Here is a 576716-nt window from a genome sequence, read left to right as displayed (position 1 = left end):
GGAGGGAGGAGGGCTCGGGATGGGGAACACATGTATACCTGAGGCAGATTCATTTTGATATATGGCAAGACTAATACAATTATGTAAAGTTTAAAAATAAAATAAAATTAGAAAAAAAAAAAATAAATAAATAAATAAATACACTTTCTCGGTTTTCAAACCTGAATCCAGCCAAAGCTGGGTGTAAAATAGGGGAGATGAGATAGAAAAGCTTTAATTTGGTGAAATTAGAATTTTAACACCTTTAAACTATGACTGAGTTAATACATGAGTTTTAAACATAATCTATAGCATTTGTGAGCACATTTATTTAGACTAGGTGCAGGAAAGAGTGGTCCAACACAGGCAATTTGAAAAACATATCAATAAAAATAAATAATAAAGTAGCTTATTTTATTTTATTTTTATTTCTTATGTATTTATTTATAATTTATTATTATTTTTTTACTTTACAATATTGTATTGGTTTTGCCATACATCAACATGCATCTGCCACAGGTGTGCACGTGTTCCCCAAAAGTTGCTTTTGTGTTCACTTTAAACAGAATCCAACTTATTCTACAAACTCGTATCACCAGTGAGCAGTTATATTAAAATCTTCAGGATCCAGCTCCTACCACAGTAAAGACATACCACATATAACTTAATATGAAGCTCATTTTATCTCCCCATTTCCTAAGTAAGAAAGTAAGTGTTAGTCGCTCAGTCGTGCCTGACTCTTTGCAACCCCTTGGACTGTGGCCCACCAGGCTCCTCTGTCCATGAGATTTTCCAAGCAAGGATACTGGATTGGGTTGCTATTTCCCTCTCCAGGGGATCATCCCAACCCAGGGATCAAACCTGGGTCTCCTACACTGCAGGCAGATTCTTTACCAACTGAGCTGCAAGCGAAGCCCTTGCCTATTCAAGAAGAGTACTATTTCTTTACCAATGCATCCCTGTTAAAGTATTTTTTCTAAAATGAAGGAATCTTTAAAAATTAATTCAAATGTCTATCTCTAATGAATAGAGTTATTTTTGATTGACACTTGAAGTCTAAAAATGGCTGTTATTCTTACCCTGAGCTCAATTCTATATTCTTCAACAATTCAGAAAATGCAACCACTCTACAGTTATATTCCCAGTAACTAGGGCTACAACCTGCAATCTAATCATAGGTAACCAGTAATATCTGACATGTGTATGTCACACACACACACACGCACACACACACACACACACACACACTCGCATACAAGAGAAGACAGCAATCTCTTTTAGTTTTTTTCGGATCTGATTATGCTGTTGTGTCCTATGTCATCCTACCCTAATGCAACCAGTATGGATACAGAGAACTCCCGAGTGAGCTATCTTGATTTTACTACCCATTCTTCTCAGAGAAGTATGACAGAGATATTCCTCCTACTTATTCTGTTTGTTATATTGATATGTATGAAAAATGAAAAAAAAAAAAAAACAGATTCTGCAGAGGTATTGAAGCATGCTTTTGAATAATAGAGATAGAACTTTAAAGCATCATTTATCCCCTTTAGGAACCTAACACTTCTTTATAAATGAGAACATGAGATTATCAGGGCAATTTAGCAGCTGGATAGGAAAGACTCGTGTTTTTGTTTTTAATAACTTTTCAAGAATTCTAGTTCTAGTAATAAAAATCCAATGTGCTACAATGTATTTCTAATTTTGCTGTTTTGAACTGATTCTTTAGACTTTACATGATATTTGACAGTCATATGGTCCTGAGAAGACCCTTGCTCCTTGGAAGAAAAGCTATGACAAATCTAGGCAGTGTGTTACAAAGCAGACACATCACTTTGCCGACAAAGGTACTTATAGTCAAAGCTATGATTTTTCCAGTAGTCGTGAATGGACGTGAGAGTGGGACCATAAAGAAGGCTGAGCACTGAAGAATTGATGCTTTTAATTGTCGTGTTGGAGAAGACTCTTGAGAGTCCCATGGACTGCAAGGAGATCAAACCAGTCAATGCTAAAGGAAATCAACTCTGAATATTCATTGGAAGGACTGACGCTGAAGCTGAAGCTCCAATATTTCGGCCACCTGATGCGAAGAGTCAACTCATTGGAAAAGACCTTGATCATCGGAAAGATTAAGGGCAAGTGACAGAGGATGAGATGGTTGGATGGCATGACCAATTCAATGGACATAAGTTTGAACAAACTCCGGGAGATAGTGAAGGACAGGGAAACCTGGCATGCTGCAGTCCATGGGGCCACAGAGAGTCAGACACGACTGAGTAACTAACAACAACAGTGGTCCTAAGAGCAAGGATAACATCTTCAGCATTTTAGCACAATCAAGTTTTTATATTATAGTGTTTCTAGAGAATGAAAAATAGAGACACCCTTAATTTTCTATACCCCTGTTGCCAGGCTTTATCTATGTTTTTTATGAAGCCAATGAAATTCTTATGGTAGCAGTAATCTGTAAAGGAATGCCTGGCATCAGATAAGAACACTAACATAGACCCAAACTCTGAGGTACATGATTCCACAGAAAGGATTTGAGAATGTTGAGCAACACAATCCTAGTTCCATCACCACCACCTTTATCTAGAGAAAATGAATTGTACCTGAATTTACAGGGAAACACTGTTTAGCATCTCTTGCTACCTACTCTCAGAAGCTCTGTCTCCACCATTCAGCTCAGAATGGAGCATAAGTGATGCTAACATGGAAAAAAAAATACCTGAAATGCCTCTCAGTTGCCTTGCGCTTCGAAGAGAAACAGAACTCTAAATGGAAGCAAGCCGGAGATCTGAGGTGGTCAAAGATGTAAAACAAAAGTTTTCTCAAAAAAAAACTTGGCTTCCTTTTGATGACCAAAAAACAACAAAATTCTGTAAAGCAATTATCCTTCAATTAAAAAAAAAAAAAAAAAAAGACACAAAACAGAACACGCCTACCAGGAATTTGTCTGCAATGCAACAAACACAAGAGATGTGGGTTTGATCCCTGGGTCAGGAAGATCCCCTGGATGGGGATATGGCAACCCACTCCAGTATTCTTGCCTGCAAAGTCCAATGGACAGAGAAGCCTGGCAGGCTACAGTTCATGGGGTTGCAGAGAGTTGGACACAACTGAGTGATTAAGCACCCACCAAGGGTAAGGGCTTCCCTGGTGACTCAGCAGGGTCACCTGCTGTATGACAGGTCGAAAAATCGACCTGTCATACAGGAGATGTGGTTTTGATCCCTGGGTTAGGAAAATCCCCTGGAGAAGTAAATGGCATCCCACCCAGTACTCTTGCCTGGGAAATCCCATGGACAGAAGGGCCTGGCGAACTACCATCCATCGGGTCACAAGGGTCAGACATGACTTAGCGACTAAACCACCAACACCAAGAGTGAAATTCCAAATGAATACTAAAAATATAAAAAGTCAAAATATGGAATAGCATTCAGAAGATCTTCTTTACCCCCCAAAAAGTAATGAAAGTCTATAAGAAATAGTTGTCAATGTCCAATAGACAGACAAGGTTTTTGCAGAAAAGGAATATTATTACACAAAACATATCTTTGGAATAAATCTTTTATGAAGTGTTCTATACCCTCCAAACTGGCCTATGTGGTAAACTATATTTTATGTCAATGCTAACATTCCCAACTTTATCATAGTCTAAAATGAAGTATAGAGGTATAAAAGGACAAATTATTTCCTATCTATTGCCTCAACTATATTAAAAAGAAAAGAACACAGAGCACTGTCCTTTTCTGGGAATATAAAACAAGTTTTTAAAGATTAGTTAAAATAAAGGTAGAACTAATATGACATTTAAAGCAATGACATTCTAATGTTATGAATCCTGGTGATGCCCTAATCCCTCTCTCTCCCTCTCTCTATCTTCCCCCTACACAAACTTTATTAACAGGCTAAATTAAGAGAGTATTAACAATGTTCTCCTAATACAGTGAGAGATGAGCTTAAACTTGCTTGGTTTTTTTAGAGTTGATTTTTTTTGCTTGAGTAATTTAAGCAATTTTAAGGATATGCAATTCAACTTCTCAAATCTCTTCATCAGACCTATGGATTTAGGGATGTGGATGTATGAATAGAGTCCAAGTTCACTGAATGCTAATCTCATCCCTTTTGGAGATTTATGGTGTGGAACTGGGCAAACTGCCCAATATCTCAGTTTTCTCATTTGCTAAAAGGAAACAGTAAAACCATTTCTATTAAAGGATTGGGCATGATTCAACTGATCAAATATGTTAAATATTAGGCAAACACATTTCCATAAATCGCATTCAAGCAAGGAAGCCTTTTGTTGTTCAGATTCAGAAATATTCAAGTGAAATTTTTAAAAAAACTTGCTCTTAAAAAATCAATGATTTTGTTCATTCAGGATTTATCAAAGATGTGTGCTTCATACGGCCTTAAATGCAAACTGCTAAACCCACATATTTTTAATGAACTGATCTTTGACTGGTTGTGTGGGGAATACACAAATAGTAAAGAATAGTCACTTTGATACATGGTGTTCAGAAAACTGGACATCCACATGCAAATTACCACATGCAAACCTAAGCTTTATCTTACACCATGCACAAAAATAAACTCAAAGCAGATTAAAGAATTAAATGCATGATCTGAAACTCTAAAAAGCCTAGAAGATACAATATCAAGAAGCTTCTTGACATTGGTCTTGGCAATGATTTCTTGGATATGATATCAAAGCGCACAGGCAATAAAATTTAAAATAGAAAAACGAAACTATATCAAGACAAAAAACTTCTACCCAGCCAAGGAAACAATCAACAGAATGCAAAGGTAACCCACAGAATGTGAGAAAACACTTGCAAATCACATATTGGATACAGTCTTAATATTTAAAATGTGTAAGGAACTCTTAAAACTTAATAGGAGTTTGGAATGGACATGTACACTGCTATATTTAAAATGGATAATGTGGTGTATTACATTGATTGATTTGCGGATATTGAAGAATCCTTGCATCCCTGGGATAAAGCCCACTTGGTCATGGTGTATGATGTTTTTAATGTGTTGTTGGATTCTGATTGCTAGAATTTTGTTAAGGATTTTTGCATCTATGTTCATCAGTGATATTGGCCTGTAGTTTTCTTTTTTTGTGGGATCTTTGTCAGGTTTTGGTATTAGGGTGATGGTGGCCTCATAGAATGAGTTTGGAAGTTTACCTTCCTCTGCAATTTTCTGGAAGAGTTTGAGCAGGATAGGTGTTAGCTCGTCTCTAAATTTTTGGTAGAATTCAGCTGTGAAGCCGTCTGGACCTGCGCTTTTGTTTGCTGGAAGTTTTTTGATTACAGTTTCAATTTCCGTGCTTGTGATGGGTCTGTTAAGATTTTCTATTTCTTCCTGGTCCAGTTTTGGAAAGTTGTACTTTTCTAAGAATTTGTCCATTTCTTCCACGTTGTCCATTTTATTGGCATATAATTGTTGATAGTAGTCTCTTATGATCCTTTGTATTTCTGTGTTGTCTGTTGTGATCTCTCCATTTTCATTTCTAATTTTATTGATTTGATTTTTCTCCCTTTGTTTCTTGATGAGTCTGGGTAATGGTTTGTCAATTTTATTTATCCTTTCAAAGAACCAGCTTTTGGTTTTGTTGATTTTTGCTATGGTCTCTTTTGTTTCTTTTGCATTTATTTCTGCTCTAATTTTTAAGATTTCTTTCCTTCTACTAACCCTGGGGTTCTTCATTTCTTCCTTTTCTAGTTGCTTTAGGTGTAGAGTTAGGTTATTTATTTGACTTTTTTCTTGTTTCTTGAGGTACGCCTGTATTGCTATGAACTTTCCCCTTAGGACTGCTTTTGCGGTGTCCCACAGGTTTTGGGTTGTTGTGTTTTCATTTTCATTTGTTTCTATGCAAATTTTTATTTCTTTTTTGATTTCTTCTGTGATTTGTTGGTTATTCAGCAGCGTGTTGTTCAGCCACCATATGTTGGAATTTTTAATAGTTTTTCTCCTGTAATTGAGATCTAATCTTACTGCATTGTGGTCAGAAAAGATGCTTGGAATGATTTCTATATTTTTGAATTTACCAAGGCTAGCTTTATGGCCCAGGATGTGATCTATCCTGGAGAAGGTTCCATGTGCGCTTGAGAAAAAGGTGAAATTCATTTTTTTGGGATGAAATGTCCTATAGATATCAATTAGGTCTAACTGGTCTATTGTATCATTTAAAGTTTGTGTTTCCTTGTTAATTGACCCAATCAAAAAATGGGCCAAAGAACTAAATAGACATTTCTCCAAAGAAGACATACAGATGGCTAACAAACACATGAAAAGATGCTCAACATCACTCATTATCAGAGAAATGCAAATCAAAACCACTATGAGGTACCATTTCACACCAGTCAGAATGGCTGCGATCCAAGTCTACAAATAATAAATGCTGGAGAGGGTGTGGAGAAAAGGGAACCCTCTTACACTGTTGGTGGGAATGCAAACTAGTACAGCCACTATGGAGAACAGTGTGGAGATTCCTTCAAAAACTGGAAATAGAACTGCCTTATGATCCAGCAACCCCACTGCTGGGCATACACACTGAGGAAACCAGAAGGGAAAGAGACACGTGTACCCCAATGTTCATTGCAGCACTGTTTATAATAGCCAGGACATGGAAGCGACCTAGATGTCCATCAGCAGATGAATGGATAAGAAAGCTGTTGTACATATACACAATGGAGTATTACTCAGCCATTAAAAGAATACATTTGAATCAGTTCTAATGAGGTGGATGAAACTGGAGCCTATTATACCGAGTGAAGTAAGCCAGAAAGAAAAACACCCATACAGTATACTAACACATATATATGGAATTTAGAAAGATGGTAACAATAACCCTGTGTACGAGACAGCAAAAGAGACACTGATGTATAGAACAGTCTTATGGACTCTGTGGGAGAGGGAGAGGGTGGGAAGATTTTGGAGAATGGCATTGAAACATGTAAAATATCATGTATGAAATGAGATGCCAGTCCAGGTTCGATGCACGATACTGGATGCTTGGGGCTAGTGCACTGGGACGACCCAGAGGGATGGTATGGGGAGGGAGGAAGGAGGAAGGTTCAGGATGGGGAACACATGTATACCTGTGGTGGATTCATTTTGATATTTGGCAAAACTAATACAATTATGTAAAATTTAAAAATAAAATAAAATTTTAAAAATAAATAAATAAATAAACAAACAAAAAAAATGGATAACCAACAAGGATCTACGGTATAGTTACAGAGAGTTCTGCTCAATGTTATGTAGCAACCTGGATGAGAGAGGCATTTGGGGGAGAATGAGTGCCTGTATGTCTGTGGCTGAGTCCCTTCACTGTTCACTTGAAACTATCACAACTTTGTTAATTGGCTATACCCCAACACAAAATTAAAAGTTTAAAAAAAAAAAAAAGCTTGAAATTTTCAGAATCCACTCCAACACTTCTCAAAAATGGGGAGAAGGACTGGAAATGGAGCAAATATTTGATCGTATCTATGTGAGGAAGCACCCGTAAATCCCAATAGTACAGGGTTTAGAGAGCATCCAGGTTGATGAACACACATACTACAAGGGTTCAGTTCAGTCACTCAGTCATGTTTGATTCTTTGCGACCCCGTGGACTGCAGCATGCCAGGCTTCCCTGTCCATCACCAGCTCCCAGAGCTTGCTCAAAGTCATGTCCATCAAGTCGGTGATGCCATTCAACCTCGATGAGGGTGACTCATCCCAGTTCCAGTACTGGAGTTTAAGTCCCCAAGGTCCTCTCCTGAGAACCCCCTGAGAGCTTGCTCTAGGTATCTCTTCATCTGGCTATTCATCTGTATCCTTTATCATATCCTTTAATAAACTAGTAATCATTGAAAATAAAACTCAATTTAAAAAAAGCAAATAACCCAATTAAAATATTCATAGATATTTCTCTGAAGAAGACATAAAAATGGCTAAGAAGTACATGAAAAAGTGTTCAGTATCACTAAGCATCAGGGAAATGGAAATTAAAATCACAATGATGCATTACTTTTTCCTCTATTTGGATAGTATTAGTCGCAAAGAGTCAGACACGACTGAGCGAGTGATCTGATCTGATCTAAAACACAGGAGGTAACAAGCACTCTCAAGGATGTGGAGAAAAAGGAATTTTGCATATTATTGGTGTGAGTGTAAATTGGTACAGGAAAAGTAGCAAAGAGTAGAGGCTTTAGGTTCTTCATAATGTTAAAAATAGAACTACTATTTGATTTAAAATTCACACTTCTGGATATTTACCCAAAAGAATTGAAATCAAGATCTCAATGAGATATTAACAGTCCAATGTTTATTATAATAGGCAAGATGTGGGGGAAAAATGATTACATATACAAAATATTATATATATTATATAATATATATAGTTGGTTTATTTATTTGTCTTTGTTTATATAGACAGTTGGTTTGTTTATTTGTCTTTGCTTCATATTTAAATGAGAAATGTGTGTATACTTAAATGTGTTAGTCATTCAGTCATGTCCAACTCTTTGCAACCTCATGGACTGTAGCCCAGTAGGCTCCTCTGTCCATGGAATTCTCCAGGCAAAAATGCTAGAGTGAGTTGCCATTCCCTTCTCCAGAGGATATATATATATATATTATATATTATATATATAGTATATTATATGTGCTATGCTAAGTCGCTTCAGTCATGTCCAACTCTGTGCGACCCTATGGACAGCAGCCCTCCTGGCTCCACTGTCCACAGGATTCTCCAGGCAAGAATATTGGAGTAGGTTACCATTTCCTTCTCCCATATTATATATATATATATATATACACACATATAAAATTATATATATGTAATTATAATATAATTATAATTATATATACACATATGTGTGTATATACATATACACACAAACAACAGAATATTAGCTTTAAAGAGGGAGGGATTTTTTACCATTTTCTATAACACAGGTGAATTTGGAAGACATTATGCTAAGTATAATGCCTAAATTTAAGAGAGTAGAACTCATGTCAAATGTTTTTATCATAAATAAAAGATGGAGAAAGGAAAGTTTTAGAGGGGATTGTTAAGTTTACATATTGTTTATGGTGGGAGTTTGATGGGTGTGTACTTATTTTAAAATTCATCAAGATGTATATATTAAATATGTACATTTTTTTTATGTCAGTAATGCTTCAGTAAAGCAGCTCTTTACTCTCGTTCCCTGAAGATATATCCATATACATGCCGATGCTTGTTTGTTGAATGCCAAGCTGAGAGCTGATATTGATCCAGGAGGATTAAACTTTAGTGCAGGATTTGAAGTAATTAGATAAGTGACATTAGATCATCATTTATAGTCCTGTGCAGTCATGAATGACAATGTCAGCTCAAACAAGGATAAAAGAATGAAATCTAGTAGTTTATAGAAGCCCTGGAAAAGCATAGAACCTGCAAAAGTTAACTAGACAAGCACAGCACAGGATTTCAGCAGAATTTTGAAACAAATATTGTTGGCTTTTGCCAGTAGCCATCAGTATAAATAAGACAATTCCTGAGCCAAGTCAGTAAACTCACAGTAAATGGTATTTTCCCATATGTGTCCTGCCATGGGAGACATTTCCAGTAACACCTATCTTTATCAGAACAGAGTAAACATTTCCTTATTATAGAGAATCTGCTATCATTTAGCAATGGCTTAAAACTGTTCATGATTATTCTGTTCAAGTACCAAGAATGAGTTTCAAATTCATTGTTTAGTTTCTCTCATTTTTCCCTATTTCTATTTTCAATAATTGTTTTAAATAACTAAATGCTTATACATCTGTGGTTTTTTTTAAGAAATTTTGAACCACTTAAATCTGGACAGTTGGTTTCTTTGTCTTTGCTTCATATTTAAATGAGAAATGTGTGTATACTTAAGTGTGTTAGTCATTCAGTCATGTCCAACTCTTTGCAACCTCATGGACTGTAGCCCAGTAGGCTCTTCTGTCCACGGAATTCTCCAGGTAAAAATACTAGAGTGAGTTGCCATTCCCTTCTCCAGAGGATATTCTAGATCCAGGGATGGAACCTGGGTCTCCTGCATTGCAGGCGGATTCTTTACCATCAGAGCCACAAGGGAATCTCATCTATAAACTTATTTCCATTCAAATTAGGGCTACCCTGATAGCTCAGTTGGTAAAGAATCTGCCTACAATGCAGGAGACCCCAGTTTAATTCCTGGGTCAGGAAGATACTCTGGAGAAAGGATAGGCTACCCATTCCAGTATTCTTGGGCTTCCCTTGTGGCTCAGCTGGTAAACAATCTGCATGCAATGCAGGAGACCTGAGTTTGACCCCTGGGTTGGGAAGATTCCCTGGAGAAGGGAATCTCTAACCATTCCAGTATTCCTGGAGAATTCCATAGTCCACGGGGTTGTAAAGAGTTGGACGTGACTGAGTGACTTTCACTTTCACAATTCAATTTAGATTTTTTAAAGTTTTCAAAACTTAGAACACTCAAATTAGTTTTTTAAAAGAACATTTTAATGGATTTTTCTAATTTAAAATAATTTTATAACAACAATGCCTTCTCAAATTCAAAATACAATTTGGGAATCAACGTTTTCAAGCTCAAGCAGGAAAAAATGTTAATGTTTCCATAAATTTTGCTAATTTCAAATCATCAGTAAAATTAAAACTCAGATAAACTAAAAATATATCATATGTATAAAATAATTTATAGAATTTGTTTATTTAGAAAATGCATACAGTTAATTTTTTTTAAGTTTAATATTTTCTATCTGTGCTCCATTTTGAGTTAATTTTTGTATATGGTATGAAGTTCATTTTTTAAATGAATATTCAATTGTTCTAGCACCATTTGTTGGAAAGACTACTTTTTTTTCCTTTACATTGTGTCTATATATATTTATTTCTGTTTTCTCTGTTCTGTTGACCTTGTCTGTCTTTTATTTATTTTTACATATATACAACAATGTCTTTATTTTTTTAATATTTCTATTATTTTTTTTTTTTTTACTTTACAATATTGTATTGGTTTTGCCATACATCAACATGCATCTGCCACGGGTGTACATGTGTTCCCCATCCTGAACCCCCCTCCCACCTCCCTCGCCATACCATCCCTCTGGGTCATCCCAGTGCACCAGCCCCAGGCTTCCTGTATCCTGCATTGAACCTGGACTGGCGATTCATTTCTTATATGATATTGTACATGTTTTAATGCCATTCTCCCAAATCATCCTCCCTCTCCCTCTCCCACAGAGTCCAAAAGATGGTTCTATACATCTGTGTCTCTTTTGCTGTCTCACATACAGGGTTGTCATTACCATCTTTCTAAATTCCATATATATGCATTAGTATACTATATTGGTGTTTTTCTTTCTGGCTTACTTCACTCGGTATAATAGGCTCCAGTTTCATCCACCTCATTAGAACTGATTCAAATGTATTCTTTTTAATGGCTGAGTAATACTCCATTGTGTATATGTACCACAGCTTTCTTATCCATTCATCTGCTGATGGACATCTAGGTTGCTTCCATGTCCTGGCTATCATAAACAGTGCTGCGATGAACATTGGGGTACATGTGTCTCTTTCAATTCTGGTTTCCTTGGTATGTATGCCCAGCAGTGGGATTGCTGGGTCATAAGGCAGTTCTATTTCCAGTTTTTTAAGGAATCTCCACACTGTTCTCTATAGTGGCTGTACTAGTTTGCATTCCCACCAACAGTGTAAGAAGGTTCCCTTTTCTCCACATCCTCTCTAGCATTTATTGCTTGTAGACTTTTGGATTGCAACCATTCTGACTGACGTGAAATGGTACCTCATAGTGGTTTTGACTTGCATTTCTCTTATAATGAGTAATGTTGAGCATCTTTTCATGTGTTTGTTAGCCATCTGTATGTCTTCTTTGGAGAAACGTCTATTTAGTTCTTTGGCCCATTTTTTGATTGGGTTATTTATTTTTCTGGAATTGAGCTGTAGGAGTTGCTTGTATATTTTTGAGATTAGTTGTTTGTCAGTTGCCTCATTTGCTATTATTTTCTCCCATTCTAAAGGCTGTCTTTTCACCTTGCTTATAGTTTCTTTTGTTGTGTAGAAGCTTTTAATCTTAATTAGATCCAATTTGTTTATTTTAGCTTTAATTTCCAATATTCTGGGAGGTGGGTCGTAGAGGATCCTGCTGTGATGTATGTCAGAGAGTGTTTTGCCTAGGTTCTCCTCTAGGAGTTTTATAGTTTCTGGTCTTACGTTGAGATCTTTAATCCATTTTGAGTTTATTTTTGTGTATGGTGTTAGAAAGTGTTCTGGTTTCATTATTTTACAAGTGGTTGACCAGTTTTCCCAGCACCACTTGTTAAAGAGATTGTCTTTTCTCCATTGCATATTCTTGCCTCCTTTGTCAAAGATAAGGTGTCCATAGGTGCATGGGTTTATCTCTGGGCTTTCTATTTTGTTCCATTGATCTATATTTCTGTCTTTGTGCCAGTACCATACTGTCTTGATGACTGTGGATTTGTAGTAGAGCCTGAAGTCAGGCAGGTTCATTCCTCCAGTTCCATTCTTCTTTCTCAAGATTGCTTTGGCTATTCGAGGTTTTTTGTATTTCCATACAAATTGTGAAATTATTTGTTCTAGCTCTGTGAAGAATACTGTTGGTAGCTTGATAGGGATTGCTTTGAATCTATAAATTGCTTTGGGTAGTATGCTCATTTTCACTATATTGATTCTTCCTATCCATGAACATGGTATATTTCTCCATCTATTAATGTCCTCTTTGATTTCTTTCACCAGTGTTTTATAGTTTTCTATATATAGGTCTTTAGTTTCTTTTTTTTTAATTTAAATTTTATTTTTAAACTTTACAATATTGTATTAGTTTTGCCAAATATCGAAATGAATCCACCACAGGTATACCCGCATTCCCCATCCTGAACCCTCCTCCCTCCTCCCTCCCCTACCCTCCCTCTGGGTCGTCCCAGTGCACCAGCTCCAAGCATCCAGTACCGTGCATCGAACCTGGACTGGCGACTCGTTTCATACATGATATTATACATGTTTCAATGCTATTCTCCCAAATCTCCCCACCCTCTCCCTCTCCCACAGAGTCCATAAGACTGATCTATACATCAGTGTCTCTTTAGTTTCTTTAGGTAGATAGATTCCTAAGTATTTTATTCTTTTCATTGCAATGGTGAATGGAATTGTTTCCTTAATTTCTCTTTCTATTTTCTCATTATTAGTGTATAGGAATGCAATGGATTTCTGTGTGTTGATTTTTTGGCATTATTATATAAAGTTATATTAGCTATTATGTAAACTATTATTGGGCAAACATATATGTGTGTTTCTTTAATACAAGTAATGCCATTTAATCTTCACATATGAGGCATAAAAATTTTGTAAATGATTTTATATTATACAGTTTCTTACAGCTGTGTAACAAACCACTCCCAAATATAGTGGCTTAAAAATAGAAGATTCATTATTTCCCATGAGATGGCATGTCAGCTGGATGGTTTTGCTTATCTGCTCTAGGTGAGGTTGATCTCAGCTGGGTTTGCTTTTAGTTTGCAATCAGTCAGCTAGTTGGATGGGTGCTGGCTAGTCTAGCTTGGCCTCACATTGGGTGATTCAGAGGCTCTACTTCGTGTGTTCTCCCTTCCTCCAGTGGGCTTGGTCAGGCTAGTTTTCATGTAGAGGGAGGAGTCCAGGACAACAAGAAAAAGCACTGTTTCAAGGCCTAGTAGCAGAGTGGCTGCATTATGTCCTCTACCATGTTCTAATGGCCAAAAAGTTACAAGACAGGTCAGAGTGTGAGTAGGAAAATAAACTGAACTTCTTGATAGACAGAGCTACAAAGTCACATTGTAAGAACATAGGGTTCAGTTCAGTTCAGTCGCCCAGTCGTGTCCAACTCTTTGCAATCCCATGAATCACAGCACTCCAGGCCTCCCTGTCCATCACCAACTCCCGGAGTTCACTCAAACTCATGTCCATCAAGTCGGTGATGCCATCCAGCCATCTCATCCTCTGTCGTCCCCTTCTCCTCCTGCCCCCAATCCCTACCAGCATCAGAGTCTTTTCAGTGAGTCAACTCTTCGCATGAGGCGGCCAAAGTATTGGAGTTTCAGTTTTAGCATCAGTTCAGAGTGTGAGTCGGAAAATAAATTGAACTTCTTGATAGACGGAGCTGTAAAGTCACATTGTAAGGACGTAGGGTAAGGGGGGAAATTGGGGCCGCTTTTGCAATTAGCTGATCATAATGTCTAAATTTCAAGTAAGGAAGCTGCAATAAATTTGAAAGATGTCAGTAGAAAAAGTTTTAAACACATATAATTCAAATCTAGAAATATTTTTGTATCTCCGTATCAATACGGTTGCTCAATATGTCCTCAAAATACTTTAAACAAAACCTAGCACCAATTGCCAAATTAGGATAAGATAAGATCTCATATTAAATTATTGTTAGGACTACAACATAAGATGAGAATATTTTTTAAAGGCTTTATCAGAATATTTATCATACAGGTTGCTAAAAGGAAATGGAAAGTTTATACAACACAAAGATTTCAGTACAAACAATCTTAGCATCAGCAGTGTCCTACTGCTAGAATACAATTATAACACTGTTTACTTCATTAATCTGCAAACCTAATTATTTTCACAAAATATCCCAGCAGTTTCAACCTATTTCTCACAAATATTTATATCTTAAAATAATAGGTTGTTTTCCCTTGCAACTCCATTACTTCCATAAAACACAAATTAATTGAAAAAAAGTGTGAAATAAATTGAATAAGCCTAATTGGCTCTAATCAAGTAAAAACAAATTATATCTTAGAGTAAAAATCTAGCTACTTATGTGGTCAAAATAAACACACCTCAAGATGTGATGGTTTCTACTGCTTGATGGGAAATTAAACATCCTGTAGACAGCTGGGACATTTGATTAACTGTACTCTGATCTATGTTGTACTTCTCCTTCTGATCTTCTAGTTTGGTTTATTCAGAAGGGAGGCATGAGTACAAAAAAAAAAGCAAGTGGGAGAATGAGTGACCTCACAAGACCTGGGCTTGGAACTGGGACCCATTACTACGAGCTCATTGTACTACCCAAAATAGGCCACAAAGCTAGGCCAGATTAAAGGGGTAGAAAAATAGAGCCCACCTGAAAAGAAGTACAAAGTCAAATTACAGATACATTGATACATACAGAGAAATGTTTTGGGCAGTTTTGCAACCAATCTTCTAACAAAATTATAGCTCACGTGGTTGTCATAGTGGAGGATCAGGGGTCAGGGAGAAATGCAATGATTTCTAGTTGTATAGAGGACAGACTTGCTTCTAAACACCAACAATACACAGTGTTGTCCTCCATAACAGAGAACTATGGAGCCCAAACTATCAATAGTTCGGATGTTGAGAAACCCTGAAATAGGGAGCATGGCTAAATTATTTTCTTTTGAATGGATGACAAATTCTGTAATATAGCCTAAAAGTTAATTACTTTATTTTTGGTAATCATAGGCTTGAATAGCATATATTTACACTATATGTTTAGTGTCCATTGATTTACTTATACTGCTACTACATTAGAGTTGCTGCTACTTCTCACATACTCTTTTCCAGATAGTTTGTCACAGGCAGGCATATTTTGATAAAGTGACAATCAGTTTACTCTACATGTTTCTGCTTGGAATTATACCAAGAAAATATTTCTAGGCTGTTACATAATCTTCAGAATTAAAATAGTCCCTAATAATATTCATAATATGTCCTCAATTGGTCATTTTCTAATTTATTTAAATTGCTTCTGAATATTTAATTAAACTTTCCTGCCATTCTAAATAATAATAAGGTTACACATAAATAAATGTTTATATAGAAAAAATTATTTTTTTTTTTACTTTACACTATTGTATTGGTTTTGTCATACATTTTTTTTGTTTAAGATAATTATATGTAGGACTATAGGCTAAAGCATAAATATATTTTTATGATGCTTGAGAACATTGTCAGTTGATTTCCATTGAGTTAAAGACCTCATCTCCATCAATGTGTATGTGTATATATTTTATTCCAAGATTTACAACATTGTATATTATTATATTTTTAATTTTCCCTAATCTGTAATGCAAATCTATCATGCAGTTGCTTAATTTGCAACTGGTTAACCACGAGTGAATTTAAATATATTCTCTTACATCCCTTTATAGCTGAGGGATCTTGGCAAATTACTTAACCTTGATGAGCCCATTAAATATAGGTAAAAATAATACATACTTCAGAATAAGTCAAGAAAGTGCATGAACAGCATTTAACCTAGTGCCTGAAAAATATGTGTTCAATACTCTTCACTATAACTTTATAAAGTTATAAAGTTTTTGCCTTGGACTGTGTGGATCACAATAAACTGTGGAAAATTCTGACAGAGATGGGAATACCAGACCACCTGATCTGCCTCTTGAGAAATTTGTATGCAGGTCAAGAAGCAACAGTTAGAACTGGATATGGACCAACAGACTGGTTCCAAATAGGAAAAGGAGTTCGTCAAGGCTGTATATTGTCACCCTGTTTATTTAACTTATATGCAGAGTACATCATGAGAAACGCTGGACTGGAAGAAACACAAGCTGGAATCAAGATTGCCAGGAGAAATATCAATAACCTCAGATATGCAGATGACACCACCCTTATGGCAGAAAGTGAAGAGGAACTAAAAAGCCTCTTGATGAAAGTGAAAGAGGAGAGTGAAAAAGTTGGCTTAAAGCTCAACATTCAGAAAACGAAGATCATGGCATCCAGTCGCATCACTTCATGGGAAATAGATGGGGAAACAGTGGAAACAGTGTCAGACTTTATTTTTCTGGGCTCCAAAATCACTGCAGATGGTGACTGCAGCCATGAAATTAAAAGACGCTTCCTCCTTGGAAGGAAAGTTATGACCAACCTAGATAGCATATTCAAAAGCAGAGACATTACTTTGCCAACAAAGGTCTGACTAGTCAAGGCGATGGTTTTTCCTGTGGTCATGTATGGATGTGAGAGTTGGACTGTAAAGAAGGCTGAGCACAGAAGAATTGATGCTTTTGAACTGTGGTGTTGGAGAAGACTCTTGAGAGTCCCTTGGACTGCAAGGAGATCCAACCAGTCCATTCTGAAGGAGATCAGCTCTGGGATTTCTTTGGAAAAATGATGCTAAAGCTGAAACTCCAGTACTTTGGCCACCTCACACGAAGGGTTGACTCATTGGAAAAGACTCTGAAGCTGGGAGGGATTAGGGGCAAGAGGAGAAGGGGACGACAGAGGATGAGATGGCTGGATGTCATCACTGACTCGAAGGACGTGAGTCTGAGTGAACTCCGGGAGTTGGTGATGGACAGGGAGGCCTGGCATGCTGCAATTCATGGGGTCTCAAAGAGTCCAACATGACTGAGTGACTGATCTGATCTGATAACTTTATAAATGCCTCATATTTTAAAATAATTTTCTTTTGTGTAATTTTTTTCTTGATCTTTGTCCATTTGTCTATAGAAGACACAATACACTTATAGGAACATGTATGAATAATTCAATACATTTAAACAATAATCCATTTTTACAATTACTCTAAAATATTACTTTTCATATTTCTTTCTATATGTGAACACTTCTTGAAAATATAATCACATTCTTTCATCAATGAATGGCAAACTTACACAAAGCATTTGTCACAGGATCAAGTGTACCACTGTGATGAAATGATAGTACAAAAATATTTATATTTCAAAATGGAATCTCCAGGATTTCACCTTAGTGTATGGTCTTCTCCTGTCCACTATTTCTATCAATAACATAGATGCTATACTGTACAACTTTGTGCCTGACATGAAAATAAGAAGTTAGATATAATTTAGATATCAAGTCCTGAGCACAAAACGATGTTGACAAGCTGGAGTGATGTGCCAAATAAAATTGAATTCAACAAAGATTTATTGAATGCCAATAATGTGCAAGATATTGTGTTCAGTGTGGAAAGCTATTTGTACTAGACTCTAAATAAACCAGTTACACATTATGAAATGGCTAACATTTATGTCTATATAAGTATCCAAAATAAATTAACTAAAGTAACATACTGTCATGCTGTATTATAGAAACTTTATTTACCCAGGACATAATAACTTAGAGTCTCACTCTCCATATCAAGGTTTCTCAGTCACTGTACTACTGGCATGTTAACTGGATAATTTCTGGTTTTGAATACCTTCATCATACATTGTAGAATTTTAGCTGCATCCATTCCTCTAAATGCCAGTACCCCACACCCTAACCATGTGACAAGCAAAAATCTCTCCAGACATTGCCAGATGGCCCTTGAAAAGCTCAATCAGCCTGGCTGACAATCAACGGTCTGACAGGTAAGCACATCAACCTATTTCCAAACCACTCTTAAAAGCTGCTGCTGCTAAGTCACTTCAGTCATGTTCGACTCTGTGCGACCCCACAGATGGCAGCCCACCAGGCTCCGCCGTCCCTGGGATTCTCCAGGCAAGAACCCTGGAGTGGGTTGCCCTTTCCTTCTCCAATGCATGAAAGTGAAAAGTGAAAGTGAAGTCGCTCAGTAAGTGTCCGACTCTTCACGACCTCATGGACTGCAGCCTACCAGGCTCCTCTATCCATGGGATTTTCCAGGCAAGAGTACTGGAGTGTGTTGCCATTGCCTTCTCCACTCTTAAAAGCAGACAGTAACAAATAAGTGAGAAAAAGACTTTTCTGGTGGTCCACTGGTTAGGAATCTGTCTGCCAGTGCAGGGGACACAAATTCGACCCCTGCTCTGGGAAGATTTCACATGATATGGAGCAACTAAGCCCATGCACCACAACTATTGAAGCCCGAGTGCCTAGAGACTGTGCTTCACAACAAGAGAAGTCATCCCAATGAGAAGCCAGTGGCCCGCAGTTAGAGAGTAGCCCCTTCTCACCACAACTAGAGAAAAACCACATACGGCAATGAAAACCCAGAATAGTCAAAATAATGAAATAAATAAATATATATATACACACATATATGTGTGTGTGTGTGTATATATATATATATATGTAAGTAAGTAAGTAAAGTCGCTCAGTCGTGTCCAACTCTTTGCATATATATATATATATATATATGTAACAGATGTGGAGGGAACCAAAACAGTACAGAAGAACAATTCTCATACACATGAGAACACTTGTCTTGTTTCCTTAATGAACTTGTTTAGACAAAAAAAACTCTTCCAGGCCACAACATCTTTTATAGGAAAGTACTATCACAAGGTAGTTAATCTACAACCATCGTCTCTGTTCCTACTAAATGTCAGGCACTAGGCATACAAGAACGCACGCAGCAGCCTCTGTGCCTCAAGGGGTGTAGATGTCGATGGGTAAAATAGTCATTAAAAAATTACCTTAAAATAAACATCTCATCCACTTCAACTGTGCCAAGTGAAGACATATCTTGTACAATGAGATTCTTTCATAGAAGACTTTAGCCTAAACTGTGAATTTAGGAGAGCATTTCTATAGAGAAAAAAAATGTTCAATTTGAGGTTTGAAAGAGTAGTTAAGTTAGGAACTTCCCTGGCAGTCCAGTGGTTAAAACTCCTCGCTTCCTTGCATGGGGTTTGTGCTGATCTCTGGTTGGGGAATTAAGGTCCAACATGTGAAGTGTCATGACCAAAAAAAAGAAGGAAAAATAGTAGTTAAGTTTGAAGTAGTTGTGAAGTACAACAATCCCAACCTAGAGTGTGTGGGACTTCAGGACTCTAGAAAGACCCAAGTGGCTCAAATAAAATGAAAGGGGTAAAGAGGAGGGCAAGATGAAATGGAGATCTTTCTGGAAATTTTGAGGGCATGTTGGGTTTGAGATTATAAAGCACTTAGAAGTCATTAAAGGTTTTTAAAAAGAGAAGAGGCATGATCACCTTTTTTGCTCTAAACCGACTTTATTTTGTGAAGTCCTAAAGGGGTAACTAAGAACTACAGATGGAAAATAAGGGGAAAAAGAAAAAAAAAAAAAACAATTTCCAGCTCACTTCAAAATCTCACTGCTGCTGTAAACCCTGTATTTGCCTGACTGATCAATATACTGGAACCAAAATTCCCACATACAGCACTTATTATGTAAGTGGTTTTGAAAATGGTCTATGTTTTAAGAAGTCTGTCCTCAAGAAAAATCCTTGTTCTGATTCTAAAGTGTTCAGTCATTTTACCCTGTATAATAATTAAATACAGCATAAGATGTTATAAACTCAGCATTGACACTTTTAGTAGTGTTGAAATCCATCATTAATACTAAAAAAAATCTGACATCATTGTTTAAAAATTTCTTTCTCTTCTTGTTCTTATACACATTGAAGGGAACTTTGGTTTTGAGTGTAAGGAATTTTATTTGTAAATAATTGGGATCTGTTTATGTTTTGATCAAAAAAATTTCAGAGCAAATAAACACAAAAGCATTAGTGAATAATTTCCTTGTAATTTTCTTCTTGCTAATAAGATTTTAATTAAATAACAAACTTTTACATATAAATGTATATAATTATTATACACCTATATGTGCATGTGTATATGTGTATATATATATATATATATATATATGTATATATGTGATAAATGTCTTATCATTGTTGTTGTTCAGCCACTAAGTCATGTCCGACTCTGCAATCCAATTAACTGAAGCATCCCAGGCTTCCTTGTCCTTCACTATCTCCAGGAGTTTGCTCAAACTCATGTCCAGTGAGTCAGATATGCCATCCAAACATGTTATTTTCTGTCACCCCCTTCTCCTGTACTCAATCTTTCCCATCATCAGGATATTTTCCAATGAGTTGGCTCTTGGCATCAGGTGCCAAAGTATTGGAGCTTAAGCTTCAGCATAAATCCTTCCAATGAATAATCAGGACTGATTTCCTTTAGGATTGACTGGTTTGATCTCCTTGCTGTATAAAGGACTCTCAGGAGTCTTCTCCAACACCACAGCTCAAATCTTTGTTGCTCAGCCTTCTTTATACTCCAGCTATCACATCCATACATGACTACCGGAAAAACTATAGCTTTGACAAGATACAGCTATGCATTTTTGCATTTCTTTTTCTTGGGGATGGTCTTGATCCCTGTCTCTGACAAAATGTGGTCCACTGGAGAAGGGAATGGCATACCACTTCAGTATTCTTGCCTTGAGAACCCCATGGACAGCATGAAAAGGCAAAAAGATGGGACACTGAAAGATGAACTCCCTAGGTCAGTAGGTGCCCAATCTGCTACTGGAGATCAGTTGAGAAATAACTCCAGAAAGAATGAAGTGACAGAGCCAAAGCAAAAACAGCACCCAGTTGTGGATGGAACTTCATAGAACTGTTCAACTTCAGCTTCTTCAGCATTACTGATTGGGGCATAGACTTGGATAACTGTGATATTGAATGGATTGCCTTGGAAATGAACAGAGATCATTCTGTCCTTTTTGATATCACATTCATTTTGTCAACCATGATGGCTACTCCATTTCTTCTAAGGGATTCTTGCCCACAGTAGTAGATATAATGGTCTACTTAAATTAAATTTGAATTAAATTTGAATTAAATTCACCCATTCCAGTCCATTTTAGTTTACTGATTCCTAAAATGTCAATGTTCACTCTTGCCATCGCCTTTTGACTACTTCTCATTTACCTTGATGCATGGACCTAACATTCCAGGTTCCTATGCAATATTGAAAAGCTATGACCAACCTAGACAGCATACTAAAAAGCAGAGACATTACTTTGCCAACAAAGGTCTGTCTCATCAAATCTATGGCTTTATCAATAGTCATGTATGGATGTGAGAGTTGGACCATAAAGAAAGCTGAGAGCCAAAGAATTGATGCTTTCAAACTGTGGTGTTGGGGAAGATTCTTGCAAGTCCCTTGACTGCAAGGAGATCCAACCAGCCAATCCTAAAGGAAATCAGCCCAGAATATTGATTGGAAGGACTGATGTTGAAGCTGAAACTCCATACTTTGGCCACCTGATGTGAAGAACTGACTCACTGGAAAAGACCCTGATGCTGGGAAAAATTGAAAGCAGGAGGAGAAGGATATGACAAACGATGAGATGGTTAGATGGCATTACCAACTCGATGGACATGAGTTTGAGCAAGCTCCAGGAGTTGGTGAGGGACAGGGAAGCCTGACATCTTACAGTCCATGGGGTAGCAAAGAGTCAGACAAGACTGAGTGACTGAACTGATACAATATTGTTCTTTACAGCATCAAATTTTACTTCCATCACCAGTCACATCCACAACTGGGTGGTGTTTTTCCTTTGGCTCCATCTCTTTATTCTTTCTAGAGTTATTTCTCTGCTCTTCTCCAGTAGCATGCCATTAAAGTGATGTACTCAATATGCCAGGAAATTTGGAAAACTCAGCAGTGGCCACAGGACTGGAAAAGGTTAGTTTTCATTCTAATCTCAAAGAAAGGCAATTTCAAAGAATTTTCAAACTGCCGCATAATTGCACTCATGTCACACGCTAGCAAATTAATGTTCAAAATTCTCCAAGCCAGGCTTCAACAGGACATTAACCACATCTTCCAGATGTTCAAGTTGGATTTAGAAAATACAGAAGAACCAGATATCAAATTGCCAACATCCTTTGGATCAGAAAAGCAAGAGAATTTCAGAAAAAAATCATCTACTTCTGCTTTAATGACTATGCCAAAGCCTTTGATTGTGTGGACCACCACAAACTGCGGAAAATTCTGAAAGAGATGGGAATGCCAGACCACTTGACCTGCCTTCTGAGAAATCTGTATGGAGGTCAAGAAGCAATAGTTATAACTGGACATGGAGCAACAGACTCGTTCCAAATAGGGAAAGGAGTATGTCAAGACTGTATTTTCATCCTACTTGAAGGTGGGAGGAGAAGGTGATGACAGAGAATGAGATGGTTGGATGGAATCACCAACTCAATGGACATGAGTTTGAGTAAGTTCCAGGGGTTGGTGATGGACAGGGAGGCCTGGTGTGCTGCAGTCCATGGGGTCATAAAGAGTCAGATACAACTAAGCAAATGAACTGAACTGACTGAAGACCTTTTTGTATAGTTCTTCTGTGTATTTTTGCCACCTCTCCTTATTATCTTCTTCTTCTCTTAGGTCCTTGATCTTTCTGTCATTTTTTGTGTCCATCTTTGCATGAAATATTCCCTTTATATCTACAATTTTCTTAAAGAGATATCTGGTCTTTCCAGTTCTATTGCTTTATTCTATTTCTTTCATTGATCACTTAGGAAGGCTTTCTTATCTCTCTTTGCTATTCTCTGGAACTCTACATTCAGCTCAGTATATCTTTCCTTTTCTCCTTTGCCTTTAGCTTTTCTTTTCTCAGATACTTGTAAGGCCTCCTCAGACAACCACTTTTCCATCTTTCATTTCAGCTCCCCTCCCTTGGGTATGGTTTTGGTCACCACCTCCTGTACAATGATATGAACCTCTCTCCATAGTTCATCAGGCATTCTGTCTATCAGATCTAACCCTCTGAATCTATTCATCACCCCCACTGTATAGTCTAATAGGAATTTGATTTAAGCCATACCTAAATAGGCTGTGGTTTCCCTACTTTCTCCTATTAAAGCCACATTTTGCCATAAGGATGTGATGATATGAGCCATAGTCAGCTCCAGGTCTTGCTTCTGCTGACTGTATACAGCTTCTCCATCTTTGGCTGCAAATAATATAATCAATCTGATTTTGATATTGACCACCTGGCAATGCCCATGTGTAGAGTTATATGAAAAAAATATTTCTTGTATTTCTACATAAAACAACTTCATTAAATATTTTTCTGAAACAAGGTAATAATCCACCTCTTTTTGAACAAAAGTATATAACATTTTAAAAATTTAGAATATAAAAGCAAATGCAGCCAGTGTAAAAAAAAAAATTAAATACTATCACAAATGCCTCTGGTAGAGGTCACTCAATTTTAAATCTAATCATAAATCACCTTTGCACAATGGTAGTATCAGTGTTTCCTAGCTTCAACTCAAACACAACTATTCCTGATTAAAATGATCATCATTTGCCTACAATGAAAGGTTTCATTGGTTCATTATAATCTATTATCCAACCAAAAATACAGATGTCTCATCTATTTAGAATCATATATACAAAAACCAGACTATTAATTTACTTTTGAACGTTTCTCCTCCCTTTGTGGAGAAATCTAGGACTTTGGCAAGAAGGACAAGAGTTTAAATTCCCCAGCCTCAAAGTTTATGACTCAAGGATCAATGAAAAAAAAAAAAAATCCTTGGTTTCTCCTTTTCAAAATGGTATTGTCTTACTCTCTAGCATTCTCATCATGGAAAGAGCACTTATTACACAATCAGAATTAGTATTGTTCCTCTAACAGAGGAAAATTTTATTTCTAGTAGCTACTAACAGCTGGCTAGCAAAATGTACTGTGTCATTTATAGAATAAAATGAAAATGGAAAAGTTTCATTTTGATGACTAATCAATGCTGCTGCTAAGTCACTTCAGTCAGTCGTGTCCGACTCTGTGCAACCCCATAGACGGCAGCCCACCAGGCTCCCCCATCCATGGGATTCTCCAGACAAGAACACTGGAGTGGGTTGCCGTTTCCTTCTCCAATGCATGAAAGTGAAAAGTGAAAGTGAAGTCCCTCAGTCGTGTCCGACCTTCAGCGACCCCATGGACTGCAGCCTTCCAGGCTCCTCCATCCATGGGATTTTCCAGACAAGAGTACTGGGGTGGGGTGCCATTGCCTTCTCCTGACTAATCAATAGGTAGCAACAATTATATTATGATCCAGCTTACTTTAATCTTTCATTTCCATTAATCCAGGAACAGAATCCTACAGTAACACATGAGATAAGTAGAGGCAGAATGAAGAAATATCTTACTGAGAAATAGAGTATTTCTGAGTTCATATCCTATTTGAGATTAGTGCCCCATCCAACCAGGAATCTAAACACCTGCATTGTCACACAAGTAACCATCTCTTACTCAACTTTCCAACTCCAGTCAATGATCAAATCCCACTGGTTTTCTCATACATTTTCTCCTGAATCTGTTTTCTGTTTTTCTTTGCATCTAACATGACTGAATGTCCAAATTCCTAAGGTTGCTTTCAGTTCCATTTCTGCTCCCTCCAATTGACATTCTGCACTGCAACCAGAAGGATCTTTTTCTGAAAGCAAGCCTAATGATGTCATTTGCCTTGTTCAAAATTATTCAGAAGCCCCTTCACCAGGCACCCAAGTCCTTTTATGAGCTGAACCCCATCTCTTTCTTTGTCTTCGCGTTCTATCTCATCACTGTTGAAATGTGTGCTCTTGCAATTCTTAACTATGATAAGGCATTCACCACATGATTTCTCAGCACTTCCCCTATTGTTCTCTGAATCCAGAATGTCCTCTCTTGTTTGTCTGATTGATTCTAAGTATACTATTTATGTGCCAGCATCTCTCTGAAAGTTTCTTTGATCTACATGCTCATAGATTAATTCCTTACTACTCTAAATTTTCCCCATTTTTATAACATAATACATTTTTGTATTAGCTTGTTTATGTCTAAAATTTGGTCTCTTGAGGGAAGGAATATCATCTTATTCAGAGAAGGACATTTAGATACAGTTGTATTTAATGTGTGAGTTGTTATGTGGAGGGAGAGAGCTATTTCAATACAGTCAGGTGTCAAAATGTCTCTGTAAAAGTACAATATATTTGACTTTCATGACTGCTCTTCCCTTATATATAGGATTGTTACATTTTATTTAATAAAATATTACATTGCCATAATATTTTAAATTAAAATGAAACCTCTAAGGAAATAAACATATAAAGATAAAATTTTAAGTTTGATAGAACTGAGATTGTATTCCTCCCCAAGATATGATCTAATATCCTGCCAGGCTCTGTTCAAATGGCTAAATGTTCTTAATACTGGTAGACATTAAGACAGATGATTTAATAAGTTATCACTTAAAGAAATGAGTCAAAACTCCAGGCCAACAAGATAATTTCCACAGAAAGTACAGGAAGAAGTTAATGAAGCAAAACAGGTAATTGTTATAATGAAGACAGGAAAAAGAGGGTATCTAAACCTCCTGATATGCCTGAACACATGATGAAATGCAACACTATTTAATTAATAACTGCTTCTGATGGGACAAAAATGGATCATTCGACAATATAATAAAATTATAATATTTAAATCTTCTTAAATTCCCAATAAATTATAAGTTGACTAAGAAATTTGGTGATGTTAACCTTTAACTATAAAGATATATTGATTAAGCTATTATTAAACCAACAGTGAATACCAGGAATATATTTACTGAATTTAAGAAATGAATTACTTTTAAGCACTTTGAAAGTATTAACTAGAAAGTCTACAAGGCAACCCTTTTTACATCTAGTTTATCCACAGTCAAAACTGCTTAAGCTTTCTTTTAAACATATAGACTGATAACATATTCTTGGGTGTTTTTATAGCAATGACAACCTAGGATGGAAATTTTACTGTGTCACTGTGAGTACCTAATTTTATTAATCTGGATTTCTTGTAAAATAGTTCATAATTCAACATCATATTTACAAGTAATGACCAGTTTACAAATCAATTACGAACACACCAGTGCACAGAATTTACAAACGATATGTTCATACTCACTTATTTCCAACCACATACTAAGCTACGTGGTATTCCAGGTCGTGCTAGTGCCTGCCCAATGCAGGAGACAAAAGAAGTACAAGTTTGATCCCTGGGCCAGGAAGATCCCCTGGAGAAGGAAATGGTAACAAACTCCAGTTTCTTGCCTGGAGAATCCCATGGACAGGGGAGCCTGGCAGGTTACAGTCCATGGGGTCACAAAAATCAGACACGACTTAGTGACTAAACCCCACCACCACCACACATTATCTTTTTCCTTTTTTGTTTAGAGAACGCAGTCTCATCACTAATATTAATTTACTGAATCTTACTTCAAACATGATAAATAAATGTGTATATTTAAGAACCAATATTATATATGAATATATAAGTTTAGAATGGTTGGTATTAAACTATTTTAATTGACTGACATATTATAAATAATGTGAAAGAAAAATGGGTCACACTAAACTACAGATAATAAAAAAATTGTCCATTTTACACTGATTCAGAGATTTTATGAAGTACCTAAGAAAAAGCAACAAGCACAAAGTATTTTCTTTGAAAGTGTAAGTGAAAGTCACTCAGTCGTGTGTGACTGTTTGCGACTGCATGAACTGTACAGCTCATGGAATTCTCCAGGGCAGAATACTGGAGTGGGTAGCCTTTCCCTTATCCAGGGGATCTTCCCAACCCAGGGATTGAACCCAGGTCTCCTGCGTTGTAGGTGGATTCTTTGAAGAAGCTCATAAAATTAATAGGCACTTCACAAGCCTGATCAAGAACAAGTATATCTTTCATAAATTAAAAACAAAATAAGTGAGTAATATGAATAACTTGTCATTAAATGTGGCTAATTCCATGCTGGGGTGAGGAGAATAGGATGAGCCCGGAAATATTTTTCCAAGAAAAAGTAAGTGCCAAAATTAATTAAGGTATGTCAACCTACAGCAGGGGCTCACATGCTAAATCTAGAACAATTTAATCACCAAAATAAATAATGAGAGTAACATAGTACAACTCATTGATTAAAACAAGAATCCACAAATCTATATTGATAAAAATACCTTCATGAGATGGGAAAGCATCTGCTAATAGTAATTTTTGGGCTTCAAAATCACTGCAGATGGTGACTGCAGCCATGAAATTAAAAGACACTTGCTCCTTGGAAGAAAAGCTATGACCAACATAGACAGCATTTTAAAAAGCAGAGACATTACTTTACCAACAAATGTCCATCCAGTCAAAGCTATGGTTTTTCCAGTAGTCATGTATGGATGTGAGAGTTGGACAACAAAGAAAGCTGAGCACCAAATAATTGATGCTTTTGAACTGTGGTGTTGGAGAAGACTCTTGAGAGTCCCTTGGACTGCAAGGAGATCCAACCAGTCCATTCTGAAGGAAATAAGTCCTGAATATTCATTGGAAGAACTGATGCTAAAGCTGAAACTCCAATACTTTGACCACCTGATGTGAAGAACAGACTCTTTGGAAAAGACCCTGATGCTGGGAAAGATTGAAGGTGGGAGGAGAAGGGGATGACAGAGGATGAGATGGTTGCATGGCATCACCAACACAATGGACATGAGTTTGAGTAGGCCCAGGAGTTGGTGATGGACAGGGAAGCCTGACGTGCTACAGCCCATGGGGTCACAAACAACTGGACATGACTGAGCAACTGAACTGAACTGAATTGTAAAAAGATAACTAACAGTTGCAGAAGACATGATAGAAATAAAAATTCAGCATGATAAGAATAGGTGTGGTTGATTCACATAGGAATCATCAATAGATGCTGAGGCTGGTGAGAAAAGTTTGAGAAGAAGCAGAATATTGGCATAGATTCAGAGTATCTTCCAATGAAATACTTATCAATTACAAATTGGAAAATGTGTTTCTGAAGGGAAAACCTGGAAGACATGAAGTTGACAAAGTAATCAAGATTATCATCACCATCAGCAGGATAAGTGCTCAGTGTGTGTCTCCTGATGTGAGGCATCTTAGACTAGCACAATATCTGTTCTATGGAATTTCTGCTAATAATGAATGGCTTAATTTTGACTGGAGGAAAACATCAAATTCAGTTCTTTCATAAGAAAGCAAAGGTGAAGGTCATACAAGAAAAGAGCAACTGGAGACAGTTCCACTTTAATAAGGCTGGAATGACATGCTAAATAAAAGACACACATTCTTGGACTGAACCTAGAAAGATAAAGGAAGAAGAAATACTGTCTACAAGAATATAACTAAGAATAGCTTGATGAATGTAAATGAAGTCTGTGAATTCAATGGTAGTGTTGTATCAAGATTGTTTTCCTGATTTAGAAGTAGGGTGACCATCTGTCCTACTATGCCCAGGACTATCCAGATGTTATCACAGAGGGTTCAGTATTATAGAAAAACTTTCCCTAGTCACAAAAAGTTACAAAAGTACACTTGCTTTTGAGGATACATGGAGAAGTTTAGGGGGGAATTACAAAGTCCGTACTGTAGACAGAACTAAAACACTACTGCTTTTGTTTAAAATGTATACAGCATAATTATCTCCCTTCCATATTCAAGGTTGTTGTTTTTGCCCCTAGCCACTGATATTAAAAATTATGATTTGTGAATCTCAAGTATGAATTACTCATTGCTGAAAGACTCTGAATGATGTGACTTAAGAGTGCTAAGTACATGGGTTGTGATCATTATGTTAACCATTCATCATTAGCAATATCAAGATGGCAGACTTGGAAGACCCTGAACTGAGCTCTTCCCATCAATACAACAATACTATAACTGTATATAGCTCAATTCTCTCTGAGAATAAATTGATGTCTAGTAGAACACCTCTTCAACAAATAAGGATATAAGGGGGTGGGGGGGGAACAGTGTAATGGATGGGAAGGGAAGAGAGTGGTCTAATCAGGACACACATCTCTGATAAGCAAATCAAAAGAAGGGAGATCTTTTGAGTTAAAATCTTGGAGATCTTTGCTCAGGAGGAGGTGTTCAAGTTCCATACTAGGTACCTTAGCTCTGGGATTGTAACTGATTTTGAAAGCCAACAATTCTTACTATCAGGAGAGCCAGAAGCTTGTAGAAAAAATTGAGACTCCATTCTTAAAGAGTACATTCCCAAGTTTACAAGCCCAGAGCCCCAGAATAGAGGCAGTGAATTTTAAAGCACCTGACACTCTAGTTGGCCTGCCAAAACTGTTCAAGCAGAACCTCAACCAGCACTCACTTTCAACTCCAACAACTTTTCAAGGTAGAAGCTACCAGAGGACCCCAGAAAAAGACCCAGCTCACATCAGGCTCTGGTTCTAGAACACAGGCTCCATCCTAACCCCATCAACTTGCCCCAAGAGAAGTCCCAGCCCACTCCACACTCTGGTCCCACATCATCACACAGGTATTGGCCTCAACCACACTCTGCTAGAAGCACTGGGCCATATTGGAATCCAGCTCTAGCTCCTCTGGGTTTAACCCACTTCACCTCCATCAAGATGGGGGCCCCCAGTGCACCTGTGAGAAGCCCTGGCCCTTTCTTGTTTCAGCTCCAACCCTCCCACCAAAGCCACTGGGCACATGTAGTCTGTAAGGGACGCTCCTATACAAGGACATGCTTTCAAGACTGGGATAGTCTTGAGATAGCTTTTCCTAATTTCATAAAGACAAAATGAGAAAGTCAAATGAAATGAGAAGAAAAAGAAATATGTCCCAAGCTGAAGAACAAAATGAAACTCAGAAAAATAAAATGAAATGGGGGTAAGTAATTTATCTAAAAGAGTATTCATAAAACACTCACCAAACTCACAGCAGGAATTGAGGAACAAAAGGAGAACTTCCTCAAAGAATTTTAAAATATATGCCAAAATGTAGGAAAAATCAGAGCTAAAAAGCTACAATGAATGAAATTAAAGAAACACTAGAGGGAATCAACAGATGACTAGGTGGTACAGAAAAATGCGTGAGTGAGGTAGAAGACAGAACAGTGAAAATCACCCAATCAAAACAACAAAGAGAAAAAAGAAGTTTTAAATGCACAGTTAATCTAAAGGACTTCTGAGACATCAAGTGTACTAACATTTACACTATGGTGATCCCAGAATAAGAAGAAAGAAAGAGAAGAAAACATATTTGACCAATTAATGGTTGAAAACTTTCCTAACCTGGGGAAGAAAACATACCTAGGTCCAGGAAACAAACCCAGGTCCAAACATCATGAACCCAAAAGAGATTCTCCCCAAGACATAATAAAATGGCAAATGTTAGATATAAAGAGACAGTTTTAAATACAGCAAAAGAAATACAAAGAATCACATGAATGGAATCTCCTCTAATGCTAGAGGCTGATTTTTCAGAAGAAACTTCACAGTCTAGAAGGAAGTGTCTTGATATATATTTAAAGTGCTGAAAGCAAAATCCTACAGTCAAGGATACTCTACCCAGCAAGGTTATCATTCAGAACTAAAGAAGAGATAGAGTTTCCCAGACAAGTAAAAACTATGAGAGTCCATCACTAAGCTTCTCTGGTATCTCAGTGGCAAAGAATCTACCTGCCAATGCATAAACATGGATTTGATCCCTGACCTGTGAAGATCCCACTTGACTCAGAATGACTCAGTCTGTGTGCCATAAATATTGAGACTGTGCTCTAGATCCCTTGATTCACAGCTATTGAGTCCACTTGCTGCAATTACTGTAGCCCACACACCCTAGGGCTCTTGTTCCATAACAAGAGAAGCCTCCACATTGAGAAGTCCACACCACAGATAGAAAGCAGCCTCCACTAGCCACACTAGAGAAAAGCCTGCACAGCAGCAAAGACTCACCACAGTCAAAAATATATGAGTAAATAAATAAAATTATTTTCTAAAAAATCAAAAAGTGTCCATTACCATTAAACTGACCTTACAAAAAATGTTAAAGGGTCTTCTTTAAATGAAAAAGTAAAGGCTATACCAAAGTAATAAAATATATAAAGAAAAAAATCTCACTGGTAAAGGAAAATATATAGTAAATGCAGTGAATCAACCACTAAAAAGATAGCATGATGGTCAAAACACATAAGTCATAAAACAAAAAATAACTACAATATGTAGTTAAGGGAAGAACTAAATTAAGATAATGGGATTACTTCAGGGATGCAAGAATGGCTCCATATCCACAAATCAATCGATGTAATAAACCACATTAACAAAAGGATGAATAAAGATTTCAGGTCATCTCAATAGACATAAGAAAAGCATTTGACAAAGTTCATCATCCATTCATGATAAAACTCTCACTAATGTTTATAAAGGGAACATACCTTAACATAGTGAAGGCTATTTATGACAAACCCACAGCTAACATCATACTCAGTGGTGAAAAGGTAAAAGCTTTTCTTCTAGGATCAGAAAGAAGACAAGCATGCTCACTCTTGCCACTGCTACTTCACAGAGACTTTATGGGGGGACTTGGCCACAGCAAGTAGACAAGAGAAAGAAATGAAAGGAAATAAAATTCAAAGAGAAGGATTAAATAAAGCAGTCACTGCTTGTAGATAATATGATACTACTACATATAGAAAACTCTAAAGACTCTACCCCCCCCAAAAAAAAAGAACACCTATTTGAACTAATAAATTAATAAAGCTGTAAGACACAAAATGTTCTGACAAAATGAGGTCGGCTGGAGAAGGCAACAACAAACCACTTCAGTATTCTTGCCTTGAGAACTCCAGGAACAGCATGAAAGGCAAAAAGATAGAACACTGAAAGATCAACCCCCTAGGTCAGTAGGTTGCCAATATGCTACTGGAGATCAATGGAGAAATAAATCCAGAAAGAATGAAGAGACAGAGAAAAATCAAAAACAACACCCCATTGTGAATGTGACTGGTGATGGAAGCAAGGTCCAATGCTGTAAAGACCAATATTGCATAGGAACCTAGAAAGTTAGATCCACGAATCAAGGCAAATTAGGAGTGGTCAAATGAGATGGCAAGAGTGAATGTCAACATTTTAGTAATCAGCAAACTAAAATGGACTGGAATGGGTGAATTTAACTCAGATGACCATTATATCTACTACTATGTGCAAGAATCCCTTAGAAGAAATGGAGTAGCCATCACAGTCAAAAAAAGAGTTCAAAATGCAGTACTTGGATGCAGTCTCAAAAATGAGAGACTGATCTCTGTTCGTTTCTAAGGCAATCCAATCTATATCACAGTAATCCAAGTCTATGCCCCAACCAGTAATGCTGAAGAAGCTGAAGATGAAAGGTTCTATGAAGACCTACAAGACCGTCTAGAACTAACAACTCAAAAGATGTCCTTTTCATTATAGGCTATTGGAATGCAAAAGCAGAAAGTCAAGAAACACATGGAGTAACAGGCAAATTTGGCCTTGGAGTACAGAATGAAGCAGGGCAAAGACTAATAGAGTTTTGCCAAGAGAACGCACTGGTCATAGCAAACACCCTCTTCCAACAACACAAGAGAAGACTCTACACATGGACATCACCAGATGGTCGACATTGAAATCAGATTGATTATATTATTTGCAGCAAAAGATGGATAAGTTCTATACAGTCAGCAAGAACAAGACCAGGAGCTGACTGTGGCTCAGATCATGAACTCCTTATTGCCAAATTCAGACTTAAATTGAAGAAAGTAGGGAAAACCACTAGACCATTCAGGTATGACCTAAATCAAATCCCCATGATTATATAGTGGAAGTGAGAAATACATTTAAGGGACTAGATCTGATAGACAGAGTGCCTGAAAAACTATGGATGGAGGTTTGTGACATTGTATGTGAGCCAGGGATCAATACCATCCCCAAGAAAAACAAATGCTAAAAGGCAAAATGGCTGTCTGAGGAGGCCTTACAAATAGCTGTGAAAAGAAGAGAAGTGAGAAGCAAAGGAGAAAAGGAAAAATATACCCATCTGAATGCAGAGTTCCAAAGAATAGAAAGGAGAGATAAGAAAGCCTTCCTCAGCAATTATTGCAAAGAATTAGCAGAAAACAATAGAATGGGAATGACTAAATATCTCTTCAAGAAAATTAGAGATACCAAGGGAACATTTCATGCAAAGATGGGCTCAAAAAAGGACAAAAATTGTATGGACCTAAGAGAAGCAGAAGATATTAAGAGGTGGAAAGAATACACAGAAGAACTGTACAAAAAAGATCTTCACAACCCAGATAATCACAAGGTGATGTGATCACTGACCTAGAGCCAGACATCCTGTAATGTGAAGTCAAGTGGGCCTTAGGAATTATCACTATGAACAAAAAGAGTGGAGGTGATGGAATTCAGTTGAGCTATTTCAAATCCTGAAAGATGATGCTGTGAAAGTGCCGCACTCAATATGCCAGGAAATGTTGAAAACTCAGCAGTGGCCACGGGACTGGAAAAGGTCAGTTTTCATTCCAATCCCAAAGAAAGGCAATGCCAAACAATGCTCAGACTACCACACAAGTGCACTCATCTCACATACTAGTAAAGTAATACTCAAAATTCTCCAAGCCAGGCTTCAACAATAGATGAACTCTGAAATTCCAGATGTTCAAGCTGGTTTTAGAAAAGGCAGAGGAACCAGAGATCAAATTGCCAACATCCGGTGGATCATCGAAAAAGCAAGAGAGTTCCAGAAAAAAAATATGCCAAAGCCTTTTACTGTGTGGATCACAACAAACTGTGGAAAATTCTGAAAGAGATTGGAATACCAGACCACCTGACCTGCCTCTTGAGAAGCCTGTATGCAGGTCAGGAGTCAACAGTTAGAACTGGACATGGAACAACAGACTGGTTCCAAATAGGAAAAGGAGTACATCAAGGCTGTATATTGTCACCCTGCTTATTTAACTTATATGGCGGAGGGGTACATATTGAGAAACACTGGGCTAGATGAAGCACAAGCTGGGATCAAGATTGCCAGGAGAAATATCAATAACCTCAGATATGCAGATGACACCATCCTTATGGCAGAAAGTGAAGAGGAACTAAAAGGCCTCTTGGTGAAAGGGAAAGAGGAGAGTGAAAATGTTGGCTTAAAGCTCAACATTCAGAAAACTAAGATCATGGCATCCGGTCCCATCACTTCATGGCAAAGTGATGGGGAAACAGTGGAAACAGTGGCAGACTTTATTTGGCGGGCTCCAAAATCACTGCAGATAGTTATTTCAGCCATGAAATTAAGAGAAGCTTGCTCTTTGGAAGAAAAGCTATGACCAACCTAGACAGCATGTAAAAAAGCAGAGACGTTACTTTGTTGACAAAGGTCCACGTAGTCAAAGCTGTGGTTTTCCAGGATGGTCATGTATGGATGTGAGAGTTGGACTATAAAGGAAGCTGAGTGCCTAACAATTGATGCTTTTGAACTGTGGTGTTGAAGAAGATTCTTGAGAGTCCCTTGGACTGCAAGATCAAACCAGTCAGTCCTAAAGGAAATCAGTCCTGAATATTCCATTGGAAGGACTGATGCTGAAGCTGAAACTCCAATCCTTTGGCCACCTGATGAGAAGAACTGACTCATTAGAAAAGACCCTGATGCTGGAAAAGATTGAAGGTGGGAGGAGAAGGGGACAACAGAGGAAGACATGGTTTGATGGCATCACTAACTCGATGGATATGAGTTTGAGCAAGCATCAGGAGTTGGTGATAGACAGGGAATCCTGGCATGCTGCAGTGCATGGGGTCCCAAAGAGTCAGACATGACTGAGTGACTGAACTGGACTGAACTGAAGGAACTTGTAGATACACAAAGATTGAACATTTTTGAAGAGCTGAAAGCTAATTCCTACCAGTCTATAGATCTGCTGTTACAAATAAGCAAAAGTCTAAGTACTAACCCTACCTAATATCACATGCAAGCACTAACACAAGGTCTGTAAAAGACCTAAATAGAAGAGCTAAAACTATAATACTCTATAAAACTAAACACTCTATAAAACTATAAGAAGGAAATACAGTGATACATAATTATGAACTTGAATTTGGTAATAGATTTAGATATAACACCCAAATCATAAGAAACAGACAAAACATGGATAAATTTTACTTGATAAACTTCAAATTTTGTACATCATAGGATCTTATCAAGAAAGTAAAGGATGACTCATGAGAATGGAAGAAAAATTTGCAAATCATCTATCTAACAAGGTCTGGTATAAATAAATAAATAAAATATATACCTTTTAACTCAGTTTAGAAAATCTAATTTAGAAATGAAAAAAATTGATTTGACATCTTTTTCCAAAGAAAATTACAAACATTGCCTGTAAACACAGGAAAATTTGTGTAGTATCATTAGTCATTAGGAAAATACAAATCGAAACCACAATGAGATACCACTTCACACCCACTATATGACAACAATAATAACAATCACATTGAAAGTAGAAACTGCCAACAAGAATGTGGAGACACTGGAATCATTAGACATTGCTGGTAGAAATGAACAGTTTTCAACTACTGTGGAAAATAGTTTGGTGGTTCCTCAAAAAGCTAAATACAAAATTACCATAGGAAAAGGAGTACATCAAGGCTGTATATTGTCACCCTGTTTATTTAACTTATATGCAGAGTACATCATGAGAAACGCTGGGCTGGAAGAAGCACAAGCTGGAATCAAGATTGCCGGGAGAAATATCAATAACCTCAGATATGCAGATGACACCACCCTTATGGCAGAAAGTGAAGAGGAACTAAAAGGCCTCTTGGTGAAAGGGAAAGAGGAGAGTGAAAAAGTTGGCTTAAAGCTCAACATTCAGAAAAGGAAGATCATAGCATGTGGTCCCATCACTTCATGGGAAATAGATGGGGAAACAGTGGAAACAGTGTCAGACTTTATTTTGGGGGCTCCAAAATCACTGCAGATGGTGAATGCAGCCACGAAATTAAAAAATGCTTACTCCTTGGAAGGAAAGTTATGACCAACCTAGATAGCATATTGAAAAGCAGAGACATTATTTTGCCAACAAAGGTCTGTCTAGTCAAGGCTATGGTTTTTCCAGTGGTCATGTATGGATGTGAGAGTTGGACTTTGAAGAAAACTGAGCACTGAAGAATTGATGCTTTTGAACTGTGGTGTTGGAGAAGACTCTTGAGAGTTCCTTGGACTGCAAGGAGATCCAACCAGTCCATTCTAAAGGAGATCAATCCTGGGTGTTCTTTGGAAGGACTGATGCTAAAGCTGAAACTCCAGTACTTGGGCCACCTCATGTGAAGAGTTGACTCACTGGAAAAGACTCTGATGCTGGGAGGGATTGCGGGCAGGAGAAGAAGGGGACACGAGAGGATGAGATGGCTGGATGGCATCACTGACTCCATGGACGTGCGTTCGAGTGAACTCCGGGAATTGGTGATGGAGGCTTGGCATGCTGGATTCATGGGGTCCCAAAGAGTCGGACACGACTGAGCGACTGAACTGAACTGAACTGAACTATCAATTCTAATCCTAGGTTCACCAGCAAAAAATTAAAAATAGATATTCAAGCAAAAATATATATACGTATCTGTATAATAGCACTATCATAAGGGACAAAAAGTAGAAACAAGCCATATGTCCATGACAGATGAATAAATAAACAAAATACAGTGCATCTAAATGATGGAATAGTATTCAGTCATAAAAATGAACATAGTGCTGAAATCTACTACAACATAAATGAACACTGAAACATTAAGTGAAAGAAGTCAGACACAAAGTTCACATATTATATAAATTCATTCATGTGATTTATCCTGGAAAAGGTAAATCAAAAGGCAGGTTAGTAATTGGTAACCTTGGGGAGGAGTGATGAGAGACTGCTTAAAGGGTACTCTGCATTGGGGTGCTAAAAATATTTTAGAACCAGAGATTATGTTATACAACACAATGAATGTACAGTTTAAAATTGTATTCTGTGTTACATGAATTATACTTTAATAAAATTGTTTTTAAAGTTCAGTTCAGTTAAGTCACTGAGTCGTGTCCGACTCTGTGTGACCCCATGAATTGCAGCATGCCAGGCCTCCCTGTCCATCACCAACTCCTGGAGTTCACTCAAACTCACATCCATCGAGTCCGTGATGCCATCCAGCCATCTCATCCTCTGTCATCCCCTTCTCCTCCTGCCCCCAATCCCTCCCAGCATCAGAGTCTTTTCCAATGAGTCAACTCTTTGAATGAGGTGGCCAAAGTACTGGAGTTTCAGCTTTGGCATCATTCCTTCCAAAGAATTCCCAGGGCTGATCTCCTTTAGAATGGACTGGTTGGATCTCCTTGCAGTCCAAGGGACTCTCAAGAGTCTTCTCCAACACCACAGTTCAAAAGCATCAATTTTTCGGCGCTCAGCCTTCTTCACAGTCCAATTTCACATCCATACATGATGACTGGAAAAACCATAGCCTTGACTAGACAGACCTTTGTTTTCAAAGTAATGTCTCTGCTTTTGAATATGCTATCTAGGTTGGTCATAACTTTCCTTCCAAGGAGTAAGTGTCTTTTAATTTCGTGGCTGCATTCACCATCTGCAGTGATTTTGGAGCCCCAAAAATAAAGTCTGACACTGTTTCCCGTTTCCCCATCTATTTCCCATGAATTGATGGGACCACATGCTATGATCTTCCTTTTCTGAATGTTGAGCTTTAAGCCAACTTTTTCACTCTCCTCTTTCCCTTTCACCAAGAGGCTTTTTAGTTCCTCTTCACTTTCTGCCATTACAGTGGTGTCATCTGCATATCTGAGGTTATTGATATTTCTCCCGGCAATCTTGATTCCAGCTTGTGCTTCTTCCAGCCCAGCGTTTCTCATGATGTACTCTGCATAGAAGTCAAATAAGCAGGGTGACAGTATACAGCCTTGATGTACTCTTTTTCCTATTTGGAACCAGTCTGTTGTTCCATGTCCAGTTCTACCTGTTGTTTCCTGACCTGCATATGGGTTTCTCAAGAGGCAGGTCAGGTAGTCTGTATTCCCATCTCTTTCAGAATTTTCCACAGTTTATTGTAATTCACATAGTCAAAGGCTTTGGCATAGTCAATAAAGCAGAAATACATGTTTTTCTGGAACTCTCTTGCTTTTTCCATGATCCAGCGTATGTTGGCAATTTGGTCTCTGGTTCCTCTGCCTTTTCTAAAACCAGCTTCAACATCTGGAAGTTCACATATTGCTGAAGTCTGGCTTGGAGAATTTTGAGCATTACTTTACTAGTGTGTGAGATGAGTGCAATTGTGCGGTAGTTTGAGCATTCTTTGGCATTGCCTTTCTTTGGGATTGGAATGAAAACTGACATTTTCCAGTCCTGTGGCCACTGCTGAGTTTTCCAAATTTGCTGGCATATTGAGTTCAACACTTTCACAGCATTATATTTCAGGATTTAAAATGCTCCACTGGAATTCCATCACCCCCGCTAGCTTTGTCCATAGTGATACTTTCTAAGGCCCACTTGACTTCACATTCTAGGATGTCTGCCTCTAGGTGAGTGATCACACCATCGTGATTATTTTGATTGTGAAGATCTTTTTTGTGCAGTTCTTCTGTGTATTCTTGCTACCTCTTCTTAATATTTTCTGCTTCTATTAGGTCCATACCATTTCTGTCCTTTACTGAGCCCATCTTTGCATGAAATGTTCCCTTGGTATCTCTAATTTAACATCCTTTAAAAAAAAGTATAAGTATTCCATGATAGAATGCTTCTGTTGAGAGTAATTCTAGCTTGATGTCATTGATTGAACTGACATCAGAAGTGAGTGTAATATGGGCTTGACCAAAGTGGAGCTACAAGATAAAATGAATGTTATACTTCATGGCATTCAGAAATACCACCATATAAAACAGTGAAAATATCTTACTGTACCATGTGAAGGAAAAAATGTCATTTTTATTTTTAGCAAGTATAGATGATGCCTCTTTAATTAGCCTTATTGTTTTTACATTTTCTTTTTTAAAAAATTTACATTTATGTACTTTAGTAATATTCAATAATGTAGCCTATGAGATATAAATATCAAATAAATGATTTTAAAGATAGGTTAATTGTTGTATCAGAAGACAGAGAGAAACATTATAAAATTTCATATTTTCTTATATGGTATAATTTATTTAATTAATAACACTAATTACTACTAATTGCCACTGTTAATGAGTCCTATTTAAATAATAGCACATACGTAGCAGAAAAGTGAATAAAGAATAAAATATAATTTCAAATGAACACTTATTTTCATTTGTTAAATAACAATATGCATGTATATACTTCTTGATTATAGATCATATATGTAATTTTGATCTTATATGGCTATGTCCTGTGTTTAATGTTGGCTACCCTATTCAGAGAGTTTTATGGAGTAATGATAAAGAAGTTTATTCCTGTAGGGGAAATTCATATTTGAGGATTTAGGAATAAAGAAGAATTGCACAGGAGAAAAATCTTAAAAAGAGTGGAGATTATATATATATATATATATATATATAACAGGTTCACTTTGTTGTACACCTGAAACTAACACAATATTGTAAATCAACTATACTCTAACGAATCTTTTTTTTTTTTTTTAAGAAGCATTATCTTTACGGCTAGCTTTCAGATGGTTGACAGACTAACAATAATGGGTTTGGATACAGATGTAGATAATATATTAATACACAAAGATACAAGTGGAGAGAGAAATGGCAACCCACTCTGGTATACTTGCCTGGAAAATTCCATGGACAGAGGAGCCTGGTGGGCTATAGTCCATGGGGTTGCAATGAGTCTGACATGACTAAGCACTAACACAAACAAATACAAGTCCATCCAATTAAATATTTTATTGTATGGAAATGATACATCAGCAAGAAGTTAATTAGAAAAAAAGTCACTCAGGTTATCTTGATTCTTTAGACATTATATACTAGCAAGATTATTTTAACTCTATATCATTTGTGTTCTTTGCATAAGCAAACATATATATGAAACTTGAATTTTAACCATTATAAATAAATGATCTCACTATGCCCCTCAAAAACACTTGGTGAAAAAACATATCCTTAGCTATTCTCATACACAATAGGATCACATCATATTTGAATTCTGCATCCCTTGGCACAGAGCCTGGCATAGTGCTGCTGTGAAGGCAGATGCCCAATAAGCAGCAGATGATGGGAGAGAAGAGTTCAAGGAGCAGAGGGGCATGTGAGAGAGCTCCAGAGCTGATCTGCTTACTCACTGTGTGGCATTAGGCAAGTTACTTGATGTTTCTGGGCCACCATTTATTCCCTGTGAAGCAGCAAAACCAGATTCTGTGATCCATCAAGCTTTAACTATCTCTTTAATTCCATGAACAAGTAACATAAATATGATTATTTGATTCTGTGAGGGATGTACTGAAGTTAAAACATAAGTTAAAGGGCAATGTTTTCTTTATGATTTACAGTGCCATGTTCTGACATACCAACAAAAGGACTGAGTATGTGAAGAGAGAAACCACAGATGTTTGGATGTTCACATTGGCTTATTATCAAGATGCTGAGCCTGACTGCTTTGAAGTGAAAAGCAAACGGAAAATCTCTGGAGGATGAAGCTTCCCCTGAGATTTCTCAAATGTGTTCAGTTCTGGCAGGGCCACTCAGCAGCTCCAGAGAATCCTCTTACAACCAAAACAATTGTCAACATTTTTAACTGAAATTCTGAATATTTTTATACTAATTAATCAAATAGCCCTATATATTAATATTTTAAATGCTTTTTGATAAAACTGGTATCATGTTCTTAAATTTTTCTGAAAATTGTATAAATAGATATTTAGGTAGAGATATGTATATGTATATAGTTTTCTCAGGGAAAATATAGTATATTTCAAAACATTCTTATTCTTACTTTTTAATATATGTGTGAGAAATATATGTTTTTCTAAAAAATACAAGTGGACAATGAAAGCATATTTCAACTTAGTTCCCATTTTCATTAAACATAATTCAATGGACAGTTAAATCTATTCTTAGAGCCTTGTCAATTTTATAAAGTCAATTTGATTGATTTATAGTGTATTCCACTTGAATTCATTCATAGGAATGGTGAAAGATAGATTTTTATATTCATACTAGATATTGTATTAACACATTGATACGTCATTTTGCATTGCTATCACCTAAATATGGCTTATATTTCACTGGGATCCCCAAGGAGATGCAAAATCTCGTGCAGTTTTAGGAATATCAGGAGGCCAAGAAGATGTAGAAGAGATTTCTGTTAAATGTACTTGAGTTTGAACAAACTCAGAGAGATAGCAAAGGACAGGAAAGTTCGTGGGGTTACAAAGAGTCGAACACAACTTAGTGACTGAACAACAAAGTGGCTTTGAACTTTGTAGGCGCATATTTTAACAGTTCTGTCCCAACAAAAGAATAACTAATGCTATACGACAGACCACGTTACTTGTCTCCTACAAAACCTGTATGCCGATTAAGAAGCAACAGTTAGAACAGTTAGAACCAGATATGGAACAACAGACATGTTCATATTGTCACTCTGCTTATTTAATATATATGCAGAGAACATCATATGAAATTCCAGGTTGGGAGAAATATCAACAACCTCAGATATGCGATGATACCACTCCAATGGCAGAAAGAGCAGAGGATCTAAACAGCCTCTTGATATGACAAACCTAGACAGTGTATTGAAAAGCAGAGACATCATTTTGCTGACAAAGACCTGTATAGTCAAAGCCATGATTTTTTTTTTTTTTTTTTTTTAGTAGTCAAGTATGGATGTGAGAGTTGGACCATAAAGAAGGCTTAACATCGAAGAATTGATGCTTTTGAATTATGATGCTGGAGAAGATTCAAGAGTCCCTTGGACTGCAAGTAGATCAAACCAGTCATTCCTAAAGAAAATCAACCATGAATATTCATCTGAACGACCGATGCTGAAGTTGGAGCTCTAATACTTTGGCTACATAACGCAAAGAGGCGACTCACTGGAAAAGACCCTGATGCTGGGAAAATTGAAAAGCAAAAGGAGAAGGGGCTGGCAGAAGGTGAGATGGTTGGATAACATCTCTGAGTTAATGCACATGAATTTGAGCAAATTCTGGGCAATAGTAGGCTTCCCTGATAGCTCAGTTGGTAAAGAATCCACCTTCATTGCAGGAGACCCCATTCGATTCCTGGGTTGGGAAGATCCGCTGGAGAAGAGATAGGCTACCCACTCCAGTATTCTTCTTGTGGCTCAGCTGGTAAGGAATCTGCCTGCAATGTGGGAAACCTGGGTTTGACACCTGGGTTGGAAAGATCCCCTGGAGAAGGGAAAGAATACCCACTCCAATATTCTAGACTGGTGAATTCCATAGACTGTATAGTCCATGGGGTCGCAAAGAGTCAGATACAACTGAGCGACTTTCTGGGACATAGTGGAGGAAGAGAAGCCTGGTGTGCTGCAGTTCATGGGGTCTCAAAGAGTTGGACACAACTTACCAACTGAGCAACAATAAGACCTAATAGGCATTAAGAACATAAAATCATTTCACTATCAAATTTAGGTAGTATAGAATATGGCATCCCCTTCTTGAAAATTCACAACACTCATCTGTATTTTAAAGCTCTGTGAAGTCCCCAGGTCAAATAAATGAGTAAGAAAAAGGAGCCTGAGTAAGCACTATAAGGTTATCAGACTTCCTCCAGCCTGTCAGCTCTAGTCCTCCCTTACTTCTTGGGAATCCACTGTACGCTAAACCCAGCTCTGGCCCAGGCTATCTCGAGCAGCTTTGGGTGACTGTGGGTCACCCAGAACTTTCTGTAGACCCTCATACTTTGTAGACTCTCACCTTTGTGGTGCTTCCCTAAAGGAATCATAATAACCATTTAATTATTAGAACAAAGTATTACTGATATCTTTGAGGCTTTAAAATGATTTTAGTCTATTTCCTACACAATCTTCCTCTGTTAAAAAACTTGTAAGTCTTAAAATGCCCCTTAATCCTAACAACAAATAATTGCTTATCGAGGGGAAGGGAAATCCTTAAAATCTGAAAACTCATCTGGGTGCAGCTATATTCTAGCATTAAAGTCAGGTACAATTTGATTGATGCTTTTTTAGCAATGCCTTAAATTCACTTTTCCTTTTCCACTTTTTTAAAAAATATAAAATTTAACTACATTCATGAAAGTGTTGCAAGCTGGGAAGGTCACAGACTCAAAAGAAAGTTCAGCTAACAACTCATTTGTTTAGTCCTTTTGTGTAAATTCTGATCCTTCCTTTTGCCCTTCTGATATTACATTTACATTAGATTTCAAATCTGAAATAGTAATTGGTTATATCATTTAAATCATAATTTCCGTAGCATTTACTTACTCCTTATTCAGGACTAGTTTTTGGTAATAACCTCCCAGATTGTCTGAGAAGAAAGCCTGATAATTTCCTCTAACTGTTCTATTCATCTAAATAGAGTACTGCCTATCACTTAAAAAGGAAGTAAAATAACCCCAGACATCCATGCTACACAATGATAAATGGTCTAGTTTAAGCAGAGCCAGGTACAAGTTATTTTCAGAGTGTTCATGGCCAGTCACAACTGACTTGACTGATACCATTCAGTATGATACATTAAAATTCCAACTTGAAACCCACAATAAATAAGTGGTTGTTGAAATCAAAGCTGGCCAAATTCTTGTCAACAAGTTAATTGTATTTAAGTTCTCAACACTTAAACACTCACACAGATTTACACGTTTACAGAGGCAAATGCAAGCTTTCTAGTTCTAAATTCATTGATCAAGCCAGGTGCTGTGAAAGTAAATTACCAGTAACCTCATCAATAAAGTCAAAATCCAAACACCCTACACTATGTCAGCGTGATATCAAAACTAACAGTAATGACAGCAATTTAACAAATGGTTTGATCTGGTCTTTCAGGGATTGTTTCAATACAGCTCCTACTTCTTTTTAATGGATTAGAATTGGTGCCTTTCCTTGCTAAAATTTCCGTAATCTACTCTTCTATTTATCAAAGGAAGTAATTTAAAAGTAATTGTAGAGTGCAATTTGAACAGAAGAAGTAAACAAAAATTTTCCAATTGTCTGTAAGTTTTTTATTTGAAAAAGAACAGTGAATGGAATGCCTTGATTCCCCATATAGAATACAGATATTATATATCTCTTTTCTGAAAAATGAAGAATGCAAATGAATGAAAACTGGCATTACAAGGGAAGTGAATAGCTATTCCAACACCTTATTAATTTCTTATTTCTTCAACATACATAACCAGATTTTCTGCCAGATCTGAAACATTTAGAATTATGTAAACAGTGTCAGACTTTATTTTTTGGGGCTCCAAAATCACTGCAGATGGTGACTGCAGCCATGAAATTAAAAGACTCTTACTCCTTGGAAGAAAAGTTATGACCAACCTAGATAGCATATTGAAAAGCAAAGACATTACTTTGCCAACAAAGGTCCATCTAGTCAAGGATATAGTTTTTCCAGGGGTCATGTATGGATGTGAGAGTTGGACTGTAAAGAAAGCTGAGCACCGAAGAATTGATGCTTTTGAACTGTGGTGTTGGAGAAGACTCTTGAGAGTCCCTTGGACTGCAAGGAGATCCAACCAGTCCATTCTGAAGGAGATCAGCCCTGGGATTTCTTTGGAAGGAATGATGCTGAAGCTGAAACTCCAGTACTTTGGCCACCTCACGCGAAGAGTTGACTCATTGGATAAGACTCTGATGCTGGGAGGGATTGGGGGCAGGAGGAGAAGGGGACGACAGAGGATGAGATGGCTGGATGTCATCACGGACTCAATGGACGTGAGTCTGAGTGAACTCTGGGAGTTGGTGATGGACAGGGAGGCCTGGAGGGCTGCAATTCATGGGGTCGCAAAGAGCTGGACACGACTGAGCAACTGAACTGAACTGAACTAAACTGAATGCATCAATAAAAGCTACTAATTACTGAGAGGTAATTATATAACAGATATTAAGGTAAATGCTTTACATACATTGAAAAAAACTTTAAAGAGTATAAAATTATGCCTATAAGGAAGGTCTTGGTAACTCCATTTTGCAGATTAAGGAAATTAGATTTTAAAGATTTAATAAATGGTCCACAATAAAACACTGTTGAAGAATGACTAATTCAGGGAAAAGTCAATATAACCACTGAGTGGAACCACTGCACTCCACAGCCTTTCTGATTCTCCTTATTAGGAAGCAAAAATTCTCTGTGTAACCGGTTGGCAGCATTTCTTTGCCTGCTCCTGTGTAGTGTGGACTCAGTCTTCTAAAGAAACTGTGAGTACAGCCATACGAGAGGCAGGCTGCTTTAGAAATACTCAGCCACCTGGAAAACCATAACAAATATGACTTGGTAATCAGCTCTTTCCCAGAGCTGTGATGTCTCACATGTCAAAAGTGGTAAGCACTTCCCAGAGCTCTGACAAAATTACACCCAAATGAAATTTCTTCCTCGCCAGGGAAACTGGAGAACAATAAATGACACGGTACAGCATTTACAAACCACAATCCTGAATGCACAGGAACTTTTTTTCTCTCTCTCTCTAAACAACCATTAATAAATAAATCTTTAGACCTGCTTATGGGAAGCTATGTGAAAGAAATTCTTGCAGCAAATGCTATGGTCAAAACAGTAATTACAGGAAAAACAAAGCAAAAAACCAATACTTTGATCCAAGAAATCAGATGCTAGACCAACCTCAATTTTAGGATGGAAACCCAGGTGCAGATTTACACGTATGCACAGAAATGATTTTCTTTCAGCTCCCTTTTGAGTCCTCTGCCACTATGTTGAGTTCAGACTTCTCCAGGGAGTAGAGAAATCATGTCTAAGTTCCTGGTATGTCACTTCGCTGTGAGGCTCTTGGACACGCACCAAAGTATGGCAGACGCCAGCTGTGCCCAAGGCTGCAGGATGCCCATCAGCAATTCTTTCCTTTCACTAAAGAATAACCCTGAATTGAGCTCAGAGAGGGAAAAGGGAAAATGCCCTCACCCTTTTGGCTTTCAGATGTGGTCCCTGGCTTCGACAGCACAAAACATGGAAAAATCAAGCTAAATTATCATAGAATCTATATAGTTTTTCACTGTCAAGTTTAATTTAATGAAGTCAGTTGGCTCAGTAAATGATACATACCTTTCAACATAGTTGGCACTACGTGGCACATGCTGCTGCTGCTGCTGCTGCTGCTGCTAAGTCGCTTCAGTCATGTCCGACTCTGTGCAACCCCATAGATAGCAGCCCACCAGGCTCCTCCGTCCTTGGGATTCTCCAGGCAAGAACCCTGGAGTGGGTTGCCATTTCCTTGTCCAATGCATGAAAGTGAAAAGTGAAAGTTAAGTCGATCAGTCGTGTCCGACTCTTCTGTGACCCCATGGACTGCAGCATACCAGGCTCTTATACCCATGGGATTTTCCAGGCAACAGTACTGGAGTGCGGTGCCATTGCCTTCTCCGACGTGGCACATAAACCATGATTAAATTAACTGTATTTGGTCATGTAATTCAGTTTCTTAAAATATGGTCCTATACATTGAAGTCCAGCTACCTCAGAATGTAATTTTAAATCCCATTTTACTCCCAAATATTTGCATCACACTATCAGTTCCCCACCCACCCCACCATTTCTCTGCCCCAAATGTCCTTCTTCCATACTATCCTCTCTGCCTCTCAGATCTCATAGATCTGTTCATGTTTCCTTTATAAAACTTGTCTTATACCTCACAGCTTATTCCACTCTCTTTCCATTTTGAAATTAATGTCTCCCTTAGCCCTCTTTCTGTTCCCACAGAACTGTGCTCCTATCTTTAACACAGCATCTTGCTTATTTTGATATTCTTGGTTACATTTGTTCTAAAAGGACTGTACTAGGACACTGTTCACCCCTGTGTGACTGAGGAAAACAGGGAGTCCACATTCCTTTTAAGACTATGTATACAGTATACTACATAAAACAAGAAAGAAGGCAGAAAGCCAATAAATATTTTTTGGGACAACTAAATATAGAAGACTCTTGAGAGTCCCTTGGACTACAAGGAGATCCAACCAGTCCATACTAAAGGAGATCAGTCCTGGGTGTTCATTGGAAGGACTGATATTGAAGCTGAAACTCCAATACTTTGGCCACCTGATGCGAAGAGCTGACTCATTGGAAAAGACCATGATGCTGGGAAAGATTGAGGACAGGAGGAGAAGGGGACAACAGAGGATGAGATGGTTGGATGGCATCACCGACTCGATGGACATGGGTTTGGGTGGACTCCGGGAGTTGGTGATGGACAGGGAGGCCTGGCGTGCTGTGGTTCATGGGGTCATAAAGAGTTGGACACGACTGAGCCACTGAACTGAACTGATACAGATTTCAGGATTTTTAGAGAAGATATGAGTATGACATCACCATAGTAAAAATATGTTTCTTCAGGTTCCCATAAGTTATGGGTATATAAAATCTCATATCTATTTGCCTTTACTGTACAAAAGACTGCATCTTGATTCTCAGAGTTTGTGACAAAAAATTAACTTGTGGAAAGCTCCATATATTCAAGATGGCATTACCTAATATGCAAACAACTAAAACTTCTGTTTTATTCTAATGATGTTTGGATTCACCTAAAGGTTAGATTTCTTTATTGTTATTTCTTAATTATTAAGGGAATAAGGGGGAAACATTTGGCATCATTTACAAAAACTGTGTAAATTTGGCAGAAAGTCATAGAATAATTCAAGGCATTTATTAAAATTTATTCATAACTCTAAGTTGGTTACATTACAAAATGGATAATTTAACTCTTGTATAAATTATGCAATTGAGAATAAATTGAAATGATTCTAATGTAGAAACATAACTAAGAAATAAAACTGATCACTTTCATTGTTCTCAATGAATTTTTAAAAAGACACTTAAACTAAGGTTTCAAATAATTCATTTTACTTACACGATTTCAGAATAATGTCTTTAATTGAGATGTACATGGAGGAATAAGAACAAGATAAATATAATTAAAATTACCATTCAGGAATAAAAAAACAGGAAAGGCTTTAAGGATACTCCATGATAGCTAGTCATTCATGAAGAAAATTTCTGGTGGCCTAGAATTGCAAAACTCCTTTCCTAGCAATTAAATGGGTTCCTCATATAAATTCTGCCTCTGCATTCTGGAATAAGACCTTTGAAATGGATGTTAGAGAATAGATTCTCCCTAGGTTCTATTTATCCTTGCTCATCATTGGAAATTTGAAGGTTACTTTTGAAATTGAAAAAAGAAAAAAAAAGGCAAAGGCTTTTTAAAAATGGTTTCTTTGGTAACATGACTATCTCAAGATATATTAAGCAGTTGATTTATTTGCTTGCAGTTGGTTCCATATGCCAATGAAAATGTTAGTCACTCAGTCATGTCCAACTCTGTGAATCCATGACTGTAGACTACAAGGCTCTTCTGTTCATGGGATTCTCTGGGCAAGAACACTGGAGTGGGTTCCCATTTCCTTCTCCAGGGGATCTCTCCCTTCCAGGGATCAAATCTGGGTCTCCTGCATTGCAAGAAGACTCTTTACTGTCAGAGCCACCCTGAGTGCTCCTCCATATGCCAATAACCATATCTAACTTCTTTTCTGGACTTAAAAATTCCATTAGTTTTGTCTTATTTTATTGGCTTACTTGATTGACTTTAATACCTTTTTACTTTGGGAACAGAATTAGCCATAGGTTTTTAAGGCAGTGAGACCCCAAATTTGTAGACCTTTCCATATCTTTCTCTCTCTGCCAACACACCTAAAAATCCTTGCCTCTAACAGACGATTAACTTTTATACAATGCTTTGTTAAAAACAGCTAGAAATGTATAGTATGATACCAATATTATGGCTCTGTATAACCATTTCCCTCAAAGCTACAGGCACTTATGAACATTTTCCTTTCCGGTCACTATAGGTGACAATTTTACAAATGTTTGGCCCAAGCCTCACAAGGTCCTAACCTGCAGCATCAGATTGTCTACATCTATTTCTTGGCCACTAAACCAAAACCACATATTTTAAGGATCTATTATGTTGCACTTATTCCTGGGATCAAATACTCTGTCATGCAGGGTTCAGTGCAGGAGCTATAAACTATTGCTGTGTTTTTAGGCATAAAGAAGAACACAGAAAAATAGACTCTTATAAAACCTTACAGGAAATAAAAAAGCATGTTCACGTCTGAGCCTTTAAGATGACTCCAAGAATAGAGAACTGGCTCATCAGGGGAGCTACTTCCTTTCAAACCACCATTGGGGACTGTTCATTATGGTCTCATAGCTGCACCACTGCTGTAGCATCCTAAACTGTCAGAAGCTAAAGACTAGACAAATGAAGCCATAAATCAAGGAATATGGAGTCAAATCAAATAGCCAATGCAACTCTCATTGTTTCTTGAGACCTCAGAAGCTAGACATAAATTCTGAAATCTGCTTTAGAATAACAACGACTTTACTAGGTGATGCACAAGGGGCTATAGCATCTGTATATACAGAATCTTCTTCTAAACTGCACTTTTCAAATCTACATGAAGGATTTCCTTTGCACAATTTAATTCACACCAAGAACACTAATTCCAAAGGAGTGTGTAAAGCCAATTCAAAAAGATACTACCATGGCCAAAGCAAAGTAATAAAGGATAGAAGCCAATGGTGTGGTAATGGCTGTGACAGGAAGAATTATCTGTCCTCTGATTATTCAATCAAATGTTAATCTTGTCATTGCTGAGAAGGGATTTGGCAGATGCTTTCAAGATTATGATCCATTTAAAAATGTCTTTATTGAATATATTTGCTTTATAATATCGTGTGAATATAAGGTGTACAACATGTTAGTTTGATACATTTAAACATTATAGTATGATTACCATTGCAGCAATAATTGACACCTATATCATATTATATTATTATCCTTTCTTTTTAGTGGTTGGAGTAATTAAGTTCTAGTCTCTCAGCAAGCTTGGTGATCATAGTATACTATCATTGTTTATATTCACTATACAGTATTATTCATTAGATCTGTTGAGATTATTGACTATTTGTTACAAGCTTATGCCTTAAACAGAATCTGTCTTATGTTTCCAGCCCCCACCTCTTGGTAGCAACCGTTTTATGCTCTGGTTTTAAGTCTGACTTCTTTAGAATCCACATAGAATCTACAGTACATTTGTTTCTCTGTCTGACTTATTGAGTATAAGGCATATGCTCAAGGTCCATGCATGTTATAACAAACGACAAGATGTCCTTTTTCATGACTATATAATACCCACTGTGTGTGTGCGTGTGTGTGTAATTTCTTCACCCATTCATCTGTTGGTGGATCCAACCTTTATAGACAATAACAGGAAACAAGATTAACATTCAAAAGTTGGTTGTATTTCTTTAATACTAACAATGAAATGTCAAAAAGGGAATTAAAAAAAAAAAAGGTATCTTTTAAAATAGCACCAAAAAAAAAAAAAAAAACCTAGGTATAAAGCTGATTGAGGAAGTAAAAGATTTATACTCTAAGAACTATAACCCATTAATAAAGGAAATTAAAGAAACATAAATAAAAAATTGGAATTAAAATTTAATTAAACAATTGAAGAAATTCAAAAAATGGTAAGATACTTCATGCTCTTAAATTGGATGAATTATTATTAAAATGACAATACCCGCAACATTATTTGTTAATCACCTATACCCCAATACAAAATAAAAAATTTTAAAAATAAAATAAAAATTTTAAATGTAGCTATACTACCCAAAGCAATCTACAGATTTAATTTAATCCCTATCAAAATATCAATGATAATTTTCACAGCACTAGAACAAATAATCCATAATTTATATGGAACCATAAAAGACACAGAATTGCTGAAATAATCCTGAGGGGAAAAAAATGCAGGAGACATAATGTCTTCCAAAAGTCAGACCATACCACAAAGTTACAGTATTCAAAACAGTGTGGTATTGATACAAAAATATGCATTTGGATCAATGGAACAGAAAAAAGAGCTCAGAAATAAACCCATACACCTACAGCCAATTAATCTTCAACAAAGGAGGATAGGATACTAAATAGAAAAAGAAACTCTCTTCAGCAGGTGTTGTTGGAAAAGCTGGAAGTTGCATGTAAGTCAATGAAGTTAGAACACACTCATATCAGGCACAAAATAAATTCAAAAAGACTTAAACACTTAAACATAAAACATGACACCATAAAATTCCTAGAAGAGAGCATATGCAAAACATTCTTTGACATAGATAGTACCAGTGTTTTCTTAGGTCAGTTTCTTAAGGCAATAGATATAAAAGAAATAAACAAAATGGACCTAATAAATTACTTATGAGCTTTTGCACAGCAAAGAAAACAATAAAAAAAAGAAAAGACAACCTAAGAATGCGAAGATATATTTACAAATGCTGTGATAGACAAGGGCTTAATCTCCAATATGTAAACAACAAAAATTACAACTCAACAACAAAAAATCAAACAACCCAATGAAAAAAATTAGCAGATACATTAATAGACATTTATCCAAAGAAGACATACAGATGGCCAGTAGGCACATGAAAATATACTCAAAATCTCTAATTACTAGAGAAATACGAATCAAACCTACAAGGAGGTAACACCTCACACTCATCAGAATGCCCATTATTAAAAAGTCTACAAATAACAAATGCTGCAGAAGGCATAGAGAAAACGAAGGCTCCTACACTGTTGATGTGAATGGAAGTTGGTGCAGCCACTAAAAAATGGTGTGGAGGTTCCTTAGAAAACTAAACAAAGAATTACCATATGATCCAGCAATCCCACTCCAGGGCATAAACCTATACAAAACTGTAATTCAAAAGATACATGTTCCCCTATGTTCACAGCAGCACTCTTCACAATAGCCAAAACATGGAATATCCATCAATAGATAGATGCATAAAGAAGATACACACACACACACACACACTGGAATACTTAAAAAAAAAAAAAAGAATGAAATAATGCCATTGCAGCAACATGGATACAACCAAAGATTAGTATAAGTGAAGTACATCAGAAAGACCAACACCATATGATATCACTTATATGTGGAATCTAAAATGTGGCGCAAATGAACTTATCTACAAAACAGAAACAGACTCACAGACGTGGAGAACAGACTTGTGCTCACCAAGGGGGAGGTGGGTGCAGGAAGGAAGTACTGGGGTTTTGGAATTAGCAGATGTAAACTGTCAAATATAGAATGGACAAATAATAAGGTCCTACTGTATAGCACAGGTAATTATATTCAAAATCCTATGATAAACCATACTGGAAAAGAGTATAAAAAAAGAATGTCTATATGTGTGTAACTGAGTCATTTTGCTGTACAACAGAGATCGGCACAACATTGTAAATCAATTATACTTCAATAAAAAAGAAAACGTACAGAGATTCCTCAAAAAATTAAAAATAAATCTGCCATATGATCCAGCAATTCCACTTCTGGATATATACCCAAAGGAAATGAAAACAGAATTAGCAGAGATATTACACACTCTCATGTTTATTACATCATTATTCCCAATAGCACAGATATGGAAACAAGATTATGATTCTTAAAATAGATACTTTATCCTGAATTATCAAGGTAAGCCCAATCTAATCATACGACCCCTTAATGCAGAGAGAATTCTTTGACTGGAGGCAAAAGAGGAAGTCAGAGAGAGACAAAGCTTGGGAAGGACTAGATTGTTGAAGATGGAGGAATGAGACCAAATGCCAAGAAATATAGGAGTTCTAGAAGCTGAGAAGGACTTTGGACCAATACCCAGCAAGGAAATGGCAACCTCCATCCTATGACTACTGTGTGGATCTGAATGTTGTGAACAATTTGTATGAACTTGTAAGCAAATTCATGCCCAGAGCCTTCAGAAAGAAATACAGCCCTACTGATCCCATGATATTGGCTATGGAAGATTCTAGAAAACCAATTGAGTCACTCTGTGCCTGAACTTCTATTTTTTAAACTACTTTACTGAGGTATGGTTGACATAATAAGATGTACATATTTTATGCATACAACTCAATGATTCGGGGGTCAATTCAGTTCAGTCACTCAGTCATGTCCGACTCTTTGCGACCCCATGAATTGCAGGACAGCAGGCCTGCCTGTCCATCACCAACTCCCAGAGTTCACTCAAACTCACATCCATTGAGTCGGTGATGCCATCCAGCCATCTCATCCTCTGTCATCCCCTTCTCTTCCTGCCCCCAATCCCTTCCAGCATCAGAGTCTTTTCCAGTGAGTCAACTTTTCGCACGAGGTGGCCAAAGTACTGGAGTTTCAGCTTCAGCATCATTCCTTCCAAAGAAATCCCAGGGCTGATCTCCTTCAGAATGGACTGGTTGGATCTCCTTGCAGTCCAAGGGACTCTCAAGAGTCTTCTCCAACACCACAGTTCAAAAGCATCAATTCTTCGGTGCTCAGCCTTCTTCACAGTCCAACTCTCACATCCATATATGACCACTGGAAAAACCATCACCTTGACTAAACAGACCTTTGTTGGCAAAGTAATGTCTCTGCTTTTCAATATGCCATCTAGGTGGATTCGGAGGTAGGTGTACACATATGAGGGCTTCCCTGGTGGCTCATTCAGTAAAGAAATCTGCTTGCAATGCTGAATACGTGGGTTTGATCTCCGGGTCAGGAAGATCCCCTGGAGAAGGAAATGGCAACCTACTCCAGTATTCTTGTCTGGAGAATCATTTCCATTGATAGAGGAGCCTGGCAGGCTACAGTTCATGGGGTCACAAGATTCAGACATAACTTAGAGACTAAACCACCCATACACATATGAAATTTACCACTAAGTGCCTTAAATTCTGACTTACTAAATTATGAAATATTAAATTAGTGTTGCTTTTGCTAAGTACATGGTAACATTATCAGCAATAGAAAGCTAACATATTAACATGCCATTAACACACTACACACACACATATGTGCATGCATGCACACACACACACATACACACACAATCTTCTCAGAGAGGGTTTCCACAAAGGAGATGGGATATGGTCTATATAAAGCTTAAATAAGTATAAAAGGGTAGAGAAGGGAGGATATTTTATGAATGGCAGAAGTGGTCTAAGTTAGATCATTCAAGAAACTACAAATCAGATCTGTGTTTATAGTGAATGAGATGGCAGAGCTGACATTGAAGGGCAAAACTGGGAGGAAAACCTGAGACCAGAATGTGGAAGGGCAAAAACAGGAGCCTAATAAATTTCAGAAAAAAATAAAGATTCATATCACAGGATGAAAATGAGAAATGTGAGACGCAGCAGTAAAACAAAGTACTATTCAAGTTTTCCCCCAGGTGTTTCTGCCTCTGCAGCTGGTGCACCCAGGTTAGCCCTGTTGTTTCTGCAGTTTCCCTCCAACCTGTGGAAATCTTCACCCCAGGAAATCAGCCTCAATATTTCAGTACGCAAATTTGCTGCTGACGTATGTCTATCTGTCTCATATAGTCACTTAGTCTTAGTTATGATTATGCCTATAGAATAACATAAATGAACCAAAACAATAAGGACTTCATGTGAGAAAGCTCACTATGTCTATATATGCCTGCCAGAGATCAGAAGCGGAGAAGTATGTTTTCCTTAGTTTGCATATTCACATTTTTAACATGGGCACTGCTCTCATAACAAATCACTTGCATATTACACAATAATTATCTATCACTCAGTTGTTATCCATTCAGCAGAGGTTAGAATTTTATTCAAGTATATCTGATTAGTATTTATTCTTTAAAAATCACCAGATTCCCTGACCCCACTTTCATCAACAAATAGTTTTTAATTTCCCAATAAAGTGTGTCAATATGACCAGAACACACACATTTGAAGTATATTCATTTTGCTCACCAGTGTAGAAAGCTGGTTCTGGATTAGCATCTGTAAGCTGAGAAATACAATCACAAAAATAAACAAACACAGACAAAGCCTTTTAGCAGGTTTTCAGATTCCTGTGGAGCTGCCTTCCTCAGATGATGAGTCCAGCTCATTTCATGCTTTCAATTGGAACAGCATTAAACAAAAACTCAAGGAAATTAGGTCCCAATATTGGGACCTGCTAGCAACAAATTCTGTATATTTCCTTCTTTCCTCCAGTGAATGGCAACATTTCATGCTAATGGAAGACATTAAATTTCTCATTTAAAGTTAGATCTTCAGACACTGTATCTCAAACAACCAACTTGCTATAACCTCAAATACATTCAAATTGGTAAAATCAGCTACATGTATGTGAATATGAACCCCTGGATTTTAAAGTAAAAATCTAGTAATTTCATTGGTTATTTTAATTTGGCCTCATATTTGGACTATTTTAATGTAAATGAAAACTTTTTTAGGAAAGAAATCTTATGTCAAAATTAGTTTAATACGTCAAATATCCAGCTAATAGATCTAACAGAAAAGACAACAATATTCATCCAAATTTACAGAAGTTGTATCTATTTTTAAATTTGGTAAACTTCTAGAGATATCATCAGACACTTCTTTTCTCCTCTGGAAAACAGATCTAGTATTTGCAACAGGGTGGAAGAAACCCTAAAGGGTTTCATTATACAGTATCAATTACCTTGACTCTTTTAGGTCTGGGATAAAATAGTTTACACTAACTTTTCTGATCAGTTTCTCTTGCTACCACTTGGAAACTTCTCCTCTTACCCAAAACTTCTAGCAATGTTTTAAATACAGAAGACAAAAACATAAAATAAAAAAAAAAAAAACAGTTTTATTTTGATTTGGTTTATGGCACAAAGAATTGACACCATAGTTACATAACATAGTTATATAAAAAGTTTAACGTTCCTCATTCAGGCAAGAAGGATGTGCTGATGTTATTGTGGATCCCTGGGCAGTTGACTTAAATCACAATATAAACACATGGCCAGTCATCATCTAGCATCTGTCCCAGTTACCTTCTTTATCATTATTTTGTGAGCATTTCTAAATACTGACTTGTGTTTAAAACTTGCTTGAAGATGAAACTTTGTTTCTTTCTTTTAATATCTGTGATGCTGTGTATGTGCTGGGCTCAGTCATGTCTGACTCTTGGCGACCCCATGGACTGTAGCCCGCCAGTCTCCTCTGCCCACGGAATTTTCCTGGCAATAATACTGGAGTGGGTCTCCATTTCCTACTCCAGGAGATCTTGCCAACCCAGGGATTGAATCCACATCTTCTGCATTGGCAGGTGGATTCTTTACCACTGAGCCACATGGGAAGCCCTAATATCTGGGATATTCCAATCGAAGTTAATATGTCCATGGAGGGCCTTACCAATAGAAAATCAAAATATTAAGAACCGAACTTCTGAAGTAGAAATTGACAAAAAATTGTCATGTAATCAAAAGCTGAGGAAATTCTCAAAAATTAGTGGATTTTTTTTTTTTTCTGATAGACCCAACATCATCAAATCCTGTACAACTTCAGATCATTAGCACAGTTGACATTATAGATGCTCTTTGGTAGAAAAGTATTCACTTATAATCTATGAAATTAAAATTTGATGATTAAGTTTAACTCTGGATTTTTTATTATAATTTATTGAAAATATTTTTTTTCATCCAAGCAATAAAAAATGAAAAATTTTCAAGACCTTGCCTAAACCCTGATTTGTTTACTCACAATAGATACTAATCAAGGTTTGAAAATGGCAACATGTGATCTAATTTAGACAATACTGTGGTCCATGTGATCAGATTGGCTAGTTTTCTGTGATTATGGTTTCAGTGTGTCTGCCCTCTGATGCCCTCTCACAACATCTACCGTCTTACTTGGGTTTCTCTTACCTTGGACGTGGGGTATCCCTTCACGGCTGCTCCAGCAAAGCGCAGCAGCTGCTCCTTACCTTGGACGAGGGGTCTCTCCTCACCGCCGCCCCTCCTGACCTTGAACGTGGAGTAGCTCCTCTCGGCCCTCCTGCGCCAGTGCGCAGCCGCCGCTCTTGGACCTGGGGTTGCTCCTCTCGGCTGCCACCCCTGAGTGTGGTGTTGGAGAAGACTCTTGAGAGTCCCTTGGATTGCAAGGAGATCCAATCAATCCATCCTAAAGGAGATCAGTCCTGGGTGTTCTTTGGAAGGAATGATGCTGAAGCTGAAACTCCAGTACTTTGGCCACCTCATGCGAAGAGTTAACTTATTGGAAAAGACGCTGATGCTGGGAGGGATTGGGGGCAGGAGGAGAAGGGGACGACAGAGGATGAGATGGCTGGATGGCATCACCGATTCAATGGACGTGAGTTTGAGTGAACTCCGGGAGTTGGTGATGGACAGGGAGGCCTGGCATGCTGCAATTCATGGGGTCGCAAAGAGTCGGACACGACTGAGCAACTGAACTGAACTGAACCGAACTGATCTAATTTAGAAACTTAAGAATATGGAGGGTTTTCTGGAGAGCTTTTGTGCTCTTTTTTCCTTATAATAACTTTTTGCTAAATAGGTTATCACAGTTAATTACCTTGACATGGCTTCTATTTGTGAATTGGAAAGAGGATAAAATAGATAAGCTCTGGAGAACTTCAAATACTTTGAGGTATAGTTTAAAAGAAATGGGGTCGATATGAATTAAGAAAGTAGATATGTTTAGAAACCAGAAATACTCAGGTGTATTGACTTACAGAAGAATCTAGGTATGAAATCTACTTAATCACACAAGTACCACACCATTAATTACTGTTATGTGTAATTATTACAAAGAAGAGTTTCTCACTTTTCCTTATACTTTGGAAATCTGCCAGTAACTATATGTTTCTCCTGTAATGAGAAGCCTCAGTGTATATTTGTTATCAAATCTAGAAGGAAACTAAAACTAAAAATGGTTCTAATCTAAGCAAAGTTACAAATGCTATTTCTTTATTTGAATATGGTTTTCTTAAATTTATAATCAGAACCCATTAGAAGTCTTTCAGATATAGGTGAGAGGATTCCTAGAAAACATGAGAAGTAGAGGGCTCATTCTGTTACCTCAGCCTTCATCATTCACAGAAATTTCTAAATGGGAAGATCAGATGCACAGGTTCACAAAGACATTACAGAAGAGATTTTGAACATGAGATTCTCAGATGGTTATAAGAACCCTGCTGCTCTGAGCCCCAGGTCTGAGAAGTGGGTCACATATTCTTGCTTAAGTTCACCAGCTCAGTAGTACTTGAGGAGAAAAGACCACCTGTCAGGTGGGAAACGTATCCTGGTGGGAGGCCTGCACTGGCACCAAAAGGTTATCATGCCGCTCATCCCTCACTTGCTCTCTTTCTGTATTTTATCAGAAGTGGAAACGTTGGAAGATGGTAGAAATGAAACATGTAAGTATTTTTTCTTCTTGAGCGAGCATTTCAGAGCTCGAGAGCCCTAGATTCTTCTCACAGAAGTCACTGTGAGCTGTCAAGAACTAGCTTTCAGGCACAGCAGGAACCTTGGTAAACAGAAGGAATAATATTTCCATATGCAACGATGAATACTGAGAATAAAGGGAAGATAATAGCAAATGAAGGATATTATTGAAAACACAGTTTAAAGTAAGAACCGTTGAATGTTTTCCTCTTTGAGAAGGTTGTAGCAATTTGCTCCAATACACACACAAGCAAACATTGTTTTTATTCTGTTCTTATGAATTTGTGATAAGGTGCCATGATCTGAACATATGAAAAAGTGAAGATGATAAATAGATGAACATCCTGAGGAAAATGAAATAGTAGATATTTAGGTACAAAAGAAAGCATCTCAATAAATTTCTTGTATCAAGCTTGTGATTTTTTTATTTGATAAATAAAAACCAAGACACTGAATAATTTGAATAGACTTTGTAATATATTCACTTTATTAGCAATAATCTATCTAAATTCAAAGGCGACTAGAAGTTGAGACAGGAGTTGATATTTCTGGGATGGGAGTAGCTAAGATTTCACCATTTCTGGTGAGGTCTGAAAGAAGGGGACAGAGACTCTGCAACGTTTTCGATCTAAAATGCACTTTTTGGGCCATCTAAAATGAAACTTCTTATGTTCTTATCCTCCCCCAACTTGACACAGTTCAGGGATCAAGGCTCTATTCAGTGACCTCTCTGCACCTCAATTGCTTCTGCATCCTTCTTTGAAATGCCTTTCTCTTAGAGAATAAAACATTTTACTCCACCACATACCTCAGGTTTGATTTCAGGAAGCAAACTGAGAACTGGAGGTGTGTGTAAGTGATTTATTAAGGGCAGGCTTCCAAAAAATTTTAGAAGGAAGGGAGGGTGAAAGAGAAGGGCCCAATCTAGGGCACGATTTCAGAAAAACGCCCAACTTCATCACTATCAGATTTCCCAACAGTAATACTTAGTGGCGAAAGACGATAGGATAATGATTTCTGAGAGAAAATAGTGTTCAGACAAAAGTGAAAGTGAAAGTGTTACTCACTCGGGTCCAACTCTTTGTGATGCCATGGACTGCAGCACGCCATGCTCCTCTGTCCATGGAATTCTTCAGGCAAGAACACTGGAGTGGGTATCAAATCCCTTCTCCAAGGATTCTTTCTGACTCAGGAATCAAACCTGGGTCTCCTCCATTGAGACCAATCTTCAATCTCCATGAGGCAGATTCTTTGCCATCTAGGCCAATGGTAAAGACCAAAAGGTCTTTCAGTTACCAAGTTTACTTCTATGTCCACCAATAGATAGCCTGAAAATAAACTCAGGTAAAAAAAAAAAAATCTGTGGTGAGCACATTAGCTAACATCAGAACTGCTTTAGTAGAGCTCTCTGCTTGTAAAGGTTTCTGGTATAGAGGTCTCCAGTGTAGATGAAAAAACATGTGTAACCATTAACTTGCTAACATATAAATACTTTCTGAGAAACTACATGCTGAAGAGTAGCATCGCCTTGTCTTTGCCAGTGGAGTACTTGTAAGCTACAGATGCAAAATTTCCCAGGAAGGACGCATCTTCACACTAAGCCCCAAAAGGTTTCTATGGATCAAACTTACAATCCACAAATATCCAATGACAGCTTAGTAGTTTATGTTATGCTTATATTTCAGCAGGGCACATTTCACATTATATTTCAGCAAAGCACAGAACAAATGGTTCCCCTTAAATATACAATGACTAAAGCCTCAGATAGAAAAACTGAAAAGTTAGGGGTGACATGATGGCTGGGGACTGGAATCATGGAGCCGTGTCTCCTCTCCTACATCTGGGGATTTATCCCAGATGTTGACTGAGATCTTACCTAGAGCAGTCAACCAGGGACCATCATATAGTCCCTAGTTTTCTGGGCTTCCTCCCAGCATAAGAGTGTGAGGGTGGTCAAACTCCCTATGTGGTAGGTCAGACTTTCAACAGAGAGGAGCCCTGTGCACAAGGAGAAAGCTATACTGCCCTTTTCTGAACTAGTGTGTTAGTCTGGAGACTTTGAGGAAAAGCATCAAGAAGGAGATTAGCTGTGCAAGAGACTTATTGGGTGATACACTAGTAAAGGAAAAAGTGGAGAAAGCCGGAGGAGACAATGAACATTTTCAGATGGCAATGCAGTCCTGACTCCTATAAGGAGGCAGAGGAGGAAGAAGTCTGCCTAGGCAGTCTCTGACTGCATGACAATCCAGGAAGGTATTAGACAAGTTGACGGAATGTTTCTAAGCCAAAGCTGCATGTCAAAGGCGTCCCACATCTGGTAGGAACTGACCTGCCTTAGTGTCTCTACTACATTCAGGCACTGACAGGGAACAGCCCACTAGAAGCATCCTCTCAGCATGAAGGCTAAGGGGATTCAGAGTGCAGAGACTGAGTTTGTCCTTCGGTTAGGCTCCCTACAGCAAGAAATCTGAAAAACAGATTTTCATGTGGCCACAACTAACCTCAGAAGTCATGCATATTCTACTAAAATGCACTGGTTACAAGCAAGCCATGAGTTTGTCCAGATTTTAGAGGAAGAAGCATAAACCTTATCTCTCAATAGGAGGAGTATCAAAGATTTTGCACCTATTTGAAACCAATTATCAGATCTAAGTAAAGAATACTAATAATGTTTAAAATGTAACAATCTAAAAGTATTACTGACAAATATTTAAGAAATATGGAAGAAATATGATTTAACTTACAAAATGAATTATAAAAATTATTTCCCACTGGGAAATAAGACCTGTATTTGGGAAAGAGTCTAGTTGGTAAAGAATCCACCTGCAATGCAGAAGACCCCAGTTCGATTCCTGGGCCAGGATCCACTGGAGAAGGGACAGGCTACCGGCTCCAGTATTCTTGGGCTTCCCTTGTGGCTCAGCTAGTAAAGAATCTGCCTGCAATGTGGGAGACTTGGGTTCAATCCCTGGGTTGGGAGATCCCCTGGAGAAGGGAAAGGCTACCCACTCCAGTATTCTGGCCTGGAGAATTCCATGGACAGTCCATGAGATCGCAAAGAGTCGGACATGACTAAGTGGCTTTCAGTTTCACTTTCACTAATTGGGGCACCACTCTTTTTCATTATAAAATGTTTAGTACTATTTAATTTTTAAATAATTTGCCCTTCTTACTTCAATATATCTAAACAAATGAACAAGTAAACTAAAGAAAAGTTACGTAAAGCTTACGTTCCACTCCTTAAAACTTTTCTGTGCTTTTACTCTTGCAGCTAAACATTTAGTGTACAAGACACTCCATGATCTGACCTGTCCTTCCAGACTCTTCATAATATCCAGCATCAGTTGCCTTTTCTTAAGTTCAGGTGTGGTAACAAAGTTCTAAGTCTCAGCTGCTTCCAAAATTCAGTTGCTGTGGATTGGCTGTGGTTCTATGTCTTCTCATTTCAGGATCTAGGTTGAGAAACAGCCCTACTCAGGGCATGCTATTCTCTTGCCAAAGGAAAATGAACAAGAAAACTGGCAAAACCAACCGGGTATTAAAGATTCTGCTACAAAACTGCATGCTGTCCCTTCTGCTCATATTTCTGGCTGAACCAAGTCAATGACCAATTTTGATATTAAGAGGGGACAAAGAGGTGGGATATATGCCTCCCATAACAAGTCTTAGCAACAAGAGGGATGAACAATGCAATCTTCCACACATGATTTCTGTCACAGTAGTGGCTACAGAGTTTAGATTTATTTCAGTTTCTAGAACACACCCAACATATTTCTTCCCTGGCACTGAAATCCTATTATTTGAGAACTTTATCAGGTCATGTAAGTTCAGCCCAGCAGTAACCACTGTGGTGAAATTTCTATTTCCAACTGAGTTCACATCTTGATTATGATGTTTGCTTTTAATTAATTTTCCAGAATTATGGGATCTCTGATTTTGGAAATAGCCACAGTCAGTATTAAGGATGGAGTGTGAAATGAATAATTGTGAAACAGGTGTCTTAGTTTGCTTGAACTGCTATACCAAAATACCACAGAGTGTATGTTTTTAAACAACAGAAATGTATTTTCTCACAGTTCTAGAGACTGGAACCTCCAAGATCAAGGGACTGTCAGGGCTAAGATTCTGGTAAGAACCTTCTGGTAAGAACTCTCTAGTTATATAGATGGCCTCTATATAACCTCACATGGCTTTTCCTCTGAGCATGCTCAAGTCCTATCAGATTAGAATCCCACCCTTAGACAACTTCATTTAACCTTATGAATCTCCTAAAGACCCTGTCTCCACCTACAATCACAATGCAGGTTAGGACTGCAAGAAAAAGCAGGGGTGGGAAACAAGAAGAGAATTCATGAAAGACTCAGATTAGTGCTCCAGCATATACATAAAAAGTTGGGTGAAAATGAGGAACTATGTCATGAAATTATATCTGGGAATGTAAAGAAATTTGTAAATAGAAAATGCCTCTCAGTAATACAATGGAAAGAAACGTGCATAATGGAAAGGTACCCGAGGCTAACCTCTGGAATTTGACATATCAGTGTCACTTGCCAGCTAACTTATTGCTTCCATTACCTCATTATAAATGAAATAGAAATAAAATATAAAGCTATACCAGTACAATCATTTTTCACTTAGTACGTGTGAACTCATGTCAAGTTGTCATGTCAAAGAGAAGAAAAAGGAAACAGTAATATGTAAAAATAAATGTTAAAATGGAAAAATGCTATGAAAAGATTAATAATAAAAAACCGCCTTTGGGATCATGGTCTACATGAAAAGATTTCTTCATAACCTTACCCTTTTCCTTTGCTCTTTTATATGTATTTTCTTCAGCTCCAAAACATAATGTAAATCTACCTAGTCTCTCCCCTGAGTAATTAGCCTTTAAAATACATGCAGCTAGTTGGAAATATGTGTGGTCCATTTGAAGTGGTTAGTTCGTCACATTTCTATCCTTAATCCTACATAGGATTATCACTATTTGGGTAATAATTCACACTGTAAAGTTTAACCCCATTTTCAAATTCAGCTCTGAGATTTTTAACAAAAGATTAAAATAGAAAAAAGTGCTAAAAAAAAAAAAAAGAAAGAAAAAAGTGCTCATGCAAGGAACTTTCCTCTAGGTCACCTCACCCTATGACTGTACTGTCATCTCGACAAGGGCTGTTTCACCATAAGAAGTAAGATCCCCACTCTCACTTTATAAGTGTCCCCAGTGACCAGTTGCTCCTGTGGTGTCCTTCACACGTAAGCCTTAGTACTGACAATCTGGTCACTTCTTGGGAGTCCATAATGCCCCGAGGACGGAATAGAGGCCTGGCACCATTCCAATTCACATAATTGCACTCTTCCTACTTAACATTCTCTTACATTTTCAATTAAATATAACACTTGAGTCTATCAAACCCCTGTGTGCCAAAGCATAGTTGCTATGTTTTAGTTTGTTCTTCACCTTCATGACAGGTAAAGTTTGCAAGGCTCATAAATTTATAGCTTTTAAGATTCTATGTAAATGCAAAACTATTACCGATTCTATCGCATATCTGACTTTGCCTGTGATGAAGGATCTTCACATCCTCAGTGCTTTTCCCATAATGTTGGTAGTTTTCCTGGAATGGTATTTGGGTATTGTCCAAAAGTTTGTTGTCAAGTGACCTTTGCTGTTTAATGGGGAAGATAAAAAATTTTACACCAAAGAAACAGAATCTAGATGGATTGGTGGTAACAGGAAGTGAATAATGAAAGCACATCACATAATACTGGAAGAGGCCATAAAGCCCCATAAAAGCCACCTGCTTTCCAGGCGATTATTTCAGATAATAAAATCACACTAGCTCATTGGCGAATTGACTCATATGTTTTCAATTCAAAGGAAATAACTGTGGATCTAACATAAAAATCTCAGCAATGGATTTCTGGTTTCAAAGAATAACAGCATTTAATGATATGATGACCTTTACAAAGATCTTATGTTTTATTTTGAACATCTATACTTTGTAATGGGCTCAGTGATAAAGAATCCAGCTGCAAGGAGACATGAGTTCAATCTCTAGATTGGGAAGAGTGCCTGAAGAAGGAAATGGCAACCTGCTCCAGTATTATTGCCTGGTAAATCCTATGAACAGGGGAGTCTGGTGGGCTACAGTCTATGGGGTCATAGTCAGACACGACTGAGTGACTGAGCACTCATGCACTTTATAATGCAAATTCTTTACCTTCTGAGCCACCAGGGAAGCCCTTATAGTGCATATTAACCCTTTTTTCAATTTCTTTCAGCAATGTTTTGTAGTGGTACATGGATCATCACTGACTACAGCAGCTAGCAATAATTTTGCTGCCTTTATAGTGTTTTAATAATGCTTATTCTATAGCCAAATAATATAATATTTTCCTTTGTTCTTCATGACTTTGTCTGAAGATCTTTCAGTGAAACCATAAAGTTCTTAAGCTTTATATCTATACTCTATAGTGTCTAGAATTTGGGCACAAGATACACAATACATGAATGCTTACAGGTGAGAAATATCTGTCCCTGAGTTAACTGATTTGAGTCATCATTGCCAGGTAACGGAAATACCAAACCTAACTAAGTTTTCTGAGTCAGTGTAGAGTTGACTTTTCTACTCATTGAAGAATGACTCCCTGGGGAGGAGATTTGCCAAAGCATCCTCTGCCTCCCTTGGCCCACCTTTCTGGTTGGTATATATCACAGACTAGGACATGCCATATCTACCCATAATTGTCTTATTCATCTATAAATGAATCTGGGGAGCTTTTTAAGAGTTAGAAGTACATAAATCCACAGCATTACATTAAATACATTAAATGTACATTAAGTACATTAAATACACACCAATAAGGATTTCTCTAGCTGGTTAGGAAATCTATTCAAATGCAGTCATGGAAAGAAAGCATATTTAGATTTTAAGCAGAATATAATCAGTAACATTGCAACCACAAGCTGCATCTGAGTGCTGACCATTTACAGCACTTTAGTCCCTGGTCCACTTACTAGATTGCAAGTCACATCTCCTCTTTGCATAGAAGACTAAGTGGTCAGTACATGTTTAGTAATCACAATGGCATTATTTTTTAGAATCATAAACTTTCTAATATGCTTATATCTTCATTCAAGGAGCTGTAATACAAAAATAATACAGAAGATGTGGGAGCTTGAGAATCTCATTTTAGGAAGACCACCAGCTTATATCAATTTCAGAGAAAATTTTGATTTGGGTGGCAGTTGGGACCATGAAGGGCTTACTTGAGAGGAAGTTCAGAATGGTGGAAGTTAGTTTCCAAAGGGCCTGTATTCTTAAGCGTATACAAGGGTGTAGCAGATTAGACAAGGAAGTAGCTTTAAGGTATCAAACCCTATACTAAGCATTCCACACACATTATTTTGCATGGCCTTGAAGCAAGCCCAAGGAGTAGGCACTGCTATCTCTTATATAGAGTTTGAATGTACATTTCTGAAAAAACAAAAATAAAATTCACAAATGGGTCTTTCTTCCCTCAAAACATATGATTTGACAGTTTATCATGTTACTGATGAAATACATGATGAGAGTGTAGTGGAATGTTGATGAATGGAGAAGTTTGAGATACAATTTATATTGGAGAAAATTGAGACGGAATGTCATACAGAGTTAAGTATCTTCCAAGGTTCAAATGGCTCAGCTGAAGGCTCCAGATCTCCTGAGGCCAAAACTCTGGAACATTTGTGCAGGAATTCCTATGAATGCTGGTAAGTTGCCTGACTTTTCTTAATGAGAATGGGGAACAACTAACTTGAGGAAGTCCAAATTGGGTCGTGGGTCCTAGGAAGTTTCAAGCTTCCTCTATTGCACTGAGAGAAGCTTGAAAAGACCTAAACTCTAAGATTCCTCATCACAGATACAGAAAGGGATGTAGAGCTTTGGCTGTAATTTCCAATGCATCGGTTTCAACCCTGGCTGTGTTTTAACCCTTGAATCACCTGGAGACTCAAAAATAAGTGCTGTTATCTGGACTTCAGTCTCAAAGATTACAATTTTATCTTGTGTAAAGTCTACTACTATGTATCTAGAGGTCAGTTGTTGTTGCTATTTTTTACTGGTGTTGTTACTGCTGTTTTAAATTCCCCTTGGTGATTAACATCTGAAGAAAGTTTGAGACCCACTGATAGTCTGTTCCTTTATCATTAACAGAGGAGGCAAGCTCATATCTTAAAGACAGAAAAAGAGTGTTGAATATAGTCACTGAAGTATAAAATTCAAGACTGATTATTCTAAATAGACTCAAAACTACACTTAAAACCTAGAAAGTTGAACAAATAATTTTGCATTCCGAAGAACTATATCAGGCTAAACATCACAATTTTAAAAGGAAATAGAACTAAATGGCATGTTTGAGATGAAAATTCTAATTTGGGTCCAAATGGCAAGCAGTTTTCTTCAACTGTAAAGTCTAGAAGACTTAGACAAAAGTGAAATCAAAGGCACATAACCAAAGGAGGAAAATCTACTCTTCTAAAATGTCAACATTTTCCTTAGTTTGCTTGTATTCTTTGATTCGAAAAATTTTCATATTTTACTGAGTATTATGGAAAAAATAGTTAAGAGAGCACTTTTCACTAAAAGAGGGACTTAGCAACTGGTTCAGTATAAGCAAATTAGTTTTCAAAGCGTACACTTGTTTTTTACTGTACAACAAACCATCCTAGAAGCCTAAAATTTCTTATTGTTAGTAAGACATAAAAGGCACAAACTCTAACCGTGTTTTGGAAAAGTCTGCATGCTTTGGTGTTGCTGTTGTTTGGTTTCTTTTGTTTTGTTTGGTGGGTGGTTTATTTGTTTGAATTGTAAGTCAGAAATAATTGATTTTGTATTCTGCAAAGATTATCAAAGTTTGCCTACTTGGGTTTTAGAGGTTCAATTTTGGAAAATCACCAGAGTTCAAGAAATATGGAAGACCTTAGTAACGAAGTACTTATATTTGCAACTATATTAAATTCAGCAGAGCCCTGGAAATTAATATGCTTTGCCTGATGAGAAAAAGCTCAACCAAGATACATGCAGACACTTGGCTTTGCTCACTGCGAGCAGCTCTACTAACCAAGCATTTGCCAGCTTTATTAATTCTTCCTCACTGTTGGATCTTCCTGATTGTTTATTTGTTTGTTGCCATTAGCAGATTTCTTTTATAAACTCTCTCAATATTGCCATATGTTGCTTCCTACCATCAGTCAGGGGTGGACTGGAGCAGCCAGCAGACAAAATTGAATTATGGCAGAATCAAGGCAGAGTGGAGCTATTTCTTTCTTACTGAAATATAATTTGTTTCTTTCAGGGAGCAATATGGAACTAGGCAGAATTGCTCAATGAAATAACTGTGGCACCATCCAAATGGTCAGAGCTTCATTGCTAACTTTTTATAGAAGATAAAGAATAAAACATTTTATAGTTCACATGACAAAATTAGGGTAGTCATTCTGAATGTGTTTATTTTTAATCCATATGGTAAGTAATACATATATATTTTCTTTTTGGGTATTTTTATGAGTAAAACTTTAGATAGATTGCTTTGTTGTTGCTGATTGTTTGAATATGAGACTAGCACAATTTAAATTTCTTTCTACAATCAGGAGAAATCTTTTGCAAGATCTTCAATGACATTCATGATTACATAAGACATATTATTCAGTACTAAAATTATACAGATAGTGTTTGAAAATAAGTTGCAAGATAAAATTAGTTAGAAAGTAAAAAAAAAAAAAACAAAGCCCACATCTGTCTGAACACAGAACATGTTTCTACTGTGAAGGTGCTTTCATTGTTTGAATTTTAGATTCTAGAAAATTAGAGGAAAAAAATAAAAAACACTGTGGAAAAAGAGATAATGTTTTAATCCTTATTCTACCTTAAAATTGATGTATTTTATTAGTGAAATTACATAATCCAATTATCTCAATTTCTTCCTTTAACTAGATATTGTTCACTTTGTACTTAATAAGGCCAGCATAGAGACTATCAGGTGTTCTGAGGAAAGAATATGTTTGAAAATATCAAGGAGGTAAGTGTAGGTAGAGAGGAGCAATCAAAGGGAAGCAATGACAGAGAAGAACAAAAGGCAACCAGTATACCAAATAGGGATTTTACTGTGAATTAGGAGGGAAGGTATTGAACCAATAAAATAAAATAATGATTCCATTTTCAAGGTGTATCTCTGTTTACAGTGTGGAAAATAGTGGTCAAGGAAATATAAAAGAGACGTGGAAACAAGTTAGGCCCTGTTTCATTTAAAGAAGAGAAATTACAGGAGTGTGATCCAGAATAGCAGCAACAGAAGCAAGGAGATAGGTTTGAGGTATATTTTGAAAGTAGAACCATATGGATTTTCTGATATATTAAGTAGATTGTGAAGAAAAGAGAAACATCAAGGATATTTCCCTGGTGTTTTGTCTCAGGAGTTAGCAATGTAGAATTACTATTGCTGAGATGATAAAATGAGAGGAGCAACATTAGTACTTTGGTTTCAAACTCTTCATTATACACCCAAATGAATCCTTTGGATAGTCAGGTTAAAATAAGTCTGGAACTTACAGAATAGTTAGTCTTTGAGATATTAATTTGGAATTCAACCCCATGTAGACAGAATTTACAGTCATAAATGAGGATGATACAATTTTAGACAGTGAGTTTAGAGAAGAAGTTCAAGAGTTAAAGTTTGGGGAGGACATATGAGACCAAAAAGGAGATCAATAGAAACAGACGTTGTGGTGAGGTAGGAGCCTATAGAACAATGACTCAGGACCAAGTGAAGGAAAAAGAGGCTGATCAGTTGCACCAAATTCTGACAAATGGATACGAACCATGAGGGCAGAGATGAAACTAGACAATCCTGGATTAGATTAGACATGGCAATTTTGAGGTTATATAACTTAGCTAAAGTTGTTTCAGTAGCATGGTAAAGATAAAAGTCTGATTGGACTAAATCCAAAGGAAAATGAGTGAAGAGGAAATAGACAAAGAGAGTGTAAATTACCTTTGGAGGAATCTTTCTCGATAGAGAAACAGAAGTGGAAGTAACTGATGAACAGGATTTTGGACTCATGAGAATGTAACTGAGTTTCTTTTTTTAAGTGTATAAGTTATTATAGTTTGGTTGTATCTGGGGGGAAAAGGAATTGATGAATCAAGATAAGATAGCAGAAAAAACCAACTCTGCAAACACCTGATTTCAGACTTCTAGCATTCCTGAATGGTGAGAAAATACATTTATTTGCTTTAAGCCATCCAGTTTGTGGTAATTTATTAAAACAACAAGTCCAAAATGCAATACTTGGATGCAATCTCAAAAATGACACAATGATCTCTGTTCGTTTCCAAGGCAAACCATTCAATATCATGGTAATCCAACTCGATGTCCCAACCAATAATGCTGAAGAAGCAGAAGTTGAACAGTTCTATGAAGACCTACAAGACCTTTTAGAACTAACACCCAAAAAAGATGTCCTTTTCATTATAGGGGACTGGAATGCAAAAGTAGGAAGTCAAGAAACACCTGGGGTAACAGGCAAATTTGGCCTTGGAGTACAGAATGAAGTAGGACAAAGACTAATAGAGTTTTGCCAAGAGAACGCACTGGTCATAGCAAACAGCCTCTTCCAACAACACAAAAGAAGACTCTACACATGGACATCACTAGATGGCCAACACCGAAATGAGATTGATTATATTCTTTGCAGCCAAAGATGGAGAAGCTCTATACAGTCAGCAAAAACAAGACTGGGAGCAGATTGTGGCTCAGATCATAAACTCCTTATGGCCAACTTCAGGCTTAAATTGAAGAAAGGGGGGAAAACCACTAGACCATTCAGGTATGACCTATTTCAAATCCTTTATGATTATACAGTGGAAATGAGAAATAGATTTAAGGGACTAGATCTGATAGACAGAGTGCCTGATGAACTATGGACGGAGGTTCATGACATTGTACAGGAGACAGGAATCAAGACCATCCCCAAGAAAAAGAAATGCAAAAAAGCAAAATGGCTGTTTGAGGAGGCCTTACAAATAGCTGTGAAAAGAAGAGAAGCAAAAAAAAAAAAAAGAAGAAAAGGAAAGATATACCCATTTAAATGCAGAGTTCCAAAGAATAGTAAAGATAGATAAGAAAGCCTTCCTCATTGATCAATGCAAAGAAATAGAGGAAAACAATAGAATGGGAAAGACTAGACATCTCTTCAAGAAAATTAGAGATACCAAGGGAACATTTCATGCAAAGATGGGCTCAATAAAGGACATAAATTGTATGGACCTGACAGAAGCAGAGGATATTGATAGGTGGTAAGAATACACAGAAAAACTGTGCAAAAAAAAGATCACGTCCCAGATAACCACAACGGGTGTGATCACTCACCTAGAGCCAGACATCCTGGAATATGAAGTCAAGTGACCCTCAGGAAGCATCACTACAAACAAAGCTAGTGGAGGTGATGGAATTCCAGATGAGCTATTCAAATCCTAAAAGATGATGCTGTGAAACTGCCACACTCAATATGCCAGCAAATTTGGAAAACTCAGCAGTGGCCACAGCACTGGAAAAGGTCAGTTTTCATTCCAATCCCAAAGAAATGCAATGCCAAAGAATGCTCAAACTACCGCACAATTGCACTCACCTCACACATTAGTAAAGTGATGTTCAAAATTCTCCAAGCCAGGTTTCAGCAATACATGAACTGTGAACTTCCTGATGTTCAAGCTGGTTTTGGAAAAGGCAGAGGAACCAGAGATCAAATTGCCAACATCTGCTGGATCATGGAAAAAGCAAGAGAGTTCCAGAAAAACATCTATTTCTGCTTTATTGACTACGCCAAAGCCTTTGACTGTGTGGATAACAAGAAACTGTGGAAAATTCTGAAAGAGATGGGAATACCAGACCACTTAACCTGCCTCTTGAGAAACCTGTATGCAGATCAGGAAGCAACAGTTAGAACTGAATATGGAACAACAGATTGGTTCCAAATAGGAAAAGGAGTACATCAAGGTTGTATAACGTCACCATGCTTATTTAACTTATATGCTGTGTACATCGTGAGAAACGCTGGGCTGAAGAAGCACAAGCTGGAATCAAGATTGCCGGGAGAAATATCAATAACCTCAGATATTCAGATGACACCACCCTTATGGCAGAAAGTGAAGAGGAACTAAAAAGCCTCTTGATGAAGGTGAAAGAGGAGAGTGAAAAAGTTGGCTTAAAACTCAACATTCAGAAAACTAAGATCATGGCATCAGGTCCCATCACTTCATGGCAAATAGATGGGGAATCAGTGGAAACAGTGGTTGACTTTATTTTGGGGGGCTCCAAGATCACTGCAGACGGTGATTGCAGCCATGAAATTAAAAGACGCTTACGCCTTGGAAGGAAAGTAATGACCAACCTAGACAGCGTATTCAAAAGCAGAGACATTATTTTGTCAACAAAGGTCCGTCTAGTCGAGGCTATGGTTTTTCCAGTGGTCATGTATGGATGTGAGAGTTGGACTGTGAAGAAGGCTGAGCGCCGAAGAATTGATGCTTTTGAACTGTGGTGTTAGAGAAGACCCTTGAGAGTCCCTTGGACTGCAAGGAGATCCAACCAGTCCATCCTAAAGGAGATCAGTCCTGGGCGTTCATTGAAAGGACTGATGTTGAAGCTGAAACTCCAATACTTTGGCCACCTGATGCGAAGAGCTGACTCATTTGAAAACACCCTGATTCTGGGAAAGATTGGGGGCAGGAGAAGAAGGGGCCGACAGAGAATGAGATGGTTGGATGGCATCACTGACTCAATGGACATGAGTCTGGGTGGACTGCAGGAGTTGCTGATGAACAGGAAGGCTGGTGTGCTGTGGTTCACGGGGTCGCGAAAAGTCAGACATGACTGAACGACTGACATGAACTGATTACAACAACCCAACTACAGTGTAATATACATTTTTTTACAGGTACAAATGTACCTTTCAACAGAATTGAAAAATCTTGATAATTCCCAAAATATTGAGATAATATAGAAAAAATACGCCGATAATACAGACTACAAAAAATTGAGTTACAAATTGGCTACAGAGAGATATTTTTTAAATTTGAAAATATTTTTACTCAAACATTACATCTGAACAGAAATCATAGGTCAAGAAATATATCACAAGATAATTAAGAAAATATCTTGAATTGAGTGAAAATAAAAACACAGCATATCAATATCTATGGGAAGCTGTTGCAACAGCAACTAGAATAATATGTCTAGTTTTATTTTATTATTTATTTGGCTATTCCAAGTGTTAGTTGTAGCATGTGGGATCTAGTTAGACATCTAGTTAAGATGCCTGCATTGAATCACAGAATCTTAACCACCTGACCACCAGGGAAGTCCCAGTATGTTTTGTTTCAAATTCTTCTTCCAGAAATTAAGATCTAAAATCAATTATTTTAAAATCTATTACAAGGAACTAGAATAATAGGAGCAAATTAAATCCAAATAAGTAGAAAGAAGAAAATATAGAATTCAATAAAATAGAAAGCAAAAATACAAACAGAAAAAAATAGTGAAAAAAATCAATAAAACCAAAATGTAAATACTCTAAAAATATTAGATATTTATATACTTCAGTTAGGATCATTAGTGAAAAAATAAAGACCTGTATTATTAATATCAAGAATACAAGAAGAGATTCACAAATCCTAAGACACTACCAGAATGAGGGAAAATTACAAAAAACTAATGTCAATAAATTTAACAATTTACATGAAATTGGCAAACTAACTACAAGAAAAAAATTACTAGAATTGACTTGAAATAGAAAATCCAAATGGCTGTATTATTTATTGACAATTGATTTCATAGTGGAAAATACATGCAAAGAAACCACTAGACTTTCATGAATTCTATAAAATATTCAGGAAGAAATAATTCCATAAAAACGCATATCAGTTCAGTCTCTCAGTCATATCTGATTCTTTGTGACCCCATTGACTACAGCACTCCAGGCTTCCCTGTCCATCACAAACTCCCAGAGCTTGCTCAAACTCATGTCCATCGAGTTGGTGATGCCATCCAACCGTCTCATCCTCTGTTGTCCCCTTCTCCTCCTGCCTTCAGTCTTTCCCAGCATCAGGGTCTTTTCCAGTGAGTCAGTTCTTCACATCAGGTGGCCAAAGTATTGGAGTTTCAGCTTCAGCAATAGTCTTTCTAATGAATATTCAGGACTGATTTCCTTTAGGATGGACTGGTTGAATCTCCTTGCAATTCAAAGGACTCTCAAGAATCTTCTCCAACACCACAGTTCAAAAGCATCAATTCTTTGGTGCTCAACTCTCATATCCGTACATGACTAATGGAAAAACCATAGCTTTGACTAGACAGACCTTTGTCAGCAAAGTAATGTCTCTGCTTTTTAATATTCTGTCTGGGTTGGTCATAGCTTTTCTTCCAAGGAGCAAGCGTCATTTAATTTCATGGCTGCAGTCACCATCTCCAGTGATTTTAGAGCCCAAGAGAAGAAATTCTGTCACTGTTTCCATTGTTTCCCCATCTATTTGACATGAAGTGATGGAACCAGAGGCCATGATCTTAGTTTTCTGAATGTTGAGCTTTAAGCCAACTTTTTCACTTTCCTCTTTCACTTTCAAGAGGCTCTTTAGTCCCTCTTCTATTTCTGCCGTGAGGGTGGTGTTATCTGCATATCTGAGGTTCTTGATATTTCTCCTGACAATCTTGATTTCAGCTTGTGCTTCATCCAGCCCAGCATTTCACATGATGTATGCTGCATGTAAGTTAAATAAACAGGGTGACAATATACAGCCTTGATGTACTCCTTTCCTTATTTGGAACCAGTCTGTTGTTCCATGTCCAGTTCTAACTGTTGCTGCCTGACCTGCATACAGATTTCTCAGAGGTAGGTCAGGTGGTCTGGTTTCCCATCTCCTGAAGAATTTTCAGTTTGCTGTGATCTACACAGTCAAGGGCTTTTGTATAATCAATAAAGCACAAGTATATATTTTTCTGGAATTCTCTTGTTTTTTCAATGATCCAACAGATGCTGGCAATTTGATCTCTTATATTAACTTGTAAATGGACATGGTATAGACCAATCATAAAATAAAATACTACTCAATAATAAAAATGGGCATTATTAATCCTGCAAAAAGACATATGATGTATCTAAAAGAGTTATACTGAGTTTAACCAAACTCAAAGAGATCATATAATTGTAGATATGAAACTCTAGAAAGAGAGCGAAGAAATTGAACTTGATAATTAGCAATTCACCCTGGTGGCTCAGATGGTAAAGAATCTGCCTGCAATGTGGGAGACCCAGATTTAACCCCTGCGTCAGAAAGATCCCCTGGAGAAAAAAAATGGCTATCCACTCCACTGTTCTTTCCCGGAGTATCCCATGGACAGAGGAGCCTTGTGGGCTACAGCCCATAGGGTTGCAAAGAGTAGGACATGACTGAACCACTACCACTTACACTTTCGCCTTAAATTTTAAATTCTGTGAATTGCTGAAAATTGTATTTATTTTCCATCTATTTAATATTTTTTTCATTTCTTGCTAGGTACTATTTATTTACATTAAAATAATCTTATTTTTGTTATATAGTTCCACTCCTAATTAGTGACTGTCCTTTTCATTTCTCTTCCTATGTATAGTCTTATTATAGAAATTGACCCATTTGTGTTAAAGCATTATAACACTCATGGATAAAAATATATCAAAAAATGAGAAATTGTGTATCAATAAATTCGGATTAGGCTGTTCCATGCATATTATTTTCTGCTCATTTGCAATTATTCTCATACGTCATGTTTGCTTACATGACACCTACACTTGATAATATTTCTATATTACAATAAAATTTTATTGTAATACATTTTATTCCTTTGTTTTTTCTAATAGATGTTTTTTTCTAATAGCTGTTAAGTAAGAGTAGATGTGAATATTTGAATTTTATTTTAGTCTGTTTAGTGAAAAAGATTTAAAGGTATGTAATCAATCTTCACATCTCTTCAACATGTTTGATGTTGAAAGGAAAAGATGGGATTATGTTCTGAGCTATGTAGGTCTCTTATGAAACACACAGTAAATTAGATGAATCTCATTTAGTGTAAACATGAATTCAGAATCTGTTCAGGTATTCAACGCTACATCTAAAGAGACTAAAATTTTCTTTTGGAACAGATTTTTTACTCATTTTTCACACTGATTGCTTCCAGACCCAGGTAGAATTAAAAGTTATGGGGTTTCCCTTGTACACACTCTTTCAAAACAATGTATCCAAATTTTGCTGAGGTTTGGAAAGCATGCTGAAGGTTTATTTTATGTTCAGGGCAAAGGTTGACTTCTTTCTTATTACAATCTATTTTGCTACCTCAATCTTTCCATGAAACAAGACACAGAAATTCCTTTCAGAAAGTCAGTGTCTTGCAGGTAAACAGAATTACAAGTTAAACAAGCAAGCCTCAGGAAAAACAGAAGTTAATAGCACATTATTTATTTGCAGGTACATCTTATCAAATAATTCTAGGTTTGTTGGTTTAGTGAGAAAGTAATTTTTCCTTTAAATCCTGACAGTATTTTCTTTTTACTATCTTTCCTAATCTCACCATGTTAAAATATGTCCTGTTGGTGGGATCTTGAACAGATATAATGTACACATTAGAAGAGAGAAGTATGTATGATTCATCTCAGGTATGCAAATCTGCCTATTATTATAATAAAGGATAGCTTAAAATTTGGCAAGCATCTAATATTAGATAATATAAAGACAATAAATCCAAGAAGACTATGAAGACATTTCTCTTTAGGATTCATAATTCATAGACATAGAGAATAGACTTATGGACACAGGGAGAGGGGAGGAGAGGATGAGATGTATGGAAAGAGTAACATGGAAACTTATATCACCATGTGTAAAATAGATAACCAACAGGGGGTTTCTGTATGGCTCAGGAAATTCAAACAGGGGCTCTGTATCAATCTAGAGAAGTGTGATGGGGAGGGAGATGGGAGGGAGGTTCAAAAGGAAGGGGATATATGTGTATACCTAACATCTATTTCTGCTTTCTTGACTATGCCAAAGCCTTTGACTGTGTGGATCACAATAAACTGTGGAAAATTCTGAAAGAGATGGGAATACCAGACCACCTGATCTGCCTCTTGAGAAATTTGTATGCAAGTCAGGAAGCAACAGTGAGAACTAGACATGGAACAACAGACTGGTTCCAAATAGGAAAAGGAGTACGTCAAGGCTGTATATTGTCACCCTGCTTATTTAACTTATATGCAGAGTACATCATGAGAAATGGCGGACTAGAAGAAGCACAAGCTGGAATCAAGATTGCTGGGAGAAATATCAATAACCTCAGATATGCAGATGACACCACCCTTATGGCAGAAAGTGAAGAGGAACTAAAAAGCTTCTTGATGAAAGTGAAAGTGGAGAGTGAAAAAGTTGGCTTAAAGCTCAACATTCCGAAAACGAAGATCATGGCATCCGGTCCCATCACTTCATGGGAAATAGATGGGGAAACAGTGGAAACAGTGTCAGACTTTATTTTTCTGGGCTCCAAAATCACTGCAGATGGTGACTGCAGCCATGAAATTAAAAGACGCTTCCTCCTTGGAAGGAAAGTTATGACCAACCTAGATAGCATATTCAAAAGCAGAGACATTACTTTGCCAACAAAGGTTCATCTAGTCAAGGCTATGGTTTTTCCTGTGGTCATGTATGGATGTGAGAGTTGGACTGTGAAGAAGGCTGAGCACCGAAGAATTGATGCTTTTGAACTGTGGTGTTGGAGAAGACTCTTGAGAGTCCCTTGGACTGCAAGGAGATCCAACCAGTCCATTCTGAAGGAGATCAGCCCTGGGATTTCTTTGGAAGGAATGATGCTAAAGCTGAAACTCCAGTACTTTGGCCACCTCATGCGAAGAGTTGACTCATTGGAAAAGATTCTGATGCTGGGAGGGATTGGGGGCAAGAGGAGAAGGGGACGACAGAGGATGAGATGGCTGGATGGCATCACTGATTCGACGGACGTGAGTCTGAGTGAACTCCAGGAGTTGGTGATGGACAGGGAAGCCTGGCGTGCTGTGATTCATGGGGTCTCAAAGAGTTGGACACAACTGAGTGACTGATCTGATCTGATCTGATGGCTGATTCATACTGAGGTTTGACATAAAACAACAAAATTCTATAAAACAATTATCTTTCTATAAAAAAATTAATTAAAAAGAAAAATTTTTTTTTGTTTGGAATCATTATTGTTACTGTCATTTGCCTCTATTTAGAATAAGAGATCAGTGCTAATAATTAATTTTGATAAAATTCAGACAATATATTTATACTGTATGAATAAGGGCTGATAAAATTCCAAATACTTCCTATAAGAGTTCAGTTATCTTCTTTCAAACTAAAAAAAAAAAATTGACTGACTTAATGTATGAAAAAATAACATAGGATTTTTAAATCCATACCCATATAGAATAGATATTTGAATATGAACAAATATATGTATTATGTATATGCCTGTTTGCAAGCAAAGAACTTCATAGAAAAGAACATTGTACATACTTCAGTAATCTATAATTTACAAAATTTTATTGTGAATTTTGTAAATATATCTTGATGAATATTAATGTGATTTCATTTATATTTTCTTGATGCATTACCAATATTTCAGTGTTTTGGAAAGAAATTTACCAACATTTGAATATCTGCTCTATAGGAAATACGAACTAGAGGCTGGAGATACAAAGATACTTAGAGAATATTCCTGCTCTCAAAATTCATAACATAATGAGCCTCACTAAATTTGAAATATTAGAAAGGTAGAATTAAACAATTTCCGTCTCTAAAAGGAAAACATATTAGGCTTCTTACATCTCTCTCCAAAGTTTATTAAGAAACAGCCCCTATTTTATTTGCTAAATGCTATTTTCAGATTGATTTATTATTCTTACTAGAGTAATACCTAACTGCGTGCATGCACACAAAGTCGCTTCAGTCGTGTCCAACTCTTTGAGACCCTATGGACCATAGTACATCAGGTTCCTTGTCCATGGAATTCTCCAGGCAAGAATACTGGAGTGAGTTGCCATGCCCTCTGCTAGGGGATCTTCCCAATCCCGGTATTGAACCCACATCTCCTGTGGTTCTTGCATTGCTGGTGGATTCTTTACCGCTGAGCCACAGGAGAAGCCCAGTGTAATACATACATGCACATAATTTTAAATTTTATGGGCTTAAACGCCAGTTGTTTCCTTCTTGACTACTCACTTTCTGTTACTCTCATTTAAAGAACCACTATTAGGGATGGTGTGGGGAGGGAGGAGGGAGGAGGGTTCAGGATGGGGAACACATGTATGCCTGTGGCGGATTCATTTTGATATTTGGCAAAACTAATACAATTATGTAAAGTTTAAAAATAAAATAAAATTTATAAAAAAAACAAAACAAAACAAATAATAGATTATTCTATTAAAAAAAAAAGAACCACTATTAACTACTATTTTCAATCTCTAAAGTAATATGCTGATATAACTCTGTCTTAATGTTCCATTGTTAGAGAGATTTTAAAAAGACATTACAGAAAGTTAGGTATCAGCAATGAGAGATGGAAAAGAATCGACACCTAATCTTTCAGCTGAAAAGATCCAAGCTGATTTCTAAACCTCACCCCAGATGAGGCCCAGGAGAACTCACAGATAGGTTGCAAAATAACCACAGAGACTGCTGTGTCCTCAAATGACCTTAGGCATCTGGAAGCCTACTAAGGGTTCATAAATAGTCTATATATACACACATCTTATTATAACAGAATGAATTATGGGAAGACATATGCAATGGAGCTTATAATTATGTAACTTCCAATTGTCAATCAAAACTGTCAGTCCATGCCCACCAAGTTGAATATGCAAAAGCCCTGTCTTGAAAACCCCTGTACCTCATCATTCTGGTATCTGTGCCTCTCTTGGCTTGGCCCACTTCTCTTTCTTCAATAAACTTGTTTTTGCCACAGGTAGGACCTCAGATTCTTCTTTGTGTCTTTATGAAGAACTGAGGCCCACAAGAAAGGGTCCTCTTCAATCTCCGTATCTGGTAAAAAAAAAAAAAAAATGTATTTTCTGTCACAATATTACACTAGAGATAAAATTTACATTCTGCTGCATGATATAATCAAATCTCTTTGTTCATTAGTTGGTTTTATATGTTGAAAACTCAATAAACCAAACTATGATTTACAAATATACATTGTTCAATGTAGTATCAAGCAGCATGCTATGATTACATATTTTTTTAATTTATTTAGCATTTTGTATTTATGCTCTTACCATATTTATATAGTGAGTTAAGTAGCTTAGCTATATAATATTTATATGGATAATTTAATATTTGCTTTTTCCCTCCAAAAATAGCATTTCAAATTTTGCTTAGATCATGATTTGTTTGTTTCCTTACTTTTATACATCTGTCTGCACTAGGGCTGGTTTTCTGATTGTTTACCTTGATCTTTTATTATTTATTTTTGCTTCAAATGTTTCATAGTTGTTGTTGTTATTGTTATTTTAATCCACCCATATTTAAGAATGAGGCAATAGAAAGGAGGCTGCTAGTACCTGTCATTTAGAGAAGGCAATGGCACCCCACTCCAGTACTCTTGCCTGGAAAATCCCATGGAAGGAGGAGCCTGGTAGGCCGCAGTCCATGGGGTCGCTAAGAGACACGACTGAGCGATTTCAATTTCACTTTTCACTTTCATGCATTGGAGAAGGAAATGGCAACCCACTCCAGTGTTCTTGCCTGGAGAATCCCAGGGACGGGGGAGCCTGGTGGGCTGCTGTCTATGGGGTCGCACAGAGTTGGACACGACTGAAGCGACTTAGCAGCAGCAGTTATCTCTCATTATCTGAGTGGCTGTTGTTGACTGGCAGGAAGTGTTTAGATTAGATGTTAGGCAGCTAATCCCAAAGAGAATACGGAAGGCTTTGCTCTGCAATGAGAAAGCCCACTAGTTGAAATGTCATGTCATAGTTCGCTTATATTTTTTGTAAGAAATATCTTTTTTAATATGTGTGTGTTTGAATTATTGCTTTTGAATATGTAAATATCTGGCTTCTCTTCCCTGCATATGTAGTATTTGAAACTATTTTGTAATGTCACCTCAGTTAGTCTTCTCTTCCCTGCCTAACAGGACTTCTCTGGTGGTTCAGACGGTAAAGCTTCTGCCTACAATCCGGGAGACCTGAGTTCAAACCCTGGGTCGGGAAGATCTCCTGGAGAAGGAAATGGCAACCCACTCAAGTACTCTTGCCTGGAAAATCCCATGGACGGAGCAGCCTGGTAGGCTACAGTCCATCGGGTTGCAGAGTCGGAAATGACTGAGCGACTTCACTTTCACTTTCTTTCCTGCCTAACTTCCTTCTGCTGCCTCCTCCCCCACCATTATCCATCTGAATCACAAATCTGTGTTGATTTTGTTAAGCCGGCTTCATATTCTGCTTTTTCTCTCTTCCATTTCTTCCATCAGTCACTCCTCTTTTATATGTTTTCTGTTCTCCTGTTACACTTTAAACTTCCTTTATTTTCATTTTAATTCAATTTCAGAAAGGAGAGGCTATAAGTGTTCTGTGAGTGACCACTTAGAAGATCTGGACAGCAGCAGCATGTCCGTCACTATGTTCCTCAGAATACATGTTCTATTAAGTATTAATAGATATTTTATGATTAAATATTAGATGCTGCACAACATATCCACCCCTAGCAATTTACATACACTTCGGTGTGATAAAATCTAGGAAAATCCAGCGAAGGAACCTGTTTAACATTTTGTTACCCAGCATTACTCATCATGGAAATCTATAAGTAATGAAGAACCTATAATATCTCAAAGAATTAGTGGTTTTACTAATTTTATATATGATGATTTGAATATTTCTTATGAAATGTCTATGTGACAAAAGTCTTGGAATGGAAAATGGAAAATCTTCACAGCCCTGATTGATTGTTTAGAAATTGCTGTAAAAACACCTGCAAAAAGAATCGATTGACAGATGTACTAAAAAAAAAAAAAAATCACAAATTGAATCGATTTTCTGTTGACATTTGTAAAACAGTCACACTCTTTCTTACAAATTTAGTCAAAAGTTTAGGCCCTGCTAACCTGAGTTTGAGTGAACTCCGGGAGTTGGTGATGGACAGGGAGGCCTGGCGTGCTGCAATTCATGGGGTCGCAAAGAGTCGGACACGACTGAGCAACTGAACTGAACTGAAAGAGTCTTGGTCATTTTGCAAATAAAATAAGAAAATAATTTAACAGAGATGATCTGATAATTCTGATTTTTATAGGAGATTAAAGCAATCAAAATTATGTAAAAAGAAAAAAAGTATTGCACGGTTTAATTAATAATAGAATACTGATTTTCCTGGTGGTTTCAGCTTGTAGTATATTATGACTGTGACTTCTAAAAATACTATATATTCAGAAAGTCAACCCTGTGCTATTTTAAACATGGAATCAGAATCTTTGGGGGGAAAATAAAAGGATAGCTTTCTATGGTTGAGAAACACAGAGTTAATTCTAGCTTCTTTCCTTATTTCAGTCAGTTCCTATATAGATATTGTATGAATTTGCACTTGAAATCCACCTTGTCTTCTCTCTTCTGTAAAGCCCTCCTCAGATTACACACATTAACAGAGATATCACTTCTCTGAATTCTCATTATCTGTAACTTTCACTATACAATGTATCAGTTGATTTGATTGAACGCAACTTGATTGTAGTGATTTTAGATTGCTTTATTATTTATTGATTCAGTGTGCATTTCCTTTTCTAAACTGTAGGTTCTTAAAAACATGTATCCTTGATTTTCCCCAGCACCCTACCTATCCAGTGATAAATGCATTATAGTTACCCAAGATGTTTATTAATTATTTGAGTGTAAAAGTGGGAATCAAGATAGTTGTTTTTAAGTCAAAGTATTATGCATATGAAATAAAAATTTGAATTTTTACTATGGAACTTAACAGAATATAGAAGTTGATCAGTAATCTTGACTTGCTTTTGTTAATAATCCAATGTGATAAAAGCCTACAGTTTTCTACACAGTTAGCTACACAAACACATTTATACCCTAATTGAGCATATACTTTATCAACATTCACAGAACCTTGAAACATAACCATGAAATTTCCATTTTAAGACTGATGATTACTCTAATGAATAAAAACTAAAATATAAATTCTCTACAATCTTTCATACATCAAATAAAGCCAAAAATTACCTAATGACACCATTAAATAGAAATGTAATATTGTCATAAATAGAATATATTTTCATGCTTTTGGAATTTGTTTCCATTTATTTATTGTCATATTTCACACAACCACATATTGGTATTTTTGACCTCTTGGCATATGTAACTGACATTATTCTATGCAGTATCTTTCAATGTAAACTATGTTTAGTCCATACTTATGAAACTGAAAATCTCTCGATTAAAAGGGAAAACTAATAAAGACAGTTCAAATGCAATAGGAGTGCTACAAAATTTTACCAAATAGAGCAACAGTTATTATGTAATAAATACATAATCTATTCAGAATCCTCCTCCTAGAGAAGGGCATAGCAACCCACTCCAGTATTCTGGCCTGGAGAATCCCCATGGACAGAGGAGCCTGGCGGGCTGCAGTCCACAGGGTCGCAAAGAGTTGGACATGACTGAGTGACCAAGCACAGCACAGCACAGATACATAATATCTTATCCTTAATGATAGCTCTTTTCTTCAAAGAAAATGAGAGTAAAATAAGTAAAATCTATAAATAATTACACTCAGTTGCTCTCTCATGTCCGACCCTTTGCTACCCCATGTATCGTAGCCTGCCAGGCTCCTCTGTTTATGAAATTTTCCTGGTAAGAATTCTGGAGTGGGTTGTAATTCCCTCCTCTATAAATAATTGTATTATATTAACTTCAACATATAGGTAGTCTTTAACATAAAAATAATAGAAGAATGTCAACGAGTGCATGTGAATTCAAATGAGTTTTGATTATAGCTTGTAAAAAAAAATTTTTTTCAGATCAAAATAAAAGTTTTATTCCAGAAGACAGTAATTCAAAAAGGAGAAGACCACAAATTTTTTTTGAAGAAAGAACAGATTATTTTAAAGGACAACTTAGATTGGAAAAAAAATTCTTAGATGAAAAATAATTATTTTTCATAAATTATATCTACTTTAAAGATCCACAGACTAAAAATAATATGAACTGAGGTCTAAGGTAAACCAAAATCAAGATAGAAATGTCACAGAACATTTAGACAGGCCTTATTTCTTTTTCCCATTGATTAAGATAATTATCAATATTCTATATCTCATACATCTAGTATGAACCTTAAGTAGATCAGATATATTAAGTAATTTGTTTGAAGATAAACTTGCTCAGCTCAGTGAGTATGAAATATATGTACTGCCAGGAATTAATTAGCTTGATTACTGCTTTCTAAAGTATATTCCAAGGAATCCTAATCCAAAAATGTGCTCCTATAATCAAAATAAATTTCAAGTCACAGACTCAAATGTGCAAGGAATGCAATTTTCTATACTTTCTTTCACTAAGCATAATTTCTGAGTTGGGTTTCCATCTCAGCCTGTTATAGAAAAACAACTTAAATCACTCAAGGCCCCTGGGGACAGGAGGAATCTTGTCTGGGTTGTCATTGTCTACCAAAGTGGCATCTTCTGAGGTGTCCTCATTTTTTTGATGCTTGGTGATTAGGCCATACACACCACCCAGGCTCCCCTGTCTTTCACTATCTCCTGGAGTCTGCTCAAATTCATGTCCACAGAGTCAGTTATGCTATCTAACTGTCTCATCCTCTGCTGCCCCCTTCTCCTTTTGCCTTCAACCTTTCCCAACATTAAGTTCATTTTCAGTGAGTCAGCTCAATATCAGGTGGCCAAAGTATTGGAACTTCAGCCTCAGCAACAGTCCTTCCAATGAATAATTAGGGATGGTTTTCTTTAGAATTGACTGACTTGATCTCCTTGCTGCCCAAGAGATTCTCAAGGGTCTTCTCCAGCACCACAATTCAAAAGCATCAGTTGTTCAATGCTCAGCCTTCTTTATGGTCTAACTCTCACATCCAACCAAGACTACTGAAAAATCATAGCTTTGACTATATGCACCTTTGTCAGCATAATCATCAGAGAAGGCAATGGCACCCCACTCCAGTACTCTTGCCTGGAAAATCCCATGGACGGAGGAGCCTGGTAGGCTACAGTCCATGGGGTCGCTAAGAGTCGGACACGACTGAGCGACTTCACTTTCACTTTTCCTTTTCATGCATTGGAGGAGGAAATGGCAACCCACTCCAGTGTTCTTGCCTGGAGAATCCCAGGGATGGCAGAGCCTGGTGGTCTGCCGTCTATGGGGTCACACAGAGTTGGACATGACTGAAGTGACTTAGCAGCAGCAGCAGCATAATCATAGTGGCAGTCTAAATCTGAATTCAAATCCTTTCCAATTTAGCATTCTTCAAATTTATTACAGGACACTTAAAAAAACATACATATTAGCAGTCACAAGAACAAATGTTCCCTGGAACACAGTTTGAGAAACACCTGTATCAATCCTTGAAATAATTTAGTAGCAGTAAAAATGTTATTTTTTTTCTACTGTTTAGAAATAAAAATGGAAACTGTATAATGGTAAAAACAAAGTTACCCAATTGTTTCAATATTCAGTAATATCTTTAAAAATTCTATTTAGTTGTTTTATAATGTTTTGTTTTGAAATAAATATTTAAGATAGGTACTAAGTGAATAGAACGTTTTATTCTAAATCCAAATTATGTAACTTAGAAATAATTTCCTTGTTTTGGGGAAAGATACAGTCTTCACTAGGGATTTGACACTATTAATAGATAATGAATGTCCTTTGTAACATTCTCTAGAGAAAGAGCAGTTTGTCGGCCATGTAATGTCATGCTTAGGAGTTTATTAGCTTTAGATAAATCCTTACTAGTTAAATCTCCAAAACATAAGATCTTTCAAAATTTTCCTTTTTTATGTCTAATTCACAAACAATTACTTTAATGCATGTGTTTTAGTTTTTAATAATGTGTTTATAAATTTTCTTTCAAAAATTAAAAGGTAGATAAGTATATATTTATCACTGAAAATGATTCCTGTATGTTCTAAAATCAGCATCTTTCAATTTCAATGTCCAAATCAATGTTCCCTGGGAATGGTGTATACATTTATGATTGATGATATTATGATTATCATGCATTTAACTCTGCATCCACAAGCAAAATAAATTATGTATGTTGAAATTCCATCTATATATTCAAAAACCCCCTGATTTATTGAAGTCGGTAAGTGTGGACTTCCCTGGTGGCTCAGGTCGTAAAAGATCTGCCTACAAAGAGGGAGACCCGGTTCAGTCCCTGGGTCAAGAAGATCCCCTGGAGGAGAGAATGGTTACCCACTTCAATACTCTTGCCTGGGGAGTCTCAAGGACAGAGGAACTCAGACTACAGTCCATGGGGTCACAAAGAGTAGAACAGGACTGACAGGCTCACACTTTCATTTTTACATATTTGTAAGTGTGGTAGAGGTAAATCAGGATAAAGAGGTGAAAATGCTTTTGTCTTCAGATACTTAATGATATTAATATGTTAATATTTAATTAATCAGGACTGAGAATCTCTGCCACAACAAAATAAAGATCAGGGCAAGTAAGGTAAACATTGGAATTATGTAAATCAAGGCAAATTCTTAGATGAAATCACAGAATTAGTATTTTTCATGTCATGAAAATTATAGACTTTTAAAATTTAATCTTAACACAATTGATGTATACTGTAATCATCTGATTCTAGTATTTAACTCTGCTTTTAAAGATAGTATTTCAACATGCAAAAATCATTAAATAATTTTTATTACATAAATTGGTTTAAAATATAGGAAAACTGGAGTCTGTAATACCAGAATTTGTATTCTCACACATAATACTAATAAAATGTGAAACTGTGGTACTCACAAGTTTGAAAGTCACTCTCATGGGTGACTAAAAAGAAAAGAAGGTTAGAAAGCATGCTCTGCCTCTGATTGGCTATTTGCCACTTGGCAAGGAATTTAATTATGTGCTTCAAATTAATCCATTTATAATAAATGCCTGTCTTCTAAAGAAATTTTATGACTCTCAATATAAAACTGTTGCAATATGTTGCATTCAAGGTCCTCCAAAAGTGTTAATGTCTGTATATTAATCTGAACTTATTTCTAATGTTTTATCATTAAACTATCAGCCTGCTGTGTGCTAAAGTCTGTTGGAGGTCCTAAAAATTGAGATATGTCTATATTTGACTAACCTCAGCCCTATAATATCAGGGTGTTTGGGATAATGGTCTTGGTTAGTATTTGGTTTGCCACTACTGTAAACCACTGGATACTTTTAGAAATAGCATAGGAAGACAGAAAAAACATAATCTCTACTTTTCTAAAATGACAAGATCAACACCAATTTAAATGATCATGCATAAATCTTCCTTGGACAGCTGTCCATTTCTACACTGATGATCAAGCAGTAACTCAGGAATAATGAGTAATTCTCATAACATAAGAACTCTCAGAATGCAAGTTGAGTGCCTTAAAGTTCCTCAATACTTATACAAAACTGAGTATGCAGATGCAAAGAGAAACAGTCCCCAATATGCCAATTAATTTTAAGCCTCTAATGTCACCCAGCTAATTTTATAAGAAGTCTCATTGGTGCGGTGTGGATTTCCCTCCACTTTTAGTGGCAAAGTTCTATCAGCATGCCCTGATTATGAAAAGGTCAAAAGTAACAAATGGTCTTTTTATCACTAACAGAAAAAAACCTGGAGGCTTAAAAGTGATAAAATTTATTATACAAAAGAGTTATTAATTCGTTGATTTATTCATAGTTGCTTAATAAAATACATTTTATTAAATATGACAGTAATATTTTCAGGTCCTTAGTTTATTATTTTTGGATGCTTTCAATTAGAGTCACATCAAATGGGATTTTGCACAGATTAATTTGCTCTGTATAATGAGGAACATCCTCTGTGGAGAAAGACTGATTCACAAACATTGTACTCCAATACTCAACTGATAATCATAGTGAACCAGGGATCATTTAGATGGTTTTTAATTTATATCACAGTTCAGTTCAGTTGCTCAGTCGTGTCCAACTCTTTGCGACCCCATGAATTGCAGCACGCCAGGCCTCCCTATCCATCACCACTCCCAGAGTTCACTCAGACTCACGTCCATCGAGTCAGTGATGCCATCCAGCCATCTCATCCTCTGTTGTCCCCTTCTCCTCCTGCCCCGAATCCCTCCCAGCATCAGAGTCTTTTCTAATGAGTCAACTCTTAGCATGAGGTGGCCAAAGTACTGGAGTTTCAGCTTCAGCATCATTCCTTCCAAAGAAATCCCAGGGCTGATCTTCTTCAGAATGGACTGGTTGGATCTCCTTGCAGTCCAAGGGACTCTCAAGAGTCTTCTCCAACACCACACTTCAAAAGCATCAATTCTTTGGCGCTCAGCTTTCTTCACAGTCCAACTCTCACATCCATACATGACCACAGGAAAAACCATAGCCTTGACTAGAAGGACCTTTGTTGGCAAAGTAATGTCTCTGCTTTTGAATATGCTATCTAGGTTGGTCATAACTTTTCTTCCAAGGAGTAAGCATCTTTTAATTTCATGGCTGCAGTCACCATCTGCACAGATGTAAATACAAAGAGAGCCTCACCTCTACAATCTGTTTGGGCAAAGATACCCACATTATAATAAGAACAACTTACAAAATAAAACTTGAGTTCATGTTATCTTGATGCACATACATACCCAAAGAATTAGAAAACTTAAATAATATAAATGAAAAACAAAAGCTCTCCCTTTTGCCTGGACATGATGTATTGCATTCCTTTTAATAAATGTATTGTGGTTTTTATAATCATAAAATCAATGGGAGAATATAAAAACATTACAAATAAATTCACCCATAATTATGCCGTCCAGAGATGAGTGCTGTGAACTCTTGAGGTGGCTCTTTACTAGACCCATTAGAGCTCTGAGACTGAGAAGATAAAAATGTTAGCTATTTGGGCAGTCCCAGAAAAAGTGAGATGTTTGACACATGGATCAACTGTCTTCCTCAGAAGCTGAGAGCTGGCTTTTCATCCTCTCACTCTCTGAACACAGGGGAAAATCTATTGATCCCAGCTGCCATCTCCTTTCTCCTCCAGGTGCTAGACTGTGCTAGTACCTTGAAAGCTTCAAGACTGGCAAGACAGAATCCAGTCCTCTGGGAAGACCCTTCAGAAAAGTTGGGCTAGATGCATAAATCAATGCCTTTCCACACCTGGGAAAAGCTGGGAGCCAGTGGGTCTCTTCTTGACTATATGGTTTCCTGCCAAGGGTAAGGATTCCAGAGGGTGCCCCAAATCTCACCATTGGCTTTAGTGAGTGATTTCATATTCTTCTGGGAGCAGGAAACTTTTAATTAATTTCTGGATTTCTCAAGAGAATTTGTCCATGAATTGTTGCTGAATCTTTCTGTTTGTTGGGGGTGGGGGGGAAGTCCAGGGTTTCCTACTCTGTATCTAGCTAATTTCAATTCCATAAGTTTTTTTATTATCATACATTTGAGATTTTAGTAATATGTTTGTATTGAAGAAAGGTAATTTGCATTTAAACTTTCAATTTACTAAAATATCTTTATGGAGCTTCTCTGGTGGCTCAGGTGGTAAAGTATCCATCTTCAATGCAGGAGATCAGGGTTTGATCCCTAGGTTGGGAAGATCTCCTGGGGAAGGGAATGGCAACCCACTCTAGTATTCTTGCCTGGAGAATCGCCATGGACAGAGGAGCCTGGCGGGCAACAGTCCATGGGGTTGCAAAGAGTTGGATATGACCGAGCAACTAAGCACAGCACAGCACAGCACATTATGATAGTAATCAATGTTGTCACCTTTCCCATCTGTTTGAAACACACCTTTGGAATGCACTGAATTATTATAAAAGAAACTGTTGAAGCAAGAAGTTTTAAAAATGCTATCTATAACTCATGAAGCTGGAATTTTTTCTATTTCAAAATTATATATAATTATATATTCATATAATTATAGTCATAATATACATATCATTTTTCTACATTTCCTTACATTTTCTAGCATTGTAATTATTAAATGATGACCAGCCAGAGTAAAAGGAACACTGCTCATAAGATGAATTTTTCTAGTTCCACAAAATAATACCTGGACATACACACCTTTATTTTGGAAGGCCTTGAGTTATACAGTAATAATGATATCATAATTGCTCATACAAAGGTATTCCCACCATTTTCCCATTGGATCATCAAAAAATTAAAACTAGCATTTATCTATGAATAATCAATCCTGGAACTGGTTGAAATGAATACTTATTTTCCTGAAAAGAGGCCATTTTTTTATCAGAATAGTTTCAATCTGACTCTTTACTAAGAATTTCTACAATCCTAACACATCATTGTGGTCTTTATCACCAATCTGGTTCAAATGTCTTCCTCACTCAACAGTCTTGTCTGTAATAGTTCTAATATGCGAACTTTCTTCCAGGTTTTAAAACTTTGTTAATTATTCTTTAAGAAAAAGAGACGCATGACATGGTTTCAAAAAGGACCACACAGGAATAATGCCCTCAAAATTCTTTGCATAATAATGTATTAATATTTATTCCTTTGCTTTTTGCTCTATGCTCAGCCAGGGATACAGGCAACTGAGTTTTGAATTCTGATTCTCACTTAGAAAAAACAACTTACTTACTGGCCCCTGATTAATTAGTTACCAGGACTATCTTTCATCTCAATTATCCCTCACAGATCCCTCCCTCTATGTTCTGCATGTCTGGTCAATGATCTCTTGCTGGCTGTGTGTACATTTTAGAACCTGCTGCTGCTAAGTCACTTCAGTCCAACTCTGTGCAACCCCAAAGACGGCAGCCCACCAGGCTCCCCTGTCCCTGGGATTCTCCAGGCAAGAATACTTGAGTGGGTTGCCATTTCCTTCTCCAATGCATGAAAGTGAAAAGTGAAAGTGAAGTCGCTCAGTCGTGTCCGACTCTTCGTGACCCCATGGACTGCAGCCTACCAGGCTCCTCCATCCATGGGATTTTCCAGGCAAGAGTACTGGAGTGGGGTGCCATTGCCTTATCCGTTTAGAACCTGAGTCAAATGCATTTTGCAAGATTTCATAAGCACATGCCTAATCAGTACTTAGAATGAACATAACTAAAACAAAATTTCAAAATGGGCTAGCTTTTACCCCATTTTTTCAAACTTTCAATTTTCCATAATGTCATAATCCAGCCCAAAGAATTCAAAACCTCCTGTGCTGCTTCTCTCTCCTTCAGTCCCATGCTAGTAGTTTTCAGTTTACCTCTATTTTTCTGCAAAACTTCTTTTGAGCCATTCTCTCTGAAAGGAGCTCACACACTCCTACCTTTAACCCTGGGCCATTTGAATAGCAGCAAGGAAACCTCTAACAGCTAGACCTTTTTTAGTCCAACTCTTCTATATCATCTGCCAAAACTATCACAGAATCACAGAAAAATGCAGTTTCAAAGGGTCTAAAGAGATTTAATCCAGGGCTCTTCCTGTATTTTCCTATATCTGAGCTCTGATTTCCTCCCTTCACACTTGGCTCAAAATTCTCAATGACGTTCTTTAAGGTAGCAAATTAAGTTCAAACATTTGACCTTACCATGCAAACTTGCAACCATCTGCAGTCAGTTCATCTTTCCAGGTTTATCTCTTCCCATTACACTCCATGATTAAGACACTCCAGTCTATCTATTTCACCCTTTTTAGTCATGTACTGATATATTTTCACTCCAATCCAAAAGAAGGGCAATGCCAAAAAGTGTTCAAACCACCCCACAATTGTGCTCATTTCATATGTTAGTGAGGTAATGCCCAAAATTCTTCAAGCTAGGCTTCAACAATATGTGAACCAAGAAATTTCACATGTACAAGGTGGACTTAGAAAAGGCAGAGGAACCAGAGATAAAACTGTAAACATCTGCTGGATCATAGAAAAAGGAAAAACAAGGGAATTCCAGAAAAAAGAAAAACATCTATTTCTGCTTCATTGACTATGCCTTTGACGATGTGGATCACAACAAACTGTGGAAAATTCTTCAAGAGATGGGAATACCAGACCACCTTACCTACCTCCTGAGAAACCTGTATGCAGGTCAAGAAGCCAACAGTTAGAACTAGACGTGGGAAAACAGACTGGTTCCAAATTTGGAAAGGAGTACATCAAGGCTACATATTGTCACCCTGCTTATTTAACTTATATGCATAGTACATCATGTGAAAAGGTGGCCTGGATGGAGCACAAGCTGGGACAAAGACTGCTGTAAAAATATCAATAACATCAGATATGCAGATGACACCACCCTTATGGTAGAAAGTGAAGAGGAACTAAAGATACTTTTGATGAAGTTGAAAGAGTGAAAAATCTGGCTTAAAACTCAACATTCAAAAAATGAAGATAATGCCATTCAGTCTCACTTCATAGCAAATAGATGGGGAAACAATTGAAACAATGACAGACTTTATTTTCTTGGGCTCCAAAATCACCACAAATGGTGACTGCAGCCATGAAATTTTTAAAAAATGCATGCTCCTTGGAAGAAAAGCTATGATTAATCTAGACAGCACATTAAAAAGCAGAGACATCACTTTGCAGACAAAGATCCATCTAGTCAAAGCTATAGTTTTTCCAGTAATTATGTATGGATGTGAGAGCTGGACCATAAAGAAGGCTGAGCACTGAAGAATTGATGCCTTTGAACTGTGGTGCTGGAGAAGGCTCTTGAGAGTCCTTTGGGCATCAGGCAGATCAAACCTGTCAATCCTAAAGGAAATCAACCTTGAATATTCATTCAAAGGACTGATACTGAAGCTGAAACTCCAATATTTGGCCACCTGATGCAAAGAGTCGACTCATTGAAAAAGACCCGGGTATTGGGAAAGATTGAAGGCAGGATGAGAAGGGGCCAATGGACAACGAGATGCTGGGATGGCATCACCAATTCCATGGACATGAGTTGGAGCAAACTCCGGGAGATAGTGAAGGACAGGGCAGCCTGGTGTGCTACAGTCCATGGTGTCGCAGAGTCGGACACGACTGTGACCGAACTGAACTGAACTGAACTAGTACTTTATTCTCTTCCATCCATTAAGATTTGATCCTTAGGTACCAGTTCATGCTTATTTCATTTCTGTATCTAAAGAGAATTTCGATCTTTGAGTTAGTTATTTCTATGAACATATAACATGGCACATCAGCATCTTGGGTACCATTTACTGGTACAGGTAACACAGTCTTTCTTCCCTGTCACGACAATAATCTCCTTGAGGAGCTGTATTATTTACATTAGGCTTACTTTTTTCCCTTTTATAGAACACCTCCAATTGAGCTTTATGTAGAGGAGGTTTCAATAAATTTTTGATGAGTGAGTGAGTCAAAGTAAGAGATAGCATTTACTACCCACCCCCCTAATTCATTCTTTGGAATCTTGAGACACATGAGATGAGTTCATGAATTTCCCAGCCTCAGGGAAAAAAATATGGCTGACATTTTTTTTCATAGATCTCTGTGTTTTAATAACCATGATACAAATATGTTTATTTTATTTCTCTGTGCTATTCTGTGCAATTCTTGTCACATTTTTCTTCTCTAATTAGAGGGTCTATGTCTACAAATCATGAAATCTTCATGAGTTCAGTGACTTACTGTAGTAAATAAATAAGATGATGTGGCTTCAGTGAATATGGTAACTACATTGTTATAAAGCCATCGTATAGAATGTACACTCAAGAACCAACGGATGGAGTGCTGCTCCTGTCTTTTAATCTTCTTGTCTTTTTCCACAGAAAAATCCCACCTCATGTTTTTTTTTTCTCTTAAGCATAAAAAGTATGAACTTTTGTGAGAATTAAAACAAATCTTCAACATTTATATCATTGGCTTTTTGTCTCAGTTTTTATATTTTTGTTAAAGAACATGTTATTCACAACTTTATTGAGCTAATTATTTTAGAAAACCATATACATCTTATCAGTTTTATTGGTAACCTCATCTAGGATTTTGTTTTTAACTATTTAGTTTAGTTACAAATTAAGATAAAATAAAGCCATATGTACTAAAAATTGATATATGATTTCCACTTTCAGCTACAATATGATATGAAAATTTTACTTAGAAAGCAAGTTTCAAATTCATGGCTCATCAACAAGCCACTTCATCTTTTTCCTTTCTATAAGGAATGACAAATTGTGTTAAAGAGTTCAAAAGTAAAAATTAAAAAATCTGGAGTGTATGCAGTAAACATGGCTATGCGATATAATATACAATAGACGCTCAAACAACTTGAGGGCTAGGGACACTGACCCCACACAGTAGAAAATAGATACGGATACAGAGATGGATATCCAACCCTCCCTCAATATCCATGTTTTCAAATATGTGGATTCAACCAGTAAAAAAAAAAAAAAGCATGAACTACTATAATACATATTTACTGAAAACAAAAAAACCAACTTCCTAGAAGCACAGTTATTGAAAACTCACGTTATTCAATGGTCAAATGTATGTAGCATATATAAATTTAGATTTGAAAGTAAAAGTGAAAGTTGCTCAGTCCTGTGCTCAGTCGTGTCCGACTCTGCGACCCCATGGACTATAAAGTCCATGGAATTCTCCAGGCCAGAATACTGGAGTGGGTAGCCTTTCCATTCTCCAGGGGATCTTCCCAACCCAGGCATTGAATCCAGGTATCCTGCACTGTGATCGGTTTATCAGCTGAGCCACAAGAGAAGCCCAAGAATATTGGAGTGGGTAGCCTATCCCTTCTCCAGACGATCTTCCCCACTCAGGAATCAAACCGGGGTCTCCTGCATTGCACATGGATTCTTTACCAATTGAGCTATCAGGGAAGCCTTTTTTCAGTCTTAATACCTACATAACTTCAAAGCTTCCTTGAGTACATAGTTCAAATCTACACCTAAATTCCATCTATTTTAGCAAAAGCATAGCTCTAAATTTCTGAGTCTTTTAACATGAAAACATATATGATTTTGAAATAATTTTTATTGAATGCTGGATTTTTGCATATGTAATGTTATCTACTTTGATAATTTAGGTTGTAATGCAAAACTATTTTTTCTTCCTTCTTTCATCCAACAAGCATTTATTAAGTTCCAAGTTTGTACCAGATTCAGTGCATGGCACTGAAGGTAAAAAATTAAATAAGGCACATTTCAGCCACCAGATTTCTTACAGCTTATCAGAGAAATGTATGTGTAAACAATTACTGTCTTCTTTTATATCCTCCCTACGATGGCACCCCACTCCAGTACTCTTGCCTGGAAAATCCCACGGATGGAGGAGCCTGGTAGGCTGCAGTCCATGGGGTCTCGAAGAGTCAGACATGACTGAGCGACTTCACTTTCACTTTTCACTTTCATGCATTGGAGAAGGAAATGGCAACCCACTCCAGTGTTCTTGCCTGGAGAATCCCAGGGTCGGGGGAGCCTGGTGGGCTGCCGTCTATTCGGTCACACAGAGTCAGACACAACTGAAGCGACTTAGCAGCAGCAGCAGCATGATCCGTTATTACCGTGTGTATCATGTATAATAGGGGAAGATGTTACACTCAACCATATGAAAATGTGTTTTTGTAATCAAGAGTGATTGAATATCAGCAATTTCACATGGTTCCATTTACAAAAAGAAATGGAAAATCTAAATGAAGAGAATGATGGGAAAAAAAAAGAGAATGATGATCAAATATAAAACAAGTCCTGGATAATGCATCCAGATTCTCTATACTAGGAGAAATGCAGACTGCATATTCCTGGGCTTCTTTGCCCTCAGATTCATTTCACCCTTCCTCTGCTCTGTGCTACTATGGGGGACTGATCCATTTAAGTTGTAGATTGTCCAATTACAACTCTGTCTGGAAACTGTAAGGTAGCACTTTTCTGTCTATGGAAGTGTCTTTGGTTGTGTCTTTGTTTTTCAATGGCTGCAGCTCCTACTGGGAAAACCCACCACCACTATTTCCACTTCTTCTGAGTGACCCCAAGCCCTTAGGCTCTGTAATATCATCTCCTCCTTTGTTCTTCTAATTTAGGATTCACAGTGTCTTTCTATTATTGTTAACATCATATTTGTCCTATTCTCCTGCCAAGTTTCTTAGTTATTTTTTAAAATCATTTGTCTTATAATATCTGAGATTTACATATACAGAATATTTTCTGTTTTGTGAATATGAATAAACCCGACTGATACAAAATTAAGGGGTAAATGCACTCATATCTCTCTTATTTCTGACTACAGAGAAATGTCCTTCCTTCAGGAGCAGCAAGTGATCCACCCTCATCATAAGAAAGATAAAGGCTATCCCTGAACAGCCTCCTCAGTTCCTTCAGAGACAAAGTGATTAAGCTTATTGATCAGCTAATGATTTTTCCCCCTTAAATGAGCTTCCTTTATCCCAACACCTCCATCTTTCTAGCAACTGGAAAATCTTAACCTTATCCAAGTTACCTCATGCCAAGTAAACCTCTAATCTAACCTCTTCATAATGCTGTTCAGCTAGGATTAAGAATTGATCAACATTTTATATCTAGAAGACTGTAAAATTATCAGTATTGCTTGCTAGAAAATATAGATACTAGCTTCTCTACTCGGAGATTCTGACTCAGGGTCTGAATGTGGCAAGGGAATCTAGATTTCAGCAACATACGTAAGAACATTCAGATAAAGGTTTTCTGTGGGCCATGATGCTCAGCTGCACCAAAGAAAATAAATCACTAGAGTCATCTGGACATCTGGGTTGGAAAGTTTGGGCTCATTCAGAGCCCCTATAACATGTTCCCTGAGCTATTCTTTCTCCTAAAAAACTGTAGGCCTAGAAACTTTGGAATTATCACCTTACTAAAGAACTCCTTAGGGCAGAACCAGACTCCTATACTGCCTATGTCCTTTTGACAAAGTCCAATGATTACTTCCAGAACACAGTTAAAGATGGTAGATAGACAGACAGATAAATAGATAGATACTTGTGTAATATCATTTTACATATACTATGTATCTTTATGGGTTTCCAAGGTGGTGCTAGTGGTAAAGAACTTTCCTGCCAATGCAGGTTAGATGTAAGAAACACTGGTTAGATCCCTGGGCCAGGAAGATCCCCTGGAGGAGGGCCCAGCAACCCACTCCAGTACTCTGGTCTGGAGAATTCCATGGACAGTGGAGTCCATGGGGTTGCAAAGAGTTGGACATGACTGAAGCAACTTAGCATGCACTCACACATGCATTTATCTATATAACAGCATACATATCCACTTATCTGATATCTACTTATCTGGTAAAAGGGAGATTCAGGTGGATCAATTCATACATGGCAATATAAAAGACAGAGTAGAAAACATGAATCTATAAAAATGTTTATTTTCATTTCTTTAAAGAAAAAGAATAAGCGCCCTGCATGCCCTGTCCAAGGGTTTTAACCGGGTATAAATCTAACCTTATTTCATTGGATCAGAGACCTGAAGTTCACTAATCATTAATATTCTTTATTCTTTTTATTAAACTATAATGAATCACTCTGAATGATGCAAATTTGGTGGTAAAATAATTCAAAATTTATATCTTCCAGTGTTTGTCCTTTCCTTCAGTAATTGATCCACTAATTGGAAATAAATATCACATTAAACATAATTTCTTTATCATCATTAGATACCATAAATTAACTTGTATCACCAGATTTACCAATAGTATTTGTGAGAAGATAGTTTGGCTGAAATCTCAAGTTCTCTACTGCACATAGAAAAGTCAGTGAAGTCTGTTCTGCAAAAGACATCTTGAGGAAAAGAAAGACAGTTATGGATTGAGAAAAAACATTAGACAAGAACTGTTAGAATAAAGAACTATAAAATAATAATAAACATAAGCAACTGATTTTTAATGGGAAAGAGATTTGAAGTAACATTTTATCAAAAATGATGTACAAATGTCCAATAACTGTATGCAGAAATGCACATCATCAGGGAAAAGCAAATTAAAATGACAGTGAGATAACACATACCTCAGAGTGACTAAAAATAAAGAGACCAATGACTTCAGTGTCGGCAAGGATATGGAGAAGCTCTCAGGCATTGCTGGAAATGTAAACTGGTGCAACGATACTGGAAATTTTATCTGTAACTATTTTGAAACGTGCTATATTTTTTTAAAAATTTAGAATAAACATTTTAGAAAATGAACATAGGTTTTAAACAGATTTTACAAAAGAAAATATTCAAAAGCATATGTAAAGATATCCACAATCAATAGCATCAGAAAAGTGTTAATTAAAACACAATAAGATACTACTACACAGCTATAAGGATGACTAAAATTAAAAAGTCTGATGATAGGAAGTGCTGATGAAGTTGTGGAGTAACAGCAACATTTATACTTTGATGGTGGGAAGGTAAAATTGTACAATCACTTTGGATAACATTTTGGCAACAGTTTCTTACATCATGCTGCTGCTGCTGCTGCTAAGTCACTTCAGTCGTGTCCGACTCTGTGCGACCCCATAGACGGCAACCCACCAGGCTCCCCTGTCCCTGGGATTCTCCAGGCAAGAACACTGGAGTGGGTTGCCATTTCCTTCTCCAATACATGAAAGTGAAAAGTGAAAGTGAAGTCGCTCAGTCGTGTCCAATTCTTAGCGACCCCATGGACTGCAGCCTACCAGGCTCCTCCGTCCATGGGATTTTCCAGGCAAGAGTACTGGAGTGGGATGCCATTGCCTTCTCCATTCTTACATCATACAACCCCCAATTTCTATTTCAAACTATTAAATGAAGATAAATTAAAATACATATCCACATGAAGAATTGCATATGAGTCTTAATAATATATAGATTTATTCATAATAATAACCCAAAACTAGAAGCTACCAGTCCATTCTGAAGGAGATCAGCCCTGGGATTTCTTTGGAAGGAATGATGCTAAAGCTGAAACTCCAGTACTTTGGCCACCTCATGCGAAGAGTTGACTCATTGGAAGACTCTGATGCTGGGAGGGATTGGGGGCAGGAGGAGAAGGGGACAACAGAGGATGAGATGGCTGGATGGCATCACTTACTCGATGGACGTGAGTCTGAGTGAACTCCGGGAGTTGGTGATAGACAGGGAGGCTTGGCATGCTGCGATTCATGGGGTGGCAAAGAATCGGACACGACTGAGCAACTGAACTGAACTGAGAAGCATACTAAATGGCTCAAATCTAGTGAATGGATAAACATATTGTAGTATAGCCATACAACTGAATGATACTGAGCAATAATATGGACTGAATTAGTAATACAGGCAACATCATGGATATATCCAAAATCACGCTGAACAAAAGAAGCCAATTCAAAGGAGTACATTTATATGAAAATCTAATAAAATAAGCTAATGTGAACTTTTAGAAAACAGAAGAGTACAAAGAAGATGAGTGAAGCTTTTGAGATGGTGGAAATTTCTATATCTTCTTTGCTGCTGCTCCTGCTGCTGCTGGTGCTAAGTCACTCGTGTCCGACTCTGTGCGACCCCATAGACGGCAGCCCACCAGGCTTCCCTATCCCTGGGATTCTCCAGGCAAGAATACTGGAGTGGGTTGCCATTTCCTTCTCCAATCTTCTTTGCAGTGACATGTATATACACGGATGTATGTACTTGTCAAAACTAACAGAACTGTGAACTTAAAATGACAGCGTTCAATTGTAAGTAAAATTGTGCTTCAATTTAGTTAAATACAAAAATATGAACTGCTATTACTGGCTTTGTTGTGGAAAATGTTGAGAATTCTGTGCTTGAGGACAAGCGTGGTAAAGCAGAGGCCCGTGTCTCCACAAGTGTGAAAGAGAAGACCAGCCAGCTGCTAGCCTCCTAGCTAGCTCATTGTTTTCTCCCTCCCCAGGGTGTGAGAGGTGTGCTTCACTTAAAAATGGTCTCTATTATCACTGAGGGAGACAGAAAGGAGAGCAAGAAAAAGACATAGAAAAGCCAATGTCAAATGTCTTGACATTGGGCCTGGTCCTAGAATCGCACTTATTTAGAGTGAGCTTCTGTCCCAGTTTCCCCAGGGTCATTTCCAGTTTATTACTCTTGTCCTGCTGCAATTACTAATAGTGTTCCCTTTAACCCTGGGTGAGTGTTCTAGTTTAGTTTATAAATATTACAGTCACCCAAGCTTTGCAAACACTCAAAACTGATGGCTTAGAATCAGGATTAATATGAGAAATTATCTAGCTAGTCTTTCCCAAGTTTTCACTATTTCTTTATATTTTTAACTGCTGTGCTTCATCCTCTGCTCCAAAACTGGAAACAATTTTGTGGACCATTTTTAGAATTTTCCAACCTGCTTCTATTTTTGGTCAAATCTAGCTGTCACGTTTGAACCTCAGAACCATGCCTGAAAGATCAGAACCTGTGTCCTTTGTCTGAACCTAGAGCTTAGAACACATAGCACATTTCACACCTAATTCCTTCTGTGCTAAATGATTGCCACATGGCACAGCAGAATGGAAACTTGGTTGTTGGGTTTTTTTTTTTCATTAATTAATGTATTTATTTTAATTGAAGGCTAATTACTTTACAATATTGTGGTGGTTTTTGCCATACATCGACATAAATCAGCCATGGATGTACATGTGTCCCACCATTCTGAACTCTTCTCCTGCCTCTCTCCCCACCCCATCCCTCTGGGTTGTCCCAGAGCAACAGCTTTGAGTGCCCTCCCTCATGCATCGAATTTACACTGGTCATCTATTTAACATATGGTAATATACATGTTTCAATGCTATTCTTTCATATTGTCCCACTGTCGTGTTCTCCCACGTGGACCAAAAGTCTGTTTTTTTAACATCTGTTTCTCTTTTGCTGTCTTGCATATAGGGTTGTCATTATCATTTTTCTAAATTCCATATATATGCGTTAATATACTATATTGGTGTTTCTCTTTCTGGCTTATTTCACTCTGTATAATAGGGTCCAGTTTCATCCACCTCATTAGAACTGACTCAAATGTGTTCTTTTTTATAGCTAAGTATTATTCCATTTTGTATATATACCACAACTTCCTTATCCATTTGTCTGCTATTTGTTAATAACCTCTAAAATGTGTTAGGCATACTGTTAATTTTTGTTGTTATTTACCAAGGACTTTGACTATAACACTAGAGTTTAGTTTGAAAACACTCCTGAAGATACAGATATGAATTTACTCCAAAAATGAGTTCATTCTGTCCTTTCTAGGTCCTAATAGATCCATGTATTTCCCAACTACCAGGGGATCCCCTTATCTGATTGTCTTGTGGATCTCCACGTTTCCCCAGTGTTGTTTCCAATTACCCCTAGTATCCTATTCAAGCCTAGTAGAGATATGGGTGTACAATAATAGTTTGCAGACTGAAATAAATTTTATTTATACCTACCTGCATCAAAAAAAAAAATTAATTCCTGAGGAAGAAGTCCATGAAGCTAGGAATCTTATATGGTGCACTGAATATATTGAAGACTGCTGATGCTACTGATAAGTCACTTCAGTCGTGTCCAACCCTGTGCGACCCCATGGATAACAGCCCACCAGGCTCCCCCGTCCCTGGGATTCTCAAGGCAAGAACACTGGAGTGGGTTGCCATTTCCTTCTCCAATGCATGAAAGTGAAAAGTGAAGAAGTCGCTCAGTCATGTCAGACTCTTAGCGACCCCATGGACTGTAGCCCACCAGGCTCCTCCATCCATGGGATTTTCCAGGCAAGAGTACTGGAGTGGGGTGCCATTGCCTTCTCCAATATTGAGACAAACTTTATCTAATCAACAATAGTGACAGGATAACTCTGCCATTTGCTATAGAATTCTCACTTAGGAAGAATCACATCTTTAGAGTTCAGTGCACTTCCTTAACAGATAGGAAACCAAATTAATTAAGAGGAATACTTTACCTTAAAAAGCCACATAACCTATTTCCAGTTTTTTAAGGAATCTCCACACTGTTCTCCATAGTGGCTGTACTAGTTTGCATTCCCACCAACAGTGTAAGAGGGTTCCCTTTTCTCCACACCCTCTCCAGCATTTATTATTTGTAGACTTTTGTATCACAGCCATTCTGACTGGTGTGAAATGGTACCTCATAGTGGTTTTGATTTGTATTTCTCTGATAATGAGTGATGTTGAGCATCTTTTCATGTGTTTGTTAGCCATCTGTATGTCTTCACTGATGGGCATACACACTGAGGAAACCAGAAGGGAAAGAGACACGTGTACCCCAATGTTCACTTCGGCCAGGATGTGGAAGCAACCTAGATGTCCATCAGCAGATGAATGGATAAGAAAGCTGTGGTACATATACACAATGGAGTATTACTCAGCCATTAAAAAGAATACACTTGAATCAGTTCTAATGAGGTGGATGAAACTGGAGCCTATTATACAGAGTGAAGTAAGCCAGAAGGAAAAACATAAATACAGTATACTAATGCATATATATGGAATTCAGAAAGATGGTAACAATAACCCTATGTACGAGACAGCAAAAGAGACACTGATGTATAGAACAGTCTTATGGACTCTGTGGGAGAGGGAGAGGGTGGGAAGATTTGGGAGAATGACATTGAAACATGTAAAATATCATGTAAGAAACGAGTTGCCAGTCCAGGTTCGATGCACGATACTGGATGCTTGGGGCTAGTGCACTGGGACGACCCAAAGGGATGGTATGGGGAGGGAGGAGGGAGGAGGGTTCAGAAGGGGGAACTCATGTATACCTGTGGTGGATTCATTTTGATATTTGGCAAAACTAAGACAATTATGTAAAGTTTAAAAATAAAATAAAATTAAAAAAAAAAAGCCACATAACCAAATAGCAACACATGCAAAGAGATAAGTGAAGATATAAGTATAGAAAGGATATATTTTTGACCCATCATCATCAAGGCTGCAGAGCACATTAACACTGAGTCACCCTTCTTCTGCTCCAGGCACTATTTTGCATGGACTATCAAACATAATTGCATGTTAAAAGATCTTTAAGAAAAGCAGGAGCACTCATTAGAACAATCATATGATGCTGACATCATATGTAAAATTACTGTACCTAGTCACCAGACCTGGTTGTTAAGGGATGTAGTGTCTTGTCTGTAGTGCATTTTCATTAGTCACTTTTTTATTATCAGTATGCAAGCCAAACACAATATTAAATTGCTGGAGGAAAAGAGAAAGCAAGGATGAAGTCTTATCTAATCTGCAAAATACAATGATTAAGTGTACTGTCTTTAGTAGGGTGTTATAGAAAGTCAAGTAATAAAATTTCCCATCTTGATTCTACATTTTGCAGGGGTGAAATAGTCAACAGCAACATTAATAGCATCACAAGTATAAAGGAGCCAGAAGGAAATCATAAAATGCTAGCAAGGACTTTTTTATTTCCCCGACATAAGAGAAACATTGATTGGAGTGTTTTTTGTTTTTAATTTATACAATTCACACTTAATTTAGAAGAAAATTCACAATAAATGATGCTCTTTATTTATGACTTTGGGTAATATGTCCGTTTTATTTGTTTGAGTAGTTGATTCAGAAAATCATCAAAAAATAACACAAAAACCTTTAAATTAAAACTTGCCTGAGAATGAAAAATGATTCCATAACCCTACAGTTTTTTTTTCCTATAATGCATTATTGTTTTAATAAAAATCTACATTCTCCAACTGACCTATTTTTCCTTTGGTGGAGGTTTTAGCTACTACATAAGCAAAATAAAATTAAAGCCTGGAATGGGACTTTCCCATACTCAGTCTTGTTTTTCCAAATATTTACTCTAAGACCATGGTTTGATTACACGGACAACAACCAAAAAAAGCAGAAAGAAATTTGTTTGCATAAACAATAACAAGTATTTAAAAATACTTCCCAGTTCATATTGCATTGTTTTTTACAAATATTACCACACAACTCCATTCCCATACAGCAAATAGCACTCCCATTTTATAGATGAAGCAACTGGGATGTGCAAAATATAAGTGGCTGCCTATAGTCACTAGCTAGTAAAGAAAAAAAGCACAGCATTAAGCCCAGGTCTTCTCTAAGACTCATGGTTGCTATCACTGCTAAAATCCATTTATTGTTTGGGTTCTGTGAAAATAAAAAAAACACATAGCAAAAGCTGTGAGTTCAGTTTTATTGGGAAACTTCCTAAAGACTATATAGCCTAGAAGATCACTTCTCAGATCAGACTGCCCTGAGGAACTGCTCAGCAGAGGTAAGGAGGAGGTGAGCATATAAGTGCTTTTGGTAAGGGGATATTTGCAACTAAGCACATGTCTCCACAGAAGGTTGCCACTGGTTACAAGGAACCACTATTTTAGTTAAGGTTTTAGTATTTTTCTAAGTATTTGTTGTTGTTCAGTCACTCAGTCATGCCCAACTCTTTGCAACCCCATGGACTACAGCACACCAGGCTTCCCTGTCCTTCACTATCTCCTGGAGTTCGCTCAAACTCATGTCCATTGAGTCCTTGATGCCATCCAATCATCTCATTCTCTGCTGCCCCTTCTCCTCTTGCCCTCAATCTTTCCAAGCACCAGAGTCTTTTCCAATGACTCGGCTCTTTGCATTCTAAGTATAGTAAGATGCAAGATTCCAGATTAATAGAACTGTCTCCTGAAAATACCTAACTATCTGAAGGTCTGTTCTGCCAGTTTTTCCTGAGCACAGAATGCCTCATTCCTCATCTGCATCTTGAACTCCTTTCAAGGTGTGTTAAAGGTCAGCAATGTCTGTGGCTCATGACCAAATCCTTATAGAACCAGATGGTGAGTGATATTTTTTTAGTTGTCAGTTCAAAATCTCAACACCAGTTTGGAAGATAATGTAAGAGTGCAACTGATTATACACATCAGTCATAATTTCACCAGAGCCTCAGCTTTGGGTATTGTTCTCTCGTACAGTCATGTCCGACTCTTTGCCACATCACGGACTGCAGCACACCAGGGTCATGTCCTCCACTATCACCCAGAGTGTACTCAAATTCATGCCCGTTGAGTTGGTTATGCTATCTAACCATCTCATCCTCTGTAGACCCCTTCTTTTGCCTTCCATCTTTCCCACCATCAGGGTCTTTTCCAACAAGTTCGTTCTTTGCATCAAGTGGCCAAAGTGTTGGAGCTTCAGCATCAGTCCTTCCAATGAATATTTAGACTTGATTTCCTTTGGGATTGACTGGTTTGATCTCCTTGCAGCCCAAAGGACTCATAAGAGTCTTCTTAAGCATCACAATTCAAAAGCATCAATTATTTGGTGTTCAGCCTTCTTTATGGTTCAACTTTCAAATCCATACATGACTATTGGAAAAAACAGCTTTTAATCATGCAATCAATATTTAGAATATCAGTAAAACAATGATTTATCATAGTTTTAAAATTTGTATGCATATATCTATTGTTTTTATTGGAGCACATATTTTAGAACAACCACTTTATAAATAAGGTTGCTGTGCAAATTAGCCATCTTTTTGGATAAATTATTTAGTATCTTTAGTTTCTCACTTGAAAATAACAAAAAAACCTATTCAAGTTGGAAAATGCTTATTACACTTTTTCTGCTTTTAAATGTCACCACAGTCAAAATTTCAATGTCATATTGTACAAAATTTGTTGTACTCCATCTCTGTCTGGTTTGTTCTATTGGAAAGCTTAAAATTTGCATTTTTTTATTTTAAAAACGTCCTCAAAACTGATAAAACTTTGACAGGTTTCTAATGACCCTGTGATAACATATAAGGGCAATTGAAAATGACTGCTTTCATAATAACCATATTAATGTATTTTGAAATTTTTTGAACTTCCCTCTTCCAAAAAAAAAAAAAAAAAGCCTGTATGTCCACATCTATGAACTTTTCTCTCATGTCATATATATCTCGAGGCCCTTCTATGATTATATGCCTTGCTCTCCATTAGATAGCTTCTCTCTTTCCTTCTATGAAATGACAGATAAAGCATGTGATTTCTTCTCATATGTTTGACTAGGTCTTTCACCTTAAATTGCCTCTTTCCCACTGCATCTAAACTTCTGCATCCCACCTAAACTGGAAGATGCCCCATTGTTTTAACTTGTTCCCTTATCTTGCTAAACTATCTGTCTTGATAGAGAAGCAAACAGAAGCACAAAAAGATTTAAGAATTTATGTCTTGAACCAAAAAGACATATTCAAATCTCCAGTCTACCACTTACCAACTGTAATTTTAACAAATCATTTGGTTTCCAGAGCACCACTTCTACCTCTATAAATGGGGGAGGCTTGTGAGTGATAATACTAGCTTCAAAGAGTTGTGAGAATTAATGAAATAAAATAAAAGCACTAAGCAAAGTGGAACATAATAAAGGTTTAATAAGTGGCAGTTAATTTTATCATAAATGAAGATCTGATTACCTCCTATTGCTTCTGATATTACTTCTATGGAGCTGATTTCTAAATCTGTGTCTTTAGCAATTTTCTATATTTCTCCTTAAAGTCTTTCTCCTTTCCAACTACCCTGATCCAAAAACTCTGGAGCCCAATTTCACTTTCTTCCCTTCCATTGGATTCATTTTACGGTATGGATGTGTCTATGCCTCTGTAGAGCGCTTCTGAACATGCTGTTGACTCCAGCATCCCATAAACATTTGTATTTTCTCTTTACTTAAACATTTTCGATGGTGCTAATTTTCAATCAAATAAAGTTAAAATATTCTATATAGTCATTCAGTGATCCACCTACCACCTACTTATTGAATATGCAGACTACATACATTCAATGTATGTTCAATATCTTTCAGATTTATATTTACCAAAAAAATGGTTATTTCACAATTTCTTAGATGATTAGTGTTGGGGAATTGGATCTGTTTCAGTGATTCTCAAAAATATATTTTGCAACCAGTGTACATGGGAAGTTCCTTATCTAATTGCCTCAAATCGTGCATTTTACTGGCTGACAATTAAAAAGGAAGGGGATGTTAGGATCTGAATAGAGGAAGAATTATGTTTAAAAAACCTATTTTCCTTTATTTATTTTCATAGATAATATTTCTATTTTCCATTGTCATCATTGATATACATTTTTAATACACATTTCTTTACTGGAATGCACATGTAAAATCAGGACATTTTGTACATAAGTTTGCCTGTGTGGAATCAGCCATGTTTAGGAAAGTTATTTGGATTGCTTTCCCAAGCACAATATAATCTATTCAAGCTGAAAAATATTCAGTGGATGTATCAACATGTATATGCTTCTACCTAACAGAAAGAGGCATATGCCCAGATGTAACTGTGTATATTTTTAAATAATAACTGCTGCTGAGTTTGGTGCATCCCCAAACTTTAGGCACAAGTCTTTCTAAATCATATGTGGATTCTCACATGAATTCCTACCATGCCCAGGACTTTAGGACAGCTGGCAGAAAAAGTTCCCTCTATTACTTTTCTTGTAGCATTACCTCTAATGATTAATTCTCTCTTCAAGCTGCTTAGTGGTTAAGAGATAATTAAGGGATAGCAGATATACGTCTTTACAGATCAATTAGAAGCTATGTGTCATACATTCTTTCAAATTACTCTTCATAAACTCTCCCATAAAGCTGAATTAATTTCCAAGTAATAGTTAGCTTAATAGCATGAAGCTTCTGAGAGCATCTTTTGGGCTTTCCTCTACTATTCCACCAAGCTTTCCCATACTATTCCTTCTCCATTGTATTTCCCTTTCTTTTTTGTGATAAAATTCTCATTTTGTTTTTACCTCAAATATTTTCAGTTATTGATACAGATTAGGTGGTCCTTGAAATTTAAATAAACTAAAATTCTATTAATCACAGACTAAAGATTTTAAAATAAACTGACTTAACTGGAGAACTCATCATAAATTGATTTTTTTAAACCCATTTTTAATAATAATAGGAAAACTATTTCCAAGATTTTCCATAACTAGTGAATTTCCTGAGGGGTCAGGACTTAAATATTTGAGTCTCTGTTACTATGGATTTTTAACAATCTGTTTCCCATAGAAATGACTCAAAGTCTTTTTGGTACATTTCAAATATCTTGGAATAATTCTCCAAAAAGCATTGGTCTATTTCATTATCATAATCAGAGTGGGAGCATTGCTGAATTAGGTAAAACATAGAAAGTGTATTTAATAGAATAGGAAGTTTTAGGCCATCTAAAATACTATTAACATTAAACAAGGAGAAAAAAGAAACCAAAAAAAGGAAAATAAAAATAAACAGTAATGTAGCCTTGTAAGGAAATCAAGGAGTGGCATATTAGAAAGGGATAAAATTTTACTAAGTCCTATGAATCCCCTATTCAAAAATAACTTTCTTGAAACAAAATCCGGAAACATATTCCATATGAATTTGCTTATATTCCCTGCCAAAATAGGAAACCAGTTGCTACAGAAAGTAACAAGGCAAGTCACTCTGGGTGTAATGTGCTTTTTGGATGTAAATTGGCAACACTCTGGTGAAAAAAAAGATGAACACAGTAAACAAGTCTCATTTGATGAAAGGTGCTATGAACAGAAAATCAAACATTCATGAAAGCCTGTGTCTTATTAACCTAGTTATATTAAGGAATCAAGACTGTCAGAAGAAATATCAATAACCTCAGATATGCAGATGACACCAACCTAGTGGCAGAAAGTGAAGAGGAACTAAAGAGCCTCTTGAAAGTGAAAAGAGAATGAAAAAGCTGGCTTAAAGCTCAGCATTCAAAAAACAAAGATCACAGCATCCAGTCCCATTACTTCATGGCAAATAGATGGGTAAACAATGGAAACAGTGACAGACTTTATTTTTGTGGGCTCCAAAATCATTTCTCACAGTGACTGTAGGCATGAAATTAAAAGACATTTGCTCTTTGGATGAAAAGCTATGAAAAACCCAGACAGAATATTAAAAAGCGGAGACATCACTTTGCTGACAAAGGTCCATATAGTCAAAGCCATGGTTTTTCCAGTAGTCATGTATGGATGTGTGAGTTGGATCGTAAAGAAAGCTAAGTGCCAAAGAATTGATATTTTTGAACTTTGGTGCTGGAGAAGACTCTTGAGGGTCCCTTGGACAGCCAGTAAATCCTAAAGGAAATCAACCCTGAATATATTCATAGAAAGGACTGACTGAAACTCCAATACTTTGGCCATCTGATGTGAAGAGCCAACTCACTGGAAAAGACACTTATGCTTTTGAGCTTGAGGGCACGAGGAGAAGGTGGTGACAGAAGATGAGATGGTTAGACGATATCATCGACTGAATGGACGTGAGTTTGAGTCAACTCCAGGAAGAGGTGAAGGACTGGGAAGCTTAGCGTGCTGCAGTTCACGGGGTGGCAAAGAGTAGGACACGACTGAGCGACACAGCATTAAAGATAGCACAACATGAACCTTTGAGTCATAATGTAGTCAGAATAGAAATAATAAGCCTACAAAAATCATTTTCCAAAAACCTAGGTAAGTTTCTTTTCTTTTTTTTTTTTTAGTTTTACACTTTCTAAAATGAACACGGCTCTGATAACTTTCCTCATTCTTTGTGCAATTTAATTTCATTGTGATAGATGCCCTCACTCACACAGATGTACTCCAGCAATACCAACTTTCATCTGTATTTTTTCTGCTTTTTCCCACATGTCCCAGAACTGAAATGTCTCCCAAGATTCCTCTGTCTATTGAGAGCCCTCTTCTAAAAAATATTTAAATATAACATATGTCTGTTCTCTGCCCTTCTTCTAATTGCTAGAACAGCTAGGGCTAAGGATACTTGGTGATAGGAGTAGGAGATCCAGAGTCCACAAGTGAGAATATTTTCATCACAACTAAAAGTGGAGAATAAAGCCAGAACAGAGAGACTTTGGGAGAAAACACAGGGGAAATAGGTCCTAGATCTCTGTTACCACTAATACAATGCTGATTCACTTGTATAGTATGTACCAGACACTTTTATAACTATTCACATATTTGCTTAGTCACTAAGTCATGTCTGACTTTTTTGCGACCCCATGGACTGCAGTCTGCCAGGCTCCTCTGTCCATGGGATTTCCCAGGCAAGAATACTGGAGTGGATTGCCATTTCCTTTTCCAAGGGATCATCCTGACCCAGGGATCGAGCCCGCATCTCCTGTATTGGCAAGGAGACTTTTTACCTCTGAGCCACCAGGGAAACCCATTTATTTAGTTAATTCTCTCCAAAATCTTACAGAGAGGATAATAGAGCATTTCCCATTTTTTACTGATGAGGAAACTGAGGCTCACACTATTCACAAAGCTTGCCATGGTCAACACAGACTGGCAGAATCAACGGGCATTTTAGTTTAATAGATCATACTTTTAACCATGACCATGTATTGCTTCCCAAGAGAAGAGACACTTTGACCTCAGGAGTACAGTTATATAATAGTCTTTGGATTTCAGGGAAGTTGCCCACTCCTCCTCTTATTGCAGTTTTTCTAGTCTTTGAGATCCTGTGAATGGGCCCTCAGGTAAATCTAATCCAGTTCATGTGTAAAATCATATTAACACATAAATGACAGATCAAATTAACACATAAATCAGACAGACAGACAAATCAAATTAACACATAAACTTTCTACTACTTTGTACTCATTATTATTATGTTTCAATGGGGAAACCTGGCTGATGAGGAAAAAACACAAAGATGTTTTTACTCAGGAATCGTAAGGAAATGATAAGGTAAATTATATAGGAACATGACATTGTAGCCATACTCATAAATCTCTCTCAGGCTTTCAGTAAACCAGGTTCCAACTCAGCAGTCTGAAAATTTCAGAAAATTTCAGAATTGATTTTCTACTGATACAGGTTGACTCATACAGGTCGACCAACTCGCTTGCACCCCATCCTGCTTTGACTGATCACTGCTTATTCCAGGTCAGTTAAAACTTTCACCCCTTGACCTGTCACTAGTGTTTTTCAACATACCCCTTATTTCTCATTTTCACACCCCATACTTGTAGGTGGGGCAGCAGATTACAGTCAGAAGCAGAAATGAAAGGATTGCAATGTTTTTGGGTTTGTTTTTTTTTTTTTAACTTTACATAATTGTATTAGTTTTGCCAAATATCAAAATGAATCCATCACAGGTATACATGTGCTCCCCATCCTGAACCCTCCTCCCTCCTCCCTCCCCATACCATCCCTCTGGGTCGTCCCAGTGCACTAGCCCCAAGCATCCAGTATTGTGCATTGAACCTGGACTGGCATCTCGTTTCATACATGATATTTTACATGTTTCAATGCCATTTTCCCAAATCTTCCCACCCTCTCCCTCTCCCACAGATTCCATAAGACTGTTCCATACATCAGCGTCACTTTTGCTGATGCTCAACATCACTCATTATCAGAGAAATGCAAATCAAGACCACTATGAGGTACCATTTCACACCAGTCAGAATGGCTGCGATCCAAAAGTCTACAAATAATAAATGTTGGAGAGGGTGTGGAGGAAAGGGAACCCTCTTACACTGTTGGTGGGAATGCAAACTAGTACAGCCTCTATGGAGAACAGTGTGGAGATTCCTTAAAAAACTGGAAATAGAACTGCCTTATGATCCAGCAATCCCACTGCTGGGCATACACACTGAGGAAAGCAGAAGGGAAAGAGACACGTGTACCCCAATGTTCATCGCAGCACTGTTTATAATAGCCAGGACATGGAAGAAACCTAGATGTCCATCAGCAGATGAATGGATAAGAAAGCTGTGGTACATATACACAATGGAGTATTACTCAGCCATTAAAAAGAATACATTTGAATCAGTTCTAATGAGGTGGATGAAACTGGAGCCTATTATACAGAGTGAAGTAAGCCAGAAGGAAAAACACCAATACAGTATACTAAAGGATTGCAATATTTTATTTCTGAAAATGGATAAGGAAAAATGGACTTTGTTTTCTAGGCAGAAAAAGAAAACATAGAAGATGCAAGCACAATTGAGTATGCTCAATTTACTTAATTTATCAGGAATATCTCTGAATGCTGTCTTCTGAAATTTTGTCTTATGTAAGGTAAAAAATGAGTATGCTTTTCTCTCTATGATACACCTTGAATTCTGTAACAATGGGAAGCATACTTTGAATGTTTCAGAGTACAGAGATTCATTCTAGGGTTTCATATCACTTTCCAAGGAGCATGCCTTGAAGGAGGAGATCTAAATGAGGGAGAAAGAGGAATGGTTTCTCAGTTTTCTTTCATTTTCTCAATTGGCTCCATATTCACATATTTTTAATTTGAATTTCTCTGAGTTTTCTTTATGTTCTCAGAATTATCTACCTATTAAGATTTTGGCCATTTGTTTATAAAGCATATTGCTAGAAAAGTCTAAATTCCTGACCAAGGAAGGCATTTAAGGCTAAAATCACCTCCTTTACTTTCTTTTTGCATGATCTTTTCATTTCTTTCTTGCTTTCTTTGATTTTAGATTCCCTTTCAGTTCTCATTCCTCATTCTGTCTAATGTAACTAATTCTAATTCTTCCTCAGACTTTCTCCATTTTTATTTCACTTTGGAGCAATATAGTTTAGATGCAATGAAAAAGTTTTTAATATAAAACATCCTATAAATAAGAGTCAAAACTGTTAGCAAATAGATGGCTCGTGCGCGTGCGCATGTGCGTGTGTGTGTGCGTTTGTGTGTGTGTGCGCGTGCGTGTATGGTAAATAATTAAAAGTTGGGAGGTGATTCCATCATTTGACAAATACAAATGCTTGCTCTGAACACTAATGTCACCATCTTGCTGCTACTGCTGCTAAGTCACTTCAGTCGTGTCTGACTCTGTGTGACCCCATAGACGGCAGCCCACCGTCTATGGACCGGGGGCAGGCTCCCCCGTCCCTGGGATTCTCCAGGCAAGAACACTGGAGTGGGTTGCCATTTCCTTCTAGGTGATATTTTAATCACCTGTCTTAATCCAGTGTTATGTTCTTTGACTAATGGACGGTAATGAGCTAGATTAAGAGATTAATCCTAGCCATGCAGTGGTTGTATTGAAAGTAATAGACACGGGAAGCACTATTATTTATGAGATACTTTTTCTGTTACCAGTAAAGTTTAGATGGAAAGTTGCCATGGCTCATATTTCATATTTTCTATTAAAAAAATAAATGAAACAAAATTTAAAAAACAGCAAAAAATAAAAATATGATTAGCCAAATAGAGAATTTCACATTTACTTTTTTGAGGTTATTGATAGATGTAAGAAAACAATCTTATATTCATACTAGAAATATAATACAAGCAATACCTTGTTACAACTTCTTATGGCTTTTGCTTTATTTTTGCTCTCTTAATAATCATTGTTTCAATTTTCTACCAAGAATTGTGTTTTTATTTTGTAATCAAGCTGGACCCTTATGGAGTCTTCCCAGGACAGACCCCTCCCTCCATGTCCTCTGCCTGCCTCTTGTTTGTGAGAAAACTGTAGTCTTCCCAGGCTTCCCCTGAGTCATGAAAGTCTGACTCAAGAATCAACAATTGAAAAGATGTGAACCTGTAGTGCCAAAAGTAGCAGCTAGGCCAAGAGAACGGATAACAATTTAAAAGTTAATCAGCCATATGGCAGTCACAGAATCTTCAATTCCTCTCTGAAGTATATATATATAACAGGATCTGAAGCACCTTCTTGAATTACCTGACCATCAGCCCAGTAGCCCACAGACTGAGTGGAGCCTCAGGGTCAATAATGTTAACCCCTTCTACCATACCATCAACCAGTTAAAGAACTGTGCAGGACCTGAGCACATACCTGCAACTCCCCTCACTCATCTGGCCTTTAAAAATGCTTCCCCCAAACCCATAGGGGAATTCCAGCCTTTTGAGCATGAGCTGCCTTGTTCTCCTTGCTTGGCCCTCACAATAAACCCTTCTCTACCCACTCCAGTGTTCTTGCCTGGAGACTCCCATGGAGAGAGGAGCCTGGTGGGCTAACAGTCCACAGGGTCGTAAAGAGTCAGACACAACTGAGATGACTTAGCCCACATGCTGCTCCAAATTCCATTTTAGTTTGTTTGACTTCATTGTTTGTCAATGAACTTGGGATATGAACTTGGGTTCAATGAAATTTTTACTACAGATGATGGCATTTATATTTAACTGAATCAGTTGAACAGTAATTTTAGCTATATTTTATTAAAATATTTGCCTCATTCAAAGACTAGACACCTTAAGTGAGTGAAGTCACTCAGTCGTGTCTGACTCTTTGCAACCCCATGGACACCAGGCTCCTCTGTCCATGGGATTTTCTAGGCAAGAGTCCTGGAATGGGTTGCCATTTTCTCCTCCAGGGAATCTTCCCGACCCAGGGAATGGACCCAGGTCTCCCGCATTGTAGACAGACGCTTTACCATCTGAGCCACCAGGGAAGTCCTAAGACTCCAGCTAAATATCTTTAAGGCTGCACAATAAAAAAAATAAAAATAAAAATCAAGGTGAATGTTTATTTCTATTCATACGCCTTCCAAACTAATGGAGTTCTCTACTCATGCAGGGTACCTATACATAAAGCCAAAAACATAGACAGCTTGTGCCTTCTTGGGTACATTTTCACACTAGAATTCTAGAGCCCAAGGAATTACACTCTCTGGTACTTCCATTCACCTGCCAGACAACTTCCTGTTTTCCTATTCCAAAACATTTGGCTTTAGTGAGTTGAGAAAAGTGGGAGCAAAGAAATTCCATAATCGACATAGAAAAGGAGAAAAAGCAATCCGATTATCTTATTTTCATAGGGTAAGAGCAAATAAAAGTTTGATTGCTAGAAGTGCTTTTAAAAGGTTTGTTAAAGACAGAAAGAGAAGGAGAAGCAGCAGAAGGGGAAGGGGAGGCTGGAGAAGGGCTGACAACGGAGGCATTCATCTTCATGTGATGTACATGAAAATCTAAATTGTGGAATGATTCGGTTTAGTCCATGTAAGAGGTAAAAATTGATGTAATCGGCCCTGTGAAATATTATATAACCTTCAAAGAAAGAAAGAAACATGCATTGATATTGCAGCATTGTTCTTTTATTTTTTATGATTAAACTTCATCTTCCTGCTCCCCAATATTTGCAATAATTATTTTGAATTCTAAAATGCTGTGCCATTTAACTTCCCCTAGTTTATCATTGGAGAAGGCAATGGCAACCCACTCCAGTGTTCTTGCCTGGAGAATCCCAGGGACGGGGGAGCCTGATGGGCTGCCATCTATGGGGTCGCACAGAGTTGGACACAACTGAAGTGACTTAGCAGCAGCAGTTTATCATTACAGTAACATCAATGGCTATAACAGCAACACAAGACACACAGAGACAATGCCAGTGGTTTCCATAACAAAGGTCTGTCATGTGAATAAACAAGGGTTACTGTATTGTACATTGTATGTCAAGTGGAAATCTGTTTCATATCCGGGTTGAAGGAACATACAGGATAGATACTGCCATTTCCATAGCATGCTTAAAGAGATGACAGAACACTGGTGGCTCTTAAACATTTGTCTCTGCTCACTCACAGCTCACTGGCTAAACCAAGTTACAGGATAAGGTTGCTGTCCATGTGTGGAGAAGAAAAATCTTCTCATAAAGAAGAGTAATAAAAGTCACGTGATCAAGGCTGATTGTGGAGAAGGGTGTTTCTCACAGGGAAGAAAAGGAAACACTGAGAAACCAAGATTTAATCTACCACAAATAACCAACCAATTAAAAGAAAGATGAGTAGTTTGCAATCGAAAACAAGTATCAAGACTTCATTTTTTAAGGAATGTGTCAAAATTGAAATCTCCGTGGAATCAATATTTTTACATTGCTGCCCTTATAATTTTTTTTAATTTAAAAGTATTTATTTTAATTGGAGGCTAATTACTTTACAATATTGTATTAGTTTGATGTATTAGCCATACATCAACATGAATCTGCCATGGGTGTACACGTGTTCCCAATCCTGAACCCCCTTCCCACCACCCTCCCCATACCATCCAAATTTGGAATTTAAATATTTTTAAGGTGTGGAGTTGTGTGGTAGATTTTTTTCTCCAGATCATTTAAATTCCCCCAGCATCAAAGAGCGATTCCTTTCATATCTTTAAAAGCAACTCCATGCCTTTCTATATGAAATTCACTTTCAAACAAGAAAATGTATTCTACCCTGTTTCTGGCACCATAAGGTGAAAAGTGCTTCTCAGAAGTCATCTCATCAGTAATGGGAATTTTTAATCAGGAAATGTTGTTGTGCTAATCTAATAGACTTTAAGTTAAGACCTCAGTGTCACTGAAGCCTAAAATATTCCTGCAGTTCTACATATAGAAATCTCTGTATAATGTAGTCCATCCCTAAAGAGGTATTATGCAAATGAATGCATTCAGTTAATATGTACTGTAAACAGATCACTACTTCTTTATTCCTTTCTAAATCACAGCAGAGATTAAAACTGTAATACTCATATTACATAACAAGATAGCTAAATATTTAAAGTAGATCTGCAAAGAACTTCAAGCCCAAAATAACACCTCTTAAATTTGGATTGGGTTTTTCCTCCAAAGGTCATAGCATCTTCTTACATGATTTCTTCCAAACTGCCAGAAAAATATTTCTCCCAGCAACATAACATCAAGTTACACTAGCTCTCACTAGCCACTGAGAGTACTGTACGTTTTATATTCTCATATTACCAAGTCCAACCCAGCACTCACTGACGAGTATAAAACTGACAATCATACGGAACATATATGTAGGAAAATCAAACTCACGGTGCAGAACATAGTTGATTGGCTACCTCTGATTTAGTGGCCTCACAGTGAGTTAACGTCAATTTCCATTAGAACTCATCCACGTCACATTGACCGATTTTACCACCAGCAGATGATTTCAGGTGAGAATGAAAACTGAATAACGATCATTTCATTCCTCTTTAAAATCTTTATTGAATAAAGACAATGAAGTAGGATGCTAGGGCTTTGGCTATATAATTTTAAAAGGTTGATTTTTATGAAGGTATTTTTGAGCCATCATAAAAGTTGGAGTGACAGCAAATCTTTTCCTCTCAATTATGCAAAAGCAGTTGATCAAATAGTGCTGGTTTCATTAAACATGCCCACCATCCCCTTGGGATCACCTAATTTCTGCCAGAGAACTTTCCTTCTCTTTTGAAAGATGTAAAAAAGAACAAGGATAAATGATGACTTCTAAATCAGCAAATTTGCTTTTGCTCTTCTGTCTTTAATTTGTTATTGAATTGAGGTAAAAGATTTCTTTATTGTTCAAGAACACAGAGAACCAAAGGATCCCAGTGCAGTTTTGTAGTTGAAGTGGAAAAGTTTTGCAGCCTTACACAGGGGAAAGAAGAAAGGAAACAAATAAATCTACACTGGTCACTCTCAGAGAAAGGGAGGCTCAATCAAATGCATTACTGCTTCCTTAGAGAGGAAACAGGCTCAGCGCAGCACTGAACGGCAAGTTTTAAGAGTGAAGAAGATGATGGGCTCAGAGCAATGCAATAGTGGGTAAGTAAATGTTGTCAGGAGGTCTTCTGTATTCTCACTAATGGCCATTTTGACTTGCCATTGGTACCTACTAGATCACTGTCCCTGAGGTAGGAAGAGTTTTGTAATGTCCAAAGAGGCAAAAGAATTTTCCAACCCCAGTGTTCCCTGAGGCAGTTCGGTTAGATATATGAATTTCAGGAGAGAAGCAGAATATACCAGAAAATCTGAGATAACAGTCTATGAATTCATTAGTTTTCAAATGCCTGTTTCACTTGTGCCTAGTAAACTAAATGATGTGTTTCCATTTTATTTCTGCTCTTTTGCATAAATGTTTCTATTTCATTAAAATTCTTTCTTTCTTCATTTACCTTTTCTTGTATGGATGCTTCAAATTTTTCCAGTTCTTTCCCTTTTGTTTCTATCCTTTGTGGTATAAAAGGTATCACTCTGACATTTTACTTCCAATTGGTATTTTCTGTAACATTTTTATTTTATGCAGAATCACAGGGTTGTCTAAGTAACTAATAGAGTTCATGGCCGGAGGGAAGAAAATCAAGTCTATTACATAAGATATATTTCTGTTTTCATCAAAATTAAATATTCCCCCCCAAATATATTATTAACGTTCAGTCAGTATCTTCAGGCAGTGCATGTGTAGTTTATAAAATTGCATTTTTACTCTGTATTTTACTGTCTAAAATATTTTCATTGCATATATTGATGGGCTATAATTAGGAACTATGGTAAATGGTTTAAGCTATAAGACAATTGAAATAAAAATGTGAGTACCAAAATGAAAATCAAACCCCCTGTACTGGGTTTAGTAAAGACATGTTCAGGTGCTAACCCCAGAATTTATTCATGTTAGCATTTTCAGCAGTAGGGTCTCTTTCAGTTCAGTTCAGTTCAGTTCATTCGCTCAGTCATGTCTGACTCTCTGTGACCGCATGAACAGCAGCACGCCATGACTCCCTGTCCATCACCAACTCCCGGAATTTACCCAAACTCATGTCCGTCGAGTCAGTGATGCCATCCAGCCATCTTATCCTCTGTCATCCCCTTCTCCTCCTACCCCCATCTTTCCCAACATCAAGGTCTTTTCCAATGAGTCAATTCTTTGCATAAGGTGGCCAAAGTACTGGAGTTTCAGCTTCAACATCAGTTCTTCCAATGAACACCCAGGACTGATCTCCTTTAAGATGGACTGGGTGGATCTCCCTGCACTTCAAGGGACTCTCAAGAGTCTTCTCCAACAGCACATTTCAAAAGCATCAATTCTTCGGTGCTCAGCTTTCTTCACAGTCCAACTCTCATATCCATACGTGACTACTGGAAAAACCATAGCCTTGACTAGATGGACCTTTGTTAGCAAAGTAATGCCCCACTTTTTAATATGCTATCTAGGTTGGTCATAACTTTCCTTCCAAAGAGCAGTTCAAGGGACTCTCAAGAGTCTTCTCCAACAGCACATTTCAAAAGCATCAATTCTTCGGTCCTCAGCTTTCTTCACAGTCCAACTCTCACATCCATACATGACCACTGGAAAAACCATAGCCTGACTAGATGGACCTTTGTTAGCAAAGTAATATCTCTGCTTTTTAATATGCAAGGAGTAAGTGTCTTTTAATTTCATGGCCACAATCACCATCTGCAGTGATTTTGGAGCCCAAAAAAATAAAGTCTGACACTCTTTCCACTGTTTCCCCATCTATTTCCCATGAAGTGATGGGACCAGATGCCATGATCGTTTTCTGAATGTTGAGCTTTAAGCCAACTTTTTCACTCTCCTCTTTCACTTTCATCAAAAGGCTTCTCAGTGCCTCTTCACTTTCTGCCATAAGGGTGGTGTCATCTGCATATCTGAGGTTATTGATATTTCTCCCGGCAATCTTGATTCCAGCTTGTGTTTCTTCCAGCCCAGCGTTTCTCATGATGTACTCTGCATATAAGTAAAATAAGCAAGGTGACAATATACAGTCTTGATGTACTCCTTCTCCTATTTGGAACCAGTTTGTTGTTCCATGTCCAGTTCTAACTGTTGCTTCCTGACCTGCATACAGGTTTCTCAAGAGACACGTCAGGTGATCTGGTATTCCCATCTCTTTGAGAGTTTTCCACAGTTTATAGTGATCCACACAGTCAAAGGCTTTGGCATAGCAGAAATAGATGTTTTTCCAGAACTCTCTTGCTTTTTCGATGATTCAGCGGAGGTTGGCAATTTGATCTCTGTACATGTGATTAACTTAAGGATCTTGAGATGAGAAAATATTCCTGGATCTTCTGGGTAAGGCTTATATACAATGTAAAGAGTTTTTATGAGAAACACACAGAAGAGAAGACACAGGCACACAGAGGCAGAGACTGAAGGGATGTGGTCTCAAGCCAAGGAAGCCAATACCAACAGTCATGAGAAGCTAGAAGAGGCAAGGAAGGATTCTTCCCTGGAGCCCTTAGAGGGAGTGGAGCCCCACAAACACCTTGATTTTAGATATGTAGCCTCCTGAATTGTGAGAGAATAAATTTTGCTGTTTTAACCCACTCAATTTGTGGTAATTTTTTACAGCAGACATAGGACAATAATACATCTACCAAAAATCCTATGAATGAATTTTTAAGAGATACATATATATGGAGATACTTATGTAAATTAAAATAAGCATTTTCATTTTACAGTTATTTATAGGTTTTTCTTGAAGCACATTTGTGCCCACATTATTTCCTTTGATGCATATGCAAATTTTCTTCAAGTTCTATTTGTGATTATCTAGCCTTATGGCAATGAGTAAAATAAAGAAGTTGGTCTCCATGAGGGTGGGAAATTTCCTATAGAAAATTGATATGCCTTTCTCTATTCAGACTATAAGAAAGAAATTATATTAAGGATATTTGCAGTAATTTTGAGTTGATTACATGTTACCATTTTAGATGAGTCAGAAGTAAATAATGTTTTGATTTTGAGACAATATATAATTCTGAATCACTAATTATTTTTTAAAAAACTGAGCCAATGAGTAAAGTGAAGCATTTTAACTCTCTCCTTGAGGCTTAATATAATCCCAGCATGCATTCTTCTCCTTATTGCTCACGTTTTCTTTCTTTTATTTCATCCATTTATCATCTTCTATGACTAATAGGTTTCTGTTAACAGAGTTAATCATTACATATATTGTTAACTGTCAGCCATTCCTACTTGAACATAAGCTCCAAGAGGGTGTAGATCTTATTATGTTCCATTAGCTCGCACTTCACCTGGAACATCTCATGGTCAGTGCTCAACTTGTATTGTACTGAATAGACAAATAAATGATTAACTCAGTTCTCCACTACCAAAGTCTAGAGAGAAATAAGCCCCAACTAATGGTCACACAGAGTCGGACGCAACTGAAGCAACTTAGCAGTAGCAGCAGCAATGCACTTGGAGAGATGGAGAAATGAGAATGATTGTTTCTGAACATCAAGAACACGTGAGAGGGCAGAAAAGGGGCAATTAAAATTTGAGAAGACTTGTCACAGCTAGTGGGTGCTGGATACTAACATTTTTTTTTTCATTTTTATTGAAGTATAGTTGGTGTACATTATTATGTAAGCTTCAGGTGCACAGTATAATAACTCACAAATTCTAAAGGCTATGTTCCATTATAATTATACAAAATATTGCGTATATTCCCTGTGGTGTATATCTTTGTCGCTTATTTATTTTATACATAGTAATTTGTACCTCCTCATCCCCTACCCCTAACTTTCTGCTACCCTACTTCACTCTCCCTACTGGTAACAACTAGTTCACTCTCTATATGTGAGTCTGTTTCTTTTTTGTTACATTCACTAATTTGTTTGTCTTTAGATCCCACACATAGGTGATATCATATAACATTTGTCTTCTTGGTATTATTTCTTTTAGCATAATACCCTCCAGGTCCATCCATGTTGTTGCAAATGGCAAAAATCTCATCCTTTTTTATGGCTCAATTGTGTGTGTGTGTGTATATAATATACATTATATTATATATATGACATATAATTATATTACATAATTATATATAATATACATACTGCATATAATTATGTCATATATATGATATGTATATGTGGTATATAATATACATTATGTTTATATGGGTATGACTATATGCATATTATATATTTCTGGCTATTCGGGGTCTTTTGCTGCCATTTCTTTCTTCATATCTTCCCAACCCAGGGATCGAACTCAGGTCTCCTGCATTTCAGGCAGACTCTTTACTATCTGAGCCATCAGGGAAGACCCAGGGACTTTTGTGGTTGCATACAAATTTTAAAGTTATTTGTTCCAGTTCTGTGAAAAATGCCCTTGGTATTTTAATTGGGATTGCATTGAACCTGTATATTGTCTTGGGTAGTATGGTCATTTAACATTAACTATTCCAGTCCATGAACATGGTATATCTTCTCATCTGTTTGTGTCATCTTCAATTTCTTTCATCAATATATTATAGTTTTGGGGTACATGTATTTTACCTCCTTAGGTAGGTTTATTCCTAGGCATTTTATTCTTTTTCATGTGATTAAAAATAGGATTTTCTTAATTTTTCTTTCTGATGGTATATTGTTAGTGTATAGAAAAATAATAGGTTTCTATATATCAACTTTGTATCCTGAACCTTTTCTGAATTCATTGATTGATAAGATCTAGCAGTTTTCTACTGACTTCTTTAGGATTTTATACATTTAGTATCATGTCACCTTCAAACAGTGACAGTTTCACTTCTTTCTTTCCAATTTGGAGTACCCCTCTTTTTTCTTTTTCTTGTTTAATTATTGTGGTTAGGACTTTGAATATTATGTAGAAAAAAAGCAGTGAAAGAGGACATTCTGTCTTGCTCCTAATGGTAAAGAAAATGCTCTAAGCTTTTCGCAGTTGAGTATACTGTGGGCTTGTCATGTATGTGAAAGTGTTAGTCGCTCAGTCATGTCTGACCCTGTGTGACCCCATGGACTATGAACCGCCAGGCTTCTCTGTCCATGGAATTCTCCAGGTAAGAATACTGGAGGGGGTAGCCATTCCCATCTCCAGGGGATCCTCCCTACCCAGGGACTGAACCCAGGCTTCCCACAAGGACTTTCCTGGTGGCTTAGATAGTAAAGAACCTTGCTTGCAAGGCAGTAGACATGGGTTCAATCCCTGGGTTGGGAAGATCCCCTGGAGAAGGGAAAGTTTACCCACTCCAGTATTCTGTATAGTCCATGGGGTCTCAAAGAGTCAGCCACGACTGAGTGACTTTCACTTTCACTTCACTTTTATCATATATAGTTTTTATTATGTTGAGGTATGTTCCCTCTCGGATAAGGCAATGGCATCCCACTCCAGTACTCCTGCCTGGAAAATCCCATGGGTGGAAGAGCCTGGTAGCCTGCAGTCCATGGGGTCATGAAGAGTTGGACATGACTGAGCGACTTCACTTTCACTTTTCACTTTCATGCATTGGAGAAGGAAATGGCAACCCACTCCAGTGTTCTTGCCCTGGAGAATCCCAGGGACAGGGAAGCCTGGTGGGCTGCCGTCTACGGGGTCGCACAGAGTCGGACACGACTGAAGCGACTTAGCAGCAGCAGCAGCAGCATGTTCCCTCTAGACAACTTTCTGAATAATTTTATTATTAATAGATGTTGAACTCTGTCTTCTGATTGGAGCATATAATCCATTTCCATTTAATGTAAGTACCGATTTATATGATCTTATTGCCATTTTGTTGTTTTGGGGTTGCTTTGTTGGTCTTTTTAGTTCCTTTCTTCTTTCATTCTCTTTTGACTTAATGACTGTCTTTAATGTTATGTTTGAATTCCTTTTATTTTGTGTGTGTGAATCTATTATAGTTTTTTTTTGTTTGTGGTTACCTTGAGGTTTTTTATAGCAAAATATATATATATATATTGTTGTTTTATAGCAAACAACAAAATGACTGTTTTAAGTTGCTTATCTCTTATTTCAAATGCTTTTTAACAACTCTGCATTGGTACTCTCTTCCCCTAATGATACTGTTAATGATATAATATTTCACATCTTATTGTTTCATGTATCCTTTGACTTCTGACTGTGGAAGTAGATGATTTTACTACTTTGACTTTTAACCTTCCTACTGTATTTTTATGTGGGTGATTCACTATATTTATGATATGTTCCTAGTTGTAGCTTTTTCTTTTTCATTTTGAGAAGCTGCTTTAGCATTTCTTGTAGAGCTGATTTGGTGACACTGAACTCTTCCAGCTTCTGCCTGTCTGTAAAGCTTTTGTTCTATCCATCAAATCTTAGCAAGAGCCTTGCTGGGTAAAGTATTCTTGGTTGTAGTGTTTTCCCTTTCATCACTTTAAATATACAATGTCATTCCTTTCTGCCCTGCAGAAATTCTGCTGAAAACTCAGTTGTGTTATGGGCATTCCCTTGTATGTTACTTGTTACTTTTCATTTGCTGCTTTTAATATTCATTCTTTAATTCCTGCCATTTTAATTACAATTTGTTTTGGTGTGGTCCTCCTTTGGTTAATCCTATTTTTGATTGTCTGTGCTTCCTGTACTTGGATGTCTGTTTCCTTTCCCAGGTTAGAGAATTTTTCATCTATTATGCCTTCAAATCTGTTCTCAGTCCCTTTCTCTCTGTCATCTACTTCTGGGATCTCTATTAGTGTGCTTGATGTTTTCTCAGAGGTCTCAAACTGTCCTCAATTCTCCTCACTCTTTATTCTTCTTTTCTGTTCACCAATAGTGATTTCCACTCGTATGTCTTCCAGCTCACTGATCTGTTTCTCTGCATTATTTAGTCTACTGTTATTTTCCTTTATTTTTCATTTCACTTACTATATTCTCCATCTCTGTTTGGTTGTTCTTTTCTTCTCTAACTCGTTGCTAAAAACTATTAACTTCTCTATGCACTCTTTATTTCCTAAGCTCGTTGATCCTCTTTATGATCACTACCCTGAACAATTTCTTGGGTAGATTTTCTGTCTTCACTTCACTTAATTCTTCTTCTATAGTTCTATCTTGTTCCTTCATCTGGAACTGGTTCCTATGTTGCCTTAGTTTGCCTAGGTGGCTGTTTTTATTCTTATTGGTTGGTTACATTTCTCATCCTTAAAGAAGTGGTCTTTTGTAAGAGATGTTCTGTGTTTACCAGTAGCACATTGCCCTCCGATCACCAAAGCTATATGCTCTAGGGTTACCTCCATAAGGGCTATGTGGGTCCTTTACTATGGTAATTTGTGTGAGTGGGTTGGTAAGCTTCCAGTGAATATTCAGGGTTGATTTCCTTTAGGATTGACTGGCTTGATCTCCTTGCTGTCCAAGGGACTCTCAAGAGTCTTCTCCAACACCACAGTTCAAAAGCATCAAGTCTTCAGTGCTCAGCCTTCTTTATAGTCCAACTCTCACATGACTACTGGAAAAACCATAGCTTTGGCTAGATGGATTTTTGTTGGCAAAGTAATGCCTCTACTTTTTAAATATGATCTCTCTCTCTCTATATATATATATATATATACACACGTACACACACATACACACACACATATATATGCGTGTGTGTGTGTGTGTGTACGTGTGTGTAACTGTCACTTTGCTGTACATCAGAATAAATCAACTATACTTGAATAATTTTTTTTTAATCAAGCCCTTCTTGAGATAAATAGAAAGTCAATGACACCATATTGAAAACGGAGCTTTTAGAAAACATTAAAATTAAACTACTTACATGGGTGGAATATATAATGAAAACTAGATACCCATACAAATATGACTAATGCATATTCAGGGCCATGGGATGGCTATTCCAGAGAAAGTTCATAAATGAATGTATATACATGACAGAGTGTTCCATTTTGAAGTAAGATGCTGTAGAAGACTAAACATAAACTTTGTAATTGAATATACCTGAATTTGTGTCCTGAACCTACTAAAAAAATTTTTTATGAAACATTGGATAACTTACAATTTTTTTCATCTGAAATACTACAATTAACCACTAGAGAAAATATCTAAGTTTGAGATTATGGAATGATTTGAATTAAGTAATAAAACACAAAACCAAGTATACAAGAGGTACTTTTAAAATATATGTAGGTCATATTTAGTCTCAGTTTTTTGCTTTAAAATGATAATATTATCTCTGGTTTTGATTCCCTGAATACACGAAATTATTTATGTATTTGTTCTAATGGCTAGCACATAGTATAAAAAAGATGCATTTGTCTTACTTTTCCTTCAATCAACTAGTTAATTAAAACTGATCACTAACAAAAAGATTACAGAAAGAAGCCAAAGACACAATACTAGTAAGGCCTTACACTAAAATTTGAAAAATGAAGAGAAATAATCATGAATATTAAAGAATCATAAAGGCAGGAGAAGAAAAACAATGCATGAGAAGTCGAAAAAACATAGAGCTTACGAATAAGGAGCAGTCAGCAACAATAAAGCCAACAGAGAAACACAAATTTTGAGTGCTAGGAAAAGGGTATTGATTTTGCAATTTGAAAGTTACTGGTTTTCTTTGAAGAAGAGTTGCAACAGAATAGTAAGAAAGGAAATCATATTGCGTGGAATTGACTGAAAAATGAGAAGTAAGGACATGGTGATAAAAAGAATTAAAAAGAATATGTGATTCCTTAAGGGCTAGAGAAATCAAGATGAAATGGATTTTTTTCCCCATTAGTAAGAAACAAATGTTTTAAATGGCTATGGAATGTTGATAGTAAAAGTGATTGATTTAAGAGTAGGGAAGTAAGATGCTAAGGAAGGTAGGGATCAAGAGAACAGGTGAAGGCAGCTGTGTTAGGGAAGAAGGCACATGCTTTTTTTAATACAGACAGAAAGGAAGAAATAAGAAATGGAAGAATGATATGGTGGAGTTTTGAAAAGTCAAGGATGTGGTTATAGGAAGATATTTTTACAGAGAAGGGATAGCTGGCAGAAGTACACTCTGGATGACTAATTTTTCTTTTTTTTCTGTGAAGTAAGAGGTAAATTCATCTCTAAAAAGGAGGAAAAAGCAGTATTTTCTGATATGGAAACAAGCAAACAACACACAATTGATCTTGGCACTTCAGCAAATAGGAGAGTGGTTGCATACATGGCTTTCAGAAATAATTGCTCAGCTGAAATGTGTATTTGGATCTTGAGGAGAATAGAAATGGTTTAGAAGAGTCAAAATGAGAAAGCAAAAAACGAAAAAGAATGAGGAATGAATTGAAGACATACACACACATTTTAAGAGGTTCAGTGACAGCTCAAGTGATGTTAGAGAACATAAATTTGGCGTGAACCAAGTTTTAGAAAATATAAGTACTATTTTTTTTCCTAAGGGAAACTTGGTAATGAAATCCATTAAGAATACACTACCCAATTGAAAATTGAAAGGGAGATTAGGGAAGACAAATGTAATTATCCAAACTGTAATTTGGTCAAGACACCAAGGTTAATAACATTCCGCCTTTTTCAAAAGTTGCTATGAATTTTTTAACACCTTATAATGGCCAGTGTCACAACTTTTATTCCTTATATGAGAGATGAACTCTTTGATATGCATTTTTAAAATGTTAAGCATGTATATTAAGGATATGTATTCACCATTACATATGCACATGCATTTGTACCTATACAACTATTAGAGAATGAATTTTTATATTAAGTTAAGTGCTTAGATAAAAAATAGCTGCCACTTTCCCTCTCAAATCTGACAAGAAGTTGTGACTAAAACTAGGATCTATCAACAATAAAGGTGGAAATAATGTCTGGGTGACAATGTTGTTCAGGAATTAGAAATATGATCATTAGAGAGACCCTGGTGCAAGTTACATATTCCCTATACACACACCTGCATGCATGAATGCTAAGTTGCTCAGTATGTCCAACTCTTTGTGACCCCATGGACCGTAGCCTGCCAGGACCCTCTGTTCCTTGGATTCTCAAGGCAGGAATACTAACGTGGGTTGCCATGCCTTCCTCCAGGGATCTTCCAGACTCAGGGTTTGAACCTGTGTCTCTTTCATCTTCTGCATTGGCAGGCAGGATCTGTACCATTAGTGCCACCTGGGAAGCCCTATAAACTCATCTACTAATGCAAAAACAGAGATATGTATCCATATTATATTAAAGGGATTTTGAATAATAAGATAAAGCATGTAGAAGACTTAACATAGATGCTAAATTCTCAATAAATGTAAATTATTAATCTACCTGTTAATAGTTTTAATGTAATGCTTCTTAGATACCAAGTATTGATATATGAACCAGCAATTATGGAAAGCAAGGTTCATAAAGGTTCATTCTTTGGTAGTATTAGGTTATGGAACAGCTATTTGTCTTATGTATTTATTACACTAAGTTTTCTTATACATGTAACTTTCTTGGTGTAAATTTTCAACTATCTTGCGCTTGTAAAAGATCCATTTTATAAAGAGACTTTTATCATTTCTTTTATTTTGATGACAATATTCAAATGGTATTCATCATTAAATCTATATAAAATTTTAGTGAATCTTCATTATCTCTTAAGAAAGCATTTCTTCTCTTTAAGTATTCTTGTACTTGGCTAATATGTATTTCTAGAAATATAAGAAGGCTTTAAAAAATTAAAATTATATTTATGAAGTATATGTGTATTTTATGTATGTATGTATGTATGTATATGTATATGTATGGCTTCCCAGGCGGTGCTAGTGATAAAGAACCTGCCTGCCAAAGCAAGAGACATATAAGAGATGCAGGTTCAGTCCCTGGGTTGGGAAGATCCCCGGGAGGAGGCCATGGCAACCCACTCCAGTATTATTGCCTGCAGAATTCCATGGACAGAAGAAACTGATAGTCCACAAAGAGTCAGACACAAATGAAGCAACTTACCATGTGTGCACATGTGTGCACACACACACATGCACACACACATATATACATATACATATATGTATATATATATCATGTTACTTGAATAAATTTCATTAATATGTTTATTATACTTAACTGTGTCTTACATTAATATGATAATAATTCAATTCTATACTCATTCATGGAAACTGGTTTTTAATATTAAATGAAATATAGTATAGAAAACTAAATTTTTACCATTATTTTTTTTAATTTACTGAATTAAATATGTATAAACATACTAAAAATAAACATAACATTACTACCCTTTCCTCCTAAAGTGCCTTTAGAAGCAAAGTGATAGAAAGTGTTCAAGGCTGAACAAAGAGCATAATCTATGTCTTTTTCAAGTTAAAGCTTATATCCAAATATTTTACTGCTTAGCTTAAAAAGGCATTTCATCATTCTCAATAAATCTGGGGGATAGAATTATCTTAGGGATTATTGAATCTGTGTGTGTTTTGTTTTGTTTTGTTTTTAATCTGTATAACTTCTCCTTCTCCTCCTTTTCTGCTATTTAGCTTTGTGTGTTGATCTTATTCTCTTCTCTTGAAGAATTGAAAAAAATGACCAAAAACAGGTTCAAACTTATACCAACTCAGGTGAATTAAAAAAAAAAAAAAAAACTAAAGTTCCCAGTTCCTTTTTACAAAACCCCTGGTATCTATTTGGTTTAATGTACAAATACTGAGCTAATTACTATAACCAGTGTAATGGAACTTTTATTGCTCAGGTGCAAGTCACATGTCCACTGTTGAGAGAGCTAGAAAACCATGATTAGTAACCACGCAGACAAGAACCCCCCTAACAGAGAAGAGAGAGCCTCCAGAGTAGAAGGAGTGGTGTGACAAGAAGAATGGAAGAAGTAATACTATACAAATAAAACTAGCATATAAGTCAACTTTATGATAAGATTCCATTAAGCCAATTAAAAAAAAATTGGAATTACAGAAAATATTGCAACAAATAAGTATGTTCTGGCAATGTTGTCAGGTACCGGAGCGTAGACCCTTTGTCAACTTCGTGCAGGGCTTTTTTTCAAACCACTGCCAGTCTCTATAACTTAGCCTCCTCAATTTCTATAACTAGGAGACTGAATTTATCTATATGGTATGTAATAGACTCAAAACATTTTAGCTTTTAATAAATTAGCAGATTTGAGCAATTATATCAACTTGTACAAAGAAGCAGTTGCCACAGTGGTGGTGAGGAGATGGCAATATTCTCTCCTTCCTAAGAGCTGTAATGAATACATGTGATAATTTCAGTGCCTACCATGGAAAGATCACTTAATAAGTGTCAGAGTTTCTATTATTACTGTCATTATTATTATTATATTTTTATATCCTTAAGAAAAGATTTTGCACATTTCTCATTGGGTGTATGTTTAAAGAGTTGACAGCTTATTTTGAATATAGAAAATTTAAAAAAAAAATCCTTCTATCAATTCCTGAGTTCCATTGGTGATAAGCCAAAACAAAGTGCTTTTTAATATAATGTGCAGCAGCATTGGGCATTTATTAAAAAAAAAAAAAAAAACCAAGGTTCAATACCATCTAGAGTATTTGGAATAAAATGTTTTCTAGTCACAATAATTTGGAAAAGGCAATGGCACCCCACTCCAAAACTCTTGCCTGGAAAATCCCATGGATGGAGGAGCCTGGTGGGCCGCAGTCATGGGGTCGCTAAGAGTCAGACACAACTGAGCGACTTCACTTTCACTTTTCACTTTCATGCATTGGAGAAAGAAATGGCAACCCACTCCAGTGTTCTTGCCTGGAGAATCCCAGGGACAGGGGAGCCTGGTGGGCTGCCATCTATGGGGTCGCACAGAGTCGGACATGACTGAAGTGACTTAGCAGCAGCAGCAGCAGTCACAATAATTATGAGGTCATAGAAAGCAAGTGTGATGCTACTTATTTCTCTCTGTCCCCCTGTCTTAATAGATCAGGATATAGGAAAAGTGGAATGGTAATTGATAGACACTTCTAGAATAATGCCATTAGAAATTCTCATCAGAAAATGACACTTAATTGACACAAAAAGTTAAACACTCTTTTATGTTAAGTGGCCATCACTAACATTTTTAAGAGCTAATTAAAGAAAAGCACATTTCTTTTTAAAAAGCCCTTGTTAAACACACTAAATTCAAAGTGATCTTTAGGTAATTGTAGAAAAAGGAATGGAAAATTGCACTGCAATTTGTGTTCTATCTCCTGATGAAAGGTTCTGACTATTTTATTGATGATCAGCATGGGATATGAATGTCATTGAGTTTAAAAGAGAAACCAAGGCATTTAAAAAAAAGAGTGAATAAATAAATAAATACCAGATCATAAATGCTTATTTCAATTCTCAGTAAATAGAATTTATAACATCATTCAAATTCTCAATTATTTTCAGTATATATATTTACATGTTAAGATTTAAATTTAATTATGTGTTAAAAGATACACCATATAAACATTTGACTGAAATCAACATTTATCCAAAATCAAGACCAAAGGCAAATATCTCCATTGTAGAACAAACTGTATGAACTCTATGATGTAAGAGTAAATCTAAAATGAAAATGAAAGAAAACAAGGAAGTGAGGACAATTCAAAGTCTAAACATATCAAGTGTTAGTGAAGTAAGCTCAGGAAAACAGGAACACTCATTTTTTTTTTCTTGTGAAACTGTAAATTATTAAAATCCACCTTGGAGAACAATATGGTAATATCTGGTGAATGCCTTATCACCTGGGAACCCCATGCCTATGTATGGACCCTGGAGAAATAAATAGTTGCATGAGTGTACTAGATATTGTATACAAGGATGTTCACCATAGCAATCTTCAAAGCAATTAGAAAAAATAAACCATAATTAATCCATATGATAGATTAATTTAAAGCTCTAGAACACATTTGCAAATCTCAGCAGTATACTGAGTGAAAGAGTAGAATGTTAAATGTATATTTGCAAGTATTTTATGAAATACATCCAAGACATACAGTACATGAAGATACATGTAGTCAAGGATTAATTAAAAATGTAATAGTTCCCTTTAGAGGGTGAGAGAGGCTAATGGGCTGCAGAAAGAAGTGAAATTCAACTTTACTCTTAATAATAATTGCATAAAAATTTTGAAACAGAAAATGGCAGGATGAAGAGTAAACAGGTGTATATCATGTTATTTTAGCTATTTTCTATGTTTTAAATGTTCATATAAAACTCAAGGTGCATGCATGCATGCTAACTCAGTTAAGTCATGTCTGACTGATTATTATCCTATGGGCTGTGGCCCACAAGGATCTTCTGTCCGTGGGATTATCCAGGCAAGAATACTGGAGTGGGTTGCCATGCTCTCCTCAAAACTCAAGGTACTTCACAGTAAGTTCACCTTTCTAGTATTGTATAAAAAATGCAATACAACTGTTCCAAGTCTCAGCTAATCACTAATTCCACTATTCAAAAAATTTTTAAGTCTCCAAATTAAGTGAAGAGTAATGAATAGCCATTAAAAAAATAATACTGCTGTTTCTTTTTATTGGAATTAGGGGGGAAAAAATCTTAATTTTAAAATAAAGCTCAACTTCTTAGTTGGTAAAGAATCTGCTTGAAATGCAAGAGACCCCGGTTCAATTCCTGGGTCAGAAAGATCTGCTGGAGAAGGGCTAGGCCACCCTCTCCAGTATTCTTGGGTTTCCGTTGTGGCTCAGCTGGTAAAGAATCCACCTGCAATGAGGGAGAGCTGGCTTCAATCCCTGAGTTGGGAAGATCCCCTGGAGAAGGGAAAGGCTACCCACTCCAGTACTCTGGCCTAGAGAATTCCATGGACTGTATAGTCCATGGGGTTGCAAAGAGTCGGACATGACTGAGCAATTTTCACTTTACTCATTCTTATGATATGTAAGACTCAAATGCAACCAATACTATGTTTGTGTTTGTGTGATTAAAACAAACCCAGGAATTGAAGATTTAGAGATAGCAAAGGAATGACTTTAAAGTTTTTGTTTATTGAAACCACTAGTCTTTAAAATTTAAAACACAGATAACAATGACTGTGTTGCATCTTTCATTTTGCTGAAGAGCAATGAGCATGCTGATGGGTTTTTAACATTTTTAATACCACTGATGTTGAAATGCTACACATATATTTTATTTTTTTCTTTGTTGGTAAGCTATACATATTTTGTCAGTGATTCTCTAACACTATGCATTATATAGCTAGCAAGCTGGACAAACACAATGGTGAGAGAAGCTTGGGATTCCTACATATTCTTGGAGAGAATCTGTCTTTTATTATGCTTTATTTATGTATATTAAACAAAGAACCCATATGAGTTTATAAGAAATTCTGACTTTCTTCTTAAATGTATTACATTATTAAAATTTTCTTGTTCTGTCACTATTTTGAAAATTAGTATCCAGAAAGTATCAAGAAATGTGATCTTGAACATCCCGTTACCTATTAACTATTGAATAGATACACTACAATATAGCCACGCATGGCTATACTTGAAAATGAAAGTGAAAGTGTTATTTACTTAGTTGTGTCCAACCCTTTGGGACCCCATGGACTGTAGCCCTCCAGGCTCCTCTGTTCGTATAATTCTCCAGACAAGAATACTGGAGTGGATTGCCATTCCCTTCTCCCGGGGAACTTCCCAACCCAGGGATTGAACCTGGGTCTCCCACATTTCAGGCATATTCTTTACCATCTGAGCCCCCGGGGAAGCCTATTAACTACAATATACACCACAGATGGCTACCCTTAACAGTAAGATTTTTCTATTCCAAAATAGAACCCGTATCCAACAATGTCCCTCAAACACTTCATATATTTGACTAAATGCTGTTTAGTCAACATTATTGTTCATCTTTCCACTTTCACTATAATAGCAACTTCATCTCAACTTTTAGTCTTAATATCTAGGGAATTCAAGATGTTGTATTCTGAGAGTAAAAAAAAAAAAAGGCAGTAGAGTATCAGATTATAAACTCACATCATATTTCAATGGTTATAAAAATAGACATGTTAAGCTGTATTAGGATAAATTACTGCCTAATCAATGATTACCAAGCTCACTCAAAAATGTTATGGATTCTTTATCAGACAGCAGTCCTTCTCCACTGTTCTGGGATTCCCTGGTGACTCAGATGGTAAAGAGTCTGCCTGAAATGTGGGAGACCAAGGTTTCATCCCTGAGTCAGGAAGATCCCTGAAGAAGGAAATGGCAACCCACTCCAGTATTCTTGTCTGGAAAATCCCATGATCAGAGAAACCTGGTGGGGTCACAAAGAGTCGGACATAACTGAGTGACTAACACACAAACTGCCTTGGGAGAAGCCCTGAGACTAACTTAGAACATTACTGTTAGGTTTCCTCAGCTCTCCACTGCTCTACAACTTTCATACAAACACTTTCTCATAGAGCTGGGGCTTTTAAGAGTGATTGGGAGGTGTGCAGAAGGGTGATCCACTGCGGAAACAGAAGAGCACGTGCATTTGGTGACACGCACTCTGGAGATTGGTTTGTTGGGATAGGTTCATTAGCGCCAAAAAAGTCCAAGGGAAATTTAAGCCTCCATCAAAAATGTTGGAGATATTGGGAGGTAAGGTGGACCTTTACCTTAGGAGAAAGAGGCATTGAAGACAATTTTATACAAAGCTTAAATGTTCTATTTACTCAAGCAAGTCAAGAAATTAGGGGACATCGAGTGGCTCATGTCTCACTTATATTTATTATATTAAAATATCTTGGTCTTTAAATTAGAAGTATTTTACATGCTTACACATGGCAAATTTTGTCCCAATCTTCACTGTGTTACAACGAACCAGCAACTCTAGAAGGACATAACCAGTTGAAAAGAACAGATGCTTTCTACCTATGCTCCCACACTCTTAGACTAATAAAAGTTCTCAGTAAAACCGTATGTAGGCAAGAGATTTTTTTTCCTGTTGTGTTGAAATCTTCCAAGGAAAGACCCATTGGAAAAAATATAGCTTTCTCCCTCTAAGTGCTAAAGTACTTAAAACTAAAGAGTCATTTATTTGGGTTTATCATAGTCCTCTGTAGGGAATCTATGTTAAACTGTGAATACCTTTGGATAGTAAAAGAAAAGGCACAAAAATTATACGGAGTGAAGTAAGCCAGAAAGAAAAACACCAATACAGTATACTAACGCATATATATGGAATTTAGAAAGATGGTAACAATAACCCTGTGTACGAGACAGCAAAAGAGACACTGATGTATAGATCAGTCTTATGGACTCTGTGGGAGAGGGAGAGGGTGGGGAGATTTGGGAGAATGGCATTGAAACATGTATAATATCATGTATGAAACGAGTCGCCAGTCCAGGTTTGATGCACGATAGTGGATGCTTGGGGCTGGTGCACTGGGATGACCCAGAGGGAGGGCATGGGGAGCAAGGAGGGAGGAGGGTTCAGGATGGGGAACACAGGTATACCTGTGGCGGATTCATTTCAATATTTGGCAAAACTAATACAATATTGTAAAGTTTAAAAATAAAATAAAATTTAAAAAAAATGAAATAGGCAATCAGTCATATACCTACATAATAAACAACTAGGCTATCAGAGGAGTCATGGGTTGACCACAGTAAGGATTTAACATGATGACAGAATCCAGATGTGGATGATGTATTTTAATTGCTTCTTTTTTAAGATTTATTTTTAATTGGAGGATGATTGTTTTACAATGTTGTGTTGGTTTCTACTGTACAACATAAATCAGATGTAAGTATGCATATATCCCCTCCCTTTTGAGCTTCCCTCCCTCCCACCCCCAACCCAGGCTCTCAGTCATCAAAGAGCACCGAGTTGAGCTCACTGTGCTAAATGGCTGCTTCTTGCTAGCTACCTCTTTTACACATGGTAGTGTATTTAGTCAATGCTACTCTCTCAATTCATCCATGGGGTCATAAAAGAGTCAGATACAACTGGGCCACTAAACAACAATAACACTCTTTCTTAAAATTTACTCGGTTAAAAAAAAAAAAATTTACCCAGTTTAAAAAAAAAAAATTGTATTAAGACTAAAGAATGGGAAAGGAGCTGGCAGGCTGCTGAAGGAGTTGAAGTCTATACCAAATTGCTTCTTGATACTTGAGATGGGGGTGTTGAGAATGGATAGAAGGGGAGAATTAGAAAAACAGGACATTGTGGAAGTTAAGGACTCACAGGGCACTCATCTGGGTACCTTGATGGCTCACGGCTGCTGCTGCTACTGCTGCTAAGTTGCTTCAGTCGTGTCTAACTCTGTGCGACCCCATAGACGGCAGCCCACCAGGCTCCTCTGTCCTTGGGATTCTCCAGGCAAGAACACTGGAATGGGTTGCCATTTCCTTTTCCAATGCATGAAAGTGAAAGTGAAGTCGCTCAGTTATGTCCGACTCTCAGTGACCCCATGGACTGCAGCTTTCCAGGCTCCTCCGCCCATGGGATTTTCCAGGCAAGAGTGCTGGAGTAGGGTGCCATTGCCTTCTCCGGATGGCTCATGGCACCATGATGTAAATCAGGAAGCACGCTGAAGGAGCAGGTTCTGTCTCTCAAACCAGAGAAAGGAACCTGGGGGTGGGAGTTGCAAGTAGCTCATGGATATGGCAAATTTATTTTAGGAAATCCTGAGTTCCAGGTAACAGAAAGTGAAGTCGCTTAGTTGTGCCAACTCTTTGCAACTCTATGGAGAATAGCCTGCACCAAGCTCCTCCATCCATGGGATTTTCTAGGCAAGAGTGCTGGAGTTGGTTGCCATTTCCTTCTCCAGGGAATCTTCCCAACCCAGGGATGGAACCCAGGTCTCCTGCATTGTAGACAGAAGCTTTACCGTCTGAGCCACCAGGGAAGTCCAGAGAGACCTTCAGTTGAAAATGTCCTCTAGGCAGTTTGCTATACAGGCTTAGTGAACGGAAGGAAGATATGTCAGCTAGTCAGGAAAGAGATATTTACTGACAGCCTACTATGTGCCAGAAACTTCTTGGTGTTATGTAGATACAGCCAAGGGTCTTATTCTCGTGAATCTATAGTCTGGCTGTAGGTACATGTTGTGGTGTCATTAACTGAAGCTAGAGAGGGAATGAGTTTCCTAGGAAGAAGTCATGGATGCACAAGATAATCAGGTTTAGGAAAGAACCTAGGGAAGCCTACATATTTATGAACAATGAGAAAAAATAATGGGGGGGAGGTATTTTGTTTTGTTTTTTACAAAAATAGTGATCTAATAAGGACTCATTATAGGAAGATGCCGGAGAAGGCAATGGCACCCCACTCCAGTGTTCTTGCCTGGAGAATCCCAGGGGCGGGGAAGTCTGGTGGGCTGCCGTCTACAGGGTCGCACAGAGTCGGACACCACTGAAGCGACTTAGCAGCAGCAGCAACATAGGAAGATGCATTAGATAATGACTGAAAGTTTAAATTTGCTTTACCTACATGGCAGTTGCTAGTGACCTTGATGTGAGTTGAGGAGGTATCAGTGAAGAACCAGATTATAGTGGGTTGGGGAGAGAGTTAGAAGGTGAGGACAATACTTTTCTACTTGTGAGGTAGTTGATACAAAGAACAATAGCAACTAGGGCAGTAAAATAACTGCAGGAAGATGAAGAGTCAATGAGGGAATTTTTTAAAGATAGAGAATGTTTAAATGTTACTGGGAAGGAGTCCACTGAGAGAAAATCTATAAAAATTGCCATTTCCCCACTGTCTGAAATAAGACAGAAAGCACATTATCTGCTAAAACAAGATGCTGAGGGTCATACCTCCTTAGTTGAGGAATATGCTCTGATAAAGGAGATCGTCCTCATGATCCCCATTCAATGCATAGCCTCTTAGATACCAAATATAATTTAATGAAGGCCATTAAAGGCTAATAAAGTTCAGCCACTGTCAAATGCAAACGGAACATGTGAAAGGTCTTAACAATTACTTAAATCACGCAGTATAACTTTTATTATTAGCACTGTCATTTTCTGTCCTCTAAACTTCAGGCCTTTCTTGTTTATACTTTATCACAATACCTGTCCCTCTAAAAATTATTTTCTCTGGTTTGATTAATTACTTGAATTTCAAATGAAGTCCAAAGAGCCTCATTCTGGCCCTTAGTGGCACTAAAGTTAAAAGGAAAAAAGAAGAAGATAAACTGTTTTGGCACTCTGTCTTTCTTTAAAGTCTGGCTTTGGGCCTTCTTTTAAAACATGTTACCAAAGGTCTCATCGTATTTCTTCCTGTATTCAATAAACGGTTAAGTGGTCATGCATTCATTATGCCATAAGCTGCACACAGATGCAAATGGATGCCATTTATAATATTTTGCAGTGTTTTGAAGTTCCAAGCTCATCTAGAATGATAAAGACCTGGAAAATGTTAACCCACCTCAAAGACTTTTTTTATTGCATTCTTTAATAGATTGGTGCAATTTCTTTGCATGCTATAAAACTCAAGAAAGTATTTCCATGGTATTAAATGGTAACACATGGAGACCATTTCGTTTTTAAGAAGAATGTTCTCTACTTTGTGATTTGTGTTTTTTAATGCCCTTTTCCTTCCTCTTGTTCTTTCAGGGACAGTTTGATTCAGAGTAATGGAGCGGTGGAAATTAAATGAGTGCGCATGAAGTCCAATGAACTCAGTATACTGCTTATCTTGTAACTATACTTAATCTAAATAACCTTTTTTATGCTCTGCTGGAATGGCATTTTCAAAAGGCTATATAGTAGTAAATGAGAGTATATGTCAGTAAGGATTTGCTAGACAAATCAGATCCCACAGAGAAGTATATCTATCCATTACTATTTAATATACACTTCAGTTTGAAGGACAATTTTCATGTGTGTGATCAGACCATTAACATTTACTGTCATTTGGGCTATGTTTTCTAACTTTTCTGCTTTCCCTTTTTATTTTCATTTATTTTTTTATTTATTTTTTCCAGGCTTTCAGACCAAAACTGTCTCCAAAGGAAAGAAAAACCTGATTTATATATGTACAAATCACTGACTCAGTTTTGCTTACCAAATGTATACTTTCAGGAGCAAAAGATTTCTGAGGGATAATGTCAACATAAACGGTAGTACGCTGGAAAGTATTTAATCCACATACATAAAACACGTGGCAGGCATGTCCTTTGATAACAACTTTTACTTTTCAGTGATATAGCTTTTCTTCATTATTGTGTTTGAAGGAATGATTTACTCTAGAATATAGCTTTTCTGTCTCAGCTACTGGCCCTCCTTTTGGTTTTCTGTGGAAGCTTGTTAAGTTTGTGCTCAAGTGGTTGAGTTTATGTGGAAGTTATCTAATAACACTTAGCTTCTTCCAATATCCTAAAGCAAATCTTATGGTACATTTGGGTATTTAGGCTTTTACCTTAGTTCTGGTTAAGAGGCCTAGTATTTCTATCCTACCCTAGAATAGCCGGTGCTGCTCTGTCCCTGCCAGACCCCTTCCCCTTTTGTCTCTAAGGATAACTTCCTCCTGCCTATCTCTTTCTGTGTCCTCTTGCTGCAGTTACCCAGTGTTTGCTTCCACTGAGATCAACTAGGCATGTACTTATGGATAACAGGCGCTGGTTACCTAATAAACTACTCAGCATCTACATTTAGGCAAGTTCTGTCAGTTCCTCACTGATGCATGGATACAATGCAACTAAAAATCCCACACCCTCCCAATCTCTTCTATTTGATGAAAGTAATTCAGCCATTACATGAGAAGTTTAAAGATAAAATTCTGAAAGTTAGTCTTTGGATCTGAATGTTACCATAATTGACATGTGCAGAATATTTTCATAATTTCAGCAGCAATAGAAATTCTACTCTTCCATATCCTACAGGAATCTCAGAAGTAGTCACTGTCTTCATCCTGATAAAACACAGGTCTAGTAGAGAAATGTGGGGGAGACCAGTAAGTGCTTGCTTAAATGGTATGCCCTTTGTGCTTCCTTCTCCTCATCTTAGCCCCAGACCAAGATCCTACTTTACTGGTGACCTTTAATTGTCTCATTATATTCCAACAACAGAGTGACATAACATTCTGATGCACTTATTTTTCTTTCTGTTTCTTTCACATTCTTCCTATTCTGCCCATGACCACCTTAGCTTACACCTTGAAAAGTTCACATCCGTGAGTAGTTTCTATAGCTGGTTATTCCAAACATAGGTTCTATTAATATCATACAAACTCTTCTTTAATCTCTTGTCAAATAAATTTTGGAAAAAAATCACTTTCATCAAGTCATTTCCTTCATCTAAAGATCTGCAATAACTATAATTTCCAGTTTTGTTAAGTATAACATCCTCTGATTAAAATGAAATCTCTTTATAATTTTGATTCTCAGAATGTGGTCCCCACTCTGGGGGCATCAGCAACACCTGGAGACTTTTTAGAAAGGAAAATTATTGAGGCTCAGTCTAGAGTTACTAAGTTTAGAAACTGAAAGGGTGGAACAAGCAACTGTGTTTTAACAAGTTCTCTAGGTTATTCTAATATTCAATAAGGAATGGGAATCATTGGTTACTAATCACTTCTACATGCTGGTGGTGACTGTTTACCACTAGAAAAAAAAATGAATTTTTTTTTCAAAATGGAAACTTCTAAATACTTAAACTACATCTTCTGTTCATAATTAAATATTAGAATTAAATAACAAATTATACAATCTAAGATTAAAATCACTTGGTACCCCAAGCATACTATCTAATTTTAAAGAGGGAATAAAAGTTGCAGTTATAGACTCTAAAAGTTAAGAATATATTAAAACATACAGAATATAGAAAAACACACTTAACATATCCATCACTTTGTAGTTATTAGATTAGAAAGAAAATAATTGAGCTGAACTTTTAACTCAAGAAGTTAGAATAAGAAAAACAAAATAATTTCAAGAACAGCATTAATTAAAGGTAGAATTAATGAATTAGAAAACAAGTAAAAATACAATTATAGAAGAGACCAATAAAATAGAGTATCCTTTGGAAAATCTAATAAAGACAATATAAATACACAGGGAGCTACAGTAAATTTTCTGTCTGCAGACAGAAAGACTACCACACTAATGTATTTAAAAATCAACATGAAATGGATATTTCCTGAGAAAATATAAACAACTAAAAAGTAACTCAGTAAAAATACTAAAATTGGAGAGCCGTTAGGAAATTTTTGACCAAAGAGTTTAGCCCAGAATGTTGCTTGATGCAAAACTTTTGTCAATGACTTCTTCCAAAATCTTCAAGAACAGTATTTCCAGAGCTCCAGAACATATAAGAAGAGCGTAAGCTTTGCAATTCACTTGACTAGTGTAACTTTTGATACAATCATCTGAAAAGGGAACTCAATGATGGAAAACTTCATCCTTAGTCAATTCATCCAACTAACACATTAAAATACTATAACACCATGACTAAGTTGACTTTATTTCAAGGTTGGTTGAAATATTACCAACCAAATATTATTAACCTCTAAGCAGGTAAGAAAAGAAAATCCTTTTAAACTGTCAAAAAGTTTTGTAATAAAAACAAATAACTTTATAAATTAAATATTCTAGCATCTCACAATTTATTATTAAAAATATATAGATTGCCATTCATATCTCAGATCAATAACCAAAGGCATGTTTAATTTTAAAACATATTCTCATATGTATGTATACCTATGTCTGATTCATGTTGAAGTTTGACAGAAAACAGCAAAATTCTGTAAAGCACTATCCTTCAATAAAAAAATAGATAAAATAAAAAAAAATGCCTGCTAATACTTTTACGATTCAATACAGTTTTGGAAGTTCTAGCCAAGCTAGTGAGACAAAAATTTACATTTTGGAAAGGAGGGTACTAAGTTGTCATTATTTGTAGAGGATACAAATGCTACTTTAAAAACCCAAGAAAATAAGTAGAAATAATCATAATTACTAAGAGAATTTTATAATCATACTAGAGACAGTATAATACCTCCAAAAGTCAATAAATTTTCTAATTATGACTTAGAAATAATAAAAATAAATTTTTATACACTTAAAGTAGTAAGGAAACACACAAACAAAACAGGAAAATAAATCATAGTTGTGAGATGAAAAATCCCTAAACTAACCTGGGTGTAGAACATTAGTATCTTTTAGGAACAGTATTGTAGCTCATGGCCTCCCCTCATAGCTCAGTTGGTAAAGAATCTGCCTGCAATGCAGGGACCTGGTTTGGTCCCCGGATTGGGAAGATACCCTGGAGAAGGAAATGGCAACCCACTCCACTATTTTTGCCTGGAGAATTCCATGGACAGATGAGCTTGGCAGGCTACAGACCATGGGGTCACAAGAGTTGGACACGACTTAGCTACTAAACCACCACCACCACTACCATTGTAAATCAAAGACAATGAATAAATGGCATTGCAGCAATTTACTGAGCATTTAAGCAAAAAATGTATATTATGTAGTAGTGTCACCAGCAAAGCCCATAAACAATTCCCAGGAATTAAAAGCAGAATATGGGTAATAAAGTCTAACCTTTCTCTCCTCCTTTGTGCTTAGTCTAGTCTCACATACTCATAGGGTGCCACGTGCAGAGGCCAAGACCCAGGCACCTCACATCAGAGCTCCCAGTGAAAATCTGTTGCAGAGACAACTCCGCTAGAGACTGTGCAAGCTCTGCCAGGACACTCACTTCAAGATGGCTGCAGCAGTGGGCTGTATGCAGACAGGCTGAGCCCAGAACTGCCGGCCAAGCCCAGCAGCACAGCTGTGTGCGGGTGCGACCACTCAGCCCCCTCCCCTCCATGCTGAGGGAGCCCTAAAAAGCATCCCTGCCCACCTCCTGGAACCACTCGGTTTTCAGACAGAAGAACCAAGCTTGCCTTTGCTTCTGAACTGAATTGCTTCATTCTATTTGTCTGAGCAATATTAGACAGAACACTTGTTGGAATCTGAATCAAAACCAAGCTTGCCTTTGCTTCTGAACTGAATTGCTTCATTCTATTTGTCTGAGCAATATTAGACAGAACACTTGTTGGGATCTGAATCAAAAAATCAAAATCTGAATCAAAATGTCTTTTAAAACCAAGACAAAATATGCACATTTGGTCGACAGCAGAACACTATAATACCACCTCAGTTTTTAGATAGTAAATGTAAAGAATTTAACAGATTATCTGTCCATTGTTGTTTAATCTCTAAGTCATGTCCAACTCTTGGAACCCCGTGGACTATAACCCACCAGGCATCCCCATCCCTGGAATTTCCCAGGAAAGAACAATGGAGTGGGTTGCCATTTCCTTCTCTAGGGGATCTTCTCAAACCAGGAATGGAAACCATGTCTCCTGCATAGGCCAAGTCCTGCAGCTCCTCCCACATCTAGGGAGTGGGGCAGGGCACTTTGTTCCCTCTGTGTTGGAAGAGAGCAGTCAAGCTCCTAAATAGTGCAGAGTAGTAGGGGTGGAGGGAACAAAACCCATATCTTCTTACAGTTTTAAATGGTAAGCGAGTTTAGGTCTAGTTTGTTTTAACAAAATATGTGTCTGTTTTCTTTTATCCATATGAGAAATACCTAATGAACGATGATTTAAAGTAGAAAGGTAAAGAGGTGAAGGAGGTGTTTAGTATTTTCAAACGTTATTACTTTTGATAAGGTTTATTGTGCTTCAGAATTCAAATGTATGAATCATATAAATCATATGATTTATATGACTTCCCTGCTGAGCCACCAGGGAAGTCCACTGACTGAATGCTATATGCAGGTCAGGAAGCAACAGTTAGAACTGGACATGGAACAACAGACTGGTTCCAAATAGGAAAAGGAGCACATCAAGGCTGTATATTGTCACCCTAATTATTTAACTTCTATGCAGAGTACATCATGAGAAACGCTGGACTGGAAGAAGCACAAGCTGGAATCAAGATTGTTGGGAGAAATATCAGTAACCTCAGATATGCAGATGACACACCCTTATGGCAGAAAGTGAAGAGGAACTAAAAAGCCTCTTGATGAAAGGGAAAGAGTAGTGTCAAAAAGTTCGCTTAAAGCTCAACATTCAGAAAACTAATATTATGGCATCTGGCCCCATCACTTAATGGGAAATAGATGGGGAAACAGTGGAAACAGTGTCAGACTTTATTTTTTGGGGCTCCAAAGTCACTGCAGATGGTGATTGCTGCCATGAAATTAAAAGACGTTTACTCCTTGGAAGGAAAGTTATGACCAACCTAGATAGCATATTAAAAAGCAGAGATATTACTTTGTGAACAAAGGTCCGTCTAGTCAAGGCTATGGTTTTTCCAGTGGTCACGTATGGATGTGAGAGTTGAACTGTGAAAAAAACCGAGCGCTGAAGAACTGATGCTTTTGAACTGTGGTGTTGGAGAAGACTCTTGAGAGTCCCTTGGACTGCAAGGAGGTCCAACCAGGCCATCCTAAAGGAGATCGGTCCTGGGTGTTCATTGGAAGGACTGATGTTAAACCTGAAACTCCAATACTTTGGCCACCTCATGAGAAGAGTTGACTCTTTGGAAAAGACCCTGATGCTGGGAGGGATAGGGGGCAGGAGGAGAAGGGGACGACAGAGGATGAGATGGCTGGATGGCATCACCAACTCAATGGAGATGAGTTTGAGTGAACTCCAGGTGATGGACAGGGAGGCTTGGCATGCTGTGATTCATGGGGTCGCAAAGGGTCAGACACTACTGAGCAACTGAACTGAAACATCCATAACTCCTAAGACTTCCTTTGCTATCAAGGATATTTCACAAATGTTGAGGATAAGCCACCTCATTCTTCCTTTTCACCATCTTTCATATGATCATGATTATAATTGCTCCAGTCATAACATGATTCATCTGAGGACCACCAGATCCTAAATTTTTCATTTAGCCTCAATATCTCCAATGAAAGACCTTCTTCTGTTGGATGACATATTTAAACCATGATCCCAGGTGACTTTTTTGAATCCACTCTCTAGTCTCTAACCTCCATCCAAATTATTTGAAATTATTTCAGCCTTTCACAGTTTCACTTCACTACTTATGTATAGTCTACTACTCCTATTGCCTCCAGCCGAAACTGCAGTCAAAATTAACTGTAAACTAAATTGACCGCACACAAAATACCATTTCTTGTATTCAACTCAAAAATTCCTCTTTTCCAGTCCAAACAAGTCTCTCCGGTCCATTAACGCCTTTTGCTTTTTTTATGTCAGTACCTTTGACTGCTACTTTTTTTTATCACCACCTTTTTTTCCCTTCTGCCAACTTAGAATGATCACTTCCATTTGTTCAACATTTCATTCCTTAAATTCCTGCACTCAAGCCTTACCCATTCTATAAGAATTTCCCAGACTGTTGAATACCATGGTAATCTCCTTCTCTTAAACCTTACACTAACAATGCAGCAAAATCTCTTTATAAATACCATCTTGTTTGCTCAACTAGATTGTAAACTCTTTAACTGTCCAACACAATGCTGTGCAAATAAAACTCAATAAATATTTACTCAATAATTATGTAATTGAAAGGACAAATCCAATTCTGTGCCCAGGAAGGTGAAATGTTTTCCTGAAAATAAAAGAGTGAGTGTACCTCTAATTATGAAACACTAATGGAAGAAAGAATGTCTTTCTAAAGCACTGAATTCTGGAGGCACACTTGTAATCATTAAAGGAAAAAAAAGCTGAAAGCATAACTGAAATATCCTCTTATCCCAACTACAAACACTTTTTAAAAATGGCATAGTAGCAAGAAATTATTTTAAATAAAAATATAACCAGAAACTCATTCATGACCAAAACTACACAAAAATGCATTTGGGGGGAACATTTAAAAAGTGAATATTTCATTTCATGCTACGCTAAGTCACTTCAGTCATGTCCGACTCTGTGTGACCCAGTAGACGGCAGCCAACCAGGCTCCCCCGTCCCTGGGATTCTCCAGGCAAGAACACTGGAGTGGGTTGCCATTTCCTTCTCCAATGCATTAAAGTGAAAAGTGAAAGTGAAGTTGCTCAGTCGTGTCCGACTCTTAGCGACCCCATGGACTGCAGCCTTCCAGGCTCCTCCGTCCATGGGATTTTCCAGGCAAGAGTACTGGAGTGGGGTGCCACTGCCTTCTCCGATTTCATTTCATAGATGTTTGAAATACAAATCCTGCAAATATTCATTTTCACTTCTCTTTCTGTTATTATCATTTTTTTTCTTAGAAAAACTCAGACTAGTCATTCTTAATGGTGGCATTGAGTGAACTGGCACGACAAACAGCAGAGAATTCTAAGCTGAAGTACATCAGCTTTCAAAAGCAGAGATAACCCTTGAACGATAACTTCATGAAGAGACCAAACACAAAGAAAGAGCCCCCAGAATTTATTCTCATCTAGTTCATTGATTTGGGTGAAGATCATCTCCACTGACAATTTTTTAATTTGATTATACATTACTTGAATAAAAATTTAAGCAAAAATAAGATCTATTTTAAACAAGTACTATGTCTTATATATAGATTATTATGTAACCTAATTCAATGTTGGCAGCATGATTCTGCTTGATTGACTGATTGATTAAATATGTGGTGTTTGAGCTTCACTGTCACAATATGGTAAAGAGAAATTTAATTTTTCCTTTGCCTTCTGCTGAAGCCCATGCTCCGCAGAGGATTCCTTATGTAGAGAAATAAAAAAGAATGTGTCTGTTTTATAAAACCTATGCTTTATCACTCTCAAGTCAAGGATGAAATTGTTAAAAAATATAAAGGCTATTTAATAAGCAAGCTCAGATTTGGGGGTAAGGATGAAAAAATAAAGCCCAAACAAATAATTTCCCTTCTCCAACTGTTAAAAAATGAATAAGAACAACAGAAGCAGTAAAGGGAAAAAACCCAGAATTCAACATTAACAACCATACAACCATTCAACCTTATGCCATAAACCGTACAAACTGTTAACCAAGGAAAGAAACAGAAAGTTATGGCATAGTGCTGTGTATATATGAACTCCAGCCCCACACCCAACAAGCAGTTCTGGGGACTGAATGGGAAGTGAAAATAACGAGAATTTTTATTAATCCCTGCTACCACCTCATAAACACACACACACACACACACACACACACACACCCCAACAACAACACTACAACCATAAACTGGAGAGAAGAGAGAATGAGTGCAGCAAGTAAGAAAAACATCAGAGCAAAAATAGCAAGCACAGAAGCAGTAACTTATCGAGGCAGGAAAGGTGACCATAAGCTACTCTTCGTTTTCTGCTGAAAAACATAAAATGCATGAACCACACAAAAGATTATATGGACTTGGAAACAGTAGAAATCAATTGTGTTATGTATTTAAAGATCCGTTTCTTAATGTTTTATTTAGAATTGGAATTATCAATTCTGATTTATTTATATAAAAAATGCATATTCTTTATGGTTAGAATGCTGTAAAATAAAATACTTTCATTTTTTAGAGTTTACTCTCCAATGCCTAACAATGACTTTTTATTTTTTTTAATTCCTAGCACCTATCAAAGTGTATGTAAACGTTAAATACACTTTTACTTAATAAACGAGCCTAAAAATGACTTTTAAGAATATCTAAAGATGATCACTTTGGACAAAGCACCATTGCCTTTAGCTTTTTATCTTATACTCTCAACAAATTTTAATTCTTAAAAATACTGCTTGGCTTGACCACTTGAAGGCAAAAGCTAAAGACTGAGACTTAGGCATCGCCTCTGTTATCTTAAGTCACTGAGGGAATTCCTCCTGATTCTCAACATGCCCCAGACCCAGTGCTGAGGACCTGAGGAACATTTTGCTAAATAGGAAGGACAAATGAAGCAAGCCAGATCTCTAAGACTTGGCTTGTCTCTCTGAATAGAAAGCCCATGCATATGAATTGAAAGTTAACAAAAGCTTCATTTCATTACAAAGAAAATCAAGTAAACCAGATATTCTGACTACATAACACACTCTCAAACTTAATATGAAAAATATAATTCAATAAAGACAATGGACATTGGGATAGTCACTCCATCACAAAAGATATATGGATGGCAAATAAGCACATGAGTAGATGCCCAACATCATTCATCAACATGCAAATTAAAACCACAATAAATTATGCTGGAGATCTACTAGAATATCTAAGATTAAAAAACTAGATCATACCAAGCATGGCAAGGATGTGGCAGCAGAACTGTGGAGATGCCACTGCTGGTAGGAATGTAAAAGACATAAAACCACTTTGGAGAACACAGCTTGTCAAAGAGGTATACATGCATCTACCATATCATCCTGCCATTACACTTAGAAGTTTACCCTAGATAAAAAAAAAGCACACGTACCCAAAAGACTCGTACATAAATATTCATCACAGTTCTGTTTGCAATAGCCAAAAATTGGAAACAACCCAACTGCCCATCAGTAAGGGAAGGGTGCCCATCAATAACTCACTCTGATGAGTTTACAATGGAATACAACCCAGTAAGAAAAAATAATATATACAGCAGTATCGATGAATTTCAAAGTAATTATGCTGAATGAAAAAGCCAGACAAAGAAAGGGTACCTATTATGTGATTCTATTTATATAAGAATCTGAAACATGTGGGTGAATCTATAGTGGCAGTCGATCAGGGTTGCCCCAGTCCTTGAGGGATAAGAAGATGTGGCAGAGAGGAATTACCAAACAAAATAAGGTGACTTTAGAGATAATTGGATATGTTTGTTACCTTTATTGTGATTATGGTTTTATTATGGTTTCATGGATATATACTCATGAAAAAGTTGTCAAATTATACATTATAAATACATGTGTATTTATAATTGTATATCATAATTGTATCTACAAAGTCTTTTTTAATTAATTATTTTAAAAGTTACTAATTGGTCATGTATTAATGGGTTACCTCAAATAGTGTTCATAGCTCCCAAAATATTTAGTTTTTGTTGTTTAGTCACTAAGTTGTGTCCAACTCTTTTGTGACTTCATGGACTGTAGCCCGCCAGGTTCCTCTGTCCATGGAATTCTCCAGGCAAGAATACTCGAGTGGGTTGCCATTTCCTTCTCCAAGGGATCTTCCCAACCCAGGGATCAAACCTGCATCTCCTATCAGATTCTCATCCAATGCCAGCAGGGAAGCCCAAAATATTTTGTACATCAGTTCAGTTCAGTCGCTCAGTCGTGTCTGACTCTTTGCGACCCCATGAATCACAGCATGCCAGGCCTCCCTGTCCATCACCAACTCCCAGAGTTCACTCAGACTCACGTTCATTGAGTCAGTGAGGCCATCCAGCCCTCTAATCCTCTGTCATCCCCTTCTTCTCCTGCTGCCAATCCCTCCCAGCATCAGAGTCTTTTCCAATGAGTCAACTCTTCGCATGAGATGGCCAAAGTACTGGAGTTTCAGCTTCAGATCATTCCTTCCAAAGAAATCCCAGGGCTGATCTCCTTCAGAATGGACTGGTTGGATCTCCTTGCGGTCCAAGGGACTCTCAAGAGTCTTCTCCAACACCACAGTTCAAAAGCATCAATTCTTCGGCGCTCAGCTTTCTTCACAGTCCAACTCTCACATCCATACATGACCACTGGAAAAACCATAGCCTTGACTAGACGGACCTCTGTTCGCAAAGTAATGTCTCTGCTTTTCAATATGCTATCTAGGTTGGTCATAACTTTCCTTCCAAGGAGTAAGCATCTTTTAATTTCATGGCTGCAGTCACCATCTACAGTGATTTTGGAGCCCCAAAAAATAAAGTCTGACACTGTTTCCACTGTTTCCCCATCTATTTCCCATTTCTTTACTAATGTTTTTTGCTTCTGTGCCCAAAGTTTACTCAAAATACTGATAATTTGATAATTTACTCATCACATAGTTAACCTTAGTATGCTTTAAGAATTCACACTAAAATTCCAATTTATGACAATAAACATAGAAGAAAAGAGGCATAAAATTTGAGCAAAATAACACCTTCCACTGGAGTCAAAGAATTTGTATCCTTCCACATTACACCTTAACTCTTGAATCACAAAGTCCACACTCACTCTAAACCCTGCTGAGTTTCAAAACTTTATTCTGATACCCTTTTCTTTATCAACTTCACCATTCCACTCATCAACTTACTGTAAGGTACATTTGTTCCTTGAGAGTTCTCCAACATCAAGAGTCGTTTTCTAGGCAGAGTTGTGTTCCTCTAAAACCCAACAGTACTAGCTAATGGTTTCCAGTTATTAAGTGAGCAGGTGTTGGCATTAGATAGAACTTCCTGAACCTCAGTTTTATTTTAAATAAGCTGAATTGAAACATAGTCACACTTCTATAAACTTCCATTTCATCATTTTAAAATATAGAATGAGTGCTAAGTCACTTCAGACTCCGTGATCCTATGGACTGTAACCCACCAGCCTCCTCTGACCATGGAATTCTCCAGGCAAGAATACTGGAGAGGGTTGCCATGCCCTTTTCCAGGGGGCCTCCTGCATCTTCAGCATTGTAGGTGGATTCTTACTGCTAAGCCACAGTTCAGTTCAGTTCAGTCACTCAGTCGTGTCTGACTCTTTGCGACCCCATGAATCGCAGCACGCCAGGCCTCCCTGTCCATCACCAACTCCCGGAGTTCACTCAAACTCACGTCCATCGAGTCGGTGATGCCATTCAGCCATCTCATCCTCTGTCATCCCCTTCTCCTCCTGCCCCCAATCCCTCCCAACATCAGAGTCTTTTCCAATGAGTCAACTCTTCGCATGAGGTGGCCAAAGTACTGGAGTTTCAGCTTTAGCATCATTCCTTCCAAAGAAATCCCAGGGCTGATCTCCTTCAGAATGGAGGTGGCCAAAGTCACAAGGGAAGCCCTGAAATATAGTATTACTGTGCTGAACTCATAGTGTTCTTCTGATAATGATCATGATGGCATATGTAAAGAAATTCACATAGTGCCTGACAACATGGTAAGTTTTTCAACATGTGAATGTTTATAAAATTATTACTGTTACATTTGACCTATAATTTGACAAGTATTAAAAGATGTGGCATGTTATAGAATCTAAGAACCAAGAAAATTTATGCCATGGTTTCTCACTTTATGTTTTTTAGTTTTTTTTAATTTTTTATCAAGTGAGTAAGAGCATCAAAACATACACTGGTAGAAAGGTTAGCTTCATAGAACAGATTTAGAAACTTAAAAAAGAAAGTAAAAATTACATACTTTATAAACCATGAACTCAGCTTCCCCAAAGTGTAATTCGTGAAAACATAATCCTGCAAAATACTCTGTGAAAAAAAAAAAAGAGCCCATGGTCAGATAAACATGGAGACTATTGAATGTTATATGCTCCTTTGGGGAATTCCCAAAACAAACGGTATAGTAAGAGACTGGGAAGTCCTGAAGCTGAAAAAATATGTTTCACTTTGATCTAGTGTTTTAAAATTGTCCTGAACATAGAACTCTTTTGTATAAATCTATGAATATTTCTTTAGGGGAAAACTGACTTTATTGTAACTGCTAATTCTTCTTTTCTGTTGAGAGATACAAAGAGTGAAAACACTACTTTCACCTGTCAACAACCCGTGGTCTTGTAAAAAGACTTTTGGTGTCTGGTATGAAGTCCCTTAAGCCTCTGTCACAGTGGCAGCTGTCTGCTACCTCAGTGTCTTCCTTGCTTGGCTACCAAAGCAATTCCCCAGGGGTGTCTACGCTCCTACCTTCTTTTCACTTCTAAGCGACTTGACAGAATTCAGAAGAGAAACAAGCATACAGTGTCACCTGCATCTACCCAACAATGAGGATCCCATTAATTGTCTTTTTCTAATCAGAGGAGAGTAATTCCTTCTTTAAAAAAAAAAAAAAAAAACTAATTTATTTAATTTCCAGTTCCTCTATTAACAACCAATAACTTGAGATTTACAATGCTAGGTTTAAGTGCTGTCCCACTCATGATAGCAGGTTGCCTCAATAATCAGTTATCTATTGTTGTGTTGCTATGTGTATCAGACCACTTTGTAACTCAGAGCCTTAAAACAATAAGATCTACTCACAGATCTCTGAATCCACTGAACAGTTCTGATCTCTGCCAGACTCACTCACAGACCTACTAACATATGTATTTTGGGCAGGTCTTTCTTCTTATTTTGGCTGATCAAGTGTTTTGGGGGCTGCAGGATACTGGCAGGTCTAGCTGTTCTTTATAGATCTGTCATATCCATCCAGGAAACTAGCCCAGGATGTTCTCATAGTGAGACAGGGATCTGAGAGAGAGAAAGAAAGCAGAAGTGAGCAAGGTTTCTCTGAGGCTAGTATAAGACCTGTCACAATTATAAACACATCGTAAATTATGCAATACAGCATAAATAATATAGAAAATAATACAGCAATTATTTATGCTGTGTATTTTTTTTTTTTTTTTGCAAAACAAAGTTACAAGGCCTACCAACATTTAAGGAATAGTGAAATCAACCAGCTCTTATGAGGAGCTCAAAGTGACACTGAAAAGGGTGTGGTCTCAGCGAGAGGTGAAGGATTGGGGACAATGCTTGCAATCAATCCTCTACCGCTCCTCCCTTTAGCTTTAACTCCATATAGTTGCCACTCACAAATTACACATTACACTCAGCCCCTCCCAAGGTCCCCAAGTTCTCCCCCAGTAATTGTATTGTCTTCAAAGTCCATCATCTTATGATCTACATGAATGAGGTGTAGATAAGGCTCTGCAGATGCACCACATTTCGATTCAGAAATTCATGAACCAAAAAGACACAGTATTTGTACTTTACCACTCCCACCCCGTATGTGATAGTGAGGACAGGAAAACTGCATTCAATAGCACTCTCATTCATATAGGCAAGAAGGAGAGGCAAGTACAACTCCATCAGTTCAGTTCAGTTCAGTTGCTCAGTCATGTCCGACTCTTTGCGACCCCATGAATCGCAGCACGCCAGGCCTCCCTGTCCATCACCAACTCCCAGAGTTCACTCAGACTCACGTCCATCGAGTCAGTGATGCCATCCAGCCATCTCATCCTCTGTCGTCCCCTTCTCCTCCATGGACCTTAATATTTTTGAAATCCTACAGGGAAAATGTTGCCAGGTTCCCGAACACTGGGAGAAGAGAATGTTCCCAGATTTTGACTCCATTCTGTTTCTGAGGACAGACTGCTCTCCACAGCTCCATTTTAGGAAACTTTTTTTCCTTTCCCGTCTCTCTCCTTACCCTTTCAGAAGAGTTTGGGGGAGTGTATGCCCTCTGAATATCATTTTCAGCTGGCTTTCTCTTCTTAGAATGATGAGAACCTAGATGCCATTTTGAACAACTCAGTATCTTTGAGGCTAGAATGATGAGGCTACTTCTGCCTGTACAACTCCTTAAAAAAAAAAAATGTGAACTTGCAAATAATTTGATGTACACCCTCTCCATTTAACCAATTCTTTTTAATCACACTCATTTGGGTCATATTAGACAATTGTGGGAGCTACCCTTTGTTCCTAGCAGCCTTTTTGCCTAATGAGAGGACTAAACACTTCCTTAACTCTTTCAGAGATCTTAACAATACATCTTAAGACATACTGATGATTTGATCTATGCCCCTAGGCTATAGTTACAGCCTAGAGAATATCTTCTTGACTAGGAGGACTAGAGATGAGAAACCATTTTATTTTGTAGCCCATACATTTGGCCCTCTCCTATTCCCTATATATTCTTAGGAAGGGACAGCTTTTTCTTAGTTCATCACTTTCTTGCTGTACCATACACAATTAAGAAAATCCAGCTGTCGCTCTCAACATGCTGCCTGGAGATCTCCTTAGGCAAATCCAAAAGTTCATTAGATACATTTTCCATCTTCCAAGTTACTGCAGGCAACAGGTTAGTCAATTATTTTGCCATGACATTACATGAATCATCATTTTTTCCAAACTCCAGTTACAATTTCTTGCTATGCCCCTAGTCCTTGTTGACAGCTTGCTTACCATTTTTCCAAGCCCCAGCTGCAAGAAATCACATAGCCAATGCCACAAATTTCAAGTTTCCCTAATGATAGTGCCCTCTGTCAAATGCCAAGTCTGTCTCAGCTACTGTTGCCACAGGCAAAATTTGCAGTAAACTACCCCCTAACTCGGTGTCTTAAAACCATAAGGGCTTGTTCTTGCTCACAAAGCTACGAATAGTTTGAGTGGCTCCTCTGATCTTGACTGTTTTCACTAATAAATCTGTAGTGAGCAATGCATTGGGTCAAGACTTTGTTGATCATGACTGGATTCTCTTAAATCTGTGGAGTTGCCTGACTGTGGGTCACTCTTCTCCATGTGGTTCTCACATCCCTCCAATGTGCCAGCCCATGCATGTACTTATGGCGAAGCCAAGTTCCAGGGAGAGAAGAAAAAGCACAATTATTTAAGGCTTTGGGAATCCTAGGCTTGGAAATAACATCTAGTTACTTGTTTGCTAAAATTAGCAAAAGTCCAGTCTAGATTTAATGTGAGGAAACACTATCTCTTGATGAAAAGAGCTACTAGGACAGATTGTGAAGGATGTTGATAAAGACAAGTACGGAAAATTGGATTCATTTATACAATTAATCTACCACACAGGCAAACAGAAATTCAGTTAAGTTTATTCTGATGTCCATGCTTTCTGGTGTTAGGTAGAAAGTTCAGTTCAGTTCAGTCTCTCAGTCGTGTCCGACTCTTTGCGACCCCATGAATAGCAACACGCCAGGCCTCCCTGTTCATTACCAGCTCCCGGAGTTCACTCAAACTAGTTAGGCATAAGCAAAGAGGGGTGGCCTAGCTGAAAGCTGATCTCTAAACCCCATCCCAGATACAGCCAGGAGAGCTCACAGATATGTTACAAAACAACCACAGAGACTTTTTCAACTCCTGCACAGGCACCTTAGGCACAGTGGATACAGACTAACCACAGGGGCTTCCCCACGTAAACTTAGGCAGCTAGGAGCCCACTGTTCAGTTGCTCAGTTGCATCCCATCCGACTCTTTGCAACCCCACAGACAGGCTTCCCTGTCCTTCACCATCTCCCCGAGCTTGCTCAAATTCATGTCCATTAATGGTTCATAAATATTCTACACATATATATATCTAATTATAACAGACTGAATTTTGGGAAGACATGCATAACAGAGTCTTTTATCACGTAACCTGCAACTGTCAATCGGCCTTAAGCATAGGCCCATTTGCATCCTCTTTCTTGACTGATGGTGGGACCAAGCCTTACTTTGCTCAGGGCACAACCAAAAGGAGGAGACAGATGGGAAGTATTAAAAGGCGGAAGCCAAGAGGGATTGTTAGCATGACACCTCCTTTGAGTCGGCTGCTTCTGCTTGAGCTGAACTGAGCTGTAACTTGTCTGTTGTAAACTCTTTAGACTGTCACTCCAAACACAGGGAAACTAAGTCTGCACGCCACAGCTACTGAACCCATGCCCTATACAGCCTGTGCTCTGCAACAAGAGAAGCCACCATAAAGAGAAGCTCGCACACAACATCTAGAGAAAACCCGTAAGCAGCAACAAAGACCCAGAGGAGCCAAAAATAAAGAAATATTTTTAAAAATCAACTGTTGTGATGCTGCTGCTGCTAAGTCGCTTCAGTCGTGTCTAACTCTGTGCGACCCCATAGACGGCAGCCCACCAGGCTCCCCTGTCCCTGGGATTCTCCAGGCAAGAACACTGGAGTGGGTTGCCATTATTTCCTATTAAAAATAATTAGTGTTTAATCTGATCATGAATGTCATTTATTATGTCACAGTAAATATAAAAAGAGAAAAAAATAAAACATCACTCAAACTCCAACTGAAGAAATTTACCATAGTAATTTGATGCTGTTTCCTTTAAAATGTTTCACATTCATATGATACAGATCCATATATATTTCCATAGTTGATACTGCATGCATAATTTTGTATTGTGCTTGTTTCACTTATATCATGAACCCTAATCCATCATTAAGTTATTAGTAAAGCAGTCAGTGATTTATGCATAGCTTATTGCCTGGAAAATCCCACGGATGGAGGAGCCTGATGGGCTGCAGTCCATGGGGTCGCTAAGAGTCGGACACGACTGAGCGACTGAGCGACTTCACTTTCACTTTTCACTTACACGCATTGGAGAAGGAAATGGCAACCCACTCCAGTATTCTTGCCTGGAGAATCCCAGGGATGGGGGAGCCTAGTGCGCTGCCGTCTATGGGGTCGAATAGAGTCGGACAGGACTGAAGTGACTTAGCAGTATGTCTACTATAGATCTCATTATCATTCTCCTAATTTTGTAAGTCTATCTGTTTTTGTCAACTTGATTTTTAACATCTGAGAGGTAACTTCAAGTCTTTCAATGTCTTGGGCTTCCCAATGGCTCAGTGGTAAAGAATCCACCTGCCAATGCAGGAGACACGTGTTTGATCCCTGTGTGGGGAAGATCCCCTGGAGGGGGGAATGACAGCGCCTTCCAGTATTCCTGCCTGGAGAATTCCATGGACCGAGGAGTCTGGCAGGCTACAGTCCATGGGGTCTGAAAGAGTCAGACACAACTGAGCACGCATGCAACATCTCAGACACTTTTCACTGTAATTTCTACAATTTAAAAATGTATTTCAAAGTTGTACTCAAAAAATACAGAGACTCAACACAGATCTTCATTATATTGTAACTTTTTTCACTAAAAAAAATCTTTCCGTTTTACTTGCAATTTTTAAAATGTCAACTCAATCTTTCCCAACATTGGGAAAATTTCATCTTTTTTAAATCATGCTTCACCCCAGCATTCTCTGATCTTTATTCTAAATTATTTCCCCTGTTAGTCTCTCTCCTAACATTTGCTCTTCTCCTTTATAAACCCCATCACAGTTTTAATTCCATATTCTTTTGGTAAACACTCTCAGATATAATATATATTATTTTGGGGGGAAAAAAAAAAACAATGCTAAACCAACATGTCTTCCCTGACCCATTCATATACTGAATTCTGGAGCACCTGAAGCTGCGGGGATGACCAGTGGTCAGAATGGAAGGTAGTAAATTAGTAGTGCATGAAATAAATGCAGAAAATAAAAGTCAAACAGTGCCCTTGTACGGTTCAGAGCGAATACTTCCAACTCCTTATTACTATTTTCTTTTCACTTATTAGATGGTGTAGTCTAAAACTACCCTTGCTACATTTTAGTCCCATGTTTTCATTTTGCAATGAAATGCAATGAGCTCTAATGAGCAATGAGTTGTTAAAAAACAAAAGTTCAGGTCAATAAAGAATTAAGTAATAACCTGGAGGGATAGGGTGGGGAGGGAGGTTGGAGGGGGCTTCAGGATGGAGGGGACACATGTGTATATCTATGGCCGATTCATATTGATGTATGGCAAAAACCATCACCACATTGTAATCATCCTCCAACTAAAACAAGCAAAGCTTTAAAAAAAATTTTTTTTTAAATACCTTCATAGAAAAAGAAAAAAAGAATTAAATGCATGGGACTTCCCCAGCTGTCCCATGGTTAAGATTCCACTTCCACTACAGAGGGAAAAGAACTGTCCATTAATAATTTAAAAGGTGGTAATTATTTTACATAGAAGTCTAGGATGAAAAATAATTTATCATCTGTATTTTTTTTCATGGAAAGCATTTTATTTTATTATTTTTTTTACATGTATACCTGTGGCAGATTCATTTTGATATATGGCAAAACCAATACAATATTGTAAAGTTAAAAATAAAATAAAATATCATCTGTATTTTAGAAAAGCGTGTTTACTTATCACTCTGTAAAGCATAAATTTACATTTAGATCAAATGACTCTTCTATTAATATATTAAATTTTCCTTTTCTACTTGAAATGGTCTTGTTGGCTATTGTTTAGTGGCTAAGTTGTGCCCAACTCTTTTTCGACCCCATGGACTGTAGCCTCCCAGGCTCCTCTGTCTTAGAGGACTTCCTGGCAAGAATACTGGAGTGGGTTGCCATTTCCTTCTCCAGAGGATCCTCCCGAATCAGGGATTGAACCCACCTCTCCTGCATTGGCAAGGCGGATTCCACTACAAGTAAAGCTTTAACTATTAGTGCACCACTTCCATCAGCATAAGAATTCTACACAGAATTGGGAAAAAAACAGATTTTTATCAGAAATGTTTTCAATAAAAAATTAGTTAATTCTTATAGTGCTTTGATATTTTTAGACATGATATAAAGACTTGGAAGTGCATTCAGTTGAAGGATAAATATTTCACATTATTATGAATGCTATTTCAAATTCAGTTCAAAAGTTAAATATTAATGTTAAGATTATTTTTATTATGATATTTCACTGAAAAAAACATGAATCTAAATTTTTATGAAATATTGATAAGAATAAACAATATTCGTTCTAAATCAAAAAGCTATGTTTCAAGGAATGCTCTTGAAATTAGATTTGGTTGATATAATTCATAATTGCTCCCCCAAAGGTATGATATTCAACCAACATAAATAGGACCTATAGTTTGTGAAATTTCCCCCTCCCTCTCCTCTCATGTGTGCACACTATTTCCAGTTGGATAATTTGATGATAATATATATAAGAATAGAATGAAATGGAAAGCTCTATGATTTTATAGCAATTCATTAAAAAACGCTTATTTGTCAAACTTTTTCTGAAGAAAGAAAAAAATGACAGCATTTGTGAACTTAATTCATATCAATATTTAAACATCTAAATAAAAAATGTAATGTTTATAATAACTTCCACTTAACACATATGCTCTGATTTTACCAGGGACTTTAGCAACTGCAGTGTAGTTTTTCAATTAAAATATTATAGTCTACATAGTTGAGTGCATTAAATATATTAGGAATTTCAAATATGTTAAAAAATGTTAACTTTAAAGATTGCTGATTTTATCAAACCACTGACTTATTCACAGATTATATTCTTTATAAAAAATGATGGCATTAATTAGACAGATATATTTTAAAAATTGAGAAAAAGGGTGAATATGTACAAGTAAATTATTTTTCTTATGTCAATTTTAAATGTTTAGATTTTAAATCCAAGAGAGTTGTTTTAAAAATTATTCTTTAATATACAAAGATATGTTACTTTTCATTTTGCTAGAGAAAATTTTAAAATAAGACTTGAAAAATAAATTATTATTATATTTACCAATACAATAAAACCAAAGAGTATTTCAATAGTTAATTTTAATTATTTTAGCATCCCTTTTACTCTCAGTAATGTCCTGATTTGGATAATGAATTAAATAGTCTCCTTCAGATCACAAAAACAGGTCCTTTGGCATTCACTTATTTATTCAAATTAGATTTAATCCACAAAGTGAAGTTGTTATTTGTGGCCAGCTCCTAAGACAAACATCATGAGAAATCTGGTCGCTGTGTGCTGTATTTTTATTGCTATGTTGCTTTGGAATTATCTTCATCTCACCATATCCTAAATGGTCTCTTTCAAGTGAAGGAAAGACAACTGACATTTTCTGACACCTTTATACTTCAAAAATGATAGATAAAATAGTCTTTACTTTACAAAGGACCTATAATGAAAGGCTTTATTTATAATTCAGGCAGTCTACTTGCACAGTATGTCAGACCATAAAAATGAACGTATAAACGAAAACATGCACACTGATCTTAAAAAATTAATGGGAAAAATTTCAATTGTTCTGTGACCTCTGGAAATAATTTTCCAGAACCTTAACTCTCTTATTGCCAGTTAAATATATAGGGAAAGAAAAAAAAAAATAAAAATAATATTTATTTTGTGCCCTGTAACTTGTAACACTGAGATTTTAAAGTGCTTTATTTCCTTATAAAAAACTTACCAAAAAGATTGTTAAGAGTGTTTGCCTTTTCTTACCGTCTTATAACTTACCATGTGCAGCAGGCATCTTTTCTATGCCCTGATGAACTTTCATACTCCTTTCTAAGTTTGGATGGTTTTCCAACATTTTATCCTTTGCACTTTTATGTCGTGAAAAATCTCCAGGAGTTGCTTTCATGTAACGATTTTGCCTGTGTCACCTTCTTCTAGGACATCTTCAGCCTCTTATCACAATCACTTTCCTCATTTGTGTCAGTAATTCTGTCTTTACTAAGTTCCTCCAGGCACATATCTAGAATCTCTCAAGAGTGGCAGTGTCAACAACATGCCTATATACAGCTGTTTCTCTTTCTTCTATACATCAATCTACATTCAATTCAAATTTCACTTCTAGTATTAAAAATTTTCAGCCTTTTTTTTTTTTGCTCTAGACTTTCATCTTTGTTGTTCATCCCTAAAAGACTTCAAGAGAAGAATCAACTATATAGAAAATTTTTGGATAGTTTTTAACATCACCTTTGCATACAAGGGGAAAGTCTTGTCAACTGCTTAAGTTTTATTCTACCTCAAAGGAGAAAGTTTCAAAGACTTTTAATAAAAATAAATAAATAAATTTCTACACCAGAGAAAAATGAAACACTGTAGAAAAGCTTGATGGAAGGAAGCCGCAGCAGTGTAACATTTTGCCCAGCTGAACTGGGCATGCAGTCTTAGGTTGATTCTGGAAAGTATGCTACCTCTCTGTGAGTTTTCACAAATCAAATCCAGGTAACAGGTAACGTAGGAGCGCTGGAGGCAGCTCAGCTATTGTTGAATTACAATGAATGATTAGTTTCTCTCCAGGTGACTTCAGAAGGCAAATTTGTTTTCTAGGGCAGCCTGTCAATGGTCTGGAGTTCTTTTGTTGCTTTCTTTTTCCTTCTTTTTACTCCAGTGAAGTAATTCATTGATGACACAAGCTGCTGAAATCATCAGTTAACATTTGAAGAACATCCAGGTCTAGAATTTTATATATTTCTAGTCTTTGAAATCAGTTCTTAAAATAGGGGGAAAAATGAAGAAAGAGCAGACATAAAAAGAGCAAGAAGGGTAGCATCTTCCAAGAAAACTCTCAAGCATAGCACATCAAATTCTTCTCTCTGGATACTTTGTTCATTCTCTTTCATTTCCACAATGGCATCCCCTCCCCACATTTATTTAAAAGATAAAGGAAAAACAGCTTTGGAGATGAAAGAATAGTGATCCCATTCAATGTCTTTGTCCAGGTAGATAAAGTGCTATTGGAAAGAAGATCTTGAAGTGTATTTCTATAATCCACAAGGTTTAAACTGTAAGAGATGATCCTCCTCTGACCCATCTTTACTTTTACTTTTCTGGAAACAGTGTTTGGCGTAACACCTTTTAAAACTCTTCATCTGTTCTTTATTTTTCAATTAATCCACAACTAGATGCTTATATTCAGGTCCAGTAAAATGTCTCATAATCCTTGCTGGAAGATTCTCTCTTTCCCAAGGTCATAGGATAAAAATATATCCTTTCATAATTCAGTTCAGTTTAGTCACTCAGTTGTGTCCGACTCTTTGTGACCCCATGAACCACAGCACGCCAGGCCTCCAGTCCACCACCAACTCCCAGAGTTCACCCACACCCATGTCCATCGAGTTGGTGATGCCATCCAACCATCTCATCCTCTGTTGTCCCCTTCTCCTCCTGCCCTCAATCTTTCCCAGCATCAGGGTCTTTTCAAATGGGTCAGCTCTTCACATCAGGTGGCCAAAGTACTGGAGTTTCAGCTTCAACATTAGCCCTTCCAATGAACACCCAGGACTGATATCCTTTAGAATGGACTGGTTGGATCTCCTTGCAGTCCAAAGGACTCTCAAGAGTCTTCTCCAACACCACAGTTCAAAAGCATCAATTCTTCGGTACTCAGCTTTCTTCACAGTCCAACTCTCACATCTATACATAACCACTGGAAAAACCATAGCCTTGACTAGACAGACCTCTGTTGGCAAAGTAATGACTCTGCTTTTGAATATGCTGTCTAGGTTGGTTGTAACATTCCTTCATAATTATCAAGTGAATAAACCAAATTTATCAATGAAAATACAATTTTGTCATAAATATATCATTTCAAAGAAAATACTAAACAAATTTCAAATATTTCTAATTTAGCAACTTTTGATTTTCCAGCTTTACAATTTTGCCACCTAGCTGATTTAACAAGTGTTTCAGTTACTATCAAGTGATAGAAATTGTATCTTATACAGCCTTACAAAGTAATCCCTGCTAAAAATGTGTGTCCATTCACATCAAAAGCCACAACTTCCTCTTATGTTCTGGAGCCCTTTCTACGTTCCCATCTGAAAGACTTGACTTCAGCAGTTGTCTCTCATAGGATTAATTTCTCCTTCTCTAATTGTTCATCCATTAGCATAAAAGACTATACTAATCTTCCAACTTAAAGAAATACCTCCCTTAACCCAAGCACTATGTTTAAATTACTGGCTCATGTTTCTATTCTCTATATCATACTAAAAAAATAGAAAATATTTTCTACATTAAAGTCCACTTTATTGGAGAAGGAAATGTCAACCCACTCCAGTACTATTGCCTGGAGAATCCCATGGATGGAGGAGCCTGGTGGACTATAGTCCACGGGGTCACAAGGAGTCGGACACAACTGAGCGACTTCACTTTCACTTTCACTCTTCTTTGAAAAGTCCCTATTATTTTATTTAACCAGGATGTTAGAATAGGTGCAGAGAGTTTAGATTTGTTGGTTGAGCAACCAAAATTGTCCTCCACATGCTCTAATGCACAATGAATGTTTCTGAATATTCCATGCATGTTTGAAAAGAAATGTGTATTATCCTTTTAGAGAATTTTTTCTAGTATCCTTTTCTGATACAAATAATCCTTAACCTCTATCCATACACATACCTTATGAAAGTGGAAGTGTGAGTCATTCAATTGTGTCCAACTCTTTGCAACCCCATAAATGGTAGGCAGTCAAGCTCCTCTGTCCATGGAATTCTCAAGGCAAGAATACTGGAATGGGTTGCCATTCTCTTCAGGGGATCTTCCTGATCCAGGCTCTGAACTCAGGTCTCCCATATTTGAGGCAGATTATCCTTATTTTAGAATTTATTCTAACTATACTTTTCTGATACTGTTAATCCTTAACATCTATGCATACACACATACCACCTACACATACACATATATACACAAAGAATCTTATAAATGTTTTATTCAATTATTATACTCATTATTTTCATCTATTTGCTCTACTGGTTTCTAACAGATTTAAAATCTTTAAATACATTTTTATACATTTTTCCTGACTTTCTATGAATTTTTGTTTTATGTATTTTGTAATTATGTACACATAAAAGTTCATGACTGTCATATCACCTTGGTATACTGTTATTTTTGCCAGTATGAAATATTTCCCTTTGCCCTATATAAATAATTCACACTGAACTCTATTTTGTCTGATAATAACATTTCTTCAACTCCTTTCTTTTGATTAACCTTCATTGGTAATACATTTTTTAATCCTTTTCATTCAATCTTTTTCATGTATTTTAATTTCAAGTATGGCTCTTGTATAACAAGTGAATTTTGTTTGGGGAATTTTTAACACATTCTAAGATCCCCTAGAGGAGGGCATGGCAGCCCACTCCAGTATTCTTGCCGGGAGAATCCCCAGGGACAGAGGAGCTTGGCGGGCTACAGTCCATGGGGTCACAAAGAGTCGAACATGACTGAGGGACTAAGCACAGCACAAGGATATCTATATTTTAAAATGGAATTTTACACATTAATACTTTTATGATTAATGAATGTTTATAAGTATTCCTGCCATTTTAGTATATGTATTCTATTTTTTATTAAAAATTTTCCTTTCTCACTCTTCATTTGATTGATCGAGTATATTTCTGTTGTTGTTATATTTTTAAATGTTTCCTATTTTATTGGAAATTAATCTTTTTTCTTTTCTGCTCCTGTACTCCATAATATTTAATACATAGACTTCTCAAATACATCATAATCTATACTGCACACTGTAACATCTGATATTTCAGAAATTTTTAAATGTTCATCAAAAATTAGTTCATCTCAATTATAAGTTTACTTATTTTTCCATATACCAATGTTTCTTTATACCAAAATCTTGCCCATTTTGGACTTTTTAAATCAAATTTTACTGAAGACCACTTCAAGTAAAACATTTTAAAAAGATCCAATGTTATTAAACATTTTGAAGATCTTTTTTGTTCCAAAACATTATTATTCTCCCACATTTGAATGCTAATAAAGAACTCTAAATTCCAAATATTTTTTTCTAAGATAAAGATTTACAGTTTGCTAATGCCAATTTTATTTACTTCTTTATAAATATTTTTAAAATAAACAATTTTTAAAACAGTTTTAGATTAACAGAAAAACTATGAAGATAATAGAGAGAGTTTCAAATATTTCAGCCCCATTTCCCTTACGTTGAGAGTTTACCTAAGTTACTTCATGGTATTGCTGCCTTGGCATCCGTTTTGTTTGGCCGAGCAGCCTACAGTGACCCTGAAGTGACACTAATCCCTCATACAAGCACATGCCCTAGATAGCAGCCTGCAGAGTCACAAAATTCCTGGTATGACTTACCAACAGCCCTTGTGATTAACAGTTTTCTTTGCTTCCCAGTGCCTTCCCAGAGGCTCCACTTAGGTAAGACCCCAGTGTGGATTACCATAACCGGTTCTTTCGATTTGAAGTGACCAATCCAGCGTTAGCCTGGGAGCCCCAAAGCACTCCACTCAAGGTCCCTAGTAGAGGCATGTGCCCCAGACCCTGTCTCTCTGTCTGTCCTCTGTCTTAGCCTCCCGCTTGGCTCCTCAAAGCATGCTGTGTGCTTTCTCCAGGATATGTGAGCAATAAAATCTCCATTTCAATTTTTTTTGTGGCCCACTGTTGAATTGCTCCCCACTCAACACCCTGTGTTCCTTAATGAGTGCTAATTTGACAAATTCATAACACCTTATTATTAACATACTAGTATGGTATTATTGTCACAATTAATACCATATCTGTTTACTAGCTAAAGTTCATGTTGTATTCAGATTTTTTTCAGGTTTTTACCTAATAGTCCTTTTCTGTTCCAAGATTCTGTCCTTATCATATTAGTTGTCACGTCCCCTTAGGCTTCTCTTGACTGTGACAATTTTCCAAACTTCTCTTGCTTTTAGATGACCTTGACAGTTTTGAGGATGATCAGTTAGGCACATTTTAGAACGTCCCACAGTCAAGATTTGCCTGTTATTTTTGTCCTGATCCATCTGGGAATGAGTTTGAGGACAGAAGACCACAGAGGTAGACTGCCATTCTCAACAGGCACTAGCAAGAATACATACGATCTATCAACACGACTTATCACAGTTGAAGTTGACCTTCAACACTTGGCTGAGTTAGTGCTTGTCATATTTCTCCTATCATTATATCGTTTCCATTCTTACTGTGCTCTTTAGAAGGAAATCACTATCTGCAGCTCATTCTTGGGGAATAGGGACCTTTGCTTGGCCTCTAAGAAGATGGAGTATCTACATTCATTATTTGAAATTCTTTGATCTGCCAAGAGTTGTCTCCTCTTTCCCATTTATTCAGTTGTTTATTTATATCAATATGGACTCATAAATATTTATTTTATACTTTGGATAAATAAGCCAAACTTATGTATTCATTTTATTGTTCAAATTTTTCCAGCTCTGGACATGGGTATCTCTTTCAGTAAGATTCAAATACCTGAGTTATGTGATTTTTCTCCTCCCTGAAGAAGTTCTTTTATGCATTTTGTAGGGTGGTTCTTCAGAGAATGAATTCCTTAAGTTTATATGTAAGAAACCTTTATTTCTCCACTTTTAAAAGATAAATTCACTGGACACAAAATTCTAAGTTCGCATTTTCTCCTAAAGTTTTAAATATTTCACTCTACACTCTTCTTCTTTGAATTTTTTCTTGTTAGAAGTCTGATAAATTTCTTACCCCTGCCATTCTATAGGTAAATTTATTTTTCATCTGGCTTATTTCAAAATTTTTAATTTTTCCTTTTTTTACTTCACCTTGAATATGATATTCCTAGATGTAGATTTTTAAAAAATTCGTCCTGGTGGTGTTCTTGGTCTTTCTGAACCTTTACTTTTGGGTCTGTCATGAATTTCAGAAAACTGTCAGTCATTACTACTGCAGATATTCCTTCTGCTCCATTTTTATTTCTTCTTCTTCTGGCATTCCAATTATGTATGTGATATCTTTTGAAATTTTCCTGTAGTTTTTGAATGCTCTGTCCTGTCCTACGTATCTGTATTTGGTTACTAGAAGATTTTTTAATGTGCTAGAAGATTATGATCATCTTTTGATGATGTCATTTTCCTTGGTTCTTCATGTTCCTTGGAGTTTTACATTGCTGTTTTCACACTCAGCGTAGTAGTTGTATTCTTCAGTCCTTACCAGTACCCCTCACATGGCTTACTTTCTGTTGGTCCTGCTTGTATTCTGAGGTTTTCTCTGACTTTATATGGGTAGGTCCACTCCACACTTCTTGCTCCCTCTTGTGGCAGAAATTTTAAGTTAGTATATTGTCTTTCAATCTTAAAATGCACTCGGCCAGCTGTTAGTAACCTTTTTTCCCCTCAGTGGTGGTATTACAGCTCAAGATTGTGCCTCCTCCCTTCCCCACAACTTGTGTTTGCATATATTCATTAAGTTTGCTTTTGCTGCTGCCCTTGGGAACATACACAAGGAACCAGCCGCAGGGTGGAGGGAGGTGTGGGCTTGGCCTCTGGAGTCCTGGAGTGCCAGCATGCCAGCTGTGAGGACTCTTTGGTGAGACAGTCATAGGCGGGCTTGCCGTAGCCAGATCTATGTTCCTTTAATGCTTTGATAGTTTTATCTGCTTCTTCCCTGATCTGCTCCCTTTCCCCACATCTTAGAACTCTCCCTTCAGTACTCTGAGAGAGAAATGATTTTCTCTGGCAGTGTCCTGTCTGGTTGGGAAAGCCAGGTGTTCACTGACTGCTCTCCCTTCTCATCCACAGGAGGGATCCCCAGCCTTCTTTTTCTCTAATTCTCTAAGCTGTGCCATCTTGGATAGGGGGAGAGGGGGTGGAAGAACATTCTGGCAAAGTTTCTCTTGACCACTTTAATGTGTCCAAATGTGTTTTGTTCTGTTTTAGCTCCAGTAGAATGCTGGAATTTCTCCTTCAAGAACCTGAACTTGTACAAAGGTTCTCATGTCTATGGGCATCTGCCCAAGTCTGTGTTTGCCAAATGCCATATATTTTACACACACATGCACACACACTATAAGGAATTGGCTCACATGATTATGAGGGCTGGGAAGTCCTGAGATCTGTAAGCTGGAGAGTTACAAAAGCCAATGATATAGTTTGAGAAAAATCCAGAGACCTGAGGAGCACTAATGCTGATGGTATAGTTTCAGTCTGGATCCAGAGACCTAAGAACCAAGAGAGTTGATGGTATAAATTTCAATATGACTTCCTGTTCTGAAGGCAGAACAGGACCCATGTCCCAACTCAAAGACCATCAGGCCAAGAGAGTAAATTCTCCCTCACTCTTTTTTTCTTTTTTTTTTTTTAATTTTTTTTAACTTTATTTTTTAACTTTACAATATTGTATTGGTTTTGCCATATATCAAAATGAATCCACCACAGGTATACATGTGTTCCCCAACCTGAACCCTCCTCCCTCCCCATACCATCCCTCTGGGTCATCCCAGTGCACCAGCCCCAGGCATCCAGTATCATGCATCAAACCTGGACTGGCAACTTGTTTCATATATGATATTATACATGTTTCAATGCCATTCTCCCAAACCTTCCCACCCTCTCCCTCTCCCACAGAGTCCAAAAGACTGTTCTATACATCAGTGTCTCTTTTGCTGTCTCGTACACAGGGTTATTGTTACCATCTTTCTAAATTCCATATATATGCGTTAGTATACTGTATTGGTGTTTTTCTTTCTGGCTTACTTCACTCTGTATAATAGGCTCCAGTTTCATCCACCTCATTAGAACTGATTCAAATGTATTCTTTTTAATGGCTGAGTAATACTCCATTGGGTATATGTACCACAGCTTTCTTATCCATTCATCTGCTGATGGACATCTAGGTTGCTTCCATGTCCTGGCTATTATAAACAGTGTTGCGTTGAACATTGGGGTACACGTGCCTCTTTCAATTCTGATTTCCTCAGTGTATATGCCCAGCAGTGGGATTGCTGGATCATAAGGCAGTTCTATTTCCAGTTTTTTAAGGAATCTCCACACTGTTCTCCATAGTGTCTGTACTAGTTTGCATTCCCACCACCAGTGTATGAGGGTTCCCTTTTCTCCACACCCTCTCGCAGCTATTCTGACTGGCGTAAAATGGTACCTCATACTGGTTTTGATTTGCATTTATCTGATAATGAGTGATGTTGGGCATCTTTTCATGTGTTTGTTAGCCATCTGTATGTCTTCTTTGGAGAATTGTCTATTTAGTTCTTTGGCCTATTTTTTGATTGGGTCATTTATTTTTCTGCAATTGAGCTGTAGGAGTTGCTTGTATATTTTTGAGATTAGTTGTTTGTCAGTTGCTTCATTTGCTATTATTTTCTCCCATTCTGAAGGCTGTCTTTTCACCTTGCTTAGAGTTTCCTTTGTTGTGCAGAAGCTTTTAAGTTTAATCACTCTTTTTTTCTATTCAGGCTGTCAAATACAGTGGACCACAGTTGCTGCTGCTGCTGCTAAGTCGCTTCAGTCGTGTCCGACTCTGTGCGACCCCATAGACGGCAGCCCACCAGGCTCCCCCGTCCCTGGGATTCTCCAGGCAAGGACACTGGAGTGGGTTGCCATTTCCTTCTCCAATGCATGAAAGTGAAAAGTGAAAGTGAAGTCGCTCAGTCATGTCTGACTCTTAGCAACCCCATGGACTGCAGTCTACCACGGTTACCCACATCCAAAAACACCTTCATAGATATACCCAGAATAATGCTGAATCAAATATCTGGGTACTTTTTGGCCCAGTCAAGTTGACACATGAAATTAACAGTGCAGCCAGGTTGAGTTATCATTACTTGCAACATAAAGCATTTTAACTAATATACCAGTTCTGAATTATGTGGACTATCTTAACTAATTGATGTTCCAAATTCAGCATTTTTCATGATTTTAATTATTTATTATTTACTATATCTTATATAATCTATTGTATCTTATATTGTATGTGATAATCACAAAATTGCCTTCTTCCTTTAACAGTCAATAATTACTAGATGCATTTCATGAGTGAAAAATAATTTTGTAAAAAGAATTAAGGAAGAAACAGGAATGAAATTTTTTGAGAACCCAAGGAAAATGAATAAATACAGATATAATAGAATAATATCAAAATCAGATTACTTCTTTCTCTGTTTCCTCATGACTGGTGGTATTTGTGTGTGTGTGTCTGTGTGTGTGTCTGTGTCTGTGTGTGTACACACTCATGTGCAAACATCAGTGTGTAAGACAATCAATCCAAAAGCTAAAATTCCCATCAACTGGTATTTTGCACAGCCAGTACTCTATATGAATTTTCTAATGTTACAGTTAGCTGTAATCTTTACCCTATAGGACTTTGGAAAATTCCTATAACTGTTATCACACAGCATGTGCATTCTCAGTCATGTACAACTCTTTGTGACCCTATGGATTGTGACCCACCAGGCTACTCTGTCCATGGGATTTCCCAGGCAAGAATATCCGAATGGGTTACTATTTCTATCTCCAGGGAATGTTCCCAATCCAAGGATTAAACCCGCATCTCCTGCAGCTCCTGTATTAGCAGGCAGATGGGAAGCTCTATAACTGTTCTAATTGCAGTTATTTGCAAGTTTCTCATTCATATTTCTCCTCAGCTTAGCTTATATTTTTTCAAATTCCAAATAGTTGAACAGATTTTAAACTCTACAGTAATATCTAGTAAAGATTCTGAGAATGAATGGAAGTAAATTTGAACTCTTTTGCTACTTTATGAACAACTAAGCCATGTTCTAGATAGGCTTCAGAAAGAGAAATGAATGGATTAAAGCACAGTTACCAACTTTGGGACTATTTCAGTTAATTAGATGTTTAGAAGAGTTTGTGTAGACAGCAAGCATATTTTACCATATTTTCTTACATAAGGTCACAGCCCCGATAGCCAGGGCCTCCCATCAGTAAGTAGAACACAAGTGCATTTAGAGACGTGATTTCAGCAGTTTTGAAAAGTAGCTCACCCCAAAATGACTTATTAGCTCATCAACACTTCAAGGTGGAATAGTTTTCAGATTAACTAGCTTCAGCAAGCACAGAATGGGCGAAAACACAAATGGATCTGTTCTAAAACAAAATTTGTCTCTTATTGCAAAGCTGATAATGTGTTCATGTGAGGGTATGTTGAGAATATACAAAAATTAAAGAACTATAAGTCATCCATAAGCTTACTACCTAAGATCACTACTCTTAGCATGTGGGTGAATATCACTTTTAATTTATTTATGTGTATATAAAAAAATATATAGTTTAAAATTCAATGTCACTACTTAGAGGTACAGACATATGATTTTGCTTCATGACTGGACTCATTTACACATCTCCCTTTTCACATTTATAGTGGAAAATAAACTTCAGTTTTCCATCTTATGATGATCAAAACACTTCTCATTTAACTTAATCACTTCTGCATTAGCTCACTGTCATTCATTTAAACCTTCAACTTCTTTATTTTTTCTCCATAATATGATACTGTTGTGTTCTGAATGTTTGTATTCTCCCCCTCAACAATTCATATGTTGAAACCTAATTCCTAATGTGATGCTATGAGAAGGTGGGCCCTTTGGGAGGCAATTAGATTATAAGAAGACAACTAGAAGTCCGCAACCTGATCTCAGGCTTTCAGCCTCCTAAACTGTGAGAAATACTGTCCTGTTATTTATTAGCCACTAGGTCTGTGGTATTTTGTTAGAGCAACCCAAGAGGATTGAGACAGATGGCATGGTAGGATGGCCCCAGCTTGCACACAGACAGCCCTCAGCTGAGAGGTCTCAACAGACACAGTATTTGAGTGTGTGTGTGTTTGTGTGTGTGTGCATGCACACACACATCCCTGATGCATCTGCTGCTGACGTCCTTTTGTCACAAGCAACACAAGGTATTTCTCCTACAGAGCTCTGGGGTATGGTGTCCAGTTGCTGACTAGGTTGTCACCTTGGCCTGTGCTTCAACTCCCACTCAGGTCCCACATTGAACAGTTCCTCTGCTAAAGGATACAAATGATTTCTATGACAAATAGGACAGCAAAGACTTCCTGCACCTTCCCACTACCCCATGTAGTGAAGTACATGGTCACTACCTAACTCCTCCGTCCCAACATGTGACAAATCCCTCCCCTCCCTCCAGTAACATATCCCTGCCATGCAACTTTGTGCAGCCTTCTAGGCTAACTCTGGACTCAGTGATGCCACTCCCTTTGGCCATTAGAATATTAGCTAATAGGGCTCCAGCAGAGGCTGGAAATGCACCTAGAGGTTGGGGTGTGTCCTTTCTCTTGCAGGCCTTGCTGAGATTACTATGTGAACAAGTCCATGCTAGCCTGCCAGAGGATGTGGAACTACATGGAGTGAACTCAGCTTCCACAGACAGTGCCAGAGATGTGAGTGAGGAATATTAGAACAGCCAGGGTCCTACCATCAGCGGCTAGAACTAGAAGATGATTGCAGAGGAAAGAGTAAATCTAGCTGGGGTCTGGTCAAACTCATGAGCCACAGAGTCAAGAGCTAAACAAACTGTGTTGTTTTAATCCATTATGTTGTGGGACGGTTTATTATGCAGCAATAGATAGCTAACATAGAGGGATGGCTATCTGGGGCTCTCTTTCTGTGTAAACCTTTGCCGCCACCATTTCTATGTTCTACTCTGCTTGTTGGAGGAGGGTGCCTAGTGGGTCAGCCTCCTACCGGAGTTCCACATGGTGACTGATGTATAAAAAGGAAGACCACATAACTTACTGTCTAACCTGGGATGGTTTTCAGAGAAAGAGGGTGTGTTACTGATAATTACAGTAGTAAAATAATAGATAAAAACCAGGACAATGGAAGGAAATGAAGATACATGGTTTTACTGGTATAAGTAAATGTGTTCCTTGGATTTCCATACAGAATGTTTCCAGTGGAATAAAGACTTCTTTGCCCCATTACCATCCAAACCCTTAGGTTTGTCTTAGCTTGGGCTGCTGTAACAATTATCACAAACTGGATGGCTTAAACAACAGAAATTTCTCATAGTTCTGTAATCTAGGAAGTCCAAGATGAAGGCACTAGCATGGCTGGGTTCTGGTGAAAGCCTTCTTCCTGTTTGCTGATGGCCATCTTCTTGCTCTGTCCTCTCTTAACAGAAGCAGAGAAACAGGAAGCAAGCTCTCTCAGATTTGTTAAGAGCAATTTGTTAAGATTGATAAGAGCACCAATCCCATCTTGAAAGTTCGATCCTCACAATCAATTTACCCATCTCCAACACTATCATATTGAGGATTAAGGTTTGAACATAGGAATTTGGGGGGAGACACAAATATTCAGTCCATTGCATAATTCAAGCCCAGAAGGAGACAGAATCATTGTTCAATGACTTATATGCACCAATATTGTCTCTCTTGGTCTCATTTTTGGTTCTAATTCTTTCTCTCCCTCTATCCTTCAAGTGGCTAGCTCTTTTTTTGAGTTTGTAGCTAGAGAAATATGATTACATTTTGGAGAAGCCATACCACATGTTCTCTGGAGCCAGACTTCCTGAATTAAGCTACCAGCTCCACTATTTACCAGCTGTTTATAACCTTGTTCAAGTCACCTAAGCTTCCTGTGCTTCAGTTTTTTTCATCTATAAAATAACAATATTAATAAAGCACCTACTGCCCAAGAATTCAACAACTTAATACATGTAAAGTACTTGCAGTACTTCATTTAATCCAGTGCAGAGCATTATCATTTGATTATATCCTACCATTTATCTATCCATCCCTATTCTGTGAGTTTCTTAGGTCTGAGTCTTCAAGGCTGTGCTTTATGATCTTCCAGTCCAATAATTTATAGAAAATCTTCCTAGCTTAATCCTCTAGTTCTGACATACCATATTTGCTTTGCTTTGTGGCCTATTTATTTGGCAGTTGAATCTGAAAACTCTATTTTAAAAGTTAAAGGAAGATTGATCACTTTTATAAGATGCTTACACTTTTCTCTCCTTAGAGCAATAAGACTATTTACCTTGTAGAGTATTTTCCTTGTTGCCTTGTCTGAATTGTGGAAGGGGTCGAGGAATTAAAATAGAGTTATCAAAAATGAAAAAAACATCAATTATATTTTAAAATGGTGTTCCATTATATACAAATAAAGTTTTTAGTGTGATTATCCTCTACAGAAAGTGAACAAGAATTAAAGGGCCTCTTGATGAAAGTGAAAGTGGAGAGTGAAAAAGTTGGCTTAAAGCTCAACATTCAGAAAACGAAGATCATGACATCTGGTCCCATAACTTCATGCAAATAGATAGGGAAACAGTGGAAACAGTGGCTGACTTTATTTTTCTGGGCTCCAAAATCACGCAGATGGAGACTGCAGCCATGAAATTAAAAGATGCTTACTCCTTGGAAGGAAAGTTATGACCAACCTAGATAGCATATTCAAAAGCTGAAACATTACTTTGCCAACAAAGGTTCGTCTAGTCAAGGCTATGGTTTTTCTAGTGGTCATGTACGGATGTGAGAGTTGGACTGTGAAGAAAGCTGAGCACAGAAGAATTGATGCTTTTGAACTGTGATGTTGGAGAAGACTCTTGAGAGTCCCTTGGACTGCAAGGAGATCCAACCAGTCCATTCTGAAGGACTTTGGAAGGAGTGATGCTAAAGCTGAAACTCCAGTACTTTGGCCACCTCATGCGAAGAGTTGACTCATTGGAAAAGACTCTGATGCTGGGAGGGATTGGGGGCAGGAGGAGAAGGGGATGACAGAGGATGAGATGGCTGGATGGCATCACTGACTCGATGGATGTGAGTCTGAGTGAACTCCGGGAGTTGGTAATGGACAGGGAGGCCTGGCATGCTGCGATTCATGGGGTCACAAAGAGTCGGACACAACTGAGCTAATATACTGACTGTCTGAACTGACAAGTTTATTATAAAGACATATTTATGTACAATTTTTCTATAAGATATTCATTCATATATATATATATATATGAGAAATAATTTTAACTGCTCAAAGATTGGTAGAATAAAGTCTATCACCATTATCTTGTCATTAGAATAAATTACATATATGTGTGTGTGTGTGTGTATAGTGCAAAATGGTAGAACAGTTTACTATGAGTATGTATAGACAATCCCTGACTTATAGTGGTTTGACTCACAGTTTTTCAGCATTATGATAGTGTGAAAGAAAGTGCATTCAATAGAAACCATACATCTAATTTTGAATTTTGATCTTGTCTCAGGTTAGCAATATATGGTACTATATTCTCTCATGATGCTGGGCAACAGCAGTGACAGCATAAGCCACACCATCGGGAGGGTAAACAAAAGATACACTCAGAACCATTCCGCACCTATGCAACAATTCTGTTTCACTTTCAGGTCAGTATTTAACAATTTACATGAGATAGTCAACAATTTATTATGAAACAGGCCTTGTGTTGTCTTTGCCTAACTGTGGGTTAATGTAAATATTCTGAGCATGTTTAAGGTAGGTAGGCTAAGCTATGATGTTTAGTGCCTTAGATGTATTAAATGCAAACTTACAACATTTTCAACTTACAGTGATTTTATCTAGACATAACCCCACTATAAATCAAGCATGATCTGTAGAGGATCAGTCAGTTCAGTTCAGTCGCTCAGTCATGTCTGACTCTTTGCGACCCCATGAACTGTAGCACACCAGGCCTCCTTGTCCATCAACACCTCCTGGAGTTTACTCAAACTCATGTCCATTAAGTCTGTGATGCCATCCAATCATCTCATACTCTCTTCCTGCCCTCAATTTTTCCCAGCATCAGGGTCTTTTCAAAGAGTCAGCTCTTTGCATCAGGTGGCCAAAGTATTGGAGTTTCACCTTCACCATCAGTCCTTCCAATGAACACCCAGGACTGATCTCCTTTAGGATGGACTGGTTGGATCTCCTTACAGTCCAAGGGACTTTCAAGAGTCTTCTCCAATACCACAGTTCAAAAGCATCAATTCTTTGGCACTCAGCTTTCCTTATAGTTCAACTCTCACATCCATACATGACCAGTGGAAAAACCATAGCCTTGACTAGATGGACCTTTGTGGGCAAAGTAATGTCTCTGCTTTTGAATATGCTATCTAGGTTGGTCAAAACTTTCCTTCCAAGGAGTAAGTGTCTTTTAATTTCATGGCTGCAGTCACCATCTGCAGTGATTTTGGAACCTAAAAAAATAAAGTCTGACACTGTTTCCCTATTTCCCATGAAATGATGGGACCAGATGCCATGATCTTCATTTTCTGAATGTTGAGTTTTAAGCCAACTTTTTCACTCTCCTCTTTCACTTTCATCAAGAGGCTTTTTAGTTCCTCTTCACTTTCTGCCATAAGGGTGGTGTCATCTGCATATCTGAGATTATTGATATTTCTCCCAGCAATCTTGATTCCAGCTTGTGCTTCTTCCAGCCCAGAGTTTCTCATGATGTACTCTGCATAGAAGTTAAATAAGCAGGGTGACAATATACAGCCTTGACGTACTCCTTTCCCTGTTTGGAACCAGTCTGTTGTTCCATGTCCAGTTCTAACTGTTGCTTCCTGACCTGCATACCGGTTTCTCCAGAGGCAGGTCAGGTGGTCTGGTATTCCTATCTTTTGAGGAATTTTCCACGGTTTATTGTGATCCACACAGTCAAAGGCTTTGGCGTAGTCAATAAAGGAGAAATAGATGTTTTTCTGGAACTCTCTTGCTTTTTCGATGATCCAGCGGATGTTGGCAATTTGATCTCTGGTTCCTCTGCCTTTTCTAAAACCAGCTTGAACATCTGGAAGTTCACGGTTCACATATTGCTGAAGCCTGGCTTGGAGAATTTTGAGCATGACTTTACTAGCGTGTGAGATGAGTGCAATTGTGCGGTAGTTTGAGCATTCTTTGGCATTGCCTTTCTTTGGGACTGGAATGAAAACTGACATTTTCCAGTCCTGTGGCCACTGTTGAGTTTTCCAAATTTGCTGGCATATTGAGTGCAGCACTTTCACAGCATCATCTTTCAGGATTTGGAATAGCTCAACTGGAATCCATCACCTCCACTAGCTTTGTTCATAGTGATGCTTTCTAAGGCCCATTTGACTTCACATTCCAGGATGTCTGGCTTTAGGTGAGTGATCACACCATCGTGATTATCTTGGTCATGAAGATCTTTTTTGTACAGTACTTCTGTGTATTCTTCCCACCTCTTCTTAATATCTTCTGCTTCTGTTAGGTCCCTACCATTTCTCTCCTTTATCGAGCCCATCTTTGCATGAAATATTCCCTTGGTATCTCTGATTTTCTTGAAGAGATTTCTAGTCTTTCCCATTCTGTTGTTTTCCTCTATTTCTTTGCATTGATCACTGAGGAAGGCTTTCTTATCTCTCCTTGCTATTCTTTGGAACTCTGCATTCAGATACCTATATCTTTCCTTTTCTCCTTTGCTTTTTGCTTCTCTTCTTTTCACAGCTATTTGTAAGGCCTCCGCAGACAGCCATTTTGCTTGTTTGCATTTCTTTTCCACGGGGATGGTCTTGATCCCTGTCTCCTGTACAACATCACAAACCTCAGACCATAGTTCATCAGGCACTCTATCTATCAGATCTAGTCCCTTAAATCTATTTCTCACTTCCACTGTATAATCATAAGGGATTTGATTTAGGTCATACCTGAATGATCTAGTGGTTTTCCCTACTTTCTTCAATTTCAGAGATGAATTTGTTGTAATAAAATGTGTTTTCCATAATTTGTCTGCATATAAGTATATAGATAGAAAGAGAGGAAGAAAGTGATAGACAAAGAGAGGAGCTCCCACTGTATCAGTAGATATTTGTTTGGTCTTTGGTTAAGATGACCTTGTGGAAACAGTTATTAAATTAGAGTCAGAGGGGAGACTGTGGAAATGAGATTTCTGGGTGGCTGGAAACCTGAAACACTTGGGGCATCCTCAACAAGGGTGGGGTTTTTCTAATAATCATTCTTGGGTTTTGAGCTAATTCTGGCTCAAGGCACAAAGTTTCAAAACTGAAGAAATATGTACTCTTCTGATGTTTCTCAAATTCTTGCTTAGGAAAATACAATGCTCAAAGACCATCTTAATTATAAAATATCCCCAATTAAAAAGCAAGACAGAAGTATAATACTATAAAACACTCATTCCAAAAAGGTTAAGTGGTGTAAGGGAGGTTTTCATTTATTTATTTTAAAAAAAACTTTAATTGCACACCTATTAAAAAAAAAAAAAAGAATGCTTCAAATGTCAGTGAATATTCTTTGTAAGGGTATATATTATTCGAGACTATAACATCTTCATGAATTTTAATGAAAGCCAGTAATATAAAAGAGTTGCCAAACTTTTTCTTTAAAGGATCAGATAGTGAATATTTTAGACTTTGTCAGATATATGGTCTCTTTTGCAATTACTCAACTTTGAAAAGTTGCCATAGACAGTATGTAAATGAATGAATGTGGCTGTGCTCCAATAAAACTTTATTTATAACACAGACAGTGTTTCAGATTTAGCCCATAGCTGTAGTTTGCCTACACTTAATATAATAGAACTGCACATTAAGTAAATGGGCTTTCCCAACCTGGAAGGGCCCAACTTTTCATATCTTGTACTATGAGGAGTTGAGTACTCCCCTTAGGAACTTGGGGACCAAGAACAGTTAGCCAAGTTATACTATATTTTCTCACATCATGTAGCTACTTGCTTCTGAGAAATATGAGATAATCTAATCCAAAGTGGTTGTCTTTCTTATGAATATGTGTGTGTTTATGCATGCATAAGAGAGAGTTCCTGTCATTCTGGAGCAATGAATAGTCTTAAAAAAGAGAATGTATTTCTATAAAAGTTGAATCAGCTAATATAATCACTAACATTATAGGAAAATGCACCCTTCCCATATAACAAAAATACAGTACAGTATATTGATCTGTTTAATCTTAACTGAGTTGATAGATTTTTGAAAAGACAATTCTATTTTTTGCTTTAATTTGTATTTTATAGATTTCCAATGTAGTTGAACTTTTTCTTCCTTAAAATTTTATAGGTTACAATAAGAATTAGGTCCCAGACAAGTTTATGATCCTTGTGGAATGACTGAAATGTAGACTCTGAGAAGATTCAGAAATTTACATGCAGTCTCTGAGAAAGTATCTTGAATCCACAGAGCAATCAGCTGTGCCTAAGACACTGTGGTCAGTTTAGTAATATACTCCTTCCTTCCTTCCTTCCCTCCCTAATTAAGTTAGAAATTTTCCTCCTAATTAGGGAATTACAGATTTCCTTCCCTAATGAAATGTTAGCAGATAAGGTCTTTGGCTCTAAATCCGTTTCCTATGGTACCTGTGCTAAGGAAGGGTACATTTGTCTCCTGTGTATGTATGTGAGAGAGGCTAATTCAACATGTTTTACTTTCAAGGGCATTGTGTCATTTTGGATGAGCCTTTCTAAAAATACCTTGCATTTGTTAATATGAAATTAATTTTTATTATATTGCACCCACATGACCTTACACAGTATAAACACTTCCTTCATTTTTCTTATCTTAATAATTCTGTGTTCAAGTCAAAGAAGTGAAGAGAAAGGACACATTATGTTTTTAAAATTTCATTCTAAATATAGTAGAATGGAGTAAAAAAATCATTTTAAGTGTCAAACCACTTATCTGGGTTTTCTATGAGGTATTGATAAATGATGCGCATGGCTTAATTTAATAATGAAAGACCATCCATTCAAGAATGGCCATTTTCTTAAACTTTGATATTTCAACACACAATTTGGCCCTCACTCACTGCTGAAGCCATCACCTCCTTCAAATTATTCTACAAACAACTCAATTCCTTTGTCTTATTTTACTTTATAGCATTTACCACCAACTGACATTTTTAACTTTCAACTATTACTGTTTCTTTAATTTACTGATGTTTAAGGCCTATGAGGACAGGAATTACAATCTGTTCTGTTTATTGGTATCTTCCCAGTACTTAGAACAGTACAGACTTGAAATATAGTAGGCATTTATTTTTGAAAAATGAACAAATGTGGATTTATAAAAAAATAATAAACCAGGCTCAAAATTTAGATTATTATAAAAATGACTTACACTTGTAAAACATCTAAGAAATTTCAAAGAGGTTTTCTGTATATTGATTCAATTATACCTGATAAGAATAATATCAGACATGAAGAACAGTTGTTTTATGTACATTTTACAGATAATCTACAACTTTTAGAATTTTTGTGGCTTCTCCAAGTTACTCTTCTTAGCTATAGGAGGAAGCATCTGCTTTCCTGCTTTGTCAAATTTTAAGACTAGTTTTGGTGTTATTAATCTTTTAAGACTAAGTTTTTTTCTGATTATAATATTATAGCAACTAGAGTTCATTATATTGTGATTATATAACTTTCATATTTTGTGAGCACTAATATTGTGTAAACTGATCAATTTACTTTGATATTGAAACACATAGGAAATAAGGGAAGAATTAAATGGGCAAGTGTTGAGTATGTCTGTTGAGTATAAAACACACACACACACATTCCACATGTGTGCAGAGGCTGTACCATAAGATAGTATTTTCAAGAGAACATATCACTAGATGATAACTTACTACCTGCTGTTCTGTGATCAATTCTGATGGAAAGCCCCCTAATAATTCTAGCATTTCTGTCATCCCCAAATCTCATTTCTTTTTTACTTCAACTGATCACCTCTTATCTTACACTAAAAAAAAAAACCCTTATTTATTTTGTGCCATTCAAGAACTAATCTCCTGAACCCCTATTCTTGCCAATCAAATTAGTTGGAACTAATTAGTGTGAAAAAAAACGTGATCATCTAAGGAGATTTTTTGTTTCCTGCCTTATTGGAAAACATAGACTGCTGTGGTTGGATTATTCAGTGAGTAGTAAAATACGTAATTCCCAATTCTAAAGCTATTTAAAAGCCAAAGATGGCTTCAATTATTCACCAAATATGTATATCTCATGTGTTAACCAGTGACAGTACAAAACGACGAAAGAATAATGGAATTTCCCATTCAACTCAGCTCTATTATATACAATGCAGAGATGTGCTCTTCACACCAAAACAGACAATGAATGCACATTGTGTGACACACAAGGTTTAAAAATAGAGATGTGTGGGTAGCCAAGTATCTGCTGTGACAATGATCTGATCTACTAATTATCTGCAACACATTTTGGGTCTCATGACTGTTACCCCAATCTTTTCACAATTCAGCAGAGGGTGATTTTGGCAGGTTGTCAGCAGGCAAACAGGGAAATGAGTTGGGAAACATTACTAAAGGTTGAAAACAGCCGCTTTTCATGTTTTGAGCTCATCATTTAAGTATAACAAAAACTGTAAGATGAGGAATGGGGACAATAGGCTAAGAAGACAAGAAAGAAACAACCATTTAAATGACTGTACAGTTGCATTTTTTTAACCTCTTGTCAAACGTGTTTGTTGTAGTTTTTCTTGAAGTTTTCTTATACTTTTACCTTTTTAGAAAATCAACCAATGATGATGCATGCTCTATAATCATGAAACACTTCCATTCCTAGATATTGTAAAATACTTGTGACTTTTAACATAAAAATTAACCACAATATTTTTTTCCAAAAGAGGAACAAAACTGCAACAACTGTAAAGAGATTCAGAAATCAGAACCAGAGAATAACATGGAAACTAGGCTTGCTATGACTAATAATAATTCCATTAACAAGATAGAAATCCTAATGTCACTTTCTTTCATTTACTAATGTGTACTTTTGGGATTTCTACAGCATTTATATACAAAACATGAGACTGCTGTGTTCAGTGTATTTAAATTGTATATTAACTGAATGAAACACTAATCTTAACAGATATAAAAGTCAGGTATAAGGGAAACATATGCAGTGTTTTCCGCTTGGAAGTGTGTCAGTGATGGTGTGATAGAACAGGACCTAGAGCAAAACAGTGGAGCTTCATTGTTTCATTGCTTTTATTGTTCATAAAAAGAAACTTTTATTTCTTATATTTGCCAGCTATGTGACTTTGGGCATATTTTTAAATTCTAAGAACATCAAATGTATTGTTTATAAAATAGGACTTACAGTGCCTCCTTTAGAAAGTCATTATCTGAAGTTCATATGGATGCGACAGTGAACTGTAACTATGACTGTAATGATAATGTGAACTTTTACGACTGAAACTGTAAACTTAAAAAGGAAAAATGAAAACATAATGTTATAAGATAGGCAATGATTTCTCTAATCTTGGAAAGTTAATGAAGTAGCATTAAAAATATTATATATTAAAATCAGAATTTATTCTCCATATGCAAATGAAAATAACTCATTTTAACTTATGTATGGTATCATAAAGCTAATACAAATATACAAAGAATAATTTAATGAACTTCTTTTTAACCCTAGTATATATTGTCCAAGTATAATTTTTTGCAAAACATTCATTTGAAGCTTTCTTTATAGCCCATCCCCCATCTTGTTTCCTTCCTCTCCAATAATTAACCAGAATCACATCCTTCCTACTTTTAGCATCTTTACCTATGTGAATTTCTATAAAACGCATATTATTTCAAATGTCATTTAAAGATCTGTTTTTTTCATATACAAAACTCTGTATTTGTGCTTTTTGTTTATATACATAGATCTAGCTCATTCAATTAAACATCTGAATAGCATTCTCTGGTATAAACATAGCATGCTGCTGCTGCTAAGTCACTTCAGTCGTGTCTGACTCTGTGCGACCCCATAGACGGCAGCCCACCAGGTTCCCCCGTGTCTGGGATTCTCCAGGCAAGAATACTGGAGTGGGTTGCCATTTCCTTCTCCAATGCATGAAAGTGAAAAGTTAAAGTGAAGTCGCTCAGTCGTGCCCGACTGTTAGCATATTCAATCAAATTATTTCTATGGCTTCCCTTGTGGCTCAGGCGGTAAGGCATCTGCCTACAATGCAGGAGACCCGGGTTCGATCCCCTGGGTCAGGAAGTTCCCCCGGAGAAGGAAATGGCAACCCACTCCAGTATTCTTGCCTGGAAAATCCCATGGATGGAGGAGCCCGGTAGGCTATAGTCCATGGGGTCGCAAAGAGTTGGACACGACTGAGCCACTTCACCTCTCAGTTCTGTTCAGTTCAGTCGCTCAGTCGTGTCCGACTCTTTGCGACCCCGTGAATGCAGCACACCAGGCCTCCCTGTCCATTACTAACTCCCGGAGTCCACTCAGACTCACATCCATCAAGTCAGTGATGCCATCCAGCCATCTCATCCTCTGTCATCCCCTTCTTCTCCTGCCCCCAATCCCTCCCAGCCTCAGGGTCTTTTCCAATGAGTCAACTCTTTGCATGAGGTGGCCCAAGTACTGGAGTTTCAGCTTTAGTGTCATTCCTAAGTTCCTTTAAATTCACTATTTTAAATAATGTCTTTAGTCAGATCCGTGTACATGGTCCCCTGTGCACAGACACAAAAATAGTATTAGGCTGTGTGATCAAAGTACAATTGCTGAGGAGCTTAGGCTTCCTTAGTGGCTCAGACAGTTAAGAATCTGCCTGCAATGCAGGAGATCCCAGATTGGATTCCTGGGTCAGGAAGATCCCCTGATAAGGGAATGGCAACCCACTCCAGTATTCTTGCCTGGAGAATTCTATGGACAGAGGAGCCCTGTAGGTTATAGTCCATGGGGTCACAAAGAGTTGAACATGACTTAGTGACTAACACTTTTAATGTTTAAAACCAATAGGTATCTTAAAGAGATTATTTTGATGGCTTGAACTCACTTTTTGAGGCACAGTTAGCCAATAAGTGGTAAGACTACAAGTAGATCCAAAGCCTCCTGAATCTTATTTCTGTGCACTTGATACTGTGTCACCATGCTTCATCCAACTGTGTGTTTTTCTTCACTACCAGATGCTTGTACATTTATTCTCAGTACTATCCACAAAGTACCCTCTTCAGTTCAGTTCACTTCAGTTCAGTCACTAAGTCGTGTCCACCTCTTTGCGACCCCATGAATCGCAGCACACCAGGCCTCCCTGTCCATCACCAACTCCCAGAGTTTACCCAAACTCATGTCCATCGAGTCAGTGATGCCATCCAGCCATCTCATCCTCTGTCGTCCCTTTCTCCTCCTGCCCCCTAATCCCTCCCAGCATCAGGGTCTTTTCCATTGAGTCAACTCTTTACATCAGGTGGCCAAAGTATTGGAGTTTCAGCTTCAGCATCAGTCCTTCTAATGAACACTCCGGACTGATCTCCTTTAGGATGGACTGGTTGGATCTCCTTGCAGTCTAAGGCTTACTATTAATCAAATGGCCCTCTAATATCATTGAGTAGGCATTTACCAGGACATAGGAATGCAAATCAGGAGACTTCAGCTGTACTATCAGCATTCAGTAATCTGTGGTCACTGCACACCTCACTTAGTTTCCATTTTTCCACCTCCTTCTTAGACCTCATTTTGGCCCAAAAAATATCTCACAGTAGCACCGCTACTTAACTATCTAACAGGCATCTTAGCTTTAACATACTGAGAAGTGAACTCTTCTTCTACTGCCTCTCATTCTGTTCTCCCCAAGCCTTTCCCATCACAGTAAATAACATCTCAACAAGAAACACTGAGTAGCTCAAGACAAAAATAAATAAATAAATAAAGTAATTCTTTATGACACACACTAACTCTCAATATTAAATATTTTATCAAGTTACCTATATTCTGCTGAAAGTGAAAATTTCGCTCAGTCGTGTCCAACTCCTTGTGACACCCCAAAGAATATTGCTATAAGGAGTTCAAGATCTAAGCCACAGTCAGCTCCTGGTCTTGTTTTTGCTAACTGTATAGAGTTTCTCCATCTTTGACTGCAAAAAATATAATCAATCTGATTTTGGTATTGACCATCTGGTGATGTCCATGTGTAGAGTCATCTCTTGCATTGTTGGAAGAGGGTGTTTGCTAGGACCACTGCATTCTTTTGGTAAAACTCTGTTAGTTTTTTCTCTGCTTCATTTTGTACTCCAAGGCTAAATTTGCCTCTCATTCCAGGTATCTCTTGACTTTCTACTTTTGCATTATAGTCCCCTATAAAGAAAGGGACATCTCTTTGGGGAGTTAGTTCTAGAAGGTCTTGTAGGTCTTCATAGAACCATTCAACTTCAGGTTCATCAGCATTACTGTTTGGGGCATCGATCTGGATTACTGTGATATTGAATGGTTCACCTTGGAAACGAACAGAGATCATTCTGTCATTTATGAGATTGTACCCAAGTACTGCATTTCAGACTCTTTTGTTGACTATGAGGGCTATTCCATTTCTTCTAAGGGACTGTTGCCCACAGTGGTAGGTATAATGGTCATCTGCATTAAATTTGCCCATTCCAGTCCATTTTAGTTCACTGATTCCTAAAATGTCTATATTCACACTTGCCATCTCTTGTTTGACCACTTCCAATTTACCTTGATTCATGGACCTAACATTCTAGGTTTCCTATGCAATGTTGTTCTTTACAGCATCAGATTTTACTTCCATCACCAGTTACATACAAAACTGGGTATTGTTTTTACTTTGACTCCGTCTCTTGATTTTTCTGGAGTTATTTCTCCACTGATCTCCAGTAGCATTTTGGGCACCTACTGACCTGGGGAGTTCATCTTTCAGTGTCATATCTTTTTGCCTTTTCATACTGTTCATAGGGTTCTGAAAGCAAGAATACTGAAGAGGTTTTCCATTCCCTTCTCTTTCTTAAATTGAAGAAAGTCGGAAAAACCACTAGACCATTCAGGTATGACCTAAATAAATTCCTTACAATTATATAGTGGAAGTGAGAAATAGATTCAAAGGATTAGATATGATAGACAGAGTGCTTGAAGAACTATGGATGGAGATTTGTGACATTGTACAAGAGGCAGTGATCAAGATCAACCCCAAGAAAAACAAATGCAGAGAGGCAAAATGGTTGTCTGAGGAGCCATTACAAATAGCTGAGAAAAGAAGAGAAGTGAAAGGCAAAGGAGAAAAGGAAAGATATACTTATCTGAATGCAGAGTTCCAAAGAATAGCAAGGAGAGATGAGAAATCCTTCCTCAGTAATTAATGCAATGAAATAGAAGAAAACAATAAAATAAGAAAGGCTAGAGATCTCTTCAAGAGAGTGAGAGATAACAAGGGTACATTTCATGCAAAGATGGGCACAATAGAGGACAGAAATGGTATAACCTAACAGAAGCAGAAGATACTAAGAAGATGTGGCAAAAATACATAGAAGAACTATAAAACAAAGATCTTCATGACCCAGATAACCACGATGGTGTGATCACTCACCTAGATCCAGACATCCTAGAGTGTGAAGTCAAGTGGGCCTTAGGAAGCATCACTATGAACAAAGCTAGTGAGAGTGATGGAATTCCAGTTGAGCTATTTCAAATCCTAAATATGATGCTGCTGCTAAAGTGCTGCACTCAATAGGTCAGCAAATTTGAAAAATTCAGCAGTGGCCACAGGACTGGAAAAGGTCAGTTTTCATTCCAGTGCCAAAGAAGGGCAATGCCAAAGATTGATCAACCTACCACACAATTGCACTCATCTCACACGCTTGCAAAGTAATGCTCAGATTCTTCAAGCTAGGCTTCAACTGTACGTGAACCGAGAACTTTCATATGTTCAAGATGGATTTAGAAAAGCAGAACAAGAGATAAAATTGTCAACATCCACTGGATCATCGAAAAAGCAACAGAGTTCAAAAAAATCTACTTCTGCTCTATTGACTATGCCAAAGCTGACTGTGTGGATCACAACAAACTGTGGAAAGTTCTCAAAGAGATGGAAATACTAGTCCACCTTACCTGCCTCCTGAGAAATCTGTATGCAAGTCAAGAAGAAACAGAACAAGACATGTAAAAACAGACTGGTTCCAAATTGGGAAAGGAGTACAGCAAGGCCATATATTGTAACCCTGCTTATTTTACTTCTATCATGCGAAATGCCAGGCTGGATGAAGCAAAGGCTGGAATCAACATTGCTTGGAGAAATATCAATAACTTCAGATATGCAGATGATACCACCATTATGGCAGAAAGTGAAGAATAACAAAAGAGCCTCTTGATGAAAGTGAAAGAGGAGAGTGAAAAAGTTGGCTTAAAGCTTGCATTCAGAAAACTAAGATCATGGCATCCAGTCACATCACTTCATGGCAAATAGATGGGGAAATAATGAAAACAGTGAAAGATTTCATTTTGGGGGGCTCCAAAATTACTGCAGATGGTGACTGCAGCCATGAAATTAAAAGGCACTTACTCCTTGGAAGAAAAGCTATGACCAACCTAGGCAGCATATTAAAAAGCAGAGACATTACTTTGCCAACAAAGGTTCATCTAGTCAAAGCTATGGTTTTTCCAGTAGTCATGTATGGATGTGAGAGTTGGACCCTAAAGAAAGCTGAATGCTGAAGAATTGATGCTTTTGAACTCTGGTGTTGGAGAAGACTCTTGAGATTCTCTTGGACTGCAAGGAGATTAAACCAGTCAATCCTAAAGGAAATCAGTCCTGAATCGTCATTGAAAGGACTGATGCTGAAGCTGAAACTCCAATACTTTGGCCACCTGATGTGAAGAACTGACTCACTGGAAAAGACCCTGATGCTGGGTAAGATTGCAGGCAGGAGGAGAAGGGGATAGCAGAGGATGAGACGGTTGGATGGCATCACCAACTCAATGGACATGAGTTTGAGCAGGCTCTGGGAGTTGGTGATGAACAGGGAAGCCTGGCATGCTGCAGTCCATGGGGTCGCAAAGAGTCAGACACAACAGAGGGACTGAACTGCACTGAACTGATGAACTATTGCCTGCCAGACTCCTCTGGCCATGGAATTCTCCATGCCAGAATACTGGCATGGTTGCCATTCCCTTCTCCAGGGGCTCTTCCCAACCCAGGGATCAAACCAGGGTCTCCTCCATTGCGGGTGGATTCTTTACCATCTTAGCCACCAGTGAAGCCCTAGCCACCATACTCCTATTCCAAGCCTGAATATCTGGTTTGATGGTATCATGCTCTTATTCCCTCTCCATACCATTCTCTAAATAGTACTTGGAAATTTATTTAAAAATGTAAATTGGCTCATCTCATCACTAGCTTAAAGCCTACCCATGAAAGTCTCCTCATTACTCTTAAAATTCAAATTCCCTACTAAGGTCTATCTAGTCTCATCTTGTCCAATTTTCTCCTGGTCCATCCAACCTAAAATAAGCCTCCATCCCCTTATTCATGCTCTGTGTCACCAGTAATTCTCCTTGATTACTTTCTATTATTTTGCTAGTGTTGCTGTAATAAAATACCACAAACTGTATGACTGGAAATATTTTGTTTCCCAGTTCTGAAGGCTGAAATCTTGAGGTCAGCAGACTTGGTTCCTTCTGAGAGCTTTAAGGAAGACTATCCCATGCCATTCTTCTAGATTCTGATAGTTTGCTAGCCATCTTTGGAATTCCCCTGATATCTGTCTTCATGTTCACCTGGTGTTCATACCTGTATTAAAATTTCCTCCTTTTATAATAAGACACCAGTCATAATGGATTAGGGGCCCAGCCTGCTCCAGTGCACCCTCATCTTAAATTAGCTAATTATATCTGCAATGTACCTATTTCCAAATCAGATCACATTTTGAGGAACTTGGAGTTAGGAATTAAATATATGAATTTGGGGAGAGGACACAATTTAATTTATAGTAAGCACTTTTCAAAATGTATTATATCTATATGTGTATGTTTGCTTTTTGTTTTAGTGACCATTTCCTCTACCAGACAGTTTTTCTTTTACTTTTTTTCAGAAAGATATACTCAGTGACCTCAACAACTTTGGCAGTTGATAGTTGATAAATATTTATTGTTTTTCTACATATGTCACTATGTCATTTATAAAGTTCATTGATGTTCTGAATTTTGTGATTTTGCTTTCTCTATGCCCAATTTTATCATCACAATTTTATCCAATGCCATCCTAGGGCAAATTTTTCGAAATGTAAACCATATGTCAGAATGAGGCAAACATAAATCCCGTTTTGTTTTATGACTTCCTAAATAATTCAAACCAAAATATGTATGCTTTTAGAAAGGAGATGGAAGTAGTACCATAGTTCACTTAGTAATTTTTCAACCAGCTTTCAATTTACTTTAGCTCTGAGGAATGAGATTTAAGAATAATAATATAAAATGTAACCCCACTATTTTATGCTGGATGAGAGAAACTTGAGAGAATGCCCCTCCATGGTTCAAAGATCACTGGCTTATACCGTACTGTTCATAGAGGAACTGTCCTTCTGTCCATCTCACTCCAAGCAAGAGACCTGAACCCTGTAATAGCCTACTAAATCCTGCATTTATTATACATTTCCTCAGCCTTCTCTTACTCTCCCTTTTTACCAGTTCCATCTTCTATGCTGTCAAAAAAGCATGAGTCTCTTGTTTTAAGAAGGCTTGTTTTAAATCTTCCTAATCTATTATTGGATCTGGTCTCTCAACTCAAACTCCTTGATATTTTATTCAGCCTCTTTAAATCAATCATGTCACCTCTACTAGATGAATCTTCCCAAAATGCCATTTTCATTATAGCACTTCTCTGACTTAAAACTATACTGGTCACCTATTGGATCAAGTTTAAGATTCCATATCACCTAATGGATCAAGTTTAAGATTCTAAGTCTCCATTAACTAGCCTCAGATTGCTCATCCCTTTTTTAACTTCCACTATGTCTCAGACTTATGCCATCTGCTTTATTCTTTCAACAACTCTTGCCAATTTCAACTCTCTTGCTTTATTTATGCTGCTTTTCCAAGTGAGAAAGACCTGCCTACTTCTTCCTGAAAAATCCAGCTCTATCCAGTCATTGAGCTCCTGCTAAGGAAGTTCTCATGAGGTTGATTCTTCCAGTCCATAAAATATTCTCTGTCTCAAGTTCTGCAGCAATTTTATTTAGGAAGCAGTGAGGAAATATATATATATATATATATATATATATATATATATATATATATATATATATATATATTTAGTTAGATGAGTGAACATTAAACTTTTGGTTCATCTGTGCTTTTTGGCATTCTTCTTATCTCAATAAATAGACAACCAACTTCAGTACCCTTCAGAATTAAGCCTGAGCTACATGGAATCAATAAAGGCAAATCTTTAAACAAGACTCTGTTTATTTCATGTATAAGCTATTCTCTTTATATTTTTTTTACACTTTTTAAATTTCAATGCCTAAGTACTTTCATCACAACAACTAATGTATAACATACACACAATTGCAAGATTTCATATAAAATACATTACATCTAAAATAAACCTAGTGCTCGTGCTGTCGCTTCTGTCATGTCCAACTGTTTGCAACCCTGTGGGCTGTACCCCGCCAGGCATTGCTCTCCATGAGGATTTCCTGGCAAGAATACTGGAGTGGGCGCCATTCCCTCCTCCAGGGGATCTTCCCCATCCAGGAATAGAACATGCATCTCTTGGGTCTCCTGTATTGCCAGGCAGGTTCTTTACCACAGGCGCCACCCGGGAAGCCCAAAATAAACCCAGAGAAGGTCTATATCACTTAGTAGAAAGCCTTTACAAACACATGCCAGCAGAAATTATGTAAATTGTAAAGCTATAGAAAGTTCATGAAAAAACATACTTTGTATCTAGCTGCTCTAATTCTTTAATCACATGTAACATATTAAAGGAATATTTTGCTCCTGACTCATGATTCAACTTCACACTTGCAGTGTAACACTGATATGAGGGAAACAGAGGGAACAAGGATAAAAGAATGTTAGTAGACTACAAAAGTGTGTTAATTAAGAATGTATTTATTTAAAAATACCAAGAATAATCTTCCCATATAAAAGGACATATGAAAAGTGGAAATACATAAATGTTTGGCACGTATTCATCACAATGTTAATCTTGTGATGCTTTAAAAAACTCTGAATAGTGGAAAATTTTACACTTTTGATTTACTGTTCAGTCTGTCATCGTAGGCTGACACCCTATCCCATTATAGAGACCAGGTGGCCTAGCCACATGTGGCTATTGTATTATATACCCCAAATATGGCTAGGTCAAAGTGAAAACACGTTGAATTTTGAAGTTTTAGTTAAAAATTGCGGTGTCTCAGTTTTCTGTTGAAATGATAATACTATAGTGTGTGTGTGCGTGTGCTTATTTGCTCAGTTGCATCTGACTTTTTGCAAACTCTTTGCTCTGCAGCCCGCCAGGTTCCTCTGTCCATGGGATTTTCCAGGCAAGAATACTGAAGTGGGTTGCCATTTCCTCCTCCTGGGATCTTCCAGACTCAGGGATTCAACCTGTGTCTCTTGTGTTTTCTGCATTGAAGGCAGATTCTTTACTTGCTGAGCCACCAAGGAAGCCATAATATTGTACATATTAAGCAAAATTTGCAAAACACTAAAATTCACCTATGTGTTTTCTACTCTTCTTAATGAGGAGTTACAAAATTTTTAACTGCACACATAGCTTAAATTATATTTCTGTTGGACTATGTTGATCTAGACTTCATAAGACCTCATAAACTTTCAGTAAAGCCCTTTATATGAATAAGTGAAGACATTCCATAGTGAGTTAAAGTAGCTGTATCTTGCTGCAATTATTTATTGTCTGTTTACAATATTAAATGTTTAAAACCATATTTTTTAATTTTAGAAAATTTTGATTTTTGCTCAAAAAGTCTGACTTTTTTCCAGTATATTACTGCCATTCACATTATTTATACCATGCAGCACAAATAAGTTTTTTCAAGATTGTGTACATGACACATTAAAACATGCCTGTTTAAAATAAAATCCAACTTTTCAATTTTCAACATAAAGCAAATGACACTTTCCATATGTTATTTAAAATTAGATGATCTTCTCTTTGAATTGAGTACATGTTTTGACATTGAGAAATAATTATGGACCCTGACAGAATGTGAAAGCAAGATTAGTTTTCTAGCAGTGCAAGGATATAGAAATTCTAAGCAGCACTTTTTATCCAGAAAATTGTAGAACTGGCCAATGAAATCCAGCCCAACCCTCTTATTTTATAGATGAACCATCAGATGCCTTGAGAGGTTAAAAGACTGCTCATTGTCACAGTGAGATCACTGTGATCCCCATCCAATTCTCTTCCCCTTGTAGCACATGATTCTTTCTTCACTCTGAATTTACTTCATAAGACACATCCATAATGACTAACTGAACTGAGTTCCAAACAAGTTATCAAATTCCTGAAACAGCATATAAGACAAATAATCAGTAGAACAGAGCAAAAAAAAAAATTCCTTAAATTCAATGAGAATAGTGAAATAAATGATGGCAATCATCAATAACAACAAATTGCTTTTTTTTTAAGCATAACTTCCAAGAATACCATTTTCGTTTTATTTATTTTATACTTCTAAGAGTGTACATGTTTTTCCTTCTGTATTTGAGCATTTTCCCTAATTACACACTTAAATATATGCAATGGAGTCACTCCGAATCCTCATGCCTTTCCTCCTTCTAATTTTTAAACTCTTTAGAATCATTATTTCTAATCATGATCTATGAGTATCTTATATGATTTTTAATATTTCAGGCAATTCTCCTTAATAACCGAATCATGATTATAAGTGTTCTGAGAATAGCTACTATGTTTTATAAACCATTATTATCCTAAGAGACTTTTGTCAGAGGTGTAAAACCCAGCAGGATGCATTGTGCGGACAATAATAGACAAAAGCTGATGGACTAGTAGAAATAGTCTTCCTTCCTTCCTTCCTTCCTGAGTTTGTGATAGGAAGACAAACATGTTTCAGATGCTGAAGGAAAGATATGTGCTGATGGCATTAGCAATTGGCAATACATACTATTGATTATGGGCTTCCTAGGTGGCTTAGTGTTAGAGAACCTACCTCTCAATGCTAGAGATGCAGGGTGAAACCCTGGGTAGGGAAGATCCCCTGGAGGAGGGCATGGCAGTATTCTTGCCTGGAGAATCTGATGGACAGAGGAGCCTGGCAGGCTACAGTCCATAGGGTCGCAAAGAGCTGGACACAACTGAAGTGACTGAGAACTCATGCATTGCTGATTGTGTGTAATAAGGACCCCTGATCAAATATAGAAGTAAGGAGCCAGGCCACACTGATCTCCAGGCTCAGATTCTGTGATGTTTACCCAAACTTTGTGGCCTCACATCTCTGCACTATATTTCTGGATTACAGGTCAGAGCACTTTACAGACAATGTCATATTTACCTTTATGGTATTCTCTGATTGTTGAGAAGGGGCTAATGCTTAGCCCATTTCCCTTTATTGCCACAGGGAAAAATATAAGCAAAGAGAGCCTGAATCATTTATACGGCGCTGTACCATAAGGCAAAAAAAGAGGCAGGTGCAGGTCTCAGATGGTTGTCTAAGTCCACATTCCACGCTCTATCTGCTAGATAATCCTGCCTTCCCTCTCAATAGAATATTTCCCTAGATAGTTCCTGAAACATTTATAGCAGAAGCCTGCAGAGTCTCTGTTATAGAAGTTTGTGGAAAACTTCCAGGCATCTAAAAATGTAAGAAATGGCCACATTTCACTTTGGGTATTCACATTTGAGAAATGATGTTTTTTTTCCTCCCCTCAAATATTCAAAAGTTTGATCTAAAGCAAAAGTTTTACTATTCCTCCCTAAACTGGAGGAATGAAAACACCCATGAATTTTCATCAGTTTGCTGTAGGCAGAAATTTGCCAGTTTGAGGGAAAATGGCTTAAAAATCGAAGCCGAGATGAAATACTTGAACTTCTTGTGTGAACCTATGAAAGCAATATTTTTCTTTATCAGCTGATATGAAGGTTTACACAACCCTACATTACTTCAGTATAAAAATGACTTTTCCTGTCTAAAATGTCACAAAACTGTTTGGATTTTCCAGAAAACACTCGAAAAAAGGTTCTCGTCCCCTTAATTTTGTCATATGCCATCTTTTCCCTTTTATTTGTTATCTATTTCCATACTTAATAGAAATTCCCTATAACTAACTTCCTGTATCCTTCCCTATGAAGTATGCTTTGGGAAAAGTTGTAAATGGGATAAAACTGGAAAACTTTTCCTTTCTCAGAGTGTCAAACCCTGCATAGACTGGATAGTTGCTGCCTATCTAGCTAGAAACTATAATCATATTGAATGCAGTTGAGCCCCTGACTGAGTCCCACCCTGAAACATGAATGTTGGGTTGGCATTTGCCCAAATTACCAACTGCATCATGTCAACCTGGTATTGGTTTAGGCCATTTGGATGTCAGCAATAATTACCATAGGCAAAGGTACTTATGCTGCAATGTGGTTCTTCCACTAATGGGACCAGAAGGATCCACTGGGTGAAACCTTGATCTATTCATTTCTTTGCCATCCCCAGCTGGCAAGTCAGTTTTACTTTTATGGCATGTATTTAATTAAATCCATTTCTCAAAGATTTTTTTAAATTTCAGACCAACATATATTTCTAGAGGCATCAACTACCTGAAACCTGCTATAATAAATGCCATAGAGTATTTATGCTGATAATGATATTAGTAATATAAACAAGAATTTACGTATCCATCCAATCACAGGCATTTATTTGTTCAAGAAATTAGTTAGAATTATGTGTGCTTCCTATTCCACTGACTTACCAGTGAAGGATGCAATAATCCTTTCAGTAATATTCTCCTTCCATAAAGCATCTTGTGAGCTTTCTTAATTATTAGAATTTGAAGCCAGTGAAAAGACTAAACCAAGTAGACATATCAGAATATCGATACAAGTGGAGGTTTTGACTTCAGTATTTTTGCCCCCATAAATATCTCTACTTTACTTTCTAACATAGATCATCCCTTAGAAGTATTCTATTGTCAGACAGCCATGTGTTTTGAGTTGCTTGTTTAATAGTTGTGGGGAAATAGTAAATATTCACACACTCTTGTTGGCTTATCCTTCCTGTCTTATATTAAGGAAGAAAAAATGAAATGTTGCTGGGTGGATTAGAGCACTGACCATCATCAACAATTGAAGAAAAGCCAGTCGGTATTTATAAGAAGCAAGAAATACTCATGGTCTTATTAGAACTACAAAGCAGTCTAGATAAAGGATACAGTTTACTTAAACTCCACAAATTGACCTACGTTTTCAATCGCCACCAAAGTATAATGCAGGTTCTCTGAGAAACAGATGCCAAGACAAGATCAGATGGGCAAGAGGTTTGTTAAGGGAAATGCCTATGAGAAAATTAGAAAGGAACCGGGAGGTCTTAAAGAGTCTTCAGATCAAGATGTTTATCTGACTCTTGAGAAGAAGAAAAGAAATACTTGAAGGCAGATCTAAGAAAGTCTGGCATTGTCAAGGACCAATAGGAAAGACTGAGCCAAAAAGGCCCCAAAAAGGAGTTCTGTATCTCCAGGAATGACCTAGCCTGCTGCTGTCAGCACAGCTCTCAGCCTTGGCTGGGAATAGTGATAGGGATTGTCAGCCTTGGTTTGATAGTGGCGATGGCTTTCAGAGCACAGCAATAGGAACCATTGCTGAACTATGCTCTGCTCATTTGGAACTTTTGAGAAACATAATTTGATGAATGCCACAGGCCACCTCTTGCATCACATACATTTACTTTACTCTCTACTTGGGGAGCATCTTATCCAGGGTTCCCATGGGCCTCTCTACCTGACAAGAAACTCAAAAGAGGCAGTTTTGATGCAGTCAATATAATCTCGAGATAACAACTGATATTTAAACTATCCCTCCTCTGTTATCCATTCACAATTCCCTTTATACTCAGTGATCATTTCAGCACATTGTTGGTGGTGCACCTCAATACTAGCACAACCCAAACCTTCTTTCCTGGGAAGTATGTATCCTTTTTCATACTGTTTGTGGGGTTCTCAAGGCAAGAATACTGGAGTTGTTTGCCATTCCCTCCTGTAGTGGACTGATGCTTAAGCTGAAGCTCCAATACTGTGGCCACTTCATGTGAAGAGCCAACTCAGTGGAAAAGACTCTGATGCTGGGAAAGATCAAAAGCAAAAGAAGAAGGGGTAAGCAGAGGTGAGATTATTAGATGGCATCACCAACTCAATGGACATGAATTTGATCAAACTCTGGGAGATAGTGAAGGACAGGGAAGCCTGGCATGCTGCAGTCCATGAGATTGCAGAAAGTCAGATGTGTCTCAGTGACTGAACAACAACTGTATCCCTGGTTAACCAGACCCTCAGATGATGGCTGCTACACATATCTATTCATAGTTACAACTGGGCAGGTGAATACTAGGAGGTGCCCACCTGAACAAACTGGGTTCTACATGTATTTTTCATCACTCTTACTGCCTGAAGAGTAGCCCTGTGGTCTCTTATTATCGAGGTCAATTGCCTCTGCCAGTATGATGACATCTCTTCTACCCTGGTGGTCTCTGGCTACAAAGAATCCAAAATGCCCAGACAGCAGCATTGCATGCACTTCAATGGAACCTCTTCTGTGTCCCCCAGCAAAAGTATGTCCCCTTTGCTTATAAAGACCAACTCTGCAAAGCCCAGAGTACTGTATATAGAAAAATAAAATCCCCCACCTAGTTATGGAGCGTGATGGTCAATGAGGATAATCCTATTTCCATGCTATGGTTCCCAGATCTCCATATTCTTTCCTTAGGGACACACAGCATCACAGGGAAGTCTATAACTTAATGAATACACTACATGCTGAGGATTTTGTTGTTGTTATTTAGGCACGCAGTCGTGTTCAACTCTTTGAGACCCCATGGACTGCAGTACACCAGATTTCCCTATCCTTCACCATCTCCCAGAGCTTGCTCAAACTCATGTCCATTGAGTCAGTAATGCCATCCAACCATCTCATCCTCTGTCATTCCCTTCTCCTCCTGCCTTCAATCTTACCCAGCATCAGGGTCTTTTGTAATGAGTCAGCTCTTTGCATCAGGTAGCCAAGGTATTGGAGCTTCAGCCTCAGCATCAGTCCTTCCAATGAATATGCAGGATTGATTTCCTATAGGATTGACTGGTTTGATCTCCTTGCAGTCCAAGGGACTCTCAAGAGTCTTCTCCAACACCACAGTCCAAAAGCATCAATTCTTCGGCACTCAGCCTTCTTTATAGTCCAACACTCACATCCATACATGACCACTGGAAAAACCCTGAGGGCTCTGTTTAATTTCAGAGTATTGCCTGTGGATTGACAATTTGGCTAGATTTCTCTAGTTCTGTGGGACTTTCTGACTCTAGATGGTGCACTATGTGATACAACCAGCAGATGCCAAGGTCATACGGCTTTTACCTAACCTCTTTCACTGTGAGGTGTGCCCACTGTTTGGATGTTATGGGTTCAGTATTTGAAAATTGGCTCATATATGAGTACCAAGCAAGATATTTTTACTTTGCTGGGGGGGAATTGTCTTTACTTCTCAGCCTCCCTATCCTCCCTCCTTTCCTTTTTATTTTTGGGTTACGGTTATTAAACACCACTCTTGTTGCCAGGGATGCCACTTTTCAATAACCACCTTTACCACTCCCCATGGGCCAAGCTCATTTGGCTGCCCCTTTGACCTTGCTTATCTTTAGAATAATTGTGTCCTCCTGGCATTTGATGTGTAATTCTGATACCTGGCTTCTAAAGACTGTATCTGCTTTTTCTACCACCAGCTCTGGCCTACAAAAGAGGCCCTACAGAATTTCTGATGCTAGTGTCCCTCTCACCAGCATTTTGATGATTGCCTTAGAGAATAATGTGACCTCTGGTTTCTTCTGTGGAACACAGTAATCTGCTGGATTTTCTGGCCTCACATAAGGTATCCACTCCAGTATGCCTGTTTCCCTCAGCCTCTTTATTCCTGCCTCTAATGTTAGACAACACAAGTCAGACATTTTTACTCCACTTAACATTGATCATCACTTTCTTTTAGGTATCCAAGAGCCACTGCAGCCATGAGCTTACTTCATCTCCTAGGTCCTTGCTAGGATATGTCTTGTCCCAGGAAAATCAATTAACTGTCCCAAGTCAAGAATACTTGCTTACACAGTCTTACATTCTGGCCTCTTTAATGAAGCATCTTCAAAATCCCATCCCAAGAGTATTATCCTAGCTCATGTATGTATAACCTATTTCTTTCAACTCATTCATTATACAACAGTCTCTTTCCTTCTTTATGAAACCCAATATGGTTATCCTGGGACCTACCAATTACCAGCCTGCAGCCAGAAGTGGAGAAGGGGATCATCTGTTTCCTTCAGAGGAGAGTTTTGTTTTGTTTCAACAGCCACCATTCCTGCTTCACATCTACCATGTGCCCAGTTCTTCCATCCATCATGTTATTTATTCTGCACAGTCAATTGCCCCACCAGGACCAGGACCTTCAAGAAACTGAGGTACAGAAAGGTTAAGTCACTTGTCCAAGTTCCCCAGCAGGTAAGTGTTAGAGGAGGGATCCCAGTTCAGATCTTCCAAGCCCATGTTCTTCCCACTTTGCCACCAGTGACTCTCAGTGAAGGGTATTTGCTGCAGCTCTCAAGTGAGAAAATAGTGATTTTTATGGAAGTGCCTAAAGGGTGTTACAAGGCAGGGTTGGATTTAAGTGGTGTTGCTAACAGCAGTCAAGACCTTTCAAGGTTCCCAGGTTCTTCTCAGCCTAGAGACCCACATATGCCAGACAGGCAGACTCTCACAATTCCATGGACACAAACACCAGACCCAAGGAGATATGCATTCACCTAATTGTGATGTGAATGTGTAAGTATACATAGGCTCTTAATCACAAATCATGCAATCCCACCAGAGGGGTAGACCATCCTGGGGCATGTACATACTCAGACACACTCACCATCTGCTTCTCACACATACACACACAACACTCACTCAGGATGCTGAGGCAGGTGATGGAAAGAAGGACTCTGATTGGATTGTCTGAGGCTGGTGATGATGGATATAGTTGTATGACCCTGACCAGCAGACAACCATCTTAAAATGGTAAAGATGCTTTCATTTCTACTGTGGTCACCTTGAGCAGTGGAGGAGAAGGGGGGCAATATCAGATAGGGCAATAACAGAAGGGTAGGCAATATCCACTCATGCCCACTTGGTACAGCAGACCGAGGAGGAAGACCAAGACGGAGGCAACCAGAGCAATGTCTGCTGACAACATAGCAGTCAGTGATCAAGCAGGGGAAATGGCCAGGCCAGCCAGCATCAGGATGGTGACCAGGAGACAAGGCCGGCTAGCAGCACCACAAGGGCATCATCACTTCCAGCACTGTGCAGCTGACACATGAAGTTCACGTCCTGCTCAGCTGAGCTCATCAGCTGCTTAACCAGAACCAGCAGAGCAACCAGTAGACAGCACAGTGACTACCGCTTGCTGCCACTTGCCCAAGTAGCCGCTGGTGGAGGATTACAGCAGCGCCATGCCAGCCACAAGGCCTTCAGTGAAAATGATAGCTCTCTCTCAAGAAGGCAGTCCACCTCTGAAGCCCAGAGGGTTCAGGACAAGTGCAGAAATAACATCAAGGTATCCCCATCCTGCATTTCAGGGCCTCGGGTTTTCCCAGCCAGCACCCTGGCCTTGGCACAACCAAGCAGAACACTGGGTGATCACTCAGATGCCACCGAAGCCCTACAGCTCTGTGAGATCGTCAGCCTGTTGCATATCTCTGCCTATGTTTTCACTACAGGAAATAAAAGCCTCTTTGTAAGATACCAAGGCTTGTTAGCAGCCCTCAGTTTCTTACTATCCCTCCACAGGGCATAAATACACTTAGAAGGAACTAGCCAAGTTCACTATCTTTATAAGCATTGTTAACACACAGCTGTCAAATGCCTGAGTCCTCATCCCCATCACAGCATTCTTCTCCACTGAGATAGTTTCCCGCCACCAGCAATAAACTCCTTAGCAATTAACACTGCCTTGGCTCAGATGGTAAAGCATCTGTCTACAATGTGAGGGACCTGGGTTCGATCCCTGGGTTGGGAAGATTCCCTGGAGAAGGAAGTGGCAACCCACTCCAGTACTCTTGCCTTGAAAATCCCATGGATGGAGGAGCTTGGTGCAGGCTACTATCCATGGGATCACAAAGAGTCGGGCACAACTGAGCGACTCCACTTTCTTTGTTTCTTTCTTTCTGTATGAGGCAGTGTCATTGCTCCACCTACCAAACAGGACAGTATCCTTCCTCTTCACCCACAAGGCGATGATTAAGCCAGTCCTAAACCCCGTCTTGTTTTTCTTTTTGGATAGCTCCTGACTCCACTGGTGTTATTTGGGTACTGTGAGAAGCAGATGACACCGAGACACAATTAGATGTCCAAAAGTTTGTTTTCTTTTATTTTAGGGAAAACATCTATGAAGGAAACTGTGGAAGGAGCTGGAGGAGCCTGGGAGGGCTGACAGAATGCAGGGCTAACCCTTGTGAGGGGAAAGAGAAGAAAGAAAAGTCAGGTCCAAGAGTAGGGAGAGAATGTGGCAATTTTAAGAAAGCTTGGCAAAGCTGTTGGTTGAATCCTCAGTTCAAAGTTTCCCATCGGAGGACTATCCATCTTTTAGTATCAGGCATCTCTTAGAATCAGGCTATAGCATCCTTCAGCTCCTATGGCAACATGATTGCTGAGTAAGCTACTGAGTTAAAGTGTTTAGTTTCATCAAATCTTAAAAGAATGTAGAGACCTACGTGTCTCTATTTTGCTGTGTTTGTGTCTTTCCTGTGATCCATATATTCTCTTGTTCTATAATTTTATTTTTCTTAGCTCTTTGAAGTCCTCAAGAATTTATGAGATTAAATTACTATAAATCACTTTATGATTCAATCGTTACCTCTAAGTTGTTATATAGAGAACCCTGGATAAATTAGTCTGTGGAGGCAGTAGGGAAGTTACAATTGATTTTTTTTTTTAGATAACACATATTCCCAATCATAAATTGAGCACAATTAAAACATTAAATTGCTTGGTAAAAATTAATCAATCTTCATATGTTATTGCATCAATGCATATATTATTTCTATAGATGCACAGAAAGCTTCAGCCTTTCCTTCAGTTTTCCTATACTAGTTTTTTTTTTCTTATTGCCATATTCATCTGTGCATAAAGGCTTGAGATTAGTAATTTTACCTGCATCTTCCATCTCTTTGATGGAATCTCATCAGGCTGTTCTAATTTCTATTGAAGTGCAGTGTTCATACAGCTCAGCACTAAATTATAGAGACAACAAAGTGCCTAAATACTCCAAATTATCTCAGTTATAACTTATTTGAGATTATCATTTCATATGATTGGTCTCTTTTTGTTACTTTTATTCTTTAAAATCTTTCCATTTTTTCCTGAGTCTCTGCTATGCATGTAATACCCTATTCACGTTATTCATAAACTATGCTCCTAAAGATATGTTTCTGGAGGGAGACTCATAGAGCATAAGGACTTTTGTAACCAAAGTCAATTTTCTGAGTGAAATTCACAGGTACGTCTTTTCAAGTGATTTCAGAAAAGACAATAAACCTTGTCAATACAGTGCAATTGATTCCAGTCGCTTGTTATTATTTTATAAAAATGGCCCATCTCCAAAGAAATTATCAAATCGACCATGAAGAAATCCACACTGCCATTAATATTGGCATTAGTATAGCAGAAAATAATATAATCTAATCATGCTCAGTTGTATAGACACAGCCTTAGACAAGACACAAACATTTTCAGTAAATAGTATGGAGAGTAATTTCCTTTGAATCCTTTATGATGACAAAAGATTTATTACAAATAGAGTTCCCATTATGAGTCATGATCTTTACCAGTTCTCAGTGCAATCTTTGCTAGGTCTGAAGTATTCATGAGTTGAATATACTCCCTTATTGGTTGCAGGATGCTGTCCTGGTGGCTCAGACAGTAAAGAATCTGCCTGCAATGCAGGAGACCTGGGTTCAATCTCTGGGTCAAGACTATCCCCTAGAGAAGAAAATGGCAACCCACTCCAGTATTGTTGCCTGGAAAATTCCATAGAGTCCATGTGGTCACAAAGAGTAAGACACAACTGAGCAACTAATACTAACTACTAACCATGCCTGCATACACTCTTGTCATCAGAATCCAGGTGTGATCACGTAGAAAACTGGGTAACCTATTTTTGGACTTTCAACTTAAGTACTTTAGTAACAGCCACTCTGAGAAAATGATTTTATCTCTCATTTTCATAGGTTCATGCTTAGCCTTCAAGATGAAGGTAATTGCCAATCAAGGAAAATACCCACATCCATTACAAGTACAGATATGAAAGAAGAGAGAAGATGCTCACCCAAAGAGCGGCCTGGGAAGTAGGGGGGAAAAAAGAAACAAAGTAATATAGCCAAATAGATTTAAGGTACTAGATCTGATAGAGTGCCTGATTAATTATGAACGGAGTTTGAGCAAGCTCCGGGAGATGATGAAGGACAGGGAGGCCTGGTGTGCTGCAGTCCATGGGGTCACAAAGAGTCAGACATGACTGAGTGACTGAACAACAAAAGGCTTCTGCTCATAGCTGTTTATCACTAAAACAAAACAAACAAAAAAAGCAGTGATTTAATTTAAAAAGTTTTGTTCATTAATCACAAATATTAGAATCTTGGGGAAAATGACATGGAATTTTGATAGTTTGATAATCTTTGAAAAAGATAATCCATTTGTTCTAATAAAATTAAAGCATTTGAGTGATTTTATAATGTTTTGCATAAAGATAAAAACAGAAGAGGAATTAGAGCTCTGCAAACTACAAATAAGTGCACACTTATTTTATTACTTATACTATATAAGTTGAATATTTTATTCACTTATTATCTAGGATCTCAGATAGCTAATAACTCTCAAATAATAAAACAATGTCCTAAATGCTCTGGACATACTACATATTTTCTGGTTGGAAGTACTTTCTTGAAAAACAGTTACTCTCTTTTAAAAATAAACTGTCAACTTTTAAATTTAAAAGGAATGTACTTTCTACCCTTTAAAAATTGCTATACTTGGCACTCTTGATAGGTTAGATGAGATACATGGTGATAGATAGATAGATATGTGACATGAATTCATATTGGTGTATACATGCATGTTCACAGTCTCTACCAAAATAAATAATTTCAAAAATACAAAAAATAAATTGAAGATAATAAAAAAGAGAATTCTTCATTCTTTACCAAAAATATCATGGATCTAGCATCAAAACAGATATTTGTTTTCCTGAATCTCTAAAAGTTAGATAATACCAGACCTTTGTTTTTCCCAGAAATCTTACTTCCTCCTGATATTCCAGTAACTTGGTCATTTCCTACACTTCTAGAGAATCTATGCTTTTCACAAGCCTTGTTGAAACTGTTCTAGTGGTATAAGCAAAGTGGTTGACATAACTTGAGAAATAATGCACAGAAATTACTAGTGTAAGGTCAGCCATGCCCTCCTACAGAAGCAATCAGTGCACGGAAGTTAAAGTGTTAGTTACTTAGTTGTGTCTGACTCTTTGTTATCCCATAAGCTCTAGCCCACTAGGCTCCTCTGTCCATGGAATTCTCCAGGCAAGAATACTGAGTGGGTCGTTATTCCTGTCTCCACGAGATCTTCCAGACCCAGGGATCAAACCTGGGTCTCCTGCATTGCAGGCAGATTTTTTAATGTCTGAGTCACCAGGGAAGCCTTAAACAGAATGTGGCCTAGCTCTAATAGCAAAGAGGGAAATACAGAACATACATCTGGGCATAAAGCAAATGATGGTAGCAATCATTCTCTCAGAGATGAAAGGGATTTTATTTATTTATTTTTAATTTTATTTTATTTTTAAACTTTATGTAATTGTATTAGTTTTGGCAAACATCAAAATGAAAGGGATTTTAAAAAGCAGTGCCATTTCTCAAAAATACCCATCAAAATCATGAATACTAAGAAATCCCAAAGAAATTAAGAAAATCCAAATAGCTCCCAAAGAGGCACATCATTTTAGTGATAAGAAAACATTTATACTTCATTACTCTTTTAAAGAAATCCTGCTAGCAAAAGACATCAATATTTGTTTGAAAGTAGGATGAAAGCCATATTTGGCAGGAGTACATTTGAAATGTTTCCAAAACGTATTTTTGTTCTCAATGGAAAAACAAAACTTGGTTTTTCTCCAGTTTTGGAAAAGTATACACATATTCATATACATACATGTTTGTGTCAAAGCAAATGAAAGGTGTGACTTTAACAAGTATACTTCCCCCTCCCTCACTCAAGTCATTCTTTTCCCTGACCAACATGTGTAAACACAGTCAGTAAAACTTACACAGTTATGACAGCTGTATTGATGCTTTGAAAGACCATTTGTGTGTGTGTGTGTGTGTGTGTGAGAGAGAGAGAGAGAAACTTTGTCAGGTGTCTTTTAAAAATGTGATTATATACATTATATGAATCTATAAAAATATATAGTTTATAAATATTATCATGTTATATCAACTGTCTGCAAGTTGCTTGCTTATGCTCAGTAATATGTCTTTGGGAACTTTCCATTTTGGGTACATATAACCAGTCCTTTTAACTATGCAGAAGGTCCATTACATAACACTGATATTTACTAAACACTTAGTAAATGCAAGACACTCAATGGTTTACTTGTATTGTTTCATTTCATTTTCACAAATGAGTAGATACTCTTAATGTCTCCGTTTTACAGATGAGAAAATAAAGTCACAGAAAAGTTAAGCTATTTTCCCAAGTGCACACTGCAGGGAAACAGCAGAGCTGGGTTTTTAGTCCAAACATGCTGATTCTTCTCTCAGTATTCCACAACATTCTTTATAAATGCCTGAGACTTTTTTAAAAATATACTGTCATTAGAGGACAATCAGCTAATTACAAGACTTTAAGAAAAACACAACTCACTGCTACAGTAAACTTTTTTGTCTTAACTTCTTTATGTATGTAAATGAACAACCCCTAATGTATACATTTACAACTGCAATTCCTAGTGGAATGTTAATTGCATAGGTCATCTTTCAGTCGGAGAAGGAAATGGCAACCCACTCCAGTACTCTTGCCTGGAAAATCCCATGGACAGAGGAGCCTGGTAGGCTGCAGTCCATGGAGTTGCTAAGGGTCGGACACGACTGAGCAATTTCACTTTCACTTTTCACTTTCATGCACTGGAGAAGGAACTGGCAACCCAATCCAGTGTCCTTGCCTGGAGAATCCCAGGGACGGGGGAACCTGGTGGGCTACCGTCTATGGGGTCGCACAGAGTCAGACATGACTGAAGCGACTTAGCAGCAGCAGCAGCATCTTTCAGTAGTTTAAACTAGAGCCTAGAGGTTAAGACCCCTCAGCTGTGAATCACACAAACCTAGATTTGAATCTGTTTTTCTACTTAGGGGCTTTGGAGAAAGGTCTCTCTGAACGTGTTTACTCATATGTGAATTGAATATACTCACAGTATCTCTCTCAAAATTTTGCTAAAGGTTAAATGAGTTAATGGACAAAAAGAGTTTAATCTAGTGCCTAGTACATAGTGAGTATTCATGATCATCATCATTATTAAGTAGCATCCAAGGAGTGGTGGCTGCGCGGGCACAGGACGACCGAGAGGAGCTACTCCACGTTCAAGGTCAGGAGGGGTTGCTGTGAGGAGATATCCCTCATCCAAGGTAAGGAGCAGCAGCTGTGCTTTGCTGGAGCAGCCGTGAAGACATACCTCACGTCCAGGGTAAGAGAAACCCAAGTAGGACGGTAGGTGTTGCAAGAGGCATCAGAGGGCAGACACACAAACCATAATCACAGAAAACTAGTCAATCTAATCACAGCCTTATCTAACTCAATGAAACTAAGCCATGCTGTGTGGGGCCACCCAAGATGGGTGGGTCATGGTGGAGAGGTCTGACAGAATGTGGTCCACTGGAGAAGGGAATGGCAAACCACTTCAGTATTCTTGTCTTGAGACCCCCATGGATAGTATGAAAAGGCAAAATGATAGGATACTGAAAGATGTACTTCCCAGGCAGGTAGGTGCCCAATATGCTACTGGAGATCAGTGGAGAAATAACACCAGAAAGAATGAAGGGATGGAGCCAAAGCAAAAACAATACCCAGCTGTGGATGTGACTGGTGATAGAAGCAAGGTCCAATGCTGTAAAGAGCAATATTGCATAGGAACCTGGAATATTAGGTCCATGAATCAATGCAAATAGGAAGTAGTCAAACAGGAGATGGCAAGAGGGAACGTCAACATTCTAGGAATCAGCAAACTGAAATGGACTGGAATGGGTGAATTTAACTCAGATGACCATTATATCTACTACTGTGGGCAGGAATCCCTTAGAAGAAATGGAGTAGCCATCATAGTCGACAAAAGAGTCCAAAATACAGTACTTGGATGCAATCTCAAAAATGACAGAATGATCTCTGTTCATTTCCATGGCAATCCATTCAATATCACAGTAATCCAAGTCTATGCCCCAATCAGTAATGCTGAAGAAGCTGAAGTTGAATGGTTCTATGAAGACCTACAAGACCTTTTAGAACTAACACCCAAAAAAGATGTCCTTTTCATTATATGGGACTGGAATGCAAAAGTACGAAGTCAAGAAACACCTGGGGTAACAGGCAAATTTGGCCTTGGAATATGGAATGAAGCAGGGCGAAGGCTAATAAAGTTTTGCCAAGAGAACGCACTGGTCATAGCAAACACCCTCTTCCAACAACACAAAAGAAGACTCTACACATGGACATCACCAGATGGTCAACACCGAAATCAGATTGATTGTATTCTTTGTAGCTAAAGATGGAGAAGCTCTATACAGTCAGAAAAAAACTAGACCGGGAGCTGACTATGGCTCAGATCATTAACTCCTTATTGCCAAATTCAGACTTAAATTGAAGAAAGTAGGGAAAACCACTAGACCATTCAGGTATGACCTAAATTAAATCCTTTATGATTATACAGTGGAAGTGAGAAATAGATTTAAGGGTCTAGGTCTGATAGATAGAGTGCCTGATGAACTATGGACGGAGGTTCATACATTGTACAGGAGAAAGGGATCAAGACCATCCCCATGGAAAAGATATGCAAAAAAGCAAAATGGCTGTCTGCGGAGGCCTTACAAATAGCTGTGAAAAGAAGAGAAGCAAAAAGCAAAGGAGAAAAGGAAAGATATAGGTATCTGAATGCAGAGTTCCAAAGAATAGCAGGGAGAGATAAGAAAGCCCTCCTCAGTGATCAATGCAAAGAAATAGAGGAAAACAACAGAATGGGAAAGACTAGAAATCTCTTCAAGAAAATCAGAGATACCAAGGGAATATTTCATGCAAAGATGGGCTCGATGAAGGAGAGAAATGGTAGGGACCTAACAGAAGCAGAAGATATTAAGAAGAGGTGGGAAGAATACACAGAAGTACTGTACAAAAAAGATCTTCATGACCAAGATAATCACGATGGTGTGATCACTCACCTAAAGCCAGACATCCTGGAATGTGAAGTCAAATGGGCCTTAGAAAGCATCACTATGAACAAAGCTAGTGGAGGTGATGGATTCCAGTTGAGCTATTCCAAATCCTGAAAGATGATGCTGTGAAAGTGCTGCACTCAATATGCCAGCAAATTTGGAAAACTCAACAGTGGCCACAGGACTGGAAAATGTCAGTTTTCATTCCAGTCCCAAAGAAAGGCAATGCCAAAGAATGCTCAAACTACCGCACAATTGCACTCATCTCATATGCTAGTAAAGAAATGCTCAAAATTCTCCAAGCCAGGCTTCAGCAATATGTGAACCGTGAACTTCCAGATGTTCAAGCTGGTTTTAGAAAAGGCAGAGGAACCAGAGATCAAATTTCCAACATCCGCTGGATCATCGAAAAAGCAAGAGAGTTCCAGAAAAACATCTATTTCTGCTTTATTGACTATGCCAAAGCCTTTGACTGTGTGGATCACAATAAACTGTGGGAAATTTTGAAAGAGATGGGAATACCAGACCACCTGACCTGCCTCTTGAGAAATCTATAAGCAGGTCAGGAAGCAACAATTAGAACTGGACATGGAACAACAGACTGGTTCCAAATAGGAAAAGGAGTACGTCAAGGCTGTATATTGTCACCCTGCTTATTTAACTTATATACAGAGTACATCATGAGAAATGCTGGGCTGGAAGAATCACAAGCTGGAATCAAGACTGACACGATAAATATCAACAACCTCAGATATGCAGATGACACCACCCTTATGGCAGAAAGCGAAGAGGAACTAAAAAGCCTCTTGATGAAAGTGAAAGAGGAGAGTGAAAAAGTTGGCTTACAGCTCAACCTTCAGAAAACGAAGATCATGGCATCTGGTCCCATCACTTCATGGCAAATAGATGGGGAAACTGTGGAAACAGTGTCAGACTTTATTTGTTTGGGCTCCAAATCACTGCAGACAGTGATTGCAGCCATGAAATTAAAAGATGCTTACTCCTTGGAAGGAAAGTTATGACCAACCTAGATAGCATATTCAAAAGCAGAGACATTACTTTGCCAACAAAGGTCCGTCTCGTCAAGGCTATGGTTTTTCCAGTGGTCATGTATGGATGTGAGAGGTGGACTGTGAAGAAAACTGAGCACTGAAGAATTGATGCTTTTGAATTGTGGTGTTCAAGAAGACTCTTGAGAACCCCTTGGACTGCAAGGAGGTCCAACCAATCCATTCTACAGCAGATCAGTCCTGAGTGTTCTTTGGAGGGAATGATGCTAAAACTGAAACTCCAGTACTTTGGCCACCTCATGTGAAGAGTTGAATCATTGGAAAAGACTCTGATGGTGGGAGGGATTGGGGGCAGGAAGAAAAGGGGATGACAGAGGATGAGATGCTGGATTGCATCACCGACCTGATGGACATGAGTTTGAGTGAATTCCCGGAGTTTGTGATGGACAGGGAGGCCTGGTGTGCTGTAGTTCATGGGGTCGCAAAGAGTCAGACATGACTGAGCGACTGAACTGACTGATCATTATTAACTTCAGTAAGAAACCTTTTCTGACTCCCACATCTATTCCCATTTCACCTGCTGTAGCTTACACCCATACGTTATTTCTCCCCACTATATTTTGAGCAATCACTTCTTATATCTCTCTTTCTCTTTGGGTTTTATGCTTCCTGATAGAAGGCGCTATTGCTGCTGTTCAACTGCTAAGTTGAGTCCGACTCTTAATGATCCCATGGATTGCAGCATGCCAGGCTTCCCTGACCTTCACTGTCTCCCAGATTTGGCTCAGATTTATGTCCATTGAGTCAATGATGCTATCTAACGATGTCATCCCCTGCCGCCCCTTATCCTTTTGCCTTCAATCTTTCCCAGCATTAGGGTCTTTTCCAGTGAGTCAGCTCTTCCCATCAGGTGACCAAAGTATTGGAGCTTCAGCTTCAGCCTCAGTCCTTCCAGCGAATAGTCAGGCTTGTTTTCCCTTAGGATTGATTGATTTGTTCTCCTTGCTGTCCAAGAACTCTTAAGTGTCTTTTTCAGCAAAACTGTTTGAAAGCATCAATTTTTCAGGACTCAGCCTTCTTTATGGTCCAACTTTCACATCTGTACATGACTACTGGGGCCTTTGTTGGCAAAGTGATGTCTCTGCTTTCTGTATCAGTACTATCTGGCAGGTACCTAGCATCATCTGTGTTTTCTGAATGAACGATAAATAGACATGCAGAAAATAGATTCCTAAAAGCTTTCTAATTCTTCCCCATCTTTTTGGCTGTCAACCTAAAATTTCTTAATAATACTGAGTTCTTTACATTCCTTCCATCAAACATACCTAATTTTCCTTTATTGTATTAGTTTGTGGGGCAATGTAATTTAATAAAAACTTGAAGAAAATGTATTTAAAATATATAACTGGGCCAAAACCAAAAGAAACAACAAAACTGATGTGGTCTTCTGATCTGACCAAGATGACAACCATTCAGGGTCCTGTAAGCCACAAAGTAAAAATGTGGCTCCAGCTCTCATACTTAGTTGTGAACCTTGACCAAAGTAAGTGGGGAGGGAGCAATTTCCATTTCATTCTGTGCTGTATAGACACAGCATGAAGTTGTTACATTTTGTTGTTTTTTTTTTTTAAGGGTCATTCTTTTATTTTATTTTATTTTATTTTATTTTCCTAATTTTATTTTATTTTTAAACTTTACATAATTGTATTAGTTTTGCCAAATATCAAAATGAATCCGCCACAGGTATACATGTGTTCCCCATCCTAAACCCTCCTCCCTCCTCCCTCCCCATACCATCCCTCTGGGTCGTCCCAGTGCACTAGCCCCAAGCATCCAGTATCGTGCATCGAACCTGGACTGGCTTTATTGTTTGCCTGGAGAATTCGTTTTTCTGTTTTAATAATACATTGAGACGATTTGATGATGAATGGGGTTTCAGAACTCTTAATCAGCTTGCCATGATAACTAGGGTAAACTGAGCATGTGCAGACATAACAGAGATGAGGAGAAATGTCCCTTAACAGTGAACCTGCTAATAGCACTTATATGCTTTCAAATTCTGTTTCATTAATTCTGCAAGATTTTCCATTCTCTTTTCCTGTTCTCTACTTTTTTATTCGTACTTCATTCATTTGATTCTACTTTGTGTGTTCATAACTGATTTCAACGCCTGTATTTAGAAATTCTGCTTTCATTTGAATAGGAATTTGCTATTCATTTTTAGTAAGGACAAAGGAAAAAATATCTACAGCTGAATTTGTGTGCTTGCCAAAGTCAAAAAGTGAAATTAAATGTAGGGAAAGTATCCAAAATGAGAATGAAAAGAAATACACCAGTGCAGGGAATTAGAAGTGGCCTGGGTTTTATCTGTCTGATTTGGTTTGTGTAATCTCTCCCTATTACCACTGTTTTCATCAGCCTGTGTATAATATATAATATATATATATATGTATATGTGTGTGTGTATATATATATATATATATATATATATATATATATATGTTGCATAATTTGTTGTCAGAAAACTATGAAAGAATTTAAAGTATGCAGTAGAGAGCTAGGGGCTAAGTTCAGTTCTGACATTCATTTTCTGTCCTGGGCAGTCAAGGGTTCAGATCACAGAACCTAGAGAGACCATTTATCCAGAGTATGATAATGGGGCATGAAGAGACAAAGCATAAAGGATAAAGAAGCAGAGTTCTGTCCCTGACCAGATGCAAACTTGGAAAGAAGCTCTGACAGTTTCTGCCAAAAGAGCAATACTGTAAGGAACAGGCATATTTCCAAATGGCCAAACAGCCAGCCCTGATCCAACTACCATGTACCCACAACGCCCGTTAAACTTGGTGCCCAGCAGTGTTGATCCTGCGCCCACTGTGATGTGCTGCAGCTCTGCTTCCAAAGAGCAGCATGATTATTTCGGACTCCTCTCCTACTAACCACTACCCTAATGAATTTTTCCTTTAACTGCCATGTAAGATTGTAAAAGAAATAACCAGCTTACTATAGAAAAGAGAAATATTAAAATTGCATCTTCAGGGTCATGGAAAAACCTCCCAAGTCATAATCAAAGTTCCAAAACAAAAGTACAATTAGTTGAAGTGTTAGTGGAAAACATGTGTGTGTATAATAAAGTTCTTATATGAAGGCTAGTGTCTTAGTACTGCACAATTGTTAAAACTCTCAGCTGTAGGAGATGACTCTATCTTGGTTGAATCAAGATGCTCTTCTCACAAAAGCTTCCCAGATTTTGTGCATCACTGTATAGTCACTACCTATGACCAACACCAATCCATAACACACCTGACTTGTGCTGATAAATATTTTCATAAGTGTCATAGTATATCATATAGCCATTGTTCACTTTTGCAAACCTCATACAGAATCTCCATTTATTAAACCTCTGTGGTTCTAAGCACAGTTACTCCCAATTTGACACACTCACAGCCAAAACGTATTGCGGTTCATTAATTTGCAATTGGTGTTGGGTAAGTGCTCTCAGTAACTTATTATCTGGACAGCATTGCTTTCTGAGTGGCATTCCAACTACTCGAAAGTAATTGATTATACTTAGTTCTTGGATAGTCCTCTAAAATAGCTTCCCAAATTAGCACTAAGATGTTATGTACACATCTCTGGGTCAATGAGGTATGGTTTGCTAAAGCATTTATTCAGTCAGGTAATCATTTAAAAATCAGTTACTGAACACAGGTTTGTGGTGAGGCACTGAAAAAGATCTGGGGCTATGAAGATATAGCTTATTCACATTTCAATCTGATAAAGAGAGAGATAAATATGTAAACTAATGTGCATAACATATGATAGATACTGTAAAAGGGGATATAGCAGGAGAAAAGGGAAGTGGTCAGATCTACTTGGGAGTAGGGAATGGTCATTCTACAGCTCAAGAATTCCTGGCTCACCGCTAAAAGAATATCAAATGCAGCTAAAATAATGTGCCATTAAACTAAAACTCTGAATATATTGAATAATGGACAAAACGGGATACCTATTGAGCTCTCCAGAATTTTACCCTTCTTTCTATCCAGAAATAAAAAGTGAATTCATAGCTCACAAAATGTATCAATCAAGAAAATAAGGAAAAATATTTGTTTTCTAGTGTCTCTTCTAGAAATTCGCAGTCTTCTCATGCTGGGTTGTGTTTTAGCTCCTGTTAGAATATAGTAAAATCAATATATTCAGTGAATAGTAAATGGCTATATTCACTTCATAAGAAAGTCAATGAAATATACACATTTTGTACATTTTACCCATGAAATTATATTCAGGGGATTAATTTTTGTATACATTGTTCTCCTTTGAAGATATTCTTTTAAAAATCATATTTTCAAATTGTGTAATCAATATAAAAATGTTTAATATGCATTAAATATTCTCTGTGAAATACATCTTGGTACTACAGTCCCTCATCTTTTAATCCTTCAAACAAGTTCAAAACAAAATTGTAGCACTATACCATTAGTTGCAAATATTTTCTATAAAAAAGCTTTGATGATTTTCATGGTTTCAGATATGTAAATTCCATTTGTGGTATCTTTTTTTGTTTTCAAAGTAATCATCAATAGAAGTAAGTCATTCTTATTTCATCAAACATGCAAAAACTATTAACAGAACATTTGTTAACTGATTCATAGGATTCTCCAGGTAAGATTGATGTGATTACTTGTATAAAATCTCTTTAAAAAGCATGAAATTCTCTTTCATACGCTCATCTTCCTGAAGTTTATGGCGCTTGATCAGTTGGAATAGTTCATATTCTCCTTCCTCTAAAAAATAAAATCAATAAATAAATATTAGGTAGAATTTAAGACAGAACTTATCTTTATTGCAGACATTTTATAGTCCAGTCTTAAGAATAAGGGTTTTGATCTATAGATGAGAATACCTAATGCATGTTCACTTGTTTAATAAGAGAAGGAACACAAGAATTGTTTGACCTATATTGTCAAATGAAGTTTCTGAAACCATTAAATAATGTCTGAATTTTCATAGAAAACACAGAAAGGCATTTGAAAGAATATAATCCCTCCTTATGCTTTCCATAGGACAACAACTATTCTTTTATCTACCAGAAAAAAAAAAGCATGAACAAAAAGCACCAATGAACTTTGGTGCTTTCTTTCAAAGAAAGAAAATTTTGATTACTATTACTTTCATAGCAGTGAAAACTATTACGGTGTAACAGTAAAAGGTAATGAGCAAATCACAACACATAAATACTCAAATTTTTGTAGATCTCTTTTATCCAGTAAATAAGTTAAAAACTAAATTATTTTCATAGAAATAATGGTTACAGATACTGCATAAAGTTACAACACCCATCAAAAAAAAAATGCTATTACTGACAACACACATGTTGTCATATTTTGTGTTGTGTATGTTGTATATGTTTTGCATACTTCTCAAGCTTAGAAAATGTTACCAAGACTGTGGGGAGAACAGGGTTGACACTGGGAGTGATCAACTTAAACAAAGCAAAACAAATAAGTAAACCTTGTTAGTCACAAAGGCAGTGGGAGCAGCAGGGACTGGACCAGAGGCAGCAAAAATGTGCTTTTTAAGCTTACCTCCTACTTCCCCACAGGAAGTATGCTGATTCTTGGTTCAGTTGGTTCCCACAAGAACTTGAAGAAGCCCTGATGACTTCTTTACTTTCCAGGAACTATTATAATAGTATTTTTTAATCATTACAAAGCTTCCACCAAGATGCTCAGGGTACTATATTAACAATTAAAACATCATCATTGTAAACAATAATAATTAAAAACACATAAAGAGCACAGCACAGAGCAGCCACAGAACACTGAGCACAAGTCATGTTGAAGAGAGAAGGGTCTTTTTGCAGTGCTCCTTATAATGCAATATTGCATGGCCATTTTCTGAAGTTCAAAACCAGAAGCAGATCTAAAAGTATCATCAATTTACCAACTGCAAAATGCCTACAGATTGATGTATGGAACATTGCTCTCATACATGGGAGAATCATCTAGTATCCATTGTCTCCTTTAAAATCAGAACTTTCAAAAAATAATGTAATGCCAATTAAAATGATGAAAGAACCTGCTGACAGTTTCTGACTGAATAGACAATGTTGTCAGATTTTAATAATTCTGTCTCCTATTTTATGTTCCTCTGGTTGTGATGATTAGTAAGCTGCTTAACCCATTTATGGTTTTATTTCAGCATCTGTGAACAAGGAGTAGAATTGTGTCTGGCATTAGAGAAATTGCTTTAAGTTGTACAAACTAAAGATTCTATTTATCCACAAGTAATTCACATATCCCTCTCCACAAATCTGATGTTTAACCAGGGAATGCCAGCTCTCTGATTTAAAATATATTTCAAATTTTAAATTTATTTTAAAGAAATAATATCAGTGACATTTTCTTTAAGGAAATGCCAAATATCTATAGGAGATCCAACCAGTCCATTCTAAAGGAGATCAGCCCTGGGTGTTCTTTGGAGGGAATGATGCTAAAGCTGAAGCTCCAGTACTTTGGCCACCTCATGCGAAGAGTTGACTCATTGGAAAAGACTCTGATGCTGGGAGGGATTGGAGGCAGGAGGAAAAGGGGACGACAGAGGATGAGATGGCTGGATGGCATCACCAACTCGATGGACGTGATTTTGAGTGAACTCCGGGAGTTGGTTATGGACAGGGAAGCCTGGCGTGCTGCGATTCATGGGGTCGCAAAGAGTTGGACATGACTGAGTGACTGAGCTGAACCGAATTGAAATATCTATGTATTTTTTAATAGAATAAAATTTCTATTGACATTTTTTGTTCACATTATAAAGTGAGCAAAATACATGTTTAGCTTGATAAGGGGTTATAAAGTGAGCATACCCATGTAACCCACCACTCATGAATAAATGGAACAATTCCAGCATCACAGAAATCTCCTTTCTGTCTGCTCAAGCTACTAACATTAGTTCTAAAAAGTAATTAGGAAGCCTCCTTCTACAACCATCTCTCTACACTACCTGCTTTTGACCTGTTTGGAAACAGATCTCTACCATGCCTAGTCTTTTATGACTCTTCTTTTGCTCCATTATTTTTATGAAATTCATCCATAATGCTGTGCACAGCTCAGTGCCTCCACTGGAATTACTGTTTGCCATCACTTTGTGTGAATATGCCACAACTGATTTGGTCACACCAGAATTTAGGCTGTTCTTAAAAACATTCTTGTATATATGATCAAGTGCATGCAGGTTTTCATTTCTATTAGGTATACACCTAAGGTAGAATTGCTGGGTCACAGAATTTGTGCACCCAAATATTCTGCTTTAGTAGACATTTCTATTCAGCTTTCCCAAGTGCCTGGCTCATTTTACAAAACCACCACCTGAATGGAAGAGTTCTAGATGCTCAGTATCCTCATCAACAATCTTCATTTTCAGCTTCTAAAATTTTTAGCTTCATTTTAAGTTAATTCATTTGGTTTCATTTTTCATATCACCTCATTAGAGTTTAATTTGAATTTCTGATGACAAATGATGTTGAGCAATTTAGTATATGCATATGGGACATCTGAATGTCTTCTTTTGCAAAATACCTGACTTATCTGAATTTTTCTTAATGATTTTAAGAAACTCTTTGCATACTCCTGATATGAGTCCTTTTTTAGTATTATCAACATATTATTTCACTCTGGTTTGTCTTTTCTCTTTCTTACCAGTAACTTTAAATAAACATAAGCAATCAACTTTAATAAAGTCCATTCTAGAAGTCTTACTTTTATAGCAAAGGGTCTTGGTAGCCAACTCAAAAAGTATTTACCAACTCCCAAATTATAGACCTTCTCCTTTGTTAACTTTCAGAAGACATATGGTTTTACCTGTCCATTTATATGTATAGTTGCTAGAGACATGATTTCTTTTTTATTTGAAGCCTGAATATAAATTTTTATTTCCCATATGATGCCCAGTTGACCAAGAACCATTTACTGAAAAGAACACCTTTTTCCCACTGTACTATGGAACTTTATTATAATTCAAGTAACTGTTATGAGGCCCTTTCTCTGTGTTGCTTTATTTTTCTATTTTTACTTCTTTAAATTTTGAATAAATTATTGGAGTTTTATAAGTCTAAATATTTATCAATGTCAGATAGCCTACTTTATTATTTTTCACAACTGTCATTTATGTTCTTAGTCCTTTGGTTTCCCATGTATAATTTAGATTCAGCTTGTCAGTTTCAACCAAAACTTGATGAGATTTTTGATTGGAATTCCATTAAATGTATAGGTCAATTAGGGTATACTTGATATTATTACAGTATTGAACCTTGCAAACCGTGGATATAGTACCTCTCTCAATTTATTAAGTCTTCTCTAATTTCACTCATGTCTAGTAGTTTTTTTGTAGAGAGTTTGCATGCATGCTAAGTTGCATCAGTCATATCAGATTTTGTTCAACCCTTTGGACTATGGCTCGACAGGTTCCTCTGTCCATGGGATTCTCTAGGCAGGAATACTGGAATGGGTTGCCATGCCCTCCCACAGGGGATCTTCCCGACCCATGGATTAAACCCAATTCCCTCATGTATCCTGCACTGGCAGGTGGATTCTTTACCACTAGCACCACCTGGGTCTTACGTCAAATTTACTCCTGGGTATTTGATGTATTTTAAAGGTATTTTATTTATTTAACTTATATGCAGCGTACATCATGTGAAATGCTGAGCTGAATAAAGCACAAGCTGGAATCAACATTGGCAGGAGAAATATCAACAACCTCAGGTATGCAGATGACAATACCCTTATGGCAGAAAGTAATGAAGAACTAAAGAACCTCTTGATGGAAGTGAAAGAAGAGAGTGAAAAAGTTGACAAAAAACTCAACAGTCAAAATTAACATCAAAACTAACAAGACCAGATGGCATCTGGTCCCATCACTTCATGGCAAATACATGGGGAAACAATGGAAAGAGTGACAGACTTTATTTTCTTGGGCTCCAAAATCACTGCAGATGGTGATTGCAGCCATGAAGTTAAAATAAGCTTTGTCCTTAGAAGAAAAGCTATGACCAACTTAGACAGCATATTAAAAACAGAGATATTACTTTGCCAACGAAGGTCTGTCTAGTCAAAGCTATGGTTTTTCCAATAGTCATGTATGAATGTGAGAGTTGGACTATAAATAAAGCTGAGTGCTGAAGAATTAATGCTTTTAAACTGTGGGGTTGGAGAAGACTCTTGAGAGTCCCTTGGACTGCAAGGAGATCAAACCAGTACATCCTAAAGGAAATCAGTCCTGAATATTCATTGGAAGCGCTGATTTTGAAGCTGAAACTCCTGTACTTTGGCCACCTGATACAAAGAACTGACTCATTAGGAAAAAACCCTGATGCTGGGAAAGATTGAAGGCAGAAGGAGAAGGGGATGACAGAAGATGAGACAGTTGGATGGCATCACTGACTCAATGGACATGAGTTTGAGTAAGCTCTGGGAGTTGGTGATGGACAGGGAGGCCTGGCGTGCTGCAGTCCATGGGGTCACAAAGAGTCAGACATAACTGAGCGACTGAACTGAACTGAACTGAAAGGTATTTTAAAATTTATAAGTATACAACTAATATTATCCAAATTTTCTTATCTTTGGAAATAAATTTAATGTCTATGTTAATACTGTATACAAAAACATTGCTGAATTTACCAATTATTTTTATTCATTTTTTAAAAATTTTATCATATGCAAACAGTGACAATTTTTTTCTTCTCTTCCAATTCTTTTGCCATTATTTATCATTGCACTGGCAAAGATCTCCAGAAAAAATGATGATTGGGGGGTGATAGTGATATTCTTATCTCATTTGTCTCAAAGGGCAGCTTTTGAAACTTAATCTTTAAACAGAAAATTTCCTAGAGATTTTGTTGATATCTTTTATTAAGTTGAGGAAGTTCCCTTCAATTTCCAGCTGTTAAAAGTTGTTATTGTGAAAAGTTGTTGTACTTTATTAAATACCTTTTCTGCATCTATTTAACGTCCATATATTTTTCTCCTTAATCCTGGTAATACGGGTAATTACATGGATTGACTTTTGAATGTTAATTATGTTGAATTCCCAGAATGAATATGCCAAATAATTTTCTGTGAGATTTTTAAATAAGAGAAAAAAATTTCTCATTACAAAATTAACTTGGCCTTTAAAAATCTATCTTTTCCACAATAGCACACACATGACTTAGCACACATGTGCTCTTGTGGGGCTTCCAGGTGGTGCTAGTGATAAAGAACCCTCCTGTCAAAGCAGGAGACTGAAGAGATGTAGATTCAATCCCTAAAGATCCCCTGAAGGAGGGCATGGCAGCCCACTCCAGTACTCTTGCCTAGAGAATCCCATGGGCAGAGGAGCCTGGTGGGCTACAGCCTACAGAGTCCCAAAGAGTTGGACATGACGGAAGTGACTGAGTAGAGCATGCATACATACTTTTGTAATGATCTGGATAATCCACATTTTCTTTGTCCATTTCAGCTTCTATAACCTATAAACTAGTTTATAAATATCTTAATATAGGAATAAATATTAATTATTGTATATTTACTTTATCATAGGAAAATGGATGACTCTTAAAACCAATCAATTTAAAAAAAACATTGCTCCAATAACTGGCTTTAAATTATACACATGGCTTTTGTAAAAATCAATTCTGATGTCCATTTTAAAAAACTGATGAAGGCCTTTATAAAACTAGTCAAATTCGTTTGAGCTTTCTCAGATTTCAGACTAGCAACTATAATTCAGCAGCTTCTTCCAAGCTTTCTTACACTTCTAGATGGCAAGTTTCATGCAAACAAGAAGACATGATTTATGAAAAGTCCATATAAAATTTTGAAATTTACACAAATGTGTATCAGCTTAATCCCTTTAAAAACATGTATTTCCTTCTATTTACCTTCAACACTTGGAAATGAAAATGCTAGGTACTAAGTGCCATAGTACAGAAGTATTGGAGGGAAAAAAATAGTTAAATTACATAAAAGGAGCAATAACTAATTAAATGAAGTGACTGAAAGAATTTAAAAGCAAGCCATCCAGAATTTAGATTTGCCCCACACTTTAGGGGAGGCAATTAATAGCCAGTATTTGGGACTCCCAATAATGTTTCACGTTCAAGTAGAAAAATGTGGAAACTATGCCAAGATGTTATTCTGAGAAGCAGCTGCAGCCCATTTTAGAAGTACACAGAGGTAGGAATTCCATCAATGTGGCCAAATTTAGCATAAAACCACAGCACTTGGAAAAAAATCTAACAGTCGGGGTTAGGGATCTCATCTTCACTAAGAAGATAGGTTTGTTGTAATAAGTTCATATAATTAGCTCAGCTAAAACTTTTTTATCTCTCTGTAGTAAAATATGCAGAGAAGGCAATGGCACCCCACTCCACTACTCTTGCCTGGAAAATCCCATGGACGGAGGAGCCTGGTAGGCTGCAGTCCATGGGGTCGCTGGGAGTCGGACACGACTGAGTGACTTCACTTTCACTTTTCACTCTCATGCAATGGAGAAGGAAATGGCAACCCACTCCAGTGTTCTTGCCTGGAGAATCCCAGGGACAGGGGAGCCTGGTGGGCTGCCATCTATGGGGTTGCACAGAGTCGGACACGACTTAAGCGACTTAGCAGCAGCAGCAGCAGTAAAATACGTATTTTGCTCTGTCTTCAGTCATGGAAGTCTACTAGCATAAACCATTTTATCTAATTTATGAGAATGTTTAATCAAATAGAATTTTAAATTATTGTAATTTTTGTAAAAATTGTAAAAAAAAAAAAAGCGACTTAGCAGCAGTTATTATTGAAAAAAAAAGCGACTTAGCAGCAGTTATTATTGAAAAAAAAAAGTGACTTAGCAGCAGTTATTATTGAAATTCATACAGTGTCTGAGGATCATCTAACATTGTGAATTCCTACCAAGTATCACTGTGCCTGCCATATCCTATACAGGCAATCACAAACTCTTGACAAACCTACACAGTAAAAAGCAGAGACACCGCTTTGCTGACAAAGGTCCATAGAGTCAAAGCTAGAGTTTTACCAGTCGTCATGTACAGATGTGAGAGTTGCACCATAAAGAAGGCTGAGCCCAAAAGAATTGAAGATTTTGAATTGTGGAAGACTCTTTAGATGTCCAAGAGTCCCTTGGACATCAAAGAGATCAAACCAGTCAATCCTAAAAGAAATCAACCCTGAATACTCATTGGAAGGACTGATGCTGAAGCCGAAGCTCCAATAACTTTGGTCACCTGATGCAAAGCACTGACTCGTTGGAGAAAACCCTGACATCTGGAAAGCTTGAGGGCACGAGGAGAAGGGAGTGACAGAGTATGAGATGGGTGGATGGCGTTATCGACTCAATGGACATGAGTTTGAGCAAACTCTGAGAGATAGTGGAGGACAGCCTGGTGTCCTGCAGTCCATGGGGTTGCAGAGTCCAACACAGCTGAGAAACTGAACAACATCATGATAAACAAATGTTTGATTAAAGAATTAAACAATTCAGTTTTCAAATTTTATCTTTCAAAAGTCTTGTTGTGAATATTCCATGGATCAAATTCATTACTTTATACGAGGCGGAAAAAAAATCTCAGGTCTTTACTAGTACCTCTCACATTATACTATTAACTTTCAGGCAGTCTTCGAGTTTGGTATCCATGTTTGAAGCTATGTTACTTTAAAAATGGAAGTAAAGCTTTCCACATACTCTGAAGATAAAACATTACTAAGATTCAAAAATTAGAATCTTTTCCAAAAGAGAAATCACATGTTTGGGGGGGTATTACTTTACTCCTATTGGCCTTCCTAATTTTCCATTCAAATTTGATTTTTTTGTGGTACTTCTTATTCTACCCATGCAATTTCTGGTGGGACATTTTAAGAAAAGGGTTTTTTCCAAAAGTTGAAGAGGCTTACTTTTTATAATTACACTTTCTGTAATAGCTTTATATTGTACTTTCAGAAATATCTTGATAAATAAAAATGATTAATTTCATGGTTTTATTTATTGACTAATCATGGGCATCCTTTAACTATCTTCATGTTATATTCACTGATATCAAATTGCTTTCCTCAGACAGTATAAAGCAAAAATGGCCAGAATTCAAGCACTTTAAATAAAATTTAAAGGAATATGACATCACCTCAAAAGAGCAAAAATGGTTCGTATCCAATAGGGTAGGATTGCCACCGTCATCTTCACACTTCAGTTTGACTCCCCTGTCAACCCTTCATACACCTCAGTATTTTTGTTTTCTTCAATTATTAATTTAAACAATGAAATGGGGGGAAAAACTTTAGCCACTTCTACAAGAAAAGCATAAAAGTCTTCTAGGCCAGATTTTATTGTTCTTCACACATTTCTATCAACTTAGTTAACAGCCTTGGACTATGGAGTGAGAATGCAGAATCTTGCTGGGAATTCTAAATTCTCTCAACAGCAAAGGGAAAAGTTTATATGTAAAAGTATTTATTAACTGCATGGAATCATCTAAAAATCACCATGTCCCATTCATAATTCAGTTCAGAAATTTATAGTTAGAGGTAGGGAGCACTAACATTTGAGAATCACACAAAGCATTTCATTGGGTGTTCACTGTTTGTACACAAAAAAGAAGGAGGTACCTCTAGAAGAGACAAAATTTTGCTACTTCCCACCCTGAAAGGAAAAATATTCTTAATCATATCTAGCACTACATTTGAATGAAATGCATCATGTTATTACATTTGAAACATTTTTTTAAATGTTAGCTTAACGACATTTTCAGTCTTCCTATTTTTCTAGAAAGTTAGCAATCTAGAAACAAATATGAAGAATCATAAACTTAAATATTAATATCTATATGTTTAATGCTACTACTATAAATACTAATATATAAAAATACATTCCAAAGTAGATTGGTATTTTTTTGAAAAATGAAATAAATTATCCTCAAAAAATTTAGAAGTGGTTAATGAACATCATTTCACAGTATCCAGAAATAATCATACTTATACATATGCCTAAATATATAATGACATTGTACTATCATTTCATATATATATATAGGATTCCCTCATAGTTCACTTAGTAAAGAATCTGCCTGCAATGCAGGAGACCCAGGTTCAATCCCTGGGTCGGGAAGATCCCCTGGAGAAGGAAATGGCAACCCAATCCAGTATTCCTGCCTATAGAATCTCATGGACAGAGAAGCCTGGTGGGCTACAGTCCATGGGATCACAACAGTCAGATGCAACTTAATGATTAAACCATTATCATTTTGTTATCAGTATTTTCACCTTAATGCAATGATTTTTTTTACTAGAAAACTTTATATTTTCTAAAAAGAAAATGTTCCCTGCTTTGCAATATACATCCTTTGAACAAGTTCAATATTCATTTAAGATGAATCTATTGAATACATATGTCCCTTTTGATTTACCTGTTACTCTTAATTTCAGTTAAACACTCTATTTCTTATGCTCTTGTATCCTTTTAACATAGTTCACATAGTTTCACATAATTACAGATTGTTACAGGCTGTAAATCTTCCCTTTTATTTACCTGGCACCTAGTAGGTGTTCAGTACATTTTATAAAAATATTTAAATACTCCATCTCAGAGACTCAGAATATCGACTTCCTAATATTCCTAAACCAATATGTAGGTCACAAAGCAACAGTTAGAACTGGACATGGAACAACAGACTGGTTCCAAATAGGAAAAGGAGTACAGCAAGGCTGTATCTTGTCATCCTGCTTATTTAACTTCTATGCAGAGTACATCATGAGAAACGCTGGGCTGGAAGAAACACAAGCTGGAATCCAGATTGCTGGGAGAAATATCAATAACCTCAGATACGCAGATGAGACGACCCTTATGGCAGAAAGTGAAGAGGAACTAAAAAGGCTCTTGATGAAGGTGAAAGAGGAGAGTGAAAAACTTAGCTTAAAACTCAACATTCAAAAAACAAAGATCATGGCATCTGGTCCCATCCCTTCATGGCAAATAGATGGGGAAACAGTGTCAGACTTTATTTTTTGGGCTCCAAAATCACTGCAGATGGTGATTGCAGCCATGAAATTAAAAGACGCTTACTCCTTGGAAGGAAAGTTATGACCAACCTAGATAGCATATTCAAAAGCAGAGACATTACTTTGCCAACAAAAGTCAATCTAGTTAAGGCTATGGTTTTTCCTGTGGTCATGTATGGATGTGAGAGGTGGACTGTGAAGAAAGCTGAGCGCCAAAGAATTGATGCTTTTGAACTGTGGTGTTGAAGAAGACTCTTGAGAGTCCCTTGGACTGCAAGGAGATCCAACCAGTCCATTCTGAAGGAGATCAGCCCTGGGATTTCTTTGGAAGGAATGATGCTAAAGCTGAAACTCCAATACTTTGGCCACCTCATGCGAAGAGTTGACTCATTGGAAAAGACCCTGATTATGGGAAGGATTGGGGGCAGGAGGAGAAGGAGACGACAGAGGATGAGATGGCTGGATGGCATCACTGACTCGATGGACGTGAGTCTGAGTGAACTCCCGGAGTTGGTGTTGGAGGCCTGGCGTGCTGCGATTCATGGGGTTGCAAAGAGTTGGACAAGACTGAGCAACTGAACTGAACTGAATATTCCTAACGTCTAAATGTATCATTTATCCATCCATTCTTTTAAATTCATCTCTCATTATCTCATACTTAGAAATCCCTCAACTTACAGTTTTGTCCATGCTGAATAATGTCATCAGAATAACGATTATGAATCAATACTGTCATCAAACCATACTTCTTCACTAAAAACCATTAAAACAACTTATTGACTACAGAATAAATAAATTAATTCAATCAAAAAGAATATTTATTACTTTTTATGTGCCAAATATCATTCAGACCTCATGAACTGAAATTCAAGTCCCTCCAAATTTGGCTGTAATCCGTGTTCAACAATGTCTTCAAACACTGATAATCTGGGATCCTATGTTCTAGCTAAATTTTTCTGCTCTTCTTGTCTCTCTGGTATGTATCTTGTGCCTTCTCACTTTGCAAATTTTGCATGTGAAAACTACTCTTTTCTTCATGACCTAACCAATTATTTTAGACATGATCAAATTTTTACTATTTTATGAAAACTTTACAAACCATTCCAGATATGAATAATTTACTCACTATTGTATAATTTTAACTGTCCTTTAGTTACAGGCTTTCTTCCAAAATATTTAATTTTTTACTATGAAATTCAACATTATATAATGAAAAAGTAAGGGCTTTGCCCATGTTTAAGCTCAAATATCCAATAAGCTATATATTAGCCAGGTCATCTTGGTTAAATTAATTTCTAATGGGTTTCCTATCTCCAAAGCAAAATTAGTAATAACTCGGAGAAGGCAATGGCACCCCACTCCAGTACCCTTGCCTGGGAAATCCCATGGATGGAGGGGCCTGGTGGGCTATAGTCCATGGGGTCGCAAGGAGCCAGACACGACTGAGTGACTTCACTTTCATACACTGGAGAAGGAAATGGCAACCCACTCCAGTGTTCTTGCATGGAGAAACTCAGGGACTGAGGAGTCTGGTGGGCTGCCGCCTATTGGGTCGCACAGAATAGAACACGACTGACGTGACTTAGCAGCAGCAGTAGCAGCAGTAATAACTACTTCCCTGAGTGATGGTAAGAATCCAGTGAAGTAACACTGGTACTTATTGACTAGGTTTTCCTACAGTCTTGCATTTTTAAAATATACTTATGTTTAAGAATTAATTTGCAAGCCCTTAAAAAGGTTTCATCACATTTTACTATGTATATCATTATAAAGAATAGAATCACAAAACACATTTCTTTAATAATGGATTGTTTACATCAATTTTTTATTAATTCACTTATTGGCCAAAAAAAAAAACTATGGATATAAATACATGAGGGAAAGATGATAACCTTTTATTGAATAATTTATGCTAAATAGTATATATGTATGAATCTGTGAACATATATGTACATATTTTTATATATGTTTGTTTATATGAACAAAGCTAGTGGAGGTGATGGAATTCCAGTTGAGCTATTTCAAATCCTAAAGATGATGCTGTGAAAGTGCTGCACTCAATATGCCAGCAAATTTAGAAAACTCAGCAGTGGCCACAGGACTGGAAAGGGTCAGTTTTCATTCCAATCCCAAAGAAAGGCAATGCCAAAGAATGCTCAAACTACCGCACAATTGCACTCATCTCACACGCTAGTAAAGTCATGCTCAAAATTCTCCAAGCCAGGCTTCAGCAATATGTGAACCGTGAACTTCCAGATGTTCAAGCTGGTTTTAGAAAAGGCAGAGGAACCAGAGATCAAATTGCCAACATCTGCTGGATCATTGAAAAGGCAAGAGAGTTCCAGAAAAACATCTATTTCTGCTTTATTGACTATGCCAAAGACTTAGACCGTGTGGATCACAATAAACTGTGGAAAATTCTTCAAGAGATGGGAATACCAGACTAACTGACCTGCCTCTTGAGAAACCTATATGCAGGTCAGGAAGCAACAGTTAGAACTGGACATGGAACAACAGACTGGTTCCAAATAGGAAAAGGAGTACAGCAAGGCTGTATCTTGTCATCCTGCTTATTTAACTTCTATGCAGAGTACATCATGAGAAACGCTGGACTGGAAGAAACACAAGCTGGAATCCAGATTGCTGGGAGAAATATCAGTAACCTCAGATATGCAAATGACACCACCCTTATGGCAGAAACTGAAGAGGAACTAAAAAGGCTCTTGATGAAAGTGAAAGAGGAGAGAGAAAAAGTTGGCTTAAAGCTCAACATTCAGAAAATGAAAATCATGGCATCTGGTCCCATCACTTCATGGGAAATAGATGGGGAAACAGTGTCAGACTTTATTTTTTTGGGCTCCAAAATCACTGCAGATGGTGATTGCAGCCATAAAATTAAAAGATGCTTACTCCTTGGAAGGAAAGTTATGACCAACCTAGATAGCATATTCAAAAGCAGAGACATTACTTTGCCAACAAAAGTCAATCTAGTCAAGGCTATGGTTTTTCCTGTGGTCATGTATGGATGTGAGAGGTGGACTGTGAAGAAAGCTGAGCGCCAAAGAATTGATGCTTTTGAACTGTGGTGTTGAAGAAGACTCTTGAGAGTCCCTTGGACTGCAAGGAGATCCAACCAGTCCATTCTGAAGGAGATCAGCCCTGGGATTTCTTTGGAAGGAATGATGCTAAAGCTGAAACTCCAGTACTTTGGCCACCTCATGGGAAGAGTTGACTCATTGGAAAAGACCCTGATGCTGGGAGGGATTGGGGTCAGGAGGAGAAGGGGACGACAGAGGATGTGATGTCTGGATGGCATCACTGACTTGATGGATGTGAGTCTGAGTGATCTCTGGGAGTTGGTGATGGACAGGGAGGCCTGGCATGCTGCAATTCATGGGGTCGCAAAGAGTCCGACACAACTGAGTGACTGAACTGAACTGATACTTGTGTATATAGGTATATATATAAATACATATACACTCTTTTTTTATTTTATTTTTAAACTTTACAATATTGTATTAGTTTGGCCAAATATCGAAATGAATCCGCCACAGGTATACCCACGTTCCCCATCGTGAACCCTCCTCCGACCTCCCTCCCCTACCCTCCCTCTGGGTCGTCCCAGTGCACCAGCCCCAAGCATCCAGTACCCTGCATCGAACCTGGACTGGCGACTCGTTTCATACATGATATTATACATGTTTCAATGCTGTTCTCCCAAATCTCCCCATCCTCTCCCTCTCCCAGAGTCCATAAGACTGATCTATACATCGATGTCTCTTTTGCTGTCTCGTACACAGGGTTATTGTTACCATCTTTCTAAATTCCATATATATGCGTTAGTATACTGTATTGGTGTTTTTCTTTCTGGCTTACTTCACTCTGTATAATAGGTTCCAGTTTCATCCATCTCATTAGAACTGATTCAAATGTATTCTTTTTAATATACACTCTTAAAAGTGTATACACTCTCAAACAAAAATAATTAAGCCAGATAGGAAGATGATTATCTTGGGTTAAAATATTTCTACATAGAACAGTTCTGTTAGATTTGCACTCAAAATTAATAGTGCACTCTCTCAGAGAGCAGTATATCAACATTCTAAAGAAGACTTCAAGCCTTCAGTTTGAAAAGGGCTCCAAATGTGTAGTTTGAACTGATCAGTTTCAATAATATTAAAGGAAGGTCAGTAAGTCAGTAAAATATATGAACACTATTTCTGAGATTATAGTAATTAAAAACTTATTTCTCTAAAAATTTGCCTTTAAAGAATATTTTTTGATTTAGAGAAACTGTAAACATAATCTTACACTGCATTACTAATCAGCTTGATTAAAGGAACTCTGCCATTTTTCCTTGTTTTATTTCCTACACTGAATTCCAAGCACACAGTTCTATGACAGTGCCCTTCATTTGTTCTTCCCAGTAGGAAAGCATGACTAATCTCTTAAGGGAATATTCTTGCTCTTTATTATTGATTTCATAGCTCAAAAATATAAGTGGGCAGAGAATGGGCTGCATTTCAAATCAGGAAATAACCACTAAGAAGAAGAAACCAGTTGGACATGTGATAAATTGCTACTTTCTGTCTGAATTTTATACCTAGTTATAGGTAGTTTACAGAATTAAGCTCCATATGGACCCAATGCTACTAAGGAGACTATGACATAACCTGTATGTAGTTACAGATGCTTCTCTCACTCTTTTGGGACACATTTTAGGAGAAACATGTCATAATCAGGGATTTAGACATAATGAAAGATTTGGCTCTCATCTGTTTTTCATGGATTTACCAGAGCTGAGATAAAGAAAACAAGCACACACAAATGTTAGCTGTGATAGCATAAAGCAAACTAAACAAATGTTCCCTGAACATGTTTATACATACACAGGCATACACATGCATATAAACACATAAAACTCTCATACCACCACCAGCAGCAGCTCTGTAATTCTCACTATAGAAGCAGTTTCACTGTTCTACAGTATTGGAGGGAAAAAAAAAAAAAAAAGATCTGTTATAAAAAGAATTGATGAATTCTTCAATTTTTGGATTTTTTCTGGCTCTGTTTTATCTAAATTAAACTAATGCAGACTTTCCAAGTGCTAATCTATCAGGAATCTTCCAATTTAAAATAATGATTATTTGGGGTTATACATTACTATTCTTTAAAATGTATTATAGACCATGTATTGGCCAATGTTCAACTAGGAAACTGAAACCACTAAGAATTTGATAAAATTTAATTCAGGAATTGGTCATACTATATGATAGAAGATCTGAAATGACAAAATAAGGGAAAGGAAGCAATACAAAAATTGCAAAAGCATGAACCCACTTGTACCCACGGATAATAGAAAGGAGTAGGTGATATTATTTGGGCCTGGAGCCCTGGATTACAAGGAGTCTGGTGTTAAGGTGGATGTTTCCAGTAGGAGATGAATCTATAGTGGAGATATAGCTATTTCTGGAGAAGCTGCCAGAAGCAGAGAGCAACAGGGAGAAATAATCTAGATTCTCCCTTCTTAGCCTTTCAGTTGCCAACCTGTAACTGTCATTGGCTAAATCTAGCCATAAGGCAACTTACATAAGGGAAATACCTCCTGCTAGGGAAATCCTCCCATCATTTTCTGAGGAAAAAAAAATTGATCAGAGAGTAAATAGATCCAGAATCAAAACACACATACACACACAGATAAACACAGCAAAGTTTTTTCCCTCCAAGATGGCAGAGTAGAAGGACATGCGCTCACCTTCTCCTGCAAGAATACCAAAATCACAACCAGCTGCTGAACAACCATCAACAGGAGAATGTTGGATCCCACCAAAAAAAGCAATACTGCATGTCCAAGGACAAAGCAGAAGCTGAAACAAGAAGGTGGGAGGGGCACAATCAAGTTTAAAATAAAATTTCATACCTGACAGAGATGCTTGGAGGGCACAAACAAAACCTTCTATGCACCAGGACCCAAGGAAAGGAGCAGTGACACCCACAGTAGAAGGAGCAAGACCTGCCTGTGAGGGTTTTAGGGTTTCCTGCGGAGGCAAGGGTCAACAGAGGCCTGCCACTGGAACAGGGGCACATGCAGCAAGCAATCCTGGGAGGCATGGCAAGTGGCATAAATCCTCTTGGCTGCTGCTACTGCTAAGTCACTTCAGTCATGTCCGACTTGTAGCGACCCCATGGACTGCAGCCCACCAGGCTCCTCCGTCCATGGGATTTTCCAGGCAAGAGTACTGGGGTGCGGTGTCATTGCCTTCTTGGAGGAGGTTGCAATTAGCTCCACTATGCCACTAGGTAGGCAATCCACAACCTAGAGACCAATTATACTAAAGAAGTTCTCACACTGCTGTGAAAGTTATAGACCCCAAAACTACTTTCCAACCCGGAGATCCCACAAAGGAACTGGGAATCTCCAGGGAATCTGAATTTTAAGGTAAATGTGATTTGATTATAAAACTTCCACAGGACTGGAGAAACAGACTCTTGGAGGGCACAAACAAAACCTTGTATGCACCAGGATCCAGGAGAAAGGAGCAGTGAACCCATGAGAGAATGAGCCAGATTTGTCTGTGAGTACTTGAGAGTTTCTAGCAGAGGTGTGGGTCAACAGTGGCCTTCAGCAGGGTCAGGGGCACAGGCAGCAGCAGTCCTGGGAGGCACAGCATTCTGTCATAAGTCCTTATGGAGAAAGTCACCATTACCCCTAATATAGTTTGGTCTCAGGCAAAACTACAGGGAGGGAGCACAGCCACACCTATCAGCAGAGAATCTGATTAAAGATTTGCTGAGCATGGCCCAGCCCACCAGACCAAGACCTAGTTTCCCCATAGCCAGTCCCTCCCATCAGGAAGTTTGCATAAGCCTTTTATCCTCATCCATCACAGGGGAGACAGAATGAAAACCACAGTCAAGGAAAACTAGCCAAATGATTACATAGAGTTACACAAAGCTGTAATTCAATGATAAGCCATGCCCTATATGGCCACCTAAGATAGACAGATCATAGTGGAGAGGTCTGACAAAACATAGTCTTCTCCTTGGAAGAAAAGTTATGACCAACCTAGACAGCATATTAAAAAGCAGAGACATTACTTTGCCAACAAAGGTTCATCTAGTCAAGGCTATGGTTTTTACAGTACTCATGTATAGATGTGAGTGTTGCACTACAAAGAAAGCTGAGCACTGAAAACATTTATGCTTTTGAACTGTGGTGTTGCAGAAGACTCTTGAGAGTCCCTTGGACTGCAAGGAGATCCAACCAGTCTATCTTAAAGGAAATCAGTCCTGAATGTTCATTGGAAGGACTTATTTTGAAGCTGAAACTCCAATACTTTGGCCACCCGATGTGAAGAATTGACTCATTGGAAAAGACCCTGATGCTGAGAAAGATTGAAAGTGGGAGGAGAAGGGGATGACAGAGGATGAGATGATTGGATGGCATCACCGACTCAATGAACATGAGTTTGGGTAAACTCCGGGAGTTGGTGATGGACAGAGAGGTCTGGTGTGCTGCAGTCCATGGGGTCACAAAGAGTCAGACATGACTCAGTGACTGAACTGAACTGGAGAAGGGAATGGCAAACCACTTCAGCATTCTTGCCATGAGAACCCCATGAACAGTATGAAAAGGCAAAAAAATATGACACTGAAAGATGAACCCCGCCCCCCGTGTTGGTAAGTGTTCAATATGCTACTGGAAAGGACTAGAGAAATAGCACCAGAAAGAATGAAGAGCAGGAGCCAAAGCAGAAATGATGCCCAGTAGTGAATGTGTCTGGATATGAAAGTAACATCCAATGCTATGAAGAACAATACTGCGCAGGACCTGGAATATTAGGTTCATGAATCAAGATAAATTGGAAGTGGTCGAACAGGAGATGGAAAGAGCGAATATCAACATTTTAGGAATCAGTGAACTAAAGTGGATGGGAATGGGTAAATTTAATTCAGATGATCATTATATCTACTATTGTGGATAAAAATTCTTTCAAAGAAATGAGTAATCCTTATAGTCAAAAAAAGACTCTGAAATGCAGTACTTGGGTGCAATCTCAAAAACGACAGAATGATCTTGTTTCAAAGGCAAAATTCAATATCACCATAATCCAAGTCCATGCCCCAATCACTAATGTCAAAGAAGGTAAAGTTGAACAGATCTATGAAGACCTAGAAGACCTTCTAGAACAAACACCAAAAACAGATGTCCTTTACATCATAAGGGACTGACATGCAAAAGTAGGAGGTCAAGAGATACCTGGAGTAACAGGCAAGTTTGAACTTGGAGTACAAAATGAAGCAGGGCAAGGGCTAACAGAGTTTTGCCAAGAGAACACACTAGTTATAGTAAATACCCTCTTCCAACAACACCAGAGATGACTCTTCATGGACATCAACAAATGGTCAATAACAAAATCAGATTGATTATATTATTTGCACCGAAGATGGAAAAGCTGTATATAGTCAGAAAAAAAAAAAAAAAGACCAGGAGTTAACTGTGGCTCAGATCATGAACTCATTGCAAATTTCAGACATAAATTGAAGAAGTAGGGAAAATCACTAGGCCATTCAGATATGGCCTAAATCAAATCCCTTTTGATAATATAGTGGAAGTGACAAATAGATTCAAAGAATTAGATCTGAGAGACAGAGTGCCTGAAGAACTATGGACGAGATTTGTAACATTGTACAGAAGGCAGTGATCAAAATTATCCCCAAGAAAAAGAAATACAAAGACAAATGAAATAGACAAAAGAAATAGAAAGACAAATGGTTGTCTGAGGAGGCCTTATAAATAACTGAGAAAAGAAGAGAAGTGAAAGGCAAAGGAGAAAAGAAAAGATATATCCATCTGAATGTAGAGTTCCAAAGAATGGCAAGGAGAGATAAGAAAGCCTTCCTTGGTGATCAGTGCAAAGAAATAGAGGAAAACAATAGAATGGGAAAGACTAGATATCTCTTCAAGAAAATTAGAGATACCAAGGGAGCATTTAATGCAAAGATGGCACAATAAAGGACAGAAACTGTATGGACCTAACAGAAGCAGAAGATATTAAGAAGAGGTGGAAAGAATACACAGAAGAATTATACAAAAGAGGTCTTAATCACCTGGATAACTGTGATGGTGTGATCACTCACCTAGATCCAAACATCCTGAAATGTGAAGTCAAGTAGGCCGTAGGAAGCCTTACTACAAACAAAGCTAGTGGAGGTGATAAAATTGCAGCTGAGTTCCTTCAGATTCTAAAAGGTGGTACTGTTAAAGTGCTGCACTCAATATGCCAGCCAATTTGGAAAACTGAGCAGTGATCACAGGACTGGAAACGGTCAGTTTTCATTCCAATCCCAAAGAAAGGCAACGCCAAAGTATGTTCAAACTATTGCACAATTGCACTCATCCCACACGCTAGCAAAGTATTGCTCAAAATTCCCTAAAATACACTTCAACAGTACATGAACCAAGTACTTCTTGATGTAGAAGGTACATTTAGGAAAAGCAGAGGAACCAGTGATCAAATTGCCAACATCCATTGAATCATAGAAAAAGCAATAGAATTCTGGAAAAACATCTACTTCTGCTTCATTAACTACACTTAAGCCTTTGACTGTATGGATCACGACAAACTAGAAAATTCCTGAGACGTGGGAATACCAGACCACCTTATCTGCCTCCTGAGAAACCAGTATGCAAGTCAAGAAGTAACAGTTAGAACTAGACATGGAACCATGGACTGGTTCAAAATTAGGAAAGCAGTACATTGAGATTGTATATTGTCATCCTGTTTATTTAAATTATATGCAGGGTACATCATGCAAAATGCTGGACTGGATGAATCTTAAGCTGGAATAATGATTGCCAGGAGAAATATCAATATCCTCAGATATGCAGATGACACCATTCTCATGACAGAAAATGAATAGGAACTAGTCCTTTGATGAGAATGGAAGAGGAGAGTGAAAAAGCTGACTTAAAACTGAACATTTAAAAAACTAAGACCATGGCATCCAGTCCCATCACTCATGGCCAATAGATGGGGAACCAATGAAAACAGTGAGAGACTTTATTTTCTTGGACTCCAAAATCACTGCAGATGGTGACTGCAGCCATAAAATTAAAAGATGCTTGCTCCTTGGAAGAAAGGCTATGACCAACCTACTCAGCAATTTAAAAAGCAGAGACATCACCTTTTCAACAAAGGTGCATATCATCGAAGCTATGATTTTTCCAGTAGTCATGTACAAATGTGAAATTCAGGCCTTAAGGAAGGCTGAGCACCAAAGAACTGATTATTTTGAAATGCGATGTTATAGATGACTCTTTAGAGTCCCTTTAACGGCAAGGATATCAAACCAGTCAATCCTTAAGGAAATCAACCCTGAATATACATTTGAAGGACTGATGCTGAAGCTGAATGAACTGCAATATTTTGGTCACCTGATGCAAAGAACCAACTAATTGGAAAGGACCCTGATGCTGGAAAAGATTGAGGGTAGGAGGAGAAGGAGTCAACAGAGGATGAGATGGTTGGATGACATCATTGACTCAATGGACACGAGTTTAAGCAACTCCAGGAGATAATGAAGGACAGGGAAACCTAGCATGCTGCAGTCCAGGAGTTGCAAATTGTCAGACAGGACTTAGTGACTGAACAACAACAAATATAGCAAAGTGAATAGCCATACATATACATATATCTATTCTTTTTTAGATTATAGGTTATGATAAAGTACAGAGGAAAATTCCCTGTGATATACAGTAGGTCCTTGTTAGTTATCTATATTTTATATGCTACTACTGCTACAATAAGTGGCTTCAGTCGTGTCTGACTCTGTGTGACCCCATGGACTGCAGCCTACCAGGCTTCTCCATCCATGGGATTCTCCAGGCAAGAACACTGGAGTGGGTTGCCATTTCCTTCTCCAATGCATGAAAGTGGAAAGTGAAAGTGAAGTTGCTCAGTCGTGTCCGACTCTTAGCGACCCCATAGACTGCAGCCTACCAGTCTCCTCCATCCATGGGATTTCCCAGGCAACAGTACTGGAGTGGGGTGCCATTGCCTTCTCCATTTTACACGTTAAGTTGCCTCAATCATGTCTGACTCTTTGCAACCCTATGAACCGTGACTCTCCAGACTCCTCTGTCCATAGGATTTTCCAGGTAATAATACTGGAGTGGGTTGCCATTTCATCCTCCGGGGGATTTTCTTGACCCAGAAATCAAAATCATGTCCCTTGAGTCTCCAACATTAGCAAGTGGGTTCTTTACCACTAGCACCACCTGGGAAACCCCTATATTTTATATAGCAATATGTATATGTCAATACCAATTTCCCAATTTTTCTCTCACTATCCCCCTCACCCCACTTTCCACCCTGGTAATCATAAGTTTCTTTTCTATGTCTGTGGCTCTATTTCTGTTTTATAAATTTGTTCATTTCTCCATTTTTTTTTTTTAGATTCCACATGTAAGTTATACATATGTTTGTCCTTTTGTGTCTGATTTACTTCATTCAGTATGGCAATCTCTAGATCCATCCATGTTGCTGCAATCATTTCTATATTGTCAAATTTCAAACTATTTAAAATTCAATCTACAATTTGAAATCTTAGATTTCTATAGCATTTCATCACCAAACTATTAAAAAAAATTGGAGGTTAAAGAAAAAAATTGTTTGCATTGCTAAAAAGCTTAGACATTTCTCCATGGAGAGAGATCATGGCAGCAGAGTGGGAGGACATCAGGCTCACTTCCCTTCGTGAACACATCAAAACTACAGCTATCTATAGAATGGCTCTTGCTGGACTCCACCTGAGGACTAGCAGAATAGCTCTTCTACAACTAAGACTAAAGAAAGAGCCAAATGGAGTCTTGTAAGAAGGCAAGAGAAACGATCTGATTGGTACCCACACCACTACTGTGGGACCCAGAAGAGGAGGGAAATATCACAGATTCAAGGATCCTTCCTGGGGAGCAGGGGTTCAAGCCATATATCAGGGCACTCCAGGCTGTAGGGCTGATACAAAGAGGATGAGCCCCTTAGCTGTTTATAAATCAATGGGAATTATTAGGCCAGTAAGAAATCAAGACTCTGCTCATGATGAGCCTGAACACAGACTTGCTGACTCCCAGTCACAGGGCTGAACAACAGACTGAAAACTGTCTAGGGCTCTGGCCAGCTTGTCAAGACCACTTCAGTGCACCCGCCAGCCCACAATGGGTCTGTCCTCCAGCCCCTCTTGCTTCAGTGCTGCTCTTCTTTAGGTAGAGGCTGCCAGTACCAACAAGAGTGTGCACACTTGGGAGTGGGTGGGCCCAGCTCAGTAGTGTGGCACCAATACCTTTGGCTTTTTTGTTATTGTTGATCAGTCACTAAGTTGTGTCCAACTCTGTGATCCCATGGACCACAGCACTAACCGGGTTCCTCATCCTTCACTATCTCCTGGAGTTTGCTCAGATTCATGTCCATTGAGTCAGTTATGTTATAAAACCATTCATCCTCTGCTGCCCTCTTCTCCTTTTGCCTTCAATCTATCCCAGTATAATGATAGCATATTCAAAAGCAGTGATATTACTTTGCCAACAAAGGTCCGTCTAGTCAAGGCTATGGTTTTTTCTGTGGTCTGTATGGATGTGAGAGTTGGACTGTGAAGAAAGCTGAGCGCCAAAGAATTGATGCTTTTGAATTGTGGTGTTGGAGAAGACTCTTGAGAGTCCCTTGGACTGCAAGGAGATCCAACCAGTCCATTCTACAGGAGAACAGTCCTAGGTGTTCATAGGAAGGAATGATGCTGAAGCTGAAACTCCAGTACTTTGGCCACCTCATGCGAAGAGTTGACTCATTGGAAAAGACCCTGATGCTGGGAGGGATTGGGGGCAGGAGGAGAAGGAGATGACAGATGATGAGATGGCTGGATGGCATCACTGACTCGATGGACATGAGTTTGAGTGAACTCCAGGAGTTGGTGAAGGACAGGGAGGCCTGGAGTGCTGCGATTCATGGGGTCGAAAAGAGTCAAACACGACTGAGTGACTGAACTGAACTGAACAAACAAAAGTCCAGGAATGGATGGGCTTCACAATAGAATTTTACCAAATATATAAAGAAGAACTAGTAACTAACTTCTCAACCTACTCCAAAAAATTTAAAAGGGAGAAATAATCCCAATTTAATTCAACATGGCCACATTTACCCTAATACCAAAACAAGACAAATACACCAAGAACAACAACAAAAAAACTAATGCCAATATCTCTAATGAATATAGATGAAAAAATCCTCAACAAAATATTAACAAACTGAATCCAACAATTTATAAAAGGGATAATATACTATGATCAAGTAGAATTTATTAACGTGGTACAAAGATGATTCAATATCTGCAAAGCAATTAAGGTAATATACACATTAACAATGGAGAAGGCAATGGCACCCCACTCCAGTACTCTTGCCTGGAAAATCCCATGGATGGAGGAGCCTAGTAGGCTGCAGTCCATGGGGTCACTGAGAGTCGGACACGACTGAGCAACTTCACTTTCACTTTTCACTTTCATGCATTGGAGAAGGAAACGGCAACCCATTCCAGTGTTCTTGCCTAGAGAATCCTAGGGACGGGGGAGCCTGGTGGACTGCCGTCTATGGGGTTGCACAGAGTCGGACATGACTGAAGTGACTTAGCAGCACACATTAACAAAATGAATGATAGAAATCACTTGATCATCTCAATGCTGCTAAGTTGTTTCAGTCATGTCTGACTCTGTGTAACCCCATAGATGGCAGCCCACCAGACTCCCCTGTCCCTGGGATTTTCCAGGCAAGAATACTGGAATGGGTTGCCATTTCCTTCTCCGATCATCTCAATAAATGCATCATAAAAGCATCTTGATAAAATCCAACACGTATTCATGGAAAAAACTGTCAACGTTTGTACAGAGGAAATATATCTGAACATAATAAAGGCCACTTCTGATAAACCACAGCTAAATTATATAGAATGCTGAAAAACTGAGTTTTTCTTTTAAAATCACGAACAAGATAAGGATGCCCACTCTTGTCATTTCTGTTTAACATAATATGGAAGTCCTAGCCATAGTGGTCAGAGAAGAGAAAGAATAAAATACATCCAAATTGGATGGGAAAAAGTAAACCTCATTATTTGCAGATAACATAAATAAATGATATTATTTATAGAAAACCTTTACATCGCTACATAAAAAAATCTTTTAGAACTAATTAATGAATTCAGTAGTTTCAAGAAACAATACTAACATTCAGAAAGTTGTTTATTTTCTATAAACTAATTATTAACTATCAGAAAGTAAAAGCAAGAAAACAATCTCATTTACAGTCACATCAGATAGAATAAAATACTTAGGAACAAATTTAACCAGAAGTGACAGACCTATACACTAAAATCTATGTGAAATTGATAAAGGAAACTGAAGACTATACAAAGAAATGGAAGCATACCCACCATGCATAGATTAGAAGAATTAATACTGTTAAAATATCCATAGTAATTAGAGCAATCTACAGATTTAATGTAATGCCTATCAAAGTACCCATGACATTTTTCACAAAAGGAGAATAATCCTAAAATTTGTATGAAACTAAAGTAAGCATCAAATACCCAAAACAATCTTGAGAAAAAGAACAAAGTTGGTGGTTTCATGCTCCTTGACCTCAGACTATATTACGGGTAATTAACAGACAATATTGGGGCAAAATCAGACACACTGATTGATGGAACAAAATAGAGGGCCCAGAAATAAACCCACATATTTGTGGTCAATCTACAACACAGAAACAAAAATATACAATAAACATAAGACAGTCTCACAACTGTGATGTTTGAAAAATTGAACAGGTACATGTAAAAGAATAAAATTAGCACATATAAAAGAATAAAACTAGCATGTTTTCTCCGAAAAATAAACTCAAAATGGACTAAAGACCTAAGACCAGAAACCATAAAACTCCTGGAAGAAAACATAGGCAGTAGACTCTTTGACATAAGTTTTACTAATACTGTTTTTTGATCTATCATTTGGGCAAAGGAAGCAAAAGTAAAAATAAATAAATGTTACCTAATTAAACCTAGAGACAGACATCCTGGAATGTGAAGTCACAAATCAGCTCTCAAGTGGGCCTTCCAAGCATCACTACGATCAAAGCTAGGGGAGGTGATGGAATAACAGTTGAACTATTTCAAATCCTAAAAGATAATGCTGTGAAAGTGCTGCACTCAATGTGCCAGCCAATTTGGAAAACTCAGCAGTGATCACAGGACTGGAAAAGGTCAGTTTTCATTCCAATCCCAAAGAACGGCAATGCCAAAGGATGTTCAAGCTCAATTCAGTTCAGTCGATCAGTCATGTCCGACTCTTTCCAACCCCATGGACTGCAGCACATGAGGCCTCCCTGTCCATCATCTTCTCCTGGAATTTACTCAAAGTCATGTCCATTGAGTCAGTGATGCCATCCAACCATCTCATCTTCTGTCATCCCCTTCTCCTCCCGCCTTCAATCTTTCCCAGCATCAGGGTCTTTTCAAATGAGTGAGCTCTTTGCATCAGGTGGCCAAAGTATTGGAGTTTCAGCTTCAGCATCAGTCCTCACAATGGATATTCAGGACTGATTTCCTTTAGGATAGACTGGTTGGTTCTCCTTGCAGTCCAAAGAATGTTCAAACTACCGTACAATTACACTCATCTCACACACTAGCAAAGTAATGCTCAAAATTCTCTAAGTCAGGCTTCAACAGTGTGTGAACCATAAACTTCCAGATCTCAAGCTGGATTTAGAAAAGGCAGAGGAACCAGAGATCAAATTGCCAATATCCACTGGATCCTCCAAAAAGCAAGAGAGTTCCAGAAAAACAACTACTTCTGCTTTATTGACTATGCCAAAGCCTTTGACTGTGTGGATCACAATAAACTGTGGAAAATTCTTAAAGAGATGGGAATACCAGACCATCTTACCTGCCTACTGAGAAATCTGTATGCAGGTCAAAAAGGAATGGTTAGAACCGGACATGGAACAACAGACTGGTTCCAAAGTGGGAAAGGAGTACGTCAAGGCTATATATAGTCACCATGCTTATTTAACTTATATGCAGTGTATATCATGAGAAATGTCAGACTGGGTGAAGCACAAACTGGAATCAAGATTCCTGGGAGAAATATCAATAATCTCAGATATGCAATGACACGACCCATATGGCAGAAAGTAAAGAAGAAAAGAGCCTCTTGATGAAAATGAAAGAGGAGAGTGAAAAAGTTGGCTTAAAACTCAACATTCAGAAAACTAAGATCATGGCATCTCATCCCATCACTTCATGGCAAATAGATGGAGAAACAGTGGAAACAGTGACAGGCTTTATTTTTGGGGCTCCAAAATCATTGCAGATGATAACTGCAGCCATGAAATTAAAAGACTCTTGTTCCTTGGAAGATAAGTTATGACCAACCTAGACATCCTATTCAAAAGTAGAGACATTACTTTGCCAACAAAGGTCTGTCTAGTCAAGGCTATGGCTTTTCCAGTAGTTATGTATGGATGTGAGAGTTGGACTATAAAGAAATCTGAGCACCAAAGAATTGATGCATTTGAACTGTGGTGTTGGAGAAGCCTCTTTAGAGTCCCTTGGACTGCAAGGAGATCAAACCAGTCCATCTTAAAGGAAATCAGTCCTGAATATTCATTGGAAGGACTGATGCTGAAGCTGAAGCTCCAATACTTTGGCTACCTGATGCAAAGAACTGACTCATTGGTAAAGACCCTGATGCTGGGAAAGATTGAAGGTGGGAGGAGAAGGAGATGACAGATGATGAGATGGTGGAATGGCATCACCAACTCAATGGACATGACTTTGGGCAAGCTCTGGGAGTTGGTGATGGACAGGGAAGCCTGGTGTGCTGCAGTGCATGGGGTCACAAGAGTCGGACATGCCTGAGAGACTGAACTGAACCGAACAGAATCAAATGCAAAAGCTTTTGTCCAGCAAAGAAAACCATGGGCAAAATGAAAAGACAACTGACTAAATGAGAGAAAATATTTGTAAATTATATGACTAATAAGAAGTTAATATATAAAATATACCAATAGCTGATAGAACTCAGTATAAAAAAAATTCAATTTAAAAATGAATAGGCTTAAAAAAAAAAAAAACAAGACATACAGCCAGCTAACAGGCACATGGAAAGATCCTCAACAACACTAATAATCAGAGAAATGCAAATCAGAACTACAGTGAGATACTACCTCACACCTATCAGAATGGTTATCATCAAAAAGACCACAAATGTTAAATATGGTGAGGAAGTCAAGAAAGGGGAACCCCAGCTCACTGTTGGTGGGAATGTAAAATGTAAATTAGTAGAGCCACTAGGGAAAACAGTACATAAGTTTCTCAAAAAATTAAAAATAAACTACCATATGATCCAACAGTCTCCCTCCTGGATATGCATCCAAGGGAAAAGAAAATACTAATTCGAAAAGATTCGTACACCTCAATGTTCATAGCAGCATCATTTAACAATAGCCAAGATATGAAATCACCCTAAAGGTCCATCAACAATTAAAAGGATGAAAGAGGCTGTGGACTATATATACAATGAAAATTACTCAGTCATAAAATGAATAAAATTGTGATATTTTCAACAACATGAATTGACCTGAAGAGTATTATACTGAGTGAAGTAAGTCAGACAGAGAAAAACAAGTGGTCTGTTTTCACTCATTAGTGGAATCTAAAAAAAATAAAATGAATGAATATAAAAAAAGAAACAAGCCATAGACACAGAGAACAGCTAGTGGTTACCAATGCAGAGAGCAGAGGGAGAAGGTGAAAGATGGAGGGAAAGAATTAAGAGGTACAATCTACCAAGCATAAAACAAACAGGATACAAGGATTCAGTTTACTTCACAGAGAACATAACCAATATTTCACAATAACTTCATCATACTTTTTTAAAAGATTTTTTGATGTGCTCTGTGTTTAAAGTCTTTATTGAATTTTTTACAATATTGCTTCTGTTTCATGTTTTGTTTTTCTGACAATGAGGCATGTGGGATCTTAGCTCCCAGACCAGGGTTTGAACTTGCATCCCCTGCATTGGAAGGTGAAGTCTTAACCACCAGACCAGCAGGAAACTCCCTACAATGACTTTAACTAGAATATAATCTAAAAAATATTGAATCAGTATATTACACACTTGAAACTAATGCAACATTGTACACCAACTATACTTCAATTCAAAAAATAAATTTGACATGTATCATGCAAATGTCAATAACAAGTCCATTTATATTGCTTATCAAGCAAAGTCAATTGCATTAAATCATTTGGATAAATACAACAATTATATATTTCACATATACTCATCACTGTATCTTAGTATTTATATCACCATCCTCTTTTTCTAAAATAAGCATCATTAAATATAGAAAAATAGTGTGTTTTTTCCAAATGCATTTTGTACAATTTTAAAATGTTTTAAATTAAATATTAATGCACTTGATTTGAGAAAAAGCGCAAACTGTCTTAACTTGTTCAGTGTCTTTATGACTTATTCAGGAAATAACTGGCTAATCATGTCAAGGACAGATCATAGATTGTTTTCGAAACCCTTCACAGACTCTGTCACTCTAGCTATAAGTTGAAAGGGTCAAAATATGGTCGATATTTTTAAATAAATAGTAAAAGGTATTTTTGGTGATACACTCTAATTAAAAATTACATTTAAACTCATGGGAATGTAATCAATAAAATAAGCTGGTGGCATTTTTCTGAATCTATTTCCATTATTCCCTGGTGTCTCACCGAAGGCTCATTTCTTTAGAAAATCATTTACTCGAAAACAGTCTTATAAACTTCAAGAAGAAACTAGAATTTCTTACCTGTTTCCAGTACAGTAATCTCCAATATAGAACAAACTTTGTCTTTGCTCTATGAATGTGCAGGGTATAGTACATAGTGACAGATCACAGGCTACCATGATTTAGCACCTAAATCCGTCCTACCTCATTTGAAACATACCCTCACTCCCTTTCAGATATCAGTTTAACCTTGAAGACCTAAATTTCAGACCCATCTTGGAAAACCTTCTGATATAACAAGCAAGATAGATTACTATGCTAAACAAACTGAAACCAAGAAACACAAACTTATCTGTGGGCTTTGCAGGTGGTGCTAGTGTAATGAATCCATCTGCCAAAGCAGGAGACTTAAGACAGGTGGATTCCAACCCTGAGTGGGGAAGATCCCCCTAGGGGAGGGCATGGCAACCCACTCCAGTATTCTTACCTGGAGAATCCCATGGACAGAGAAGCCTGGTGGGCTACAAAAAGTCTGACATGACTAAAACAACTTAGCATGCACTCACTTATCTATGATATGCATTCACAGGATACAATTGATTATTTTATTAAAGAAAAAAATGAAATTGAATAGATTTATTGGGGAGGAATGACTGGTTGTGACAATGTTGCAGAGGAAGTATATTTTGGGAACTGTGTTGGTGGAGTTAGACTTCTTCAAAGGAAGAAGAATTTGCTACGATAAAGCACAAGCCAGTTCATTTGGAATGACTCCTATCTTTGCCCTACTGAAAAATCATCTTCAGAAAATTTTGAGATTTGAGGGGAAAAAAAAAACATCTAACAATACTCCTGAGACTAGTTCAGTTCACTTGCTCAGTACTGTCTGACTCTGCGACCAGATGGACTGCAGCACACCAGGCTTCCCTGTCCATCACCAACTCCTGGAGCTTGCCCAAACTCATGTCCATCAAGTCAGTGATACCATCCAACCGTCTCATCTTCTGTCATCCTATATCCTCCTGCCTTCAATCTTTCCCAGCATCAGTGTCTTTTCAAATTAGTCAGTTCTTTGCATCAGGTGGCCAAAGTATTGGAGTTTCAGCTTCAGCATCAGTTCTTCCAATGAATATTCAGGACTGATTTCCTTTAGAATGGACTGGTTTGATCTCCTTGCAGTCCAAGGGACTCTCAAAAGTCTTCTCCAACACCACAGTTCAAAAGCATCAATTCTTTGGCCTCTCAGCTTTCTGTATGATCCAATTCTCACATCCAAACATGACTACTGGAAAAAAAAACATAGCTTTGACTAGACAGACCTTTGTTGTCCAAGTAATGTCTCTACTTTTGAATAAGCTATCTAGGTTGGTCATAGCTTTGCTTTCAAGGAGCAAGTGTCTTTTAATTTCATGGCTTCAGTCACCATCTGCAGTGCTTTTGGAGCCCAAGAAAATTAAGTCTGTCACTGTTTCCGTTGTTTCACCATCAATTTGCCATGAAGTGATGGGACAAGATGCCATGATCTTAATTTTTTGAATGTTGAGTTTAAGCATTCAGCATTTGAATGTTGAGCCAGCCTTCTCACTCTCCTCTTTTACTTTCATCAAGAGGCTCTTCAATTCCTCTTCACTTTCTGCCATAAGGGTGGTGCCATCTGCATATTTGAGGTTATTGATATTTCTCCCGGCAATCTTAATTCTAGCTTGTGCTTCACCCAGTCTGGCATTTCTCATGATGTACACTGTATATAAGTTAAATAAGCAGGGTGATAATATACAGCCTCAATGTACTCCTTTCCCAATTTGGAATCAGTCTGTTGTTCCACATCCAGTTCTAACTGTTGCTTCTTGATCTGCACACAGATTTCTTGGAAGGCAGGTAAGATGGTCTGGTATTCCCATCTCTTTAAGAATTTTCCAGTTTGTTGTGATCCACACAATCAAAGGCTTTAGCATAGGCAATGAAGCAGAAGTAAATGTTTGTCTGGAATTCTCTTGCTTTTTCTAAGATCCAAATGATCTCTGGTTCCTCTGCCTTTTCTAAATCCCACTTAAACGTCTGGAAGTTCTTGGTTCACGTACTGTTGAAGCCTAGCTTGGATAATTTGACCTTTACTTTGTTAGTGTGTGTGATGAGTGCAATTGTACAGTAGTTTGAACATTCTTTGGCATTGCCTTTCTTTTGGATTGGAATGAAAACTGACCTTTTCCAGTCCTGTGAACACTTCTGAGTTTTCCATATTGGCTCTCATATTGAGTGTGGCACTTTCACAGCATCATCTCTTAAGATTTGAAATAACTCAGAGGGAATTCCATCACCTTCACTGGTTTTGTTTGTAGTGATGCATCCTAAGGTCCACTTGACTTCTCACTCCAGGATGTCTGGATCTAGGTGAGTGATCACACTATCATGGTTATCTGGGTCATTGAGATCTTTTTTGTATAGTTCTGTGTATTCTTGCCACCTCTTCTTAATATATTCTGCTTTCGTTAGGTCCATACCATTTCTGTCCTTTATTATGCCTATCTTTGCATGTTCCCATCTAGTCCTGAGACTAGAGATAGGAAAATTCTAGCATCAAATTTTGAATTGTGCTCATGTAGTCATTCCATCACACATATAAAGTAAGATGCAATAAGAGATTTAAAATTCTAGGTCATAGGGTATTAAGACACTTTGAGTTTCTTTCCATTAGAAGGTAATTAGTCTATGGAAATTCCCCAGTGTTCTAAAGGTTAAGACTTCACCTACTAATGCAGGGGGTGAGGGATTGATCGCTGGTTGTGGGGCTGAGATGCCCCATGCCTCATGGCCAAAAACAAAAGCAAAACAAAACAATGTTGTAAAGCATTGTTGTAAAAAATTCAATAAAGACTTTAAAAATGGCTCACATCAAAAAACAAACTTAAGAAAAGAAGATAATTAGCAAGCCTATAAAGGGACTTCCTATAAGAAACCCTGGGTGAACCTTGAGTTTCTTATCTGTACACCTTAAAAACATCCTTTCTTAGCAGGAAAATGTATCCACTCTTATTCACAATCACATATTCATTTATTAGAAAGTTTTAAGTTTCTGTTTTAGAAGGAAGTACAAATTTAGATTAATCAGTTATCTCTTCATTCAGCTAATACAAAATAATCAGAAATTAGAGCTCCAAATATCATTTGATAATCAGCAAACTAAGATTATTCTCTTTTTTAAAAGGTCTATAATATTAAAGAAAGATTAATCAAATGGCATTAGTCAAAGAGGCCACAGTGTTTTAGTATGAAGGAAATAGAAAGGAAACAGAAGCTTGAAAATCAGACTGTATAATACTTTCATGTCTCAAGTGGAAGAAATTCTAAACAGAAACATTTTGAACATAAAATTCCTTATTTGATGAATGAACCAGAACAAATACAACTAATGCAGGAGGAGAAAAAGGAAGAAGCAAAGAATATGTAGCTTAAAAAGTCTTCATTTTTTTTTCTTACTGTTTTTTTTTATTCTTCATTCAGACTATCTTTTAAAAATAGATTGACCTTTAAGTTAATGATAATAAGACACAAACACAGTTACAAAAAATAAGTTATTAATAAAAACTCTGTTAATAAAAAATAGTTATAAAATCCTCCCACAATATGAAAGATAACAAGGAGCACAGTGGCTTTCAATTCATAATTAGTAAATGGTAGGTTACACTGAAATCACACATTGTTCTAAATATATCTATTTGTAAATAGATAAACTATACTAATTTAAAATATATGTCTTCTCAAATTTTTATGACCAACCTAGATAGCATATTGAAAAGCAGAGACATTACTTTGCCAACAAAGGTCCGTCTAGTCAAGGCTATGGTTTTTCCAGTGGTCATGTATGGATGTGAGAGTTGGACTGTGAAGAAAGCTGAGCGCCGAAGAATTGATGCTTTTAAACTGTGGTGTTGGAGAAGATTCTTGAGAGTCCCTTGGACTACAAGGGAGATCCATCCAGTCCATTCTGAAGGAGATCAGCCCTGGGATTTCTTTGGAAGGAATGATGCTAAAGCTGAAACTCCAGTACTTTGGCCACCTCATGTGAAGAGTTGACTCATTGGAAAAGACCCTGATGCTGGGAGGGATTGGGGGCAGGAGGAGTAGGGGACGACAGAGGATGAGATGGCTGGATGGCATCACCGACTCAATGGACATGAGTTTGAGTGAACTCTGGGAGTTGGTGATGGACAGGGAGGCCTGGCGTGCTGTGATTCATGGGGTCGCAAAGAGTCGGACACGACTGAGCAACTGAACTGAACTGAACTGAAGAGGCAGATACGAAAAGTAATAAATCCATATGTAATTCCAGGTTGATAAACAGCATGCATTAAGAGATATGCTATTGCAGTTGATGTATTTCATTTGTGTTTGGTTTATTTAGAGGGATACAATATATACTCATAAATATGTGTATATGTGCAATCTATTGCTACCCCCTCACATTTGAACAAATACTTCCAAAAAAAGGTGACGATTGAGAGTGTTAGAATGTGTGAATAAGTGGTTGCAAGGAAAGCAATTGTACAGTACTGATTACCAGATATATACTGGAGTATCTCACATAGTCTTGGTAGAGATGACAGCCAAACTTCAGAGGACTAGGAACCTGATCAGGTGTGGATAATTTAACTTGCAGCTTTCTCCCTCTTGAGCTCTACAATTATTGTTACTTAGCCACCAATTCTCGGTAACATGTTTCTCAGTTGTAATTTTCAAGTGAGAGGTTTGATGAGCTGAGCTTGAGTCAGAAATCCAATCATTTATTTATGCACTCATTCAAAAGTAACTGAGCATCTATCATTAAAATGATAGTAGTAAGTGCTAGATATACAGAGGTTCAATAAAGCAGACATGGGAATGCCATGGGGGTAGGCAAGTAGGGCCATATAGCAGAAACAAGTTTGTATAGGGGCTTACTCTTTCTGAGCAGAAGAGAGAGGCTCTATAAATTAGGGAGCAGAAAAGAGAGGAATTGCTGATACCCAAATAGGGGTATACTACACATACATGATGAATAAGGTAAATGGAGCCTGGTGAATGTGTAAGTACAAAAACATTAAAGCTGGTAGTTAAGAGTATGATTAGATAACAGGACAGGAAAAAAAAAAAAAGAATTTGAAGAGGCAAGTGAGATGACTGCCAAAAAATCCTAAGAAACCACCTCATGGCTAGACATTTGAACTCAATTCCTTAGTACTTTTTCATTCTTCTATTAATTGCTATTGTTAAGTGAATTCAGGCTCAGCGAACTAAAATTAGCCTTCCTGAAGGATTTAAGGAAGGAAAGAAGCACTGCAAGAGAATTTCCATCTTTAGTCTAGCACAGTGAGTTTATAAAAGGTAAGTATCCTATTTCATGTTCTTATGGATTTTGAAACTTCACTAATAAAATACAGCTCTGAAAAAACATCTTACCCTAAATTATTGCCTTTAATTCTCTGTTAGTTTAAACCTATTTCTCTTCTACCGTACGCTGCTGCTGCTGCTAATTCGCTTCAGTCGTGTCCGACTCTGTGCGATCCCATAGATGGAAGCCAACTAGGCTCCCCCATCCCTGGGATTCTCCAGGCAAGAGTACTGGAGTGGGGTGCCATTGCCTTCTCTGCTTCTCCCTTATACTGGTAGCTTTAACAGAAACTTGAATGTGAGAAGGCAATTATTTCATCTCACTTTCCCATCATATGAAATATTATCCATTAGATTAGAGAGGTAATAATTATTTTACGTACTGGCAAAGTACCAGTTACCAATTCCATAAGCCCTTCTGAACAAGGTTGTATCTTTAAAACAGAATGTCACATGGCTTTTTACCTTATATTCACTCTACAATAGAGGGATCTTAGTACAATTAAAAGGATACTGCTGCTGCTAAGTCGCTTCAGTCGTGTCCGACTCTGTGCGACCCCAGAGACGGCAGCCCACCAGGCTCCCCCGTCCCTGGGATTCTCCAGGCAAGAACACTGGAGTGGATTGCCATTTCCTTCTCTAATGCATGAAAGTGAAAAGTGAAAGTGAAGTCGCTCAGTCGTGTCTGACTCTTAGCGACCCCATGGACTGCAGCCTACCAGGCTCCTCTGTCCATGGGATTTTCCAGGCAAGAGTACTGGAGTGGGGTGCCATTGCCTTCTCCAAAAAGGATACTACATTTTTACTAAGAATATTTGAACCAATTATTAATTAATAGAAATGGCAAGTAATTTTGAATGTTTTCTATACCTCCCTTTGGCCCAACAGCATTATATTAGCAAAATTAGAAACCACACATACAGACCTTGCCAATTAATTACATCTACAGCACTATGAGCTATGCATAATAAAATAACAATGTGAGGTCCCTGTCAGTGCACATAAAAGTCAAACAGTCACTTATTTTTCACAAGAAAGACAATTTGAAAGATAGTGATCATACAATTGTGTAGTCTGAAATACTAACAGAGGTGTGAGAAAGATAAAAATACACACTCCAGTAGTAATTTTCAAAAGCTCAAAACATTGATAGAAAAAAATTTACAGCATTTTACCTTCTTAAAGAAATAGTTTCTCTCTGAGAGGTATTCCCAAGTGGAAAACAGGAAACCATCAAAACTATTCAGGAAGAAACTCTTGTGCATTACTTTATCTTCTAAATAATAATTAAGTGCTCTGTAACAGGAACAAGGTAGGAAAAAATATAGATAGTCTAACCTCACAGAATTTCCAACAAGGTGAAAGGAACAACTAAGAGGCCAATAGGCTAAGAGTAGGAGAAGGAAAGGAGAAGACTTCCTGGGAAAACATGAGATGGGAATTAACCCTTCTCCTTGGGAGAAGAGGGTGGAGGCTGAGCTTCCAAGGCTTCTTGAAGTTGAGACACAAAACATGAGTTAGCCTTGGGAAGAACCAGAAAGTGGATGGGCAGTGGGGGTAGGAAAGTAGGTTTTCCTGCCAAAGGAACCATTATATGCAAAAGATCAGGAGATCAGGAAGCAAGATAATGATGTTTGTTTGAAGACCTGAAAAAAATTCAGGAGGACTGAGTCATAACCACATTAAAGAATTTTACTTTTTTCCAAGAGAGATGGAAATAATTGTGTGATTGCATACAGAGAACTAAAATGATGAGATTTCCAAAATAATCTTTGGAAAGAGTACTTGGTAAGAAATGTGGTAGGATGGGAAAGTAGAAATATTAGGAGGTTTTCTCACAAAGGTAGATGAGAAATGAAATCACAGTGGGGCAGTAGCAGCAGGGAGGAGATGAAAATACACAAGAGGTACTGAGAAAGTAAAATGGAGAGTATTTTGAGATTTATTTCATATGGAGAGTTAATGAAATGGAAGAGTTAAAAAAAAAAATGGTGTCCAATCATTGCTTAAGCAATCCAATGGTGTTTGAGACTCTTTATTAGCAAAAGAGTACTGGAGAAGAAGAAGCTGTATATCATTTGTTGTCTAGTCTCTAAGTCATGCCTGACTTTTTTTGCAACCCCATGGACTGTAGCCCATCGGTCTCCCTGGTCCATGGGATTTTCCAGGCAAGAATATTGGAGTAGACTGCCGTTTCCTTCTCCAGGGGAGAGCCACCAGGGAAGCCACTGTGTATCGTTATCATTCCCTAAAAATGTAGGAGAAAAAAAAAAAGCAAGCAGGATAATGAGTTTCAATTGTGAAGTTTTCTAAGAGCTGAATAACTGAAAAGAGCCACAATTATTCAAGATGACATAAAATAAGATAAATAAAACAATACTGTCAGAGATGCCATACTATAAAATAAAACACAAAAGGAATATTAAAATAATTATATAAAAGAATTGAAAACTTGGAAGTTAGCAAAGGAAAAAATTGATCAATTAGCTTACTTGACAGAGAAGGCAATGGCACCCCACTCCAGTACTCTTGCCTGGAAAATCCCATGGACAGAGGAGCCTGGTAGGCTGCAGTCCATGGGGTTGCTAAGAATCCAGCGCCTTTGAGAGACTTCACTTTCACTTTTCACTTTCATGCATTGGAGAAGGAAATGGCAACCCACTCCAGTGTTCTTGCCTGGAGAATCCCAGGGACAAGAGAGCCTGGTGGGCTGCCACGACTGAAGTGACTTAGCAGCAGTAGCTTACTTGAAAGGTGAATAAAGGAAATTTGAACTTCAAAATATTGATTTAGCCATTAGCTGATGCTATTAATACACAAATCTGATTAAAAAATTTTGCAAGTGAAAATCCAAGAATGAACTTAAAATTAGGTTTAAACATACTAGACATTTTAAAACCACCTACATTATGTACTAGACTCACCTGATAGCTCAGTTAGTAAAGAATCCACCTGCAATATAGGGGACCCTGGTTCAATTCCTGGGTGAGGAAGATTAGCTGGAGAAGGGATAGGCTATTCACTCCAGTATTCTTGGACTTCCCTTGTGGCTTAGCTGGTAAAGAATCCATCCACAATGTGGGAGACCTGGGTTCAATCCCGGGGTTGGGAAGACACCCCAGAGAAGGGAAAGGCTACCCACTCCAGTATTCTGGCCTGGAGAATTCCAGGGACTGTATAGTGATGGGTTCGCAGAGTCGGACACAACTGAGCAACTTTCACTTTCATATTATGTACTGTAAAATCCATATCAGGAGTATTTATACTTAAGAATATGTATTCTTTTGGCATACTAGGAGACAAGACAAAATAAAATTGGAATGAGTAACACTTTGTTAAAATGGAGATGTATATCCAGTGAGACACAATTGTCCCCCTCAGGAACCTAATGAAAAATGTTTTCATACATTAAGGCAGGCTACATATATTTGTCAAAAATAAATCATATCAGGCATAGTGTTTTTCTTTGAACTTTTAGGTAGGAAAATGTAGTATATGTTATGTGGAAATTATTCTGGCTTTGAACATTCACACTTGGCAAACAAAGATTGGCAAAAGAGAAGATTGATAGCTCTCTGGCCTATATAGAATGTCAAAGAAGAAATTGGAAAATTAAAGAAGAGTCTGTATTGAATATATAAAGGAAGAAAACTTCAAAAGAAAGGATTATTTCTTTCTGTCATGATGACAAAAATAAAATCATACAATTGAATTTAATAATCTAGACTTGCTTCTTTCAACTAATTAAAGACTTTGTGTTTAAAGAAAATGTAAGAATTATAAAGGGATAATTAAATTGATTCTGTCAATTATTCAACAAGTTTTAAGTACTCACTGTGTATCAGGCAAGGCTCTGAGGATACAAAGATGAAAGGTATTATCTTTATTCTCATGAAACATAGAGTTTAGCAAGGAATTGACAAGTAAACAACAAATTACAAGTTAAAATAGAGAAAAGATGTGTGGAAGCATATGGGAAAAGCAGCTAAACTTATGTGTCAGGAAATCTTTTTGGAAGAAGGAAAGCCTTAACTGGAGATCAGCAGTATCAGTTCAGTTCAGTGGCTCAGTCGTATCCAACCTCTTGGGACCCATGAACCACAGCACACCAGGCCTCCCAGTCTTCACCAACTCCCGGAGTCCACCAAAACACATGTCCATTAAGTCGGTGATGCCATCCAACCATCTCATCTTTCTTCTTCTCCTGCTCTCAATCTTTCCCAGCATCAGGGTCTTTTCGAACCAGTCAGCTCTTCACATCAGGTGGCCAAAATATTGGAGTTTCAGCTTCAACATCAGTCCTTCCAATGAACACCCAGGACTGATCTCCTTTAGGATGGACTGGTTGGATCTCCTTGTAGTCCAAGGGACTCTCAAGAGTCTTCTCCAATACCATAGTTCAAAAGCATCAATTCTTTGGCGCTCAGCTTTCTTTATAGTCCAACTCTCATATCCATACATGACCACAGGAAAACCTATAGCCTTGACTAGAGGGACGTTTCTTGACAAAGTGATGTCTCTGCTTTTTAATATGCTGTCTAAGTTGGTCATAACTTTCTTTCCAAGGAGTAAGAGTCTTTTAATTTCATGCCTGCAATCACCATCTGCAGTGATTTTGGAGCCAAAAAAAATAAAGTCTGACACTGTTTCCACTGTTTCCCCATCTATTTCCCATGAAGTGATGGGATCAGATGCCGTGATCTTAGTTTTATGAATGTTGAGCTTTAAGCCAACTTATTCACTCTCCTCTTTCACTTTTATCAAGAGGCACTTTAGTTCCTCTTCACTTTCTGCCATAAGGGTGGTGTCATCTGCATATCTGAGATTATTGATATTTCTCCCGGCAATCTGATTCCAGCTTGTGCTTCTTCCAGCCCAGCGTTTCTCATGATGTACTCTGTATATAAGTTAAATAAGCAGGGTGGCAATATATAGCCTGTACAAAAAAACTGTATAAAAAAGATCTTCACGACCCAGATAATCACGATGGTGTGATCACTGACCTAGAGCCAGACATCTTGGAATGTGAAGTCAAGTGGGCCTTAGGAAGCATCACTATGAAGAAAGCTAGTGGAGGCGATGGAATCACAGTTGAGCTATTTCAAATCCTAAAAATGATGCTGTGAAAGTGCTGCACTCAACATGTCAGCAAATTTGGAAAACTCAGCAGTGGCCACAGGACTGGAAATGGTCAGCTTTCATTCCAATCCTAAAGAAAGGCAATGCCAAAGAATGCTCAAACTACCGAACAATTGCACTCATCTCACACGCTAGGAAAGTCATGCTCAAAATTCTCCTAGCCAGGCTTCAGCAATAAGTGAACCATGAACTTCCAGATGTTCAAGCTGGTTTTAGAAAAGGCAGAGGAACCAGAGATCAAATTGCCAACATCTGCTGGATCATCGAAAAAGCAAGAGAGTTCCAGAAAAACATCTATTTCTGCTTTATTGACTATGCCAAAGCCTTTGACTGTGTGGATCACAATAAACTGTGGAAAATTCTGAAAGAGATGGGAATACCAGACCACCTGACCTGCCTCTGGAGAAACCAGTATGCAGGTCAGGAAGCAACAGTTAGAACTGGACATGGAACAACAGACTGGTTCCAAATAGGAAAAGGAGTATGTCAAGGGTCTATATTGTCACCCTGCTTATTTAACTTATATTTAGAGTACATCATGAGAAATGCTGGACTGGAAGAATCACAAGCTGGAATTAAGATTGCCAGGAGTAATATCAACAACCTCAGATATGCAGATGACACCACCCTTATGGCAGAAAGTGAAGAACTAAAGAGCCTCTTGATGAAAGAACATCTTAGTGACAAAGAAATCTGCAGAAATAGTTACAGCTTTTCTAGATACTATCTTGTGGGTACTGAGTCCCTTCATTGTGTCAGACCCTTTGCAACGCTATGGACTATAGCCCACCAGGCTACTCTGTCCATGGGATTCTTCAGGCAAGAATACTGGAGTGGGTTGTCATTCCCTCCTCCATGGGATCCTCCCTACCCAGGATCAAGCCTGTGCCTCCTGTAGCTCCCTCACTGCAGGTGAATTCCTTACTACTGAGCCACCAGAGAATACCAGACACTATATTGGCGTTATCCAAGTGGCAGATGTTGGGAATGAGCAATGGACCTATACTAATTTTGAATATAAGGAAAAGAACCCGAAATTTGATAACTGAATCAACATTTTTAAACTTACAAAAAGTGGATTACGGTAACTTGAATCCCCACTTCTTTGCTGGAAAAAAAATCCTTTAACTTTCTCTGAATTTCAATACCTCCATGGAATGGCAGAAATACCACAAACTAGGTAACTCAGCTGTATTATAAAGATCAGGTTAAGATATTGCAGCTTCCCCATGCCCCCATGCCCGAGGCACTGGATCATGGAAAAAGCAAGAGAGTTCCAGAAACACATCTATTTCTGCTTTATTGACTATGCCAAAGCCTTTGACTGTGTGGATCACAATAAACTGTGGAAAATTCTGAAAGAGATGGGAATACCAGACCACTTGACCTGCCTCTTGAGAAATCTGTATGCAGGTCAGGAAGCAACGGTTAGAACTGGACATGGAACAACAAACTGGTTCCAAATAGGAAAAGGAGTACGTCAAGGCTGTATATTATCACCCTGCTTATTTAACTTATATGCAGAGTACATCATAAGAAACGCTGGACTGGAAGAAACACAAGCTGGAATCAAGGTTGCCGGGAGAAATACCAATAACCTCAGATATGCAGATGACACCACCCTTATGGCAGAAAGTGAAGAGGAACTTAAAAGCCTCTTGATGAAAGTGAAAGTGGAGAGTGAAAAAGTTGGCTTAAAGCTCAACATTCTGAAAACGAAGATCATGGCATCTGATCCCAACACTTCATGGGAAATAGACGGGGAAACAGTGGAAACAGTGTCAGACTTTATTTTTCTGGGCTCCAAGATCACTGCAGATGGTGACTGCAGCCATGAAATTAAAAGACGCTTACTCCTTGGAAGGAAAGTTATGACCAACCTAGATAGCATATTGAAAAGCAGAGACATTACTTTGCCAACAAAGGTCCGTCTAGTCAAGGCTATGGTTTTTCCTGTGGTCATGTATGGATGTGAGAGTTGGACTGTGAAGAAAGCTGAGCGCCGAAGAATTGATGCTTTTGAACTGTGGTGTTGGAGAAGACTCTTGAGAGTCCCTTGGACTGCAAGGAGATCCAGCCAGTCCATTCTGAGGGAGATCAGCCCTGGAATTTCTTTGGAAGGAATGATGCTGAAGCTGAAACTCCAGTACTTTGGCCACCTCATGGGAAGAGTTGACTCATTGGAAAAGACTGATGCTGGGAGGGATTGGGGGCGGGAGGAGAAGGGGACGACAGAGGATGAGATGGCTGGATGGCATCACTGACTCGATAGACGTGGGTCTGGATGAACTCCGGGAGTTGGTGATGGACAGGGAGGCCTGGCATGCTGTGATTCATGGGGTCTCGAAGAATCGGACACGACTGATCTACTGAACTGAACTGAAGATATTGCATGTGAAGATGGTATGTGAGCTACTGAGGACTATAAAATATTTTATGCTATTACGTTGGACTGTGCTAGACTAGAGATGTGGATATGAATAACCAAGTAACACATGGTGTGAATTATTTTAATTCAAATGCCTTTTTGTTTGGTGATATAAAGGTAAAAGAGTGAAACCAATGGCCAGCTGCATTATTCAACTTGAGGTAATGAAACTAACCATGATGGATATATTGCTTTTAACCACTTTAAAAAAAACCCTATTTCAGTCCACCACATTCAACCCATAAGAACAACATGAATAGCAAAAGATTTTTAAACCATGTTTTTTTACAGAAAAATTGAAGCGTCTATAATATTTATCAAGAAAATCCTTACTAAAGCCACTTAATAATTTTTAGACTTTTGAAAGCTTAGCATATAAAAAAGAGGGTTTGAGGGTTTATACTTTTCTATATGGCCTTAAATTTTTCAGAAGAAAAATAATAAATGAATTTAATCTCAAAAATAAAGGAAAAAATATAATAGTCAATGGCTGATATAACTTTCCAAAGATGACAACAACAATTTCTCTCTCTCCCACATGATATTCTGTTTGTATCCTTGTCACTTTGACACTCAAGAGATGGAACTACCCCATTATATCCAGGCAAACCCTGTGACTGCTTGGATCAACAGGATATGGCAGAAGTTGCACCATGTAACTTCTGAGGCTAGAGCACAGTAAGTCTTGCTATTTCTATTTGGGTTGACTATAATGCTCACTCTCAGGGTGATACCTTTCATGATCCAGCCCACCATGCTGAGAAGCTCAAACCACCTGAAGAGGTAAGTGTGGACACCCTAATTCAGGTGTCCCCAACTCCAGGCTACAGACTGGTACCTCCTGCAAGATCAAAGGCAGCATTAGATTATAAATAAAGTGTACAATAAATGTGATGTGCTCGAATCATCCTAGAACCATGCCCCCAACATCCCTCAGTAGAAGAAACACTGTCTTCCACAAAACCAGTTCATGGTGCTAAAAAGTTTGGGCAACACCATGCTGATAGTCCCAGCTGAGCTCTCAGTCAACCACCGGCTTCAATTGCCAGCCCTGGCAGGTGCCCTGTTAGAGGTCCAACTCAGGCGAGTCTCTGAGTCCTCACTCACACATGTGAGAATCACACATCTGAGCTCAGTCAATGTACAGAAGAATGAAAGCAGTGATTTGTTATGCAATGAGAAACAACCATAACAGTCGAAAGATGAACAATGTAGAAAAGGCTGTTTCAAAAGGCATCGTTTTTTGCTTACTGAGTGCAAACTATGTGTCCGGTGCCATTCAGAAGTATTTTATACACAATATGGCCCTGGGTAGTCCCATAAACATGTCAAGTATATGCAATTTTTACCTCCATTTTATAGATTAAAAAAACTGAGACATGGAGAACTTAAGTTACACGGGTCATCTAACCAGTGATCCCCTAATTTGTATTAAATTAGACTTCTCTGAAACACATAATGACAGGAACAGATAAGAGGTTAGCCTGTGTGTAACAGAAAGCTAGATCTTCTTATCTCCAGGATAACTGCCTTGCTAGGAAAGGAGGAGGAATGGGTAAAGAATAGATGGATAGAGAAGGAATAGAAAGAAAGTGGTTCATACAAATATTTTTATGCCAAAATTACTGTGCCATTAAGAGTAGTTCAGAATGACCTTTCATTCTTTAATTCATTCATCAAAATTTTTAGTAAGGTTTTAATAGATAGTAGGTACTGTTTAGACACAGTAGATGATAACAGTAAGGGAGAAAAAGTCAGTCTCCATGTCCTCAAAGAACTCACATTCCCATGAGTATTGGGGGGTTTTTTGTTAGAAATCTATCTAAAAAGACTAGAGAACCACATGGAGAAACTACTGAAGACAGATCCAAGAATTAAAAGCATTGTGATAGGAAGCTGTTAAGCTTCTTTTAAGTCCCAAGACCTTAAGATTTTACTTTCCAGAGGACTCATATCCACTTTTCATGGTCTGATAATCTAGGTCAGAAAGATACAGCCCTGGTTAGAAGGGAAAAAAAAAATACTGGTGATGTCTTTTAATTCCAGTGAGTTTTCTGTGAGTTGAATCAGAGATATTATTTTATAGGGTATTTCACAACCAGATTGCTCTTTCCTCCCTAGACTGGGCTGACCTCAGAACCAAATGACATATTTCTTCTTAGTATCTGCACTGCCACATAAGTCCCTAATGACACCACAGCTATAGAACAAGGAGACTCAAATAATGTCTATTTTTGGAGGAAACTCGGGCTCTATCACTTTTTGAAGGTGACATGGGAAAGTAGGGCAGGACTAATCACAGGTAAGATTGGATTTAAAAAAAGAAAGAAAAAAAAAATCTTTTCATAAAACAGAGAATGTTGTAACAAAAATGAATCATAGATTGTAGGTAAGAAATCATTACTAACAGAGCCAAATCTTCAATAAGAGTAGGGAGAGATCCTTCTACAATGAAACAAGATATTTTTAAGAAAAGCTCTGAACTGTTTGAATCCTTTTAAAAGTAATTCTTAAACCCTCTCCACCCACTCAGTAAATAAACTATTAGATTTTAGTTCAGCTGAAGTGCAAGAATTGTGTTTTATAGGTTTTTGCCATTGTTTCCCATGATCTAAAGTTAATTTACTTGAAGGGGCTTCCCTAATAACTCATAAAGTTTAAAAACTGCCAACTTCCATTTCACAAGACCCATTGATTCAAGTTATGGCGGCTTTTAAAAAGCCAGGTTCCAGAAAGGAAATTCTACCATGAATGCTTCCGACACAGGGCTGAGCTCCCCAAGGAGCCGAGACAATTCTTGCCAATGCTCTGAGGGAAAATGTCTTTTACTTAATCTTTATTTTTTTATTTATTTATTTTTTTATCATTTTGGGTGAACCTGATTCTCATTCTATTCCACATCCTTTGAGGCATTTTTATTCAGAGGGCTCACACTGACTTCATTAACAGGAGCTGTGAAGTGCAGCTCTACTTGGCCCTGAAAGCTTCTGCTGCCTTAAGAAGCACAGGAGCATGCTTTAGGCAGTTAATGTAGCATCCGTAAGCACAATGCCTTGACAGCCACTACAGACAGAGAAATGTTTTTATCTCCTGTGATTTTTCCCCTTAACTTTCTCTGATGACTCTTCTCCAATTTACAGAAAGAAACTTTATTACTTTGTCACATTCTTTAAACTTTTTCCACATGCAGGCAGTATTTCCATGTCATGTGTACTAGATAGGCTTTTTTTTTTTTTTCCTTTTCTTTCTTCTGGACTACCTCAATTAGTTAGCTGGCTCTCTGTGGGGGGAGGGGAGTTGAAGAAATAGAAGAGAGATATCCATGCCCTGGACTTGTATAGTGAGAAGAGGAAGACTATATAGTATTCAGTAATTACTTGGGCTATAAAAGCTGAATAATCACTATCCAGTCAATACGTATATCCTTATGTATATCAGCTCATTTATCCTTGCAACAGACTCATAATCAGGCATTCTCAGGTCCATAGTTCATACACACAAGTGTGCCATACACACAAGTATATGTATACACAGAAGAATCTTAGGGAGAGTAAATACTTAACCCAAAATTTCAGATTTTATATACAGAGCAAATGTTAAGATTTAAGTTAATCAGACTTTAAAGCGCTTTCTCTCCTGTGATTTTGTCCCGTTTTTACTACTTACTAAATGTGAGAATTTAGTGGAAGGTAATTCAGCTTCTTTAAAACCTAGTTTATTCATTCATAAAAGGAAGAGATAAAGTATATTTGCTTATAGAATGACTGTAAAGATTAAATGGAATAACACACACATAAGACAGTTCTAATCAGTCCTTGGACATGGCCCTTAACAAATTTTAGTTCATTTCTATTTGCCTTCTTTTACAGTGTTTCCTAGCACATATCCACTAAGAGGTTCTTTTGATAATTCCAAAGTAGGCAAAGTGTCAGTCATTCATAGAAAACATCTATACATGTAAGACATATATTTGTGGATTTGTTTGGGTGTTTTATTCATTATTTCAAAAGTCCTTTTTTTTTTTTTAATTTCAGGCAGTCAGTCTTTAGTCCCACAAACATTCGTTGACTCCAGACTCCTTATAAATGGCATTAGAACTAAAAAGATGAAAACACAGGCCCTCCATCTAAGACATGCTGAGTCTGAGAAATAAACATTTATGGTACAAGGTGAAAACTGCTGTAATACAAGTGGGAACTCACAGAAGAGAAACCTAAATGAACACTAAAGCTGTCTGGAAAGGTTTGGGAAGGAGATGTGTCAAATGAGAGAAGAGTGGGTAGGAATTAATCTGGTAACAGGGAGAAGAGCTACCAAAGAGCTGGCACCAAAAGACACAAGGCATGGTGGTATCCGGGAGCTCGAAGTAACATGGCTGTCGGTGGGGCTTAGTCCTCATCCCTGAGGGAAGGGGCAGTAACAAAATCCAGCATCCAAAAGCCTGTGCGGCCCCACATTGATTTAGACTGCAGTGTTACCAAACTAAGTCACAGCAAGAGTTCAGACAATGAGCTGCATCCAGTTGGGTGGAAAGTATTGGTACTTGGTTAGTAGCCCATTGGAAGGAAAGTTGTCACTCATCTGAACCAGGTGCTTGGTCACATTAATACTGGCAAGAGTTTCTAACCTTTACCTTAGCTGGCAAGGAAAAGTAAAAGAGGTAAAAGACTCAAGGGGCAAAAGACTAGGGCAAGTTTACTCTCCATCAGGGAACTGAAATCCCAGAGGAAATGCCATCAGAAGCCTAAGAACAAGGCTCATTTGAAGAAGGGTAGTGCAAGGTGGTGGCTCCGTCAGACTGCCAGACTCACCCCAGGCATCCACGGTACAGGGTAGACACCTAATCCCTGACTCGGTGAGTTGGCTGCCCTGGGTCAGCTGTTACACTGCCATGAAAAGCAAGGGATACTGTATTTGAAGTAAAAAGAAACCAAAAAGTCCTGGGCTTTAGAGTCAGACTCAGGCAAATCTCAATTTGGCCAGATTCTCTGTGTGCCCTTGAGTACGTTACTACTACCATCTCAGAGCCTCAGTTTTCTTATCTGTAAAGTAAGCTGCAGAGTCTGAATCTCAGAGATGTTGGAATTAGCAAACACAAGTAGAAAAGAACTTTTCATACTGAAAACCACTGTCTATCAATATAAAAATGCTATTTAAACTTGAGTACACTTAACAGGCATTACAGTTTGCACTATCAGTCAGTTCAGTCACTCAGTCGGGTCTGACTCTTTGTGACCCCATGAACCGCAGCATGCCAGGCCTCCCTGTCCATCACCAACTCCCGGAGTTCACTCAGACTCACGTCCATCAAGTCAGTGATGCCATCCAGCCATCTCATCCTCTGTCGTCCCCTTCTCCTCCTGCCCCCAATCCCTCCCAGCATCAGAGTCTTTTCCAATGAGTCAACTCTTCCCATGAGGTGGCCAAAGTACTGGAGTTTCAGCTTCAGCATCATTCCTTCCAAAGAAATCCCAGGGCTGATCTCCTTCAGAATGGACTGGTTGGATCTCCTTGCAGTCCAAGGGACTCTCAAGAGTCTTCTCCAACACCGCAGTTCAAAAGCATCAATTCTTCGGCGCTCAACCTTCTTCACAGTCCAACTCTCACATCCATACATGACCACAGGAAAAACCATAGCCTTGACTAGACGGACCTTTGTTGGCAAAGTAACGTCTCTGCTTTTCAATATGTTATCTAGGTTGGTCATAACTTTCCTTCCAGGAATAAGCGTCTTTTAATGTCATGGCTGCAATCACCATCTGCAGTGATTTTGGAGCCCCAAAAATAAAGTCTGACACTGTTTCCACTGTTTCCCCATCTATTTGCCATGAAGTGATGGGACCAGATGCCATGATCTTCATTTTCTGAATGTTGAGCTTTAAGCCAACTTTTTCACTCTCCTCTTTCACTTTCATCAAGAGGCTCTTTAGTTCCTCTTCACTTTCTGCCATAAGGGTGGTGTCATCTGCATATCTGAGGTTATTGATATTTCTCCCGGCAATCTTGATTCCAGCTTGTGCTTCTTCCAGCCCAGCATTTCTCATGATGTACTCTGCATAGAAGTTAAATAAGCAGGGTGACAATATACAGCCTTGACGTACTCCTTTTCCTATTTGAAACCAGTCTGTTGTTCTATGTCCAATAAATAATAAAAGCAATGTATCTACAGAATACATATTTTGAGGATTTTGAGATGGATATACAGAGTATTTAGACAAAATTTATGGTTTATTTGATTTCTGAATATGGCTGTCTATTCTGAAGCAACAGAACCAAAGTAATTCTCATTGTAGTCCCCCACTCTGAAGTGAATTCTATCTTCTAAATTTAGTTATTTCTACTAATTTAGTTTTCAGCAGTTGTAGTGCTTTTTATTTGCTAACTTAGCTTTTTTAATATAACTGAAATGTTCAAGATCAAATCGATTTTCTCAGAACAATGTCTCCACAATTTTATAATATCATAAATGACAGGATAAACTTGCAGTTTTTTTAAAAAATTGATTTTTAATAGCTAGATTTAGACATTCAAATTTTCCTATTATTAGTTTGATGTTTCTGAATGTAAGCAACAATGATGATATTTAAAAATTAGTCCAATTACATATTTCCTCAACACAGATGAGCTTTGGGCAAATCTAATCATGTCAGATGCCTGCTTACATGCCTTTAATGGCTCCTTATTCCCTTCAAGAGCAAATCCAAGCTCCTTAACTGGGCAATCAAAGTCCTTCTCATAATCAGTCCCTTATATATGTTTCAATTCATCTCTGTCAGTAAACAATCAGCAATCTGAAACCTCAGCTATTACAAAAGTTGAAGCCCCAGATATACCATGCTCCATTTTTCATCCCTGAATTTTTTTACTGTTCTGTCCCCATAAAGTCATACACTATATATATATAATTTATACATATAAATACATATTATAATCATATAATATGTATATATACATATAATTTATATGTATATGTATATATATATATGTATATATACCTTCTATGTATACACTTCCAGGAATACAGCCAGTGGAATTAGTACTCTCAATCTCCTTTACTGCTCTCCTCCAACTCCACCTGCTTCTGTTTAGCTTTGCTCTTAGGATCTCTTCCTAGGGCAGCAAAATAACCACAGCCAGTCCCAGCCTTACCTACTTCATTGCTGCATGTCTCCTGAGAGCTCCAGCACAAATCCTAAGAAAAACTCTGATCAGCTAATCTTAGATCAGATCAGAATCAATGTGGTCATCGAAGAGAGAACTTTTATTCTTGCTAGTCTGAATCATATACAATCCCAAATTTACAAGACACTATGAAAAAAGAAATGGTAGTTCTAGTCCTCCAAAAGGAGGTATACTGACATGAAAGAACACATATATAAGATATATATATATATATATATATATATATATATATAATATATATAAGGTATATTGGCATGAAAGAACACATATATAAGATATATACATAATATATATAATCATTTCTTCCATGAGCACTATCACACATTAACCTAAGGAATTAAGTACGTCTTATTTACCATTACAAATATTTCTCAGGTTCCAGTTGTATATTGATTTTTTTCCACTAAATCAGCTTATTCAAGAGCCAACATTTTAAAAAGTGAGTTAATTTCTAAAAATTAGAAATCCAATTATCATGGTAGTGGTTAGTTAAAATTTTAAAGAACTTTAAAATAAATCATTTTTAATTAATAATTACACAGTGTGAAAATAAGTCACCCTAGCTTAAGAGCTAACAAAATCAAAGTTACCATACAACAAGTACTGGCCATAAATATTTCTAAAAGAAATATAATACTGCAGAAGGAAAGGCAGAGGAAGGAGAAAGGGACAGGAGGTAAAGACAAGAGAGAGGAAAGTAGGAAAGGAACACACAAGGAGAGAAACAGTTGGGATATTATAGTTAAAGAAAAGGAACTCTTACTAGGAGTTTTTATCTCCTCATACCACATACCAAACCTAAAACATAGTGCAAGACTCATGGATATTTAAATGTCTAAGACACTAAAGTTGTTGAATCTGTTCCTGAGGACTGGGAATAAGAAAAAATAAATCCTTCCTCATGTACAAAGATTAATCATATAGTTTAGCAAGGGTTTCTAAGGCAGCAGGTTTCCATTGACATGCAAACAGAAATCTTTCTTTTGCATGAATCACCCTGAAAGTACTAATTAGAACTTAAAATTCTTGTTTGTAAATCATATGAATCTTATGAAATATGCTTCTGCCTTAGAGAACTGTTTCCTAAGGGCTACCATATGACCAGAGTGTGGAGCAGATGTTATCAGACAGACGAAGACAACCTTTGAAAGCTCAGAGCAGCTCGTGATAGCTAGGGGAGCAAAGCCCTATTGGATTTCTATAAGTAAGCGCTAGGAGAGGGAAAAGCTTTCTGCTAAGTGGTCCACTAGGCTTTTAGTTAGGTGAGCATTTGTACTCCTAGGTCATAGTCTGTGAAAGTAAATAAGTTAAAATTCCTGATTCAGTTAGGAAGATGCAAAAGTGATTCCTTTGTACTGTAATTTGGAGGAAACAATTAGAAGCTAGGATGTAGGTTCGATTGGAACTCAATCTTTATTGATCTGTATGTAAACTATATGCTGAATGTAGTCAGTCTAACAGTATCTGTAAGGATCTCTTCAAATCTAGACTGTTATGCTTTACTCTGGGAAGCCCAGTGGCAAGACTATAACAGTGTAATCACTCTGGGAGAGGCCTTGACTCTGAATATATTTAAGACATTTGCTGAAAACAAAACAAAAAAACCAATTCATTATACTGTATACCTGAAACTAACGCAATATTGTAAATATTCAACTAAAAAAAAAAAAAAAAAAAGGAAAGAAATGAAAACACCTCTAAGAGGAGTTCCCCCAGACTTGTCAAAGGTGGCCTTTGCTGGTGCTGTCCATTGTCCTGATTTTTCATTTGCAGGTATTAGTATCTGGAGTACATCTTGGAATCCGGGCCACGAGAGCATTTTTGTTCATGGTAAATTACTCATTTTAAATGAAATTAAAAGAGTATCAGGACATAAATGACATGAAAATATCTTCCAATTTCCATTTACTTTCTCTTTGGCCCTGATGAGTCCTCTAAACCCCTGATATCTTCTTTGACTTTATTTTTTTTTCCACTCATAACTCTGCAATAAATCTGAACTTAAGCCCTGTCCTGAGTTCTCTTCTAAGATACAAAAGCCACAGGACATCCACTTTGTCACCAATCAGAGAACTTCTCAATTTAATACATACTTTGAATAGTAAGGTCAGAGACAACCAGGAAGTAACCCTGATGGAATCCATCCTGCCTTCTCCTTTGCTGCTTTCCTAGCACAGCTGAAATTTAGCTCAGGCGACTGCAGTCCTTCCCTTTTGACACATTTCTCCTCCCCTTCAGAAGCTCAGTGCATTTCCTGTGGTTCAGTCTTAATATTACTTATTCTCAGAAGACAAACTTTGGTTCAAAGAGATTTTAGACATCCAAAAGCTGGTTTGTAAATAATGTAGAAAATTAAGATTGATCATCTCAGGTCTTTAAAAATCACACTGTTGAGACTGGTCAAGAGCAAAGGCCTTGTCATCTACTGCACAAAATCCAACATGTGGTGGGATCCAATAAATGTTTGTTGATTCAAAAAAAAAAAAAAAAAGCCACTAAAAAAAAAAAAAAAAAAATCATGCCATCTATCCTGAAAAGATGGTTACTCCTTGGAAGAAAAGTTATGACTAACCTAGATAACGTATTGAAAAGCAGTACTTTGCCAACAAAGGTACGTCTAGTCAAGGCTATGGTTTTTCCAGTGGTCATGTATGGATATGAGAGTTGGACTATGAAGAAAGCTGAGCACCAAAGAATTGATGCTTTTGAACTGTGGTGTTGGAGAAGACTCTTGAGAGTCCCTTGGACTGCAAGGAGATCCAACCAGTCCATTCTGAAGGAGTTCAGCCCTTGGATTTCTTTGGAAGGAATGATGCTAAAGCTGAAACTCCAGTACTTTGGCCACCTCATGCGAAGAGTTGACTCATTGGAAAAGACTCTGATGCTGGGAGGGATTGGGGGCAGGAGGAGAAGGGGACGACAGAGGATGAGATGGCTGGATGGCATCACTGACTCGATGGACGTGAGTCTGAGTGAACTCCGGGAGTTGGTGATGGACAGGGAGGCCTGGTGTGCTGCGATTCATGGAGTCGCAAAGAGTCGGACACGACTGAGTGACTGAACTGAACTGAACTGATCCTGCTTTTCAAGGTTCAGATACTGAAGAAAAAAATATCTGAAAATACACAACTTCAGCCTAGTACATCTTCTATTTTCCTATTTGGTTCCCATATCTATGCAAGACTGTCCTTAACTTATGAGCCAAAGAACTCTTAAGTTCAACCTGCATGTGCTCAGGCTTTCAAATTATATTATCAATACACTGAAATAATGCACTTCTATTGTCAAAAACACATGGCTGCCAAATTTGTAATTACTTTATTATGTAAGTAAAATTTGTTCTTCATCTCTCAAGGTTACAGGGGAAAATAAAAAGGAAATACTAGGTTATCTTGTTAGGAAGTATATGTCCCACCATGGCAAAGTGGAAAATGCTATTAGCTTAATAATTGTCCACTTATCGCTTAGAGAGAGAACAGGTCTTTCTTTGGGGAAGAACCTCGATAAGGCATTTGGTATTGTAAGATCCTAAAAATATTAATGTTGGTAGGAGAAGCCACAACAAAGTTATAAGATGAACAAGCCTCCTTGAGGTAAAGGGAGGAATTTTAATCTCAGGAAGGAGGAGAACACAGAGGGAAATGCAGAGAGAGGGAAGCAGATGGGGGTAGGAGGGTGGCGGGGAGGAAGCTGAGGTGCAGAGGTCCTTAGGTGGAGAAGGTCTTCAGAAATTTACTGGAAAAACAGAGACTAAAATATCAGGAAAACAGAGACTAATATTTTAAAGTGCCAGGGTTCAATGTGAAGTTATTTCCACTATAAATGTCCTTTTACTTCTCACACCTCTCCAACTCTACAACACTTGAGGACATTTTGTATGAGGAGTGCATATTAGGGGAAAGTTAGGCTAGCATCTGTTTCATGTGTGCATAAATGTCATTGGAATGACTGTATATAGAAAAGGAAGGAAATGAGAGGTAGAAGGGACCTGGAAAACACAGGCGCCATCCTCCCCTCAAAGTGCAGAAGCTTGAGGGCTACTTTGGCTTCCATTAGGTATAAACAGATATCCAGGTGAGTCCTAAAGGGTCAGGAAACTCCAGTTGACATCTAGGTTATCTCATTTCCTAAGAGAAAATTTTTATACATCTGTCAGTTTCAGGAATACAAAACACTAAGGTGTCTTGAGCGGCTGGGAAGGGCATCCTCTTGCTTGTGCTGAAGTCTTAAGGACAACTGTAGCAGGGGCTAGGTAAGCAATGGACACACATTGCTGTAAGAAACTCACAATGGCTTTAAACTATACACATCAATCCCAACAATACGTGCACAAGCAGGCATGTGTTTTTTAAGCAACTGGGAGGAGAATAAGGAAACAATCAATTATTAAATGGGTCATTTTTATCACAATTGTCTGTCACATTCAGTCTAGAAATGTACCACAGCACATTTTATAAAGTACAGAATTAATCTTAAGGTCAAAGGAAAAACTAAGGAAAGTGGTGCTTATTTATCTGTATTTTGGTCAAATATACAAAAGGTTTAGTTAACATTCTTTTAATTAATTAAAATTTAACCACTGGATGATGTATAATCTCCAGCAACCCTGACATAATTAGTGCAGGCAAATAAAGCTACCCTTAGTAGTTGTATAAAGTGCAAAAAACAGCTGTAAAACATTGGTTCCCCAGTAAAGGATCCCAGGTACAGAAGATGGAGAAAAAAATACCCAACCAGTTGTCACACTTACTCCATTCTTTATAGCACAGAGGAGTTATAAGCCTTCTTAGACAAGGGCTATAAAATACTGAGAGCTCCCCAGAGGACAGAGCAGCCTAGGAACAAGGTTTTATTAATTGCAGGGTTTATTAAGCATGAATCAATTCCCTGTGCCTCCTCATATAACTTGGGCCTACTATTCATTTATAGGAATTTTTAGGTCCAGAAAAATTTTTACAAGCCTTTTTCTTTCGAGGAAGATGGAGGCTTGGATGTAGAGTAGTTTTCTCCTCTATTTTTTTCTAGGAGTGAATATTTTATAATTCATAGTATCTTTTCTTTACAGTGAATTTTTTCCTGTTTTTGTTTTCCTTAGTCCCTTTTTAATCTGTATGCTTCTGAAGGAAAGAAAAAAATGAACAAGAAAAAAAAAAAGCCCATGTTGTTTTTCCACTTGTGAGAATTACATTCTGTTCATATTTTTATCCCCAGTGCCTAACACAATATACAATAGACGTTCAATAAACACTTTCTGAGTGAATGTTTAAATTCTCCTTCTGAGCCTATAAGCTGGCTGTATTCTGTTTTTCTCCCGTGTGTAATTTTTCACTCTTTCTCTACTGAGCTCTGTGTCTTGGAGATAAAACTGGTTAGTACAAAGTACATCAATGGAGTTCCAAGCACTGAGGCTTACTTATGACTTTGATTAATGGGAAGCACCACAGAGCTGATGGGAGAATGACATTAGTGAATTTATTCTCTGTGGGTCTTCCCTCAAAGACCACACCTCCTATCAGGTGATGCTCTCCATTTTTCTGTGTTCCAGGAATCACTCCATCCCAGTGGTCTTTTAGCCTTAGGATAAATATGACTTCAAACAGTTGTTAGCCTAGGGAACTTCAAGTACCTTGAAAGTGAAAGTGAAGTCGCTCAGTCGTGTCCAACTCTTTGCGACCCCACGGACTGACTATAGCCTACCAGGCTCCTCGGTCCATGGGATTTTCCAGGCAAGAATACTGGAGTGGGCTGCCATTTCCTTCTCCAAGAGACCTTCCCGACCCAGGGATTGAACCCAGGTCTCCCGCGTTGCAGCCAGACACTTTACCTTCTGAGCCACCAAGCAAGTCCTACTGGTACCCTTAAATCCTGTCCATGACTTTGGAAGTTTATTAAACTCTCCTCAATTATCCAATTTATTGTGTCATCTGTTTCCTGTTGGGAACCTAATATAGCCTTATGATTTATAAAATAATATCAAAGTTCAAATGGTAATAAAATGAAAAATTCAATATCTGAATTTTTTTTTTTTAATGACAGCTGAGTCTGTTGATGATCTGGATACCTCAGGCTGTCCTTTTTTTTAACTGAAGGCAAAATTGGTTTTTATTTCTTTCCTGAGTAAATGTTTAACCAGCTTTATTGAGCTAGTTATGATGTGGGAGCTTTGTTCTGATGAAGGTGTTCAGAAGTATTTTGTAGCTACTAGCTACAATAGCTATGAAAATATCTTTCTATTTAAAAATGTGCATTAAATTATACTTCTGTGAAATTTTAAAGTAAGATAAGTAAGAAAGAACAAACTGTGAACTATATTGTTAAGAAAGGTTATTTAGATGATTACACAGCAAAATTTTACTAAATGTTCATTTATACTTAAAAAAAGAAATTTAATTAAAACATGGAGCTCAAAATTTCTATTAATCACTCTGTTTTTATATATGATTAAATCAATGGAGTAATGTTTTTATTTCAAGCATCTACAATATAATAAAATACACATGTAATTAATTAAAAGAATAAAACTATTTCCTCAATATCTAGAGTTCTGAATTTTTCTTGAGTAAATCACTGAGTGGAATTTATTTCAATATATAATAAAAGCTAAATTAAAATCCATACTCATATTGCTTCAATAGTAAAAAATCAGTCTTTTAAACTTTTCCAAAATATTTAAATTTTTAAAGATCTATCAGAACAACAACAAAAAAGCCATGATAGCATTTTTTCATCCATCTTAATACTAGTTTCCCCAACTCAAATATAAAGATAAAAAGTCATAAGGGAAAAGGTATAAGAAAGAGAAAAATAGGGGGAGAAAAGCTGCCAAAGTATTATTTCCCTTCTTTCCTCCTTGGATATCAACACTGGGGCTCTCTATGCCAAGAAGCTTCTTAAGTTTTATAGAAGCTTCAAGATTATAGCTGGATTGGATTAAATTCAAAAATGCTCCGTAGCATCACACTCAGTTTTTCCTTATGTGGATGAAAGCAGAGATTTCTCTTCCTGGATTTTCATTTTTTCCCACTCGCCAGTGTGTTTTGGCAGGATGAGAAGTGGAGGTGGTAAGCATGGTGGTACTCAGATCTTCATCGATTATAAAGTGACTCCACTCATTTTTTGCTACTGAGCCACCACTCTTTTTTCAATTTTCTTTGCACACTGGTCTATGAACTTCTTGCTCTCATTACTTCATTTAAGCTCAGATAAAAATATTTATTAGGGATGACTTGAGCATACCACTGCAGAAGCAATAGCCAAAACATTGGCTTCTTATGCTGGTGCACACCATCATTTAACTACTCATTTGCTTGACTCTGACATTTTCTGGTATCAAGTATTTATCACCTTATAAATATTCTTTCTCCAAATTCTGTCTCTCCTTCTTGAAATGTTTATATACTTGTCAAATTGAGTTTCTTAGGAGTCCAATTTTATAATTTCAGAAAACAAATTTGTTCCCCATTGGTTACTGCTTCCATTCTAAACTCCTCTGTATAAAATTTCCCAAAGTGTTTGATGTGGTTTCTCTCTTCATGCTCAATCATATGCCTTATTACCTCCTACTCAATACTTCTGCTCTAGTCATATCAGACCAGAGAATATTATTTAACCTGTTCTGTCAACCAAAGCTATGCTTATCCTTATACTTATCCCTCAGCTACTGATCTACTGCCTTTTTTATTAGTTTGTATATGTTTTCTTTCTCTTTTTAAATTGTTCTTCTTAAGCAATTATCTGGACAGTATATATAGGGAATGTTTGGGAATGATGAAAAGGCAAGAAGATGAAGTGTGATCAAGTACTGGCTTCTTAAGAGTCATTGTTTTTATTTTTAATATTTTTCTACTTCATCAGCAGTGGCACAAGATCCCAAAGAGCCACACAAAGACAGAGATCCTTTAGGTTTGGAAAAGAGAATTTGAAATGTTCCAGAACTACTGCTTACTTTTAGTTTTACTGAATTTTAGTCAGAAAATATTGTCCATGTATTACCAATTCTGAGAACTCCCAGGGAATTTGACTTTGAAGGCCAGTGGGATCTGATTACAGAACTTAACTGGACTGGTGAAAAAGACTCTTGGAGAGCACAAACAAATGCCAAAACCCAGCATACAGGAGTAGCGACCCCACAAGAGGCTAAGCCAGACTTGCCTCTGAGTGTCCAGAAGTCTCTGGCAGAGTTGTGGGTCAACAGTGGCCTGCCGTGGGCTCAGGGGCACTGAACAGGACAGTTCTGGGAGCTGCAGGGTGTGCCAGCCTAAGTGCTTTTGAAGGAGGTCACCATTACTGCTGTTACCCTTACCATAGTTTGGCCTCAGGCCAACCTACAGGGAGGGAACCCTGCCTCAGCCATCAACAGAAAATTGGATTAAAGATCTACTTAAGATATTGCAGCCCTGAGCAAGAGGCAGATTCCCCACAGCCAGACTCTCCACATAAGGAAACTTCCACAAGCCTCTTATCCTTATCCATCAGAGAGCAGACACAATAAAAACCACAATCACAGAAAACAAAGCAAACTGATCACAAGGATCAAACCCTTGTCTAACTCAATGAAACTATGAGTCATGCCCTGTAGGGCCACTCAAGAGGGATGGCTCATGGTGGAGCCATGACAAAACCACCAAGACACTGGACCACCATGACAAAATGTGGTTCCAGTGGAGAAGGGAATGGCAAACCACTTCAATATTCTTGCCTTGAGAATGCCATGAACAGTATGAAAAAGGCAAAACAGTAGATGCTCAACATACTACTGGAGAAGAGTGGAGAAATAGCTCAGGAAAGAATGAAGAGGTTGAGCCAAAGCAAAAAAAAAAACACCCAGTTGTGGATGTCACTGATCATGGGAGTAAAGTCCGATGCTGTAAAGAACAATATTGCATAGGAATCTGGAATGTTAGGTCCATGAATCAAGGTAAATAGGAAGTAGTCAAACAGGAGATGGCAAGAGTGAAGATTAACATGTTAGGAATCAGTGAACTAAAATGGACCAGAATGGGCGAATTTAATTCAGATGACTATTACATCTACTACTGTGGGCAAGAATCTCTTAGAAGAAATGAAGTAGCCCTCAAAGTCAACAAAACAGTCAAGCAGTGCTTGGTTGCAATCTCAAAAATGACAAAATGATCTCTGTTCATTTCCAAAGCAAACCAATCAGTATCACAGTAATCCAAGTCTATGCCCCAACCACAAATATCAAAGAAGCTGAAGTTGAATGGTTCCATGAAGACCTACAAGACCTTCTAGAACTAACACCACCAAAAGATGGCCTTCTCATCATAGGGGACACGAATGCAAAAGTAGGAAGTCAAGAGATATCTCGAGTAACAGGTAAGTTAGGTCTTGGAGTACAAAATGAAGGAGGGCAAAGGCTAACGGTTTTTCCAAGAGCACACACTGGTCACAGCACACGCCATCTTTCAACAATACAAGAGATGGCTCTACACATGGACATCACCAGACAGTCATTACCAAAATCAGATTAATTGTATTCTTTGCAGCCAAAGATGGAAAAGCTCTATACAGTCAGCAACACAAGACTGGGAGATAGCTATGGCTCAGATCATGAACACATTATTGCAAAATTCAGACTTAAATTTAAGAAAGTAGGGAAAACCACTAGACCATTCAGGTATAACCTATATCAAATCCCTTATGATTATACAGTGGAAGGGACAGATTCAAGGGATTAGAAATGATAGACTGCCTGAAGATCTATGGACGAAGGTTCATTAACATTGTATAGGAGGGGGTGATCAAAACCATCCCTTAGAAAAGAAAGGCAAAATGGTCATTTGGAGGTCTTAAAAATAGCTAAGAAAAGAAGCGAAAGGCAAAGGAGAAATGGAAAGATATACCCATATGAATGCAGAGTTCTGAAGAACAGCAAGGAGAGATAACAAAGTCTACCTCAGTGATCATTGCAAAGAAATAGAAGAAAACAACAGGATGGAAAGGACTAGAGATCTCTTCAAGAAAATTAGAAACACCAAGGGAACATATCATGCAAATATGGGCACAATAAAGGACAGAAATGGTATGGACCTAATAGAAGCAGAAGATACTAATAAGAGAAGGCAGGAAAACACAAAAGAACTGCAGAAAATGATCTGAATGACCCAAAGAACCATGATGGTATGATCACTCACCTAGAACAAGACATCCTGGAGTGCAAAGTCAGGTGGGCTTTAGGAAGCATCACTACGAACAAAGTGAGTGGAGTTGATGGAATTCCAGCTGAACTATTTCAAAAAACTAAAACATGATGCTGTGAAAGTGCTGCACTCAGTATGCCAGCAAATTTGGAAAACTCAGAGGGGACTACAGAACTGGGAAAGGTCAGTTTTCATTCCAGTGTCAAAAAAAGGCAATGCCAAAAAATGTTCAAACTACTGCACAATCACACTCATCTCACACACTAGCAAAGTAAAGCTCAAAATTCACCAAGCCAGGCTTCAACTGTATGTGAACCAAGAACTTCTAAGTGTTCAAGCTGGTTTAGAAAAGGATTTAGAAAAGAAACCAGAGATCAAATTGCAAATATCCATTGGATCATAGAAAAAGTAAGAGAGTTCCAGAAAAATATCTAGTTCTGCTTCGTTGACTATGCTTAAGCCATTGACTGTATGGATCACAACAAACTGGAAAATTCTTAAAGGATTGGGAATACCAGACCACCTTACCTGCCTTCTGAGAAATCTGTATGCAGGTCAGGAAGCAACAGTTAAAACTGGACACAGAGCCATGGATTGGTCCAAAATTGGGAAAGCAGTACGTCAAGGCTGTACATTGTCACCATGCTTATTTAACTTACATGTAGAGTACCTCATGCAAAATGCTAGACTGGATGAAGCCCAAGCTGGAATCAAGATTGCCAGGAGAAATATCAATAACCTCAGATATGCAGATGACACCACCCTTCTGGCAGAAAGCAAAGAGGAACTACAGAGCCTCTTGATGAATGTGAAAGAGCAAAGTGGAAAATGCTAGCTTACATCTCAACATCTAAAAAACTAAGATCCTGGCATCCGGTCTCATCACCTCAAGGCAAATCAATGGGGAAACAGTGGAAATAGTGACAAATTTTATTTTCCTGGACTCCAAAATCACTGCAGATGGTGATTGCAGCCAGGAAATTAAAAGACACTTGCTCCCTGGAAGAAAAGATATGACCAACCTAGACAGCATATTAAAAAGCAGAGACATTACTTTGCAGACAAAGGTCCATCTAGTCAAAGCTATGGTTTTTCCAGTAGTTATGTATTTATGTGAGAGTTGGATCATTAAGAAAGCTGAGCACTAAAGAATTGATGTTTTTGAACTGTGGTGTTGAAGAAGACTTTTGAGAATCCCCTTGGACTGCAAGGAGATCAAATCAGTTGATCCTAGATGAAATCAGCCCTGAATATTAATTGGAAGGCCTGATGCTGAAGGTGAAACTCCAATACTTTGGCGACCTGATGTGAAGACTGACTCATTGGAAAAGATCCTGATGCTGGAAAAGATTGAAGGCAGGAGGAGAAGGGGATGACAGAGGATGAAATGCTTGGATGGCATCACTGAGTCGATGGACATGACTTTGAGCAAGCTCTGGGAGTTGGTGATGGACAGGACACAGCTGAGCAACTGAATTGACTGATTACCAATTCTTTGATATTTCTTAAGGCTTCCTTTGGGCTTCCCTGGTGACTCAGATGGTAAAGAGTTCTCCTGAAATGCAAAAGATTCAGGTTCAAACCGTGGGTTGGGAAGATCCCATGGAGAAGGGAATGGCAACCTCCTCCAGTATTCTTGCCTGGAAAATCCCACAGACAGAGGAGCCTAGTGGGCTACAGTCCATGGGGTCACAAAAGTCAGAAACGACTTAGCAACTAAACCACCACCACTGCCCCCAAGGCTTCCTTTGTCATTTGGAATGAGGTTGAGTTCTATAAATGTCCTGCATATGTCTAAAAAACATGATTTTGCTTGGATTTTGGGGTGAAGCTACACACACACACACACACACACACACACACATGATACAGATAACTTCTTGTGTTGTTCACATTCCTCAATTCATCTCATTATTTTTGCCTGCTTAGTTTATAGTTTCTATTAGAATTCCCAGGGAGTGAAGAATTTTTCAATTTTTCCTTTTTTATCTGTCAGATTTCTATTTAAGTATTTTGAGAGTGTATTTAAATTGGATTATCCTCTGAATTTATTACCCTATTTGTCACTGAATCCCATCTCACCAAATGAGAAGCTTGGTGTAGCACTAGGATTGCTGGACTGTGTCATAAACCCCAGATACACTGGACTAGGAACATAAGAACTGTTAGTACGACTGATACTTGAAGTATTACTGGAGATGAATATGTATTATCTGATGGCAGGGTGACATCTAATTCATTTGTGTCCACTCTGCCCAGCTCACACCCTGGAACTCAGGGTCTTCATAAATGAATTCCATGGGCAACAATATTTTTCAGAGTACGAAAACAGTGAAGCAAAGAAAGGAAAATAGTTATAAAACTGCAAACATATTATCAAAATTCTGATTCCCAATTAAACAGCTGAAAGGATGGTTTCTTTTTTTTTTTTTTGGCTGCACCACAGAGCTCACATGATCTTCTGTGTGCACAGCTACTCAGTCATGTCTGACTCTTTGTGACCCCATGGACTGTAGCCCGCCACACTCCACTGTCCATGGAATTTTCCAGGCAATTTTCCAGGAGTGGGTTGTTGTTCACTTGCTAAGTTATGACCAACTCTTTGAAACCCCATGGACTACAGTGTGCCAGGCTTCCCTGTTCTTCACTCTCTCCTGAAGTTTGCTCAAATGCATGTCCACTGAGTAGGTGACTCTATCTAACCATCTTATCCTCTGCTGCCCCCTTCTCCTTTTGCCTTCAGTTTGTCCAGCAGCAGGGTCCTTTCCAATGAGATGGCACTTCGTATCAGGTGGATCAAGTATTGGAACTTCAGCTTCAGCATCAGACCTTGCAATGAATATTCAGGGTTGATTTCCTTTAGGATTGACTGCTTTGATCTCCTTGCAGACCAAGTGATTCTCAAGAGTCTTCTCCAGCACCATAATTCAAAAGCATCAATTCTTCAGCATTCAGCATTCTTTATGTTCCAACTCTCACATCTATACTGGACTACTGGAAAAACCATAGCTTTGCCTAGATGGGCCTTTGTCTGCAAAGTAATGTCTCTGCTTTCTAATACACTGTCTGGGTTTGTCATAGCTTTTCTTCCAAGGTGCAAGTGTCTTTTAATTTCCTGGCTGCAATCACCATCTGCGTGATTTTGGAGTCCAAGAAAATGAAATCTGTCCCTGCTTTCACTTTTTCCCTATTACCCATGAAGTGATGGGACCAGATGCCATGATCTTTGTTTTTTAATGTTGAGTTTTAAGCCAGCTTTTCCACTCTCCTCTTTCACCCTCATCAAGAGGCTCTTTAGTTCCTCTTCATTTTCTGCCATTAGACTGGTATCATCTCCAAACTGAAGTTTGTAAATATTTCTCCCAGCAGTCTTGATTCCAGCTTGTGATTCATCCAGCCCAGCATTTCATATGATGTACTCTGCATAGAAGTTAAATAAGCAGGGTGATGCCTTGTCATCATCCTTGTCCAACCAGTCCATGGTTCCATGTCTGGTTCTAACTGTTGCTTCTTGATCTGCAAATAGGTCTCTCAGGAGGCAGATAAGGTGGTCTGGTATTTTCATCTCATCAAGAATTTTCCACAGTTTTGTTGTGTTTCAGTCAAAGCTTCCCTGGTGGCTTAGATGGTAAAGAATCTACCTGCAAGGAGTGAGACCCAGGTTTGATCCCTGGGTCAGGACGATCCCCTGGAGAAGGGCATGACAACCTACTCCATTATTCTTGACTGGAAAATTCCACGACAGAGGAACCTGGTGGACTACAGTCCATGGGGTCACAAAGAGTCAGACTGAGCAACTAACACTTCATATAGTCAAAGGCTTTATTTAGCATAGTAAGTTAAGCAGAAGTAGACATTTTTCTGGAATTCTGTTACTTTCTCTGTGATCCAGTGAATGCTGGCACCTTGATCTCTGGCTCCTCTGTCTTTTCTAATCCCAGTTTGTACATCTGGAAGTTCTCATGTACTTTTGAAGCCTAGCTTGAAGGATTTTTAGCATAACCTTACTAGTATGTGAAACGAATGCAACTGTACAGTAGTTTGAACATTCTTTAGCATTGCCCGTCTTTGGGATTGGAATGAAAACTGACTTTTTTAGTCCAGTGGTCAGTACTGAATTTCCCAAATTTGCTGGCTTATTGAGTGCAGCACTTTTGTAGCATCATCTTTTAGGATTTGAAATAGCTCAGCTAGAATTTCATCACCTCCAGGAGCTTTGTTCACAGTAATACTGCCTAAGGCCCACTTGACTTCGCACTCTATGATGTCTGGCTCTAGGTTAGTGATCACACATTGTGGTTATCCAGGTCATTAAGATCTTTTTTTATATAGTTCTTTTGTGTATTCTTGCCACCTCTTTTTAATTTCTTCTGCTCCTGTTAGGTTCTTACATTTTCTGTCCTTTATCTTGCCCATCCTTGCATTAAATGTTCCCTCGACATCTCCAGTTTTCTTAAATAGTTCTCTAGTCTTTCTCATTCTATTGCTTTCCTGTATTTCTTTGCATTGTTTTACTTAAGTTCCCTGACCAAGGATCAAACCCATGCCCCCTGCATTGGAGGCACAGAGTCCTAACAACTGAACAGAAAAAGAACTCCCTAAAAAGCTTCCTTTTTTAGATTTTAAAAATCATATGAGCTGCAAATAATGTATCAAACAACTGATAAATCTATCACAATTAAATCTGGGGGAAATTAGAAAAAGAAGAAAAAAGAAAATACTATGGAATGAAATAAATGATATTTATTACTTCCTGTGTTAAACACGACTGGGCTACTTTAAATTGCTTATCTCAATGAGCACCTTAACAGTCTTATGGTAAATATAAATATCTTTATTTTATTTTTTTAATTTTTTAAGAGATATGCTTTTATTACTTCTCTTTCCAAATTTTTATTCAATATTCATTAAAGCAAAAGCACATTACTCAGTGAAGAAGCTTTATTAGAGAAAAAATGAAGACCAAAGTATCTACATAATTTACTCAATTTCAAATAACTAGTAGAGAACTGAGAAAAAAATGAAAAATGTGTCAATGTTCTGCAGCCAAGATTACCAGGAGTACATTTCTAGTTGAGAGAGGTTTGGTTTAATATTTGCTCTATTGGGAATTGTGGGATGTCTCAGGAAGAGATGGTTGGAAAGAACCTTTCACTGGATTTTGGTTTTGATTGGATTATTTGGAGCAGGAGGATCTAAGGAAGCAGGGGCTCACACAAGACTGCATGCTGAAAGGAAGCAGGGGAACTTTTGTGATTGTGTATCTCAGTAAACTTAGTTGACAAGAAGGGGAGACAAGAATGAAAATAAAGCTGCAATTGATAAGGATGTAGCAGTAATGTATTTTGGATGAGGAAGTGGGTGTTTGATATTTTGTGGGTGGCACAGTGACCTTGTTTTTGTCTGGGCTTAGAATTATGAAGTGGCCTTGCTTTATTTCCTTTTATGATGATCTCAGAGTAACCTTGTCTGAGGTTGGCATTCTGTGAGATGGTTTACGTCTAGTTGGAGAATAACATGACCTAGCTGTGTGTGCCAGGCGGGCTTCTGAATGCCAGGTTATGCACCTTTTATCTTTCCGGTCAGAACTCAGAAGATCATGTTCCTTCTAACCTTGCCATTTAAAAAAAGGGGAAAGAAACCTTAAGAATGATTTTTGCATGTCCGTTTTCCACCTCTCTCGTATCTATTTAATAGCACCAGACTGTTAATATCAGAGAATTAAATGTTCCACTCTTATTTCCCAAGAGGGAAAAAAATATACTCTGAACTAAATTTAATAGTTCTATAAGGACCATAGAAGTCTAAACCAAAAGGAGATATTTATAAATTACTCCTTCAGTGAAAGGCACTGCCATTTACTACAGAAAAAAATAACTTGTAAAACAATGTAGGAATAACATTTGCCAAAGCTGTCTACTTAAGTGTTGAACTTTTCTGCCTTCTTTCCTTTTAAAATTCTAGAACACATGCTAGAGAATAAAAGTTGACTCAGATGGCTGTAAAATTAAATAGTTCAAAGGATGAGGGCAAAATCAATGATCTCTTCCTTCATTGATGGAAAGCAGCCTTTGTGCTTCATTAATGCACAGACAGCTGTCACTTATGCCTAATGGAAGCCAGAGGACACAATCCTTAAAACATACATCTAGTTAAATACAGAGAGAGAAATCTTGAGGGTACAGTCTAGTGAAAAACAAGTTACTGCACAAATTATCACATGAAATATCTACCAAGTTATTTGGCAAAATCTTAAGGAATGCACTGCTTTCTAAAACAGTCAATCAATTAAGAGTATTTATAGACAATACTGTTGGCTGTTAGGGGAAAATGAATGTGACAGTATTTATAGAGTAATTCTATGTTCTATCAAATCTTGGTTCTGAAAAAAAAAAAAATCTTGGTTCTGCTATCTAGCGGTTGTGTGAAGTGATCAAATAACCTTTCTGTGAGTCAGTTTCTTTTTAGGTAATAAAAATACCTGCTTAGCCATCCCCATGGGGCTTCCTGGAGAAGAAAAATGTTTGTGAAATACTTTGTAAACTGAAAAGCACCACATATGTGTAAATTATCATTATCTAAGATATAGCATACCCAATATGTACTCAAAGTAATCTGTATCAATTTATTCACAAGTAAGGGCTCATTTTATATTTCTACTTAATTTCCTTAGTTTGATCTTTTATTTTTTAATTCAATATATTTAATATTGAGTTATCCTGAGTATGTGTTCACAGGCCAAGTATATCAAGTGTCATGTTATTGTGAAAATTTAAAAATTTAGATCATTTACTTTCTAGAACAAATGTGCCTAATAAAAGTGGGCATCTTAAATTTAACAATTAATAAGATTGATAAAAGACACAATTTATTTTATCCTTTGAACTTTGGTATGTTTGGATGGTTGAATTAGGTTTCTAAGGGTCCAGTCTTTAGCTGCAGAGAGAGTTCAAAATGATAAAATCATGGTACAGCTTACTTCTTCAGTAACTATTACCTTTATAAAATTTTCCTTGGACCCTAAGGATCAGCACCAAGTGAATTCCACTGTGTTTAAAAGCTGAGAAAGAAATATAATTGCATAATAAAAACTTGACTTTTCACATTTTATTATTTCTCATTAAATTATAACACTATTGCAATTAATTTAATTTTTAGCTATTCTGAAGACAAAGGAAGCACATCAGTAAAGAAAGAATAATTAGATTATGAGATGCCTGCTAATTAATGTACATACACTTGGGAGGAGCAAGAGGCTTTGTCCATAGTGCTTCTCTAATTTCAGCACAATACTTTTGTACAAATCATAAACCATGAATGATCTCTGTTATGGCAAAAAAAAAATTAACACTAATATATTAGAACCAATTGGGCATAAACTTTCATCTATTCCTGTGTCCAGTTAGTTGCCTTTATCAAGTCAGAGCCAAGTTCAGATTGCAGCAAGTAGTTAGAAAAAATGTCTCACAGAAAGATATCTACAAACATATTTGTGACATGTTCTCTATATCTACTTAATAAATTTGAAATTAGATCTCTGGTTTTAAATGTATAGCCACTGGTCCTGCTGATAATGTTCTTTGCCATCAAAGTGTTAAGTCTCTTAATAACAGACTCCCCATGAATTACTTTCTGATAGAAATCCTTTAGGGCAATGTCTCCATTTCTGAAATTAAGGCTTTAATTTTGGATATAATTCCCCACTCTCTTGAGTTATCTAAAAAAATTGAAGTCAAAATTACTTAATTAAACTGAGTATTGTATTAGCTATCATTATACTACTCTACTATTTGAACAGAGAAAATATAGCTGTTGAGTCAACCTACAGGTGTAACCTTGTTCTTTTCTCTCTGATTTATGTAACAGCTGTGCCCTTTAGTTCAACTCCACACAGTTCAAAGGCGACTCTTCTTCAGAGTCTGCTCTTGCTAGAGGCCATTACCTAATTGGCTACCCTCTTGTCCAGATCCATCAATTGTCAGACAGCTTCTTCACAGGTGAAGTAAAGTGTAGGCATGTCACTATTAACAGAGAGACTTGGGGAAATATTATTGAGGTTGTGATCAAAAGACAAAGAAATATGCACACTGTTTTCTCTGATGTTATTCACTGACAGACTAGAGAAGACAGGAGCAGTAGAAGTGATTTCAAATGATGTATAATGTTGGATTTTTTGCTGCTGCTGTTATACCTATTGATGGTAGCATCAGCGGCTGTGGTGATGCCATTAAGCATCTTACCTTAAGTCACATACTAGGAAATGATTTATTTAACCAAGATTAGTTGAATACCTTCTATGGGCCAAAGTTTATGCTGCAATTACTACCTCCAGTAGAACACAAGGACTATCACCACTGAACCTCTCAACCCACGACTAGCCCAAAACAATAACCAACTGATAGATATGGAGTATGAAATACAGTTTATTGTTCAGTCAGTCATGAAGTCCAGCTGTAGATAGATGACTAATAAGGTATGTAATATCTGAAGGCTGGTAAAAGACATTTCCCCATAATGTCCTTATCCTGATTATGTGAATTTACATGTATGTGAAATTGTTTATCACTGACTTAACTTGATAATTGTAACCACAAATGACATTTATAAGTAGCATAAATAAAGTGATGGATGATGCAATTTTCTGACTATTAGACAGTCAGTAACCATTGAGTTCTAAGGTAATTGTTGAATTTGAAAATAATTACACTCTACTTCTAGAGTAAAGGTATAAATGCTTCTACAATGAGCAACAATTCAAAATAGAATATAAGTCCTGAATAAGTGTTACTGAGGATGAAAGCTATGAGTTGAGAGGAGGCAAGGTGAGTGAAGACAAAGGTGATCAAAAAATTTCAGAGTGTATACATTTGACAAAAGAAATATACATTTGACAGTAAAGAACAAGTAGAGTCTTTAGAGGGAAATTATATCTATAATTTTTGCTTTTCAGTTTTTTTAGTTAAAAAATTCCAAGACAATATTAGGAGGATTAGTTTATTCTAAATAGATATCTAAAATTTAAAGCAAATGACACTAACTAAAATGTAGTACCCTATATTAAATCTGTGAAGCCCAGTACCAGTCAGCTGAGTCTTACCACTTAAAGACACAACTAACCAATTATGTCTTGTCTATGAAAACATATGTACTTATTTAATGATTCAAAATATATTTTAATTAACAAACACCAAATGTCAGGCATTGTGTTTAAAAATCAGCAGGCTCTCATTAGCAAAATATATAACCTTGCCTTCACAGATATTTTTCAATACAATGGGAAAGCACATAATAATAATCAATCAATCAATAATGCTATAATTTAAAACTTGTTTAAGTGATAGAAAAGAAATGATAAAAAGAAAATACTGCGTTGGAAGTCAGAGCTGTACTTCATAAGATATGATAGGACGAACCGTCTTAGGAGGTGCCATTTAGTCAAGAAGGAATGAATGAAAAGGAGACAGCTTCAAAAAGGCAAAAGTAGATTGTGTATACAGAAGTATTAAATGGGGAATTGTGCAAAGGCCCTGCAGTAAAAACTGTTTTTGCCAAAGCACTGAAGCCATATAGAACTTGGAGTGTTTGAAGGACAGAAATGAAACCAATGCAACTGGAAGGGGGAAACAGAGGAGATGAGAATATCGAAATTGTCAGGAACCCAACAGTTTCAATAATTATAGGACTAAATGCAGTTGGAGGTGCTTTTGAAAAATGCATTATCAGATGTATGTCATAAAAGCATTGTTCTGGTTGTGAGTTGTTTAGTCACTAAGTTGTGTCTGACTCTTTTGTGACCACATGGACTGTAGCCCACCAGGCTTCTCTGTCCATGGAATTTTCCAGGCAAGAATATTCGAGTGAGTTGCCATTTTTTTTTCTCCAGGGGATCTTCCCAACCCAAGGATCAAGCCCGATCAAGCCCTGCGTTAGCAGGTGGATTCTTTACCACTGTACCACCAAGGAAGCCCATTGCTCTGGTTGTAGAGGAGCAATAAAAAAAAAAGAGTGCAAGTCAGAGGCCGCCACCATCTTATCTAAGCAAGAGGGGATGGGAGCTGGATAACATCTTTTAAGGTATGTATTAGAATTAAAATCAATAGAAGTGGCATCTGGATTGAATGTGGACATGAGAAAGAGAAAAGAAACAAGGATTGAGCAAATGAGAGATTAGCGGTGCTATTTGGTGAGATGAGAAATATTTATGAAGGATTCAGTTTGAGATAAATGTATATAGTTTACACAGTATATGTAAGTCATTATGCTGTACACTTTAAACTTATACAGTGCTGCATGTCAATTAAAGGTCAATAAAACTGAAAGAAGAAAAGAAGAAAGAAAAGACTTTGACCATATTAAGCTTGATATACCTATAAGACACATGTGAAGATGTCAGACATACCTAAAGTTAGAAGAGGAATTTGAGCCAAAGACATATAATTGAATTTTTTTGTAACATAGATAGTACTGACATTTTGAGAACTAGAATATATCTTCTATCTATAGAGTTTAGACAGAAAATAAAGTGTCCTAAAACCAGTAAAGAGAAGTGCTTCCAGGTGAAGAAGTGGTCAACCAAGTTAAATGCTTGGGATAATTAACTTCAATGAAAGGCAATATTCTTCTGACTCTCATTCAGGTGGCAGGCACTGAGAAGAAAAATGATTGAGTTCACTCATGGTTGGTATTCTATAGAAAGATTAAGAAGAGATAAGATTTTTAAGATATGTTTAAGACAGTGATAGAATAATGGGCCATGGACTCAAAATGAAAGTATAAACGAAACATGAATAGTGAAAAGATAGTGGAAAATGAGCAATTGCAATGATGCATCTGAAACATAAGCCCTGCCAAAGGAGAAGGGAGAATGAGATATGATAATAACATAATGAAAAACTGACATCACTGGATTTGAGATCAAGATGTTATTGAGAAACTGTTGTAGTAAGATTATTGAGCAAGGATTATGGCAGAGAGAAGACTGGAGTCATCGAGTGTGATATTTGCATTTGAGATTTTGGAGGTCAGAGTTGAGGATACAGAGATGAGAGTCTAAAATGAAATTAAGAAAATGGTCACAAGAGAGAAGGAAGTCAGGAGGCCAAGATTTACACTAGTGATACACAGGGATTTAGATGCCAACAAAAACAATGACAGCTGCTGGGCCATCAGCTGTCTCAGTGATGCAGAATTTTTGCAGGAAAGATAACAAGGGGACCTAGGAAGACATATCTTTCACTTCATTTATTTAGTGACTCAGTCATTTCTGACTCTTTTGTGACCCCATAGACTATAGTCTACCAGGCTCCTCTGTCCATGGGATTTCCCAAGCAAGAATACTGGAGTGGGTTGCCATTTCCTTCTCCAGGGGATCTTCCCAACCTGGGGATCAAATTTGCATCTCCTGAGTTGCAGATTCTTTACCACTCAGAAGAATGCCACCTGAAAAACCCTTCCACTTCATAGCTATAAGAAAATTGAGATATGAGAATAAATACAACATCCATGAGGAATAGATGCTGGAAACATGAGACTAACCCTAATCTGAGATTGACAGAAAGACTTCTGTACAATGAAAGCTGTAAGAAAGATTCACACAGAACTGGGTAGGAAGGGAAGAGAACCAATCTGGTTGGGAACTGTGCCCTTGGGAAGGGACTTAAAAAGAGAAGGGGGATTACATGGACAGAGACCATCCCTGGGGAGTGACTGGTTTGAGCCCCATATAGAGCGCCCCAGATCTGAGACCCAGGAAGAAGATTTCCCTTGGCTGGAGGGCTAGCAAGATTAACTGAAGGCTGTTGGAAGCCTGGACTCCAATAGTGAGGAATGCATACATGCTTGGTTACTTCCAAAACAGGGCAGAGAGGGAAGATGGAAACTGCACCAGATGGTGGCTGATTCTCCTCAACCAGCCCAGCCTGTACCCCAGCTTGAGCCAATAGCCCTCTATGACCATGTTTGCTTCACGATGCAGCTCCACAATGGTACAAGGGCTGCCATGGTCTAGGGAAGGCTCATCTTTGAGGGACAAAGGTGGCTTAAACCAGGAGCAGCATCTCAGCAGGGTTGGGGCAACCATTACTGGTGTTCACACAGGCAGTACATCAGAATTAGCCCAAGTTTCTGACTGCAGTCAGTGCAGTCACAGCCCCTGCCCAGATCCATGTTGAGCCCTTGCACAAGTTCCCCTTGCTCAGCACGGCTCCCCTCTGGGGTGAGCATGCCAATGCTGGGAGGGAGGAGAATACACACTTAAAAAGAATAAAGCCAACTTGAACCAAACATTCAGGGCTTCTGGTCCACTAATGTAGGACCCATCCCTGCTTTTTTATACACTAAAAATGAGCTATCAGAAAGAGAAAGCAAGAAAATAATTCTTCTTACTTGGATCAAAAAGAATAAAATCAGATCAGAACAGATCAGATCAGTTGCTCAGTCGTGTCTGACTCTTTGCGACCCCATGAATCGCAGCATGCCAGGCCTCCCTGTCCATCACCAACTCCCAGAGTTCACTCAGACTCACGTCCATCGAGTCAGTGATGCCATCCAGCCATCTCATCCTCTGTCGTCCCCTTCTCCTCCTGACCCCAATCCCTCCCAGCATCAGAGTCTTTTCCAATGAGTCAACTCTTCCCATGAGGTGGCCAAAGTACTGGAGTTTCAGCTTTAGCATCATTCCTTCCAAAGAAATCCCAGGGCTGATCTCCTTCAGAATGGACTGGTTGGATCTCCTTGCAGTCCAAGGGACTCTCAAGAGTCTTCTCCAACACCACAGTTCAAAAGCATCAATTCTTCGGCGCTCAACCTTCTTCACAGTCCAACTCTCACATCCATACATGACCACTGAAAAAACCATAGCCTTGACTAGACGGACCTTTGTTGGCAAAGTAATGTCTCTGCTTTTGAATATGCTATCTAGGTTGGTCATAACTTTCCTTCCAAGGAGTAAGCATCTTTTAATTTCATGGCTGCAGTCACCATCCACAGTGATTTTGGAGCCCAAAAAATAAAGTCTGACACTGTTTCCACTGTTTCCCCATCTATTTCCCATGAAGTGATGGGACCAGATGCCATGATTTTCGTTTTCTGAATGTTGAGCTTTAAGCCAACTTTTTCACTCTCCACTTTCACCTTCATCAAGAGGCTTTTTAGTTCCTCTTCACTTTCTGCCATAAGGGTGGTGTCATCTGCATATCTGAGGTTATTGATATTTCTCCTGGCAATCTTGATTCCAGCTTGTGCTCCTTCCAGCCCAGCACTTCTCATGATGTACTCTGCATATAAGTTAAATAAGCAGGGTGACAATATACAGCCTTGACGTACTCCTTTTTCTATTTGGAACCAGTCTGTTGTTCCATGCCCAGTTCTGACTGTTGCTTCCTGACCTGCATACAAATTTCTCAAGAGGCAGATCAGGTGGTCTGGTATTCCCATCTCTTTCAGAATTTTCCACGGTTTATTGTGATCCACACAGTCAAAGGCTTTGGCATAGTCAATAAAGCAGAAATAGATGTTTTTCTGGAACTCTCTTGCTTTTTCCATGATCCAGCTGAAGAATAAAATACCTAAAAATAAACTTAACTAAGGAGTTGAAAGATCTATGCTCTGAAAACTATAAGACTTTGATGAACAAAACTGAGGATGTTAGAAAGAAATGAAAAGTACAAATATTAATGGATTAGAAAAATTAATATTGCTAAAATGTTCATTGTACCCATAGCAATCTACAGACTCAATGCAATCCCTATTAAAATACCCATGACATTTCCCACAGAACTAGAACAATTTTAAAATTTGTATGGAAACACAAAAGACCCTGACTAGCCAAAACTATCTTGAGCTGGAGGAAACATGCTCCCTGACTTCAGACTACATTACAAAGCTACAGTCACCAAAACAGTTCATTTTATATGTCTGGCACAAAAACAGACATGTAAATCAATGAAACAGGATGGAAAGTCCAGAAATAAATCCATGCACTTATGATCAACTAATCTATGACGAAACAGGCAAAATACAATGAATAAAAAGGTTATCTCTTCCATAAGTAGTGCTTGGAAAACAGAACAGTTACATATAAAAGAGTGAAATTAGAACATTCTCTAACATCATATAAAAAAATAAACTCAAAATGGATTAAACACCTACACATAAGACCTGAAACCATAAAACTCTCAGAGGAAAACATAGGCAGAATACTCTGTGACATAAATTACATCAATATTTTTTTTGGATCTGTTACATAAAATAAAAAATAAAAGTAAAAATAAGCAAATATGACTTAATATAAGCAAAAACTTTTGCACAACAAACAAACCATCAACAAAATGAAAAGACAACCTACTGAATGGAGAAAATATTTGCAAATGATATTGATAAGGGATTAATATCTCACCAACATAAACAACTCATACAACTCAGTTATCAAAAAAGCAAACATGATTCAAAAATAGGCAAAAAACTGAATAGACATTTTTCCAAAGAGGGACTGCAGATGGCCAATAGCCACGTGAAAAGATGCTGAATATCGCTAATCATTAGGGAAATGCACATCAAAACCACAATGTGACATTGTCTCTCATCTGTCAGAATGGTTATCATCAAATAGAAAATAAGTAAAAAATATTGGCAAGGATATGGAGAAAAGGGAATCCTTGTACACTATTGGTGGGAACGAAAATGCGTGCATCCACTACGGGAAACTATATGGAAGTTTATTAAAAAACTAAAAGTAGAACTACCATGTGACTGAACATTTCCACTCCTGGGTGTATATCCAAAAAACCCTCAAAAACATTAATTTGAAAAACAATATGCACTCCATTGTTCAAAGCAACATTATTTATAATTTCTAAAACATGCAAACAACTTAAGTGCCCATCAACAGATGAATGAATAAAGAACATGTGGTATACTCACACACACACATATACTTGAAGATTCAGCTCAGTTCAATTTAGTTCAGTTGCTCAGTCGTGTCCGACTCAGCACACCAGGCCTCCCTGTCCATCACCAACTCCCAGAGATCACTCAAACTCAAGTCCTCAAGTCGGTGATGCCATCCAGCCATCTCATTCTCTGTTGTCTCCTTCTCCTCCTGTCCCCAACCCCTCCCAGCATCAGGGTCTTTTCCAATGAATCAACTCTTCGCATAAGGTGGCCAAAGTACTTGAATATTCAGTTCAGTTCAGTTCAGTTGCTCAGTCGTGTCTGACTCTTTGCGACCCCATGAATCGCAGCATGCCAGGCCTCCCTGTCCATCACCAACTCCCAGAGTTCACTCAGACTCACGTCCATCGAGTCAGTGATGCCATCCAGCCATCTCATCCTCTGTCGTCCCCTTCTCCTCCTGACCCCAATCCCTCCCAGCATCAGAGTCTTTTCCAATGAGTCAACTCTTCCCATGAGGTGGCCAAAGTACTGGAGTTTCAGCTTTAGCATCATTCCTTCCAAAGAAATCCCAGGGCTGATCTCCTTCAGAATGGACTGGTTGGATCTCCTTGCAGTCCAAGGGACTCTCAAGAGTCTTCTCCAACACCACAGTTCAAAAGCATCAATTCTTCGGCGCTCAACCTTCTTCACAGTCCAACTCTCACATCCATACATGACCACAGGAAAAACCATAGCCTTGACTAGACGGACCTTTGTTGGCAAAGTAATGTCTCTGCTTTCAATAGGCTATCTAGGTTGGTCATAACTTTCCTTCCAAGGAGTAAGCATCTTAATTTCATGGCTGCAATCACCATCTGCAGTGATTTTTGAGCCCCCAAAATAAAATCTGACACTGTTTCCACTGTTTCCCCATCTATTTCCCATGAAGTAACGGGACCAGATGCCATGATTTTCGTTTTCTGAATGTTGAGCTTTAAGCCAACTTTTTCACTCTCCACTTTCACCTTCATCAAGAGGCTTTTTAGTTCCTCTTCACTTTCTGCCATAAGGGTGGTGTCAAATGCATATCTGAGGTTATTGATATTTCTCCTGGCAATCTTGATTCCAGCTTGTGCTTCTTCCAGCCCAGTGCTTCTCATGATGTACTCTGCATATAAGTTAAATAAGCAGGGTGACAATATACAGCCTTGACGTACTCCTTTTCCTATTTGGAACCAGTCTGTTGTTCCATGTCCAGTTCTAACCATTGCTTCCTGACCTGCATACAGATTTCTCTGGTATTCCCATCTCTTTCAGAATTTTCCACAGTTTATTGTGGTCCACACAGTCAAAGGCTTTGGCATAGTCAATAAAGCAGAAATAGATGTTTTTCTGAAACTCTCTTGCTTTTTTCGATGATCCAGCAGGTGTTGGCAATTTGGTCTGTGGTTCCTCTGCCTTTTCTAAAACCAGCTTGAGCATCTGGAAGTTCACAGTTCACGTATTGCTGAAGCCTGGCTTGGAGAATTTTGAGCATTACTTTACTAGCGTGTGAGATGAGTGCAATTGTTCGGTAGTTTGAGCATTCTTTGGCATTGCCTTTCTTTGGGATTGGAATGAAAACTGACCGTTTCCAGTCCTGTGGCCACTGCTGAGTTTTCCAAATTTGCTGGCATATTGAGTGCAGCACTTTCACAGCATCATCTTTCAGGATTTGAAATAGCTCAACTGGAATTCCATCACCTCCACTAGCATTGTTCATAGTGATGCTTGAATATTACTCAGCCATAAAAAGAATAAAATTTTGCCATTTTCAGCAACATGGGTGGACTCGGAGGGCATTATGTTAAATGAAATAAATAAGACAGAGAAAGATAAATAGTGTATGATATCACTGATATGTGGAATCTAAAAAAATATAACAAACTAGTGAACATAACATAAAGGAAGCAGATTCATAGATATAAGGAACAAACTGGTGGCTACCAAAGCAGGTATGGAAGGGGGACAATACAGGGCTGGTGGGATGGGAAGGGCAAACTACTGGATGTAAGATGGGCTCAAGAATATATTGTAAAACACAGATCAGTCGCTTCAGTCGTGTCTGAATCTTTGTGACATCATGGACTATAGCTAGCCCAGCTCCTCTGTCCATGGGATTCTTCGGGCAAGAATGGTGGAACTTTCTTCATCGCCTCTTCCAAGGAATCTTTGAGACCCAGGGATCGAACCCATGGCTCATGTCTCCTGCATTGGCAGGTGGGTTCTTTACCTCTAGCACCACCTGGGAAGCCCCATACAACAAAGGGAATATAGTGAATACTTTGTAATTTCTGTAAATGAAAAGTAACCCTTAAAGTTGTGATTAAAATAAAGTTTTAAAAAAATCTAGTGCTGTGACGGGTTTTAGCACGCAATAACTCTTTCCACTTCTATTTTGACCAGAGTAAATAAATAAATATTTTAAAAGGGGAGAAGGTGTCAGATTGGTTGGTTGGCTTGCCCTTTGTTCCTACAGCTAGCAAATGACAGCACTAAAATTAGAGCCTCTGAATCTCAGCCAAGTACTTTATCCACAGCATCAAAATGGCCCAGTTTCCTAGCGTTTGAAAGGACGTTTACAAGTATTAACTACGTGCTTGCCTAGAAAAACAACTATGTTAACCTCAAACTGCCATTTCCTTATTAGGACATAAACAGAAGAGACAATAGAAAGAGTAATAATTTTTTCCCTCTCTGATGCATAGTGCATCTGGAGGTGGATGTGCCACAAAGCTAATAGAGCTGAAGCTTGCAGTTCTCTTACTTACCAATGCCCTGTCATTCTTCACTTGGTCATATGTTTTGTTAAATTTATCAAATTTATCAAATAGAATGTGTTGCTTCAGTCGTGTCCAACTCTCTGCAACCCTATACACTGTAGCCCGCCAGGCTCCTCTGTCCATGGGATTCTCTAGGCAAGAATACTGGCGTGGGTTGCCATGCCCTTCTCCAGGGGATCTTCCAAACTCAGGAATTGAACCTGCATCTCTTATGTCTCCTACATTGGCAGGCAGGTTCTTTACCACTAGCACCACCTGGCAAGCTCCTTAAGAACAGAGGATTCAACCCAGTTCAACAGTTACTCTTCAACCAGAATTTCTTCCCCCAGGTACCTGAATATCTACCCGTCTTGGTCCATCATTTCATACTACTCTCTATTAATAAATGTCTTTCCATGGAGAGTCCACCCTAAACCCTGTATCTAAAGGGTATCTTTAGATACCCGGTATCTAAACCCTCTTTTAGTTTTTGTCATAGCACCTATGACCATGGACACATTTCATATTTTTTGTTACCTGTTTATTATTTGTGTCCCACCCCTACACCTATGGAGACTCCATGAGAAAAGTCATCATGCTCTCTTTTCCTGATGTCATATCCATGTCTAAAATAGTGCCTTTTATACTGTAGACAGTCAGTTGAAAATTGTGGTGTGAATAAATATTTATAGAGCACCCACTCCATGCCAGGACTGTGCAAAGCCCTGGGACTTCAGCAGTGAATGAGACTGATAACTTATTACAGATGTTAATAAGTAATTGCCCGTGCAGTCAGCACTTCCAACACAGAGTTACAGGTGCTAATGGAGTGTATTACAAGAGCACTGGCATAGCCTAAGGGGTTAAGAAGACCTCTCTGAGACAATGATATTTATTTTACATGATTTCAGAGGCCTTTGTGTGGTCATTACAAGCAAGGGAAAGAAGACAAGAATGTTTTATTCCTTTTTCAACTCACTATAAACAGAAACCTTCTTAGTATTGGAAAATGCCACCACACCAAATGAAATGTGCTACTCCCATATATACTGATTTTTCATATGACAAAAAATAGTCAGACAAGCTGTCAGATCAGTTAAGGCAACAAATAAAGGGTTAGATAGCTGAACTTGAATTTATCCACTAACTCAGGGGGACCATAATTAATTACTTTATTCTTTCATCACATAAATATTTATTAAGCACCTACTTAATGTCAGACAGTGAAAAGCTAAAACTCAGAGTGTTGTCTCTGAGAATAAAGAGTATCCTAATTGGGCTCATCTCTTGCTCTCCTGCTATATTTGAGTTCACAGACAACTGCCAGCTAATCTTCACAAATGTCAGTCCTCAAAATATTCAGTAATTCCCTAGGCCCAAAAGCGATCCAAGCCTCATACCTGCCATTAAAAGTCTGCTATTCCTGGCCCTAAACTTATTTCTCAGTGCTTGTCAACTCTAGCCTATACTCTGATTCTCTTTATTGCTCAGAATTACACAGACAGGGACTTCCCTGATGGTTCAGCAGGTAAAGAATCCACCTGTAATGCAAGAGACACAGGAGACATGGGTTTGATCCCTAGGTTGGGAAGATCCCCTGGAGGAAGGGATGGCAACCTACTCCAGTATTCTTGCCTGGAGAATCCCATGAACAGAGGAGCCGGGTGGGCTATAGTCCAAGGAGCCTGGCAGGCTACAGCCCAAAGGGTCACAAAGAGTAACACGCAACTGAGTGACTAAGCACACACATACACCGACAGGAATATGCCTCATATTTGCTTGTAAACCCTCAGCCTCTTTTTCTTCCTGGCCTTTTCAGTTTTGTAGAAGTGTCTCCATCTGGGAGCTCATCCTTTCCTAATGCCTGAACTAAAAATGGATAATCACCTTTTACAATACTGCTTTTGGAATTAGGCTGGGGATAAAATTCCTCCTTGTAAAGTGAGAATCTACTGCAGGCTCCTAAAGTGCAATCTTCCTGGGCCCTTTGCCATGACGATCCAGTGGCAGAGCTTCGTTTCAATTTTTATTTGAATTTCACCTCCTTATCAATACTAGAGCTCTGCTCTGAGCTCTGGCTTTTCTAGCCAGGGCTCTGATCCCCTGCCTGGCTCTTTTAAGCTTCCATCCAAAATAGGGGAGACCTCCTGGGCCCAGATTCTATTACCTACAGCAACTGCATATGGGCTCTGTCCAAAGTGTGGCTTGTGAGGTGGAGACCTAGAGGCTGGAGCTCAACTGGCAGAGCTGTCACCTAAAATGAGTAAACATAAGTCTTGCCAAGTAGGGTGGTAAGGATAGAGAGGGAAGCCATGAAGATGGGAATGAGTGAAGCCAAAACCTGCAAACACAATGGAGGCATCAGGAGCTACTTAGGTACCTGAAATTGAGCTAAGAGGTAAAGTCTCAGAGAAATAGAGCAAGAGGGAACAGGACTTTGCCAAAAAGGGGCTGGTGTTCCCTGTCTTTCTGTTGGTAGGCGCCAGCTTCACGGCTCATTGGTAATTCAGGACAGGGTGTGCAGCAAACAGCTGCTAGAGGTTTTGTTCCAAAATGGATTGATCATCCGGAAATAAAAAATTAACACCTGCCATCAGTGAACGTCACAACTGTCTGGAAAACCCAGTTACCTCTTCCTTTAGGTATTAAAACTCAACCCTATTAGGTTGGTGCAAAAGTAACTGTGGTTTGTAATTGTTGAACTTTGCTCTTTGAAACTGAAATACCTTCTTAAATAAATATGGTTATGTTATACACTGGGCTTCCCAGGTGGCACAGTGGTAAAGTGTCTGCCAACCAGTGCAGGAGACATAAGAGACAAGGGATCAAGCCCTGGGTTGGGAAGAACTCCTGGAGTAGGAAATGGCAATCCATTCCAGAATTCTTGCCTAGAAATCTCCACGGACAGAGAAACTTGGTGGGCTATACTCTATGGGGCCTCAAAGAGTCAAGACATGACTGAGCACCCACACTTGATTAATGTACATTTCTTGCTTTATGTCTTTTGTTAGTGACTTATTGAGTGAGCAAGCTAAGTTCCTTCAGTCATGTCTGACTCTTTGTGACCCCCTGGACTGTAGCCCATCAGACTCCTCTGTCCATAGGATTCTCCAGGAAAGAATACTGGAGTGGGTTGCCATGCCTTCCTCCAGGGGATCTTCTAGACCAGGGACTGAACCCTCCTCTTCTTTAGCTCCTGCATTGCAGGAAGATTTTTTACAATTGAGACACCTGGGAAGCTCCAATGACTTATTACTTGCTGTTTATTTTTTATTTATTTTAGACTATGGAAATGTAGACAAAAAGCATATTTGAGCAATTTTCTTATTCCAGTTCAAAATGGGTCATGAATCAGCAGAGGCAACATCAACAATACCTTTGGCCCAGGAACTGCTAACGAATGTACAATGAAGTGGTAGTTCAAGAAGTTTTGCAAAGGAGACAAGGGTCTTGAAGATGAGAAGCATAATGGCTGGCCATCAGAGAATGACAAGGACCAAATGAGGGCAGTCACCGTAGCTGATCCTCTTACAACTGTGAGAAGCTGCTGAAGACCTCAACAATGGCTATTTTATGGTCATTCAACATTTGAAGCAAACTGGAAAAGTGAAAAAACTCAATAAGAGGATGCCTCATGCGTCTACCAAAACATTATTTTGAATGTCATCTTCTCTTATTCCATGCAACAACGAACCATTTCTTGATAAGATTCTGATGTGTGATGAAAAATGGATTCTATATGACAACTGGCAAGATTGTCAAGGACCAGCTCAGTGGTTGAACCCAGAGAAGCTCCAAAGCACTTCCCAAAGCCAAACTTGCACCAAAAAAAGTCATGGTCACTCTCTGGTGGTCTGCTGCCCATCTGATCCACTACAGCTTTCTGAATCCTGGGGAAACCATTACATCTGAGAAGTATGCTGAGCAAATTGATGAGATGCATCAAAAACTGTAACTACTGTAGCCAGCATTGGTCAACAGAAAGGGCCCAGTTCTTCTCCACAACAACCACCAACTGCACGTCACACAATCAACCAATGCTTCAAAAGCTGAACAAACTGGGCTACTGAGTTGACTCATTGGCCATATTCACCTGACCTCTCACCAACCATCAATCACCTCTTCAAGAATCTTGACAACTTTTTGCAGCAAAAATGCTTCCACAACCAGTAGGAGGGAGAAAATACTTTCCAAGACTTCATAGAATCCCAAGGCACAGATTTTTCCACTACAGGAATAAACAAACTTATTTCTCATTGGGAAAAATATGTTGATTATAACAGTTCTCATTTTGATTAATAAAGATGTGTTCAGGCTTGGTTATAATGATTTAAAAATTCATGGTCCAAAACTGCAATTATGTTTGCACCAACCTAATATGTCCCTGTTAACCATGCCATCCCCTTTAGCCATTTGAGTTAAATGGAGGTTATTCACCTCAGAACTGGCTCTTATCACTGCATGCAATCAAAAGTAGGATGTACAAGAATAATTCAGCTAACCTATTTATTTTTTCCTTGAAACATCCAAATGATTTGCACAAATCACCTAAATTTGTATAGGATCTTATAATTCAATGCACTAAAACTTGGGGAGTCTTGTCCATGAGAAGCACTACAGAGCATCTTTCCCATTTGACATATAAACTTATAAATAAACCACAATTCCTCCTAAAGTACAAAAGGCCTATCTTTGGTCACCCCATGAATTACAGGATATGGATTTTACTTTCACTGTCAGCTGTCACTCTTGTGATTTCTAGAAGCTCTTCCATTCCTCTAGATAGCAAGGTGATTCTAAAGCAAAGGGTAAAAAAGGCAAAAATGTAAAATAACTTGACACAAAGGGTAAAATCTCTCCTAGCAAAGTGCCAAAGAATAGATTAGCAGCTTTTCTTCCTGGAAATTTTAAAATAAAATTATAAGCAATAGGCAATTTTTAGGTTGTCAAATATCTATAATCACTATGATTTCTGAATTTAATACAACATAGCTATGATTATTGTTGCTTTTCTGCCTGTAAACATTATATATTTTGCTTAAATATACATTTTACACTTATGAACATCCACTAAAAATGATGCAGCCCAATTTCAAAATTAAGGTCTTTTTAACTTCTAATATGTGGTTTCTATTCCATTCAACAAGGCCATTATAAGGCTATTATAAGGATTTTTTTTCTCTATTACAAATGCTGAAATATTTAAACATCTGAAAGAAATAACGCAAGTGTTTCTATGTAAAAAGAAACAGCGTTCTTTGGAAAACATGAATTATATAAACTATAATTAGAGCTTCAAATTGAAAGTGTTTAAACTAAGAATACAAATTTCTATGTTAAAAAGATACTGAGACATTCAGAAGGAAAAAAGTAAATGCCGACTAACTAAATTAATTCTCCCACATCCCAGGCTGTTCTAGCTCCTTCTTGCCTTTTCCTCTGTGCCAGCATTGATGCTACATGGACACTAGTTCTACTACAATGAATTCAGGTGAATTTTTCTCCTCTTACTGTGTGAGTAAAGATAACTTGTGAGTATAAATTTTTATTAATCATCTTCAACTAAACACGGTCTGTTGAAGAAACTGATATAGGTAAAAATACAAATTGAATCCTATATTTTTAAACTAAACTGGAAATAACTTGTTAATATTTTAAAAAATAAAATTAGTTGTGTGCAGTTTTTAGGAACATGCAGTAGAGATCTAGAAATTAACTGAATAACAGATGAAGGCACCGCAAGGTAAAATATAGGGAAAATGTACAGGAATCAGTGAGTGTTGAACTGAATGAGAATAAGATTTTTAAAAAGTTGATTAAAAGAAGTTGTTTTAGAAAGTGGTCTAGTTTCATTCTTTTACAAGTGGTTGACCAGATTTCCCAGCACCACTTGTTAAAGAGATTGTCTTTAATCCATTGTATATTCTTGCCTCCTTTGTCAAAGATAAGGTGTCCATATGTGCGTGGATTTATCTCTGGGCTTTCTATTTTACTCCATTGATCTATATTTCTGTCTTTGTGCCAGTACCATACTGTCTTGATAACTGTGGATTTGTAGTAGAGCCTGAAGTCAGGTAGGTTGATTCCTCCAGTTCCATTCTTCTTTCTCAAGATTGCTTTGGCTATTTGACGTTTTTTGTTTTCCATACAAATTGTGAAATTATTTGTTCTAGCTCTGTGAAGAATACTGTTGGTAGCTTGATAGGGATTGCATTGAATCTATAAATTGCTTTGGGTAGTATACTCATTTTCACTATATTGATTCTTCCAATCCATGAACATGGTATATTTCTCCATCTGTTAGTGTCCTCTTTGATTTCTTTCACCAGTGTTCTAGACCACTTTCTAACACCATACACAAAAATAAACTCAAAATGGATTAAAGATCTAAACGTAAGACCAGAAACTATAAAACTCCTAGAGGAGAACATAGGCAAAACACTCTCTGACATACATCACAGCAGGATCCTCTATGACCCACCTCCCAGAATATTGGAAATAAAATCAAAAATAAACAAATGGGACCTAATTAACCTTAAAAGCTTCTGCACATCAAAGGAAACTATTAGCAAGGTGAAAAGACAGCCTTCAGAATGGGAGAAAATAATAGCAAATGAAGCAACTGACAAACAACTCATCTCAAAAATATACAAGCAACTCCTACAGCTCAACTCCAGAAAAATAAACGACCCAATCAAAAAATGGGCTAAAGAACTAAATAGACATTTCTCCAAAGAAGACATACAGATGGCTAAAAAACACATGAAAAGATGCTCAACATCACTCATTATCAGAGAAATGCAAATCAAAACCACTATGAGGTACCATTTCACACCAGTCAGAATGGCTGCGATCCAAAAGTCTACAAGTAATAAATGCTGGAGAGGGTGTGGAGAAAAGGGAACCCTCTTACACTGTTGGTGGGAATGCAAACTAGTACAGCCACTATGGAGAACAGTGTGGAGATTCCTTAAAAAACTGGAAATAGAACTGCCTTATGATCCAGCAATCCCACTGCTGGGCATACACACTGAGGAAACCAGAAGGGAAAGAGACGTGTACCCCAATGTTCATCACAGCACTGTTTATAATAGCCAGGACATGGAAGCAACCTAGATGTCCATCAGCAGATGAATGGATAAGAAAGCTGTGGTACATATACACAATGGAGTATTACTCAGCCATTAAAAAGAATACATTTGAATCAGTTCTGATGAGGTGGATGAAACTGGAGCCTATTATACAGAGTGAAGTAAGCCAGAAGGAAAAACATAAATACAGTATACTAACGCATATATATGGAATTTAGAAAGATGGTAACAATAACCCAATGTACGAGACAGCAAAAGAGACACTGATGTATAGAACAGTCTTATGGACTCTGTGGAAGAGGGAGAGGGTGGGAAGATTTGGGAGAATGACATTGAAACATGTAAAATATCATGTAAGAAACGAGTTGCCAGTCCAGGTTCGATACACGATACTGGATGCTTGGGGCTAGTGCACTGGGACGACCCAGAGGGATGGTATGGGGAGGGAGGAGGGAGGAGGGTTCAGGATGGGGAACACATGTATACCTGTGGCGGATTCATTTTGATATTTGGCAAAACTAATACAATTATGTAAAGTTTAAAAATAAAATAAAATTAAATTAAAAAAAAAAAAGAAGTTGTTTTAGTAAGCTGTTTTAAGAAAATTTTAAAAGATGACCCCAAATCACACACATTAAATTTTTAAATGTCATTATTTTTGTAATCAGAGTAGCTCTTTCTCCATTAAAATTCTAAGTTCATAAAGGAGAGGACTCATGTCTTTCTTTATACCTTCCTCAGCATCCACTCTAGCACATACCCGATTAGAAATGCCATCTCTTGGATACTACTTGCCAAAGGGAAATGGCTGGGTTCTTCCATTTCTAAATCATTTTGTTGTGTTTCCTGTGAGCATAAAACTGGGTGTGAAAAATACCAAGAACAGAGTAGTGGGAAGAGAATAGATTTATATGTTAATAAAATGTGGCTTGTTTCTAAAGACATAACAGTTTAGAAAAACTCACTAAACCAAACAATTTCTTGCAAATATTACCTTTATTAAAGTAAAACATATATACCTTAGCACACTAAATATCCAGGTGATTTGTAATACTAATATTTGTTTATGGTGTACTCTTTCTTCAGCATTGCAAAAGAGATTTACAAGATTTTTCTGTGAAGTGTTACTATCTCAAACCAATCAAATTTAAATAACATCAGCAAGAATCAATTTTCCAGGCTTAACAAATGTCCAAAATGTTTACTGTCACTGAATTTATATTCACTATTTGGAAGTGTTAGCAAAGGAATACATTTCTTTGAGCATTGCACCAAAATATAACAAGGTTTTAAGATGACAGTTTTATGAAATTCCAGTTACTTATTAAGATTTATTAAAAGTTCACATACAGAAAAAAAGATTATAATGATTAAAGAAACATCTTAACCCATTTGGGTTAATAATTAATTTTAGACAGCATTTCAGTAATTTGGTGAGGTGTACCATTTTAATAAAAAAATAATTTGAAAGTCTACATTTAAAGATAATGGAGAATATTTCTATATTAAATGTAATTTGTTTCAGGATAGAGAGGGGACAATACGTGGAGAGACATCTCTTGTTTCATTTCATCATCAATTTATCTTTGGCATTCTTTTTTTTTTTTCACTTAAATCTCTCTGGGCTAAAAGACAATCTAAGCTCTTTTCCCACTTTCCCTCTATGGTGTGCAGAAACTCATAGCCTTGATGGTACCTTATTGAATTTGCCCTCCCTTTCACCGCATCACTGTGTCTGTTTTGTGAACATCCAGAGAAGAGCTACACCCTTGCATGCATGATTTGGTTAGCTGACTCACAGAGCTATCCTCCTAACCTACTGAGGTTAGTTTTCAAGACACTTTTTTTTTTTTCTTTTTAATGTGTATGTTCTTGAGGCAATGACTTTTTAAAATTTATTTTCTAACCTTTCTTCCAAGTCTTTATCTTCTCATATCAAAGAAAAGGAATGAGACTGTCTTCTTTTTTCACTGCAGGCTTTTTCAAGACACCCAGAAATGAAGGATTCTTTAATCGATTAATCAGGCTCAAATACATAGTGCCAAAAGCAAATAAAACAATGGCACCTAAATTTATATAGTGTTTGAGAAGCATCTTCACAAACTTCATTTTATTTGATCATCACAAAAAAACTTTGAGGTGGGCCGGTCCGCTATGATCACCATTTTATGAGTAGAGTAAAATCACTATGTGAGCACAGCACATTCAACAGCAGAATTGAAACTAGAAGCCAGTTCTCAAATCCCTGTCTCCAGTGCTCTCCTTCCCTAACACACAAACGCCTATGATATGTAGAGAACTGTGTAAATATCTCTCATCTCACTTTTATATGTTTATATATTCTAGTACCAAGATAGAAGTCTTCTCAGTGTTACTCAAATAAATTGGTAAAGATTTTATGTCTTCTGAAGCTAAGTGATATATAAGGAATGAAAACTAATTTATCTTTCCCCAATATAATTAATGTTTCAAAAAGCAAAACTAGTAAGAATATTTATTTTCACACTATAAATATTTAGTATAAGGCCTTGTTCTCAAAATTCCAGTTTTGCATTTACTTTCAATACAATAAGTCAATGTTATAAAAGCTTCACATCATTGAGGAAATAGATTCAGTGAATAATTTCACTGGAAGACAATTTCCACACAACTTTTTAGTTTTTGATACTTTAAATAAACACTATACATAAGTATATTATATATGTTATATATGTTACTCATCTCTGATGTCATGAAAGTTGGGTATTAATAATATAGGAAAAATGATACTTGAATAAATACTGTTGGCAGATTGAAGACTGAGTACAAATGGACAATCACCACTGGAACACTGTACAGCTTTTTCAAATAAGGAGCAGCCAGAATGATGCGTAATGCAGTGGTACACAAGCTAACAACAGACCAATGCAGATCATTTCAACGAGCATTGGACAAGACTCAGAAAAATCCATCTGGTGAACAAAATCCAGTAGTTTACTGTCATCCTTTAAGTCTATGCTATGCTATGCTAAGTCACTTCAGTCGTGTCTGACTCTGTGCGACCCCATAGACGGCAGCCCACCGGGCTCCCCCATCCCTGGGATTCTCCAGGCAAGAACACTGGAGTGGGTTGCCATTGCCTTCTCCAATGCATGAAAGTGAAAAGTGAAAGTGAAGTCGCTCAGTCGTGTCCAACTCTTAGCGACCCCATGGACTGCAGCCCACCAGGCTCCTCCGTCCATGGGATTTTCCAGGCAAGAGTACTGGAGTGGGGTGCCATTTAAGTCTAGGCAGGTGTTAGTCAAAGTCAGTGATTCATATTTAAATCTGAGACACAGAAACAAACAACCATCAAACAAAACAACAAAGTGCAATTTGGCTCTCCTTCTCTTAACTCAATGAAAGTTTATCAGGGCAAAAGGATAGAGCAGCAAACAATTATCCAGTGAATTGATCTTCATCAAGAGAATCAATCTAGATAATTGAGGCTTTGTGATCCACTTCCACTTGAATTGTCCTGAGCTCATTCAATATAATATGTAATTATGCAACTCACTGCTTTAATTCTTAGTCATGAATTCATTGCTAAATGTGCATTAGGAGTGTGGGATTATATTAATATAAGATGATTACAGAGATCCTGAAAGTTAACTTCTTTTGTGATCTTTTTTTCCTTTTGAGTTTATGGTTTCACACTGTGTCTTGTCTGTCTCTATATTAAGGAAGAAATTCAAGTGTTAACCAAGGACTTAAAATTGAATTAAACCAGTCTTCTCCCTACCAAATATATCCAGATTGATTTTAAATTGCTTTGATGCATCCAATTAGCCATATTTTAAATATAGAAATGAAAAGATATTTTAGCCCAATAGACATTACAGACCCCTCAGAAACTGAGTTCAGAAATGATTTACTGACCTTGTGTATATCTGGTCTTTATCACATTTTCTTGGTATGTTCTTAAAAATTATCCCCAAAATAGCTTAGCATTTTTCCTCAGGAAAAGAAGAAGCAAAGGAGGAATAAAAGTCTACTCTATTCATTTTGGGTGAGTCATAAGTCAGAATCCCACTACAAAGACTACTTTATTCTATTTCTCACGGGATAGAGTGTCCAGAAAATGTCCCAATGAGAATCGTTCTTTGTAGGTTTCATGACAATGCTGTAAATTTTATTATTTCTTCAGGCTTTCTCCTATACACACGTATTAAATACCTCAAAATTTGGGCTTTATTCATTTAATTATTAAGGTCAGAAAATGTTAGTTTTTATTATTGAAATAGATTCTTCAAGGCTGTGATAAATTTTTTGGAGCAAAATTTTAATTAATTTAATTGAATCAATTACTTGTTTATAATTCATTTTCTTGTTCTGGTTCAATAAACATTGAGTACATGACATATATTAAGCTCAGTGAAAGGTATTCTAGATGTGAAAATGAGTAGGATTTGGCCTGTATCCTCAAGGAACAAGAACACAAGACAACAGATACATGCCTTTTCAATATAATACAATAGTGGTTTGTTTGCAAAAAGAGGCAAGTAGAAGATGCACAGTGGGTGATAACCCAATCTGAAGTGGGGATAGGGAGAGGCCACAAAGTTTAGGAAGCGCCCTGAGTATAGATAAAGCCTGAAATTTGTCTTGAAGCAGAAGCCAGTATTTTTCAACAAACATATAACTAGGCATTTTTCACCTGAATGCATCTGAGAGTGAGTGAGTAAATTTTGCACCCCATCCACCTGGCTTTAGAGGCTCAAAAAGAAGAAAACACTTTATATCACCACCTCAGGTATTCTTAAAATAGATTTCACAGGAATTATAGAAATTGGCTAATTCCTGACTGCACATTTCTAGATAATTTTTTTATATGTGATATGGTAATCAAATTCAGAAAACAGAGAAATGTAATGCTGCACTTAATTTTGCTCCATTTATGGCCTTAAATAAATATACATGCCAGAGGTTCTCTTTCCAGTTAGGTCTATAGAAACCCAATCATTCATCTGAATGTTAAGAAGGGGACTTGAATATATTGGTTGCTCTTCTTACAAATGAAATTCCTAAAATCTCAAAATGGGTAATTCCTACAGAGATCATATAATTAACCACGCAAACCAGAACACTGTTTAGAAGGAAAGTTAGCACTGTTTATAATTTGGCTGCAACAGCGGGCATAAGCCAAGACTGTCACAGGTAAGCAGGAGACACAGCTACCCTGACTATTCCCATAATTCTCACAAATGTGAGAATTATGAGAAATACAGCAGCATCTTTAACAATGAAGGAAGTCTCCTTCTCAAATCGCCACCCTAGGAGACCTAGAACCAAGCAGAGACATCCTTCCGCCTTGGCCTCAAACAGCATGGATGCTCTTTAGTATCTGTCTATCCACTGTTTTCCCAGATAAGGGAGCCATGACCACAGACTTAGATGTACTTTGCTTGTCCATCCTCAACCACTTATGCGAATCACAAAAGGTAGTCTGGGGAGTTAACCTCACATGAACAGATATATCTAAGTAGGTCATAGAAGACCATGCTGTGGAGGGCAGCTTTCACTCAGCCTATTGGAAAATATTGACTCTGAGCTACTCACCGCCTCACAAAACTTTTTCTTTCATTTGTCACTCTGACCCATCTCAGGTGGGTCATTTTTTTTTTTAAAGAGGTCCAAGTTAAAAAGAAAGTCCTGTTGCTTACATAAGAAAGAAAACAAAGGGTAGGGGGAAGAAAAACAAACCCTGAACTAAAAATGGATTATTTGAAGTATCTCTTCCTTCTCTTCATTCAGTATCTTGAGATATTTAAAGGGCAAAGTGGGGTCAAAGATGAGTACAGTGCAAATAAAAGAAGCAATTTATATGGTACTCTGAGACTACTTGCTACTTCTCTCTTTTTTTTTTGCCTATTGACTACGTCTTTGATATCTGTCTTCAGTCTTCAGCCAATCACTCTCTTTGGATAACAAGGCAGTTACTCTGTCTGATATAGAGTGCTCTAATATTGACTATGAGGCATTTTCTTCCTTTATTTCCAGAGGAACATGGAAGTAATATACCCAAAGGTCCTCATAAGTCATCGGGATTTTTCTACTGCCTCCCAAAGGTCTCACTGTGCTGGTTTTACCCTGTGGTTGAAGCATTGCCTACAGGATACCAAATTTCACTATAGTTAGTATTAATTCAGAACCTCAGATTTTCCACATACTGGGAAAATAAAAATGAATTAGGCCTACTTTATAGCATCAAAGAAACTTAATACAATCACTTCAGGGAATAAAATATCAAGATCAGGGGTTTCTGTTTCTGGACTTTCACTGCTACCAAGCAGGGAAACCCCATCGCATAATACGTTAGATATGAAGGTAGGAGTCCAGTAGTTCTCATCATTGCCCTAGGGAGACAATCCAGCAAAGGCCAGACTCTGAAAGCACACTCGCTGATTGCTGTGCCAAATTTCACCAGCTACCATAACATTACTCTGTGAAAATCATCTGTGCTCACATGTTTTTCCCCAAGGTGTCTCACACCTACAATTTCTATGCTATTTATTACAATAATGTATCATGAGCTGATTGTTTTGCAGGTCCCCTAGTAAAATTAAAAATGCCTTCTCCTCAAAATCTGTTAACATAAGTAACCATGGGAAGTCGAGCTTACAAATTCAGTTTTCCTTAGCTTATAATTTTCTTTTATTTTCCTTTAGCTCTATATTTTTCAAATAAGCAGTATGTTCACATGGTTCAAAAGTGAAAATAATATAAATGTATGCACAATAAAAAGATCCTCATACCTTTCCCTTTCACCCAATCCCCATCCCTTTCCCTTTCACCCAATTCCTATCCCTTCAAATAAACACAGTAGCCACTTTCACTAGTTCTGTTTCTTCCTTCCAGCATTGCTTTGTGCTCATACCAACAGTTCAAACACATATTCTTAATGACCCATTCTTTCTTAACTTGAAAGGTAGCATATATACAACCTCTCCTGCTTTAGGAGTTTCCTGATTAGCTCTGTCATTTTTTTCAAATTCATTAATCCCTGATTTTCATCTTTCTCTATTCTTTTAATTTTTATTAGATTATTTTGCAATCTCCTTTCACACTGTTTGAGCTGAAGGCTATGACAGAGACTATGAAATGTTCACCAATTTCTTCCCCCTCTTATCCTGAGAACCTAGCTCAACTCAACACTTCCTAGCTTCTCATCAAGGATGTACCCAAAGGAGTGATTTCAAAGCCAATGGAATGTGAAGGAAAGTGATGTGATCTTTCTCCCAGCTTAGGCTTTTAAGAAGAATTTGCATCTCCTCTGCATTTCTTCCCTGCCTGGTGACAAATGATGATAAAGCCCTAGGAGATGACACAACCATAAGAGCAAAGGAGCCAGGGTGCCTGAATTACTGCACTGTGGTAAGTCTTTGATGACCAGTAACATCTAACTTAGTGTATTAGTGTACTCTGTTTGAGTACAAAATAAATTTTGTTCCCTGATTCATTTTATGTTTATATTACATTACAGTATGTTTACCTCTTCTGATATTTAGATAGAATAGTATTTTTGATGAATTGGTTATCATAATTAATTTATAATTTGTACATACCCACAGTGCTCTATATTTTGTCATATCTATTTGCTCTCTGTTATAAGCAGTGATAAAATTAGCATGTTTCTTCTTCCTTCTACGACAGAATACTTTTTAACAGCATCTTATATTTTCTTTTGGCTGTAACACAGGCTTTATTCTTCTCTTATCGTGTTTTACTGAATGGAAGAATCTTACCATTAGGTAGGAAGTTCAGTTCAGTTCAGTCACTCAGTCGTGTCCGACTCTTTGCAACCCCATGAACTGCAGCACATCAGGCCTCTGTCCATCACCATCTCCCAGAGTTCACCCAACCCTTGTCCATTGAGTCAGTGATGTCATCCAACCATCTCATCCTCTGTCGTTCCCTTCTCCTCCTGCCCCCAATCCCTCCCAGCATCAGGGTCTTTTCCAATGAGTCAACACTTCACATGAGGTGGCCAAAGTATTGGAGTTTCAGCTTCAACATCAGTCCTTCCAATGAACACCCAGGACTCATCTCCTTTAGGATGGACTGGTTGGATCTCCTTGCAGTCCAGGAGACTCTCAAAAGTCTTCTCCAACACCACAGTTCAAAAGCATCAATTCTTCTGCACTCAGTTTTCTTTATAGTCCAACTCTCACATCCATACATGACTACTAGAAAAACCATAGCCTTGACTAGATGGACCTTTGTTGACAAAGTAATGTCTCTGCTTTTGAATATGCTATCTAGGTTGGTCATAACTTTCCTTCCAAGGAGTAAGCGTCTTTTAATTTCATGGCTGTAATCACCATCTGCAGTGATTTTGGAGCCCCCCAAAATAAAGTCAGCCACTGTTTCCAGTGTTTCCCCATCTATTTGCCATGAACTGATGGGACCAGATGCCATGATCTTAGTTTTCTGAAGTTAGGCATGAGCAACTGAGGGGTGGCCTAGCAGTAAAGGATGTAAGCTGATCTCTAAACCCCATCCTAGACACACCCAGAAGAACTCACAGATATGCTACAAAAATAACCAGAGACTTTTCCAACTCCTGCACTGCACCCTAAGCACATAGTGGATACAAACTAACCACATGGGCTTCCTCAGGTAACCTTAGGCAGCTAGGAGCCCATTAAGGGTTCATAAACATTCTCACATATACATATCTGATTATAACAGACAGAATTATGGGAACACATACACAACAAAGCCTGCTGTTACATAACTTGCAATTGTCAATCGGCCTGAGTGTATGCACATTTGCATCCCCTTTCTAGATTAGTGGTGTGTACAAGCCCTGTTTTGCACAGGGCACAACCAAAAGGAACAGACAGGAAGTATAAAAAAGAGGAAGCCAAGAGAGGTCATTATGATGCAGCCTTTGGGGTCAGACTGCTCTCATCTCTTGGGAGTGTCTGTCTAGTAAAAACACCTGTCAGCTTGAGCTGAACTGAGCTGTAACTTGTCTGTTGCTTTAAACCCTTTAGTCCATCATTCCAAATTTTTGTTGCGATGAGATAAGAACTGAGGAAGATAAACCAACCTGACAGGACTTTTTCACGTATTGTTGTTGTTTAGTCCCTAAGTTGCATCCAACTCCTTTTGACCCCATGGACTGCAGGACACCCGGCTTCCCTGTCCCTCACTTTCTCCCGAAGTTTGCCCAAGTTCATGGCCATTGAATCAGTGATACCATCCAGCCATCTTATCCTATGCCGCCCTCTTCTCCTTTTGCTTTTCATCTTTCCCAACATCAGGGTCACTTTCACTTGCAAATCTTTTCACATATTAATATCTCTAAAACTGAAATTTGTCTTACAATCAAAGATAAGTTACAATTGTAATTAGAGGTGGGTTTTTATCTTACAAGTTACAGAGATCAAAATAGAGTCTTTCAGGTCGAGAGTGCCTTAGGTATGGTTTGAACTCTGAAATTTCTGATATTCAAATGTTTGGGGATTGTAAGATGGCAATTCTATATAGTTCAACCTAATATATTTTACAATTTTAAATAAAAACTTGAGACTCGGAAGCCATTATCAAACACACTTATTCCCACCTTCGTCCATCCTTCCTTTTCCAATGATTATCAGTGAAATTCTTTCTGTTAAAACAAGAGATTTACATTTTATACCATGATTCTGACCTAGCAGTAAAGAATCCACCTAGCCATGCAGAAGACCTAAAAGACACAGGTTTGATACCTGAGTCTGGGAGATCCCCTGGAGGAGGGCATGGCAACCCACTCAAGTATTCTTGCCTAGAGAATCCCGTGGACAGAGGAACCTGGTGGGCTATGGACCATGGGATTGCAAATAGTCAGACATGACTGAATGACTAACTCTTTCACTTTCTTTCACTATGATTCTAATTCCCAGATTTGCTTTGATCTTTGTTGTAAAATTAGATATTCCGAGCACTAATTTCCAGTCTTTTCACTGACGTTTCTCCAGATGACTCTTGGTTGACTGACCAGACTGTAGGTCTGTAGCTGTTCTTCCTCTATTGCCACAAACGCAGGCACACTGCTTCCTGAAATCACCGCCCTCTCTGTGCAGGAGCACCTCATCTCCTTAGGGACAAGCTGAGTCCAGAAAGGCTTCTGCCTCTAGCCTTGCTTAGCTTAAGTCCAAGAACAACGTGAAAACAAAGAATAAAGCATTTGCCATGTCAGGAAGTATTTATTTGCTTCCATTTTTTACAGGCTTCTTTTCCTGGATGCTCTAGTTTTGTGCTTCATCCCATTAATTCTCCCTTTAACTAGTCTTCTTGACTTTGAGTCTTCTTCATGGTTTCACCAGATCTCAGATGTTCAGGGAAGTTCCTAGATATATTTTGGAGTCTGTGCATTATTTCTATCTCCCAGGTTAATTGTACATCATTTTGGAAGGCTTTTGGTCTTTTGTTTTCCATTCTTGTCATTGTTCTTTTTCTGATTTGCAGGGGAAAGATGGGAATGCTGAGTTTCTACAGTCATGGGTCACATTAGTAGTCAACTTAATGTCAAAGCATTTCTCCATCTATAGGTGTGATGAACCAAATGCAGAAGAAAGATTTATGATTTAGAAGTAAACTGAATTTGCTTATTCATAATTATTGTACTTTACAAAAGTAATTCACTTCTCAATTCAGTTCAGTTGCTCAGAGGTGTCCAAGTCTTTGCAATCCCATGGACTGCAGCATCCCAGGCTCCCTTGTCCTTCACCAACTCCTGGAGCTTGCTGAAACTCATGTCCATCCAGTCGGTGATGCCATCCAACCATCTCATCCTCTGTCATCCACTTCTCCTCCTGCTTTCAACCTTTCCCAGAATCAGAATCTTTTCCAGTGAGTCAGTTCTTCCCATCATATGGCCAAAGTATTGAAGCTTCAGCACCAGTCCTTCCAGTATATTCATGACTGATTTCCTTTAGGATTGACTGGTTTAATCTCCTTGCACTCCAAGGGACTCTCAAGAGTCTTCTCCAACACCACTGTTCAAAAGCATAAATTCTTTGGCACTCAGCTTTCTTTATAGTCCAACTCTCAAATCCATACATGACTACTGGAAAAACCATAGCTTTGACTAGAAGGACATTTGTTGGCAAAGTAATGTCTCTGCTTTTTAGTATGCTGTCTAGGTTGGTCATAACTTTTCTTCCAAGGAGCAAGTGTCTTAATTTCATGGCTACAGTCACCATCTTCAGTGATTTTGTAGCCCAAGAAAATAAGTCTGTCACTGCTTCCATTGTTTCACCATCAATTTGCCATGGAGTGATGGGACTAGATGCCATGATCTTAGTTTTCTGAATGTTGAGTTTAAACCAGGGTTTTCACTCTTCTCTTTCACTTTCATCAAGAGGATCTACAGTTCCTCTTCACTTTCTGCCATAAGGGTAGTGTCATCTGTATATCTGAGGTTTTTGGTATTTCTGTCTGCAAACTTGATTCCAGCTTGTGCTTTATCTAGCTTGGCATTTCACATGATATACTCAGCATATAAGTTAAATAATCAAGAGATGACAATACACAGCCTTGACATACTGCTTTTCAACTTGGAACCGGTCTGTTGTTCTGTGTCCGGTTCTAACTGTTGCTTCTTGATCTGAACACAGATTTCTCAGGAGGCAGGTAAGGTGGTCTGGTATTCCATCTCTTTAAAAATTTTCCACAATTTTTGTGATCCACACAGTCAAAGGCTTTGGCATAGTCAATAAACCATATGTTTTTCAGGAATTCTCTTGCTTTTTCTAAGATCCAAAGATGTTGGCAATTTGATCTCTGGTTCCTCTGCCCTTTCTAAATCCAGCTTGAACATCTGGAAGTTCTCTGTTCACGTACTGTTGAAACCTTGCTTGGAGAATTTTGAGCATTACTTTGCTAGCATGTGAGATGAGTGCAATTTGCGGTAGTTTGAACAGTCTTTGCCATTGCCTTTCTGTGGGACTGGAATGAAGACTGACCTTTTCCAGTCCTGTGGCCACTGCTGAGTTTTCCAAATTTGCTGGCATATTGAGTGCAGCACTTTCACAGCATCATCTTTTAGGATTTGAAATAGCTCAGCTGGAATCCATCACCTCCACTAGCTTTATTCAGAGTGATGCTTCCTAAGGCCCATTTGACTTAAGCCAGGATGTCTGGCTCTAGGTGAGTGATCACACCATCATGGTTATCTGGGTCATGAAGATATTTTTTGTACAGTTCTTCTGTGTATTCTTGTTACCATTTCTTAATATCTTCTACTTCTGCTAGGTCCATACTATGTCTTTCCTTTATTGTGCCCATCTTTCAATGAAAATATTCCCTTGATATCTCTAATTTTCTTGAAGAAATTTCTAGTCCTTCCATTCTATTGATTTCCTCTATTTCTTTGCATCAATCACTGAGAAAGGCTTTTTTATATCTCCTTGCTATTCTTTGGAACTCTGCATTCAGTTGGGTATATCTTTCCTTTTCTTCTCTGCTTTTCACTTCTCTTCTTTTCTCAGTTATTTGTAAGGCCTCCTCAGACAACCATTTTGCCTTTTTGCATTTCTTTTTTTAGGGGGATTGTCTTGATCACTGCCTCCTGTACAATGTCATGAACCTCCATCCATAGTTCTTCAGGCACTCTGTCTATTAGATCTAATCCCTTGAATCTATTTCTCACTTCTACTGTATAATCGTAAGGGATTTGATTTAGATCATACCTGAATGGTCTAGTGGTCTTTCTTACTTTCTTCATTTACGTCTGAATTTGGCAATAAGGAGTTCATGGTTGCCACAGTCAGCACCCAGTCTTGTTTTTGCTAACTGTATAGAACTTCTCCATCTTTGGCTGCAAAGAATATAATCAATCGGATTTCGGTATTCACCATCTGGTGATGTCCATGTGTGGAGTCTTCTCTTGTGTTGTTGGAAGAGGGTGTTTGTTATGACCAGTGCATTCTTTTGGCTAAACTCTGTTAGCCTTTGCCCTGCTTCATTTTGTACTCTAAGACCAAACTTGCCTGTTACTTGAGGTATCTCTTGACTTCCTACTTTTGCATTCCAGTCCCCTATGATGAAAAGGACATCTTTTTTTGGTGTTCATTCCAGAAGGTCTTGTCCATCTTCATAGAACCATCCAACTTCAGCTTCTTCAGCATTTGTGGTTGGGATATAGACTTGGATTACTGTGATATTAATGGTTTGCCTTCAAAGTGAGTAATTTAAAATCTTCACATGTTAAAAGACAATTCTGTATGGATATGTATGTATATAACAATACAACATTTGTAATAAAACTGTTGATTATTTTCTTAGAATTATGTAGTGCTTAAGTAAGCAAATGCAAGATACTGTTACTTTAAAGAAAAAAAATAGTATTTAAAAAAGGCACATGAATTTTCTCAAATGTTTAATGTCTCTATACTAAAATGGCATCTTAGCTTTTTTACCAATTTCTGCCTTTAATCCATCATTTAACATCTGAAACAATACATTTGCAGTTGATATAAAGAATGTTGTTTTTTAAACTGCTAATGCCCAACTTGAGATATTCTGAGAAAGAATATACCCGCTTTTGTATTAAATATGGATCAATATCATTCAAGGTTAAGAATATATCAGTCAGTGTAGAAATAAAAGTCCTTAAAACTCCCCACAGCATTAGTCTTTCCATCATTTAATATATTCCTGGGAAATGAGCCATGAACAGTAAAATCAAAATAAAACACAACAAATTTTAGAGATCCTGATTGCAAAAATTAGTTTCATACAATTCTATATTCATAGGATGATTTTGCCCAGTAGAATGTAGAAATATTGGCTCATTCTTCAAATCAACAGTTTAAGCTATTAAAATGTTCCTTGTTGTTGTTTTCATAATTTACTGCCATTACTTAAATATGTGCTATTTATATTGGTAATACAGTGTAGATTCTAAGAGAAATTTCCAACACTCTTGAAAACAAATTAAATATACTCGTGTGAGGGCATTTCTTCTCAGAAACTAATTTTTGTTGCTTTTGGCAGAATAGTGTAGCTACTCGGCCAAAGAAGAGTTATTTCAAGACAGCATACAACTTCAGGAGGAGTACATAAAGATTAGTGAGGAAAGGGGGCCCACCTGAGCAGCAAGGAGACTTTGTAAAAATAATTCACAGATGATAAAAGTCACATCCAGACTGACTGCAGATCCTGTCACTGCTTCTAGCTCAGAAGTGACAAAGAGCTGGTTTGCATGATAACGATTCCACATTCCGAAGCTCTGACAGACGTTATTAATTGATGACAGCAGTCCCTCTGTCTTTGAATGCAGCCTCAGCATCTTTCTCAACATGGCTACCACATGGTTTTACAAGTAACCACCTCCAGCAATTAGACAACCTCACTTGGAACCTATTCCCCAATCCCATCAACACTAGCCACAGTTTTCTTAAACTAACCTAGTCACACACTGCTATTTTCTGTGAGATGTACTTTAGAGCTGCATAAGAATTATTTAGGTCTAAGAGCTCTAAAACGGATAATGAGCCTTTGGATACACTAGTCCATCATCTCTAAAGTCTGAGCTGATTTCAGGCTATCAAACTACTGTCATGTATAAGACAGACAGTCGGTCACTGCTGCTTAGAGTTTTGCCAAGAGTTTACATAGGGTCTGGGACCTTAAAAAGGAGTAGGTATAAAAAGAAGTACTTCCATTTAAATCACATCTATCAATTACATCCTTCAAATTGTTGTCTTTGAATAATCACAGCCTGGGGCTATCCTGTTGAAATAGCTCTGTGACCAGCAGAGACTGGACATTCCAAGACTTAAGCGTATTGTAAAGCCAGAAACAGTGGAAAGCATGAAATGGAAGAACCCTGTGTTAGGAAGTGGAAAGAACCTTGCTCAGCATGTTTGGGTACAAACCCTAATGCTACTATGCGTGAATTTTAATAACTTTAAATTCTTCTCACTTTAGGTTTCCTCAGTTCTAAATGGGTAACAAAATCTTCCTTGCAGCCTTAATATGAGTATTAACTGAAATAACACATGTCAAAATATCTGTGAATAGCAAGCCCTCAACACATCTTCAGTTCAGTTCAGTCACTCAGTCGTGTCCGAGTCTTTGCAATCCCATGGACGGCAGCATGCAAGGCTTCCCTGTCCATCACTAACTCCTGGACCTTGCTCAAGCTCATATCCATGGAGTCGGTGATGCCATCCAACCATCTCATCCTCTGTTGTACCTTACTCCTCCTGCTTTCAATCTTTCCCAGCAAAAGGGTCTTTTCCAATGAGTCAGTTCTTGGCATCAGGTGGCAAAAATATTGGAGTTTCAGCTTCAGCATCAGTCCTTCCACTGAATATTCAGGACTGATTTCCTTTAGGATTGACTTGTTTGATCTCCTTGCGTTCCAAGGGACTCTCAAGAGTCTTCTCCAACACCAAAGTTCAAAAGCATCAGTTCTTCAGCACTTGGTTGTCTTTATGGTCCAACTCTCACATCCATACATGACCACTGGAAAAACCATAGCATTGACTAGAAGGACATTTGTCGACAATGTAATGTCTCTGCTTTTTAATATCCTGCCTAGGTTGGTCATAGGTTTTCTTCCAAGGACCAAGCGTCTTTTAATTTCATGGTGGTAGTCACCATCTGCAATGCTTTTGGAGCCCAAGAAAAGAGCTAGTCACTGTTTATTTATATTTCTGCCTGCAACCTTGATTCCAGCTTGTGATTAATCAAGCCCAGCATACCACATGATGTACTCTACATATAAGTTAAATAAGCAGGGTGACAATATACAGCCTTAATGTACTCCTTTCCCAATTTGGAACCAGTACATTGTTCCATGTCCTGTTCTAACTGTTGCTTCTTACCTGAACAGATATCTCAGGAGGCAGGTAAAGTGGTCTAGTATTCATATCTCTTGAGGAATTTTCCACAGTTTGTTGTGATCCACACAGTCAAAGACTTTGGCATAGTCAATAAAGCAGAAGTAGGTGTTTTTTTCTGGAACTCTCTTGCTTTTTCTATGATCCAAATGATGTTGGCAATTTGATCTGGTTTTTCTATCTTTTCTAAATCCAGCTTGAACATCAAGAAGTTCTCAGTTCACACACTGTTGAACTTTGCTTAGAGAATTCTGAGCATTACTTTGCTAGCATGTGAGATGAGTGCAACTGTGTGGTAGTTTGAACATTCTTTGGGATTGCCTTTCTTTGGGACTGGAATCAAGACTGACTTTTTCCAGTCCTATAGCAACCACTGAGTTTTCCAAATTAGCTGGCATAGTGAGTGCAGCACTTTAACAGCATCATCTTTTAGGATTTGAAATAGCTCAACTGGAATCCCATCACCTCCATTATCATTGTTCAAAGTGATGTTTCCTGAGGCCTACTTGATTTCGGACTCCAGGATGTCTGGCTCTAGGTGAGTGATCACAGTATCATGGTTATCTGGGTCATGGAGAACTTTTTTGTACAGTTCTTCTGTGTATTCTTGTCACCTTTTCTTAATATATTTTGCCTCTGTTACTTCCATATCATTTCTTTCCTTTATTGTGCCCATCTTTTCATGAAATATTCCCTTAGTGTCTCTAATTTTCTTGAAGAGATCTCTAGTCTTTCCCATTCTATTGTTTTCCTCTATTTCTTTGCATTGATCACTGAGGAAGGCTTTCTTATCTCCCCTTGCTAGTCTTTGGAACTCTGCATTCAGATGGGTATATGTTTCTTTATCTCCTTTGCCTTTCAAATCTCTTCTTTTCTCAGCTGTTTGTAAGGCCTCCTCAGACAAACATTTTGCCTTTTTGCATTTCTTTTGGGGGGGGATGGTCTTTATCTATATTTTCACAGACTGTATAGAATTTCTCCATCTTTGGCTGCAAAGAACATAATCAATCTGATTTTGGTATTGATTATCTGGTGATGTTCATGTGTAGAGTTGTCTCTTGTGTTGTTGGAAGAGCGTGTTTGCCATGACCAGTGTGTTTCCTTGGCAAAACTCTGTTAGCCTTTGCCCTGCTTCATTTTGTACTCCAAGGCCAAATTTGCCTGTTACTCCAGGTATTTCCTGACTTCCTGCTTTTGCATTCCAGTCCCCTATGATGAAAATGACATCTTTTTTTGGTGTTAGTTCTAGAAGTTCTTGTAGGTCATCATAGAAATGTTCAACTTGATCTTCTTTGTCATTACTGGTCTGGGCATAGACTTGGATTACTGTGATACTGAATGGTTTGCCTTGGAAACAAACAGTGATCATTCTGTCTTTTTTGAGACTGCACCCAGGTACTACATTTTGGACTCTTTTGTTGACTATTAGGTCTACTCCATTTCTTCCAAGGGATTCTTGCTCACAGTAGTAGATACAATGGTCATCTGAATTAAATTAACCCATTCCAGTCCATTTTAGTTCATTGACACCTAAAATGTTGATATTCATTCTTGCCATCTCCTGTTTGACCACTTCCAATTTAACTTTATTCATGGACTTAGCATTCCAGATTCCTATGCAGTATTGTTCTTTACAGCATTGGACTTTACTTCCATCACCAGTCACATTCACAACTGGGCTTGTTTTCTCTTTGGCTCCATCTCTTCATTCTTTCCAGAGTTATTTCTCCACTCATCTCCAGTAGCATACTGGGCATCTACAGACCTTGGGAGTTCATCTTTCAGTGTCATATTTTTTTGCCCTGTCACACTGTTCGTGGGTTTCTCAAGGCAAGAAAGTAGATTGCCATTCTCTTCTCCAGTGGACCATGTTTTGTTAGAACTCTCCTTTATGTCCTGTCCATCTTGGGTGGACCTACCCAAGATGGACATTGAGTTAGACAAGACTGTGGTCCATGTGATCAGTTTGGTTTGTTTTCTGTGATTGTGGTTTCCATTCTCTCTGCTATCTGATTAAAAAGGATAAGAGGCTGATGAATAAGAAACTTCCTGATGGGAGAGACTGACTGTGGGGGAAACTGGATCTTATTCTAACAACACATCTTAGTTTTCTTTTATATTTTCATTTTGGTTCAAGAGTAAAAATGAATCACAATTTTCCATTATGTTTCCACCCAGGAATTTCCAAACTAGCCCCCTTCACAATGTCTGAACTGTACCCTAAGACATAAGATATAACAATGGTAAACAAAAATAGTTGACACTAATTGAGCACTTACTATGTGCCAGGAAAAAAAAAAAATGTATTTACCTCTCACAATAATCCTAGAAGTTCAATGAATTATCAGCATAATTTTACAGATGAGGTCAATACAGAGACAGAAAAGAGAAATATGTTTCCCATGATCTTAGAACTTGTAAGTTGCAAAGGCATTATTTGAATTCAGAAAATCTGCCTCTTCAGACCTCATCACTGCAATTACGAATAAGTACACATATCTAGTTTCATTCCTTAGTTCTGAAACTAAATTTCACTTCATTTTCTTGTTTATGTGAATGACCTTCCTCTGGAGGAACAAATAATGTGAAAATCTGTAGTCTCTGCAAAGCAAAAGATTCCCCAATGACTATGACTGTTGATATTATTCTTGCTGTTACTCATAGTAGTGGAATGTAACCAAGGCCAATAGAAGGATTTGAACCAGAATGTAACACCAGAGACAAGAGTCATTTCTGCCTTCAGAACCAAGGCAGGTGTTATAGAGGCCAAGAAGTTTGAGCTGAACCTCAGAATTATTTATTTCACTTTATTTCTGGTGACTAATAATATTCATTTGAAAATGAAAGAATAGGAAACAGTTGATTCTAAAAATCTTCTCTTCTATATTTGGATTGAGTATTGGTAAATCTCATACTTGCAAAAAAAATGAACTCTGACATAATTTAGCACCTTTTAGGTTACTTATTTCTGTTTTTGCTCCAGTTATAGCTAGTGAAAACCAAAGACAAAACTCCCTCTGTCTTGAGTCATTGAAATAAACATCACAGTCACATGAACCTTGATTCTATCCTCCTTTCCATACAACACTAATGAGAATATGGTCCTCAATGCCCAAACAGTTGGATTCTCCCTTTGTTTTATTCTTAGTGAAAAGAAAAGTTAAAATTATAAGCTCTATGAATATTTTAAAACTTCTTCTATAAAACTGAAATGGATTTTAGTGAAATTCTACCCATGCTTCCCTTCACAGTACCTTAAATTATTGTAAAAAAATTTTCATAATTCTGATTTTTCATTTCATAAGACAGAGGGCTTATATTTTGTTTGTTTGCTTGTGAATTGTGTTTTAAAGCAAGAATTCCAGCTTGCTTGTAGTACAGTACCAGAAAAAAAGAGAGAGATGTTTCTCTGTTACTATACAAATATTACGGCACAGTTGAGTTCACATCTGTGAACAGGTAGTACATTCAATATTCTTAACGTGAATGTAAGCCTTCAACAGCTACATACCATCACTCCCATTTAATACAGGATTTGTACCCTACCTAGCCTGTCCAGCATGAAAGATCTCATGGCCTGCTATACACGAATCTATTGTTCATTTGTTTTTAGTCTTTCTTGAAAGGGAAAAAATGTTGAACATCACGGTGCATTCAGATGTTGAGACACCTGCTATATTCTGATGTTTTGACATGAACAGTCAGTAGAAATCTATTTTTTTCCATTGCACAGGGAATAAATCAGCATTGTCAGAAAATTATTGTTCTAGTTATTGTAGCCCCTTCATATCAGACATCTACTCACCTTATACAATAGTTATATGCTCTTAATAATTCTACTCAGGCTTTCATTGATGCTTTTGGTATTGTTACTGCTGCTGCCCCAGCTCTATAAGTATAATCAATAGCTGGATGGACCAAAAATTCAATCATTTAATGGATTTCTGGTTGAGTTCATTTAGGTCACTAGGTTTCCACTCCTGCTGGCAGGCAGCATGATTTTATATCCCTCTATTGTCGTAACAATACACGTTTCCACTTGGCTGCTAGCCTATGGCATGTTGTGCCAGTATCCAGCTTAGCTCTGTTTTTCAGACGTTTACAGAGATTGAATTAGCTATGGTCAAAGACACCAGCAGAAATCCTGGTGAAGAGCACACTGTTTTCTTCCTCCAGACAGAGCCATTCTAAGAAACCACCCTTAATGTATAAGCATGTACTCTGTTTCCTTCAGCGTAAGCCTTATAAGTTAGAAGGCATGTGTAAAGCAGAGACTCTATGAAAACTTGCAGCCTCACCTGAGTGCTCTATAATCCTAAGTTTTGTATGGCAAATATCTGTAGATCTATTCAATATATGGGACTAGCAAGAATCGAAATATGTCAGATGACATTACTAGCCACATATATAAGTAAATCCAAACTGAACATTCTTAAGTACTTCTTTTTTGGTCATTAAATTTTATATTTTCAAAGGAAACTTCATGCTCATGAAATGGCAGTTTTACTCCCTTATTTTTCAGACTGTTCTTTGTAAGTAATTTGACCTAAAACAGAAAGGAGTTAATTAAATGGTAACTTTTAACCTCTAGAGTCAATCTCTGACCTATCTACTAAGATATCTCACAAGGGTTCCACTGTCATCTCGTGAAAACCTTCTTTCATAAGCCTTGAAGACACAAAATGGGCATGTGTGTGTGACCCGGATGAACCTTGACTGGCTGAGAGACAATCCAAAGCTTTGAACCCTGTCTCACTACTCACTGCATGTGCCATCTGCACCTGACTTGACCTCTGACCTATGCCTCTGACCACAGGGTGGTGACCAAGATGCTCTCCCTCTCATACTGTCCAGAGACTAAGACACTTCCACCCTCCCTGACATAGGTGGGGAAGACAAAAAGGACACAGAGTAATCAATATCTATCAGAAAGGAAATGTTTGCTCATTCAATAAATCAGTGATTCTCGAGTGAAAACTGTCCCTTTCAAACCACTCCACTCCCCAGACATTTGGCGATATCTAGAGATATTTTTGTTGTCATAACTAGGGTGGGGATGCCACTGGCTTCAAGTGGGATGTTAGTTAGCAATGTGCAGGAGAGCACACAACATAAGACATAACACAGAAGAAAGAATTTTCCAGCAAAAATGTCAATAGTACCACGGTTAAAATAGTTTGCAGTAATTACCCAATGGGTAGCATACGGTGTGCCAGGTACTGGATGGTACAGGATTAATCTTAGGCAAAACTGTGAGATAGTAGCATGTTTGTTTTTTAGCAACTACAGGGTCATTATGGAAACTGCAACCTACAGATGTTCAGCCATCCGTGTTCTGATCTTCTTCTGATAATCTGCTTCCCCTAAAATAGCGTGTTTTGTCCCATAGCCCATTGTCTCAGGATTCATTTTCCTAGTTCTGGAGACAGCTGGAAAGTCTAATCTTGTAAATATTTGTGTATCATTGCATTAAACAATATTTATAAAATTAGGAGATTTTGATGGATAAAAGCTAAAGACAGTAATATAGATATACATCCAGATATTTAATACCCAGTTTAATTTACATACACATACATATCTTCCTACAGAAATAATGCATAGTTACCATAATCACTGCAGGGTGTCAAATTCTGGTTTTAAGACAAGTAGAAGATGTTTCTTTTTCATGATGGTTTGGATAAAACATATTTTCAAAGTTGCCATTTCTTAATTTCTTAATGGAAAGTCTATGAATTCTGCTTAGACCTCCGAGCCTACTAAACTGTCTTGATAAATTATCAGTGACCAAGAGAACTATTATATATTTTCTCTCAAGTGAAAGTATATTTAATTAGCTGATTTTAAGCGGAGCCAATTTAAATCAGGAAAAATAAAGATCACTCTCTTAATACATATCTTGCAGGGCCTTTCTTGACAGTCTCTTTCACACTTACCTTTAAATGTCATCAAAGTTCCTCTGATTTCCAAATGTACAGCTTCTGGCCATACTATTTCCCTGTCTTCAGAACAATCTATATATTGTCAACTCAGTCTCATTGTGTAGCTGCCTTACAATCAGTTTAAGTCAACAAATCCAAAACTAAATGCATGATTTCTGCACTCTGTCTATTAAAAAGGAAAGAAAAAATTTCATCCATTTGTCATGGCTTACAGTGGTTCCTATCTCAGTGGTTTAACCCAAAATTGAGAAATAGTTTTTGAAACTTCCCTTCTTTGCTTCCTAGAAAGCAAATCTTTATCTCACCAAATCCTATGAGTTTTCCCCAGTTCAATTTCTTTCTTGTGTGTTCTAAGTCACTTCAGTCGTGTCCAACTCTTTGTGACCCTATGGACCATAGCCCACCAGGGCCCTCTGTCCATGGTATTCTCCAGGGAAGAATACTTGGAGTGGGTTGACATGCCTTCCTCCAGGGGATCTTCCCGACCCAGGAATCAAACCACATCTCTTATGTCTCCTGCATTAGGGGGTGGGTTCTTTAGCTCTAGAGCCACCGGGAAAGTCCAGTTTCTTTCATATCCTACCACTTTTCTTTGTCTTGACTGATCTGATCAAAAGCCAAGCACTTTCATCTCCTGGCTATACTGGCCTCCCTAGTCTATATCGGCTTCCCAGCACTCTTCAAGAAATACCTGGGATGACCCAGAGGGATGGTTTGGGGAGGGAGTTGGGAGGAGGGCTCAGGATGGGGAACATGTATACACCCGTGGCGGATGCATGTTGATGTATGGCAAAACCAATACAATATTGTAAAGTAAAAATAATAATAATAATAAAATAATAAATAAAGTCTTTATTGAATTTGCAAAAAAAAAAAAATACCTCAGTTCTGTCTGCCTCTCTAAACTTGCTGGGCATTGCACCTTCCTTGTTTTACATGCATCAACAGCTTAGACCAGCTATTTTCTTCTCAAACTGACCATGATTTTGCCTACTTTATGGACATTTTACCTGATGCTGCTTCTTTCTGAAATGTTCTGAACCCACCTACCCTCTGTAGTAATTTCATATTCATGACTCAGATTCCAAGTAAAATATTCCTTTCTTAAGCAAGATTTCCCTAACTCTTGCCCACCACCACCACCACCACAACTCCTAATATCCACAGCTTAGCTTAGGTTACTCAATGCATGCTTTTTAGAACAACTTCGGACTTTTTCATATCATTTTATTGCAAAAGATAAGTTACTGTTTGATTGTTTTCTCATGCTAAACACCAAACTCAGCATTCTTTCTTTTGTTTCAGGTTTATAGTATATAGTAAATATCAACTTGCTGGACAAAAATGAATGTATGTAATTTAGGTATGAGACACTTACATCACAAAGTTAAATGTTTTGTGAAAAGCCTACAAGCTCAAAAATTACTCACTGTCTCCATTCTTCTCTCTCTAAAGATTACATTTTAATTCTCATGTTATACAGTCAAATAGCATCATTTATTCATGGAATATTATAGCTCAGGGGTTCATAAATCAGAACACATAGACTACAAGATGTTCACAAACAACTTTAAAATTGTACTCAAAACTTCTTGTGTAATGTGCATTTTCCTGTGAATAATGTTGAAAGCTTTCATCAGATTGTCACTTTGATACAAGAAAGGTTAAAAAGAACATGTTATTAGGGTTTAACATTTTAACATTTACTGCTAAAATATCACTGTTACTGCATACTAAATGTGGCTGACAATGTTAATGATAGATACTGTCTCTTTTAAATACATTTCTGACGTTATTTGAACTATAAAAATACTTGGTTTGCTGAAAAGAGACATCATAGTTCAGTGCAATAAGGGTGTCTTTTTAATAAACGGTGTCAATAAATAAGATAGAAATATACCATGAAAAGTAAATCTTATATCACATCCAAAAATCAATCCCATATGAATTATATATCTAAGTCTAAAATATCACAAAATTCTTTGTGATAACATGAAAGAATATCTTCAAAACTTTGAAATAGTTACTTTAAATTTTTTAAAAATTATATATATAAAGTATTAAACAAAGATAGAAAGATTACATTGAGAGTAAGAACTTTTTTCATCAAAAGAATTTTAAGAGTCAAAAAACAGAGTAACAAGTGTGACAGCTCAAAAAGGATTTTTATGCAGAATATATAAAGAATTTCTAAAATATCAGCAAAAAAAGACAGAAATCCCATTGGAAAAATGAACAAAAGACCTGTGGAAGCACTTCACAAAGAGAATACCCAAATGGTCAATGAATATATGAAAAACACACAATCTTATTATTTTTCAGGCAAATATTCATTAAAATCCCAGTAAGATTTCAATATACTCCTACTTGAATGGATAAAATTGCAATGACTGTGATAACCTATTTATTCATCTGGATGATGGTTTCATGGATATATTCACTTTGTGAAACTTTACTAAGAGGCACATATAATACTTATAAACTTTACTCTGTACATGTTTTACTTACATACATAAGTTTGTTTGTTTGTTTGTTTTTTAAGGAGCATATTTAACACAAGTGAAAATATCTGTATTAATAGAATAAATATATAGTATGGTCTTACATGGGGTTGGTACCATTTTTTATTTGTGTTAGCTGCTCAGTCGTGTCTGACTCTTTGTAACCCAGTAGACTGTAGCCCGCCAGGCTTCTCTGCCCATGGGATTCTCCAGGCAAGAATACTGGAGTGGGTAGCCATTTCCTTCTCCAGGGATCTTCTCAACCCAGGGATCGAACCTGGGTCTCCTGAGTTGCAGGCAGATTCTTTACCATCTGAGCCACAAGGGAAACCTCATTTTTTTTTTTTTATTTGAATCAGGAAAAAGAATTCAACTGGCAGCCACTACCAAAAGTGACTGAACTGGAAAACCTGTCCTAGGCCCTTAGATCTAAAACTAGAGTATCTGTTAAAGGCAAAACAAACAAACAACAAAAAACTGAGAAACCTTCAAGAAATGGACTTTCTTCACTTGATTCATTTTAACTACTGTATATGTAACTTTTCTCATTGGGTAATTAGAATGTTAAAATATTATTTAATTATGTTTATTCAATTTAAAAGGGAATAATTATCTCCGGTGAAAGTAAGAGCTAATTACATGATGAAAATATATACTTATATACAGAAGAACCATAAAGATTGATGAAAGTTACATAAATTTATGCAGAAGTATGTAAACTTCTTCAGTCTATTGATATGGTACTAAAATATATCCATTTCTAAAGAGAAATCAAAACGGTTAGAAATTCCCTGGTGGTCCAGTGGTTAGGACTCAGTGCTTTCACTGCCAAGACCACAGGTTCAACCCCTGGTTGGGGAACAAAGATCCCACTGCCTGCCTGGCATGGCCATACAAACAGAAAGTATCAGATTGGGTGGCTCATAAATGAGAAACTTTAAAAAGAGAAAAAGGAAGATGGTTCTTGGTTCTGTCCATTTGGAATGCTGAGAGAAATTTCTCTCTTTTCTCATCTCTTCTTTGATGTTGAATCTGTCACCAAGAGAAGGTGACAAACATATATGAGTGACTACCATTATGTCTGGGAAGTGTATATGAATTCTTAGGTTCTAGAATGTCACTCACTGATTTACAAAAAATACATAAAAAGTACTAACCATGTGCAGCACGAAGTCACATAAAGGATCTTTGTCTTCCAGGAGCTTTCATTCTAGCAACCAAAAGGAGGGGAAAAAAAAAGAGAGAAAGAAAGAGACACATAGTCAGAGAAGAAGAAACCAAATAAATAAAATATTTACGCATTGTGCTAACTCCTATAATAGACATGAATGAGGAAGTGAAATATAGAAAATTACAAGGTGGGCTAGTTTCAGCCAAGGTATTCAAGAAAGACCTTTTTAAAGCAAAACTAAAAGTGAGAACTGAAGGATAAGAAGCAGGTAGAAGTGAGCGCTGGGCAGTGCTACTATAACAGGAAGAGCTATCTCTTATTGAGCACTCAGGATTTGCTGTGCACTGCTTGGAACATCTCATATATTTAGTCCTTTGAGGAACTCTATGACATTGAAACTATTACTTGCATTATTGTCCATACAGATGAAGAAAATGAATTTAGGCGTAGAGAGCGTAAGTGATTCTTTTTCATGGCTGAGTAATATTCCATTGTATCTACAGATGATTTCAATGTATATATTGAAAATAGAATTGACAGAATTTGCTGATTAATTGGAAAATGATATGAAATAGGAGTCCATAATGCCTTGCAAGAGGACTCTGGCTGGAATAAGAAGAGTAGAGTTTCCATTTATTGGAGTTGACAGGTAAAGGACTCTTTGGCTAACAAGAATTGAGACTTCTCTTCTTCAACCTTTGTCTAGTTTGAGACATCTTTGAGACATTTAAAAACAGATGTCAACTGGCAATTGTATATGCAAGTCCAGAGCTCATGAGAGCTCTGGGCTGGAGCTGCAAAGTGAGATGTCATCAGTCTATGTAAGGAATGTAAAGCCATGGAAGTTGCTGCAGTCTTCTAAGAAGAGAGGAGAGGAAGAAGAAAAGGTCCAGGTGGGTTGTAGGAAGACTGATATGGGCTGAGAAGAAGGGACCCAAAAGAAGACAAAATGTCCACAGGTATGCAGAAAACCAGGCTAGTGCCAGGAAAGAATGTTTAAGGAAGGAGGAAGTGAACAGTGCTGTCAATATTATTCATTCCAGTTTGAGGGAAATGCAAAGAGATGAGTGTCTATTGGATTTGGCAACATTCTGTGGAGCGTTATAGTCAAAAGCAGATTCCAGGGTTGCAGAATGAGTGGGTGTAGTATAGACAATCCCTCCAGCTGAGAAAAATCATCAGTGTTTCTGGTGTAGACTTTTCCACAGCCTCTAAGCTCTAGAAACCATTTTTCCTAGTAATAAATGTAGATAGTTTGTTCACATTGGAAAATGAAGAGCATCAGCCAAATTGCAAACATCATTCTGGTTTCCATACAGTAATAACTGAATTAGAAAAATTATTTAAGTTACCAAAAATCAAGAAAAATGTGTTCTTTTGATCATTTTGACTGGTATGGTATCTGATATAGTAAAAAAACAGGACACGTATCAGTCAAGCCTAGTCATGGTGTAGATAGGCATCCAATCATCCTACCAATGTTTCTTTCCTACTGTGTTCTGGGCATTGGAGTAGACATCAGAATTCAAAGATACAGATGTGAACAAAAAATAAACTCTCCTCACAAGGAGCTAACAGTTTGGAGGGGGAAAAGAAAAAAAAATCCATTATAGGAAATTTAATTTCATATCAGAATCATAATGTAAAATCAAATGCAGCAAATAACAAGCTAAAAAATATGTTATGACATGCTTTTAATTTGATATTTGGGCCTATCCCTTGAGACTTTCAAAGCAGTTGTCAATCATTTGAAGTAGGACCATTTCTCTAGCTATTTTGAACAATGAAGTAAATTATGCTAACAGTATGCCCACTGTATTCTAAATAATTATAGTCTTTGGATAGAGGTATTACTCTATACATAATTATGGCATTTTAGAACATACATTTTCTTGATAGCTAAAAATACATGCATACAAATCTATATCTTTGCATACCATGATTTACTTAAAACTTCTGAAACAAAAAGAAATTAAAGCACATCAATAAGTGAAAAAATTCTAACACTATTAAGTAGAATAGATTATTTTTAAAATATTACCCAATACCTATCATCTTTATAAACTACAATTTCTTATACATTATCTGTACAATTTCTCATATATGCATGAATTTATGATCTAATAAGAATTTTAATAAATTAGGTTTCTTTTTAGAAAAATACAATTGATCCAAAGCATTAGCAGCCATAGCTAAATTCTTCATCAATTACAAACATGATTTTTTCATCATTCATCTAAAATTACCCATCCTCTTCAGAAAAATGAAGAAACAGCTTTAGCTGCCCATGTAGGAGGACAGTGTAGTAGAGTTTGTGCATTTCTATGAAGTCAGATTTCAGAGAGCAGTTTCTGAAAGGGCAATAAGACAACTGAAAACAACACAAATGCACATCAACACAGAAACAGAAAAAGAAATTATGTCATATCCACACTGAAAAATAATGATTAGCAGTAAAAGAAGCAGGCTATTGATACAGACCATAGTTCTACTGCTACATGGATGAAATCTCAACAACATTGCTTATTGTATGTTTCCATTTCCTAAAGTTCTAGATCAGCTAAAACTAAACACAGTGAAAAAAGTAAGTGGTTGCACATGTTGGCACAGCAGAAAGATTGTGAGGAAATTTCCTGGGGTGATTAAACACTATCTTTTACACAAGTGTGTGCAACTGTCAAAACTCATCAAATTGGAACACTTAAGATCTATACATTTTATTGGATATAAATTACTCATAGATTGTTTTAAATAACAAAAAGTTACTTTTTTAGAAATCCTAAAAATAATGTTTGAGTTAGGTTAATAAAAGGCAAAATAACCCATACTTTCCTCTTTAGAATCTGTACATAATTATATCTTCTAAAATTCTCTTCTTAAATTTATTACTATTAGTCTTATAAAATACAAAAGATCAAAATTTACTAAGGATTTAATAAATATCACATCAAGTTTTAGTCTTTCTACTGATGGAAGTGCTAGTATTCTTTTTCAAAGAGATCAACTGACAATTTGATATTTCTTTTAGGGATGCAAAATTCCCTTACTTGAAAAAAATCTTGCATCAACAATTTTGGAAATAATAACGAGCCCTGTTTCTCATTTTGACTTTTTCCATTCTTTTCATGGAACACTTAACTCAATTAAAGTTGTTGACATGCCATAGTCTCATTTTTAATGCCATGATGCAGTGATTGACCTCTTTTACTCCAGGGTGTTCTTTTATTAATCATGTTTGTATGGTGCATGTTGGCACAAGACTCTGAATGATAGGGCCCTCGTGACTGACTGTTAATTAATTTATTTCACCAGAAACATTTCCTTAATATAGCAGGACATGGAATGTTGAAACAAACACTACGATTTAATGTTTTGAGATTCAGATGTGCTGTGCTCATGACAATTAAATCATAGTTGCTGCTAAGTCAGTTCAGTCATGTCCAACTCTGCAATCCCATAGACGGCAGCCCACCAGGCTCACCCGCCCCTGGGATTCTCCAGGCAAGAATACTGGAGTGGGGTGCCATTGCCTTCTCCAATGCATGAAAGTGAAAAGTGAAAGTGAAGTCGCTCAATCGTGTCCGACTCTTAGTGACCCCATGGACTGCAGCCTACCAGGCTTCTCCATCCATGGGATTTCCCAGGCAAGAGTGCTGGAGTGGGGTGCCATTGCCTTCAGCTCTTGTTAAATCATCACATATTAGATACAGGCTTAATACATGAAAGACATGAAGGAAGCTGGATGACACTGTCAGATGTCCTGTCTGAAAGGAGAGTTACAGGACAACATTCTTTCCCATGAAATTACCTCTCAAATTGGAAGCAGAAGGCCATCAGTAAGTAGTACCATTCACTTAAAGTATGTTCAAGGAGTTTACACATGTGTTTCTTTTTTTCAAATTATGCATATGGTGTGGTATGTCCAGGAGGGTTATTGTAATTTCTTTCATCTGCAAAGGCATTAGCACACCATGAATACAGAGTGACATTTTGCCCCATACCAATTTGCTCACCTGCTCACCAGGACAGCAAGTCAACTGCACAAGTTCCCTGATGGGAAGAGCAGACTTTAGCATGCCTGATATATGCTGCTTAAGTTATAGGTTGCCGAGCTCTGAGAGAAAGCTGAAAAATGAAGTTTGAGCTCTATAAGAGATAAAAAGAAGGATCACTGTCATAGCCCAATTGACTTTGTAAATAATGCTGGACTCCCTAGGGGGGGATTTCTTGTTACTGTTGATTTACATTTTTAAAAATCTCTAGAATTTGCTTGCCCCTGAAGCTTTAACCTGAATCATAAATCCTACCCAATTATAACATCTAAAAAAAATGGCTGTTAGCTAAACAGTAGATCTTGTTACTCAGAACATGGTACTATATCTTTGTATTACTATCATTGTTTTCTCAACTTTGTTCAATTTAAAACTTGTTTTGTTTTTTGGAAGGGAGGCGAAGACCTACTCTCCATGATATCCAGGCAAGAATACTGGAGTGGGTTGCCATTTCATTCTCCAGGGGATCTTCCAGACCCAGGGATTGAACCCAGGTCTCCCTCATTGCAGGCAGACGCTTTAACCTCTGAGCCACCAGGGCAGACCCCCTCCATGATATAGGCACTATTAATTCTACATTACACTGCTAATGAGTATGAAAACAAAAAGAAATTCATAGATGCAATCAGAGGAAAGTAAACCTGTAAACAAACATCTTTTTTTTCTCCTCAAACAAGATGTTTCTATCACCTTACTGAATTGGATCAAAAAACAATAACAGTTCAACCTATCCTATATTTCAGTTCTAGTTTATTACACCATTGCTATATCAATACAATGTATTATATCACATATTATTGTTTGCACACGGAACAGCAGTCTTACTAGTTGTAAAGCAATATCTCATTTCTGTGGACAAGGTCAAGATGGATGACATGATGCAGAAAAAATAATTTTCTAAATATCTGAAGGACTTTCTAAAAATACTACAATAATACAGAAAGAAAAGAAACTTAAAGATGCATCAACTGTCTTCCAGGGATGAAGTTGAATATGAGGAGAAAATAAATTTATTTCACAAAAGAAGAAAATCTTAGTAGATGCCTCCCACAAAGAGAATCTCTTCTGTTCCAAGGATCATGGATGACAATATATACACACAGAGAGAGAAGTTCTGGCTTTACCTTTGATAAACTCTGAAGAAACTTGAAAAGATAAAATATGCAACACTAAAAATTAAGAAAACTTGGGGAGGTATTTAGAATGGGAGGAATAGTATGGTAAAAGGCAATATCATGTGTCTTTTTTAGAGAAATATAGATGAAGTAAAAGACTGCTGTCTTTTCTTATAGTGGATATCATAGAAGTGATGAGCCTTCAAGAAAATAGGAATATAAGTTAGGACACGAAGAAGGCAAAACAGGCAGGAAGGAGAGCAAAAATTATTAGATGAGGGAATAAGCATTCGTTGTGAAAGTTTTTTGTGAATGCTAAAAAGGTTTATGTAAAGTTGAAAGTCCATGATTATTGAACCTACAAGTGATGATGGCAAAGAAGAGCAGTGTGAATTGAGAAGAACTGTGTTGAGGAGCATCTGAATAGGTAAGGTAGGACCAAACACACAAGGAAAGACAGATACATATGATTATAAATCTTCACAGAGCATTAGGAAATGTTTGTAAATTCTAAGCAGGAAGAAAAATCATAAGAACAATGCTTCAGTTATAGTCACCTATCAGCTGTGTAGGCTTCCCCCGTGGCTCAACAGTAAAGAATCCACCTGCAATGCAGGAGCCTCAGAAGACATGGGTTCGATTCCTGGGTTGGGAAGATTCCCTGGAGGAGCGCATGGCAACCCACTCCAGTGTTCTTGCCTGGAGAATCCTATGAATAGAGGAGCCTGGCAGGCTACAGTCCATAGGGTCACAAATAGCTGGGCACAACTGAAGTGACTTAGCATGCATGCATCAGCTGTGTACAAGACAGATTGTAGTGAGAGTGCATTGGAGGCAGAGAGATCGGTTGTGAGGCTACTGCAGCCTTTGTCTGTGAAATAAGCACCTGGAATATTCTGGCTCAGTTCAAATTCATTGAGCACCAAGTGTGATCTAAGCACTGCACTGAGCTCTGGGAGTGGAAGGATGGCAGGAATAGTGCTATGAAGGACTCTTAGAATGAACACAGTTCGCCTATAACTTCACAAGTACTGTAAGAAGATTGTGAATTTGTTGCTATGGAAGTAAGAGGAGAGGCACTTAGCTCAACCTATGTAGGAAAAGGAAGATCTCTAGGGAAGTTTATGCTTGAACTTAGTCTTGAAAGTTGAATGAGTTACTAATGGCTAGAAGGAAGGGTCAGTTTGGAGGAGGAAAACTGCAATCTAATAGGAGAACAAAGGCAGGCTTTTGAGTCATATTATGGTTCTTGGTATCAATTTAATAGGTGAAAGAATACCATTCTAATTGTAAGAGCATTATGGTCAGCTTTGTGTCTTAGAAGTATCCTATGGCATAAATGAGTCAAAGTGAGACTAGAAAGAAAAAGCCTAGTTAGGACTGATGAGGAAAGAGCTTTGACTTTTGCATCAACAGCAGTAGTGAAAAGGAGGAGACTCTAGAAATATTTAAGAGATGAAATGCAAAGGACTGTGGAATTGTCTGAATAGGAAAAGTAAAGAAGGAAATATTAGAATGATAACTGACTTTCTGTCTGTGACAGCTGGCTCAGGGGGTGGTGTGTCAGTAATTGTCATTTAGAATTTGAGAGGATGATTCAAGAACAAGGTTCATCTGAGGTGCCTGTGAAACAAATCGATAAACAGAGCAGATTAAATCTGAACACCAGTGGCGTGATCAAGACAATATATAAGTTTGGGAATCATAAGCACTTGAGCTAGTATAGGATTTGATCCCTGGGTCAGGAAGATCCCCTGAAGAAGGGAATGACTACTAACTCCAATATTCTGGCCTGGAGAATTTCATGACCAGAGGAGCCTCTCCAACTACAGTCTATAGGGTCACAAAGAGTCAGACACGACTGAGCAAATTCATTTTGAAGATATTATAAAATGATGAGTGAGAATGAGACTTCTAAGGAAAACAATGTAACCGGAGGAGATCAGTGGAAAGAAGGCAGCATCAGCACTTAAGAAGAAAAAAGAAATCAGGAAGGAGACAGAGAAGCAACTGGGAAAGTAGTTGCAGGAAGAAAATTGGTAGGAAGGGATTAGATAGAAGCCAAAGAAGTAGAGAAGATCTAGGAGACTAGCAAAGAGAAATCTTCCTGCACATGAGGTAAGGAAGTGGTGACTGATGTGATTCAGAGGTTATCTTGAACATTTCAGTTATAATTCCTCACAAGGACTTGCGTTCAGGGAGCTGGGACAAATATGCCAACACTGATAGGAAAAAAAAATTGAGGTAGATGAGCCTAAGAGACATTTTATCGGTGTGAGTTTTTTGCCAGTCCTCATTTGCTAGCCTGCCAATCGATATGGGTCTACAAAACACTGTATCGCTTTCGACTCAATTGCATTAAAACTCAACTCGGTCCCTATGTTCAAGGGCTGTTAGACTCAATCAAGAAACTCTTAACAGTTGGTAGACTTCACAAATCAGAAGGAACAAGACAATTTCCACGAAGGACTGTGATTCTTATAGTTGTTTCCTTTCCTCACTTTATAATGGTACCATTAGTTAGAATTCCAGACACTACATAAAGGGAAACCATTCAGTCAGGTTGACATTTATAAGGTTAACCAAATGGCTGTGAGATATAATAAATAACTGTAGTACCTGGAACAAGTTGGGGGAAAAAATTGTAAAATACACTCACATTGTATCCTAAAAAACCAACAAGGAAGGTTTTTCTCAACAGTGAGACAGATTTGGAGAAAGGTAATTATGCAGGCAATTCGATGCCTACTGAAGTGTGAGTTCTGATACCCCGCCCCCCTCCCTGCCACGTGTAAGACATTTGAAAGCAAAGGGAGCTTAAATCAGAGACAGTTTCAACATATGCTCCCCCTCCTTCCGCTCTGCAGCATGAAAGCCACTCGGCCACACTTTCTCACATTTTGCAAAGGTGAGAGGATGCGGATCTGTTTGAGAGTCCTACTGAAGGGGAATATGGGAGGCAGGAGAGTACCGTACCACTGAAGACGATCGGCGTCACCTTTCTCTTCAGCAAGTTTCAAATATAAGGGAAAGAAAGCGCCACGTGTGCATGATTCATATGGGAACCTCCTGGTCGCCTTATGTGGCTCATAAATTATTCTGAAGATATCTCTAGGGCATAGACCCTTTTTTTTTTTTCTCCTTTAAATTGCAGCTAGATCTCAAGATCCATAAAACTAAACAGATTCATGGAAAGTGAAGAAACACTGAATAAAACAAAAAGGAATACCCTCAAACTCGGTATGAAATTTATTCTGTGGCATGATATTTTTAGAACAAAAGAATAAAACAACTTTATATGGATCTTCTCTAGTTCTTTTGTGTCTGGCAATCAGGAAAACGAAACACAAGAAGTGTTAAGTAGACTACACAAACCACTTTATTCTGCAGAGTTCAGGGGTGCACGATGTTCAGTCACTTGAAAATAATATTTTGTACCTCAATAGCATCTTTAGTTCAAGGGTCATGGGGTATTTACAAACATGAAATACTTCTATGAAATTCAGTGACTCTGCCCACACTCTAGGCTGGCAATCTTCACAGAGATTTAGCAGCAGCATGCCCCACTGCATTGCAAGTTACTTGTGGAGGCAGAAATAAATCCCAAGACCTTCTGCTGCCTGCTCTCTCTGCTCAAAACATGATATGACATTTCTGCCCTCACTTTGAATCACTGGTTCTTCAAATATTAGGAGAAGATGTAGCCACAAAGATCAGAAATTTGTGAAAGGAAAATGTTTAAGCTGAAGACAAAAATACCGAAACTATTAAATGATGACCAAACTCTACCCATTCAAAATATGACTCCAGGGTCAGTGTGACCTCATATCTAAAATGTGAGACTTTTTCCCCTAGTTTATGCAGGAAACCCACTTTTTATCTCTGTCTTTCTCTTTCACCATGTCTTGCTTACATTTCACTTTTTTAAAACCTTCAAATTAATAATCCCTGGATAGTTCTTTTCTAGAAACATAAAAAAGAAACTTCCAGGAAGTAAATGGCACCTAGCATGCCAGAATAAACATCAGTAAGTCCATGTACCAGACTGTGTGTCTGCCTTCTTCCCAAAGAACCCTCACAACTCATCCCTTACTTAATTTTAATGCTAAAGAGTCTGGCTATGGCTGTCCTGTTTGGAAGTGGATTAGAAGCCACAAACTAGAAGGAAGGGAGGTAGATGACTAGTGTTAGGCAAAAAAAATTATGAGCAAACTTTTTTCTTTTTTTGAAGAATACAAGACAATACATGAAGCAAGCTGGCATATTGGAAAGCATAATGGTTAACTGTATGTGTCAACTTGGCTAGGCTATGGTGCCCAGTTGTTCCGTCAAACGCCAACCTACATGCTGCTGTGAAAGTGTTTTTTTAGATATGATTAACATCTAAAACCAGTAGACTTTGAATAAAGCAGATTACCCTCTATAATCTGAGTGGGCCTGTCCAATTGGTTGAAGGCCATAAGAGAAATCGTGAGGTCCCCAGGGGAAAAGGGAATTCTACCAGCAGAGAGCCTTTGAACTGAAGCTGAAACATTAGCTTTTCTTTGGGTCTCCTACCAGTCAGCCTGCTCTGAAGATTTTGGACTTAATCTTAAATGACATTCTTAAAATAAAACTGCTTCTCTATATATATGTATAGTTTCTCTGGGAAATCATGACTAATACAAAGAGGTCCACATGGAAAGGGCCTGAGCATAGCCTAAGTCCATAGCCTAAGTCCAACGACCACTGACAATTCAATGATCTTAAAGAACATTCCCAGTACCATGCAGGTTTCACTACTGTTCATACCCACAACTTTTCATGATCCCCAACAAAAGCTCTGTGCCTGTTAAAATATAACTGCCCCTTTCCCATCCTCTTAGCCCCAAGTAACCTTTACTCTAGTTTCTGTCTCTGTGAATTTGACTACTCTAGGTACCTTATGCAAGTCAAATCATATAATATCTGGGTCTAACATATTTCACCTAAGCAGTCCATTGAAACTGTAGTATCAAAATCTTATTCCTTTCAAGGCTGAATAATATTCCACTGATCTGTACAAATGTTGTTTATCCACTCATTTGTTGATGGATGCTTGGGTCATTTTCAGCTTTTTGCTATTATGAATAACACTACTATGAAATGGGTATACAAATAATTATTTGGGTCTCTACTTTCAATCATAGGAGTGGAATTTCTAGATTATATAATAGTTCTACGTTTAACCTTCTGAGAAACTGCCAAACTCTTTTCCACAGAATTCACAGACTTTTGAATTTCAGTAAAACAGGAAATAAACAGACGCACACACACTCACACGAATCAACATAGGGCTGTATTTAATTTTTCCAAAAGTAAAAACCTTAAAAAGATCTATAAATAAAACTTTTCTCTCCCATTACAATGTAAAACAAAGAGTTATAATCAAAGAGGTGGGTAAATATAATCTCAGAATAAAGAATCACACTTTAAAACTTCTCTTTACTGTTCTTATTTTTTTTTTAATTTTTAATTTTCTATATTTTAGTTTTGTTTTAGATCACTGAAAATTTTGTTAGGGACTGGCACTGGGCTAAGGGGTGACATTTCTAAACCGCTGATCTAACTGAACACAACTCATGTTTTAGATCAGTAAGCAAGGACCAGGAGAGACTGGAACCTGGACCACCACTTGTTGCAGGCTAATTTGGTTTAGCTGCCTACTCCCTCCCCCAACCCCACAATTGCAACCACATAGCCAGAGACATAGAATGCAAATAACCCCAATAATAATATTAACAATAGGACCTGGATACCCACTGGCTGCTAAAAGTGATTAAATTAGTTGAGAATTAGCATTGAGAATTGTCCTCTACTTAATCCTCTGAAACCTGGCGGGCATTCGTCTTCAAAAACTATGCCAAACTATGACGTTTCTGTTGAGTCTTCCTCTTGTTTTTTTGCGTGGTTAGTCCCTTCCACCCACACTGTCAGCATGACCTCCAGTCACCTGGCCAGAGGGCTGCTCCAGTGACACTCGCTGCTCCAGTGACACTCGCTCCCTTTGTCACCAGGCTTGTACCCCTGTCCTCTCCACTCCCGCAGCCCCACTCTGATGAAATTGTGGCTAATCCAGCCTTAGAAATTCACCAGCTCTTTCACAGCTTTTGATTTGTTCTAATAATCTTGGACCAGAAACCTTCCCTCAAAGGATCAAAGATGCTCAGCGTGTAAAATTATTTATTTCCATGCCTTTTCCAGAAGATGTATTGTTTTCCCAGTTAAAATTACACAGATGTTGTACAGCAGAAAGTAACACAGCATTGTAAATCAACTATACTCTAATTTAAAAAATTTTTAAGTAATTTACACATCATTTAAAAAATTACACAGATATGATTTGAACATTCCTCTGTTTCTTATGTTTTAGATTTTAAATGTTATCCTAAGCCATAAAGAGAAAATCTTAATAACTGGGAAGTTATAGCTAAAATCTACAAGTGCTTGCCCCTCAAAATCACCCAGGAAGTTATCTATATTAAATAATCCAGAAATACATGCCAGACCTCTGAGTGAGAATCTCTAAGGGAGTGGCTCGGGAACTTGAATATTATAAAAGAACTCCAAGTGATTTTGATATGCCAGAAGATTTGGAAATCTGTAGTCTAACAAAGTGACCCAAAAAAGGTGCATACAGAGATCTGCAAGAAATGACAGATGTAATTTACTATTAAATTGCTTCTTTTGGTTGGAAATACAATAAAATATCCCCCTGCAATTCCTAGTGTATACATAAATGGATTAAATTGCTTAATGAATTTATCTGATATGCCACCTTTGCAAAGTTTCCCATTGAGTGATTGATGGCTGAGCAGAACTGAATTCCTGAGGGGAAAACAGTGACTTACACAAGCTTCAGAAAATGAGACCATTGGTTAACTGTTTAAAGTCATTTATTAAAAGACTATGTCAGGTGAGGTACTTTACTGGAGTCCAAATTTATGCCCGTGCTAAGCTGTTTCAGTTGTTTTCGATTCTGTGCAACCCTGTGGAGGGTTGTCCATGGGATTCTCCAGGCAAGAACACTGGAGTAGTTTGTCATTTACTTCTCCAGGAGATCTTCCCAACCCAGGGATCAAACCTGCATCTCATGTCTACCTACATTGGCTGGCGGGTCCTTTACCACTAGCACCACCTGAGTGTGTACACACAAACACACACACACACAACCAATGGAGAGGCGTTGCTCCCATGAAGGGTGGAATATTGGCAACTGAGGGCATTGCAGAGCCAGTTCAATACCTCATGCAATTTTGGGGAGGCAGCTCTGCATGGGTCTTGCACATTTTTGCATGTCTTCTGAGCAGAGGTATCAATGGCTTTTGTTCTGGACTATCGAGGATGCTTGTATAGTGAATACCCTTGGAAGACTGAGAGAAGATATCCATCTGGGGCATAGGACAGGTTTGTTTCCTGAACAAAATAATAGACAATACCTCTCCCTAAGGCAAAAGTTGGGCAGCTCTGCTTACCCCCCTTTATAATATTAAGGTTTTGTTAAACTTAGGGTTCCTCAGCCATGACACATCCCCACTGTGTTCAGAGCTTTCCCAGGTTTCACCCCTGTGGGACTGATGGACGAGGGAACCAATGCAAAGATGAGGCTCAGGCCACCTGCTGTGCTGAGTGGTAAAGACCTGTGTTTCTAACAAGAGGCTGTGTCTTCTGCCAGCATCCATGAAGCTGTGGCAGGCTAACTTTTTAACTTGCAATTAAAGTCTCTGACTCTTCACAGTTCTTGACAGATTCTTGCATATCTAAGTTTTGCTTTATAACTGATAGCATATTTCTATGCCCTCCCTGCCATTTCTGGTTCCTGTTGCTGGCTTTCAATAAAGAATTCTCATTCTATCTCCATTTTAAAACCAGAATTTTCTATACAATGTGAGAGCAGAAACTTCAAACAAAATGACTGAGCTAGTTTTTTACTAATACAGGCATGTCCAATGGCAGTGGACTCTGCATCAGTAACTCTGAGAAAAACCCTAGTGCTGTTCTTTACTGCATAAAAGTGAGATGGTTGGATTTTTTTGGCTTTTGTATGACATTTATGGTTCTCTGCTGAAGGTAGAGAGCCAAAGTTGCTTCGTATAGGTTATATAGAATTCTCTATCCCCAGATACAGAGTGGTCATTTTAAATATAAAACCTTTGACCAGTGCTTCACACCAGCAGCAGAAGCAGGGTGGCTCTTTAAAGTATAAAGGGTATTAGGTAGCTAAGGGCTCGGTCGAAATATTTCAAGCTTAAAATAGCTCCACATGGGACCTAAATCATCCTGGCGGCTTTGCTTCACAGAGATGAAATCCACAACCATTTTTTCCCCCTATTTTCCACATCATCTCAATGAAAAGCAAAGAAGCAAATATTATTTTCGTGCTGTAAAAACTGATTGACAAAGTAGTAATCTACTTGCTATTTCATGTATCATTGGCTAAGCTAAAGTTTCCTTCGATTGTTTGAAACTATTGTTCCAGTAGTTTGAAAGCTACTCATTTTAATGCTAAAAGGGAAAAAAGGATTATATATAGCTTCCAAATCTTTAGTCTAGAGACCAGATGCAAAACCTGACAGATGGGAGTTCTACCTGCCATTGAGAAATGAAGATTGTTTTCTCTTCACAAGTCTACGGGGCATATTTTTTCTAGAGCTAGAAGTGAAAAATCCATAAAGAATAGATTGGTCAAAAGTTAATTTTGATCCCTTGGGGAATTGTTTAATTAACAGAACAATTCAGCATTGAACCCACAAGTACGTGCAGAGTGTGTGCACTGAGCCAGCACTGTTAGATGCAGGGGAGTCGGTGAAGACTCAGGGCTGCCTGGCACCGAGGTGGTGAAGTTTACTAACGCAGTTAGCCAGGCAGGTGATGGATACGTGGTGCATATTCCACAGGAAGAAATAGCAGTTTTCAAAAGTTATAAGCCTGGGAACCTAAATAGATGATAATGTTTGTTTTGAAAATGATGGAGAAATTTGACTTCAGGATTTACTGTATCAAGTGGAAGTCATACATTTAAAGTCTTACATATTTAGCTTATCAAGTTAGAGAATTGACTATGCATAATGCATAGCCAAAGATTGATTTTTGATCCAATCACAATACCAGTGATGGGAGTATAAATAAACACATCTGGGTTTTTTTTTTGTTTTTTTTTTTTAAGATAGGTCATCTTGTGCTAAGTAGAAAATGTCAAAGATATTAACTGTTTTTTAGTACACACATTCATTAAGTCTAGTGCGGATAAAAATGTATTTTTAACAGACTCTTAGCATGTTTTATATATAGGATTGTATAAACTTGTGTCTGAGACTTGTCAGTAAATCAATCAATCCCACAACTCCAGGAAGGTACCACACCAACACATCAAATTATTGTTATTAAGTATATAAATTAGGATTTCAGTTGGATATAATATATTTATACAGATTATTTTGTGAAGAAAAATAGTCCTAAAATGACTTTCCTCCCATTTTAAAATATTCTCCTTGAACTAGTGAAGAACAGATAGTCCAAGACTTATTGACTTATTCTGTGGGTAATAAATCTCTATTCAGAGATATATAAAGCCTTGATTCAGACAGAATCTCTGACTAAAGCTCATGTCTGGGAATAATAGTGAGGAAGCTAAGACTTGAAAGCTGACTTCCAACCTTCTTTCTCTTTGTCTGTCTCCTTCTTTGTGCCCGTGTCAACTCAGGAACTAAACATTCAAAGACAGGCCCTCCCACAGTACAATCACACAGTGTGCCCAGGCACCTCGGCATGCCATCCAGGCACTGCCCTTCATTCTGAACACACCCATCCTCAGCCTCCTGCACATAACACTGGTTATTCCTATGGACTGTAAATCATGCCTCATGGTTTTGTCCTGCCGTAAGACCTTAAGGGGTGAGACTTCAAACTGGCACAGCTCAGTCATTGGCTAAATGCTGCCTCAAGGGATATGAACTCCAAGGCATTTCTATCTCCTTGCTGGTTATGGGAGAATTTTGTTCCCCATCCCCCCCCTCCAATCATATTCTTATTGAAGCCCTAGCCCCCAGTGTGAAGATATTTGGTAAAGGGGCCTTTGCCACAGATTTAGGTTTGGATGAAGCTGTATGGGATCTTTATTACTGGATTAATAAAAAGAGGCCAAAGAACTTGCTCTCCCCCACCCCCATCTGGCACCATGTGAGGATACAGGGAGAAAAGACAGACATCTGCAAGCCAGGAAGAAAGTTCTCACCAGAAAACAACCATGCTAAGCCTTGATCTTGAACTTCTAGCCTCAAGAACTGTGAGCAAATAAGGTTCCATTGTTTCCGCCAATCAGGCTAAGGTATTCTGTTATGGCAGCGTGAGTTGAGTGACAGAGTACTACACACAGCAAAGTGGTGCCAGTACCTAAAACAGCCACCTGATGGAATTGCAGGTACAGGTCATGAGAAGCAAAAGACATGGCCTCCAAGGGTGGGGGCGGACAAGAAGAACTGGTAAAAAGCATCCAAGGTGATCTAGGCAGAACTCGGGTAGAGTCCTCCTCCAAGAGTTAAGAAGCAGGAGGAACTGGATGGGAAGCAAGAATTCTGACTGATTACCCAGACACCTTGCTTACAGATTGCTTTTCAATGCAGCAGGGAGGCAGAGTAGCCACTACTTCGACTTTAAGAAACACAGGGAAGTGGAGAGCCCACTGTACAGAGGTAATAGAAATCTAGAACATAATGTAGTACAGTGATTTCATACTTACCACAAGGTTGTAGCAGACGCTTCATGGCCTGGGCATTAGCCTAAACATCAAGGTCATCAAAGCTCAGTCAAGTTAATACTTAGTGCAGTCGGGCTGGCTTTATTGAAGGCTAGGAACACTCCTCATGTTTAACAAGGGATGGAAATAGATAAAATGAGTCTCATCTTTCTATCACAGAGAACATAAAAATGATCTTCTGCTGAATATAGTTTTCCTCTCAAAATCAATTTATTCAATTTAATCAATATCACTTTCTTCACCCTTTCCTGATCTTAGAACTGACCTAAATGAAAGTCATCAACTGGACCCCTTCGCCCTTTTTCTTCTAGATATTTTTAGGCAATAGGAGGCACAAGTAGGCAATTTGAGGGCAGGATGAGTATAAGCCAGACTATTTATCCTTCCAGTTCTTTCTGCCAGGTGTTTATGAGTTAAGGGATTCCCGGTGGTGAAGGGCCCCATTCATCCAAGACCAGTTTCTCCATAAAGCTATACTTTGGGTTTAGGACTAGGGACGGGAAGGAACTTCTTCCTGATTTGCTTGGAGTATTTCAATCTCCTATTGATTCCTTTAAACTCTGCTGACACCTCTTCAAATTATCTTGAAATATCAAGTGTGTATGTGTGTACCAACTGACTAATAAAGACTTTCTGTGATCAAAACTACAAAGAATCAAAAGAAAAGAATTTCATGGACTGGACTTACTTGTTACATATCACTAACACATTGTATCTTTATAATAGTCCTGGAGCAGCCAAAATGGAAACAAGATCCCACTTTTAGGAGACTGGCAATTTTCTTGAGTTCCAAAATCACTGCAGATGGTGACTGAAGTCAAGAAGTTAAAAGATGCTTTCTCCTTGGAAGAAAAGCTATGACAAACCTAGACAGCCTATTAAAAAGCAGAGACATTACTTTGCTAACAAAGGTCCATCTAGTCAAAGCTATGGTTTTTCCAGCAGTTGTGTATGTACATAAGAGTTGGACCATAAAGAAGGCTGAGTGCTGAAAAATTGATGATGTTGGAGAAGACTCTTGAGAGTCCATCGGACAGCAAGGAGATCAAACCATTCAATCTTAAAGGAAATCAACCCTGAATATTAATTGGAGAGACTGATGCTGAGGCAGAATCTCCAATACTTTGGCCAACTGAATCGAAGAGCCAACTCATTGGAAAAGACCCTGATGCTGGGAAAGACTGAAGGCAGGAGGAGAAGGGGATGACAGAGGATGAAATGGTTGGATGACATCTCTGACTCAAAGGACATGAGTTTGAGCAAGCTCCAGGAGATGGTGAGGGAAAGGAAAGCCTGGTGTGCTGCAGTCCAAGGGGTTGCAGAGTCAGCCACAACTGAGCAACTGAACAACAATATATACATTAAAATCCCTAATAAGTCAAACTATATACTATTCCAAAATCATTTCCACTAGGAAGTCAATTCTGAGGATCACTGGACAATGACGGCCATCAGCAAAGTGTGATGATCTCCAAACTTTCCGTAACTATTATTTTCATGTGGTTTATCTGATGCTGCCAAACCTCTGACACTTATGTACTTTTGATATCATTCAAATTCATTGCATCGAAAAGCACTTACTAAACTGGAATCAAAATCCAAAGTCAAAAATATTTTTGATATGTAGGATTAAGCAGATTTCTATATTTTTTTATTCCTGTCAGACTTCTCAGAGCCTATGCTACACTATGCTATGATTTGTGAATTTCCAGAAGGAGCTAAACTGCTATACATAACTCTATAAATACATTCGACCACAGAACATTTCATTGTTTTCATAAAATACCTATTAACATCTCTCTTGCAAAATAAGGATAAGGATTTGGCAGAATCCTATTTGAGAAATAGCACACCAGTGAGTAATGACTCTCAGTGGACACATCTCGGCCACCCCAGGGCCATCAGCAATTTGAGGGCAGAGACTGCTTCTCTGCTATCACCCTACACCCTGCTGTTCCTTCTATGTAAAAGAAGTTCCCTTGTGACCAACTCTCCATCACAGTCTCTACTTATTCATTCTTAGCACTTGTCACTTTATTCAATATTAGTTGTATCTATTTCTCTTGCACATGTCCCCCTGCTAGGCTTATGAAAACACCAAGTAGGAAGAGACTTCATTTGTCTTACACTCTGCTATACAGTGCCTGGCATTCAGCAAATATTCAGAAGAATGAAAGACTCTTGCAGAAGACATGGTCAATATTTTGTCAGTTGGGTACAATTCTACACACATATATGTGTCAGCTGACTCACTCAAATCAAGAGACAGCCTGCTAGTCCCAGGATGAAAATGCTCTGCTTAATGTAAGGAAGGCTGCCAACTTGCACAGTCACATTGATGAAGTTTTGCTTTTAGGTTTTGACGGTATTTACAAACATAAATGTATTAATTATGCAGTACAATCACAATATGACATACGATCTTTATAGAGAAAGCAGAGTAATGAGTACTTCTACAAGCTAAATGTAATCACCGTTACTGTTTCTTCTATAAGCTGAATCATTATATGTTGTGCATGCATGCTTCACATATATTGGTGACAGAGTTGATGAAAAGGTCCCACATTCAAAGATATGAGGATCACAAACAGAGAAAAAGTGTATATTAATATTCATTTTTCTTTTTAATAGGCCTCTACTGGATAATTTGGGGCTTCCTATGTGGGTTGGTCAGAGAAGGCAATGGCACCCCACTCCAGTACTCTTGCCTGGAAAAGCCCATGGACAGAGGAGCCTGGTAGGCTGCAGTCCATGGGGTCGCGAAGAGTCGGACATGACTGAGCGACTTCACTTTCACTTTTCACTTTCATGCATTGGAGAAGGAAATGGCAACCCACTCCAGTGTTCTTGCCTGGAGAATCCCAGGGACAGGGAAGCCTGTTGGACTGCTGTCTATGGGGTCGCACAGAGTTGGACACGACTGAAGCGACTTAGCAGCAGCAGCAGCAGCATGAGGGTCAGTGGTAAAGAATCTGCCTGCCAATGCAGGAGAAGCGAGTTTGATCCATTAAGAAAGAAATGGTAGCCCACTCCAATATTCTTGCCTGGGAAATTCCATGAACAGAGAGGAGCTCCATGGCAGGCAGGGGGGGTCGTAAAAGAGTCAGACATAAGTTAGCGACTAAACAACAGCAACTGAATAATTCTTTGTAAAGACATTCATAGTAACAATTGATTTATTTTTGATGATGTAGCAGAAATAAGGGATACTAGGTATATCACATATAATACAGTACGTACACTGCAATATTTCCCAGAAAATGGCAGTCCTGGGGGCAAGTAGGTACTGATTCAACTGAGCAATATTTGTCTCCTTTGTTAACTATCAATACCCACCATCTAACAAATCCATACATGCCAGAAAATGTGTATTTAAAATGTGGCCCCTTACTAAACCAGTTACTTTAATCAAGGTTCTGATCTGGTGCACTCAAAACAGAAGATTGACCAGTGCAATTTCCATTCAAAAAGATATGTAGGTCAGTGTTAATGTGACATTTATCTCTAAAGACAGACTTACACATTGAACTTATAATGACACCATAAAATATGTTCTCCCCAAATGGACATCAACATATGAATGAAACTTCTGAGAGTTTTTTTTTATTATTATATTGAATTATGATGCAGTTTCCTCCTTTGCCTCAGTTTATCAACTCTTATAAATGGGTTATTTAACGTTTAATTCTTTACAAGTATAGTTAACTTCAGGAAACTATACTTGTAAACCCTAAAGACATTGCTTATATGTAAGTATTTCAGTGAAAATTATCAATGTTACAATGTCAAACATTTCATGTAGATATTGAAACTCTAAAAGATCAAATATCTCCACTGACCAAGTTAGTATTTTTAATTTTAATTGTTGAATGGTAAGTCTCAGAACTTCTCTTTGACAGCAGCAGGCAGACTCTGGAGAGTAGTGAGTCACTTCTCATGGAATGCCAGCCAAACCAAGGGGGCAGCCTAGAAGCTGAGGGCATCAGTTATGGGCAGCTGCTCTGGAGTATGGGCTGAAGTGTTAGGCATTACTGACAGGCTTGGCCTTCTTTTTTGGTCTCATCAATGTCACTGGGGACAGTCTTTGAACACCTTAAGGCTGCATGTCCATTTGAAACTGGGGGATCATTGTTAGCTAGGATTCCTGGCAGGTGTCCCCCACAGCCAATAGGTTTTCAGAAAGGTAAGACCCAGAAAATGGTTCTGAGGAATGGAGCACCTCATGCTGTTGGCCACAGAAGGAATTAACCGTTAGAGGAGAAGGAGAATGTACAAAAGAGGAATTCAATAGTTTGTCTCCTGGTGACTTCCACTTCTTTTACTTGCACCATATTGTCAAGGGTATGGTTTTTTCAGTGGTCATGTATGGATGTGAGAGTTGGACCATAAAGAAAGCTGAGCACTGAAGAATTGATGCTTTTGAAATGTGGTGTTGGAGAAGACTCTTGAGAGTCCCTTGGACTTCAGGGAGATCCAAACAGTCCATCCTAAAGGAAATCAGTCCTGAGTGTTCAATGGAAGGACTGATGTTGAAGTTGAAACTCCAATATTTTGGCCACCTGATGCGAAGAGCTGACTCATTTGAAAGGACCCTGATGTTGGGAAAGATTGAAGGCAGGAGGAGAAGGGGACGACAGAGGATGAGATGGTTAGATGGCATCACCAGCTCAATAAACATGAGTTTGGGTAAACTCCAGGAGTTGGTGATGGACAGGGAGGCCTGGCATGCTGTGGTTCATGGGGTTGCAAAGAGTCAGACACGACTGAGCAGCTGAACTGAACTGAACTGAACACTGAAGAAACAAACCAGGCTTAATGTATTTCCTCTGCCCAGATTTACATGGTCATGACTGAGACCCTCTGGACAATTTCCTCTCTAAATTAGCTTATCAGAGATGGGTCCACTTAGTGCTAAAACTGCTCCCAAGACATACCTCTCCTACATCACTGAAGCTGACTTCTAATGTGATTATGCATTTCTTGAACTTAAAAATCAAATTCACTTAAAAAAAATTGTACTATTAGAAAGGTGCAACTTAGGAAAAATAAGATTCATTATTAATTTTCAAAAATGCTATCACTAAAATATAACTGGATACCTTATAAACTAAGTTACAGATGAGTAAGCCCTTGGAAAAATGTTTGTGTGATAAAGAAACTTTTTCATATCTTAATCAATGGCTCAACAGCCCATGTGAGTTTCACCTTGGCTGATGCAGATTTTATAAATTCTGTTGAAATGAGAAATTCTGTATGTCAGATGCTATCATGTGTCCCCATCCATTTAAAATCCAATTTAGTAAGGCTGTCGTCCATATGTATAGTTACAATTCGAATTACCTGTACAGAGTTATATATTCCTAATAAATTTTGACATCTAAAAATGGATTTCTTGATTACTTTAAGACATTTCAAAATAAAATTTTGTAGCCTGCTTCCTTTTCATATCGCTGAAACAAGTGAGAATTATTTTACACACAGAGAAAAAAGTGGGTTAAGTAGCAATAGGCATCTCTGGTACTTAGATAAGGATTCCAGATGCCCTGATTTTTTGACAGACTGTGCTGTTGTATAGGATTTACTTATTCTTGACCCCAGACATTTTCTTTACAGCCACTTACAAGCAGTGGATTTAAAAAAACAAAATCCCAAGTGGGGATTCTCTTCCAAGAAAAATATTTCAAAGATCTCTGTATAACTTTGCAAATGGCCATATTAATGGTTTAGCTTATAAGGAAAACAGAAATTCACAAGCCATTGAAATCATGTCACCATTTTTCTAAAACTAAATATGATCCAAATCCTTATAGAAACCAATATTAATTTGCTGCTTCACTGAAAACAGAATGCAGTACAATCATCTGCTGGAATCAATACATTTTGAGAAATTATGACTAATTTTTCAAAGGACTTGTTCAAAACCACTTTAGCCTTGTAGTAATATAAATACTAAATAAAGACATGACAGTCATTACATTTATGATTAAGAGCTACAATTTCACAATCCTTTACCAAGCTACTATTATTTGTTATTTATGTATGCCCTGAAAACTTACAGTGACTCTTAGTAGCCACTCCAGAGTGACAACACATCCCTATCTAGATTTGGATATTCATGGAATAGATTTTATTTAATTTTCCAAAACTAGGGTGTTCCACTTTTCTGTAAAGAAAAAGAGTCCCTTAAATTTAGTTAAAAATTGTGGTTTCACTAGAGATTTCCAAAGAACTGAAGAAAACCAAGGTGCCAACAATTGGTGTTGATACAGGGTTATACCTGCTCAGCACTAAGAGGAGAGAGAGCCATAGGGAAAATATGGCAGAAATAGTTCCATATCTTTGAAATGTTAATGCTGCCTTTCTCCCCACAACCTCCCAACACACAGAGGCTTATTCTCACTTTCCTTTGTATCATCTTTACTCATTTTGCTGCAGGAAATGACTGTCTATCCCTTTGTCCTTTTATGCCTGTCAATTGTTTCTAAGCACCCCATAAACTTTCTTTAGGGCTTCCCAGGTGGTGCTAGTGGCAAAGAACACACCAGTCAAGGCAGGAAATGTAAGATACATGGGTTCAGTCTCTGGGCTGGGAAGATCCCCTGAAGGATGGCATGGCAACCCACTCCAGTATTCTTGCCTGGAGAATCCCATGGACAGAGGACCCTGGTGGCCTACAGTCCATGGTGACTCAGATGATAAAGAATCGGCCTGCAATGCAGGAGACCTTGGTTTGATCCCTGGGTCAGGAAGATCCTCTGGAGAACAGAAAGGCTACCTACTCCAGTATTCTTGCCTGGAGAATTCCATGGAAAGGGGATGCTGGCAGGCTATAGCCCATTGGGTCGCAGCTGAGGGACTAACACTTTCACTTTTCAAATATTTTTTGGCTCTAAGGAAAGCCTTCAGGATGAAAGAACTTACTGAACATGATCAGAAGAATTCTTGCTATTCAGAAATTTGGACTGTGAAGCAAAGGGATAGTCAGCTTTGCTTTTAGCAATAATAACTAAGCATAGAGCTTCTTATAGGTCCATTGTGCTAAATACTCTTTGAAACCTCCTAACCATATAAAAGATATTCATTCATTCAAATAAATAAAGTCAAAGTACTCCTAACTTTGCAGTATCAGGCTAGATGCAGGGGATACTATGATCACAAAAAAATACATGTCCATGCCTTTATAGAGCTCATAGAGCAAAAGTTTCTCACAAGAGGCAGCAGAGTTGTGATTTAACCTTACATCTTCTCTATTACTAGGATGCATGTACTTAACCATGCATCCCATTACAATATATACAAAACCTTTCTAGCTAAATAATTGATCAGATGTTGATGCTTCAAGCCAAAGACTCTCATTTGTTCAAAGCCCTCCATTGGGCAGGTATGAATCTGCTCCTCCTGGTAACCTTGGGGAAAGCATTTATTCTTACAGAGACCCAATTTCCCAGTTCTAAAATGATGTAGTATGATTAGGTGATCTTAAAGTCCCTTCCAGCTGCAGATTTTTAGATTTCTTGATGGAAATTGGTTCTACATAGCAGATGGAACCAGCAAGATTTTTAGCTTAAACAACCTATGAAATATGGCCTGTCCATTTACAGCTAAGGATATGGATGAAGCAGAGTAATTTACTGGATAATAGGGTCAGTGAAAAAAAAGGAACTCATTCTGTGTCACGATTTTTTACTCTAATACAATTCTTCCCTTAATACTAAGCTTGCAGTTTGATGATCATTGCCTGCTACCATCTCAGAATCCCCTGATATTTTAAAGATAGGGAAAGAGAATTAGGAAAGAGAGTGGTAGAGGATGTGATGAAAATAGAGGTGGGCCAAGGAACCCATTTATTGAACTGTAGAAGAAACAGAAGAATGGATAAAGGGAAAAGTAGGGGCTGAAGAAAGTGTCACCGGCATAAAAAGTCTTCTTCCTTAATCCTTTACACTTTTGTAGGATTTCTGGGCAGAAGAGTATGTGGAAGGTTAGTGAGTTTTATGGAAAATAGACTGAATTTAGATAGACCTAGGTTCAGGACCAGAGAAGGCAATGGCAACCCACTCCAGTACTCTCACCTGGAAAATCCCATGGACAGAGGAGTCTGGTGGGCTGCAGTCCATGGGGTCGATAAGAGTCGGACACGACTGAGCGACTTCACTTTCACTTTTCACTTTCACGCATTGGAGAAGGAAATGGCAACCCACTCCAGTGTTCTTGCCTGGAGAATCCCAGGGATGGGGTAGCCTGGTGGGCTGCCGTCTACGGGGTCGCACAGAGTCGGACACGACTGAAGCGACTTAGTAGTAGTAGTAGTAGGTTCAGGACCAAGCTGTTTGACCTTGTGGTTGTGTTTATCTAGAAAATGGGAATGATAATACACATTTGAAGTTTCAATATTCAATATATAAAAAGATAATGACACTCTGAGCCATCCAAAGATTAGGTTCCTAGCTGACTTTAGCTCAGAAAAATGAATTAGTGAGAGTAAATCTTGTTCTTCAAATCCCTAGCTAGTTAGTGGATACAGTCAATCCATTGGAAAAAAGCAATTTCTTTCCCAGTCCGCACAGCCCCACTTCTTCCTTTCTGTTTCCTCTCATATGAAAATCTGCCGCCACTGCAGAATACCCAGAATGCTAAAGGCACTGATCTAAACTTTGTACTGATACAGATTGTCTAAATAGTGCACTACTGTTGCTGTCTCACATATCTGCCTTTCTGTCTCTTACATCTGTTTTGTTTTTTTCATGAAGACTGAAAAAAAGACACATAGGGCAAAATAATAATCCAACTGACTCTGTGTTGGCACTGCCATTTGGGAGGAGATGGTTTAGGACATTACTAGAGGTCAAGTACTTTAATCAAATATCTTTATGAACTTGTTTATATCCATGAAGGCCAAGCCTTCTCTTACATAATAATTCAGTTATTCAAATAGTAACTTCTTATGACACAGTACTTAGAAATCTCAGCCAAACATAATCAACCATGGGATAGAATAGACTCACGGATATATTCCAAAGACTAACCCTTGACAAAAATATTTTTCTGCATCTAAATTTATTACTGTAGCTTCTCTGGGCCTCCCTGTTGACTTGATGGTAAAGAATCCACCTGCCAATGCAGGAGATGCAAGTTCGATTGGAAAGATTCCGTGGAGAAGGAAATGACAGCCCACTTCATTATTCTTGCCTGGGAAATCTCATGGAGTCCATGGGGTCACAAAGAGTGGGACACGAATAAGACTAAACAACAACTCTGCACCACAGCCCTGTCCCCTCCAACAAACAAACAGGTGAACCACTAGAAACATATACCGTTCCAGCCTCCAAACTGATGAACATACATCTTCCTTTTCTTCCTTACCATGAAATACATAAGTGTTGATATAATGTGGACCCTTCCACCCGTGATCTATGTATCGTAACCTTTTGTTGTCTTAGGCCCATGGCTTGGCCATTATAGCTTCTCTCTCCAGTAAAGTCAACATCTTCCCCTACACTGACTCAATCCTGTCAGGCTCCCAACATTCACGGCCTTCCTCCATCTTAAAAAATCTCTGCCCATCTTCCCATCCAGCTACCTTCAGATCCTGCCTTATGTCTTTCCTTTCCTTGGATTGTAGATGCTTGTCTTCTTCCTGTGTCTTCACGTGTCTCCCCTCTTTGCATGTCTAGATTTTAATCTCGTTTTTTTTATAAGGACACCAATCATGTAGGACTAGAGTCCATTCCGAATGACTTCCTCTCACCTTAATAATCCTTCAAAGACTCCTGTCTCCAAATACACCCACATGCTGAGGTTCTGGGCATCAGGACTTCACTGTATGCATTTTGCTGCTGCTGCTGCTCAGTCACTTCAATCGTAGCTCACCAGGCTCCTCTGTCCATGGGATTCTCTGGACAAGAAGACTGCACTGGGTTGTCATGCCCTTTTGCAGCCGATCTTCCCGACCCAGGGATCAAATTCATGGCTTCTGCACTGTAGGCGGATTCTTTACTGCTGAACCACCTGAGAAGCCCTTAATGCATTTTAAGAGCACACAGGTCAGCCTGTAAGAACACTCTTTGTTTTTATATTTGGGGCATCTCCTACATTGTGAATCTTTTCCTACAACCATTGAAGCCAAATTCTGAGATTTCCTTGCATCTAGCTTAAGTTCACAACACAGTGACACACAGAATGAGGGATCTGAGCATTGCACTCTGGGTAAAACAAGGTAAATCCATCTTGTTTCCAGGGGCAGCAGTACCAAGATTTTAGCTTTATACCGGGTGCCCAGCCATGATATCAGTGCTTTCTCACCTTGAAAGGGTCTATGGTACAATTTCAGGCATTGTTTCTGGAGAGGAAGCCTCAGAGAATCTTTGAGTTACCATATATCTTTTTAAAATTTTCACCTAAATTAAGAATATTTCTATTGTTTGCAATTAAGAATCCAATTGTTACCCTGAATTCCAGAGTGACCTGCTGCTGCTAAGTCACTTCAGTCGTGTCAGACTCTGTGCAACCCCACAGACAGCAGGCCACCAGGCTCCCCTGTCCCTGGGACTCTCCAGGCAAGAACACTGGAGTGGGTTGCCATTTCTTTCTCCAATGCATGAAAGTGAAAAGTGAAAGTGAAGTTGCTCAGTCATGTCAAGACTCTTAGCGACTCCATGGACTGCAGTCTTCCAGCCTCCACTATCCATGGGATTTTCCAGGCAAGAGTACTGGAGTGGGTTGCCATTGCCTTCTCCATCCAGAGTGACCTATATAAGCCTTAACCTGGTTGAGGTGTTATTACAAAAGAGATTGATCACAACCTATCAATTACCACTGTTAACTTTTCAAAACTATCTTTATTCCTGCTTTCAGTAATTAAAAAAACAAAAAAAGTCAACCTTATCAAGTGAGTCTTTCACCTAGTTTTTCTGACTCATTCTCATTCACTGTTAATAAATCTAGTATGTTATTACCAGATGGATTTGTTTAAAATACATTCTTTGTAACCAATCCACTGCTGCTGCTGCTAAGTTGCTTCAGTCGTGTCTGACTCTGTGCAACCCCAGAGACAGCAGCCCACTAGGCTCCCCCGTCCCTGGGCTTCTCTAGGCAAGAACACTGGAGTGGGTTGCCATTTCCTTCTCCAATGCATGAAAAGTGAAAGGTGAAAGTGAAGTCGATCAGTAGTGTCTGACTCCTAGCGACCCCATGGACTGCAGCCTACCAGGCTCCTCCGTCCATGGGATTTTCCAAGCAAGAGTACTGGAATGGGGTGACATCCACCCCAAAACTTTCAAAATCTATCCATTGCTTACAGGATAACATTCAAATGCCTCTTGTGTGTCACTGAAGTCTTCCAAAACAACTTAATGTGTTCTGTCTTTCATTATAAATCTTCTCCTACTTCTAGGAAAATAAAGTGGAAAAAAATCATAATTCACTGTGCACATGGCATTTTGAAAAAATCTGTTAATAAGCATTGTTTCCAACCACACATACAACTCTGTGAGCTTATTAACCCCACTTGTACACATATGAGAAATCTGAGACTAAGGAAGTTAATTAAGTGTCCTGCTGCTGCTGCTGCTAAGTCGCTTCAGTCGTGTCCGACTCTGTGCGACCCCATAGACGGCAGCCCACCAGGCTCCCCCGTCCCTGGGATTCTCCAGACAAGAACACTGGAATGGGTTGCCATTTCCTTCTCCAATGCATGAAAGTAAAAAGTGGAAGTGAAGTCTCGCAGTCGTGTACGACTCTTCTCGACTCCACGGACTGCAGCCTACCAGGCTCCTCTGTCCATGGGATTTTCCAAGCAAGAGTACTGGAGTGGGGTGCCATTGCCTTTTCCGAATTAAGTGTCCTAAGGTAACACAAATAATGAATAATAGTACTGGGTTTTCATATCAAGTGTCCTTAGCCTGCTCTCCCCGTGATTCTCACCACTGCTTCCCATACATTTTCCAGCCTCTCAGCTTTTTCTTATGTTGTGCTGTGGCCTGGAGTATTCAATCAATCTTTCCTTTGTCTACCCAGATCTTACTAATCCAGAGTCCAGCCCAAACCTCCAGTCTCAGTGAAGTTTCTTTGATGTCACCAGTTGATTTTTCTCCTCAGAACTAGTGTAGTATTCATTAACTATATCACTCTCTTTGATGTTTTAACACATTATCTCATACTAACCACTTTATATGCATTTGCTTTTCATCCTGTTTGTGAAAATCTGAACTTTTAGGTATGAGATCATCATATTCTGCACATCCTTAAGTTTTCTGCATGATTTTATGCACAGAAGAGTGTTACTACACAAATTGAATAGCCTTCATTCTTGAGACATGGAAAAGGATATTAAAATTATGTTTTACATAAACATTGATCTTCAGGTGAGCATAGGTCCCAGTTGCTTGAGTGACTAAGCATATTCTTGATATTAATTTCTTTAGAAAAGAGAAATAAATGTCATACATTTTTAGTCACTTATTTTTAATTTGTTCAGTTCAGTTGCTCAGTCGTGTCTGACTCTTTGCGACCCCATGAATTGCAGCACGCCAGGCCTCCCTGTCCATCACCAACTCCCGGAGTTCACCCAAACCCACGTCCATTGAGTCGGTGATGCAGGGCAATTATATTCTCAAAAGTATTTTCAGTAATTCCCATCAAATAGATAGCAACTCTAATTTCACAGGAAAGCTGGATGATTTTGGTTTGACTGAAAAAAGCATCCTGTGATCAAGTGGTGGAAGGTAATGTACCACAGTTTACAGCAAAGCACTTAAATTTTTTGGAAAGCAAATCTTACTGCCTTTGCATCATAACCCACTGAAAACGATAGACTTGTACAAAAATTTGAGGTGGATTTTCCAAGAGGCTTTTGCTGCTGCTGCTGCTGCTGCTGCTAAATCGCTTCAGTTGTGTCCGACTCTGTGTGACCCCATAGACCGCAGCCCACCAGGCTCCCCCGTCCCTGGAATTCTCCAGGCAAGAACACTGGAGTGGGTTGCCATTTCCTTCTCCAGTGCATGAAAGTGAAAAGTGAAAGTGAAGTTGCTCAGTCGTGTCCAACTCTTCGCGACCCCATGAACTGCAGCCTACCAGGCTGCTCCATCCATGGGATTCTCTGGGCAAGAGTACTGGAGTGGGGTGCCATTGCCTTCTCCAAAAGGCTTTTAAGGCCAAACAAAAGTATAGGCTCACTAGAAATACTTTTTTTGTTTGTTTCATGCTAATTTATAGAATACAACCATACGGAACAAGGCATTCAAGTTCTGTAATTAGACAGTACACATCAGAAGACATCACAAATAAGATGTACAGGATGTGCTACTGCATGACCACATCAAATTTGCTTTTTCAAATTTAAATGACCATATTAAATGGTTCAATTACTATCCTCATTTGTGCACAATTCCAAACTCCATTTTATCCTTTGTGTGTGAATAAATTACAAAATATGACTATGGCAACTATAATTGCTTTTATCCTCAGTGATCTGACTATTCTTCCCATCACTTAAATAAAATTCTAAATTTGGGGTTTGTAAATATCAGCAAATATTAAAAATTATTTTCCACCTTCACACAAGGCTGTTGAAACTAAATATCTCAATTGCACCAAAATCCAGTATTTACTTTAACTGTACATCACAGAGCCCCTTAAAAAAGAGTCAATAATACTATTCACTATGACTGCCCTGTAAGTATAGTATCGTTGCCTAGAAATGGAGGCTTGGAAATTTCAAAAGATCTTCTCCTTATTTACAGCGTAGCCCCTGTCCATTTAAATATTTGTCTGGTATCTTTCTGCGTCTAATTGATGTGAGAAGATTGTCTGTGAGAGTCAAGTCATACATTCTGGAGAGGCTTTGTAAATAATCTGGTCCACAACTAACCATAGTAGGATAGGACATAAGGATGAAAAGCTGAAAAGGCTAAATTAATTATGCCCCAATTAGGTTATACTACCATATAGAATCTAGCCATTATTAGAAGCCTCGGGGTTTCAGGAGAAATCATATAGTAATCTAAGTAAGTACTCTTAGAATAATGACCATTCAAGTTATATTTTTATTGCTTATGTTCTATCACAGGACCAGACTAATATAAATGGGTAAAGCTGTAAATATGTACAGATGACAGGGTTAAGTAGTTAGGAAATGCTCCTCAAAAGACCCTAGCATCTTCTTCACCATTCTTTCCTTCAACCTGCACATGCAAAATCCAGGGTCCAAACAAAAGGAGCAAAAGAAGAGAATGGATGAGCAAGATAAGGTTTGATGACACATACGACACCTAGAGCTTCCTTGGTGGCTCACATGGTAAAGAACCCGCCTGCAACGCAGGAGACCCGGGTTCGAGCCTTGAGTCCGGAAGATCTCCTAGAGAAGGGCATGGCAACTCACTCCAGTATCCTTGCCAAGAGAATTCCATGGACAGAGGAACCTGGCAGGCTATAGTCCATGGGGTCACAAAGAGTTGGACACGGACTGAACTAACACACACACACGATCTCTAAGTCTTCCCTCACCTAGTATATCTTATAAGCTTACATGCAGTAATTTCACATATTAGAAAGATTGAGTATTATAACTATTCATTTTGCAATAAAAATCACTTGAGGGCCACTCTGTGCCAAATAATGTTCTAGGCACTGAGAATTCAGTGCTGTGGCCATAAACAGCTAATGAGAGGTTACAGCCCAGCAGAGAAAGCATTCAATAAGCAAATTGCTTCACAGATTGCCAATTGATAATGTTTGTGCTCAGTGGCTGCAAAAGGTAAGCACAAAGTTTTACATAGCCATACACCAGTAGTCAGAAAAAATTTCCAAAGTAAAAATAATATTGCCTTATTAAATATCACTAATAAGTATAAATGGGCTTCCCTGGTGGCTCAGACAGTGAAGACTCTGCCTGCAATGAGATGGCTTCGATCCCTGGGTTGGAAAGATCCCCTGAAAGAGGGCATGACAACCCACTCCAGTATTCCTGCCTGGAGAATCCCCATGGACAGAGGAGCCTGGTGGGCTACAGTCCATGGGGTCACAAAGAGTCGGACACAACTGAGCGACTAAGCATAGTAAGTATTAGTAGTAATACTTAAGATGAGGTCTGACAATTAAAATTTAGCTTGTTAAGGTATATATATGTATGTATTTGAGGTCATTTTATTGTTTTGTTTGATTTTAAACATGAAAGAGCCTCAAGTTTATCTAAAAGCTCTTTGGAAGGACCTATTAAACAATAAGAGGTTAAAGGTAAGAGAAAGAGAAGGACTGCTGCTAGTCGCTTCAGTCGTGTCCGACTCTGTGCGACCCCATAGATGGCAGCCCACCAGACTCCCCCATCCCTGGGATTCTCCAGGCAAGAACACTGGAGTGGGTTGCCATTTCCTTCTCCGATGCCTGAAAGTGAAAAGTGAAAGTGAAGTCACTCAGTCGTGTCCGACTCTTAGCGACCCCATGGACTGCAGCCTACCAGGCTCCTCCATCCATGGGATTTTCCAGGCAAGAGTACTGGAGTGGGGTGCCATTGCCTTCTCCAAAAGAGAAGGGCTAACAGATGGTATAAGTTTTCTGTGAAGTTTGGAGGGAAGAGGAGGGACTGACCTAGCTTGGAGAAGAGGCAGTTCCTCTTAGAGTTTGTGCATAATAATTTAGAATTTGAATTTAACTGTTGCAATTTATTCATATTTGATTATTAATGCTTGATATGATTTTAAATGACATTAAGGCTTTGTGTTTCACACATGGGAACCATATGTATATGAAAGTGAAAGTCGCTCAGTTGTGTCCGACTCTTTGCGACCCCAAGGACTATACAGCCCATGGAATTCTCCAGGCCAGAATACTGGAGTGGGTAGCCTTTCCTTTCTCCAGGGGATCTTCCCAACCCAGGGATCGAACCCAGGTCTCCCGCATTGTGGGCAGATTCTTTACCAGCTGAGCCACAAAGCAACCCCAAGAATACTGGAGTGGATAGCCTATCCCTTCTCCAGGGGATCTTCCCCACCCAGGAATTGAACTGGGATCTTCTGCATTGCAGGCGAATTCTTTACCAACTGAGCTATCAGTGAAGCCCCTACATATATGAAGCCATCCACAAAACATCTCTGGATATCTATTCTGTTGCAAAGTCTTGAATATACTCTTGATACTATTCTTTCACATCAGACCCATCTTCAAAGTTTATAAAATCATTCCTTATGTGTAGTAAATATTCCACTCAGTAGTTTCTGCTAATATGTACAAACTTTAGCCCTGACTGTGGCCCTCTATCATTTTTCTTTGCTAGTCTCCACATATTAAGATTATTTTATGTTTTAGTTGTTTTGGTATATGATTGATATATTATAAATTTCACACAGTTAATGTATACAATTTAATGAGTTGGACATAAGCATATACCCATGATACTACTAATATCATTACAAACAGGGCTTAAACATGTCTATCACCTCCAAAAATTTATTTCTGCTCTTTTGGGGGAATTCTTGTTTTATTTTTTGTTTGCTTTTTTCTTTCTTAAAGAACACTTAACATGAAATCTATCCTCTTAACATATTTTAAAGTACACAATACCATATTCAATTTTTTAGGCGTGTCCATGCAGTATTTTGGAGTTCTCTTTGTTGATGTTTCAACAGCTAGCTTTCATTCATATTACATATGTAGCTAATTCAACTAAGATAGCTCAAAACTTCTTTGCTTTATACCATTACAATAAAGCACCTTTTTAGTGCACAGCCTAAGACCTGCTTTATTCACAAAGCCCAAGTACTGCAGTTCACAATGGAGTCTCTTCTTGTGAATTCCTCTTTACATTCTGTTCAGAAAATTTTAAATTTTTACTGTGAATTGTCTTACATGGTTCACTACTTCTCCACTCGTGTAAATGTCAACTCTAAAATAATTAAGTGTGTTCTTCCTTTTTTTAAATGGCTTTGGTTTCTCCCATAATGCCTAGTAGAATTTGGGGCACAAAACAGATGCTACATAGATATATTTTGTTTTGACTTCATGACATTCCTTTAATGCTGATGGACTGGTTAAAATCCTAAATGTTATTGCTGCTATCTAGATATTAAATGAGATTTATAAGTGAAGTTAATAAAAGCTCTCAAGGAAATAAGGACAACTTTTGTTGGAGAGCGAAGTTTCTGAGTTTCACAATCATATTAAGGTTGACCATCACTGAGAAGGTCTTTAGGTTGTCTGCGTGTGATTTGAAGTCAAATTTAATACCACTCTGGATGCGTCCCCTGCAAGCATATACTGGATTTATAGATTTGTTTTCATCTTTTATCAGAGCATTGTTTTATGTCATACTGCTGAAATGGCAGAATGGTAATGGTTTTCTCCTCTGTATAGTTAATGGAAATTTTTTACTGCCTTTAGATCCCTTCATAACTACATTTTCTTCAGGCCTAAGTCCATTTGACTGTCCCCAGTCTGAAAAAATGATCTGTAATCTCTTGTGAGTCTGTGTGGGAGCATTTCTAGATGACTGACTCAGGATCTTTTCAATGATACCAATAGTGTATTGAGTCATAAGAGGTTTGCTAAGGCTTTGAAGTGGAGCAGAACAAGAGTTGTTCTTGTTCATTGTTGCATTCTTATCTAAGCTAGGGAATACATATATAATCAATCTAAACTTACTACACAGTTTATTTCACTTGATTTTAATAAAAAATGGATCAGTAAAAAACAATAAAAGCTAGCATGGCCTGCTACAAATTCAGGAAATTTCCTTAGAAACTCGGTGATACTCTTAAGACAACCAAAGCTACTTCTCAATAATACTTTCAGGTGAAGTGTTTTTATGAAGCTGATTTAACCACATCATTATCATTGAGAGACGTATATTGAGAACCCATAACATTAGATTATACTCAGAATTTTGAAATAGTTCTTGTTCTCATAGTAATTACAGTCTACTTGTAGAATAAAGTCCTTGAAACCTTATTTCTCATTAGTATTTCTTTTAAAGAAAACATTATCCAAATGAGAAAAAGGCTTAATGTGGAGACTGTACAGCTAATAGCATCATCTACTAGAATCTTTGATTAACAGAGCAATGAATCTACACAGAGCACAACAATCTGAGTCTCTGCCTTTCTTTCCAAAATTGATAGTGAATGCCTCTTTGTATTTATGCAAAAATGAGAGAAAGTTTAAAACTCATGTTCACGCTAAAACCTACACACAGATTTTTATAGCAGCTTTATCCACAATTTTTAAAATTTACAGCAACCAAGATGTCCTTCAGTAAGAAATGGATAAATAAAGCATGGCACATCCATACAATGAAATATTATTTAATGCTATAAAGAAGCAAACTATCAACTCATGAAAATACATAGAGAAAATCTGAATGTATATTACTAAGTTCAAAAAAAAAAAAGCCGGTCTAAATGAGTACATACTATATAAATTCAGCTATATGACATTGTGGAAAAGACAAAAAGACCACAGACAGTCAAAAGATCCAGTTTCCAGGAATAAAGGGGAGAAGGCAGAGCTCAGATAAGTGTTAGGGCAGTAAAAACACTCTCTATGATGCGAGAATGGTGGGTATATGTCGCCATACAATTGTCCCAATCCACAGAACGTACAACACTAAGAATGAACTCTAAGGTAAACTATGGACTTTGGGTAATTATGATGTGTCAACATAGGTTTATTAACTGTAACAAGTACATCATTATATTTGGGAATGTTAATAATGGGGGAGGCTATGTATATGTAAGTGTACGGTGTATATAAGAAATCTCTGCACCTTCCTCTCAATTTTGCTGTGAACTTAAACCTGTTCAAACAATTTTTAATTTTATTTAAAACAAAAAAGTGATTCTGAAATGTTAAACCTTTTCTTTTCATTGGACATGAAAACAAGCTTTCACATCAATCTCTACTTGACCTTCTTAAAAGTCTCAGCAAGAAAGTTTTATGTCATTCTTACATAGTCCCTCAAAAATAAGTAAATACAGAGCTTAATTAAAAGAAACAACAGTAGTAATCTTCAGAAGGATCAACATATCATTTTCAAAGAGATTTTATTGAAGTTCTGAACTCCAAAAACAAAAAAAGATACTCTTTATAAGGTGAGTTCTACTGTTATATCAAAACTTAAATTCAGTTTTCTCTTATAAAGCATGAAGACAACAAAAAATCAATTTCTAAGCCAATTATGAGAGAAAATTATTAAAATCAACAATAGGACTCTAGACTCAATATTCTTTGATGCTCTTGAAGTTCATGTCATGCCAACAGCAGAAAATTCAGTAAAGAAAAACAGTACTCATTCTTAGCTAACAAAAGAACTATTCTAGCAAATATAACTAGAACAACATGTCCTATCCTAGTCAGCAGCAAACAAGTGCTTACTAAGAATGATTATGCTTTTGTTATTTGCAAGTAACTGTTCTATGATAACACCAGCACTTGAGAGAAAGATTTGTTTACCAGAGTCTATACAGATCAAAACAATGGTATTACAAAATATCTTCTCAAACAACTACCCAATTATGGTCTTCTGCTTAAAGGAAAACATAACATTTTCTATGTGGCATTTGGGTTTCCTCGATTAGGAATGACCAACATCATCTCCAAAACCAATTTTGTAGTCAGGTTTTTTTTTACAATGGGGGAATTGTCTATACCTGTATATGTATGTTGCTATTGATGTTTAGTCTGTGGTATGAATGGGAACATTGAAACGGCAGTCCTTGACACTCTGTTTCATTAACCTTGCAGAGTGCTGTGCCATGCCATGCTCAGATGGACTGTTTAAAAACTGCTGCTTGATGATGCTGATGCTGATGATAATGATGATGATGATGGCAATGACCACTGGTAGGTTAGTTGGGGACCTTCTGCTGTCCCCTAAATATGATTTTCTCCAGTTGGTCAATAATTCGCCTTGCCCTACTAATGGTAAAGGACAATTAAAGTATACTAAATGTTTTAATACTTTAGAAAATATCAGCCTTTGCAAAGCTGATGAAGTTAAATTATTACTACGGTTAGAGAAGCTTACATAGGTTACTATTTACAAAAGAAAAGGCATTTGAGGTCTGGAAAATATTTTTAAAAATCAGAAGTAGCATTTTTGTTGCAAAAGAACATTTTAAAAATCTAAAATGTATAAAGCAAAAATTCATTTTTATTCCTCCTCAATGCATCTGCTGTTCTCCAGATGCCTTTTCCATAAACAGAGTAATCATTAATAATAGTGTAAGTAACATTGCAAACATTTTTCTGCACACTTAAACAGTTTGTGGATGTTGTGTAAACTCTAGTTGGTAGTCACATACTTGGTTCCACCTGGAGGTGGTGAAGATACTCTTTAGCTATCATATCCTTCTTGTTTTAAAACGCTGTGAGTTGTCTCTAAGGGTGAAATGGCACACAAGAGAGACAGCTTCTCAAGTCTTCCCTTGAATTCCTTATAAGAGATACTATGTAACTCATAGCACCTGGCTTGTTGTTGCTCAGACCTAAAATTAGGGAGTGAGCCTTCCTGGTTATCAAATCTCTTCTCTTATCAGTTCACAATGTTTTTACCAATAAAAAGTCTTGCTGGCAGAGCTTCAGTCAAGGTGGCCTGGCTCTGAACAAGACAGAATTGTGGCCTTTGGGGAGCATTGAGCTGTTCATAAGATGCCCAGGCTGCTGCTAAAGGACCACCTGCTGTTTCACAGCCTCAGGGAGGCTCCATCTACTGCAAGTTCTTCTTTTTTTTTCCCCATTGTATGTTCTTGAAATAATTTAGAGCAAGGGCACATTAGCACTTGGCGCTTCAGTCAATGAACATGATTAAAATAGGACTATTAAAGTGTTAGGAAATATTTTTTCTGCCTTCTAAAATTGTGTTTTATTAGTGTAGGGTGGTTCTAAAACATGTGTCCATAAAACTGTTCCTTTGTCTCTCTCTCTCTCTGCGTCTCCATTTCTTTTACAAGTATAAACCTGAAAGATGACAGTCTTGTTTTTTGTACCATGTAACCAAGATATTTGATATTTCATTACTCTTATTTACAAGGAAATGTTGGTTGAATTTTCTAGTTCATCATCAGCACTGAACACCAAATAAATGGTAATAAGGTGACATGACTGAAAATCCCCAACTCTGAACACCTATACCTGAGATGGACTGGTTTGCACTCCATGACCCACTGGAGGGTCACAAGAGCAGAGGGTTTTGTATTGAGTTCTCATTAATTAGTAAAAAAAGAAATATATTGATAAGTACTACATCATGATGTTATACAGAATTTCTTCTTATTATAATCATAAGCAAAATGCTTGATTGTTATTTCCAACATCTTGGAAAACAGAAATAGAATTTATGATTACTCCAAAAAATAAAATGAGTGTTCTCTTGAAAGGAGCTAAGGGCTGATCATGCATTTTTATCATAGGAAGCAATAAGTAAATAGTGAAGACTCACCAGTTAATAAATACGGGAGATAAAGATTTAAAGTGATCATAAATACAAAACTGAACAAAAGTTTGAAAAACAATTCTCTGATTTTAAAATCTTGTAAGAAGCTGATGTATTCAGAATTATAACCACCAACATCTAGAGAATGCTCTTTCTGCATAAATTATTCACTCTAGTTTGAATAAATTAATTTTAGGAAAAATGCAAAAAATAAAAGGCAAATATTCAGAGGAAATAATGAAATAATTTTTAATAAAATTATTTAAAATATTCATTTGTAGATGTTAGCTTATAAAAGCAAGTCCCTAAAATGATTCATTATTAATAAACTATAATATTAGAAGGAAATTGGGATGCTAGAGACCACTTTCTCCCACTCACACCTGAACATAGGAAAGCACTAGTAAACATAGGCTAAGCTTTCAACATAGTAAATTGAGACTCACCGTCATTCATTGACTCCACACTCAAGAACTGCCTAATGTGTGCCAGGCACTCTGCTGGGGACCCAGGTACCCACACGATAAGAATGCAATGCCTATTCTTCAGGATTGTCAATATTAAGGGAAAAACTGTTTCTGTGGTCAGGTAATCAGATAAATGATTATAGAAATCTGTTAAGTGCTATATTAGAGGCATACATATAATAAAGTTCTTTGGTCTTTCTGGACATACAAAAAAAAATGACTAAGTATTCAAAATTTCAGCCAAATCTTGAAGTCTGAGTTGGAATTTGCCTAGTGACCAAAAACTAAAAAATAGGAATGGGAAGAATGGCTATTTAGAAAGTAGACATAGTAGTTACAAAGGCATGACAACAAATGAAAAAAAAAAAAAGCCAACATTAAAAGCACCATGAAATTTTGAGAGCTGTAGATAGGTCTTAAGTGTCAAATGCAGGACTCCTGTCTTAGCTATAGTCTGAAAGCACAGGCAGATCATGAGGGCTTTGCATATCATTCCAAAGGGTTTGCTTTTCATGTTATATACAGTGAAGAGCCAGGTCAAGGTTTCAAAGAGCCAGGTCAAGTGAAAAATGTGGGATCATATTTATGTTTTAGAGATTAACTCTTTGGTATGAAAATCCCAAAACTCAGAGTGTGTTTTGAAGAAACTTTCTTGCAGTTCTTGACTGTGTGCATGAAGCATGATTGTAAAATAAAATCTCCTTCAGGGCTGTCTTTGAATGAAAATGAAACAGTGAACTTACCCCAATATCATAGACTGCTCCAGATGGATGAAATCTTGTAACTCATTTATCCTACCTCAACTCTTACTACTTATTTATTCATCTATTTGTTTCTCAAATATTTACTGAGTATCTGCAGTGTACTAGACAAACTCTCTGCTTTAATGAAGCATATTACCTACCCTATCTAGACAATAAAAAACAATTATTAAAATAAATTTACATTTTAAAATAGTAAAACATGCAGGTAATTATGAAGTAATTCTGCAAGAATGCTATGCAGGAGACTCGTATAGATGGTGGGCTTTGGAAAGGCCTATTTAGAGAGTGATTATCAATTGTTATCTAAGGGATGATTAGAAAATGATTAAATTAAATGTGAAGAAGGGAAATAATGTGCAAAACAATGATGCAGGAAAGGTCTTGATACAGAACCTGGGCGTGTTTAGGGATGGTGAGCAAGCAGGACAGTAGCAATAGAGACACTGGGGAGTTTGGTGACAGTGATCGGGGCACTATGGCAGGTAAAGAAATGCAGTCAAGAAAAATCTGTTTGTAATGGTTCAAGTCTCATGACTCCTAGTCAATGTTCTTTACTTTAGAGCCTAGAAACAAAAAGATGTGGAGAAAAAAAAAAAAATATATATATATATATATATGTATCTTTCCAGCAAAATTCAGTGTTTATCATATCATCTGCATTGGGGAAAAAGTCTTGCTTCTAGCATGTTGTGTTACATTTTTGGTCCTTTTTTCCTTAAGAGATATACAATCATATGGCCAACTGTATCATGAACAGAGTCTACTCTGGCTGGCCATCTAATTTCCCAGGCTATTCTAGTAAGAATTTAAATAAACAACATTGAAGACTATGATCTCAATATCAGAAGCTCACAAGGATGATGAACAAGAAAAAAAAAAACAGAATGAGTGACTAATAAGTCATTCATGAACTCAAACTATCTAGAATAATTAAAATGTCCACGTTCAGCAGATAAGCCATTGAAAGCAAATTTTGCTATTTTTTAATGATCTGACTCACACTGTTGCAGGAAGTTTCACTTAATATACTTATATGATTATGTAGATCAATGTTTACATTTTTACATTCTTATAGACATGTTGTGAAAATAAAGTGCATAAATAACTTATTCCCCAGTTACCAGAAAATGTTTATACATGGATTGTAATAACACAGATGAAAGTTTGGGGTGGGAGGTGGGCGCCGAATAGGCCAAATAATTCTTATTCTCAGTGCTCTTCTGCATTATTTATGTGTGTGGTAGAACTAATATCCCATATACGCTTCCCTTTAGAATGAATTTTCCAAGCTTCCTTTCAAATAAGTACAATGTTGTGAAAACTGTTAAGTTTTCATTATGTGAAGAGAAAAATGTGATATTTTTTCAGATAGCTTTTTACTCAAGCAACTCAGAGAAGGAATTTATTTTTCACCACTTCAATCTTGTCATTTATTTAGTCCTCAGTGGGGAATAGTGTCTTTGCTTTGGTGGAACTGAGCAATTTGTAGAGGAAAGGATAAAGTCCCTATAGTAAGTTCTGAGGCCAATTTTTTATATATCTCTGGCACATGCAATTATTAATTACCTTCAAAGATAAATACACTCAGTTTGTAATCTTTATGTCTAAGTTAACTCAGTTTTTATATCTGTCATTACTCTTTTTTAAATGATAAGGTTAACTATATTCTTGAATGATATAAATTCTGATGGTAAGCATGATACTTGGTACTGATAGCATGTTCAAATTTCTGAATTCTTTGAGCTTTAGATTTGGGGAATTTAATGGAAAAGGGGGGCTTCCCTGGTGGCTCAGATGGTAAAAAATCTGCCTACAGTGTGGGAGACCTGGATTCAGTCCCTGGGTTGGAAGATCTCCTGTGGGAGGGCACGGCAACCCACTCCAGTATTCTTGCCTGGAGGATCCCTGTGGACAGAGGAGCCTGGCAGGCCACAGTCCATGGGGTTGCAGAGCTGGACATCACTGAGTGACTAAGCACAATGGAAAAAGAAATATAAATTAGATTTAGGTGTTTTGATTAAATCTCATAGCCATGTCCATGAATATTATATGCTGTACTGTACCTAAGAACAAAATAGAAATATTCTAATGGTGAGCTTTTGAGATATGCTTTCTATTTAACAAATATTTAGAGCCCAAATATTTGCCAGAAATCATCCTGCTTTTCTTTGGCATGAGGGATAGGGTTCTGGAAATGACTACATTAATAAAATATATTTCTTAGTGCTACCATAGATATGTACAGATACATGGATAGTGGATATCTGTATTATGCATAGAAATATTATATAGAGAGATAAAATAATTCTCTTATTATGGAATACTTTAACACTTGAATTCAAAATGGCTCCATCAATTTTCAGTTGTGCTAAAGCTGTTTTTTACACACTCAGAACCTCAATTCACCTACTTCGTAAGGGATGTGGATTAATTATCAGTCATAATTATAAATGGCAACCTAAGCAAAAATTCTTCGCTTTTTCTCCTTTCCCCAGAGCATGCAGAAAGAAAAAAGTGAAATGTAATAAAAAATAAGAAAAATATAAGGTCTTAAAATTAGACAGAAAGAAAAGAAAATGTAATAAAAACAGAAGATCTTGAAATTGGAAAGAAGGGAAAGAAAATAAAGGAAGAAGTAGAAATTTAAAAAGCAGAAAGAAAAGAGTTGAACTGTATTCTAAATACTTTGACATTACCACAAGTTTCTTAAGAAGAATTTCTCTAAAGTCTATGGCATGAATTGCTTACCCCAGACACATTGAGGGTAGTTAAACATAGATGGACCCACACTGCAGTAACAACTCAAGCTATTTCAATCAGAACTTGAGTCTATTCACATAGACCCTTCATCAAAGAAACTATTGTATCTGGTTTCTAGTATCAGGCTTATTACATTAACTAATTGGCTTTATTGATGGTGACACCCACTAGAATCTTCAGAGCCTTTAGTGTGTGTGTGTGTGTGTGTTTTTCTTCAGAAATTCAAATGATATTCTAAATTTGGGAGAAGAGATTAAGCTCGATGGTGTATATCCATTTAAAGGGAAAGGAAAACATATTTCTTGGATCTATATAGCTTGAGACTCATAAATCAATATCTCAGAATCTTCTAAACCTAGTCTGTATATCAGCAATCAATCCACAAACTCCAAAAAGAAAAAGAAGGCTACTATGTGATTCTCTGATGAAAAATCACTCCAAACAATTTTAATCTCCTGCAACAGTGGAATGCATTTTATTTTTCACTACTAGGAATCAGAGCCATTCAATATTTTTTTCTGTAACGGACAAGCTAATGGACCAAAATTCTCTTCTTCAATTCAAATTCAGGAAGTAATTGATATAAGGAAGCTTGATTTTAATGACCACTCCATCAGCAGAATTTAAACATCTATTTGCCACAAATCAGTAGTCATCCAGATAATAATTACCCAGGTACGATCTGTTTCCATTACCCTTTGGTAGAACTCAATTCTTTCATCTCTCTTTGCACTTTAAAATTTTAAGAAACCTGATTTGTAGAATGAGATGATAGTGTCTGGCCTTTTTTTTAAGCATCCCATTATGAATAAGCCAGTGATAATTAAAGTAATAATAATTGATGCTAAAAAGAATTAAAACACAAGTTCAGGCTTTAGATTAGAAGAGAGTGCTGATTTACAAAGTAATCATTCAAGTGATCTAGAATATACATATTGCTGCATTATTAAAGTTGAATTCCTCTAGAGAATTTCTTTAGACATTTAAATTATATTTGCAGCATGTTTAATATCCATTTGCTAAACAGTAGTCTAATGCATTAAATATCTCAGGTACATCAACATCCTAAGAAGAAATTTTTGAAACAAAATATGGTAAAGCAAAGAAATTTGTCTCAAAGGTTAAAAAACAGATGATGAGAAAAGCATTAATATTTGAGGCCTATATGGCTTTCTTAAGGCTTTACAACTCTCATCCTTGAGGCAGACATTGATGGGGTTTTCTTGCTATAAAACATATTCTGAGACTAGGCCCTCCTCAGTGGGTAAAGAATCTGCCTGCAATGAGGGAGACCTGGGTTCGAACCCTGGGTTGGGAAGATCCCTTGGAGAAGGGAAAGGCTACCCATTCCAGTATTCTAGCCTGGAGAATTCCATGGAATGTACAGTCCATGGGGTCGCAGAGTCGGACACGACTGAGCAACTTTCACTTTTCACTTAACATAAACAAAATTCCTAAAGCAATATAAATACAGTGCCCCGTTATTAAGATATCACTAAATCTTAATTGGATATCATTTCCAAGAATGTCATCTTTCACATACCTCTGTTCAAAGGAGTAAATTTCATTTTCTTTTGAAAAGCAATCTGGTGTCTATGGCTTTGATATGCACGGAGGGATTTCCTCCATCCAACCCAAAATTCATTTCCAGATAAGAGAAAGAAAGACTGCTACCTGAAAGTTGAACTAAACATCAATATGAAATTGATTGAAACACATATGTGTAAAGTCATATTAAGTTCTAGAAGTTCCCCCTGGAATCCACAAGATTTGAGAAATGAATCAATCAGAAAGTGAACTGTTAGAAACCAAAGCACTTACAAGACAAGGAAAACATAAATAAACAAAAACAGTACTGGCAGTACCCACCCAAATTCTCCAATGCCCAAGGGCTTGAGTCAACCTATCAGTGTATTACATATGTAATTTGGATATGAATGCTAATTTACCAGAAGCCATCAAACCTCACTGAGTTACCAGTTCTTTCTATTCCAATGAATTAGCAATCACAGCAAGTTTGTGATCATAATGTGGCTTCTTAAGACACCTGTCTACAGAGAATGAAAGCATTGACCACAGAATGTGAGTGTTCAGGACCTTAGCCAGTTTGCTTCTTGTTATAAATAAATCAACTGGTGTTCTCATCTTATGTATCAACAGGCTTATGCATAAGCCAAGCACGAGAAACAGTCTGCTCTCATTTCTGCTGAAACTTGTTTCTGAACCAGTAAGACTGAGAGATTAAGCAGTACAATACACCCAGGCAGGAGAACCACCGAGTCTCCTCTAGACAACCAACAGACCTACTTATCAGTGACACTCTGATCCTGGCATTCTTCCTTGAAAATCTGACTTGTATAGGATCAAGGTGAGAGAACTGGTAGAAAAGGAGAGGACAATCCCAGTAACCTAAGACTAGGAGTAATATAAACAAGAAGGCAGATCCTAAGACAAGGTATGAAATAATGGAAAGAATACAGACTTTGAGTGACCTTATCCTTACTCTGTTCCTCTAACCCGATCCCTTAGCTACAAAATAATACCTAATTCACAGGATTGCTTTTTTCGGGGAGGAAGAAGGGACTTACATGAAATAGTAGATGTCATTCTCAGAGCCTCACATGAGTGTTTAATATATAGTTTACTTTTTCCCCTTGTCATAATTTTACTCATGTGTATTTTAATACGGGGCTTTCCTGGTAGCTCAGTGGTAAAGAATCCGCCTGCCCAATGCATGAGACACAGGCTCGGTCCCTGGGTTGGGAAGATCCCCTGGAGGAGGAAATGGCAACCCACTCCAGTATCCTTGCCTGGAAAATCCCATGGACCGAGGAGACTGGCAGGCTACAGTTCATTGGGTCTCAAAAGAGTCAGACACAAGTTAGCAGTTAAACAAGAGCAATTCATAACAGAGAAACCCACCACTAAACATTAACAATTCATAATAGAACAACCCCCCTGTTGTTGTTGTTCAATCGCTCAGTTGTGTCTGACTCTTTGTGACCCCATGGACTGCAGCACACCAGGCTTCCCTGTCCTTCACCATCTCCCGGAGCCTGCTCAAACTCATGTCCACTGAGTCAATGATGCCATCCAACCATCTCATCTCTGTCTTCCCCTTCTCCTCCCGCCTTCTTTCTTTCCCAGCATCAAGTTCTTTTCCAATGAGATGGCTCTTCGCATCAGGTGCCCAAAGTATTGGAGCTTCAGCGTCAGCATCAGGCCTTCCAATGAATATTCAGGGTTGATTTCCTTTAGGATTGACTAGTTTGACCTCCTTATAGTTCAAGGGACTCTCAAGAGTTCTCTAACACCAAAACCCACCCTAGTCTTAAGAATTTGAAAACAAGCAACTTTAGTTTCCATGTAGTCCTTTTCTGCCTAAGTAACTGTTTTTCTCATAGTATTTTCCTTCCACCATAAATGGTGGAAAGTGAAACCGATATAGTAGCTGGTTCTCAGGTGTTGGACCTTCTTTTTTTATTAGTTAGCATTTCATAGAATTGAAGGCCTTTGAAATCCTTTTACCCAACCTATAATTCCACCTGATAATCATACCTAATCCATTGACAGCATAGTTGACTCACTATTTTGCAGTCCTTTTTAATTGTCAGCTGAAGAGAGCACTATTTAACCCCAGACAATAAATGACTACTTTGGAAATCCAACCATATAAGTAAGAAAAGACACATCAACACACAGATCCTGCTCTTAAAGCAAGCTTTCCCATAGCACTAATCCAGTTTTTCCATAGATTCTCAGGAACACAAGCATCACTAGAGGTAGCAAAAGGGTTTCTTTCTTGTGCTAATCTTTGGTTTTATCAGACTCTTCCGAGGAAGAAAGAAAAGTGTATTTTGATTCTGTATCACTTAATTTTGGACATGTGTTTCCCAGTTTTAGCTGTGTTTATGATAGATCATTTTATTGATATTACATCTTGTTTCTATTACATTGTATCAATTTCACATATAAGGGAAGTGGCACAACAGGTCATAATTTATCAAGAAAAATAGTAAGAGAAAATGTCAAATAAGAGCAGTACGTATGTAATGACTCTACAGAGCACAAGTAACTTGAGGAAATGAGTTTTAAAGTTATAATTTAAGTCACAGTCTAGTGACTCTAGCCAGAGGAAATTTAAAAAACAGGTTGTGGCAACAGTGACTACAAATTCAAAAAAGGACTGGCTCCTAAAATTTCTGCAAAAAACTATGAGTCAAGCCTTAAGGAACTTCTATATTAAGGTACCAGTTATGAAACCATGCTGTATCTCCACATACCAGGGTGAACTCTCTCTTACATGGTTTAGTTGGAGAAAGAGCTACTTTATTTCATAACAATTATTAGCATTATTGGAGTGCCTACTGTGTGCCTGGTACTTGCCTAAGCTCTTTATTACATCAACTCATGTACAACACAATAGCCCAACGAGGCTAATACTAGTATTTCTCCTTCTCACCAGTGTAGGTATGCTATGCTATGCTATGCTAAGTCACTTCAGTCGCGTCCGACTCTGTGTGACCCCATAGACAGCAGCCCACCAGGCTTCCCCGTCCCTGGGATTCTCCAGGCAAGAACACTGGAGTGGGTTGCCATTGCCTTCTCCGATGCCTGAAAGTGAAAAGAGAAAGTGAAGTCGCTCAGTCGTGTCCGACTCTTAGCGACCCCATGGACTGCAGCCTACCAGTCTCCTCCATCCATGGGATTTTCCAGGCAAGAGTACTGGAGTGGGGTGCCATTGCCTTCTCCGAGTGTAGGTATGAAGGCACAGAATATGAAGGGTCAGGTATTAATACTGTCATCTTGAAAATGGCAAAGCTGAAATTTTAATCCAAACAATTGGACTCTATAGCTGAATTCCTAACCAAGTTACTATAATGCTTTTCTTTTAAATACAAGTATTCTTGCTATCATGCCACATAAGTGTCTCAGGGTTGGGAGGACATGCCTCCTGCAAAATCTCATGGTGAAAATAATATTGGCTCTGGAAAAAACACATGAGTTGGCTCAGATCACCAAAAGCCTACTATATCCAGAGAACTAACAAAACAATATCAATCCTGATAAAAACACGCATGCATACACCCTAAGTCGCTTCAGTCATGTCTGGCTCTGTGTGACCCTATGTACTGTAGCCCGCGCAGCTCCTCTGTCCATGGGATTCTCTAGGCAAGAATACTGGAGTGGGTTGCCATTCCCTTCTCCAGGGGACATTCCCGACCCAGGGATCAAATCCGAGTCTCTTATGTCTCCTTCAAGGCAGTTGGGTTCTTTACCTCTAGCACCACCTGGGAAGCCCCAATAAAAAGATAAATGCATCTAAAATATGTCTGGCATTGGCTTCTGGTATCACAGTTAATTCTTCCCAACTTCAGTTCTGGCACTTCTATCTTCTCCTTTGATATGTACTTTTGGAGGTCATTTGCTTCCAAAACTGACATGTTCCGCAAATCAAAAATCTTCTCCAGATAGTAGCCTCTTTTATTAATCATTGTTTAATAATTACCACACAATTGCACTCATCTCACATGCTAGTGAAATAATGCTCAAAATTCTCCAAGCCAGGCATCAATAGTACGTGAATCGTGAACTTCCAGATAGTCAAGCTAGGTTTAGAAAAGGCAAAGGAACCAGAGACCAAATTGCCAACATCTGTTGGATCATCGAAAAAGCAAAAGAGTTCCAGAAAAATATCTACTTCTGCTTTATTGACTATGCCAAAGCCTTTGACTATGTGGACCACAAAAAACTCTGGAAAATTCTTAGAGATGGGAATACCAGACCACCTGGCCTGCCTCTTGAGAAATCTGTATGCAGGTCAGGAAGCAATAGTTAGAACTGGACATGGAACAACAGACTTGTTACAAATAGGGAAAGGAGTACATCAAGGCTGTATATTGTCATCCTGCTTATTTAACCTATATGCAGAGTACATCATGAGAAATGCTGGGCTGGATGAAGCACAAGCTAGAATCAAGATTGCCAGGAGAAATATCAATAACCTCAGATATGCAGATGACACCACCCTTATGGCAGAAAGTGAAGAAAAACTAAAGAGCCTCTTGATGAAAATGAAAGAGGAGAATGAAAAAGCTGGCTTAAAACTCAACATTCAGAAAACGAAGATCATGGCATCTGGTCCCATCACTTCACGGCAAATATATGGGGAAACAGTGGAAAGAGTGACAGATTTTATTTTGGGGGGCTCCAAAATCACTGCAGATGGTGACTGCAGTCATGAAATTAAAAGATGTTTGCTCCTTGGAAGAAAAGCTATGACCAACCTAGACAATATATTAAAAAACAGAGACATTACTTTACCAACAAAGGTCCATCTTGTCAAAGCTATGGTTTTTCCAGTAGTCATGTATGGATGTGAGAGTTGAGCTATAAAGAAAGCTGAATACTAAAGAATTGATGCTTTTGAACTATGGTGTTGGAGAAGACTCTTGAGAGTTCCTTGGACAGCAAGGAGATCCAACCAGTCTATCCTAAAGGAAATCAGTCCTAAATATTCATTGGAAGGACTGATGCTGAAGCTGAAACTCCAATATTTTGGCCACCTGATGCAAAGAACTGACTCATTTGAAAAGACTCTGATGCTGGGAAAGATTTAAGGCAGGAGGAGAAGGGGACGACAGAGGATGAGATGGTTGGATGGCACCACCGACTCTATGGACATGGGTTTGAGTAAACTCCAGGAGTTGGTGATGGACAGGGAGGCCTTGCATGCTGCAGTCCATGGGGTCCCAAAGAGTCAGGCTCAGCTAAGCAATTTAACTGAACTGAATAAGGGAGGAAATGGCAGCACCATCTCCTTCACATGCACTTGAAACTCACTGTAATGTCACATGGTGGGGTACAAGCACAGCTTACACTAAAAGAATTCACTGTTATAGAGTTTTAGGTATTTTAATACAGGTTTATATGTTGCTACAACCTTTACACAGCTAGAGCTGGAAATCCTGGAATGTGAAGTCAAGTGGGCCTTAAGAAGCATTACTATGAACAAAGCTAGTGGAGGTGACACAATTACAGCTGATTTATTTAAAATCCCAAAGGATAATGTGGTTAAAGTGCTGCACTTAACATGTCAGCTAATGTGGAAAACTCAGCAGTGGCCACAGGACTGGAAAAGGTCAGTTTTAATTACAATCCAAAAGAAGGACAATAGCAGAGTGTTCAAACTATTGCACATTTGCACTTAGTTCACATGCTAGCAAGGTTATGCTCAAAATCCTTTAAGCTAGGCTTCAGCAGTATCTGAACTGAGAACTTCCAGATGTAAAAGCTCAGTTTAGAGAAGGCAGAAGAATCAGAGATCAAGCTGCCAGTATTCACTGAATCATGGAGAAAACAAAGGAGTTCCAGAAAAACATCTACTTCTGTTTCATTGACCGCACTAAAGCCTTTGACTGTGTGGATCACAAGAAACTGTGGAAAATTCTTAAAGAGATAGGAGCACCAGACCACCTTACCTGTCTCCTAAGAAACCTGTATGCATGTCAAGAAGCAATGGTTAGAACCTTATCTGGAACTGACTGGTTCAAAATTGGAAAAGGAGTACGACAAGGCTGTATATTGTCACTCTGCTTATTTCAGTAAAGTGCAGAGTGAGTGATGTGAAATGCTGGGCTGGATGAAGCACAAGCTGAAATCAAGGTTGCTGGGAGAAACAGCAACAACCTCAGATATGCAAATGATGCCAATCTAATGGCAGAAATGAAGAGTAACTAAAGAGCCTCATATTGAGGGTGAAAGAGGAGAATGAAAAAGCTGAGTTGAAACTCAGCATTAAGAAAGCTAACATCATGGCATCTGGCTCCATCACTTCATGGCAAATAGATGGAGAAAAAGTGGAAATAGTGGCAGATTTTATTTTCTTTGGCTCCAAAACACTGCAGATGGTGACTTCAGCCACGTAATTAAAAGATACTTGCTCATTAGAAGAAAAGCTATGACATACCAAGACAGTGTATTAAAAAGCAGAGACATCACTTTGCCAACAAAGGTCCATATAGTCAAAGTTATGGTTTTTCCAATAGTCATGTACAAATGTGAGAGTTAAACCATAAAGAAGGCTGAGTGCCAAAGAATTGATGCTTTTGAATTGTGGTGCTGGAGAAGACTCCTGAGAGTTCCTTGGAGAGCAAGGAGATCAAAGTTAATCCTAAAGGAAATCAACCCTGCATATTAATTGGAAAGACTGATGCTGAGGCTGAAACTCCAATACGTTGGCCACCTGATACAAAGAGCCTCTCTTTGGAAAAGAGGACTGGAGGATAGAGAAGCCTGGCATGCTACAGTCCATGGGTCACAAAGAGTTAGACATGACTTAAGAGACTGAACAACAAGACATTTATTATGATAGTTCACCTTGATCACTTAAAAAAAAAATCCTGAAAAAAAGTCATGCATGAGTCAACACCTACCAACATCATCCCCTCTTTACTGGTCACCTAAGTAGTGTGCTCAGCCACTCATCTGTGTCTGACTCTTTGGGACCCCACAGACTATAGCCTACCAGGCTCCCCTGTCCATGGGATTTTCCAACAAGAATACTGGAGTGGGTTGCCATTTCCTCCTCCAGGGGAATCTTCCTGACCTAGGGATCCAACTGTGTCTCTTGGATCTCCTGCATTAGCAGATGGATCATTACCACTGCGCCACCCAGGGTTAAAGAAACACAGATCACAGAATTGTGATTACCAGATATATTACTACAAATAAAAATGGTAGAAACAGAGTCACATTTACTCACAATTAAAACTATCTTGATTATAACGACCTTCATTTTTTTTTCAACAAATATCTTTGACCATCTACCCTATCTGACACATGATACAGACAATTGAGGATATAATGGGGTACAGGATGGACTTGAACTCTCCTATCATGGAGACCAGAAATGTCTCCTTTTTCAAAAGATGTGTATAAATCCTGCTGTGAATTTAAGCTATCATGATTTTACCAGGGAAGTATCAGTTTTGGATTGTTCTTCTAACTTAAGATGAACTAAGTTTTCGTATTCTGGGTTTTGGTCCCAGTCAATGACAAACTTCCCCAGCCCACATCAAAATACATCTAAAACACAGGAAACAGATGAGCTCAATCCAAATATGCATTTCTGGACCCACTGATTGTGTTTTCTTTTTTTAATATTATAGTGAACCACCTCATCCATCTGTCACAAACTGCAAACACAGTAATCTGAATAACTTAATTGTCCTAGAAAAACACATTCCAATTTTGGGAATCCTATTTTTAAAGGAAAGAGTCCTTCTAATGTGATAAAACGCTGCTTTGATTTACTAAATAAAATGCCATGCTCGAAATGTAACACTGCTTAGATCAAAGTGAGGTATGTAGCAGGGCCATTCCCAGTCTCCTCAGTACCCCAAGTTCTTCATGATGATTCCAGATACTGGGCATGCCCACTCTAATAGTGTATGACACAGCTGTCACCTGCAGAGGTGAACTCATCCCAGGCCTGTTCAGACCCTTAAACACGTTGACACCAAGATGGCGTTAGACATGCTCAAGAGATTTAGTGAGTCAAGTTCTGTACAGGCAGTAAAGGAAGAGGGAGCAGATATAGGTGGGAAGAGCTTTCAGGTCTGATACTTGTGAAGGTAGATACAGAAGAAAGGAGAAAGTAGGAAGAGCCTCATACCAAAGCACAGTACCAAGAAAGCCTCCATCAGGCTGGATGGGAGTCCCTACCTATTAGAAGAGTCCAGAATTGGAGGAGAGCCCACACTCCAGTACCTCTGCCAGGCTCAGCCACTGGCTGGTAGCACTCTAGGAGAATAATGGCCTCAGCATCAGGCTGTCAGTCAACTATTCTCCCCACAGCAGGCCCTTGTGAGCAACGGACCTCTATCAACTCCCACACCAAAGAAATTTTTGCAAAAAGTGACTATTCCTTCCTTGGGCTTAATGAGAACAAACACCAGGACAGGTGGGGTACCCAACTTAGAAAAGCTACATCTGATTTCCCTTTGGGAGAAGTAGAAGGAGCTGGCATCTGACTGAGGTTTCAGTAACCCTGTCCACTGATAGAAGCAATGTAGCCAGTTCCCCTGTGGTTCCAAAGGGAAAGCACACTGTGGGGCAACCAGGTGACACCACTAATAACTTCTGTGTGGGCTTAGTCGCTCAGTTGTGTCTGACTCTCTGCAACCTCAGAGACTGTAGCCCACCAGGCTCCTCTGTCCATGGGATTCTCCAGACAAGAACGGTAGAGTCGGTAGCGGTTCCCTTTTCCAGGGGATCTTCCCAACCCAGGGGTCAAACCTGGTCTCCTGCACTGCAGGTGGAATCTTTTACCATCCGAGCCACCAGGGAAGCCCTACTAATTTCTACCTTCTCTTTTTGGAAGGTATCATTAATCTCAGAATTTCAACCATCACATATACAGGCATTCACCAAGCAAATAAAGCCATTTATTGTCACAATTGCATTCTTATATTATTGCCATGAAAAAAAACTGGAGAGCTCCTGAAATCAACTTTCAATAACACTGATATATAAAAGGAGCCTCACAATCTATCATTTTGAATAATTATTTTATAAATAACTAAAAAATTTTGAATGGACTTTTCTACTATCAGCCCTTGTAACTGTTTAGTCCATCAGAGTCCTTTGAGCATTCTGTATGTTAGCACCTGAAAACAATGTCTAACACAATGCCTGGCACAGAGATACTCAGTACATCTCAGTTGATCTTAAATAAGAGTGATATAAGTTAATAAGCTCAAACTGATGCCTTTGAACTGTGGTGCTGGAGAAGGCTCCTGAAAGTCCCTTGGACAGCAAGAGATCAAACCAGTCAATCTTAAGGGAATCAACCCTGAATATTACTGGAAGGACTGATGCTGAAGTTGAAGCTCCAATATTTTGGTCATCTGATTCAAACAGATGACTCATTGGAAAAATCCCTGATGCTGGGAAAGATTGAGGGCAGAAGGAGAAGAGGGCATCAGAGGATGAGATGGCTGGATTGCATCACTAAGCAATGAACATGAACTTGGGCAAACTCCAGGAGACAGTTAAGGACAGGGAGGCCTGGCGTGCTGCAGTCCATGGGGTCCCAAAGAGTCGGACACAACCAGGTGACTGAACAACAATAACAGCAGGTTAATATTAGATAACTGCATTAATAATTATCTTTATAATAGAACATCTTTCTAATTTAATCAGTCAGGGAGCTTATAAGTCACAAAGTTAGTGCTAGATCACTAAAGAACTTTCTGTTAGACGTTAAGCCAAGATGTACTATAAAATAACTTGTGAACTTTGTTCCACTGAAGCAAATCGACTCTATGGTGCAAAGTCTTGTAAAACTCCCTCTATTCACAATTGTTATACAAATCCCCCTAAATCTCTGGCAATATTTAGAGTCTGAGTCTATTATATCTCCAAAGGACTTGTAAGGGAAGGAAAAGTGGAGAGTTACAGCAATACTCTGAACAATCAAATTATTGAAATATGTTGAAATCTAAGGTCCAAGCATCCCTTGAGAGCCAAATAATATAATTCAGGCCTCTCTCCACACCTTGTGATGGAGAAGGCAATGGCGACCCACTCCAGTACTCTTGCCTGGAAAATGCCATGGGTAGAGGAGGCTGGTAGGCTGCAGTCCAGGGGGTCGCTACAAGTCAGACATGACTGAGCAACTGCACTTTCACTTTTCACTTTCACACATTGCAGAAGGAAATGGCAACCCACTCCAGTGTTCTTGCCTGGAGAATCCCAGGGACGGGGGAGCCTGGTGGGCTGCCGTCTATGGGGTCGCACAGAGTCGGACACGACTGAAGTGACTTAGCAGTAGCAGCCACACCTTGTGAAGGGCTGTCTCAAATGTTCTTCATATTTTCAGGAAATATGTGTTTTCGTGATAACTCCATTCCAACCTCCTGTTCCTGCAACAGCCTGTTGTGTCATTTTAAATATTGAATGTCACCCTTTCTTTGATTTACACACACACACATAATCAAAACATCAAGAAACATACTGTGGTAGGTGACTTCTAAGTTGGCCCACAAGGACCTCTAGGACAATCCTCTCATCCTGAGCATAAGCTATACCTAGTGACTTGCTTTCAACTGACAGGATACTGAAAATTTAATATGCACACTACCACACTTCCATGTATAGGAAGTGTATAGGAACCACAAAAGATTGTGTTTTCCATCCTTTTTAGCAGAGACACTCTACAGCTTTCTGGATTGCAGACTTCAGTGAAGCAAACTGCCATATTGGAAAGAACCACCTGGAAAGGAACAGATATCCTAAGTCCAACAGCTTGAGAACAAGCCTTCAAATGAGACCTTAGTCCTGGCCAATACTTTGATTCAACCGTGTGATGGATCCTGAAGTGTGATGGATCCAGGACCCAGCTAAATCATGCTCAGACTCCTGAATCACATAAACAATTAGATAGTCAATGTAAATTTTTAAGGTGCTAATTTTTCTGGTAATTTCTTATGCAAAAATAGATAATACCCATAAAACATAAATACTCATTTGCTATTCATATTAGCATAACTTTCTGAAGACTTAGGAAGGCTATGTAGGAGTTTACATCAAGGGCATATCAAAAAATTGCAAATCAAATGTTAGAAATTATCATCACTCCTTTGGCAGCCCGCAGTGAGGGTTTCCTCTGTTGCTGTTTTTCTTTTGCTCTTATTCATCTATTCAACAGCTATTCCCTCACTCTCTTCCATTTCTCTTTATTACATCTTCACTCATAGATTTAATTTCAGCTCTTTCATCTCCTATTATCAGTGTATCTCTAGGGGTTTTTTTTGTTTTTTAATACAAACTAATCAGGAGCTCTTTTACAAAAGGGCATTCAGAAAAAAGATCTACCTTATTACTCATTTATTTATTCAACAACCATCTATTAAATTTCCACTAACTGTCAGGCAGTATTCTCTGCACAAGGTAGACAGTAGTACATTAAAAAGACCTGGCTTGTGCTCACAAGGAGCTTATGGACAAGTTGGTATGGCAAACGTTAGACAAATGAATATATAAATGAATAATTACAAATTATAGAAGTGCTTGGAAGGTAATAAGCATGTTGTCTATTAAAGCATGAAGGGGGGAGACCTGCTGAGATTTTTTTATATGTCAGAATCTCTATCTTTTAATATAACATTTAAGTTGAGATGAAGAGTGATAATGAGTGAGGGTAGACACGTTGCTTAGAAGTTCGGCAGGAGAAACACTACACAGCTGCTCTGGGGTAGGACAGAGCTTGGTGTATTCTATGAACTAAAAGGTGGACAGTTCACTGGAGCAACAGTGAAATAATGGCTCAAAGTGAGGCCAGAGAAGTAAGCAGAAGTCAACATAGCCAGGTCTGCAACTCATGGTATGGAGACTACGTACAATCCTATGTTCAGTAGAAAGCCAATTAAAAACTCAAGGGCAGAAAAGCAAGATTTGATTCTTTTTTTTAATATATATATATAATCACTCTGGGTGCTATGTGAAGAATGGTTAAGAAGAAATGTAAAAAGGAAACATATGGACCAGTTGATAAGGAACAATTAAAACACAATAGAGAGAAGGTGGTATAATAGATAAAACAAAATTAAAAAGTAGGAGTGGAATTGGGAGGACATAGACAAATTTAAAAATTCTGTATAATCAACTAGTCTGGTGAAGAAGGCAAAGGTATCAAAAATAACTCAGTCCTGAAGGCCATTGTGATTATACAGAGCATGTTCTTTTCCTTTGAATAGATAGGGACACAGAGTTCTTTGAAAGAATGGAAGCAAAGTTCCCAGTGGCACCCTCATATTGCTATCTGGTGTTTTCCGAAATCCTTCCATTAAAATACTGGGTTTCAAATTGCATCAAATACTGTGGTGGCATCAAATACTGTGGTAACTAGTCCCATCACTTCACAGCAAATAGATGGGGAAACAATGGAAACAGTGGGAGATTTTATTTTCTTGGGCTCCAAAATCACTGCAGATAGTGACTGCAGCCATGAAATTAAAAGACACTTGCTCCTTGGAAGGAAAGCTATGATCAACCTAGACAGCATATTAAAAAACAGAGATATTACTTTGCCAACAAAAGTCCATCTAGTCAAAGCTTTGGTTTTTCCAGTAGTCACATATGGATGTGAGAGTTGGACCATAAAGAAAGCTGAGCACCAAAGAATTAATGCTTTTGAACTGTGGTATTGGAGAAGACTCTTGAGAGTCCCTTGGACAGCAAGGAGAGCCAACAAGTCTATCCTAAAGGAAATCAGTCCTGAATATTCATTGAAAGGACTGATGCTGAAGCTGAAACCCCAATACATTGGCCACCTGATGCAAAGAACTGACTCACTAGAAAAGACCCTGATGCTGGGAAAGATTGAAGGTGGGAGGAGAAGGGGACCACAGAGGACGAGATGGCTGGGTGGCATCACTGACTCGATGGACATGAGTTTGAGCAAGTTCTGGGAGTTGGTGATGGACAGGGAAGCCTGGCGTGCTGCAATCCCTGGGGTTGCAAAAAGTTGGACACAACTGAGCGATTCAACTGGAACTGGAACTGTGGTGACACATTACTATTGTTCTTTGTTCCTATTTAACATAGATGGTAAAAAATTTCATTTTAATCATGTATTATATATTGTTGCTCCTTCATGTGTAGTGAGGCACTATGACATAATTTGTCAAGAAAAAAGAATCACAAAAAGGTCAGGTACCACAGATGTTCCAAAGAGAGCTTTGCCCAGCACATTGCATAGCTGTTATTTGGCAGTTTTTATGTGCCAAACAGTTGAATAACACCGCTGCTGACTATCCAGAAAGCTTTTCTCGGGGCAAGTAAATTTGACATTCTCCACTTACAGAAAAGAGGTAAAGAGGTGAAGTGACATACTTACACACAGAAGGAAGAGTCAAGCTCAAATCTAGGAAAAACCCTTAGAGCAGCTTAATCTTAATTATACATTCAGTATTTTCAGAGGAAATTAAATATCATTAATGGATGCCTGTGAAGTGGCTGAAATTCAGGGAGGGATTTTTGAGAGAGTGGGATAAAAAGATGCTGAGGGGGATCTATCTCTATTTAGCAGTAACAGTTCATGAGGCCTGGTGCTGTGTGGCCTCAGTTCTTATTAGCCAACTGTAAGATCTTTCAGGTAAAAGTAGAATAGAATTTTACCAGCTTGATGGGAAAAAAAAAAAAAAAAGACGCTCTGCTTATTAATCAAGAAGAAAGGGAAAGATCATTTTACTGACAAAGCAGTATTAACTCCATGAATGCTTTGAAAGTAGAGCTGTGAAGAAGTTGCAGTGCTGCAAAGAGAAAACTGGAGTATAAAGGATCATGTAAAAGAGTGTGTAGGAAATCTGACATCAGAATTCATCCATGCTGAAATACAGAGAAAAGCCTGCTTTTTACTCCTGCGTCTGAGTGCACTGCTATTCTAACCTCAGCGTGTATTAGAATCACCTAGAGTGCTTATTAGTTATGCTTATTTCACTGTATTGTGTCCAGAGAGTCTGTTTAGGTAGGTCGGGTCTGGGTCAAGATTCAGAATCTGGGTTTAACAGAAACTCTCTGGGGGATGTTGGAATAGGCAGTAATACTAGGTTGCTGTCCACCATAAAGCTAGGCGTGTAACCCAAAACCTACAGCCGCCTGCCGCAGTGAGGTCAGCCCTCCTTGCTTCCATCCACTGCGTCCTCCTTGAAAGCAGCTGGGTGGATGAGTTCCAAGTCTCACATGTCCTACTTTCAAGTGTCGTCCATGTTACCTTCCTTGTGAAGCATTTCCTGAGTTCCCCCAAGCTGAATGAGCTCCTCCGTGCTTCCAAAGATCCTCTGTGTTTCCAAAGAAGTGAAAAAGTGTAAGTGCAGTCGCTCAGTCGTGTCTGACTCTTTGTGACTCCATGGAGTTGCTCAGTCATGTCCGACTCTTTGCAACCCCATGGACTGTAGCCTACCAGGCTCCTCCGTCCATGGGATTCTCCAGGCAAGAGTACTGGAGTGGGTTGCCGTTTCCTTCTCCAGGAGATCTTCCCAACCCAGGGATCGAACCCGGGTCTCCTCCATTGCAGGCAGAACACCTTGAATATTGCATTTATCAAATAATATTATAATTACCTTCTTCTGTGAGTCATTCCCCTATCAAAATGCGAACAACTTGAATATGGCTTGCTTATTTTTTATCTCTGGAACTGGGCATACTTCTTGGCACAAAACAGGTACTGAACGAAAGCTTTTGGAGTGTAAGAATTAATGTATAAAAATAATGAATGAATAAAATAATAGCACACCAGATATTGATTACGGCTTCAAGTCGCACAGGCTCCTAGCCAGTTAGCAACTACTTGCTGCCTCATGCACGCATACTAAGTAGGTTCAGCTCAGTCCAGTTCAGTTCACACTCAGTCGTGTCCGACTCTTGCGACCCCATGAGTCGCAGCACACCAGGCCTCCCTGTCCATCACCAACTCCCAGAGTTCACTGAGACTCACGTCCATCAAATCAGTGATGCCATCCAGCCATCTCATCCTCTGTCGTCCCCTTCTCCTCCTGCCCCCCAACCCCTCCCAGCATCAGAGTCTTTTCCAATGAGTCAACTCTTCGCATGAGGTGGCCAGAGTATTGGAGTTTCAGCTTCAGCATCATACCCTGAAAAGAAATCCCAGGGCTGATCTCCTTCAGAATGGACTGCTTGGATCTCCTTGCAGTCCAAGGGACTCTCAAGAGTCTTCTCCAACACCACAGTTCAAAATCATCAATTCTTTGGCGCTCAGCTTTCTTCACAGTCCAACTCTCACATCCATACATGACCACTGGAAAAACCATAGCCTTGACACCCCACTCCAGTACTCTTGCCTGGAAAATCCCATGGCCGGAGAAGCCTGGTAGGCTGCAGTCTATGCGGTCGCTAGAGTCGGACACGACTGAGCGACTTCACTTTCACTTTTCACTTTCATGCATTGGACAAGGAAATGGCAACCCACTCCAGTGTTCTTGCCTGGAGAATCCCAGGGACTGGGAAGCCTGGTGGGCTGCCATCTATGGGGTCGCACAGAGTGGGACACGACTGAAGTGACTTAGAATGACTAGACGGACCTTTGTTGGCAAAGTAATATCTCTGCTTTTGAATATGCTATCTAAGTTGGTCATAACCTTTCTTCCAAGAAGTAAGCATCTTTTAATTTCATGGCTGCAGTCACCACCTGCAGTGATTTTGGAGCCCAAAAAAATGAAGTCTAACACTGTTTCCACTCTTTCCCCATCTATTTCCCAAGAAGTGACGGGATCTTCGTTTTCTTAATGTTGAGCTTTAAGCCCACTTTTTCACTCTCCACTTTCACTTTCATCAAGAGGCTTTTTAGTTCCTCTTCACTTTCTGCCATAAGGGTGGTGTCATCTGCATATCTGAGGTTATTGATATTTCTCCCGGCAATCTTGATTCCAGCTTGTGCTTTATCCAGCCCAGCATTTCTCATGATGTACTCCGCATATAAGTTAAATAAGCAGGGTGACAATATACAGCCTTGATGTACTCCTTTTCCTTTTTGGAACCAGTCTGTTGTTCCATGTCCAGTTCTAACTGTTGCTTCCTGACCTGCATGCAAATTTCTCAAGAGGCAGGTCAGGTGGTCTGGTATTCCCATCTCTTTCAGAATTTTCCACAGTTTATTGTGATCCACACAGTCAAAGGCTTTGGCATAGTCAATAAAGCAGAAATAGATGTTTTTTTCTGGAACTCTCTTGCTTTTTTGATGAGTCAGTTCAGTTGTGTCCAATTCTCTGTGACCCTAAGGATAGCAGCCTGCCAGGCTCCTCTGTCCATGATATTCTCAGGCAAGTCTGGAGTGGGTTGCCCTGCCCTCCTACAGGGGATCTTCCCCACACAGGGATCGAACTTGTGTCTTCCACTGACAGGCTAGTTCCTTACCACGAGCGCTACCTGGGAAGCCCAGCTAGCTGCTAGGGCTGCCATAGAAATATACCAAAGATGGACTGCTTAAAAAACAGGCAATTCTTTCTCATTATATTGGAAGCTGAGCCATCCAAGATCAAGGTGCCTGTGATGGAAATTCTATTCTGAGGTCTTTGCTCTTGGCTTCCAGGGTGCTGCACCTCACTATATGCTCACATGACCTCTTCTTTGTGCCCACAGAGAAAGCGAGAAATCAAGTCCTCTGGTGTCTCTCATTACAGAGGACCTAATCCCATCAAAAGAGCCCCACTCTCATGACCTCAGCTAAGCCTAATTCTACCTTATCACCGCATCTCCAAATACCATTATATTGGGGGTGAGAGCTTTAACAGATGAATTTTAGGAGAACACAACCACAAAGTCTATAATAAAGGGTAATAACCTCATTGTCTGAAGCTCACTTTCTAGCTCTAGCTTCTTCCTTTAGTGTGAAACCACTTAGATTTCCAGATTCTGCCTCATAAAATAAGGAGCTATTTGCCCATTATAATTATTGTTGACAAAGTATGCTGAAGGTACTGAAAATGGTAAAGTATTATACACGGTGAGGTTAATACATTGTTGTTGTTATCAGGTACTAAGACAGATGGACTCTTTGCAACTCCTTGGACTGAAGGATGCCAGGCTCCCCCATCCTCCACTCTCTCCAAGTTTACTCAATTTCATGTCCATTGAATTAGTAATGCTATCTAACCATCTCATCCTCTGCTGTCCCCTTCTTCTTTTGCCTTTAGTCTTTCCCAGCATCAGGGTCTTTTCCGGTTCAGTCCGCTCTTTGCATCAGGTGGTCAAAGTATTGGAGCTTCAGCATCAGTCTTTCCAATGAATATTCAGAGTTGATTTCCTTTAGGATTGACTGGTTTGATTTCTTGCAGTCCAAGAGATTCTCAAGAGTCTTCTCCAGCACCACAATTCAAAAGCATTGATTCTTTGGCACTCACCCTTCTTTATGGTCCAACTCTCATGCCTGTACATGATTACTAGGAAAACCATAGCTTTGACTATATGGACCTATGTCAGCAAAGTGATGTTTCTACTTTTTTTTTAATTATTATTTTTTAATTTACAATATTGTATTGGTTTTGCCATACATCAACATGCATCCGCCACGGGTGTACACGTGTTTATACATTATCTAGGTTTGTCATATCTTTCCCTCCAAGGGGCAAGGGTCTATTAATTTCATAGCTGCAGTCACTGACCGCAGTGATTTTGGAGCCCAAGAAAAGAAAATCTGTCACTGCTTCCAGTTTTTCCCCTTCTATTTGCTATAAAGCTATGGGACCAGATGCTGTGATCTTAGCTTTTTTAATGTTGAATTTCAAGCCAGGTTTTTCATTCTCCTCTTTCACCGTCATCAAGAGGCTCTTTAGTTCCTCTTCACTTTCTGCCATTGGAGTGTTATCATTTGCATATCTGAGGTTGCTGATATTTCCCCCAGCACTCTTAACTCCAGCTTATGATTCATCCAGCCCGGCATTTCACATGATGTACACATTTCACATTTAAGTTAAATAAGCAAGGTGATGATATACAGCCTTGATATATTCCTTTCTCAATTTTGAACCAGGCTATTGGTCCATGTCTGGTTCTAACTGTTATTTCTTGGCTGGCAAACAGGTTTCTCAGGAGGTAGGTAAGGTGGTCTGGTACTCATATCTCTTTAAAAATTTTCCACAGTTTGTTGTAATTCACATAGTCAGAGGCTTTAGTGTAATCAATGAAGCTGAAGTAGATGTTTTTTCTGGAACTCCCTTGCTTTCTCCATGATTCAATGAATGCTGGCAATTTGATCTCTGGTTCCTCTGCCTTTTCTATATTCAGCTTGAACATCTGTAAGTTCTTGGTTCACATATCGCTGAAGCCTAGCTTGAAAGATTTTGATCATAACATTAGTAGCATGTGCTGCTGCTAAGTCACTTCAGTCGTGTCCGACTCTGTGCGACCCCATAGACGGCAGCCGACCAGGCTCCCCCGTCCCTGGGATTCTCCAGGCAAGAACAGTGGAGTGGGTTGCCATTTCCTTCTGCAATGCGTGAAAGTAAAAAGTGAAAGTGAAGTCGCTCAGTCGTGTCCGACTCCTAGAGACCCCGTGGACTGCAGCCTACCAGGCTCCTCTGTCCATGGGATTTTCCAGGCAAGAGTACTGGAGTGGGGTACCATTGCCTTCTCTGAGTAGCATGTGAAATGAGTGCAATTATATGGTAGTTTGAACATTCTTTTGCATTGCCCTTCCTTGGGATTGTAATGAAAACTGAACTTCTCCAGCCCTGTGGCCACTGTTGAATTTTCCAAATTTGTTGACATATTGAGTTCAATACTTTATCAACATTATCTTTAAGGGTTTTTAATAACTCAGCTGGAATTCCATCACCTCCACTAGTTTTGTTCATAGTAAATACAAGGTGCTTTTAATTTAGAGGCTGCTGTAGTCTATAAAGATATTTAAGTTCCTACCAGCACCACACAAAAACTCAGCAGGACTGGTGATCAGCAAAGCTTGCATTTTCTCTTGACTGCTTAGAAATTTCTGTCACGATGTAATTTTTATTAACTTATTTGATTAATTTAATAAACATAATTTAATCTGTACAAATAATTGTCATTAGTTTTGTTTGTAGGCAAACTCTTTAAAAAGAAGGCTGAGGGGAATTTTGTGCATTGCAATAACTTTTATTTGTATTTTTTGGCAGTCACAACACATGGCTGGTTCCCTATGGTGGGAGCTTATACTGAACTGAAACTGCATGCATCACTCCAGTGTATGCCAAGAGCCAATCATACTCTATCTGCTCTCTGGAAAGAAACTGTACTGTAGTATCATCCTCAGACTTATGAAGGATGAAGATGAAAGTGTTAGTCACTCAGTCATGTCCCATCTTCCCAAGCCCAGGAAGTGTACTCTGCCAGGCTACTCTGTCCATGAGATTCTCCAGTTAAGAATACTGGAGTGGGTTGCCATTCCCTTTTCCAAGGGGATCTTCACAACCCAGGGATCAAATCCAGGTCTCCTGCTTTGCAGGCAGATTATTTACCATCTGAGAAACCAGGGAAGCATAGGATAGGCTTACAAAGGATAGGGGATGACAAAGAGGACATTTATTCCTGGAAGGTGGTAAGAAGGAGGAAGAGAGGAAAGGACTGGCCCTTTATCGCCTGCATTTGCCTATACACCAGGTAAGCAGCTATCCCCTTGGAAAACACGTAGGAGAAAAATGGGGAAAGATTAAGTCCTTAAGTTGCAATGAGGTCAATTATGGCAGCCATCATACTTAGATGCCCTGGTGGAACGGATGGAGCAAAGAAGAAAATGAGGTGGACTTAAGGTGCTCACATATATGGCACCATAAGAAATTATCACAATACTGTTAATCAACTATATTCAAATATAAAATAAAAAGTTAAGAAAGGAAATCTTAGTTATTCATAACTGCAAAAGTATGGCTGGCCTCTGCCTTGAAATGTCAGGGACTTTTTCTCTTACTTTCTCATGACTTCTATCACATACCACTTGCTTTCTTGGAAGCTTGTATTCTTTTCCTTTGACCACTCTCTGTTACAAGCTGTGTATAAACAGAGAGAAATAAGGCTTTGAGAGAATTTACACAAAAGTATTTCCAATTTTATCATCTTGGCACATAGCATAGCCAATCAACCCAGCTGTGAAAAAGTTCATGATGTAACATTCTGAACTCAGAGGTGATACAGAGAGAGCCAGTACAATGAGTATGCCTGGGTCTAAAGAATAAAGACAATTAAGACCAGTGACCCATGGGCCCTGCCACCTATAGGTGCCACATGCACAGCTGGAAACATACGCTTCCTAAAGACATCTCACTTGCTGCTTAGTGTGCTAATTTTATTCTTGATCCAGTGTTATTCCATCATCTGTGTTTCTCCCTTCTCTCAAACAAACAAAATGGCAGGGACAGGAATGGGGAAGAAATGAAACAAAAGCTTTTTCAAAGCAAGATCTCAGTTAAAATGTTAAGATAAAATGCATAATTATAGGTTCAGGATTTTTAACTATTTCCATAACTTTCACATCTGCATGAAGCACTGGAAAAGCAAGGTGCTCTCATTATGGAAAACCTGTTCCAAATTTAACCTGTCCTTGCTTATTATTCTGCACCTGAGCTTTTTAAGAATATTTAGAAACTAGAAAGCAGACAGCATATTATCATTATTAGAACTATTGCTTTTTAAAAAATAATTTCAGAGATTGTGAGATTACTTCCACATCTATCTCCCTTCCTTTTCTTCTCCCTGTAGAATGCACTCTCATATCTGCATCTTCTTCAGAGCACTTATTTTCCAGAGTGACTAAGAACCATACTGGAGTACTCCAAAAGTCCTTCTGTGAGTCACCTCTCCTTGTCCTCATCTCAACCTCTTCTTCTAGACCCTGAGGCTCCTGATCCTAGAGACAAATCCTCTTCTATTCAGCTGTTATCTTGCTGAGTTCTGTGTCTTTGCAACATTGAAATGTAGAGCAGTGTATAAACAGTTATTGGGACACAATGAAATTGCAAGTTTTGATCAAGAAGCATGTCACTGTAGGTAAGGGAGAGAAATTGGGTTCAATTCTAAATATAAGAAGGAAAAATGGGAATCTATAATCAAGGAGCAGAGTTGAAGAGATCAATGGATGGGAAATTATTAATATGATTTTCTTCATTCTTTAAATCACTCATTCAACAAAAAGTACCTAAAACATCTATTGTGTGTCATATATTTTTACATCTAGAAAATAAATATGAATGGCCTATAGTTTCAGGAAACAGACAGTGTAATAAGAAAGACATAAACTGATCTATCCAGTTCAGAAAAAGGTGTATATACAGAGGTTACTATAAAGATGTCATGAACCTATGTTTAGAAACTCAGCACAGTCCTTTTTAATAACTATGGATATGAAGAGTTTTAACTGGGAAAACTGAAAATGAAATATTAATATGCAGTCTACCTATTACTAATATAGAAACTAGTTCATCTGTCTTTTAGAATCATACAACAAATAAATACCTTCCTTTATTAAAACCTTACTCTTGAACCAAGGTGTGGTGCTTTAGTCACCAAGACACATCAGCCTCTTGCGAACCCATGGACTGTACCCGCGCGGCTTCTCTGTCCCTAAAATTTCCCATGCAAGAATACTGGAGTGGGTTGCCATTTCCTTCTCCAGGGAATCTTCCCAACCCAGGGATTGAACCTGGGTCTCCTGCACTGCAGACAGATTCTTTACCAACTGAGCTACCAGGGAAGCCCTTGAACCAAGCTATGTTTTTTAAAATTTGACTTTAGCTATTTGGAAATACCACCCACTTTCTCTAACACAAGTGCTTCTGCTTCTTTAAACTAGTCTAATACTTCTCTAAGCTGACCATCTACATTCATTTTATGATCCATTTAATATGTATTGCTCAAATACTAATGATGTGCCATATTCTGAATGGAAAAGCAGAGTGAAAATGTGGGCAGGAGTTATGCAGAAGGAAGAGTGAGAGGTGAGATGGGTGTGCCATACACAGTAAAGAGTATGCACAGACCACAGGAGTAAAATATGCATGTTGCTCATCTGAAGAACTTCAAGGATCTCAGTACAAGGAGCTGAGACTGTCAAAGGGTAAGAGATGAGTCATAAAGGGAAACAAGGGCCAAATGATAAAAGTGTGTTGTGCACACATGCTAAGTCCGTTCAGTTGCATTCAACTCTGTTGGACCCCAGGGACTGTAGCCTGCCAGGCTCCTCTGTTCATGGGATTCTCCAGGCAAGAATACTGGACTGGGTTGCCATGCCCTCCTCAAAGCACACCATGCTGTATGTCAGGCTAAAGACTAAGACAGCTAGTGGTAGGGCCAGAGAATATAGGAATTGTTACCACAAGTAGCTAAGGGGGTAAAATGAACCAACTAAGAACCTGTGATGATGAAGAGAAGTGAAAGAATGTGAGAGATATTAAGGACATAGAAAAGATAAACCATGGGAATGATTTGATTGGGGGCTGGGGTTGCTGGAAAGCAAGAAGAAAAAAATGAAGAAAGAAGACCTAGTCTCAGGCCTAGATAACAAGATAGAGGATAATGGTGCCATTTTCTGATACAAATCAAAAGAGAAACCATTTAGGGGAGGGGCAAGGGAAGATTGGGAATTCAGTCTAGGTCATGCTGGGTTTCAAGACATCTATAAAACGTCATATGAACATGGTCACCAGAAAACATGAATATTGAGCTCAAGAATGTCTATAAAAAAGAATAAAAGAAATCTCCCAAATGGAGTTTTAGGGTAGAAAGAGAATATAGAGCAGAATTCTTCAAATACTATCTGAAAATTGTGTTGTCAAAAGTATGTCTTTAGGATATTTGTAAACCATGGTCTGTATGTAATAACTGCAATTTTAGTTGCTCATACCCATTCATTTAAATTTAGATGCTAGACTTGAAACACTGAATAATATATACTCCTAGTAAGTCTGTGTTCTCAAACTCAAGGTACAGAAATGCCATAGGAAATGCCTTTTTCATAGAAACTGGGAAGGCCTTCTTCTCTCATTCTCACACGAGATACATTAGGGTTTATAGAAACATCCCTAAATCTAGATTGGTTGGTGCTACAGACTGAATGTTGGTGTCCTCCCAAAATTCATATGTTGAAATTTAACCCCCAATGTGATAGTATCTGAGTTGGGACTTTGGGGAAATTAGATGATGGATCTAGGGCCCTCATGAATGGGATTCGTTAGTTCAATTCAGTTCAGTCACTCAATCGTGTCTGACTCGTTTCAACCCCATGAATCGCAGCACGTCAGGCCTCCCTGTCCATCACCAACTCCCAGAGTTCAGTTAGACTCACGTCCATCGAGTCAGTGATGCCATCCAGCCATCTCATCCTCTGTCATCCCCTTATCCTCCTGCCCCCAATCCCTGCCAGCATCAGTCTTTTCCAATGAGTCAACTCTTCGCATGAGGTGGCCAGAGTATTGGAGTTTCAGCTTTAGCATCATTCCTTCCAAAGAAATCCCAGGGCTGATCTCCTTCAGAATGGACTGGTTGGATCTCCTTGCAGTCCAAGGGACTCTCAAGAGTCTTCTCCAACACCACAGTTCAAAACCATCAATTCTTCGGCACTCAGCCTTCTTCACAGTCCAACTCTTACATCCATACATGACCACAGGAAAAACCATAGCCTTGACTAGAGGGACTTTTGTTGGCAAAGTAATGTCTCTGCTTTTGAATATGCTATCTAGGTTGGTCATAACTTTCCTTCCAAGGAGTAAGCGTCTTTTAATTTCATGGCTGCAGTCACCATCTGCAGTAATTTTGGAGCCCCCAAAAATAAAGTCTGACACTGTTTCCACTCTTTCCCCATCTATTTCCTGTCAAGTGATGGGACCAGATGCCATGATCTTTGTTTTCTGAATGTTGAGCTTTTTTTTTTTTTTTTAAACTTTACATAATTGTATTAGTTTTGCCAAATATCAAAATGAATCCGCCACAGGTATACATGTGTTCCCTATCCTGAACCCTCCTCCCTCCTCCCTCCCCATACCATCCCTCTGGGTCATCCCAGTGCACTAGCCCCAGTCATGAATGTTGAGCTTTAAGCCAACTTTTTCACTCTCCACTTTCACTTTCATCAAGAGGCTTTTTAGTTCCTCTTCACTTTCTGCCAAGATTAGTACCCTATAAAAATGATCCTGGGGAAGATCCCCCAACCTTTCTGCCAAGTGAAGACATAGCAATGTGGCTGTCTAGGAACCAGGAATTGGGCTCTCACCAGATGCCAAACTAGATCTGTGAGTAATATTAGGTTGTTTCTAAGTGACCCTGTCTGTGGCATCTTGCTCTTGCAGCTGGAACTAAAATGGTTAGGTTCAAACTGCAGTTTCACTACTTACCAGATAGATAAGGTAGAAAGTTTCTTAAACTTTCGGTATCAGTTTTTTTTTTTTTTTTTCCCCTCAAAGGGCTTGTTTGGTTTTTGTTTTTTAATTTAATTTTATTTGTTTTTTTTTATATTTAACAATTATTTATTGATCTATTCATTGCCCAGTGTTATTCCAGAACTACAAATTCCTCTGGTATCATAATTAGAGGATTCCATACAATGCATTTACATAGCCTCATGTGGGATTTTTACCCACTAAGTAAGCACTATGTCCTTTTGTATTTGGAAAAGTCCATGTTCTCTACAGAAGTTGCTTTTTTTCAAGGGTAAAATGGGGGTGTGCTCTAGGTCACTCCTCTAAAGGGCTGTCCAAGCTCTAAATATGTTTGATTTTTAAGGGACTGCCAAGATTTTCAAATTCCATCTAGCTTAGTCTCTTCTTTGCATACTGGATAATCTAGACAGTGCTGCTGAAATAGTGTTGCCTGTAGTAGTGCAGTGTCCTCAGTTAAGTTCAGTTCAGTCTCAGTCATGTCCTACTTTTTGTGACCCCATGGACTGCAGCATGCCAGGCTTCCCTGTCCATCACCAGCTCCTGGAGCTTACTCAAACTCACGTCCATCGACATTATTGTATTAGTTTTGCCAAATATCAAAATGAATCCACCACAGGTATACCTGTGTTCCCCATCCTGAACCCTCCTCCCTCCTCCCTCCCCTACCCTCCCTCTGGGTCGTCCCAGTGCACCAGCCCCAAGCATACAGTATCGTGCATCGAACCTGGACTGGCGACTCGTTTCATACGTGATATTATACATGTTTCAATGCCATTCTCCCAAATCTCCCCACCCTCTCCCTCTCCCACAGAGTCCATAAGACTGATCTATACATCAGTGTCTCTTTTGCTGTCTCGTACACAGGGTTATTGTTACCATCTTTCTAAATTCCATATATATGCGTTAGTATACTGTATTGGTGTTTTTCTTTCTGGCTTACTTCACTCTGTATAATAGGTTCCAGTTTCATCCACCTCATTAGAACTGATTCAAATGTATTCTTTTTAATGGCTGAGTAATACTCCATTGTGTATATGTACCACTGCTTTCTTATCCATTCATCTGCTGATGGACATCTAGGTTGCTTCCATGTTCTGGCTATTATAAACAGTGCTACAATGAACATTGGGGTACACGTGTCTCTTTCCCTTCTGGTTTCCTCAGTGTGTATGCCCAGCAGTGGGATTGCTGGATCATAAGGCAGTTCTATTTCCAGTTTTTTAAGGAATCTCCACACTGTTCTCCATAGTGGCTGTACTAGTTTGCATTCTGACCAACAGTGTAAGAGAGTTCCCTTTTCTCCACACCCTCTCCAGCATTTATTATTTGTAGACTTTTGGATCGCAGCCATTCTGACTGGTGTGAAATGATACCTCATAGTGGTTTTGATTTGCATTTCTCTGATAATGAGTGATGTTGAGCATCTTTTCATGTGTTTGTTAGCCATCTGTATGTCTTCTTTGGAGAAATGTCTATTTAGTTCTTTGGCTCATTTTTTGATTGGGTCATTTATTTTTCTGGAGTTGAGCTGTAGGAGTTGCTTGTATATTTTTGAGATTAGTTGTTTGTCAGTTGCTTCATTTGCTATTATTTTCTCCCATTCTGAAGGCTGCCTTTTCACCTTGCTAATAGTTTCCTTTGTTGTGCAGAAGCTTTTAAGTTTAATTAGGTCCCATTTGTTTATTTTTGCTTTTATTTCCAATATTCTGGGAGGTGGGTCATAGAGGATCCTGCTGTGATGTATGTCGGAGAGTGTTTTGCCTATGTTCTCCTCTAGGAGTTTTATAGTTTCTGGTCTTACGTTGAGATCTTTAATCCATTTTGAGTTTATTTTTGTGTATGGTGTTAGAAAGTGTTCTAGTTTCATTCTTTTACAAGTGGTTGACCAGATTTCCCAGCACCACTTGTTAAAGAGATTGTCTTTAATCCATTGTATATTCTTGCCTCCTTTGTCAAAGATAAGGTGTCCATATGTGCATGGATTTATCTCTGAGGTTTCTATTTTGTTCCATTGATCAATATTTCTGTCTTTGTGCCAGTACCATACTGTCTTGATAACTGTGGCTTTGTAATAGAGCCTGAAGTCAGGTAGGTTGATTCCTCCAGTTCCATTCTTCTTTCTCAAGATCACTTTGGCTATTCGAGGTTTTTTGTATTTCCATACAAATTGTGAAATTATTTGTTCTAGCTCTGTGAAGAATACCGTTCTCACAAGGTTGTTATGGAGATTAAAACAGACAACTTGTAATAGTCTCTGGCACATAGTGAATGCAATAAAATTATCAGTCCTTATTGGTGCTACCCATGTACATTCAGGGCCACACAAGCCAGAAACTAAAACCTTGCTATTGTTTGTCATCTGTTTTTGACTTATTTGGAGACATTGAGAAAGATTGTGATTACATTAGCAAAAGTCAAAGATAAGCAGTAATCAAACAACATTGTTACTACCTGTGTGTTTACATCTCCCAACATCTCCCATGGCTCACATCAAGCCCTCTTTGTATACAACTATGGATTTGATGAGAATTAGTAACAAAAATATTAATATTAATAGCTCATAATAATAAAACTCAAAAATCTTAAATAAATGTAAGAATGAATGGTAGGCTTATAGAGCCAGATCTTAACCACAGAAGGCACAGCATCTTCAGCTGATCCAGGATAAGAGGACTAAGTTCAGAGTTGTGGAAATGGGGACTAGAAATTACAGAGACAAGTTCACTAAAAGGAATTAGCTTCAGGCAAAAGAGTAGATGGGAGAGAATAATATTTTAAGGCTATACACTGGGGAAAAGGATTTGTTTATAGCCTGAGAAGCCAACTTAAAGGAGAAACTACTGCATAGACTGCTGACTTTGTGTAACTGCTTGCCAGCAGGTGCCAGGCTGCTGGACTGTGAATCATAACTGAAAAATATGATTATAAAGTTTTCAGCAATTTAAAATTAATTTCACTAATATTAATTAATGTAATTAATTACATAAATATAATTAGTGAATTATAATTCACTATTATATTCATACTAATGTAAAACATGAAGCATTACAAAAGACTCCTGATAAGTGAATAAAAGAGAAGAATAAATGCTGCATAATCACTTGACTCAAGCTAGAGTCAGATTCTGTAGTTACACATTAAACATGGAGCCTCTCATCACATCACAGTTATCTATAAAAATCAATGTGACTGTACAACATGAATTTCTAATCATGACAGCCATTTGAAAAGTGTGGACACGCTTACTCTGTAAACAGAGCTGCTTTAAACCATGCTGATCCAAAGACAGATGAACTACTGCATCATTTCAAGCCCTCTAGATTTACTGACTTCTTTCAACATAGAAGTTGAGCACTTTCCATTTGCTTGGATGGTGCACATCTTTTGTACTCAGTTACCTCTTTGCTCTCTTCTGTAAATAGTGGTATAGTGTGATTAATTCTATTCTGAAAGGACCCCTTCAGTCACATTATAGATCCAGAATGTGAATACGGCATTGACTCTGGAAAAGGAGCCTGCCATGGTCTGGCATGAGCTAATGCTACCTACATCATTCAAAATGACTGGCTCACAGTCATGGATATGGTGGCTCCAATTAACCTATTCCATAAATACATTTTAGTAAAGTCAGACCAAAGAGATTAATGGGTTTCAATTTGGAAATATTATTTGAAATTGACTGACCCTGGGATAGATTAGAAATGCTGCAACTGACCACAATCACAGAGTCATGAACTAATTATTAAACTGGTAATGTAATAAATGAGAAACTATTCTTACCTTTCATTCACATATTGAAAGCTGTAACAGAGGCATAATAGGCTGTGGGTATTTTAAAAAGGAAGGGGCAACAATATTTTGATACACATCTCTTATAAAAGACTTACGTGTATTATAATCCCACAGTGATCCCAAGGTAGAATTGACCTGGAAACCATATTTAGATTCTTCTTAGTTATCATGCTTTGAAAATGCAATGAATACATACTTTGGATATTTCTTTCATGAGGAACACTGAATATTTAGGAAGCATGAAAGCTAAAATTCAATTTATTACTGTTCTAATCATATAACCATGGAATGGTTAGATAGGATTGATTGATCATCAACCTGCAAAAATCAGTTTTTATGGGATCTAACAACTGTCATAATGCATACGAGACTATCTTAATGAACTAGAATAAATTAAATTGAACAAATATTTCACCAGATTTAGTCACAGAATCCAAAATCAAGTAAAATCATACTTTAGAGCCCAGTGTTAGCCTAGAAAAAATAATTGGTTCTAGTCCTTTTATGCTATATACTTGTCTAACATTTCTGTTCATCTGATCACAATGAGCCTTATCCCTACCATATTTCCATTAGATATCTGTATGCTACCCTCAAAGAGAACTCCCTCTGTGATTTTCACTTGGCAGCAATAGTCATAAATGAGGGAATTATTCTTATTTGATTTTTATTTGACTTTATAAACTCAATTTTCCCCTCCCAATAGTGAAATAATTGCATTATTGAACTCTATCTGACTGAGAATTGTTGAGAAATCATAGATGTCTGGGTTTGTGAGCCAACTCATGTTACTTACAAGTAATTCACTTTGCTATTCACTAATTCAGAATGGGGGGGGGGAGGAAGAGATATAAAATCCAAAACCTGTACACTATGGAGAGTATTAAAATGTAAAAGTGCTATACTATGCCCTCAAAGGGTTGGAGACTTCATGTTAGAAGACTGAAGATCCCTAAAATTAAGAAATATCCAAAAAATTAAATAAGTCTTCATTGTGCATTCCCCTGAAGTTATGCCATTTTTAACGTGATGTGGTCATAAATACAACAAACTGAAGACACTTGGATAAAATCAAATCACTTTTGGTTTATAAAGCAAAACAACAACAAAAAATAACAATAAAATGCCAAAAATAAAAGTGCTACTACATGCTACAGCTAAAAGTAAGTGTTTAAGCATTGACCATTTCTAGTTTTCATGTTTGTCTAAAGCTGTCACTCATATCTTTTTTGACATACACGTTAGATTCACAGTAAGAAGTAAATAAAACCACTTTGTAGTATCTATACTGTATTATAATACTATTATCATTGTCTCCAAGTCATTATCAAAGAAAAAATTACATGTTGCTGTTAGAAATATAGAGGTAGTCAAGTTAAAATGAGATCATTAGGGTAGGCCAAAATCCAACAAGACTCATGGCCTTACAAAAAAGAGAAATTTAGGCACAGAGACAAACAAACACAGCTAGTAGATTATGGGGAGGAGCGCAGAACACCATGGGAGACGGAGAATTGGAATGGCTCAGTGCCGAGCCAAGGAATGCCAGAAATTGCAAGTAAATCACCAGTAATTAGGAGGAAGCAAGGAAGGATGCTCCTGTAGGTTTCAGAGACGGCATACGTCTCTTGACGCCTTGTTTCGCACTTCTAGACTTCAAGTCTACTAAATAATAAATACCTGTTGTTTTAAGCTCCTAGTTTACAGTACTTTGTTAAAGCAACCCTAGGAAATTCATACACTTTCCATTATAAAGCTGTTGTAGTGTCCCTTGATGTCATCAATGTCCAGTAAAAAAGTTTTGTTCTTTCAGAGAATTATGTCATATCCCTATAGTGAAATGGTGAGATGGGAGCATGGAAAAAAAGAGGAAGAAATGTCACAATGCCTAAAAATCATATGAAAATGATTAATTATTTTTATATTTAAGTATGATAAGAGGATGTTTAAGATACATGAGTCTTGAAAAAAATTGAAGTGTCTATTATATTTAAAAGTTTAAACTTTCAAATGTAATAGAATTTTTGACTTTTATTATAAGAAGGACACAGTAGGAGGTTAGGGTCAGCAGATGCAAGTCATTACATATAGAATGGGTAACAATAAGGTCCTAAGTAGAGCACAGGGATCTATATTCAGTGTCCTATGGTAAACCATAATGGAAAAGAATATATAAAAATATATTTTAAAGACTATATATATATATATATATACATGAACAACTGAATTACTTTGCTGTACAGCAGAAATTAACAAAAGAGTTAAAATTGTAGAATATTATCACCAAAGATATGGTAGAATTAAAACCTTAAAGATTTCACCAGTTCAAGTTACCAAGAGAGAATAAAACTTAGATCATCTATAAGTGGGGGCTTCCCAGGTGGACCCTAGGGGTAAAGAACTCATCTGCCAATGCAAGAGACATAAGAGACATGAGTTCCATCCCTGGGTCAGGAGGATTCCCTGGAGAAGAGTAGGACAGGACTGAAGGCACTTAGCAGGCACACAAGCACACCCCTAAGTGGAGAGATTATTTTTTACTCTTTTACTGAAGGAAATGGCAACCCACTCCAGTATTCTTGCCTGGAGAACCCCCAAGGACAGAGGAGCCTGGCGGGCCGCAGTCCATGGGGTTGCAAAGAGTCAATCACATATGTATTTATGTGATTATAATACATATCATAAATGTATTAAATAATAGGAAATTCTAAGGAATAGACATGTATACAAAATATCCTGCAGAAGCTTAATAAAAATGCCTGCATGAACATTTCTACTTTTAACAGACCTCTACCAGGTTTCATATAATTGACCATTCTTTTTTATTTGAATAAATTTTACATGTTAGCATAACCTTCCTTCAACTTCCTTAAAATTTTCATGTTAGTAATAACTATTAGGCTGTTCAAAGGAGTCTGCTTGCATGCCAAATGCTAAAAACAAAGCTTCTGTGGGAACTATCATACCAGGATTTAATTCAGGCTATCACAAGTCAAGGTCATGCTTGATCCAGGCTCCCAGAGGTGCTAACAGGCAACTTTCAATGGATTCAAATTATGGGCCAGATCATTAAATGAGCTGACTGACTCACTCATTCTTGCTATTAATAAAGAACTCATCTTGGAGATTTTCCGCACGGCTGTATGGATAACCTGAATTTATGTGGACCTCAGCAGTTCAAAGCCTGAATTCATTTTCTTGAAACAAGCAGAATCTGAAGTTTATTAGCATGGAAAAGAGTTCTCTTTTCATTAGATTATTCTGAAGTGCTGTCCATTACATAATATGCCATGCATGTGGAACCTTTAGAATAAAAATTGTGATTGCCATTCAATGGGGGAGTATTTCTAAGATGTGACAGATTTTATAACTGTGAAGAAAGAAATATCTGCCTGTCTGGTCTCTTAGCCTTTCAAACATGCTCTTTAAATTAAAATTATAGCACAGAGAAAACTTCATTACCTGTTTCACTTGCAGATAATTGTTTCTCCTCTGAATAGGTGTCCTTTTCAGGATAAGTATTCTGGATATACAGAGCTGAACAAGTGGCAAATGGGATTCCTTTGCTTTCCTGTTGGATGCCCCAAGGCAATCTACCCACAGTGTTATAAATTAGGTATAAGAAACACTGACCTACATTTTAACTAAGATTTAAGTAATTTTTTACTTATGTTTTTAGTAAGTACAAAGGAGGTTAAATGATTTAATGTTTCTCCCGGCAAATTTTTATTTAAAAAACACTGCAGTAATCGATAGCAATGAAATGGAATCAAAATGAAAATGCTAAGTTTAAAGTAAATAATAATAGATTGGTCCGTGGACCCTGAAAAATGACTCAACCTTTCATGTTTTTTAAATACTCTCATTTACTCATTTTTAATTCATATATTAAGCAATTATTCTTCTGAGTCATATATCAGTCAATGTGGCTGCAAAGATAATCAGCCTTGATCCTCAAATAATTCACTCTTAATGGCACAAACAAACATGCCTACGTGATAAGTCACTTTAGATGTGTCCAGCTCTTTGTGACCCTATGGACTATAGCCTGCCAGGCTTCTCTGTCCATGGGATTCTCCAGGCAAGAATACCAGAGTGTGTTGCCATGCCGTCCTCCAGGAAGTAATCTTCCTGACCCAGGGATCGGACCCACATCTCTTACGTCTTCTGCATTGGTAGGTGAGTTTTTCCCACTAGCACCACCTGGGAAGCCATAGAGAAATCACTTAATACCTGGCAATAAAATGTTAGAAAGGATATTTTAAAAAACGCATATTGGTGGTGCCAGTGGCAGATCTCAGCATCTAGTGAGGAGAGGAAAGCATTAACAGACCAAGACATAGTTGCTTGACATCTTGAATGGTAAGTAGCTTTACGAAGGAGGCAAAAGTATAAAGGGACACTTCATTCAAAATAAAACATTATAGCACACAAAAAATAGAACTTCCTGGGGCACACATCGCAGCAAATGTGATAGAGGAAGAGAAAGATTAGCAAGACAGACATAGGAAATAGGTGAAGTCATGGAAAAACAAATACAGAAGACAGTGGACCTCATTTTGTTAGCAATATAATGTCATCAAAAGGTTTTTGTCAAGGCATAATATAATTTCATTATCAATAGATAACTCTGTAAGTTTATGTATAGACTTAACAGATTGAGAATTTCTGCATGTACCCTCTTGCCTAAAATCCGATAAAATGGCCAAAGAGTTATTTTAGCTAAATGTATTTAAGTTCCAGAAAAACATCTATTTCTGCTTTCTTGACTATGCCAAAGCCTTTGACTGTGTGGATCACAATAAACTGTGGAAAATTCTGAAAGAGATGGGAATACCAGACCACCTGACCTGCCTCTTGAGAAATTTGCATGCAGGTCAGGAAGCAACAGTTAGAACTGGACATGGAACAACAGACTGGTTCCAAATAGGAAAAGGAGTTAGTAAAGGCTGTATATTGTCACCCTGTTTATTTAACTTATATGCAAAGTAGATCATGAGAAACTCTGGACTGGAAGAAACACTAGCTGGAATCAAGATTGCCAGGGGAAATATCAATAACCTCAGATATGCAGATGACAGCACCCTGATGGCAGAAAGTGAAGAGGAACTAAAAAGCCTCTTGATGAAAGTGAAAGAGGAGAGTGAAAAAGTGGGCTTCAAGCTCAATATTCAGAAAACGAAAATCATGGCATCCAGTCCCATCACTTCATGGCAAATAGATGGGGAAACAGTGGAAACAGTGTCAGACTTTATTTTTCTGGGCTCCAAAATCACTACAGATGGTGACTGCAGCCATGAAATTAAAAGACGCTTACTCCTTGGAAGGAAAGTTATGACCAACCTAGATGGCATATTCAAAAGCAGAGACATTACTTTGGCAACAAAGGTTCGTCTAGTCAAGGCTATGGTTTTTCCTGTGGTCATGTATGGATGTGAGAGTTGGACTGTGAAGAAAGCTGAGCGCCGAAGAATTGATGCTTTTGAACTGTGGTGTTAGAGAAGACTCTTGAGAGTCCCTTGGACTGCAAGGAGATCCAACCAGTCCATTCTGAAGGAGATCAGCCCTGGGATTTCTTTGGAAGGAATGATGCTGAAGCTGAAACTCCAGTACTTTGGCCACTTCATGTGAAGAGTTGACTCATTGGAAAAGACTCTGATGCTGGGAGGGATTGGGGGCAGGAGGAGAAGGGGACGACAGAGGATGAGATGGCTGGATGGCATCGCTGACTTGATGGATGTGAGTCTTAGTGAACTCCGGGAGTGGTGATGGACAGGGAGGCCTGGCGTGCTGTGATTCATGGGGTCACAAAGAGTCGGACACGACTGAGGGACTGATCTGATCTGATTTATAAGGCAAAATAAAAACAAAACTGACACTAGATTTCAGAAATGTAAAAACAGGGATAGAAAAAAATATATATCGAGAGATCATTCTTTAAATGTAGGTATACTAGTTTGCTGGGCTTCCCTGGTGTCTCAGCCAGTAAAGAATCAGCCTGCAATGTAGGATACCTGGGTTCAATCCTTGGGTCAGGAAGATCCCCTGGAGAAGGGAATGGCAACCCACTACAATATTCTTGCCTGGAGAATCCCATTAACAGAGAAGTCTGGGGGCTACAGTTCATGAGGTCACAAAGTGTTGGATCTTACTGAAGGACTAAACTCACACACACAAGTTTGCTAAGACTGCCATAACATAAAACAACAATAATTTGTTTAACTTGTCTCATTCAATTTGTTTAGCTTTGTCTAACTCAATAAAACTGTGAGCTATGCCAGGTAGGGCCATCCAAGATGGACAGGTCAGGGTGGAAAGTTCTGAAAAAACATGGCCCACTGGAGAAGGATTCTTGCCTTGAGAACCCCATGAACAGTATGAAAAGCAAAAAAAGATATGACACTGAAAGATGAACTTCCCAGGTTGGTAGGTGCCAATATACTACTGGAGAAGAGTGGAGAAATAGCTCCAGAAGAGATAAAAAGGCTAAGCAAAAGCGGAAACAACACCCAGTTGCGGTTGTGTATCATAGTGAAAGTAAAGTCTGATGATGTAAAGAACGATATTGCATAGGAACCAGGAACGCTGGGTCCATAGATCAAGGTAAATTGGAAGTGGTCAAAGAGACGGCAAGAGTAAGCATAGACATTTTAGGAAGCAGTGAACTAAAATGGATGGGAATGGCAAATTTAATTCAGATGACCATTATATCTACCAATGTGGGCAACAATCCCTTAGAAGAAATGGAATAGCCCTCATGGTCAACAAAACAATCTGAAATGAAGAACTTGGGTGCAATCTCTAAAAGGAAAGAGAGATCTCAATTCTTGTTAAGACGAACCATTCATTACCTCAGTAATCCAAGTCTATGTCCCAACCAGTAATGCTGAAGATGTTGAATGGGTCTATGAAGACGAACAAGATCTTCTAGAACTAACACCCCAAAAAGATGTCCTTTTCATTATAGGGGACTGGAATGCAAAAACAGGAAGTCAAGAGATACCTGGAGTAACTGGAAACTTTGGCCTTGGAGTACAAAATAAACAGGGCAAAGGCTAACAGAGACTTGCCAAGAGAATGCGCTGGTCATAGCAAACACCCTCTTCCAACAACAAAGGAGACAGCTCTACACGTGGATGTCACCAGATGATCAATACTGAATCAGATTGATTATATTCTTTGCAACTGAAGATGGAGAAGCCCCATACAGTCAGCAAAAACAAGATTGGAATCTGTGGCTTAGATCATGAACTCCTTATAGCAAAATTCAGACTTAAATTGAAGAAAGGGAAAACACTAGGCCATTTGGGTTTGACCTATTTCAAATCCCTTACATTATAGAGTGGGAGCGGCAAATAGATTCAAGGGATTAGATCTGATAGACAGAAAGCCTCAAGAAATATGGATGGAGGTTTGTAATATTGTACAGGAGGCGATGATCAAAATCCTCTCAAAGAAGAAGATGCAAAAGGACAAAACAGTTGTGTGAGGAGGCCTTACAAATAGCTGAGGAAAGAAGACAAGTGAAAGACAAAGAAGAAAAGGAAACATATACCCACCTGAATGCAGAGTTCCAAAGAACAGCAAGGACAGATAAGAAAGCCTTCCTAAGTGAATAATGCAAAGAAATAGAGGAAAACAATACAATGGGAAAGACTAGAGACCTCTTCAAGAAAATTAGAGATACCAAGGGAACATTTCATGCAGAGAAGGGGGAAGTAAAGGACAGAAACAGTAAGGACCTAACAGAAGCAGAAGAGATTAAGAAGAGGTGGCAAGAATACACAGAACTATACAAAAAAGATCTTCATGACCCAGATAACCACGATGGTGTGATCACTCACCTAGAGCCAGACATCCTGGAGTGTGAAGTCACATGGGCCTTAGGAATCATCACTCTGAATAAAGCTAGTGGAGACGATGGAATTCCAGCTGAGCTATTTCAAATCCTAAAAGATGATGCTGTGAAAGTGCTACACTCAATATGCCAGCAAATTTGGGAAACTCAGCAGTGGTCACAGGACTTGAAAAGGTCAGTTTTCATTACAATTTCAAAGAAGGTCAATGCCAAAGAAGGTTCAAACCTACCACACAATTGCACTCATTTCACATGCTAGCAAGATCATGCTCAAAATCAACAGTATGTGAACGGAGAACTTCCATATGTACAAGCTGTACTTAGAAAAGGCAAAGGAACCAGAGATCTAATTGCCAACATTCGTTGGATCATATAAAAAGCAAGAGAATTCCAGAAAAATATCTAGTTCTGCTTCATTGACTACGCTAAAGCCTTTGGCTGTGTGGATCACAACAAACTAGATAATGGAAAAAGGAAGAGAGTTCCATAAACACATCGATTTCTGCTTTATTAACTATGCCAAAGTCTTTGACTGTGTGGATTACAATAAACTGTGGAAAATTCCAAAAGAGATGGGAATACCAGACCACCTGACCTGCCACTTAAGAAACCTGTATGCAGGTCAGGAAGCAACAGTTAGAACTGGACATGGAACAACAGACTGGTTCCAAATAAGAAAAGGAGTACGTCAAGGCTGTATATTGTCACCCTGCTTATTTAACTTCTATGCAGAGTACATCATGAGAAACGCTGGGCTGGAAGAAACACAAGCTGGAATCAAGATTGCCAGGAGAAATATCAATAACCTCAGATATGCAGATGACACCACCCTGATGGCAGAAAGTGAAGAGGAACTAAAAAGCCTCCTGATGAAAGTGAAAGAGGAGAGTGAAAAAGTTGGCTTAAAGCTTAACATTCAGAAAACTAAGATCACGGCATCAGACTTTATTTTGGGGGGCTCCAAAATCACTGCAGATGGTGACTGCAGCCATGAAATTAAAAGACGCTTACTCCTTGGAAGGAAAGTTATGACCAACCTAGATAGCATATTCAAAAGCAGAGACATTACTTTGCCAACAAAGGTCCGTCTAGTCAAGGCTATGGTTTTTCCAGAGGTCATGTATGGATGTGAGAGTTGGACTGTGAAGAAAGCTGAGCACCAAAGAATTGATGCGTTTGAACTGTGGTGTTGGAGAAGACTCTTGAGAGTCCCTTGGACTGCAAGGAGATCCAACCAGTCCATTCTGAAGGAGATCAGTCCTGGGTGTTCTTTGGAAGGACTGATGCTGAAGCTGAAACTCCAATACTTTGGCCACCTCATGCGAAGAGTTGACTCATTGGAAAAGACTCTGATGCTGGCAGGGATTGGGGGCAGGAGGAGAAGGGGACAACAGAGAATGAGATGGCTGGATGGCATCGCTGACTTGATGGACGTGAGTCTGAGTGAACTCCGGGAGTTGGTGATGGACAGGGAGGCCTGGTGTGCTGTGATTCATGGGGTCGCAAAGAGTCGTACATGACTGAGTGACTGAACTGAACTGAGCTGAATTATGACAGAAAGTGAAGAGAAACTAAAGAGCCTGTTGATGAAGATAAAAGAGGTGAGTAAAAAGCTGACTTGTAACTCAATGTTGAAAAAATAAAATAAAATCATGGCATCCTGTCCCATCACTTCATGCATATAGATGGAGGAACAATGGAAATAGTAGAAACTTTATTTTCTTGGGCTCCAAAATCACCTCAGAGGGTGACTGCAGCCAGTAAATTAAAAGACATTTGCTCCTTGGATGAAAAGCTATGACAAACTTACCTTATTATAAAGCTAATACATTACTTTGCTGATAAAGTTTTGTATAGGCAAAGCTGTGGTTTTTCCAGTAGTCGTGTATGGATAGAGAGTTGGACCATAAAGAAGGCTGAGTGCCGAAGAATTGATGCTTTTGAACTCTGGTGTTGGAGAAAACTCTAGAGATTCCCTTGGACTGCAAGGAGATCAAGCCAGTCAATCCTAACGGATATCAACCCTAAATATTCATTGGAAGGACTGATACTGAAGCTGAAGCTCCAATATTTTGGCCACCTGATGCAAACTGCTGACTCACTGGAAAAGACCCTGATGCTGGGAAAGATAGAAGGCAGGAGGAGAAGGTAACAGCAGTGGAGGAGATGGTTGGATGGCACCACCAACTCGGTGAATATTGCTGTTGTTGTTGTTCATTCACTCGGTCGTGTCTGACTCTTTGCAACCCCATAATAGACATGAGTTTGAGTAAGGTCCAGGAGATGGTGAAGGACAGTAAGCCTGGCATGCTGCAGTCCATGGGGTTATAAAGAGTTGGACACAACTGAGTGATTGAACAACAACAACAACAAATAATTCTGGAGACTGGAAACCAAGATCAAGGTGTGGGCAGGTTTGGTTCTCTTGAGACCTCTCTCCTTGGCTTATAGATGGCTTCCTTCTCACTGTATGCTCATGTGGTCTTTCATCTGACTGCACATCTCTGGCTTCTCTCCCTCTTCTTGTAAGGACACCAGTCATACTAGATTAGGGCCTACCCTAATGACCTCATTTAACTTTAATTACCTCTCTGAAAGGCTCTATCTTCAAATACAGTCACATTCTAAGTTATTGGGACTTATGACTTGAATACATGAACTCGGAGGGACACAATTCAGTCCCTAATAGTAGGGTAGTACAGGCACCACTAAGCTCAGAGTCAGTGGATGTAACAAATAGGGTTCGAGTTTGTCTGGAGGTACATCGTCTCCTTTCCTTCTGCAGTCAGTTTGCACAGTGAGCTACAAAGCAGCTATAAACAAGTTAATGAAAGAGAAAAGCTTCTAAAATCAAAGAGGCCATGACAGAAGGGTTAGTCTGTAAGGAATCACCATTCCCAGAAAGTAAGCTTTTTTATATTTATATTAACTTATTTTAATTGGAGGATAATTACTTTATAATATTATGATGGTTTTTGCTTTTAATGACCAGGTAAATACCAGAATACATATAGCTAAAGTCTGAATTAATGCACAAAGTTAACAAGCCAAGAAATTCTTCCTGATACCACTGCAAACAGACAGACATGGAATGAATAAATGGACAATTATGTGCCATGGTTCAACATCTGTCTAATGGGAGTTCTATAAAGTGCAGGGAAAAGTAGAGGGAAGAAACTGGCAGAACAAAATGTTTCTTCAATCCTAGAAATGAAGACAAATAGAAGACTTAAGTTTAAAAGGACTGACTGATTCTGAAGAGAACACAGATAAACATATCCACAATCAGACACACTGTGGTGACATTTTAGGATCTCAAGAATAAATATACATTTCTTGACATTTTTACATATTTTAAATTTTTAAAACTTAAAACAGAGACAAATAGATTATTTTAGATTTAGAGATGCCTGATAAAATACAAAAAGCTCAGTTAATTTATAAATTTCAGATGAACAATGGACTGTTTTTTAGTAAAAGTATATCTCAAAATGCTTATTACATGTGACATAATTATACTTTTTAAATTATTTGTTGTTTACCTAAAATTCACATTTCACTGTATGTCTAATATATTTGTTTGCTAAATGTGGTAACGTTAATTAGACCCTGCATCCACAAGATAACACTGAATTGATATTGTCAGTGTTCTAAATATGGATTTTTTATATCTACCCATTTTACTATTCAGAAAAGCAGATCGTACAAAAAATCCCCGAAAAGAATTGCTAAAGAATTTTGTAGCAGAGTACTTAAATATAAATGTTAATAACTTTAAAGCAACAATTCAGAGCTAAAATCACAAAGTGGGAGATAGATGAAGAGCTTGGACAAAAAATAAGGGACAAAAGAACATGGCAAGTACCTGCCTGTCTTATTGATGAAGGGAGCATAAGAGACTAAACTGGCACATAGTAAGCACTGAATAAATATTTCTTTGAGCTGGTGAAATAAATCAATAGAATTTAATGAACTATTAAATTGGAAAATGGTACTTAAAGGGTTGGAGGTGATGAGACAAAGTGTTAGTCACTCAATTGTGTCTGACTATTTGCTGCCCCATGGACTGGGGCCCACCAGGCTCCTCTGACGATGGGGGTCTCCAGGCAAGAGGGAGTAGCCATTCCCTTCTTCAGGGGATCTTCCTGACCCAGGGATCGAACCTAGGTCTGCTGCATTGCAGGCAGATTGTTCACTGTCTAAGCCATGAGGGCAGACCATGGCTTCATGAAACAAAAGGAGAAGTCAAAACTAACCACTACCTAACTAGATATTTTGAGAGAACCAAGAACTGGAAGAATAACAATAAATATAGTTTTCAAGTAAAGATTTCTAATATCAATTAGTAATGAAAATATGCTATGCTAGGAATTTAGATTTGGGTGTCAAAATATAGGTGACAAAAAAAAACATAGTTTCAATAAAATTGCCACATAAGTGCTTGAAAACTAAAAAGAGGGCCAAGAAAAGAATCCCTGACACAACATTCATTATCAGTTATGGCAGTGACAATCAAGGGTTATCAAGAGTGAGCAGAGTCAGAAGGGCAATTAAAGACAGTGGTGTTGTGATAGACACGAGCGTGAAGTTTCTAGAAGGAAGAAATATTCCTTTGTGTCAAAGACTGCTACAAAATCAGGGAAATAAAAGCAGGCAATTAAAGTTGATTTTGAATATTAGACCACTAGTGATTTTAATAATTTAATATGGCTCTGATCTTCTGCCCCTTACAGTATTTCCCTTTGCAACATACCTTTCACTTCTTCCAGTCAAGACCGGGAGTTCATTTTCTTACCTCTTGAACTTGGCTGGTGCTTGTGACTTCTACTAGAGGCAGTACTGTGCCAATTCCAACCCTAGACCTGAAGAGGCCTCCGTTTACACTCATTCTCTTGAAATCCTGTGTGCCAGACACACAACTGACTGATCCTGTGTACCAGATACACAACTGACATTTATGAGCCCAGATGAATAGTTATCCAGAGGTTCACAGATTTGTGAATAATAATAAGCATTTATTATACTAAGCCACTGAATTCTAGGGTGGCTTATTACCCAGCAATGGGTGTGTGTGTTTAGTCGCTAAGTCGTGTCCAACTCTTTCATGACCTCATTGACCAAAGCCCACCAGGCTCCTCTATTCATGGGGTTTTCCAGGCAAGAATACTGGAGTGGGTTGTCATTTCCTTCTCCACTGGATCGTTCCAACCCAGGGATCAAACTCAAGGCTCCTGCTTTGCAGGCAGATTCTTTACCACTAAGCCACACAGAAGTAACTAAATGATCTAAACAGTTAAAACTTGTCACTGAAAAATAATGCAATAGACTAAAGGAATATAGATTTGAAGAAGTAGACATAGCAACTGTACAGTATTCTTGGAAAACTTCTTTATGAAGGAAAGAGGAAAGCTAAAGTCGGAGGAATTTAGTGAGTCTTGAACTGATGGAGAATGAAAGCTTTGGGATAAAACAGAAGGATAAACAGATGAGTGATGAAATGTCCAAGAGGAGATGGGGGAGGATAAAATCTAGAACACATATGAACCAATTAACCTTGGAAAGCAGAAGGAGCTACTCCTTTTCAGGGCTAAGAGAATGAGGGTAAAGACTTAGATGGAATGACTTTAAGTACAAATGTGTTTGTGAAGGGATAGGTGCTGTTAAGTGTTGGGTGGCTTCCCGGTGGCTCAGTCAGTAAAGAATGCACTTACAATGAAGGAGACCTCTTGCAATGCAGGAGACACAGGTTTGATTCCTGGACCAGGAATATCCCCTGAAGCAGGATTTGGCCACCCACTCCAGGATTCTTTTTTTTCTTTTAATCTGAAAATTTTGTGTTTTTTTTTAAATTTATTTTAATTAGAGGCTAATTACTTTAAAATATTGTGGTACTTTTTGCCATACACTGACATGAATCAGCCACAGATGTACATCCCAAAACTCCCTTCCACCTCCCTCCCCGTCCCATTCCTCTGTGTTGTCCCAGTGCACCAGCTTTGAGTGCACTGTTTCATGCATCTAACTTGGACTGGTCATCTATTTCACATATGGTAATATACACGTTTCAGTGGTATTCTCTCAAATCATCCCAGCCTCGCTTTCTACCACAGAGTCCACAAGTCTGTTCTTTATATCTGTGTCTCTTTTGCTGTCTTGCATATACAGTCATCATTACCATCTTTTTAAATTCCATATATAAGTGTTAATATACGGTATTGGTGTTTTTCTTTCTAACTTACTTCACTCTGTATAACAGGCTCCAGTTCCACCCACCTCATTAGAAATAATTCAAATGTGTTCTTTTTAATAGCTGAGTAATATTCCATTGTGTATATGTACCACAGCTTACTTACCCATTTATCTGCCGATGGACATCTATGCTGCCTCCACGTCCCAGCTATTGTAAACAGTGCTGCAATGAATTCCATGGACAGAGGAGCCTGGTGGATTACAGTCCATGGGATCACAAAGACTTGGACATGACTGAGGGAATGAGCATGTGGTTGACAGCCTCTATGTATTCTATGAAATAAGGATCAAGATCATCTTCCTCAAGAAAGAGAAGTGATGGAATTGGTCAGGGATAGGTCATTCAGATATGACCTAAATCAAATCCCTTGCAATTATAAAGTGGAAGTGACAAACAGATTCAAAGGATTAGATCTGATAGAGTACCTGAAGAACTATGGATGGAGGTTTGTGACACTGTACAGGAGGCAGTGATCAAGACCATCCCCAAGAAAAATAAATGCAAAAAGACAAAATGGTTGTCTGAGGAGGCCTTATAAATAGCCGAGAAAAGAGGAGAAACTAAAGCAAAAGGAGAAAATGAAAGCTATATCCATCAGAATGCAAAGTTCCAAAGAATAGCAAGGAGAAATAAGAAAGCCTTCCTCAGTGATCAGTGCAAAGAAATAGAAGAAAACAATAGAATGGGAAAGACTAGAGACCTCTTCAAGAAAATTAGAGATACCAAGGGAACATTTCATACAAAGATGGCCACAAGAAAGGACAGAAATAGTATGGACCTAACAGAAGCAGAAGATATTAAGAAGAGGTGGCAAGAATACACAGAAGAACTATACAAAAAAGATCTTCATGACCCAGATAACCATCATGGTGTGATCATTTACCTGGAGCCAGACATCCTGGAATGTGAAGTCAAGTGGGCCTTAGGATGCATCACTATGAACAAAGCTAGTGGTGGTGATGGAATTCCAGTTGAGCTATTTCAAATTCTGAAAGATGATGCTGTGAAAGTGCTGTACTCAATATGCCAGAAAATTTGGAAAACTCAGCAGTGGCCACAGGGCTGGAAAAAGTCAATTTTCATTCCAGTCCCAAAGAAAGGCAATGCCAAAGAATGTTCAAACTACTGCACAATTGCACTTATCTCACATGCTAGCAAAGCAATGTTCAAAATTCTGCAAGCCAGGCTTCAACAGTACATGAACCATGAACTTACAGATGTTCAAGCTGGATTTAGACAAGGCAGAGAAACCAGAAATCAAATTGCCAACATCCACTGGATCATGGAAAAAGCAAAAGAGTTCCAGAAAAACATCTATTTCTGCTTTATTGACTATGCCAAAGCCTTTGACTGTGTGGATCACCACAAACTGTGGAAATTCTTAAAGAGATGGGAATACCAGGCCACCTGACCTGCCTCCTGAGAAATCTACATGCAGGTCAAGAAACAACAGTTAGAACTGGACATGGAACAACAGACAGGTTCCAAATCGGGAAAGGTATAAGTCAAGGCTGCATATTGTCACCCTAATTATTTAACTTATATGCAGAGTACATCATGGGAAATGCCAAGCTGGATGAAGCACAAGCTAGAATCAAGATTGCCAGGAGAAATATCAATAACCTCAGATATGCAGATGACACCACCCTTATGGCAGAAAGCTAAGAAGAACTACAGAGCCTCTTGATGAAAGTGAAAGAGGAGGGTGAAAAAGTTGGCTTAACACTCAACATTCAGAAAACTAAGATCATGGCATCCAGTCCCATCACTTCATGGCAAATACATGGGGAAACAGGGAGAGATTTTATTTTGAGGGGCTCCAAAATCACTGCAAATGGTGACTGCAGCCAAGAAATCAAAAGACTCTTGCTCCTTAGAAGAAAAGCTATGACCAACCTGGGCAGCATATTAAAAAACAGAGACATTGCTATGCCAACAAAGGTCCATCTAGTCAAAGCTATGATTTTCCCAATAGTCATGTATGGATGTGAGAGTTGGACTATAAAGAAAGCTGAGTGTCAAAGAATTGATGCTTTTGAATTGTGGTGTTGGAGAAGACTCTTGAGAGTCCCTTGGACTGCAAGGAGATCAAACCAGTCTATCTTAAAGGAAATCAGTCCTGAATACTCATTGGAAGGACTGATGCTGAAGCTGAAACTCAACACTTTGGTCACCTGATGCAAAGAACTGACTCAGTGGAACAGATCCTGATGCTGGGAAAGATTGAAGGCGGGAGGAGAAGGGGACGACAGAGGATGAGATGGTTGGATGGCATCACTGACTCGATGGACATGAGTTTGAGTAAATTCCAGGATTTGGTGATGGACAGGGAAACCTGGCATGCTGCAGTCCACAGGGTCACAAATAGTTGGACATGACGAAGCGAGTGAACTGAACGGAGGTCTTGCAAATAGCGTTTAAGGCACGGTTTCTCAACCTTGGAACTGCTGAAATTTTATACTAGATAGTTCTTTGTTGCAAGAGGCTGCCCTAAACACTTGAAACACTGGCACTTGAAAACCCTCAAGGTTCAGTACTGTTTCCATGGTTCAACAAAGATGTTCCTACTAAATTTTCTCCTCTGTGCTTGAGAGCTAGACCATGGGCTTTCTAAATAGAGAACTCTCTAGCAAAGAGTTGGAATAAAACACAATCTTCTTCAAAAATAACATGTAAATTTTTTTTTGTTTAACTTTCTCCCTTCATCCTGCCTGTCAGACACCAATCTCTTTGGTTTTTTTTATATGCAATAATGAGTCAAGCTTCTATATTCAGCTTTCTTATTAAGACTCCTCTTTGCTCAACCCCAAGAAAGTCCCCTGGAGCAGCTTTACAATCTGATGTGATTTGTTAGAAGTATAACTGTGGCTCTGGAGCCTTTTCCAACAGCTTGTGTGCAAGGTGACAGGTCTGAATATTAAACAAGAGGAAGGGAGGTGACATCCACACACGTTGCTGTAAATTGTGCCTTCATTCATAAAACCACTCTACTTTGCTGTAATTACTCTGCTACCCATTCATGCAAGTGAGGCATCCAGGAAGCAAACTTGATTGGTGAATAAATGCAAATTAAATGACAGGGACAGAGGTAGGCATATGAAAACTGAGAGGAGGCATTCAGTATGCAAATTCCCAAGTCTGTATATACAACCATTTACAACTCCTGCCTTGGAATAAATTGAATAGCTGTAACAGCTACTGACTTTCTCCTCCATTCTGATTTTGAAAGCATGGGTGGCAGAAGGAAGGGAGTTGGTTCCCGGCAGAATTACAGAGCTCAAGAGTATAACTGTCAAAATCTCTTTTAAAGGAAGGGGAGCTATCAACATTATATGTGTTAAGGAAACTCTTTTCTTTGTTGACAGTGTCTATTGGAAGAATTGGCATTTAACAAATATGTTAATTAAAGCTCTAGACTACATGCTATAATGTTTGCCATGCATTTTGTGACAAGTTCTATTGTGTTTTTATGTTAATATTATTCTTCTGCAGATTACATTGTTCCTTATTCAGTCAAATCAAAATGTTGAATCTGGGCATAGCATCTAAGTGAAAGAAAACCAGGTGGTGGGTTTTTTTTTCCTGCTTAACTTTTGTTTAATTCTGCTGGGGACAACTGATGAAAAAGTTAAAACTATTTATTTTGTCTAAAGCAAGCATGATCCCTGGTTAAGTATATTTTACTGAGAGAAAGGAAAAAGAGAAGTAAAAGGGAAAGAATAGAAAAAGAAAAGAGGGAGAAATATGTACTCATTTCATTATTCTGAGGAGAAAAATGGAACTCTTAGCTACATTCGCTTTTTGCAATAACACCCTAAATTGAGATTCTAGTCAAGGAGCAGTTTCCATTTGTTATGTATATATATGCATTTTTCATCTCGCATAACACAAGCTCATACAACACAAGATTAAGATAAATTGAGGTCTTTCTTTTTCCTTCTTAATTTACTTCCTTATTCCATATACAAAGAACCTGCTTGAATATGAGAAATTTGACCTAAATTCCATTTTATCAAGAAGGTTGCCTGAAATTTACAATGTGAAAATAAAGGGGATACTTTTGATTTCCCAAAGTTCAAATCTGGGAAATATTAGCATAAGTACTTTGATGATCATGACAGTAAGTCTAGAGGATTAATCTCTAAAGCAATCAGAATTCAGATCTTCTACAGCTTTATAGATCAGAATGACCTATTTTAATTAATTATTCCAGATACAAAAAGATAGCTGCTTTACATAGAAGACTGGAGCTGTTATCTACTTTCAGGACTGGGTTACCTTGAGTAAATTCCTCTCAAAACCTGACTTCATATGCAATTTTCTGAGTGATCTTTAAATAGGAGAAAAGGCACATGGCCTTGCTGGGAGATAGCATAACATTGTGGATAAGAGGCTTGGGTTTTGACTCCATTGCCTTTGCTTATTAGCTATTTGATATGGAAGAAATTGGCTTCCCCGGTGGCTCAGAGGTAAAAATGCCACCTGCAATGTGGAACCACAAGAGACCTGAGTCCCATCCCTGGGTCAGGAAGATCCCCTGGAGGACAGTATGGCAACCCACTTCAGTGTTCTTACCTGGAGAATCCCATGGACAGAGGAGCCTGTCAGACTACAGTCCATAGGATCCTAAAGAGTCAGGCATGGCTGAAGTGACTTACCACACAGTCACGCATGGAACAAGTTACTTAAACTCCTGTGCTTTGGTTTTTCATATTAAATGAGGACAATCATAATGCACTCATAAATAATCTATAGAGACCATTCTTTAAATTTGTATAGCTATTATTATTATTATTTTGTAGGCATTATTTATAATAGAGGAGAACTTAGAGATATATTTCACTACTGCTGCTGCTAAGTCACTTCAGTCGTGTCCGACTCTGTGTGACCCCACAGACGGCAGCCCACCAGGCTCCACCATCCCTGGGATTTTCCAGGCAAGAGTACTGGAGTGGGGTGCCATTGCCTTCTCTGATATTTCACTAATTAAAGCAAAAGATACATTGTAGAAACTCAGCATTTTGATTCCTAAAGAAGCATCTATTTCATATTGCTCACCTGTTTCAAAGTGTTTCATTGTTATGCTCACGTATATAAAGATTAAATTAAATAATTAAAAAAAAATAAGTGTTATTGTTCAGTCACTAAGTCATGTCCGACTCTTTGCAACCCAATGAGCTGCAGCATGCCAGACTTCCCTGTCCTTTGCTATCTGCCAGAGTTTGCACAAAATCATGTCCATTGAGTCAGTGATAGTATCCAACCATCTCATCCTCTGTTGCCCCCTTCTTCTCCTGCCCTCAATCTTTTCTAGCATCAGGGGCTTTTCCAATGAATCAGCTCTTCGCATCAGATGGCCGAAGTACTGGTACTTCAGCTTCAGCATCAGTCCCTCCCATGAATGTTCAGGAATGATTTCCTTTAGGATTGACTGGTTGGATCTCTGTGCTATCCAAGGGACACTGAAGAGTCTTCTCCAGCATCACAGTTCAAAAGCACCAATTTTTCAGTACTTAGCCTTCATTATGGTACAACTCTCACATCCTTAATAACTACTGGGAAAACCATAGCTTTGACTAGATGGACCTTTGTCAACAAAGTAATGTCTCTGCTTTTTAATACACTGTCTAGTTTTGTCATAGCCTTTCTTCCAATGAACTTGCGTCTTTTAATTTTATGGTTGCAGTCACCATTTGCAGTGATTTTGGAGCCCAAGAAAATAAATTCTGCCACTGTTTCCATTTTTTACCCATCTATTTGCCATGAAGTGATGGGGCTGGATGCCATGATCTTCATTTTTGAACACTGGGTTTTAAGCCAACTTTTTCACTCTCCTCTTTCACCTTCATTAAGAGACTCTTTAGTTCTTCACTTTCTGCCACTGAGGCAGTATTATATACATACCTGAAGTTGTTGATATTTCTCCCAGAAATCTTTATTCTAGTTTGTCATTCATCCAGCCCAGCATTTCGAATCACACACTCTGCATTTATAAGTTAAATAATCAGGGTGACAATATACAGCCTTGATGTACTCCTTTCCCAATTTGGAACCACTCCATTGTTCCATGTCCAGTTCTAACTTTTGCTTCTTAACTTGTATACAGTTTTCTCAGGAGGCAGGTAAAGTGGTCTAGTGTTCCCATAGCATTCAGAATTTTTCACAGTTTGTTGTGATCCACACAGTAAAAGGCTTTAGTGTAGTCAATGAAGCAGAAGTATATGTTTTTTTTCTGGAATTCCCTTGTTTGTTTGTTTTTTTTATAATCCAACAGATGTTGGCAATTTGGTCTCTGGTTAATACTTACTGACCACTTACCTTTAGATGTACACTGCTCAAAATGCTTTTTAATCTTCTTTAAGTTCTACAATAAGACTATGGAGTGGATGCTCTTATTATATTTCCATTTTACAGATAAGAAAACTGAAGAATAAAGAACTTGCCTAGAGCCAATCAGTAGGTGGCAATGAGGATTCTAGCTCAGGACTTCTCTGTTTCACCTTTAATGAATACCCTAGAGTCCGTTTCCTAGCTTAAGATATGTTATCTATTATTGAAGTTGTGTCCCACTCTTTGCATCCACATGAACCTCAACACGTATTCCCTGTCCTTCTCTATCTCCTGGAGTTATTATTGATGTTCTTGATGCAGGAGGTAGATGCCCCGCCCCCCTACTCCCCAGGGTATAACAATAAGATATTCGTTCCCTGTGGGCTGAAACTCCAAGACAAAACTAGCAGGACAATTGAGAGGAGCTTGGGCCCTGCCCAGATAGGAGACCACATATGTCTTGTTCCCCAAGTCAGGAGACCTCCCTGACCACATATGCACAGAAAGGCTCCTTGGAGTTTAAAAGGGGAGTGATGCTAACAGATTCTTTACCTACATGCCTCTTCGGTAGAATCTATCTTGGCTAAGAGATGCATGTGCATGCATGGGAAGATCATGATGTTACAGGAATGAGGACCACTTCCAGGGCCCGAAACTGGGCTCTTGACTAACACTCAGAAATTAATCGTCTGAGAAGACACATGTGCTGACAAAGCAAGAGATTTTATTGGGAAAGGGCACCCGGGTGGAGAGCAGTAGGGTAGGGGAACCCAGGAGAACTGCTCTGCCACATGGCTTGCAGTCTCAGGTTTTATGGTGATGGGATTAGTTCCCAGGTTGCCTTTAGCCAATCATTCTGACTCAGAGTCCTTCCTGGTGGTGCACGCCTTGTTCAGCCAAGGTGGATGCCAGAGAGAAGGATTCTAGGAAGTGGTCGGACATGTGGTGTCTCCTTTTGACCTTTCCTGAACTCTTCTGGCTGGTGTTGACTTATTAGTTCTGTGTTCCTTATCAGGACCTCCTGTCGTAAAACAATTCTTGCAAATGGTTACTATGGTGCCTGGCCAGGGTGGGCGGTTTCAATCAGTGTGCTTCCCCTAACAACTCCCCCATGAGAGACTTCATACTCAAGATACTTCTTGGGAACTGGGGCAGAGGTCTCTTTCTTCTGTAACTTCTTCCTGCTGTGCATGGGCGAAGACCTGCCGAGCAGAGCAGAAGTCTCTCTCTATTCAATCTAAGTCCTAACAATGAGATATGCCAAATATGGGCTCTGAACCTAGCAAATCAGAATGACTTGCCATAGGAAAACTGGAAGAAACACCCCATAAAAATAATTCAAATTGCCACGAGGGTGCAACTCAGGGACTCTCCCTCTTAGTCTGCCCATGTGTCTAACCACCCCTACTGTACTCTTTTCCCTCCTGATAAATACTGTCATCATTTCACTACTTTCTATCTTTGTGGGAATTATTTTTGCAAAGCCAAAGGGCCAGGGCCTTGTCATTGACCACTGGTCTAGTGGCTAGGATTTGGCACTCTCAACACCTGCAACCCCACATCAATCTCTGAATCAGGAACCGAAGCCCCATTTCAAGCTGCTGCAGGCTAAGGCTGTCCAAAATCATTCTTCTTATTTATTAGCCTTACATTTTTGGCATGTGCTGCTGCTGCTGCTAAGTTGCTTCAGTTGTGTCTGACTCTGTGAGACCCCATAGATGGCAGCTCACCAGGCTCCCCTGTCCCTGGGATTCTCCAGGAAAGAACACTGGAGTGGGTTGCCATTTCCTTCTCCAACACATGAAAGGGAAAAGTGAAAGTGAAGTCACTCAATCATGTCTGACTCTTAGCCACCCCATGGACTACAGCCTACCAGGCTCCTCCATCCATGGGATTTTCCAGGCAAGAGTACTAGAGTGGGGTGCCATTTTTGGCATGTGAGAGAGATGTATATATTTATTGAGAACTGGATGAACAAATGGATGACTGCATGATAATATATAAAAATAAAATCAAATAACAAAATACTTTTTGCTTCTTTAAATCTGAAGGTAACTGGATAAAGAATTGTTTTCACAAATATTCTATATATTTCCAAAGATATTCCAATCATTAGCTTTTATTTGCCCCCCCAAACCAAATCTTTAGTATAGTTAATAATGGTGTAGTCTTCTTTTATTGTGGCACTATTTTGCATGTTAATAGGCTTCAAATGTTCTAAAAATCACCACTGGGAAAATATTTTTTCCTAAGCTTCTAGCAATAGAAATAGTTTTTAAGAAAAAGACTTAACTAAACCAATAGACTAATATTTCTATGTGAGTTGCATTTAATAACTTCCTTGGATCACTTTTTAAAGAAGTATTAGAAATTAAAGTCATTATCAAGTCACAAAACATGGTTTTAAAAAATCTATGAATGTCTAAGAATGCTATTTTATTGAGCATTTTCAGCTATCATTAGCCAAAGTGTCCTCAAACTTTCTGAAGCTAAAGCATGTCTAATGGTATCCTCACTAATAGCAGAAAGACATTTGAGTAAATTCATTTTTTAAAGGATCATTGAGTGCCTTAGCTAGTTAAACCGGAAGCCCGCAGTAATCAGGGAGAGGCATTGCTTGCCTTCTCCTATGGTTTCTTCATTAGCAATGGTAATAATGACAATAGTTAGTTCATAACTAGTATACTGTTAAGACGATCCCTGGGGTGCCTTTATACACTCTATTTAATTTCGGCTTCCGGTTTGGTCAGTTTATTTTGTGAGCCAATTGCCTCCCTGCCATTCCCAGCTCTCTAGAATTTGCCTAACATAGAAACCAAGCTGTTTTCTTTCTGCTGCATGCATCAATGCTAACAACAAACAAATAGCTGAACACAGAATTCAGCCTACAGAGCTCAGGCTAAGTGAGCATCTGAAAACTTACAACTTTATTTTTAAAATCAGAATTCAGTCTCCTGATCTAAAAAGTTAACAAAACAATCATACCCACTTCTATCCCATACTAATGTATTTGCATTTTAATAAAATATGTGGATTTAATTTTGTTGTTCTGTTACAAAATAATTGTTCTCATGTCTTTTTGGAATTCTTTTGCATTCTCAGTCACTAAGTCATCTCTGACTCTTTGCCACCTCATGGACTGCAGTGCACCAGGCTCCTCTTTTCATGGGATTCTCCAGGCAAGAATACTGGAGTGGGTTGCCATACCTTCCCCCAGAGGATCTTCCTAACCCAGGGATCGAACCTAGTCTCCTGTGTCTCCTACACTGGCAGGTGGATTCTTTATCCACTGCACCACCTGGAAAGCTCCTTGAAACCTTTTGGTAAGCCTTAAATACCTTTGGTAGCTAGCAATCTGTCTTATATGTCCTTTACATCCCATACCATCACATGCACCACCTAGATAGTTAACTAGAAGTGCTTCATACATACATGTGCATACTCAGTTGCTTCAGTAACGTCCAGACTCTTTGGGACCTTATGGACTGTAGCCTGCCAGGCTCCTCTGTCCATGGGATTCTCCAGGCAAGGATACTGGAGTGGATTGCCATGCCCTACTCCAGAAATACATACACAGTAAGCAACTAATAAATGCTCACAAATTAGAAGCAGCTAAACAATACGTAGCTCTGTTGGTAAGGAATCTGCCTGCAATGCAGGAGACCCTGGTTCGATTTCTGGGTCTGGAAGATCCCCTGGAGAAGGGATAGGCTACCCACGCCAGTATTCTTATGCATCCCTGTGGCTCAGCTGGTAAGAATAGGCCTGCAATGCGGGAGAATCTGGGTTCAATCCCTAGGTTGGGACAATACCCTGAAGAGGGGAAAGGTTACCCACTGCAGTATTCTGGCCTAGAGAATTCCACGGACTGTATAGCCCTTGGGTTGCAAAGACTCAGACATGACTGAGAGACTTTCACTTTCACCTTCAAACAACATATGTCTCATACTGCTTAGCAAACATGTGGATGGATACAGAGAAAGTTGCCAACAGCTGTAGTGTTTTTATGTTCTCATTTACCACTCCCATAGATGACACCAGATAGTCCTATTCTTAGAGTTCTTGGGCAGGGCAAATTAGTTCAGGTTTCCATTGATTTAGTTTCCAGACTACACAGAACAATAGATTACAGTACTGCAACTTTTCCAGCCATTTTTTCCCTACGACGATTTTTCTCTTCTCCCTAAAATTCTAAGTATATGCTTCTAAGTAGGGTTGCTATGAAAAATAAAACAGAAAGAGGTAAATCTTTTGAATAATTACAGCATAAAATGGAGTATTGTTTTTATGCTTGACTGGTCCAAATTGGTTGCATACATTGATTTATTGTATTGTTAACCAATATAAGCTTTATTTTATTTCCGCCCAAGGAACAAATATTGGGAAATAAAACAGTCTGATCCCTGCACTATTGCAATCAATGTCAAAATTTTAGAATAAGTTCTCTGCTTAAAACTTTTGAATAGAAATTATTATACAAAGTTGGAAGGAAATCAAAATCCATATCCAAAGAGTACAGTGATTTTCCAATGTACTGTTATTAAAATGGAAAGAAGTAAATGTTATTTTGGCATGTATTTTCACACAAAAAAAGTTTTATAATGCTACTTTTCCCACTTAGAACATGAAATGATTTCAAACTTTACATAGGAGACTGTGGAAGTCACAGACTCTTCTGTATTTTTTAAGCAATTTAATTTCCTCCTGTCCTGATTCAATTACAGTAACATAAATTATAACAGAAATTTAATAAAGTGGACAGTTAAGTGAATTTAATCTATTCTCTTCAGAATAAATAAGATTAACCAGATAAGATGCAGATTTGAAAAGTATTTTAACTGATAAGGTAAATCAGAAATCAGAAACATCCCTCAAACTACCCAGTCAGATAATTAAGGGAAACAATATTAAGAAGAAAACAAAGGGTAACAAGCAATATAGTACTGACTTCTTTCTTTGTAAAATGATTAACCTTTGGAAAGACTTTCTGTCAATACAGTCTTTGTCAGTTAAAAGAGTTAGATCCATTCCTGAAAAGCAAATAATGGGCAGTAAATCTTGGCTTCATTCACTCTCTAGTGAAATAAGATTTACTAAATTTTTCTTCCCATTTTTGAAATCTGCTTCAATTTCTCTTTTGGGATTATTAGTTCTTACTGCTCTGCAGATTAATGTAATATATTAAAATCATCAAAATAAACATTTAGTAACCCAGAGAATTTACCGCTATGATAAAAAGTGGTACTTGGTATAAAGTGTCCCCTTTACACACAGTCTGGAAGCAAATTTTAAGTACAGAGAATACAGGAAGGGGGAACCTTATGGTTCTTGAGAGGCTTGTTAAAATCCTCCTTGGACATAGTCTAAAAGAGATTGAAACTGTTAAATCAGTATTTTAAATTAGCACATTAGCATGTTTTGGAGGCGGAAGCATTCGGAGCATTTGGAGGAGGAAGCATTCAATAAATAATTGATGAATAAAATTGTAGAACAAAATAGAATACAATAAATACAATTAAAATTCACCTGTCTGAAACAAATGCCTTATGAATTAATTATTCCAAAGTACCCAACATTTTTTCTTATTTAAAATAAAAATTCCTTTTTATTAACAGATGCACTAATAATTTTGTTTACTGAAGGTAAGACTGACTTGGGATTCAAGTTAAAATATCATCGTTTCAGGAATAACCCTGAGCCACTTTTGAGCAACATTATTAGATATAATAAGCCAGTATTATCATCCATGATTGTGTATGTCTTTTGTTAAGTTCATTGTGTATGTCTCTTATGTGTGTTTTGTTAAAAAATACTCAGATTCCCAAATAAATTATACTTACTGCTTCAGTTATTAAAGGATAACAGAGAAGACTAGAGACTATGGCAACAATAGTTTCATGAGGAGGGGTTTTTAGAGTCAGTGATCACATACAATGTAACAAAATCAAGACAACATCAAAAACTTGTGATGACCAATCAACCTGCCTTTTAAGAGGTCATAAACTGGGACTTCCTTGTGAACTTCCAGATGGTCAAGCTGGTTTTAGAAAAGGCAGAGGAACCAGAGATCCAATTGCCAACATCCACTGGAGCATGGAAAAAGCAAGCGATTTCCAGAAAAGCATCTATTTCTGCTTTATTGACTATGCCAAAGCCTTTGACTGTGTGGATCACAATAAACTGGAAAATTCTGAAAGAGATGGGAATACCAGACCACCTGACCTGCCTCTTGAGAAACCTGTATGCAGGTCAGGAAGCAACAGTTAGAACTGGACATGGAACAATAGACTGGTTCCAAATAGGAAAAGGAGTACGTCAAGGCTGTATATTGTCACCCTGCTTATTTAACTTATATGCAGAGTACATCATGAGAAGCGCTGGGCTGGAAGAAGCACAAGCTGGAATCAAGATTGCCGGGAGAAATATCAATAACCTCAGATATGCAGATGATACCACCCTGATGGCAGAAAGTGAAGAGGAACTAAAAAGCCTCTTGATGAAGGTGAAAGTGGAGAGTGAAAAAGTTGGCTTAAAGCTCAACATTCAGAAATCTAAGATCATGGCATCTGGTCCCATCACTTCATGGCAAATAGATGGGAAAAGAGGGGAAATAGTGTCAGACTTTATTTTTCTTGGCTCCAAAATCACTGCAGATGGTGACTGCAGCCATGAAATTAAAAGACGCTTACTCCTTGGAAGGAAAGTTATGATCAATCTAGATAGCATTTTGAAAAGCAGAGACATTACTTTGCCAACAAAGGTCCGTCTAGTCAAAGCTATGGTTTTTCCAGTAGTCATGTATGGATGTGAGAGTTGGACTGTGAAGTAAGCTGAGCACCGAAGAATTGATGCTTTTGAACTGTGGTGTTGGAGAAGACTCTTGAGAGTCCCTTGGACTGCAAGGAGATCCAACCAGTCCATTCTAAAGGAGATCAGTCCTGGGTGTTCATTGGAAGGACTGATGCTAAAGCTAAAACTCCAATACGTTGACCACCTCATGCGAAGAGTTGACTCATTGGAAAAGACTCTAATGCTGGGAGTGATTGGGGGCAGAAGAAGGGGACGACAGAGGATGAAATGGCTGGATGGCATCACCAACTCAATGGATGTGAGTTTGGGTGAACTCCAGGAGTTGGTGATAGACAGGGAGGCCTGGCATGCTGCAATTCATGGGGTCACAAAAAGTCGGACACGACTGAGCAACTGAACTGAACTGAACTGAACTGGTGGTCCTACAATTAAGAATCCTCCTTGCAATGCAGGGACAAAGGTTCAATCCCTGGTCAGGGAGCTAGGATCTCACATACCACAGAGAAACTACGCCTGAGTCCTGCAATTAGACAGCCTGCACCTAGGGAGACTGTGAGCCACAAAGAAAGAGCCATAAAGAGAAGAGCCACAGTGAAAGATCCTGTGCAGCAAGAGGTCACATTAAAAACTTTGGGTAGTTCACTGAGTAATGGTTCCAAATTTGGTTGGCCCTTAATATGAGTAAATTTCAGTATCATGAAACAACAGGGAAAATACAGCAAAAGATTCAATATCAAACGAGTTGAACCTAGAGGAGATTTCTTTAATGTTAGACACTTAAAATTCCACGAAGGATATTTATTCAACTTGAATTTAAAATAACTAAAAGAATTACAAAATGTGAGTCATTCAGTATGTCACTTTAGTTCTAAAGATATTTAGGAAATTAATTAACTCATTAATTTATCTAAAATCAAAGTGAATTTATGTGTAATTATTCTTTTATTGATTAGTCATATGTGAAGTGAAATAATCTCATTTATTCATGGTGAAATTCTTTTTTTTCTGTCTTTTCATCTCATAATGACTGAATAAACTTGATAAACAGGAATGCTCCTTTGCCATATATGATTTCTAAAAAATTCTCACAACCTAAAAATTTTAGTTAGTATTTGAATTTCCTAAAATATGACATACAGTGAAACCAATTTCAAGAATACAAAAATATTTAGTAATGGGCTGTCTTGGATTTAGTGTCTTCCAAAGAAAAAAATTTTTGAAATATAAATTTTACTTCATGAGAACATCTCTAAATTAAACAGAAAGTATCCCTTTTTAAGTTCTGATTTACAAAGAAGGAAAAGTACCAAGCTTAAAAAAATCTTTCCTCCCAAGTAGGCATCATTATTGACTTAAAACTCCTGTCATTACATAATACTAATTTATTTTTCAGTGCTGCTGGATATGTCAAAACTGTGAATCCTGGTAAGCAGATGTCCAGACTGAAATCTGAGGCCCAGGACAACTGTCATTCTAACTTCCCCTACTCTGGGTATTATATAAGGATTAGTATGTGGAATACCTCCAAAGACTTAAAATACTGAAAGTTTCCTTTCTATATCATTTTAAATAAAAACATACATAAGAATTCTCCGAAGTACTGCCTCTCCCCCTTCCTCCCCACTCCACACACACTAAACCTGTAGTCACAGGAGGAAATGTAGCCATGGCAGATTAAACAACAGCTTGTTTTTGACACTGAAGAGATTATTTCTTCAATTGTTTTTAGTCAATATCTCTCTAAAGGTTAAAAAAGATAGATAATAGGTTATATACATATATATATGTGTGTGTGTGTGTGTGTATACATATATAAATGGAGATTCATGTGTATATAAATCACGCAGAAAACCAGAACATAAGGTATTATTTTTGAGTGGTCCTTGTAAATGGTCTTGTCAGTAGGATAAGATAGACATTTTAGGAGGAGGACAATGCACACTTGGGATTTGTTCCAGTCTTTCCCTGACACTGGGCAGACAGTAGGGTTAAAGAGCATGCAATTTGCTTTACCACTGTAGTGATGTAGGTGACCAGTGGATGCCGAGACTCATATATTTTCCTTTGTGATAGACATCGATGGTCCTGCTTCTTCCTGAGGCAGACTCAGCTGACACAGTGTTTTATGCACACAGTTCCATAGAAATTCTGCCTAGGGTATGAATCTGTTAGGTAACAATGGCTCTCAGATTTGCAACAAAAGCCTAGGCTTCAAAGACTCTTCAGCAGCCGTTTCCTCCAGAAGAAAATCATTTGCATTTTTTTTTTGTATACAGATACTTTAATAACATTCTGCTGAAGTTTTGAAGGAATTTCAATTTATGCAAAATGAAGAAAGGGAGGAAAAAATAATACTGATAATGATACTAATATAGACCCACAATCCAAGAGGCCTGTGGTGGCATTGTGTTTATTGCAGTTGTAGACAGTTTACCAGTTATCCTTCTAAAGAGGTTTAAAAATGGGCTTTGGATAGTTGAACTAAGCTCTGTTAACAGTTTATCAGCCACAGTTTAAAATACATATTTTTTTCTAGAGTGTAAGAATTTGAAAGTGAAGATTTTTTAAATGATAGAAGTTTTACTGACCCTGCGGAAGAGATTTATTTTTAGAGAAATGTAGGGTCCGACCTTTCATGTTTCAAGACACCCTGGCATAGTGCGGGCCTTCCTGTTATCTTTTGCTTCTGCTTGTCTCCTGGAGGCAAGTCCCTCCTATCAAGAGCCAGATTTAGGAGAATTCTGGAAGGAAAAGACAGGCAGGAATCAACCGGAACTAAAGCCTTCAACATCCATGAAGTGATTAAAATGCAGCCATGCCCAACAAGACCACACTGCTGTTATCAAACAGACATTGACAACTTCTTTGAACTCAACTCAATGATGTATGGGGGAACATAGAAATTTTCAAGTGTCTCCAGGAAACAGACTCCGGTTTCTCAACACAAACTGGCAGCATTCACATATTACCCAGAGCTAACAGTGACCCCACACTTGCTTATCCTTTGCCAAATCAAGTCGAAGGTAGCATCCAGGAAAGCAGTATGCTGCCAGGTGTAGAGGATAACTGGTTAGTTTATCGATTTGTGATGGTTCCAAACCTGGCCAATCAAAAAACACAGTGTACTGCAGAGTGCACACATTTTGAGCCACTGCTGTTACTGATCAAAACACTGCTTCACAGACTAGTTTGCTTCTCGAATCTAGTTTGCAGAGAAACTAGTAGAGGAAATTTTCTCCCATTTTACCTTTTGCCATTACACTGAAGAAATACCTAGCCTAATTGTTTTTTTCTGGTTTGAGGGATGTTTTTTTCTGGCAGGGGTGGTGGGGAGGTCAGGAGAGGAACATCCAAGCGAAATAAAAATAGCACTTCAGTGTCACATTTACTTTAAAAGAGAAAGGAAAGGGAGAAAAGAAAAGAGGAAAGGGGAGGAGATGGGAGACATGAGAGGGGAAGGGAGGGAAGGAGAGGATAAGCTTCTTATTCTATTTGGGTTTCTTTTTGCTAAATTGCTAAAGGAACAACCAGTACCACAAGGCTCAAAACAGAGCTAATAACTGCAACTGAATATGTAATATTAGAATATTTATATTTTTAAAGATTTACGTTTGAGTTCCTTGTCTGTATTAGCCTAGATTCCTTTCACATGCTCCTATGCAGGCCTACCTTCCTAAAACAGCAATAATTTTAGGGATTCATTCGGCTGTTAAAGCAATAGCAAAATGCTAGACAGGGCATCCTAGGACCAAGGAGAAGCCAGGTGGGTGACATCACAAAGGATGAAATGAGATGCCCTTGGACATCTAGTACTGTGAGAACTAGACTGAAGTGTGCTGTCACTCACACAAATCAAAGAGGCACAAGCGCATGTCACTTACTATTGTAATTTGGTGTTAATGAAAACATGTGAAAGCCTGTCTCTGAGAAAGTTTATCTGCTGTCTCAAATATGAGCTTTGCATCCTGAATACTTTTCGGCTCAAAACTTATTGGCAGTCTGTCATACATGAAACTAGAGAAGACAGAAACAACCGGTGCCCCTCATACTGTGTTCATCACCAGTGCACACAGGGGTGGTCCTTTTAACTCCCTCATTTCTAGCATCCATGATTCCAAGTGTCAATACAGCATCTCGAAATCTAGTCTTAGAGGATTCTTTCTTATGTAAGAACTACTTAAAAGATGGACACGTTATTCAAAGGATTGAACTAAAAAGTTCTCATTTTTCATTACCATGTCAGGTATAAAATGAAATGATTCAATTAGTGTTTATATTATTTTGATTATAGCTGTTTTAAAACAAAGAAATATAATTCCCATAGGTCAGTAGTTCAATTGCCACCACTCTCCCAAAAGACCCAATAGGGAAATTGGTTAAGGATGCTTATTTTTTTCCAATTCTAGAACTGAACTAAGAAAGATAATAGGCTAATAAATAGTTTATGTAAAATTAATAACTGAATCTGCAAGGTCTTTGATAAGTAACATATCATAGTTTTCTGATTATAATCTACTCAATAAAAAGAATTATCTGTATAACTCACATCCTTGTCTTCTATTCTTCATTTTTTTTTCAAAAAGGAACCCCAGAAGCGAAACTAAAAACATTTTTTCTTACTCAAAAACCATTTAGACTATTGCAAAAATATATGCAAAAGGGTCAACAAAATTCTTTTATCTTTCATAATCAAAACAGTCATTAAATGGGGTAAATTTTCCAGTGTGTTCGTTATTTGTATCATCTCCACTTCAAAACACATCTGCTCTTTGTTTCCTTTTTGGTTTCTACTTTGCTATTTCTAGTATGCTGAAGGCTGAGAAATAAGAAAACCCAGCTTACTAATAAATAAGGTCAAAGAGCCCCTCAATGAAATCCTGTGTTAGGAGCACAACCACCAAGCCCCCAGCCCACAGATTTTCCAGGAAATATATCATAAGCAACTGCTACAGCTTAGAGGCCTTGTCCAGTGCTTATTGAAAACTTCAAATGGTTAAAACTGTCAGATAAGTGACTCCACAATAAGTAGGCAGCTGTGGGTGTGTTTCTTTCTTAATATGTATATTTCTCCATTTAAATGAGCACTTGGCATAAGTGCTTCTTAGGCTACACAGCATTCTTAAAGAAAAAGAAAAGGTCAGCGCTAACCCAACATGATTAAAAGGAAATATTCCATAATGAGAGGCTCTATTGCTACTTTACAAAGCATTAGAAAACTGCATTTCAGATATTAAAACAGTCCGGGCATCTCCCAGTTGAAAAAGTATGAAAAAGTACAGGAAAGTGCTTCTAAAAATAATGTGAATTATTGGCAATGTGAATTCTGAAGAGAGATTAAGTGAACAGATAATGTTTAGCTCTTCAAAACTGACGTGTAGGTGGAGAAGAACTTGATAGAAAATAAATAATCCATCTGTAAGGGAATCAAAGAGTAGGGAAACAACTAGAGATGCTACCAGTTGAAACAAAAAAAAAGTAGCAAACATAACATATTTAAAAATAAGTGTTAGATGAAGCAATATTTCTTAGGGAGCAAATGCAAGGAAGTAACACAACAGTTTCCAGATACCTGAGTTGGGAAGATCCCCTGGAGAAGGGAAAGGCTACCCACTGCAGTATTCTGGCCTGGAGAGTTTCATGGACTGTATAGTTCATGGGGTCACAAAGTGTCAGACAGGACTGAGTGACTTTCACTTTCACTTTCAACACTACAGTATACCTAATAAAGTCACTTTTTCTTCCTGGAATGATCTTGGAAGGAGTTTTATCTTATCCTCCCTCAAAATGCATTTATAGCCCTAGGAACCAAAGTATCTGGTATATCTTTAACACACAAGAGTTAAACATTGTTCACTCTTCTAAATTAAAATAATCTAACATATATTTTTGAAATGTTCCCCAGATGTTCTGAGAGTAAAAGAAGTGACAGATTAAAGAGAGGAAAAAGAAAAGGAAAAATAGACCTGTGAACCTGGCCACCAACTGAGTGTATTTACTAAATGCCCAGCATGCATCCTCTCTGAAGACAGAATCCATTAAACATTATTTAAAAAATTCTGACCCTCCTAGGAGTCTGACTATGCAAAGGACTAAATTTCAGGACTAGAGAAAGTTTAGTTACTTTTATTCAGAAGTTACACAAATGATAATATAAACACCTGCAATGCTTTCTCTAAGATTCAAAAAAAAAAAAAAAGAATACATAAAAATTATAACTCATTCTGAGCGTTTCTCACTAGGCAGGTAAGCTACAAATGCCCACACAGGGAGAGCCACTGAAGTCTTTCCTTGATCTAAGCGACATAAATATTTCAGAGCTCATGGTGGACTTCAGCCTAGGTGCCTTTTCCTGTCTCCCAGAACCATCTCTGCAAAGCTTCAATCCAATTAATATTTGTAAGAGAAATCATCAATGTGTATTTAGATGATGCAAAGCTAAGCTCCATGTTTAATAATGTGTTAGATACCTTAAAATATGAATCATATTTCTCATTCTCATGAAGGCTTCAATGTATAGGTGAAAGAGTAAAACATGAGAGTTGCAGAGAAAAAATAACAATGCTATTTAAATATTCGATAGAGTAAGAAACTGGCATCTTAATAAATATTTACTTAAAACTTCTACTTGTCAGAATTTAGCTCACATGTTTTATCTTCCAAGAAGCCTTCCCTCAGTTCTCCTCTTTCTTAACACAAACTGACTTGGGGACATTTAACATGTGTTCTCATCACGTTCTCTGCTTACTTCTAACAAAGGACTTGTATGTAACATGCTCTACTTTAAAATTCTGGAGAAGGAAATGGCGACCCACTCCAGTACTCTTGCTTGGAAAATCCCATGGACGGAGGAGCCTGGTGGGCTGCAGTCCATGGGGTCGCAAAGAGTCGGACATGACTGAGCGACTTCACTGAACGCACTTCACTCGCTTTATACTTTATCACTGGAGAAGGAAACAGCAACCCACTCCAGTATTCTTGCCTGAAGAATCCCATGGACAGAGGAGCCTGGTGGGCCATAGTCCAGGGGTCGCAGAGAGTTGGGCACGACTGAAGTGACTAAGCACGCACACACTTTAAAATTCTTGTCCGTGTTGTTTGTGCTTGAATAATGGATTCTGTCATTTTATAGATGAATTCCTGACAAGAAAAATACAACTTTATGGCTGGCAGGTAGGAGGCAACCAATAGCTATTTATTGAATTAATAAATAACTCATGCTGCTGCTGCTGCTGCTAAGTTGCTTCAGTCGTGTCCGACTGTGCGACACCATAGACGGCAGCCCACCAGGCTCCCCCGTCCCTGGGATTCTCCAGACAAGAACACTGGAGTGGGTTGCCATTTCCTTCTCCAGTGCGTGAAAGTGAAAAGTGAAAGTGAAGTCGTTCAGTCGTGTCCGACTCTTCGCAACCCCATGGACTGCGGCCCACCAGGCTCCTCCATCCATGGGATTGTCCAGGCAAGAGTGCTGGAGTGGGGTGCCATTGCCTTCTCCAAAATAACTCATAGTATCCACTTAAAATGTGCTAGTTAATTTTGTTGAATTGCCAAATGCAAAGATAATGAGTATTATGATTTCAGAAAAATAGAATAATTTAAAAGGAATATTATGGAAGAAATCACCTGAATTTTGTAACCATATCACTTAACTTTTTTATTTTTTATTTTGAATACTGAGCTAGTCAACAGACTTTATGCTAAGTGACATTTGGATCTCTCCAAATTAAAATCCATATATAGAAAGTCTGAAATTTTTTACTATTTCAATAGTACTTTGCTGAATTAAAAAATCATGTATCTGCAGCTTTCGATTTTATTAAGAGAAAACTCATCTTTGCATTTAGAAGTTCTTTGACAAGACCTCATATGCATAGCATATAAAAGACACATGAGAATTTTTTTCTGGGGAATTAACAAAAGCAAAAATCTCTAATCAATTTTCTAATGCAGAGGACCCAAAATGACCTATTTTGAAAGACGACTTATAGCCACATCAATTACTTAACCTCAGCAATTGAAATATTTTAGTAATGATGAGATCAGATAATATAATAAATATTACTTATCATTCACTTATTGATACAACCAGTCAACACATCACTTAAGCACTTACTATGTGCTGAATGTTGTGTTAAGCATTTTGAACAAAAAATATGGATTTTAAAAATAGAGAAATATAGTCCAATCCCCACGAATTTCACCATATAATCAGTCAAGAGAGACAGACATTAATCATACAATTAGGAAAATGATTGTAAAGTTACAGTGTGGTATAAATAATACAAAGAAAATGCTCTAAGACTATAGAATACATCAGGGTCCAAGAAGGTTTTCTTGAGAAATTCACAGCATAGGCCTAATCTGAAGAACAGAGAGTAGCTTGCTAGAGCAGAGGAGGATGGCAGGTGCAAAGGAAATTACAGGCAGGCGAAGCAGTGCATATGTAGGATCCCTGATGGGAAGAAATGAGAGCATCTGAGAGAGGGACTGAAGGACCACTGGTGTGGGAGTTCAGCAAACAAACAGTATCCTACAGATGGAGCTGGGGTGATCAGGATGAATCAGCCCCCAGCAAGTCTCACCAGTGGCAATTAAGATTTTTTCCACTTTTTTCTAACTGCCATGGCTTCTGCTGAACTTTCCTAAGCAGAGTGGTAATAAGATATGCATTCCAAGCTGATCACTCTGACTGCAGAGTGGGGAACAGATTGGAGAAGGGTGGAGTGTCTGTGGAAAGACCATTTAGGAGGCTTTTGGAGTGGTCCAGCAAGACGCTGTGTGGTACCTCAAAGGACAGTATCTGTGTCGTGGAAAGCAGAGAAAGGCATTCAGGCAAAAACATTCAGTGCTCAATGAGTGTTTGAAATTACTTCTAGCCAGTGACAGGGAGCAAAGATTTATAAATAAGTATTAATACTAGATTTATCCGATTTCTTTTCCTTAGACATAGAAGTTATATTTTTAAGGAAAGCATCGTGATGGTTTTTCAGACTGCTACCCTCAGCAGAGCCAGTGTGAACAAACCTTTTTCCCCCTCTTTCCTTTCACATCATATTCAGAATAGGTGGTGAGGAATAGACAGGTATCACATCACACATACACATACACACAATGTTGGACAGTCATATCTAAATGACTCTGTTTAACATAAACCAAAATACATTGCACTTAGTCTATTTAATCAAAATATTATATCAAAATACTCAAGGATTCATAGCAGATGAACACAGATCTATTTGAAGAATTTTTTCCTTTTGCCTCCTTTCCTACTGGAGATGCTGCCTCACCAACACCCGAGGCCACAGCAGCATCTCACAACCAGGCGACAATGTGCCAGAGGAAGAAGAGCCCACACAGGAATGAAAGAGATCCTGGATCGTTGATGTCACTGTGGAGCTGTCCCTGAGGCCACAGACCTCGAGATCTCTTGTTATGTGAAATCATTAAGTATCTTGATTTTTATAGCAATTGTTAGCTTCCATCAGAAAAAGCACACTTCTGAGGCTAAAGTGCGAGCAATATGTGATTCAAATAACTCATGAAAAGAAAAACCCCCACAGGAAGCTGCTCATATAACAGGACACACTTGAAATTCTAGATAATAAACATTGTGTGTGCTCAATTAAAATATTATATTAGCCTGTTTTTATGAAAATATGAGTACAGAGTAAAATTCCATAAATAAACCACTGTTTGAAAAGTTTCTAGAATAGCTTTGCTAATAATTTAAAGGAAAAAAATCTTAAAGAAACAGTTTTTTGACTCATTTATAAAGAACTTGAGTAGCCTTTCTTTGCTAAGAGACTCTTTGTGCATGCAACTGTTATTATACTTATTTCTACATCTATTCTTTCATTAAACTAAGTTCTTTGAAAGAATGAGAGGGTCTCTTTACTTCAGTGCTATCAGAAATACTATTACAAACCTATTTATTGAATTTAAAAAGAGAAAAAATATCACGTTAGGACCCAGGACAACTGGACTCTGAATTTGGTTTTCCATGAAGTAGGCTTGGGTTTAGGCAAACAACTTATATTCTCTGGAGACAACTTTCCCCATCTGAAATGTAGGTGGGCTAGTTGGCAGTAGAATCACATGTCACAAGAATGCTGAATATATAATATTAGTCACATATACTTTTCATCTGAGAAGAAGTAGGGAGTGTGGGGTTATGTGTGTTTAACTTCACCCTCACTCTTACGTCCCCATCACCTTATTACCTGCTATCTCATTTATTACCCCCCTAAACCCTACCCTAGGGGAAAAATGAGAATCACTGGATGCAACCATCTTTTATGCACCTTCCAGCTTTTAACAGTGAATGAAAATAGGGACAGGGAGGGTGAGTATCTTCAGTTAGATTGATTGCAAGATTAAAGTCCCTCCAAAAAGCAGGATAAACTAAAAACTACATTATAGCCCCTGAAAACTCAGTGATTATTAAAGACCATACTCTCCTGTGAATTTATGCTCCATTGAGTATAACATATCAGTTATAACATAACTTCAAGATAAGAAACTCAGACTTCTCTGCATTTGGAGATATTTTAATCCTTGTATAAAGTTAGAATAACAGACTTTATGAAGTGTCAGGGACCTTAGCCCAATTTTAAACATTAAAATTCTGGTTCAACCTAGATACTCAAGTAGATCAGTCTAAAAAGCCAAATAGCATAACTTTGAAGTGAAAGAGTAAAGGTAGAATATAATTTTATATTGTTTAATAATTTGCAGGCATGAGCACCCAGTTATCATTTTTATGCCCAACTCTCAAAATGTAGCTTGATACTATTGTTAATTAAGATACTGCTCAAATAGAGTGACACGTGAGTGCCATAGGCTCTCGCATAGAAATGGAAATGGAAATTTACCCTAAAATATACAATCCCAAGCAACTGTAATTACTCTAGTTAATCCTCACTTCAGCAAAGTTACTTAGTAGTCACTGTTCTATTTTCCAGGAAACATTCACCACAGTGACCTAAACCTTTCACATAGATAGTGCCAGAACTCATTAGAGGCCTGAAGCATTAAGCAGACATAAAAGAAAATGATAAACAAATGAGAAGATAAGTGTTACAAATAACTTTATTAAAAGGAATTCTGTTATAATCTGTTATAAGCATATGCTGCATTATGCTCCCAAAGATGAATATTTATTTTAAAGGTGATTTTTTTTTTTTTTTTTTTTGGCCTGTTGCAGTGTCATCAGCAAGCAGGCAAGCAGAATAACTCTGACACCATTATTTGGTTATCTGGATTTTGCACCCTCCACTGAACAACTTATACAACCTTTACTGTGGTTTTAAGGTTTAGTTGCCCATTCATTAGGTTGACAAACTTGTCAAAAGCCTCCAGGACTATGTCAGTTATGTCAGAAACACTTACAGAAGTCACAGCACATTCCAGGGCTCAAATGAGTCCTGTCAACCATTGCCAAAATGACAAGAAATCCTTCTGGGGACAAAGGGCTATGGAGAGAGATGAGTCCTCCCACTCAGATCCTGTTGACTTGCCAACCCAGTTACACTGGTGCAGCTCTGAGCAATTCTGCCTCTGTTGCTTGAATGCCTTAGTCTTTCTGAATGCATTTTATGATGCATCTTAAGAATCCCTAATTCATCTGAATGTTTTGGCAGTCATGATGAAAATTGATCAGCCATAGTTTTTGATGAAAGAGCCAAATGTTAAAATCATATTTGGACACAAAGCAGTTAAAAAACAAATGCATGTTTATGAAAATCAGGAAACCAAAATGAAAGTCAAATTCAAATAAATAAGGCTGAGAAAATATTCAGATACCAGAATTAAATTATTTCGACCCCTACAAGGAAACATGGAATTCAAGTAACAGAATATTTTCCCTCATCAAAAAAATTTACAACTTAAGGACTAGCAAAAACCACATAACTGACAATAAAACTGCCTAAAATGTTTCTAGTTAGATACCTATAAGTGATTCCAGTAAGCGTTTCTGACATAACTGACACAGTCCTGGAGTTAGAAATATTTTCATATAGTTCAAAATGTTTCAAAATCAAAATACTTACATGAGTACATCATATGAGAGAAACAGAAGAAAAAATATTCATAGTAATAAAAAGGTTGAGGATAGAACTACACACAGGAAAGTATGTTATTCTATACTCTCCCCTGAATGGCCAGCAGTAGAAGCCCCCCAAAATCCTGAACTCCTTGCCAGCTCTGTCTTCCAGTGAAGTTCTATGAATGGGAAGCCTCTTATATGACACAAGGAGAGAAGAAGGAAAGAAACACAGGAATGTAATAGAAGGGTTAGTGAGAGAGGAGGCTCCTGGATTCCTACTTGAAACGAGGGTCCTAACATGTCGTGGTGAGTGCAGACTGCTAAGGCTCTGGACGGCATCACTTCTCCCACCTTGCTTCTCCTGCCTATCCTTCCCTTAGGTAACCAATTTCCCGAATCAAACCACAAGAGAGTGATTTCTCTTTCACTGATTTAAAATGGCTGATAACATCTTAAAAGTTGTCTCATTTATTTATCACCAAATTTAAAAATAGAGAACTAAAGGGCAATTATTCTACTAGCCTCACAGTGGTGGGTTTGGGCTTCCCTGGTGGCTCAGTGGTAAAGGATCTGCCTACCAAGCAAGAAAAGCGGGTTTGATCCCTGGGCCAGGAAGATCCCCTGAAGAAGGAAATGGCAACCCACTCCAGTGTTCCTGCCTGGGAAATCCCACAGAGAGGAGCCTGGTGGGCATCAGCCCATGGGATTGCAAAGAGTCAGACACAACTCAGTGACTAAACAACAACAGCAACGTAGCAAAATTCTCAAGCGCTCTAGTAAGAATCTTGGGGATAAACTTTAGGTGGCTTACTATTTCCAAATAGGTTTATTTTCACTGGAGGAACAGCCTATTTTATACAAGATATATAGAGTCTGTAGTTGTTTTTTAGTTATCACCTCACATAGCAAATTTAAATATACAGACAATTGCCTTTGGTGACCTAAAAAAGGCCATATGGACATAGGACACTTGGATGTTATGTTTAAAGACAAGCTAAAAATCAATTTGCAGCAATGCGATATATTTGAAGACATCTGGGAAATAACGTGGCTGCAGGAACTTGTTGGAGTACTGCTATCGAAGATGACTGGATCGGTTTATCCCTAAAGCTAAAAGACAGAGCTGAAAATAAATGGAAGCTCAGAATGTCAGCAGAAAAGTAAACTTCACATGAAATTCCTGTCGGAAAACAATTCATTTTTCTGGTCATACTTTCCATGTAGGAGAGCTCACACATGTTGTTTGCTCTTAGTTTATTTCGAGGGGCCTGTATTGTTTTAAAGGAGAGTCAAAATGACTTGCAGAGGTGCACATAATACAGCAAAATAAGAATAATCAGGAAATATAAGGAAGAAAATGAAGAGTAGGAAAATAAGGTGGAGGCAGGACAAGGATGTATGCAATATATTTACCAAATAGATGCATCAAATTTCACATAAAACTTTCAGTGATAGACACCAACAAGAAGACACAAACATGATTCATTATAAGTTTAAGATCTCTATGAAGTAGAAAAACATAATAACAAATGCAACTATTTCTATTTCTGGAATAGGAGGTAATAATATTACTATCAATAATAATACCTCAAATATTTGTCTATGCTAAGCACTGTCCTAAATATTTTACAGAAGAGGAAACTGCATCAAAGCAAGATCAAATGTCAGGCCAAAGGTCCTCGGATGGGAAATGCAGGAGGTAGAACTACATTCCAGGCAGTCTGGCTCCAGAGTCCATCCTTTTAACCACTATATTTACAAAACTCCCAAAATAATGCACAAATATTCTTAAAGCCAACCTGAGGATGAGTTCTATAGGATCATTTCCTTGTATCACAAGGCCTGTGGAATCAGTGTGTGTGAGTCACTCAGTCGTGTCTGATTCTTTGCACCCCGAGGACTGCAGCCCGTCAGGCTCCTCTGTCCATGGAATCCTCCAGGCAAGAATACTAGAGTGGGTTGCCATTGCCTTCTCCAGGGAATCTTCCCAACCCAGGGATCAAACTCGGGTCTCCTGCATTGCAGGTAAATTCTTTACTGTTTGAGAGACCAAGGAAGCCCAATGAAATCAGGATAAAACCTGAATCAGAAAAACGCTTCTGAAAAGTCAAACGATGTGGCTAACTACCTCATTCTTTGTTCTTTTGCTTTAATCTAGAATCAGACCTTTACTCAAAGGCTGTAAACTCCCATGCCTGCAAGGATCAGACATGTAACCTGAGTTGATGATGTGAGCCAAGTGGAAGCGAAAAAGGGAGTAATAATAGCAGTGATCAAAGAAGGACCTGTTTTTCTTAGTTACAGGCATTTGTTGCCATGCTTGGACATGTGCCTAGCTTTGCCAGATGTTTTTTCCATTTCCAGAGAAATTCAGGTTTTATGAAAATTCTGTATTCCTTGTTAAAATGTGTGTGTGTGTGTGTGTGTGTGTGTGTGTGTGTGTGTGTGTTTGAGCTCTACATACTTGGCAGAGAGAACCTGTCTAAAAGAGCTGGATTTGACCAGGAGTTTTCTGCAGTTTGTCTTCCCTACTTTATCAATTCGTGAGAAACAGTTATCAGATTTTATCCACATCTGCATCTGAGCGGAGCAGGGGTTGTCAGAAAAAGTGAGTGCCTTTGGGAAGCAGGCCGTCCTGTGAAGAGGACATTAGGTCTTCCCCTTTCCTCCTTCTCCCTTCTTCCCCTGCCTTCCCGAATTCTTTGAGAATCACTGATTCACAGAAATGAATTTACTGCCTTTCTCGGAGGCAGTCCTCCAAAAGCATTGTTTTTCTCTGCCAAGCTTTTGAAAAATATTGAGAGGCTAGGAAGCTGGCATTATATACCCTGTTAAGTACCTAGAGTACCTACAATGCAGCTATTTTAGGCTACCAGGTAAGAGCAGAGCAAGTGTAAGTTAAACTTCTCTTCATATTCTCTTATGAAATTTAAGCTGCCTAACCAATGTCACTCAGAGGCAAACTGAGGTTTTCTTCAGAATGTAATTCTAGGTTCATTCAAACAGTGATGAGACAGAGAGAGGAGAGAGAGGGAGAGAGCATTTGAATGAACTTCTGTGGTTTTATGTCTAAAAACAGAGAAGGCCATGGCACCCCATTCCAGTACTCTTGCCTGGAAAATCCTATGGACGGAGGAGCCTGGTGGGCTGCAGTCCATAGGGTCGCTAAGTGTCGGACACAACTGAGTGACTTCACTTTCACTTTTCACTTTCATGCATTGGAGAAGGAGATGGCACCCCACTCCAGTGTTCTTGCCTGCAGAATCCCAGGGACAGGGGAGCCTGGTGGGCTGCCGTCTATGGGGTCACACAGAGTCGGACACGACTGAAGCGACTTAGCAGCAGCAGCAGCATGTCTAAAAAACTTAAGTATGAAAGTTAAGTTCATACTTACTTTTCTTACTTTTCTCAGTCACTACTTTACTATTAAATCAACCATGGGGCAGTTAGGCTAAGGAAATACTAAAATAAAAATTTTAAACAATGGCAGGAGTTGGAGGTGTATAATTTTTCGTGCACTCATAATAGCCTGACAAAATACTAAAGGAACCAGAGAGGAGCTAACAGCCACAATATGATTAAAATACTCTAGTCTTAGTGTTATTAGTCCATACTGCCATTTCCAATCATAAATAAGTTTGCTAAGATTTCTTCATTTAGAGTTTGGAAGACCACATAAGCATCAGTACCACAGCTGTCCTGCCACGCTGCTTTCTACTGAGTGCCAAGACAGCATGAATCCAGTGAAAACACTGGGCAGCGTCAGTGGCAGCACAGTATGGTGCACACAAGTAGAAGACTAGAGGCTTCAGGAGGAGAGACGCCAGCAAAGCAACGGGCTAGAGAACTTTAAATCACTCTTGGAATCAATGTTACAGAATTGCAGGGGACAACTATATCCCATTCCTTGGCCTTGTGCATTAGAGTACCTACCGCAAAACTTCACTAGCTGCTTTTGGTGTGGGTTTAAAATTTTATTTATTTATTTTTTTTAATTGAAGTATTCTGATGCAAAGAGCCAATTCATTGGAAAAGACACTGATGCTGGAAAAGACTGAAGGCAAGAGGAAAAGAGAGTGGCAGAGGATGAGATAGGAGATAGAGGAGGTCAGGAGAGCCTGGTGTGCTGCAGTCCAGGGAGTCCCAAAGAGTTGGACACAACTTAGTGACTGAACAACAACAACAACAATGGTTGATTTACAATATCTTCTTAGTTTCAGCATAGCAAGGGAAGATCCCCTTGTGGCTGAGCTGGTGAAGAATCTGCTCACAGTGCAGACCGGGGTTTGATCCCTGGGTTGGGAAGATCCCCTGGAGAAGGGAAAGGCTACCCACTCCAGTATTCTGGCTTACTCATAGTCTTTAGGGTAACCTTAATCAAAATCCTTAGCCTCTGTTTACATTGGTCTGTTTTAGTCACACACAGAGCACTGTCTATAAAGGTCTAGCTTAGCAATTGCTAAGTGACCACAAGCACCATGAAGAAATAGCCTTCACATCTCACTGGCTGCATTTTTTCCATTCACTATCATAAAAAGATAATACCTACTCAATTTGTGAAGGCAATTTTGTGAAGACAAACTGATGAAGTTAGAGTCATTAGTATTTCTGCAGAACCATTATAAATCTAACTCACATAATTTTGTGCTCTTCTCCAAATCAAGGTTAAGGGTAAAAGGAATATTAGAGAACTCATAATTGTATTTCTCTTGAATCAATAATGCAGAAATAAATTGTGTCATTTGTAAGTTTTCTATTTCTATAATATTAAAAAGAAAAAATCTTATACTGCAAAAAAAATCTTAATTGGCAATTTGCAATTATTAGACATTGATTTTGTTCAATCACTGTCTATTGCAGAATGTTTCTGTAGAGTTAAGACATTTAAATATTGAGACTAAAGTTGGCCAAGCCTACACTTCTCTAATTAAACAATACATCAGGGAGTTCCCTGGTGGCCTAGTGGTTGGGATTCTAGGTTTTCACTGTGGGTTCAGTCCCTGGTCTGGGAACTCAGAAACCACAAGCTGAGTGATTCTGCCTATACATACATATATACATATATATATATATATATATATATTTCATCTATGTTTTCTACTCCCTATAATCAGGAAGCATTATTCACTAAAATTATGATGATATAGGAAATCATCTTTTTATGATATCCATAAGGAAAACAAAAGACAAAACTAAGGTTAAGACGAGCTTTAAGTCCATCTGATGATGTTATACAGTGACAGCTGTGTGTGTTTAGTCCATTTCAATTGGCACTGTCAGCCATATTTCACAGAAGATATAAGCATGGGCTTAGAAAGTTTAATTGTCCAATGTCACATGGGTCCAAGCTTTACAAATCATCAACAACATCCACCTTGGATAAATATCCAAAGAATTTTAGAAACAGATTAGATGTTCTTTTAATCTTATTTTCCACTTACACCTTCCATCACTTATCTCTACATGCTTTTGTGTGTTGGCTTTTTTTTCTTTCCCATCATACCAACCGTATGTAGTGAACAGATGGGGTATTGTAGGAAAATGGAAGTTCAGTTAGAACTCATATTGTTTGAGTGGAGAAAGGAATAGTTCTTGGAGGAAGAAAGTTATTCTAGGTAATAAAAAGTGTTATCTATTAAAGTGCAATACATCAAATGTAAATATATTAGAGTAGGGTTTGTGATTTTAAATTCATTTATCCCTACCTCTCTTTGCCTCTTGATGCTGCTGTGCTAAGTTGCTTCAGTCGTGTCTGACTCTTTGTGACCCCATGGACTGTAGCCTGCCAGGCTCCTCTGTCCATGAGGAGTCTCCAGGCAAGAACACTGGAGTGGGTTGCCATGCCCTTCTCCAGGGAGAGACTTTATAGCATTATGCAAATAGGAATAATGAGAGAAAAGAAAGACAAATTTTTGGATTTTGAAATTGTAAGTATATTTGGGCAAATAGCCTAGATAACTGTCTTGGCACCATGGCTTTTGACTGCCAGAGCTACATGAATGAGTAATAAAAAATGTTTTTATGGATTCCAATAACATGCTTTTAAATATCAAAAGCAAAATTACAGAGGAACCAGAACATAAAGATAATGCCATAAAACAAATTACAGAAGAATCATGACAATTTTCCCTTATGGGGAGAATAAAAAAAAGACGAACAGTAGATTAGGATTAAAAGAGAAATAACAGAGTAAATCTCACTGAGGTTCAGATGTTGAGACGTTCTCAGTAAGTCTCTGGTCCTGGATTAGTCCTTGGAAGGAGAGAACAGGATAAGAGAATCTGTGATAGAAACTTCAGATGGAACAATCCCAGAACAGAGGGACAGGTTCTTTGCTTTCCCAGGTTTGATTGAGGACACAGTAAATCTTTCAGGGAAGCCAGAGATCCAGTTGGAATTCCCAGGGCCACTGCATGTGTCCAGCTGTATGTTCCTGTCAACAGCAGCCATAGGGAGTCCCTTCCATACACACACCATGGGGAAAGGTGAATCTCTTGAGTAAGTAGAGGAGGTTGGTAAATGGAATCTCAGTCTCAGAGAAGAAAGGAAAGCTCATGGAACTGACTACTGGAGACCAAGGTGGAAGCACCACATAGCAGGTGCAGCAGGGATACAAAGGTTACACCCAAAAACATGGGAGACAAGTTACACCTCAACAGAAGTCAATAAAGACCAAAGGCCACTGTAGACCAGAGCTGCACCTCACACCCCACTCCCAATACTAAGAACACAGGGAAGTCTCCCAAATGCCATTGCCACCAACGAAAATGGAGTGCATGAAGATGCTGTAATGGGGGTAAATCCTGAATTGAAAGGGTATTTCCTAGAACATGGCTGGCATCAAAAGTGGATGTGATGGGCCAAAGACCTTAACAGTTACTTTAATTAAAAAAGACATACATAAGCATATGAAAAGATGCTCTACATCATATATAATCAGGGAAATACAAATTACAGCAATTATGAGATACCACTATACATCTATTAGAATAGCCAAAACTGAGAACACTGACAACATCAAACTCTGGCAAAGCTGTGAATCAACAGAAACTCATTCATTTCTGATGGGAATGCAAAATGGTAGAGCCACTTTGGAAGACAATTTGGTACTTTCTTACAAAACTAAATCTGCTCTTACCATGAGACATAGGAATCATGTTCCTTGCTGCTGCTGCTGCTAAGTCACTTCAGTTGTGTCCAACTCTGTGCGACCCCATAGACGACAGCCCACCAGGCTCTGCCGTCCCTGGGATTCTCCAAGCAAGAACACTGGAGGGGGTTGCCATTTCCTTCTCCAATGCATCAAAGAGAAAAGTGAAAGTGAAGTTGCTCAGTCGTGTCCGACTCCTAGCGACCCCATGGACTGCAGCCTACCAGGCTCCTCCGTCCATGGGATTTGCCAGGCAAGAGTACTGGAGTGGGGTGCCATTGCCTTCTCTGCATGTTCCTTGACATTTATTCAAAAGAGTTGAAAGCATACACCCACACAAAAACCTGAACACAGATGTTTACAGCAGCTTTCTTTACAATTGGCAAAACTTGGAAGCAACCAAGTGGGTGAACAGATAAACTGTGGTACATTCAGACAATGGAATATTACTCAGTGCTAAAAGAAATGAGATAGTGAGCCATAAAAAGACATGGCAAAAACTTATTGTATATTATTAAGTGAAAGAAGCCAATCTAGGAAAGGACAAATACAGTATGATTCCAACTGTATGACATTCTGCGAAAGGCAAACTTACTGAGACAGTAAAAAGATCAGTGTTTGCAGGAGATGAGGAGAGGCAGGGCTGAATAGGCAGAAGAGGAGGTTTAGGATAGTGAAATTAGTCTGTATAATACTAAGATGGCTGACATGTCATTTGATATTTGTCCAAACACATAGAATATACAACACCAAGAAATGAACTGTAATGTAAACTATGGACTTTGAGTGGTGATGATGTCTCAATGCAAATTCACCAGTTCTAACAGGATACACTATGGTGGGCAATGTTGATAATGGAGAGGCCATGGACTTGTGGGGGCAGGGGACATAGGGGAAATTTCTGTATCTTCTCCTCAACGTCACTGTAAATCTAAAACTACTCTAAAAATTATATTTTAGAATACATTTTATAAAATTGGATGTGGTTGGATTACCTTAAAATGGCTAGAATAACTGTGCTACAACCAAGCAGAAATGAAAACCCATGAGTTTCTCTGGATTTAAAGAAATAAGCATATCACATTTTTGCACAATGTAAATTGTGACTGTGCAAAATTAATAACTGATATAAATACATAATTTATGCATATATATGCATTTATGTGCATATATAAAATCAAATATGGGGTATTTGATTTAGAGGTCTAAATTAATACAATTTTAATTATGAAAATGCTTAAATGGATTGAATTGCTTCTTTCTCAACTAAGCATTACCCATCCATGAAATTTTTTTGAATTATGTGGTAATTGGCTGAATAATCTCCTTTGCATTTTTTGAACAAAGGCTGGGATTCAACATGTAATGAGGTAATGAGATAATGTATGTCTGACTATGCACAATGTGTAGCACAGCAATGACCAAATGCAAGAAGGAAAATATTTTGGCAAGTTGATGATACCAAGCATTTGTTTTGATTGAATTTCTCCCTGCATTTTCTGGTAGTTTTGGTATCATATAAACAACTTTCGATATATACTCTCTTTATTATTTTGTGCATATTTTATTATTTCTGCTCCATTTTTTAACTGTCCCCTTTATCAGGTTCTGATCTGTCTCAGTCTGTCATCACTCTTGAAGGGGTGCCCTGGGGGACAGCTACCAATGATGATTATGTGTAGACCATATAATGATGTTTAGATTGTATCCTACTCCCCTCACAATGAAGCCAAATTCACAATTAATACAGATTTCACATTTTTCTTTTGATTGATTATTAACAATAAAATCATGAAAGTATATAACACATTATATACTTAAAATTCTTTTTACACTTTTTATTTATTCAAAAGCTTAATTGGCAATATAAGCCATGTTAATTTTTTGAACATGATTTATGCAAACATAGCTATTAACACAGTGATAGAACACAAACAAAAATTTAAACAGCAATAATAGAATAAAACAAATCAACTCCCAGTCACTTAAAAAATTAAAAGAATATGTCAAATAGAATGTCAGAGAGAAATGCCTTGCAAATTTTATAATATAAAAATAAGGTAATCTTGAGTCCACTGTAATAATATGAAATACAAAGAGATACTTTATGATAAATTGATTAAAACCATTGCCCCATAGACATTGATCATATTTATAATATGAGTTATTGCAGCAAATACAACAAAAATATGTATCACATAAGAAAAATAAAATTCAGTTGCTTTCTTTAAACAGTGATTAATATATCAAAGGTCAGGACTCTATTTCATTCTAATTTTTAGCCACACCACATGGCTTGGGGGATCTTAGTTCTGCAACCAGAGATCCAATCTGGACCCTCAGCAGTGAAAGTGCTGAGTTCTAATCACTGGACTGCCAGGGAATTCCCCAGGACTCTTTTTAAAAGACAAGGTGGACAAAAACCCTTTGTATTAATGGTAGCATCTCTACAGTATATATAATTTTCTAATGCTCAAGCTGCCATATTCAGTGGGAAAAGAAAAAAAAGAGAAAACAGGATATCCAGAGAGAAAAGGTGGCCCTAATACAGAGATGAAGACATCCCTATAGCTTTGTCTTTCTGCCCAGTGACAGAAAGTGGTTCCTCAGAAACTTCCCACCTAATCAATTAATGAAATTTATCTACCCAGTAGCTTCACCAACAGGTAACCAGATTCAAAATATACCATACTGCTTGTTTAATTAAAAGTTAAACTGAGAATTTTGGGTTCTTTTTTTTTATTATTATTATTCTATTACTGCACAAACAGAAGTAGACTTTAAATGGGATACTTTATTTTCACAAGTTAATTCTATATAAATAAAAAGTCTGAGCATATTACTGTATTTCTCATTAAAGCCAAAACTTCCTGATAATGAAATTGAGTCACCAGAAGAAGCTTTTTAGTAACAAGTAGTTGAAGAAAGAAGTTTGTCTTTAGAAGGCAGAGAGTACACTATGTAATACCCCATTTTTCTTTAAATACCAGTGTGGCTTTTCCTTACTCTAAATTTCTATAACTCTATAATTTTCAGTAAGTATAATGAGTTAAGGGCTTCCCCGGTGGCTCAGACGGTAAAGCGTCTACCTGCAATGCGGGAGACCCAGGTTTGTTTCCTGGGTTGTGCAGATCCCCTGGAGGAGGAAATGGCAACCCACTCCAAGACTCTTCTTGCCTGGAAAATCCCATAGACATAGGAGCTTGATAGGTTACAGTCCATGGGGTTGCAAAGTGGGAGATGACTGAGCCACTTCACTTTCACTTTCTTTCATAAAGAGCTGATATGTGAGAAAATGTAAATAATTAATTTGTATCTTGCAAACATTTTTTAACATATGCCAGATAATGTTTCAAATACTTTATAGGTATGAACCACTTTAATTCTCATAATAACACAATGAGGTAGGTACTATTAAGGTCCCATTAAAAAGGCAAGAAACCTGAGGCACAGAATAGTTGTCTTGCTCCAGGACACACAGCTAATTAGTGGGATAGCCAGTGTTCATTTTGGCAATCTGATCCAGAATCTCTACCCTTAAACACTGTATCACATAGTCATGGAAATGTGGATGCCTTCATTCTCTCCAACAGAGTAACCCATCTAATGCAATCAAATACTACACTTTAAACTACCTTCATGGTTTCCACCAGAATTTTCTAAGGTTCACAGTTAGCAAGATAAGTTACTGAAAAGAGTTACAAATATATTTTCCTTATGTATTTTGACATCATGCAATCTATTGTTCAGCAACTATAATAACATTTAAAAAAAAAAAAAAAGAGTGGAAGAAGGTAAGCTCCTTCTTCCACAAAATGCAGTATCCTTGACCTGTTGTATGACAGTCCGAGATGCACAGGACAATGCTTTTTTCCCTAGACAACACCTTTCAAAGTCAGGTCTGCACACATTTCCCACACGTTATCAGAGTCAAGTGTCTCAGGGTGAGATTTTGTATATTTGAACAGCAGAACACATTTGATATAGTGATTTCAGAAGACTTACCATGTGCTTCTATTTCAGGGAGCTTACATTTATTACACTGACTTTCCATAGAAAGAATTATAACTTAGAAAGTCACCCAGGGAATCTCCTATGCATTAACAGGGCAGAAAATTTCCTATTCCTTGGAAGTCTAAAGCTGTTTCTCTTTCCGGCTGTGAGAAATCATCCTGTTGTGTTTTTCCTCTCTCTCTCTGTCACAAGGAAAATGTAGACCTTGGAGAAGCTGTTTCATTTGCTTTTGGTGGCAGAAGCATTGTATTTGGAGTCAGAGACTGGAACCGGGTCTTAATTTTGTCACATTCTGACTGTGAGGTCTTGAGCCAATCACTTATCATCTCTGACCTGCAAAATCTCATTTATAAGGAAGGAGTAATACTAAAATCTCCCACACAGGACTGTTGAATGATTAAATAAATTCCTATATGGCATGGAGTAATTTACAGTTAATTATATTCCCTGATGGCTCAACAGGTGAAGATCTGCTTTCAATGCAAGAGACACAGGAGATGGGTTTGAAACCTCGGTCTGGAAGTTTCCCTGGAGGAAGAAATGGCAAACCACTCCAGTATTCTTGCTGAAAAATCCTATGGACAGAGAAGCCTGGCAGGCTACAGTCCAAAGAGTCACAAAGAGTCAGATACCTGAGCAACCGAGCAGAGAATATTTACTATAAACTCTGGTAATAACTAGAAGAAAAGTCACTAACAGCCAAAATTTGTAATTTGTAATCTGAAACTTGGCACCTAACTAACTACCTCACAGAGGAAGTAATAATGATTTATATATAAATAAGCTCTATATTTATGATATGCAACTGGTTACAAGTAGCTTTCCAGCATTACTGTTTTCTCCAAATAAATTTAAGCAAAGTTCTTTGAATATTCCAAAAGATTTAGACAACTGATTCATAGAACATTACAAAAAAAAAATACTATTCTTACATTGTTTTGAGACTATTATACCAAGAAATATTATAGCAGAAATACCATTACCAACCTAGTTTCTTTAAGCTTAGAGATTTAGGGGAGCAATTAAATTAAATACTTGCTGAAAATCCACACTGTATTTGGTATATTTGAGAATGACATTCATGAGAACAAATTGTGCCTTTCTATAATGCAAGGGGAGAAGCCAGCCTTCGTGAACTTTCCATAAATCTGAGAAAAGAGAAATAAATTGTCATATATTTAGGAAAGCCAAACATGTTACTAATATGACAGACAAAAAATTCTGTTCAAATGAACTTAGCTGAAGAACAGACTCTAACAGAAATGAAACTCTTTGATGTGTCTCTTAGAAAGTCCATTTACACCACTCTCACATGAAAAAGCCCAGTGTCAAAGGATGTCTCAAGACAAGGCTGCTTTTGGCCACACGCCAAATGAAGAAGCAAGCAAAAGTTTTAGTGATAATCCCATAACTCTACTTTTGAGGGATTTTGCCCACTGTTTAGGAAATACTATCTTATCCTTATCATCTCATTTCCTGCTCTATCAAGTGAGAACTTACTTTCTAAAAGGAAATGGTCACTTAATGTGTACATGTGCTAAGTCACTTCAGTAGTGTCTGACTCTTCGTGGTTCTATGGACTATAGCCCACCAGGCTTCTCCGTCTGTGGGTTTCTCCAGGCAAGACTACTGGAGTAGGTTGCCATTCCCTTCTCCAGGGGATCTTCCCAAACCAGGAATCAAACCCGTATCTCCTGCATTTCCTGAATTGCAGGCGGATTTTTTACCGCTGAGCCACCAGGGAAGCCCGTCACTTAATACCTTACCCCTTAAATTGAAGAAAGTAGGGAAAACCACTAGACCATTCAGGTATGACCTAAATCAAATCCCTTATGATTATACCGTGGAAGTGAGAAATAGATTTAAGGGCCTAGATCTGATAGATAGAGTGCCTGATGAACTATGGAATGAGGTTTGTGACATTGAACAGGAGACAGGGATCAAGACCATCCCCATGGAAAAGAAATGCAAAAAAGCAAAATGGCTGTCTGGGGAGGCCTTACAAATAGCTGTGAAAAGAAGAGAAATGAAAAAGCAAAGGAGAAAAGGAAAGATATAAGCATCTGAATGCAGAGTTCCAAAGAATAGCAAGAAGAGATAAGAAAGCCTTCCTCAATGATCAATGCAAAGAAATAGAGGAAAACAACAGAATTGGAAAGACTAGAGATCTCTTCAAGAAAATCAGAGATACCAAAGGAACATTTCATGCCAAGATGGGCTAAATAAAGGACAGAAATGATATGGACCTAACAGAAGCAGAAGATATTAAGAAGAGATGGCAAGAATACACAGAAGAACTGTACAAAAAAGATCTTCATGACCCAGATAATCACGATGGTGTGATCACTGACCTAGAGCCAGATCCTGGAATGTGAAGTCAAGTCAGCCTTGGAAAGCATCACTACAAACAAAGCTAGTGGAGGTGATGGAATTCCAGTTGAGCTATTTCAAGTCTTGAAAGATGATGCTGTGAAAGTGCTGCACTCAATATGCCAGCAAATTTGGAAAACTCAGCAGTGGTCACAGGACTGGAAAAGGTCAGTTTTCATTCCAATCCCAAAGAAAGGCAATGCCAAAGAATGCTCAAACTACTGCACAATTGCACTCATCTCACACGCAAGTAATGCTCAAAATTCTCCAAGCCAGGCTTCAGCAATATGTGAACCGTGAACTTCCAGATGTTCAAGCTGGTTTTAGAAAAGGCAGAGGAACCAGAGATCAAATTGCCAATATCCGCTGGAGCATGGAAAAAGCAAGAGAGTTCCAGAAAAACATCTATTTCTGCTTTATTGACTATGCCAAAGCCTTGATTGTATGGATCACAATAAACTGTGGAAAATTCTGAAAGAGATGGGAATACCAGGCCACCTGATCTGCCTCTTGAGAAATTTGTATGCAGGTCAGGAAGCAACAGTTAGAACTGGACATGGAACAACAGACTGGTTCCAAATAGGGAAAGGAGTATGTCAAGGCTGTATATTGTCACCCTGCTTATTTAACTTATATGCAGAGTACATCATGAGAAACGCTGGGCTGGAAGAAACACTAGCTGGAATCAAGATTGCCAGGAGAAATATCAATAACCTCAGATATGCAGATGACACCACCCTTATGGCAGAAAGTGAAGAGGAACTAAAAAGCCTCTTGATGAAAGTGAAAGTGGAGAGTGAAAAAGTTGGCTTAAAGCTCAACATTCAGAAAACTAAGATCATGGTGTCTGGTCCCATCACTTGACAGGAAATAGATGGGGAAAGAGTGGAAACAGTGTCAGACTTTATTTTTTGGGGCTCCAAAATTACTGCAGATGGTGACTGCAGCCATGAAATTAAAAGACGCTTACTCCTTGGAAGGAAAGTTATGACCAACCTAGATAGCATATTCAAAAGCAGAGACATTACTTTGCCAACAAAGGTTCGTCTAGTCAAGGCTATGGTTTTTCCTGTGGTCATGTATGGATGTGAGAGTTGGACTGTGAAGAAGGCTGAGTGCCGAAGAATTGATGCTTTTGAAGTGTGGTGTTGGAGAAGACTCTTGAGAGTCCCTTGGACTGCAAGGAGATCCAACCAGTTCATTCTGAAGGAGATCAGCCCTGGGATTTCTTTGGAAGGAATGATGCTAAAGCTGAAGCTCCAGTACTTTGGCCACCTCATGTGAAGAGTTGACTCTTTGGAAAAGACTCTGATGCTGGGAGGAATGGGGGCAAGAGGAGAAGGGGACGACAGAGGATGAGATGGCTGGATGGCATCACTGACTCGATGGACGTGAGTCTGGGTGAACTCTGGGAGTTGGTGATGGACAGGGAGGCCTGACGTGCTGCGATTTTGGGGTCGCAAAGGGTCGGACGCGACTGAGCGACTGATCTGATCTGATCTGATATTTCAGTAATAGAAGCAGTGCCTATCCAAGAGTAAAATAGTTTAAGTAGGAAACATTGATGTCCAGGACATAATGGTAAGCAAATACACATATAGTTGCCCTCCCATTAAGACCTGATTCTGTGTCTTAAGATCTTGAGATCGTTTTGAGGAGAACCTACTCCTAATGACAGGGCACTGTAGAAACATCCAGGAAGAAAACAGAACATGACACTGTTCTTTTTACCGAATTGAAAGCAGTCACATTTAAATATCCCTCCTTTTCCGAGAATAAATTCTTACCAGAGGGACATATAGTCAGTTCTTTATCAAGATACATTTAGAGATATTACTTTTTATTTCATTTAAATATATCTTGGTTTGACATTCTAGCCATAAAATGGTTGAGTAATAATTACTAAATCTAATTGATAAAATTTAGTTTTAATTGATAAAATTTAGCATGCTATATATAAAATATCTTACTTTTAAAGTTGAATGAAATAGTAGAAAAAATCAACAGCTTTTAGGTGAAAAATACTGATTTTTTTCTCCTTTTCATGTTGCAATCATGTTTGGGATTTGAATTTCTTCTCAAATGTCATTGAGATATGCTACTAAACAGTGTTATTAAAGGCAAAGTCTCCTCTCCTAGGTAAAAAAAGGTTAACATAAACCCATCATACCATATGATAACCTAGAAATTTTCACTTTCTATTGAATTTTATGCAGTAGTTACTATATCCTTTATTCCTTTTGCCTTCATTTGCTTTATTTTTGTTTCTGTTATTTAAAACTGATTAATCTGACTTAATCATTAACATGTGATCAGATAAATGTAGCTAGGAAATATATAAATTTGTATATTTTCTGTTTACAAATATACAGTTTCAAAAATAAAGGTCTAATATAATCTGTAAATGCTTTTCTTAACAAAGAGGATGAATTTCTAAGGAAGAGAGGGTGGTAATTTGTATGTAGTTATCATACCAAAAGGAGCATCAATTGCAAATGCCATGTTAAGCAAATGAAATACAGTAAATTAAATGAAACTACTTTCTGTAATACTTTATGCTTCTATCTGTTAATTTTGAAGAAGGCACCATACTGAGGTTCATTTCAGTACAAAGCCATATTATGCAAATGTACTACATTTATTTATTTTTCTTTATGAAAAAATATATATAAAACTTTATAGTCTGCCCCAGTTCTACACTAGGAATAGTATGAAAAGCTTTTCTATGTCTAACTTACCCAGTCCCTTAGATCTGTCTTCACATTTCCTCTTGCTTGTATTATCCAGTGTTTCAAACCTGCCTCCAAATCCTGGAAACAGGGGTCAGGGGAGGAGAGGTCTTTCTTTGGCCCTTCTCTTTTCCTCCAATGCCCCTCCCCATTTCCTCCAATATCCTCCAAGATATTATTCTCTCAGTATTCTCTCCTGTTGTATCTTCACCACCTTCAGTGGCTCCTTCCCCTCAGCCTTTATGTATCAACAAAATGGTAAATCTCTTTTCTATCTTAAGAAAAAGAATCTCCTTGGATTTCGTCCTCCTCTGGTAGACAGTAGGTGTCTCTGCCTTGCTGATTTCCTCACTGCTCACTGCCTCACCCTCCTCTTCCATTCAATTCAATTCACTTCTCACCCTTTGTCCTCAGTTTCCATCCGACTGCCCTGCTCACGGTGCAAAGAACACCTTTCAAGGGCCCAACTTAAGGTGTCTTTTGTCCTCAAATAACTTGACCTCTAACAACCTACCAAGCCATTCATTTCTTTTCAAAACTATTCTCACTTCTGCCCATTCTCCTTCTAAATTTCTGATCACTTATTATAAATCCCCTGCTGGACCCTCTCCACGCTTATGCCCACAAATATTGTTGCTCCTTATAATTCTTGGTCCTTGGTCCTCTTTTTCTGTCCAGAGATTCTCTTCTTAACTCTGTCAATTCCATTTCTATCACATTTGCAAATCCCTCTTCCTACATCCACCTTGGGAAATATGTTGCTTATCAAAATTCCTCAATGCACCTCTTTGGTCCTCAGCTATGAAATGTCATCAATAAGAACAATAATTCATTAAGTTTTTAGATGATTAAATTAGATACTGCAGGTAAAGCACTTAGCATGGTACATACCACAGTATCAATAATCACACCCTATTGTTTTTATACTCCCTTTACATATACTTCCCTCTAAGTAATCCCAACTATAACTAAAAAGTATTCCAGTAAACCCGAAAATCTCTCTACCAGAATCTACAATTTCCCTACTCACTGCCGTGCCAAGAGCTGTTCTCTCCTTATTTAGGCAGCAAATTTTTATTAATACCCTGCTGTGTGTGAAGAACTCCTATAACACTAGACTGAATAGACTTGTGGATCCAGATGGCAGAGTTGAAGGAAGTGTGCTCATAATAATGGTGTTAAAGTGCTGCACTCACCATGCCAGCAAATCTGGAAAACTCAGCAGTGGCCAGCGGAGTGGAAAAGGTCAGTTTTCATTCCAATCTGAAAGAAAGGCAATGCCAAAGAACGTTCAACCTACCACACAATTGCACTCATCTCACACACTAGTAAAGTAATGCTCAAAATTCTCCAAGCCAGGCTTCAACAGTATGTGAACCAAGAATTTCCAGATGTTCAAGCTGGATTTAGAAAATGCAGAAAAACCAGAAATCAAATTGCCAACATCTGCTGAATCACAGAAGAAGCAATAGAGTTCCAGAAAAACACCTACTTTTGCTTTATTGACTATACCAAAGCCTTTGACTGTGTAGATCACAACAAACTGTGGAAATTTCTTAAAGAGATGAGAATACCAGACCATCTTACCTGCCTCCTGAGAAATCTGTATGCAGGTCAAGAAATAACAGTTAGAACCAGACGTGGAACAACAGACTGGTTCCAAATTTGGAAAGGAGTAGGTCAAGTCTGTACATTGTCACCCTGCTTATTTAACTTATATGCAGAGTACATCATTTGAAATGACAGCCTGGATGATGCACAATCTGGAATCCAGATTGCCAGGAGAAATATCAATAACCTCAGTTATGCAGATGATACCACCCTTATGGGAGAAAGTAAAGAAGAACTAAAGAGCCTCTTGATGAAAGTGAAAGAGAAGAGTGAAAAAGTTGGCTTAAAACTCAATATTCCAAAAACAAAGATCATGGCATCTGGTCATCACTTCATGGCAAATAGATGGGGAAACAATGGAAACAGTGACAGACTTTATTTTCTTGGACTCTAAAATTGCTGCAGATGGTGACTGCAGCCATGAGATTAAAAGATGCTTACTCCTTGAAAGAAAAGCTATGACCAACCTAGACAGCATATTAAAGAGCAGAGACATTACTTTGCCAACAAAGGTCCATCTAGTCAAAGCTATGGTTTTTCCAGTAGTCATGTATGGATGTGAGAGTTGGACCATAAAGAAAGCTGAGCATCAAAGAACTGATGCTTTTGAACTGTGGTGTTGGAGAAGACTCTTGAGAGTCCCTTGGACAGCAAGGAGATACTAAAGGAAATCAGTCCTGAATATTCTTTGGAAGGACTGATGTTGAAGCTGAAACTCCAATACTTTGGCCACCTGATTCAAAGAACTGACTCATTGGAAAAGACCCTGATGCTAGGAAAGATTGAAGGTGGGAGGAGAAGGGGATGACAGAGGATGAGATGATTGGATGGCATCACCAACATGATAGACATGAGTTTGAGTAAGCTCTGGGAGTTGGTGATGGACAGGGAAGCCTGTCATGCTGCAGTCCATGGGGTCAAAAAGAGTCGGACACGACTAAGCGACTGAACTGAACTGAACTTTATATTGTTAAGTTAATCATGTTTCCATTATGGCTTTCAATTGTCATTATCCTTTATTTTTTGTCTGGCTATTGATTGTGAAAACTGATAAACATCTTTCACTATTGTGAAAAAATACATACTGCATAAAGTTTGATGATTTAAAAAAATGTCTTTGCGATAAGTTGCTCACAGTCTTTCCCAGTTAGGGAAGCTGGACAAGTAAACAGAGCTATTAAATTATGTGGCAAGGAGGCAAATGGAAAGTTATATAGGAGCAAAATTAGGGCATGGCCATTCTTTTCCTGGAGCTAAAAATGTGGCTCTCATCCCTTACTCTTCACTATCACAGGTAAAAGAAAAGAAGTCAGTCAAATCATGAGATACTGCTTCTTAAAGAACTCTTGAAACCTATCTACTCCTCTCCATTGTCACTTTTATTGCTTTATATCAATAACCCCTCTTCTGCCCTATTTGTCCATTGTGTCATCTTTCTAACATACAAATCTAATCCATTTTCTCCTTTACTTAGTCATTCAGTGGATTCCTACCATACATACACATACACAAAAAAATTAAATCTGTAGATGTCAGAGAAGAACAGATTTTATGTCTCCAGTTCCAGTCTCCAGTTTCATCTGACTTACACATATTCTATGCTCCAGACAAAAAATAAATATTGCATTTCTGGAAACACCAATTATTTATCCCTCCTCATAGTGGAGAAGGAAATGGCAACCCACTCCAGTGTTCTTGCCTGGAGAATCCCAGGGACGGGGGAGCCTGGTGGGCTGCCCTCTATGGGGTCGCACAGAGTCGGACATGACTGAAGCGACTTATCAGCAGCAGCAGCAGCAGTGCCTTAACATATACTTTCCTTCTGCCCAGTGAGTCACTTGTCTTCTCAGAGGGACAAGTGGTGGTCTGAATTTTATGCCAGCCAAATAATTAATGGCAGGGGTTAAGTATTTAGAGAATCAAAGAACTCAGAGAGAACAGCAAGCCAGGACAGAGTTCATATACGCAATATCAAGTCCAAAGCCAGGGTAAGGTGATAAGGATATTATATCCTGGCAACAATACAGTTCAAACTTGGTGATGCATTCTATAGTAACTCTAACAGGTGTTTATAGCTCATCTTTTTAAAGTTAACTGGTATTTGACATAGTTAGATTCTATGAGAGCTGGATCATAAAGAAGGAGGAGCGCCAAAGAATTGATACCTCGGAATTGTAGTGCTGGAAAAGACTCCTGAGAGCCTCTTGGACAAAGAGATCAAACAAGTCAATCTTAAGGGAAATCAACCCTGAATACTTGTTGGAAGTTCTGACTCTGAGGCTGAAACTCCAGTATTTCGGTCATCTGATGTGAACAGCCAACTCATAGGAAAAGTCCCTGATGCTGGGAAAGATTGAGGGCAGAAGGAGAAGAGAATGTCAGAGGATGAGATGGCTGGATGGCATCACCAATGCAATGGACATGAAATTGGGCAAATTTGGGGGGATGGTGAGGGACAGAGAGGCCTGGCATGCTGCAGTCCATGGGGTCACAAAGAGTCAGACATGACTGGGTGACTTAACAACAACAATCTGACATGCAGGTGAATCAGTGATCTTATAAAATAGCAGCAATGCAGTCAGTGTTACAAATTAACTTCTGTCTAAGGAAATACTGCTAATCTTTTATATATCTTCTTAGCTACTCTTTTTTAATACTTTTCTAAATCCTCTCCATTATTGCAGACATGTTCATTCTCTCTTAGACATTTCATTCTCTGCAGACCCAAAATTATTTTAGTTCTTATCAAACCATATGCTAGTTCATTAGATTCAAGTTTTTCTCCTCAATTTGACTATGAATCTCAAATAACAGACTACACGTGGTTTGTGACAGACACTTCATAAATCTTTGTTGAAGGAATAAAGGAATAAGTGTATAAACGAATATCGTTCTTCCTCCTGATGAAAATGTTTTACATTGAGTGGATTATTGAGATAGGTCTTTACACATGAAACTCTCTTCTTCTGTATAAAGAATTGAGATGTAAGTTCATGCTGAGTTTGAAGACTGAATGTGACCTACACTACCTTCATGATTTGTCATGTCAGCTGTATCTTAAGAATGCCAGCATGTCTTCCTTCTCAGGATCCCAGAAACAGAATTTCTAAGGTCAGCTCTTCCCTTGGCTAAAAACTATAAAGCTTTAAGCTTCATTGTTATAAATAAAAATATAAAGAAAATGCATGTTGAAGTGGAAGTTAAATATCTAAAGGTAACTAACTTCTGTGTTGATTTTGATATTGTTTCTTTTCCCCTTCTCACAAATTTGTGAACCTCCAAAGAATACTTAGATCTTGGTGACGAAACTGCAATCATTCCTCAGTCTTACACACATACTTTGGGTATTCATTTACTGATCTTTACAATACCGTGTGAAACAACTATGCTAAATTAGACTCCACTCTCGTTGGCAGAACTTCAGCAGGGAATTGTAATGCATCTGCATAATATGATGTTGGGACTGAATTGGGCCACCCTGTGGCACCTTTTTTAAAATTATAAGCAACAGGAACAAACTGTTAGGGAAATGTCCTCTCAATTCCCCCAACTATGCATTTAGCAGATTTCCGCTATATGGCTTTCTGCTCATTAACATTCATGCCGTTGTCTGTAACCTCATCTGTTTCAGTGTTTGCTTTGGATTTGCCTTGCTGAAATATTTGCCTTTCTTCTTTCTCTTATAGCTTCTTCTGGAGCTTTGATTGTTTCTTTTGATTTTAACAGAATATACTAGGAGGATAACTACTAAAAACTTATTTATGAACACAATTTATAGATAATTTTTTCTAAAAAGAAATAAACAAACAAGGCCACTTTTCACTGATCAGGAAAATTTTGTGGAAGATACACCTATTGAACTCCGCGTCTTCCCCAATCTCCCAGTGTTATTTCAAAAGGAAAGAAACAGAGTTGTTTATTTCTTAATAATGAATCTTCTCTCTGACTCTAACTATAATCTGCATGATTAGTCAGCAGGACAGGGACTTTATATTCTTGTTTTTTCCTATTTAAAATTAGTTTGCATGGAAATATCCAAACCATTCTGGATATTGGTGCCCCCTGATGATAAAATTACATAAATTTCTCAGAGCTCACATATATGAACTTGGGACTAAAATGATAAAGTGTGACTGTATTTACTTGAGAAAATTTGGCCAACCTATACATGTATTTAATTTACCCATTAAGTTTCATCATGATTATGTTCTAAATAGAAACTATATAGTAACATAGACATTTTAATTCCATGGTGATATTTTGTTCTTTTCCTCTTTGAATCTATACAGATTTCATAACATATAATAGATGCAAAATTATTTTGTATGAAAGGACAAGTTTGGAAGGAAGGTAGAGAGAGAGAAAGGGGGGAAAGGAAGAAAAAAAAAGAAATATAGATGAGATGAGCAGAAAGAGAAGGGAGAAATCTTTGGGTTTTCTTTGAACTTATTTATATATATACTATTTCTAGAAGTCATTAGAGAATGCTCCATAAATAATTCCATATAAATAATGTTCCAGATTTCTTCTAGCCTCTCCTATATCAAGACAAAAATGCATCAGGAAGCTTTACCATGACAATTGCTACATGACCTTATCACTTACAGTGCTTCCTGTTTATGGTTAAGAATTTACACTGTGTCAAAACAACACTTGTAGAGTCTGCATGATGAGGCAAAGAGGGCCCTGCGTGCTCAGCTGCTTCAGTCATGTCTGATTCTTTGAGACCCCATGCATCAGAGCCCGCCAGGCTCCCCTGTCCATGGAATTTTCAGCCAGAATACTGGAGTGGGTTGCCATACCCTCTTCCAGGAGATCTTCCCAAAGCAGGGATCAAACATGCAACTCCTACACCTCCTGCATTGCAGGCACTGAGCCACCTGGGGAAGCTCAAAGAGGAGTGATTCCCCATTTAAAGATTTCTCAGTGGTGCCACTGTTGACATTTTGGACCAGACAGTTCTTTATGGCAGACGGTCTGTCCTGTGCATTGTCAGTGTTTAGCAGCATCCTTGGCCTTTACCCACCAGCTGCCAGTAACATCCCTTCCCCTGACTCATGACAATCACCAGTGTGTCTAGACATTGCCAGATGCCAGCTAGGGGATGGTGAGAATTGCCCTATATACATACACACTTATCTAGTACAACAGCCATAGCATGTCACAGATTTTCCAAGGAGTCACTCTTTAAATTTCCCCCCAAGGGTCAAGCACAGATCATTTTGGGTTACTGAGAAATCAACCCCAAGATAGACTCTCTGACATGGCCCACTTCTACCCCTCCCCAACTTCTCTAATCCCTCCACATGCATAGGTCTGAGTTGCCCCTCCTTCTTCCAATCAGTCATCCTTCACGCTCAGTGACCTCTAATCAATCCATCCACACATAGTTTGAATTTAATATTGAAAGTATCAGTAAACCAGCAATGTGTGTAAGTCAGGTGTGCACTACTTCCCCAATAATAGACTTACAGTATAGGCCCTATTATAGGTGATTCTGCAGTAAAGTCATACTACGAGGTTCGTAGTATGACTACTGATAAAGGATGAATATGATCATGAGACAGAATAGGAGCATGAGGTGAAGTTAAAGAGGTTAGCCTCTGAAGATGAATATCCTGTTAGAATTCTGCCTGTGCTACATACTAGATGTCTGTAACTCTGGACAAACAACTGTTCTTTGCCTCATGCCATTTGTAAGATGGGCATAATAATAGTATCTGTTGCATGAACTGTTATGAGGTGTAGATAAGAGTTCTATCTGAGAAGTCATTTAGCAGAATGTTTATTATATATTATCTTATATGCAATGATAATAGTATATCTTATAACAGTACCTCCAACACAAAAATACATATACAACACAACATGCACACACGCAAGACAACCAAAAACTATCAACACACCTTACTGCTGTCAGTAACTTCATTATTAAATAAAATGTCATGTTACATATTGTTTGACCTGTCTTATACGAGCAGATTCTTACAGTAGCATTTTTGGTTTGCTTTAATTTCTATGTCAATCAGTAAATGCTTAAGCAGCATGATACCCTTTTCAAATCTGTTCTTCAAATTTGCTTTAAAGAGAGACATGTTTAGTTGTTAGTATGATTAACACTAACTTTAGATTTATTATTAGTGTTCTTTCCAGTAGTCTTAATTCTCCTGGCTCATAGCATCTCACCCTCTGACACATTGCCCCTCATATTTATTAAAATTTTGAAAAGAAATACTTATGAAAAGGAGCATATATAAAAGGAGGAAGAATAAATAAATGGTTCTTGATAGTTTATAGATTATGATGGGCATAATAGAGAATAAGAGAGAACAAAGTGATGGGAAGGGTTTTGTGATAACTGCAGGTTTATATCCCATAAAGTATACCAAATAGGAGTATACCAAATAGGAAATTCAGAAGAAAGAGTATTTTTGGAGTAAAGATGATAAGTCCAGTTTAGCCATGGATAGAGAGAAAGGAGGAAGTAGGTAGAAGCTGGGTGCGATTTTGATCTTGCCTCATAGTAAAGACTATGAGCATTCTCCACATAATTATTACAGGAGGTTTTGAAGAAAATCTGAAAAGGAATCCAAAACTTTGGGAGCCTAGAGAAAGTATTTGGATTTGTTACAGTACAAATAAATTCTCATTAACAGTCTGAATTTCCTAAGAAAAAGTACACAGTCATTTTACAGTAATGTCATTTAAATTAAAAGGACTAATGATAGTACTACTCATGCAAAACTAGAACAGGTTCCATTACTCCTTTAACTAGCTTCATTCTAAATCCCACTGTTATTTATCTATAAAAGTCAAAAAGACAAATGGCATCTAAGATGTTCAAAGGCAGATGAGATATTAGTAGCTTCATTTAATAGACAAGGAAACCAAATTTCAGCAAACTTAAATAATGTATCAGGAGACTGGGGTCTATAAACAGTAAAGGAGGAACTAAAAGGAGGGTTTCTTAATTCTGCTTTAATGTTGACCCCTATTAATTCCTATCCATTCACTTTTGATACACACTTTATAAATATTTGTGTAAAAAAAAAAGTAAGAATTTAGCCTCTCTGCCCATTACAGCAAGGCAGATACAATCTCAAGGAGAAGTCTTTTAGAATTAGAAAGTGTTAAAATATTGCTTTTATCAAAAAGCTTTTGTAATAAGATGTTTGACAAACTCCACAAGGACTCCATGTCCATCAAAATCACAAAATGCCGTTTAGGTGGATAATATTACAACTAGTCTAATAACAAAGAAAAGAAAAAGGGACACCCAGCTGTGCCTCTCCTCCTCGTGAGCAATAGCTGGTTTGTGTGTGAGTGTGTGTGTGTGTGTGTGTGTGTGTTTTCTATAGACTATTACTAGAAAATAGGCAGGGAAATAAAAGTGGCATTATTCTTGTTTTACTGAAAAGAAAACAAAAATCAGAAAAAAATAAAGGGATTTACCTAAAATCACACAAATATTCCATTAAGGAACAAATAGAACTCAATTGCTTTTGGCTATCCTTTCCAATAGGTTATGCTACCACCTATTGTATAAATGTGAACAATTAAACTGGAGAGTGGCTCAAAAGCAAATGAAATCTCCTTTAATTTGCTTTTCTAATTATAAAAAGGACCCATGTTGGAGCTTCACTATAATGTGACTCACTGTGGTGCAGAATTTAATATACTAAGTTCATCTTTAGAATTAAATTCAAGAGCTTGTCCACTAGAATCCTTGGAGAAGCTATTCATAATATGAATTTGACTCACCATTGAGACTGAGCCTAAGAAAGCTGCCACAAAGAAATGACTCTTTAAAGAAGAAGCTGGTAATCAACATTTTACATCTGCTATAATTCTAATATCTGTATACAAGACTCAAACACTTTGTCATTGCCCATATAATAAATGGCACCCCACTCCAGTGCTCTTGCCTGGAAAATCCCAAGGACGGAGGAGCCTGGTAGGCTGCAGTCCATGGGGTCGCTAGGGTCGGACATGACTGACCGACTTTTTCACTTTTCACTTTCACACACTGGAGAAGGAAATGGCAACCCACTCCAGTGTTCTTACCTGGAGAATCCCAGGGACAGGGGAGTCTGGTGGGCTGCCATCTATGGGGTTGCACAGAGTCGGACACCACTGAAGCGACTTAGCAGCAGCAGCAGCAGTCACATCTGTAAAAAATGATAATTGCCTCATAGGTTTATAACAAGGATTAAATGAGTTATATTTTAAAGCACTTAAAATATGAGTATTTGGTACACTGAAAAAATAAAACAAGGAGTTCATTTTCTTCCATCCTGTGATTCTAGTATCAGTTCAGTTCATTTCAGTCGCTCAGTTGTGTCTGACTCTTTGCGACCCCATGAATCGCAGCATGCCAGGCCTCCCTGTCCATCACCAATGCCCGAAGTTCACTCAAACTCATGTCCATTGAGTCGGTGATGCCATCCAGCCATCTCATCCTCTGTCATCCCCTTCTCCTCCTGACGCCAACCCCTCCCAGAATCGGGGTGTTTTCCAATGAGTAACTCTTCGCATGAGGTGGCCAAAGTATTGGAGTTTCAACTTCAGCATCAGTCCTTCCAATGAACATCCAGGACTGATCTCCTTTAGGATTGACTGGTTGGATCTCCTTGAAGTCCAAGGGACTCTCAAGAGTCTTCTCCAACACCACAGTCAAAAGCACCAATTCTTCAGCGCTCAGCCTTCTTCACAGTCCAACTCTCACATCCATACATGACCACAGGAAAAACCATAGCCTTGACTAGATGGACCTTTGTTGGCAAAGTAATGTCTCTGCTTTTCAATATGCTATCTAGGTTGGACATAACTTTCCTTCCAAGGAGTAAGCGTCTTTTAATTTCATGGCTGCAGTCACCATCTGCAGTGATTTTGGAGCCCAAACAAATAGTCTGACACTGTTTCCACTGTTTCCCCATCGATTTCCCACTAAGTGATGGGACCAGATGCCATGATCTTAGTTTTCTGAATGTTGAGCTTCAGGCCAACTTTTTCACTCTCCTCTTTCACTGTCATCAAGATGCTTTTTAGTTCCTCTTCACTTTCTGCCATAAGGGTGGTGTCATCTGCATATCCGAGGTTACTGATATTTCTCCCGGCAATCTTGATTCCAGCTTGTGTTTCTTCCAGCCCAGAGTTTCTCATGATGTACTCTGCATATAAGTTAAATAAGCAGGGTGACAATATACAACCTTGACATTCTTCTTTTCCTATTTGGAACCAGTCTGTTGTTCCATGTCCAGTTCTAACTGTTGCTTCCTGACCTGCATATAGGTTTCTCAAGAGGCAAGTCAGGTGGCCTGATATTCCCATCTCTTTCAGAATTTTCCACAGTTTATTGTGATCCATACAATCAAAGGCTTTGGCATAGTCAATAAAGCAGAAATAGATGTTTTTCTGGAACTCTTTTGTTTTTTCCATGATCCAGCGGAGAAAGCAATGGCAACCCACTTCAGTAGTCTTGCCTGGAAACTCCCATGGACGGAGGAGCCTGGTGGGCAGCAGTCCATGGGGTAGCGAAGAGTCAGACACGACTGAGCGACTTCACTTTCACTTTTCACTTTCATGCACTGGAGAAGGAAATGGCAACCCACTCCAGTGTTCTTGCCTGGAGAATCCCAGGAACGGGGGAGCCTGGTGGGCTGCTTGCTGTCTATGAAGTTGCACAGAGTTGGACACTACTGAAGCGACTTAGCAGCAGCAGCAGAAGAAGATTTTGGCAATTTGATCTCTGGTTCCTCTGCCTTTTCTGAAACCAGCTTGAACATCTGGAAGTTTATGGTTCACGTATTGCTGAAGTCTAGCTTGGAGAATTTTGAGCATTACTTTACTAGCGTGTGAGATGAGTACAATTGCGCAGTAGTTTGGGCATTCTTTGGCATTGCCTTTCTTTAGGATTGGAATGAAAACTGACCTTTTCCAGTCCTGTGGCCACTGCTGAGTTTTCCAAATTTGCTGGCATATTGTGCAGCACTTTCACCTAACTATAAAATTTGCCTTTTTTCAGACTTAGACTATTTTTTAACAAACTAAATTTAAAGGAAAACATTGGGATAGAAAAGCTTTTTTTAACAAAGGTCACTTAAGGATCTGATCTCTGAAAAAGAAAAGTTTTTCTGTGCTGAAGGGATTTATTTCTTCCTTTCTTTCTTTCTTTTGACACCAAAGGGGAAGAAACAATTTTTTCTATAAATTTCCAGAAATGTAAAGAGGCATAATGAGTAATTAACTGGAATTCCTAATTAAGTGCATACATAACAGTGGGTGCTTTCTTGCTTTACTTTATCACACAATAACATTTCCAAGAAGTGACATCCTCTTACACAAGGGTCTAAAATGCAAATTAATTATAATTCTGATGGCCTTGAATCTGAGCAGAAAATGACACAAAATGTGAAATTTCCTTGAATGTCCCTGAGGGTTTAAAGGTGTAGAAGTATTGAATGCATATAAATAGTACAAGGAAGCTGCTGCATCCCATTTTCCTAAATTAGACATTGACAGGACAAATCCAAGAAGTGGCCCTTGGCGCTAGTTGATATTCAAGGTGTGTGGTGAGCCAAGGAGGCATGATTCAGGGCTGGAAAGTCACCAGACCTACTGAATGCATTCAGAACAGGAACTGAGAGTAAAGGGCAGGATTTCCTACTTGCAATTTTGAGATCTCGGCATCTTCATCTATTCAGACTGCTATTGTAAACACCACAGACTGGGTGGCTTATAAACAACAGAAATTAATTTCTCACAGTTGTGGAGGCAGGAGGTTTGAGATCAGCAAGTCAGCATGGTCAGGAGAATGCTCTCTTCTGGGTCTCAGACTTCTTACTGTCCTCAAAGGGATGAATGGGCTAGGCAATTCTGGGGCCTCTTTTGAGGGCCTTATTCCCTTTCATGGGGCTTGACCGTCTTGACCTAAACACCACCCAAATGACCACCTCCTAATACGACGACATCTTTGGTAGTTAAGATTTCTATATATGAATTTGGGAAGGACACAAACGTTCAGCCCATAGCACTCAATTTAAAATTAAATATTTATTCAAACGATAGCACAAAGTTTCATTTGAGTTCTAACTGGCTGAACCATGTTACCTAAAGATTGCCCTATATATAAAGGGCTGTTACTCTTACAATTACACTACTTTGTGACAGGAAAGCAAGTAGTATGAGGAAAGAAATACAATTAAGACTAAGTTCAGTTCAGTTCAGTTCAGTCACTCAGTCGTATCCCACTCTTTGCGACCCCATGAATCACAGCACGCCAGGCCTCCCTGTCCATCACCAACTCCCGGAGTTCACTCAGACTCACGTCCATCGAGTTGGTGATGCCATCCAGCCATCTCATCCTCTGCCGTCCCCTTTTCCTCCTGCCCCCAATCCCTCCTAGCTTCAGGGTCTTTTCCAATGAGTCAACTCTCCACATGAGTTGGCCAAATTATTGGAGTTTCAGCTTTAGCATCAGTCCTTCCAATAAATACCCAGGACCGATCTCCTTTAGGATGGACTGGTTGGATCTCCTTGAAGTCCAAAGGACTCCCAAAAGTCTTCTCCAACACCACAGTTCAAAAGCATCAATTCTTCAGTGCTTAGCTTTCTTCACAGTCCAACTCTCATATCCATACATGACCACTGGAAAAACCATAGCCTTGACTATATGGACCTTTGTTGGCAAAGTAATGTCTCTGCTTTTCAATATGCTATCTAGGTTGGTCATAACTTTCCTTCCAAGGAGTAAGCGTCTTTTAATTTCATGGCTGCAGTCACCATCTGCAGTGATTTTGGAGCCAAAAAAATAAAGTCTGACACTGTGTCCACTGTTTCCCTATTGATTTCCCATGAAGTGATGGGACCGGATGCCATGATCTTAGTTTTCTGAATGTTGAGCTTTAGGCCAACTTTTTCACTCTTCTCTTTCACTTTCATCAAGAGGCTTTTTAGTTCCTCTTCACTTTCTGCCATAAGGGTGGTGTCATCTGCGTATCTGAGGTTATTGATATTTCTCCCGGCTATCTTGATTCCAGCTTGTGCTTCTTCCAGCCCAGCGTTTCTCATGATGTACTCTGCATATAAGTTCAATAAGCAGGGTGACAATATACAGCCTTGACGTACTTCTTTTCCTATTTGGAACCAGTCTGTTGTTCCATGTCCAGTTCTAACTGTTGCTTCCTGACCTGCATACAGGTTTCAGTTCATTTCAGTTGCTCAGTCGTGTCCGACCCTTTGCGACCCCATGAACCTCAGCACGCCAGGCCTCCCTGTCCATCACCAACTCCCGGAGTTCACTTAGACTCACGTCCATCGAGTCAGTGATGCCATCCAGCTATCTCATCCTCTGTCGTCCCCTTCTTCTCCTGCCCCCAATCCCTCCCAGCATACAGGTTTACCCAGACTAAATACAAGTAGAATTGTTTCATTTATGCTGCTGTTTCAGTGTAAACAATTACACAATTACATTCATCAAATTAGAGACCTGAAAAAGCAACTTAAAAGTTACAAACTGAAACTTACTTGATTCAGTTTCACATGTTATCCATATGAATCTCACAGTTTTGGTACTGAAGTCTTAATTTGCTCTTAGGAGAAGGCAATGGCACCCCACTCCAGTACTCTTTTGCCTGGAAAATCCCATGGACGGAGGAGCCTGGTGGGCTGCTCCAGGGAATTGCTAAGAGTCAGACACGACTGAGCGACTTCACTTTCACTTTCCACTTTTGTGCATTGGAAAGGGAAATGGCAACCCCCTCCAGTGTTCTCGCCTGGAGAATCCCAGGGATGGGGGAGCCTGGTGGGCTGCTGCCTGTGAGGTCACACAGAGTCAGAAACGACTGAAGCGACTTAGCAGCAGCAGCAGCAATTTACTCTTAATTTACAGGATACAGATAAAGAGGCAGCTGAAGCCCTATGCCAATACTGATTTGAGAAATAGCTTAAAATACCATTCCTATAGCAGATCCTAAGATATTTCATGACAGCATTAAAATGTTGTAGGAAATTGTTCAAATTTTGAATTTATACTAACCTGGAATCAAATACCAACTCTCATTTAATTGTTTGTAACTTTGGCAACATCTTTGACCGTGTTTAATCCCAGCTTCCTCACCTGTAAAATTAATATAATAGGATCAGCCACATAACTTTCTGGGAAATAAATAAAACAATTTATGTGAAGCATTTATTGGGTAAACAGTCAGCAAATAGAAGCTATTTTTATTGACCTAAAAAGGGAAAAATCCAATTTCCATTAACCATATTAGTGTCTTATCACAATATGTATGAAACGATGAAAGTATTTCACAGGTTCTGTTGAAATTAAATGAAAGTGTTTCCCCTCTTTAATTAAAGGGAGATGATATAAAGCCCTAGATTAGGGACTCCTACTTCCAGATATCTATGTTTAATGCCTATAAATACTTCTAGTGAAATTTTCTCTGTTACCATCTCTACAGAATATGCTATTACACAGTGATGACTTCAATGTAGTTTAAAAACCCTTTTGAGTTGCTTTTCTTTTACTGTTTTTATAATAAGGCATTCCCTTCTTATTTGAGTAGTTAGCTTTACATTCAGGAAGCAATGACTTGCCTTTGACGTTTTATCACTTGAGCCATCTATCACGAAAGTTGGTCAGGATATCCAGCTTTCTGAAAGATTTGAAAACTGGAATGGCAAAGGTGAATTAAGTCTTCCCTTTGGCTGAATAATACTCTCAGTTTTTATACAGAAGGTACCCCCCAGGTAAATTAACAAATGTACCCAGTATCACAGTATCTAGAAGCTGAGTTGGCACAATGAAGCAAGCCTGTTTCACGTTGTTGTTTTGCTGTTCTTGCGATGAGTGGCTGTACTGCAAAGATTTCTTTTGGAGACTGAATCAGGAACCTAAGTTCCAGGTATGATGATGATGTAACTAGAGTACTGTCTATTACAGTTCAACATACAGAGTCCACAGAAATAGCTTCTACAGTACAAACATACAATTTCATCAAGGCAAATGTGGAGGTTGGAACGAACTCTAAATTGCATGTAATTTACCTGACCTAATTTTTTTAATTGTCATAATCAAATCTCCATGAATTCAGCTCTCCAAATTTCCATCTCTGCTATCTCATATATCAAATGGACAGAAAGTTAAATAAGCAGCAAAGAATAAAAGTATTACCCTCTGTACCTCTGTATTTCTTTCTAATTAAGAGAGATGTTAATTGAAATTAGAGTGACACAGACTCTGTGCAGAAATCTCCTGAGTATTGTAATTGGTTTGTGGAGCTGTTGCCCCAGGGTTATTCACTGGAGTGATTCCCACCTGGTTGGGAATAACTGAAAAGCCTCACCTAAATAGCAGCCTCAAGCTTATGAAACAGGATTGCCAGTGGAAAACCAAGTGTATCCACATCCAAATTAGATTTGCTTTAAACATGTATGGAGAAAGTGTTTGAGGTCAGATGTTTTTACTAACCAATTCACTTCAGTTGTCCTTTCCGCATGCAATTTCCCCCAACTCAGTTTGATCACATCTAGACCTTTTGATGGTTTCATATTACCAACAGAACCAATAAGAATATTTCAAGACTTTGCCCCCAGGCTCCAACTACCTTCCACAGTATTTTTCAACCAAACACATGAGAGTGGCTTCCCATCAAATAGATATACTCACATTGCCACATTTATTGGACAACTCTTCTGCTTTCTTCTTTTCTCTAGAATAACAAATGCTTACCAAATCCCACCAAACCTGCAAGATTCAGACCAAATACCATGTGCTCCAATAAATCCTTGAGTGCTCCTCTTGGCTGAAAATAATATCATCTCCTTTGAACTTTCCTACCCTTCATCTGTATCTCCCACGGATCCCTCCCTCTTTAACTAATACACTAAGCTCCTTGAGGAAAAAAGCTATGTCTTGTTAAATCCTGAAGCCCCAGCATTTATCCCATGTTAGTTATCAAGTATTCATGAAATAAATTTTAGATTATAATTTATATTTATAACAAATTATAAATTAACAATTATACATTTTAAAAGCTTTACTTAGGAGTTTCTAGGATAGCTTGTATAATGATCTCTCTTTGCATAAATTTAGAAAGAAATTAAATAAGTCAAAAAGTTGGAGTAATCAAAACCCCAAATTTTAAACCAGAAAATAAAGTTAACATTTTACATATTCCCACCTTATGCTAAAAAGCATTGAGTATAGCTTTAAAATGTACATACGTGACATAATATAATAAAACCAAACGTCAAATTTAATATACATTTGTCTTGGTTCAACAATATCAAAATCTATGAAAAGTCTTTTGTCTTTAGTATAACTTAAGTCAGTGAATACTAGTTTATGCCAAGGAAAGCAGACTGTTAGTAATCAAAATGATAAAAAATATATGACGAAAACCTTACCTTGGAGAACTCCATAAACAAGACACATACAAGCAAACTAATATAAAAACAAGATATGCAAATTCCAAGAGGGTATACAAAAACAGTTATGAGGGTTTAAAGTTTAGAGAAGAGAGATGCTGTCTTAAGTCTATTTGAGCTGCTATAACAAAATACCACAGACTGGGTGGCTTATAAACAACAAATATTTATTTTTCACAGTTCTGAAGGCTGGGGAGTCCAAGTTCATGGCAGATTCAGTGTTTGGTGAAGATTCATTTCCTGGTTCATAGTTGGTCCTCTTTTGGGACCACACAGTGGAAGGGGCAAGCAAGCTCTCTAGGATCACTTTTAAAAGAATGCTAATCCCATGAGGGCTCCACTCTCATGACCTGAGGACCTCCTGAAGGCTCCACCTCCTAATACCATCACACTGGGAATTCCTTTCAATACATAAATTTGGGAGGAACACAAATATTCAGGCTACTGCAGATGCTTTCCTTGATAATTTGTGGAATATAAAACAAAATTGGGGAAACAGAATACCCTCTACATAGAGATGGGGTAGAGAGTTCAATGCAGAAAAGAACAATAAACAAAGACATCAAGGCAAGACATTTTTCAGAATTATTCCAACTTGCCAGAAATGTAAAATGCAAGTGGTGAATAATCACAATAATAATACCCAACATCTTTTGAGCAGTTCCTATTTATAAGGACTTTCAGTTCAGTTCAGTTCAGTTCAGTTGCTCAGTCATGTCCGACTCTTTGCAACCCTATGAATCGCAGCACATCAGGCCTCCCTGTCCATCACCAACTCCCGGAGTCCATGGAGTAGGTGATGCCATTCAACCATCTCATCCTCTGTCATCCTCTTCTCCTCCTGCCTCCAATCCATCCCAGCATCAGAGTCTTTTCCAATGAGTCAACTCTTCGCATGAGGTGGCCAAAGTACTGGAGTTTCAGCTTTAGCATCATTCCTTCCAAAGAAATCCCAGGGCTGATCTCCTTCAGAATGGATGGGTTGGATCTCCTTGCAGTCCAAGGGACTCTCAAGAGTCTTCTCCAACACCACAGTTCAAAAGCATCAATTCTTTGGCGCTCAGCCTTCTTCACAGTCCAACTCTCACATCCATACATGACCACAGGAAAAACCATAGCCTTGACTAGATAGATGGACCTTTGTTGGCAAAGTAATGTCTCTGCTTTTCAATATGCTATTTAGGTTGGTCATAACTTTCCTTCCAAGGAGTAAGCGTCTTTTAATTTCATGGCTGCAGTCACCATCTGCAGTGATTTTGGAGCCAAAAAAAATAAAGTCTGACACTGTTTCCACTCTTTCCCCATACATTTCCCACGAAGTGATGGGACCAGATGCCATGATCTTAGTTTTCTGAATGTTGAGCTTCAGGTCAACTTTTTCACTCTCCTCTTTCACTTTCATCTAGAGGCTTTTTAGTTCCTCTTCACTTTCTGCCATAAGGGTGGTGTCATCTGCATATCTGAGGTTATTGATATTTCTCCCGGCTATCTTGATTCCAGCTTGTGCTTCTTCCAGCCCAGCGTTTCTCATGATATACTCTGCATATAAGTTCAATAAGCAGGGTGACAATATACAGCCTTGACGTACTCCTTTTCCTATTTGGAACCAGTCTGTTGTTCCATGTCCAGTTCTAACTGTTGCTTCCTGACCTGCATACAAATTTCTCAAGAGACAGGTCAGGTGGTCTGGTATTCCCATCTCTTTCAGAATTTTCCACAGTTTATTGTGATCCACACAGTCAAAGGCTTTGGCATAGTCAATAAAGCAGAAATAGATGTTTTTCTGGAACTCTCTTGCTTTTTCCATGCTCCAGCGGATATTGGCAATTTGATCTCTGGTTCCTCTGCCTTTTCTAAAACCATCTTGAACATCAGGAAGTTCATGGTTCACATATTGCTGAAGCCTGGCTTGGAGAATTTTGAGCATTACTTTACTAGCGTGTGAGATGACTGCAATTGTGTGGTAGTTTGAGCATTCTTTGACATTGCCTTTCTTTGGGATTGGAATGAAAACTGACCTTTTCCAGTCCTGTGGCCACTGCTGAGTTTTCCAGATTTTCTGGCATATTGAGTGCAGCACTTTCATAGCATCATATTTCAGGACTTGAAATAGCTCAACTGGAATTCCATCACCTCCACTAGCTTTGTTCGTAGTGATGCTTCCTAAGGCCCACTTGATTTCACATTCCGGGATCTGGCTCTAGGTCAGTGATCACACCATCATGATTATGTGGGTCGTGAAGATCTTTTTTGTACGGTTGTTCTGTGTATTCTTGCCACTTCTTCCTAATATCTTCAGCTTCTGTTCAGTCCATACCATTTATATCCTTAATCAACCCCATCTTTGCACGAAATGTTCTCTTGGTCTCTCTAATTTTCTTGAAGAGTTCTCTAGTCTTTCCCATTCTGTTGTTTTCCTCTATTTCTTTGCATTGATCACTGAGGAAGGCTTTCTTATCTCTTCTTGCTATTCTTTGGGACTTTACATATGTTAAATTCATTAAATTTTTATAACAGCCATGTAAGGTGAGGGTTCTATTTTCTTTTAATAGGGGGTAAGAAGGCATAGTGAGTGGAAATGAGAATTACAATTTAGAAGATAAGCTGGAATCATGTCGCTAACTAATCCTATTGGTAGAGAACTAAAATGCATTAACTGGAGGAAGATTAAAATAGTAGAGGATATAATTGAGGTAGAGGAGACACCATGGAAAATGGGAAGTCTGTGTATGTGTGTGATGAGGGAGGAGCAAGAGAAAAGTATGGAAAATGTGTTTTTGTTGGAGAGTGCCATGTACACAGGTTATAAAGTTTGACAAACATTATGAAGAGCTTACATGCCAGGTTGAGGGGCCTTTATTCTATAGTCTTGAGGGTTTTACAAAAGAAATGACATACAGCTTTCTATATTAAATAGGTCATCCTTACACTGCATGGCAGACTTGCCTCATAGCTCAGTTGGTAAAGAAACTGCCTGCAATTCAGGAGACCCCAGTTCAATTCCTGGGCCAGGAAGATCCCCTGGAGAAGAGATAGGCTACCCACTCCAGTATTCTTGGGTTTCCCTTGTGGCCCAGCTGGTAAAGAATCCACCTGCAACACAGGAGACCTGGGTTTGATCCTCTGAAGAAGGGAAAGGCTACCCACTCCAAATATTCTGGCCTGGAGAATTCCCAGTCCATGGGGTCGCAAAGAGTTGGACACAACTGAGCGACTTTCACTTTACGCTGCATGGGGGCTTCCCAGGTGACGCTAGTAGTAAAGAACCTGCCTGCCAGTGCAGGAGACATAAGAGATGCAGGTTCGATCCCTGGGTAGGGAAGATCCCCTGGAGGAGGGCATGGCAACCCACTCCAGTATTCTTACCTGAAGAATCCCATGGACTGAAGAGCCTGGTGGGCTATGGTCCAGGTCACAAAGAGCTGGACATGACTGAAGCAGTTTATCAGCAGCAGCATGTTGCATGGAGGGTGGATATGAAGAGAATTAGAGCATAGGCAGGGAGATGAGGCAGGAGGCCATCAGCCCTAATGTCCCAGCAAAAGATGATGAGACACAGACCTGAAATTGTGATTGTAGGTAGGAAAAGAGGGAAAATGCAGCCAACTCTGTGTCCCAAAGTGTCTGCCACAACTGCATCCCACAGCTCCAAGTCCCAGTGTGACTTGCAGACTCCTGGGCTCAGTAGTTCCTTCTCTCACAATTACAGCAGAAAAGACACTATAGTGGCCTCTGAGGTTAGGTCATAAAATGTGATACAGCTTTCACATAACTTCTTAAAATACTTGCTCTCAGGATCCAGCTGCCAACCCATGTGGAAGCCCAAAGTGTCTCCACATGAGGAAACGATGTGAAAATCCCACATGCCAGCCCACAGCCCAGTTGAGGTCCCAGCTATGCTGTACCATCAACTGCCAGATGTGAATGAAGATGCCTTCTGATGATTTCAAACTCCATCCTTCCAGTCTTTCTAGCTGAGGCCCAGAGACCATGAAGCAGAGGTCAGCGGTCCCCCTGTTGTGATTTTATGCTCACTGAGTTTGGGGATAATTTATTACTGAAACAAGAGGAAATCATTAAATATTAGGAGATAAAGTCAAAAGGATTTAATAGCTTCTGAAAACTATAGCTTGAAGTCTTGAAGACTCTGAGGCTTGTGGAAGGCAGGCACCAGGAAAGCAAGGGATTTAAATCAAATGTCTTCAAGACTTTGTCAAGTTGAATTCCTAATAAAATGGCCCAAAGAGAAAATTGAGTATCTTGGTGTCTCCTTAAAATGTAAGAAATTACATTAAAATATTCATATATGTACCATTAAATCTCACTCCAATCTAAGTAAGTACCTGGCATGTTCAAAGGCAGCTTTCTGGAAATGATCTTTTGGAAAGGTTAATACAATTTCTTCCCTAGAAACCACAAATATTTAAAAGTATTTGGAACTTAATTTGGGGAAGTTTGAAGGAAGATGATCTCTTGCTTTGTTCCCTCATTTTCATGATCCTTTTTATTATGTAGAAATATATGTTATGTTTCCAATAATCTGTCCAAACTTGCAGTAGCAGATTTTTACAATATATGACTTGGTAGGAATATGGCTGGATACTTGGTAGATTTTGAAAATTTATTCTTTAGAATGGCAATCATAAACAAATGGGCCCAACTGCTGAAATTGCTAAAGAAAGAAATACTTTTTAAAATAAGTTATTTCATAAATCTTAATTTATTCTCAATATGTTTGGGGGTTTTGGTGGGGGGAGGGGCAGAGGCTCAGTTATGTTAGATGATTTCTCTTCATCAGAAGGTAACATCTAATTGCTTTTCCTTAAGAAAATAAGAAAACCGAAGGAGCATTTTCTCTTGGTGCCAAACTACCGGCATGTGATAGACAGCACATGACAAGCATCTTACTGAAAGAACACTCAGTATTTTCCCTGCACAATTAATCTAATTCAACCAAACATAAAAAGAAACTTGGAGGACAGCTTATCATCCAGATCCATGACACATCATTTGCATTAGACTCTGATTTTTACATATCTTCTCCTCATGTCCCCGAGTATGGCTTATGTGATTGATTGTTAAAACTGCATTTAGTCATCATTACTTGCCAATAATTATTGAGTAACAAAATGGATACATACTTAGCAAACAGAGAATATTACACTTGCTATCTTCAGTAAGCCTCCTGGGAATGGGTTACTGAACAATAAGATAACAATTACAGAAAACAAAATGCTTGTTTCTATTACTTAGAATATATCATCACAGCCTTTCTATCTCACTCTCCAAGACCTCTCCCTTGCCTAAAACTCTCTCTAACAAATTTACTGACATGATTTGGGGATTAAGTTGATGAGACATGGTCAAGGAGATGTATTCATAAAAAATGATTAAACTGGTGGAACCATATAAAAACAGTAAGGTCAATATATACCATCTCCAAAATAAAAGCCATGTAACTATATACAGTTTTATGGAGGAAACCCAATATGTACATACAGTGCGTGTGTATCATCTCATTTTTTTAATATATGACTAAGGTGTAGGTTATTGTAGTTTCTATCTTCATGCTTATTCAAAACCTTCAGCAGCATACATTTTAAAAGTAATTGATGGCAGATATTGTAATAATGTAATATAAAATACTTCTTTGTTGCTAGAGCTAAATGGACAATTTGGGACATACATATTCATAAGGCTTTGGAATGTTTCCAGTAAATGCTGCATCATGTAGGAAGAAGAATGGGGTTGCATTAAGCATATTTTGGTAATTGATAATGCAACCTCCCAGTTCCCCTGGGTGTGCAACTCTTGAGAGATCATCTTCCAAGCCATGATGATTTCACATGTTCTAATGCACTGGATTTACATAATTAAATTTTAAAGTAAATTTAATGATATGCTAGAGAATCTCAGAAAATAGGTGTTATTACTGCAAAAAGGGTAGCAAAAATGAATTTTCACATGTTTCTTCCATCTTTCTTCTAAAACACAGAACTACTGTGTACTTAAAACAAATATATAAATATAAATATATATAATATATATCAATATATATTTGTATATATATATAGTATATAAATATATATAAACATAAATATATATGTACTTAAAACAAACATATATATTTTTTATATATATAAATATATATATTTATGTATATATATACTCAGTGACCTCTCTTGTGAATAAAAGAAAGGAAGGAATGAAAAGAAAGAAAAAGAAAAAATGACAGAAAGGAAGAATAATGTCAAGGGAAAATAAAAATACAATTTATCAAAGGCCTCAAACACAGCTGAAGGCACAGCTTACTTTGGGCCCTTCTACATAAAAGTAGATTTAATGTGATATTCCTTCTTTTCTCTTGGAAAGGAAAAGAATTCAAAATCTTTTTTATACTGTTACAAAAACCTAGAAGTTTAAGTGGTTTAACCAAACTGTCCTGCCAGTTCAATCAAATTACTGTTAAATAAAAATACTTTTGGAGAAATTTCATATAAAAGCCCTGAGTTAAGGACTGCATTTTTATTGCATTCATTCATTCAATACTATGCTAAGCAAAGGTTACAAAAAACAGATTTGACTCTGTGCATTATAATAGAATAGTGGTATTTGAGGGAATGCAAATGAGTAGACATTTATTCCTGCCCCTTGAAGAGAATTCTTTGATAAGCTTAAACACAGCCCACTTGGTGTGTGGTGTTCCTCCAGTGTTTCCTTTGTTCCTACCATTAGCTACAGATTAACTGAGATGAAAGATAGTGGCAAGCTCTGTCCAAAGTTTTCAAAATGTATGCATAAGAGCAAACTAAATATCTTTGAGTGTGACCTAGATTTGATGACTTGCTTACAAAGAAAAGAAGATGGAAAATGAATAGTGTATTCATTTCCCAAGACTGTCATAACAAAGTCCCACAAATTAGGTAGCTTAAAAAAACAGAAATTTATTGTCTCATAGTTCTGGGGTCTAAGAGTCAGAAATTAAGGTGTTGGTAAGGCCATGCTCTGGCTTCACTGGTGGCTCAGCAGTAAAAAGTCCATCAACCAATGCAGGAGATGCAGGGGCGACCTCTGAGTCTGGAAGGTCCCCTGGAGAAGGAAATGGCAACCCACTCCAGTATTCTTGCCTGGGAAATCCCATGGACAGAGCAGCATGGCAGGCTACAGTCCATGGGGTCATAAAGAGTTAGGTACAATGTAGACACAGTGACAAAATGACAAATAACAAAAGTCAAAGACCCTCTAAAACTCTGGGGGAGAAACCTTGCTCATCTCTTCCTAGCTTCTGAAGTGGCTTGCATTGCATCACCCAAACTCTGCCTCTGTTGTCACATGGCATTCTCCCTGTGTGTCTCTGTGTCACAGAGGCTTCACATGGCATTTTCCTAGTCTTATAAGGATACCTGTCATATTGAATTAGGGTCCATCCTAATGACCTCATCTTACTTTGATTAAATATACAAAGAATCTATTTCCAAACAAGATCACATTTCAAGGCATTGGAGCTAGGCTTTCAAATTATCTTTTTTAGAGGATACAATCCAGCCTGTAATAAACAGCAACTTTTCAATGGAGAAACCTAGCACAACTTTAATGGAAAAAGCAGGCTCAAAACTTAATACTCAAAGAACAAACATCATGGCATCTGGTCCCATCACTTCATGGCACATAGATAGAGAAACAATGGAAACAGGGAGAGATTTTATTTTCTTGGGCTCCAAAATCACTGCAGATGGTGACTGCAGCCATGAAATTAAAAGATGCTTGCTCCTTGAAAGAAAAGCTATGACCAACCTAGACAGCATATTAAAAAGCAGAGACATTACTTTGCCAACAAAGTCCATCTAGTCATAGCTATGGTTTTTCCAGTAGGCATGTATGGATGTGAGAGTTGGACCACTAAGAAGACTGAGCACTGAAGAGTTGATGCTTTTGAACTATGGTGTTGGAGAAGACTCTTGAGAGTCCCTTGGACTGCAAGGAGATCAAACCAGTCAATTCTAAAGGAAATCAATCCTGAGTATTCATTAGAAGGACTGATGCTGAAGCTGAAGCTCCAGTACTTTGGCCACTTGATGCATAGAGCTGATTTATTAGAAATGACCTTGATGTTGGGAAAGACTGAAGGCAGAAGAAGGGGATGACAGAGGATGAGATGGTTGGAAGGCATCACTGACTGAACAGACATCAGTTTAAGCATGCTCCAGGAGATGGTAAAGGACAGGGAAGCCTGGCATGCTGCAGTCCATGGGATCGGACACAATTGAGCAACAGAACAAGAGCAAATTGGTTAGTCTTGCTGACAGTGACACGATTCAAGATATACTGTCTCAAAATATGGTACCTTAGCATACTGGATGTTTTAAGCTTAAAAGAATGTGAGAAATGGCAAGTACAGGAAAGATTCTTTGACCTTCCCCTGAAGTAGGTCATAAATCCCTATGTGAGAGGTGCCCTCCCTATACTCAGAGGAGCATCCTTATCTCTGAAGATGGAAGGATGCTGAGAGGAATCTGAATGAACAAGCCTTTCAAACTGTCCTCCAGTTTACTGCATGAAACTCATACCCCTTTGCCCTACATCACATTTTCCCACAACTTTCCACCCTTCCTCAAATTAGCATAAAAATGGTCCGATCATATCCTTATTTACCATGTCATGTAAAATTTATACTAAATAAAAGTGCATGATTTTCTCTCTGTAATCTGTTTTTTGTTATAGAGACCCAGTCAAGAACCTAAAAATAGATAAAGGAGAGATGTTTTTTCCTCCTCTTATCACACACTCCCTAATGAAATGTCATGAGAAGGCATATCACATCTGTGGTTTTCTTCCCCAAAACCCCAAACCTTAGGCTAATCATGACAAATACCTCATAGAATCAAATTGATGGGCATTCATTCTGCAAAGCACCTGACTAGCACTCTTCCAAGCTGTCAAACAAGGAAATATTTACAAAACATCACAGATAAGAGGAGACTAAAGAGACATAAAGACTAAATGTAATGCGGAATCCTGGATTGGATCTTAAAACAGATTCATGGAACAACTAATGAAATCCAGATGAAGTTTACAGTGTAATTAATAGTAATGCTATTAATATTTCTTAGTTTTGACAGATGTACCATGAGAGATGTTAAGATTACGGGAAATTGGGTGAGAGGTATATATGAACTTTCTGTACTATCTTTGCAACTTTAATGTAAATCTAAATTTTTTTCCAAAATTTTTTCAAAGTTTATTTAGAAAAATAAAATAATAATGGTATTTATGCTCTTTTATCATATGAGAGGGCTTCCCTTGCGGCTCAGTTGGTAAAGAATTTGCTTGCAATGTGGGAGACCTGGGTTCAATCCCTGGATTGGGAAGATCCCCTGGAGAAGGGAAAGGCTACCCACTCCAGTATTCTGACCTGGAGAATTCCAAGAACTGTATAGTCCATGGGGTCACAAAGAGTCAGACACGACTGAGTGATTTTCACTTCACTTCATAATATGAGAAGTTAACAAGTTGTCAGCTTATAAAGATGATCTGCTCTGAGTACAGTAATGGAGGGTATTTTACTCCCTGTCTTAATTCAATGGAGGTATTTCCTTACAAAATGGAGGCGGACATGTGATAGCAGTAAGATTTATTTATAATATACAAATATTTTTGACAACATACATGTATATTCAAAAGAGGAATTGCACAGGTAATTGAAAACAAAGGACAAAACCCAGATTTGCAAGCCAGAAGAACCATCTCTGTGATCTTCACTCCACACTACAGACTATGACTTTTCAAGTGGATTATTTTACTTGACTCAGTTCTTTCATCTGTAAGACTAGAACATAATATGTGAAAGTGTTTTCGTTGCTCAGACATGTCCAACTCTTTGAGGCCCCATGGACTCTGGCCCACAATGGCCTGTAGCCTACCAGGCTTCTCTGTCCATGGAATTCTCCAGGCAAGAATACTGGAGTAGGTTGCCATATCCTTCTCCAGGGGATCTTGCTAATTCAGGGATCAAACCAGTGTCTTCCACACTGCAGGCAGATTCTTTACCATCTGAACCATCTAGGAATATATTACACCTATGTGGAAAAGATGGGCTTCCCAGATGGCTCAGTAGTAAACAATCTGGCTGCTAATGCAGGAGACACGGGAGATGCAAGTTTGATCCCTGGGATGGGAAGAGCCCCTGGAGGAGGAAATGGCAACCCACTTTAGTATTCTTACCTGGAAGAATCCCATGGACAGAGGAGCCTGGTGGGCTATAGTCCATAGTGTCTCAAAGAGTCAGACACAATTGAGAGACTTAGCACACATGTGGAAAGGATGCAATGGAAATTAAAGAAAATGCATATTATTGCCAATTACATATAGATGCTGATTATTTTTTGGCAGTCTCTGTAGAGAAAGGAAGAAAGAAATGTACTATAACACTGCAACACTGGCAGCAATATGTTGAACCTTTCAGTTCAATGTTGATGTGCAGGAGTGATGGCAGTAGAGTGGTAAGCAACTAGACATTTTCTTACAGAGTGACAACTGAGCCGCTACTGACCTCTGCAAACTATTAGTTATGCATTTAGCACCCTCCTCAGTATTTCCCAATATCATGAGAACTATTATCTATTACATTTTAAAGTAACAGATATATTGTCTAATTTCAAAAAAAAAGTGCTTTTTTTTTTAAATTTGGTGCAAATAATAGTTGTTTCCAGTGATCAATGTTAATTTTCATAGTTCCTCATATACTATTTCTATTGATCTATTCAAGTATCTTTCTCAGGATGCATGTCAAAAATTAGAGAATTTATGAAATTATTTCAATCATTCCTATCATTAATAATATCTTGAATAGCATTCAAAACATAAGGTCAAAGCCAGGTTAATTATACACTTGAATTAATGTATAGATCAGCCTTCAGAGAATTTGAAGAGACTGGGTGATAAGAGGCTCAAGCGCTGAAATGGAGACCATATGCAACCACGTATAAACTGCCTGTTTATCTCACATACTCCCTTTTTCTGAGTTCCCCATGTGGACAAGTCTTTGCTCTTTCCTTCTGTAGATACTTAGTTGACAATCATCATTCTTCGAATTTCAGCTCAGAGATTTCACTATCAAAGATGGGTTTCTACACAACCCAACTTTACTCTGCTCAGATGTCTTTGTCAACTGTGAGCTCCTTGCAAGTGGAGACTGTTTATCTTTAAAGCACAAGGTCTAGCATCAGCACATAGCGGGCAACAGAGTCATCTTGGTCAATCTACACTGAAACTATGTGAGGCACTGGTAAAACGCCAAGACTCCTTACTTCTGCAGAATTTTATTCTATTTTCCCAATATTTCTTTCTGCGGTTTTTCCTTCCTGTATTATAATCTCTTTGCTTTCTATCTTTTTTATTCTTACAAGTATTATAGATAAACTTGACCCAATACAAGAATGTTTTCCCACTAAATAAAATAGATATCCGTTTAATTATGTCCTTCTCTCTGCTTATTGCATTTCCATTATGATAAAACAAATTTAACCAAAGTCATTCTGTCTCCCAAGATTGCTCCATCAATTTACAGTTAATTTCACTAATTTAAATTTTCCTTCAAATAGATTTGTAATGAAATAGTTGTAAGGGAAATATACAGGCATGCATAGTTGGATAACTACCTTCATATTCTGCATGAGCCCTTACACTCTTCACTGAGGCTCTTCCAGCCTCTCAAAGAAAATAAAAGGGGGAAGGGAAACTCAGAATAAGGACAGGCTTTTAAAGAATCTAGAGGTCATGGATCTGCCGGCCTTTCTGGAATGACATATTCTTAGTTTGCAAAGGGATAGGAGCTGTGGGTAATTTGCAAATGAATGTATCTGCAAATGAATGAATGCACCAAACACAATGAAAACATTGTATCCAAGATTATGCCATATTGCTCATTGCAGCCACTTTCACATAATTTGTTTCTCTACCATCTGCACCAGTTCTATTCCATTATCCGACGCAAGGCCCAGAAAAATGCAAGCCACTAAGAATAACTTGTGAAAGGGACTGTGTGAACAGTTATTATAATTGTGTTACTTCCTTAATATCCTTTTTTAATGAAAAAGAAGAAACCAATATCAGGAACAGTACTTAAAATCCAGTTTGGAGAGGCTTTCTGGCCTCTAATGAGTAGCATTTACCCTTTAGCTCTTTCTTCTCTTCTTGTTTGCTATCTTACTAATATGTTTGGACTAAAGGAAAGCTAAATTCTCACACCCATGTCTGGAAAGGAAAGACTACTTTTAAGGGAGAAAATGGATAATTTCTTCATCTAGATTTTATAATGTACATTTTATTTTTATTTTTTAAATTTTATTTTATTTTTGAACTTTACATAATTGTATTAGTTTTGCCAAATATCAAAATGAATCCACCACAGATATACATGTGTTCCCCCTCCTGAACCGTCCTCCCTCCTCCCTCCCCATACCATCCCTCTGGGTAGTCCCAGTGCACTAGCCCCAAGCATCCAGTATCGTGCATCGAACCTGGACTGGCATCTCGTTTCATACATGATATTTTACATGTTTCAATGCCATTCTCCCAAATCTTCCCTGGTAATACTATTTTAATACTGACATACATTATCCAAAATTCACTTTTTTCACTCTAATAAATTACTCTCCTCCTTGTAATTTTCTTATTTACAAGCAATTTAACTCCACTTGTAATCTATTAAATAATTGTATTTTTTATTACACATTTCTAATTTATTATATCAAATTATACGATCCTGGATGCTTGGGGCTGGTGCACTGGGATGACCCAGAGGGATAGTATGGGGAGGGAGGAGGGTTCAGGATGGGGAATACATGTATACCTGTGGCGGATTCATTTTGATATATGGCAAAACCAATACAATATTGTAAAATTAAAATTAAATTAAATTAAATTAAAAAAAAAACTAGCCCTAATAAGCCAACTAAAATAAGATTGAATTTCAATCTAACTATTTTGCACAGCTGGGCCCAGATGAACTACATCAGCAAAATGGAAGGTAAGCACCATTAGATGCCAACACAATTCTCATTTTCAAAACTTTTAATGTTTGTTTGTTATTGAACAACAGGTCTTACCTAAACAAACTCCTGAGCTTCAATCCTAAATTTATAATCCTGGGCCCTGAAGGTAAATTTTTTATGACATCTGTGTGTTTCTTTAATTAGACCCACAACATTTGCCACACATACTTTCCCCTTTGAAATGTGTCTTCAGAAGAATAAATAATATATTGAAAATTAAGAAAGTATACAAGCATTGATAAGAAAGTATACCAGCGCGTTGATAAAATTCCTCCAGGAGTCTGAGAAATGGGCTTGACCAATTTACCTCAATACCCATTAAGTCCATGGATAGCCTAAGTTTCTAGAAAATCTTTAAACATTTCAAGGGGTTTGATGATTTACAGTTGATGTTCCAAGTATTCCCAACTGTTAGTCATTCATTTATTCCTTGATGCTGTTAGGAGAATGGGTACACAGTGTTCTAACCAACTCAAAACTATCTACGTTATCACAGTATTCAAATAATGTGATCCTAGAGCATTCATCAGAGAAGGCAATGGCACCCCACTCCAGTACTCTTGTCTGGAAAATGCCATGGATGGAGGAGCCTGGTAGGCTGCAGTCCATGGGATCGCTAAGAGTCGGACGCGACTGAGTGATTTCCCTTTCACTTTTCACTTTCATGCATTGGAGAAGGAAATGGCAACCCACTCCAGTGTTCTTGCCTGGAGAATCCCAGGGACGGGGTAGCCTAGTGGGCTGTCATCTATGGGGTCGCACAGAGTCGGACATGACTGAAGCGACTTAGCAGCAGCAGCAGCAGCAGAGCATTCACTGAAGCATGATTTGTGAAGATGTCATATCATAAATTTATCCAAAGGAAGTTTGTATTTCTCTGTTATGGTACAAAATGAACAGAGAAAAACTCTTGTAAAAAGGAAAATCCATTCAACAGAGACCAGGTCTCCTTCCAACATGTGTTTCCTTCCCATTGCCAGGTATATTTTCAATGATTTAATAAATGATTTGCAATCTAATCTACCAGTTTGGTTACAGGTCATTTCTTTAAACTTTTCCCAATCTGTTGAAACTTAAATGCTTACACAAACAATAATAATGAAGACAGAAAATTCAGGTAAACACCAATCTTTTCTGAATTAATCTCAGTTGTTTTTTTTTTTTTTCTTCAAATTCAGTTTAAAGTAGATCCCATTGGTAAATTTCACCAACTCCATAAGAGTGAATAATTCTAAGTATGTGCAGGGAAAACAAGCTAGCAAAAATGTGATTTATCTTTGCAAAATTACCAGTGTGACATAGTATTACTTTCTCTAAATTAAGTAATTATAACACAATAGCTGAGGAATACTATAATGAAAAAGTAACTCGTTCCTGCTAAATATTTTGCAAATACAGGAACACTTTTGAACGCACCCAATATACAATGTTCTAAACCTGTCAAGGAAAACAGCTGACAAAATTATGAATTAACTTTAAAATAATGTCATGAACTTTGCAACAATGAAGAGTTTACAGAGGTAAACACATGATTAAACAGCAGCCTGTTAGTTTAGCTCAATTGAAAGAAGTCATACTTTGAATATCTTTTATGATAAGCAAGTTATAAAAAAGTGTCTTTTGTACTGCACAAAAAAGCCTCTCTTAACCAAATGTTTATTTTATTAGTGAAAGGAATTATAAAAAGTTTTACTTGAGAAATCAGGGATCATGTTAAAATATTATTTTTAAGTTTAAAATGAAAACAATGAGAAAACATGGGGGGAAATTTACAACATAAATATACTTGTTTCTTACTTTTTCTGTTCATGAACCTAATAAAAATGCTATGAAAGGGTTAAATTCTCCTGAACGCTTAGAAATGATTTTTAAAGTGAGTTTTAAAGGCTAGTGTTTAAGGTAAAATGCCTATCTCTTCCTTTAATGTTTAAACATTCTTTTACTAACTGCTGTGAAATGAAATTAAATGTTTAGAAGCAAACCCTTTCTTAGTCCATAAATATCAAAAAGTTAAATTTGCTCTGGATTTTGGAAAGTGAAACATACTGTCCTTGTATTTCCAACAGATGGTCTGTTGACTCACTTGGGAATGTGATCACCACATCTCCATTTGATCACCTTTACACGAGGATATCTGATAATCTGGTGAAGCTGCTGCCAGACCGCACACTGGAGATGTGGAAACAGACACGCCACGAACCATAAAGGATCGTAATGCCTCCTCCCTGCACAGATGCTGGGACTGTCAGGCACCCAGAACAAGGCCAGAGGATCGGTCTCTACCCATGGGCTCTCAGCCAAAGAACCAGTGCTAGGAGTACATGTGCATCCATTTCTGTTTTTAGATAAAGTTTCATTGTTGCGTTGTTGTTTATGTAGTTTATGTTATATAAGGATTTATCCTTTTAATGGTTTGATATGTCTTTTAAAAGTTACCACTTCCCAATTTTTCATGGTCTGCTTTGAATTTTTCTTCACTTTCATATTCTATTTCTTAACAATATCATTATTGTTTCTTATTTACCATACAGCTTTTTAACTTAAGATAAAAATAATATTTCTTGATGTCTAGTCCTTATTCCAAATGTTGTTTTACTTTCACTCTAATGTTATTTATTCTAAGTATGGTGAGGAGAAAGTATAAGGGCATGGGGCTCAGCTGTAAGAAAAGTCTCTGACAGCAGTGTTCTTGGATTATCAATGAGGAAAGATCACGTTTCCCCCCAAAATATGCAGATTCATACTCTTACTATAAGAAAAATGAAATTCTGGGAAAACAAAATAAAAAATAAAAGGGCATGCAAAATGCAAGGTTAAGCCAGATTATTGTATTTAATGGATATAAAATTGCTCTTTCAAATTGTTTTAAAAGGTTTTAGACACTTACTCTAAGTTACTGAATGTGTCTTGTCACGGTCTGGTTTCCAAACCAGTGCCAGTTCCTGGAACTGGCCTACAGTTATAGCTCACAAGCTTGGACCCTCTCCAGTGAACCTCCCCTCAGGTAGGTCTTCTCTCTGCCCCAGATTAGGTATGATTTTCCCACTGTGTGTTCTTGTTTTTTTGTATATCTTCACCTCAGAATATAATTGAATAACATGTTACCTGACTAGTCCCTTTTACTGTGTCTTCCTTGCCCAAAGGATACAAGTGGGTTGATATTGTTTATGCAATGGTAAACACAAGTGGATTTACTTTGAAGCTAATGAAATATCGGGTTGGGGTCCATTTGCTTACAGAGGGCCCTGTGAGTGGTAGAAGTTGCACAGAGTTAGAGTGTTCAGGTGAGGAGAGGAGTAAGGCTGCACTCAGTAAGAATTACTGTATAAACATTTTTGGCAAATTGCCTAAAGGGATCATAGACAAAGGGACCTGAAGCTTGAAGAATATGATATGATATTTTTTTCATCATAAATAATCAGTTTGGCACCTAATTTTATATTTATAATTTTACATTCTTTTTCTTAAAATGAGTACCTAAATTATGTAAGTTTCAAATCCCACAAACTCGGGATCTGTCTTGTGTTGAATGCTTTATCCCCAACAACTAGCCTGGTGCCTTGTCTGGCTAGAGGAGGTAGTCCATAAATATCCATCAGCTGAATGGGAAATGAATAAATGATCAACTAACTGGTTTAGAACTCCTCAGCAAGATTTCTGTGAGAAGATCCACGAGGGCCCTAATTAGTCTCTTAGAAACTCTTCCACACCCAATCTGCTTTCACTAAAGGTATTACTAATAGAATTCATCTTTATATAAGATTCGGGAGGATTTTTAAGGTAGAGTTTTTCAAACTGTAGACTGTGACCTCTTCATGGTATGCAAAATCAATTTGCTGCTGCTGCTAAGTCGCTTCAGTCGTGTCCGACTCTGTGAGACCCCATAGACGGCAGCGCCCCAGGCTCCCCCGTCCCTGGGATTCTCCAGGCAAGAACACTGGAGTGGGTTGCCATTTCCTTCTCCAATGCATGAAAGGGAAAAGTGAAAGGGAAGTCGCTCAGTTGTGTCCCACTCTTAGCGACTCCATGGACTGCAGCCTACCAGGCTCCTCTGTCCATGGGATTTTCCAGGCAAGAGTACTGGAGTGGGGTGCCATTGGGTCATTAAATCAGAGTTTATTTATTTTCACAGTGGAACAGAATGGGAAAAAGGAACAGGATGAAATGAATAAACGAAGTGGAATGGTATGAAAACTATTGAGTGCATCATAAGAAGTAAGGATGAGTGTTGTTCAGTAAAACTTTTGTGTCAGTGGTGTATGTACATGTGTGCAAGTATTAAAATGCATTGTTCGCATTGGGAAAAAACTATAAATTCAAAGTTCAGGACTGCCCTATAACCTTCTCTGATTAAAAAGGATAAACGCAGGTTGTTTACAACCAAGACTATATCTAATATGGAGACTTGGTGATTTACTTGCTTTGTTTTTGTATTTTATATTTTACACATATATTATTTAGTTGAATCGTCAGTATAAATACAAAAAGAAACTCTGCTTTTTTAAGATCTCTGAGAAGAGACACTAGGTTTTTTCCATGACCTTAAACATGGACTTTCCAGAAGAAGATTCTTGAAATGTTCCAAATCCTTTGTTCCTAGTCTCTAAAAAATAAACGTTTGCATTGCAGCAGATTAGAGTTCATTCTGTTTACCACCCTGTTGTATACACTTCACCTGAGATGTCCTAACAGTGATCTCCATGAAAATCCATGTAGTAATGACTTCTGAACCTGTATCTCCAGCTTTGGCTACTCTTCTGAGATCCAAACCCTCTTGACAACTGCCTGCCAGGCACATCCAACAGACACTGCTATAAACATAAGTAATTTTTCCTAATAAAATTTACTTCTTCTCCTCTTCTCTCTATACTGATTAACAGTCCCACTGCATCCAGTAATATAATCTAAATACCTGGAGGCTGTTTCAGTACCTTTCATCACCTGTGTGTGTATATGTGTGCACATGTACTCAGTCCCTCAGTCATGTCTGACTCTGCGACCCAATGGACTGTAGCCCGCCAGGCTAATAACAGTAATTGCCTGTTATAAATCCTTAACATTTCCCAGATATGTCCCTTTCTCTCTACCCCATGATTATTTCTCTCTTGGTTCCTTGCCGGGCTACTCCATCAGTCTTTTAACTGGCCTCCTATCCTGGCTCTCACCCCCTTCCCAGTCTTTCTTCCTATGGGCTCCAGATTGATGTATTAAAAATATGCACTGGATCACATTATACACTTGCTTAAAACTTTCAAGCTGATTGAGAAGATTGTTTCCAGAGGGGCCAAACTTCACCTGTAAGTGTGTGGCTCTAAGAGGAATTCATCCGACATACTGCCGCTACTGCTAAGTCACTTCAGTCGTGTCCGACTCTGTGCGACCCCATAGATGGCAGCCCACCAGGATCCCCTGTCCCTGGGATTCTCCAGGCAAGAACACTGGAGTGGGGTGCCATTTCCTTCTCCAATGCATCAAAATGAAAAGTGAAAGTGAAGTCCCTGAGTCGTGTCCGACTCTTAGTAACCCCATGGACTGCAGCCTACCAGGCTCCTCCATCCATGGGATTTTCCAGGCAAGAGTACATAAGTGATCTGGTAACCCAGTGATAAAATAGAAGAAAGTTCAACAAATGCTTCATGCATCACAGGTCAGTGTGATGGAAACACAGAGCATAGGCTCAGTATAATCTGTCATCCAGAATAAGTTCTTTCATGACCTAAGCTGCCCTTAAATAAACCTGTTTAATACAGTCAGGAACCAGGGGAGTGAAAATAGTGAGAACATCAGATTTTCTAACCGGATATTTCAAGTGTCAGCAGTTTAATGTTTTCTCTAAGTTTTATTATTGTCCTTATTAAACCTGACAGGAATAAAGAAATGCTGGCAGAGGAATAGTGAAATCCATTGTGTGCCAATGAGCTCACTCTTTCTGAACAGTAAACTTATTAATGTTTAAATAAAACCTCATAAGTTTTTACTTTTAATTTTGTCCCTTTGTGAAACAAAAAGGAAAAAATCATTTATTCATTCAAGAAAGATTTGATGCATGCCAATGTACAGATGTGAGGGTTGGACCATAAAGAAGGCTGAGCACAGAAGAACTGATGATTTCAAATTGTAGTGCTGGAGAAGACTCTTGAGAGTCCCTTGGACAGCAGGGAGATCAAACCAGTCAATCGTAAAGGAAATCAACCCTGAATATTCAATGGAAGGACTGATGCTGAATCTGAAGCTCCAAAACTCTGGCCACTTAATGTGAGGAACCAACTCACTGGAAAAGATCTTGATGCTGGGAAAGATTGAAGGCAAAAGGAGAAGAGGACAGTAGAGGATAAGATGGTTGGATAGCATCACCGACTCAATGGACATGAATTTAAGCAAACTCCAAAAAAGGGGGACAGGGAAGCCTGGCATGCTGCAGTCCACAGGGTCGCAAAGAGTCAGACATGACTCAGTGACTGAACAACAATTATAAACTTATAAAATGAATGTCACAACCCCTGCCTTCAGAAGTCTCACTTTTGGTCATCAGAATAATGACATAGGTGGCTACTGAGTTCAGTCCCCTCACAAGAAGACCAACTAGCAACTTGCCATAGATAAAGACAACCAGAGTTTCTCCTATAGTGTAGATAGAAAATTCACCAGGATAGATCATATTTTAGAATACAAAACAAGTCTCAAAAAATCAAGAAGACAAATTACATCAAGTATTTCTTATGACCATATTGGTGTGAAACTAAAGCCAATAACAAGAGAAAAGCTGAAAAATTAATAATAAAAATATGGAAATTAAACCACACACTCCTGAAAAATATATGGGTCAAAGAACAAATTAAAAGTAGAACCACTTTATAATCCAGCAGTTTCACTTCGGGGTATATATTTGAAGGAAATGAAATCACTATCTCAATCACTATATCTGCAGCATTGTTTGCAACAGGCAAAACTTGAAAAGAATCAACCTAAATGTCCACTGATGAATGCATGGATATATATATATGACATCACTGACTCAATGGACATGTGTTTGAGCAAGTCCCAGGAGAAGGTGAAGGACAGTGAAGCCTGGCGTGCTGCAGTCCATGGGGTCCCAAAGAGTTGGACGCAATTGAGTGACCGAACAACAATAGCAACACACGTATATACATATGTGTGTGTGTGTGTGTGTCAGCTAAAAAAAGGAAATTTCAGATAAAAATAATGTGTTTATATATATATATAGCCATAAAAAATAAAGAAATTCTGCCATTTGCAACATGGATGAACCTTGAGGGTATTATGCCAAGTGAAATGAGTCAGACAGAGAAAGATAAATATTATACAATGCAAATTATATGTGGAATGTAAAGAAATCGAACTCATAGAAACAACAGATTGGTGATCACCAGGGGTGACCTATGTACGTACTGTTGAGGTGTGTGTGTGGCAGGGATGGGAGGGGAGAAGAAAGGGTAAAGTGGTTAAAGGATATAAACTTCAAGTTATAAGCTAAAAAGTTCTGAGGATGTAATTTGCAACATGGCGACCATAGTTAACAACACTATTTTGTATATCCAAAAGTTGCTAAGAGAATGTATTTTAAAAGTTCTCATCACACACACAAAATTGCAGCTATGTGAGGTGATGTAGGTGTTAACTAAACTTATCATAGTAATTATTTCTCAATATATACATATATCAAATCATTGTGCTGTATACCTTAAAGTTACACAGTCTTGTATGTCAATTATATCTCAATAAAGCTGGCAGGGTTGCGGGGGATAAAGCTTCCTTTCTGGTGGGTAAAAACATCCCTGAAAATTAGAAACAGACCTGTAGTATATAATAAGCACAGCAAAGACGTGTATAACATTTGTTGTGTTCCAGGCACTGTCCTAAGAGTTTACCACGTATGAACTCATTTATTCCTCACAACAATCTGTAAAATAGAGTCTCAGTTCAGTTCAGTCGCTAAATCGTGCCTGACTCTTTGCCACCCCATGGACTGTGGCTTGCCAGGCTTCCCTGTCCATCACCAACTCCCAGAGCTTACTCAACCTCATGTCCATCAAGTCAGTGATACCTTCCAACCATCTCATCCTCTGGCATCCCCTTCTCCTCCTGCCTTCGATCTTTCCCAGCCTCGGGGACTTTTCCAATGTTCTTCGTATCAGATGGCTGAAGTGTTGGAGTTTCGGCTTCAACATCAGTCCTTCCAATGAATATTCAGGACTCATTTCCTTTAGGATGGACTGGTCGGATCTCCTTGCAGTCCAAGGGACTCTCAAGAATCTTCTCCAACACCACAGTTCAAGAGCATCAATTCTTTCTCACTCAGCTTTCTTTATAGTCCAACTCTTACATCCATACCTGACTGCTGGAAAAACCATAGCTTTGACTAAATGGACTTTTGCTGGCAAAGTAACGTCTCTGCTTTTTATTTAGTATGCTGTCTAGGTTGGTCATAGCTTTTCTTCTAAGGAGTAAGTGTCTTTTAATCTCATGGCTGCAGTTACCATCTGCAGTGATTTTGGAGGCCCAAAAATGAAGTCTGTCACCTTATCCATTGTTTTCCCATCTAATTGCCATGAAGTGATGGGACCAGACGCCATGATCTTAGTTTTGTGAATGTTGAGTTTTAAGCCACCTTTTTCACTCTCTTCATCATAAGACTCTTGATGAAAATGAAAGAAGAGAGTGAAATAGATTCTATATTATCCCTATTTTACAAGTGAGAAAAATGAAGTGCAGAGGGTTAGTAACATTATCAGGGCCATACAGCTGGTAAATAGCAGAACTAAAATTCAGTTCCATGTACTCTGGCTATACAATGCTATACTGCCCATCAAGGATAAGTTAAAACACAAATACAATGCAGCATTATGGGGATATATTGCAGATATATTTGATTCAGATTTGTTAGGGTAAGGTTGGAAAAGCTATTTTAATAATTATAACTAATATATACTATTACAGAGCATGCTTATTTACTGTATTCTAAATTGTTTATGTGTATTGACCCATTCCAACTCACAACTCCACAAGGTAGATCCCATTGTTACCTAATTTTAATAATGAGGAAAATCAAGTAGTAACTTATTCAAGGTTTCACAGCAATTAAGTGTTTAAAGTTTCCTTAGTAGACAGAATAGAGCCTACTCTTAGAAATTAGGGCTTCCCTGGTGGCTCAGCTGGTAAAGAATTCACCTGCAATGCAGGAGACCTGAGTTCAATCCCTGGGTTGGGAAGATACCCTGGAGAAGTGTATGGTTACCCACTCCAGTATTCTGGCCTTGAGAATTTCATGGACTGTATAGCCCATGGGGTCACAAAGAGTCAGACATGACTGAGATAACTTCACTTTCACTTTCTTTCACTTAGAAATTAAATGGCATTAGACAAGCAACCCAGGTTCGATCCCTGAGTCAGGAAGACCCCCTGGAGAAGGAAATGGCAACCCACTCCAGTACTCTTGCCTGGAAAATCCCATGGACGGAGGAGCCTGGTAGGCTTCAGTCCTTGGGGTTGCTAAGAGTCGGACACGACTGAGCGACTTCACTTTCAGACAAGCAACCAGGTAAGTGACCAGGAATATGGGCAATAAGTGAAGGTGTGTGAAGAAAGAGGGACATGGGCTATGCAGAAGAGTGCGAGCATCCCCAGCAGATGAAGCACGGAAGTACAAAGCACCGAGTGGGAAGGTACAGGGGAAGACCAGGAGGACCAGGGTGCCCTCCTTAGACGTTTACCTGTGGCAATAAGGGGCTTTGAAGGGCTTTTAGACAATGGACTGAAAGGACCACGTTTTCCTTTCAGATCAGATCCTCATGACTGTGGGTTAATTTGAAAGAAACAAAGCTGGAGGCCATAGAAGTTGACCAGGAGAGGGATGATTTTCTAAAGTATGACAGTGCCTGCGTGCTCAGCTATGTCTGACTCTTTGAAACCCCATGAACTATAGCCTGCCAGCCTCCATCCATGGGATTTTCCAGGTGAGAATACTGAAGTGGGTTGCCATTTCCTTCTCCAGGGTATCTTCCCAATCCAGGGATCAATCCTGTGTCTCTTATGTCCCCTGCATTGGCAGGTGGGTTCTTTACCACCAGGACCACCTAGGAAGCCCCTAAGTACGACAGTGGTGGTAGACACACTAGAAAACCAGCAAAGAAGTAAAACAAACAAGAGCGACTCTCAGACCAGTCTATTCTCTTCCTGAATGCTTGATTATTCACACCATCACCCACCTGCAGCCATCCTCTCCTCCCGCCTTTCTATTAAATTAGAAGTCAGTCTGTTTAGAGCTGATCTCCCTAACTTGATGGGTTCTCTGTAACTCCTGGTTGTCAGGAACCTTGTACCCAATTACTATTTTTAGGGCTTCCACTGAAAATTACTATACATTTTACCAAAAACAGAAAAAAGGATAACATTATCAAAAGTTTGAATAGTACGAAAATGGCAAACCTTTCCATAGGTTCTATAATGCCCAATTCTGTTTTGTTGTTGCTGTTCAGTCACTAAATCATGTCTGATTCTTTTCAACTCCACAGACTTCAGCATGCCAGGCTTCTCTGTCCCTCACTTCCTCTTGGAGTTTGCTCAAATTCATGTCCATTGAGTTGAGGATGCCATCCAATCGTCATATCTTCTGCCGCCTTCTTTTCCTTTTTTCTGTCTTTTCCAGCATCAGGGTCTTTACCAACAAGTCCACTCTTCACATCCGGTGGCCAAAGTATTGGAGCTTCAGCTTCAGCATCAGTCCTTACAATGAATATTCAGGGTTAATTTCCTTTAGGATTAACAAATCTGTTCTCCTTGGTGTCAAAGGGACTTTCAAGAGTCTTCACCACCACAATTCAAAAGCATCAATCCTACCATGCTCAGCCTTCTTTACGCTCCAACTTTCATGTCTGTATATGAATACTGGAAAAACCATAACTTCGACTATATAGACCTTTATCAGCAAAGTGATGCCTCTGCTTTTTAATACACTATCTACGTTTGTCAAAGCTTTCCTTTCAAGGAACAAGTGTCTTTTAATTTTGTGACTACTGTCACCATCCACAGTGATTTTGGAGCCCAAGAAAATAAAATCTGTCACTGTTTCCATTTTTTTTTCCCCGTCTATTTGCCATGAAGTGATGGGAACAGTTGCCATGATCTTAGTTTTCTGAATGTTGCGTTTTAAGCCAGTTTTTTCACTCTCCTCTTTCACCTTCATCAAGAGGCTCTTTAGTTCCTCTTTGCTTTCTACCATCATCTGCATATGTGAGACTGTTGATATTTTTCCTGGCAATCTTGATTCCAGCTTGTGATTCATCCAGTCCAGCATTTCATATGATGTACTCTGCACATAGAGTAGTAATTAACTTACAGAGCTATCTCATACTCTGTTTTTTATTCATGTATAACAAGCCAGAGAATGAGTTCTTGCTTTTCTCCCCAATGTGTGTGAGGTAGTTTGAGTACAGGTGTGAAGAACCCAACCTCTGCGTTTAAGGAGCTTGCTGCTGCTGCTGCTGCTGCTAAGTCGCTTCAGTCGTGTCCGACTCTGTGCAACCCCATAGACGTGAGTGTAAAACATAATAGTGTAAAACATATTAATAGTGTAAAACTAATAGTGTAAAACATAATACAAAAACAAAGTAAAATATTTTAAAACATTAAAAAATCCTAAAAGATTAGAAACTTTTAAAAACACAATACAAAGGAAAAAACTTGCATGATTTGCTTCAGGCTGCATGTAAGCAAAAATCATAGGAGGTAACCAAAGGATTTATTTTTATGACAAAATAAAGAGTCCAGAGGGAGGTAGCTCAAGAAAGAAAGAAAGAACCCATGATTTGTCTGGCTTTACTTTTCTTTTTTTTTTTCTAATTTTATTTTATTTTTAAACTTTACATAATTGTATTAGTTTTGCCAAATATCAAAATGAATCCGCCACAGGTATACATGTCTCCGGCCCTATCAGCCTGAAGGCGCCCGATCTCGTCTGGCTTTACTTTTCTAAGTCTCCTTGACATTGCTTCTCACCCTCAAGGTCACAAGCTAGCTTGAATACCTTCAGGCATCTGATGTGCATGCTTTGCATGCTCAGCAAGAGTAGGGGAAAAGGGAAAAGGCAAGTGTCCCTTTCTATCTAGAGAACAATAGCTTTTCCAGAAGCCCATCCTTGAGAAGTTTTTTTATTCCATTTCCTTGCCCAGAACTGCTCTTGAGAGTTTAGAAAGGTGACTACGTTTACCTGTAGTATGGTTTGGTCCCATTAGAATCAGGAATCCATTGATAAAAAGAATGGGTGTTGAGTAATTAGCAAGATCTGCCACCATGAGAAACACATATCTTTGAAGGATAGATAGTGAGACAGGAATACATGAAGGAGAAGATATGAGCATTGCAAGAAGCATGTGACAGTAGAATGACAGAAATGTCAAATGCAGTCTCAAGTTGCAGTTAGACAATGACAGAAACATGCTCACTGAGTTTCACAATCAGGATATCACTAGGGATGTTTGACTATGAATGGAACTCTCCTAACAAGGAAAAAATTCAAACTATTTAGTGCACCCAAAACTTTGGGCATTAAAACAAACAGCATTAGCATTCCTGCAAGAAAGATGTACAAAGAGGTTAAGGTGACAGTTTATCCAGGAGTACTGGCCAAAATTAACTGATGGTTCATCCAGAGAGAGTCTGGTGTGATGCTCCCTGGGCAACTCTACCTAAGTTTATCAAGAGTCCCTGCTTGAAGGGGTGGATTAGAGAAAATAAAGGAGGTTCTGTTTCCTTTACAATTTACTGTCCCTAACCCAGTACTAGGCTTCCCTGGTGGCTCAGATGGTAAAGAATCTGCCAGCAATATGGGAGACCTGGGTTCAATCCTTGGGTCAGGAAGATCCCCTGGAGAAGGGAATGGCCAATCACTGCAGTACCTGCAGAAGTCCATGGACAGAGAAGCCTAGTCAGCTACAGTCCATGGGGTCACAAAGAGTCAGATATGACTGAACGACTAACATACATACACACAATGTTACTACTACCATCTACTGCAGTGACAGAATGGGAAAAGGGCTTCCCTTTATCAATTATATTTTCTGTAGCTGTGTTCTTATCTTTTTGCCTCTGGATTATAGAAATCATAGTAACAGCTACAATTTCAAGGCAGGTGGTCAACAGATCAGATAGGCTGCTTTTACAATGTGCACACTCTGTTTTAACTAGCTCTCATAATATGTATCCTAACTAGTTATTTAAATTTTTTATCATATTCTAAAGTAAAAGTATTGAGACAGTATCACTCTTAGCTCCTGAGAGCATACTGGGAACAAAAAATATGACTTTGAGTATTTTAACATCTCCTTTGGTGGAAAATGAGCAATCTTTTAACAAGGAAAAATATGCAGAAATATTATACTGATTTTATTCAAGTTATCCTGAATAAAGTGCCCTAGCTTTCAAAGCACAGAAACTTGCCATGTTAACAAATTATTCAAAGTACAATTTGTCATTTCAAGTATATTTCACACCTAGAAATCCTACTAAAGTTTCATGTTAGAGATAAAAGTAAACTTGCTTTTTCAGATTTTGCTACATACAGTTCAGTTCAGTTCAGTTCAGTCACTCAGTCGTGTCCAACTCTTTGCGACCCCATGAATCGCAGCACACCAGGCCTCCCTGTCCATCACCAATTCCCGGAGTTTACCCAAACTCATGTTCATTAAGTCGGTGATGCCATCCAGCCATCTCATCCTCTGTCATCCCCTTCTCCTCTTGCCCCCAATCCCTCCCAGCATCAGGTTCTTTACCAATGAGTCAACTCTTCGCTTGAGGTGGCCAAAGTATTGGAGTTTCAGCCTCAGCATCAGTCCTTCCAGTGAACACCCAGGACTGACCTCCTTTAGAATGGTCTGGTTGGATCTCCTTGCAGTCCAAGGGACTCTCAAGAGTCTTCTCCAACACCACAGTTCAAAAGGATCAAGCTTTCTTCACAGTCCAACTCTCACATCCATACATGACCACTGGAAAAATCATAGCCTTGACTAGACGGACCTTTGTTGGCAAAGTAATGTCTCTGTTTTTTAATATGCTGTCTAGGTTTGTCATAACTTTCCTTTCAAGGAGTAAGCATTTTTTAATTTCATGGTTGCAATCACCATCTGCAGTGATTTTGGAGCCCCCCAAAATAAAGTCTGACACTGTTTCCCCATCTATTTCCCCTGAAGTGATGGGACCAGATGCCATGATCTTAGTTTTCTGAATGTTGAGCGTTAAGCCAACTTTTTTACTCTCCTCTTTCACTTTCATCAAGACGCTTTTTAGTTCTTCTGCACTTTCTTCCATAAGGGTGGTGTCATCTGCATATCTGAGGTTATTGATATTTCTCCCGGCAATCTTGATTCCAGCTTGTGCTTCTTCCAGCCCAGCATTTCTCATGATGTACTCTGCATAGAAGTTCAATAAGCAGGGTAACAATATACAGCCTTGACATACTCCTTTTCCTATTTGGAACCAGTCTGTTGTTCCATGTCCAGTTCTAACTGTTGCTTCCTGACTTGCATACAAATTTCTCAAGAGGCAGATCAGGTGGTCTGGTATTCCCATCTCTTTCAGAATTTTCCACAGTTTATTGTGATCCATGCAGTCAAAGGATTTGGCATAGTCAATAAAGCAGAAATAAATGTTTTTCTGGAACTCTCTTGCTTTTTTGATGATCCACTGAATGTTGGCAATTTGATCTCTGGTTCCTCTGCCTTTTCTAAAACCAGCTTGAACATCTGGAAGTTCACGGTTCACGTACTGCTAAAGCCTGGCTTGGAGAATTTTGAGCATTATTTTACTAGCGTGTGAGATGAGTGCAATTATGTGGTAGTTTGAGCATTCTTTGGCATTGCCTTTCTTTGGGATTGGAATGAAAACTGACCTTTTCCAGTCCTGTCGCCACGCTGAGTTTTCCAAATTTGCTACAGTACACAGCCTCAAATACTCCCTCAATTTTGAGTCAATTAAATTTTGTCAAATGTAGGTTTCTTTAGCCTCACATAGTAGCCAAAATGGAAGCTGTATCAACTAACGTCTGTTTTGTTTTGTTGGAGTATAGTAGCTTTACACTGCTGTGATAGTCTCTGCTGTACAGCAAAGTTAACCAGTCATACATATACATATATCCAATCTTTTTTGGATTTCCTTCCCATTTAGGTTCAACTAACTGTTTTAAAGAATATCTATTATAAGTAGAACCTTCTGGGTTAAAGCTCTTAAAGTACCTTTCTACCTAGAATGAAAACAAGTATCTTAAAGTATAGTATCTTTGCAATATCAGAGTCAACAAATTTAGTAGTCCTTTAGGTAAAATTAAATCCAGTTATGAGAAAACAGAAGCTTTTTTAGACAGATTAGATTAAAAACTAGAGAAGTACATCCCAGCTCTGTCTCAGCTCAGTGGTCTTTTAGGGGGTTCTAGATAACCTGCTGTGCTGTGTTTAGTTGCGCATTCGTGTCCAACTCTTTATGACCCCATGAACTGTAACTCTCAAGGCTCCTCTGTCCATGGGGATTCTCCAGGTAACCCAGGAGTCGGTTACCATGATCTCCTCCAGGGGATTTTCCTGGAATTGAATTCAACCCAGGAATTGAATCCAGGTCTCCCACACTGCAGGTAGATTCTTTACCATCTGAGCCACCAGGGAAGTCCAAGAATACTGGAGTGGGTAGCCGTTCCCTTCTCCAGGGGAACTTCCCAACCCAGGAATTGAACCGGGGTCTCCTGCATTACTGGCAGATTCTTTACCAGCTGAGCTACCAGGGAGGTCCCTAGATATGTTACCTTGTGAGAAATAATTAGAGAAAAGATGAACATATCAGATGATGTTCAGATATTGTAGGGCATGATGGTTTCTCCAAATATTTAGTGGGAAGAAAAAGTAAGAACCAAAAAAGAAAGTATAGATTTTTGTCTAGTACACTTAAATTATTACCATTAGAAATATCCAATATCAAAATTAAATAGTGACTTCCTTTTCATTTGAAGGTTGCAAACACTTGAAAGCCAATTTAACAATAGTTAGTTAGATCAGGTGTCTGCAACACCCCTCCCCAGTCCATGGAAAAACTGCCTTCCATGAAACCCATCCCTGGTGCCTAAATGGTTGGGGAATCCTGGATTAGATGATGCTCTACAGGAGAGCTACCTCTTTGCATAGCCCATCAGGTGCCATTCACATTTTTCTTGTCTGAATGACATTCCACTGGCCTAGATCTATAAAATAGTTTAGACACTTATGTTTTTGTTGATTAAGAAAATGAAGGTTGTGAGTACACAGGAATTCAAGTGATAGAATTTTTAAAAGAGAGTGAACTTTAAACAGGTCTACTACTCAAAGACCTAGCAGACGCAGGATATAAAAGAAAAGATAGCCGATAGAATCCCAAGATTTCAAAATTGTGTAACCACTCAAATAGTGGGGTTCTTACAGAGGGGATCTGGAACAGGGAATTAATATTTGGAAGAAGTCAAGAATAAATAATGCTATTGGATGATGACATGAAGTTTCCATGGAAATATGTGTAAGTTTTATTACCCTAATAAGACTTCAGTGTTATTAAAAATCCTGACTCTCTCATACTTTTTAGTCTATCCCCCACTAGTCTTGAAAAAGACATTTTTCACAGATTAGAATTCAAAACACACTTGCTGAATTTAACTCATCATGTTTTACATCGTGCATTAGTTTAATACAGCATACATCTAGCCAGATTCTCAGTGTGTAAACTGAACCACTGGCATGAGAAAGGGACTGGAAACCTGCATTAACTTTTGCCAGACAGTAGGATACCATTCAGGAAATTACAGCTTCCATGGCTGAAATGAGTTAATATCCTGCCAAATAGAAAGAAATGTGTTCTCTCCATGTTGCCAACAGATTAACTTAAATGCTTGTGGCAAAGACCACTGAGCCCATTCAATCAGAATTATATTTGACCAAAGTTGCAATTTCATCAAAGAATACCATAAACAAACACATAAGCAAAATTCCTATTAGATACAATTACAGGTATGCTTAGAAATAAAACTCAGATTATACAAAAGAGAGAAAAAAAGTGTTACAGAATATAAAGTTTGAGTGAGCATGTAATAACAGATGCTTCAGATTTTAATAATGGAATTGTCTTCCATGAAGATATTTGATATATATACAAAATAATATTATTGAAGTCAAGTTTGGGTTCTAGTATGTACCATAGTTATTAGTGGATGTATATTTATTCATTTATTCCACAAATACAGATTGCAAATCATGAAGTTTACTTCTTAGGGAGGTTGATAAAAAAAAAACCAATCCCATAAATTCATAAACACATATAGTTACAAACTGTGAAAGGGTTACAAGGTTAGAAAGAGGTACTATTTGGAGCCAAGTCAGTTTATATCAGGTTTCTGTTCTAAATTTAAAGGGTAAGAGAGTGGAGTCTTGTCTTTTCAGATCACCATTATATTTTAGATCACTTCAAAGTGCCAGGCAGCACACATTATATTGGACTGAAAGATTTGGAGAGTAAGTAGAAATTAACCAGGTTAAATCTAGAGCTGAGGGTGGGGGCAGTTGAAGAATCTTCTAAGACAAAGAAACGTATGAAAGATTCCAAGATGGGAGAACAATGGTGCACTTGAGAACTTTCAGAACACCAGAGTGCTTGGAAGAAAGAGAACAAAGGGAAAAGCAGTAAGTGATGAAGTGGATCCATGGCTTTACAGCTCATGGTAAAGATTTTGATCATTATCTTGAGAACAGTACATGCTTGAATGTTTTTAAATAATAAAAAAGCATTACCAGATTTGCTTCTGTAAAAACTACCACTCTAGATGCAAGACAGAAAATATGTGGACTGAAAGGTAACCAAATGTAAGTGATTAGGATGCTTTCACAAGCAAGAGATAATGGCAGCTCAGACTAGAGTAGCGGCAATGGGGATAAAAAGAAATGAAGAAATCCGTGGACTAAGAGGTAAAACTGACTTGTAGTATGTTGCAGACACTATTTTGACATTATGAACAACACAACAGAGTAACTTCCCTTAAGGATTCTAGTTTGGAGAAAATGTGATACACTGATACACATATAAAATATAACACCCTAATAGATATTTATAAGCAGAGAAAAGACAAATAACAAAAGGTAAAGAACACCAGGAGTTAGTGAGCCACTCCTTTAGATAGGATGCTCAAGTAAGAGCTTCTTTGAGGAGATACTGTTAAAATGAGAAGTAAATAAAGGATAAGATAGAGTCACTGGAAGTTTGAGAGGCAGGACATTCCAGGAAGAAAGAAAAGCAAATGCAGAGGTCCTCTGATAGAACTTGTCTTGGTTTATTCAAAGAATAGCAGGCAGGCCAGTGTAGCTGGAGCATAGCACAGAAGAAGGTTGAATGAAATGTAGTAGAATTCACTGTGATAGGAAACACAGGAGGATAATGAGTTTGGAACAGAAGGCAATGGATGCAATTTTAGACATGTTGAGTTTAAGGCACCTTTGAAACATCTAAAAAGAGATTTTAAGTAGGCACAATATGTATATGCAAAACTGGAGCTAAGAGAAGTCTGAGATCAAAATACCAATTTCATAGTCCTTGTCATACAGATGGTACATTAAACTGTGGATGTGAATTATATAGCCTAGAGAGAATACACAGAAAACAGAAAGGAGCAAAGGATAGAGTCATGAGGCATTTTAGTATTTAATTGCCAGATAGAGGAAAATGAGCCTGTAAAGAAAATGGTAAAACGGAGATCCACATAGCTGAAGAAAGATGAAGTTATTTCAAGGAGAGTGGCCAAAAGTGTCAGTTGCTAATGAAAAGCCAAGTACATAGAAATAGATTCAGGGATAAGGATTTCACTAGTGATCTTAAAAGAGAATTGATTTGCTGAAGTAAAGAGAGAAAAGAGAGAAATGCCAGATTAGAATGGACTGAGGAGTGAATAGGAAGTGATGAAATGTTGCCATTTGGATAGACAAGTCTTGGGAAAATGTTGGATCTGAGAATAAAATTGAAATGGTGGAAGATAGAATAAAAACTGATTCTGAGACAGTGTTTTGGGATGGTTTGGTGCTTTATTACATCTTTGAAGAGGAAGATATGTGAGCATGTTTAGATGCTGAGGAGAAGCATCAGAGTATATTGACTAGAGGGCTTCCCTGGTGGTCCAGTCGTTAAGAATCCACCTGCCAATGCAGGGGACATGGGCTCAATCCTTGGTCTGGGAAGATTCCACATACGGAGGGGCAACTAAGCCCATGCACCACAACTACTGGGCCTGTGTTCCAGACCCTGCAAGCCGCAACTATCAAAGCCATGTGCTCTAGAGCCCATGTATGCAACTAGAAAAGCCACTGCAATGAGAAGCTTGTGCACTGCAACTAGAGAGTAGTTACCACTCACCATAATTAGTGAAAGCCTGCACAAAGACTCAGCACAGCCAATAATAAATAAAAAGTACTTAAAAAAATACTATATGACAAGAGAAATTAAGGCAAAGGTATTTTACTAATATTGAGTATAGATTTATTTTTTGTCTTGTCATTAATTAATAAATTCATTAATGTTTATAATGAGTATATACAAAACCTAAACAAAATCATATTTTATACATCATAGTTCAGTTCAGTTCAGTCGCTCAGTCATGTCTGACTCTTTGCGACCCCATGAACCACAGCACGCCAGGCCTCCCTGTCCATTACCAACTCCGGAATTTACCCAAACTCATGTCCATTGAGTCGATGATGCCATCCAACCATCTCATCCTCTGTTATCCCCTTCTCCTCCTGCCTTCAATCTTTCCCAACATCAGGGTCTTTTCAAAGGAGTCAGCTCTTCGCATCAGGTGGCCAAAGTATTGGGATTTCAGCTTCAACATCAGTCCTTCCAATGAACACCCAGGACTGATTCCTTTAGGATGGACTGGTTGGACCTCCTTGCAGTCCAAGGGACTCTCAAGAGTCTTCTCCAATGCCATAGTTCAAAAGCATCAGTTCCTACTTATTTTCATCATTGTCATAATTCAATTTTCTTCATGTTTTCAAAATATTCTAACAAAATAAGTGAAAAATGAACATGTACTATAGTTATATACCCATATATAATTATTATATACATATAGTTTCTACTTTCTAGATTCACCTTTTTTTAGTAATTTATTTCATCATAATATTTAATGTGGCATTTTCACTTTATATGGTGAAATTTTATTTAAAGTTATATTCATTTGATGTTTTCTTTCCTTTTAAACAATTGAAAATTATAGGGGAAAAAAACCACAGGGAAAAAACTCTAAATTTCTAAAACTTCTAAAATTATAAAAAATTCTAAATTCTTTATTTTAACCAGCAATTTTCACTAATGAAACTTGAACTAAAAATATTCAGTTCATAGATAGAGTCACTCAGACCAGATCAGATCAGTCGCTCAGTCGTCTCCGACTCTTTGCAACCCCACGAATTGCAGCATGCCAGGCCTCCCTGTCCATATATAGTCACTATATCTTCATAATGGTTTTATGGTTAATATGACTAAAAATGAATGAATAAAAATATCAATGAGAAAGAAAATCTCATTCAGTTGGTTCTCAGCCTTACATGTTATAGTCTTAAAAGAGATAGTATTCAGATATTTATATGTTTACTTATTTTGCTTCTTAATGCTTTATTTCTGAACAGTAGCAGGACATTTTTACAAAAAATATATGTTAATTTCTATGAGGAAAATTAATAATAAGCTTACTGAAGTACAATAGATTTATAATGTTATATTAGTTTCAGATAAAGCCCTTTATTTAGAAGGCAGACCCCCCAAAAATATTGCTACAATCTATGTCAAAAGGTGTACTGCCTATATTTTCCTCTAGGAGTTTTATGTTTTCAGGTTTTACATTTAGATCTTTAATCCATTTGAGTTTATTTTTGTATATGGTTTTAGAGAAGGTTCTAATTTCATTCTTTTACATGTAACTGTCCAGTTTTCCTAGCACCACTTATTGAACAGACTTTTTCTCCATTGCAGATCTTGGCTCCTCTGTCATAGATTAATTGACTGTGTCTAGGTTTATTTATGGTCTTTCTATTATATTCCATTGAACTACATTTCCATTTTTGTTTCAGTACCATGATGTTTGATTACTGTAGCTTTGTAGTATAATCTGAAGTCAGGGAGTATGAAATTCCCAGCTTTGTTCTTCTTTCTCAAGATTGCTTTGACTATTGGGATGTTTCATAGCTCCATATAAATTTTAGGATTATTTGTTCTAGTTCTGAAGAAATTGTCATGGGTATTTTGATAGGCATTGCATTAAATCTGTAGATTGTCTTGGGTAGTAAGGACATTTTAATAATATTAGTTCTTTTAATCCAAGAACACAGGATATCTCACCATTTCTTTGCATCATTTTCAAGTTCTTTCATCAATATATTATAGTTTTCAGAGTATAGATCTCTCATAACATTCAAATACTTAATGTATTATGTTCAAATACCTAAGCCATCATTCAAAAAAACCATAAAGAACATGCTATTTTTGTATTCCTATGTAGGAAGTATGCGACTTAGCATTAGCATTAATGATTTTTTAATTTTCTCTCTAGCAAGAACAAAATGCAAGATAAGATTGAAAATACATATGATGCAAATTATTTTGAAATCTGACTGACAAGATAAGGAGTTTGAATTTCAGACTCTATCACGGTGAAAAACCACTGAAATGTTTAACCGGCAAAGGGAAGACATATGATAAGGTGTGAGGTTGGCTGGAACCATTAAAGATTAATTCAATCTTCAATCACTCATTTAAGAAATATTTATTGAGTGTCTCTGACATACCAGACAAGGTTTTAAAAGGTGACTCATGGGCCAAATGCCTGAAATACCTCTATTCTCTATTTCAAATCATGAAAGTCAAGTCAATCCTCTGCATTCTAATTTCTCTATCCAAAAAGGAATGCTGTAAGTATTTCTTGAAAACACTCTTTAAGACTGGGATTTAACAGAAGTGGACACAGCAGGGAGGAAATATAATGCACTTGTAAATAGAGAAGTTAGTGAGACACTAGAGATTCAAGAAGCAAATCCATGGCATAAGGACAGCAAAAACTATGTTTGGCAAAGAAGCTTGTCTGAGATTTTCAGTGATTATGTGTGCTCACTCACAAACTAACATGGCCATTGCTTTGCTCACAGTAGCCGGATCTGACCAATTCATAACTTTATTCATGTATGCCACTGTTTGGCCTGTGCAAACTACTAGAAGTGCAACTGGATAACTGACCAAAGACATAAGAGTGATTTCAAGGAGCCACAGCTTGGAAGGAGACCAGTCCTGGGTGTTCATTGGAAGGACTGATGCTGAAGCTGAAACTCCAATACTTTGGCCACCTCATGTGAGGAGTTGACTCATTGGAAAAGACTCTGATGCTGGGAGGGACTGGGGGCAGGAGGAGAAGGGGATGACAGAGGATGAGATGGCTGGATGGCATCACCGACTCGATGGACGTGAGTCTGAGTGAACTCCGGGAGTTGGTGATGGACAGGGAGGCCTGGTGTGCTGTGGTTCATGGGGTCGCAAAGAGTCGGACATGACTGAGCGACTGAACTGAACTGAACATCTTAGATGCCTCAATTCTAAAAGCTAACAAAGAATCTGTGAAAGGACCAATTGAGAATGATAAATTCACAGAAGAGAATAAACATCAAATTCACCAAACCAAAAGATGACTGAGCAACTCTGCCCACTGAGACCATTATGTTAGTGGTGTCTGACCTCAAGGCAAAAGCAAAATCAAAGTGGTTTAAAGTCTGGTGCCATAGAGTATAGGGAGAATCCACCCCTTTCACGTCTATTTTCCTGAAATGTAATTGAGATAAATCTAAATTCGAAAGAATACATTTGGGCTGAGAGATGGAATCTAAATAATTTTTAATCTATGTGGATATATATAAACAGTGAAGGAGTAAAAATTTAACCAAGACCCTTCAAACACCCCCATATAAAATATTCTTTAGTAGGATATCCTCTCCCACTGGATCATGGAAAAAGCAAGAGAGTTCCAGAAAAACATCTATTTCTGCTTTATTGACTATGCCAAAGCCTTTGACTGTGTGGATCACAATAAACTGTGGGAAATTCTGAAAGAGATGGGAATACCAGGCCACCTGACCTGCCTCTTGAGAAACCTATATGTAGGTCAGAAAGCAACAATTAGAACTGGACATGGAACAACAGACTGGTTCTAAATTGGGAAAGGAGTACATCAAGACTGTATTTGTCACCCTGCTTATTTAACCTATATGCAGAGTACATCATAAGAAACTCTGGGTTGGAAGAAGCACAAGCTAGAATCAAGATTGCTGGGAGAAATATCAATAACCTCAGATACGCAGATGACACCACCCTTATGGCAGAAAGTGAAGAGGAACTAAAAAGCCTCTTGATGAAAGTGAAAGAGGAGAGTGAAAAAGTTGGCTTAACGCTCAACATTCAGAAAACGAAGATCATGGCATCTGGTCCCATCACTTCATGGCAAATAGATGGGGAAACAGTGGAAATAGTGTCAGACTTTATTTCTGGGGACTCCAAAATCACTGCAGATGGTGATGGCAGCCATGAAATTAAAAGACGCTTACTCCTTGGAAGGAAAGTTATGACCAATCTAGATAGCATATTCAAAAGCAGAGACATTACTTTGCCAACAAAGGACCATCTAGTCAAGGCTATGGTTTTTCCAGTGGCCATGTATGTATGGATGTGAGAGTTGGACTGTGAAGAAACCTGAGCATCGAAGAATTGATGCTTTTGAACTGTAATGTTGGAGAATACTCTTGAGAGTCCCTTGGACTTCAAAGAGATCCAACCAGTCCATTCTAAAGGAAATCAGTCCTGGGTGTTTATTGGAAGGACTGATGCTGAAACTGAAACTCCAGTACTTTGACCATCTCATGCGAAGAGTTGACTCATTGGAAAAGACTCTGATGCTGGGAGGGATTGGGGGCAGGAAGACAAGGGGACAGCAGAGGATGATATGGCTGGATGGCATCACTGACTCGATGGACATGAGTTTGAGTGAACTCCGGGAGTTGGTGATGGACAGGGAGGCCTGGCATGCGGTGATTCATGGGTTGCAAAGAGTCAGACATGACTGAGTGACTGAGCTGAGCTGAGCTGAGCTGATCCTCTCCCAAGTCTGAACCTAGGCAATACACAGAGAACAATAGAAAGAGATTATATGCATATATTATCACTATATGCCACATTGAAAATTTTCATGACTTCAAAGTATTTTATGAATATTTCTGAAGGATTGAACTGCTTGTCACAGTGTTGACATGAAGTCATTCACATGTTCTTCTGTAATAATGAATACTGGCAAAAGTTAAGCACAAAACAATGAGCTGACAGAGCTTATATTTCTTTTTTTTTATTTTTAAACTTTACAATATTGTATTAGTTTGGCCAAATATCGAAATTAATCTGCCACAGGTATACCTGTGTTCCCCATCCTGAACCCTTCTCCCTCCTCCCTCTCCATACCCTCCCTCTGGGTCGTCCCAGTGCACCAGCCCCAAGCATCCAGTATCGTGCATCGAACCTGGACTGGCGACTCGTTTCATACAGGATATTATACATGTTTCAATGCCATTCTCCCAAATCTCCCCACCCTCTCCCTCTCCCACAGAGTCCATAAGACTGATCTATACATCAGTGTCTCTTTTGCTGTCTCGTACACAGGGTTATTGTTACCATCTTTCTAAATTCCATATATATGCGTTAGTATACTGTATTGATGTTTTTCTTTCTGGCTTACTTCACTCTCTGTATAATAGGCTCCAGTTTCATCCACCTCATTAGAACTGATTCAAATGTATTCTTTTTAATGGCTGAGTAATATATTTCTTTATATACTTTCTGTTAATCATTTTTCACCTATTATATTATATATATATATGTATATAACTCACCAGTCAAAAAATGCAAGCACACCCACAGACACTGATGATTAATGATAAGTTCATATATGTGTAAAGGTACAGAACGAATGATTAACCACTTCATCATTGCCCCACTGATTTCAAGAACCATCTCAGTATGTAGGATTCTCTGAAAATGGACAAACTGATACATCATCAATTGGTTTCAGTCAAGCTGTGGTCCTGATAATCGATTCTTTTAAAAAGGTATCGGGTCTAACAAGTGACCTCCAAGGACTCAGTTACTGTGAGCTACAGTCTAATTCTCAGAGTGACCCAAATCAGAAAAATGCCTACTCTTAGGTAATCTCCAACGACAAGAGTTATTTTAAAGAGTGTACAAAGTGCACGACCTCAGACAATGATTCTCGTTATAATCGAAGTAACACAGACATGACAGTTTCTGATGTGAGTGTGTAAGCAAAAAAGAAAATGGAGCTTATCTAAAATGTACTGAAGTATAAGACTTAAAAACAAAAGCACAGCCCATTTAATGTCTATGGAATTTTAAAAGCTTAGTTGCACTCTATGAGAACTTTACCATTCTTCCATATCCAATATGCATCTCTTTGAAATTATTCCCTATATCATGATACTGTCTCACATGACACTTTTGTGCTATATGGTGTATATTTTGTTTTCAACTGATTTCCCATTCTCAGCTTTCTGAGTTGGGGATTAAGACAAATTTTTAAACTAATTGCTACAAGTACAAATCCTAGCCATTTTGAACACATTCATGCAAACATTACCAAAAACTTACAGTTAATCATACTCTTTGGCTAAGATTCTAATCTCATCTTTTAAAACACTTTAAATTTTAAAGTGACTAGTTTCTTATACCAAGTTAGTAATTTTCTAGGATAAGATATAGCTAAATTTTTATTAAAATTTTGCCCAAAATATAAAACATAATTTTTCACTTTCTTCCAAAGTTCTATCCTGTCCAAAAAGTCAGCTTTTATACATTTCTTATAGTTGCTTCTAAAGTTTAAAGTTCTTTAACTTACAAGCAGTTCATCGTAATAGACTGCCATCCTCCCAGACTGGTGGATTTTAAGAACTTTACTCAAAATACTTGTGAAATGCTTGGGATTAACAATGACAGCTTCAGACAACAGGCAGAGCTAAAAGGCATAAGAAATAATTTTATTTATGCTTTTATTTATGTATGTATTGCCACCTGGGAGCTCTCGAAGAAGAAGGGTATTATAGAAATATGGTTTATTGATAAAAATTTGTGTCATAACTCTTTACTGGAAAAAGGAAAGGATCTATAAAAAGCCATAAAATTTCCTGAGATGGTGACTTACTGATGGTGTTAAGTATTCACAACAATAACAAAAGGACAGCTCTCATAATTGTTCTTGTGACCAAAGAACCACATTAGTAACTCACAGCAAGGGCTGACAGCTTTCTCAGAACTGACTACATAATTTTCCGTAGTACAATTTCACCAGACAAAGTTTCTGCCTCACCGGACAAAGTACTGCAGATTATCACAGGCCCTTATCTCCTAAATACCTTACCATCTCCTTACTCATGCAATTCTTTTTTTTTTTTTTTTTAAGAAAAAGGCAATCTGATACAAGAATGACTAAGAAATAGTAGTCTGAACTTCAGAAACTCATTTATTTGAATAAGTCATGCAAGGACTAGGAAATACTCCTTTTTTTTTACCATATCAGAAGTAAGTCTAGACCTTTGTTGAGGTAAGGTACCCAGACTAAAAAGAATAAGAGGAAGCTCTCATTGGTCGACAGATGAATGGCTGAAATGTGAAAAACACTTCCTGTGGGAAACATTTAAGAGAATTTTGCTATTCAGCTGAGAGAAGAAAATTGTAGGAATTTACTAAATTTAAGCATAGAAATCACTTTAATTTCTGGGAGAGGGAAGGCTATTGCTGATTAATTTTTCTTAACTTTGTAGTATTATTAGAGACATGTTTCTCAACCTGGCAGTACATCAGACTACTTAGGGAGGTTTAAAACACCACTGCCTAAAGCCCATTCCCATGGACTCACCATAAGTCTGTGAAAATTAGAGGTATTCAAGCAGCTATAGTTTTTAAAAGCTCTCTCAATGTTTCCAACATGCAGATTCATGTTGAGAAGGGTTGAGAACCAATGAATTAAAGAATATTCACATAGTTGAAGCCAGCTGATATTTTTAGGGAATTAACAAAGACATTTTAGGCCAGTTTTTCTCAAACAAGGTCATCCGCTATTGATACCGTGTTGGCCCTGTGAGGCTCCAGGGCACAGGCCTTTGTGCCCCTCATTTCTTTGATTATAAGAAACAGCCTTCATTCAGCTTCCATGACCTTTCCTGAGTTCCAATGGGCAAATTCAAGCAGTTGTTAATTAGGGAAGGGATGGTTGGGGACCAGGGAGAAAGAGTCAAGTGCAGCCTTGGGGCAAGTTCCTGTTTACCTATCAAGGACACAACAATATCTTTGAGCTATTTTACAGATACTGAAATCCCCCTCCAGGTGGGAGAAGTTAATGATTAACAAGGGTATGCTACCCACAAGCATGTTGACCCAAGACCAGTTGGACCTGAAGGTTGATGATTCTGACTCCTACTTACCTCACAACCGACCCACCAGAAGAATGTCCACAAGCTGCTTGTGCCCTCTTTGCTGATCACTCCCTCTTTAAACAATCACTATAAAACTTCTCACTATCTTCCCCAAGTTGGGACACACGATTTTGAGGGCATTAGCCCACTGCGTCTCCCTTTGCCTGGTAAAGCAATAAAGCAATCCTTTTCTACTTCAACCAGAACTCTGTCTCTGAGATTTGATTCAGCACCAGTGTACAGAGAAACCAAGTTTTGTGCATCAGTATTATCAAAATCAACTGAAGAGCTGTTTTGAAATATATAGGACAGGCCAACTTTGGCACACCTCTCATCTAAACCCATAATGTAACATTTTGACAAAGACTTTCTTTGACTAAACATTACTCAGGCTGCTCTGAGCCCTCTTCTTAACTAGCTTTGACCTTGGCCCTTGGTGGGTCTGCATAGCTCAATTTTACCAGGAATTCTATTAAGCCAGTTCAGAAGGAATCCGCCCAAATTCAATATCTGATCATCCTTGCTCTCTGATCACCCCAAAATGCCTTCAGTAAGAACTGAATTAGGTCAGTTTTGCCAGAATTTTCCCTATATTGATGTCTCCTCTTAGTAATTTCCTATTTACCAATTTCTCCAACTAACCTACTCTTTGGCTAAAAAATCCCCACTTATTCTTGTATCTGAAGCTGAGCTTCATCTCTCTCTCCCTTATTGCAATAGTCTTGACATCCATCAAGATAGTGGCAAGTCAAAGTTTCCTTGCCACTTTAGCAAGTTTCAGAATGACTTTTCTTTAATAACACGTGACATTCTGAGGCCTTCCCCCTCCTATGCCCAAACTGGGAACCACTCCAGTAGACCACTGAAGTGACATCACTCTAAAATGGGTTACCACTCAAGTATTACAAACTTCAGTTTCAGGTCTCAAGGAAAGAGTGCAATAGAAAACCATGTACATAAAGAAAGAATATGTGATTTTCCTCGCCCAAAATAGTAAACTGAATGCATGTGGCCCTGTGGTAAATATTGTAGGAATAAAATCCCTTTGGGATAACAGAAATGTAGAACTATAAAAATGTATAAAGGATTTGAGTAATGGTTTTGTTGGTAACAAGGTATGTACTAAAGAGAGAAAAAAGAGAGAGGCAAAAAAATAAGAAAAAGAAACACAAACCAGCACTTTTAAGAAAATACAAATACAATTTTAAAAAAGAGAAATGAATATTAAAGTTCATTCTTTAATCAGTTCTAAATCCAGAATACAATCTATGGAGAGGAAGCCAGGCAACAGATTCATGAATCAGGACAGACAGGTACTAACAGCTTTAATGAAAGTAGATTACCATACTTTAAGTATGTCAACAATTGACCTTGAGACTTAAGATTCCACCAAGCTTTGCTGATAAATACATTCACCTCCATAATAGATGCTGGCTAGTATTGAATTCTTCCCATATGATGCACATATAATACATTGAAATCACTTTGTACCATTTGTCATATAAAATGCTATAAAATAACATTAAAATGCATTAAAAAATTTTTAATCTTCAAAAATAAAAAAAGTGACTTTCTATCCTGATGAAATTAATGTGCCTGAAAGCTAGAGACTTAACCACATAAACTTGCATGGTTTCTTCCATTTGTAAACCTCTTTCTTTAGTTCATCAGCAAGTTTATGGAAAATCTATATTTAGACTTATTTTATAGTTGGGAAAATAGAGGAAGTAATAGCAAATGGACTTCCCAAGGTGTTAGAGAGGATGTCTATCTGAGTTAAAATTATAATTTATGGTCCCTTAATTGCTCAACTAATTACTGAGCCTGCTGTTAAAAGCACTAAGTTATACTATGAATATAAAGTTTGATGCACATTTCCTCTGATATCAAGAGAATTACATCAAATAGAAAGCTTGCTCTACTTTTTATGGGTATTTAGAATTGAATGTTGCATCAATTACAGGTAGTTTTGAGACATATGCTGCCCACACTATGTAGGATAACTTCTACAGGACTAATGGATATAGTTGTGAATTGTTTGATCTTTAATCCTTATGTGCCATTCAAATTATCTTTAGGATGCCTTGAACATACAGAATATACTTGCATCAAAGTAAAGAGCCCTGGAACACCAAAACACAAACTTACTACATGCATTAGATGGAAAAAGTGACAGAGCTACACTGTATTAAGCAGATGTTGTAAGAGTTTGAACTTTTGAAAGCATATTTAAAACATACATTCATTCAAGAAATATGAAGTGAATGCTTCCTCTATGTCAGGCACCATATGGGAATGTGCAAGAAGACAACTATGAGTGGAGAAATGATTCAATTTGACTTGTGTTCAGCGAGGATCACTATGATTGCTGGCTTGTGAACAGGTCTTAGGCGGTAATATGAGCTAAACTGTATCCCCTTGAAATCCATATGTTGAAGCTCTAACTCCCTGAAGGGAAGCAGAATTTGCACCCCCAAATTTATACAGATTATTTTAAGAAATAGCAGACTCAGGAGTTCTGAGTAGAAGTTACCCTTTGGAAGAGGAATTTATATTTATAAGGGAAATTTTTGTTTATAAGTGTTTAATGGGATCCCTATCATATTACCCATGACATTTTTCACAGAACTAAAACCAATAATCCTAAAATTTATATAGAACCATAAAAGACCCAAAGTTGTCAAAACAAATCTTAGGAAAGAGAACAAAAGACTTGGAAGCATAACCCTCTCAGACTTCAGACAGTACTACAAAACAACAGCAATCAAAATAGCATGGTATTGGCAGAAAAAGAAATATATGGATCAGTACAACAGAACAGAGAGCCCAGAAATAAACCCATACACCTCACTGACCATACAGTCAATTAATTTCAACAAAGGAGGCAAGAAGACATAATGGCAGGAAAAGACCATCTCTTCAGCAAGTGACCTTGGGAAAGCTGCACAGATGCATGAAAATCAATGAAAATAGAACATTCCCTCCACCATGCACAAAAATAAACAAAAAATGGCCTAAAGACTCAAATAAAAGGAATGATACAGTAAAAAAACATCTGGAAGAGAATAGAGGCAAAACATTTTCTGACATAAATCATAGCAATGTTCTTAGGTCAGTCTCCTAAGGCAATAGACATAAAAGCAAAAATAAGCAAATGAAACCTAATCAAGCTTATTTGCTTTTTCACAGCAAAGAAGACTATCAAGAAATGAAAAGACAACCTAGAGAATGGGAGAAAATATTTGCAAACAATGCAACCAACAAGGACTTAATTTCCAAAATATACAAACAGCTCATACAACTCAATAATAACAATGATAACAACAAGAACAACAAACAAAACAAAAAAAAAACAATAAAAATGATTCAGTTCAGTTAAGTTCAGTCACTCAGTTGTGTCCGACTCTTTGCAACCCCATGAATTGCAGCATGCCAGGGCTCCCTGTCCATCACCAACTCCCGGAGTTCACTCAAACTCATGTCCATCGAGTCAGTGATGCCATCCAGCCATCTCATCCTCTGTCGTCCCCTTCTCCTCCTGCCCCCAATCCCTCCCAGCATCAGAGTCTTTTCCAATGAGTCAACTCTTTGCATGAGGTGGCCAAAGTACTGGAACTTCAGCTTTAGCCTCATTCCTTCCAAAGAACACCCAGAGCTCATCTCCTTTAGAATGGACTGGTTGGATCTCCTTGCAGTCCAAGGGACTCTCAAGAGTCTTCTCCAACACCACACTTCAAAAGCATCAATTCTTCGGCACTCAGGTTTCTTCACAGTCCAACTCTCACATCCATACATGACCACTGGAAAAACCATAGCCTTGACTAGATGGACCTTTGTTGGCAAAGTAATGTCTCTGCTTTTGAATATGCTATCTAGGTTGATCATAACTTTCCTTCCAAGGAGTAAGCATCTTTTAATTTCATGGCTGAAATCACCATCTGCAGTGATTTTGGAGCCCAGAAAAATAAAGTCTGACACTGTTTCCCCATCTATTTCCCATGAAGTGACGGGACCAGATGCCATGGTCTTAATTTTCTGAATGCTGAGCTTTAAGTCAACTTTTTCACTCTCCTCTTTCACTTTCATCAAGAGGCGTTTTAGTTCCTCTTCACTTTCTGCCATAAAGGTGGTGTCATCTGCATATCTGAGGTTATTGATATTTCTCCCAGCAATCTTGATTCCAGTGTTTCTCATGATGTACTCTGCATATAAGTTAAATAAGCAGGGTGGCAATATACAGCTGTGACGTACTCCTTTTCCTATTTGGAAACCAAATAAATATTTCTGGAAGAATACACATAGATGGCCAATAGGCACATGAAAAATTGCTCATCCCAAATTATTAGACAAATGCAAATCAAAGCTACAATGAGGTATCACCTCACACCTGTCGAAATATCCATCATAATAACACTAAAATTAGAATTACCATATGATCCAGCAATCCCACTCTTTGGCATATATCTGATAAAACACTAATTCAGAAAGATTTATACACCCCAATATTCATTGCAGCACTTTTTACAATAGCCAAATCACTAAAGCAACCAAAATATCTATTGGCAGATGAAGGTATAAAGAATGAAAATATGGCATGTATGCATGTATATGTATATATAAGTTCACTTCTGTTCAATCGTTCAGTAGCATTTAACTCTTTGGGACCCCAGTGGACTGCAGCATGCCAGGCTTCCCTATGCATCACCAACACCCAGAGCTTACTCAAATCACGTCCATCAAGTCGGTGATGCCATCCAACCATCTCATCTTCTGTCGTCCCCTTCTCCTGCCTTCAATCTTTCCCAGCATTAAGGTCTTTTCCAATGAGTCAGTTCTTTGCATCAGGTGACCAAAGTACTGGAGCTTCAGCTTCAGCATCAGTCCTTCCAGTGAATATTCAGGACTGATTTCCTTTATGATTGACCATTTTGATCTCCTTGCAGTCCAAGGGACTCTCAAGAGTCTTCTCCAACACCAGTTCAAAAGCAACAATTCTTTGGAGTTCACTTTTCTTTATAGTCCAACTCTCACATCCATACATGACTACTAGAAAAACCATAGCTTTGACTATATGGACCTTTGTGGGTAAAGTAATGTCTCTGCTTTTTAATATGCTGTCTGGGTTTGTCATACTTTCCTTCCAAGAAGAAAGTGTCTTTTAATTTCATGCTTGTAGTCACCATCTGCAGTGATGTTGGAGCTCAAGAAAATAAAGTCTGCCACTGTTTCCATTGTTTCCCATCTATTTGCCATGAAGTGATGGGGCCAGATAGCATGATCTTAGTTTTCTGAATGTTGAGTTTTAAGCCAGCTTTTTCACTCTCCTTGTTCACTTTCATCAAGAGGCTCTTCAGTTCCTCTTCACTTTCTGCCATAAGGGTGGTATCATCTGCATACCTGAGGTTATTGATATTTCTCCCAGCAATCTTGATTCCAGCTTGTGCTTCATCCAGTCCAACATTTCGCATGATGTACTCTGCATATAAGTTAAATGAACAAGGTGATAATATATAGCCATGACGTTCTCATTTCCAATTTGGAACCAGTCCATTGTTCAAGATCCGGTCCTAACTGTTGCTTCTTGATCTGCATACAGATTTCTCAGGAGGCAAGTCAGGTGGTCTGGTATTCCCATCTCTTTAAGAATGTTCCACAGTTTGTTATGATCCACACCGTCAGAGGCTTTAGAATAGTCAATGACACATAAGTAGATGATTTTCTGGAACTCTCTCGATTTTTCTATGATCCAGCAGAATTTGGCAATTTGATCTCTGGTTACTCTGCCTTTTCTAAATCCAGCTTGAACATCTGAAAGTTCTCGGTTCACATACTGTTGAAGTCTAGCTTGCAGAATTTTGAGCATTATTTTGCTAGCATGTGAGATAAATGCAATTGTGCAGCAGTTAATATTCTTTGCCATTGCCTTTCTTTGGGTTTGGAATGAAAACTGACCTTTTCTAGTCCTGTGGCCATTGCTCAGTTTTTCAAATTTGCTGGCATAATCAATGTAGCACTTGAACAGCATCATCTTTCAGGATCTGAAATAGTTCAGCTGGTATTCCATCACCTCCACTAGCTTTGTTCGTAGCGATGCTTCATAAGGCCCACTTGACTTCACACTCTAGGATGTCTGGCTCCAGATGAGTGATCACACCATCGTGGTTATCTGGGTCATTAAAATCTTTTTTGTATAGTTCTTCTGTGTATTCTTGCCACCTTTCTTAATATCTTCTGCTTCTCTTAGGTCCATAGCTTTATTGTGGCCATCTTTGCAAGAAATGTTCCCTTGGTAGCTCTAATTTTCTTTAAAAGATCTCTAGTCTTTCCCATTCTATTGTTTCCCTCTATTTATTTACATTGATCACTGAGGAAGACTTTCTTAGCCTCCCTTGTTATTCTTTGGAAGTCTGCATTCCGATGGATATATCTTTCCTTTCTTTGCCTTTTGCTTCTCTTCTTTTGTCTGCTATTTTTAAGGCCCCATGGACAACCATTTTGCCTTTTTGTATTTCTTCTGGGAGATGGTTTTGATTACCACCTCCTGTACAATGTTACAAATGTCTGTCCATAGTTCTTCAGGCACTCTATCAGATCTAATCCCTTGAATCTATTTGACACTTCCACTGTATAATCATAAGGTATTCGATTTAGGTCATACCTGAATTGTCTAGTGGTTTTTCCTACTTTGTTCAATTCAAGTCTGAATTTGGTATAAGGAGTTCATGATCTGAGCCACAGTCAGCTGCTGCTCTTGTTTTTGCTGACTGTGAAGAGCTTCTCCATCTTCAGCTGCAAAGAATACAATCAGTCTGATTTCAGTATTGACCATCTGATGATGTCCATGTGTAGAGTCGTCTCTTGTGTTGTTGGAAGAGGGTATTTGCTACAACCAGTATGCTCTCTTGGCAGAACTCTATTAGCCTTTCCCTGCTTCATTTTGTACTCTAAGGCCATACTTTCCTGTTACTCCAGGTATCTCCTGACTTTCTACTTTTGCATTTCAGGCCCCTATGCTGAAAAAGACATATTATTTTAGTGTTAGTTCTAGAAGGTCTTGTGGGTCTACATAGTACTGCTGAACTTCAACTTCTTCAGCATTAGTTGTGGAGCATAGACTTGGATTACTCTGATATTGAATTGCTTGCCTTGGAAATGAACAGGTTTCATTCTGTCATTTTTGATATTGTACCCAAGTATGCAATTCAGACTGTTTTGTTGACTATGAGGACTACTCCACTTCTTCTAAGGGATTCTTGCCCACAGTAGTAGCTATAATGGTCATCTGAATTAAATCCACCCATTCCAGTCCATTTGAGTTCACTGATTCCTAAAATGTCAATGTTCACTCCTGCCATCTCCTGTTTGCCCACTTCCAATTTACCTTAATTCATGGACTTAACATCCTAGGTTCCTATGCAAGTTTGTTCTTATAGCATCGGACTTTATTTCCATCACCAGTCACATCCACAGCTGAACATTGTTTTTGCTTTGGCTCAGCCTCTTCATTCTTTCTGGAACTATTCCTTCACTCTTCTCCAGTAGCATATTGGACACCTACTGACCTGGGAGTTCATCTCTCAGTGTCATATCTTTTTGCCTTTTCATGCTTTTCATGGGGTTCTCAAGGCAAGAATAATGAAGTGGTTTGTTATTACCTTCTCCAGTGGACCAGGTTTTGTCCTATGTGTATGTATATATATGTGTGTGTGTGTGTGTGTGTGTGTGTGTATTTGTCATGTATGTGTGTATATATATATATATACATATTTTACAAATATACACATTTGTCATATGTGTATGTGTACATATATATATACACATATTCCAGATTAAATATATAAATATGTAAATACATTTATAATAAGGGTGTGTCCCTCTCTTACCAGGAAGAGAAGGATAACTATTTTTCTATAAACTCATGTCAATGTAGAAGCCAATGACAGAACTTCAAGCAACCTTGTTACTTATTATTGTGCATTTTCTCCCATAACTGGACTTTTGCCACTCCCCCCGACAACCATCTTTCCTTTGTCATTAGCTGAAGATTGTATTTAAAGTAATGGCTTGGGCCATGTGAGGGAGTTATTCAGTTTTCCTCGATATCTCCCTTGTGAACAGGGGTACACAAGTTTACTAAACTTCTAGTTGTTTTTCTCTAGTTAATCTTCTATTAAGGGGGGAAGGAGTCTCAGTCCAGAACATAGAAGGATACAAGATATATTATTGTTCTCTCCTATACTCTAATACCTCAGAATGTAACTGTATCTGGACACAGAGCAATTGAAAAATAGGTAAGGTAAAATGAGGTCATACTGATGGACCCAGAGTCAGACTCGACTGAGCAACTGAGCACAGCACAGTCAATATGACAAGTGTCTTTACAAAAAGAGATTAGACATGAATACCCACAGAGGAATACTCACAGAGGAAAGCCCAGGCAAAGACAGAGGGAGAAAACTGGCCATCTACAGGCCAAGGAGAAAGGCCTCAGAAGAAACCAACCCTGCAAATATCTTGATTTTAGATGTCTAGCCTCCAGACTGTGAGAAAATAGATTTCTTTTGTTTAAGCCACCCAGTCAGTGGTACTTGGTTATGGCAGCCCTAAACTAATTTAGGGAGCAATCCAGCGAAGGAACAAAAAAAGTAAAGCTGCCTAGTTATTCTAAAACTGAAAGGGTAAATTTGAATTGGGAATATTGTTTTCTTTCTCTTATTTCCTTTAGTTAAAATTCTCTAAATTAAACAGTAATTACACTGTGGAGACTGGAAAAGGTCAGCTTTCATTCCAATCCCAAAGAAAGGCAAAGCCAAAGAATGCTCAAACTACTGAGCAATTGCACTCATCTCACACGCTAGAAAAGTAATGCTCAAAATTCTCCAAGCCAGGATTCAATAGTAAGTGAACTATAAACTTCCAGACTGTTCAAGTTGAATTTAGAAAAGGCAGAGGAACCAGAGATCAAATTGCCAACATCTGTTGGATCATCAAAAAAGCAAGAGAGTTCCAAAAAAAATCAACTTCTGCTTTATTGACTACACCAAAGCCTTTGACTGTGTGGATCACTACAAACTGTGGAAAATTCTTCAAGAGATGGGAATAGGAGATCACCTAACCTGCCTCCTGAGAAATCTGTTTCAGATCAAGAAGTAATAGTTAGAACTGGACATGGAACAACAGACTGGTTCCAAATACAAAAAGGAGTATGTCAAGGCTGCATATTGTCACCATGCTTATTTAACTTATATGCAGAGTACATCATGCAAAATGCTGGGCTGGATGAAGCATGAGCTGGAATCAAGATTGCTAGGAGAAATGTCAATAACCTCAGATATGCAGATGATACCACCCTTATGGCAGAAAGTGAAGAACTGAAGAGCCTCTTGATGAAAGTGAAAGAGGAGAGTGAAAAAGTTGGCTTAAAACTCAACATTAAGAAAACTAATATCATGGCATCCAGTCCCATCACTTCATGGCAAATAGATGGAGAAACAATGGAAAAAGTGACAGACTTTATTTTTGGGGGCTCTAAAATCACTGCAGATGGGGACTGCAGCCATGAAATTGATGCTTGCTCCCTGGAATAACCCACTCCAGTACTGTTGCCTGGAAAATCCCATGGATGGAGGAGCCTGGTAGGCTGCAGTCCATGGAGTCGCTAAGAGTCAGACACAACTGAGCAACTTCACTTTCACTTTCCACTTTCATGAATTGGAGAAGGAAATGGCAACCCACTCCAGTGTTCTTGCCTGGAGACTCCCATGGACGGAGAAGCCTGGTAGTCTTCCGTCTATGGGGTCGCACAGAGTCGGACACGACTGAAGCAACTTAGCAGCAGCAGCAGCCCTGGAATAAAAGCTATGACCAACCTAGACAGCATATTAAAAAGCAGAGACATTACTTTGCCAACAGAGGTCCATCTAGTCAAAGCTATGGTTTTCCCAGTAGTCATGTATGGATGTGAAAGTTGGACTATAAAGAAAGATGATCGCCAAATAATTGATGCTTTTGAGCTGCGCTGTTGGAAAAGACTCTTGAGAGTCCCTTGGACAACAAGAAGACCAACCAGTCAATCATAAAGGAAATCAGTCCTGAATATTCATTGCAAGGACCAATGTTGAAGCTGAAACTCCAATATTTTGGCCACTTGATGCAAAGAACTGACTCTTTGGAAAAGACCCTGCTTCTGGGAAGGATTGAAGGCAGGAGAAGAAGGGGAAGACAGAGGATGAGATGGTTGGAAGGCATCACCGACATAATGGACATGAGTTTCAGTGTGCTCTGGGAGTTGGTGATGCACAGGGAAGCCTGCCGTGCTACAGTCCATGGGGTTGCAAAGAGTCGGACACAAATGAGCGAATGAACTGAACTGACACTGTAGAGATGGAGAATACTGTGTAAATATACAAAATAAAAGCAAAAGGCTGTATTACGATTATTTTCTTGATCTGATGTATTTTGTTTATGGGATTAAAGTTTTCCATATAATAAACATCACAATTTTTTTTAGTAAAATTTTAAAACCAATGCAAGAAAATGAGGGGAAACAAATATTCTATGACAAATAACTACCAGGAGTTTCAACGAAAAAGTATAGAAACATAATTTCTAAGTAGGCCTTTCAAGTACCATGCCCAAGACACTGTCAGTCCAGTTGTAACTGACAGTAGGTTATCTTTATTCTCATCTTTGCCACTTCAGAATCTACTCTACACCCATTGCTGCTGTTGATTATTCATTTAAGAGGTCAATGGAATACTGCAAAGAACAACCGTCCCAGCAGTTGGCATGGCTCCCAATTTTCCTTCTCATCTTGATTTGGGCTTAGCTTTTATCCATGATCTTTTGAATCAGGAGTTTAAAAATTGATGTTACAAGGGGAAGGACTGGGAAAGTGGACCCCAGAATGACTCTTTCATTTAAAGAACCAAAAACTCAAAATGCGTGTCTCCTTTCTCATTATTTGCATTCCTCACAAATCAACTAGTAACAAAGAAAGGGGGCGAGGAAGACATCTCCCACACAGCTGGTTATATATTGATAAATAAATCCAATCTTTCTCACATGCCAGAATGTGACCACTGGGGATCTTCCCAGTAAAACATTAACCAACTCTGTCCTTATTGAAACAAGGCAATGAATAACAAGGGAGGACTTTAGCTCTAATCTGAAGCCATAAAACAAAGTGTATGAGGCATGATAATTCAACAGGAAGGAGATTACTGACCCTTCATAGACTGGCAGCTCTTTAAATTAAGATGGCTCCTAAGAGAAAAGGTAAGGTTTTTACAGGTCAGGCAGCAGGCTGTCTCGTTCAAATTAAAGTTGAATATTAGCCCACGGAGTTTATAAGAAACAAAGGAAATATACATAAGGAAGAAGAGAATTCCCAGAGTAGTGCGGTGGAGTATCACAAAATCAGACAGACTTATGTATGAAACTGAGCTCAATCACTCTTCAATGGTCAGACAATAGGAAATTAACATTTTGAGCCTCTATTCCTTCAGTGGGTAACATCTACCTCAAACACAGATCATGGAGATAAAATAATATATAGAAAGCATGTAGCAGGACACCTGGCACAGAGAAAATGCAATAAATATTATATTTTTATTTCTTCTCTCCTGCCTTTACTATGAACCTATTGATAGTGTTGTCTGTTATCAACTAATATTTATTGAAAAATATAAAGACAGACACACTTTTAAATTTGTCAAAGGATTCTCTAAACTCAGCATTAGGAGCCCAGAGTGACCTGACAAAGATTTCTAATAAATACACTTTCTTCTTCCCACTCCACCTTCCTCAATCCTTCTATCTTACCTATTTACTGCTGTAGTTTTCTAGAGTAAAGAACTGAGTCAGTCTAGTAGCTGGTGAGAGACCATGGAAGAAAAAGGAAATGTTAGGGATAATATCTGAAACATGGGCATCAATTTTATAAGAAATATGCTGAATAGTAAACTGAAACTCAAAATGAAAATTAACTGAATGAAAAGTATCTGCATTTTATATATTTTTCTTCAATAGTCAGTAAGCCAGTCAGTCATTCCAGTCTCTCAGTCATGTCCAACTCTTTGTGACCCCATGGACGGCAGCACAACAGGCCTCCCTGTCCATCACCAATTCCTGGAGTTCACATCCTCTGTCATCCCCTTCTCCTCCCATCATCAATCTTTCCCAGCATCAGGATCTTTTCAAATGAGTCAGCTCTTCGCATCAGGTGGCCAAAATATTGGAGTTTCAGCTTCAACATCAGTCCTTCCAATGAATATTCAGGACTGATCTCCTTTAGGATGGACAGCTTGGATATTCTTGCAGTCCAAGGGACTCTCAAGAGTCTTCTCCAACACCACAGTTCAAACGCATCAATTCTTTGGTGTTCAGCTTTCATGACTACTGGAAAAACCATAGTTTTCACTAGATGGACCTTCTTTGGCAAAGTAATGTTTCTGCTTTTTAATATGCTGTGTAGATTGGTCATAACTTTTCTTCCAAGGAGTAAGCATCTTTTAATTTCATGGCTGCAGTCACCATCTGCAGTAATTTTGGAGCCCCAAAAAATAAAGTCTGCCACTATTTCACTGTTTTCCTGTCTATTTGCCACAAAGTACTGGGTCTGGATGTCATGATCTTAGTTTTCTGAATGCTGAGCTTTATGCCAACTTTTTCACTCTCCTCTTTCACTTTCAGAGAAAGCAATGACAATCCACTCCAGTACTCTTGCCTGAAAAATCCATGGATGGAGGAGCCTGCTGGGCTGCCATCTATGGGGTCGCAAAGAGTTGGACACGACTGAAGTGACTTAGCAGCAGCAGCAACAGCTTTCACTTTCATCAAGAGGCTCTTTAGTTCTTCTTCACTTTCTGCCATAAGGGTGGTGTCATCTGCATATCTGAGGTTATTTATATTTCTCCTGGCAATACTGATTTCAGCATGTGCTTCATCCAGCCCAGCATTTCTCAGGATGTACTCTGCATAGAAGTTAAATAAGCAAGGAGACAATTTGCAGCCTTGACGTACTCCTTCTCCTATTTGGAACCAGTCTGTTGTTCCATGTCCAGCTCTAACTGTTGCTTCCTGACCTGCATACAGGTTTTTCAAGAGGCAGGTCAGGTGGTCTGGTATTCCCATCTCTTTCAGAATTTTCCAGTTTGTTGTGATCCACACAGCCAAAGGCTTTGGCATAGTCAATAAAGCAGAAATAGATGTTTTTCTGGAACTCTTTTCCTTTTTCCATGATCCAGCAGATGTTGGCAATTTGATCTCAGGTTCCTCTGCCTTTTCTAAATCCAGCTTGAACGGCAGGAAGTTCATGGTTCACATACTGTTGAAGCCTGGCTTGGAGAATTTTGAGCATTACTTTGCTAGCATGTGAGACGAGTGCAATTGCTCAGTAGTTTGAGCATTCTTTGGTATTGCCTTTCTTAGGGACTGGAATGAAAAGTGACTTTTTCCAGTCCTGTGGCCACTGCTGAATTTTCCAAATTGGCTGGCATACTGAGCACAGCACTTTCACAGCATCATCTTTTAGGACCTGAGATAGTTCAGCTGTAATTCCATCACCTCCACTAGCTTTGTTCATAGTGATGCTTTCTAAGGCCCACTTGACTTCACAGTCCGGGATGTCTGGCTCTAGGTGAGTGATCACACCACTGTGGTTATCTGGGTCGAGAAGATCTTTTTGTACAGTTTTTCTGTGTAGTCTTGCCACCTCTTCTTAATATTTTCTGCTTCTGTTAGGTCCATACCATTTCTGTCCTTTATTGAGCCCATCTTTGCATGAAATTGTCTCTTGGTGTCTCTAATGTTCTTGAAGAGATCTCTAGTCTTTCCCATTCTATTGTTTTCCTCTATTTCTTTGCATTGATCACTGAGGAAGGCTTTCTTATCTCTCCTTGATATTTTTTGGAACTCTGCATTCAAATAGGCATATCTTTCCTTTTCTCCTTTGCTTCTCACCTCTCTTCTTTTCACAACTATTTGTAATGCATTTTCAGTCATTTTGTTTTTTTTGCATTTCTTTTCCTTGGGGATGGTCTTGATCCCTGTCTCCTGTACAATGGCATGAACCTCCATCCATAGTTCATCAGGCACTCTGTCTATCAGATCTAGTCCCTTAAATCTATTTCCCACTTCCACTGTATAATCATAAGGGATTTGATTTAGGTCATACCTGAATGGTCTAGTGGTTTTCCCTACTTTCTTCAATTTCAGTCTGAATTTGGCAATAAGGAGTTCATGGTCTGAGCCGCAGTCAGCTCCTGGCCTTGTTTTTGCTGACTCTATAGACCTTCTCCATCTTTGGCTACAAAGAGTATATCAGTCTGCTTTTGGTGTTGACTATCTAGTGATATCCGTATGTAGATACTTCTCTTGCATTGTTTGAAGAGCGTGTTTGCTGTGACCAGTGTGTTCTCTTGGCAAAATTCTATTAGTCTTTGCCCTGCTTCATTCTGTACTGCAAGGCCAAATTTTCCTGATACTCCAGGTGTTTCTTGACTTCCTACTTTTGCATTCCAGTCCCCTATAATGAAAAGGACATCTTTTTTGGGTGTTAGGTCTAAAAGGTCTTGTAGGTCTTCATAGAACCATTCAACTTCAGCTTATTCAGCATTACTAGTCAGGGCATAGACTTGGATTACTGTGATATTGATTGGTTTACCTTAGAATGAACAGAGATCATTCTGTCATATTTGAGATTGCATCCAAGTACTGCATTTCAGAATCTTTTGTTGACTATGATGGCTACTCCATTTCTTCTAAGGGATCCTTGCCCACAGTAGAAGATATAATGGTCATCTGAGTTAAATTTACCTATTCAAGTCCATTTTAGTTCACTGATTCCTAGAATGTTGACACTCAGTCTTGCCATCTCTTATCTGACCATTTCCAATTTGCTTTGATTTGTGGACCTAACATTCCAAGTTCCTATGCAATATTGCTCTTTACAGCATCGGATCTTGATTCCATCACTAGTCACTTCCACAACTACTTGGTTTTTTTTGCTTTGGCGCCATCTTTTCTCTTTCTGGAGTTATTTCTCCACTGATCCCCAGTAGCATACTGGGCACCTACCAACCTGGGAAGTTCATCTTTCACTGTCTTATCTTTTTGCCTTTTCTTACTGTTCATGGGGTTCTCAAAGGAAGAATACTGAAGTGGTTTGCCATTCCCTTCTCCAGTGGGCCACATTTTGTCTGTATTCTCCACCATGACCCGTCCATCTTGGGTGGCCCTACATGGCATGGCTCATAGTTTCCTTGCATTAGACAAGGCTGTGGTCCATGTGATTAGATTGGTTAGTGTTCTGTGATTATAGTTTTCTGTCTGTCTGCCCTCTGATGGAGAAGGATAAGAGGCTTATGGAAGCTTCCTGATGGGAGAGACTGACTGAGGAGGAAACTGATTCTTGTTCTGATGGCCCTTCTGACAAATTCTTTTGGAGTGACTCTTCTGAAAAATTCTAAGGACAGAATTTCATAAGTATGTGCCAGACCCCAGAGATGGGCCTTATAGACTATAGGTAATCAGAAATTATTTCAAAAAACCAAAATTAAGATTAGCAGAAATAAAGTGAATTAAAATAAGTGTACTCCCATATTTAAGGGGACTTAGACTTTGATTTAGGCAAAGAATCTAACATAAGCTCAAAGAATAAAAAATGACATGTTGAAAAATGCCAAAAAGAAAAATGGCTTGGAAAAGTTTTAGGTCTTGTAGAAGATAAAGTTAAACCTTACCATTGGAGTAAGAATAAGGAAGAATAGACTATGCAAGTACAAAAAATAAAAGAATGGAGCTACAAGACAGAAAAGTATAAACAAGGGCAGCCTATAACAGATGGAAAAATGTATAGAAATAAAAATATCAAAAGAGATTGGTGAGATAAGAAAGAATCCACTAAGTAATTTAGAATTAGGGCTGGCAACAAAGGTAAATGGAATACATTTTAGCTTACAGCAGTATGATCAATATTCTGAGAGAATAAATATGATTGAGAATGAGAAGGAGACATTAATCTCAGGAAGTTACTAAAGTTGTGCCAAGGGTACCATCCTGAAGATCAAAAGAATTCCTGACATTCCATCATCTCTTGGCAATAGGAAGACAGAATCATGACCTCCATATAAATAGTATCCAAGGATATGTTAGTCACTGTTTTACATGAAGTTGACTTCTAGGGATGTCTACATAAGTCGCAGGGCCTAATGCAAAATGAAAATTTGTAGTGCTGAAAACAGGGAAATTGATATTTCCTTCCCTTGGGACTGCAGCCCCAGCCCACAGCAGATAGGTGTACCCCAACATATACAATTTTCATGCTGTGTTGCCCTTCGTACCTGGATGGGGGATGGAAAAGGCTCTCTTTTAGTCCAGGGCTGCTATGACAAATTACCATAGACTAATTGGTTTAAGGTCCATATAGGCAAAGCTATGGTTTTTCCAGTAGTCATATATGGATGTGAAAGTTGGACCATAAAAAAGGCTGAGTGACTAAGAATTGATACTTTCAAATTGTGGTGCTGAAGAAGACATTAAGAGCCCTTTGGATTGCAAGGAGATCAAACCAGTCAATCCAAAAGGAAATCACCTCTGAGTATTTATTGGAAGGACTGACTCTGAGGCTGAAGCTCCAGTACTTTGGCCACCTGATGCAAAGAGCTTACTCATTGAAAAATACTTTGATGTTGGGAAATATTGAAGGCAAGAGGAGAAGGAGGTAACAGGGGAAGAGATGGTTGGATGGCATTACCAACTCAATGGATATGAGTTTGAGCAAACTCCAAGAGATAGTGAAGGACAGGAAAGCCTGGCATGCTGCAGTTCATGGGGTCACAAAGTGTCGGACATGACTGAGCAACTGAACAACAAGAACAAAAGTGGCTTAAACAACAAACGTTTATTTCTCACAGTTCCAGAGGATGGAAGTCTAAGATCAGAAGGTCAGTGAGGTTAAGTTCTTGGTGAGTACCCTCTTCCTAGTTTATAGAAGGCTGTCTTCCTGCTGCATCTGCACATGGTGGAAAGAGAGCTAGGTAGCTCCTGGTCTCTTCTTATAAGGGTACCAATCCCATTCATGAAAACTCTACCCTCATGACCCTACTTCCCAAAGGACCCACCTTCAAATGCCATCACCTTAAGGTTTCAACATAAGAATTCTGAGTAACATAAACATTCAGCTCATTGCAGGCCTCTTGCCGAGTTGCCTGCAGAATACAGCAAGGTACTGACAGCCTGGGACACAGGTGGTCATACCTTTAGCCCACTCTGAGACAGAAGGCATTTGCCTAACCCCTACCACAGGTTCGATCTCTGGGTCAGGAAGATCCCTTGGGGAAAGAAATGGCAAGCCACTCCAATATTCTTGCCTGGGAAATCCCATGGAGAGAGAAGCTTAGCAGGCTAGTCTTGGGGTTGCAAAAGAGTCAAACATGATTTAGTGACTAAACAACAACTTGCCCTGATCCAATGACCAAGTCCCCTCAGAAGCAACAGAAGGACTCAGACAATTCCCACCAACAAGACACAGAGAGCAGCAGTCTTGGTGAGACAGGGAATGGGAAGGCCAAATTGAACCCAGAACAGCTACTGGCCAGGATCAGGAAGCCAAGTATCTATTCCAGGAGGTTGAGGAAGCAGAGAAAGGGGTTCACCCTTGAGTAAAGAATCCAGGACTCCAAGGCTCAGAGCTCCTGGCCCATTCTATCATTGCATTGAACTTCATTTACAAAATACAAATTCAAAAATAAAATGATTAAGTAATTTAAGACTGCAGCCATAGAACATTAAACCCCAAGCATAAGATGCTCCTGAGTATAGACCCCTGAGCACAGATCCTATGCTCTGAAGCCCTGCTTTTCACATGCTCTGTGGTGCAGGAACTAGAGGCCAGATCATAGTCCATTTTGTTCCTAACTCCTTCCAATCTAGAGTAATTATTTCAATCTCCTGCCCACCTTGTATTTATAAATTGCCATCCCCTAATAACACATCCTTTTATCATTTTCCTTGATCTCTTTCCATTGTTTATGAAAAATATGAGATATCTATAAAATTTCTAAAAAGAGAGAACTCTTTATATATGTGCATAGATATGTTTGTTTATAAATACATGAAACCATGAGTAAACTTGTGAGGTGGCTACTGTTAATTAAAGTAACTAATCCACGCCCTGGCAAATGTCAGTGCTTGGGTTTGAATGTAGGCTACCAACATCTGTCCCTGAGACTTTAACCAGAATAGCAATAGTTAATCCATTGAATACACACTTTGTGTCAAACCTGATGACAAAGGATGTGGATTTTTTTTAAAATGAGCTCTTTTTATCATTGTTAATTATGAAATCATATACTTGCATAGTAATATCACCACTCCAGTTCTTTCTGCTGTCTATCTTCATGGAATTCTTCAAAATGAGGTCTATTTTCCAATCAATTTTTATTTTATTCTTTCAAAAGTATTTTTTCTATCATTGCAATGAGATCTTTGGCAGAAAGGAATACGGATGGACGTGCTCAAGTTATGGTCTTGAACCTCCAACTACTTCATTAACTTTAATGCTAATTGGCATAACACCTGGACTTAAATCAGTGCCCTTTTAACATTTCAGTTTTGAATTTGCCACAAAATCCCTATCAAAACTTTCTATTTCAGGCAAGGAACGAGGTCTAATTATGGCTGTGATTGAAATATTAGATTTAATTTACCATGTTGAAAAAAAACTTGAAAGTTTGCACAGTGAAGAAATCCAACAAAATGAAAAGGCCACCTACTGAACGCAAGAAGATATCTGCAAGTGACATATTCAACATGGTGTTAATAAGCAAATTATACAAAGAACTCATACAGTTCGACATGACAAAACCAACCAAAGAAATGAGTGAAAGACCGTAAGAGACATTTTTCCAAAGAAGATCTACGGATGGCCAACAGGCAAATGAAAAGATGCTTAACTTCACTAACTAATAGAGAAATGCAAATCAAAGCCACAAAGTACTATCACCTTACACCTGTCAGAATACCTATCATCAAAAAGACAACAAATAGCAAATGTTGATAAGAATGTGGAGAGAAAGGAATACTTGTACACTGCTGATGGAACTATAAACTGGTGGACCCATTATGGAAAACATCATTAATATTCCTTAAAATATAAATATAGAACTAATACTGTCGATCTAGCAATTCCATTCCTGGCTGTTTATTCCACAAAAACAAAAACACTAATTTGAAAAAATATATCCACCACTGTATTCATTGAAGCATTATTTACAAAAACCAAGTCATGAAAGAAATCTAAATGTCCATCAAGAGATGAATTAACAAAGAAAATAAATGAAAAAAGAAAAAATACATACATATATATAAAGGAAGATCACCTGGCCATAAAAAAGAATGAGATTTTTGCATCTGCCACAGCATGGATGAAACTAGAGGGTATTATACAAAGTGAAAAAAGTCAGATGAGTAAAACATAAATATTATATGATTTCACTTTTAGGTTGACTCTAAAAAACAAAACAAGTAAACACACATAAAACAGAAATAGAGTCACAGATACAGAGAACAAAGAAGTGGTTGCCAGAGGAGAGGACAATGTGGGAGGGAAAGAAATCGGTGAGGTAGATTTGAGAAGCACAAACTTTTGGTTGTGAAATAAATGAGTCACTGGTATGAAACGCACAGTGTAACAGTCAGTAACTCTGTACCATCTCTGTATGGTCACAGATCGTAACTAGACTTACTGTGGTGACCGCTTTGAAATGTATGGAAATACTGCATCACTGTCCTGTGTAAGAGGAACTAACACAGTGTTGTAGGTCGGTTATTTTTCAAAAATATACAAACTCATAGAAAAAGAGATCAGACTTTTGGTTTACTGGAGGAGGGAGTGGGGGGAGGGACAATTGGATGAAGGATGTCAAAAGGTACAAACTTCCAGTTATAAGCTAAAGAAGTACTAGAGATGTACAACATGATAAATGAAGTTAATACTGTTGTACATTATACATATGACAGCTGTTAAGAGAGTGAATCCCAAGAGTTCTCATCACAAGAAAAAAAAATAATTTTTCTATTTAATTTTGTACTTACATGAGATTATGCTTGCATGCTAAGTCGTTTTAGTCGTGTCCAACTCTCTGCGACCCTCTGGACTGTAGCCCACCAGGATCCTCTGTCCATAGGATTCTCGGAGGCAAGAACACTGGAGTGGGTTGCCATGCCCTCCTCCAAGAGATCTTCCTGACCCTGGGATCAAATCCACATCTCATGTCTCCTGCATTGGCAGGTAGGTTCTTTACAACTAGCGCCACCTGAGAAGCTCCATGTGAGATTAGAGATGTTCACTAAATTTACTCTAGTAATCATTTCATGATGCATGAAGTGAAATCATTATGCTGTGCACCTTTAACTCATACAGTGCTGCATGTCAATTATGTCTCAATACAACTAGAAGAAAAGGAAATATAGACAAACTCAAAAAATAATTGAAATGTCTCATTTGTAGAAACAGGCAAAGATGGAATGTGGCCAAAAAAAGATGGCAACAGGTTAAACTGACTTGGGGGAGAAAAAAAAACCTCATCTTTCTTCAGAATAAAAATATTAGAATAAAATAATTATTGCAAGAAATGGAAGACATTTGACTGACTCAAGATACAGAGAGCTAAACAGAGAGGTGGGTTAAGAATAAATTATGGAGAAATGGTGATTAAAACTCTGTATATGTGAGGCTACATTAATATCTGATTACTGTTCAAAATGCCAGACACTGGTATAAAGCAGTTACAATTAGACATAGCCTTATTAATTAACAGCTTACATTTTCAAGGTTCCTCATTACTATAATTACTCACAACAGATCAGAAAATTTTTTTTTCTCACACCTTGCAGTGAGTCAGCATTAGAATCATAAATTTAAATCCTCAATTCTATCTTTAGTACCATGAACCAGTTTGACCTCATACTACTTGAATATATTTCCTAAAACAGACCAGCATATTTATAGTTAGGAACAGAGTTTATATTATTTGCACATGATCCACATAATATAAGTTAGTGTTACAGCTTCTAATGAATAAACTAATATTACATACGTGAAAGAATACATAGCTTCAATACTAAATTAATAAGCTAAAAGTCAGCAAAATTTCGCCTATCATTCACTGGAGCATTGTAAATCAATGAAATGAAAAATATCAAGCTGTTAACCTAAGAAAGCTTATGTCTTCTATTATTATTCTATACCAGCTTATGGAAAAACCCAAACAAACTTTTTGGCCTACTCAATACATTATCATGGGAATCGGGTCTGTCATGTTGGTGAATTCAGAATTTTTTTTTTAATCTAGAACACCTCAGAGTTGGGAGGTCGCTTTGCTTTGAGTCCAGATCCTACTTTTTAAATAAGGGGGAGCCTGGTGGGCTGCCGTCTATGGGGTCTCACAGAGTCGGACACGACTGAAGCAACTTAGCAGCAGCAGCAACAGCATTCCTTAATAATAGGGCTTCCCAGGTAGCTCAGCAGTAAAGAGTCCGCTTTCAGTGCAGGAGATGTGGGTTCAACCCCTGGGTGGGGAAGACCACCTGGAGGAGGAAATGGCAACCTGCTCCAGTATTTTGCCAGGAAAATCCCATGGACAGAGGAGCCTAGCAGGCTACAGTCCATAGAGTCACAAAGAGTCATACATGACTGAGCAACTGAGCACACACACAGCACATTCCTCAATACTGAGTACAGAGTCTGGGGAGCCATGATCCCCAGAAGGAGATACCATGACAGGCAGGGAATGAAGCAAATTATACTTCTCAGTACCTTCTTCCCAAAAGAGTTTGATCTCATTTTTTTGGCTTTTGTTTTGTTTTGTTTTGCTGTTTAGATTGCTAAAGTCATACTGCCATCTTTCTTTGATCATGTTCCCAGAAAATTCTGATGTATTTAAGCAAATAAATAATTTTATATCCATTGTTTCAGTGGGGAGAGGAAACAACAAAATTACTCTTTTCTCTGGATCAACATGTGCTCTGCAAAAATGGGATAAACAAAAAATGACCTGAACAAACTTGGAAGCTAGCCAATGGAAAAATTAAAAAGTCTTCTCTTTGATATATCTGAACACTCACTAAAGAGAAAAAAAGAAGTGTCTGTGTTAGTCACTCAGTCGTGTCTGACTCTTAGCGAACCCATCAACTGTGGGTTCCCACGTTGCCATGGAATTCTCCAGGCAAGAATACTGGAGTGGATTGCCATTTCCTTCTCCAGGGGATCTACCTTGGCCCAGGGATCAAACCCAGATCTCCCACATTGCAGGCAGATTCTTTACCGACTGAGCCACCAGAGAAGTCCAAGAATAGTGGCGTGGGTGGCCTATCCCTTCTTCAGGGGAACTTTCCAACCCAGGAATCAAACAGGGGTGTCCTGCATTGCAGGCAGATTCTTTACCAGCTGAGCTACCTGGGAAGCCCGGAACAAAAACTAAAAGTAACTTGCCCTGCTTCATCAATACCATGTTTCACTAGAAAGAGATGAATTCTTCAATACTGAAAACGGTGATCCCTCCCATGCCTGTAATATGGAAGTCCCTAAGAGATTCAAAATTTTCAAAAAATCCATTCCAATCTAGTACTGAAATGTTCCTTTCCTAAACCATAATTATGCATTTTTAACTGTGTTAACACCTAAGAAAAACCAATTGCATAAAATTTGCCATTTTTGGAAGGTTGCTTTAGAATAAGCTTAGATTTGCATTGATCTAAACTTCACCATGATAGTATAATTTTCTTTGTATTTTTTCAGCTTGTTCTATATCATGTGTATGGTTAAAATGATACAGTTGCATTACTGATGAAAGCTTATTTCTTTTAATATGATAAAATAAAAATTATGCTTCCAGTGATACAGGCCAAATTACTTTAAAGGGTTCTGGTCAGTAGTTGGGATTACTTTCTCTATCTAACAGCTACTATAATTTATTTTAGATGAACTTTCATATTTTTAAGGGAGAGAGGAAAATTCAGTAACAGAAGAGAGTCCAGGTAATCTCTATATACCCACAATTAGTATGATTCCAGATGATGTCTCAGAATTTAACCTCTGCTTTATCCATGAGGAAAACTGAGGGCCAGAGAGATTAAGAAGTGCAATTTAAAGTTATATGCCTATTTTATTTAGTTGTAGAACTGAGACCAAAATTCAGTTTTGGTTGATAAGCCTTTCCACAATATCATACTGCACCCCCTTTATTTACAAGATTAAAAATATATATTAATTGAGATGAGAAAAATTCAAAGTAACTAAGAGCTTTTATGAAACAAGTAGATTAGCTTTGTAAAGGAAGATTTTTTTTCTTTCTCACTATATTTCTTATGAAGTCATGCTTTAGATTTTAGGTTGGATAGTTTTGGGGTTTATTCCTATAAAGTTGCTATTGTTGTTCAGTCACTAAGTCGTGTCTGACTCTTTGCAACCCCATGGACTGCAGCATGCCAGGCTCCCTTCCTATAATGGGTCATGATCAAATTGGTAGATATGTGCTCTTAGAATGGTTATGTCCTAAAAGTCAAATTCCTTTGTTTCTCTTCATGGAATGTCTGCTCAGATTCTATTTTTCTGTGGTGTAACCCACTTTCTAAACTTCGTTACTGCCATAAATAGATCAATGAACCATAGTAATAAATCATTACCAGGCTTGCAAAATAAATCCCAAAAGACTATAGAACTATAGACTAAGAATGTAGTTCTCTAAGAACTAGATATAAGAGCAGCAGATAAAAGACAAGTCCCTCTTTGGGAACGTTAAAGTGGCATTGTCACATGCAGAGCTGCCAGGTGATAGGTGACAACACATATCTAAGATGCTGGAAGATTCTGATGGAAATGAGACATTACCAGAGTCCAAATAAGTCATTCCATTACAGACAGAAAAAGGGGGCTTACTAAGAATCTGGGCAAAATTAATTCTTTGGATAAACAATGGGCATCTGAAAGGTAGTTCACAGAAGACAGCTCACAGAGCAAGGGGGTGAGGATTAGAAAACAGCTCAGGACACCCAGCGCACCTGTTTTGCAGATTTCACACTTGGGCATCCTTGTTTCAGTTCTTACTCTCTGCAATGAAATTTTTGGAGAATAGTGCTCTAAAATGTAAATAAAGAACGCAGTGGCTGCAATAGAGACAAAGATCAGTGAAAACAGGGAGCCACAGACTCTAAAAGGGTCAAAGACCTTTTCCAGTTTAGAATGTCTATTAGTTCAACTTCGGAAACCAAGGGGAGATTTCATGAAATCTAGCAGAATTTAACCATAAAGAAAAAGAGAATAATAGCAATAAAGTTATTTTATCTAGTTTGCCATTATTGAACAATTCAAAGGTAAAGATACAATAGAAGTCTAATGATGGATTTAATTCAGGAAAGCCGTGCAAGAAAGAATATGACAAATATAGAAAGAATATAACATCATAGAAAATTAAGTTTTGAAGAACAAATTTTCTCTCATGTACCTATGATCTAATAAAGAAATTATAATTCTTAACTATCCACCAGTTTTTTTGTTTTATTTTTAACTACTGGTTTATGATAGAAATAAGCATTAAAGAGGAAACTCAAAAGTATCTTTGTACTTCAGGTTTCTTTTGAGCAGAGAACTGTGACTTTAATTCCTCTCCCATATGTCTTTAATATGTAAGTCAATAGAATTAAAATCAAAATTGCTTTAAATAGCTGTCTGAACTGTCTGAAGCAGTGTTTACTCACAAAGTGTTTAGCCAAAATGTAAATTAAGTCAATGCAATATCACCATTCTTGAAATATCTTCTTTATGAGTCATAGTAACCAAGTAGAAAAGTATTTGTAAAAGAAAAAATAAACACAAGAAAATAAAGGGACTTAAAGGCAGATCATTTTTTCCCTGAAATGAAAATATTTCACAATATTTCCAAAAATAGAAAGCAGTCGTTTCTAATACATGTGAAAAAATAACTTCCATTACATAAAAAATATATATAGTGTTCAATAATACAAAAAAAAACACGAGAAATCACTTATAGAAACAATAAAAGTAGATATAAAATCACACAAAATATATATTAATCAACAATATGAGAAAAATAAAATAAGAATTAGGAAGAGAAAACTAAATAGAGTCAAAAAATGAGAAGGAAGATACCCTAGCATGGAGAAGAGAGAAAATAGATACATAAACTGAAAATAATACACTTCCTTAGAGAAGTTACAAGAGAAAATAATTCAGATATAATAACCAAAGATATAGAAACATTTCAGATTAGAAACAAAATAAAGAAACTGAAATTTTTGCCTTGGAAAATTTAGAAACAGGAGTCAACAGAAATATCCCAATGAAAACAAATTTCAAGGACAAGTATCAAAATGTATCCAGAAGGAAAAGAATTAAAATAATTCCAGCCTCAGCTTTTTCTGAAAAAATAAATACCAGAATGTAATTATATGTACAAAACCTTCCATTTCAAAACAAGTATTTTACTGATTAATTTTATTCTAGCTAAACAGCCCCTTGCTTCAAAAAGACAACTGGAAGATATTCTGAAATCTGATTCAGGATATTTATTACCCAATTATTTTTCACAGAAAGAAAAAATTTTTAGTATAAGTATGTTCTGTACCATATTTGGGACATACTTATGCTAAAGTAAATTCATTGTTTATCTGAAATTCAAATTTTACTGAGTATTCCATATTTAATATGGCAGCCCAGATTATACAAAGCTGAAATAGATTGGGAAAAGGAAACAAACTGGTTATACTTAAGAATTTTTAAATAGCTATGAAGTTAGGGGAGTTTGCTGGTGGCTTCCCAGGGGCACTAGTGGTAAAGAACGTGCCTGCCAATGCTGGAGACATGAGAGACATGGGTTCAATCCCTGGGTCAGGTGGATCCCCTAGAGAAGGCATGGCAACCCACTCCAGTATTCTTGCCTGGAGAATCGCATGGACAGAGGAGCCTGGTGGGCTACAGCTCTAGAGTCACAAAGAGTCAGACACAACTAAAGCGACTTAGCACACATGCACTGGTGGCCTAGTGGTTAGGATTCAGTGCTTTCACTGCAGAGGCCCAGGTCAATCCCTGGTTGGGGAGCCATCCTACATACCATCCCACATGCTGCCTCAGTTCAGTTCCGTCGCTCAGTCGTGTCCGACTCTTTGCAACCCCATGAATCGCAGCACACCAGGCCTCCCTGTCCATCACCAAGGCCCAGAGTTCACTCAAACTCACGTCCATAGAGTCGGTGAGGCCATCCAGCCATCTCATCCTCTGTCGTCCCCTTCTCCACCTGCCCCCAATCCCTCCCAGCATCAGGGTCTTTTCCAATGAGTCAACTCTTCGCATGAGGTGGCCAAAGTACTGGAGTTTCAGCTTTAGCATCATTCCTTCCAAAGAACACCCAGAGCTCTCCTTTAGAATGGACTGGTTGGATCGCCTTGCAGTCCAAGGGACTCTCAAGAGTCTTCTCCAACACCACAGTTCAAAAGCATCAGTTCTTCGGTGCTCAGCTTTCTTCACAGTCCAACTCTCACATCCATATATGACCACTGGAAAAACCATAGCCTTGACTAGAAGGACCTTTGTTGGCAAAGTAATGTCTCTGCTTTTCAATATGCTATCTAGGTTGGTCATAACTTTCTTTCCAAGGAGTAAGTGTCTTAATTTCATGGCTACAATCAACATCTGCAGTGATTTTGGAGCCCAAAACATAAAGTCTGACACTGTTTCCACTGTTTCCCCGTCTATTTCCCATGAAGTGATGGGACCAGATGCCATGATCTTAGTTTTCTGAATGTTGAGCGTTAAGCCAACTTTTTCACTCTCCTCTTTCACTTTCATCAAGACGCTTTTTAGTTCCTCTTCACTTTCTGCCATAAGGGTGGTGTCATCTGCATTTCTGAGGTTATTGATATTTCTCCTGGCAATCTTGATTCCAGCTGTGCTTCATCCAGCCCAGCATTTCTCATGATGTATTCTGCATATAAGTTAAATAAGCAGGGTGACAATATACAGCCTTGACGTACTCTGCCTAGCATGGTCAAAATATAAAAATGAATAAATAAGTAAATAGCTATAAATTTAGGCTACTCTGTAGAAACCATCATGTTGAAGCCACCATGATGGTACCAAGCAGTGACCTCCTCTTAAAATAATTCCAAGACGTCTAAATCCTCTCTATGGTTCTATTCTACCTGGAACTTCTGAGCACTTATAGTTTTTCTGACACATCCAGGGGCTGATTAAAATTTACTTACTCTGTATCATAATCAGATAATTGAAGCCATGTTTGTAATTTGCTTTACTATCTATGGGACTTGAGCTGTATCATTGCTTCATTTCAGACAAAATTCCTGGAAGAATCTATTTTATCCAGCACAAGAGTCATCTTTACTCTAGCAGTCCAAAGTAGAGCCTATACCCTCTTTTCAAAACAAATATTCCTAAGGTCTTAATTTCTAGTTTACTACTGAACTCATTCTGCATCACCACCCTATAACCCTTTCCCAAAGGGACTGAAGTTTCAGCATCTTTCTGTTTCCTGAAAACTCCTTCTCTCTAAGCTTGAACTCCCTTTGTTCCCAGCATGCTCTGAAACACATTATCCCCTCTGGGTGGAACAACTGCTAGACTATGGTGGTGGTGGTTTAGTCATTAAGTCATGTCCGACTCTTACGACCCCGTGGACTGTAGCCCACCACGCTCCTCTATCCATAGAATTTTCCAAGCAAGAATATTGGAATGGGTTGCCATTTCCTTTTCCATTTCTAGACTGTATAAATAAACAAACTCCAGCCAACAACTCTCAGCTACTGCAAACCTCACTGAGAACACTTAACATAACAAACTGCATCAAGTATTATGGCAGCTATGAGTGTGCACTAAACTAAGAAAGTAATCCAAAATTAAATTCCAAGCATATAATATAATTAATGTAACGTGAAAGTCACTCAGTCATGTGTCCATGAAATTCTGTAGGCCAGAATACTGGAATGGGTAGCCTTTCCCTTCTCCAGGGGATTTTCCCAACCCAGGGATCAAACCCAGGTCTCCGGTATTGCAGGCAGATTCCTTACCAGCTGAGCCACAAGGGAAGTCAAAGAATACTGGAGAGGGTGGCCTATCCCTTCTCCAGCGGATCTTCCCGACCCAGGGTCTCCTGCATTGCAGGCAGATTCTTTACCAACTGAGGTACCAGGGAAGCCCCGATGTAAAACTAACCTTAATATTCATACTTTGTTGTGTCATAGGAAAAATAAAACTCTAATATTACTTTCTATTTGTATGTTTATTCCAGGATAGTGCTAAAATTGTAACTTGAAGCTTTTTAAATTTATTACTATAATTTAATAAGATTTTTAAAAACCTCAAGAAAATCAAGGGTTTTCTGATACATTGTGCAGTTAATTGATTAAATAATGATGATGCATAAACTCTCTAAAATCTTGAACTTTTAATTCACTTGACCTATACAGATCACCTATACATAGAACTATGCTGTATTGGGGAATATCAATACATAGCACGACAATATACTCTCCTTACAATTACAATCTAACTTCCAAAATAAGAATGTATTACATGCTGTGAATAAAAATGTTGAAATGTAAAACATCTTCAGTGACAGTGCAACATTTTCTAAATTTTTCAACTAACTCCGGTTCAATTTTTTCTTATACATGTGCTTAAAAGAAAAGGTGCCATATGAGGGAAATTAATTAAGGATGGAATTAAAAATTCAGCGATACACTTGCACCCTGCCATGCTTTCTGAGATGAGCTCTTCCTAATCCTACTTATGCTTTTCCTCTCACCCTTCTGCATAACCAGGTTTCCTCAAGCCTTAATTACTACAGTTTGCTACATAGCTGCTGTATCTGTATGGCCCATTTTTTGCAACATCTCTCACCTTTTTACAGCTGATGAGTTTGCCTTCAAATGTCTACATTCTCCATTCGGTTCTGTCAGGTTCAATTAACCACTGCTGGTAACAATATTGGCTCTCGTGACCTAGTTGTTTCTCCGTCTCCTTAGTGACTGCCAAATGGAACAAATACACATAATCAGAAAATAAAGACTAAAGAAGCTATTTGTGCAAAGGATAAATTAAGGGATAATTGACTACCACACAGGGTAAAGAAACCATCAGCATACAGAGAATGCAATAAGTCCTTACCAGAACTCCCTTAACCTTTTCTACAGCTCACCTGCCCTCCATGTGCCCATAAGGACCTCCAACATTTTCATGCTTAAGAAGCTGCTCTGAGTCTTCCTTAAAATTGGGTGATTTTTTTTTGCTTCTATCACATTGTCTTTCACCCGTACTATCCACTCAGAGGTCCATAGAAAAAATTTTAATTGAAAAGCCTTCTAGAGGAAGAGGGCTATTGTAAATGAACTGAGTAATTTAATTCTTTGATTTCTGGAAAAGTTTTTAACTTTAAGGAGAAATGGAAATGTGCATCTGCTGTTTCATGGTGTGATAAGGGACATTTGTCTGTGCCCTTCAAAAGTATATGTTTTATAATGAAAAAAAGAATGAAGCTTTTTTTAATAGGTCACTTTTATTGCACAGTCTCACTCTGCTCAAATCACACGTTGGTTGGTCCTTATGTAAGTATTCATAGCCAGAAATCCACCTGTCAAGGTTAATATCCCAAATCAATTAAACTGTGAGTAAAACTCAGGCTAACCTTCCTGTGAAGCAGAAAAATATAATAATTTAGTGCAATAAAAACTTCATACTTAGCTATAAAGCTGCAGAATTTTAAAGTGCCCTAGTTGTTTAATTAATGTAAATAATCAAACTTAACTCAGGCCCAAGCTCCCTCCTTGCTCAACAGGAAGATTTTTATCTAAATTATGGTAAAACTGTATTATGTCCTTATTTTAAATGGCTGCTAAAAAATTGTATTTAGAAAGTCAGTTTTCACAATGAGAAAATTTCTAAACTCCTTTAACTATATTTCAAAGCAATATCAGTCAGTTTTCTTGGAGAATAACAATCTCTCTTTTAAAATTTCATACTATTCAAATAGTTAAAGAATCATTTAATTTACAGATACATGGATGATTTCCAATTTAAAGAGATCCACAGCTTTGTTAAAAAAGCAAACAAAAGAAACAAAACCAAATAGCTTGCATATTGAAAAAATTATTTTTGTGAGAGAACTTGGGGGTTATAGACAGAAAAGTTGTGGTACAAACTGACACAAAAAAATTGATGAAAATTTTTATAAAGCATCAATAAGTGCAAAAATTACCACACAGGCCTTATATGTATTATGGTAAAGCCCAGGTAGTTTTAAAAGAAGCGAATTCAGGACTCTCAATCCGTGAAACATTCCTGTTTGTAAGTTTGATCTTCCATTGTTTTAAAGGATGGAGCATTGCAAAATTCACAGGAGGAAACACAAATGGTATTTGCAGGCCTGAACCTCTGGTAGAGAGGCATCTGCAAGTAGCACAGATGCCATCCTACAGTGACGTTAACAAGATCAAGGATAGGACTAGTACAAAAAGCCGGCATAATTACAGGAAGAGGTAAATAGTCTTTTTTATTTCAAAGACTGCCTCTCCATACAGTCTGCACTTTAAGGCAAGAGCTTTGGTTATACAAAATGCACATGCTGACTAAACATTTTTTTAGAATTTTGTCCTTCACTAACAGGTCAGAGAAGAGCTATGACAGGAACAAATCACTGTCAATGGTATAAGATATTAGAAGTTGCCTGACTTCTAAACCTCCTAATTCTTTTGTTCTGTCTTCCAAGAAAGTTGTTTTGCCAACAATTTTTCAAATACCTATCACACTTGTTAATGCCAATTGGTGGCCAGAAACATGTAGATTAAAGGGGTAATAGACTAACTAGACCGTATGAGATGTACCTGGAAGTAAAATAAGGAATATGGAAATAGACTACACCCATGGAATTCCTGTAAAATTCATTTGGCTCTTCATTGATTCTCTTCTGCAGGAAATTCACATCAGACAAGAGATAGAGACAACACTGGCAATCAGCCAAGTATGAAATTCTGTATTTAGCTATTCTAAACTGTCACAATAATTATATGATTATTTAGCTTAACATGGTTTCTTGGATATAGAACAGAAAAGGAAAGAACTGTTTTCTGATTTGCTGAATCTAAAATGTCTGAAATTCTAAAGTGAGGTTCTTGAGCAGAAGCTTGGCATGAGCATATTTCCCTAAATGTATCAAGTGAGAAGCATAGGGATTGTCAGGAAATGGGGATTTTTTTGCACAAGGAGCAAGCATATATTTAGATCCAGAGTTGATTCACCTAATTGGTATGGAGTGAAGTAAATTAGCGACCCTAATGCAGACAGTTCAAAACCAGACAGTATGGGAGCAAGCAGGTTATGATCCAATGCTACATAATAGTAGTTGTGCCCTAGATGCACTTTCTGGTAAGAAGTTATGATAAAGCAGGCATGTGTCCCTGACCTTAAGAAGAATCATTTCTAGGACACTTTCAGCCCTCTACATGTATGATTTACTTAACATTTGCCTGCTTTCCAGAGCTTCAAAATAGATTTTTTCTTCAATGATAGAGAAAGGTTGAGCCACAGAAATATAATCTGCTCCAGATAATAAGTGAAAAGAAGTGCTAAATATGCCATGGACTTTCTCCCACAATTCTTCAGAAGTATGCTCTGTGATTTATAACCGCTTCAGAGAATCAGGCTCAAAGGAGGAAAGGGTGTGTGCGTAGGGCAGGAAGTACACTGAGTTAGGGAAAAGAGGTCAGAGGGAAAGCCATCCTTGTGGCAAGCTTCTTATTTCAGTCTAACTTGTAAGGAAAGCAAACCCAGATTTACAGACACAGAGAATGTCCTTAGAATAGAAAATGTGAGAACTAAAAGGAAGCGGTGGTCACCTAATCTAATCCCTCCCATGAACAGAAAATGACCCGAAAACATACAGAACTTTAAAGCACTCAGCATTTCCAGTGATGAAGAGCTCTCTGCCATCGACAGACCGAAACCATTTTTGGACAACAATGATTGTGAGAAAGTACTACCTTTTACAAAACCAATATCTGCCTCCCTGTGGCTTCTCTCCATTGGTTTATTCCCTGGGACTTCATCCAAATTGCTGATGAAAGTATTGAACAGGGCAGGGTCAGTGGCCTCCCTCCAGATATGCAATGATCACTCAGTCAACATTCGTTTCTTAATCACCTAAGGCTCACCTAATTGTACTGTCCTCTGCGGGAAAGCGGCTCCCTGAAATTCTTGAGCTGCAGTGTAACAACCAGATCAAACTCAAGAGAGGGATTTGGCAAGACCATGCTGAGCAATTTCACTTTAGCTGTGAGTTATTAGCACTTTCTCTTTTAAGTACCAGCAGACCATCTTTTCCAGAATCCGGCTGGGGATAAAGGAAGGGCGCCAAAACTGATTCATACGAATCTCAATGCAGTCAGGGCTAACCCTAGGCCTGCTTTTAAAAAAAATTTCAAGTCTCAGCATCCTTTAAAAGTTATAATTATATCATGGCTTCAGCATTCAAGAGGAAAAATTCATTTGACATTCAGTATCTCTATAGGACAAAATCTCTTATGAGACCCCCTACATTTTTAGTGATGTCTCAGAACAATAATAACAAAAAATGAAAATAAAAATTGTGCTAGAGCACCAACGGTTTAAGATATTGTTTTAGATCTATTTCCCCAGGATACATGCTTTATGTTTTATTTTTTATTTTAGTTGCTCTGTCACGTCCAACTCTTTGTGACCCCATGGACTGTAGCCCGCCAGGCTTTTATGTCTATGGGATTCTCCAGGCAAGAATACTGGAGTGGGTTGCCATTCCCTTCTCCAGGGGATCTTACTGACCCAGGGATCGAACCCAGGTCTCCTGCATTGCAGGCAGATTCTTTACTGTCTGAGCCACCAGGGAAGTCCAGTATATGTGTATTAACCAATTTTTTTCTTCATGCTCTTCCTTTAGTTTCAATATCTCTGTTCTCATGTTGAAACCACCCTGATTTTTTTTTTTGTTGTTAGTCCCCTTCACAATCTTCTCTTCCTCCAAATATCCATTACTATTGAAGGTCTCCTTGCTGCCTCTACATTATTTACTTCAATTATGTCCTCCCATGCTTCAGCAACTAACAAAAGCCAATAAGTGCCCAGATTTATATTTCTGGCTGATAGCCCCCTGGAGTCCTAGCTCTATGAGTCTGAAATCTATGCTCTCTCATCCCTGCCTTCGAATCATCTGGTCATCATGCTGATCTCTTTATGGGAGGCCCTTTCCTCCTCGCTTTTTCACTGACATAACAACTTGCTCTTCCTAGTGCAGCATAGATGTTCATTCACATATATTAACTGGCTAATACATACCTCACTGCACTATATCTGCTATATGGATGATCTCCTCATCCCTAAACCATAAACTCCTTGAGGGCCAGAAGTGTATCATATTCATCTTTATATTTCTAAGACTTACAGCAATAAATGAATTATACTAGGGGCTAAATAAAATATTAGTTGAATGAAACAGAATATGAAATGAGTTTCTCATGAAGCGGTTGAAGAACTGGTGCTTACAACTCAATCACTGAATACATAAAGCAAGTGCTTTTTCATAAGGGTATTTGGTGTGCATGCCTACAAAGCATGCATGGTTTATCCTGTCAATGGCCTGTGCTTAATGCCCCCCAGGTCCCCTGGGGCATGCTAATCTGTGAAAGCACTGCACCAAAGTTAAAATCCTAGCAAGCGTGCACAGATAATGGCATTTAAAGCTAGACTTTTGCCTTCCATTTAGAATAGCCTGCCTACTGCATTCTCCCAGTAAGAAAAAGGAACATATGCCAAAGTTCATACAATTTCTTATTGAAATGTTCTGCAAGCTATGAAATGTAGCCATCTCTAAATAAATGAATTGTTGCATAGCATCCCAAAAAGTGAGGAAGAACCAGTATCTTTTGAATGCAAATTAACAAAGAGCATCTTATGTCCTGAAATATTTCCTGTGTTTTCTAAATTCCCAAGATTAAATGATGCAGATGTTTGTTTAGACTGCTAGAGATGTTAGTGACAGTGTTACAGCAAGAACCATAGTAACAGAGGATTCCAGGTCCTAAAGGGGCTACAAAGAAACATGTAATAAGAGGTTACAGGGACAAGCTATAAGGGCAAATGCTAAAATGATAAATGGCACAGATTTCCAGTAAAAAGAATGAAAATAGAGTTTTGTGGTGAGAGGACAAGCATAAAAACAAAGGAAATCCATAGGATACAGTGGCAGAGAATATTCCTCCAGGGGCATATCATATGTCATAATGGGAAATACATTTCATTAAAAAAGGACAAAGGGATTAGGAACCAAGAACGACCATGCTTCAGCTATATGATGGACATGGGTTGGGTGTTCTATATACAGGTTCCATTTTAATGAAAATACTTATTTTGAGAATAGCAGTTTTCTCTCTAATAAATTTTGGTGTAGACTGATGAGATGGCTGGATGGCATCACTGACTCGATGGACGTGAGTCTCAGTGAACTCCGGGAGTTGGTGATTGACAGGGAGGCCTGGCGTGCTGCGAATAATGGGGTCGCAAAGAGTCAGACACAACTAAGCAACTGATCTGATCTGATCTGATCTGATCTGAATGTGTCCCATCAAAATTCATATTGTTTAGTTGCTAAGTCATGTCCAACACTATTGTGACCTCATGGACTGTAGCCTGCCAGGCTCCTCTGTCCATGGAATTTTCTAAGAAACAACACTGGAGTGGGTTGCCATTTCCTCCTACAAGGGATCTTCCTGACCCAGGGATCAAACCTGTGTCTCTTGCATTGGCAGGCAGATTCTTTACCACTGAGCCACCACAGAAGCCCATATGCTAAAGCCTTAAGCTCCAATATAGCATTTGAAGATAGGATCTTTGGGAAATTATTATGTTTAGATGAAGCCCTAAGGGTGGAGCCCCATGATGGATTTGTGCCCTATAAGAAGAAGAAGAAATAGTGGGCTTCTCTGGTGGCTAAGTGGTAAAGAATCCACCTGCCAGTGCAGGAGGTGCAAGTTCAATCCCTGGGTTAGGAAGATCCCCTGGAGAAGAAAATGGCAACCCACTCCAGTATTCCTGTCTAGGAAATCCCATGGACAGGAGAGCCTGACAGGCTACAGTCCGTGGATCGCAAAAGAGTCAGACACAGCTTAGTGACTAAACCACAACAAACAACAGTAAATGAAAGGAGGCAAATTAGTGTTTCTCTGCACTCTACTTCCAACTCAGAAATTCTTGAAAATAATACCTAAATTATATCATTATGTGTCTTTTCTTTAAATTATGCATATTTGGATATTGGACATGGAAAGTAAATGTGCATGACATGCAGATGGTGTACAAGGTTATATGTGAGTTAAAAAAATACTCATTAAGAAAGAAAGTTTATTATGTAGGTCAGTAAGATAGGAGAATAAAAATGAATATGTACCTCTCTCTAATTACAGGAAGGGTTACATCTTTCTCTATTCTTTTGGCATTCACGTACACAAGAAATAAGTCTTGAAGTCAATGAACATGTCTACTAGATTTAGAAGACATGATGCTGAAAACAGTTCAAAGGAATTCTGTTTTCTAAAGTAGAGATGAATATCTTAAGAATTAACAATATACCACACAACAGTATCATAAAAACAAATTTGACTCTGCCATCATGCAGACTTGGATTTCTATTAAGTATGTCCTTTTTCCAAATCTCCTTAAGGCTCAGGTGCAATTAAAACCATCCTTACTGACAACAGCAGTGTCTTCCATCCAAGGCATAGGAAATAACTAGCAACAGCACAGATGAGGATAAATGTAAAGATTATATCTTAAAGTTTCACATGATGCTTCCCAGAGGGATAGCTTTTTTAAAATATATTTCAGGATATATAATATGCAAGTGCATAAACATAAAGCTCTCTGTTTAAGAATGCTCCAAGTGATGAGAGTGAGTGTGGCTGTCAGCTGTCAGCTCTACATGACATTAGGAACCCTCTGAAACATGATGGCACTGGATTTTTAGAAACTTAATTTTGCCACCTTTTAGTGATCAGAAGGGAAGGAAACCCGTAACGCCCCCAGGCACCTTGCTCAGCTACTGGCATGGGGTGATTAATCTGCTCCACTATATTCTCTCCACCGCATACCTTTTCCACTTCTAAGGAGGAGAAATATAAATGTCCAAGACCACAGTGAGCATTGTCACCTGCATCTAATCAAGGTGTTTATAACTTTCTGAAACAAAGACTGACCCCAGCTCTCCCTTCAAAGGGACACCTTTCCTAATCTGTTTGTCACTGTTGAAGGCACCACCAGGCTTTGCTCCCTACATCCTGTCAGCACAGGTTGACACCATTTCATGGACTGCACAGCACCAAATCCTTTATGGGTTTGCAACAAACATTAAAGAATAATATTCCCATGACTGCAAACACAGTGAGGAAGCACAGACGCTAAATCTCCAGCCCATTGCCATTTCCTTTTATGACAACTTGCAGTTGTGCAAATTAGTATAACTCCTGCATGCCCTGAAAGGAGCAGATATGAGTTTAGTGGGAGTTGTGGCTCATTGACTTTAGTGAGAGCGTATGACTCAAATCCTCTGAGTTTTATAAGGTGATGAGTTAGGTTAGGTTAAAGCAAACCATGGAGCATAATTTGATTGGTTTTCCTCCATCAGTGACGGATGCTTGATAATCACTTTCTGTCTATTATATCAATAAATCAGCTGCAATTCAATTTTAGTCTGTAAATAAAGTTAAATCAGGGCTATGAGGATATTACACGCCTGCATTAGCTACTTAGAGGTGTCATTACTGTCTGTGGTTATCGAGCCGAACGTAGTCATTTGAGTTTTTAAGTCTTAGTTTTAAAGAAGCTGAGACGAATTTGGGGAATGTTCATACAAGAAACACCATACACTCTGAGAAGTTTGTACCTGCCTGAAATTACAAACATAAATTATATAATACCACAACAAATAAGGATTTCTAGCATCATGCACTGGGCTTCCCTCGTGGCTTAGCACTAAAGAATCCACCTGAATGAAAATTCAGTGTACATAGGAGACACGGGTTCAGTCCCTGGGTCAGGAAGATCTCCTGGAAAAGGAAATAGCAAGCCACTTCAAAATTCTTGCCTGGGAAACCCCATGGACAGAGGAGCCTGGCAGGCTACAGTCCATGGGGTCCCAAAGAGTTGAACAAAACTTAGTGAGCAAACAATAAAAGCTTTAAGCACCAAATGGTATTATCTTCAGATTGTCGGCAGGTATGCAAGGAACACGATACAGAATAAAGTTAAACAGTCCTCACAGAATAGAGGAGAAATGGGCCAATATTCCCTTCTCAGCATGAGAAATTAAAGCTAGTAAAAAATCCAGTCTGTCAACTTGTCATGCTGTACTGTGCTCCCAGCTGGACCCCATCATAAAGGCAATATTACGGCACCTCACACATCGTGGGTGCTCAACAAATACTGTAGAACGTCATTGCCAATCCAAACATGTGAGAAGACAGTGCAGGCTCTAAACCTCTGACATCACAGGACATGTCTCTATGAATGTGAAGCACATCAAGCTGGATGAAGGTGAGTGTCAGCCCAGGAGGCAGAAAGAGAAGCTGGCCCAATGTCTGTGAGAATGCTAAGAAAAAGGACAGCTCTAAGACAATGGAGACCACCATATTTAGCTCAACTTGTAATGACAGCTCTACTTGTAATGGCAGATCAATTCCTCGGCCTCCTGTGACCAAAGTCAACAAAATGAAATACCGGAGCATAATTTATACCAGTCATGTTTGACTTATCACACTTGCGTGTCAAGTTACTCAGAGGTGTCCAGAACGGTAAGTATTTCCCATTTAAACTGGGTTATAGAAAGTCATACAAGCACATTCTGAATAGAAATATATGTAGTATATACATTACATATATTCCTATGTATATATGATCACATGAATAAAAGATATTAAAGAAATCACCCGCAGTATCTGTTAAAAAGCTGAACTTGGCACATTTATGCTCCAAATTAAAGCTGAACAAGACTTCATACACATTTCAGGCTATTAACCAGAATTTACATTAAAAACAGAAACAGATCTGGATAGACACTGGAGTTTTAAGATGTGCTCATTTTCCTGTCTCCTGCTTAACCCTTGTGTTGTTAAAGCCACTTCCTCTAAGAATTAATTCTTTAAATTAAATCATCAAGTCTTAAACATTTTCTTACAAGTTTCCTTGGTTTTATTATGAGAAAAAGTTGAGGAAACCAGAGCTCACCACCAGGGTACTGGGCACCAACGTCAACATATTTAACATCTAATTCCACTGTTAAAGCAGCAAACACTGACTCTTCTGCAGAACCCATAGCACAGGACAGAAGAGCTAAAGAAAGTCAAGGAGTAGGCTTGAAAGAAATTCACATCGTCTGCATCTGCTTTTCTGGGTTATGTGTTAAAATGGATTCATGAGTAAATCCTGAGTGCATCTGTTGGAGACAAGTGCTTTACATCTAAAGGTATAAAAAAAAAATAGTGGAAGGAAGTGAAAAAACTATATACATGGTACGCTTAGTCGTATCTGACTCTTCAGGATCCTGTGGACTGTAGCCACCAGGCTTCTCTGTGCATGGGATTTTCCAGGCGAGAATACTGGAGTGGTTGCCATTTCCCACTCCAGGGGATCTTCCCAACCCAGGGACTGAACCCATATCTCCTGTGTCTTCTGCATTTTCAGGTGGATTCTTTACCAACGGCATCACACATATATTCAATACCTGGATTTTTATGAATCAATAAAAAGACAAATAATGTCAAGATCTATCTATCTATCTATGAGATCAAGAGGAAATACGTACAAATATATGCATGTATAAATATGAAGTATATATTTTACATATATATGGAGATACAGATATATATATAGAGAGAGAGAGAGAAAGAGGGGACATAAGTATCTGAAATACAATGATTAAACAAATTACAAATTTCAAGTGGTCCACTCCATAGTAATCACAACAGGGTATTAGAATTAGTTACATCTAGGGACTTCCCTGGTGGTCCAGTGGCTAAGACTCCATGTTCCCAATGCAATGGGCCAGGTTTGATCCCTGGTCAGGGAAGTAGACCCCACAAGCCACAACTAAGGGTTTACATGCCACAACTAAGAAATCCCACATACTGCAACTGAGACCCAACCCAGAAAAATAAAGAAATAAAAATATTTTAAAAAGTAGTTACAGCCAGCTTATTACATAGAAATTCCTGGAGTTGATGCCTTCTCCCACTTATAAATATGACCCCCTTTAAATACTCAACCAAAACAGTAAACGCCCCCAAAGAGTGTTTTAAAGATAATTAAAACATCGATCATAAAAAGGATCTTGTAGCTGTACCTCCCAGTTATCAAGGTCACATTAGGTTATGAGTTGGTACTGTTTTTAACATCAGGTATATTCAGCTTCACAGCCTGGGACACACTGTTAACACCCAAAGCTTTATTAAGCAGGTGTATCAAACTCCTCAGTTGCCATTCATCAGTGAGAAGAAGGTGAAGCTCACAGGCAGCAGAACCATTCCCCAGCTCCGCTCCCTCTAGCATTCAACAAATGGAAATTGCTGATTACCAGGCATCAGACTCAGTGCCCAGCGTGGTCCACACCTCCTCCACCCACCTGCAATCTAAGTCAGCTGTCAAGCCCATCCTAAGATCCTCACCTCTCCACAGTGATGCCAAGTCATGGGAAAATGTACCACTCTTTCCCACTCCAGTACTCTTGCCTGGAAAATCCCATGGATGGAGGAGCCTGGTAGGCTGTAGTCCATGGGGTCACGAAGAGTCGGACACTTACTGAGCGACTTCACTTTCACTTTTCACTTTCATGCATTGGAGAAGGAAATGGCAACCCACTCCAGTGTTCTTGCCTGGAGAAGGCTGCTGTCTGTGGGGTCGCACAGAGTCGGACACGACTGAAGCGACTGAGCAGCAGCAGCAGCAGCAGGGTCCCTTTGCACACACAGTAATTTCAGTTAACTTTGCCAGAAAACGCCATAACTAACTAATTTTGGAAAGCTGGTATTTAAGAAATTCATTCCTATTTTGCTTATCTGGCATTCCTTACACTTATGAGCAACCATAGCTTATATTCAAAATCTTCTATTCTCCTTTCTGGGAAGAGTGCCATAGAGAAAGAATCAATATACAATCTCCTTTCTAAGGAAAGAATATGATAATGCCCTCTGTTTCGTGACACTAGCCACCAATCTTTGTCAAGTGGGGAACATTAACGAAAGTGGAAATGTCATACTCCATCTACACAATAGAACAACTGGGAAAGTGTTCTAATTTCTCTCTACCATTAGACATATGGCCTCTGCCCTGATATACGAAAGGTAACAAGTAAAGGATATGGAAATCTTTCCTTGGGAGACTTCTCTGTTGCCCAGGTATTTCAGCACTACTAGAAATACTGATTACTTGCTTACAGCTAAGCTGGTATATATCACATTCACTGATTTTTCCTTAAAATAACATTAGAACTAATTCATAAACTGAGTAATGGCATCAAATCTTAATTTTTATCAGAGTTATGGAATTTAAGCATTGGAAGGAGCTGTAAATGGTACCTTGTTCACTCCAATAATCTTGACAAGTTGTGGTTCAACTTGTCTATGGTAGGAAAATACTTCCCAGTAAAGTCAATTATATCATTGGACAGTTTTAATCATGAGAATTTCTTTCCTTTAATCAAAATATTAACAGTGGCTCCCCCCAGGGAGGTGAGATGGGAAAGAGTTGTGAAGAGGGTTTTCACTTCTGTATTAATTGAATTTTTCAGAATGAGCATATGAGCTTGTAACTCAAATAAGTAAACAGCAAGTGATTAAAAAACTAACTTCACTCACTTTCTACTCATTTATCCTTGTTTTACCTAATAAGGGCTCCAAGGAGCACAGAGAAAATGCTTTCCATTTGGTTGCGAGAAGACAAAGACCCAGTTCTCCTCAATCTTTGCTTCTTTTACAGACAGTTTCAGTTCCTCCACAAGACACTTTTTCTGGATATTGTTGGGAGATAATTCTCTGGAGGTCTCTGACATTTCCATACATCTTGTGAGCAGAGGCACATACTGCCACATTTCCAATGTTTTCAACAATGTCTGTATAATGAAAAGTCTTAGAAGACAGGAATAATGTCTCTCTCTGCAACAAAAGGCAAGCATCCCTATCACCCATTATAAAAGATTTGGGTTCCTAAGCTTAGGGTTCTTCTCCTGGAAAACCACCCCTGTAAGTGCAGGTGTCACCTGATCCTCTTTGCATTGCCTTGTGGCAACTTAGGCTCAGGGGACAGGTGCCAGAAAATCTGAAATTCTGGGTATGACTATTGCTTTTAGTAATAAAGTCCTTTACATCTGGTCCAGTATCTATGAAACTGTCGAGCTGACAAAGGAGCTTGTAAGAATGGTAAAACCTCAAGCCTTTTCCAGTCTCTGACAGGTATTATACACCATTGAGTTGAAAATGTGTTCATATTCTCTAGGAGATTATAATCTAAAAATGTCAAACCTAAAGTTTTGAATGAAATATAATTGGAGAAGCTTAAACAGTAGTCAATCATTTTAAAAATTAAGGATAAAGAAAGAGCAGAGTTACAGTAGTCAAAAAGTCTATTCGGGGCTTCCCAGGTGGCTCAGTGGCAAAAAGAATCCACCTGCTAATACAGGAGATGTAGGAGACGTGTGTTTAATGCCTGGGTCAGGAAGATAACTTAGAGAGAGAAATGGCAACCCACTCTACTATTCTGGCCTGGAAAATCCCATGGACAGAGGAGCCCGATAGGCTACAGTCCATGGGGTTGCAAAGATTAGGACATGACCGAGTGACTGAGCATGGCACGCATATAGTAGTCAAAAAATCTATTCAGCAAAAAGTAAAACAGAATCATGGATATATTTATATAATAAGGAGAGATGAAGTGTCTCTTCTGTGACTGTGAAAGGGGCATTTTTATTACAATTATTTAAGACAAACTTGAAGGGCTTTAGAAACAGCAATGATATTTTTATCCCCATAAGCTGTAACTAAAAAGCTCCTCAACATCTTGCCTTTTATATTTGTCCATAGGATTCTCATGAATCATATCATTTTTGCTTATAGGGCTTCCTTCAGAAGCCATTTCCTAGAATGGATGTGGTAAGGTGGAAATATGGCAATAGCTGATTCCAATGACTTGGAAGACTTAAACGGCAATCACGCTTTGCCACTGCCGAGTCATTTCCCTTCTTCAGCCAGCACTTGGGGAGCTCAAATTTCTTAAATTAATTGAGCACTTAATATACAGCTATAAATTAATCATATTGAAAAGGTGCTAATTATTTCATTAACTCCAAACCAATCCAATCTAAATTGTCACTTCTTTAGAGCACAACTGCTGAATTTCCTCTGTATTTAATCTATTGATTTAAACTATGCTATGAATTATATACACAGATAAATAAGATTTAGTTTCTGTCTACCTTTTTGGAAATTAAGCTGAAGGAAGTGTGTGAGTGTTTCTGATCATTTTTTTCCCTATAGCATATACAGCAGTAACTGTAATTTGTATCCATGTGAATAAAAGTGAGGTAGGAAAAACATTTTCATCCCACTAGTCCCAGGGCAAAGAAAAGCTCTTTGCTCTCCATTTTCTCCCCCTTTCCCATGAACATCTTGACTGGCAGGCTGGTAGATAATCCTGTCCAGAGTTAATGTGTAGTAACAGGATTGAGGGGAACTGACTTAGAGGCTTTCATCTGGGCTGGGACATATCGATGCCATATTTAAAGGTGTTTGCTCTGTTCACCTCCATGAAGATAAATGTCTGAACATCCAGCTTAAAAGCAAAAAGAAAAGAGGCACTCAGAGATGGCTGATGAGTTGTCAAACTGTGGGAAGGAGCTTTCACCAAAGAGGCATGTTTACTTTGTGCAGAGTAAAGGAGAAATGGAGAAAATAATTCAAATGCTCTTCCTTCTCTGGACTGTGTTAACTGGAAACCAAATTCTTAACAGGTGTAGAGGAGCCTCAGCTATTTTAACTAGTGAAAAAAAGCCCTCTTGATTAATAAGGATGATTGAATTCATCCTCCTATGCCCAATAAAATGGGCCAAAGACCTGGCTGGACAATTCATTTGGCGATTCATCAGCTACTATGCTGTGAAAAAGATTCAATAATCATAAAATGGTATATAAATCTTTTATTAACATCTAACCTGATAGTTGCTCTTAAGAGTCATAATATAAAAATCTCGAGAGTAAGAGACTATCTAATGCATCTTTGTTTTCTTTCCTTTCAAAGATTAGCTCGATATATTTTCATAAGGACAATCTCAACCAATATATGTCCATGTGATTTTCTAGTGTAATTTGAGAGTTTACATGGTGGCACAATGGTGAAATTTAAGCAGGAAAATTTATAGACGAGGATAACACTTTCCTTAAAAGCCTAAAAGCTATCAATTATCCACTTGGTTTAACCAAGGAGCCTGGGAGATAGACAGAAATAGGGTATTAGGAGGGTGTGGAAATGAAAGTGAAGGTGCCTCAATATCCATAACACCTAGTTTCCTTGAGGTCTGGATTTGCAATTTACAACTCTACTGAATTGAAATGAAATATGTTTTTTAATCAGTAAATAAATACACTAACAGTAATCTTCCAATGTATAATCATAAGCGATTTGATTTGATTTAGGTCATACCTGAATGGTCTAGTGGTTTCCCCCACTTTCTTCAATTTAAGTCTGAATTTGGCAATAAGGAGTTCATGATCTGAGCCACAGTCAGCTCCTGGTCTTGTTTTTGCTGACTCTATAGAGTTTCTCCATTTTAGGCTGCAAAGAATATAATCAATCTGATTTTGGTGTTGAGCATCTGGTGATGTCAATGTGTGGAGTCTTCTCTTGTTGGAAGAGAGTGTTTGCTATGACCCATGCATTCTCCTGGCAAAACTCTATTAGCCTTTGCCCTGCTTCGTTCTGTACTCCAAGGCCAAATTTCCCTGTTACTCCAGGTGTTTCTTGACTTCCTACTTTTACATTCCAGTCCCCTATAATGAAAAGGACATCTTTTTTGGGTGTTAGTTCTAGAAGGTCTTGTAGGTCTTCATAGAACCATTCAACTTCAGCTCCTTCAGTGTTACTGGTTGGGGTATAGACTTAGATTACTGTGATATTGAATGCTTTGCCTTGGAAATGAACAGAGATCATTCTGTTGTTTTTGAGATTGTATCCAAGTACTGCATTTCAGACTGTTTTGTTGATTATAATGGCTACTCCATTTCTTCTAAGGGATTCCTGCCCACAGTAGTAGATACAATTGTCATCTGAGATAAATTCACCCATTCCAGTCCATTTTAGTTCTCTGATTCCTAAAATGTTGACGTTCACTCTTGCCATCTCCTGTTTGACCACTTCCAATTTGCCTTGATTCATGGACCTAACACTCCAGGTTCCTATGGAATATTGCTCTTTAAAGCATCAAACCTTGCTTCTATTACCAGTCACATCCACAACTGGGTGTTGTTTTTGCTTTGGCTCTGTCCCTTCATTCATTCTGGAGTTATTTCTCCACTGATCTCCAGTAGCATATTGGGCACCTACCTGCCTGAGAAGTACATCTTTCAGTGTCCTATCTTTTTGCCTTTTCAAACTGTTGATGGGGTTCTTAAGGCAAGAATACTGAAGTGGTTTTCCATTCCCTTCTCCCCAAGAAAAAGAAATGCAAAAAAGCAAAATGGCTGTCTGAGGAGGCCTCACAAACAGCTGTGAAAAGAATACAAATGAAAGGCAAAGGAGAGGAGGAAAGATGTACCCATTTGAATGTAGCGTTCCAAAAAACAGCAAGGAGAGATAAGAAAGCCTTCCTCAGTCATCACTGCAAAGAAATAGAGGAAAATAATAGAATGGGGAAGACTAGAGATCTATTCAAGAAAATTAGAGATACCAAGGGAACATTTCATGCAAAGATGGGCTCAATAAAGGACAGAAATGGTATGGACCTAACAGAAGCAGAAGATATTAAGAAGAGGGGGCAAGAATACACAGAAAAACTGTACAAAAAGGGTCTTCTCAACCCAGATAATCACGATGGTGTGATCACTCACCTAGAGCCAGAAAACATGGAACATAAAGTCAAGTGGGCCTTAGGAAGTAGCAGTGGCCACAGGACTGGAAAAAGTCAGTTTTCATAAATATTTTTTTAAATTTTATTTTTAAACTTTACAATATTGTATTAGTTTGGCCAAATATCGAAATGAATCCACCACAGGTATACATGTGTTCCCCATCCTGAACCCTCCTTCCTCCTCCCTCCCCATACCCTCCCTCTGGGTCGTCCCAGTGCACCAGCCCCAAGCATCCAGTATCGTGCATCGAACCTGGACTGGTGACTCATTTCATACATGATATTATACATGTTTCAATGCCATTCTCCCAAATCTCCCCACCCTCTCCCTCTCCCACAGAGTCCATAGACTGATATATACATCAGTGTCTCTTTTGCTGTCTCGTACACAGGGTTATTGCTACCATCTTTCTAAATTCCATATATATGCGTTAGTATACTGTATTGGTGTTTTTCTTTCTGGCTTACTTCACTCTGTATAATAGGTTCCAGTTTCATCCATCTCATTAGAACTGATTCAAATGTATTCTTTTTAATGGCTGAGTAATACTCCATTGTGTATATATACTACAGCTTTCTTATCCATTCATCTGCTGATGGGCATCTAGGTTGCTTCCATGTCCTGGCTATTATAAAAAGTCAGTTTTCATTCCAATCCCAAAGAAAGGCAATACCAAAGAATGTTCAAACTAACACACAGTTGCACTCATCTCACAGGCTAGTAAAGTAGTGCTCAAAATTCTCTAAGCCAGCCTTCAGCAAGTCATGAATCGTGAACTTCCAAATGTTCAAGCTGGTTTTAGAAAAGACAGAGGAACCAGAGATCAAATTGCTAACACTTGATGGATCATCTGAAAAGCAAGAGAGTTCCAGAAAATCATCTATTTCTGATTTATTGACTATGCCAAAGCCTTTGACTGTGTGGATCACAATAAACTGTCAAAAATTCTGAAAGAGATGGGAATACCAGAACACCTGACCTGCCTCTTAAGAAATCTGTATGCAGATCAAGAAGCAACAGTTAAAACTGGACATGGAACAACAGACAGATTCCAAATAGGGAAATGAGTAAGTCAATGCTGCATATTGTCACCCTGCTTATTTAACTTATATGCAGAGTACATCATGAGAAACTCTGGGCTGGAAGAAGCACAAGCTGGAATCAAGATTGCCAGTAGAAATATCAATAACCTCAGATACACAGAAAACACCACTCTTATGGCAGAAAGTGGAGAAGAACTAAAGAGCCTCTTGATGAAAGTGAAAGAGGAGAGTGAAAAAGTTGGCTTAAAGCTCAACATTCAGAAAACTAAGATCATGGCATCCAGTCCCATCACTTCACAGCAAATAGATGGGGAAACAGTAGAAACAGTGGCACATTTTATTTTGGGGGGCTCCAAAATCACTCCAGATGGTGACTGCAGCCATGAAATTAGAAGATGCATACTCCTTGGAAGGAAAGTTATGACCAACCTAGATAGCATATTAAAAACAGAGACATTACTTTGCCAACAAAGGTCCATCTAGTCAAAGCTATGGTTTTTCCAGTAGCCATGTATGGATGTGAGAGTTGAACTATAAAGAAAGCTGAGCGCCAAAAAATTTATGCTTTTGAACTGTGGTGTTGGAGAAGACTCTTGAGAGTCCCTTGGACTGCAAGGAGATCCAACCAGTCCATCCTAAAGGAGTTCAGTCCTGAGTGTTCATTGGAAGGACTGATATTGAAGCTGAACTCCAATACTTTGGTGTTCCATTACTTCACCTGGTGTGAAAGGTTGACTCATCTGAAAAGACCCTGATGCTGGGAAAAATTGAGGGCCGAAGGAGTAGGACATGACAGAGGATGAGATGGTTGGATGGCATCACTGACTCGATCGACATGCGTTTGGGTAAATTCAGGGAGTTGGTGATAGACGGGGAGGTCTGGCATGCTGTGGTCCATGGGGTCGCAAAGATTTGGACGTAACTGAGTGACTGAACTGAACTGAACTGAACAATAATCTTAATAAACTCCTCTCTGCAATAGTCTAACCTACTAATGTCAGGGTAAGTATAGAAGCATAGTCAGGGTAAGTAAGAACTTCTTGACTTTTCTAACTAAATGTACATTACTGTTTTGTAGTTCTCTTACTATTGGTATTTGCTCTTAACTTTGGTGCCTTTTTTTCAGAGAGATATCACTCTCAGTTTTAAGAATGGCATTTTAAGAGTGCTAATATGCATAAAGGGGCATCTCACTGGCTCAGTGGTGAAGAATCTGCCTGCTAATGCAGGAGATTCGGGCTCGATACCTGGTCCAGGAAGATTCCTTGGAGAAGGAAAAGACAACTCACTCCAGTATTCTTGACTGGAAAATCCCATGGACAGAGGAGCCTGGAGGGCTACAGTCCATGGATTTGCAAAAGAGTCAGACATGACTAAACAACAACAAATATGCATAAAAGTGCAACATGCTAACGTGCCACTAGTGACACAAGACAACATATTATTATTATCTTTCTCCACAGGATATGCACTGATTGTGCCATAAACTTCGTGAAAGAAGGCATCATATGTCTTATTTCCTCTTAAGAACCAAGCACCTAGAATTGCACTTGAATCATATAGGGCACAATAAATATATACATGAATGGATAAATGAATGACTGAGGTAAACTGATGAAACTATATTTGTAACTTTAAAAACCTTGAATTAGTCTATTTTACTGGATAGACTTTTACTGCATGTAAATTGTCTCAGGAGCATTTCTGTATAAGGCATTTCCTTCCTGGAATTCCTCCAAAATGCGAGCTCTCTGATTCTGACAACTTCAAATATCTTTAATGATTTCTTTAAAGAGCAATAAAACGGCAAGCTACTAAAAAGGAGATAACTGTACCATCCCTGCTCGTGAATGGACTTAGCAAGCATTTAAGGAGCCTTAACATCAATCTTCCACAGCTAGATTTATAACGTATCCATTTTATGAATCACTTTGACTTGGATCCTAAAGCCCCTAGGCACAATTTTGCAGGGAGTTCCTATGACACATATACATTAAACTGAAAAGCAGGAAATATGATTCTCCCAGAGGCTGGTATTCACCTACTTTGATTATTCTGCATAGTAAGTCAGGCTAGGTTGGCAGGTCATTATCTGATGGATATTGCCAACTACAAGAGAAAAACAGGGCAAAGGGGACTTACATTGAGTAAACCCAAATGCATCCAAGCCATTGGAAATATTTTACTATATGAAAGGCAAAAATTAGGGTTGGTGTCTTCAGCATTGATTCTAGCCTAAGCACTGCATATTCATTTGTGACTTTTTAGGGTATTTAATGAATTCAAGCGGTATGATGGTAAAATTAGGTAATAGACTTTTTATTTTGCCACTGAGATTGCACTATGACTTGTTGAGGTCCTCAGGTCTCCCTGAATAGGTAACAATTTCTAAAGACACAGATGTATTGGCTGAATGTGACCTTAAATGAGTTACCTATCATAGTTCATCTCTTAATAGTACACAAATCAAATACCTTTACCACATTGGTACAATTTTTAGAACATTGCTTTGATATCTACTCCTTGATATGCATATTTCCAAACCCATCACCACTCCCTCAAAAATCCTTACAATTAAATATAATTGTAAATGAAATCAAAGGGTCATAGAGGTTTACAGTTGGCAGTTACCATGTAATCATCTTGCTCATCATTCCTTCCACTGTATCTGTCATTATATAGTCCCTCTGACAATTTCTGCTTTACTTTCATCATAAATGGGAAGCTAAGTAGCCAGGCAAGATGGTCTACCCAGTTACTAAGCAGCAGAAAATATAAAATGCAATTTCTTATTTTAAAAACCTTCCACTTCTACTGCACTTTATGTAGTCTTTACAAGATGTTTTACATCATTCCATTCTATATTTACGATACCAACACCAATCAGAAATTGTTAATCTCCCTCCACATAAGAAAACTAAAGCTCAAAAATATGAAATAATAGAATAGTCTGACTTTCCAATTTCAAGCTATGTAAAAAAAAAGTTTATAGATCTGATAAATATATGCCTTTGGTGTCTGCCTTCATTCCCTCCAAAATGCACCCCTGGCTTGAGGTAAATATTGCTTATTTCAATATTGAAGAAGTTCTAGAATTAGCACATCCTTTCATCTACTGAGATCAGGGAATACAATTGCTACCACTAGAACAAGAATAGTGTCAAAAGAGTTTCTCAGAGAACAATGTGGATTTGGCATGTGTATTTAAGATCCATAAAGAATATATTAAAAACTTATCATGTCTTCTCAACTAAGGATGCCACATGCAAAACAATAAGCTGAGTAATAAAAAATGCCTTTTGGGGAGGTTCTTTTCAATAACCTTTAAAGAAACAGGCAATAAATAGTATCTCAACTGCAATAACCTTTTTTTTGTTGTTTATCTACTTTTATTGAAGTATAGTTGATTTACAGTGTTTTTTTTTAACAGATCAGGATTTTTTATCGTGTGTCTATATTATGTGTCTACTTGTTTGTGTTATAAATTGCAGTGCCACAATTTGTTCTCCCCACCCCCTTTACATATTTATATTTCTCCAGGTCCTTATTTTTTTAATTTATTTATTTTAATTGGAAGCTAATTACTTTACAATATTGTAGTGGGTTTTGCCATACATTGACATGAATCAGCCATGGGTGTACATGTGTGATCTGAGAGAAGAGCATTGAAACATGTATATGATCATATGTGAAACAGATCGCAATCACCACTTTAAAGTAAACCTCAAAGAGTAGATTCCATGTTTTACAGTATTTTTCATTACCATAGGTATCCTTGAATGTGTAAGGACTGTTCCACCATTCAACCAGGAGCTACATATACAGAGCCCAGTTGGAAGATTACAAATTTTCCATCTTAGGATACAAAAGAAGTCATTTCTTCAATTAGAGTACAATGACACTAATGAATGCACTCTGGTTGTTCCCTTTCTTACAAGATTTTCTTATCTGGCAGCTCCAGCAATGTGATGAGAAGGCGATTTGCAAGTCTGATTTGGAACTTTTTGATCACCAGAGAGTAAAGAGTATAAAGTTTCTGCTTACAGTCTTGGGGACATTATAGAAAATTAGCTCTGGGAATGTATTTAAATTATTCAAATAGAAATATACTCTTAACTTTGTGATCCTGCCTTCTTAACCTGCTCAAGGACTATGATGTAAATGAAAACTTTTACGGTTATTCTCTAGAGATTTCTGTTTAGTAACTGAATCTCTTCAAATTTTCCATTATTCAGCTCTCTGGTCAGTGAACAGGCATAAAAATAGAGATATTTTCAGAGCTTCAATATTCTATTCCCCTTCTTTGTGAATTTGAACCAACAGTTCTAAATAAGTTTTAATAATCAACTATAAGATTTTAATGCAAAAAAAAAGTTAACTGATTTACTTTATCATTTTGTGCACACACATAATGGCTTTCATCATATTTCTTTCCCATACTGCCTTGATTTTAAAATACTGAACATCTTGAAAGTAAAATAATCACTCACATCATTAAAAGAAGTGTTATTTCTGGTCCACATATATTAGAAGATTAAAAATCCTGCTTAAAATGCTATATTAAGCAAGCTATAGCAGTAAAGTATTATTCATGAAACTAGACATAATGATAGAAGCAATCTACTGATAATATTATGGGTAAGTAAATGTGGAAACAGTCAGGAAAATATTTCTTTGCTTTATGATGCAAAACAAGAATATAGGCAGCCTATTGGTCCTTGAAAGACAGATGCATATAATGTAGACTGTTCCACTATGGAGCACATTCTATTAGACCAGTGGTGAGGCTGAACCTCATCAGTTTTTGGAGGGGTCATCTAAACTCCCTTTCCATCTGGGTGATTGAGAGCAGTGCCAGGTAGAGATTGGCCAGGTGCACTGAAGGAGAATAAGATGTCAGGAAGGCAAAAGGTAATTTGTTTTCTCCTCTGGGGTAACCTGGATATGTTCTTTTTCTCCAAACTGTTAAGTTTCAAGGAAATATGTCTACACTACGTTTTGAATTATTAACAAGTTTAACATCCATGTGCCACCTAATGCGGATGCATTTGGAGGTAGGTGAAGATCAATTTTCTGTTCCTAATTTTTAATTGAGCCTAGTGACCAGAAATGACCTAGAAGGCCTTCAGCCTCAGGAGGAAAAGCATTAAGCAGATCTGGGGAGTGAGATACTTCTACTGGCATGAATACTTTTTTTTTCAGACTCTGTCCCTGAATCTGCCAACATGACAATGCTCTTCAATAATAAAAAAGACGTGTTCCAGGCTTTTGCGACGATGACACCTGCATGACTGACAGCCTATTCCTGCACACCAGTTCCTCAGCTCTAGTTACACAGCAATCTGTCAGCCACTTAGACGACATGAGCTCTTTAAGCCATTAAAGAGTTAACATGTTATTTTTTTAATCATGCCATAATTCTTGGGGTGGCAAAATTGCTTTGCACAATAAATAACACTACTTAAAGGTTAATTACTTGATTAATGTGTCTCTTCCTATGACACTTGCTCTTTATTTACACAGACAGAAGAATCTCCCACTATATCTTGTTAAATCTCTTTATCCACTTTCTTTGTTTGGTCCAAGAGATAATTTTTCACGGGTTCTCATTAAAGAAATAAAAATATTATCCTACTTTTCTGTTATTGTTATTGTTTAAAAGATCTGCTTTTATTATTGACATACAAAAAACTTGATGATTGAAACTGGATAAGCCGTTTTTTCACCTCCTCCAGGTGGGTAGAGCTGTGAATTATTTCTCATCATTAAGTGAAAAACATTTTACTTTTGGTTGGCATGACAGTGACATAAGAGCTCTCCTTGACTCTTTCTGAGGCAGCTGGAAAAATGAAACCCTTTCAGCTCAAGACACAGAGTCAATCTTTTACCCTCTCATTAACATTAAAGAAGGCCATGTGGGCAAATCCACGTACATGAGAATATACTTCATTTAGAATCAAATTAATTCCAGAGCAAAAAATAAAAACATAAATTAATGCCAAAAACTCAGGTTGTATTTTTGGAGAGTACTTATGGGTATTTAAAAACATGGTATCATCTATTTATTTCATCAGATGATTTTTACGAGATCAGGGGTAGCTCTATGGAAAGACTCAAGATTGACGGTGATGTTGGAATCAATACAATCCTTAAATAAAAGTAGTCTTATTTTGCTTTCTTCCACCTCCAAAGATTGGTAAGCTTCCTGAAGAGATGGGCAACACACATGCTAATAAAGGAGAACTTTCATTCCTAGGTTGCATTTCTATAAGGAAATACCCTCTATATCACTTGCATAGGATGGATCTTCCAACCAACTGTGGGTGATGGAACAGAATACGGTGGACTGAAGGCAAGGGAAAAAATGGAAGACACAAAAAGGTAGAGGGGAAAGAGTAAAATGAGCAGAAAGGTTCTGGATACATTTCCAAAGGAACCAGCAGAATACGGCCGCTCAGATAGTGATGTTTTCTGCTTTTCTAAAACTTCTACAAAGCTTTCTCTCTCAATCTAATAAATCCAGTGAGAACGTATTCTTATTTGCCTAAATATTCATTTATTTCCTTTTATATTTCTTTAATAAGTAAATAAAATATGTACAATAGTAAGAAATGAGGGGGAAAAATACTTAACCAGCCAACTAAGAAACAGAAGACATTCAGAAATATTTTTTTATAAATAAATATAGAGAAGCTTGAGATCATACAGTATCAGGTATTTTTTAGAAGGGCAGAAGTTGGGAAAATTTTTGAATCCAGCAAACTAACATAATTTGCATCCACTCACCCTGAGTCACTTTACAGAAAGAAAAAGATGGAAATAAAATCAAAAGAATAGTCACTGATCCTGTTATATTAGTTTTCTCTTGGTGTATAATAAATTACCACTTACCTCATAGTTTCTGTGGGTCAGGAGTTAAAGCATAGCCTAACTCATTCCTCTACTCAGGGTCCTGCAAGGCAGCAACCAAGATGTCCTCATCTAGAACCCAAGCTCATAGGGTCGTTGAACAAATTCAGTCCCTTTCAGCTATTAATATATGACTAAGTCATTCAGCTTTTACAGATCATCAGCATTTTCCTTCCTCATGATCCTGTCTCGGTCTGTTTGGGCTGCTGTAACAAAATATTATAGACTGGGTGGCTTAGAAACAACCGAAATCTATTTCTCACAGGTCTGGAGCTTGGGAAGTCCATGATGAAGGTGCCAGCAGATTCGGTGTCTGATGAGTATCTGCTTCTTGGTTCATACATGGCCACCATCATGTCTGTTTCCCTACACCCTCTAGTAATAGGAGAGGCAAGGGATCTCTCTGAAGGTTCAAGGAGTACTAACTCCATCTAATCACTTCCCAAAGGCCGCACCTCCTAATACTATTACCTCAGGGATTAGGGTTTCAACATATGGATTTGGAGAGTATACAAACATTCAGTCCACAGAAGACTCTCTCCATATGCAGTTGCTATCATAGCAGCATGCTTCTTTAGAGTCATCAGGAGAATCTCTCTACTGCATGCTATAGAATGGAATAGAACTACGTATTTATGTGGATGGATGTATAGATAGATGATAGAGAGATAGGTAGGTAGGTAGGTAGATAACCTAATCATAGAAATAGCATCCCATCAGCATTATCATATTCTGTTGGTTAAAAGCAAGTTACAGGTCATGCCCACACTCAAAGGGAGGGTATTGTACACTGCATGACCACAGAGCTACACTAGGTCTATCTGCCATCTGCCACACACGTGGAAAGAATTTTCCACAAGTTCAGACTACAGAAAGCCTTCCTGTGTGTCCAAGGTGTCTTTTCCTGCCAAGTAACATTCTATTCTAAGGCCAAATCAGTTCCACAAAAATACTTATTTCTGGTTCTGACCACTTCCCAAAAAACAAAATGAGAAATATTCCAGTGTTCAGTGGAATGCAGCTGTTCATCAATGCATAACATTACCAAAAATGGTATGAACCTAGGTGATAACTGTTTCCAAATCACTGCTGCTTGACGATATTCTGAGACATCCTCAGAATGACTCCCTCATGTTTCCCTTCTCTGATAGAAATGGTTTATTATGTGAAAAGAGCTGTAAACATGCAATAAAATGGCCTTATGAGAAAGTTAATGTCTCTATTCAGGGCCAGGATGGTAAAGACTAGAGCCCAGTGGTGTGCTTCAACAGTTATTAGGGAATGTCCATGCCTCTAAGTGCTAATGCAGACTTCCTTGATATATGTCGCTTTCGAGAAAAATAGCAATGGCTCTCTTATCCAACTCACTGAAACTATCAGTTGATGGGCTGTTCAAAACTAAAATTGGCTAAAGCAAGGATTTTTTAAATGATGCACATCTTCCATAAATATTTTATTTATTCCAAAAACAAATAACTATCTTTTGCTACTATTCTGATCTAAGACCAAGACAACTTTTACTGTGTACTAGTCTACTGATTGGAATTTCCCCATTGTCTTTCCTCAATCAATTCGTCTATAATGCATCATCTATGATTTCTAGTTTAGTTTTCCTTAAAGTGGAACAAGAACATACAAATATTAACGAAGCACAGATTTTAAAGTAAGATTACAGATTTTACTATTTTATATAAATATATTATTCACACCCATCTGGTTAGGAATTTTCAGCACCTGACATCTACTGAGTCTTTCAAATGCCTTTGACATGGTTTTCAGAGACATCACCTCCCTTACATTCATATTTTATGGTACTAAGTAACTAATTTTCAAAACCCACAAACCAGTTTACCACAGTTCAAGTAACATTAACACACTTAGGACCAAGCCCAGCTAGTTTTTGATAAGGGTCCTATGAAAGCAGGGAGACTAGGGAGTGGTCTACTAGCCACGGCATGCAGAGTACTTTGGGCAACAGTCGGCACGCTTTAAAAGAGGATGAAGTGTGTCAGCTAATCCAGATGATTGGTTAAGAGAAAGTCATTAAAGTCATTTTTTTTTTCCATTTACTTAGATTTTATTTGATTTTTTTTCCACACTGTTTCATAGTCTTCTGGACATAGATATGTACATATTTTGTTAGATTTATAATTAGGTATTTCATTTTTTGGTGCTATTGTAAATGGTATTTCTAAAAATTTCAGTTCTAAATACCTGGAACCAACATAATTTTTTTTTACTTTACAATATTGTATTGGTTTTGCCATAGATCAACATTAAAGTCATTTAAAAGAGTTTTTGCCATCAACTGTCAAAGGTGTAATTGGTGTGCACGCAATGAACAATATTTGTTGAGCGCCTTGCATGTGCATGCTCAGTTGCTTCAGGCATGAACCCTAGGGATTTTGCAACCCTAGTGACTGCAGCCCACCAGGCTCCTCTGTCCATGGGATTCTCCAAGCAAGAATACTGGAGCGGGTTGCCATGACCTGCTCCAGGGGATCTTCCCAACCCAGGGATAGAACCCAAGTCTCTCGCACTGCAGGCAGACTCTTTACCATTGAGCCACCAGGGACGCTCTTGTTGAACTCCTACTACATACTATAATATGGAGGTATGTTCTAGCTCCCCATAAAGAGGAAAAAAGCATGATAGCTGCCCTTGAAGATCTTAATACATTACTCTGTGAGGTGCTACTGCACTTACATAATGTTTGTAGCGTATGAAGTGTTTCTATCTTTTTTTAACCCTAAAAAGCTTTGGATGTTAGCCTGGATTCTGACAGCTGCTGAAGAATGGTGAGAAATTCACTGAGTTCCTAAGGTTATTGCTTGATGATTTATGACTCATCAGTACTTAGATGAAAGTGCCCTGTCAAATTCATTTTTTAACACCAACAAATATGAGGTTGAATTGTAAAATAGGTTCCATTTAATCCAATTTCTTTTATGTAGTTATGCTCAAGGATGCATGAAGGGGCTTGTGTTATATGAGAAATTTTTCCAAAGAGTAGCAGAGATGAAAATTTACTCTGGAAAAACCACAAGGGAATATTTAATTCTCCTGAACCCTATATATAATCAGTCACCAAGTCATGGCACTCAAAACTGTCCTTTTCTCCCAACTTTACCATGTCATCAATTTAGTACATTCTTCCTGATCTGAAAAATTCTCTATCCTTTTTTTCCTGACACCAATCTTCTGCCTCCATCTACATCCATAGTGCTTCCAAAGATCACAAATCTATTTGTATGATTCTCATTTTCAGAACCCACTATGGATTTCAACACTCCCAAGAATAATGCCAAAGCTCCTTCAAGTGGAGACAAACAGGGCCCAAACATTCTATATGTACCATATTTTATCAGTATCAGCTATGATTTCTCCCACACATATAGCCTAGATCTAGCATCACAAATTCATCTCCATTCCTTCTCCAAGTACCCAAACATAATTGTGTAAGTTTGAATCATTGAAATTCTGTTCTGTGTTTATGCAATCCCCTTTTTTGTTAAAATCCTGGGAGACTTCCACTCATCCTTCAAGATAAAGTCTTTAAACTTTACCCAAACACTCCATGCACCATTTCTCCACAATATTTCAGGTAGCTCTCTTTTATTGCACAAATTTTGCTGCCATGACTATTTCTGTTCTGTTCTGTTCTGTTCAGTCGCTCAGTCGTGTCCGACTCTTTTCGACCCCATGAGCTGCAGCACTCCAGGCCTCCCTGTCCAACACCAACCCCCAGAGCCCACCCAACTCATGTCCATTGAGTTGGTGATGCCATCCAACCATCTCATCCTCTGTCGTCCCCTTCTCCTCTTGCCCTCAATCTTTCCCAGCATCAGGGTCTTTTCAAATGAGTCAGCTCTTCACATCAGGTGGCCAAAGTATTGGAGTTTCAGCTTCAACATCAGACCTTCCAATGAACACCCAGGACTTATCTCCTTTAGGATAGACTGGTTGGATCTCCTTGCAGTCCAAGGGACTCTCAAAAGTCTTCTCCAACACCCCAGTTCAAAAGCTTCAATTCTTTGGTGCTCAGCTTTCTTTATAGTCCAACTCTCACATCCATACATGACTACTGGAAAAACCATGGCCTTGACTAGACAGACCTTTGTCGGCAAAGTAACGTCTCTGCTTTTTAATATGCTCTCTAGGTTGGCCATAACTTTCCTTCCAAGGAGTAAGCACCTTTTAATTTCATGGCTTCAATCACCATCTGTAGTGATTTTGGAGCCTAGAAAAATAAAGTCAGCCACTGTTTCCACTGTTTCCCAATCTATTTGCCATGAAGTGATGGATCCCAAACACTGGGTGGGGTTCTATGGAGACAGTGGTTAACAAGACCATAACAGTGTACTGCATGTTTTTATTCACTTGTTGCTCATATTATGCTATGGACTCTTTGACAGCAGACACATTGTATTCATTTCTATATGACTCCCAACTACCTAATGCAGTGTATACATACCACCAGGCATGTACTTGAGTTTACTGAATGAATGACTGAAGGGCTGATGCCATTAAACATAACAATAAAGTAGTTTTAGAAATCGTATCAGAAAGTTTCTTATACACTGTCCTCAGGGTTTTAGGAGATAAATGGGGGCAGCCTTCTAAGTTGACTAGCTCCCCCACTACTTTTTGTTACAACATAATTTTTCTGTTCTTACAGAATTTAAATTATATGCCCTTATTAATTCAAAAATCTAAATGAATAAATGTCTTCATGCTATTCCCACAACGTGTTGCAAGAGTTGAAATATAGTAATGAGCCCACCATTTGATATTGTGTACACATAGTATATAATCAGCTTGACATGGAACTTCAATGACTTATTTCTTTTTTAGTGAGCACTCTTAGGAATCACATTTAAGCTTTCTAAATCTCCTGTTCAAGGTGAGGTAGAAGGTAGACTAATTCCATCTCCTGATACAAACATGAAACTTTTCATATAAACTTCAACTCAGGAACACAGTGAATTACTTTTATGCCATGTGTCACCTTTACAATATTTAGTATACCGATGGTGTACTTGATATGTGGTCAGAAACTTGTCTGCTCATTCTCCCTTTTAGTCAGTTGAGGTTTACATCAAAGCTTTTAAAGATAATTGAAGATCAGAACTTTGTTTACTCAATTTCTTGAAAATCCCATTTATCTTTGATTGTTATCTGGCACATCTTTAATGATAGGTGTTAATTTAATTGTATGTATTAATACCTTGCCAAGAGTGCAGCCAGCAGTTTTAAGACAATTCTTTATCTTTCAAAAAGAATAGAAATGAGAAGGGGTAAAGAGCCAATATTCCTAAATTAATCCATTATAAAAATGAATTTTCTGCTACTTCTGAATAATTGGCAGAAAACTGTAGTGAAACAGTAGCAGTGAGCACTAAAATGTTTTATTGACTTGGAAACATAGAGTTCCCAAGGCCAACCCTGCTAAAAATGAGCAATTCTTCAGGGTGTATTGCTTAAATAATAATTTGCTGAGTGTTTGGTTATGAAGGTAAATTCCTGAAGATGTTGGGACATTTTGATCATAAAAGTTTGTTATGGCTATTAATTTTCCAGTACTATTTTCAAACAGTTGAATCAGTGTCACGTGGACAATTTGAGAAGCAGGATTAGAAGAATCTAGGATTTTGTTGGGGGCAATGTAAATAATTTGGGAACCCAAATAGTTTATCATAAAAGCTACTTGGCAACAAGGGACCAAGTGATTTTTCTAAAAATTACTTTTATCCTGATATGACTAGCACAGTTATCTAAAAATGCAAATGCATAAAATTATCCTTGTTGAAGATCAAGAACTGGTAAGTTGATGGTACCAACTGAAAGGAAGAATGGAAAAATAAGCCATGGATTATTCCCATAGCATAATGCATGCACATAGAGAAGCATGGAATAGACTGTACATATGAAGGAAGGTTTGAGAGAAGCTGACAGTTCCAATGATAGACTGACTATTTAGTTGGGCTTAATATCTATCTTGATCTGCCCCTTGGTAGCCAGGCAAACAACTGCAGCATAGTTTTGTTTTTTGTTTTTTTTTTTTTAATGACTAAATGAAGGACAGCACAAACAAAAGAGAAAGCTGCTGCAGATCTCTGAGCAGAATGACAAGAAAAACAAATTTTCTTTTAAATTGTATATTCTTCACACTGCTCTAGCTTAGAACTCTTAGACGTCAAACTAGTGACGTTTCCAGAAGGATGTGCTAGTGATTATTGATAATCATGATTTTGATCATGATAATTATCGATAATCATGAAATTGAAAATAATGATTATCTGTAATTTCTCTTCAAAATCTTTTTTAAATCAAAGACATCCATACATAGACCCTCAATCTCCATCTCTTCCTTCTGCATATAAAGGGACAAAGAAGGAAAGAGGCAGAAACCTCTGAGGTTGAGATGCTGCTACAAATAATGAAAATATAAGAGAAGAGGACAGAACTAATGTCTCCCTGATTCCTATCCAAGTTCATTATCAGTCTTGGGGTACAAAGTTTGAATAATAAAACCAAAATATTTTGCTGTGTTCACATTTACTTAGTAACTTTATTTATGTAACTAGCATGTTTCTTGGGTGAAGGCTGGGGATAATGCTTATCATTTCAGATACACAAGCACAATCTGAAGCATTGTAGACCACCACAAATCTGTCAATTATATTGTTTTTGTGTAAATCTGTGCTTCCAAAACCCTGAAAAAAAATGCATTCGCTTTGCTTATTAAGTACACCAAGCCTTGTTGTTGTTTAGTCGCTAAGTCATGTCTGGCTCTTTGTGACCCCAAGAACTGCAGAGCACCACCCCTCCCTATCCTTCACTATCTGCTGGAGTTGCTCAAACTCAAACACCAAGCGTTAGTTAGGACTCACTGTGTTACAACTAACTGAAAGCCAGTCTGAATTAATTTAAGTAAAGAAGAATTACTGGAAGGATACAGCAATGGCTTTCTGAATCAAAGGAAGAGCTGGCCAACAGGAGGGCAGTTCTCACTTACAGGTACTCAGAGCAACACATCAGCCACCAGGCAGAGTTCTCTAGGATCCTGGGAAGCACCATTAAAACCGCCGTGAAGAGGGAAGCCACCCATGCTGTGCCCACTGTATTCTTCACATCTTAGTCCCACTATTTCCTGATGACGTTTTCCTTTGTTAGCTCAACACTGTAGGGACTAACATAGGGAAACAAAAAACAGACACAAATTTAGGATTACAGAAATAATCCTTCATCTACTCCAATCTCCTCCCCCCACCCAACCACATATTGTGTGAACTATTAGAAGAAATGTTGTCCAATTTCACATAAATACTGAGGAAATAAAAATCAACTTAATAAGACAATTAAATATGCTATTTGTGCCCCATAAATGTATTCTTATTTTATAATTTTAGTCCCACTAAATATTTTTTCCCTGTGTTTTAGTTTTTTCTTCAAACAATCCATATAATTATACCTATAAAAATATACATATCACATACGTTTGTACTTAGCACTTATCCATTATTCTCTAGTTAAAAAGTAAAATAGTTTCAGAGACGCTAGTCTCTCTAACTTCTACTTCCCATAGCAGCCTTGAACTACATTCAGATGTTCAAAGAAAATGTAGCTCCTTTTTTTCTTATAATGTATTCAATCGTCCCCACAAACTGCTGGACCGTTGGGTCTGGGAACAAATATTAATTTGCCAATTATAGGACCACAAAGCAATCCCTTCAGGATAAATGCTTAGGTTTTTAGATTTCTGTTCCTCTCCCTCACTTTTACCTGTTCCTGTTCAGGGGATGGTAACTGGATCCTCCCTGGTCCCTGCTGGAGAATGACTAGTTGAGTCTGCTTGCAAGACTGGTAGCCATCAAAGTGGCTGGTCCCACATGGGCAGGGAACATCATATGTGTACCCAGAGTCATCGTTAATCCATAGTCCTGGCTGCTTGCCCCATGAAAGTTGCCCATACTCTGAAATCTTAAGCCCTCTCCCAGGTCTTGCTTGGCCCCTGGCCCTTCCATCTCATGCTCATTTATCTCATTGCTGCCGCTAAGCTGCTAAGTCACTTCAGTCATGTCTGACTCTGTGCGACCCCATAGATGGCAGCCCGCCAGGCTCCACCATCCCCGGGATTCTCCAGGCAAGAACACTGGAGTGGGTTGCCATTTCCTTCTCCAATGCATGAAAGTGAAAGGTGAAAGTGAAGTCGCTCAGTCGTGTCCGACTCTTAGCGACCCCATGGACTGCAGCCTACCAGGCTCCTCCGTCCATGGGATTTTCCAAGCAAGAGTACTGGAGTGGGGTGCCATTGCCTTCCCTGCCAAAACCCAGCCTTCTTGGGATGCTGGAGAACTGTGGGGAACTGCTATTGAGGAAGCATGCGTTTGACCTCTCCAAACTTCAAGAGTCTCACCTTCCCTCCAGCTTTTGGAAATAGTTTAAGTATTCTTGTGACTGAAGGAAAGCAGGGCTCTGTGAGCCTGAGATCCCCTTATTTCTGGGTTTTTCTCCCAACAATTCTCAGAATCAGGGAGGGAAAAGCCAAGCTTCTCCTCTCTCTTTGGTATCTTTAGTTTTTTGACACTACAGAAGAATCTCTGATATAGACACACTACTTAAGAGAAATATGTTTTGAACCAATAGATTCTTCTAAAATTGCAGTCACCATCTTTCTGGTCCCCAATGCATACCCAAAGTTCTGGCCACCTTACCCTCTGTCTTTCTGTACATCATCCCCTTCACTTTGGAACATACCTGTTCAATGTATTCCTCCACCTGAGTAACCCTTGTGTGTCCTGTGACACACATCTGAAGGAGATCTCTTCCAGATAACTTTTCTTGCTTTATGCAAGCCCAGGCTGGAATAGCAGCTCCTTTTAGAGCATCCTGTACTTTATTTTCAGTCTTGGGGCTGCTGTCTTTAACAGTGTTAAGAAGTAGAAATGTAAACACAAGCCACAAATTCAAGCTGCATATGTAATTTTAAGTTTTGTAGTACCCATATTTTTAAAAATTAAATAGAAATAAGTGAAATTATTTAGTCATATAGTTTATTTAACCCAATATCAAAAGCATCATTTCAAGATGTAATCAGTATGAAAATTATTAGTGAGTTTTTTCTGTCATTTCAAATCTTCAAAATTCAGTGTAAATTTACATTTATAGTACATTTCAGTGTCAGTCAGTCAGTCAGTCAGTTCAGTCACTTAGTCGTGTCCAACTCTTTGCAACCCCATGGAATGCAGCATGCCAGGCTTCCCTGTCCATCACCAACTCCCGGAGCTCACTCAAACTCATGTCCATTGAGTCGGTGATGCCATCTCATCCTCTGTTGTCCTCTTCACCTCCCAACTTCAATCTTTCACAGCATCAGGGTCTTTTCAAATGAATCAGTTCTTCACAACAGGTGGCCAAAGTATTGGAGTTTCAGCTTCAGCAGTAGTCCTGCTAATGAATATTCAGGACTGATTTTCTTTAGGATGGACTGGTTGGATCTCCTTGCAGTCCAAGGGACTCTCAAGAGTCTTCTCCAACACGACAGCTCAAAAGCATCAATTCTTCAGCACTCAACTTTCTTCACAGTCCAACTCTCACATCCACACATGACTACTGGAAAAACCATAGCTTTGACTAGATGGACCTTTGTTGGCAAAGTAATGTCTCTGCTTTTTAATACGCTGTCTAGGTTGGTTATAACTTTTCTTCCAAGGAGCAAGCGTCTTTTAATTTCATGGCTGCAGTCACCATCTGCAGTGAGTTTGGAGCCCAAAAAGATAAAGTCTGTCACTATTTCCATTGTTTCCCTCTATTTGCCATGAAGTGATGGGACCAAATGGCATGATCTTCGTTTTCTGAATGTTGAGCTTTAAGGCAAATTTTTCACTCTCCTCTTTCACTTTCATAAAGAAGTTCTTTAGTTCTTTTTCGCTTTCTGCCATAAGGGTGGTGTCATCTGAGATTATTGATATTTCTACAAGCAATCTTGATTGCAGCCTGTGCTTCATGCAGCCCAGCATTTCTCATGACATACTCTGCAAATAAGTTAAATGAGCAGGGAGACAAAACGTACTCCTTTTCCTATTTGGAACCAGTCTGTTGTTCCATGTCCAGTTCTAAATGTTGCTTCTTGACCTGCATACAGATTTCTCAGGAGGCAGGTAAGGTGGTCTGATATTCCCATCTCTTTAAGAATTTTCCACGATTTGTGGTGATCCACACAGTTAAAGACTTTGGTATAGTCAATAAAGGAGAAGTAGATGTGTTTCTGGAATTCTCTTGCTTTTTTGATGATCCAGCGTATGTTGGCAATTTGATCTCTGGTTCCTCTGCCTTTTCTAAAACCAGCTTGAACATCTGGAAGTTCATGGTTCACATACTGTTGAAGCCTGGTTTGGAGAATTTTGAGCATTACTTTGCTAGCGTGTGAGATGAGTGCAATTGTGCAGTAGTTTGAGCATCCTTTGGCATTGCCTTTCTTTGGGATTGGAATGAAAACTGACATTTTCCAGTCCTGTCGCCACTGCTGAGTTTTACAAATTTGCTGGCGTATTGACTGCGGCACTTTCACAGCATGATCTTTTATGATTTGATAAAGCTCAACTGTAATTTTGTCACCTCCGACAAGCTCTGTTCATAGTGATGCTTCATAAGGCCCACTTGATTTCGCATTCCCAGGATGTCCGGTTCTAGGTGAGTGATCACATCATCGCAGTTATCTGGGTCATGGAGATATTTGTTATATAGTTCTTCTATGTATTCTTGCCACCTCTTCTTAGTATCTTCTGCTTCTGTTAGGTACATACCATTTTTTTCCTTTATTGTGCCCATCTTTGCATGAAATGTTCCCTTGGTATCTCTAATTTTCTTAAAGAGATCTCTAGTCTTTCCTATTCTGTTGTTTTCCCCTATTTCTTTGCACTGATCACTGAGGAAGGCTTTCTTATCTCTCCTTGCTACTCTTTGGAACTCTGCATTCAAATGGGTATATCTTTTATTCTCTCCTTTGCCTTTTGCTTCTCTTCTTTTCTCAGCTCTTTGTAAGGCCTCGTCAGACAACCATTTTGCCTTTTCACACTTCTTTTTCTTGGGGATGGTCACAAATCTCCGTCCATAGTTCTTCAGGCACTCTGTCTATCAGATCTAATCCCTTTAATATATTTGTCATTTCCAATGTATGTTCGTAAGGGATTTGATCTAGGTTATACCTGAATGGTCTAGTGGCTTTCCCTACTTTCTTCAACTTAAGTCTGAATTTGGCAATAAGGAGCTCATGATCTAAGCCACAGTCAGCTCCCGGTCTTGTTTTTGCTGACTCTATATACCTTCTCCATCTTTGGCTGCAAAGAATATAATCAATCTGATTTCTGTATTGACCATCTGGTGATGTCCATGTGTACAGTCTGTACATCTCCGTGTACATCAACACATTTCAAGTGTTCAAGAGCCACATATGACTAGTGGCTACCATACTGGACAGCTGGGCTCTATATAGCAAGAGTCGCTATAAGCTTGCCTAGCATCAGTAGACACTCAGGGCATATTTATATAAGGAAGTGTTAAGAAAAGTTCCTTTTAAGAAATCTGGGTGAATATTAAACACTTCTGGAAGTTCTACTTCAAGGAAAGAAAACTGATTCAGTGTTAAATCACTCATGAAAAAGAAAGTGAGAGCAATCCAAAAGAAAAATTGCAAAGTAAAAAATGAGGTTAATATGATACCTTCACCACTCAAGAAATTTTGTTGAAAGTCCTTCAGAACACTGAAAGGTTTGTTCTGCTCAGAAGATAGAAGGCTATAATGTTTCTCTTCATCTTTCTGTTCTGACTTGGAAGGAGAAGAAAACTTAGTGATGAGGCTGATAAAAATATGTAACAAATTAGAAATCTTGCTAGAAATAGCAGAAGACAGCTCTCTAGAAAGGTGTTAGCTTGTGTGTGGGGTAAACTCCTAATTACGGATCTACTGCCGGAGGGAACAGTCTGGAAGTAGCACAAGAGTCTTTGAACACACGGGAGCTTTCAGGAGACGCATCAGGGCATCTTGAATTTAAAGTTGTTTGAGGCTATCTTCTGCCCAAGTTACATGAGGGAAACTCTTTGCATCTCTGAACTTAGGAGTGAAAGTGATTCTGACTGAAACAGATGTGGTCGGTTAAAGTTCAGTTAACTGTGAATGGAACAGAAGGTAGATGTGATATTAGGGAGGGGACTCACTTGTATCTTGGTTTTTACTTTATTACCCTTTAAGTTATTAATTTCTATAACATTGTCATAGTAATACTTAAAATACTTATGCTATCCAATAAAGTCATACTTCTGTACGTGGAAAAAAAATTAGCAGCATAGAGAAGTTTTATCTGAAGGAGTCTGAGTCTTTTATTTTACATTCTTTATATAAATAGGAAAAGAGGCAACGAATATGGTGAATACCTTACTATCTGCAGCTATCATTCTTCACAAGAGTTTAAGGGAAGTCTCAATCATTTGAACCCATTTCATTTCTGGATAACATCAGAATTTTCTCCAGTAAATGCCCTGCTAATTTTAGTAAAAGTGTTTAGTGTTTAAATTGTTCATCTAATGCCAATATTAATTCAATAGAGGGAAAAATAGGCCATTGTTTGGGTATTATATATTCATAAACAGTTTGATTAAAATAACTTTATTTTCAAAATGCAACAAGGCCCTTGTCTATTTAAGTATTCACCTTTAAATTGTTGAGAAATAACAGGAACTTGAATAGAAATTGAAATCTACAAACAATCTAAAACTTCTCTCTAGCAAAATATCTGCCATCACTGCTAAGAAGAAGCAAAAAGAACTGATTTAAATTCCACCATGGATTTCTTATGGACTCCATTACCCTTATTATCATTGTCCCCATTAGCACTGATAATTGAGAAGTATGTGTATCTCACTACTAAATGATGAAATCTGCTTTACCTCCCACCCAGCACAAATTGCTGTTCATCCTTAGGAAATAGCTATTTACAAAAATGATTTACATGCTTATGCACAAAGCTCCATGCTCTATATTATGGTGACATTCCTTTAAAAATGTTTTTTAAAACTAGTGATATGGAAACTGAAGTAATAAGATTCCTCCTAAATTAGAAGGTTAATTGTTTAAGGGAGATGCTCCCTCAGAAACATGTCAAGGATTTTTATTCCATAAGGCACTTTTATCTGGGATGCAAGGTAATAAGGAAGGAGGGCAAAGGAGCATTATTTGTGTTCAGACAGAGTCCAACACACACACACACACAAAAGGTAAAAGAAGGAAGCAGTTAGCTAGGAGGGGTTCATCTCATTCTTTTACTATGTCATTCACAATTTTTCCTTAAAAAGCTGGCCGACTTAAGTGGTCTTGTCACTCTATACTAGACATTAGATGTGCTAGGAATGAGACCTTGTTGGAAGGTCAGGGAGAATGCCAAAAGGTCATCCCCAAAGAGCAGTGCCAAAAAACCAGCTTTTGAGATGGAGAGATACCACGCAAGTGTGTGGCAGTTCATCGGTGTCTGACAAGGCTTGGTTTATGAGTGTGTCTTTAGAAAATCAATAACAGATCACTCAAGTTCAGGCCTTTTGAGTACTAAATAGATCCAGAATATTACTATAAAATACAGGGGAGGAGCAGAGGAAATAAATGAAGAACAGCTTCCAAGAGACCAGAAAACTAAGGGTCTTATATATTCAATACAAATAGTTTAGTTAATTCTTTTTCTGCTTTAAATAAAAGTTAGGGTCTGACTATCATGAAAACTGTTCAAATTTCCTTCAGTATTTTATCTATCCACATTCTATCTCCAATAATTATCTTTGAGCTATACACCTGCCATGTCTGACTTTCCCATACCATGGTTGGTGAAATGAGGCTAGACTTTGGAGTCAAATGACCTAGAATCCTGTCCCAGCTTTGATACTTACTCTGTAGAGACTCAGAGCCTAAGTACTGTCCTGTGTAAATGGGAGATACAAATATCAGTCTCACAGGATTGCTGGTGGGATTCAATGAGATCATGCTTATAAATTCTCTGGCCTATAATAAAGGACCCAGAACTTTTTCTTCCCTCCCTTATCTCATTTATCTCTTTGATGCCCCATCCTTGTTTCAAGTTGAGGTTTTCTACCATTTTAATACTCTTCCAAGACTTGCCCTTCCATCTTTAAAGCAATCCTCCAAATTGCACTCATTCAGTCCATAAAGCTTTGCTCAATTAAGGAGATCAGGACCCAGGACCACAGACATTCCCTTCCCAACACAACCAGAGCCTCCGGGAACTACTGCCCTTGAATCATCTGGAATGGTGGCTCTTTCTCTCTGACTCCTCCCTGCCCAATTAGACTCTTTAAACAAGTGAACCTGGGTAGAAGGTACTAAAGGCAGCAGAGTCTGGGTAAAGACCAAGACTCTTAATTTTACTTCCCTCCATCTGATTCTAGTTGTTGCCAGGAAATACCTAGGGAAGGAGTTTCTACAGGTTTTAGTCATGAAAATACAGCTTCCTTCTAATAGAATTTAAATTTCTTTCAAAGGTGGTAGATAATTTAGCATGTTAACCCTTTTAGGAAGATCTCCCTGCTGAAAGAATTCTTGTCCAGAACTATATTTTTCTTAATGGAATTTCAAATGAATTAATTCATTGAGTTTTTAGAAAATGCCTGTGTAGGTTTTAAGACTCAACAATTTCCCATTCAGATGTTGTGCTAGTTTTAACCTGTCAGGTTATAAATATCCAAGTGAGCTCTTCTCTATTTTTAAATGAAGTCTTTTTTTTTTTTCAAACACTTGCCCTAAAAATATAGTCAGGATACACAGCCAGTAAATCTAGTAAATTCTTCCAATTGCAGTTTTTCAGATGTCATCTCTTTATGGCTTTTGTATTCATTGTGAATCTGAAATAATCATATATCCACATAAATGGTATAACCAAAGGAAGGTAATAGTGAGATTCATTGACTTATTCATTCAGTACCATATGAAGCACCTTTGTATTAAATACTAACTGCCTTAAGAATGTACGCTAATAGCAAATGGCAAAGGTACAGCTGAACGTCACTGACACACAAATCCTAATCCTTCGCTCCATGACTGTGCTCCTCAGCTTGTAGTCCCCAGACCTGTAGTACCAGCATCACCTGGAAACTTGTTAGAAGTGCAAATCCTGAGCACCCAGCCCAGACATACTGAATCAGAAGAACTCCAGTGGTGGCGTCAATCTCGTTAAGACCTTCAGGTGATTCTGATGCAAACTAGAATCTCAGAACCACTACCCTTTTCCTTATTAAAAGCATTTTACTCCTTTTTTTAATATCCTTATATGTAGATGATAACTACATTTGCATACTAATCAGTATTGAACTCTATCACAGTTTCATATTTCTTTGGCCTCCAAGCAGAATTGGCACAGCACTTTGTTCATGAGGCTGTCTCCTGGGGGCATCTCTGGCACATACCTAAAATCCTTACCATTTCTCCAGACACTTCCAAGGAGGCATCCTTACCCCTGATGGACTCTATGGGGTCCTCTCTCAATGAATTCTTAAACTACTCCTGTATTCATCCCATCTTCACAGTCACTACAATGTCTGATAACTTCTCTCTGAGGGTTTGAACTATACATTACAACCCACTGGATCTCCAGTGTCTTCTGTAGTGCTCAACCTATATGATCAATATATATTTAATGAATAAATAATGAAAAATGATGCAAACAAGCAGATATAGTCATGAAACTTATAATTCAGGTAAATATAAATTATATAAAATGTTTTCAGAAACTAGGATAAGAGGAAATAAAGACACTTTGAGAGAGTTTTAATCTGTTATTATTTTCCATCTATCAATTAATTATTTTGCTATTTCCTTAAACTGTGGCCAGTATTGAATGATATATTTATTTTAGTGTAATAGTTGATCCTGGAAAAATCAGTTTTCCTCGTGGAAACTCAGTAACAATCAGAACCAGGACAGTTTGATTTTATCAACATCAAAAAAGTAATGAAAATATATGGTATTTTAAAAATAACACTTGGCTTAGGTCCCAAAATATGGATTTCAGTCCTATTTCTAATATGAGTCATCTGTCTTATTACTTTGGGAAAGTCAATTGATCTCAATTATTTCCTCTGCAAGATGGGATTCAATGGTATCTATGCACAAGAGGTTAGTGAAAGAATCAAAGCAAATGGTGAATATGAAACTGCTTTGCAAATCTGAAAAGCACAATACACGCAAGAAGCATTATGATTTGCTTCCTTTTGGAAAATGGTCTAGTTGGGCAAACCAAAGCTTAACTAGCTATATTGGTCAGTAGATATGGAGTGTTAAGACTCCAAATGGAGACAGATATTTTCTCTGTGATGCAAGATTACATCTAGCAAAATATACACTGAACCATTTATGTAGAAGATCCAGTATTTACCATGGCTGATATAACTGGACTTCCATGAAATGACATTTTTTCCAAACTTCTAAATATCAATGTTACCTAATCTAATAGTCTTTAATTAGTAACCACATCCCCCTGCTGAGTTTTTAATGAGAATTCTAAACTAAATAAATGTTTTCATTATACTCTAATTTTTAAAAAAAAATCAAGCAGTATAAGTAAAATTATAACCTGAAAGTTATATAGAAATAAGAAAATAATCTGGAATTAAGCCAGAATTTAATTACATTTTAGGTCAAGAAATGAATAGAATATCTTCTCTCTTTCCTATCTAAATTCTAACCTCATTTCAAGTTCAATTTGAGTCCTATTTCTACCATAAAACTTCCCCCAAATCTGCCATCTCATAATGACATTTTCCTTTCACTAAATCCTTAAAGTTTTATGGCTGAAACTGTAAATGTTCTCCAAACATCAACATTCAGTCCCATATTTCCAAAGCTTCCCTGGAGTTAGATTATAGTCAATGAACTCCAAGAAGTGGCATGTGGGATATTATGCTTCCTGCTCATCTCTCCCCCACTGATAAGCTACCTTGGAAGCCACAGATAAAGTTTCCTCAAAATACAGAAGCAGAGGAGAGAGGCTCTAGAAAACTGCCCCAATAAGCATGGAATAAAGTCACTAAACTTAAGGATGTGTTTATTATAACACTGGAGAAGAGATAGCCCAAGAAGCCCAGTATTCTTGGGCTTCCTTTGTAGCTCAGCTGGTAAAGAATCTGCCTGCAATGATGGAGACCAGGGTTTGATCCTTGGATTGGGAAGATCCCCTAGAGAAGGGAAAGGCTACCCACTCCAGTTTTCTGGCCTGGAGAATGCCATGGACTGTAAAGTCCATGGGGTCACAAAGAGTCAGACAAAACTGAGTGAATTTCGCTTCACTTATTATCACAGCACAACCTTTCTTATCCTTACCAATGGAAGTGTATAATAGGCACTGCACAAGATTGCAGTTAATCATATGTTATTCTGCAATGGACTTAATTTCAAAACTGATGGAAATGGATACCTCAATGCCTAATAGAGGAAAGAGATTTATAAACAAATGGATTTATCATTCAATATTATATGTGACCATGGATTTCTACATGTGATAATGAAAGGAGTATTATAACAGATAATTCAATGTTCTCTGTAATGAGGAGGGGGACAGACCCCAGAAATGCTTACTAAAAGAAGTAATACTAAATAAATGTGCATTCCATTTAATGATAAAATATGATGCTCACTTGCTTTGTACCAAATACTGACCTAGTTGTTAAAATTTGAAGATTAGAGGTTAACAGAAGGAAAAAAGAAAGTATTCTAAGTGATCAGTATGTATAAAAATCAGATCAGAAATAAGTAGGTTTAAAAAAAAGAAAGAAAGAAG

This window comes from Bos indicus x Bos taurus, chromosome 20 (genome assembly GCF_003369695.1).
Source record: "Bos indicus x Bos taurus breed Angus x Brahman F1 hybrid chromosome 20, Bos_hybrid_MaternalHap_v2.0, whole genome shotgun sequence".
Taxonomy (NCBI): Eukaryota; Metazoa; Chordata; class Mammalia; order Artiodactyla; family Bovidae; genus Bos; species Bos indicus x Bos taurus.
This window is presented reverse-complemented; position numbering follows the sequence as displayed.